Below are 576,716 nucleotides of genomic sequence, written 5' to 3'. Positions count from 1 at the left end.
ATCAATACCATAAATTTATATCTTATTTTATTACTAGTATGCCAAGAGATTGTTAGAGTGGTTTCCAGTCCTTAAATACGATGAAGCACACGTAACAATACATTTTATGCCTTGCAGTATATGATATATCTCATTTAACTAGTGTATAATAAGGTCGAAGTAAAGCTTTTGTTTAAAAGAAACTTATGTTCAACAGTAATTTTTCAATACAATACGTTCAGTGCACGATTTTTTTTGCTAGCTCCGTTGCGAGGGTTACGCCCTCTATCCGGGGCGAATGGTGAAATTATTGGGGTAGTAAGGAGATTGGAGCTGGTTTATGGGATGTAGTTCAGTGCACGAGGAAATCAAGTTTATTGTTAGTCATTTTGGACATATTTCGTATATGAGATATCTACTTGAAGCTCCTTTCAGAGCTTAAAGGAATCTTTTCCAAATGTTATATATAGCTCTAATAATAATAATAATAATAATAATAATAATAATAATAATAATATAAAAATATTGACCTTTTCATGTACTTACATATAGGGCTGTAGGCGGTATACGCTATATACTTTCTGTTTAATCTTAGTCGTTAAAATATACTTTTTGCATCAAGGCGTAGCTTGCTTGCATATAAGCTTGTTTGTGATTGTACAAAATTGAAAAATGTAAACAAATCCTTATCTCTGATTGGTGGAATGTCTATTCACGACATTAAAATGAAACTTGTAGATATATTTGTATTTTTTGTTTTCTTTGATGTAATTTTGTTTTCTTAACAGTTTTCCAATAACTAATGAAGTTAGTCAGAGTTGAAATATAACATTCTTTTTTCTTCGTGTTCGATCCCAGCCCCCGCCAAGTGAACTTTGTGGTGGACAAACACCGTGTGCGTGGGTTTCCTCGGGGTTTTCCCGTTTCCTCTCACTTTCTTCATTCCACCATTTCTTTCATATCTCATCATCACAGTCTCCTTTAGCCTACCCGGCATAATCGTGGGACGTAAAACTCATTTTATTTCATTTTTCTTCGTTAGTAACATATTGGGTCATGTCCCCCTATAGAACAACTTGCTATCTACATCCCTGAATGAATGTGTGTTGGTCTCTGCATACTTCGTGTGTTGCTTTACATTGAATTAGTCCCAGAAGCGACAGTCCTATTAGGGACAGGAACTGTTATCTGTCCTAAGAGCGACCGATTCATTTACATTGATATGATGGAAGATGACATGATTCCATCTCGTAAAACATGTTTGCCTCTGGCGTTATTAGCACCCGAACAACCTTGGTATGAAATATGTACGTGCCAGTGATACTATTCGTCAAATATATAACTAGACGAACTGTAAAATCCTGCGAGAGATTTGTAACTTGTGTAATAATTTCTTTGAATACACCGTGTTTTTAGATTTCTTTGATATTCTCAAATGGTGAACACTTTTTCCATGGGCACCCGATAGGAAGGCAGGGGTCGCCCCCCTGGCTCACAAAAATGTATACGTAATATGGCAAACCACGCATATTAAATACCAGATATACCAGACGTGATACAGCAAACATGGAGATGCCCCTCTCTAGAAAATTTCTTCGGACGCCCATACCTCTTTCTGATTTCCTTCTTATGCCATAAACATATTCAAGCTAAACTTATGCTCCGTATCATTTTAACATGAAAATTTTAATTATATTAGAATCATAAACAAAGACGGAGCTACTCTAAATATTTAGTTAGTTTTCCTTTTGATAGAGTCAATGTATTCATATAAATAAATTCAAAAATATAATATTAGGAAAAACGTATAAAAGATTGTTAATATATTGAGAGCATTCTCACGTATTAAATTCAGGTAGAGCGAAATTTTTCATAGTACATTTTGTTAGGTTTTAATCACACTAGCATAAAACAAGTTAAAGAAGAGAGAACCTTATCTTCTTCCATTATCTTAGTATGAACGAATCGGTGACTCATAGGGCAGTTAATACATCGAATCGGTCGCTCATAGGACAGTTAACAGTTCCTGTCTCTAATAGGAATGTCGCAAGTGGGAAGACACCCTTTACATTAGTAGTCTAGCAATGTATGTTGAATTTCTTTTTTTCTTTTCTTATGCATATTGATTCTATTACAATATACTCCAAATGGAATCTAGAACGTTTTGGTGTGAGATTGTTTGGTTGTAAGGGATGTTTCGTTATAAAAGATATTTGAGAGCATTAATTATATACTCGTAATGAGAAAAAGGGAGAATTAGTTCACATAGTAAATATAAAATAAAAGTTGATTTAAAAAAAAATAGTAGAATTTGAATTTTGTGATTTTATACTTGAACACACCGAAACTTTACACCAAACCAGCTTCACACCAGCTTCACGTCCTTGTATTGAAATGTCTTACCCGAAACGCCCTACACTGAAACAGCCGTGTCTCACTCCAAATTATTGAGTATCATTGACATGATTACGTAATGGATGACATACTTTCTTCAGAGTCTATTCCAGTATTAGAAATATATTCAATGTTTATCTTGATAATCAGCCTTAGTGTACGGTTGAGTGTGATTTGCGCCCATGGAGAGAGAAAAAAAAAAACCCTGTTCAAGGGCTTCAGATGCGGCTATTGATAGTTGTGTCCAAAAGTTCTTTAGATAGACACGTTATTTGCGGCCGTGTGGAACTGTTAGGCTCGATTCGATTCCATTCGATTAATCCTGAATTACACAAGTTGAATGTACTTTGTTGTAATAAGGATGGTATTTTTGTGGAAGGTTATTTTTCAAGGGGTATTAAAATATCGAACTTGAAGAAATGCGTTTGTTTCGAAGAAAACCACTCGCTAAACTATTAGTTGTAACGTTAGATTCCAAGTAAAATCAATCCTAAGGAGTCGTACACTATGATGCAATACCTATAATGGGCTATACATATTTCCCTTACGTTACTAACACCAAGGACAGTAAATTATGTTTGAAATTCAGAGTAAATGGTGTACCTGTCATAGTGGAAAGCCATTAGAGTTCTACGTAATTTATAGATCAGTTCTAATTTAAAATGTGGAGGAATATCTGGCCTGTTGCATGCAAGAAATCGTTGACTTTCAGTTTACTCGCCGAAGTAGCACTAAACAGCAACCTTCTGATTGGCCGAAACTAGATATCAACTAATTCTTGAAAGTAATTGGCCAATCATTTTTCCATATTGTTTATTTCAAATAAGAGGCATTATAGGCCTTAGTTTCAGTTGTACTAGCTGCCAAACGCTACAAAAATTGAATTATTTATATTATATTATTTAATCGGAGCTATTTTATAAATAATAGGCCATTACTTTTTAAATAGCTTTCCATAATAAAGTACATGCAAATTTAGTTGCATATCAAATAGAATTTACCTTTTTGTTGATAGTCTTATATAAGAAAAATCTTTGTTATGCTATAGTTTTCTACTTAATGGTCATAAAATGAATAAAATGAGAGACATAAGCCATGAGAAAAATCTTACTGAATATGAGTTGGTATACGATAATATAGTAGAATTTGAAATAAAGCAAAGTCTAGATTTATTATCTTACACTCATAGCACACTATAGGTACTGCATCATACTATACGACTCATTAAGATTCTTTTTACTCCAATATTTATGTTCAATAAACAGTATTGAGGGTGTTCTTCCACGGGAGGTTTATGTTAAAGATAGAGCTTATGGGAAGTAAAGTTTTTGAACATGACTCCATGACTTGTTTTTTCGTAATGAATTACAGTATGTATATTCCTATTACAGAAAATTTAATTTAAATTGTTCTGGAATGGCATTTGAAACTCCTTTAGATCGAGCTAAATGTTAACTATGTTTACCATAATTACTTAAAATTAGAATGGGTTCTTTCCGATCTTGTTTTCCCTTAAAAAGAAAAGGTATTTGTTAATTATATTTCTCTTGCTACTTCTAAATATTGACATAAAGAAGCAACTTACTTAGTGCAGGCTGAATTTTATATAAATTAGTTTTAAAAAATAAGTAAATTAAAATTTGTAACAATATTATAAAAGACAACTAAGTGACTTCAGATCTATGCACACAGATCCTACAAACCAGAAATACATACCTACAAGAGGGTTATGATGCAGGTGAGTCATAAAAATGAAGTGAAATCTTTCCGTTTAACGTAACACAATTATGTCCTTTAGGCTAAGGGAGGCGACGATTAAGGCAAGTGAAAGACGATGGAAGAACTGGTAGAATGAAACTGTGAAAGGAAACGGGAGTACCTGCAGAAATACTACGGACACGATATTGTCCACAGTGAATCTCGCTCACGAGAGGTAAGCGTTCTACCACTGAGCCACCGTGCCCCTCCCCCCCATGTGGCTCATTGGAATTTTATGCTAGAGGGAGGAGGAGAAAAATCATTGATAAAAGCTTTAAAAAAAATATTAACCAACTTCAACAAAGCGCTAAAAAGAGATAATAATAATAATAATAATAATAATAATAATAATAATAATAATAATAATAATAATAATAATAATAATAATAATAATAATAATAATAATAATAATAATAGAGCACTTAACAGCAGAAAACATTATTTATCTTTATGTATTAAAAAATTAAGTCTGTGCTGTCCCCCCAAAAAATAATACCTAATGAAAAATTTCCTATAATATAAATGCAAGAAAGATTAAAAAGAAAGATAAACGAAGAAAACAAAAAGAAAAGAGAAACTTACGAAAGAAATTTTCAGGGAAAAAAGAAAACTCTCACAGATATTAATTCATTAGATCAGCTACTTCTAAGCTGCTTAGAGCGAAAATACTATATCTAACGAAAAATGCCCCTGCCACATAAATTATTCCATAGTAGCTAGTTTCGGTCCGAAATCGGACTTCGAACTGACACGTTTGAGAAGAGAGATAGTTATCTTGAAGTGCCATCTGAAGTTCGAAAATTCGGTTGGTACATACACTAATTTTCCGAAAGCATAAGTTCGCACCGGGAATCGAAACTGGGTCTCCTATGCCAAACTCGCATACTCAACTCTCAAAAGTAACCTATTGTTGTGGTAGGTATACTTTGGATACAGTATAATAAACTATAGCTTGCTTTGATTTTCTTTACCAGCAGCACAGAGTAGTCATCGTATTAAGGTATAACTATTGGAATTAATATGCATAGGCCTATACTCGTCCCGGTTTCAGATTAAAAAGGCAGAACTAAGATAAAAATAGAAGACTGTCCCGACAAAATCGGGTCATTTGGTAGCCCTGAGGTTGGATTCTAGTTTAAACTGCGTTATGTGAACGTCTTATATGGCTTCAGTAGCGAAAATAGACGTTAGGCCTGAATATCGAAAAGTTCGGCAACTATGAGCAATCTCAAACCAAGAGATGTGACCGTATTATCAACCGGGCAGTCGGATTAACCAAGGATTATATCGCATTACAAGTGCAAAACTTTAACGAAGTAAGCGAAAGATTATCTATTATTATTATTATTATTATTATTATTATTATTATTATTATTATTATTATTATTATTATTATTATTATTATTATTATTCACTTATAATCAGTTTGTGAGCTGACGGAGGGATCTTAGGGACTTCCCCCTTCACAAGAAATTGCATCCCCCTGGAGAACTAAATTTTAATCCTTGACAGGAATAACTTCTCCCCTTTCTAGATTTTTTTTGAAATCAGTTTGTGAAACATCTCATTTTTCAACATTCTTGTAATCATTAGAATCATGCATTTTTGTTTCTTGAAATATTTATCTCCTTATGAAGAAAATGCATTATTTTTACCATGAGCAAGCTAGAAAGCCTCGAAGAAGGTGGAAAGAAAAAAATAAATTGGAATATTTAAGTTTTACGTCCCACGATTATGATGAGTAACGAATGAAATGGTGGAATACCACAAAACTCACTTGACGCTAGCTGGAATCGAACCAAGGACCGCTTGAACCACAGGTGATCGCTCTACCACTGAGCCACCGCATTCGTGGGAGCTTGAAAGGTCACCAACTGTTTTAAATATGCAAAATAATAATAATAATATGTAGACACTATAGCTATTGTTTGTGTGTGTGATGGCTAGGTGTGTATACAGGTTAAATTCATTCTTTCTGGAGAGAATTATTACTTCATAAACTGCTTATAATGGCTGACAACATGAAAATAAATTATCAAAAAAGGAAAAATGTTTAAATTAAGGAATGTGGGAATCATTCTTATAGTCAACTGTAAGAAAAGATTTGTAATTTTTAACCATAATAGACTTACGGATAATTAAAAAGGAATAATAACATTCGCAACGAAGTGGCTCATATAATGCTCTCTAGCCAAGTAGTTAGTGTGCGTGCGCATGGTTCTGGATTCGATTCTTGATTATATCCTCAGGTTTTTCGGTTCAACCCTAGCATCGTGAAACAATTGGATATGTATATACAGGGTGTTTCAAAACAACACCGACAACGTTTGGGAGGTGATTCCTGATCCCAAGATAAGCCAAAAAATATAGACCAACCTGGGTGCACAAATGCTTCCTTTCGGAGTTATAGGCTGTCGAAAAAATGAAAAATTCAACTTTAAAGGTCCATAGTTCCAATACTATGGGACCTACCGTAGTCGACTAAAGACTTCACTTAGGAACTAATATGTATCCTATCCAAATATCCATATTTCAGAATCCTGCGGAAGTTCCCCAACAATTTTTATAGAGGTAGTTGGTGAGTACTTCAACTCATACGCCCGTGAGTACCTAGGATTCTGAAACACATATTTTTGGATAGTGTACATATTAGTTCCTAAGTGAAGTCTGGACCCGACTACGGTAGGTCAAATAGCTTTTGAGCTATGAACCTTTAAAGTTCAATTTTTCATGTTTTCGGCAGCTTATAACTCCGACAGGAAGCATTTGTGCACCCAGTTTTGTCTATACTTTATGTCTTATCTTGGTGTCAGGAATCATCTCCCAAACGTTGTCGGTGTTGTTTTGAAATACCCTGTATATTGCTTCCACACATCTATGCCAATATGGATGTATATTTAATTTTCAACTGTTCATTGCTTTAGTAAATCATACGTCGCGAAATTTCAAGGCATTAATTGCTCCAATATATTCATTCAAAAATACATTATTATTCACATTTCATTTTAGTTCAATTTTTCTTGTTTTACTTATTATTTACAGTCTTTCTTCAGGATCTGTTACGTATACTAAAAATATTAATTGGGTGTATAGCAGAATACCTGCACAACGAAGTCTTAGGTACTGATTAACAGCATACGTGGTATCGCTTATTATAATTCTTAATCTATCCCTTTGGCTCCGTGCTTATTCCCTCTTTGTGATTTTTTTTATTTTTTTAATTTTTTTTAAGAAGATTGTCGTCCTGGCATTCGACCGAAGAGAAAAGGTTTTTCTCATTGATACAAAATCAACTATGAGTGAATGAAAATAGATATACTAGCATGACATATCAGTCATTATTACACTACTGTTCCATATCTAAAGTACTGTAAATACAAGTCCCTACTTAGGCACTCCACAATTGTTTCAATAAAGAAGGATGAACAATAATATACAAAAATATCAATTTTACCTCCTCGCTCGCCTAATGGTTATCGCACTCGACTTTGATGAGCTTGATTGTGGGTTCGATTTCCTGTGCCTGAACGTTGAACGCATTACGGTGATTTGAATTTGACGGTAGAGCCACCTTAAACTTTAGGTTCAAATCATACGGTATCTGCACTGAAGAGGGACGCTTCTTTTTTCAATACTAAACTAAACTTTCTCTTAGTCTTTACTAAGGCTTTAGGCAGTAAAATTGCGCTCTCATTTCGTAACCTGGCAGAAGATAGTTTCATTTCATCCCCTGAACCTGTTTGAACACCTAGAGTATTTCATGCATTATCTTACCACTATCCGTCGCAGGCTATTAAATTCATTTTAACAATGGCCACGCGTCACTGAGCACGTATTTATAATTAAATTGTAAATAGTTTTCTGTAGCTATATTTGATTTACTGTGGGCCTATAAGTCTACATGCATTGTTTTGTGTGCTTATCACGATACGCTTTGATAAGTATTTTTTTTTTTTTTTTTAGAAAAAAGAAAATTGATTTATACTATGTGCATAAATGATTCATATAAATCTACATCTATGAATTACCAGCTAATAGAAAGATGCAATTTACAATTAAATAATATAGCCATAGCTATTGGGACTGAATTCTAGGTTTCTGAATCGATGGTAACTCGTAACTGTGACTACAACAAACTTTTGAACATTGCAACAAACCCAATTATTTAATTAAAACTAGGTTTTATCGTATAAAATAAATAAAAGATAAATAAATACGTATGTACTTCTCCACACTATATGTTATACACTTAATATTAAGCTAAATTAAAATGCAATGTTATTCCATATCCTTTGCTTCTTTTTGTCATTTTTATATAATAATTGACACTTCATCTTTGAAAGAAAGGAAAAACAAACTTTATACTATTTTTATTATGTGAATAAAGATAGAGTTTAGCTCAAAATATTGCTAGAAGCTGGATGAAAGTGCAAAGCTGAGTTAACTAATTCAGGTTTAACATCCCCCTTAATTCTGAAGCTGTATGCAACACGAAGGATGAGAATGTGCTTCGGATGAGAATGGAGTTAAGAAGAATCACTAAGAATCACTTTTTAGTTTAACGTTTCACGTTTTATGCACCGAAGGCAAAGGAGACGGTGATCATAAGATCAATAATGATGATTGAAATGAGGAGGAAACAGGATACCTCGAGAAAACCCACTCGCATGGTATTTGTTCACTACAAGGCCCACTTTGCTGAGTGTGAGCTCGGATCAAACCAGAGATCGCTCTACCAGTGAACCACCAGGGTCCTGAGAACCATTTCTGTTGGGGGTTCTCCTGAGTATAAGAAGAACCATAGTCTGATCTCATTCTCATATATGAACTCCCTCGTGGCTACAGGGTTAACATACGCGTCTTCGGTGCTTGAGACCTGGGTTAGATTCCCAGAGGGAGTTATGTAGTTCGGATCCCACGTTAAGCTGTAGGATAGGGTTGCCATATGTATGTGAAGTTCCCCCCCCCCCACTGTCAAATTTCGATTCGAAACCGAAGCCAATCGTTTGTTTTTTGTTTGTTATTGATTGTTATGAAGAAAAATTCGTTTGTTCCGAAAAACGTACGGACATATTCACTTCATTAGTGTAGGAACTACAAGTAAAAACCCCTTTGGGCCTAGCGTGAATTTGACTCCCCCACTTTGAGCACTAACGAAAAGAGATTAATGCCATTCGTTAGCGCATAGTTAGTCACGAAACTCCCATAACAAAGGCATAGGGGATTTTTCATTGTGTTAAATTACCGCCAAATTCAAAACCACTAATGATCTCTTTCAGTGTAATCGTTAGTGCATCGCTAGTGCTTCTTCGTGCACCAACCCTAACATTAGTGCTTCATTAGTGTAGGAACTACAAGTAAAAAGCCTTTGGACCTAGCGTAAACTTACCCCCCTCCACTTTGAGCACTAACGAAAAGATTAGTGGCATTCGTTAGTGTATCGTTAGTGCTTCTAGAAAATACTAATAGTTTCGTTAGTGCTTCACTATTAGTGTAGATATAGCCAATTGTAAGTCACGAAACTCCCATAAGAAATGCATGAGTATTTTTCATTGCGTTAAATTCCCGTACGTAATAGTAGCCATTACACATATGATTAGCCATATGATTAATAGTAACCATAGTAGCCATATGATTATTAGTGTTTTTAAATTTGGGGGAAGGATTTTACAAAATGGAAAATGCTACGTGTCTAAATTTAGCCCCGCACGCATCTCAAATATTAAAAAAAAAAAAAAAAACATTTCACATGGTTAGTGCTTCGTTAGTGGCCATTAGTGAATATCATTTGCCAGACTAAATTGAATTTTTTTTCTAATTTTACAATTATTGTCCTACAAAGGTGAGATAGACGTCAAAAGTTAGTGCATCGTTATTGCTTCCCGAAGCACGAAGCATTAGCGTTAATTTCTATTATAGTTTAAGAGTTATAAGTGAATAACTCACTCTGTGCTAAATTTAATTTTAGCAAATTTTACAATAATTGTCCCACAAAAGTTGAATAAACGTCAAAAATTAGTGCATCGTTAGTGCTCCGAAAGACACTAAGCATTAACGTTACTGCTATCGTAGGTTAGGAGTTAAAATGAATAACTCGGGGGGGGGGGGAAGCTACTTTAGATCTTTACATTTTATACAATTTTACGCTAATTGTCTGACGGAAATTGGACAAAACCAGCTTTTAGTCGTCCGCTGACTAAGCACTAATGTTAGTGTTTTTTAAATTTAAGTGTTATTAACGAATAACACGCACGAGGCTAAATTTAAATTTATCGACTTTTACAATAATTGTTCATCAAAAGGTAGGATAATCGCTAAAAGTTCGTGGTTTTTTAGTGCTTCGAAAATACTAAGCACTGATGATAGTGCTATCATAGTTTAAGAGTTATCAGTGAATAACTCGGGCGGAACTCAATTAAAATTTATCAAATTTTACACTAATTGTGTAAAAATTGAAAAACCTGAAGTTAGCCCCGCTCGAGTTATTTGTTAAAACTCCTAAACTGTGACGGCACTGAAGTTAAGAGATTAGTGTTTATGGAGCACTAACAGCGAACTAATCTTTGGTGGTTATCTTACCTTTGTGGGACAATTAGTGTGAAGTTCGATAAATTTAAATTCAATCCTATCCGGATTATTCATGAAATCACTAATGACAATGCTTAGTGTTTTATAGAGCTCTAGGAATTCATTAAACACTTGCGTTTGTCCCACTTTTGTTGGACAATTAGTGTAAAATTGTTTAAGTTGAAAAATCTAAAGTTAGACAGGGTTGAGTTATTCATTAATGAGTACTAAAATATGATAGCACTAACGTTAGTACTTATTATTTTTTGAAGATTTAAGGATGCACTAACCGTTAGCGTTTGTCCTACCTTTGTGAGAAAATTAGTGTTAATTCGATAATTTTAAATTCAGTCTCGTCCGAGTTATTCATTAATAATTCCCAAACTACGATTTCACTAACGTTAGAGCTAAGATAACATTAACGTTAGAGCTAAGGTAGTATTAACATTATAGCCTTTTGGAGTATTAACGTTGTACTAACCTTTGACGTTTATTAAGCCTTTGTGAGACAATTATTTTAAACTTCGATAAGTTTAAATTTAGCCCGAGTGTGTTATTCACTTATAACTCCTAAACTATGACAGCACTCAGTGTTTTATAGAGCTCTATTAATGCACTAACCACTGGGGTTAGTCCCACTTTTCTGGCACAATTACTAAAAAATTGTGTAAAAGTAGAAAAATCTAGTTAGCCTCACCCGAGTTATTCATTAATAACTTCTAAAGTATGATAGTACTAACGTTAGAGTTTAGTGTACTAATGTGCAATAACGAAGCACTAAATATGTAAATAGTTTTCATAGCACTTGAGAAGCGTGCGGGGCTAAATTTAGACACACGACATTTTTCATTTTGTAAAATTCCCCCATATTTAAAAACACTAATAACCATATATAGTGTAATAGTTATAGTATAGTGTAGTGTTAGTAGCTCTTATTGCAGAACTTCTAACATTAATGCCTCAACAGTACGGACGGTAGAAAATAAAACTTAGGGGAAGCTAATTATACGCTAGCCCATAAAAGCATTCACGATGGGAAGCATTAATATTCGGTCTTGGTGCACTAGCAAGCAATAACGAAACACTAACGATGCTACTAGAAGAGACCACTACTGCTTTTGAATTTCGTGAGAATTTGACCTAATGAAAAATTCTCCATATTTTTCTTATGGGAGATTCGTGACTTATAATTGGCTATATCAACACTAATAGTGAATCACTAACAGAACTATTAGTATTTTCTAGAAGCACTAACGCTTCAATAACGAATGGCACTAATCATTTCGTTAGTGCTCAAATTCTGGGGGGGGGGGCAAGTTCATGCTAGGCACAAAGTTTTTTTACTTGTAGTTCCTAAACTAATGAAGCACTAACGATAGGGTTAGTGCGCTAAGAGGCACTAACGATACACTAACGATTGCACTAGAAGAAGTCATTAGTGCTTTCGAATTTGGTGGGAATTTAACGCAAAGAAAACTTCCTCATGCGTATCTAATGGGAGTTTCGTGACTTATAATTGGCTATATCTACACTAATAGTGAAACACTAGGGAAACTGTTAGTATTTTCTAGAAGCACTAACGATACACAAAAGAATGACACTAATCACTTTGTTAGTGTTTAAGTGGGGGACCAACTTCATGCTAGGCCCAAAGAGTTTTTACTCGTAGTTCCTATACTAACGAAGCACTAACGTTAGGGTTGGTGCAATAAGAAGAACTAACGATGCACTAACGATTGCACTAAAATATATCGTTAGTGCTTTTGAATTTGGTGGTAAGTTGACGCAATGAAAAATTCCCCATGCATTTCTTATGGGAGTTTCGTGACTTATAAATGGCTATATCTACACTAATAGTGAAACACTAAGGAAACTGTTACTATTTCCTAGAAACAATAACGATACACTAACGAATGGCATTAATCTTTTCGTTAGTACTCAAAGTGGGGGGCCAACTTCACGCTAGGCCCAAACGGTTTCTTACTTGTAGTTCCTACACTAATGAAGCACTAACATCAGGGTTGGTGCTCTAAGAAGCACTAACGATGCACTAACGATTGCATTAAAAGATATCATTAGTATTTTTGAATTTGGCGGTAATTCGACGCAATGAAAAATTCCCTATGCATTTCTTATGGGAGTTTCGTCACATGTAATTAGCCATAACCACACTAATATTAAAGCACTAACGAAACTATAAGTGTTTTCTAGAAGCACTATCAATACACAAACGAATGGTACTAATTTTATCGTTAGTGCTTGAAGTGGGGGGCAGCGTGAACTTGGCCCCCAAATGTTTTTTACTTATAGTACCTACACTAATGAAGCACTTACGTTCGCGGTTGGTGCAATAGGAAGCACTGGCGATGCACTAACGATTGCAGTAGAAGAGGTCATTAGTGCTTTTGAATTTGGCGGTAATTTGACGCAATGAAAAATTCCCCATGCATTTCTTATGGGAGTTTCGTGACTTATAATTGGCTATATCTACACTAATAATGAAGCACTAACGAAACTATTAGTATTTTCTAGAAGCACTAACGATACACTAACGAATGCCACTAATCTTTTCGTTAGTGCTCAAGGTGGGGGGGGGGGCAAGTTCACGCTAGGCCCAAAGGGTTTTTTACTTGAAATCCCTACACTAATGAAGCAGTAATGTTAGTGTTGGTGCACTGAGAAGCACTAGCGATTCAAGAGATCATTAGTGCTTTTGAATTGGGCGGGAATTTAACGCAATGAAAAATTCCCATGCATTTCTTATGGGAGTTTCGTGACTTAAAATTGGCTATATCAACACTAATTGTGAAGCACTAACGGAACTATTAGTATTTTCTAGAGGCACTAACGATACACTAACGCATGGCACTAATCTTTTCGTTAGTGATCAAAGTGTGGGCCAAGTTCACGCTAGGCCCAAAGGGTTTTTTACTTGTAGTTCCTACACTAATGAAGCAGTAATGTTAGTGTTGGTGCATTAAGAAGCACTAGCGATGCACTAACGATTGCACTAATAGAGATCATTAGTGCTTTTGAATTTGGCGGTAATGTGAGGTAGTGAAAAATTTCCCATGCATTTCTTATGGGAGTTTCGTGACTTATAATTGGCTATATTTGCTCTAATAGTGAAGCACTAATGAAACTATTAGTATTTTCTTGAAGCACTAACGAACGGCACTATTTTTTTCCTTATTGCTTGAAGTGGGGGAGACAGCGTGTACCATTGTTTTGGCTGTAGAGTCTAAACTAATGAAACACTAACGTGGTTAGTGTTAGGGGTTAGTGCACTAGGAAGCACTAACGATGCACTAACGAATGGCACTAGGTATTTCGTTAGTGCTTGAAGTGGTGGGGGCATCGTGAACTTGACCCCCAAAAGTTTTTACTTGGAGTTTCTAGACTAATGAAGCACTGACGTTAGGGGTTGGTGCACTAAGAAGCACTAATGATGCACTAACGATTGACAATAATTTTATCGTTAGTGCGTCAAGTGGGGGGGGGGCAAGCTCACGCACCTAAATAACACACTAATTAGAATTTTATTGTGGTTAACTAAGAAGAAATCTTGTCTTCTGTGATAACTCATAAGATTCATATTTCACGTCAATATGTAGAACTCCGTATTATATATTTTCCTACGGGGTGTTAGGCTAGACCAGTGTTGGGCAAATTTCAATTGAATTAACAATTAACAATTAATCTGTAAATTTAATTGTTAATTGCAATTAACAATTGAAATAAGTAATGGTTAATTGTTAATTGCAGTTGGCCATTGAAAAAGGAGAATCAATTGCAATTGATCAATTGATTGAAAGTAATTGCAGTGGAAAGTAATTGCAATTGAATTCTGTAATTCAATTGCAATTGAAATTAATTGGCAATTGATTCAATTGCAATTGATTTCCACAGCAATTACTTTCAATTGATTGATCAATTGCAATTGATTTTCACTGATTAATTTTCAACACAGTAGTTCAGAGAGGGCGTGGGGCAATGAAAACTTTAGCCACGACCAATTGACTCACCACCCGTCGTGACCCACGACCCACCGTGACCCACTCTGATCCACCACCCACCATAAACCACTCTTACCCACTGTGACCCACAGACCCACCAAAACCCATTGTCATCAACTCTGACCCATGATTCACGACCTCTTCTCTACTGACTAAAGAGTTTAAACTTGTAATAAAACAAGCCTATAAAATTATCACTCATCGGAGTTTGAATTTCTACGATCAATCGCTCAAGCACCGCACTAATACAATAACGGCGGATCTGACCTTTCTAATATAAATAAAATAGAGTTTGTTCGTGTGTCTATCTGTGCGGCCTGTGGACGATACGAGTAGACCGAAACTTTTCAAAATTTGGTTACGGGTAGCTTGGTCTAGGCCCCAGACCAAGACGAAGAGTTTTTTTTTTTAATTCCTTACTAGGGGGTCTCCAGGGGACGCTTACCGGGACCGGCCTGGGGACTAGAAAAGTCGACCGAGAGTTACCAAATTTTGGTCAAAGATACCTTGGTCCAGGTCCCACACCAAGGCAAAGCGTTTTCAACAAAATTCGAACCAGGGGGTCTCAGGGGGGCGTTTACCGGGACATGTAAAAGTAGAACGATATCAGTGTCGATTTCATAGTTTTCGCGGTCGCTGAGATCCATGGTGAAACTCCGATCGCATTAACTTCCAAATTCACCGTGTTCGGCTGCGGGCCGTGGGTCAACGGGGGGGATACCGAAACGTAAAAGTAATCCAAAATGACCGATATTAGTGTCAAATCCATAGTTTTCGCGGTTGCTGATATCAATGACGACACTACCATTAGCGATGACTTTCAAATTCATCCACCGTTGTATGCGGGCCTTGGGTCACCAGAGGGGGGATTTCCGAGACATGTAAAAATAATCGAAAATGACCGATATTAATGTCAAATCCATAGTTTTCGGGATAGCTGAGCTCAATGGTGAAACTCAAGACCACGTTTACTTTCATATTTAGCCCCCATCAGCTAAGAAAGGGGGGCATTATAAAGGGGATCACGAGACATGTAAAAATAATCCACAATGATCGATGTCAAATCCGTAGTTTTCGCGGTGGCTGAGATCAATGGTGATACTTTCATTAGCGATGATTTTCAAATTTAGCCACCATTGTATGCGGGCCGGGAGTCACCGGGGGTGGGGAATTGCGAGACATGTAAAAATAATGGAAAGTGACCGATATTAGTGTCAAATCCATAGTTTTCGCTGTCGCTGAGATAAATGGTGATACTTCCACAGGCGTTGACTTCCAAATACAGCCCCCATCGGCTGGGGGCCAGAGGCATTGTTTTTTTTTTTTTTAATTGGAACCAGAGTATTATAGGGACTTTTACCGGCATATGTAGAAAAGTAGTAGAAAATGGCAGATGCTAGTGTCACATTCATAGTTTTCGCGGTATTGTTTGGGGGTTGGTGGGGGCCAGAGGAGATTTTTTCACAATACGAACCAAGGGGGTCTGAGGGGTGGTTCACCGGGACATGTAAAAGTAGTAGAATTTGTGTCGAATCCATATTTATTGGGGTTGCTCAGACGTATAGTGACACCCCCGATAGTGTATACGTTCAAATTCAGTCCCCATCGGCCTTCCCAATGAAAACACATGTACGTTGTTGGATATATATTCACACAAAATATATCCAATTTTAGAAATGTTTCTTAATTGTTCTCCCGTTGTTCAGTTCGTTTACATTGATATTTTATCTGATCCATGCGAAGAACGGGCATAACAGCTAGTACGAAATGGTAAAGTGTTTGTTATGGAACAAATTACAATGAATTCAATTGTATAGATAATAATTATAATTAATAATTATTTCCTTGTTGAATTATAGATACTTTTCAGTGGAAAACTGAATAAAATTTAAAAGTCCCAAATCAACGTAAAGGAAAAATGTATAAAATTTTCCATATAATTAAGCTTACAAACTTAACTGGAAATTTAGCTTAATTACATGGAAATTTTTTGTGTCGTTTTGTGCGCCTATTTTCTCGTTTTGTGCGTCACCGGAAATGGGTCGATGTTACCCTACAAATATGGTGGAACAAGTTAATGCTGTTCCGTCAGGAACGATTTCGAGGTCGTTTCCTTCACATCATCTTGTGCGTGTTTTCTACCGTTTTGTAAACCTATTTCCACGTTTTGCGAATCAATGGTAGTGGGTCAAAATGGGCATTCAATGTGGGAAGAAAACTGATCCACTCTCCCACCAGTATCGAATTTCAAGGTCGCTTTTTCGCATTGTTTAGTGCATGTTTTTACCGTTACTGCGCATATTTTCACGTTTTGTAAGCCAACGAAAGTGGGTCAAAGACGACCTACAAATATGGTAGACAAAGACATATCCATTCCACTTTCAAGGTCCATTTTGACCCTCTCCCACTGATGCACAAAGCGACACAAATCATGCAAAAAAAAAAAAAGTGCAGTAAACGACCTCGACATTCGATGGTGACGGAACAGCATTAAGTTATTCCGCTATACTTGTAGGCCATTTTGACCCATTTTCGTTGTCGCACTAAAGTGGAAATAGAAGCACAAAACAGTACAAAGCAGGCACTATACGATGCGAAAGAAACGACCTCCAAATTCGATAGTGGCGGAACAATGGCTCTATTTCCTCACACATTGATCGACCATTTTGACGCATTTCTGGTGATGCTCAAAACGTGGAAGTAGGCGAACAGAACTGTACAAAATACACACTAAACGATGCGAAAGAACCAACCCCAAAATTCGATAGTGGCGGAACAGTGAGCCATTTAACTCCCACTTTAAAGCCCCGTTTAACTCACCTCGGGTGATGCACAAGACGAGAAATAGGAGCAGAAAACTAAAAAAAAAAAGGCACTAAACGATGCGAAAGTAACGATCTGGAAATTCGATAGTGTCGGAACAGTGGGTCATTTTCGTCACACCTTGGAGGCTCATCTTGACACACTTCTAGTGACGAACAAAACGTGAAAATAGGGGCAAAACGTAACAAAACAGGCACTAGTCAATGTGAAAGGAAGGATCTCGAAATTCGGTAGTGGCGGAGGAGTGAGTCATTTTCGTCACACTTTGGAGGCCCATTTTGACACACTTCTGGTGACGCGCAAAACGTGGAAATAAGGGCACAAAACGGCACGAAACATTCACTAGTCGATGCGAAAAGAAGGACCACGAAATTCGGTAGTGACGGAGAAGTGGGTCATTTTCGTCACACTTTGGAAGCCCATTTTGACACACTTCTGGTGACGCACAAAACGTACAAAACAGGCACTAAACGATGCGAAAGAACCGACCCCGAAATTCGATAGTGGCGGAACAGTGAGCCATTTAACTCCCACTTTAAAGGCCTGTTTAACTCACTTCCGGTGACGCACAAGACGAGGAAGTAGGTACAGAAAACTTTTTTAAAAAATAGGCACTAAACGATGCAAAAGAAACGACATAGAAATTCGATAGTGTCGGAACAATGGGTCATTTTGGTCACACTTCGGAGGCCCATTTTGACCCACTTCTGGTGACGAGCAAAACGTGGAAATGGGGGCACGAAACAGCACGAAAATTCAGTAGTCGATGCAAAAGGAAGGACCTCGAAATTCGGTAGTGGCGGAGAAGTGGGTCATTTTCGTCCCACCTTCGAGGCCCATTTTGACCGTCTTCCAGTGACGCACAAAACGTCGAAATAGGCGCACAAAAGGGTACGCGGTGTGAAATTAACGACCTCGAAATTCGATAGTGGCCGAACAGTGGGTCATTTTCGTCCCATCTTGGAAGCCCATTTTGACCCACTTCTGGTGACACACAAAACGTGGAAATGGGGGCACGAAACAGCACGAAAATTCAGTAGTCGATGCAAAAGGAAGGACCTCGAAATTCGGTAGTGGCGGAGAAGTGGGTCCTTTTCGTCCCACCTTCGAGGCCCATTTTGACTGTCTTCCAGTGACGCACAAAACGTCGAAATAGGCGCACAAAAGGGTACGCGGTGTGAAATTAACGACCTCGAAATTCGATAGTGGCCGAACAGTGGGTCATTTTCGTCCCATCTTGGAAGCCCATTTTGACCCACTTCTGGTTACACACAAAACGTGGAAATGGGGGCACGAAACAGCACGAAAATTCAGTAGTCGATGCAAAAGGAAGGACCTCGAAATTCGGTAGTGGCGGAGAAGTGGGTCCTTTTCGTCCCACCTTCGAGGCCCATTTTGACCGTCTTCCAGTGACGCACAAAACGTCAAAATAGGCGCACAAAAGGGTACGCGGTGTGAAACTAACGACCTTGAAATTCGATAGTAGCGGAACTCTTGGTCATTTTCGTCCCATCTTGGAAGCCCATTTTGACCCACTTCTGGTGACACACAAAACGGAAGTAGACGCACAAAACGGCACAAAACGATGTGAAGGAAACGACCTCGAAATTCATTGGTGGCGGAAGAGCAATAATTTGTTCCGTCATATTTGTAGGCACATTTTGACCCACTTCCGGTGATGCACAAAATGTGGGAATAGGCGCACAAAGCGACACAAAAGATGCAAAACAAAGTATCTCGAAATTCGTTGGTGGTGGAACAAGTTTATGACGCCGTGAGCACCAATATAAGTATATACTGTAGTTCTTACCAGGGGGCGCGGTGGGTCAGTGGTAGAACGTTCACCTCCGGTGCTTGAGGTCCCTGGTTCGATCCCAGCTCGCGCAGTTTGGACTTTGTGGTGGACAAACACCGTGCTCGTGGATTTTCTCGGGGTTCTCCCGTTTCCTCCCACTTTCTTCATTTCATTCATTTCCCATCATCACCGTCTCCTTTAGCCTAACCGGCATAAGCGTAGGACGTAGAACTAAAGATTTCATATAATTTTTTGTAGTTCTTACCATCAAAGCTGAGAACTGCACGGTCCAATTTTTTAGCCAAAGTAGAAGCCTAACCGGAACAGTGATGTCAACCAGCCCGGCTCGGTTCAACTGAGCGTACAGCTTGAGCTGGCTTGGTTGGGATTACCCATCGACTGGGCTCAATTGAGCCAATGGCTTGAACCGGCTCGGTGAAGGCGAGTTATCGACTCGGCTCGATTGGAGCCAATGGCTCGAACCAGCTCCGTTGAAACGAGTCCATAGGCTCCGTTGAAGATAGTAGTACTTGGAACTACACAAAGGATTTAGCTCGAATTGGCTCGACTCGACTGGAAACTCGATCCGAATTCGAGTCGAGTTGGGGGAAATTTTTCGAGCCGAGATGTGGAGTCGAACTCAAAGATGTCTGCTTCGAGTCGAGTAGAGTTTTAAAGAAAACTCGCTCGAACTCGCTCGTGCTCATTCCTATTGTATGCATGACGGGCATATAGAGTTATTTCGAGGGGGATAGAACCATAAACATAATATATTTAAAAAATACTTAGTTTCACGGCTTTCTTCCCAGGGGGGAAAGGGATGGTAGGTATCCAGCATTTCTTATAAGTACCTTATTTGAAATATGTAAAACAGTAACAAGTTGACAATACAATATACACACATCTTCTTATCTTCAGTTTTAATTGCTGATTTCAATTTCAATTAACAATTACAATTAACAATTACAAGTTTCAATTGTCAATTGCAATTAACAATTGAATGTTTCAATTGCACCCTTTGCAATTGACAATTAACAATTAAAAGTTTCAATTGCCTGGTGACCAATTAACAATTAACAATTGACGAAAATTTAATTGCAAATTTTATGATTGAATTCAATTGCAATTGAAATTAATTGTCAATTACAAATTGAAATCAATTGCAATTGAAATCAATTGCAATTGATTTTCAGAGCAATTACTTTCAATTGATTGATCAATTGCAATTGATTTCAATTGATTTTGCCCAACACTGGGCTAGGCCCTGGATACAACTTTCCATTGCATAACGATTGATAGCAAGACGGATACCAAAAGTTTATATTATAGCGCTGTGTTGTGTAAATACTGTTTTAATCTGAATAATTGAATTTGACAATTGTGATTTTACCCAATCTGAAAAATGGAAACTATGAGAAAACCGTTTGTTAGATTTCTCTGATAAATTTAAATCTCTTTCGTACGTTTATTAAGCATAGTATTCAACAGTCTCGCAAATGTGTGCATAATTCTGAAGTTTCGGATGGGGATTAGGATGCACTGGCTCCCGTTTTTAGTGCTCGCCTCTGTTACGGAAGCACAAATATAGTCAGTCTTTCTTCAAAATTTTAAAATATTATTATTTAAAAAAAAAAAAAAAAGTTTCCGAAGGTAAAGTATCAATCGATAAATCTAATGGAACTGGGCAAAATAGTATGCCTGAGGTAAAAAGCTCATATCTATTTTTTTTTTTTTTTTTTTTTGGTAAAAGAAACTTTGTAAACTTAAAAATTGCTATAGGAGAAACATGATACTTATTGAGATGAATGTGATACTGAAATATACATTTATTAAACTCTTCATTACGACCTTAGCAAGATGACAGTACATAGTATGATTAATGAGATTTATATCCCAAAATTATTATTAACATGAACTTTAACATATGTTTCTTTGTAATATTGTGCATTTCATATAAAATATACGAGCCAATAGACTATATCGACCTAAATAAAATCACATGTCAATGGTAAGTTCTCATTTGTAGTTTTCAAGGTAAACGAAAAGAGGATTTACGACTCTAGAAATTGTGTCGTTTATTTCCAATAACAACTGATTTTTATTTTCTGACATAAATTGTTATTGAATTACGTATTACATGCGTAGTAAAATGAACTCTTAACTACGAAATTATAGATCTATTTATTAATGTTTGTCTTTTACAAACAGTGACACAGACACTCCTTTACACATATATTACTTGCAACTCGACCTTACAATTCAACTGTGTTACATGTTCTTATTTTTTATTATAATTGTTCATTCTTAGTATCCAGTTCCTGACAAGAATATTGTCTTTCCATAGTTTCTGATATTCTTCCGCGTTTGTTGATTTAAGCCAATCTGAGCCAATGCCAGCCATTTTTTTTATTTCTGAGAAGGCCAAAGAACTTTCTTCTAATGCCAAGAGATAGCTGAATAACATCCTCAGTCAATAGGCGCGGTTGATCCGAGTTTGATTCCTGATGGTAATTCATGTAGTTCGGATCTCACGTTAAGCGGTAGGTCCACGTCTCATATAGCCTTGCTGCTAAAAGGGTAGCTTAACTCAAATGAAATCAATAATTTACAAGGTTATGTAAATAAGGTTCGAATAATCAGTATATTGAGAAGATTTACTACCCAAATAGGGGCATTCGCAACGAGTGGTTCCTGGAGTTCTGATTCCTCCGAAATCCCCACTTTTCGAAAATTTAGTCTAAATTTAGAAGTGACTTGATAACTTTTAATGTAATTTGTAGTCATATTGAATTTGGACCCTTTCTGAAATAAGTTTATGCGTACATCCCTGTATTCAATGGTTTAAAATAAGTTCCCATTTATTTACTATATATAAAATTATAATATTCAAATATGCACTGTACATTTCGTAACCCTACATGTTATTAGAAACTGTGTATTTATAACTGTGGATTTGGAAACCCTAGAAAGCGTACTGTAAAGATAATTTCGGGATTTAGTAGACCATGACCAAGCGTAACCACTTTACGATGAATCATACAGTAAATATGTTAAACGTAAGGTAGGAGATGCAACGATTAGAAGTCGAAATTTGACGGGAAACGAAATGTAAAGATACATTGTAAATGAGTTTGAAGACGACACTGATAATAAATTCGGTTGGAAATCACACAGCTGATATATAATTCGTTCAAAATGGATGATCGTGCTAAAAATCCAGACGTCTAGCAATCCTATAGAGAAGGGAATACACTTTTGTAAGCTAATTTTCAATTTTCTTCGACGTTAATTCTCTGTCATTATCAACATAAAGTAGAAATTCCTTATACGTAATAAATGAAAGGCTATGTCCACTTGCGCCACACTTTTACGCATTTGTACAATATGTTGGACGTAGAACGTCTCTCTCTCTCTCTCTTGTATCTCTGAATTATCTCGTAAGACAGGTAGCTAAGGAGATATGATGATCATAAGTTTTATTTGGAGATCTATCTCTCATTTAATTTATTTAGAAGACTGTTTACTTTGTAACGATACTACATACAAAGGGAGATTTTTCTTTTAAGAAAGAAAATAGACAACTATAGAAGAGTATTTCTCGAGTTAAATAAAAAGCAATGAATCCAGCATTTCATACATATGAAACTTGAAACAAACTGCATTAGTTCTAACTATTTTCACAGCTACCTACACCAAAATAAAATTTTAAAAAAGAACTTAATTTAGTCTCACGTAATATGTAGTTTTAATTCTCTACTACCTATCAGTCACTGAAAACTGAATATGTAGAACTTGCCTATAACTTCTTGAAAAAGACCTATCAGTCACTGAAAACTGAATATGTAGAACTTGCCTATAACTTCTTTTATAAATAAAGCCATTTACTAATGAAAGCATATTTTGAAGCCACTTTTATAATATGCATGTAATCTATATTGAAGTTTACATTATTAAAACACTTACTTGATCCATAGCAAATAATAATAATGAAAAAAATTTTGCTACTAATAATAGAATTGCGTCTTAAATTTTTTACAATCCGAATCCATGGAAAACTTTTTTATTTAATGTTTAGTGTAAGATATTTTGCAGATTGCATAAGTATTAAAATCAAATTATATTGTATTTTGAAATACTAAGTAAACAGTATTTCGAAAATCCATAATTCTACGAGGTCACTTCAATTATTATTCAAGCTCTTGCTCCTTATTTTATTTATTTATTTATTTATTTATTTATTTATTTATTCGTACGAGGCTCTTGAACCTCTTAACCCATTTTTCTTCGTTTACTCAAAGACAAGTTTACACCAGATTTAATGAAAATCGATAGTACTATTTTCTAGATCAAATTTAAAAGATAACGCCAATCAATAATTGCTTGCTTTAGAGTATACTACTGGGGATCCCAAGCTACGTATGTGTCACATCTTTCTCCGAGTAATCGTGTTTAAAAAAAAGCAAAGAAAAGAACTTCTCATATATGGTAAACCCCATTATGTAAAATTTGAATATTTGTTACATTTTTAGGAATACTTGAAAGGACTCCATGTGAGAATCGAACTACATTTATCACCAATATATCTAACCAATCTTTTTTTAAGTATTATCCAGTTCTGTGTTATTTGTTCCTTTCTTTTAATTTTATATTTATAGAAATCAGGAACCGGTAGTATTTCTTTTTAAAATGAACCATTAAATCAAATACGTCATTTGTTTTACTTTGCATACGACTGCGTCGCATGGAGAAAGTAAGTTGCGAAGGACAACACTGTATTCCGCATATCTGAATTTTCTCACATACAGTTATTAAAAATTGTATTATCTTTCATATTCAATATCTTACCTTACAGGCCTGTGTACAGTACATAAAAACAAGTAGCACTGTCTCGTGTACACCACGTGAAGGAATTTGGATTTTATAGCATGATTTTTTCAATTAATATTGAAACCCGAAGTTTTAGTAGATATGTACCACTTTCGGCTGAAACAGAGAAATTAAGAGTGGAAATGAAATATATTATTAGGACGCTTAATTAAGGAAACTACTGGGAACTTCTTCTCGCTCTCTTTTACGTTTTTACTCCATAGCGATCAGCGTTAAAACCAGACGTGGTTGACTTCTGCCACTTCTTGTTAGAAAAGAGGATTAAGAGAGAAAACAGTACCTATTCTTAGAACACTAAATCTATTTCAGAAACCACTTCTCGCTATATCTTATCCGTTGCTCAATGTTTATCAGTATTGAAACGGACATTGTCATATATGTATTTATATCACTTTTGGTTTTAGTAGAGACTTAAGGAGGGAGATAAAATGAATTCTTGAGACGCTTTATCGGTTGCAGGGAACTGTTTCTAGCCATCTATTCCCCCCCTTTTTTTTAGCCCTATAGTGATCAATGTTAAAATCGAAACTGACTAATCTCTTATTATTTTCGGTTTAAACATCACCTCAACGAACTCGATTGCTAATTTTCGAACCTCTACATCCCGGCCAAAGTTCGTGGTGATTCATCAAGTAGCTAATGAGTTTTTATTTTTTATTCTTATTTTTATTCATTCTTTTCGTCTTCCGTACGGATGAACGCACAAACGAACAGGGTAATATACGTATGAAGGAGTTTTGGAAAACCAAATTTCTTAATAGAACAGTCTGTTCTAATTTTATAGACTCTTTTTATTAGAAAATATTGTGTTCACCAATTGCTCGGTAGTATGTATTCAACTTTGAATAATTCATTTCTGTTTCTTTCCTTGGTTGGTTTTCATTTGAATGAGAATACAGCCTATTAAATATAACATAGACTATCTACGATATTGGAAAGTAAATACTATGAAGAACGTCTTTAATGAAGAGACAGTGTAACCGTCTCCAAAAGTTGAAAGGAAAATAAATGAAGAATCATCCAAAAAGCAGCTTTCATATGACGATTCATCAATTGCGCAGAAGCAACAATGAAAAATAATAAATGTATGCGCATAAATAACATGGTAACTGGCGAGTAGTGCCAGGTCTATAGTACTAATACCTGTATAATTATATCTAGCATTCTCAATCTCAATATTGCAAAAGAAGGCCATAATAGCTATGTACTACCGAAATAAAGGGTTAGTTTGTGGAATCAAATATACTGCTATTTGAGTTGAGTTGAGTTGACTTTGAGTTAAACGTTCCTTTCAGCAGCGAAGCTATATGAGACGGGACCTACTGATTAACTTGGAATCCGAACCACATGGGCTACCGCAGGGAATCGAACCCGGGTCTTCCACACCAAGGGCGCGTACGCTAACCGCTTAACCGCTAACTGCTGTTTGAGTCACTAATAATAATTCATTCTTGTATGTATGTGCACAATGTACATACACGTAATATACATAGTAATTTACATCTGATAATTAGTAAAGATCTCCATAATTATAATACGAGAAAAAAGAAACTGAAATAAGCAATGTTACTTCAACAACCTATTGTATAGATGAAGTTAAGTATAATATCACTCAAACTTATAATATACTGCCTTCAAAGTTGAAGGTCACAAAGTTGATTTTTAGGATATTTCTTGAAAATTGGGAAAAGTTATTTTTGCCTCCTTAGCACTCGAACATCTATCAAAACTGTTCGTTATGTTTTTTTTTTTTTTTTAATTTCCTTTTTGAAATGAAACACAAATTTTATTTCGTTTTCCAGATGTTCGTAGATCCTGTCAATATCAGGACCTACTCAGAAAGATCCAAAGGTCCATGTCCCTTCCTCAAAATATTATATAATTTAAAATTGTTTTATTCAATGTCCAAGAACACTCACTAACATAAATTAAAAACAAGTTTTAATTAACATAAATTAAGAGCAAGAAGTATGCCCTCGGCGTTGATGAGTAAGTGATAATCATTTCAGAGACAAACTCTCAGATGCGAGGGCACCATGATCATTTTTGATGTACATGAAGGTTTGCAGATGTTAGATAGGCTTTACATTTGTCGTATTGCGGCCGCAGTGGCTTATTGGTAGAGCGCTCACCCTTGGTGCTTCTAGTCCGTGGTTTGATCCTAGCTCTTCCAAGTGGACTTTGTGATATACAAACACCTCGTGCGTGGTTCTTTAGGGTTTTCGTGTTTTTATTCACTTTCGTCATTCTATTATTATTTATTTATTTATTCATATTCTCCACATCACTGGTATCTAAAGCCTTAAACCCATCACATGTGAGGATAACGTCCCTCGGCGAGTACATTATCCGATGAAATAAGGAAGATAGGAAGGAAGCGGCCTGGGACTCGTAAGTTAGGTACTATTCCGGTTTGGTGTGAATGAGGAAACACGAGGAAATACTTCACCCAGGACTGGTCTGAAAAAGCTCTTACACGTTTTCGATCGAGTGCACCCGCAAGGCATCGAACTCGGGACCGCTGGCGACAAAGCCGATAGCATTAGCAACTACGCTACGCGGGACAACTCCACCATTATTATCTATGTCATCATCACCGTCTCCCTTAGATTCGGTGCATAAAATTGTGACATTGGAAAAGAAAAGTTGTATCCACATTTGCTCTAAAAACTATATCTTCTAATGAGGAAAATATATTCTAAAATTTGCTAACAACAGTATATTAATACGCTGGAGTAATTTCTATTTTCCATAAAACATTGAAAAGTCAGACACAAAATGTCTATCCCGCTTTTGCTATATTCGCTCCTACTTACATTAGGTAAATAGATTGGAGCCTGCATTTGGGTTTTGGGTAGAACTTTCACGAAATGCGACATGTAGAATCTTAATAACTGTTGATAATCAAGCTCACTGTTAAAAATTTGTACATTAATAGTAATAATATATGATAGAGTCTAATAATAATATCTTATTTGTTATTATTTCGCTATATTTATCGGAATAGTTTATTTCATAAAATAACAATAGTAATAAACTTCAGTTTACATTTCTGCGATCATCTGTAAAAAACTTCGGACGATGATATTAATTATATTGGGATAGATATAAATTGTTTAGGTGAGTTTCGTTTCCCCCTTTCGTGACCTTGTTAGAAAAATATTGTCTACAAATAATAATAATAATAATAATAATAATAATAATAATAATAATAATAATAATAATAATAATAATAATAATAATAATAATAATAATAAAATTAATTGCAAATCATCATTAATGCAAAATATCATTTGACCAATCTTTATCATTTGACAAATTCACAAGTTGAAAAAAAAAGAAAAAAAGAAAACAAGAAAAAATTCCACGAAATGAAGAAAGAATCGAAGTCTTCCTTCCAGATAAAAAAGTAGAGGCACAAAAAGAGGTACCGCTGATGAGTAAAGCTCTGAGAAGTATTAGAATTGGATGCGTGTAAGCGGGTACACGTATTTCATCAGGAGCAACCTATTGGTTATAAGAAAATCGATGGTCTTGTAGGTACCGCCAAAGGTGCATCGAAAGCTCAAACTTAAGGAGGAGGAGGAGAGAACGCGGTAGCTCAGTGGTAAAACGCTCACATCTGGTCCGAGAGGCCCTTCGATCCCAAATCGTATGAATTTCTGGTGGGCAACATCGTTTTCTCATGAGTTTTCTCAGGGCTTTCCCCGTCTCCTTCCAGCTTTCATAAAAATTCACTTTCAAATTATCGAATTTTAAATTGGAAATTTCATTTTATTCTATTTTTAAATATCTGTATTGTATCTATCTGTATAAAATTGATTGTTTTTAAAGTTTTGATTATTTTTATTACTATTGTGTACATAAAAATCTCAAACTATGTAAAGCTAAACAAATTGAATTAGTGTACATACTGTAATTTTTGTAGTTACAGCACACTTATTAAAATTAAGCCCAACTTACTTATTAGTGAGAAGCTAAAATAGGAATAATTATAATTAAACTGTAATATTTTCTTGCCATGTTGAACCTGTATCTGCAAGATCTAGGATTCAAAACGCTTATAGCAGTGGCGCCTGTCTCTGGTAGGCCCATCCTGCTCCTCTGAATTCTCGCGTCATCCTACAAGAAAGAGAAAAATAGCTCTAGCAATGACCTTCAATACCGATAAGATAGGAGGGAAACGAAGAGAATTTAGGGCTGTATCAAGAACCTAAATGGGAGGTGAACGTGTCTACTCCAAATTATATTGAATACTGCAGTAAGTCGCACGAGTACATGTTCTACAAGCAAGAAAATATTACATCTCCTCTTCTTTCTAGGTAAGGCATAGATTGAAACATTTGACTTTTGTTTAATTTATGCATTTTTTAAATGTAAACTTCATCTATTCGTTTGTTTGTTTTTTAATCATCTATGTTTCAGTACTACCTCTTAACCTTTCACTGCGTCTAATCAAATTTCGACTGCTTATCGGCATTCAACCTCCGGGTTCCATAGGCTATAGAGTTAGTTAGTAGTTTTTATTTTTTATTTATTTATTTTTTTTAATCATTGCGTCTCGTACCCTACACACTACATATAGATGATACATTTTAAAGTGGTTAAGCTTGCTCATGCTCCAGTAACTACAGAATTTCTCATCATAGTACCCTTTCTTAGAGTTGCCAATTATTCAAATTAACACAATCATATTTTAAAAAAATACTTCGTAATAACATGTAAGTTTACGAAATGTATAGTGGTGCATATTTGAATATTATAATTTTATACATAGTACATAAAGGGAAATCTAGGTTATTGAGTAATAAATCTTTAAAGATATGTTGATTGTGCTTAACTTATTTACATAGTCGTATAAACTGTTGAAACCAAACTTCCGAAAACAAAGTGCTCCTACATGGTAACGTCTTTTCGGCTTTATTAAGAAAGTCACATAAGGATCCTTTTTCTTCCTGTTACTGCGTTTCTATAAAAATAAGAACCAACCAGGAAATAAGCCCTGGCATAACTTGTCAGATTGCTAGTAATATATGCCATTCTCCAAGAATACGCACACAGCAACGATAATATCGGTTCAAGCGCCGATAATATCGGCGGTGAAATCGACTTCAACGTACTCAAATCGTAGCCTGCACACGCCACCGACATTATCGGCCGATCCTCCGACACCCAGATACTATCGGCTAAGCCACTGATATTGTCGGCGGTATCGCCGATACCGATTTTGTCGGGGGCAATGTTTTTTTATGATTGGATGCACATGCGGCCGATAATGTCGGCCGGCCAGTGGGTTAGATGAAGAGAGTGAGTGACAAGGTGCTGTGTATTTTTGTTTCGTTTCTTATCTTTGGAATTTTGATGTTTCCATTTTTTTTCTATTACAATTGTATAATAATAATAATATTATCTTGTCCTATAAACAACTTCGGAACAGCTTATTATTTTTTACAGTCTCTATTTTGGAGTAGCTAATTCCTTTTATTAAATAAGTATAAAATGTGGGAAGTCTGAAGAGTACTGGTTTCCCTCTAAATAGCTATTACCAAATAGAATATAGGAAATTTAGATAACCAATTTCTTGATTATTTTCCACTCTTTCTCTCTCTCTCTCTCTCTCTCTCTCTGTCTGTCTGTCTGTCTGTCTGTCTGTCTCTCTCTCTCTCTCTCACACACACACACACACACACTTTGATGGTATATTTTTAAATCTATTAATGCATTTAAATTTTAATACATTTTGGAAATTAATTTAAGCGTAATTTTCAAAGTTTGATACACTGTGAACCAGGCACGTAGCCAGGGGAAGCTCCGAGGGGTCCGGACCCCCCCCCCCCCTTCGAGACCAGAAATGAAAAAAAATTAAGGAAGGATGAAACAAAATGAAATGAGAAAAAGAAGGATCAGCGTTAAAAAAAAAAAAAAAAAAACATGCAGGAACCTTTTGGTTACTCTTTCTTATGAGGAGATTTGTATTTCTTGCAATACATGGTGGCGAGGTAAGCGAGGTATTCTGGAAGAGTCAGGGAATTTGAAATTTCTAGAAAAGTTACGGAATTCTCAGATTCTGCTACTAGTCAGGGAGATTTTAAGCTTCCAAAAGCATAGTGCCGTTGTGTGACAGTGTGGCCATTTTTTTTTAAATCATAGTTTTTCGTCATCGCATCCTTGCAGTATCAAACATGTTATTTCAAGAACAATTTTCTACTGCTCCTTTAATAACCTGTCATTTGGAACCGACAGTAGCTGACGGAATAATAAAAACAAAAAAATATGTGGAAAGAAATTTCTGTTAGAATTTAATTCAACAGAGAAAGGAATGCAGATATTGTAAAATAGTTTATAAGACATTGTTGAGTATGTACATTTTATAATAGTTGAGGTCATAATGAAAGGAAAATTGTTATATTTGAATAAACAGAGGAAGGACGTACATATTGTAAAATCTTTTTCAATACTTTTTTTATTATTATTTTACTCGAGATTTCTTCATAGTTTATTAAAATACTTACCAACATATCCTCATTTTATTGTTCTAACAAACCAATACATGTTGATAATAAAGTAGTTTAGATTGATCGATCTCCTGGTCCTGAATTTCATATCCTCCCCTCCCCCCTGTTACGAAATCCTGGCTAAAAGAACCAATATATGTTCCAGAAAATAGTTTAGAATAATCAAGCCCCTGGTGTGATGACCACAGTATTTCATGTCGCGGACCCCCCCTGCCCCCTTCACGAAATCCTAGCTACGTGCCTGTGTGAACATAAGCATATGGAAAAAATCCTGATTATTATTACTTCCTTTTATTTTCATCAGAATTGTGTGCAAGATCACTTTTCCCGGTCCCACTCAATAAGCAATGATTGAATAGAATATTTGTTGACAAGTCAAAGTAGAATTATTATTATTTTGTAACGAAACCAGCACAATCAAACACTCTTAGCAAAGCTTCAAGGACAAGTGACTCATTTGGCATTTTCTTGAGTGCGATCTCAACAATAGGGATGTAACTTCATGCTTCACTTGTTGCAGATTTTTTCCTCACTCCCAAAACTATCCCAAATTCTCCATTTTTTAAAAGAATTTGTAGAATGGCAATTGAAAACAAAAACCAAAACTATGTATCCACTCTCCTTTGCACCGGGATCAACCCCCTCATAGAGTTCTGCAGTTTAGCTACAGTGACTGGATTAAAAGGTTGTGTATTATTGCATTCTTACATTTCTAGATTTCTTAGATTTTTAGAGATGGCAAGAATTTTTCCATTCCATATTTTAACCCACATTAAACTTGTGTAATGTAGACCTTGCATATGGGATAAGATAACATACTCTTTCAAGGACAGAATTGAAAAACAAAAAGCATAGCGAGAAGTTTATGCAAGCCTTGCCCAGGATTTTGAGTTCATGGACAAAAAGAAACGAGAAACGACAGGTATGTATGCAACAGCGCAAATCTGTCTTCAACATTGGGGAGGGGTACGGGTAAGATCAGTCGAGAAACAATGCCGTGGAGGATCAGGGGAGCAGAGTTGTCTTCAACATTGGGAGGCGGGCACTTTTGAGGCTTATTCTGAGTGGACATTAATTTCATTTCACTTTCCTTTCTGGCGACCGGACACAAATAATCAAATTTCTCCCTCAAAAAACACATTTCTAATCGGATTATTGGGGGGGGGGCAATCTCCCCAGTTCCAAGATTGGAGGGGACACGTTTCCTTCATCCCCCCGGGATTTACGCCACTATGTATGGAGCAATGTAAAACAAAATCACTAATTCGAATCTTATAATTTAATCTACTATGACATTAGTGTTAATTGCATGGAAAACAAAATAATATACATACATACAATATGTAACAGTGTTTCAACAAAAATTAAAAACTAATATAGTTTGCAATGTACCGCAGCATCAATTCTCATCGAAACAAAAATAGTATGTTTACGACATATATTTAAAACGGCACTGTTAAATCTAAACATGTTTAGGCATAGGCCTATTTTTTCTGTTTTGTAGCGTTCTCCACACCTCTTCAGAACAGTTTCTGCAATCCTTGTTTTAAAAAATATTTTTCCCGATTATTATTACTTTTATTTGTTTTCATATCTGGACAAGATTTTTAGAAGCAGTGAAGAATATATTGTGTGTGTCGCTTACTTCACTTATCACCGGCAACGATATTGTCGGGGCTTCCACCGATATTGTCGGCGACGTGTGCAAAGTACGCCGACACCGACACCGATATTATCGGGGCTTCCTCCGATTTTGTCGGTATCGTGTGCAAACACGCTAAGTCATACTCTGGCCCAGTAGTTGCAGAACTCAAAATGGTTGATTTACTCATAATACATGTAGAAAGATACTATACTTATATTTGTATAAATAGATAAAACCCGAATTTATCTTTTGGGCATATAAAAGCCTCGATATTTGTATAAATTGATAAAAACCAGAATGCGTCCTTTGGTTACCTAAAAATAGGTTCGATCTTATTTTAGAGGAAACGCGATACTGCTATTATTGATTTGGTTTGTGTTTAGCGTCTCTTTGAGTATTGAGGCTACATAAAACGTGAACTTATTGTGGGATCCAAACCGCATGAACTTCCACCGGGGATCGAAAAAAAATGAAATATTTGAGTTTTACGTCCCACAGTTATGCCGGTTAGGAAAAAAAAGGGGACGGTGACTGTGAGAAATGAATGAAATGGTGGAATAAAGAAAGTAGGAGGAAACGGAAGAACCCCGGGAAAACCCATGCACACGGTGTTTGTCCACCATAAAGTTCACTTAGCGGGAGCAGAATTTGAACCCGTGACCCCATGCACCAGAGGTCAACGCTCTACCACTGAGCCATCGCAGACCCCACCGGAGATCGAACTCGAATCTCCCACGCCTATTGATTGATTGGAGATGCCATTAATTTATTTTCTCTGTTTGGGAGACAACTGTTTCGTCTTGTCTGGAATTTAAAAGATGCACGTCCTTGATTCAGATTGGCTAAAATCAACACATTAGAAAGAATATCAGGAACTAGTATCCCAGTATCGTTTTCGAGAACTGGATTATGACCTAAAGAATGAGCAAGTATAATAGAAAATAAAAGCATATGGCATAGTTGAATTGTAAGGTTAAGTTATAAGTAGTAATCCTATGTGTGTAAAAGAGTGTGTGTGTCACTTCGAAAAATACGAAGATCTACAATTTGCTAGTTAACAGTGCATTAAACTACTCATACATTACGCAAGCCAAGAACTATCTCTTTCAGTAAAATTAAACACTGTCATTTTGGTTAAAGAACCGCATAGTTTTCATCACTACAAAAGCATTTTTCTCGATTTTCTAGATACTACGCATAAGAATTTACCTTCAAACATGTAGTTTTGTTCAGCTCAATGCATTATATTGATGCATACATATAACTAGTTAGGTATATCTCATTTTTGTGCAATGGTACACTAAAACATATTTTTAAACATTAATAATCATTTTAGTATATATTTTGGAGAGAGAGTAGAAGGGGGTAATTGGGCGGAAAACTTTTTAATAATTTATATAAATATTTTGCATTTCAGTATATTTCTATGGAATTTAGTGACACAAATTTTGGGTAGGTAGATGTTGATTAGAAAAAAAAAGCTTAGGTGAATTTTTTTGAGAGGGTGTAATAATGACAAAAAAACAAAAACTGATTTGTTGAGAAATGACATATTTGGAACCGAGTTTCAGGTGTGTATGTGTTTTGGTTTGAGTTACAATAAATCGCTCATCTATTAATGTTTTGAGCCAGAATTTTTCCTGCTGCTTAAAAACTTCCTAAGGATGGTGCCGTGAAGAGCAGCAATCTTGAATTCTCACTGTGAGGCAGTTAAAATTTTGTTAAAATTTGTTCCTTCCAAATACCTCCACGGGGTTAATTGGGCGCATGGTGCGGGGGTAAATGGGAGGAATGCCTTAAGTGAACATTTTTTGCTTAGAATTCATTTAAATGCTGTGTTATCTTTGTATTTTATGGTGTACACTTTTGTTTTATAGTGCATTGTGTTTATTAAGCTATTTTGTTCAACTTAAGTCTCTAGTGGCCGTTGCGTATGCCAATAGTGCTGATGCTGTAAATAGGATCTGTTTATCTATCCAGAGTTCCAACACTTGTTCTATTGCAATAGTTTATAGTTATTTAGTGTTAGTCTTATTACCTTCTCCTATGTTTGTTTGAATATCAGGACCTGATCTCTTGGCTTTTCTATTTATTTTATTTTATTTTATTTTTTTACATTTTCGGCTAAAGTTTTGACCGCTTATAGTTTTTTCGTATGTGATACATTTTGGATTAAATTCACAGGACAATCTGCTATGCTATAAACAATAACGGGAAGGCTTGAAAAGGCATTCAAATATCATTGAGATTTAGAAATAAGTTACTTCTTATTTTGCGTAAACAAAGGTATATTTTTTTCTAAGCCACATAAAACTGTTAGTTTTTAAGTGGAATACAAGTTATTTACACTAAAGGAAAGCTTTAGTTTTCTTTATTTACACCCAATCACCTCCATGGTATATATTTACTGCTTACGGACCACCGCACTGAACTTTTTCGCTCTGATTTCTTAAACAAAAATATGCTACCGGTATTATTGAAACATTTGTGAAATATGAACATTTCTTTCTTTCCTTTTCTTTCTTTGCTTTTTTTATCAAAACTTTGTTCGAAGAAAACAGCCTCAAATCAGACTACCGTATGTAGACTTTGTAATTACAAATGATTAGCAAGTAGTAGGGTTATTTATGGAATTTGTTAATGTAATGTTAGTAAAATCGCATGAGTCATATTTGACGATATAGTAAATATTAACAATAAATAGGAACCCTTTTAAACATTTTCCTAACGAGTGATTAGTACAACATTGTAGAGTTGTAAATGCCATATAAACAAAATCTTAGTTGTTTTACGATCACCATACTTTCTTTTCTCCTATCGACACTTGTAAGTAAAAATGGAGAAAAATCGAAGAAAAGGATAAGATCACTCTCGTATAGTTATGCGATAGTAAACTGTCTGCATCACTTAAAAAGAAGGTGGGTGTTTATTTTTCTTTAAAAATAATATTATTATTTAGATCTAGTTTAACTTCATTGTTAGTGAATTAAGAGGTGGCGAACTGTGATCTAGAAAGCCACAAATAATGGCGCCTGGGAACCGATGCACTGCCACTCCTCACCCAGTTGAATGTGAGCCATGTGGCTAGTCATAGTCTTTCATGGCTGTAGCGTCAGGAAGTTTAATTTATTATTTACCAAAGTTCATCAGTATTTCAACACTGTGTAACTACAGAAAACTGGAAACAATTTAACTTCTTTCTTATCTGTCTCACCTGCAATTCGCCTCACCTCTATATAATAAAATACAATACTAAAATTCGTGTCACAAAAGCCCATGAAGCACTCTGGCTGACCATATGTCCCACATTTCAACCGATAGCGTCACATAATGTTTGCTATATGTGTACGTGTACGTGTGTGTGTGTGTAAACGTTTTTTTTTCGTTATGCAATAATTAGTACTTTCTTTGGTATAGTATATTTATGGCTATGCCCCTGATCAGTATTGTACTAATTATTGAATTTGGGAAATTCATAATTGTTATGAGTTGACGTTGTTTAGATGTTTTTCCTTCAGATCAATATTATTAAATACGATAGTATAAGTAATTCACTCATTAACATAAAGGAATACTTATAGGTAGAAACAAAATTTGGACACGTGACTCCATCACGAAAACAAATCATAAGAAGGCATTTTTAAAAATATGTATATAAGGGGTTCAAATCTTTTTCAAAGAATGAAGAATCTGACATTAGGAAAAACAAAACCTGGCATTTGAGCTCTCCATTAAAATTAACTGAAGTTGAATTTCCGTTCTTTCAGAAAATTCCGCTCTGAAATAGCGAAAGTAGGGTAAATTCAATTTTACGAACTTCGACTCTTTATTGTGAAACTGCTAAATGTGAGATAGAGGAGAGGGATTAGATATTTAAACTTTTAATCAAAAATGGGAGAATACATGTTTCGAGTGTTCAGGTTACATTGGGGAAAGGGAATAATTTCTATAATATTCAAATTTCCAATTTTTTATTAATAAAGCTTTATGTGAGTATTTGTTAAGTTAGAGGTAAGAAGTCTGGTACATAAGCTTTTAATTGAAATTAATCAAAAACGTATTTCAGCCCTTCCAAAACTTCGGCAGTCTCTATAGTGGGGCAGTGTCTATAACATTCAAATTTCCACTTTTATGTTCGTTTAAACCTTATTCTTCCCATGTGAAGAATTGGCACTTCTATTTGTTCTATTATATGCATTATTTTGCTTTAATAAACATGTTGAAGTAAAGATCTAACAGTCGAACTTCATTTGGGAAACAGGAAGTCATGTGGGAGGTCGAGCCCCAATTTGTCCCCGTGGGTGTATCCCTGCCCTCAACTAAAGGTTTATGGGTAACGAAAAATGTCAAATTTTAAGTCTGGTTCGTAAATAGATGTAGATAAATACCCACATGAGGTCTAGACGGGACGTTATAGGCCCGTTTCGACCTCTTTTCCAAGGCATTCAAATACCATGAGGTCTATAGAGAACTGGAGGTATTTTTTAAAAAAGGGACCTGTATGAAGGTAATGGTTTGATGGTGTGGGGTGGGATTATGATTGGTTCACGTACACCCCTGCATGTCTTTGAGAGAGAAACTGTAAGAGGTCAGGTGTATCGGGACGTCATTTTGCATCAGCATGTTCGCCTTTTCAGGAGTGCAGTGGGTCCCACCTTCCCCCTGATGGATGATAACGTACGGCCAGGGTGCGAATTACTGGAGAACGAGAGAGAGATTCCCCCTCAAGCCCATTTGAATGATCTCCAAAGAAACTAACTGAAACATCCCTTGTGGGAATGTTTGCTTTCTTCTCGCCTCAAACCATGTTTAGTGGTTTCAAGTTCGAAAAAATTCCACTGGATTTTTTTTAAATATATAATTTTAATCTGATAGTTGTATTTCAGGACGGAATATGTAAACTTTTGACTTCTAATTTTAACTCAAAACTAACTACAATTTATTATATTTTATTTTCTTTTTTCTTTTTTTTCTTTCTTTTTTTTATCGTTGCCCACTTGAAGTATTGTATAGTCCCTATAGTTGTAACTGTGTTCTTAAATCCTTCAGTTTGTCATCGTAAGTGAATTTGTATGACGATGTTATATTAACTCTTTTAACGAAGTCATTTATGGATTTGAAGATGTCTGACATTGTACATATCTTGTTAGACACATTCAATACTTTACTCAAATGTTCGGAAAGATTACTTGTAGGTATCCCACAAAATACGTCATTAATTTAGTTGTTGTCAAAATTATTAATTTAAAAGTTTTATTTGCACGACTGTTACCAGAGCGGGAGAGGTTAAGAAAACGATGTATCATTTTGAATAATTGCATCTTTAGAAGTCTGTGTCATGTTGAGCGTTATTTTACTTACCCGCAATGTCGATAAACGAATCCAAACATTGTATATAACAACGAACGAGCTCCCTTGTGGTACATAGTTAGCATACGGGTCTTTGGGACGGAAAAGCCCCGGCGAAAGCTCTTGAGGTTCAGAGTCTACGTTAAACGGTAGGTCTCCGTCTCAAACAGGCTCGCTGTTGAATAGGGTGCTCAACTTCAATCGTTGAGCAAAAATAGTGATGTCTCCTAAGTATTATTATGATATATATCTTGAATGCCGCAGCATCTTTGAAGTTCTTTTCCTTCTTTCTGGCTTGAACGTCCCAGACAAGTCTAAAGGAGACAGTAGTGACGAGACCGAACAAACTTGTGAAATGAAGAAATTAGCAGAAAACGGAAGAATTCCGAGAAAACTCATACACAAAACTTTCCCTCCACAATTCCCACTTGTGTAGGAGCTAGGATCGAACTTGGAATCTCATACACCGGAAGTGAGCGCTCTACCACCTACCATTAAGGGCCTCGTTACTAACTTTGGTTGAATAAACAAAATTTTAGGTTTGTGCTGGAACACTCAGTTACGTATGTGTTAACACCTTTTAACTTGTATCTTCATGCAAATAGGGTTTCTCACGAGACGGGACGATACAGAGTATTCGTGACGTGATACGAGACAAGACAGCACTCCTCCAAATGGAAATAGTACATTTTCCGAAACAAGACATCCTTTCCACAACACCTTCTAAAGACGAGACAGCTTTAACTTATCACGCAGTCAACTCTAAAATAAAAACAAGTTACAAGGAAGGGTAAAAGAAAGATACATTAATTTAAAAAAATGCACTACTTTACAAGAATAGATAATATATTCTCCAAGTGTTGATTTCATCTCTCTTTTCCTACATTTCATTTTGTTCTTGAAGCCTATGCTACATGAAAATACAAGAAAGTTTTTGCAGTTTGTATTAAATGTGTTTGTGACTTGTAACTTTTTTTCTAACATCGATGTTTTGGAAGAACTGGATCGAATGCTGGTTTCAACCAATAATTGAAATGTTTATTTTGTTTACGACGTAGAAAATGAAGTTGATGGAAAATTACGAATTGCGGTATCGTTTCATTAATGCGTTAAAACTATTAAATGAAGGGAATTCATGTTCAAAGTACAGTATTGTACAATATTATATCAAACATGTTTTATTTCTTATAGCCGCTTTGGAAAATACTACGTTCAATCATATATTTTTTAAATGGATATAAAGATCATAATGTAGTATAGAGCAATTTGATATCTCAAATTGTTCCGGAGATGTGATAAATAATGGAGATAAGCTTGCAACAATGCTAAGAGTTATGTAATTCCGAAAATTTTCTGTGGTTCCTTTTAACCAATTCGTGTTATAATAATAATAATAATAATAATAATAATAATAATAATAATAATAATAATAATAATAATAATAATAATAGTCGAAGCCTTATAGCCAAGTACACTTTATCACTAAGATTGTTATGATGTAATTGCTTATAATATAAGAGATACAATAGCTACAACATAAACTGTTAACAAAATTGCCTGGACATGAATCCGAATAGCTTGGGCTTAAGTTTAAAATAAGAAATTGTGGTAAATAAACTTTGCCGATGACGCCAGATAAATTGAATTTTTTCTAAATAACATAAAGATCATACCAAAGTAAAAAGAATCTAAAATTGAAATAGTTAGTAGAAACTATAAAAATCTTTAAAAACTATGAGTTTTTTAAGCTCGTGTACTAATCTGGCGACCATAATCTTCTTGCTCAATTTGTTATAAATACAATTTTCAAAAACAGTCGATATAATGTCGTGGAAGCAAAGGAAACCAACAATGTTTTAAAAGGTTCCTACAGATACGCCATTTTATGCAATACAACAATTTTTAACAACGTTCTTTCATATGTAAGTACGGATTGATTTATCAAATTGTTGTAAACGGCATTATAATCTTTGTGTCTATTGAAAACTATTATGCGCTTGGTTGTTATAGTTAGTACCTTTTTCAAAATAAAGAATTTGATGTATCATTGTTTCCATTTCTTCGTATTGTCATCGCAGTATTCGATACTAAGGTACTTCCAATATGCATTTTCCCTTGCAATTCACTTGCAATATTATTGTAGTAGAGACCTTTGAAATTTGAATGTTTTCGATACTGCAACGCCTTCGGTTTGCAGCATTAAACAATAAAGGCAGTAAGTTTTCGTTTAACATGCAAATTTGAAATATAGAAAAACATTGCTTAGTGTTATTTGAAAAATCTTGTTATTGGGATGGCAACACTGTTAATTTTGTTGCACTAAATAATACATCAAACAATATCTTCCTGTTAATATTTCCATGGTACGAAATTTCAGCGATTTTTGTTTGTGTAAAATGGAAAATAATTTAATATGTTGCATTTTACACAATATCTTTATTTTGATTCTTGAAGTTGTTTTAAAGTATGTTGGCAGCCCTGAAGTCATATTTAGACCTCAAAGGACCTACTTAGACCTCGCGAGGACCGCGTTAGACCTCACGAGGACCGAAATAGACCAGTGAAGTTCGGCATAGACCTCATAGGTATTTGAGTGCTTGGAAAAACCGGTCTTAGCAGGACCTTTTTGGCATGAATAAACCTCATGCATCTATCTATCTATCTATCTATCTATCTATCTATCTATCTATATATATATCTATATATATATATCTATATCTATATCTATATCTATCTATCTATCTATCTATCTATCTATCTATCTATCTATCTATATATATATATATATATATATATATATATATATATATATATATATATATATATATATATATATATATATATATATATATATATATATATATATATATCACTATGATAACTTAGCATCTCAGTAACACGTGTACTAATTTATGTTAACAGATCATGCTGAACTGATGTTACAGCCAGAAAACTAGGCGGCAGCAGCATGTTGGATAAAATTACTGTTCTGGTTAGATTCCTCCATCTTCAATGAAAATCGGCTCAAAACGATACATAAGGAGATATCAGCTGTGTGTGGTGTGAAACGCTGGAATAAAGAATTCAAATGTCGTCGCGTAAGGTTACAGGTTGCCTCAAAAGAAAGTTGTTCCTCAACGGCTACAGTCCCAACTTGGGACTGTAGCCGTGTGGCAAAAGTGAAGGACCTCGTGCATGAAAATTATTTCTTTAGCTAGGGAAGCGAACATTAGTAGGTGGCCCGTTCAGACTTATTACATGACATTCTGGATATGGGTAAAGCGGCAGCAAGGTCGATTCCTTGATTGCTCTTTTTTTTTTTTTTTTTCAAAAACAGCACTAGGTGTAATGTGCACAATGCATTTGCTTCTACACCACAAGGACAAAAATGCGTTTGTAAACAGATTAGTGGCAAGACATGAATGCTGAGTGTATCTATTTGACCTTGGATTTAAATAAATGAGTGAAACATGGGAACATATCTCTTCCTCCGCTTTCAAAAACTGAAGTACGGCATTCATCCAATGTCAATTTGTCTTGTGTTTTGGAACCATGAAAATGTGATCACGACTGACTGGTTCTACAAACACACCATCAAAGTAAATAGGCGGACTTTCCCATCCAAAACTGTGCTCTTGCTAGATGACAATGTGTCGGCACATCGATATGCGGAACTTTTGTCAGCCAACGTGGCTACGAAACTTTGCCCTACTCCCCATACTCACCCGATCTGGCTCTGTTCAATTACTTCATCTCCTCAAATATGAAGAAAGTTGATTTCTCGGGTGATAAGAAGGTCATCAATGCGGTGGAAACCTGGTTAGCTTGCAACTCCACAAACTTTCATTTTGATTGATTAATAATTCGAAGAAGTGAGAACCGTAGTTCACTATGAGTTGAACATGTAGAGAATCTGTGGATCAAATTGTATACCCCAAGTTGATTTTTATCAAGGTGGGGGTAAGAACATTCTGGCCTCTCCTCGTAAAATACTACAGTTACATATCATGTAGTATTGATGCTGAAGACAAACGTTGAGTATAAGCCAGTTGTATATTATTATATCCATCAATCTACCATTCATAGAAAAGCTCTTCGATTAATCAATTGTAAGTATATATTTTCCCATCAATTTTTCATTGAATTTCATCGTAATTTGCAAGTGCTAAATAGAGTTGCCACTTATACCAATGTTGTCGGGACATTCCCGGTTTTGGAGAAAATGTACTGTCGGAATTTTAAAATGTCCTGTTTTCCGTATTCATTGATGAAGTTGTTAATTGTTAGACTTTCAAACTATGCTATGCATAAGTGACAGAAGTCTTATACGCCACCCCGAGCGGACTTTGTGGTGGACAAATACCGTGTGCGTGGTTTTCTTGGGAGGGTTCTCTCGTTCCCTCCCACTTTAGTCATTCCGCCTAGAGCATTCATTTCTCATCATAACAGTCTCCTTTGAGGTAGCCGGCATAAACATGAGACGTAAAACTGAAAGATTTCCTTTCATTTTCTTATAAAACAACTGTGTCCGTCCATCTATCGACAGGTATTAGAGCAAACGCGATAAGAGATATCGAGAAGTGGTTTTTCATAATCGATTCATGGTCCGAAGAATATATTTCATCTCCGATAATCCACTATTCTCTAGGAGAACAATAGAAACAAATACAGAGATCTTATTAAACGCTTGCAGGGACATGGGTTTAGAAGTAAATGCAGAGAAAACTAAATACATGGAAGAGAGTCTGGGCCCGTAATATGGCAAATTATGGATGCATTAAAATACTAAATAATACTTTTGATAAAGTGGATACTTTCAAATATTTAGAATCAATATTAACAGACGAAAACCATATTCACGAAGAAATTAAATGTCGACTAGAAACAGGAAATTCGTGTTATTGCTCAGTTCAAAATCTCTTGTTGTCGCGAATTCTGTCCAGGAATTTGAAGCTTAAAATATATAAAACGATAATCATGTCTGTTGTTCTGTATGGTTGCGAAACATGGTTGCTTACTCTGAGGGAAGAACATAGACTGAAAGTATTTGAGAACAAGATCCTGATACAATTATTCTGACCCAAGAGGAACGGGAATGGGGAATGGCGGAAACTTCATAACGAGAAACTACATAATTTATGTGGTTTACCCAACATTGTTAGGGTCGTCAAGTCTAGGAGGCTTAGGTGGGCAGGTCATTGACTGGAAGACCAATCGGAAAATGACCATTAGGAAGACCTAGGCGCAGATGGGGAGGACAATATTAAGATGGATCTCGCAGAGATAGGAATACCAAGTAGAAACTGGATCCAGTTGGCTAAGGACAGTGGAAAACTTTTGTGAACGCTGCATTGAACCTTCGGGTTCCATAGGCCATAGAATTAGTTAGTTAATTGACCCTCTATTCAAGCCACAATTGCTTAGCCATTTCCGGTTTCAATCTTTATCGCCATAGAAAGGAAAAGTAACAGTTAGCGAGAAGTATTTTGTTTTGAAAATGATTCAGCGTCTCAAGTCAACATATAATAACTATCACAACACTCTATCGGAAACGGAGGTTATTCAAATTTAGTATTGATTCCGGTTTAATTACTGATGTCCATACAGCGAAAGCGGTTAGAGATATCAAGAAACTTTTTTCTTTTTTTTTCTTTCTTTTCAATCGGCTCAGAGTCCCAAGAATATGTTTCATCTCATTAGCTAACCCTCTGTTCAAATCGGAAGCGGTATAAATCAACTGTTTTCGGTTTCACCATTGGCCTACATAGAACAAAATTGGGAATGGACAACGAGAAGCAGTTTTCGGTTCAACGTTTCAATAGAATATACCACCACTACACCCGCAATATTGTACCAAAACCATAAGTGATTGACATTTTTCAGTACTTCTAGTTTTAATACTTATTGTCATAGAGCAAAAACGTTTTCTAAGAATAAGATATATCGAAAAACGTTTTCTTTTTTGTACATATCTATATCTATCTACATATCTATCTATACAAATTCAGCGCTTCAACATGAGTTTTCTCTGTAGTTTTATTTATCTGTTGAAACCGAGAGTGCTAAAAATTTACGACTTCTGGTAACAATAGAATACTGAACGCAATAGATAAAATGGAAATACATAGCGACCGCAAGAATCCTTTTCACTTATTGCAACTAAAATCTATAGACATCAATTAGCACTTCCTGTTTCAATATTAACGTCCATAGTACTAAAACAATAAGAGGTAGCAACTAATGGCTTTTTGATATGGATTCAGCGTCCGAGGAACATGGTCTATCTGTGATCTTATTCCTGTATTCACATAGTTATAGATAAACTAATTCAAGTTTAAGCATTGAATTTGCATAGTTTGGAAGCCTACCGAAGTTTCACACTGTGAAACGAAACTCATTTCTTATCCTTATTATTGGAATCTATTTTCTTCATTATTATACAGAACCTTCAAAATAAGAGAACTTCTCACAACACCGACAGGCAGCTAGCAATGTGTCTGGGAACAGAAAGCCTAAGCTCACTTTGTAATTGGTGAAGATAGGTTTTTCAAGGCAGCAATAAGGAATTAGAAATATGCATTTCAATGTAAGCAGCAGGAGCAATGGCAGCAATTGAAGCAATAACAACGATGAACAATACTATTTCTACAACAACAAAAGTATGTTAAAATGTTAGTATAATTAACTAGTTATATATATATCGATTATATTAACAGTATATATATATATATATATATATATATATATATATATATATATATATATATATATATATATATATATATATATATATTACAATATTTATTTATTTCAAAATATACTACATATATCAGTTTTATTGCAATTTTTCTGGGTAAAATTTGTAAAACTGTGAACAAAAGCTATTAATACCGTGTCAAACGTGTGTTGCATATCGAAACAGTATCCGGCAGGACATATTTAAAACACATTATAACATTGACCACAATAAGAACACACAGAAAATGCCGCTACATTGTTTTTTTTTCAGACATTATGAGGACAACAATGATTAATTATTGTTTACGGAGAATATAATATATTAACTATATTATATTAACTATACTAGCATTAACTATACTAATAAATAGTTTGCATGTATTTAGATATGTAACATATAGGCCTTAAACTCGCCGTATTTTTATTATATAATATACTCTATAGGGTGTATGTTATTTAAAATATGTCACTCTCCTTTTATTAGTTTGGCATAATATGATCCTCTTGGTTTGGGTACAAGATACTCGGCGAGATTTTGGGCGGCGAGGTTTTGGCCACGCGAGATTTTGGGCTGCAAGGTTTTGACCACGCGAGGTTTTGGCCGGCGAGATTTTGGGCGGCGATGTTTCGGCCGCGAGATTTTGTCCGTATCCCGATCCTCTTCACTATAGAAAGGCTAATATTGCATTATTATGGAAGAAAGGAAACGCTGATGCATCTCCCCTTTCCAAATAGCTGCATGAAACATCCGTACATTTTGCTTTGGAAAGATGGAGACCCTAGTGTTACATGGTATATGAAAGAAAATACAAAATTATTTAAATATTATATTTAAATATTACTTTCATACTTATTGGTAATTATCGGTAATTATTGGTAATTGGTAATCAAAGACTACGATCGATAATATACCTGTATGTCAATTGAAGCAAGTTTATAAGCTTTCATCCATTGCAGTTCTCTTATCATTTTGACGTAAGGATTTAGCTTTTTTAATATCATGCCAAAGTTTTACTTTTCTTCTAATCCTTTTTCTTACCATCGTTTTATACAATATATTCTAAAGCAATGTCAAAATCGATTTTTGGATCAAAAGATCCAATATATTTCACGCAAAAATTTTCTTGTACGTCTTATATCTCGAGAACTACATATAGTATAGCCAAACCCAAACTATCAGTTAACTCAGTATGATGTGGTTATTCCGTAAAAAAAAAACAAGAAAAAGAAAAAAAAGAAAGAAAGAAAGAAAGAAAGAAAGAAAGAAAACTCGATTTACGGGCTGTTCAAAAATATTGTGGACCCTGATCCAAAAAAAATTCAATACATTTCATTCAATCAAACATTTTCTTGTACGCCCTATATTTTGAGAACTACATATATTGTAGCCAAATCAAAACTATCACTTAACTCAGTATGACGTGCTTATTCCATAAAAAAGTAAAAATGAAAACTTGATTTACGGGCTGTTCAAATATGTTGTGGCCTTTGATCAAAAAATTCAATATATTTCATTCTTTCAAATATTTTCTTGTACGCCCCATATTTTGAGAACTACGTATAGTGTAGCCAAACCAAAACTAACAATTTACTCAGTATGATGTGCTTATTCCGTAAAAGATACAAACACTCGATTTAGGTGCCATTCAAAAATTTTGTGGACCCTGATCCAAAAAAAAAAAAATCAATATATTTCATTCAATCAAACGTTTTCTTGTACGCCCCATATTTTAAGAACTACATATAGTGTAGATAAACCCAAACTTTCATTTAACACAGTGTGATGTGCTTATTCCGTAAAAAAAAGTACGAGAACTCGATTTTGGGGCCGTTCCAAACTTTTGTGGCCCCTAATCCAAAACGTAATTATTGGCAAAGATCGCATACTTTTAATCCATTTTTTGGATCATTCCTAAGATTTTTGTTAAATATTTTTAACTACTTCAGCATTAATTTTCTTTCTCCAACTTTTGCCGGCACTTCCTTGTTAAAGTTTCCTTCCACCCACATAATTTTCTTTATATTTTACCTCACCAACATTTTAAACACTTCAGTTTTTTTTTTTTTTTTTTTTTTTTTTTTGATCTTCTTATATTGTTCACGTATTCGGTCACAATACTCTCAAAAAACATTTCATGGATCTTTTCAGTAACTCTTATTTAACGATCCTGCGGTTTTTGTCTTCCTAAAGTTTTTTTTTCTTTTTTTTTTACATATTTCTGTCCTTGCTTTTATTTTCCCTTTACATTTCAGATCGTCAGTAATAAAACTGTTTAGTCCTAAAGCTAGTAATCTCCATTACCTTTTCCTCTCGATCTTCAATATTGGACAATTCCCAAAACAATTATTTTTTAACTTTTATTTTCATATTACACTCTTCACAGCTTTTTCTGCAAACTGAATGTCATCTGTGATAAGCTCAATCATGAGGAAGTCGAAGTTCTTTATTATATTAAATTGTTGTTCTTTAAATAGATGGCAACACTAGGCAGTTAGATTCCACTAGACACATCTTGCTCTCTATATAGATTACTTTGAATATACTATCACGCATTTACAGTCTGTTTAAAAGCCAATTTAATCAAAATACTAATCTTTTCTATTTCATCGTTGTTAAATTAGAGCAATGCATAACGCGAGAAATATGGTTGATACTGAAATAGTAATGGCCGTTATTAAAGTAAAAATCAATAATAACGATGAAGATTGTTGTTTCTTTAGTATCAAGCGTATAACGCATGCTATTCATTACTGTTATTTAACTGCGATATGTTTGTCAGTCATTCCTTGTAATCTTATTAACAATTTATGCAATGCACTTCTAAGAATCAGTTATTATCCTATGCAATACAACTGAACACATGAATAATTAATATTGTCTGATAAAATTGAAAAACTATATGTTACTAATTATTATCAATACGTTAAAATGTTGTATTTCTCTCAAATGTTAGCAAGATTAACTCTATTACCCAGACGACGTATTGAAGATTATCAGTGTGGATTTAAGCGAAACCGACCAAATATAGACCAGATAGATATTCACCATTTGCCAAATATTCAAAAGGAATTCGGAATATCTGGTACATCAAATATGTACTTGATTTTAGAAAGGCCTAGGAAGGAAACATTATATAACATTCTTGCCGAATTTGGAATACCGACAAAGCTAGTTAGATTAATTAAGATGTGTTTTAATAAATTCCAAAGTAAATGCAGAGTAGGAAAATACTTGCTCATGACCTTTCGAAAATGGCCTAAAAGAATTAGATGCCTTGAGTCCATTATTATTCAAATTTGTTCTAGAATACGCTGTAAGGAAAATGAAAGATGGCAACCAGGGCCTAAAGCTGAATGGCACTCACTAGGTTATGGCTTGTGCTGATGATGTAAAAATTTGATAGGGGATGATATAAGGACAATAGGAAGAAATGGAGAGGTTTTATTAAGCGCCTGAAGGAACATGAGTTTAGGAGTACTCGTAAATACAGAGAATACTAAGTACATGCAAATTCACCGTAGCCGTGAATTATGGATACGTTAAAATAAGTATCAACAGTTTCGACAAAGTGGACACCTTCAACTATCTAGGGACAACATTAACAGACCAAAACATTATTCACGAAGAAATGAAGAGCCGACTGAAACCAAGGAATTATTCTTATTTTGCAGTCCAATTCTTTTGTCTTCGCAAATCTTGTCGAAGAATATTAAGCCTAAAATACGTAAAAGAGAAATTATGTTGTACTGTACGGCTGCGAAACGTAGTCGCTTACTTTAAGGAAAGAACGCAGACTGAAAGTATTTGAGAATATTATCCTGAAGTGAAAATTCGGACTCAAGACAAACGGGAATGGGGATTGGCGGAAACTTCATAACGAGGAAATCCATAACGTATACGATATACCTAGCACGGTTATTGTCATTAAGCGTTGGAGGGTCAGGTGGAGGGGGAGGTTATGTAGCCAGAACGGAAGAAAGTAGAAACGCTTTCAAAATTTTAACTGGAAATCCAATCGGAAAAGCACCATTTGGAAAAGCTAGGTGCCGCAGAAATAGGAATACAAACTAGAAACTGGATTCAGCTGGCTATGGACAAAAGTCAATGGAGACTTTCTGTGAATACGGCATTGGCCATCCAAGCTATTGAGATGATTCCAGTTTCCTGCCAGATTAGTGCATTATTAAAATAGGTATATCAGGTAAAAAAAGAAATACAAAAAAAAAAAAAGATAGAAGAAACAGTAATTTTAGGAAAACCAAAGATGGATCAAAAGATTGCTATCTTCGCCGATAATTAGTTTTTGGGGGATACGGACAAAATCTCGCGGCCGAAACATCGCCGCCCAAAATCTCGCCGGCCAAAACCTCGCGGGACAAAATCTCGCCGGGCCAAAACCTCGCGTGGCCGAAACCTAGCCGCCCAAAACCTCGCGGGACAAAATCTCGCCGGGCCAAAACCTCGCCGCCCAAAATCTCGCCGGGTCAAAACCTCGCCACCCAAAACATCGCGTGGTCAAAACCTCGCCGCGAATGAAACTTTTCTTTAAAATTTACCCAATGAGTTTCTTAATATGCAATTCCACATTACAGATAATAATAATAATAATAATAATAATAATAATATACAAAACATCGTGTGCGTGGGCTTTCTCGGGTTATTCCCGTTTCCTCCCACTTTCTTTATTAGATCATTTTCTTCATCCTGGTCATCTACGTCTCCTTTAACCTACAGGACATAATCAAGGGACGTCGTAAAAACTCATATATTATTTCATACTTTCATAAATATTATTAGATTTATGTTAAAATTTTAAGTTTTTGGATGTTCCAAAGTTCACGAAACTAACCCCGTTAGTTGTCATTACTTTCCTTATGCAGACCTTCTTTCCCTACAACCAGTTTAAAAACATCCTGTCGCCCTACCTTCACATTGAAATCCTCTAGTACAGAAATAGAATTTTCACATGGTATCGCGGGACTTGGTCAAATACCCGTGATACTTTTTCTGTAACAGCGTTTTTTATACCGTCATCCTTATCATCTGTTGGAACATTTACATTTTGGTCAGGCGAGATTTTGGGTATGGTGATATTTTAGGGCGCGAGGTTTTGGCAAGGCGAGATTTTGGCCCGGCGAGATTTTGGCCCGTGAGGTTTTGGCCAGGCGAGGTTTTGGCCAGGCGAGGTTTTGGCCCCGCGAGATTTTGGCCCGCGACGTTTTGGGCCGCGAGGTTTTGGCCAGGCGGGGTTTTGGCCCGGCGAGATTTTGTCCCGCGAGGTTTTGGGTGGCGAGGTTTTGGCCAGGCGAGGTTTCGGCCCGGCGAGGTTTTGGTCCGCGGGGTTGTCGCCGCGAGGTTCTGGCCGCGAGGTTTTGTACCCAAACCAGTTTTTGGATCAGGGTCGACAAAAATTTGAACGACCCCTAAATCAAGTTTTCGTATTTTCTACAGAATATCATATTGAGTTAATTAATAGTTTGGGTTCCGCTACACTATATGTGGTTCTGCAGATATAAGTCATACAAGAAAATTTTTGATTGAAGTATATTGGATATTTTGATCCAAAAAGTAGGCATGCAAAATACATGTCAAACAAATCTTTAAACACTTTATTTTAAGATAAACACAATCTTTATTGGTATCGTAGGTTCAATTGTTACAATATTACTTCAAACAAATCTTTTTATTTTTAATTTTCAGCATAAATATAGTACGGAAAAAGCGCAAAACTTTTTTATTATTGGTATCATCATTATATGAAACTGCTACGATGTACACTACTTGTTCTCCAGCCATTTATGTTCATTCATTTATTACTCCAGAAATGAAGCTTTAAAAAATGAAATAAAAATAAGACGACCTTAGCACAAACTTCGTCTATGTCCGTCAGCGAAGTAACGTAAAAGAACAAAATTGACAACAGATTTCAGCATTCACAATTTTTATTGCTAGATGTCAAACAAGCCGTTTTTTAAAGGTATAAACCGAATAGTTTTTTTTTTTTTTTTTTTTTCACAAGCAGAACCAACCATCAACCCTGAAAGGTATCAGAGACTTATACATAACGTCTGAACTGTATTAGGGCTTCGCTCATTACCAACAAAACGGGACCCTGAATTCTACTCGGTCTTAGGATTTAGTGTTGATATATTTACATTCCCTTTATTTAAGGCATATTATGTTGCTCTCGAAATACAATGTCCTTCAAACTCTGGAAAGTAATTACAATTAAAATATAAAGGTTTAAAAATTTGTGACCTTTCTAAAGCACCGCTGGTATATTTTTCTACACTATTTGGGATCATAGCATTATGAAGGAATTTGGTTGTTTACGATTTTTCCAATGTAAACCTTTGAAAACTATGGGGGTCCTAAATATATTCAACTGTACTACTGCATTATCTAATTCTGAATTTTTTACACAAACACACACACACACACACACATATATATATATATATAAACGTATAATCGTTCCCAATTCCTTAAGGGAGCTCCTCCGTGGCTAAGCGGTTAGCGTACGCGCTTTTGACGTGAGAGACCCGGGTTCGATTCCCGGCGGGAGCTCATGTGGTTCGGATTCCACGTTAATCAGTAGGTCCACGTCTCATATAGCCTCGCTGCTGAAAGGGACGCTAAACTAAAATCAACTCAACTCAACCAATTCCGTAAGGTTAAAGACAGAAGGACGAACACGATGAATATGAAAATAATTCATTCGTAATTTCTTCATGAAGTCTAAAATAAGTCACATGCATACGACGTTTATATTGTACAGCTTACAAGAACAGTTAGGAACGTTTTAAATCAAGAACTTCGATCATTTAATGCAAATTTTCCAATGTTGCATAGTTCAGTGGAGATTGTCAAAGACCTTTCATTGGAAACACTGAAATTGCTGATACTACGATTGACTATAGTAGCAAAGTTTAATTCGACACATGCTGTATTGCATTGCCATGTTGCTGATATAGTAGTTTGTTTTGTTATTTTTAAGTGAAAAATAAATGAGTCGGGAATGGCATTGCCCTTCATTTCCGCTACACTGAAGCTTCATTCAACTGCTGCATCTTTGTGTGTTTACATATCACGCACGCTCTGTATGCATTATTGCCACTGTGCACGTAAGTATAATACCAGTTGAATCGATATTTCTATGACCTCGCCGAAGGTGATTTTTTTTCTGGCAGATCGACTTAATGTCTCTATAGGCGGAGGTTTTGGATACTTTAATGGCATCACTCCGTCAATAAATAAGAATTGCCTTTTCTTTTCACTGCCTTCATATGTGTGTTAATAGTTTTCCGGTAGAACGAATACTCCTCGTTCTGTCCCCTGAAATAAAAACTCTATAGGAGAATAGTGTTAACAGCGCCATTTATTTAGGGTCTATAAATGGTTACTTCATTATGCTTATCAAGCTATCGATTTGGTTTAATTTGAAGATTTATTCATAAATGAATTTTGAATACTGTAAAGTTGACTATGTTGATTGAAGGGCACTTTTCAGCTTTGACATTCTATTGAAGAGCTACTTGAACGAAGTAGTAGCAAACTCCCATCAGATACCCAGACATAATAGCGATTTGAGGCGATGTACTGACCACATGGCATCACCCAACTACAAGCCATCTAGCTGGCCATATCTTTTAACAGTCTGTAAAGTTACAGAGTTTTAAGTATAGTTTATATCCAATGTTTATTCCACATTATTTTAATAAAAATGCTCCCTAAGTAACCAAATAATATTTGCATGAACCTAGATTTAGGCTATAAATAAATGAAAATATTTGAATTTGAAAGAACACGTAAGAATGAGACATAGACCAATGGTTAAAGGTGAAATTTGAACCACCGTAATGCGTTCAATGCTTCTCCATCAGAAATCAAACCCCGGAGCTGAAAGGCACATGCACTAGCTACTAGACCAGCGAGCAGGATATTTACTGATATATATTCAAAAAAGTGTTGTCTATTGTATTCATGCACTACTAAAAATATCATTAAAAATAATCGCAAGTGAGATGTTTACATTTAAAGCTGCTATGAGCATTGGCACCGGTTTCACTAACATTATGCGTATCGTAGAAAGCTCGTATTTCTTAACAAGCGAACCAAATTTATTCTATACCTGCATCTCTTCTATTTTCTCGTATTGTCAACTAGCAGTAGCAGCCATTGATCCACTTCAGCAATTGTTAGTTTGCTTCTGTAGTGCTTCCTTCCTGTTCTGCCAAATTTCCCTCTAGCACTTTGTATCACAATTTTTACCTAATCTTATCTTTAGGCAGAACAGGAACTCCTGTTCTGCCTAATTTTCGTAAAAGGGATATTTAAATTTGAGGGAATGGCATTAGTATTTATTTTCCCTTGATTTTCAAATACCATTCCAGAGTCCCATAATTAAATTCTCTAAAATGGGAGTACATATTCTGTGATTCAAGCCATACAGTCATGTTCAAAAAATTTAGTTCCCATAAGCTCTTTCTTAAGCATAAACCTCCCGTAAAAAATCACCCTTAAAACTGTTGACTGTAACATAAGTTTTGCAGTAAAAACAATCCTATTGAGTTGTACAGTATGGTGCAGTACGTATAGTGTGTTATGAGTTGTAAGATCAAAAATGTAGACTTTGCTTTGTTTCAGATGCTACTATAATGTTGTTTACCAACTCATATTCGGTAAGATTTTTTCTCATGTCTTATTTCTCTCATTTTATTCATTTTATGACCATTAAGTAGAAAACTATAGCATAATAAAGTTTTTTCTTACAAGGTGTCTCAAAAGTCTCCTGACAGGGTAACTCCATTATTATCAGAATTACAATAACATGTAAGAGGGGAAACAGTCTCCAAATATAATGTTTTAAATCTAAAGTGAAGGATTTTTTTTTTTTAAATCGGAGGAGCCGTTTGGGCTGTACACTCTTTATACGCCCAATGTTAAATGAGAATGCAACGTTGCCATTTACCTGGGCTTGGGGGAAGGAAGGAAGTGGACAAATTTTGTAAGAATGTGATGAATGGGGGTATGAACATGATTGTGTAACTTGAAATCAACATGTAGTATATGTTTTTCTTTTTCCGTGGTTGAGTCAGAGTTAATTTGTGTCTTTTGTCTCACACATTCACTGCACACAATCTGTTTTCATGGATCCGAAAAAAGAAAAGATTGAATTTTGACATGAAAATTCTATAGTATGTCCCGTACTATACTTGCACTTATTTTGATCTGTCCCGCACAATAGCTGCCACATTTTTTACAGTCAAATGTTGTGAACGATAACACCGACCAGGACTGTTGTTTTTATCATAGTGTCATTCTTTGCATTGGATTGATTTAATGTGTGATACTATCTCTTGTGATACGATCTCTCTGAAACGCTTTTTACTTCACTGTATCTAGCACCACTTCTTGTCTCTTTGATAGTCTCATCAGGCAGCATTATGTCTCTAGTAGCCTTTGCAGCTTTTGCTCTTCCGACATTGAGGATACTCATGAATGATTCTTTGCATATTTTTACTGTACCATTGCTTGCTGGGATGGTATAGTTTGTAGGCCATTGTCACTTCCCGACAGTGGCATTCACTGATTCAGTTCTGTTTCTTCGAAATACTGATTTCACTACAATGTTCCTTTGCAAAAACATTCTTGCTTTAACTGCACTACCAAGACCCAAACTTTATTATGGAATGTTTGTATATCATTTTCTGATACCATGTCTATCTTACAAAAGCTATTCTTGCTCTTGTGGGTGCATATAATGTGATAACCTTTGTCCTTAGAGTTTCTTACCTTATCCTGATTTATCTTCCAACTCTCTAGACACCGTTTGCGTTTCCTTGGTTTATATTCAACTTCCATAGGTTTCTCAGAAGCTTCAAAATCACTGTTGTCCGACATTCTGGCACCTCACAAGCTTTTTAGAAACCAATTAATTACTTTTTAAAATTGGGTACCTAGCTTGAATACGCTACGCATGTATGACAACACACCAACAAACGAACTGATCTCGACCTTTGGCGGGTGTCACAATGTCAACAAGGGAAACAAATAAACGCATAATAAAAAAATTGTGGGAAAGATGTTAGTCTCAGTGCTATCAGTCTGTAAATAAATATATTTTAAATAGGAAGGAAATTAGTTAAAATTACGGTACTTATTATAAGTAAAACGCTATTCCTATTAAATATGATTTTAGCATGTTTTGGAAGTAGACAATAAAGTTCTCGACAAAAAATATAGCTTTTAGCCTGTTTTGGAAATAAACTGATATTAGAAAGTTTTAAAAATAAACAGTAAATGGAAATAGAGGTTTTTGGAAATAAACACGGATTTTACATGCTACTTTCATCTGTAAGAATATATTTTGGGGGCAAAAATTTGTTGAAAAATAAATCTAGAGCCAATGAAGAACAAAACGGTGTGCTTAACTCATTTTTGAAAAAAAATTCCTTTAGCAGGTTTTGGAAACAAGCTTCTCGTATGTGAAGAAATAATGGAACTTCAACTTTGCGATAGGTGTGATCTGATTTATCAGAAAACACAAGAATTAGGAGGGAAAGCTAACAAATGCATACGTACATTTGGAATCGAAGATCAAAAAAGTCGTGTAGTCATTGACCATCAAAAATTCGTAGAGTTTGGGAGGAATACATAAAAGATCTATATGACCAGAAGAACCACCCCAAAGATATTGGTTTGAGGAAGAGGAAGAGATGGATAATGATGAAAAAGGACCCAGCATATTGAAAAGTGAAGTAGTACAAGCCAACAAGGACATGCGAAGGAGGAAGGCAACTGGAGACGACAACATGCAAGAAGATTTGCTCAAGAGATTAGGAGACAATGCATTGAAAGTGCTAACTTCCCTTATTAAGAAGATCTATGTGAGTGGAAAATGGTCAAAGGAATTTCTTGATGTTACAATGATTGCATTGCCCAAGAAAAAGGAAGCAAAGAAAAGCAGCGTTCATAGAACCATTAGCCTTAGTTCCCTCACTGGGAAGATAATTGCACACATACTGAACAGACGACTCGAAAATAAGATAGAAGAGATGCTGGAGGAAGATCAGTTAGGATTCCGGAAAGGAAAAGGCACCAGAGATGCTATTGGGTTGATGAGAATTGCCTCAGAATGAGTTCTGGACATAAAGAAAGAGTGGTGTTTGTGCTTCATAGATTGTCAATAAGCTTTCGACAAGGTCAATTGGACGAAACGTTTGCAAATACTTAAAAAAATAGGGGTCAACTGGAGAGATCGACGGCTCATTCGCAACCTGTACATGGGACGAGTCAAAATGAGCTTGAATGAAGGAGAAACCAATAGTGTGGAGACTGGAGGAGGAGTCAGACAAGGATGTAGTATGTCTCCCCAATTAGTCAGCATTTGTAGTGAATGGCTAATGAAGGAAGCATTAACGGGAATTGAAGATTTCACGATTAGAGAGCAAATCATTAATAAGATCAGGTGTGCAGATGATACGGTTATTATAGCTAAAACCGAAGAAGGACTACAGGAGATGATTGACAAATTAGTTGACACTGGGAAACTATATGGAATGGAAATCAACATCGAAAAATCGAAAGCTGTGAGAATATCACGTGGAAATTCGCCCTTAGAAGTCAGAGTAAACAAACAATACTTGAAAAGGTCAACCATTTCAAATATCTGAGAAGTATTTTGACGAAAGACATGTATTCCACCAGAGAGATCAGGTCGAGAATTGCCATAGCCAAAGAAGGTCACTCTTAGCTAGGAGCCTTAATATTAGACTAAGGAAGTAATTGGTCAAGTGGAGCATTGGATTTTTTGGTTCAGAGACTTGGACATTACGGAAGTTAGAGAAGAAATATTTAGAGAGCTTCGAAATGTGGTGTTGGAGGAAGATGGAGAACATACAATGAACAGAAATAATAACAAACGAAGACGTTTTAAAGCGAATAGGAGAGAAGATGACTCTTCTAGCCACCATCTTTCGTAGAAAGACCAATTGGATTGGACACATCTTGCGAAGAAATTGTCTTCTTCATACCGCCATAGAGGGAAAGATGGAAGGAGAGCGAGGAGTAGGGAAAAGAAGAACACAACTGATCGATGACTTGAAAATTAGAAGAAAATATTGGGAGTTAAAAGAGGAAGCTGAAAATCGAGAAACGTGGGAGAAACATTGCCATTCCTAAATTGAAAATTAAGAAGAAAAAACTTCATTAGTACCAGGACCTGCCAATAGGCAGAATACTTAATAATAATAATAATAATAATAATAATAATAATAATAATAATAATAATAATAATAATAATAATAATAATAAAATATATGTAGTAATTTTATTTAACTTCCTACATGCATATGAATGTTTTTATTTTTATTTTTACGTAACGCCTTCATTCATGCATTACAGCACGTGCTTCATATTCTATGCATCTTTTCAATTTAATGCCAATTATGCCCTGAGGCTAACGGAGAGTGATCATGAGATGTATAATGGTGACGAAAGTGGGAAGAAACGGGAGAACAGAAGAAAATCGACGCATACAATATTTGTCCATGAGGTAGCCCATTTGGTAGGAGCTGGAACCATGGACCCTACGCCAGAGGGGAGTGCTTTACTACTGAGCAATCGTGGCCCCGATAGTAATTTCTTCTTCAACATCATCAGGATAGAAGTTTTATACATTAATAACGTATAACCGAGTGTTCATTTTGTTTAAAAGAAAAGAATAGCTGTATATTAAATCAATATTAGTGAATGTACTTAATTAAACCAATACATATACAAATAGAGCTTGAAGGGACTTCCCTCTTCATATATCTTAAATGTGGTTTGGATAAAACTCAAGAGCAGTGGGGAGGGAACATTGGCGCTTATGCATATACCTTCGAAATTGCAACCGCGACTTTTACAGATCGTAATCCCCAAATGCTTTACATATAACACCAAACAATGCAACAATGCACCAATTAAGTGGTGTTGACATAGTATATACTTGTCTCGTAATCGGAGTTTCTTCCAGAATTGTTTTTTGGGGGCATTGCCCCCAGAGTGCTCCAAGGACGAGACCAAAATAGTAAGTCTATAATATCATAATAAATAGAATAGTGTCATGTGAAAATAATGCGTGCCCCTCCGAATACTAAGAGTGCCCCCGTAACATTCTTTTTTTTTTCTGAAATAAACACTGCTCGTAATCAAAATGCCTTGAGCTCAGCATACGATGAAAACTGTCGTGATTAATTTTATTCTCCTACGCTTTAATTCCTTATTTGTGTAAGACAGATGCAGACATGAAGACAAATCATTTTCTTTTCCTTATTCCTTAATTCAGAAACGAAACAATAAGGACAATTAAAATGCTGAATGAATGAAGTGATATGCACCATATTATTATTATTATTATTATTATTATTATTATTATTATTATTATTATTATTATTATTATTATTATTATTGCGTTAATGATACTCCTTCTTTGTATTGACTCTGAAGTAATAAAAATTTCAAAGTAATAAAAAAATGGTGGGACATATGCGTGTATATCAACTGGTAAAAATGCTTACTTTTTTAAGTAGCGCATTAGCGTTTCGTGGAGCATGAAGAAAGAGAAAAAGAGCTGTAGTGATTTGCTTTCACGAATGGAATGTTCTTAATATACACTAGAATTCCAAGCAAGAGAAATGTCACGCTTTATGTCAGAGAACCAAAATAAAAACGCGACAGCGTGGAATTCATTACTAGCAAAAGTAACTGATTCTGTTATGTATTTTTCAGTCTTCCATGCATCTTTCACCGTTATAAAACACAATTGAAAAAAAAAACTCAGCTATTTTCCTTTTTGTTCCCTAAAGTAGTCTACTATTTTAGAGTATAGTAGACTACTCTATACTCTATAACATACATTATTACCATATACACTAATCAAGCAGTGTAGTAAAAAGCTTTTTAAATCAGTTTTACTCATTTACATTACTAATGAACTGGTGAATTTACCTTCGCTAAAAAGAAGTATTCCTTATGATAGATGGCAACCAACTGATATTTAAAATACAACAATTATTGTTTGCTGATATTGAGGGTCTTTTTTGAACACCGAGGCTATATGATACATGGACGTACTGTACAGTTTAAAGTGGAATAAAAATGAAATGAAAACTCTCAGTTTAACGTACCACGATAATACACATTAGGATAAGGAGACAGATGATAAGACATGTGAATAATGAAGGAAGAATCGTTGAAATTAGAATGTGGAAGGAAACAAGAGTAAGTTGAGTAAACCTTCGTACATGATGTTGTCCACCACAAACTTACTTTGGCGGAGGTCGAACCAGGGATCTCACACATCAGAGATAAGCTGTCTACCACTGACCCACTGTGACCCTTTTAACGTGGAATCAAAATCACCAAAACGCGTTCAAATGTTTATTGCTCTCCCACCTGCAACCAAACTCGTGTCCACTTGCACCAAAGACCTACGCACTAGCCACTAGACTAACAGGTAAAATGTCCTGTATATGAAGAAGGATAGCCACCAGAGTAAGACATTGCTCTTGTCTAAACGAAGAAATTAAAGACTAAAGTTCTTACTTTTCATACATACAATATGACACTTGGAGTTTAAAACTGTTGGACGGTGCTATGCATCAATTGACCAAGCACAAAAACATGGTTCTGAGATATTAAGATAAATAAAATAAATAAATAAATAAATAAATAAATAAAATAAAAAAGATGTTACCATTACGATCCAGTTCTTGGTGCTTGGTCGAATAGCTTTTCCCGAACGTTAAAGCAAATTGTAGGGTTTCAAACATTTTTTTTTTTTTTTACATTATTTACATTGTCTCCTACTCACTAATGTAAATATCTCGAAAATCGAAAAATGTTGCTTGGTCAATTGATGCATAACTTCGTAATGCAGTAGTTCTCAACCGGTGTAAAGCAGAATCCCATAGGCTGTTTCGTGTAACTTCTTAATTTAAAAATCATGAATCATTTAACAATTTATTAAAATCAATTTCAAATAAAGTGTACAGTCAGAGAGTGACTGCAACAATACTAAGCACTACATATAGTTACTACTTTATAGAAACCTAAAGTTATATTATTAAAATTCATATTATTATTAATAATAAATCAAACAAGTGTGTCATAATGAAGTGTGTCGACAGTCAGGGTTGGAAACGACTGTCTTAATATATCCACAAGTAATGTTCCTGAAAATACAAATTTATTGTGTTAGATAATTCACAAACAAAATAACTAAAATGTATTAATGAAATTTTGATCACTAATGAAGATTGTCTACCATAGCTCATAATCCTTCACATTTATGCTTTTGGGATTTATTTTCTAATGGAATGAAGGGAGACGTACAGAACTTCTTGTATTTGGTTCTCAGTACTGGTCATCCAAATTGTGAGTTAATAGCTGATTATAGCGAGAGATTTTCCTTAACATACAAACTGGAGTTAGAAGAAATTATTTTAGATAGTTAGGGCCAGAATCACATGATTTCGTTCATAAGTGCAATATAGTAATCATCTTTACACATCTTTATAGTTTATTTTATTTCATTTTATTTTATTTATTTTTTTTGGTGATATCTTCTAGGTCATCTCGATGTTTGTCGAATGTCTTTAATATGTGACTCAGCAGTATGCTTTAGGAATTTGATCAATAATGTCACATGAAAAAAAAAGTATTGCGTAGTTCCTCAGAAACGTTTGCGAAATAGGGTAACTTCCAATATCCAAATCAACCATTTTCTTGATATTTCCGGTTTTGTTCAGTTATCAACTGGTCGTCTGTGAGATCCTTTACGACCAGCATGGTGACTTCTAAGTTGTAAAGGTTACTGAAAACATGCAACCTGAACTGTATTTTTTTTTGTTTATTTTTATTTAATTATTTTTTTTTAGAGCAAACGAATGTTGACAAATTTTGTTCTCAGGAAGGATGTCATTCAACTCTAAAGATTGAGATAGCTGACGCAAGATTGCAATTCGCTTTTCAAGAGCACTGCTGAAACCGGTAACTTGATTGCTCAATCCGTATTCAGTCTACAAGAGAAATCTTAAGTATAAAGATGTTTGTGAAATTTAATTTTTATGAATTCTCAGCATAGCATCGAAAAATTTCATCTCAAAGTCTTTTTTTGTCCTAAAATATTTACAGATTAACAAATTCCAAAGAAGAAAAAGGAATACGTTAATTTTACTACAAGAAATTCCTTAATATATATAATAATAAAAAATCTCCGGCTAAACATTTACTAATAGTCCAGTCAAATTAGACCAATTCCACCAAGTGAACATTGTGGTGGACAAACACCGTGTGTGTGTGGTGATGGGTTTTCTCGGGGTTCTCCCGTTTCCTCCCACTTTCTTCATTCCACCATTTCATTCATTACTCATCATCACCGTCTCCTTTAGCCTAACCGGCATAATCGTGGGACGTAAAACTCAAAGATTTCATTTCATTTTTCATTTTCAAATTAGACCCCAAAAAAAAAGAAAAAAAAAAGAGCTAAACCCAGAAAAAAATCATAACAAGCTGAATTTTGCACATACCTTTGGGAAAGTGCATATAACAACATACTGAAAGTCCCAAAATATCCGGTGACGGGTTTGGCTGACATATTGAAAAATGGCCGACAAAATGTGGTTTTTCAAATTAATGATTGATTCTCACTTTAATAGCTATAACTCACGTTGTTTTTGCACTATTGATGTTATTTTTACTTCATTCGAATAGCAAAAGACTACGCTTAAATACAACGTATTACACTTACTAGTTTACTCCACCTGCGGGAACTGACGGAGGGATTTATTTTTAAAAATCAAAGAAATTTCCCTTCTGAACACTTGTTTTCTTATACATTAACCGAAAAAGTTATAACAAGGTGAAATTTTGCACACATCTTTGGGAAGATAACAACATACCAAAAGTCCTGCATTATGTGGTGATGGGTTTGGCCACTATATTTGAAAATGGCCGCCAAATAGTGGCTTTTAAAGGTAATAACAGGTTATCACATTAATAGCTGTAACTCGCATTGTATTTGCACTATTGATGTTACTTTTAGTTCATACGAATAACAGAGGACTGCGCTTTCAGACACTTACCAGTCTACTACACACATGGGGGAAACTACGGAGGTTTTTTTTTTAATCCATAAATTTCCTTCTTCCGATTCTTTTTTTTCTTAATTATTTGACAATCTCGTTCTCTGAGAGTAGCAATTAAATTTACATTAAATACACCATACTACACACCATATAACATTAAAGTTTCATTGAAATCATAGTGATAGAATCGGAATTACAAATAAAACTTCATTAAGTACTACTCCTTGACTACACATAGAGCGCATTAGGCGTTCTGTCAAGCTACATTGCCCAACTCAGAAGCGTACGCAGGAATTTATTTCGGGAGGGGTCCGAACTCAATATGAGGATATTTTATATTAAATTTCTTACAATTGCCCCTAAAATTAGGCTAAATTTACACAAAAGTCGAAATTTCGTGGAGGGGGTCCGGACCCCTAGGACCCACCCCCTGCGTACGTCCCTGGCTCAACTGTTATGTTTACTTTTTCAACGCCAGTTGTCACATCTCAAGAGAAGTTCTTTGCGAATCTGAAGAGCAAATCTATATTTATTGGGGTATTTTCCAAGCACCTCACGGCTGCTGGCACCAGTCTTGCCCAGTGTTATTCATGTCTTAGGAGATGCAGATACCCACATTGTGCGTATAACAATATAACTATCTCCCAAACAGTCACATCCAGTATCAGTTATTGAGGAAGATATTGATCTGCTTGTACTTTTGGCCTCATTAGCAAATGAGGAAATATAAAAGTAACCAAGAAAGTTATGTCGCTTTTGTGAAGGTCTGTATTCAATTCGCCCTCACACCGTGATTTGAATGCGAATGGAGATAAGGAGAAGGCCAGTTGTTAGTTAGATATATCTAACGTACTACCTGGTTGTGGCGGTTCAGTTACACCGTGAACTTTCGAAAGGACATAGTGAACATGGGACCTCCACAGAGTGTCATAAGGGCTGTACGAGTGCCGATGGCTGTAAGGGTGTATGCTGTAAGAGTTCAAACTGAGGCAGCGGGGCAGAAGACAAACCAGGGCTTTAGTGAGGGTGTCGTGACTACGCGAATAGCGCAGCGGTGGTTCAACAAGTTTAAGAACGGTGACGAAACACTCAAAGACGCACTACGTGCCGGAATACAAACACATGTACAAAATATAATTCTTCAGGAAGCAATTGAGACGAAGAGTGAGGAACTGAGTCTGCAATTTAGTGTGAGTGAAGAAACCATTCGGCAACACCGCCACCAACTTGGGATGCACTACAAGTTGATTCGATGGGTCCCACCTGATTTGACTCCTGGCCAGAAGGCAACCCGAGCAGACACGTGTTTCTTTGCTGTCTCGTCTGAGAAAGGAGCCATTTCTGGATAGGGTGTTGATGTGATGAGACGTGAGTCCTTTGGTGCCGTCATCATTGGTTAGCATCCCATGAACCGGTTCCAAAATAGCCGATACCAGCACTGCACTAGAAGAAGTTCCTCATGTATATTTGGTGGACTGCTCGCAGCATCGTGCATCAGGAACTGTTACCAGCTGGTCAGAGGATCAATGCAACTGTGTACTGTCACCAGTTGAGCCGTGTTTAAAGAAACCTCAAAATTCTGGAGCCAGCACATTGAATCGCGAAGGGGTCCTCCTGTTACAGGATAACGCTAAGCTCCACGTGGCTAGGATGATCAGGGACACCATTCTACGCCTTGGATGGGAAACACTATTGCATTCGTCATACTCCATGGACATTGCGCCGCCCAATTAGCACATGTTCCATTCTTTTGACAATCACTTGAGAGGATGCCAGTTGAAATCCCTAGTAGAGATGCAAAATGCACTTAATACTTTATTCACTTCACGGCCCATTAAGTTCTACCGCGATGGAATCCATGGCCTTCCCGAGGGTTGCCAGGAGGTCGTTGATGCTGATGGGGACTATTTTTTATTATTATTATTATTTTCCAGGTACGTCTTTGGCGATATATTGATATTGGAAGGTGGTTTGTGAAAAAGCGAGAGAACTTTCTTGGTTACCTTTATAGATGTTACATTCATTAAACCAGGCCGGGGAAAACTTCCTTCTAAAGTCTTCAGTTTAAGAAAATTACAAGAAAATCTTGGAAATATCAAGACACATTTACCATTTTTATGTACTTTCACAGACGCGATACAACATCAGCTCCTGGTAAATTGTTTCATCTTACTTTGTATAGTGCTAATGGGTCAGTGTTTACCTTAGATCACCTGCGTTATCGAGCGTTCATGAAAGCTGTTGCGAAATATCCCGTCACAAGTGGAATTCAGTTGGAAGCTTGCAACCTACCAGTGCAGCAGCCCATCAGCACTTATTTCGGGTTCACCATTAGGTAGAACTCTGGAAGGGTAAGAAGCTATCCCCTACTTCTTGGGGATCGCAAAGCACTAATACATGTTTGGGACCAATCATGACAGTGAAAGCTCCATGTCCGGACTCTCTATTTTAACTTATATATTGTAACTGCAAGATGGGATGTGAATGCGTATTTAAGTGCAGAAAAATAGGACTGATATGTACCTCGTTGTGTGTACGTTTTAATGGAGGTGGTTGCACCAATTCCTATATTGAGGAAATCAATCCCAATAGGAAAATACGAACGTGGACACTATTGAAACGTAATAATCGTTATTGAAAATCCATACTTCATTTAGAAACACTGTGTATTGTGAAAGGCACTCTGTTCTTAACGAATTCTATATATTATTGCCTTTCATTTCGGATAAATAAAAACATTATAAAAGCCTCTTTAATTGAAACTATTGTAGATTGTGCACATTATAAGTGTTTTATATTTTTTATAAGTGCTACTATTGATAAATTAGAGAGAATTTGGTGACTCGTAGATGATTTGTCGAAGATTAGGGGTAAACTGCCCTCCGATAGATCACTGCTACCCTAGTCGTATAAATATTTGTTATTTTATTTCTACCACTATAACTTCAATGAAATTTGGAAGCTTATATTTTGCTTATTATGTTGTATTTAATGTAAGTTTAATTGCTACTCTCAGAGAACGAGATTGTCTAGTGATTAAGAAAAAGTAATAGAAAGAAGGAAAATGTTGGGTTTTTTTAAAAATCCCTCCTTTACTTCTCCCATGTGTAGTAGACTTGTAAGCGACTACAAGCGTAGTCCTTTGTTATTCGAATGAAGTAAAAATAACATCAATAGTGCAAATGCGAAGTGAGTTATAGTTATTAAAGTGAGAACCAGTTATTACCTTTAAAATAACGGTTTGGCAGCCATTTTCCAATATGGCGGCCAAACCCGTCACCGATATTTCAGAACTTCTAATATGTTGTTATATACACCTTTCCGAAGGTATGTGCAAAATTTTAGCTTGTTATGATTTTATTCTTGGTTAATGCACAAGAAAACTATTCGGAAGAAGGGAAATTTGGGGGATGTTTAAAAAGGTGCAGTGAACTGCTAAGTCTGATGTATGGTCTGTAAGCCTAATCCTTTGTTATCAAATGAAGTAAAAGTAATATCAATAGTGCAGATAAAACGTGAGTTATAGCTATCAAAGTGAAAACCAGTTATTACCTTTAAAAAACACAGTTTGTCGGCCATTTTCCAATATGACGGCCAAACCCACATCGGATTTTTCAGGACTTTTAGTGCGTTATTATATACATATTCCCAGACGTATGTGCAAAATTTCAGCTTGTTATGATTTTTCTTCGGGTTGATGTATATATTGACTAGACTGTAATTAAGACGTGATGAGTACCAGAATGGTGTATTTTTATTTTTATGAAGACAGAAAATAGAGAACAAATACAAAGAATATATATACATAAACTTGGGTAATCTACAAGATAGCTAACAAGAGCTAAATATCTCAGTTCAAAGCAGCAAGAAGATGTTGATGTTTTCATAAGGCCATAAGTGGAGATGGCTCACCTTAAAGATCACGTGTACGATGTAACGAACTGTAAAAGTTGAGAAAATAGGGTAAGTTACCCATTCAGTCAGGAAGCAGTTTGTTGTTGGTCAGGGTTGTGTGAATCATTAATAGCACACAATGGGCATTTCCTTTCTGACCAAAAGTTTTAATTTAGTAATACCATGGTAAAGAACTAGTCTTCAATATAACATACCAAAAATCTCAGAAATATATTTCTTAGTTACGGAGATCAAAGCTTCAATGCAAAGCAAAAGTGTGCTGCCTACGACACGACAACATAAACAAGTACTTTTGGAACGATGTAATTTAACCATTCTCCTCTCGGAGCCGAATTGAAAGCTTCTGGAAATGCTTTCATATTGCAGTTTCTCACTGTAGGGTACAAATAAATTACTGTAAGTGAAATACTAGAAGTAAAATGACAAATTGAGTAAAATCACCGCACCGCAAAAGCGATAAGGTAAACAAGTTTGTCTGATAGGTGCCACAGGAGTTATCAGCGGCCAACAAGCATCACAGTCTACAAGTGTGTTCCCTGAGCATACGAAATAAACCGAGAGTCTTTTGCGCATCGGATTCTCATTTCTGATGAAAAACACATCTACTATGACAATCGTAAACGGTGAGGACAAAACTTGGATCATGACCAACGTCCAGCACAGTATCAAAAGCCCGCCTTTACTTACAGAAGATGGTAGAAACAAGTGACAGAAATTTTTGTGGATCAGAAAATTTTCATTACGATGTAGAAACAAGTGAAAAACTTTTCATAAGGCAGACAATTTTGAATACTATGTATAGTGATGTTAGGTGGAAAAGTTTCCACTATGTTTAGCAGCACATTGAGCTATAAAATTGAATTCCTATAGAGGAAAGTTAGACAGCAACAAATTATAATTTTCCAATTAGCTTTCGGAAACCAGAAAATTTTCTTATATTTCGAGTTGGCAGATAAAAATTTACTTAGTCTCTCTCTCTCTCTCTCTTTCTTTGTCTGTGTGTGTAAAGTGCAGGGAATATACATGGAGTTCGTAGAGCACAAATATCCCATTCCATTATATAAAATGTGGCAAGAAACCTTTGTGAATTTATAAATTATTTCAAAATCAGAAAATTCCACTATTTCTTCACATATAGGCCTGCCTATGTATGAAATAACTACATGAAAGTTCCTTATGAAGATTATTTTTGTAAAAGAAAACAAGAAGGAATGCTTTGATTTTATTGTGTTTAACACTCATAAATTTATTAGTTACATTTTATTTTCTATTCTGAATGAATATATGAATAAATAAATGTTTATTTTCAGAAAATGTTCTGTATTTGTTTTCATGAGTTACTTAAACTGGAATTTTGGGCATTCAAAAATTTACATTAGGCACTTTATATTATCTCTACTTATTTATATACGTTGCAAAAATGTAGATCCAGAAAAGCAGAAAAGCTTTAAGAAAACTTCTTCTAAAGCGTATTAAGCTGGCGAAAGATGATTTTCAAAGGTGAATTCTGAGGAAAGAATACATTGAAGTTTTCGAAACATTTTTGCAGAAACGAAGAATCTTTAGATTTTCACTCCGGAAAATTTTCATCATTGTTCGCAGGCATCCAGCAATGGTCCATAGATATGATGTTATGCTGTACGACAATGTGCGACGCAACTGTATCTCTCAAAGGACGGCGCAGACACCTCGTAAGGTGCAGTGTAAAATCCTCCATCATTCACAGTATTATCCTAGTATCTAGTGTCAGGTATCCTAGCATCTCGATCACTTCTTGACAAAGAAGAACTTACCTGATAACTAGGCGATGCAACTTACGGTTGAAGGCTTCTTCGCATCACTGACTCACTTTCTTCGTCATGGAATCGAATATCTAGCTGCGCGATGCCAAAGTTGAATGTCTCGAGCCGGAGATTATTTTGACTATTCATGTATTGCAGTTTTTGTCTTCTTCAAATTTGAAAGGCATAAACCAGTATTACATTTCAATAGCACCAACCAAATATCTGCCAGTTTTTGTACAGGGATATCTGCCTGCTATAGGTCAATGAAAACTTTAAAAATGGCTATCTAAGAATATAAATGAAAGAAGGTGAAATTATTTGTGGAACAAGAAATATTAGTACCCTAAAAATTATACACCGTATATAGTATTTAAATTTCCACTCTTTAATTAAAGTTAACGAGAATACGTATTAAAGTCATAATTATAACTGTTTTATTCATTGATTCCATTACGCGAGAGAACAGACATTAAAAAGCATAAGTACATATTTTTTTTCACATATTTATTTATTTCACTCATATTATTTTGACAAAGTATAAATAGTAAAAATACGTTTAGTGGTTTACTGTAAGTGTTTCACCGTAAGAAAATGTCATTTTTTTCTTTAATGTAAAGTAGAAAAATAAAACTTAATGACGTATTGAAATATGCATTGCGAGCTACTTAATATGAATAGTTTTCTTTAATCGTTCAAGTATGTTGCTTGAATCACAGTTATTTTCGAACCATCCTGTGAGGAATGTGGACACGTGAGGAATATATAAGACCATATTCGGATATGAGCTGTGTGATTTCGAGGATGCACATTGCATTCTTGAAGAGTAGATCTCATGAATCAGTTACGTCACGGCTTCATGGAATTTAATCAGCCACCCGCTTCCTGTGCTCGTTGAGCTTTCCACGACGTTTGCGGCTTCTATAGGTCGGAAGATGTTTGGAATATCATGTTTTAGTTATTTTTCTTTAATATTTTATGTTCTAAACTAAAGAAAAAATCTCTAATAAACTAAACAAACATTACATTACTGCTAAATCAGAAGTATATTTAAAATACACTTCAACTTACTACCTTTTTAAGGATAAATTCTAGCAAATTTTGTGGCAAAACTTTTCATAGTAAATAAATATTCCAGAAAAAAGATAAAGTAACAATGTAACCTTAAATTCTATTAAGAAACATGATTGACTATAATCTCCTACATTTTAAACCAACATTTTTCGAAAAAAATGTACACAGGAAAAACAAAGGACAGTGTTAAAACAAGTGATTTTTAACACAGATTAGTGTCCCAACATGATTACTATTTTGGCGTGTTATTTCAACTGCAATAGTCTGGTGTTGTGGTTAACACAGACCTGGTGTTACTGCTCCTATTAGAGTACATACTGAGGCAAGGAGAGATTGCATACAGTTTCGATCTCTCGATCTCATCTCAATCGACAAATGAAGCCACAGTCTCACTCTCGTCTTGATCGTCGTCGTCCGAGTCTTGCTCTCACATCGATCAGTATATATGCTTATCTCGATCACGGCTTGTCTCAGTCTCTTCTCGATAGTCTCGAAATAAATTATGTGAAGTTAAAAATGTGTAAGTAGTTTTATCGTACAGTCTCTAATTTCCTACTTCTTTCTTATGTAATTATTGACTGAATCTAGGTAGACTCATTGTAGGCCACGTACTCCTTTGTAGTTTTATGATCATATCTTATGATCGTGTTTGCATGGGTTCAATTCCCATTGGATGTCATTTATCAAGTTTAACCCATTTTATCAAGCCTTTGACAACACTCAAATATTGATTCAAATAAAGACTTTAAATAATACATTTTGTCTTATATAGTGTCGGTAGTGGAAAGGGACATTAAACCGTAATCGATCAACTTCAATATTAAACTTTAACTTTCGACTGTTTAATCAGAGTTATGCAATACCACATGTCAGATAACACAGTGCATAGAACCAACATTATATTTACTCGAGTTGTAATGCAAAATTTTACGAACTTTCATTGATCTGCTATATTATTTGACTGCTCCATTCACTAACATAAAATCTGGCTAATTTTCTTAAATATTACTACGATAATAATATTTTACTACTATAATATACTATACTTCAGAAGGACAAAATGTTTTATTACCGTTTTAATTTTCCAAGCTTAATTGATATTTTGTAACACAGACTTCATGCAATTTTATAGTCAGCTTAACTCGTCATAGTCTTAAAGTACAATCCATTCCACCTAATAACTACATTTCACAAGAAGACCGGAAGTAACACTTGCCATTATGATCGCCCGAGCCGCTCATATATATATATATATATATATATATATATATATATATATATATATATATATATATATATATATATATATATAGGGAGAGAGAGAGAGAAAGAAAAATTTCGTCAACCTGAAAATGAATAAATAAATAAAGCTTAAAATACAAAGTCTACTATGGTTAAGTATGCTATATACAGGTTAATTAAGCTATTTTGTTCTGCATTAATCGATCTGCATTGATATATACATAAGGTTTCATCCCATCTCGCCTAATCCCACCTCGCCTAACGATTTATCAGCCAGTGGTGTCTCCAAGATAAGAATGTCCGCCATTTCAGGCGAGATGGAAATTCATATATTGCCTAATCGCATCTCTCCTAAAATGGCGGTAAGATACAAGGACCGAATTTCTGCACTAAAGAGGGAATTCCTCTACTAGCATTTACCCAGACATTTCAATCAATATTGGCAATCTCTGTCAACTACAACATAAATACATAATAACTGTATAACAAGAAAACATAGACGGAAGGCGATTTAGTGAATTTAGATCATTTTGGGTTTATTTTGAGAATACTGGAAGGTGATTGTCAGACAGGAACCAATCAGAAACAGGATAGAAACATACAGGATTTTTCAAACCAACACCGACAGGTTTTGGAACTGATTCCTGACACTAAGATAAGACAAAAGTATAGACCAACCTGAGTGCACAAATGCTTCTTTTCGGCGCTATGACTGCCGAAAATCTGTTGGAAAAACAAAAAAAAAACGCATAACTCGAGAACAAACTGTCAGATCGAAGTCGGGGGAAACGGAACGTCTAACATTTTTAGCCGTACCTTCCACTAATGCTCAACTCGATGTGGTACAGCGGCTGCACTAGTGTCACCCCAAAGAAACTGAAGAATTCCTGGGATATTTTATCAAATGTCTACTGACACAAATTAACTATAATTAAATACGGTATTTCAACTAACAAAAGTCTTAGAAACAGTCCAAGTTACAAGAAGGCAGAGATTACTCATGGCTATGTGGGTAGCGTACGCGACTTTGGCATAGAAGACCCAGCTGGAGCGCAAGCGATTCGGATCTCGCGTTAATCCGATGTTCCTTGTTTCATATAACTTTGCAACCGAAGGGATGCTAAACTCAAATCCGATCCAATAATAGAGACAGATAATAGATGGAAGCTAATTATTGAGAAAAAATTCGTGAAATGAGAATGTAGGAGAAAACAGGATAATCCCGAGAAAACTCACTGGTAACCACCACGAACTTTTATAGTCTGGGATTGAACGAGATCCATCCCGCACCAGAAGTAAGCGCTTTATCACTAAAGCACCGTGCCCCTACTTTGGGGAAAACACTGTGATTCTCACAGGAGTATCGGTGTAGTAAATATTGTATGTGATAAACCAATATACAAGAAGTCGAAAAAGGAAAGATACCATCAGAATGTGGATTTAACAGAGTTTCCTCCGTTTGGAAACGGTAAATACGTTTTTTTAAGTCAGTTATTCCGCGGGCATTTATATCTTGGAGACATCAGTGACTTATAAATCGTTACGCGAGATGGGAGGACACCTTACATGAAATAGAAAATTATTTTCCCTGAAACTATGGAAAACAAATATTAAAAAAATAAGATACATTTCAATTCATTTTTAAAGGAGTTGGAAGAAATTTAACTCTGAGTTTACGCAATATAGTAAACGAATGATCTCAGCTTTATATTACTTTTTAAAGTTAGGTATAGGTGTTTACTCTAGGTCTAAAATTACCTAAAAAAAAAAAAAAAAAAAAAACTTATCACAATTAAGTAGACGTTCTAATATTTGTATTGGCTGATTTTAAATTTAACTTTCCTTTTGAGCACTCATGAGACATGGACGCATACGATCCATAGGAATCGAGAGACATGGGATCTGAAACGCATGAGCTTCCACCGGAATCAAATCAGTCCCTCGCTCCGAAGACATGTTCATTAATCCGATGCCGAAGGAGAAGGACACCCACAGGATGCTCATACTAATATTTTACTTGAGGTGGAAAGCAGTTTGTCATTTAATTCGAAATGTCAAGATAATAATAATAATAATAATAATAATAATAATAATAATAATAATAATAATAATAATAATAATAATAATAATAATAATAATAATATACAGACTCTACCTGTGCAACTTTGAAAGTGTCATATTTTGTTTCGTTTGAAAATTATACTCTAATAAGAAAATCAGTAGCTATAGGCTAATAATCTTTTAAATATATGAAAAGTAATGGACTCTACAGTGCATCATTTGAGTATTGGTCTGTCTATTCAAAACATCTGCATAAGATTAGATAGTTTCCTTAATTTAAATACAGCATTAAATATGCACTAATATGTAGGTTTAATTGTTCGGTCATAAGAAAAATGTTAATTAAAGTAGATTGATTATAAAACATTAACTAATGTGTACAATCAGCTATTATTATTATTATTATTATTATTATTATTATTATTATTATTATTATTATTATTATTATTATTATTATTATTATTATTATTATTATTATTTTGAGAAACTGTAACAATAAACTTCTTGATAATATTACAGTTGGTTTAATTGGTACTGGTAAGTCGTCTAACTCCCAAGAGAGAGACTGTTTCTGATCCTTGATAGGATGGCTTAAACCAATTTTATCCTTGTTGAAACCTGGCTCTGACAAGTGAATACCTGGTGAAATCTTGGGACGAAGGCAGCCAGAGCGTAATGATGACCAGTGACAAAATAAACTCTTCTCAATACTGATGTTTTGCACTGAGAAAAAAAATGTATGTGGCGTACGTAAAATCTTATGTTACATTTGTAAATCCTGTAGTTTTTGGACTTAACGTAAAGCAAACGTATAACTGAAAACGCATGCTTTATAATGCTTTCTGTATAGGTATTCCATATATACGCACTTACCTATGAAAGAATATAGGGTGTCAAGATCTCATATACAAATGGACGTATATAACATATAACTGACTTAAATAACACACATATATGTATATAATATAAGGAAGACTGTTAGATATAAGACATCCTGCAACTGCATGCTGTAACATCTAAGGGCAGTGCCTATGTAGCATACGGATAACGTATGCTCCGTACTGATTTCTGTAGTAAGCAAGAGGATTCATTTTATTTGTAGCATATACCGCTGTCCGGAAAACGGATTTTTCTCAGTGTGCAAGTATTGTGACTTATAGACCAATAATTCCATCTTCTTCACGTCAAATCTTTTCTCCTAATTTTACAAACACCTCATTGTGATTTGAAGATTGCTAACTTTGCCTGAATTTGAACGTATCTTTCGTGCGAGCGGACCTAGGTTCGATTCCCGGTAGGCAAACTCGGTCGAAAAAGTGTAAAAGCTTTTTGAGACCAGCCATCCTCAGTGACGTTTTCCTAGGATTTCCTCATTCATATCAGGCAAATGCCGGGATGGTACCTAACATACAAGTCCTAGGGCGCTTCCTTCCTTCCCTTTCCTCGGAGACTGTGATCCCCGAGGAACGTGATCTCTCATACATGAGGGACTAACATGGCGATAGATGCCGAAAGCCCAAAAACATGACTCCTAATCCTAATCGAATGACTTTTTCCTCAAAAATTCTAAGGGTGGAACTCTGGCGTACATTATTATAAGAAATTTCACCGTAAATTTTCATACCATAGCCTGTAATCAAAAATTGTATCCTTAATGCACATCAGCATTTCTACGGTGAAATATCTGGCTACTGAGGACACGAGATCTTTATTGTGATTTGTTATAATACCTCAAAGGAAAATGTATTTATATTGTTCAAAACAACATGGACACCTCCCTTTTAAATGTCATATTCTCGGAACTGTTCATAGCAAATTTTAGTACTTTGAATGACAAAACACATCTCAAATTATTCAGAAGATTCACAGTTACTTGATTTAGTTCTATCTATGAATAACATATTAGGCTTTGCAAAGAAAGGTATTTAGTCCAGGATTTAAAAAAAAAAAGACTTAGAAGTTTTTGTTTCTTAGAATTCTTCTAGGGCCTATCCTAAATGTTTAATTATAAATTTCTGTTCACACGTTTAAATCAATATTACGAAGGATTGATCACACTTCTATAAAATTCAGATGTGTTAGTCTATGTGTCATGGGTAACATTACAAAATTTATTTATTTATTTATTTATTTATTTATTTATTGAGTGTAATCATGTTTGCTTATAACACTACAACAAACATGAAGAGGCAGATCGTTGACTACGGAATGTACTTTATCTAATCAAATTAACCTTGCGTTTTCTTTTTTTTTTTTTTATGGTTCTATAGATATGGTTACTCTCTGTAACTGATAGTATCAAAGAAAAACCTAGTCATGATGACTTGAATTTACAATTGATTCAATTCCTCAAATACTTTGTTTCATTTATCTGTTTCATTTATTGTTAGTAGAACTAGTTAAAATTTATTCGTGAAACGTTAGAACTAGACACAGACAAATAAACACACACACAAAAATTTATATATTAACTCTTTGAAAAAAATATAAAAAATTTAGTTGTTATCAAGGATGGCTCTCTATACCGTAGTCACAAAGTCACATGTCTTTCCAATAAATACGAATAAAATAATTAAGAAAAAATATGGACATTTATTCCTGTAGACTAATGAGGAACGACCACAGAAAAAAATATGGAATTTGCAATCCTGATTGATATCTATGAGAAATTTGACAACATAGCATAAGTCACGATGCTTGGTGATACTATATGTTCACGTGTTCTGACTTAACTCTCTCCAGCGAATGCCACTTCACATGCAAGCCTTTTAAACGCCTGACCTTACGCACAACGTAATCACATATTTTTCGTGACTGAAAAAAAAATAATTCGTTTCTGTCAGCAGACAGGACCGTGGGAGAGGAGGAAATAGGACTTAGTCTAAGCTCTATGGTTGTGCTGACTCAATCCGAGAAAAGTGGAATGAATATATTCCGCTTCTCGTACACACACAAAAGAATGACTCATATTGTATCAAAGACGAGAAGAATTCACAGTAGAATTTCGAATTATTGTTTGTTTATAACACTAACATTAAAATTACACAATGGAAGAAAAAATAAGAACACTTTCTTTGTGTACTTTACAATTTAGGACTCTAATGACACCTGATGCAAGCTTTATTTATTTATTTATTTATTTATTTATTTATTTACTTACTTATTTTTGAAGCATTTGGGGAACGAATGAATATTCTTGAGTTATAAATGTTAGACAAGTATATTGAATATATGAATGTCAAATTTTTCCTTTAATATTTGCACCTAATATCCGATTTTACAGAATTCCTTCAACGTAAATCGTCACTTGAGGCCCCAAAGCCAGAGGATGATTTTTCGACGGGGGAAGGGGTGCAAAGCCAGTTTTACCGCCACTGTCAACCTGACTTCCTTGTAGAACTCTAGAGCCGCCACTGGCAGTTATAAAGATATTACGGGCACATACATGCATAAGTGATCTCATAAACCTCTTCTTTTTTTCTTTCAAAATGAGAACGGACATGAAAAAACATCCTTTTTCCCCTTTAACCCTTTATGTTATAGAGAAGTAGTATTGAAATAAACGACCACATTCAAACGAAAGGCTGAAGCCACTTGCTTTGACGTTTAATTCATGTGAAAATGGTTATAAACCTGGAAGAGATGCTTAACGGTGAACTTGTAAAGCATGGTCCAAATATAGTTTATTATAGTTATCTCAGAAGCAAGAAAACGTTAAGACCCATCAATTAGTTGAGTAAGTAAGAACACTTAAGATACCAAATAAAACTTCCAGAGAAATTACTGGATGTAATGACATGTTATTAAAATTGAAACAAAATGCAAGAACCACATGTTATACAAGAACATATATCTATCAATAACAACCGGTGATAGTTATTCCATAGACAAATATAGTCAGGAGTAATAAGTGGAAACGAATGATCATAAAATCACTAAAATGTACGCTAAGGAATGAAATGTTTTAAAAGTTATTAACGGCTTTTATTTTCTATTTAATAAAGGTACCTCAGAGTTTTTAATAAGTTCGCACAGAGTTGACATAATTTTGCTTTGTAAGAACAACAAAACTAAAAAACATCAACTTCTTCTAAGACTATCTATCTTCCTTCGACACAAAACTTGGAACCTCTTTGTTATCAAACAATATATAATCACTTGTTTCATTGTACTCCATAGATCAGAAATTACTTACTAACAAACACCGTTTGTTTAATTTATTATTAAAAGTGCAAAAGCGAATAAAAATGTCCTCGCAATGGCCTACTACAAAAACGATCAAAATTTGTTAAATCTTTTTAGTCTTTATTCCCTTGTTTTGAAGGATAAGAGAGAATTAGTATATTGATCTCTGCTTCTGGGATAGGATAATGCGGAAAATTTATGTGAGCACAATGCCATGCGTGATGTTACTACTTTGGACGGCCTTGGGATATGAATATCTTAGGCTCAAAGATTTCTGTCAGTAACACGGAAAATACGAAGTAATTGCGTCTCTTGCTGCATGAGTTGCAATTGTAGGAGTCTATGACTATCTTATCGTTCTTTCCTCTTTTTCTGACCTCATCTTCCTGGAAAATAAGTTTCACTGATACAAAGGAGTTACGTCATGAAGATATACATGAAGAAGATAAGTTAGGTTCTTACGAGTACTTTCTAAGTAGGCCAAATATTTAAGCGTTATCGAAAGTTGTAAATTTTTATAAATTGGAACATTACGTTTTTGTGTTTATGACACTAAAAGAACTGTTAAAGCACATGCATGATTTCCTATGTATGTTCAGAACATTATCTCTGTTTAGTTGCGATTTCCATTTGAACCATCGTCTCGGTTTCTAGTCCTAGTTTAGGAATCCAAAAGTTGCAAATTAGTTATCATTAACGTGACATCAGCTTGGAACATTGTTCCCTACAAGACAAAGAGAAACAAACCACTATAAATTGATGTCCTACTCAATTCAATCATCCTAAATATTTAGTTTTCCAGAGTTCCGTTTTCTACTCATGAAAGACTATCAAGTTATATAACCACTGTAGAAGTGGAGAACATAGTCAGAAATTCTATGCATAGCTTCATATTCACTGGAAATTCGAGCAATAACTGAGGTACATTAAAAACAATTAAGACGACGAAAACAAATAATTTAGCAATTATTAAATTTCATTAAAAATTACTTTCCAAATGCTCTGTATCCTTACCTGCATGCAAAATGGCAGATTACTTATGATCATAATCTCTCAGAAATACATGTGTTGTGCTCTGACTCCAATCATGGTTTTTTTCTGTACTTATAGCTTCTAGGTGTCATTACAGAGGAAGAAAGCAACTAGCCAAGTCTCAACTTCAGATGTCTTGATTGCTTGATTGACATGTTACTTTCCAGCATCGTGGCTGTATAAAGTTGAAATGGTACTATTTCAAGTGCAATCCAAACCATTACTCTGGTTTGTATCTGAGGCAAGTTTCCTCAATGTGAATCGAACCTAGATCTATCGTACAAGAATCACACAAGTTACGCACAAACAGGTACTCTCAACTTCGGAGGAAACATATTTAGATACATTTTCAGATAAAATATTATGCAGGTCCACAAAATAAGTGTACTAGAACCCAAACGAGCAGAGGGAATTCGTTATTGCTATGTTGGTTACACTGCTGTGTAACGTAGCTCCTACCCTTTCCGGCGAGCGTGGCCACAGTAACGTCTCCCGTGAAAGATATCGATAAAATCTGCCACCAAGTGTGAGATTCACAGCGTTATCCGTTATCTCGCTGTGAAGGGAACATTTTCGTATGAAGTTTTTAACGAGATTAAATCAGTTTATGGCGAAGAAATTATGAATCGTACGAGTGTGTTTAAATGGTATAGTGAATTTAAAAACTTGGACGTGCATGATGAGCAAAGGAGTGGAAGACCGTCAATTTTGACTGATTCTCTCATTGTTCTAAACTGGCACCCTCAGACTATCATCTGTTCACCTTGCTGAGGATGCACATGGATGGGGAAAATATTTCAACTGACGATGAAGCGAAGATGGAGGTGAAGAATTGGGCAAAACAGAGGCGGCAGACTTCTTTGACCAAGGCATAAAAAAATTCTCTCGTCTCACTAAGTGCATCGGCAAGGATAGTGATTACGTGGAAAAATAGTTTACATATGCACTGATGTAACTATGTAAAAGTTTTGTTTTAAATAATTTTTCTAAAACCTAAAAAAAATAGTACACTTATTTTCTAGACGTGCCTCGTATTTAAGGGGAGTTTTGGATGAGGATAGGAATGATATTAAAAGTAACCTTTCACCTAGCCAAATATTTTTCCAATTATTCATTGGAAACGAAAGAGAAGATATTCCACTTTGAAGAAACATATTTGGGGGAAATTTTGGATGGGGAAAGACTTCCTTAATCAAGTCAAAACTTTCAAAACTGAAATACCTTAAAAGACAAATTCTGATCAAAGCATATATTAACTAATAAACAATAGCGTTACAGTTTCGGCAAATTAACTTTGCCTTCATCAGACACATTATCTGATAATGTGTCTGATGAAGGCAAAGTTAATTTGCCGAAACTGTAACGCTATTATTTATTAGTTAATATATGCTTTGGTCAGAATTTGTTTTTTAATTTATACAAGAAGTTCCAAAGCTAGAATGTGTGGTATTGAAATACCTTCTATTGCTGAATTACTTATAGATACTTCTGCTCACCTAAATTTTGTACATGAGCTCTCATTTCTCTGTAATTCAGTTTATCACTACGTGCTACTACCTGCGTGTTTGAGTAAAGTTTTGTACAGTTTTGTACGTTTTCAAATAAAGACAGAAAAGAAAGAAATCCTAGATAGTACGATTTAAAGACACCTTTGTTGAATTAGGCGTTCACTTTTTCAACTTTCAGAAATATATTTTTCATTAGTTATTGAAAAGGTGACGCAACAAACAAAATATGGACTTTTAGTCTCCACCTCAAGTTTTGAGGATTCTTCATTTGAGTATAATTACAACGAAATTCGTTAACCAGCTGTGGTCTATTTCAGTTGTTAATAATATAGATGTATTATACGTCAGTAATTAACTAATATGTTTAATTATATGGGGATATATCTATAGATTAAATGTGTAATGTTAAATGAAAATGAATAAAAAAATAAAATAATATTAAATAGTTGTTGAATTAATCAAGTGAAACGTATTGTAAAATGCAATGCAGTGTTTCTAACTATCAGTTACGGCACACACAATATTGAACTTCACAAGTGTACGTTCTACTAGAAATTTCATTTCATGAAGATATCTTAAAAATAATTTTCTTGTGTGCTAACAGTGCAAAAAAACATTATTATTATTATTATTATTATTATTATTATTATTATTATTATTATTATTATTATTATTATTATTATTATTATTATTATATCAATCTAATTATTGTTTATTTAATTTTATATGTACTTTTTCATAGTTTTAATGGATTTTTAATTTCCTTAAGTTCTAACAAAGATGAAGGCTTTAAGCCATCTTAATTCAATTCCACTTTACGAACTTTGATTTAAATTATATTTCCTTACCGCAGACAATAAAGTATTTATTTCATTTATTTTTACGAAATTTATTTTGACTGAATTTTACTTATGCTGTATGTTAAGAGATAAATACAATTTCTTTTTTGAAGATAAATTAAATTCCTACTAAATAAGATCTGTATATGAGTGACTCGGGCCAACATAATGGTAAGCGCCACTTCGCATACAATGTAGTTATTAGTAGGAGTGAATTGGCATAGTACGTAGATACAGTGAAACCTCTGAATGACGGATACAAATGGGATATGATTTTTTGTCCATTACATAGAGGTTACAGAAATTTAATTTCTCACAACGGTACTTGTATGCAGTAACACAGTAAATACATTACGTATGAGCGTAAATACGTAAAAATCAATATGAAAATACTCTATTTAGGAGAGGATTGAATTACTTGGAGGGATGAAGGAGAACTTCATTCTCTTAGTATTAAAAAACCATCGGCTTAACTAAATGTAACGAACCCACAAATTATACGCACAATACGGCATGGCATTCTCTTTTGCACTGCACCAACTAATAAAGAATAATATGCCAAAGATGTTTGGATATTTTTCTACATGGGAGGGGAAGGCGGGAGGGAAAGCGTTTTTCATTTATTTCAAATTCTCAGAACCTTCTCAAAAGATGCATTAGGAACCAACTAATCGGCTAAACTCTTTTGTAAGTTATTGGGAGTGCATATGTTTAGTGACCCAGTCCCAATCACAAAGAATATCTTCTTAGAGAAAGTGAAAAAGGAAGCCGGGAAAACTCCAACCCAGACTTGTTCCAGTATCATAAATAAAAGAAAAATGTTGTTTTTTCAAAAAAAAAAAAAAAGTAAGATGAAACATTGCTCGTTGAAAATGTTATTGTGAAACACTGTTTGTTTTGTTATCTATGAAATTATCGGGAAAGATGTAAGACCCAGAGGAAAAAGGACTACATTTGTTAAGGAAGAGATCTTTCGCATAGTATTCTTGGCCATACGACCGACCCTGCATGAGTGTTATTGCTTATGAAGGTTTTCTAGGATTTCCACCAGAAAGCAGTTTATTGTGGACAGAAAAAAAATAATAATTTCAAGTACAGTCTGAAGCTGTTCTGTTTGGCGGTTACCAGGTCTAGACTCATGACAGATACACTTGTGGGGATAAGACATTTTTGTCTACTGTAATATATAGCAGAACCTTGAATAATTCATGTCCGTTATGAAGAGATTATTGAAACGTTTGAAAAAAAAAAACTTTCCGCGTCCGTATCTGAGAGTGTCCGTAAAAGGGAGGGTTTTGTTCCGTAATAGAACATATATTTTTGCCGGGACAAAAAAAAATGTCCGTATTACAGAGGTGTCCCTTAAGGGAGGTTTTGCTGTAGTTTAATTTCAGGAATCGAATTTTCCTTTCCAGTTTACTCGAAAGTTAGAAAACGTAGCATACCATTGTTTCCCCGAGCCGCTCATATATACAAAGTGAACCTTAAAGATGTTCACAAACTGTGGGAGGTGATTTGTTACATCAAAAGAAGACAAAAAGTCCTTTTGTATATTGTCGAGTTCCGAGTCGTGTACGAGTGACAGGGGTGCCAACATGAAATCGAAACTCGAAATCTGTCAATTGGAACGGAACAAAAACATGTGCACATACAGATGGTGATCAGAAAAATGGAAACACCTGAACGAAATTGCAACTTACCAGATTAATATGGTGTCGGGCCACCTTTCGCCTTCAGAACAGCCTTGATGCGACGTGGGATGGAGGCATAGAGGTCGTGAATGGTAGCAAGTGGAATTTTACACCATTCCTCGTGCAGGGCATCGGCCAGTCCTGTGAGAGAGGATGGAGGTGGAAATCGTCGCCGGAGTCGTGTTTCCAAGACGGACCACAGATGTTCAATTATGTTGAGATCTGGGGATTGGGCGGGCCAGGGGAGGTGTTGAACTTCATCCCGATGTTCCTCAAACCACGCTGCAACAACGCCTTTTGTGTGAATGGGTGCATTATCATCCTGGAAGATGGCGTCATTGTCCGGGAACAACATCCGGACCATAGGATGCAAGTGGTCTTCTAAAATTGCGACATAATCGTTGGCAGTGATTCGTCCGCTAAGTGTGACCACAGGACCCAATGAAAACTATGATATTGCGGCCCACAGCATCACCGAGCCGCCGCCATGTTTCACAGTTGGGCGGAGACACTGCAAATCCTAAACTTCTTTGGGTGTTCTCCACACATAAACATGGCCCGTGGTTGGGAATAGGGTGCAGGATGACTCATCCGACCATAATACACGTTTCCAGTCCTCAACGGTCCAAGTTGCATGGTCGCGGCACCATTTGCGGCGTGCGAAAGCGTTATGGTCCCTGATGAGCGGTTTGGCCCGTGCAACACGACCCCGTAAGTTCATGTCATGTAATTCGCGGCGGACTGTGATTGTCGAAACAGGGTGGGGGAGGTGCTGGTTGAGTTCCTCAGTCACTTGCTCCGCAGTGACACGACGGCGTGACCTGTCACTCGTGATTTTCTTTCGCCCACTGTTCCGCTTCCTTGATGTGGTTTACCCGTGTGTTGTGTAGGTCGTCATCACCTTCGACACTGTCCCTCGCGACACACCTAACACAGTAGCCACTGCCGTCACACTCACTCCACATAACCGCGCACCAACAATTTGCCCTCTTTGAAAATCTGAAAGGTCTCCCATTTTACACTACCTCCGTCTGCTGCAGCCACTGGACACTGCTGTAACACTGCGCCTGAAGTAGTATAGAGACTAACCTAACACACCACCACCAGCGGTCCGGTGCTGCGGGCGCCACGACACAACTGCCAACCCATACATCTGACGTGTTGCCAACTATAGGTGTTTCCATTTTTCTGATCACCATCTGTACTTCGGGAGGTGATTCGTAACATCAAAAGAATACAAAAGGTCCTCTTGCATATTGTCAAATTCCGCGTCGTGTACGAGTGACAATGTGTACATTGTACATCTTTCTGTTCCGTTTCAAATCTCAGAATTCGAGTTTCAATTCCAAGTTGGCACCCCTGTTGCTTGTATACAACCTGGAATTCGACAACATGCTAGACGACCTTTTGTCTCATTTTGATGTTACGGATCACCTTCCAACGTATGTGCACACATTTCTGTTTTATTGCAATTGTTACGATTCAATTTTCCATTCAGAGCTGACACCCTCTGTCACTGGCACACGAAGCGGAATTCGACAAAATGCAAGAAGACTGTTTATCTTCTTTTGACGTCAGGAATCACCTCCCCGAGTTTGGGCACATTTTTCAGGTTTATCCTGTATATATAATGAGTTGTTTAATTTTGTAAATGATAATTTTGTAGCTGAAGGGTAAGGGGAAAGAAGAAGGAATGCCACAAAACAGTATTTTCGAGAAAACGGCGGTTTAATATTGAAAGCCGCGTAAAAAGGCATAGGATTAGTCAAAACTTTTGCCCCTTTATACATGGATATTTTTACATCTACGGATGCTTACATATACAATCAAATAGTACCAAGAGTCACCAACAGATAGGATAAAGTACCCGATAAAGCACACACATGGACATTCCTTGTTTTTTCCCCTTACCCTTCAGCTGAAACAGTAAATATCTTCAACAAAAATGCGTTTAAAGAAATTTGGAAGATTATCATTAAAATATGATGGAAAACGTTGTCATGTATGATGGGTGTATGATATTGTAGTGGTATGGTATTTACTATTTTTTCCCCTTGGGTAAACCAAGTAGTTAATACCGGTTTAGCACATGTAAAGCTGATGCTTAGGAAAGTGAGTGATAACAATCCTGGCTAGATTAATTTGCACCAAAATAACGCCATGTTTCTGCTACAATGAACTTCTAGATTTTGTAATCCATAGAGTTAGTTGCGAGGATACTTATTCAAAAGTACACTTCATACAATTCACAACGCTTTCAAGAGTAAATATCAATAAATATGGACTTCCGTTCCATTTTCAAGGAACTTAAAGTGTTCTTTACTGATTCTCAATGTCTGTCTGTTTGTCCGTCTATCTGTTATTTGCGATTTTTTTTTCAATTTTGAACCCTGCATTCGATAGAGCATTAAAAACTATCAGAAAAAGTGATTACATTTTTCGCGTCACTCTTACCATTCTCGAGATATTGGCCAAAACAATGGCCGATTTCCCGAGGTTTAAGGAGCCATATCTCAGGAACCGTACGTCATAGAGAGATCATATTGGTGTTTATCAATATCTAAAAGGATGGTAAATATTTTGGTACCAAATAGTAACCGGTGGCTACTGATTAACTGTCTACTGACCAACTGGCCACCGTTCCCCAGATATTGGCCAATAAAGTTCGAATTACAAGATATTTATGTAGCCATATTTCGAGAACTGAAGAGAAATGATAGTCACAGAGAGATGATATTTTGCTAATTTTTGCGAGAAAGAGAAGGTGCGGATAATAAGAATTTCTTTTATATCTAGAAACAATGACAGTTATCCTTCGCGCTCCATTTCTCCATTATTTTCAAGTCCGTTCTGGCAATGCTTTTGAAGCATTCCCAACTGGTTTAATTTCCATTAAGTACTAAAAAAAATATTGTAGAGAACCAAGTGTTGCCAGTAGACTTACAGGGTACTTCTGAAAAATTGTCTTGAATAGGTCTGTGTGGTATCAACGTTTAATTTCATTGTACACAGGTCTCCAGTTATTAAGAGTAACATTACACTGTTTATTTTATTTATTTATTTATTATTATTTTTTTTAGAAAAGAGCACAATGTTGTCTTTAAAGGTAATTTCCATTGGATACAGATTATATTTGTATGTTTTACTGTAGCTTCATAGAGTTTTGAAGAAAGTTGAAAATAGACTGGTGCTTTACCGAGTATTTTTTCTGTTAAAAATATGAATCTTCAATATAGTTTAAATATCATAGTTTTTCTACAGAATATTCTTCTCTGTCTTGCTAAAATGTTAGTTTTTTCATCGATCTAATTTTAAGTTTGTTGACGTATATTTCAAAATTAGTTTGTAGTTCGGATTTTATAATGTTGATGAACTGGTACTGCAGTCTTCATCTTCATGTAGTTCTCCAGTTAGTATATTTTATGAAGGGTTAAAGGAAAACATAGACGGAAAACTCTTTTTGCAGCTCTCTTAGAATCTTCATACTAATATATATGGCTTTCCCTAATACAACTAGCAGCCTATCTAACTTCAATAGTATTTGTGTTATTGTATGTCAAAATTCATTCGCTCACTACTTCATGTGACAACATATCTGAAACCTAACAATTTCTGACCAAGTTTACTAACTTTTCCTTCTTACCTCATGCAGTACCTAATCTTATTACTAATAAGTGACCCAGGAAATTGACCTAGACAACATTTTAAGTTCTCCTTCATGATGAATTCATGCAAGTGAATGACTTATATAATATCATACGTAAATTTTTGTGCCTTTTTGCCAAGTGGTTCAAGGGAAATACATTTTAGTTTTTCATTTTTTTCATCATCTGAAGAGTTCACTTTCAAATATACGCGTAAGTTGTGGACACATTCGCATTCTATACATTAAGGCGGTTGGTACCTCTTCGCTGAGTCGAGTTTTCCCCTATCTAATAACATTGGAAATTTTTTCGTCTTTTTTCTAAGCAAGCAATGAACAAATCCTTACAAAAATTTGCATGGCGCCAGGTCGATAATAAAGGATTCATTATATGAGCTTATAATTTTACTAAAAGCCTCCAATTAAGTTATAGGCCTACATTCCTCTTTTTCTTCATGTGAAGATTTGCAACAACGCATTGACGACACTGCGTTCTCTCTTCCAGCAGGTTGAGGCGAATATCTCAGAGTTGCTATGAAGTTTAAACATTGTCCACAGCTGTGAGGGGACCCCTTTCAACAATGACATATTTATGGCATTTTAGTGAGGAGGCGTTGGAGACCAAACTTAGGTGACATGGCATCTCAGTGGTTGAGCGCTTACCTCTGGTGCGTGGAATTCTAGTTTGACCCCCAGTCAAGTAAGGTTGTGATGGACATCACCATGTTAGAGGGTTTTCTCGGGGGTACTTCCATTTCCGCCCACATTCTCATCCGGGTTGGAAAAAATACAGATTTTTTTTTTAAAGAACAAAACATGTGTTTAAAACATAAAAAAGGTGTTCAAAATATTTTAAACATGTTTTAAAACACACACACATGTTTTAAACATTTTGAACAGTTTAAAACATGATTTTAAACATATTTCAAAATCGTGTACTAACTTATTTATTAAAAATTTTTTGCTCTTACGACCGATCTTTTCATTTATTTTATTTTCGTTAAGGTTACACTGTGTTGGGTACAGAATGTTTCAGTATAGATTAGTAATTCTCAACTTATTTCATATCACGGCCCCCTTTTATTAAATCATCTTGCCAGTGACTCTCGCAAGTACTTTCTTGGTTGTAATAACTAGTGCTGTCGAAATCGGTTTTTGAAAAAAACGAAAACCGTTTTTTTTTTTAAAAAAAGTGAAATTTCATAAAACCGAAACGTCGGTTTTGAAAACCCCTTTTGCGGTTTCGGTTTTGAAAACCGTTTTCGCGGTTTCGGGTTTGAAAACCGCTTTTGCAGTTTCGGTTTTGAAAACCGCTTTTGCGGTTTCGGTTTTGAAAACCGCATTTGCGGTTTCGGTTTTGAAAACCGTTTTTGCGGTTTCAGTTTTGAAAACCGCTTTTGCGATTTCGCTTTTGAAAACCCTCTTGGGGTTTTCGCTTTTCAGAAAACCGGTTTTCTTAAAAACCGAAAACTGCAAAAGTCACAAAAAATTCGACATCACTAATATCAAGTAACGACGAGAAAACAGCAAAGAATCTTTCCCATCTTCGACTCACAGTTGCCAGATGGAGTGAAATTTTCCTCGGGGTAGGGAAAAAATGTTCAAAATTTGCAGAGGGGAAAGGGGATATTTTTTCTTAAAATGTCTTAATGTGTAGGGAAATTCTTGTTTAGTATACTTTTACAATTGGCAGAATAAAAAAAAAGTTGCAGTTTCTCAAAAAGGGGCACGGCTATCGTTATTGAGAAGTAAAAGATATAGAATAAAATATGATCGGTGTTCCCTGTAGGTGTCTGGGACTTGCGATAAGAAACCAGTCAACACATGCAAAACCACAACATTCACATTTATCGGAGTGGCAACAAATCAACAATAAAATTGTGTATTGCGATCTATTTTTTTTTCTTTTCTTTTTTTAAGAAAGGGAGGTGGTGTTTTTTTGTTAACAAAAGAAAGAGTGGCAGTACTATTTAAAAACAAGGTGAAAGAGTAATGATAATATAAAAGATCTCAGTCTAAGTGGATGAGATTTCAAATTGGATTTCATGAGTTGCAGGTGTAGTGATCTTAAATAGGGATATACCTTATTTTCTATTTAGCTTAGTGTTGTCATATTACTCGATTTTTGCGGGTACCACCCGATTTTCGGGTTCTATATTCGCCCCTTGCTTAAACGTATCTTAATCACGAAAAAAACACCCGCTTTTTGGGATTGGAGAAAAATCTAAGACGACTTAGTGGATAAAGTGTTGGTATATTCAACGTAAACCGCTACACCTCTGACAATCTTAATCGCGATTGAGTTAAATTTGGACTCGCGCTCAGGCTCAGGCTGTGAGCTATCTGAGCAGTGCGCGGGTGTAGGGCCATTTGCTAATAAGAGATCTGCTGTAATGCCCAATAGTTTTCTTTGTGTAGTTCATGTGTTTTTAATGTAATGAATTGGAGGTTCTATACGAATGAATATTCGTTTGTAGATGTTGTGACAAACATACTTGAATTATTCATACCTTCATAAGCTACAAGAATGGCGAACGACAATTTCAAGTGTAACTTTAACGACTCTTATAGAAGCGAATTTACGTATGTTAGCCAGGGCAGAACTCAGTTTGAAGCAAAATGTACAGTCTGGAAAACTCAGTTTCGTTTGAAAAGTAGGTTGCAGGGAAGCAACTGGACCCCACCTGAATTTTTATGCATTTTGTAAATTAGACCACGAGAAACACGAATCTGAAGGAATTTTGACATTCCGAATTTCGGAACTCGAGATATTCGATCATAAAGTGACCAAGGAAGCAAACTGGACACCACTTTATTTTTATATATTTTGTAAATTAGACCACGAGGAACACGAATCTGAAGGAATTTTGACATTCCGAATTTCGTAACTAGAGATATTCGAACATAAAGTTACCACGGAAGTAAACCTGATTTTTATATATTTCGTAAACTAGATCACAAGGAAAAGGAACACGAATCTGAAGGATTTTTGACATTCCGACTTCCGGAGCTCGAGATATTAAAACTTTAAGTTTAATATTGATATATTCTCTATACGAAACATATTATGTCCTGTGAGATATATAAAGGTAACCAAGAAAGTTCTGTCACTTTTTGTGGAGGTCTGTGTTCAATTGATCCTCACACCGTGAGTTGAATGCGAATGGAGATAAGGCGAAGGTCAGATGTTGGTATGGGTATATCCAACATTCTACCTGCTTGTGGCAGTTCAGTTACAACGTGAACTTGTGTAAGGACAGAGTGAATATGGAACCTCCACAGAGCGTCATAAGGGCGTGTATGCTGTACGAGTTCAAACTTGGGTCAAACACCACTGCAGTGGGGCGGAAGATATCTCAGGCCTTTCGTGAGGGTGTCGTGATTGCGCAGACAGTGCAAGGGTGGTTTAGAAAGTTTAAGGACGGTGACAAAACACTCACGAAAGACGCACCACGTACCGGAAGACCAACACATGTACAAAATGAAGATCTTCAGGTTGCAATTGAGGCGAACAGTGGAGAGACCTGTGAAGAACTGCATCTAACATTCAATGTGAGTGGAGAAACCATTCGGCAGCACCTCCATCAACTTGGGAAGCACTACAATTTGAGTCTATTGGTCCCACATGAATTAACTCCAAGCCAGAAAGCTACGCGAGGAGACATCTGTGTTTCTTTGCTGTCTCGTCTGAGGAAGGAGCCATTTCAGGACAGGATGTTGACATGTGATGAGAAGCTCCATGGCGTCGTCATCATTGGTTAAAATCCCATGAACTGGTTCCAAAACAGCTGAAACCAGTAATGCAACAGAAAGTCCTGCTGTGTGTTTGGTGGAGTGCTCGTGACATCGTGCATCGGGAACTGCTACCGGCTGGTCAGAGCAGAACATTAATGCAACTGTCTACTGTCAGCAGTTGAGCCGTGTTCGAGAAAAACTCAAAACCCTGGAGGCATCCGCCGTACTCCCTGGACATTGCACCGTCCGATTTTCATCTGTTTCCTTCCTTGGACAATCACCTTAAAAGGATGCCAGCTCAAATCCCAAGTAGAGGTGCAAAATGCAGTTGATACCTTGTTCGCTTCACGGAACACCAACCTCTACCGCGATGGAATTAATGGCCTTCCAGAGCGTTTGCAGAAGGTTGTCGATCTATTCTTGATCTTCCAGATACGTGTAAGGTGGCATATGAATGTTCGGAGGTGGTGGGTGAGAAAGCGATAGAACTTTCTTGTTTACCTTTATAGATCGGTTCTGTGTATTGAAATAGTTATGCACAAAGGTATAATGTTTGGTCGGGGGCAGTAGTTCTTAGTTAAACATAATACAAACTATCTGTAATATAATTTATGAGATTATTATTATTATTATTATTATTATTATTATTATTATTATTATTAATAATAATAATAAGAAGAAGAAGAAGAAGAAGAATAAGAAGAAAAAGCTAAAAATAGTGTTTTTAGTTTTCCGGAAGGAAACCAAAATTTTCCATTTTTTTTTTTTTCAGGCTTCAAAAACACTAGCTGCAACACATTTTTTAAAGATTGTAGCTGCCCCCCCCCTTCAAAAACGACGGGCCCCTCCTACAGAAACCTGCGGGCTACACCCCTGGTCTTAGGTGACATATCGATGCTCTAAGGTGATAGGTCAAAAAGCGACAGAACTTTTTTCGTTAATTTTATACATACTATGTAAAACTAATGTATAAGTTCTAGTATCTCGAGTTCCGACATTCGAAATGTCAAAATTCCTTCAGATTCGTGTTCCTCGTGGTCTAATTTACAAAATATATGAAAATCAGGCGGGGTCCAGTTTGCATCCCTGCAACCGAAAAGTACATTGGAAGTGTCATCAAAGAAGTAACTAAAAAAAAAAAAAGTGCCAAGAATCCCAGGTCAGTATTTGTAACACACAAGTTCACATCAATACTTACGGTTTAGAACTCCCCACTTTTCTGATTTTAAAATATTGCAACCCTTATTTATCTGTGACTTGTACAACCATCGAACTATCCCTTTCGCACAGTGCTGCATATATTACCATAATAGTCTTGGAGCAAATAAAAAAAGTTAAAACACAGACATAAATCAATACAATTGTCTCGATCGATAGATGCTTTCACAATTGTTAAAAGATGTAATTAAAAACATCAAACATTGTTTCTGCTTTGAAAAGGACAAACAGGGTTTCGTTTATAAAACCGCAAACACGGTTTCGAGTGGCTTTCGCTTTCGAAAAGAACTTTTGCGTTTTCGGTTTTGAAAACCGCTATTGCGGTTTCGGTTTTGAAAACCGTTTTTGCGGTTTCGGTTTTGAAAACCGCTTTTGCGGTTTCGGTTTTGAAAACCGAATTTGCGGTTTTCGGTTTTCAGAAAACCGGTTTTCTCAAAAAACCGAAAACCGCAAATGTCACAAAAATTCAACAGCACTAGTAATAACTTTTTTAGGTAGATTTTAAAATCTACCTACTATATAGATTTCACACAATCTATCAATATATATGGCGAAACAAAAGTTCCTCACCATCCTTGTGTCTTGGAAGTGGTCTGACACATCAGATGGTGCTATCAAGCATCATAGCGGACATCTTTGGTATTTGGAATTTCAAATGCAAATGGAGTCATGTTACATTTTTAAGGCTAGAATTTTACCAGAAATACGGCTGTGTTGTTATTTTAGCCCTAAAGCAAGTCATTTCGGAGTTACCGCTTCTGAAAGTTTTCTAGTTATGCCTTTAGGGGCTAAGCTCGCGTTTTGTGGAAGCGGGTAAGAGTTTTGTTGCAAAATCTTATTACTAGTTCAGAACACTGATGCTAATAAAATTATTTTAAAATAATTAATTTTCGAAAAGTAATGTTTGAAGCACACTTCATGTTGTGCTAACTTTAGAATGTTATCTGCAAGCCTAGGTAATTGGTTGCTTTTTGAGTCAATAATTTATTGAAGAAAGGTAATATTTGGGGCGTTCAGAACACAATGGATCCAAATCCATTTTCAATAAAGTTCAGTTTTGCTCAGCAAATGAATTCTATTTCAAAACGTAATATCTTCGCAATCAAGAGTCCTAAACAAATGTAACTAAAACCATGCAAAGGGGCGTGGGACAGTTTCATATGACAGCCGCTAGACAGGGACGTCAGTGGGACAGGAGGGCAACCGCCCCATCCCCACTCTGGATTTCAGATTTTGGGGACGGTAAGACAGTTTTAGAAATCTGTTAATAAGAAAAGTCCAACAGAACAAGCTTGCACCAAATAAATGCGGAGAACATACAGATGATTAAAACTGGAAAGTTCCTTAGACCTAATTTCCAGAATTTTAAGCAGGCTTGGAAGTCGAAAATAGAGCCACCTTTGGAATTCTTGACCCAAAAATATACAAGAGATCAATATAGGCTTATAGCTCCTCATGGTTAATGGAAATGGATTATAACTGATCAAAATCCGTATTTATTCAGTATAAGGACTTATTTTTTTTATGTTGGACTTTGCTCAGCAAAAGGTTTCTAAATCTGCATTATTGCCCCCAAAGTCTGAAATTTAGGATGAGGGGCGGATGACCTTTAAACGAACGCCCCTCTCTAGCGGCGATTATATAAAATTCTAGATAGCATCTTGTCATGTAGTTTTTCTTTCTTTCATCTCGGATTCGTGGTTGTGAAAATATGACGTTTTCCGTCGGTGTATTCTTTTGGACACACCCCTTATTTATTTAACGCAATTATGCATAATTGACCATGGCATTCGGAGCTTGATCTGCTATTCATTTCCACGCCCCAGCGTACACAATTTAATGTTAATTCCTTAAATTTATGAGCAAGGAAAGGAAAATTCGCACTCCTCCATTCCATCAACGCCTTTGTCTAGCAGTTGCCTTATGAAACTCTAGTCCACATCCTTTCACGTGATTTTAGTTTCATTTATTTCGTATCCTTGACTACGAAGATACTACGTTTGCTGAGCAAAAGTGAACCTTTCTGAAAATAGACTTGGATCCCTTGTGCTCTGAACGCCCCATATCTAAAAATATTTTATAAAAATTGAATTGGAGTGAAATTTATTCTGCAACCCAAGTATGTTCAAAAAGCATAAAATTAGTTTGTTTAGTTTGATTGATTAAAGTCTTGCATCTTTAGCAAGGCTATATCAGACAAGGCTTTTTTGTTTAATGGGATCCGAACCACTAATTTTGAAATTTTACGTCGGTTCACAGTCAAAATATATAAAGCAAATTTCGAAGTCTCGTGCCTCTACCCTTAAAATTTAATGTTAAAAAACCGAAAATTACGCCCTGTAGCGTGGTGAAAACATACAGACAGACGAACAAATCGGGATGAAATTGTCCCGAACACTGGCGTTCGGCACTGATGTTACACGCTTTAATGATTAGCTACGTGGGCGACTGCCATACTTTGTGCTTTCTCGCCTGCTTCCTTCATACAAGCTATGCCAGGGTGTAAAGTTTTTAAGAAAATTTAGAACTGAGGTGGGGAAGAGCGACGAAATAAAATTTTCATAATGTAATGAAAAATATATTGTTGATACAAAATTAATTCTTACTTGAAGTTTCCAGTTGCATCACAACCACATCACTGATGTTAGAATCATGAGAATCAATTTTCGGATCAACACTTTTACTATTTGTTTGGGTTTCCAGTTTTTTTCACATCATTGCATTTTTCATAATGATTCTTCATTCTTTGAACTAAACCAATTATTTCTTTCTCAAAAGTTTTGCAACAAGCTCGTATGGTTGTTTTCTTATCTAATGGAGTTTGAGTTACTTTAATAAATTTGTTCCAGATGATGTTTTTTTTTTCTTCCCGTAAAACTCATGTTAAATGATTCCAAGTTGTACGGAGACTGAGAACCAACATGTATTGTATCAACGAATGCCTGTTTTTTATTTATTTATTTATTAATTTCTGAACCGCAATTTAGTATATAACCTTTTGTTTGTTTTCTGAATACAATACAAAAATTTGTTTCCATGATATTATTTTATTTTACAGTTCTACAAGTAGTCCAGCCTTCCATTGTGACACTTTATCGCAAGTTAACTGAGAAGTATTTAAACAATACACTAAATGTTAGAAACAAGTGAACAAAAGGTGCAAAGTAAATTGTAGATCACCATATTGACCTAATGTAGCGACGAGGAATCAAAACATTCAAATGGGAATAAAATAGTCTTCTGAATGGGGAGCACTTTTGACAATTTTCTTTCTCTGACCGATTTTTTTTTACAAAAATAAGATAAAATAAAAGTGAACGTATGTTTGAAACAAGTCTTAAAAAATACGTGTTTGAAACAAAATGTTTGAAACGTATACAAACTTTGTTTTAAACAAAATCAATTTGTTTATAACAAGTTTTAATCATTTGTTTTAAACATTATGTTTTAAAGAAAACAACCCTGATTCTCATTCCACCATTTCTCCTATCATCATTCACTTGACTTAATCGCTCGTCTCCCTTAGCCTAATGGACATAGTCATGAGGCATTAAACTGAAAAGACCGAACTTTATGAATGTATATCAAGCAGTTCAAAAACCATTTCCTCCTACTTCGTCTGCCATACTGAATTCGTACAAATGAATGATATATTCATCTTATGTGGATCAAAAACGGTTATTTACTGGGATTTGAATGCTTAACTAAAGAAAATAAATTGCTTAGTAATCAGTTTTTGCACGTGTTGCTTCATATCCTGCGCTATAGTTAAGCTCTCTTGAATCAAAGTGTGATGATAGGGTAGCTCAGTGGTTCTCAACCGGTGTATCGCGACACACTGGTGTGTCACGCGGTCCCATAGGGTGGTGTCGCTAGATTTTAGAATTTAGAAATCATGAAATGTTTAATAAAATGTCAAACATAGACAATGCCTCCAGAGACAGCAACACATTCTCAGTACTGCATACAGCCACTACTTCATAAAATCTTACAGTCTTATATGATTTATATCATTAGTAGAGAAAAAAATGAAGTAAATGTGTCTCGATGTCGTAGGGATTCAGCAAAGTGTGTCGTCAGTTAAAGAGGTTGAGAACAACTGGAGTAGCCTATAATCATCTAGAGGAAGAGTGCTTCACAGTGATGAAAGGATATTCAAAATCGTTTGAGTAATTTCTGAGAATACCTCAAACAGTCAAATACTTCACAAACTTTCTGTTTTCTTATCTGGGTAGAATAAATGCTTGTAATTGAGATAGCAAAGCCAGTTCAATAAAGAAAATCTCGGTAATTTCCTTTCATTATTATTCATATGGTATGATGTTACTTATCATTGTCTTTATTTAAATCTACGACAAGTTTTGCATTGAATGAATATGGTTTCGGAGGTACATAAATTAACGATACGATTGAAAATCGATTGAAATATCTTGACAATTATACTGGTAACCTCAAATCGAATTTCAAAACAAACAGAGGAGTTGTTAGAGTTTAAGTTTATTTACGTGAAAACTAATCTAAGACACTGGATGAGGACAAACAAAAAATGTCCAAAAAATCATCACAAGAGGTGAGTATCAAAAAATACTCCTTGATTTAGTGTTTCCTGTTGGCAAGTTGTTGAGATCACGGAGTCAGTGTTTTAGAATAGCATTAACGACAACAACAAAAAAACTCATTTCCTGTGCGTTGACTCGTTTGTCAATTACCTAGAACCATAGTCTACAAAAAATACAGCACTCTCAGTAATGAGAATATGCGAATGGGACAATTGGAATTTGCAGGTGCCCACAATGTCCTTCACTGCAATTTATCGTTATTGGTTCTAGGATATCAAAACAAAATATTTCTGCTGTTTTGACGGAATTATTTGAAATAGCCGAGTGCATATGAATTAATGCTTAACGTTTTCACTTGCATCCCTCTTACTGCTTTTTATTTCTTTTTCTTTTAAATCAAAATTAAAACTATTTTCGATATGTGAAAAAATGTGGACCCAGATGAGGGCAAATGTGCTCAAGTAGTGCTATAGGATTATTGTTAAAATATAAGAGCAAAAGTTAGAATCAATCAATACCTTATAACATACATCGTATGCATGGGTCTTAATGCACTGCCATATTTTCACACTTCTTTAATTATTCAGTCAATCTTTTTGCCTCTTCTAGCAGACAGGACAAAACCGCATTTGAAAATGAAGATTAAGAACCAATTACTCAATTCATATATATATATATATATATATATATATATATATATATATATATATATATATATATATATATATATATATATATATATATATATCTTAACTTGACTCGACATGATTTGCTTTCCTTGTATTGTATTAGTTTCTAAGGCATGAACGTCGGCAAGATAATAAATAAAATGAAAGAAAGAAGAAATTGAAATGCACATAAATATTTGGAACACGAAACGTTTTCATTTTTAAGGTAGTGCTTCTCAATCTTCTTTGACTGACAACCGCCTTACAGAACGACCATGAAATAGCAATACACTTAAGTTAGGCTAGGAAAAAATGATCATTATCATTGTTGTTGCAAACCTTTTGACTGATACAGTTGTTCTCAGAATTGATTTTAACTTATTATTCGTTTCGAGCTAGAAATAAAATGTGTAAAATACAGATCTACAGGTCTTTTAAATAGCGTGAAATACGCTTCTAAATTCAGAAGTATCGCGAGTCACCCTAGAGCAGCGTTTCCCAACCGGTGTGCCGCGAATGGACCACTGGTGTGCCGCGAGGAAATCGAAACAAAATTATTAATTCTATAGCAACCAAATTGCAAGACATAGGAAAAATGTATATTTTTGTATTTCACATTACTATGAATTTCTACCATGGAAAAATTACTGTAATTGTAATATATTATTCTACAGCAGACAGTATTTCGGCTCGTACACATGTCCACGGTTAACTGTTATGCTACGCTTCAATTAAGAGTCATACTAACACCGAGAAATGGAAGCACTTGTACGGTACGCGTCAACTGAACATTCGTAGAACACTCATTCGCACGTGAATGACAGGTGTGTTTTGACTTCGACACATCGCAAGCTGTGTGATTGCAATAATATGCACCGGTTTTGGTTAAAACAGCAAGTTAAGACATGTGTTTGTTCGTTCGTTATTTAGTGATGTTTGTTCTTAGAGAAAGGTTGGATACTGTTTTCGAATAAGAAAGCGTATTTTTAAAAATCTGAGTCCTATATTTCATTGCAATTGTTTTCTATTTTAAAATTAGAATAAAAAAATAAGCATAATTAAATAGCATAGAGGAAAACCAGTGATCGAGCTTTCATTTCTGTGAGAAGGAGATCAGTAATCACAGAAAAAAAATACCACGGTATTTTATATTTGCAAATAATAATAATAATAATATCTATGTTTGTGCCGGGAGAATTCAAGTTACACCCGTAGAGAGCCGCAAGTTGAAAAAGGTTGGGATACGCTGCCCTATAGGATGCGCGGCATACCAATTTGGAAAGTCTGCTTCAACGTAAATATAAAGTCTCCCTACCCCAATAGATAGCGTTTATTTTCCATATATATATATATATATATATATATGTATCTTCTTTTATATAATAAAAATGCAACGTGCAGGGAGAACTATCTATAGTGTGTACGTCCTTGGAAGAAAACTCGTTTTGAATTAGATTTATATGACTCCCAAGATAAGATCAATTTTAGAATTAATAAAATCAGTCGACAGAAGATGTTACATTTGTTTTTACAGTTAAGTAAATCCAAAGAGAACACAAGTAGCAATGATAATAGAGAACGCACTGTCTGTTGATCATTGCTAGATGCTTCCGGTGCATTTCATATATTTCAACACTGCAACAATCTTCATCACTGCAACAACACTGTAAACCTCGCCTGCGATAGACATGCTGGATTATCCTCATCATAGATCACCGTACCAGCAATAACATTTCCTGGAGTGAGAGGTGGTTTACGAAACCGTTTTGGACGTTTACCACGATTCAACCATCGTTTTGACCGTTTACGATTGTTATAGCAGCTTCATTTTTCATCGGAAACGACAACACGATACCAGAAACTTTCCCGATTATTACTTATACTCAGACAACTGTGAATGGTGCATTTTTTCGCCACTTCTGTCCCAAATGCACTATTAATTTAATTATTGTGTGAATTGATGTGTATAATATCCCAGTTTGAATTAGTAGAGAGAAATTACTCGCAATTTTGTTCACAATGATGCAACTTAATGCTCTGTTCAACAATGACATGCCTCCTCATTGCCTTGTTACCCCAGCCTGTTTTCTGGACTTGTACTTAGTTTATCACGTTAGATGTGAAACCTTAGTCTATTCTTATGTTGTGTTGCTGAGACTAGTATCCTATCAGACATCAAAGCGAACATTTTATTTTATATATATGGTTATGGTGGTTATGAGAAATGAATGAAATGGTGGAATGAAGAAAGTGGGAGGAAACGGGAGAACCCCAAGAAAACTTACAAGCACGGTGTTTGTCCACCACAAAGTCCACACGGCGCGACCTGGGATCCAGCCAGTGACCCCAAGCACCGGAAGTGAACGCTCTATCACTGAGCCACCGCCCCCCTAACATTTTGGAATTTCAAGCATTTTTTTTTAAATATTATCTTTTGAAGTACTTGTGTAATATGTTATTCGTCTTGGACTTGTCATGATACTGAGATTTCTTACTATTTAGCAGGTTTGAAAGGAAACTGGCTTTTGCATATAGCGCATACATGTTTAAATAGACAACGAAACTATAAATTATCTATCAAAATCGACCAATAAAAGTATAATTAGCTGAAGTTAAAATAAAAGTATTATGTAGATGTTGCAATTGCACGGGTAACTAAAATGTTGCAAGTTTTCAGATGAAACATTCTTCCAATAGCCTAGTACTGACTGGTTTCAGTCTAGAAAGTAGGTCATGTTATGCCAAAACATGATGGAATGTGGTACGCGTTAGTTACCTTTACCGCGTCCTTGCCAGTCGATTGCTTGCAACAAGCAATCGTGATGAGGAATGGAATTTCGGATTGATGAGAAAATGAAAAGCTTATTAAGATGAGGCCTTGTCTGTTGGTGTAAACTAGCATACCAGTTTGCATCGGCGCCAACAGCCTTGCTACACGAGGATTTTTGCTTATATACGATTTAGAGCAAAGATCTTCACCATCTTCCCTTGAACTTACATACTGCAATAAGAAACATCGTTCCAAAAGTAAATCAGTTCCACTTTTTTTCCTCCTTTTTTCGCGTGGGTTTATATACTGGCAATGTTGCAAAGCGGTTTCCTGAACACAAGCGCTGATTCACTCATGCATATGATGGCTTCGATTCAATATTCTAACTTGGAGTGAGTCGTGTTCACTTTCACTCACTTGTGTATATCTTTCTTTCCTTGTACCCTTTCACAACCTACAACACACATTCTCTCAGTTACTTTCTCTGCAATTTCTCTGTATGTCGTAATAGTGAATTTCACAATTTCTAGCTGGCTCGTATAGTCGCAATTTTACGGTTACTGTATCATCTGTATTCATGTTATAATAACAGCATGTTGCGAATAACGATCTAAAACGCAACAAATCTGTTACTACGTTGTTTTAGTATTGCCAAGGATACATTTGAAAGGATGCCATGTTCACAATATAAAGACAATAAATTAACCGTGTTCCATAAACATTCTATTCTAAAATGTTCTTAGGTATTACTGTATGATTTATATTTATTGAATTATCGAAAATTAAACAATTTGAAGTCACCATATGTTTTTATTAATTTATTTATACCGGATTCAGGTCTGCCAGTACCAACACCTAGGAACTAGAAATCAGTACTGATAAAAAGAATGAACTATTAGCCTAGGCATCTCAATTACTGTATTTTTTATAAGTATATTCTTTCAACGAACTTAGTTACTGAATTCTCGATGTCTGTAGGCCGGTCTGTCCGTCTGTATGTTATTTGCGATTGCTTTTCCAATGTTGAACCTTGCATTCGATAGAACATCAAAAACTATGATAAAGTGATTAAATTTTTTGCTTCACTCTTGCCGTTCCCGAGATATTGACCAAAAAATGGCCAATTTCCCGAGATTTAAGGAGCAATATCTCGGAAACCGTAAATCATAGAGAGACCATATTGGTGTTGATCAATATCTAAAAGGATGGTAAATATTTTGGGACCAAATAGTAATCGGTGACCACTGTTTAACTGGCCACTAATTAATATCGGTACCAAATGTTTACCTATTGATTAACACTAATATCATCTCTCTATGACTTACCGTTCCCATGATACTGGCCAAAAGATAGTTCCGATTTCTAGATATTTAAGGAGCCATAAGTTGTAGAGAGAAAATGTTTTGCTAATTTTTTTACGAGAAAGAGAAGAAGGTGCGGATAAAATTATTTACTTTTACATCTAGGAACAATGACAGTTATCCTTCCTGCTCAATCTCTCCATTATTTTTAAGTTCTTTCTGGAAATGCTCTGGGAGCATTCTCAAATGGTTGTTCATGATCCCCTTTTTTAAATTAATTGATTTATATAAAATTTACTACAAATGCTAACTTCTAAACACATGATTCGAATTGAGGTATCTCAGAAATAGATCTGTGTACTGGGATATACGAATGAATAAATCTATTTAAAAGTTGTCACAACATTATATATGTTATTAGTTATTTGGCTCTGAAACATAATATCGGCACTTACTTCTGTATAGTATTGACTAGAAAACGTAGTCACTTGGAACTGAGAATGAAAACCGAGAGAAGAGGCAAAGTATGTTTCATATAGAACACACGACACGGAACGTAGGAAAACAATCAAACAGTAAATACCTTTTGTTGCCAATTAGATAACGCAAGATAAATTGATTGATTGATGAAGTAATTAAAAGTTTAAGGTTCATTTTCAGCGCAAATACTGTATGAGTTGGAACCTACTGTGTCAAGTGGGATCCGAACCATTAGTCGAGTTCGTATGGGAGACAAGCCCCATCGGGAATCGAACCTCGGACCACACACCTTGAAACCACACGTTGTATCTACTTGGCCACAAAGGGACACATCCAAGACAAATGATCACTGTTTGGTTAAGACAGAAAAAAATAAGTTTATTAATTATTTTATTTGTATTTTTAATAACAGAACCCTAAGTATAGTTAATAATGCATTTTACACCGAGACACTAACCCTATGGCCTTTGGAACACGGAGGTTCAATGCAACATTCACAAAAGCTTTCCATTGACTTCTATCCTTACCCAACTGGATCCAGTTTCTACTTTGTATTCCTATTTTTGCGAGATTCATGTTAATATTGTCCTCCCATTTGCCCCTAGATCTTCCTAAGGTCGTTTTCCGATTGGTCTTTTAGTTAAAACTTTGAAAGCGTTCCTACTTTCTTCCATCCTAGCTACATGACATGCCCACCTGAGCCTCCTGGATTTGATAACCCTAACAAATGTTTGGTAAACAGTATAAATTATGCAGTTCCTCGTTATAGAAATTTCCATCATTCCTCATTCCCTTTCCCCTTGAGTCCGAATATTCATCTCAGGATATTGTTCTCAGATACTTTTAGTCCATGTTTTTCCCTCAAAATAAGCGACACTGTATATAGTAAATGTATCAATCCTACATTTACATTTACAGGAATAATCTGCAAAATCCCATTCAGTATGACCAACCAGAAAAATTGTAGTTTTCAAATCCGGGATATCCCAATTAAAGCAATAACATCAACTGTGTAGTCACGTCTAAATATTTATATTAATGAGCTTTACATTTGATTCCAATTACATAATCCTTTTTGCATGATAAAATATCTGGTGAAATGTGTTTGAGTGAAGCTTCCATGAGAAGCTCTGGGCCAAACGGACAAACGAAAGAGGGTTGAACTATGCTGGAAATGTGTAGATACTGATCACGGACACTGGGAGAATATAAGAAAGAACATTGTTAATACTAGGATGGTAAGGTATGTTTTATTATTGATGCATAGAAAAACAGGTAACTGTTGGAAATAAGCCTTTATCCTTAACTACATTAACTTTAACATATAAATTGATCACCTCAATTTGGATGTTTTTTTTTTCTTTTTTGTACGTTATTTTCACCATAATATAGTATTACGACTCATTTTAACTTTACTAATAAGTGAAATTGAAATATAATAAGTATATACAAGCCGCAATATCTCAGTTTTTATCTCTATACGCCTTTTTATGTTAGGTAAAAAACAAATTCACTGTACCGTGTAATAATTTTGAAATCTTTATTTATTTATAATGATGTAGGTTACCCTAGTCGTAAAGGTGTTACCTCTTTTCGCCTACGTACGGCAAATCAAGGCAAGTAACTGAAATAGTAATTTTATATTCTGATAATTCATGATGGATATCAATTCGGTCTAATTAAAACTGACATGCATCTAAAATTACAATCTATCAGAGATTGCCCAGCCCACTTCAGAAAAAGGAAACACGAGTCAAGGTAAACATGGATATTCAGAAATTGATCTTGAGTTAAGTGAAGACAAAATAAATATAGTGAGACTAGATGATGTAACGTTGTTCCAAAGTTATAATAATAATAATAATAATAATAATAATAATAATAATAATAATAATAATAATAATAATAATAATAATAATAATAATAATACAAATTGTCAATTATTTTTTCCCCTCATCATAGTGTTGTTAAAGGAATAATACAATTAAGTAGATTTAGTTTTATTATTTTTTCTTTAACTGAGCGACATAGAACTATGCAAGGATATTTAATTGATAACAAAATGTTTCACATTTGATTCCAGGAGATAATTAGGCTATTTTATTGAATGATAAACGCGAAAATCTTGTTTGAAACATAAGTCAATGAAGAAACGGCAAACATGACTTCTGTACTTTCGTTCTCACGCTTAAGTATTTTCTTTTTTTTTTAAAAAAAAAAAGACAAAATTATATGATTAGTGCTATTGTTAATTTCATTACGACCAATACCACTGGAATCATACTTGATCTTCGGCAAGCAACCTGTCCTATTTCCAACACAAAGCCAGATATAGTTATAACCTCAGCAAACCTTGTATCACATTGCACGCTAGATATTCTTGATCTTCTGGGTAGTGACCATGCTCCAATTAAACTCACCTATCAGCCAAATACCACCACCAGGCATATTTCATCTCCATCACTCCGCTTAAGCGTCCGTTACGATAAGGCTAACTGGGATAAATATCGTACACATATCTCTCAACTCACCGATCATCTTACTGAATCAAATACAGGTGAAGATTTAACTGTTGTCGTTGATAATATTACTTCAGCTATTCAAGAGGACAGTCATTTATATATTCCAACTACCAAATCTCGTCCGTATCAGCCTAAACTTCCGCCGCAATATCTCACTCTGATCCAACGCTCACGCCAATTCTATAGAGATCATCTTCGCACCCGCAACCCTGAAGCACTCCACCATCACCACCAACTACAACGCACAGTTAACAATTACATTAAAGCGTATGAAATTCGTAAATGGGTAAACACATGCAATAATCTATCCGAGACTTCTCATCCAATCAAATTTGGGAACCGTTTCAATGCATTATGTGGCAAATTTACTAGCACACCTTATCCGATTCTGCAAGGCGACACGCCTGTTTCCACCGATAGTGGTAAGACAAATGCTTTTGCAGATCACTTACAAGAGATTTTCACGCCATCATCCGGCAATGCTCCAGTCGCTGCAGATAGGCTTAACACGTCCACACGGCACCTTCAACCAAACACTGCCCATCTCTTACAGCATGACACAGCCATACCTCAACCCATTAGTGTTCACGAGATCTCACATGTTCTCCACAATAAACGCAATACTGCACGTGGTCTAGATTGTATAACATACCGCCACATCAAAGAGTGTCCTGCTTTGTTATTACTCCTTCTCGCTAATATTTATACCTTCATCTTGCGCACAGGTTTCTTTCCTTTAACATGGAAAACCTCTAAGACCCTCATGTTTCTAAAACCAAATAAACCACCTCAGAACGTTTCATCATATTGACCTATTCAGTTAACTTCGACTTTCAGTAAGATCCTGGAGTGCATCCTGGTAAAACGACTTCATATCTACCTAAACGATCGCAGGTTAATACATATATACAAACTTCTTCAGTTTCGACTCCCCATGTGCTGCATCCGCCTAATTTACAATTTTATTACCAACCGTCTCGCTTACATCTCCATTCATGATTTTTTTATCACATCCGATCTTTCTACTTACTGGAGTGCCACAAGGGTCTGCATTATCTCCTCTAATCTATCTCTTATAAGTCGCTGACATGCCAAGATTACCTGATAACGTTCATCTTTTTCAATATGCCGATGACACGGCTTTCCTTGGACTCGGAAACTCTATCCAACAGATCAATATCATTCTCCAGCTTGCTATCGATCGATTCAGTACCTGGTGTAATCACTGGAGACTTACTATTAACGCAACAAAAACACAGGCCATGGTCTTCTTACCTTCACGACGCACTTCCAGAGTTCGCAGAAACCCCCGTCGCTTATTTCTCCCTGTGGATTAAGTGCCCCTTCAGGCCAAAAATACAGTAAAGTATCTGGGAATTACATTTGATCGCCATCTTACTTGGTCGCCACATCTGAAAACAGTCACTACTAAAGCTTATAATCGCATCAATCTTTTGAAATGTCTTACGGGTACTACATGAGGTCTCAAGCAACACACAATCCTCAACACCTACAAAGTTTTCCTCCGACCTGTTCTGACATATGGTTTCACTGCCTGTTTGGCCGCCCGACCTCAGTACTATCATAAACTTTTCATCTTAGAACGTCACGCTTTCCGTACAGCTTATTGCATTAAGCTCCCTAGCCCTACTCAGTAACTTTACCGCCATATTACTTTTCCCCCTCTGAAATTTCACCTTGAAAAACTACGACTAACATATATTTCTAAACGCTTTCAAACTCGTCACCCCTTACTTCAAGATACAATGCATTATTTAGCAGTTCATCCCACACCTTACACCTACTATTATCCACCACTCTCTCTCTACTGTTTGCATTATATCACTACACGCTTCAACCAGCAGACCCAACTTTCTGATTCATATCAGAATATGTAGTACAGGATCATCTTCCTCTCATCCATCCATCATTTCCCGCACAGTGCTAACCTTTGTTTATTAACTTGGGCTCCCTATGTTCTCATCAATGCCTAGAGCAGCCCCTAGGCTGAAGAATAAGCTCATCACCACCTAACATCATCTAAAGTGTTGTATTGTGTATCGCACTTCACCTCATCTTTCATGCTTATTGAAATATTTTGCAATGTTTATATTATTATTTCTATTCTTATATTTCACGCACATTTTTCAATGCACGATTTCATGTATGTGTAATCATTATGGTTTCTTGTATATTTAACTTTGTCTCTTCACCTCACCAAATGTCAAGGATCAAAGTTCCTTAAGTCACCACGTTTCTTTCTTTTGTTTTTGACAATTTGAAGTTAATAAATATTTAATGAAACACTTAGCCCAACAACAGTAACCGGAGCCTATCGTGTCATTGCACTTCATTCCTAATAGAGGGCATAACCCTCTTAAAGGTGGCTAGCCCTTCTGGCTAGCGTATAAAATTAAAAAAAATAGTGCTATGTCATAGTTAAAAACTTAAAATTACCCTACTTTTGGTCAGGGCCAGGAGGAATTCCTGGGGCTGATATCTGCATAACATATACTGTACTTCAGAAAACTTATAATACAAGTTTTACAAAAGGTCGTTACAGATATATCGAACTAATTTGATCTTCATGTAGCAGTACGCGTGAACACCCCCAAGAAGATACTGCGCGCAGTTCGAAAAGTGCTATGTTTTGACTTGCTGGTAGGATGGATGTTTGTACGAGTAGTAGTATTGCTCTCAAAGTTAAATACTTTTCGGTGAGCTAAATGTGTCTTTTCCGGTATTGTTACAGTTATAGCGAAATAAGTTAGTGTATGGCAAGTGACAAGAGACTTACGTGTTTAAAAGGAAGGATCAACCTTGTGTTGAATCACAACAAAACGGACACCTTTAATGTTGCTGGATCCATCCCACATTAAGCTCTAGGTCCAGAAGTCATATAGCCTCACTGCTAAACGGACGTTAAACTAAATAAAATCACCTGACTCTCCCCTAGTTTCTTTAAATTAAACCTTCTCTACATGTCTTTAAATTAATATTTCTTTTCTTCAACGATACTTTCTGTTTTATAATTGTTACTACCAGATGGTGGTCAGTATCACAGTCATCTCCTTTAAACGACCGATTATCAATTTATCAATTATGAGAGACTGTCTTTTTTCTGTCTACTAAAGCGTAATCAGTTGAGCAGTTCGGGGGAAAGAAAATGATAAGCGTTAATACTAACTGATTTTCATTACAGTTTAGAATTGCTTAAAATGAATAATAATAATAATAATAATAATAATAATAATAATAATAATAATAATAATAATAATAATAATAATAATAATAATGATAATAATAATAATAAACTTGCTTTTTGGACATCTGTCAAGAAGAATGGAATAGACTTGTTCAAACTGTTGCTCGACACAGCATCTTTCAATCTTTCAGTAGCAACTGAGATCCAGAGCAATAGCTAACAGGCAAGACTTGCACGTCGTTCACCGTAGGCTCCAACCAATGCAACTTTTAAATTCACCAACTAATTAATTGGATACTCTTCGATCCAACTTCTGAATATATGCTAATGCACACATACACTGTTGGAGATTCAGTGCTTTTTAAAAGAAGACTTATCTTATTGTCAAAATAAACAGAAGACAGATCCTTTTCTAGTGGGCTTCCTAATGCAATCTTCTTTAATAGCAAAGTTGTTATTTGTAGCCTCACTAGCTGAAATATTCGTCCTTCGAACTAGAAAAAAAAGTAGGTTATGGAAACTCTTTGAACCCTTTAGAATGCTTCTCAGTGAAAGTGTAATGATAGAAGTCCATGACGTACCCTATTTTTAGCAAAAATGTTGAACCCCTACCCCTTAAAATGCGCCTCTTAATTAAAGTAACATGAGGAAATATAGCTCAAGGTAGGTGTTATTGATGTTCCAAAATTCATTTCAAACTGTTCAGCCGTTTTCCTGTGACGCGATCACAAACAATATACAAGGTCGCTTTCAATTTGGAGAAAAAATATACAGGGTTTTCATAAAGTCTGGGCGGATTTAATTTGCTTATAATTTGCATAAAAATGCTCATAATGAAATCAAATAAAGTGCAAACGGTAGCGGAAGGATTAAATTTTTAGTTGGCAACACTGTTAGATAAACGGCAACTCTGAACACGCTGAGAGAGGGAGGGAGAGGGCAAGGGTCAGTTTCTTACCAAATTCCATCCATTGTTGTTTTCATTGTTGTTTCAGTGTTGACTGTTAAAAGTAAGTTGTAAGCTGTATTGGTGTGTGTGTCTTTTAAAGAAATAAATAAATGAAAAACTCCTCTGCGAAGACTATTTTTTTTACCGTATCAAAGATGGCGTCGGTGAAAGAGAAAGCGCAATGTGTTCTGTGGTACGCAGAGCTAAAATCACCAATTCTGGTGTGTCGAAAGTTCACCAAAGAGTTCAAAAAGCCGGCACCGACTGAGAGTGCAATCCGAAAGTGGCATGCTAAGTTCTTGGAGACAGGAAGCGTCCTGGACCGTCCTCGAAGTGCGAGGCCGCCAACATCGCCTGCAACAGTGAGCAGGGTAAGGGAAAGCATCATCAACAGCCCACAGAAGTCCATTCCTAGACGGTCCATGGAACTCGGAATTCCACAGACAACCGTATTTATGCAAATAAGCCAAGTGGTTTGGAGAACTTAAAAGACAAAATCAGGGCAGGGCGTCTGTGGCTGGCATTTCGGATCAAACACGGCGGAACGCTGTGAGTGGATTCCAGCGCCGCCTACGCGAATGTGTGGACGTAAATGGCGCCCAGTTGGAGGTGTGGCGGTGAATGAACTGAGCTGGTGCAGATTACAGGTAAAAATTTAATCCTTCCGCTACCGTTTGCACTTTATTTGATTTCAATATGAGCATTTTTATGTAAATTATAAGCGAATTAAATCCGTCCATACTTTATGAAAACCCTGTAGATAACTTTTCTAAAGATTTTTTTTTTTATTTCTAGTGCGTTTTTAAAGTTAGGTATTTTTCTATTGTCTTCATTCTTTCGTTAATCCAGTAGTCTAGTTAGATACCTAACATAAAGAACTAATCGAACTAATCTAACTCCCTATAAAAAGGGTCTTCCTATAAAACATGCATGATAATAATTAATTATCAAAATTATTGATTTTATGATGTTATAGGTAAGAACTTTCTTCAAGAACAGGTCATTACATTAGTGAAAACCGTCTCAAAATATTACGTAGCCTAAAAAGTAGTCAGTATTTTGCACACGAGGTAGCATTAGCGTTCCAGATCGCAGGATGTATCAGTCGCAGCAGGTCCAGCCTAACGTTATTTGACAGCTGACAGTTGAGGTTAGATGATGAGGTTGATACGTAAAGAATTTTGTAATTCTTAAAATTAGATGTAAGGTATTACACCATGAAAATAGATTAAGTTTCTGCAGAACAATTTTATTTCTGTAAAGGCTCTAATGCTGCACAGGCTCGTGAGGAAACGTTTAATGTTTATGGGTAAGATACGTTATTAAAAGCAAGGGTCAAAATATAGTTCATTCGATTTCGTTCCGAAACGTTGGTGTCCAAGATGCTCCTCGCAGTGGGCGACCACTCACAGAAAAAGTGGATGATGATATTCTGGCAAAAGTTGAGTAAGACCAGCATATAAACAGCGCACATATTAGTTCTTAAGTGAAGTCCTGACCCGAGGTCCTAGGTCCCGTAGTTTTGTAGCTATAGGCCTTCAAAGTTATGGTCGTTCGTGCATTTGGGAGATTTGTCCATTTGTGTGGGAGTTATGACCGATTGTGTGGGCGTTTTGACATTTCTTGATTGTGGCAGCTTTTGCTGTGGGAGTTTTGACCTAGACCCAACGATTACCCAAATGTGAAAAGTAGGCCTAAAGAATCAAAACTTCCAATTTTTAGTTTTTGAAAATTCTTGATAGATGACTACTTTTCCTTAAAAATGTAGCGTTTCAATTAAGGAGTTGCAAGTTAGGTAGACTGTTTAAAAATCTTTATTTTATTACGGAGTTATCGTTCATTGTTTTCTTTTCTTTCTTGAAACTAGGCCGGATACTTCGGAGGACGGATAGTCGACAGTCTACTGTATATGGGTAGTAACACGGCAAAGTAGACCAAGTACTTCTTTCTTTTAAAAATGAAAAAGAAAAGGAAACCGATTTACGTATGGAGTTACTGGTAATGACGAATATTCGTCTGGCAAATTGGACCTGTTATCTTGTTAGTTAAATAGGTATCATTAGATGTAATTTATTGTCACATCCACTTTTGTAGTTTTTTTCTTCTTTTTCTGAAAGACCACCGTAGACCAAAACAAAAATAGTATATATTTTTTCTATCTTCATACTTACGAAATGTTTAATTGGTTGAAGTAGATAGCAATAATCTATTGAATATTAGGTAGGTAGCCCTGATGAAACGTTATGGTATGGACATCTACTCCAAGGGATAATAATTACTTTTCAAAAAATACAGTGTATGCGAAGATAACGACAGTGAAAAATATGTGTTCGTAATGTTCTTATTACAATACGTAATCGTAATATTATATCACTGCAAGGAAATAAAGGAAGGGAGAAACAAATTGCCGTATCATTCTTTGTGTCCTGCTTATGCCAAGATATCTCTAATATTTCAGTTTAACGTCCCACGTTATAACCTTAGGCTAAGGGATACGATAATTAAGGGAAATGAATGAAGATAGAGGAATTGGTGGAATGAGAGAGTGGGAGGAAATGGGAGTATCCCGAGAAAACCCGTTGCTATGTGTGGGTGTTTAGTCCATTTGTATGGGTGTTATGACAGATTCTGTGGGCGTTTTGACATTTCTTGTGTGTGGGGGTTTTGGCAGTGGGAGTTATGGCCACAAATTTACTTGGTCCGGGGATCGAGCCAGCACCCACGCACCAGAGGCAAGCGCTTTACCACTAACCCACTTTGCCCTCTAGTACAAAGATTTGTGGTATTTTTTGTCGTTAACATTTTCAGCTTACCCCATTGCACATGAATCCCTTCACAAGAACGTAGACGCAGACAGTGGCTCTGATGCCTAAAAACTGACAGCGACTGCTTGCATAATGTTGGTAGTCAGGAGTCTGTCTCTATGCATAAGGAAACAATACACCCACTTTTGATGTTTCGTAATTTCAGATTCTTGCACACTTGATTTGTTTGTGCAACCGTACGTGCAAGTTTGAGCAGTTACAGATAATGAACATAAATACGACAGTTCAATAAAGAAACACAGTTTTCTCATATAACTGTTTATTAAGATTATCCTCATTATACATGTATGTCTAACTCCGTAGTAGTATTTGCCATAGTAGAACAGCAGTAGAGTAGCTAGATTTTTTTTTCAGGGAGGCCAATGAAGGGCCCAAGAAAATTTTGAGGAGGCCATCTCCAATGAATGAAAAAATTTATTCACATGAATATATATATATATATATATATATATATATATATATATATATATATATATATATATATATATATATATATATATAGTGGCGGATCCAGAATATGATCAATGGAGGGGTTAGACCATAGTTTGCCGTTTTATCCAGTGTAAAGCAGAATTGGAGCTAATTTTATCTAGTATATACCTGAGCGTCAAGGTGGGGGGGGGGAGCTATATATAATATGTGTGTGTTCAAGGCGAATATTTTCATCTTTGTTGTCCTTGATGTTACTCTTTTACAGTGAAAATGTAAGAATTTACTATCTCAAACAGCTAGGATATATTAATACAATCGATCTCTAATAGACCCCTATAAGTAAGTAGTTATTTAATCACGGTGTTTAAAATATGTATGGTTGGTTGATTTAACTGAAAGCAGAGAAATACACTTTTACAGGTAAAGAAAATAACTTATAGGTTCATGCCTCTACTTAGAAGAGGATCAACTTCAAGATCTAACGATTTAACAATTTTCTTCAATATAAAGTAATACTAAGGTTTCAACCTATCGTCAGTCATTGAATTATCTATATGTCTTTAATCTTTTCAAACATGAGAATGACCTTTCACATGTAGCATTAGAAAGTCGTATAGACATAGAATTGATATATAGCTTGTAGGTTTCTAGGAATGCGTTTTTGTAGACGTAAAGATCAACGAAATTCGTCAAGGAATCACCTTTGGTTTTATCTCGTCTTTATAGAACTTGTGTTTGGGAGAATTTTTAGTTCACATTTGAACACTTCTAAATCACTTCCGTAATACTGAGTCATAGGCTCCAGAATGTTGTAATTTAGAAAATTTTCACTTTTTTAATGTAGAGTGGTGATTGATCTGATGATCTTGCTACATGATCCAAAACGGTTTTCCTTATCAATAGTAGGCAGAAAAATTTCTCTTAGTATATTATCTTTAGAAAATTCGTTTTCTGTCTCTCATGAAGGAAGAGATTCATCCAAAATGAATTTGTGATATTTTGATGGCGAGTGTCTAGTTGGTTTCCACGAAGAACTCCTGTATTCCATCTGTTTCCATCTCTGAATTTCAAGACAATTTTATTTGTATACCTACAAACTTTCTTGGTAAATTTGTTCTAATGTTGTTAGTTGAGAGTCATACTCTCCAGAACTCATCTTCGACAGCGTTTGAACTGAATATACAAGAATCAAACCCTCTGACAAGTCTGCACCTACTAGAGATAAGGAGAAGCTCAAAGTTACAGCATGGTGGCAGTCATCTCAAATTTTACTAGCCCGAAAACATTCCATCTCGTAGAAATTACACTAATTTGCTGGATGAAATGATGGAAGTAAATAAATATAACAAGTTCCAGATTTGGTTTAGTACCGCATAATAATATAAATAGTTGTTTGGTAGATAAACTGTGTAATAGTACGGTAATAATAATAATAATAATAATAATAATAATAATAATAATAATAATAATAATAATAATAATAATAATAATAATAAAGTAGAAAGTGATAGACTAGGACAAATGTTCTTAAGAGACAAACGTTGCACAGAAACAAGAACTGAACTCTAAAAGACACTGATTTACCATCCCAGCCCACTTTAAATTTTAAGCCTTGCTCTTGAAGCTTAAGTTTCACTTTAAAGTAAACTGCCAATAACTATCATGTATTCTTAATATTTCAGAAAAATGTCCCGATTTCACTCTCTAAAAAATATGGTAGCCTAATCAGTGACGAAAGTAGATATTTGGTGCCCAGGGTAAATTTTACGATTAGCATCCTCTTCATCTACATCTACACCAATAAACACATAGATTAATTTGCTGGCGCCTGGAGCAACTGCCCCGGTTGCAGCATCTTGTTTCGATCTGGCCGTAATTAAATTATTTTTAGTTACTTTTGCCATTGAGCTCTAAACTGAGTAATGAATGTACCTTTACTTTATTAAAATGATGAACACTCTTTGAAGCAAAAAGAGGAAATTTGTTTTTGCTTTCCTAATATCAAACAGTGTTAGAGCAGACATATCAATCGGGACTCCTTACAGCAAAAGAAGCACACGAGGCCTCTTTCTTTCCTTTGTTTGTTTACCTTCACCAGTTTTTTTTTTTTAATTTGACGTGAATTCAAATACACAAACACTTCACGCCCACATCGAATGGCCAAAGCTCAGCGGCAGAATATCAGCTTAAGATTCGGAAGATGGTGTGTCGATCCCTCGTGGATAAATGTTTCGACTAAGGAGATTACCAAGATTCTTCCTCGGTGTGACTAGGGAATTTTTTTATGGCCCTATTGACTCATTTCCCTTATTTCTATCCTCTGGGATATTTCAAAGCCTTACAATAAATTCAAATGTAGTTGAAATATCTTAACGCTACTATCCTGTAGTCGATGCTAAATTAATATTGTTAGATTTGAGATTAGATTTGAAGGAGGGGCATTAATTAGTATATCCTGTTGAAAATTCATGTCACAGCTGATTTATTGTTCTGCATAATTCCTACGATGCAATCTTCTCATAAATGCTTAATGTTTAACTTTCTCAGAAATGCATTGACGGAGAATAGATATAAATCTGTATAAAAATGGGTATTCACTGACTGATACTGAAAGAAATTTCTGTGAATCAGTCCCACAAAATATGATGTATCTCTGATTACTAAACATCAGATAATGGAATGACACAACCTGGTCACGGTAGAAACTACCACTTTTACACAAGATAGCATTTCTGCCGCGACCAAGTTGTATCTGTATCATCTCGGCATCTTACCTGATGGTTAATAATCAGTAGATTCTACCACTGTCTCTGTGATAAATTTCAGAACTTCTTCAGTAGTAGCAGTTTTGGGATTAAGCTACAATTAAAATATTTTAAAAGAAAATACTTCTGAACTATTTGTTTATAAATAATCACTGATTTTTGTTAGCCTTATTTCTCCAGGCTTTAGTTAGTAGTATAGGTCCACCAAACGCTGACTCTGTTTTCTTTGGAGATCGCTACTATCGCTTGTTAACATCGCAGCAGAAGGTTTCTACTGAGTTGCCACGGCCAAGAGGCGTACTAGAGAAAAGACCAGAAAAAAGTCGAGAAGGAGCAGCAAATCAGCAGCAGCGGCACCAATATCAGTAGCAAATAGTAGGTGCTGGTAGTATTCAGTATCTTAATTTTCTCGAACGATTCAGATACGAACAACATAGACAGAAATAATAATAATAATAATAAATCTGCTCTCTTCTTTTACTGTGTATTAAACAAGGCGGCTCGATATTATTTGATAATAATAATAATAGTAATAATAATAATAATAATTATAATAATAATAATAATAATAATAATAATACAAATTTCTTTAATGGATACTATGCATTTGTTCTATGTCGCCATAATCGATGGAAATTAATTAATTAGTGTACGTAGACTTGTTTCGTTCAACACAAGTGTAATTTTTTACTGCAGTGTATAGTATTTGTAAGTAAGTATCTTTTATTTTAGTATGACTTTCAACATAGAAGTGAATGAGAATGCCAACTGATTTTGCTTTTTTTCTGGTTCTTTGTCGAAAATAAAGAAGATAACAAAATAAGGGACAGAGGTTAAAAGGAACGTTCAGATGGTAAGGTCAATGCATGCACCTTAAAGATTTCGATGAATTAGATCTTGTTATGCTACAAACAAAACGAGCCAGGAGCTTTTTACTCGGAACGCAAACTATTGCAACGTATGGTACTCTGCAGTTGGTAAGTCTGTTGTCGAGAGATGTTTCGGTAGTAGTTTCACTTTTGGCCACTATCAACTCACTGTTTGTCGACCTATAGCAGTATCCCTTTGTATGGGGAGCCACTAGGTGGAACAAGAATTTGAGCAAGGGGGTCTGGCCCCCCAGGCCCTCCCTTGGCTCCGCCACTTTGGAACAGGTATCCAAACGAGCTCCTTACTCACTAAATTTTAGTTTAATTGAATTTTAGTACAAATTGTAGTTGTTATTCAAACTTTCTTTTGCGTTTTTTTTTTTTTTTTTAGTATCTTTAAAAATGCTACTTGGTCTAGTCTGTCTTGCTTCCCTCCGTCCACATATATACAGTATTCCTAAGATGATAAACCGTAATAGAAACATATTGACTAACCTAAGGACTATCAGATAAGTTATTTTTGATTTTATCCTGTTTTGAGTGGTCACGTTGTCCATAAAACATTCTGAAGTTCCAATGGCATATGTTCATTTTCACTGCGGGGCCGCGGTGGCTCAGTGATAGAGCGTTCACCTCTGGTGCTTGGGGTCCCGGGTTCGATCCCGGCCCCTGCCAAGTGAACTTTGTGGTGGACAAACACCGTGTGCGTGGGTATTCTCGGGGCTCTCCCACTTTCTTCATTCCACCATTTCATTCATTACTCATCATCACAGTCTCCTTTAGCCTCACTGGCATAACCGTGGGACGTAAAACTCAAAGATTTCATTTCATTTCATTTTTCATTTTCACTGCATACCACAGCAGTAGATTCCGACATAGCATCCGAATCACACTGTTTTCCCCCCGTGGCACAAAATGTATGTGACTTTTCCAAAACAACTTCGATACGAGAGTAGCAGGTGAGGGCGTCCAAACTAACGTATTTGACATGGTAGAATTTAAAATAGTTTATATGTAAACCTAGAATTGAAAGGCATTGTAAAAACGTACATACATACATGTTCGCCATATATACGTATTGCAAACCTGTTTACATGAATAAAAAACAAATTAAGATGGAAGCTAAAACCAGAGGAATTATATCTACGGAGACTATGCGGGAACCATTCGAGTATTTTGAAAGCCAATGGAAATAAATATGTGTTACGCATATGCAATGTGCTAATTAGGTAATTTATATTGGGGGGAGGGGGATAAAATTAAGCCAACTAGAAAATGAAATATAACACAAATTAAAACAAGATGATAATCGAGATAAATGTAAAGGTTGAATATGACATGCCCGATCTTCGCCAAGTTGTTCTTGGCCAAACGCTAAAAATATTTATAAATCCTTATGTGACTGTAATGCGCAATTAATACATTCAAAATTCATGAACAACGACGAGCTGAAGGGTACGAGGATACGGTTGCAAGTAACAACTGTAGTCATGATAACCCCATGCTGTAAACGTCGCCAACACCTAGTGGCCCACTTGCCGGCAAATGTTGATCGTCGATATAGCGACGCGTCGAAGGATTGGCGCTAGTGTGCCGCTAGTGGTGGCAGGGTTTCGTCGAGTAGAAACAGATATCTAGAGTCGGGGTATTGAAGTTACCACCGCGTGGCAGCGAGGCAGCGAGGCTTCATTTTGGTCCGCGCTTTTCCGATTCGCCGCAGAGAATCGTGAAGGGATCAACACGAACTATCGCCAGTCATGTGCATGCGGCCATTATTATCCAGTATATTATGTTTTCCTGATGAATTGTTCCTAAAGTGAGTTCTGGGGATCAAGTGTAGCCTCTGCCTCTACATCATGAAGTGAAAAATCTTGAGATGAGTGCGTATAATTGTATGAATTTAGATGGCAACTGTCGCCGATCATTAGAAAGTGAATATGGGAGAACTATGAAATAAAGTAAAGAGACGCGTGTCATTTTGTTTTAAATTTACATGGCGAACGCATTTTTATTTGATCCCAAACTGTTATCGTCCAATATACACGGTTAAAGAAGCACTCTGATTGACCAAATTGAAAAGACCTCAACGATTTACCCCTCTACAGGCCAGGTTTTCTTCATCATCTCCGTGGCAAAGTCCGAAGAATACTTACCTAGTAATCGTAAGTTTGGTAGTTAGCGCCCACTTCGGGGTCCTTTTTTTTTTAGTAATTTTTTGATTGCTTTTTAGACTCACCTTAATGTAAACAAATCACACATATAGGCAATTTAACATATTTTGAGGGAGTAATTTTGTGGTTCATTGGCATTTCGTCGATCTCTGCCACGGGTGGGCCGCTGGTGGATAATTTTCAACACGGAAGTGTTGCCAACGCGGATCGTCGCCGCGGGGCCACCAATTTTGGCGAGAGGTAGCTAGTTGCCCATCGGTGGTCCACCGACGCTTATAGCATGGGGAATATAGTTCAACTGAACAACAATGAAAATAGTGGGGAAATTAGAAATGACCAAAACTGAATAGTTTATATCGCTCATTTCGAAATACAGCTAGCAGATTAAACTTACAAGGAATGACAAAAGTTAGTGAAATTTCGCACTATACTAAGCATAGTTTGCGGGGGAAATCAAACAACCCCGGTAGGGATACTTTACTTGGTTTCTTTTGGGGGGAACAAAATGTGAGTGAAGGGGGAGATCTCCCTCATCCCCCCGGTAATTCGCACTCTGCGCATATGTGTGTGTGTGTGTGTGAGTGTGGGTGTGTGGGTGTGTGTAAACGATATTTTCATGGAAACTTTTCAACGTGCTGAGTTAAGAGCATATTTTACATTAAAATACTTCAAGTAATATTGAGTCGTTGCTGACGTAATAAGAACGGTTATGACAGAGGCTAAGATTTGATTCTAAAACATACAACAATAAATAATGCTGATAGTCCTGTAAAGTGGAGCCAAAGTTTGAAGTAATCATGTAATTTCGTCATTCATAACATAAACACAGAGACCTGAGAAAGAGATACAAAATAGATGTGGTAATTTAATACAGAAGAACATATACGTACCCACATCGTAGAAAGGAAAGGTCAGAGGTTAAGGCTTCGGGTGTCGATTATCCTAACTAAAGTCTTCTTTGGACTTTTCTTGTCGTTAAGCAAATGAAGCCAATCTCTTCCTACTATTTTTAATATTTAATAACCAGTAAGCACATCTATTTTTATAGCCCGTAATATTGTTTATTTATTATGGGAAAGGATACAACTCAAATACAAAAGCAAATTTAGAAATATAAACAAATGACTCATATAGTAGCTCACGTTAGTTTTGACAGCCCTCATCACTTTCGAATTTCAGGGCCGCGGTGGCTCAGTGGTAGAACGTTCACCTTCGGTGTGTGGGGCCCCTGGTTGGATCCCAGTTCGCACCAACTGGACTTTGTGATGGACAAAATACCATGTGTTTCGATTTTCTCGGGGTTCTTCCACTTTATTTTTCCACCATTGCATTTTTTCTTTAGCCTAGCCGTCATATGCGTGGGACGTGAAGCTGAAAGATTTCATTCCGTATTTTTTTCTTCTAAATCTCACCAAAGTAATATCAAACGTTTGTGTATATAAAACTGATGTTGTGCACAACGCTATTTTAAGACATTCAAAAATTAATTTGGTGGCTATCTAAAGGAAACACCCTCACTCCCGCCGATTAGATCCAAAATGGCCTCAGTCGTTAGAGCATCGTCTGTGTACACAAAATTCCCATATATACACAAAAGGAAGTGTGAGATATTTCCGTATCGTTTATCCGCCAGACTCCCCATCACCGCCGATTGACGCAAAAAATGTTCGAATCATCTGTGCACGTTGGTGTACTCAAAATTATCGTTTGTGTACAAAAGAGAGTGTGACATTTTGACGTATCTTTTTTGGGCGCCAAGCTCCCAGCTCTACCGATGGGCGCCAAAATTGTTTCGGTTAGGTATGGCCTGGGGTCTAGCCTAGAAGAACTGAGACGATTAGAATCGAATATGCAGAGCTCTTGGATCTATGATTTTTTTTTAAAAGTGAATTTATATATTTGTACATATCAAGGGGGACAGGGAGCATATTTTTAAAAGTAGAAATGGAACAGAATTCCCAGAATTTACTCTCCATAACGCTGTGGAAAGATTTTTTTTTTAAAAAATGTATTCTTCTGTATTTGGAGGAAACAGAGGGGGCATATTCCCCCACACAAAAGAGTTTGGTTTATATTGTGTGATCTTTTCTCAAGTATTTTTTGAACCGGAAGTATTTGTTCATTTATACCACTTCCGGTTTCAATAGAGAGATTAGAGGAGTGATGGAGTATATTCTTGGGATGCTTAATTAATTACAGAAAATCGCTTCTCGTTATTTGTTAGTGTTTTAGATCTATAATAGGGCCGCGGTAGCTCAGTGATAGAGCGTTCACCTCTGGTCCTTGGTTCGATCACAGCTCACGCCAAGTGAGATTTGTGAGGGACAAACAGCGTGTGCATGGGTTTTCTTGGATTCACCCGTTTCCTCCAACTTTCTTCATTCCACCATTGCATTAATTTATCATCATTATCGTCTTCTTTAGCCTAGCCGGCATAATAGTGGGCCATAAAACTTACATAAAGATTTCATTTCATTTAATTTTCGATCTAAAACAATCAACCTTAAAACCTGAAGTGGTTGATTTCTACCATTTTCGGTTTGATTAGAAGTTAAAAGAGAAGATGGTACCTACTCTTTGAACACTAAATGGATTCCGTGAAACTGCTTCTCACTACCTAATAGCTTACTAACTTTACTCTACGTAGATCGATATTAATTCGGAAGTCATAGTTGATTTCTACCATTTCTGGTTTTAGTAGAGACTTAAGTAGAGTAGAGTAGAATTGAGAATGAACACGAAACTTAGACCTATTGCTGAGACGCTTTACCAATTGTAGGACGCCACTTCTCTCTATATGTTACTGTTCTACAACTCCACAACAATCAACTTGAATCTGGAAGTATTTGATTTTACTACTTCCTTTTTTAATGAGACTAGAGTGGAGATGGAATATATTATTGGGATACTTAATCGATTGTAGATAATAATTGCTTCTTGCTATCTGTTACTGTTGCACTCTATAACGGTCAATGTTAAAACCAAAAGTGCCTCATTTACTCTACACCCAGCTTCAGTAGTGATATTAGAGCAGAAACGGAATATATTTTTTGGGACGCTTAATTGATTACAGAAGCTTCTTCTTGCTATCTATAACGTTTCTCGTACTAAGGGGATCAATGTTAAAATTGGAAGTGGTGGATTTCTGCCACTTCCAGTTTGTTTAGCGATTAAGAGTGAAGATGATACATATTAGAGCGTTAAATTGATTTTTTTTTTTTTTTTAAATCTCGTTATCTGTTAACGCTTTTACTTTATGTAGATCGATATTTAAGTGAAAGTCGTAGTTGATTTCTACCATTTCTGGTTTCAGTGGAGGCTTAAGGATGGAAATGAAACGTATTACTGAGACGCTTTATCTATTCCAGGAAGACACTTCTCTCATTTATTACCGTTTCTATTCCATAACGATCAACACCACTTCCGGTTTGAATAGAAGGTTAAGAGAGAAAACACTATCCATTCTTGAAACGCCAACTCGATTCTAAAAATCTATTTCTCGCTATCTGCTCTATGTAAATGAATACTGGAATAGGAAGTTGTAGTAGATTTATACAACTTCTGATTATAGTAGAGAGTTCAGAATGGAGACGCAATGTACTATTGGGACGCATAACCAATTGCAGGGAACTGCATCGGTCTATTTCTTACCGTTTTTGCTTTCTAATGATCAACGTTAAAGCTAGAAGTTGTTAATTTCTCCCAGATCTAATTTGAGTATCGGCTTCAAAATATAACTCGTTTCCTAACATTTGACACTTGACATTTTCACTGAATTCGGTGATGATTGTTCAGCTAGTTCTTGAATTTTTTTTGTCGAAATAATTCTAGAGAGCCTAAAACCTAACCAACACCATTTTTACGCCAATCGGTGTGTTTGGTGAAGCTGGCGCCCAAAAGAGTTTCGCTAAAAAGTCATACTTACTTTTGTATACAATATTGAATATTGCGTGCACAAACGTGAGCAAATGATGCAATAAGTTTAATATATTTTAACGCTAATCACAGGTGGTGGAGCGCTGTTGCCTAAACTAAATACGCCAATATATCGCACATGCTTTTGTGCGCACGTGGAGAAACGATGTACTAATAATTGATGTTATTTTGGCGCCAAACGTCGGGGTGGGGAGCTGCCGTTTAGACAGTCTTTAATTGAATTCTTGAGCATCTTAAAATTGCTTTATGCTTAAACGCTAGTTTTGCGTGAGCAAATGTGCAGAAACGATGCACCAACATTTGAGCCTATTTTGATGAAATTCGGGTGAGGTGAAGGGGAAGAGGCGACCTAAACGGACGTCAGTAGCTTCGCAATTCCAAACAAGAACAGAAATGAACACTATGAACGTCCTATAATACTTATCGTAGCTATTGGACTTCATAAGATTATCTTAACGACCTTTCTATACCCAGAAGTGTTTTGAGTATTGTTTGTTTACTAGAAGTTTCCCATCCTCTCTAAAACTTTTTCCTGTATTGACGTAATCATTTCAACATTTCTTCTCGTTGCTTCACAGTGTTGAAACGAATGTAGTTGTCTTAAGGACGGACAAAGACCTTCAAACATGTAATATTGCGATCATGTCTGACCTTGGCAACTCGCACTGAATGCTACGACCTTACTCACGACAAGGTTTCAAAGTCATTGAGCACGTTCGAAACAATACGCGCTCGCAATCCGCATTCCAACAAGTACTCTATTATATTGCAGAATTTATCTTCTCTACTAGATTTAATACAAACAGATAGCATTGGTATATATAAATAGGGAAGCTTTATTGATTACCTGTGTAAGGACGGATATCTATGCGATTGGTTTTTAGCAAGAACTTTGGTTCATATTTAAACTTATTAGTTGGGTTATATCTCTGATGTAAACTTACGTTGACTTTGATTGCGTTTATTTATTTATGTTTTTTTTTTTCGTTCAAGTTTTAAACAAGTGAGTTTGTTTAGAACTTAAACCTCGAAGGTAACTGAACTTCGACAGAGATTACTGGATAGATAAATGCGATTAGTCTCTGAGAAAATGGAATCATATCCTTCTGGAAAATATTTGAGTTTTACGTCCCATGGTTATGCCGGTTAGGCTAAAGGAGACGGTGATGATGAGTAATGAGTGAAATGAAGAAAGTGGGAGGAAACGGGAGAACTCCGAGAAAACCCACGCACACGGTGTTTGTCCACCACAAAGTTCACTTGGCGGGGGCTGGGATCGAACCCGGGACCCCAAGCACCAGAGGTGAACGCTCTACCACTGAGCCACCGCGGCCCCTGCAAATATTAAATATTTGAATGTGTGTAGTACCTTCTGGATAAAATCTGCAAATAAATAGCTCGATCAGTAACCAAGTACTGTATTTGTTAACATATTTTGGTGGTTATGACCTTAAGTTCATTCAACATCAAGACATTTCCTTGAATTGTGATAGCAATATAAAGTAATTGTGTGGGCTCAATTGTTACAGAAGAGGTCAAACATACTTAAGGTTTTAGACAGCTTTCTTCAGTTTTATCATGTACTGTATCAGAAATTGTACATTCACTAATACGAATTATGTTTTTAGTACTTTATCCTAAATGAATTGACTAATAAGAATACAGAATAAAGATACCTCTGTATTAAAGAACTAATATACTTTCTTTTAATTCATGGAAAATATACTCATATTTGTATTTTTTTAATTAAGTTTCCCTATTCTGAAAGTATCAATTTACTTCTCCATCAAAATAGGCAGATAATACCAGCAGATAATTGCTAAATTCAAGAAAACCCATACCATAGAGTGAGTTTTCCTGAACTTCATCGTATTAAACAAGAAGTTTATTATTGTAATAGAAGTGAAAAATAAATACATATATCAACCTTAACAATATAAGTAATATTTTGGTCAAAATTGTGGTAAACTAATAAATAGCGACTACACGCAAAAGAGCCCATGTTGGAAATATACTTAATCAGAATAATGTTTTCTTCCCCAGAGATATAGTTACTTATAATCGAACATGTCTTACGAAACTTATGGAATCCTCTAACTTAAAATTCCTTTCTCTCGGATATATATATATCTAGCCATGGATCTAAGATATGTCCAAGGGAGGAGCTAAACTATAGAGTGCCCTGTTATAGATCTAAAACACTAACAAATAACGAGAAGCGATTTTCTGTAATTAATTAAGCATCCCAAGAATATACTCCATCACTCCTCTAATCTCTCTATTAAAACCGGAAGTGGTATAAATGAACAAATACTTCTGGTTTAAACAACACTTGAGAAAATATCACACAATATAAACCAAACTCTTTCACGCGGGAAAATATGCCCCCTCTGTTTCCTCCAAATAGAGAAGAATAAATTTTTAAAAAATCTTTCCACAGCGTTATGGAGAGTAAATTCTGGAAAGTTTGGTCCATTTCTACTTTTAAAAATATGCTCCCTGTCCCCCCTTGATATGTACAAATATATAAATTCACTTTTTAAAAAAAATCATAGATCCAAGAGCTCTGCAAATTCGATTCCAATCGTCTCAGTTCTTCTAGGCTAGACCCCAGGCCATACCTAATCGAAACAATTTTGGCGCCCATCGGTAGAGTTGGGAGCTTGGCGCCCAAAAAAAGGTACGTCAAAATGTCACACTCTCTTTTGTACACAAACGATAATTTTGAGTACACCAACGTGCACAGATGATTCGAACAATTTTTGCGTCAATCGGCGGTGATGGGGAGCCTGGCGGATAAACGATACGGAAATATCTCACACTTCCTTTTGTGTATATATGGGAATTTTGTGTACACAGACGATGCTCTAACGACTGAGGCCATTTTGGATCTAATCGGCGGGAGTGAGGGTGTTTCCTTTAGATAGCCACCAAATTAATTTTTGAATGTCTTAAAATAGCGTTGTGCACAACATCAGTTTTATATACACAAACGTTTGATATTACTTTGGTGAGATTTAGAAGAAAAAATACGGAATGAAATCTTTCAGCTTCACGTCCCACGCATATGACGGCTAGGCTAAAGAAAAAATGCAATGGTGGAAAAATAAAGTGGAAGAACCCCGAGAAAATCGGAACACATGGTATTTTGTCCATCACAAAGTCCAGTTGGTGCGAGCTGGGATCCAACCAGGGGCCCCACACACCGAAGGTGAACGTTCTGCCACTGAGCCACCGCGGCCCTGAAATTCGAAAGTGATGAGGGCTGTCTAAACTAACGTGAGCTACTATATGAGTCATTTGTTTATATTTCTAAATTTGCTTTTGTATTTGAGTTGTATCCTTTCCCATAATAAATAAACAATATTACGGGCTATAAAAATAGATGTGCTTATTGGTTATTAAATATTTAAAATAGTAGGAAGAGATTGGCTTCATTTGCTTAACGACGACGACACTCTCTACGATAAGCCTGTGCAAAATAGCGGTGGGTAATGTATCAACGCAGTCTTCATTGGAAAGTCTTTGGCCACTCGTATGAATCTGAAACGTTGGGATAGGTGTAAAACTAAAAGCACGAATATATCATTATTTTAAAAGTTTAATGATTGAAAGTAAAAAAAAAAAAAAAAAAAAAAACTCTTTCCTGGTCCCTCGCAGGGTCCCAGACGGATTTCAACTTAAAATGTTGGAATGGGACAGTTGTTCAAGTTGAGCTTTCACATGATGTGCTTATTTGCCCCCCTTGACATTTGAAACTTTTGAGTTTGACCCCGTCTGGGATCCTGCGAGTGACCCTGGGACAATTCTTTTTTACTTTGATATATTCTAGGATTTTTTTGTTTGTTTTTACATCTGTCTTACCATTTCAGTTTAATAGGAGTGGCCACTTTTCAATGACGTTTGTGTTGATATTTTGACCCACAGCTATTTTGCACAGGCTTATCGTAGAAAATCGATACTTGTTTCATCTTCTTTCGTTTAACACCAACTTTCATATGATATGTAAGTTTAGCCCCCTTTCCATTTAAAAGTTTTAAGTTGGACCCCGTCTGGGACCTTACGGGTGAAACTGGGATCATTTATTTTACTTTGATACCTTGTACTTTTGAAGTGATGAAAGACATGTTTTTCTGTTCTCATATCTGTCTCACCCATTTAGATTTTACGGAGTTGCAACGTACTTTATGGACATGTTTAAAGATTTTAATAACAATGAGTAAAGTGTTGCATCCAAGCGGAATGCATTAGACCTCCCCAATTGTGGTAACCGGTTTTGATCTTATCTTGACCAAAGCTTTCAGGAAATATACACATCACCCCCACTTTGTGAGTTCAGGTTCAAGTACATCCTTAGTAAGAGAAAGAGTACAGATGAAGTGTAAGATCAAATTTTCATGCTTCATCAATCATTTCCCTGTTAAACAAGTATAGTTTTATTAAGAAAGTGTACAAATGCATGTTAAATAATTAATTTCTTTTTGGGGGGGAGGGATGTGAATCCGGTGGACCCCCGTAAGTGTGCCCCTATCTTGACGCCATACTTCATTTCCGTTATATGGCCTCTAATTGACGCCGTTTCTAGATGGAGACCAGAAAATAAGTTAACATTTCCATATTCCTTTAGTACTAGTTTGTTAAAGTAACATTTCTCTAAATTAATGAACAATAGAATGACAACTAACGAATCTGTAATTTCCGCATAACAGATTGAAGGCAGTTGGTAACTGTGAGACGGAAGAATTAAAGGAATTATGACTGGTTAGATTATTCGCAACGTCCTTGTCAAGAACGTTGAAAGGAGTGTCCAGGAACTCGATGACCGTGGCACCGATATCATTGCCTATAGTATGTGATCACGGCATTGAAGTATGACCGAAAGTACTTCTGACTATTAAAAAGCCAAGCTATGTAACTAACCACTCTTTCCAAATTTGTAATAGCTCTGCAGATTGCCAGTTGTCAGTAGTCTTTAATAACAAGTTTGCTGCTGTTTTGAAATGTTTTTTTTTTCTCTGCCTATACATTGATGAGCTCTCAAATAACAGGTTTCAGGTTTGGGAGTATCCAAGGTTAGTAATTATGCTTACTGCCTGGCAACTGCATTACAATCTTCTCGGATTTCCAGACGACTTGTGTAATGCAAACTGGAGACAATACATATACTTACTTCTCAGCATCTTCAAGAATTGTTGCTTGCAACGCACACATATAATGTTTGGCGTGAAACAATGGGCAAGGAAGTCTATATTGTTATGCTCAGAACTATTACAACCCTCATTTAACTTTTGAGAGTTTTGAGTGAAAAATTACGTATTAAAGGGGATTTTTTCTTTGCCTTTCTCAAATTATACACACTTTTAAATCATCACTATACTCTTTTAAACCATTCTTTTATACGTGCATGATGTAGGAGTTTAAGAGAAAGTTAAAGCTTAGAAATATATTTCAAGCATAATTCTAGGATGAAACAAGGTATGAATACTTGCTAGAATACGGAAGCTTTGATTATATTCATGACCTAAAGAAAAAGTTATAAAATAGATTAATCTTTGTCATTCTCATGCCATGCTTGAGGTCAAATACAGCAACACTACATAAGGCCAATGGCGTAGCCAGGAGGCTGACCAGACTCAAACCCCCCTTGCATAGTGATATTGAAAATTGTTTCTGCTTGTATGATGCAATGCGTCCATTTGTGGCATAAACAAATAATGTACAGTCATGTTAATATATATATATATATATATATATATATATATATATATATATATATATATATATATATATGTGTGTGTGTGTGTGTGTGTGTGTGAGTGTGTGTGTGTTTAACCAAATATAAGATTTCAACAAATTAATTATCTGTTGTGTTCATCTTTTTGAGTTCTTTCTCTGTAGCATTGCATCAAAATTTAACATCTGCGTCAGGGAATAGAAATTATTAGAAAAGAAAATAGATATTTAAGTTGTCTTTTTTAAAAAAATATTAATATTGCTGAGTTCTGCTTAGCCGAATTGTTAACGCATTCGACTAAGTATGCGCGTCTCTTATTCCCAATAGGAGCACTTTCATTTTTAGCTGTTGATTCTGCATCATGAGACGATTGCGGAACAGCCTGAATTAAGAGTTATCGAACTCCGGTCCAGAAAGCCAGAAATAAGGTGACGATGCTCTGATCGCACGACACCTAATTGAATGAGTACCATGTGGCCTGCAACAGTTCCTTAAGGGCTGTAGCGATACAGGGTAAAGTTTACCCGTAATACTTCCAATACCATATTCCGGACCTTCTCAGTTGAGTACATGCAATGAAAGTTACATATACAATGCCAAATAATGCTTGATATATATATATCGGCAAATCGATTTCACTGTTTTATATTTTCAGCATAGAATGAATTTTCAACATAGAAAAGAAAAAAAAACCGCTGACAGCTTTATATATCATAATTTCGAAATGCATCTTATGGTGCATTCTACTTTGAATCATTTCTGAACTGCAATAATGTTCTATAAATACTCCTTTTCTAGAACTTAAGATTGATTATTTGGTTAACAATCACATATTATACTTACTGCGATAAGATGTCAGATCGATTCGTATCTTTATAAAGGAGTATTACGTTTTTCACGAAGTAAAACGTTCATATTAACAAATTAAATGCCATATATTACTGTAAGTTTTGATTATAAATTTATTTCGACGTGTTATACTTCTTATCACGGTGTCTGTAATGCCCCTGAGTCTCAAAACTAAGAAGAGCTATTTGCAAATGGACTTCAGATTCGACGTTAGTGCCCTTAGTTTACGAAGTTGTTTTGAAGGTCAGTTACATCAAGGTATATATGTTATGGGAAAAGTTTTGAATATGTCTTCTGTACAAACGGACTTCACATTCGGAACCATCTGCGTAAATTTAGTCAGTCATGTACAATCTTGTGTTGTGTTTTCTAGTGGCATCACAGAAATACTAATAATGGTATACTGGGGTCATTTCTTGACTGAATAATAATAATAATAATAATAATATAATAATAATAATAATAATAATAATAATAATAATAATAATAATAATAATAATAATAATAATAATAATAATAATAATAAATTTGTAGTAGTTGTTCAGCACTCTAACCGATTATTGTCGAAAAAGCCCTCTGCTGTCAAACGCGAAGACAGCCTATCAAATTTACCTAAAAATCTATATTTTCATTTGTTGAAAAATCCGAGAATAATTTCTAGCGTTAAATTTGTTTTCTTGCGCATTTTATTCAAGCAACAATTAAATAATTTACTGGAGGAAGAAATACAAAATAAATAAATAATAAAAATAATTAAAAAAAACATTAGCATGAAACTCTGAATGCCTTAAGTTTCAATGATTTTAAGACAGAAATGTCAATAAAAACAACACCTCGAATATAGTACCCATTTTGTGATATAATACTTTGTAAATACTCGGCACTGTAAAAGAAACCTACCATATTCTTTTCTCTTGTCAATTAGAAAAAAGAAGTAAAAAAGAAACTGAAAAACGTTGGGATCACAACTGATTACTATGTATTTCATCATATTTATTTCAGTTAGCATTGTTAGTCAGAATTTGTTTTATAGGCTAACGAATATTAACATGAATGAAAATCTAACACCTCACCCTATGCTCACTTAACGCCTTTAGTTTTTCGATTTGCATTGTTTTTAATATAGGCTTTGCGTAACTACACCGCTCGCCATTAAAAAGGCAATACCAAGGAGGAGACAAAGAGAAAGTCTATTTGCACTCATGTGCCTCCTTCATTAGAGGGGTGGCGTACTTACAAGACCGGCCTTATCAATATAACCAGTCCGTGAATATCCGTCCGCTGAGTATGACACATAGTGACAGCAAGCAGAGACCTGCCAGAGACCCACACTTTAGTGATAGACGAAAGTCGACGTGGCGTGAGTGTGTGCGTCCGGTCAAAAGATGCCTCGTTGTCAAATGTGGTAGTTTTTTCAACAATTTCAGCCCTGTGATCGCGAACAAATAGTGGCATATCACGATTGTGGTTTATCCTTTCTCGATATTGATGTCCGTATTGCGCGAAATGCGGCCAGAGTGCAGTGCATATGGGCTCAATGGATTCACGAGGTCATTACACAGCGACACACCAGATGTCAACGACCGCGCCATACAACGGGTCAACAGGACATACGGCTTGTGAATATGGCTCTGGTGGATCGGGCAGTCGCATTGGCATGTCGGCATATTGCCGCATTGGATCCTGCACAGTGGTACAAGCACTTGAGGCTGTTTCATAGTGCACAACGTCCTCACGAGCACAACGTCCTCAACCTTTTTGAACTGACAGCACACTTTATTGAACATCCACGACATCGTAGCGATTCCTTCCTGTTCTGCCTAATTCATGTTCTGCCTAATGACCCTCTAGCAATTTGTAAAACAATTTTTATCTAATCTTATCTTTAGGCAGAACAGGAATTCTTGCTCTGTCTAGTTCTCGCAAAAGGGATATTTAAATTTGAGGGAAATTTACTAGTACATATTTTCTCTTGAGTTTCAAATGCCATTCCGGAACCCTTTAAATTAAATTTTCTGAAATGGGAATATACATACTGTAATTCATTACGAAATAACAAGTCATTCAGTCATATTCAAAAACTTTACTTCCCACAAGCTCTATCTTTAACATAAACCTCCCGTGGAAGAACATCCTCAAAACTGTTCATTGTAACATAATTTTGCAGTCAAAACAATCTTAATTAGTCGTGTAGTATGGTGCAGTACCTATAGTGTGCTATGAGCGTAAGATCAAAAACTAGACTTTGCTTTATTTTAAATGCTAATATATTATCGTATACGAACTCATATTCAGTAAGATTTTTCTCATGGCTTATGTCTCTCAGTTTATTCATTTTATGACCATAAGTAGGAAACTATAGCATAACGACGGTTTTTCTTATATATGTCTATCAACAAAAAGGTTGGAAAGCCACTTAAAAAGTAATGGGCCTACTATTTATAAAACAGTTCCGATTAAATAATACAATATAAATAATTCAAGTTTCGTAGCTTTTGGCAGCTAGTACAACTGAAACTAAGGCCTATAATGCCTCCTTATTTGAAATAACAAACTTAGGTTTCAATATGGGAAAATGATTAGCCAATTACGATCAAGAATTAGTTCATACCTAGTTTCGGCCAATCAGAAGCAAATATTTGTTGCTTTTTAGAACTACTTCGGCAAGTAAACTAAATGTCAACGAATTCTTGCATGTAATAGGCCAGACATTCCTCCACATTTTAAATTAGAACTGTTCTATAAATTACGTAGAATTCTCCAATGGTTTTCCACTATAACATGTACACCATATTTGCTCTGAATTTCAAACAAAATTTACTGTCTTTGGTGTTAGTAACGTAAGGAAAATATTTATAGCCCATTATAGATACTGCATCATAGTGTACGACTCCTTAGAATTGCTTTTACCTGGAAACTGACGTTACAACTAATAGATTAGCGAGTGGTTTTCCTCGAGACAAACGCATTTCTTCAAGTTCGATATTTTAATACTCCTTGAAATATAACCTTCCACAAAAATTTAATCCTTATTACAAGAAAGTACATTCAACTTGTGTAATTCAGGATTAATCGAATGGAATCAAATCGAACATTACAGTTCCACACGGCGGCAAATAACGTGTCTATCTAAAGAACTTTTGGACACAGTTATCAATAGCCGCATCTGAAGCCCTTGAAGAGTGCTTTCTTTACCATGGGCGCAAATCACGCACGACCGTACACTAAGAAAGGCGAATCAACAGTAATTAAAAAATGGCAAACAGAAAAAAAATAGCAAAAGAAAAAAGTTGCTGATTATCAAAACAGACATTGAATAGATTTCTAATACTGGAACAGACCCTGAAGAAAGTATGTCCATCACGTAATCACGTCAACCATATTCAATAATTTGGAGTGGGATACGGCTGTTCCAGTGTAGGGCGTTTCGATGTAAGACATTTCGACATAAGGACCTTTAGGTGTGAAGCTGGTTTGGTGTAAAGTTTCGGTGTATTCGAGTATAAAATCACTAAATTCATTTTTTTTTAAAATCAAGTTTTATTTTATATTTTCTATGTGAACTAATTCTCCCTTTTTCTCATTACCAGTATAGCCTATAATTAATGCTCTCAGATATTTTTTTTACCGAAACATCCCTTACAACCAAACGTTCTCACACCAAAACGTTCTAGATTCCACTTGGAGTATATTGTAATAGAATAGATAAGCATAAGAAAAGAAAAAAAAGAAGAAATTCAACATACATTGCTAGACTACTAATGTAATAAACAACACATGACGTATGCAGAGACCAACACATATTCATTCAGGGATGTAGTCAGCAAGTTGTTCTATAGGGGGACATGACTCAATATGTTACTTACGAAGAAAGAAGGAAAATGAAATGAAATTTTTGAATTTTACGTCCAACGATTATGCCGGCTAGGCTAAAGGAGACGGTGATGATGAGATATGAAAGACATGGTGGAATGAAGAAAGTGGGAGGAAACGGGAGAACCCCGAGGAAACCCACGCACACAGTGTTTGTCCACCACAAAGTTCACTTGGCGGGGGCTGGGATCGAGCACAAAGAAAGAAGAATGTCATATTTTAACTCTGAGTAACTTAATTAGTTATTGGAAAACTGTTAAGGAAACAAACTTGCATCAAAGGAAACAAAACATACAAATCTGTCTACAAGTTTCATTTCAATATTGTGAACAGACATTCCACCAATCAGAAATAAGGATTTGTTTACATTTTCCAATTTTGTACAATTACAAACAAGCTTATGTTTACATCTTTCAAATGGAGATTCTTTTACTGTTGTGAAGTGTGTTTTTTCTCGATGGTAAAATATTACATATTATAACACTTAAAATTCCACACAACTGAAGAGTTTTTGTATACAGCACCCTACTGTGTTTATAGTAATAATTGTTATTTAGACTACGGACAGAGATCCGTAAATTAACCATACAATAAAAGAATGGTTGTCCATAATTGCTTATATAATATGCAACCTAATCTGTTAGATTCAATTGTTCCAATATATTTATGTTACTATTATTCTCAATATTTCAAATTCTGTACGAGGAAATGTTGATTGAATTACTTTAATGTCAAAAGTCATTTTTTTTAAATATACATTTTTTTATTATTTTTAAGAATTTTCCTTTATGAGAAAGTATCAATCCACGTTTTCGTAAGGGTAGGGCGGATAAGTTATAACAGAACCTTTAACTATGTTACTGTTCAGTTAGTTGCAATTTGGTTACGCGATATCCTCGCAACCAGAAGGATAAGATCTCCTCGCTGAAGTTGTAGACGGCCAACAGATATCGCGTAGATATACTCGTAGTAAAATAATGGTGGCCTATGATTGGTAATTGAATTTCAGAGAAGCTGAAACGATATAAGAAAATCAAGAGGTCCTGAAAACAACTGGAACTGTAGGGAAAATAATTAGTATTAAATTTCCCGTAAATCTGAATATCTCTTTTTGCGTTAATTAGGCAGAACATGGATTCCTGTTATGCCTAAAGATAAGATTAGATAAAAAAATGTGTTACAAAGTGCTGGAGGGTTATTACGCAGAACAGGAATTAGGCATAACAGGAAGACACATTTGAAACAATTTCAAGATAAACAAGTATTGTTTATATCCTAGCAGTTTTTTATACGATTCTGCTTCACTTATACTTTTGTCGTCCCAATATATTACAATTTTAATTTTCTCGAAGCACTTAATCAACTAGTTTATATTTTCATTGGTGAAATAATACTTTTGAATTTAATTTCACTCGCTTCACACCATTGGAACGTCCATCACATAAGCAGGAGCGTCATTTCAGACTTGGCTTCTGGGTGGAAGGAGACACCTTGACATAAATAAAATTTCGCAAACTCAGGGGACAATTGCCCCTCCCTGGCCCCTAAATGATGCCCCTGCGCATAAGTCCCTGATTAAGATTGCTACGTCTCTGAGATTGTGTAAAAATTGTACAAATTCTAATAATAGTAGTTAAGGATAATCTTATGCTACCAATTGTTGAAAACATGAGTGATACAATCAAATTTAACTCGTGTACATAATAGTGAATCTAACGTGCATATTGTATAGTAGTGATCTTTTTGTCTCCCGGACACACACACACACACACACACACACATATATATATATATATATATATATATATATATATATATATATATATATATATATATACAAGGGCGGATCCAAGGGAGGTTATAGCCCCCCCCCCCTTGACAATCAAGTATACACTGGATAAAATTAGCTTCACAATCCTGCATTAAACTGGATAAAGCTGCAAACTATGGTTTAGCCCCTCCCTTGATCACATCCTAGATCCGCCACTGCTATATATATATATATATATATATATATATATATATGGACATGATAAGTGCATAAAGGAGTTTTTGTATTCCTAACTGCTTGAAAATATTGACCTCGGGTTAGTATAATATCAATACTAATAATATATTTTGCATTTCTTTCTAGGGAATTTTCTCTTGTAATTTTCCCTCTAGTTGAATTTACGCGATTTTTTATTATCCGCCATTTGAGGCCAAACGAGTATCCTTTTCCGCCTAAAATGGCGAACACAAATCTTATCATTTATCTGTCATAAAAGTGTCAGATAATTGGTTAGGCGAAACGAGGATTAGGCAAAACATGGCGATACATCCCAGGGCTGTATTTAACATTTTTCTGTTTCAGATCATAAGAATATTGTTGACTCTTATAATCAGCACATTGATTTGAGACAGTGAAACGAATAATTAATATTTAGATGAGAGTGGAAAAAATATACCTTCACTGTAAACAATATTTGGTTGGAAGAAAAATATTGCCGCCACCAGCAGTTGCCGCACCCGGTCATGAGCACGTTGACCTATGAGGATATATGGCCCAGCATACCCCAGGAAGATATACATGGAGTTATCCTATCGATGTCTTGCCATATTGTAGCCGTTCTGATCGCCCATGATGGGGTCCACGACTACTGATCGTCGACACGCTTCGTACAGATCGGTAAGTTTAATAGTATGCGACTTGTTTGTAATATAAGGTCTCTGGCTGGCAACTTTGGAGCTGCTATCTTGTACCTTTGTGAGTATTGCATTTCTGATGACATGCAGCGTGTGAGTAAACTGTCATAATATTCGAAATCATTCATGTCATTTACTAGCGCAAATATACCAAAAATACTTCGTTTTGGTCTCACTTCCGTGTTACGACAATTACGAAATTAGGGACAGGTCCGTATCCATGGGAGGCAGGGGAGCTCGGGCACCCCTACATTTTTATTAGCCTCTTAAAATTTTCACAGTAGACTTACAAATGCACTATAAGATAGTGATGAATTACAATGTGATTTGGTCGACCACCTTGAAATCTACATTTTTGGACTGGCTACGTACCTGCTTAGGGATATAACTTTTAAGTGAAGCATATTACTTCAACATTAGTGATGGTAGTTACATTTTTGTTAGAAGCAAATGAGTTCCTAAATTTTCAAGTATATATTTGTTTGCAAATGATTATTTTCAAAAGAAATAGAAAAAAAATCGTTAAATTTTGCTCATTAGATAGTTAATAAATATACATTATTATTATGTATTATTCCGGATGTATTATTCCGTTAGATTTGCATTTTTGCACGATTACCCTTTAAAAGTATTTTAATTTTCTACTGTATATAATATTTTCAATATATATTTTAAAAAGTACTGTTATTTAAGACTGAGAATAATGTGTTCTAACCGTCAACATAACCAGAAAGTATCTACAAATAGGCCTAATATTGCACTAAAATTGATGTACTATTTACATGTAATTTCTGTACTGTGCCAATCCCAGTACTAATGTGATTTAGTTTACTCCGTTTAAGAGCAACAAATAGGGGTATCAGCCACTAGAGCGCATTGGATATGTAAATGAACTTCTTTTATCTCGCTGTTTCTAGTGCTCCTTATGATTGCATTTAGTTTATGTGTTATATAACAGTAGATGTTGTAACACATGAAATCACTTTGGACGTGTGATAAACATCAGAGTTGTAGGTAGTCAGAATTCTCCTAACATGCTGTTAAACATGTGTCACTTTCCATGGAGGATGTGACAGTGAATAAACTAACGTTCAACGTAGAGCACAATGTATGAAGTCGATGCCTCGAAAACTGGGTTAGGGAAGCCTGTTGCTATTCATTTATCATTTGTTAGCTTATCTCTACACCATTTAGTCTTGTAATGCAACAACGTCAAGTGACAAGGAACTGACGGATTAAAAATCAGCGTTACAAAATGTTAACCAGATATTAAATCTTTGCACAGTAAAGTACCAGAAAATCTAGTTCGACTTAGCGCATACATTTTACATTAGAAATTTTAACTTAAACTCCCTTACGAGGACTTCATGAGATCTGCTTTTCAACGTAACTTGAGAGCTAAACATTTTCTGTAAATAAATATTTTTTTAAAAAAGTTTTTTTTTTTTCATTTGATAATCTTGTAATATCATTCTCTTGTTAAATATACAATGTAGTTCGACTCATACATTAAAATAAAATTACTTTTAGTGGACAATGTTCCCTTGCATAAATTTCGATCTCTTTTCTAATCCACTCACTTTAGAACATATACGAGTATTAATTTTATGAAACATTTTTCTTCGTTCTTTCAGTAACATTCTTCGAAGTTCAGAAGCTCTATTGGGAGTTACGTGTACAAAGTGATTCCTCTGGAGAACTATCTTTTCCACAAAGAAAACATCAAAAACTTCCAGAACTTGAGAAGAACTTGCAATCTTTGTTAGGTAAGGGACAACGCATTGTTAACCAAATTGCGTGTGAAGTCAGTTGCCTCCCAAAGAAAACAAATATGAGGGCTTCAGAAAATGAATAAGCTTATTTGATTCACGTGTTTCCTTCGGGAAGTCCAGATTTTCTTCTAATTCTTCTTGAGTAAATTTCAACATTGATTGACTTTTATGATACCCATTTGTCTTATTATCCTCATATCATATGATGGTAAAAAATAAATATATTAAACTAAACATTCCAGTTTTCAGATATCGAGCTACGAAGAACTTTGTAATTAATATGTTTGTAGTAATGTTCTATATTAGTACAACCGTAATTATCTCTGTGTGACTACACTAGGAATTAAAGTTATTAGCCTAGTCGCAATGTGAATGGTGCTTTTGTATAATAACATCGTTGACATTCCAAACCATGAACGAAAGCCTTAGATGAACAAAACCCTTAATCTTCTCAATTTTCTCCGTTACAAAAAGTGCGAATTAAAATCGCATTTTGTTAAAACTTCCCTTTTTGTTTTTAAATCGCAAAGAGTCTTTCCTTCTTATTTTCCCTAAAGTTAAATTATTATTATTTTATTGTTATTGTTTGAGTTCCACAGTTTATGCCCTTTGGGTTAAAGGGAACGGAAAGTGAATGATTATTAAATTATTTTTTATGCTTTCCCACCGGAAATCGAACTAGGGACCACATGCACGAAATACACACACTCTAACCACTTAACCAGCGGGAAGGGGTCTAAAATCAAATATAAATATTATAATAATGACAATAATGAAGAGACTGATTTTGGTAAAGATAACTTAAAGACGAAAATAAACTTTTACCGAATATATATGCAGGTTGTCCATAAAATTCGTTGCCACCCAGTGTACCTCCGAAACCACTGCGGATATGAGAAAAAAAACAACCGCAAAACACGCCATTATTTTAAGTGGCTTGAATCTTGAAATATATAAGATCTACCTGAGATACCCCCATATAAGGATACGTGGGGTCAACTTGAAAATTTTAAATGGCAAAAGGGTCACACAATATGTCGTTTGAAAAGCCTCGACAAGACAAACATTTTCCCGAAAGTTTCAAGTCCCTATGTTGACTCCATCCAAGATGTCGTTGGTCCACATTTCGTGTCCATAAAGTTCGTTGCCATCCGGTGTATCTGCGGAATTACTGCGGATATGAGAAAACGATAAAACACATCCGTCACTGTTTTAAGGAATTGGAATTGTATACTATAAGAGTTCCACCCCAGACTTCCCAAATAGGGGTACGGGGGTAAACTTAAACATTTCAAATCGCCAAAGGGATCGAGTAGTTTGAATGGGGTCAACAAAATATCTTTTGCTCTAAGTTCTGAATTTGCTAGTTTGCCTAAATCTAAAATGGCAGTGAAATCAAATTTCGGATTGAAGGAATTAGCTTGTGAATACGGTCCTCCTACGTTTTTCAAAATTTATCTTTAGACAGGGTGCAGGTATCGTAAATACTTTTTGTAAAACTAGAAAATTACTAGTATTTACTATTATTTTGTACTAGTATTTGGTATCGTAAATACTTTTTGTGATTTTTTGGGTTGAGACTTTATTTCTGTGCATTTTCTCCCTAGTTTTGTAAACGGAGACTCATTTTTATCTTATACTGTACTGCCATGAGAGTAAAGTTTTAAGAAATTGTTATTTCAAAATTTGGAATAAAGGATTGCAAAAATATGGACATAAGAAAGACGCATCTGTACTTCTAGAGCTTAGAGAAGTGGCAATCACTACTGGTTTTAGACATGTAGGATGCGTAGTTTCGCTAATTGAAAATTAAACAACCCGCATACACGTTCCCAAATTACCTTAAAATTAGTTACATTGGAGTTAATCAACTTTTGCATAAACATCTTAATGCGTCACTTGTTCGTTCTGAGATTTGCCTCTAGTCGCACCAGTCGAGGCAGAGTTGATTGCAACCTCTTCCTCCGATTGAGTGATCGGTCAGGAAAGTTATCTATTGGACAGAGACAAGCTTAAGACCAAGAGAAATTAGGTTAACGCAAGCATTTAAAAGTACAATTGAAGGGTTTGGTGCAAGGAGGAGGCAGCTCCACTTTTTCCAGTATGTAGCAAATTAAGAAAAACGTTTTAAAAATTCAGTTTTCACGCAAACTTGGAGTACAGGCAGCTCCATCTGCCGCATTTCTTTGGAACTAGCGGATGGAGCTGCCTCATTCTTGAACCAAACGAAGCGCCTTTATCTTTTGTATGTGATAGTGTGTGCAACTCAATAGCGGCACAAAGTGGAGCTACCTCCTTCTTGCACCAAACCCTTCAATTGTCTATCATATTTGGACATTTGGATGTTATTTTGCTTAGCAACTTCTACGCTTCTTACAGACAATGGTGAGTCATGCGTTTCAGTGGTCATAAATTTTAATATTGTTCTAGTTCTGCTTGTCTTCACGTCAAATTCAATCTTCATGCAAACGAATGTAATTGAGTGCAGTCTTCCAATCAGTACTGAAATTAAGTATAGTGAACGCTGCGTGTTTCTAAGACGTTTTATCGAGGATAGATTGATTGAGTTTGTGTGTAAGCGTTAGAGTTTTGCTGAAGATTTTCTTTCGACTTTCATAATGAATCGTATCAAAATAGCACGTTCTGCTGAAGATATTGTTGAACTTATTTTTCTTTTCCGAGAATGTGATCGAAATTATCGTGTATGAAATTATCGTGATTTAATGAATTGTATCCTGAACATACTAGTATAAATCATCAGTATGTGCTCCAACTTGCGAACAAGTTTCGTGAAACACAAAGCATTAAGGACCGACCTCGTCAAATTGGCTTTCAATCCGAAACTTGATTTCACTGCCATTTCAGATTTCTGCATTCTAACAAATTCAGAACTTAGAGCTAAATTTCTTTTGTCGACCCAGTTGAAACTACTCGACCTCCTTTGCCATTTGAAATGTTCATGTTTACCGACGTACCACTTTCGGGGGAGTCTAGGGGGAAACTTCCATAGTACACAGTTCCACCTCCTTAAAATAATGACGGAAGTATTTTAGCGTTTTCTCATATCCTCAGTCGTTTCGAAGGTTCACCGGGTGGCAACGGACTTTATGGACATCCCATATATATATATACTTATACTACAAACTTGGTGATTAGTAGCTGGTGTATTCCGTACATTCATTGGTTTTGCAGTAGTGTCAAACAGGTTCAGTAATCCACCTTCATAAACTGTCACGTCCCTCTCATAATCACACCTTAATATATTCTCGATCTTTTTTTTTAGCTAAGGATTCCACTGACACATGTCATATTTTGCCAGCTCTATATAGACTTAATTCTTGTTCTCGTTATAATTGCTGCTTATTCGTGAATTTCAATGAACCAGCAACTGAGTTGTCTGTTTCTTCAGAGAATGTCCTATAGCCTCAATGTGCCAAATAGAAATTTCTTCTTTTGTTGCAAAGTTGTTCCACAGTGGTTTGGGCACAAAACGAGTTCGGAACTCAAGCTCACTCGACCGCAACCTCACGAAGTGAGCGTGAGGTCAGGCTGGTTATGTGAGTGTCAGGTTGAGTGAGCGTGAGAACTGGCTTGTGATGTGAGCGTGAGTCAGACTGGTGGTGTGAACGTGAGGTAGAATGAGCGTGAGGTCAGACTGGTGCTGTGAGCGTGAGGTCGAGTGAGTGTGAGGCCGAATTTCGTTTGTGAGCGTGAGGTTGAGTAAGGTTGGATCAAAGTAGACATCTGGTTCTTCCAATATCAGGGAGAAGTATATTGTAATTCGAAAAGACTGTAGATTTTTTGTTCTCTACACAAAAGCTTTTTTTCTCTATCTGAAGATAACACTTGCTGTGAAACGACCACAGGTAAGCAGGGAGTGTCTTTGGTCCGCTACCTTTTGTTTCATTGGCCAGCTTGGGATAGAAGTTTTAGTTTCTTTGTCATCAGGTATTTCTTAAGCCACATTGCCACGTGAAATGAATCTTGTAGCTGTCATAAGGAAAACCTTGCAACCCGATCTTTCTATTTACTATGTACATATTACAACTTCTTGAAAGCAAGAGAGGTATTTCCACCTATGCAGCACTGCACTCTAGTGGACAAACAGTGAACCTCCTCATTAAAAATTGTGTATTTTGGCGCACTCCCCCTCCTTGTCCAAAAGAATCCGTTGCTTCGGAAGCGGAGAAACTGGCTTTTCATTTATGTCAGCGGGAGGGCGTTAGCAGGTAGCAAGCAAGACGCCACAGAAAGTTGCACACTGTTCGACTCCTTGCAAGATGGAAAAAAATGTTTTATGACCCATTCAAGACTATGTGCACATGGTGAAATATGGTAGGGTTTCAAGAGTTTTTTTTTTATGACAGCTACAAGTTCTTCTAACGTGGCAACCCCCCTTTAGAAGCAAGTACCTGGTAGAAACTAATCATGGAATGTCTTAATGTTTTGTCAGGCACACTGGAGTATTTGACCTCGAATATTCAAGAATATTCATCATTTAGTATCATAAAATAACCGATTCAATTAAATTGTTTTGTATTTACCTACATTTTTAAAGATACATTACCGCCAAAACTGGTTTGAATATTTTCCTTTGTCCCTTTAACTATAGTTTTCTCTTGTGATTTCGCTTGCCATTGTTTAATAGGAATTTTGTAGGCTAAGTCAGTGTTTTATTTACGAGTTTTCTACAGGGGAGGAGAATCTTGGATCTTGAGCTAGCAGTTAACCGCAAAGGAATTGCTCCCCTCCCCCTCCCTCGGCCGAGGGGAGCCTATTTCTCCAACTACTTGGGCGCAATTTCCTCCCGAATATACTATTCGCCCCCCAAAACAGAGTGCTTAGCGAGATTCCCCCTGCCCAATGAGTTTCCACATTGGTTTGCATGTCGAATACATTGCAGGCTACATTACTTAGTAGCCATTGTCCATTCTTTCTAAAGAGGATCAGTCTATACAGTATTTTCTTCCACCTTCCCTCATAATTTTATCCTTTCAAGCCACAGAGGATACATTCATTCGCTTTCACAGTTGCCGTTCTTAAAAGAAAAAATATGGTATAATTAAAAATGCAATTCTGTCATTTTGAAAGAAAATATGCCCTTCCCCGAAAATAAGTCTAACGGGTGTAAGCAACGTCCTAAAACTAGCCTGTGGCACTCCTGCCTGCTCCAAATAGAAAAAAAAAAAAAAGAATTTAATATTTTCTGGGCGAGTGTTTGAGAGACATTATTACATCTTGATAAGTATATAGAATTCCATATACACCGACTATTTACTTGGAAATAAAATTCATATAGTTAGCAAGTAATTGTTTTTGTATAAATATAACTATGCAGAACAGCCATCAATAAATGTTTTGTATTCCTAGGGTAAATGTGCCAGTCCTCGACCGCTTAACTCATTTTCGTATAATCCGTAATCGTTGTTCAGAGACCGGAACAACATAGGAGGATGCAAGTAGCTCACATGTGTTCCTAAAGCTATATTTCATCAATATTTTATCCAAAATGGAGATAACTTATACCGCTTATGTAATATTAGTCAGACAAACACGTTTGATGCCCCCCCTGTTGATGTACTAAATTTTAACAATACAAAATAATCATATAGAAAAAAAAACTTATTTTATAAATATTCTCGTTTTTGTACAAATTTTAATGCATTTTCACTTTGTATGCTGTAAAGAAGGATTTGAATTATTACAAATTCATTTTTAAGTAAATATACAGAGAATGATTAATTTCGGTTTTGCAATACGAGCTAGTTCAATGATACAAGAAATTCGTTTTGAATTTTCGACTGTACGTAATAGTTTTAATATTGAAACTACCAACAGTGTCTCTAAACTGACCAGAATAACTGTTAGGACTGTTGAAATTTATCTAGATAGTGGTAAGGTGGCAGATGTCAAGGGTCAAATGCGAAAGATAACTTAGGGAAGAGGGCGAAGCGCATCATACGGACCGGCCTCTATGCAAATGTCTACTGCAAGTATAAAGTTAAAATTTCACTTAACTTCGACCAATGATTCAAGCCATAAATTTGCAAAATCAATTATTTCTTGGAGAGCTTCATTTCCACTTTTATTATTATTATTATTATTATTATTATTATTATTATTATTATTATTATTATTATTATTATTATTATTATTATTATTATTATTATTGAACTTTGACTTTTGTGGGGGCCGAGGTGGTTCAGTGGTTGAGCGTTCACCTCTGGTGCGTAGGGTCCCGATCGCGTAGGGTTCGATCCCAGCCTCCGCCAAGTGGACTTTGTGGTGGACAAATATCGTGTGCGTGGGTTTCCTCGGGGTTCTCCCGCTATTTCATCCATTATTTCATCATCACCGTCTCCTTTGGCCTAACCGGCGTAACCGTGGGACCTCAAACTCAAAGGTTTTCATTTAGAATGAGGGTTACGAGAGATGACAACTATTCTTAGATGCCTAACCAGATTCCAAATAGGGATGCGCACGAGTCGAGACACACTTTGTAAAATTCGAGACGAGTCGAGACAAACGTGTTTCTCGACTCGAATTTTCGAGTCGAGACACGAGTCGAGTCGAGACAGCTCATAAAAATCTCGACTCGACTCGAATGTCTCGAAAATTTTTCTAAAACTTTTAATATTATTATGAAGAAATTATTCACTCAGGAACAGCCTGAAACCAATTCCAGCATTTATTACTTTAGAAAGGTACAGAACGTATAAATTTAATAGTTAATCTTCCGAGATCAAGATCTAATTTTCAGCTCAATTCAGTTAATTAAAACTAGTAATTAATGTCATGATATTTGATTGTACTTCAAATATAATAATAATAATAATAATAATAATAATAATAATAATAATAATAATAATAATAATAATAATAATAATAATAATAATAATAATAATAATTGATTATCTAGTTTGTATAAAACTATTATCCGTAGCCTATATCTAGTCTGTATAAGAACATTGCAATAAAGTGAACATCATAAATTCTCTGAATGAGCAATTGGCAGTCTATAGTAATTTAGCATAGTTATAACTATTGTGTTTTTATTTCCATGAACGACATAGGGCTACATAACATCTGGACAGGGCCAGATTTAAGGGGGTGCAAAGGTGCACGCTACCCCCCTTTGTTGTAAATATACCTGTCTAAAATGAGAAGCTAGCAGTGAAAATACCGCGACATTTGTGTGTCGTGAATGGGCCACTGATGTACCGCGAGGATATCAAAACAAAATTATTAATTCTATAGCAATCAAATTGCAAAACGTAGGGGAAAATGTATATTTGTATTGCACATTACTATGAACCTCTACTATGAATCTACAATTTTAAGTTTCATGCCGTGTTACTTTTCTGTACATTTCTAATGTTGAAAAAAGTATTTGTTTTTGTTATGACCATTATTGCTTCTTTATCGTTACAGACTATTTCGTAACTTGAAAATTTAAAATATCATTCAATCCTTTCGATAAATTATTTACATTTGTGTTTTAAAAGCAAAATAGATTTATTTGTTCGTTCGTTATTTAATGATCTTCATTCTTAGTAAAAGGTTGGATACAGTTTTCGAAAGAGTAAGCGTATTTTTAATAACCTGAGTCCAACATTTCATTGCAGTTGTTTTCTCCTTTTAAATTAGAATGAAAAATAAGCATAGTGATTTACCACGAGGAAAACCCAGTGATCGAGCTTTCTTTTCTGTGCGAAGGAGATCAGTAATCAAAGAAAAAAAAAATACCAGTGTGTTTTATATTTACAAATAATAATATCTATAATGTGCCGCGAGAATCCATGTTACACCCATAGTGTGCTGCAAGTTGAAAAAGGTTGGGAAACGCTGGTTTAGAGGAAAGAATAATTGGTACACTCCCTCCTCCCTGCTCTCTCTCTGCCTAGTATATTTTCTTTATTTTATTGTCTCCGAAACACCATTCCAGACAAATGCTTTTCGGTAGAAAAGTTAGAAACAAACCATCCCGCTCTTGGACAAAGTGGGCAACATGCGGTAGTCAGGTCAATGAACCTGCTTTGGAAATTTTCGTGCAATTTAGGTTACTGAGAGGGTGTAGTTTCTTCAACTAAGCCGCCTTCTACTATGGCTCGTGCCATAAATAAGTCATCGTCTGATCATATGGGAAACACCGCTAGTTGTCCTTGCCTGACATCTGTTTCATATTCATATAGCAAATGTTTTTTTTTTTTTTTTTATAGACGGTGTTGTATCTATCCAAAGAAATATCATCCGCCCCCTGTTCCCATTTGAAATGTTGCGGTTGACCCCCTTGAGCCTTATGATGGGGGCCCTGGGGGACTTGCTTCTTACAAAGTTCTCTTGGCCCTCGACATGAGTACATTCCTGTGCAATTCGATTTGCAACATCTCTTTTCGCTTCGCAGCAATTTGAGATCACATTGTTCGATGCCATGTTAAGACAGCACATATTTGTGGCGGCCATTTTGAAAAACATGCTTCATATAGCAAATGTTTCCTATATATGTTGTTGCACATTCCATGATCAATCGAGAGAGGTAACACTCGGTCCCTGTTTCCATTTGAAAATTTGAAGTTGGCTCCTGGGGTCCTATGTTGGGGATCCTGGGGGCACTTGCTTCTCACAGACTTTTATCACCCCCTGACATTGGTACATTCCTGGACAACTGGATCCGTCACATTTTTGTTCGTTTCGCAAATCTTTCAGGTCACAAAGTTTGATGGGACACCCTGCATATTCCCACATACGACCCAACCATGACATAATGTTCACTACTTCTATTATCGGTTATTGGCTCAACCCAACCATTTCATGTTCCCCGACTTGACATTGCCTCAATCACTCTAACATTGATGCATTCCGAGTGATGCCTGTTGCCGGAATTTTCTTTTTCTGAAGCGAGTGGCCTAACTATATTAGACTTGTCTGGATGTCCATGGCCAGTCTTGCCAACTTTGGAACTCGTTTTTCTTTTCGACTCTAGGTACGTCGGTTTCCTGCATATTCGGTGCTTCTTGTTTTGTTCATTCTAATATGTACAGCCCCTGATCAAATGTGGCGCATTATGGCCAACTCCGTTTTTTCCGTATTTTTCGTACTTCTGTTTTTTCTATTTTCTTTTGTTAGATTGTACCACTGATTAGACACGCCATATCTTATGTTCTACATGACAGGTTGACACTGAATATTGCACTCACTTCATATAGTGCTCTTTGCAAAACATGTACTTTTCATTGCAGTTGGCAACACTGTTAACCCCACTGGTGGCCTTCATTTGTTCCCTATTGTGGCAAGTCTCTTTCTATACATCACTTGTCAGCATTGTATTTTACCGTGCCCCCCTCCTTTTTTTTTTTTTTTGTGGAATTTGCACTTTTCCCCCTTGTCCAGCCTTGCTGTTTCCTGAACTTCCACCCCTTATATTTCCTGAGCCTATTGCTATGGGCAGCTAATTTTTTGGGAATGCTCATCACTGTTACAGCTCTTTCAATTGGCATAGGCCACTTCGGAAGGTTCCCTTGTGAGATCCGAACGAGACAATTGTGTTCGCATTGGATATGTTATAACTAGACGAATCCCGAAGTTATACGTGTCACCGGGCGGGATATCGTGAGTTACAACATATTCAACGAACTTAAAAAAGTTCGTTACTGAATTCTCTATTCTGTGTGTCTATCTGTCCGTCTGTCTGTTATTTGCAATTTTTTCAATTTTGTACACTGCATTAGATAGAGCATCAAAAACTATTAGACAAAATGATTAAATTTTTCGCGTCAATCTAACCGTTCGCAAGATAGTGGCCAAAAAATGACCGATTTACAGAAATTTAAGCAGCCATATCTCGGGAACCGTAAGTCATAGAGAGATCATATTGGTGTTGATCAATATCTAAAAGGATGGTAAACATTTTGGTACCAAATAGTAACCGGTAGTCACTGTCCAACTGGCCAGTGGTTTGGCCAATGGCCAGTTGGCCAGTGGCCACCAATTAATATTAGGACAAAAATGTTTAGCATTCTATTAGGGATTGATTACTACCAATATCATATCTCTATGGCTTACCGTTCCCGTGATATTGGCCAAAAACATGGCCAATTTCTAGATATTTAAAAAAGCCATAGCTAGGAAATTACCTGCTAGAATAGTTTGAACCGAGTCATTTGTTCGGAAACGATTGGGTAAATGGAAAACTCGGTGAACATGTATCCCATCATTTTCAAGGCCACACTTTTTGGGGGTAAAAAGTTTGCCTCAGGGTTCCCCGCAGGGCCCCAGACGGGATCCAACTAAAAAGTTTCAAATGGCAAGGGGGGTTAAGTAGCACATCGTTTGAAATCTGTTGTAAAATGAAGGAAAATGGAGCAAGTCTCGACTCTCTACGACAACCCTGTGCAAAATGGCAGCGGGTCAAAATGAAAACAAAAACTTAATTGAAAAGTCCACGGCCACCCGTATAAATCGAAAATGGTGAGACAAATGTAAAAACAAGAAAGGACGTGTGGCATTACGCGATCGAGCTGAAGAGAATTTCACAGTAAATATCAAGCTCAAGCTCGGATTAGTGAGAAACTTGACTAGTGTGATCCTCATTGAGATTAGCGAACGCGAGCTCCATTGAGGATAGAGAGCATGAGCCCGAGTGAGTCACGGTTGCAAAATTACCAATTTTTCTTCTTTCTTTCTTTCTTTCTTTCTTTTCTTTTCTTTTTTTTCCTACTCCAATGCGTAAGGTTTATGAACAGCAGAAGTGCTTGCTAGAAACATCTTAATTAGCATTGCTTGAATTATCCATAGACTAGGAACTGCTTAGATATCTAATGCAACTTACGTTCGCATTTTAACAATTCAGGTTGTAATGCAAACCTTGAATACTGAGCAGATGAGCACGCAGAATGTTTTGTTGGGGTGTATTTCTAATACGCAATTAATTCTTCGTAAACAAATACAACTCTATAGTATCTGAAGCGGCTTGAGTTGGATTGAATGAAAACGTGAACATGTATTCGAACTGCGCAATGTATTGTTAATTATCATGAACTGGAACAATTAGAAAAAAAAATGGAAGCGCGACTGATGAGCACCAAACATCAAAATTTCACAAGGCATGGTCAAAGCTCACACCTCAAAGACCAGAAAAAAAGATTGCCCCATCAACTAACCGTTGTCTTGTCCAAGTCAGTTGCTTCTTTTCATTGTGAAATTTCCTGCAAGTTAATCAGAATGTTGAAAATTTCCTACAATTTAAATTTATTTAGTATGTACTGATCAGTCAGAACATTATGACTACCAACCTACTATCGATATAATTTCCCTCCAGGCGATATCTGTGTCACCTGCCGACGAATGCCTGCTAGTCAGTCACGCGTACGGTGCATGTAGTATCAGTGAGAGTGCTGGTCGTGTGTAGAATGGGGAAGGCCCGCGATCTGAGTTTGACCGAGGGCAGGTTGTAATGACCCGCATACTCGGCAGGAGAATTTCGGAAACTGCAGGACTTGTCGGATGTTCGAGGAGTGCTGTGGTGAGTGTCTTCAACAAGTCGCGAAACCAAGGGAAAACGACGTCCAAACGTCGAGGGGTTGGGCGCCCCCACCTCATTACAGATGTCGGACGTCATAGGCTGGGCAGACTGGTAAAACAAGACAGGCAGCGAACTGTGGCAGAACTAACATCATACTTTATTACTGGGCAAAGTACAAGTGCGTTTGAACACACAGTGCACCGAACACCCCTAACGATGGGCCTCCGAAGCCCATGTCCCATCTATGTGCAAATGTTAACACCACGACATCGGCAACTACGACTGAAATGAACACATGACAATCGTCATTAAACCTTGGCAGAGTGGCAGAGCGTTGCATTGTCTGATGAATCCCGATACCTTCTTCATCATGACGATGGGAGGGTGCGAATTCGTCGTGTTTCAAGAGAACAGTTCTTTGACACCTGTATTGCGGGACGGAGACAAGCTGGCGGTGGCTTAATTATGCTCCGGAAAACATTCACGTGAGCATCTATGTGTCTAGTGAAGCTCGAGCAAGGCACCATGACGGCCAAGGCGTATCACACACTGCTTGCAGACGACGACCATGTTTCCCAACGGTAGTGGCATTTTTCGAAAAGATAATGCACCATATCACAAGGCCAGGATTGTGATGGAGTGGTTCGAGGAACACAGGGACAAGTTCCAAGTGATGTGCTGGCCGCCCAACTCGCCTGATCTGAACCTAATCGAACACAAATGGGATGTGATTGAACATGACTTCAGAGCGCATCGCCCCTCTTCCCGGAATTTACGGGAATTAGATGACCTGTGTGCAAGGGCGCCGAGGGGGCCCGGGCACCCCCAAAGCTCATGTGAGCCCCCGCATTCTATTTATGAATATACAATATTTGGCATAATTTGAATACAATTTGTCTTAAAATCCTCATATGCCTTCTGCATCTGAATGCCCTCCCACATTTACAGAAAAATCGGCGCCCTTGCCTATGTGTACCAATCAACTCTCTCCAGTGACCTTTCAAGGATCATTGCGTCCATGCCAAGACGCGTCGCCATTGTTATCCGTGCCAAAGTTGGACACACTGACAATAAGGTAGGTAGTCATAATATTCTGGCTGATGTGTGCGTATATTTTAACTCGTATATTTTGTCTCGACTCGAATTTCGAGACGTCTCGACTCGAATTCGAGTCGAGTCGAGACAGAGACTGTCGAGTCGAGACACGAGTCGAGACAGAAACATATTTTCGAGTCGAGACACGAGTCGAGTCAACATTTTCTCGAGACGAGTCGAGACAGGCTTAAATCTCGACTCGACTCGACTCGAATGCATCCCTAATTCCAAAACCTACAATTCGCTAGTTCTTACGTTTTTTGCAATATGTATTGAATCCGCAAGTTGTAATGTACTTCTATCATTTCCGATTTCGGTGAAAAGATAAGGATTGTAACTAAAAGTGTCCTTGGGATGTTTTATTAATTGCAATATATATATATATATATATATATATATATATATATATATATATATATATATATATGACAGTTTTTACTTTATAGTGATCAACGTTAGAACCGGACGTCTTTGATTTCTGCCATTTTCAGTTTGAATAGAAGGTTAAGAGTGAATGTGAGAACTTCTCTTAGAAAACTAAATCGATTAAAAAAACTCACTATCTCTTTTTATAGTTTTTGATCTATGTAGATCAATACTGAGACTGGAAGTTGTAGTGAATTTATGTCACTTCCGATTTTAGTACATTGTTAAAAATGGAGATGAAAGATCTTCTTGGAACGCTGGATCCATTGCAAGAAACCATGTCTTGCTATATGTTACTGTCTTTGCTCTATAGTAATCAATGTTAAACCGAAAATGGCTTGTTTCTACCCCTACACATGGGTCAATCATCTTCATTATCGAGCTTTTCGAAATAATTACTTTAGCTATCGATCCCAGGAGACGGAATTCAATAATTCACTTGCATTTAGTAGTTCGCGTGTGAAGCAAAAGTCGTATGGGCGTACGAATTAATATTACAATACTGTAAATCCTACGTGGGTGATCATGATAAATCGACGTTTGTTTGTCATATTTGGTTGTATTAAGTAGTAATCCTGTGGAACAGAGAACGTTGAAGCATTGAAAGTCTAGGTCGTATTATATGAATAGTTTTCGTTATGTTGAGAAAGTGGAATCGGTATACCTTGATATTGAAAACAAGAAAACATCGAAAACTGTCCAAATACTGAAAACTATCGAAAAATCGACATCGAAAAATCCCGACATTTCAAACTATCGATCGATACATCGAAATATAGCAAGTCCTACCCACGTCCCTATGCACCAAAGGTGCGCGTGCTTACCAATAGGCTAGCGGGAAGAGCTGTGCCCAAACTTACAAAATCGACGCTCACGAATTCGGAACTCACGCTCACTCGAGCTCAACCTCACGAAGTGAGCGTGAGGTTGAGTGAGTCAGAGGTCAGAGTAGTGAGGTGAGTGTGAGGTTAGAATGATGTTGTGAGCGTGATGTTGAGTGAGCGTGAGGTCAGACTGGTTATGTGATCGTGTGGTCGAGTGAGCGTGAGGTCAGACTGGTGGTGTGAGCGTGAGGTCGAGTGAGCGTGAAGTCAGACTGGTGGTGTTAGCGTGAGGTCGATTCAGCGTTAGGTCGAAATGAGTTTGTGAGCGTGAGGTTGAGTGAGGTTAATTCAAAGTGGTCACCTCTGCTTGCCACTCTAGTACACGAGTGTTTTATATCAAATATCCCGTTGTGATATTTTATTTATTAAATATGAAACTACTGAACACAACACACATTTGAAGTGTATTCTACACCATATTGTCATCTATGAAACTATAAATGAATGAAGTTTCAAAATTTGTAGAGACTAGAGTAGTATATGTTCAAGTGCATCTGAGAAGCAAAGGATTCAAATGAAGTAATCGAGTAGCAAAATCAGACATAGTGTATTCGATAGAACATTTGAGGAAATCAACATTAGCAAAGATGTAGTGGTTGAGCACCATATAGAGTAGGGACGGACTGGTAAACTTTGGCCCTTCCGGCTTAGCTACAGTATTGGTCTAACATCATTTTTTATGTTCAGATTAAGCAACGAATTGTTTCTCGAAAGTCAGTTAAGTCTTTCTGTCTCTGAAGATTTCCAGATTCTGTAGTAGCTTAAGTCGCGCCCTATTAAATGTAGAACTAAAACTGTCGATAGCTTTCTAACTTTAATTAGCACATTGCCTATTCTGAATATTCTCTCATATTTTTCGTTTTTTGAGCAAAACTAAAACTTTACTCTCAATGGAACCCGAAGGCTATTTTTACTCTTTCTGCGAAATTCTTATATTTGCTGCATTTTCTTCATATCTAAGACAAGATTAGTATTCGAAGGATACTTTAACAAACATTCCGATCAAAATTCTACTGGTATATTTTCAAGTTGAGTGCATCAACATTCACACCTTATCAGCATTGCTGTACACTTGTGCTTTTACACATTTCTATAATAGTGGACACTACAATCCCATGGTAAAACATCATTCCCCCTAAAACTTATTTGCGATATACCTGGTAATGATAACACTTCTTGTTAACATTCATTAAAAAGTGTTAAGATCTCTAAGTTTGAAACAAACTTGTAATTGATTGCAAAATGATAGTATTTAGTATGTATTACAGAATCATATTTTTCAATAGTACATTCTTTCAGAAAAATAGTCCCGAAATTACTCAGTAATACATATCAGTAATCTAATTTTATCTTGTTGCCTTGCCCCATTTCAAACAATACGCGTATGCCAACGATTAACCCAATCACTAAAACACACTGCAGACATTTTCCAGAATTGTATTTTAGCTCCTTCAGCGAATTTCATTTGATGGAGTCAATTGACACAAAATGCCTTTTGATTTGAGTTTTGGAAATAAGAAAGGATCAGTTGTGCCCATATCAGGTGATTACACAGCTTGGTCAAGAACATTCGTTGCATATTTTTCACAATTTGGTCACAATAATCGCCTTGTGTGATATCGCGTTAAGGTGATTCCATAGTACGGGATTTTGTGGTGGATATTTTGACGTAAATGCCTCGTGATGCTCAAGTAATACTCTTTGTTGACTGTCCTTTTGAAAAGAATTCTGAATGTACAACACTATGATAATCGAAAGAACGCAGCCAGCATTACCTTGATTTTGGAGAGAATTTGATGTATTTTGTATGTTTGTTTTGGCTCATTTTCCCTCTCTACTCAGTAGCCTATTGACTTGCTTGCTTATCAAACACGTAAACCTACGTCTCGTCAACTGTAATACTGCGTTTCATAAAGGCAGGATCGGATCTGGACCGTTTGAACATGTCTTTAGTAACTTGTTTCCGATGTTCTGTTAGGAGAAATTTCAGCTCTTTAAAACAAATCGAGCGGCTACGTGTATCGTGCACAAATTATAATTACGAATTTTAGGAATGGTTTCCAATGAAACTTTGAAGTCTCGGACCATTTTTCACAAGCTCGCATGAGGATTTTGTCTTACGATTTCTATCATATTGTTGATGTTTTCATTGGTCGAAGACGTTGAAGGACGACAAGAAAGAGGCAAACTTTCACACACTTTCCAAGCTTTCTTGAATATTTTCTACCATTCGTCTATTTGAATTTTAGATAAAAGTAATTCTCTATAGCTATTTTCATCAATTCTGCAAACGAAATTCCATTGGCCACACAAAATTCCAGGCAAGCTCTGTGCTCAATGTTTTTATTCATTGTAAAATTGAAGTTGTAAAGTTTTATTCGTTGAAGTGACAATTATACAGTGAAGATGAGCATTTGGTATTATTATTATTATTATTATTATTATTATTATTATTATTATTATTATTATTATTATTATTATTATTATTATTATTATTATTATTATTATTATTTACTGCTTACTGTGCTATTATTTTTGTTAGTTTATTAGTGGGCACTGAATTGTTTCCAGGTCATCAAATAAATGACGATCGGTGTGCACTTTTGTCTAAACAGCCGTACAGAAGCAAACCAGTTCGTACGCAAGATCAAGGCTGAACAAGTAATATTTCGGTAATAGTTTTACTTAGCAAGGTAATGTAGGAGCAACGTGCTGGACTTATGATTAGTACGAGGAAGGAGGATTACCAGAAGAGTTCGAAACAATTCATTAATCGGAAGTATCCACTTTTCATGTTATTGGTCGTAGACAGAAACACTATACCATTTGTTAAACAAATTTTGAGTAGAGTATTCTGTGGAGTATCGGTATCGTGGTGGACTTGCAAATGGAACTTGTGGGTTTTGATTCCCCCAGTATCTTTTTCGCATAAAATAATGCCTACAAACCGAGATTCATCTGCGGTTGGAGAACTTACAAGCCATCACTGGCGAGAATCCGAGTTAATCAATGTCTGCGTTTTTTATTATACAGTGTTATAACAAATAGCTTTCATATTATTCGTCTTTGTCTCTGTGTGTATCTCTTTTGACGTTTCCTTATCCTGTCTTTGCATCTTTCTCTTGTATCTCTGAATGAGCTTATCACCAAACAATGGTTTGTCATTTTAAAGCTTTAATTTTAAATAGAAGAAAAAATGCAATTGAAGACAATTCCAAGAAAATTCTAACAATCCCCAAGGAGGGGATCAGGTGAGCAATAGGTATAGGCCATCTGTTGCAAAAATAGTAAGCTTTTTCACTCACCTAAAAATAAAAAAATGAATAGGTTGCGTATGCAAGGGCTCGAACACATACACACGCACTCAGGCTATTCATTTCTATCTTCGAATCTTATTTATTGCTTTCGTTCTCTCACTCATACACAAATCTTTCTATCTATCTCTCATTGTGCGTATACGTGTTTCAGAGTTAAAATCAAATTAGTTTTGATGGCCTAGTGACTAGCCCTAATCCAAACACAAGCGTCCAGGGTACAAAACTTGACTCGAATGATACGATCGATCCGGTGTGGAAAATTTAATTAACTGGGAATTTCGGGTTCAAATTTTTCGTCCTATGGCGAAAACATCTTCAGTCCTGGTCACTTCTATAAAAATACTGTGTAAAAGCAAGGAACTAAGTAAAATATCATTTTTGTTCTCCGGGTTACCGACTCTCAATCGAATTACGGGGTCAGTACGGGTTCAAATCTTCGCCCCAGTGGCGGTTCATAACCCGACATACAAGATGACTTGTTTCAGCTCTGACGTGTTCATTGCATCTGTTTAAATTAGAACATCATATTCGCAATAGATGAAATCGTGACTTGATGTTCACAACAGACACATCTTCAATGCTTATTCGATAATAGCCCTTTTTCGGTTATTTAAAGAAAATATTTTTATTTATATTAGTTTGACACAAAATTCGTGTCCATCCTATAATTCATTTTATGTTATTTACGTTCGAAGTGTGAAACATGCAAAGTATGTTTCGTCTATAAAGAACGTTTCGTTTTAAATATTCGTAGATTTTCATTATGATACACGGACTTGTATTATTGACTCTTTCTGATATAAATTTAGCGAAAAAATGACACTCATTTTTCCTTCGCAAATGAAATTTGCTCTTAGGAGTTTACGTACGAATTATTTAACAAGGGACTTCCATAGGAAGCGATCCCTCAAATAATTAGTATTTTCGAAACATTTTCAACAAGGAGTGTTATTAGAAATAACACGAAAGAATAAATAAGCGGATTTTGTGTAACAAACGATACGTAAAAGATAGGAAAGGATATGATAAACAATTAACAGTAGTAATATTTTTAAAATACTATGAAATAATAAAATAATATAAGAAAGGAACATTTAAAGACAAAGTAGAAATAGTCAAACATCTAAGAAAGGAACATCTAAAGACAAAATAGAAATAGTCAAACATATAAGAAAGGAACAATTAAAGACAAAGTGGAAATAAAAAGAAAGGTTAGCTTGAGTTAGATTGATTAAAATATATGTAGAATTGCAGCAATTTGTTTTCGCACTTGTTTTTTTTTTCTTACACACAACTTTTCTTTTGAATTTATTTTTTGATTACAATATACATGTAAGTTTTTTCAGCATGCAGTTTTGTTAACGTAACTTAATTTTTTGTTCAGATTTGAAGCTTTTTCATGTTTAAACAATTTTTCACGTGCAGTTTTCTTAACACCACTTAAAAATTTTGTTCTGATTTCTAATTTTGCCATATTTAAATAACTTTCAGCATGCAGTTGTGTTATCCCGCTTAAATTTTTTGTTCTGATTTCAAGTTTTGTCACGTTTAACTAATTTTCAGCATGAAGTTTAACACCACTTAAAAGTTTTTGTAGCATCCAACATAGTTAAACGGTTGCATCATATACTCTCATTACATGCAATTTAATTTCTAACACACTTTAGTAATACACATTTTTTTCAAAATTGTTTATACTGAAATATAATTTTTCATGTAAAGTAATATTGCATTTCTTTATTATTACAGCATTCCAGTGTTTCATCCTCAACTGAAAAAGCAACAAGTGTCTACCAAACGGCGGTAAGTGTTCATACATTTTTTTAGTTTAAAAACTTGTTAGTAAAGAGAAATAAAATATTTTGTCACTTACATAGATGAATTAAAATAGAAACCACAAGATTTTAATCTAATGATAAAACAAATATAAAGAAAAACTAAGAAGTTTAATTACACAAAAAATGGCATAAGTACGAAGAATTGAATTTTACAATTAACATAGCTACATGAACGTGTGCCGAAATACATTGAACGATTTTCATTCAGTAAATTATTTACAAGTTCGCAAATGTTATTCCTTTGAGGAGTTTCCGTAGTGAAAGGAACCCACAAAGAACTACAATGATAAAAGTTTTCAAGTAATGAAATATTGATACGAAGAATTGCAAGTTAGATTTCCATTTTCAAACATACTTTTAATTTGAAGTTATATTTTTTTGTTTTAAAACCTGCCTTTTTAATTTTGAAAATTACATTTTCACTTTGCTTCTTACATTTTTAGTTTTGTTTTCTGCATCTTGTTTTTGAAAATTGCATTTTCGTATTTTAAACTTGTACTTTTAATTTTGTATAATGTAAATACATTATATTTACGTGTAACAATTTCAAAGTATTGCCACAAATAAATTAAAGATATGAAAAGTGTTACTGATACAAGACAATCTTAATTATATCAGTTAGAATATAAATGACTATCAAAGTAGAAAATGAAAATATCATTAACAGTTACTTAATGAAAAACTAGCATTACAAATGAACAACATTTTACTAATAAATAAATCATGCATTACAAAAGTACACCTACAATAATTCAAAATTTAAAAATTGTATCATAAATCTTACATTATACCAAAAATACCTAACGTGTATGTTACTTTGATTGATTATGTATTTGTTCATTACAATTTTACAATATACTATGATTAATTGTTTTCTTTTAATTCTTTCGTTTGCTACGGAAGTTCTGGTTATTTGTTCTTTCGTGTTATTTATTTAATATTGAATCATTTGCTTCTGCAAATTCAGAACATTATGTGTAAATGTAATAAAAATTAATTGTTAAAATATTTGTGAACTGATAAATAATTTGTTTTGAAGTAACTATGCTTTTTCTTAACCTTTCTTTTTTTCTTATTTGGTATTGAGTTCATTTAATCTTTGCTATTTTTCTATACTATTGGTATTTAATAAATTTCTTAGTTGTTTTATACTTTTGTTGGTTGGAATTTTCCTTTAACTATGATTTGTAACAATTAACTATCCAGATGTTACCTTTTGCTATTCTTTTGTTGAATAAAATTGCATTAACTAACTATCTTTGAAAATATACTTTTCTATAATATCTGGCTTAATTAAATGTGCTTTTTTCCTAACCAAACTTTACAACATTCCTGTTTGGATTAATTATCTATATTCTTTTAATCTCTGTTATTTATCTATATTGTTTGTTTAATAAATTCTTGATGCTGTGGCTCACGAGCTGTTCTAAATCTCTTTTCTCTAACCTTTTATTTTTCTCATTTGTTTGTTGCTAAATTATTTCGTCTTTGTTATTTTTTGTTTACTATGTTTTCTTATTAAATTGTATTTCTGTTTACTAGTACTTTGTTATTTCAATTGCTAAGGTTATTTTGAAATGATTGTATTTTTTCTTTTGGAATGTTCACATCATAGATGTTCTACGGTGTATGCTTTAGCATACGAAAAATTAAAATAATACTGTCAGTGAAAATTAAATTTTGTGTCATCTTCGGAAACATTCGGCTAAGTTCGGAAACTTCGAGAATGTAGCATGAAATATTCAGGATGAGTTTTGCATCATATTAATTTATAATCCATTTTCATTATAAAGATTTTCGTTATTAGATATTTATAATACAATTGAGTACGAGATTACTGATTACGAGATTATTGGGTACGAGATTACATTTTCCGAAAGTATAAATAGCGCGCAGCAAGCCGCGGCGTTTCACTATAGAGGAAGGACTGCTGCTGTGAAGACGTTCCTGTTTGTACGTTGGATGTTGCGGTTGTAAAACGTACATCAGGTAGATAAAAAATACGGGACTTTGTCATTTAGTGCTATCGGAAAGTGTGAGTGGATTTACCGGAACTTCGTTTCTGTAAACCGAAAAAAAAGTTATTAGGAAATATTGTAGGATTTGTCGATAAACATTTAATAATATTTGCGATAAATAGTGTTAGTACAGGGTTGCTATTTTAGAAAGTATCGGGAATCTTCGGCAATCTTCGGGAAACTTCGTGTGGAATTCTTTGAATTTGATAGAATTATCGGAATTTATAATATCTGCGTCTATATCGGAGAGTGAAAATTGCGCGGTGGTCAGTATAGCAGAATAATTTGTACGGTGAAGACTTTCTTGATTGTACTTTTCGTCTTGTGATCAATAGTTTATTACTGGACATTATGAATTGTTGTTGGCGGAAAGTACTAAAGGATTTCCCGATAAACTTGATAAAACATCTTTGGTAAACACATAGCAGATCATATCATAAAATTCTTGTTACGGGAATTCAAGAAGAACTATCAGTAAACTTATCTTTAGAAAACCTTGACAATCTTGACAAGTGCTGACGCAATGCCATGCTACGGGTGTGAGGGTAAACGCTGTATTATATGCAAAGTTACTGCAGGCGGTATTCTTGCGTTTTGGCTGTGTACCGGCTATTGTGTTGAAGAGTTGCAAGTCCGCACAAGATATTGTTAATTTGTATCATGTGGCCTTGACTCGTCGAGACAATATGCTGGAAACAGTGCATGACAAATTTAGGGAATTTGTGTCTGCAGGGAAGACTATGGTCTTAACTGCTGATGATTCGGACGGGTTATTGGGTGTTCTTCCGGGGGCTAGTACGAGTTCTGCACCAGGACATAGTACATGTTCTACATTGGAACTTACATTGTATGGTGCAGGCAAATTGGACTACTTTCGCATTGTCAGTAGTAGAAGTAAGCACTATCCTTATTTTGGTCTGCGTGGAAAGGAAGTTACCATTGAGGGTATGCGCACTACTGGAATCGAAGACCCATGTAACCTCCCTCCCCCAATCTAATCCAAGTGGTACTCCCATTCCTGAGAATGGTTGATCCAAACCCGAACCTCAGAAGTAGGAATACAACAAGGAATCAGAAATGGGGAAAGGAGACTAAAGGCCCGGAACTAGTGTATATCATTAATAGTTATTATGAGAGTATTGAATTTTATTTTTACAAAAATAAAAACTTGTACTTCCTTTAAATAAAATCTAACAATACATTTATTATTTTCCTTCTCTTTACACAAACTTGATTTAAACAAATAAGTGTTGATACTTCTTTGAGTAATGAAATTTCATATATATAACGAAGAAATGGGGAGAAAGAATGACTGGGCCTCAAACAGCTTCGACACAAATCTAATAGTAGAAAGATTATTACTCGTAACACGGCCTTGAGGGAGCCGCGAACAAATTAGAAAGTTCTTCAATAGTCACAGTGCAAAAAAGCAAATATATTCTCTATCGCGAGTGGCACACACACACGCACACACTCTTCCATTCAAACCAGTCACAAAAACAACACAACATTAAACAAACGTAACAAATAAAAAAAGAAAAAAATAAACTTAAGCAAATATTAATACAAAATAAAAATTAACACTTACCAAGTCTCAAAGACTCAAGGCATTCACTCTGCTCGAAAAATCCCTAGTATTCTCCCTTGGAATGAACTCGAAAAATATACAACTCGTAAATTAACTTCTCGCGAAATAACTTTACTGTTACTACATTTAAAGGAATTAAATAAACTAAACCATTCAGACGAAATATTCTTATATTACTCGTAACTAATATACATTCGAAACTCATGTGGACCATTCATCTTCCTTTCCCTTCTGTGATATTCACTGCTCCCGCGATTTAACCAGAATGGCGGAAGCAGTCTTCTCCCTTAGTCACCAGTGCACTGTCAGGGTTGGAAACTCTTCTGTGGAAAAATATTATAAAAGAATTATTATCAAATTACCTAAATTTTATAAATTATCTTCAAATATTTCTCTTTCTGTAACCCTACGTTACACCCACAAGTATATATTAGCTCACTATTTGAATTTGTACATGAGGATACGCAATATGACGTCAATTATGAAATGTGTATCGGTATTACTATTGAAAGTTCTGCGTGTAAATTAAATAAACCGATTTACATGAAATGACGTTCTAAAAAGGAATTGAACCTCGATTTATTGTTCCATACGGTCGAAAATGTCTTAAATAGTAATGAAAATTTCCTTTTGGGAAGGAGCTGGATTTTAAGATCCACATTGCTAATTCACGTAAGGGAAGGGGTCGAACCCGTGGATCGGCCAAGTATGAAGATCATGTTTCTTGTTTGGGAAATTGTACCATCCCGATGGAAAAAAAAATATGTATTGTCTTCCCAAGGCTATCATCCTCGGGAAGGCTAGGGCTAATCAAAAATATGAATAACTGTACAAACTAAAAAAAACATCCTGAGCAACTATTGAAGCAGGCCAAGGTTTTGTGTGATGATGACGATTTTACCATTGAACATCAAAATGGTTGTATTATTGCTGATGCAAAAAAATTCCAATTCAAACTAATCCCCGAATATAAAATTGTCATCTATGAGAAGGACAAAGTGACTTGGGAGTATAATATAATATTTCCGGGAATTCATGCAAACACACAAATTATAATATTGGACAGAGAAGGACATTATGAACTGATCACCAATATTAATACCCTTCTGGACAAAAAAAGATATTGTCGGTACTTTCTTCAAGGGTATAGTGAAGCACAGTATAACAGGTGTGTATATAAGTGCAATGTTTGTGAGAAGTATCATGAGATTTGTGACGACAGTATTAATCGAGAGCGTAATGATTATTTACGATTGTTTCCTTCCATGCGTGTTTTGCCAATCATAAAAACGTAACTGCACGCGGCAAGACAATGTGTGAACTAAAGAAAGGAAAGTTTGTCCCGATTGTGGTGATATGTTCGATATGCGGAACGGGAAGTCTGAACACAAATGTGGTGAACATTTCTGCAAATCATGTTACATGCATGTGGATGGTGACCATATTTTTGTTCAGGCTGCCAAAGTTGTGCATGTCGTAACCTTTTTATACATCGTCTTTGACGTTGAGACGATGTTATTACCCAAGAATGAATGGGAAGAACGAGAACATTGCGTCAATTTCGTGAGCTGTATTAATATTTCCATAAATGCAAAGAGACGAAGTTGGATGATCCATGCTTTGTGTGTGGAAATAAAAATGGATCCCGTAAGTTTGAATTCCTGGATATTGACGGATTTATTAGTCACGTGCTAATAAGTCGGCCAATGTTCAAAAAGATCATAGTAATTTATCATAATGGAAGTAACTATGATATGGAGTTCTGTGCAACAACATTAATAGAAAAAACATGATCTTGTACCAGATGTAATAATGACGGGCCAAATATTGTAAAATTGAGACTTGGAAATTAATTCTATTTTCGTGATCATATTTGTATATGGGAGTTAAACTTTCCAGGCTCCCGGAAACGTTATGTTTGTCTGGCAACTTGCGGAAAGGGTATTTCTTATATTTTTCAATACATCGGCAAATAAAAATTATGTAGGCAAAATTCCGTCTTTAGACTATTTTGACGCAGACAGTCTCAGCCCGCAAGAACGTGGACAGTTAATTACCTGGCTCCAAGAACGTGCTTTAAGCGCCGAAGTGTATGATCTCCAGTACGAGATGATGGAATATTGTAGGAACGATGTTAAGATTCTTGCAGAGGCTGTGATGAAGTTTTCGAGCTTAATCGAGGGAAAAGAGAATGGTATCCAGTGTTTTATCTCCTCCCCTACGATTGCAAGCTTGGAAATACTAACTTATCGGTCCTTATATTTGCCAAAAATGGTCATTCATATTATTCCTGCTTATGGGTTCGATCACCGTGACCAGCAAAGTCTTAAAGCTTTGTATTGGTTACGGTGTTTGGAATGTACCAAAGGTAATATAATTGAACATTCAGGGAATGGATTAGAAAGGCGTATTGGTAAATATAAAGTCAATGGTCATGATAATAATACAAATAAAGTTTATAAATTTTATGGATGTTTTTCCACGGATTTAAGTGTTGTTTTACAGCGTTGCGCCACGTCAATCTGGATTCTACCTCTAAGGATAGTACATCCCTACAAGACCGCTACGAAAAGACCATCATAAAAGCTAATTACCTCAATAAACAAGGTGTTAATCTCTTTGAAATGAGGAATGCGATTGGGATCACATGGTGAAGAATAACAAGAGTTTATTAAGGCTCAATGTACCGACCTTGTTGATCACCTTGTACCCAAAGACGGTTTTCATGGTGGTTGGACCGAGTGTTTTAATGCTTTCTACGAATCTACTTCCGATGAATTCATTGCGTATTATGATGTTACATCATTGTATCCTTGGGTAAATCAATGTAAATAGGTAAACCAAAATCTATAAGGGACCGGACTTCCCAGATATGGGAAGTATCCATGGGCTAGTAAAATCTACCATCTTTCCCCAAAGGATCTATATTTTCCGGTGCTCCTATATACGTGTAACGGTCGATTTTGGCTTATGTCGCACGTGTATGAAGGAGGGTATCAATGATTGCATGCATTGCGACGCCGGGCGTGTCTTAAGAGACACGTATTTTACCCTAGAACTACATAAAGCGTTAAAGGCCGGATATAAAATTATGCAAATTATTGAAGTATGGGAATTCGAATTGTTCGGTTCGGAGGATCGTAATTCGCGTAGTTGGTTCCGCGACTACGTGAATTCTTTCCTCCAAATGAAGCAGGGATCTTCAGGATTTTCTGCTTGGTGCAAAACGGAAGGAGACAAACAGAAGTACATAGCAGATTATTATGCCCATGAAGGCATAGAGTTAATGAAGGATAACAGTGGATTGAACCCTTGTCTGAGGTATATTGTTAAAATATTCCTCAACTCGTTATATGGGAAATCCGAACAAAGAAAGGACTTGTCGCAATCTGTAATTGTTGACACGCCGGGAATTCTTTTGCGTTATCTATGGGCACTGCAATACGAGGTACAAAACGTATTACCCGTCGAAGATAAACATTTTATTCTTACGTATCATAATACGGAGAATAAGAATAAGCCTTGGAAATTCTCGAACGTTGTTCTTGCGGCTTTCATTGCGTCATGGGCGCTGTTAAAACTGTATGACTTGATGACAAGTGTAGGGCATGATAAGGTGTTTTATTGTGATACTGATTGTATCATGTTCTTACAACGCCGTGATGAGAAATCTCCACTTACATTAGGGCCCTACTTGGGTGAACCAACCGACGAAGTAAAAGATGAGTGGGAAATAGACAAATTTATAGGTGTGGGGCCAAAACAATTATGCGTATAGGTTGAAAGAAACTGGGACGGTAAAACTTGATTATGTATATAAGATTCAGGGTATGACTTTGGATTATAGAACACGCGAAGAAATTAATTTTGAGCATTTCTATAACCTGCATCGCCGAAAAATTGAAAGATAAACTATATATATGCCAGGTAGGGTTACCCGTAAGCGAAAATTTGTCATCGTTCCGCGTCCTGAAACAAAGACTCATCAAAAGTTAGACAACAAAAGACATCGATTAAATCCTGACAACACGACCGACTACAGGACATTACCCTTTGGGTACCGCACCTAATGGTTGCCAAATGCGTAAATGTGTGAGTGCATGAATGTGATGTAAATATTTGTATATATCTTGTTCCTATGTAATAAAATAAACAGAGAAACTGTAAATAAAATGAATGAATGAATGAGGAAAACGTAAATAATGGTATGAATGAAAAGTAAACACGTAACAATTATACACTCTATCATGTTATTCCCGGGTATGTTATGTTATCAAATTCTTTAAATTTTTCACGACCCCTCACACCCTAAGATCTACGCCTTCGGATGTAAATAATATTTTTTTTCAAATAATGTATATTGTAAATAGTATTTTCATATTATGTATATTGTATTTTAAATCATATTGTATATTTGTATATTATTGTAAATAGATTTAATATGTTATATTGAAAAATAGTTTTTCATAATATGTATATTGTATATAAAATAATTCGAATCTTAAATTATTTTGTTAATTCACAATCAAGTACAAACTTATGTATATAATCAAGTATAGATCCATATATATAATCAATAAATATTTTATATATACCCTTTTCCTATATACAAATACTTTTTATTTTTTATTTTTATATTTATATTTTTTATTTTTTTATTATATATACATTTTTTATTCCAATATTTGTTTTTAAATTAACATTCCTGTATTTTATTTCTACATCCTGTACAATTACAAACAAATAAGGTACTTAATATAAAGTATGTGTATTTTATATAAGATAAAGGAAGAATACATATGCTTCATATACCATTATATAAGTTTATTTACATACACTAATAACATAAGTATGTGTATTCTGTATAAGATAAAGGAAAAATGCATATACTTCTTGTCCGTAAAATAGAGTATCAGTTATCGCATTAAAGGCACGATATTTTGCTTATTTTTAATTATATCAAATTCATTAAATTATTATTTTATTAAAAGTAACTGCTATTCTATTAGATCATAGTTTATAGTCAATCATGAAGATTCGGAAACTCCGAAAATTTTCAATATCATATATGAAGTATCTCCGCTGAAGAAATGAAAGTGACCAATCAGGAAAACGAACTTTTGGCGCGAAGAATATATGTGAGTAAGGTAAATAATGAAACACTAATATAAGGTAATGACGTCAAGCGTATGATCATATGCGATTAAATTAGTTCTAGGAAATCCTCTTTGATTGAATAAATTAATAGGTGTTTGATTAAAGAGGTAATCAAATTTGATAGGAGTTTGATATCAAATTAATTAGAGTTGATATCAAAATTTAATTAAGTTATATCTTACAATGTAGCCTGATTTACACTATAAATAAGCAGAATATAGGGAATTCCAACCCTTTTAAGGCCTAATTTGGCAGCACCGCCTATTAAAACCCCGTAATACAGCGTGATTACAGTTTAATTAAACGTCTGCCATCTTGAAAATGTCAGATTCTGTCCAATCTATTACTAATTACAATGTCTTTCTAGTGTATTTTCCATTGTTTGAGATTTTGTACTGTAGTAGATTACACTAAGCATTCTAGTTAATTAGAAGAGTAATAACTTCAATGTTTCATACCACAATGGTTAGGGTCGAATTCATATACATATCTTAATGGATTTTTTCTCAAGATCTGTCTTTAGAAGTAAATGCTGTTTCATAGTCCCACTCAGGCAAGATTTTGAGACAAAGGGTTTCAGTAAGAAGTCTTGATGAAAATTACATTTTGATCTTATTCACAAACCTTTCTCAAGACAAGCTTTCGATCTCGCTAATTGATAGTCACACAAAGCTAACAGCAGGAATAGTACTGTATTTTTTACAGAACAGGGACAGCAGTCTTGACCAAAATACGTTTTCGCTAAGAAATTCTCAAGATATATTTATGAATAAGAGTTGTTTCAAAACGGAAATGTTTATTGAAGATTAAATTTTATATAAAACATCAGATGTTCGTAGACGAAACAATTCGATCATCAGAAATTGCTATGATAGTAAGTATCCCACCTTGAACGGTGATGCATATTGATTTACACAAAATTCAGTGGGCATTACATGCAATTCGTATGATGTGTTCATTTATCTACATGGGTGAAATTCTCAATTCTCAACTGAGAATATTTTTGTGTCCTACATTTTCATTTCATGTATTTTAAAGTGCATGCTCCGTACTAATTGTATATATTGTAGTTCGCAATGCTGCATCTTATTATAATAGCAATACTTCACCTACGGGTAATGCTAATTCCTAATAATTAACAATCACCTCTCCGCTACGTTCACTATTACAGTGCAATATTTAACAAACTTTACCGCAAACTCACATAAAGTAAACAATTAGAACTCACTATTAAATGGAAATAAGGTTGCAATTACATACATAAAATCCACAAATGTTTATTCTATGTTGAGCAGAATATAATTTAATAAATTAGCAACATGAACACAGCATATGAACTACAGACATTTCTTTATTCAAGACAGCCCGTTCTTAAGCTATTAATTAACTATATTCTAGAATCAAAAGTGATTATTTCAATTCATGGTACGTTATACATTTGTCTAAACTTGATACTACTACAATGCAGGTTAAGAATAGGTGTACGAATATAAAATATCTGCGCCTTTTGGACGAGATAGATTCCTAATATCTTCCAGAATGATATTTCATGAGATACATTACATTTCTGGGTGCAGGTTTACTTTATCAGAGTATCAATCATTATGACTATAAATACACCCTTTTTTGGGCTGGCAATGTTTCCCTAAACCACTTGAAAATCATTTTTAATATTAATTTTCCTCAGATAATGGTAGAATAATATGTATACTTCCTGTAACAGCTAATTTCAAGTTTAGTCAACGGGGTAAGACATTCCTAGCACCCGTAGGGGTATTGATGCGAAAGTGGGTGGCATGTTAATACACGGTAATCGAAAGCGTCCGATATTAGTGTAGAGCCCGTAGCTTTCGAGGTTGCTGAGATGAATAATGACATTCCAAACGTCGTTTAAGGCCAAGTTCAGCTCCATCAGCAGGGGTGAGAAGGACATGAAATAAAACGTCAAAAATGATCAAACTAAATGTCGAATCCAGAGTTTTCGGTGTAAGGAAATCCGCTGGTCTGTTTGAAATTTTTTTTGAGCATAGTTTGCTACTTACTTCAAACTGGGGGTTGTATCATGCCACTTTGATTAAAGGACATAAGGGGATAGGGTTTTTCGAAATTTATGGCAAAAGTTGAATATGCCCTTTAGCATTCTTGTGAATATTTAGCATTCACTTTTATTGAAATACGTATTCTAAGGAGGAAAAGAACTTAAATATTTTTCATAAACTTATTATTCCCGTAAAAATAACGGATATTTCGGCTTGTGTTTATAAAATAGAGTGATCCAGGTTGAAGTCGCAATAAATGCAGTTTATATTCATTGCAATAACAAAATTCCAAGATTTCGTCACACTAGTCCCTGTTCCCATTATACCTTATGTTGATAAATTTTCTTCACGTAGCCGAACTGGTGCAGTATTTATTTCTAATTAACCGTAACAGTGCAGTACTGAACAAAATCATAGTTATGACTGATGCAGGTCGTTTTGAAATTTAAGTCGAAAAATATTAAATGTATATGTTTCCCGTAATCTTTATATAACAATGGTCGGTGTATCGCTTTGCGCAGTTGATTTAGATGTATACGCTTCAACCGAAAATTGATGACGGTACTGTTCCAGTCGTGTGAGAGGCAGGGAAGAGAAATATTAGTCAGTTCATATTTATACATGTATTTTGTTATGAACTATTGTAATATATCAATAAATAAGCAAAACGTTATGAAAATTAATCCGTACTAGCAGATGTTCCTGCGATGTATTATAAGGCTTTAAATGTAGTCCTAGCGTAGATTATCTGGGTAAAACAGGTGTTGGATTCCTTTAAAAAATGAAAATAAGAAAAAGAATAGAAAATAAACAAATATGTTTTCGATTGTTGCTGATTTATTAAACAAAATCACGCAGGTCCCCGTCACCGCGTCCAGCGCAACCGTTTATTGAAGAAAGAACGAGCAGGATCAGAAAGATACCAAAAGTATGACTAGATTGAAGGAAAAATATTTTACCTTGTGTTTCCAAATTTGTCTAGAGTTCACTGGAAATATTAGACACTTACACCTTGAAAAACAGGAGGTTCTCCAGTTTCCTACCACTTTCTTCATTCCACCATTTCATTCATTTCTCATCATCACCGTCACGTTTAGCCTAGTCGGCATAACCCTGTGACGTAAAACTCAGATTTCATTTAATTAATATTAGAAGGAAAAGTCGTTGAACACCGAACCTACGATGTACGAGGTGTGTTCAGAAAATATCACAACATTTTTTCCTCGTAAACCAATGAAGCGCTGGAGATGTTTTTCAGTGTAGATGTAGAGGGAACAGTCATGCACAGTTATAATGAAGACGTGTAGTGAGCGGTCGTCGAATTTCGTTTATTATTATTATTATTATTATTATTATTATTATTATTATTATTATTATTATTATTATTATTATTATTATTATTATTATTATTATTATTACTTTTCTTGTAAAATGACAGAAAAACTTGAGCAGCGATACTGCATCAAACTTTGCCGAAACCTTGGCGATGCCGAAGCGGAAGCCATTCAATCCATTGAGATTATATAAAGACCTAGAGGTGCCCTTCCCTATGTCGTAGTATTGATGTGAGCGTGGTCTCGATTGTAGCGTTCGATTCGAGATATTCCCTCCCAAAATGGCGTATTCCGCAAATTTCAGTCAAACTGATATATGTAAACAAACAAAACTCACGTATTAGAACTCCATTTGTATACAATGTATAAGGATCAGATAACGTTTAATAAAGATTGGTTAACCAAAATTATGTTTGTGTATCCAATTCGATTATCACAGGTAGCTGAATTATGCGTGAGAGAATAGATACAAAAGTGAATGGAATTAAACTATGCTTGTTATAAAATATGTAAATTTATTTAGCAGACGGCTTTACCAAATTAAAATTTATATTGTTATTACTCGAGCAGACGGTTCTACAGAATTTTGACATTTCTTACATTTTCAGGTCAGGTTAGAGCTTTGCATTTCTTTTAGTAGGGTATGCACTAAATGAGGAGCTCCATTACTACCTGGAGATTCACTTCAGGGGGTCTCTGCATAAATACAGTGTGGACATATGGCATAAAAACTACAGTGCTTAAAACACGAACCAACTTGCCTTAGGTGGCCACAAAAAGGATGAATCCTATGCAACCGAGTCAGGGCAGGAGCGTAGCAGGGGTCCCAAGCGATAGTGATGGGGGTGCGTCCGCAGGGAGCAGGAGCGTAGGGGTATATGTATAACCAGAATAGTGGAAGGGCCCACTTACACATACAATACTTTCACTATAACTCAAAATTCAATTCAATATGTTGTGCACTGACAGCAATCTATATTATAAACTAAAAGTGACTATGTTTATAACTCTTAATCTCTTGAACCGCCAGACAGATCTCGATCAAATTTTTAACGTAGATGGGGTTCTGGCCTGGGAGTGTTTTTATCTATTCACTTTGATGATAGAACTTAAGGGTGGAGGAGGAAGGGTAATTAAATAATGAATAAAACTTAAGGGGCCTTATGCAGAGTCATTTTGACGCGTTATTAGTACCATACTAAAGAGTTCGACTAACATAAATTTCCTGCAGTGGTGAGGCCTTTAGTATGATGCTAATCATCCGTCGAAAGGACTCTGCATAAGGCGGAATAACTCTTGAACCAAACGACCAGTCTCGATCAAATTCTTAACATAAATGAGGCCAGTACCTGAGATGTTTTTTTTTTTAATCGTCTCACTTTGACGGAGCAACGTAGGGAAGGAGGGGGCGATATACAAAAGTGAATGTATATATAAAAAAATAGAAGTGACAATGTTCATGAGTTAATAACTCATGAACCACCCGTCCGATCTCGAAGAAATTTTCAACATAGGTGTGATTTCGGCCCTGGATAATATTTATCTATTCATTTTGACGATAGAACTTAGGGGAAAGGAAGGGAGGAGTTGCAAGTAAATAAAACTTAATAACTCTTGAACCAAACGATCAATCTCGATCAAATTTTTAACATAGATGAGATTCGGTTCTGAAATGTTTTATTATTATTATTATTATTATTATTATTATTATTATTATTATTATTATTATTATTATTATTATTATTATTATTATTATTATTATTTCACTTTGACTGTAGAACTTAGGGGAGGGTATATATATACAAATAAATAAAACTTAATAACTCTTGAACCACCGGGCCAATCTCGATCAAATGTTCAACCTAGATGAAGTTGGAACCTGAGATGGTTTGTGTCGTATCACTTTCACGGTGTACCTTAAGGGAGGCGGAATGAAATAGGCATTTAAAAATGATCGAAAATGATCGATATTAGTGTCGAATCTATAGTTTTCGGAATCGCTGAGATAAACATTGACACTTTTGATGCCGTTTAAATCCAAATTCAGCCCGCAACTTGGGAGAAGGGAGGGGGATACACACACACACACACACACACACACACATATATATATATATATATATATATATATATATATATATATATATATATATATATATATATATATATATATATATATATATATATATATATATATATATGCCGATAATAATGTGCGACATGTATGAGAGATAGGTCTATTGTTCCTTTTAACAGTGAGAGAGGATTATTTTATGCAGTAATTGCCATCATTATCAATTTTTAACAGGCGTACTCCCTTCACAACCAAACAGTTGTCTTGTCAAAGTGTCACAGAACACTTGTACGTTACATATTTTTGGCAAAATTTATAACAACTCGAATATATAGATCAGTAAATAAGCAAACTTAATAATAGTTTGACAATTCTCTACGTAGTAGTCCTTACGAGCTTTCTGACAGTGTAAATGCAATGCATAAGCCTATTCAACGTTATTACAAGTACACAACCACTTTATATTATTGACTTTACAGGGTAAAAGAAGAAAGAAAATGACTTACTTTTGACACATTATAAAATTCCAAACAACGTTGATTTTTTGCGTCGCATATTTTTTCCTAGGAATACGGACAATCAACAACAAAACAGACATAAATTTCAGTGGAGCATTACTTGAAAATACCTCTTTTTCCACTTCCAATATGGTGGATCGATTCGATGTATGCTAGTTCGATACCATCAAAGATCTCGCATCAGGGCACCTCTAGGTCTTTACATTAGACCTAGATTCAATTGGATCCGTACATTCAATTTTGAACGATAATTTGGGCATGAGGAGAATGTCCGCGAAATTTGATTCAGGCTTTCATCACCAAAAACAACATTCCTGTTTGCTGTCAGGCTCCCTACTCACCCCACATGGTTCTGTGTGATTTTTGGTTATTTTTCAAGCTAAAAATGCCACTAAAAAGACCCTATTTGAGTCAAGAGAAAACATTACGCGGAATGCGACGGCACAGTTGCATGCCATTCCAAAAACTACGTTCCAGAAGTGTTTCCAACAACGTCCAGAGCCATTGAGAAGTGTATGCATTATCAAGGAGACTACTTTGGAGGGGGTAAGCGTTTTGGACTTCTAAATCAGTAAAAGTATTTTTGCCAACCAAACGTTTAATACTTTCTGAGCACACCTCATATTGGTTGATTCAAAGCAATGCACACCTAAAATGAATGTCTGATTCAAATGAAGACTCTTGTAAAAGCTGCTTACCGAAGCGTGATTACCAACAAAATAAAAATATAATTATAGGAGATAAATAAGTGAGGAAACGAAGAAAAGTATTAATTGGGTTTCTGGATAAGAACGTTAATCCGATACTGTACTTAGAAAAAAAATAAACAAAGAGGACATAAAGTAAAGTTTTAAAATAGTTTTTCTTCAATGATGCTATGTAAACCCTGTGTTCACTGTTGCATTTTATATTTGTAGTCTACATTCAGTATTACAATACAGTATTTGTTTATTTCAATGTTCAGTATTTTTATCAATGTTCCGTATTTTGTTGTACTTCCTTATTTGTTGTACTTCCGTATATTCAAAAGCGAAATATGCATTTTAAAAACATTTTGTAATTACTTTTCATCAAATTTTCAAACAAGTTTCTTGAGAATCTTAACGCAAATTACGTATGAGAATCTTAACGCTTCGTCCTAACGAGGTCCTTTTAGGCAACGCGTGCCTTTTTAAATAATAATATTGTTCATTATTCTATTTTATCGGTTTTCTGGAAATCACTCTTTCCCTATTATTATTTTGGTATTTCTACAAAATTGCACAGCAAATACTGCAAAAACAAGGAAATAAGAGCTTGCCGAAAAGTGTATAGAAAAAAAAATATGTAGAAAGTTTGATTTTGTAATTCATGATATTTTTTTCCATGAATAATTTGTAATTCAGTTCATTCCATTTCATTTCTAAAAGAGGATGTACCCAAATATTTGTTTTTTGAATGTAACCACTGTCAATGAATGTGATGTATAAATAATGGTATTTCGAACGAAAAAAAAAAAAAGTTCTTTGTCTATACTACATTAATATGTTAGAAGAGAGTTTAACGTAAAAGTCTTCAATGGGCAATACTAAATATCGATACTAGAGATACGTTAAATCTCTTACTGTCATTTTCAATTTTTGCCAGTAAGTGCTTGCAAATTGCCCCCAATTCACATTTTCACTCATATATTTTCTCAATGCATTTTGCGTTTCTTTTCCACGAAATTTCCATCTCATTTCTCCAATGAATAAAAAAATCTCAATGTAGTGGAAAACTTCCAGCATCCACCTATGCACTGGCCACCTTGGAAGCCGTGAAGCTCCACGTGGGGAAGATTCAAGTGGCCATCCGAAAGCTCCGCCGCGCAAGGCACATCGATACAATCTAAAGGGTAGAGAGGGAGAGCATTGCTTCACGTTTTGTTGCTCCGTCTCGCAACAGACAGAGCAAGGCCATTCTCGTACACACAGTGTGAAACGTTACGGTGTTACTCTAACTGTTCCGTGAAACTGCCACCAGATGACAGCACAAGCAATAACAACTTTACGGTGGTTGATCCCGCCAAGCAACAACTCCACTTCACTTGCGCGCACAAAATCGATGTTTGTTTTTTAATGCTTCCACATACGAAAGATCAGATGGGAAAGGGGAAGGGTCGATCAATATGACGTAATTGCTTTTGCGTATATTGTTACAGAGTAAAGGTACAAGGGCTACACTATATGTTTGATGCTTGCCGTTGATCTCAAACAAAAATTAAATAAATAAAATGCCATTAAAATGATATTGCATAAGAGTAATACAGATAAATGAAGTGATGTGTAATTTTATCTTCTGAAACTACTTGCTATTTATTTATTTATTTATTAGAAAGAAACGTGTTTCCACTTTCTTCATGCTGAATTCGTTACTTCTATTTTACATATTTAAAACAAGTGTTATACAACGGAATATTTTCAATAAATTAAATGCAAATACATTGGCAGTTAGCTTCATATTTCATTTTTTTCCTCCATATTTTTTTTTTTTATTTTGCGTTATTATTTGGAGCGCTGATGAGCTCAATTAAATTCTACGGTTTTTGCTAGCAAACATACAAAACCCAAACTGAAGCTATGAAGGGGAGGAGGGGTGAGATGATTGAGTCTATTTTTATTTTTCTTTCAATAAGTCTCATACCTTTATGAGTAGTCTCGTTGTTCGTTTTTCTACACTCGATAAATAGTGAGTGGGAGTCATCGTGGGTGTGAGAATTTACCGAGATTTCCTCTGGCGGCGATAAGAGGTTTGCAGACTCTGCAATGAGAGGGCCGGCCAAAATAAGGTGGGCACCAGAGAGAGGAATTTATTTAGTACATAAATGAGAAAACAAGCTATTAGAAGCTCTATATCCATTGTGCACGGAGAAGAGAGGAACAAAAGTTCTATTACTGGTAAAACATTATACGCCGTAGAATTTTTATATGACTAATTCAACTTTTTTTTTCATTTGGGTCAAATTTTGAAATCAATTATTAGCTTACTTCTACCGAACCATTTTTTTTTTATTTCGCAAGCATGCCTATCTTTGATGACAGTACTAGAATATTTCGTTCATTCTCACTGAGTGCCTATGGGTTAATTACGCCACAAATTAAGCAACTGAAAACAATACAGTGGGACAATTACTTGCACGCACATGATTAACTAGTCATGTATTTAGATTAAAATAAATATTTAAATTCAGTTAATTTAATAACTCAAGAAACATATTGTATTTGTTTCATTTCATCTGCAAAGCGAATCGTTTATTTTTCGCAGGTAGAGAATTTTCTTTGTAGTTCAAAAAAAAAAAAAAAAAAAATTAAGAAGGCACTCTTCAGCTTTTACCTGTACGAGCTCAAAGACAACCCACAATAGCACCTTCCGACTCATTGCTAATGCACTACTATTGTTAGTAGAGCCAGAATTTCTCAGGACATAAGTATACAAATATTGTGAATCGTACACAGCAGACAGTCAGGAACCAAAATTTTATCTTGCATCTTCGCAAGTGCATATGAAGTTCAGCAAAATCACGTACTAGCAAGAAAACGACACTAGAAATCCAAGCCACGCCACTAACCGATTTTTTTTTTTTTTTTTTGTTTGGAAAATGGTTTCACAGAATCAAGACAGCGAATCAGAACCAAAGATTCAAATTTGACAAAGATAAGCAAGAAGCGTCTTTATTATTATTATTATTTTTAGAAAACTTCGATAAACGCCTCAGCGGAAGAGGAACTTACTCCAAGATCGTCTTTCGTACCGAAAATATATATAGTACCTCAAATCGTACTCCGGAACGAACTTTTTTTTTTTTTTTAAGTATTTTATACTATAAACATGGCAGGCTAAAACCGGATTAGCTGCCGGCTCAGTGCCCATACTTCGTCCATAACTACGGTCGTTATCATTTTTTCTTGTAAATATTTAATACGTTATTATGGTTATCGCATTATTATCAGGATTTAATTGTGACGCTTCATTTTATTCGGTGAACTAAGTGATTCTGGTGACTGTGAGCTACTTGCATCGGAAAAGTTTAGCACTATACTATAAGTGAAAGAGGAATAGGCAAAAGTTTGTGGTGCTGTCGTGCTTAATAAAAACTGTACTATTTTGAATGGAGATGTACGTGCCAATGGATAAACACTAGCAAGTACACGTATCGCTGCATCCCAACACCATGAAAATAGAGAGGGATATAGACACGAGTTCGAGGCCCGTCAACCCAGACAGATGCCCTACCAAAAGGAGAAATAGACGCTCCAGGGAGACGAGGACTTCCTTTCCGGGATTTGAACCCAGAAAACTGAGCGGGAGACGCTACCGCAAGACTTGGAAATGGACACTAGGAACCACTGTGGTACTCCGGAAAGTAAAGTGCAATTTTCATATAAAGTGGAGGAGGAAAGTCTTCATAAGGAAGGATAAACAGTTTTGGTATTTTCTTTATTGAGGAAAAGCAGAGGCCAATTTCCGGGATTCCTGATCTTCTCCACCCCTACAGTTTTTTCTAAGAACTTCGGAACATTGTTTATCTATATGGAACTATCCGTAAATTTTAAGAACATTATTAAAAAAAAAGACATAGAGAAATAATCTCACTTTGATTGCATCTATAAAATTAATTTATTTGCTTTAGAAATTATGGATTCAATTCTTGAATTACTACAATGAATTTTTGATTATTTTACTGGTGAAATCCTCATACCTGAGTTAAATATCTAATTGTGCATTTATTTAAATTTGTCATTTGTAAATATTAAGATTCTGGAAGGTGTCGTTGCCATCATTAATATGTAACTGAATATTTATCAATATCAAGTGTGAGTAATTTTATTTATTTTTTTTAAATATAAATAGCGTGTAAGATGTCTGCATATCGTATAACTTCAATCTTGATAAAATCTTAATCTAACGTAAAAATATAGTTCTTCAGATTCTATTTTTTTTTATTTTTATTTTTTTATTTTTATTTTTATTTTATTTTATTTTTATTTATTTATTTATTTTTGTATAGGTTGTGCTAAGGAAATTGGTGCTAAAGCATCAAGCAAGCTCGATATGATTTTATTGTAAATCGTGTATTATTATTCTTATTATTACTAAAAGCAACCATTGCTAAGGAATTTCCAAAGTCGTCCTTTTTCAAGCAAGTTGTAGACAAATAAGTGTATATCTTCTTATCACGAAATATATTAATAATTCCGTAAATAATGTAAACAAGTGAAGACACTCAAGTAAAAATTGTTTTCGAAGGTACCTATCTGAGCAACGAGCGCAGATGGGGTCCATAGCTACGGAGAAACATTTTTTTTTTAAAAAAAAAGAAGGAATCATTGAGATATTAAAAGTGTCGACAGTATTTTTTTTTAATCAATTGGCCAATAATAGACTAGTATTTTATTGTTTGTACTTTATATTTGAGTATAATATCTGTGTGTAGTTAGTTTTTGTCTGATAATTTTTATTTCATTGCATTTTTTTATTTATATAGTATGTGTAATAAACCTGTGTATTAATTGGGTAAAGGAAATCATAAATCTTTTAATATTAAGGATAGATACACTCACAAGAGTTAATTAGAGAAAAGTGCACTAATTTTTGGCAAAACATTCTATCACTTCTTACTTAATATATCTTCTCATAAGTCTTGCAAGCAAACAAATTTATTATTTCTTTCATTCATCAGTCCGATTATTGAATTTATTTCCTTTTCTTTTCTTCTTCAAAAAGGTGTTACGTAATAACTGTTCATGTTTAGGGGGAAAACAAACAATCATATCACAAAATAGGTTGCTAATTAATATTCAGTATAATAGAAATTTTCTTCTGTAAAACTAGGTTAACAGTAATTACAAACTTTAAAATATTGTCAATTCAATGAGTAGTATTAAATTGTTGCTATGTTTTTTTTTTAATTGAATAACTTAAACATTGCGTTCTTCAGCTAAAGATGTGTTTAGAGTAATTAGAACACCTTGTAACAACAGCGGAAAGTATGATTCATTCTCAGCAAATTATATTTACTAATTTCTTTGCTTTCACATGCCATTTGCATTAGCTTTCTTGTATATTTTTTGTAAAAGATGATCTTATTTCTCGTTAAATTTATTAAAAGTATATTTAATGTTAGCACAAAAGCATTTCTGTGATTATCATTTTTAAAATATTCCTGTTTCGTTAACCTGTACTGACATATGTAAAATAAGTTAAGTCAGATTGCTCTATATTTGGAAGTCAAAGACGGTTACATTGACTATCATATTTTTTTTTAATTAACTCATTTGTTTGTTTTTAACTTTCAATTTTATTTTCCTTTTTTGTTGCTTTTAAACGATTTCTGCTTTATCTAAACATTTTGGTGTTAAGAGTGATACTGTAGCCAACTTGAGGAAAAACTCCAATAGCGAAAAATCTTTCTTTCAGCATTGCAGCTTGTGAGATTCAACCTTATATTATTTGGATACGCTTGACAATTTAACTACGCACCTGTTTTCCTAGCGCTTTGGAGACACTGTTATGGGGAAAACAGGATCGATTAAATTTAAGTCATCATTCTTTTTAGATAGGAGTACTATTTAAAAAAAACTAAGAATTATTCAAAAATCCGTACTTTGAATTTGGAGAACTAAAGTTTGAGCCCCGTGGGGTCAACTTCACTTCTCCAAAACCGTCATTCATTTTCTTTCGGTTATTTTTGGGATAGGCAGATGACTCAGCACTCGTTGACACCATTCCCCTTTAAGTGGAATGTCAGGAATTCATTTTTTTAAAAATGCAGAATTAGAGTAAACCGTGATTGCATTAGTTATTATATCTATTTAATATTAAATACGCAAATCAAAGTTAAGGAATCGAGTTCCAAGATCAGTACGTTTTAAAATTCCTCTCTTTGGAAATTTGACGCCCGAACACGTAACATTTGTTTATTCGTAATCTCACGTTGTAATACTATTTGGCGATCCGAACCCAAAACTTTTCTAAGTTCTATTTACATTTACAAAACTTGGCGCAACCGGACTCGAACCCAAGCACCCCCTGCGTCTCACAAAAAATTGGCGGCCCAAACAGGGATCTCTATCTTTTTAAATTTTTAATTTTTACAACAGTCTATAGAACGTGTTTTACGAATAATTGTCATACATATAATCTAAATCATCTACCAGCTTTCATCTCAAGATGTCATTTGTATTAAATAGTTCTAATTGCTCTCGTGCAGTTGACAATCAGAACTATCTTTTGCCTCTAACTAGGGATGTACTTGAACTTGAACCCACAAATTATGATGTGTATGTTTCCTTATAGCTTAGGCCAAAGCAAGATCAAAACCGGTTACCAAAATTGGGGAGGTCTAATGCATTCCGCTTGGAGGCAGCACTTTACTCATTTTAATTAAGAGTCCTTATCATTGCGAAATTAAAATACCGCTAATTTTACAATAATTATGTGATATCTTCAAATAGATAAAAGATAATCGAAAAGTGGATCAAGACCTCCCTAGACGATGTTATTATGCATGAGGCACCATTATCACGAGTTCCCTAGTTGCTTTCCGTATGCAGTTATTTAGAAACGCGAAAATAAATGCCGATTTTCTAAGTGGCTGGAAATTGAAAGCAGATAAATGAGTCTTGATAACGGTATCTCACGCAAAATAATATTGTCTAGGGAGGTCTTGTTCCACTTTTCGATTATATTTTATCTATTTGAAGATATGACATAATTACTGTAAAATTAGCGGTATTTTAATTTCGCAGTGATGAGGCCTCTTAAGATCTTTAAGCGTGTCTATAAAGTCCGTTGCAACCCCGAAAATTCTGAAACGGTGAGACATTTATGAAAACAGATAAACACGTCTTTCATCATCTCAAAAGTACAACGTATCAAAGTAAAATAAATTGCCCCAGGGTCCCAGGCGGGGTCCAACTCAAAATTTTTAAATGGAAAGGGGGGTCAACTTGCATATCGTATGAAAGTTGTTGTTAAATGAAAGGAGATAAATCAAATCTCGACTCTCTACGATAAGACAGTGCAAAATAGTGGTTTGTCAAAATGTCAACGCAATCTTCATTGAAAAGTCTATGGCCACTCCTATTAATCTGTAACGGTGAGATAGGTGAAAAAAAAAACTAGAATGTTAACACGCTTATGTTGATATTTTAATCCACCGCCATTTTGCACAGGCTTATCATCAAGAGTCGAGACTTGTTTCATCTTTCACTTAACATCAGCTTTCATACGATACTCAGCTTGAACCCCTTTCCCCTTGCAACATTTTGAGTTGGACCCCGTCTGGGATCATGCGAGGGAGGCTAGATTTTTTTTTTTTAACTTTGAATGTTATACTTTTGAAATAATAACACATCCGCATTTTTGTTTTTACACTTATCCCGCTGTTTCAGATTCATACGAGTGGCCATAGACTTTGCAATTAAGATTGTGTTGATATTTTGACCCAGCGCTGTTTTGCACAGGCCTATCGTAGAGAGTCGAGACTTGATTTTTCTTCTTTCATTTAACAACAACTTTCATACGATATGGAAGTTGACCCCCTTTATATTTAACAATTTTGAGTTGGAGTCCGTATGGGACCCTGAAGGTGACCCTGGGGCAATTTATTTTACTTTGATACGTTGTACTCTTGAAATGATGAAAGACGTGTTTTTCTGTTTTCACATCTGTCTCGCCATTTCAGATTTTTCGGGGTTGCAACGGACTTTATAGACACACTTAAAGATCTTAATAAGAATGAGTAAAGTGCTGCCCTCAAGCGGACTCCCCAATTTTGGTAACCGATGTTGATCTTACCTTGACCTAAGCTTTCAGAAAATATATATATCACCCCCACTTTGTGGTTTCAAGTTCAAGTACATCCCAGGTAAGTTCCCAATTAACTAAAATGAAAATGAGTTTTCTGACGGGAAGCTCCAAAAGGTCTAAGCTATTCTCCCGGCAGATAACTTTGAAATGAAATGAAAAGAAACTCAGGGCTTAAATTTTCTACATAGATTTACAAAATGAGATGAGACAAGACATCTTCGAAATTCTAGACAAAACCAGAAAGCGTTTTTCTTATCTCGTCTCGTCTCCTGATAAACACTTTCAGCATTCTCAGCAAACAATTTCACTTCTCGTTTTAAAGCTACCCATTGATTCAATCACGTTACTACGTTATATATATATGATATGTTCCTCCTGCTGATCTAGTAACTAACATGCGCTCCTTTGATGTACGTGGTTCACGTTCGATTTCGGTAGAAGAGCATTAAATGCATTACGCTGGTTCTGATTCCATCTTAAACCGTAGGTCCACATTTCATATAACGTCAGTGCTAAAAAGGGATGTTAAACTTGAACAAATAATAACAACTAATGGAGCAGAAAAGGAACAGTATTATATATATATATATACCCAATACAAAGAACATATATGTTTTAACATTTTTTCTTCATGTTAATACATTCATTTTGAGATGAGTCATTTTCTTCGTACGTACGAACTGGTAAAGATGCGTCTATGATCCATGTTCTGGAGGTACAGGAAACAAATTCTGTAAAAAAGAAAGAACACATGGTAATTGTTATTTAATTTTCCTGAAAAGAAAAAAAATGTTACGTTTGTTTTCTGAAAAAAAAAAAAAAAAACTTTGCAATTATTTTGAATCGTAGGTGACTGCTTTACCATGTGAAATATTGCCATGTGAAATATACTCATCACATACAGTCAACATATTTTTACGTATACCCATAATCTCCATCACGTAAAATTGAGTAATGGAAATGGAAAAGGCTGAAAGTGCCACAAAGTAAAATTTCCAGTATTCAATAAAAACTTCCTAAAACTGTACTTTATCCTTTAAGGTGCTGCTCCTTGCGAGTGCTCTAGAAACTTGTAGGATTTTTTCTGGCAGTTTGGACCTTCTCTAGGTTATTGGCGATATCGTTTACAACACATTCCATGCAAAAAATCGATTTTTTATTTTTTGGCACTTTCAGCCTTTTCCATTTCCACTACACAATTGTAAAGAAAATGAAGCAAAATAAATTAAAGGATATATCTAGATAGATAATTTAGGTGGTAAAGCTCATTGTTTGCAATATTTAAATCTGCATTGAATAACTCACTCTCATTCCTGGAATTCATAAATAGCGTAAAAGATTGAGTTGAGTTGATTTTGAGTTTAGTATTCATTTAAGCAGCGAGGATATATGAGACATGGGCCTAAAGTTTAACGTGGAATGCGAACCACATGAGCTCCCTCCAGGAATCAAATTCGGGTCTCCCACGCTAAAGGCGTCTATGCTAACCGCTTAGCCACGACGGAGCTCAATAATGCATTAGGGATGCAATTGGTTGGTGAGAGTAAGAAAACAGACTAGTTCATCTTGAAAACTGATTCGAAATTGATATTTTAAGATTCACACTTTGAGCGTACGAAGATGGCTTTCGGTGTGATGATCCATCTATAACGTTTGAGTAGCTGTTTCTCTTCGACTTCTGGTTCTTGGTTCGATCCCAGCTCGCGCCATGTGGACTTTGTGGTGGACAAACACTGTGCTCGTGGGTTTTCTTGGGGTTCTCCCGTTTCCTCCCACTTTCCTCATTCCACCATTTTACTCATCTCTTTCCTTTAGCCTAACCGGCATAACGTGGGACGTAAAACATAAATATTTCATTTCATTTTTCTCTTCGACTTCTGTTGTTTCTCGATTCTGTGTGTCCAGTTTGATCTGTTTCACCTTTTTGATCTCCAACGACTAGCGCGAGTGAAGTAGCCAAGAGAGATCACCTGGTTGAATTCCCTTCTCTCTAATACAGTGATACTGAAAATAGGTTCTGCTTACAAGTAGTATTTTCCTTGTGCTAGACGATGGTACGGCGTCTTTTTTTTATAATATATCAGAAAAAAAAACATCGTACAGTTAGGAAAACTAAACATACTCCCAACAAGTTATATACTTAAACCTTCGTAAGATTTCAACAAACTAGTTATACACTGTATTCTTAATCCTTTCCAACTCTTTCTCTGTAATATATGCGCTAAAATTTAGCATCTGTAGGTGTGAATGTAAAGCATTTAATAAGCGCAACACAATAGGTGCACCAAGTTCAGAAACTTGCAGCGTGCAAAGCTGTCGAAACACACAGACTTTGTTTCCGAGCCAAGACAACCCTGTCCCTCCCCGAGCATGGTCACCAAATATAGTGATTTTTATTCCTTAGACCAGTAGTTTCCAACTGTTGTGTCGCGACAGACAAGCGTGTTGCACAATCTTATATAGTGTATCACGAAATTTTAGAATTTAAAAATCAAGAAGCCCTTACTAATTAGTTGTAATCATTTTTTGACAGATTGTACCAGCCAGCGCCTCCAGTAGCAGCAACGTTATTCAGTACTACATAAAGCCAGTACTTTATATAAAACCTTATTGGAATGATTGTTTATTAATATTTAAAAATTGCCTAATTGAGTCTGACCAAATCAGTATATAAATATATTCAAAATCAAGCTTTTTACGCCTTAATTGCTCAATCTGAAGTGTTGAAAATTTTATTAGATACGCGTATCAGCCTGTTTTGAACCATTACGCACATCAAATGCACATGATTCACATAAGCAAATGCGAAAAATTAGTGAAATATCCCGCGATTGAAACTGACTTACGGACAACCAAAACTAAATAGTCCGTTCATTCTCATCTTCCTTGTAAATGCTGAATATCATGAATTTCAATGTCTTTTTCTTTTCCGAAGTGACAGCCAAAGATTGACGTAAGAGTATGTCATGTCCAAAATTGCCAATTTGACTTTGAAAACTTATATATTACACTCCATAGGAATATTTCTATCAAAAGCTTATTGCCATTATGTTTGTCACACATGATTACTAACGTTGTTGTTAAAAAAATCTACCTACTGTTCAAATTAGGACTTGAAAAAGAAGACGAATAGTTCGATTTGTTAAACACAACCGGCAACAAAATATTTTTACAAATAACTCCACATTTTTTGTCTCTTTAATGTAGCCGTAACTCGAACTCCTCATATGTTGCAGATTCACAACTCCTATAATAAGCACAAGTATATACCAAAAAAAAAAAAAAAAAAAAAAAGTAGAAGTTCAGAGCACTCTCTTGGGAAGTTGTGTGTGAAATGGACAGAGTCGTGCGGGAATATACAACAAGTGAGAAAGCAAACAGTAAATAATAATCACTACATTCTATGGTGAACTTGATGATGGAATAAGAGGCTGGAGTTAGATTAAGATTGGGTAACTTATATCTCAAAACCGCTGTATATTATTTTAAATTTTATCTGCTTGATCAATGTATTTAGAGTATGGAGAAATCTGGCACTGCCCAGTGCCCGAGGTTCCAGATGCTTAGCCTCCGTCCTGAATGAGTATTGAATTGAAACACTTCCAACAAGTTCAAGGTGGATCCGTGCTCACTAGACAAGTACTATTTGTAAATCGTAGCGAAAACAATAACATTTTGAACTTTTCACTCCAACTAATTGTGTGCAGATCAAAAGCAGTGAGCAGCAAAGCAGCCAAAGACAATAAAATGTAACCAACAAAAGAAGATCAGAAGCTTGAAATAAGTAGAAAGAAACGAGAGTTAAACGAAGTGAAAGTAACAATGGAAAGTGGAAAAGAAGAAAACAAAAGGACAGACAGAATAGAGTGATGAAAAGACAAATAATTGAAAAAGAATATAAGTTTAACTTGAAGAAAAAGTACCTTCCTTTTATTGAATTCCTTGCGTTTCATTTCATCACTGATATATAGGCTTATATTAGGGATTCAAATCACAAAACGTTAAAGGGAAATGTGCATTTTATTTTGTAAAAAGAAATGAATTAAAATTAAGAATAATAGGGCTTCTTCCCTTCTTCAAGAAATAAAAATAAAAGCAATTGACCTTAATCTCTTCAATAATTACTATATTATCAATCATATATCTTCCGAGAAAGCAAGATATTGGTTCCATAAGCGACCGAGGTAGATTTGTTACTGTGATGTAACTGGTACAAGTTTCCGGAAATAACTGTAACTGCATAAACAATGGTGTAAAGAATAATTTAATGTCATGCATCATCTATATAATGTAAAATGTAAAATAAATGAATAAACAGGGCAAATAACTTAAAAAAAAAAGAGTCTTGCAGAAATATTCTAGATTTATGAAAAACATTCAGTTGCTTGATTTTTTTTTACCTAGATCAAACATATTCAAGTCTGAACTCTGAGAACAAACAGGTAGTGGGCAACGAATCTTAAAAAAAATAAAAATAAAAATAAAAAACCTCAGGTACTCCAAGTTAATCAGTTTGGTACCGACATCATTCGAACTTCTTCACTGGCCATTCAATTGATGCAATAAGTATTCGCAAAGCAGTGTGTGCTTTCATTACTCACAAGTTTCAGACTTGTTCTCATACTACTGGAGAGCATTAGTGTCTTCTACAACAGGGTAACGTATAGTCGGCAATGCTTTGTCAAAATCAACATACCGATGCATATGGAAGCAAAACTTAAATGCAGCTTAACATGAGATTAATCTTTTTATTTTTTAATTTATTTTAAGAAATTGTAAATTTTCACTTAGGAAGCCGCCTCCCACATTCTAGTTACATTAGGTTCATGTTTAACTCATAATTGAATTTAGAATAAATACAGTTTTTGAATGGCATTGTACACATTTATCACGGTTATAAAATTAAGTTCGGAAGATATTTACGATTTTTTTTCTAAAAATTTCGCGGTAAGTCCTTTCTTAAATTTGAGACTCTCTATCGGACCCCGAAGATCAGTTGGCTGTACTAAAAGTACTTAAAATACTACATTTTCTAGGCAATACACTGCAAAGTTATACTAATAGGGTTAGTAGATCTGGATATGGTAAAAGGAATTTCCTTGATCCAACTACAGCAAATTTTGCAACTGAAACTTTCAGAGAGAGTGAAAGTTTTCCATTTGGAAACGGTCACAGGTAATATTTGGAGTAGAAAGGTGGGTGGAAGAACACTTACAATTTAACTCAGTACGTTAAAGTGGCTATTAAATGGTGACATGTGGTCATGTATCTCTCACGGATACAATCTATCTATTACAATGCTACAAAAGCCATAAAAACTGTTTTTTTTACATTGCTAGCTGAAGCTAGCTACCTTTGAGAGGGTTACACCCTATTTTACGGAAGTGATGTGAAGGGTTTAGGGTTGTGAGATCTCTGGTTGGTCTAAGTGCTTTATTGAATTTCGTTCATAGCAGGAATGGACTTAAGGAACTTTGAGTTCCTTAACATTAGGTGGAGAAAATAGACAAACACATATAAACAACATAAACATACATTCATAGCTGTTATGAAAGTAGAATATGAACAAAGATCTACAAAACAATAAATGGATAACACTATTTAGGCAACATATACAATAAACATTCTCAGGGGAATAGAAACTAGGTGATAATAACGTAGTAGTATAGTATTATAATTGATGAGGATGAAGTATGGGATGAGGTGCAAGCACAGGACAACACATAGGAACATATTAGTGGACGAATGCAGTTATCTTCTTGCCTAGGGGGACTCTAGGCTATGATGAGAGACATGATGAACCCAAGTTAGTATGAGAAAATTACTGTGCATGAAATGATGGAAAAATGAGAGGTAAATAAACATGAGTGACGTAATCGTTCAGAAGCAAGAGTGAGGGATTATCAGGAGGAAGAGTGTATTGGTATAATGTGAATAGTAAAGATAATGACATGTGAAGGTACCGTGTGGGTGTGGGATGTAGAGCTATGCAATGCATTGCGTCGAAAAGTAGTGGACGTTGGGTTTTAAATCAGCGCCGTATGTAGAAGAGTCGAAGGGAATCAAGATGGTATTGCAAGGTAGGAAAAGTAATGTGTTGATACAATTCTTGTGTGGGGCTAGGTAATTTCATGCGAAATGCAATGTGGAGGGCATGACGTTCGAGTATAAGAAGTTTGTTGTAGAATTTGTCTGATGCTGCAATCCAAGCTGTGGAACCATAGCTGAGACTAGGACGGAGAAAGACTTTATAGGTGTTTAAGACTGTGTGTGATTTGAGACCCCATGTCGTTCCTGCGAGACGTTTAAGTAAGCTGAGACGATTATACGCTTTAGTACAACTGTTTTAAGATGGTGTGTCCAGGTAAGGTGTGTGTCGAATGTGATGCCTTGGTAGGTGACTGCCTTAGTAGCCCGTAGTGGAGCCTGGTCCACGTGAAGAGATACGTAACGGCGATTGCGGCGAACCTTAGTTGTTTTCTTTGGCGGAATAAAGAGGATAGCCTCTGTTTTCGTAGCGTTGATGGTGAGTTTCCAGTTCCGACACCAAAAGCAGAAATCAGTGATGGCTCTTTGTAGGATATTATTTAACTGCTGGATGAATGTTCGTAGAGCAGGAAAAATATTATCGTCTGCATACTGGGAAGACTTGTTCTGGGATACGTGGCATGTCAGCAACAAACAGAATGTATTACAGAGGTGAAAGGGCAGCACTCTGTGGAACTACGGATAGTAGGAATCCGGAAGTACGGATAAGATAGATGTTCGTTGATGGCAACATAAATAAGATAACCTGAGAGAAAGTTAAAGATAAGCCGGATGTATGTTGTAGGAAGCTGGAGCCTAATCAGTTTATGAATAAGTAAGATATGCCACACTTTATCGAACGCTTTCTCGAGATCGAATAAGACGAGACATAATGGTTTCACTCTATTATAGTGTGTGGTGATAAGGCTTGTGATTCGTAGGAGTAGATCGTTTATAGTGAAAGAAGGACGGAAACCTGCTTGAGTGAGAGGAATGATATTTCTTGAGTTGAGGTAGGCGTTAAGGCGTTTGACGAGAATGCGTTCCAGGATTTTATTGAATGTGCTTGAGTTGGATCGGCCTATAAGAAGAGATCTCATGAGGAGGCTTATGTGGTTTTGGAAACATAAGTGTTTTAGATGTTTTCCAAGACATGGGAAAGTAACCTGTACGGAGTATAAAGGTAAAAAGATTGGCGATAAGGATGAGTAATGTAGGTGGACACTCCTTGATCTGGCGATAAATGATATTATCGAAGCCTGGCGCTGTATATCGTTTACGTTTGACGGTATCTGTGACCTCTTGAACAGCGATGGGTGCAGTAACATGTTGATCGACACTGAGTTTATGCATGCTATTGGATTGCAAGAATGGGGAAGTGTTGGTTTTGTCTTCAACATGGGGTGTAATTCCAGGTAGTGGCAGCGTGAAAATGTTCTGCAGATGATCTGCAAAGGCATTTGATTTCTCCGTATCTGTGTGAGCAGCGAAGTTTCCATTCAGAATGGGATAGGAATTTTTTGTGTACTTGCCTTTGTACTTGGTAGGATGACTGGTGGTAGACAGATTATTACAGGTTTTTACCCAACACCGAAGTTTGTAGGCCCGGATGTAGTTGTGCACAGTTCTCTGCAATTGAGGCCTATTCCGGAAGAAGGGCACATAGACCGTTTCCGTGAATGGAGAAAATGAGCCTTAAAGATTTTATCAGAGCATATGTTATTGTTATGTGCTCTGATAAAATCTTTAAGGCTCATTTTCTCCATTCACGGAAACGATCTATGTGCCCTTCTACCGGAATATGCCTCAATTGTTGATGATGATGTAAGGCTTCAGGATTTCTGGTGCGAATGTAATATCGATAAAGTTGGCGAGAACATGTAATCATAGTAAGGTAATGTGGTGGCAATCGTGGTTGATATGGAATATTTTTGCTGGTAGGAATGTAAAGAGTGGTAGCTTTCTGTATAGTAGAAACTTGTATATCGACAGTGCTGTACAGGTCGTCTTCTGAAGTGGACGATGAAAGGTGTTGAGTGCGTTTGGTGAGATAAGAGCGACAGCAGGTCGTCTTCTGAAGTGGGCGATGAAAGGTGTTGAGTGCGTTTAGTGAGATAAGAGCGATAGCAAGTCGTCTTCTGAAGTGGGCGATGAAAGGTGTTGAGTGCGTTTAGTGAGATAAGAGCAATAGCAGGTCTAGTTCGCTTTATCAAACCGAAAACAGATGAGCGAAGGTAATTGAGGACGAGGGGATGCAGAGGAGTGAAGATTTATTGTGAGTTTAACAGGAGCATGGTCACTTCCCTGGGTATCAAGTACTGAAAAAGTGCTATGAGTTATTATATTGCTAGACGTAATAACGATGTCCGATGTTGTGTCAGAGATTGGCCGGGTGGGTTTAGGTAACTGATGAATGATTCCAGTGCTGTGTGTGGTGATGGAAGCTGTGAAATTGTTACGATCGTGATCTGAACGACTGTGCATATTAAAATCTGTCATGATTATATAGTGGCGATAGGTGTTTGAAATGTGTTGTACAAATTGTATTGGGAGAGGATGGGCAGGCCGGATGTAGATTGTTGCTATGGTAATGATAATAGATTTGAAATATATAATGGTAATGATATTTCGGGCAATGGTATATTAGCACAATAGTACTGACGATAAGGCTTGTAAGGTGAGAAACCAACCGTTAGGCCCCCATTAGCTCGCTGTGCGGGTTGTAGATTGTCTGCACGTAAAATGGTATTTCCCGGTAGGCGACATGGAATTGCTTTGGTTAAGAATGTTTGGTTTAAGAGAAAATCTGCTATATGTCCCTCGAGTAGCAACGTTTGAAACAAAAGTTTGTGTTTAGTAAAAGATCGGATGTTCAAATAAAGGAAGTGTAGAGCCATAATGAAATTAAATTTAACCGGTTTGAGTTGTTGGAGATGCATGAAAATACACTGAATTTCCAGAATATGTTGCTGTGAAGTGAATGTGAAATGTTGCTTGGCTGCAAAGGTGATTTGCTGCAAGATGTGTGGCCGGATGAAAGGATGGATATTTTGCAGTGCAAGAGTAAGAAAGGTAAACAGTTGATTTACTGTAACCGGAGAATCTACTGTAGGTGGAAGGGTGGTAACAAGAGATGTAGTATGCAAGGGTACAACCAGTTCTAGATGTTGCAGCGTTGGGTCCGGTTTTGCTTTACATTTGTAGCTATCAGTAGGGTGATAATCCGGACATGTAGAGCATTTCTCTGGTTGGTGCCAATTAATGCATAAATGAGTTGAGTGTGGTACTGCACAGTAATCGCATTTGAAGTCATTCTTACAATCAGCTGTATTATGCGTATTATATTCTTGGCAGCGTTCGCATCGAACTGGTAATGGTGATATTGAACGCGATGGTTCGACTCGATGCTTGCGATTGTATATGAAAGCTCCATAAGCAAGCAAATCGTCGATTGTCTCTTGATGGGGTGTGAGGATGAGAACCGTGAAGGTGGGCCCACGGTCGTTGCGAATTCTAAGTACCTTAGAATCCTAAGTACCTTAGTTTTAGTTCATCATGAACTTCCTCGTCTGTGTAATACGGGTCGACACTGCGGATGACAACAGAAAGAAGCGAGGGTCTCAGTGTTGGAGGGGGTTGCTTGCTTGTCGAATTAGTGAGATTGGTGATCTCTGCTTGTGCTCCGAAAGTATCGAGAGGCACTTCGTTTCGAATCGTCGTGTATAGATCAGGGTCAGACGTGTTAACCCTTTCCAGATTCCGGCTTTTTGGGCTATTTTTAGACTTTCAGTCAAGCAGCTACTGCATCGTCACTATTCATCCTAGGATCATGGTTCATACCCCATTCTCTTCAAAATAGAGCTGGCTTTCAAATGGTACCATTTACATGCTCATACCATATACCAGTAGCGGGAAAATGATGTCAAAGGGAAAATTTCGGAGGGATTTTTTCTCGCACTTTGCCTCCCCTGGAGCGGCCCTGTGTGAACATAGCCATCTAAAAAAATCTGATAAATAGTACTTGGTATACTGAATGTGTATGCCAAATTTCAAGTTTCTATCTTGAATAGTAAGGGCGGGAGAAATTTTATCAAAAATTCCCACAATGCCCCAAATTACCACAAAACACTATGATCTCAGGGGGAAAAAATCCTGAGACATCCCGAATTACCCTAGGGTCATGTTTTGCCCGTCATTCTCTTCAGAATAGAACTGCCTTTCAGGCGGTACCATTCACATGTCTCCATCATGTATCTAAGGCGGGAAATTCCCGAAAAAGGGATTTTTTGGGTCTAAATATCCCTTTTTTCAACTTTTAGCCCCTCTGGACCCCCCTGTTTTAACGCATAAATCTGAAAAAGATATGTTAAATACTACTCGGTGGACTGAATGTTTGTGCACAATTTCTATCTTCTAGGTGCAAAAATAAGCCCGCCATAAAATATATATACCGACATTGCCCCATATTCCCCTATACAGAAGTACATTTTGATAAAAAATCCCTGACACATCCCTAATTACCCTAGGGTCATGTTTCGCATATCATTCTCTTCAGAATAAAACTGGCTTTCAGACGGCATGACTCACGTGTCTCCATCATGTATATAAGGCGGGAAAATCCTGAAGAAAGGGATTTTTTTGGTCTAAATATGCCGTTTTTCAACTTTTAGCTCCTCTGGAATCCCCCTGTTTTAACGCAGAGATCTGAAAAAATCTGATAAATACTACTAGGTAGGCTGAATGTTTGTGCACAATTTCAATCTTCTAGGTACAGAAGTAAGCCCGCCAAAAAAAATATATATAGCGACAATGTACCATATTCTCGTATACAGAGGGATTTTTTTTTTAAATTCCCTGAGACATCCCTAATTACCCTAGTGTCATGCATGAGAATCCTATGAGAGTCCCCGCGGAAATCCTATCTTCCCGCGGTATTCCAGGGCTTTAGGAACATAAGATTCTCCTAAACTGAGAGCAAGCGAAACTTTATTTGTTTTACTCTTGTAGCGTATTCATATTATCACATTCTGCAATACGCTATTATCACATCCGGCGATAGGATTCTCATCTTCACCGTCTCCTTTAGCCTAACGGCGGCATGCAAATCTCAAAAAATTTATTGTTTTCATTTTCCAATTGGAAATGGCTTAATCTTGCAAATGGTGCAAGATATTGAAAAAAATAATCGAGAAAATCTCCCCTTTATCGTACCCCTTGCCGATTTTTTTTTATCAAGACGTCCTTCACTTATGTCTGTAAAGGGACATGTACAGACGTTGTGAGGAATGATAAGGAGATTCATGCTCATACGTGAATGATGCTCTGTGTAGAGAGCTGAGGTTCAGCTAGTCTATATATTAAAATGCTAGGTTTATATGTTTGTCCGCAATCCTCGATCTCGAATCGATCATGAGATCTCGAAAACCACAAATGATAGAAATTTGTCGTTTCCACTCGTCGAATCCAAATTTTGTGTAGATTGTCCAGTTCTCATTCAAATTTTCAAAAACAGTGTCGTTGTTGTTCTATTCAACATTTTTAGGATCCGTTTTGAGCTCATAAGATTAACCACTGTGGCAGGCCGAAACCAAGGTGTTAGGCAATCAGTAGAGAAGTTACGTATGGCGAATTGACGGACATTGCAGGCGGTTTGCTTAAATCTGAATGGTAAAACCTGTTGCATGCTGGCAACTTCAAAGGCCTCAAGAGACGCAGTGAGGCGTACTCGGACGGCTATAGATTTATTTAAAAAAAAAAAATGTTTCCACGTGATATTGTGTTACTGCTACAAATTTGCTACAAACTTACGCCAACATCTATACATAGCAATTCACTTCCTTTGTGAGTCTATTATATTTTATTTGTGTGAGTAAGGAGATATGTACAGTGGGAGGGAGATTCATGGTCATAACAGAAAGATGGGCTGAGTAGGCAGCGCAGATAAGCTAGTTACTATAAAAGAGTTAATTAATACCAATCTTCCATATGATATCTAATCCGAAAGCACGCACTCAAAAGTGAAGCTTTTCAGTTAAAATCATTCGTTACATCAAAATCAATGATAACATATAATAGTAAGATCAGAAAACATGGTAAATACGACGAATTGTCAACTGCAACTTCAAGAAAATCTGTAGAAATAGTTTAATACTGTTTAATAGCAGTAATAGTTTAAAAGTTTATAATAATAAATATAGAAGTAGAACGTGATTCAGTTAATAACAAAGTGATTTTTTTTTTCATTCCTAAAAGCAAAACGTTTTATTAAATTCTTCCGTAGTTCAACCTTAAAAGATATTTACGTTTGTAGTTTAATCTGATTAAGCAACTATTTACCATGTCTTTTTCAGATGAAGGGTAGTATGAATTCGGATACTTACTAAGCCAGAACTGCAAGAAATTAAAATTTAATCTATTGTCCATGGTTGTAGACTGAAGGTGACGGAGGTTAAGAAACACTGAATAATTATAAAACACTATGTGGAATGAAGGTAGGAGGCAAGAGAATCCAGACCAGATCCAGGGATATGATATTGTCTACCACGGCAAACATGTTCTGAAATCGAACCAGGGAACTTTCTCACCAAGAATGGAATCAAGGATGGCTGTTGTCCAAATTTCAAGAAATGAACTAAATGTTACGGAAATAGTCAGTATTAACTAGCATACATGGCAGTGGTGTAGCCAGCGGGGGCTGACCCGCCTCAAGTTCTTACTTCCTCTTAGTGTAGTGATATTGAAAGTAGATTCTGTTATTCTGTTAACATGTAGTATTTCTCATTTGTGATCCAGATGTTACGGGTTAAGCATACGTGTGCTCATAGTTTTACTCCAGGTGTATGTGCATATGTGTTACTTTAATTCTCCGTAACTACTGACCAGATCGGAAACAAATTTGGTGGGCAAAGACAGGCTTGGTCAGAGACAGAATTGGCTCGGCTAGCTCATATTGGTAGGCCTACCTTGTTTCTCAATAACTACTGGCCAGAGATATAGGAAATTTGGCGGGAAGGCAGTCAATTATCTAATAAAATAAAGGAACACAAGTTTATGCGAAACAACTTAATTTCTGAAGGTAATCTCAACAAAATGTGTTGAAGCAAGATTTCCAAAAACTCAGTGTGAGATATTTTGTCAATCTTGTGAAACAGTTGTTAATGATTCAGTACACAACGCCCGTACCACTAATGTAATTAATTCAAGTAGTATCCATCCAAGGCCAACGTTAACACAACAAAAAGTTATGTAGTAAACAATAGAGTGTAGGCTACTCATTGTATGCAATGAGACCTATTTGATTGGTTTCTGTGAATTTGTTGTAAAATGTGTAATCAACGTTACTAAAAACCACGCTTCAACCGGCAATACATTCAATAGAAATATCTGTTTTCTCCATGCTTCATCTCATTATTATAAATGCATTTACCACCTAGACATATCTTTTTTTTTCTTTCGTTGCCATCCCTTTTGATTTTAATTATTTTCTTTAAATAGATTTATCATAAGATTGAGTCTAGGAGGCAATTTCTTTATTATCATTCTTTAATCTCAACACATTACTACCATTATTATTATTTTAACGAGTGTTGTATTTCGATAAATTTTAACCCTGAAAAAATTGTCGTACTTTATCTCATATCACATACTCAACATTTATATATTGAGAAAAAATAGGAATTTCCCCCTTCCTCCGTTAAAAGTGGAACTTTCGAAAACATTGTGGCACATACCCACTTGTATTGAATGAGTATAAATAAGAAATCTCATCTTCCTACCATGTCTCTAACCACAAAGGATTTTGAGATATGACCATCCTATTAAAACATTTGGAATCCCACCCTTCTTCCTTTCAGCCTTTATTTTTCCCTTCTATGGAAATATTTGAGTTTTACTTCCCGCAGATATGCCGACTAGGCTAAAGGACACGGTGATGATGAGAAGTGAATGAAATGGTGGAATGAAGGAAGTGGGAGGAAACGGGAAAACCCAGAGGAAACCCACGCACATGGTGTTTGTCCACCACAAAGTTCTCATGGTTGGATCAAACCAAGGACCTAATGCACCAGAGGTGAACGCTCTACCACTGAGCCACCGTGGCCCATTTATAATGAAAGTGAGATGGACAGGTCAATGCACATCTTAAGTACTTTGGCGTCTAATCCTTTGCTCATGATACGATGTATTTCGAACGTATAAGAACAAAGATACGATGTATTTCGAACGTATAAGAACAAAGATACGATGTATTTCGAACGTATAAGAACAAAGTTATAAGGGACTGAAAATTTGATTTTTTAAAAAAATCCTTTATTTCGAAAAGCTGCTCAAAGAAGTTCCTTGTCCAATGACAGTGGGGGTTTGCAATGGAAATAAAGATCTTCCAGTTTAACTCCCCAAGGAGTGAAGATCATAATACCCTGTTTACAGGAATTTGATATCTTAACCATTCTGAATATATAGTAAACATTTGAAAAGTTTGCAACACTGGCCAAAGTTATGTAATTCTGCGAACTTATAATTATGCCTTCCAAAAACATTGTTGAGGTGTTATAGAACATAACAAAAGCAACAACCATTTTAAAAGTTCCCGTTTAAGGAATGTGGCATTTTTTTACATTTTTTATCATATCTCTGAACACTGAACAGTGGCAGCCGGTGGATTGTGGTTTTGGGTGTTGCAGTACGAACGATAAGAGACAGAAGATACAAAGTTGGCTCATTGACTAATCAGCATAACTTTAGATGCAAATGCTATGTGACATGTTAAATTAATAAAATTCTGTTTTTAAAAAATAAAAAGGCAGAACATTTTATCCGATTAATCACCTTAATTAATTAGTAAGTTCATTCTACTCTCTTTGATTGGAACAAATCTGTCTAATACATGCTGGTTGAACTCTGGTATTCTTATGTCAAGTCTTTTTCGATGGAAAGCATAACCAATTGTGATAACCTTTCTTGGGACATTTAATTCCGTGAAAGTGTCAATTATTTCTCATGTGGAAAAAAAAAAAAAAAAAAAAAACTTTTCGTCCTTTGCTGACGCCATAGGTACAGTTAATATTAATTTCAGAAGCTTTGTAGATTCACTAAATATTTTTTTCTAGATTATTACTAACGATTCATTCTAGCAAACTCAGCGTTGACTGAAGAGAGTTCGTAGCAGAGATTAGTGTTATAAAAAAATGTACATTGAACACACTTGATTTACAGTTTGTCCAGGAAAATTTAAAATAAATTGAGGAAACGTATCTGGTGCAAACAACATTACTGTCATAAGATATCCTGTGAATTTTAAATTGTTTTTTTTTTTTCGAACACTCTTCTGAATTGCACTTATGAATTGTTTTGTCTAAGCCTTAATTACAAATTTTTCCTCAGTTGAAAGCTGGTCAATGTTTTTTGTAAGTTATTTACAGAAGTCATGGTATACAATTCATTCAGAATTTGTAGGTTATTTACAGAATTAAAGCACACTCAATAAAATTAAACCTAATAATTAAAAACCAAAACAGCTGATACAAAATAGGTACTGGTATATGAATTCCGAATGTCACATATTCATACATCCACACACACATGTGCGTAAAAGAAAAAAAAATTACATTCCAAATCATCCGTCTTGGTTGTTGCACAATGCACGATGAACACAATATACTTCCACATGAGGCGAAACAATGCTTACAATGCGATATGTTCTGGAAAGGAAACCTCGAAACCCTCCAGATGAAGGATCAGCTTGTAACAGAAGCCAAAAATCAAAGAACATCAAAACAAAAAGCACTGCCAGTTCTACACCCAGAAATGTTAACTGGGAGGGGTCCAAAGCATTTGATTGAGGTCCAATACGTTTACATAATATGGAACCTGTCTTATACTGCACCCGAAAAGGCAATAAGTAATTCTTACTTACTGTCATCTATATTTTTAGAAAAAATGATAGAATGATTATTTTTATAAGAAAAGAAGAGTACATGATGAGGCGTAAAATCAAATATTTAGCCTACATCAATCGTTTCTCTGTTAAACAAGTATAGTTCGTTAAGAAATTCTACAAATGTTAGTCAAGTTTCGAAATTTTTGGAGGTCCGGACCCGGTGGACCCCCCTCGTGGCTACGCCCCTGAGCACTGCTAACTAGTCCCAAATTCAATGTAGCGTTCCCAATCATACAGTTTTATGTGGAAATTATCAAGAGTATAAAATATACTTATTTTATAAAAGAAATATGTTTATACTAAAATACTATCCACAGAGTGGGAGGGGAGCGATTCTACATATTGACTTATTAATATTTGATTTAGGAGAAGCCTTCGTTATCAATATAAGCTAAGAATTAACTTGTAAATGTGGGTCTACTTTCATTTGTTTTCTCCTCTACTAGATATCTTCTTTCTTATTTTGTAATTCTGCAATCACTTTTTTTTTTTGTCATGCTATTGATTTGCTTCAGTATGGTCCCGTAATTTAAAAATATGAATGCATAAAAACAAATTCCATTTGTTAATTGCTAGTGAAAGAAAATTCAGAAATCTTATTTAGCGTGAAAAACCTTCTCGTTCACTGGAAACCGTGCTGTGTTGCAGAAGCACTGCAACGACCAGTCCCTTTAACTTCTGAGATAGGGGAAAAGAGACTTAACATTTGCTCCAATTGCCGCGCTGAAGGAATCTGGTCGTTGTATGCTCGCTGCAACAGAATATAAATTGGAGGCTCTGTGACGGATTATTTTTCGCTTTTTAAAACGGATTAACGGAACGGACAGTTACAGAAGTAAAAACTATGTTATTTAAAGTGTATATATGCAAGTATTAAAAAGTATTTTTTCTATTCTTTACTACTATTGATAATAATATTTTTTTCTTGAAATACTTTGGGCGTTGCGCAACGCTGCAACACTAACATTAGCCGCCACTGTCTCTGAAGCGGTTTGAGATATCAAATTGCTGTAAATTGCATTATGATCATTATTACTTTTTTCAAAACCATGATTTGACTCCGGGCCAGAAGGCAACGCGAGCAGACACCTGTGTTTCTTTGCTGCCTCGTCTGAGGATAAAGCCATTTCTGGACTGAGTGTTGACATATGATGAGAAGTAGGTTCTGTACGAAGCTGCACAGCACCGTCATCATTGGAAAACCTCCCACGAACATGTTCCAAATCAGCCGAAACCAGCACTGCCGCAGAATAAGGTCCTCCTGTGTTAGGTGGACTGATCGTGGCATCGTGCATCGGGAACTGCTATTAGCTTGTCAAAGCATCAATGCAACTGTGCACTGCCTTCAGTTGAACCGTGTTCAAGAAAAACTCAAGACCCTGTAGCCAGCACTTCTGAGTCGCAAAGGGGTCCTCATGTTACAGCACTACGCTAAGACCCACGTGGCTAGGATGACCCAGGACACCATTCTGCGCCTTGGGTGGGAAACACTATTGCATCCGCTATACTTCCCGGACATTGCACCGTCTGATTAGCACTTGTTCCATTCCCCGGACAATCACCTTAGAGGACGCCAGTTCAAATCCCTAGTAGAGATGCAAAATGCAATTGATACCTTCTCTTTACAGCCCACCAAGTTCTACCGCGATGGAATCCTTGGCCTTCCAGAACGTTGGTAGAAGGTTGTCAATGCTGATACGGACTATATATGATCTTCCAAGTACGTCTTAGGTGACATATCGATGTTCGAAGGTTGTGGGTGGAAAAGAGATAGAACTTTCTTGGTTACCTTTATACATATATCAAGCTGTGAGTGCGTGAGGCTGTGCTGATATACCCCAGAGACGACAGAAATAGGCAGAAAAATGAAAAATATATACAGGTATCCTAATACCTACGGGAGGGAATTCATGAAGAAGAACACGGCAGTAGTGTCACACAAGCAGTGTTGCCAGCGCAACACAAACTTATAGTTTTTAACAGTACAACGTATGCCATTTTGTTGCATTAAAAGAATTGACATAAAACTTGAAAGAACATAAGCAAAAGGTGAGTTATCAGTGTTGCCAAATAAGGGAGATATGATGTTGTAAAATAGAAAAATTATGGGCTCCGTACAGAGAAACTGTCAAATATACAACAACAACAAGACTGTACAAGGAACAAATTTATAGGAGGGAGTACACTACAACATGCACAGCATCCAGCGATTAACGTGCTTGATACAGCATTCACCCGAAAAGGGCACATGTTACAGTAGCCGTGAAACGTTAGCATGAGACAACGATGAAGATGAAACAGGGGGTTACCAGTAATATACATTCGCAAAATATTTTAATATAATACACCAATACATACAACAGAAAAGCCATAAATGGTATTACAAAATACGTACATTTCTCGCCGTAGCCTCACACTTGACGACGTATTAAGCCCATTAGTCACTGGATGCTGTGCATGCTGTGGTTTACTGCTACTGCACATTTCTTCCTTCTTCAGTCAGCCCAGCCTCAACCGGTCAATGCTTTGCATATGTATTATACATAGTTGATAAACAAGGCATTTCCGCACCGAGTGACTATCACCACGATGACTAACGATCCACAATTATTCGGGATACCAATTTTCATAAATATATAGCTGTCACGGTTCGCATAAGTTCCTTGTAAGATACACTGGATGTGTGTTGTGTCCCGTTCGTCTCTCCTTGTTAATACTGTTGAAGCAATCAAAATATTTTGTTTTTGCTTTTCCATGCTTGCGATATTATAGGGTGGTTAGTTTGCAACACTGCATAAAAGTTTGATATTGTAAGTTTTAATTTAACATACAAATTTGAAATATGTAATAATTTGACGTAATGTTATTTGAAATAAATACAATTTTATGTTGGGGTTGGCCAATGCTTAATCTGATTGTCTTGGAATTTACGTCAAAAAATGTTCCCCTGTCGATACTTTGTACCATTTTAGCGTTTTGTTTCTATGATTTTAAAAGGTATAAGGGTATATATATATATATATATATATATATATATATATATATATATATATATATATATATATATATATATATATATATATATATATATTGTCAGCAAAAGAGCAAGAGGGAGATCTCAAGAATATGGTGTGGCCCCCACAATCACCGGATTGTAATCCAATTGAGTTTCTGTGAGCTATGGGACCCTCTAGCGAGAAACACTTATTTGGGTGTCTTCGCTAAGCCTGGATAGCAATCAAGCCCGAAACTCTACAGAAACTAATACGGCGAATATCCCAAAGGCTGCAAACTTGTTACCACAGCACGTGGAGGCTATTTTGATGAATCAAGGATGTATTTTTTGACAAAAGAATGGTCCATTCCTGTTAAATTTCTGTATTTTCCTCTCAAATGCATATTGTAGGTTCCAGATAAAAATAAATTCCATTGATAGGTCTTTGGTTTTTCTGGAATACACGTAAAGTATACATAAACCTACTTTGTACGGAAACTTTTCGGGGGTAGTATATATATATATATATATATATATATATATATATATATATATATATATATATATATGTGTGTGTGTGTGTGTGTGTGTTCCAGTGAAATTGAGTTATTAGGTGGAATAGATTTGGATTAAACCATAGAACAGTGTGTAGGTAGTTAAATTTGGTTTGGTCTCAAAGTATAATGCGGGGGTAGAAAGCTATACATCTCATAAGGCATAAAGGTGGTTTCCAAACTTTTGGATTGATGACAAACTTTATTGTACGTTCACACCACCGCGACGTACATTATATATATATAAATTATGATAGTGTAAGATAACACATTTATGAAGTAGTGACTCTATAAAATATTGAACGGTCTTGCTGTCACTGGGTCACTGAAAACCGGCACAGTCTCATGAGTCTGTCTCAAAATCGAGTTTAATTTATTAAGAGCTTTATGATTTTTTATTCTAAAATTTCGCTTCATCGGGGTTGCCCATGAGACGAGGTGGGACGAGAAATAACATTTTATTGTCTCGTTTCCTATTTATCTTTCTTTTCTTTTTTATTTGTTAAAACTCTCTCCTTGTCTTGGCTCTGGGAAGTTTCCTCGTATCGCTTTGATTTTTCTCTTCTCCTTTTGTAAAGACATCTTGTCTCTAATTTGAAAATGCAATTTTGGTCTCGATTTCGTTTAATTTCCGAGACAACAATCGAGACACGACGAGAAATTCGTGTATGACACTACATGAGACGTCCTATGGGTCTGTGCGATACATCGAATAGAACCACTGCATTAAGAATGGAAGTTAGGAGAGTGACATAAAAATAGCAAAAAAAAAAAAAAAAAAAAAAAAAAACGATATTAGTATCAAATTCATAATATTCGTAGTCGCTGAAGTGATAGTGACACTCTAGATGCCGTTTAAGTCCAAGTTCAGCCACAAGTGGCGTAAAACGCTCACATTTCCCGAACACACAAACATTCCCCTAGAAAGAAGTACAAAAGCTGATAACATTAAATATTACAGAATAGCTATCAAACATACTTTCTTTAAATATATATATATATATATATATATATATATATATATATATATATATATATATATATATATATATATATATATATATATTTTACTTGTAACATGGAAACTAAAGTCTGCACATCATGAAGCTTCATAAGCTTGTATAGTGAGTCAAGATCTACCACCATGCAAAGTTTGATCCAGATTCGATGAGTTCGTTTTAACTCGTACCATATATAATGCCCTTGTCTTTGATTTTTTTTTTTTTTTTTGTTTACGGAAGATCAAATGAAGAACGAAAAAGAGACCATTATTAATTTGCTGTACATTTCACAACAAATTCTGAGAAGATACCCTTCATACTTCTGGAGAAGGTACAATAGTCATATTAATAAGAATGGCTCTAATTAATATTTAACTGGGTCAACAGTAATTCCTGAAAAAGGCGCCCCTAAATTAGTCCGCACGTGCATAAGAAATCTTTCAGAAACAACACAGGTATGTTATACAGGGTGTCCGAGAAGTCCTTCCCTGATTACAGAAATTGATAACTCAGGTTAGAAATAAGATAGAAATATGAAACTGGTGTTGAATTGTTTACGAACTATAAAAGTTTTTGTCTGTGTTAGGTTTGTTCTGTTTTACCAAGTCTCAATTTTGTTTGTTTTAGGTTTGTAGTACGTAAGTAAGAAGCCCAAGAAGCCATGCCAACCAACCAGGAGAAGGCACAGTGTGTCCTGTGGTACCATGAGACACGATCACCAACCACGGTGCAGAGACAGTTCCAGACAACATTTGGGAGGACTCCACCTGATGTCAAAAGCCTGGTATGAGAAGTTCAAGAACACAGGGTCGGTTGCTGACCTTCCGAGGTCTGGTCGACCAAGAACCTCAGCAGACACGGTGGAGGCTAATGTGTGGATGGAAATTGAATATCGCCTAGATGTGCTACGTGCTACCAAGGGTGCTCATGAGGAAGTGTACTGATGTGACCAAAACTTTTATAGTTTGTAAACAATTCAACACCAGTTTCATATTTCTATCTTATTTCTAGCCTGAGTTATCAATTTCTGTAATCAGGGAAGGACTTCTCGGACACCCTGTATGTTAGCGAAACTTGAATAACGGTTGTTGAAAATATCTATTCTTATTTGTCTGTTGGACGTTCATACACCATTAAAACATAAAAGGATGACTAATTAATTTGCAGTATGTTCCCAATAAATCCTCAGAAAGAAAGAAAAAAAATAGTATTCATTCTCCTGCTTGATGTTCAACAACCATTCTTATAAATGCTGCTCTAACTTGCCTGCTAGACATTAAAAATAATTCCATAAATCCAATATTCACCTGTTTGGCGTTTCACAACAAATTCTAAAAAGACACTCTTGTTTCAGAAGCAAGAAATTCAAAGAACATTTTCCGGAAATGTGTATTTGGCTAAGCAGAGATCCGCGACCTCATATTTCCTGAATATTAGCTACTGTTTTGATGTATCCGTTTAACAGAGCAGAAAATAGACTAATTTATTTCAGTTTTTTTTTTCTCTCATACGCATTCTATATTTCAGTAAACGACACTATACACTTTATGTATTTATTTATTTCTAATTTTCAGAAGCAAAAATGACTGTTCGTTCTCCTAGGATACACTTACAAAGTAGATCGATATTTTAAAATGTAATGCATGCACTATCTTTATTTTCTTTCTTTTTTTCTTTTCTTTTTTTAAGAAAATTGAGAAGCATCCAGTATCGTTATAATCCTGAAACACTTGCTCCTTTACGTATAATATTAATGCTAAAACAACTTCTACATTCAGTTAATTAATGATGGTTCCTTTTTTTTTCATAAGGATTAACGGTATAATTATTGTATTCTACCGATAAACTTGTAATATGATAGATCATTTCTATTGTGTAACACTGCGTATTACAACGGAAAATAACTTCTACAATAGTGCAAAGTATATTGAACAAAACTAATCTTACTCAACTTACAAATTATTAATATTGTTGTTATTTGTTCCAACTAAGTTGGTGCCTAATACACGATAAAATTACCAAATGGAAAGATCGCTTTGAGATTTAACTCCTCAAATTTCGGCTCACACAAATTAGCAATTAGACGTTTTGCCCTTAGAACGTTTGACAACGACCCAAAAATGTGCGTATTGCACTGCATAGTTTCACATTTTACTTTGTGGTACACATTGTGAACAAAGAGTTCCTTTTAAAATTTAAATGCAAAAGGAAAGATCTAGTTACAACTGATCTGAAGTACTAATTCAGGTAAGTAAATAAATGAAGAAAATGGATCATCACTTGTTAAGTCATGAATGATTGACCTTAATACTGTCTCTAATTGTTGTTTACAAATACAATTTCTTCTGTCTTTTGATGAGATATTCTCTCCCGCAACATGTCGCACAGTTTTGTTCCTCGAAGACTGCAATATGTCTACTCCAAGAAGAAGAATCATCCAAGCGCAAGTGGGTCATTATTCTTTCTATACGAGAGACTCATTTTGGTAAATAAACACTTGATTTCCCTGAAAAAAGAAGCAAGAGAACTAAACTTTATGTATGGTGTCTGCACAAGTTGGCAACAAGTTAGGGGACTCTGCAGTTCAATAAAAGCATAAAATTTGACTAGACGGAGCACCCAGACGGCGGTCTACTTCCGTTTCCATGGTAACAACCAATGTCGACCGTTTTTGATTGCCTGGTGCGTACAAAAGGCACCTGAGCGGGAACGTGCTAACCTCAGTCTTGGTGTTTTGTTTGCCTGACACACGAGGCTTTCCAGAACTCATCAAAGCTTACCAATACCAGCGAAGAGATGGAAAGAATTTCTAACTAGGAGATGACATGAGCATCCGACGGTTGTTTTCTGTTATGCACTGGCCTTGTTTCAACCTTCAAATCCCTGTTGTACAGGATACCTATATGGTATCTGAAGCCTTATCATTAAGATAGTTAAAGAGTTAGGCACATGTAATCGTATTATGTCCCACATTGCTTAAAAATAATAAAGAGGAGAAACAAATTGTTGTATGTGGTTGGTTTATGAAATACACAAACATTTGGATGTTGTAGATTTTCGTCATGCAATAATTAAATAAATCAGTGGGGTGGTAACACAGAAAAAGTTGGAAGTAACTGTGCTTATGGAATCCGAACCACCATGTAAAAGTTAAAAATAGAGGTTTCTGTTCGGGCCGCCAAATTTTCTATAAAGGTTATGAATTAGTGGGGTGTTGGGTTCGTGTTCCGGCTGCCACAATTTACCTTATGTGTACCACCGTTGAAGTCACCGTTCCCGAAACTGAGATAGTTTATGACTTGATACGGCACTGTATCCGATCTGGGCATTTCGCCACACATGTAGATTAAATGAAAGAACAGAAATGAGGATGCATTCCTCAATGCTAATTAACCAAACAAAAGAGTGAGCTACATGAATCATCGGGTGTCTAAAAAAATAGTTTTTACACGAAAGAATATCTTGAAGCGGAAAGTGGCCTATTTGGTTTTCGAACCCACGACCCTGTTAATTACATGTTTAATGATAAAGAAAATGAAGACTGATTTCACGGTCATGAAATCCTATCTTCCCGCGGTATTCCAGGGCTTTAGGAAAATAAGATCCCCCTAAACCGTGAGAGCAAGCGAAACTTTATTTGTTTTACTCTTGTAGCGTATTTATATCATCACATGCTGCAATGCTGAAAAATATTTAGGCTCTAATGTTTGATGTATAGAGACGAATTAGACTGACTTTCACTTTCCCTGAAAATTGGAATAAACGGATTTTGAAATAAGTAGACAAATATCTTGGACTCAAATATCCTGAAAATCAGTTTAATTTTGTCCGTGATAGGTTGCACTAGAAATTTCCTGCATTTCCTAGCATTTTGACCTATCAAACCCTCATAGAAACGGTATTATTATTATTATTATTATTATTATTATTATTATTATTATTATTATTATTATTATTATTATTATTATTATTATTATTGAGGTGAGGGATACAATAAGTGGCTTGCAAAAGAAAAGTTTGCAAATTTGGCGCAACCGAACAAGGACTCGAAAACTGTTCAAGGACTCAAAAACCGTTCAAGGGCTCGACAAATGCTCATAGACCCTATTACCATTTAGGAACTGGAAGACTGTTAGAAATTACTACCATAAACTAGAACCATTAAATTCTGTACGAAAAGATTCCTCATATAGGAACAGATCATGTTCATATAACAGGTGGCTCTATAACATGCGCTGGAATCGAACAGTACTCAAGTGAGCTGGAACATTATTTGTAGGGACGATAAACGTTCTTTTTCCCTCCATTTTGTTTATTTTTCAGCGAGAAGAAGGTGATATATTATTTTTGCGTTACCCCGTCTGTGCGAATTTACTAAAAAAAAGTTTTGAAACCGACATTGTACGATTGGCTGGAAATTGCAAAGATGATTCATTTTCACGATTTGTTTGCCACTGATGGTGGGTGATCGTGCTGAAGAACAGAAGGAAGAGAAGACGAAAAGAGGTAAACAGGTGAGGTCTATGACTCAAATTTATTGGACTGTTTGCACCTCCTCTGTTAACCTAAAAAAAAAAAAAAAAAATCGAACCCTCTACCATTCATTCATAGTTATTTACATATCTATTCATATATTTGTATAGAAATTACTTCTCTTTGTTAATTGATATTTAATGTATACATATTTTTAATTTTTAAGATATTAGGCTAAGAAGGAAACTTGTTGGCATAAGTATAGGTTAAGAATAGTAATATATAAAATAGTAATAGTAGTAGATAAGAATAGTAATTAATTTTATAAAAAGAAAATTTGAAGTAAGAGTGGCTATACATCAGGAAATGTTGTTGGAAAAAGGACACTGAGGCTTAATATATGAAGATAGAAATAAATAACGTAAAGTGTTGTGTGTGTGTGTGTAATTATAAACGACGGAATTCAAAATTTCATTATTATATTGCAACGATACTATTTTCGAAAGTAGACTAACAACTACTAGATACTTTTTATTCTTTAGTGTCCGTACAGAATTAATTCGGCGCAAAAGCCTTTTTTTTTTTTTTTTTTTTTTTTTTTTTTTTTTTTTAGTTTCAGATGCAAAGGCTGCGGGCACAGACAGAAGAAATGTGGACCAGGATGCTGAGAGGAGAACAACAGACTTGCCCTGATTGTGGCAGAGATGTGTGGGAACAGGATTTTATCCCATCCTCTTCCAACCTGGAATGTGTTACTTGCGGCGTCCTAAGCGCACCAGTGGCGTCTATCGAGGAAAGGCGATCTCAGACATCAGAAGAAACGCCAAGGACAGAGCAGACAGACGATTCTAACAGAAATCCTGCAAATAATGATATGTTCGCCATGCTGGAGACAATAATGGAACGCATGGGAAAGAAGTTGGGAGAACAAAACAAGAAGTTGGAGGAACGCTTAAACAAGAAGTTAGACGAAGAAAAAGAAGAAAGAAGAAAAGACTCAAGAAAACTGCGAGAAGAACTAAAAGAACAAATAAAAGAAGGACAAAAAGAAGAACGAAGAGAAGCAAGAAGGCTGTTAGAGGAACAGGAAAAGCGGCAATAAGAACTTCGCAAGAAGATCGACGCAGACATACAAGAAATGAGAAGAGAATGAGAAGAGCGAGAAAAGCTCAGAGAGAAGCAGAGAGAGACCGACGATGCCCGAGAAGCACCACGTCAGGAGGACGAACTGCAAGATGCTGAGGTTATTCCGGGACGAGAGCAGCACAACCAAATAGTAGAAAGGAGCGCACCGAAGTTACCCTGGAGAAAACTTCATCAGAAGAAATAATGCAGGATGCACGTCAGAAGACCAAGCCGACACACTCACCTGTGGATATCCATATAAACGCTCCGAAATTCAAGATTAAACCTAAACTTAGTGGAAAAACGGTCCCTGGAAATGCAAGAATACAGTCAATATGGAACAAGAATACACGATTGAAGGATTTCCACCACAAACGTCCAGGATGGCAGCGCAGCTATAACTATTTCAGGAGAAATAATTACCCGAAGCCATGGAGAAAACGGGCATACGACTCGAGAAATGAAGAGGCAAAAGGAATGCCTGAGTTCGAAGACCGAGGGTAATGGATAAATTATAATGGCCAGAGAAAAAAAATGAAATGAAATCTTTGAGTTTTACGTCCCACGTTTATGCCGGTTAGGGTAAAGGAGACTGTGATGAGGAGAGATGAGTGAAATGGTAGAATGAAGAAAGTGGGAAGAAACGGGAGAACCCCGAGAAAACCCACGAGCACGGTGTTTGTTTACCACAAAGTTCACTTGGCGGGGGCTGGGATCGAACCCGGGACCCCAAACACCAGAGGTGAACGCTCTACCACTGAGCCACCGCGCCCCCAAATGGCCAGAGAAGTCAAGGTGACCGGCACGCTGTGCATATGCAGGCCAAAACAGTTACGACGCAAGAAATGAGTGACGATAGTTGGCAGAAAGGAACCAATTCGCCAGATATTAGTTTTCATGATGTAGGAGACAACAAGTCAAACGCAGAATGTAGAAGTGGCCAAGATGATACATTGATTGCCCAGACCAAAGTGGTGAAAACCCAGGAAATGTCGAATGACAATTGGAGGTACTCAGATGGTACCGAGGAAAGACACGAAAATGACAATAATGGTATTTGCATTGTTACCATTCACCCGGCTATGATACTTGAATACTAAAAATTGACTTCTAATGGTCCAGGTTCGAGTCAAGAGTCACGTGACAGTTTGCTAGAAGGCAACCTCAGATACACAATGGCATGAAAAGAATTGGAAGCACAGCAATACAATGATTGCGTGCAAAAATAAAGAAAACTTGCAAGAAAATAATGCAAGAAAATAATAATTGAAGAATAAAGCATTAGCGCGGAAGAGGAAATCTTAGCAGGAAAATGGTGAAAGAAACACAAGAAAAATTTGTTTATGGCACAACTCATTTAAATGTACCTGCATTTTTGATCGAAGTGGCTACGTAGAAGATAAAGATAAAAGCAAGGAATTAGAAGATGAATTGCATAGATGCATATTGCCCAGAAATGAAAATTTTAACCAGCGTATTTGTTTATACTTCATTTCAGATACCGGATGTGAGGAAATCATAATTACAGAGGAAGATTGGAAAAAGTTATTCACCAATGTGCGCAACCCAGCATTGAAACCGGCAAAGGAGATATGATTTTTGTTATGCACGAAGAAGTGCCTCTATATATAGAGCAATCGGTAGAGATGGATTCCCGATTTGAACTCTCTGAAGTGAAATTTTGCGTTTGGAGCAAGAGACTCAACGCACTCCTTTCCCTTGGTGATGATAGCTGCAAAAACGCGCCGAGCTAAAGATTAGTGAGCTTCGAGCTGCGAGCAGACAAGAAATCCACCAAGATGTTTGCAAGTTCCCACAATTGAATGGTCGCGACATGAAACTTTGCCTTAATCATTTCACTCTCCTTGTATTTTTAAAGTCATGTTAGTGAAGAAGAATCACGACCGAAGAATAAAAACAAACTTGTGAGCAGTGGCTTTGCTCTCGCACATGGAGGAATTCAAGCTCCATGCCACCCTCTGTAATCACAACTCTCTTTTTCCCGATGGTCCAAGACGCTGAAGATTGCATCGAAAATGTATATTGTTTTGTTACCTAGGGCAGCCAATCCTTTTGAAGAAGATGAAGTTGTATTAACGCGCAGATAAAATAAAAATAAAAGAAGAACTTCTAAAGATAATTAATAATATCATACTATTTAAAGCATGCCTCATAAGCTTGTGTCCAGCAGCTTGAACTGACCACAAACTCGATACCTGAGACCTCTCATCCAAATTAAAGATAAAAAAAGTCTTCATTAAAAGCAATTAGGGCTTGGATTTTTATGTACTTCGACTTTTCAGGGAATTTCAAAATTAGGGCTTGGATTTTTAGTGCATCAATAAGAAGATTGAATATTTAGACTCCGTTAGGATGAAGCAGAGCTCCAGAGATCCTACATCTCATGCTTCATCTTAGGAGGGGAATAATTGTAACGATTGATATCTATGTCCATATATATATATAAGACTCAAAGCAAACAGGATCACAATTTTATTTAGTTTCCTCATAGTTCAAGCACAAGGTGCCATTATCTTCTTTTCTTTTCTTTTTTTTACCTGAGCAACAGTTTCAACAGAAAGGATTAACAATACTGTTCATCGTGTTTCTCATCCGACCACACACACGCACACAGAGAACCGTTGACCCAGTGAAGAAAGGGACAAGGAACTCGAGAAAGTTTTAGCATCATCTTGTGAGAGAGCAAGGAAACGGCAAACCTACCCAAATTGAATGGAATCGGAATGGAAGATAATTCCTGAAAATTTGCGAAGAGCACATTTCAGACCGTTCGTCTCCAAACCAAGATGAGATAATCTTTTTACACATCTCTGAGACTTTAACAAAGTTAAAAAATCACTTTTTTCGGAAAACAGACTCTCCAGCACCATTAATGGGCGTATACCTTAATTAAAATCCAAAACACAAGCACAACCCACTGGACGAATCAGAAAGAAGAAAAATTCAGAAAATAGGTTATAGGCGGATTCAAATTGCCAGAAAAATTGGTTACTAAAAACCTCAAGACAGTCTAAACTCATCAATGGTGTAGAACACAACATTTCGATTTACACTTAACACGACACCACATAGAATTATACGCATACTTAAGTTGATCGTAACAATGATGGCAGGCTAAGTTAACACGTAGCCGCAGTGTCCAAATTCCACAACACGGACTGACTTAAACGCTACTTACTCATCACTTTCCTTAGTGAGCCACAAACTTGTATCAAGAATCAAGTAATTTACATATTTTTGTACATTACACATTACAATTTGGAGTTAAGAAAAAACTAAACTTATTTGACTCTCTCGTTATATCCTATCGAGACTAAGTGATCACAATAGTGAAACAGTAACAACATCATGGCTCAAACACGAAACTGAGATTCATATACATTTTGAGAAACTTTCTCTGAAACACTCACACACACCCGATAACAAAAATGGTGTTAGTGAAGTGTAGTGACAAGGAGTGCTATAGTTCGCACACCCATAGCGAGGAAAGAAAGTGCCAAGTGGATCCCGACAGTGAGGAAGGAAGATCTAGGGTTCGTCACCTCATGCAGATAGAGATGAAGGCCCAGCAATTCTCCTTAGCGGCAATCCAGCATCCGGAAGTGTCGTGAAAGGGTGATCAACCCACGAAGTAAGTGTGGTGAGAAAAGCACTGGCAGCGAAAGGACCAACCTATTTTACTTACTGGTGTTGAAAGACAAATTTTCATTCTTAAATAAAAATGCAGGACGTTGCTACGTAAACACTATTGCCAAAATAACTGATATTTGGAAAAACGTTAACTTTGCTTTCATCACTTCGAAATTAGTACTCTATTTCGGACATTGGACTAAATAAGCAATATCTTCTGTTTTAAAAGTATTTTCGTTTAGCTCTCGAGAAACTGTAGCGTTTCTGAATAATCTTGAAAACTTCTACAATTGTTTGTTGACTTAAAGAAATCTTTTAGTAAATTACTTCTACAAGATGTAACTTAAAATTTATTTGTGGAAAGAAACTAACCAGATGTAACTGCTAAAAAAAAAGTACCTCCAGATACTCTTTATAATATTAAGCATATAATGTTAGTTAAGAAAGTATCGCCAGCGTTCAAGCTATGATTCTATTTTTTTATGTAGAATTATTTGAAAATGATCAAAGCACACTATGATCAAAGCATACTATGATGATACTAGCATTACTTGTATGTATAATACGTAAAGTCATGCAGTGAATATTTTTGTTAGTATGAAATAATAATGTGTTAACATCTTCCAGTAGCTATTTGTGAAGTGAAAACTAACTTCAATCAGTATTCTTATGAGAGTTGGAAGAATGTAGAATTGAGAAATCAAGTAGAGAAGCATTGGTTAGAAAAATGAAATACACAAATCTTGTAGTTGTCATGTTAAGGATATGGTACTCGTTTGCTAGACCTGGTATTCTAGAAAATGAATAATTATTTACACATCATGAAAACGTTAGGCTAACCAAAGCCGCAATCAACTAATTATCTTGATCCTCCTAAGCAATAGGGAGATCAAGATCTATGCGCATAGACAACGATCAACGACCAGGTCAAAAGAGAATTTTGCAACATAATAATAATTTTGCAGAAAACAACTAAATTTACCCAGTCTTTTGAACAGACGTCTTGTGTATATATATATATATATATATATATATATATATATATATATATATATATATATATATATATATATATATATATATATATATATATATATATATATATATATATATATATTCATGTATTGATTGTGTTATGTGTATGCATTTCAATATCCCATCTATATACATGTATATTAGTATATTTCTGTGTGCTAAAATGAAAATGCAATTCGTATTGATATATATAATGTATATTTATTGCTAATACCGAAATATGCAAATATGCATCAGATAGGCCCCAAGGTTTAGTTGTAGTTGTGGAAAAAATCAAAACTCAGCTATCACTGAATTATTCTTATTAAGCAGTTCCAGTTCTCTTTCAAAATTTCTTATCAATTTTCTTTAAAAGTCATGACTTCTTTATTTCCTTATGTCACTCTTTTCACTAATTTACTTGATTTACTTAGTCTAAAGTTTGGTATTCAAAAGCAGATTCCAGACAAGCTATGCACATTCGTTTTAATTTTATAAATTTTGAGACGATGTATCAATTGATCAATAGCAATTATCTGTTAATCCGTATAATTATGTCAATCGATATTGGTCAATGTAAGGTTAATAAGTTAATTATATTGTAGACCAAATAATAAATCAAAATTAATGTACGATAGTTCAAACTTGTTACGAAGAACTATGTCATTGCCTGGTTCAAGTATGTCAAATCATTCAGAAAATAATTCAAGTCAAGGTTCAAGAAGGATAACAATTGCAACACGTTTGACTAGATTACATTTTGGTGCTAAGGCCTCACGTTTTACCCTCTTTTTTTGTTTTGTTTGTTATTATACTTTCAAAATTCATTGTTATTTTTTAGTATTTACTTGATTTTTTTAACATTTATTTTTAATCATTAAAGCTTTTAATTCACTGTTAACCTAAATTTGTAAACTTTTCTTTTCGCAAGCGACTTATTGCATCACTCACCTCAATAATAATAATAATAATAATAATAATAATAATAATAATAATAATAATAATAATAATAATAATAATAATAATAATAATAATAATAATACCGTTTCTATGAGGGTTTGATAGGTCAAAATGCTAGGAAATGCAGGAAATTTCTAGTGCAACCTATCACGGACAAAATTAAACTGATTTTCAGGATATTTGAGTCCAAGATATTTGTCTACTTATTTCAAAATCCGTTTATTCCAATTTTCAGGGAAAGTGAAAGTCAGTCTAATTCGTCTCTATACATCAAACATTAGAGCCTAATTCTTTTTCAACATTGCAGCATGTGATAATATAAATACGCTACAAGGGTAAAACAAATAAATTTTCGCTTGCTCTCACGGTTTAGGGGGATCTTATTTTCCTAAAACCCTGGAATACCGCGGGAAGATAGGATTTCATGACCGTGAAATCAGTCTTCATTTTCTTTATCATTAAACATGCAATTAACAGGGTCGTGGGTTCGAAACCCAAATAGGTCACTTTCCCTTTCAAGATCTCATTCTTCCGTGTAAAAACTATTTTTTTTAACACACGGTGATTCATGTAGCTCACTCTTTTGTTTGTTTAATTAGCATAGAGGAGTGAGTCCTCATTTCTTGTCTTTCATTTAATTTACATGTGTGACGTCATGCCCAGATCGAATACAGTGGCGTATCAAGTCATAAACTATCTTAGTTTCGGGAACGGTGAATTCAACGGTGGTGCACATAAGGTAAATTGTGGCAGCCGGAAACGAACTCAACACCCCGCTAATTTTTGAACCTTTATAGAAAATTTGGCGGCCAGAGCAGAAAGCTCTATTTTTTAACTTGTACAAACCAATCTAAAAATCAAGCACTGTGTACTATATTTTCCAGAATCATCCCATGGTATACAATAAACGCAAACATTCTACTGTCTAAATTTTAATATAAAACTGTATACATATACAAGAGTTAGAATATGACAAAAGAATAAGATATAAAACACATTTTTATGCATAATTCGTACTCATGGTTGCTAACTACAGATCCACAATGCAAGAGATCCCAAATTGAAGAACAAACACACCAAAGAAATCAAATTACTACAAATTTCTCACAGATTGCTTAAATAATGGTAGTCAGTTTCCGGTTTGGAGACTTTTTGCACTTTGATAGTATTATTTTCTTACCGTGACAGATTTTTTTTCTGTTCCAGACCTGATTTTGTGTCAAGATAGAGATAAAAGACCACCTACCCTAGAAACTTCATATATTATATTATCTAAATGTCTATAGAGCACTAATTATAATCATAGAGAATAGGAAATTAACAGCTTCAGGTTAGTTGAGTTGGAGTTTTGCATCTCTTTCAGGAGTACAATGTGAAATGTGAATCTACGGTTTAGCGTGGGATCCAAACTACATGAGTTTTCGCCAGAAATCGAACCCGGATCTTCTGCTCTGAAGGTGTGAACGCTAACTATGTAGCCATGAGGGAGTTTTAACAGCTTCAGACATATAAGAGGTATATAAAATATTTTTCTTGCAAAGAAAGTGTCTGCTGTCTTAAAATCCTGATCATAGACATTCTATTATTAATAAGTGCTCACTTGTATACACTTTTATCTCTCCCTTTCTAACTTTGGAAGGAGCTGTCTATTTAGGATTAGCTCAAGTACCCGGGAACATGAAATTAATGAAAAATAATTGAAACATGATTAAAAATATTCATTGCTTTATCACTTTTTAATTGTATCTGCTACTGGTTTTGTTTCCCTACTTTTCTCTAACACAATCTTATTGTTTTATTGCTCTATTCACCTTTTCTCATTCTTTTCCATGCTCACATTTCAAACACAATCTACGTACGTAAAACTCCTAGTCGACTTGGTTCTTTTCGCTCTAATTACCATTGACTTTGTTATTTTTAGTGTTATGTTTTATAGTTTTTTTTTTTTAAATTGAATAATATTTTGCAAATTTTTGTTTTACCCACTTTAATACCCATACGAACCACAAAGCAAATAATATTTTACCTTCTTTCGAGATGGTATATTTCAGTTTGAAATCATCCTAGGAGGCAACTAGGTCAAATATAGTTCGTTTAGCGATCAACTCAGATAAACAGATATGTCATCTATGATAAAATATTAAAGACTAATGACTCTTTGCACGAAATTTTGGCAAGTATAAGTCACTGAAAGTTATATTATTGTTGCTATTATTATTATTTTACATGTAAATAAAAACAAACTAGTCACGTACGAAACATAGGTAAACAGATAACTTTGCATTGCAATTTGAAGAAAATGGTTAACAATGTTTAAGGGATAATAAAACAACAATCCGAATTAAAAAGTAAAAGTTCATGCACAAAAAGAAAAAAAAAAGTGGAATTATTTTAAAATACTTCAATAACCCTTAACTATTTGATAATTCATCAATCTTTGGTAATTCAAGCCTTTCTTCATTGTTTTATATAAACTCAATTAAAAGTAAAAAAAAAAAAAAAAAAAAACTTTCTTTAAATGCTGATACATTTTGCTATATTTGCAAATTGTGGTTGGGTTACAAATAAAATGCGTGACAAGAGGTCTTAAAATATACATAAAAATCAGTAAAGTAGTCTTATTCGTATTTAGATTGGTTTTCTGCTAATTTCAAAGTAGTATATCCAAATTAACACCAACGTTTATTACAAAATTATATTCTTTTCCATAAACTATCACAATGTATTCATAAAACATAGGTCTGTATGTACTGGATCTGAGATAAAATCTTAAACATTATTGGCCCTTTAGGCCATTTTTTTAAATAAAAGAAAACAAGGAAAATGTACAGACCACCTCACTAAACTTTCTGTCTCTGATTTCTTGCATTGAAACGTTATGCTGCAGTTATAATGGAAACAGTCACTTACAAAATATAAATTAAAGTAATTGGCATTTTCGGAAAACTTCGACAGAAGAAAACTCAGTCAAGAGTAAACTACACCCTATAGATATTTTCGTGAGAAATTACGCCACATTATGTGGTTTTTAGTGAAATATTCATTTATGAAATATGTACAAAATCAATCAAATAGTTTTCCAGAAAATTGTCGAAAGAAAGAAACGAATTAGAAAGGAAAATATCCCATGTGGATCTTTTTCATGAGAAATGATTTACACTACATTAGAGGATTGTTAATGAAATATGCATTTATGGAATACGAACAAAATTGAATATATATATATATATATATATATATATATATATATATATATATATATATATATATATATATATATATTAGTGTGTGTGTGTGTGTGTGTGCGTGTGCGTGTGTATCATCATAGGTATTCTGAACCTACTGGCAGGTCACTTGCAGCAGCTGAGAAGCTTACATGCTCCACTGTCTTCCGCTAACCTCTTCGTCTTCACGTATGATTTTTCTGTTTTAAATCATCCATTATCCATAATGACTTTCTTAGGAGTCTGTTATACAATTATTAATTCAAAAGGAAGGGAAATTGAAATCCATGAGCATGTCACACTTGGTCCGATAGTAGGCCGAAAAAGTCCTATGCATTAGACTATCCTACGTATATATTTCCGCTCAAAATTTTTCGAACACCCAGGACTTTTGTAAGAATTTACTGTGATCCTATTATTTTGGCACGATAACTTTACCGCCTTGCATTAGATGTATTCCTCCCTAAAGCATAGAATTTGACAACAACTGGATTGAGGTCTGACAAGTATTGCAGATGATATGTCAAATTATAATTCTTACGGGGAAGATGTCCGTGTTTGGGGTCAAAATTTTCGATTTTTGAAAACTGAAATCTATGGTCTTTGAAGTTTCATTGCGGAAAGTGTCATGTTCGTACGACATCAGCTTTCCTTTGAGAAATGATAGTTATTATGTGTTTCCGTTGATTTTCAGGCTTATATGTATCTGTTTTCAGTTTTGATGTTATTCCACATTGTTGATCATCGCACTCTTCTCTAATGATGTAGTAAATGTATATTTGCTTTGTCTTTCCGAAAAGAATACACAGATCATTTTGCTTACCGTTGTTTACAGTTCTGTGTTCACAGTTCTCTATTTTCCTTAATACTCTGTGTTAGTAAACTTAATGGCAAAACATTTGATAGCTTACAGGTATATTATGGGAAAGCAATCATGGAAAACGTTGGTAATCTTCTGGAGATGAAGAAAGCAGTGTGGGCAACTTACATTCATAAATAATTTAGAAACGAGACACCAACTCATCCTTGTCCCAAAGGAGAAAATCTTGGTGTTGGTATAACAGATCTCAAGCAACTTGAGAACATTATGAACATAAGCGTTCATTGCCTGCTGCAGTGATGAATGCTACCAAACCTATCTACAGAGCTCTTATGATGCCGCCCTCTTGGGAAAATGTTTGCAAAAGGGAAAACACAGAACCCCAATGAAATTTTCAGTGCACTGACATGGCCATGATGCCCAAAAACAACATTTGCGAGTTCTAAAATCGTACAAATTGCAGTGTATAATGCTATTCTGGGTTTTAATAGTGGCTGTGAAGCAAGAACTGGTGTTCTGGAAAAATGAGAATTTCAGGCGGTGAATATACCTCCTAACTATTGCTAGACATGGACATAAAGCGTAGAATAAAATCTGAGTGGACAATCCTGAAGCTTACTAAGGAATCAAGAATGAAGAAAAAAAGGTGTAGGAAGGATGAAGAAGACACAGCCAAAAGCGAAGAATATGGTTATGGTGCTTTCTGAATGGTGTGACCCGCCTTATTGATGAAAAACAATTATAAATTTTAAAGTTTTAATTTCTCAAAATTGCATTTTTGGACATTCACGTACCATTTTCTGACAAACTATTAGTGCTAAAGTAGCCAAATTTTGCACAAATCTTACTTATATGTATCTCAATTTACTGAACTAGAATTATAGCATAGTTTCTTTATTTCTATCAATTACTCTTTGGTGAATATAAAACAATCATGTTAATAACATTTTTGACTATTTAAAAATAATTAGCTTTGTATGTAACCTAGAAAAATAATCCTAGTTCGGTAGCATTACCAGATAGTATAGGGTGCGTGGTATAAAAATTAAATTAATCCCTTTAGCAGTTTCCAAGAAAAAGGTACAAACATTTTTAGAGCTGTACTAAAAATTTGAAAACGAAAAATGAAATGAAAGCTTTGAGTTTTACGTCCCACGCTTATGCCGGTTCGGCTAAAGGAGACGGTGATGATGAGTAATGAATAGTGATGAGCGCAAGAGTCTTGGTCTTGCAGTTTTTGCAAGAGTCTTGCATGCAAGACCAAGACCAAGACCAAGACCAAGACCAGGAATCCCGATGCAAGACCAAGACCAAGACCATACCTGCAAGACCAAGACCAAGACCAAGACTCTTGCGCAAGAGTCTTGCACAAGTAAGGTACTACTTGATTTTTTATAGAATGTAAAAAGGAAGGGGAAAAATCATTACATCTTTCACGTGAACTTCTTGGCTCCAGTAAAAATACCGCCGGAGTGAATTTGTTCCCAGTAGTTTATGCAATCCATGTGAGTCAATTTGCTCCTGTAACATATAGCTACAGTATGTCGTTTTTTGAATCGGTTGTTCACGAGACGACCGACAGCATAATTCTATGAATTGTTACAAGCTATAATAACTTCAGTGTCTGATTTACTTTGGTCATCATTTGATCATTCACGACGGCCCATGATTGGATTTTATGAAATCATACGAAGAATGGTTGTATCCTTAAGAAGTGGATAAGCAAAAATAAACTAGAGCATGTTATGGACACGGTAACTCAGTGGCAGAGCGTGCACCTCTGGTACATGGGGCCCTGGTTCGATCGCAGCTTGCGCTATGTGAGCTTCTTTGGTGAACAAACACCCTGTGCGTGGGTTTTCCCGTTTCCTCGTACTTTCTTCATTCCACCATTTCTCATCATCACTGTTTCCTTTAGCCTCAGTGTAATAATCGTGGGACGTTAAAGTAGATATTTCATTTTATTTCAAAACATATTAATGGTGTTCTTCTTCCAAAACTAAAGAAATGTAATATTGAACATCGGCAATTCCGTACACCATAGGTGCCGACTACATGGGTATGACCTTGGCTCTGAGGTTCAAGCATCCGTTGGAAATTTTTAATGTGTACTTATAAAATTAATATTGAAATAACATTTTCATGACATTGACAAAAACTTAGCGCATGTGATCGCAAGTTTGATTTCATAGATGGATGCTTATACGTTGAATAATTGTTTATCAATATAACTTATAGCCTCCTTAGGTATACGGCATATCTAGGATTCAACGATATAACATTATACAACAATAAATAATCTATATTCACAACTGAGAGTAATTTCGTACTTATTTCAAATAACTTGAAGTTTGATGCCGTTATTATGTATTTCTAATGTAGGTCAAAAGTATTTATATAAATTGAGTTTACACAAAAGACATAGACAGTTGAGTCGTTTTCAGTTTTCACTCAAATTATTCTAAAATATTGTGGCCGCGGTGGCTCAGTGGTAGAGCGTTCAGGTGTTTGGGGTCCCGCGTTCGATCCCAGCCCCCGCCAAGTGAACTTTGTGGTGGGCAAACACCGTGTGCGTGGGTTTCCTCGGGGTTCTCCCGTTTCCTCCCACTTTCTTCTTTCCACCATTTTCATTCATTTTTCATTATCACCGTCTCCTTTAGCCTAGCCGGCATAATCGTAGGACGTAAAACTCACAAATTTAATTTCATTTCATATTCTAAAATATTGAGGTTTAATTATTATTATTTTAATTTTTTCTCTCTATTTTGGTCAATATTGCAAAACATATCATCATCGTCATAATAATAGCTATTCTGCCATTATTGGCAGGTCACTTGCTGCAGCTGAGAAGCTTCGATGACTGTGGTCCTCAGCTAGTCTCTTCGTCTTAACGTAGCAATATTCTGTCTTAATATATTTCTTCAACTACAATCTCCTTCGTCCCCTCCCTCTAGCACGTCCCTCATAATACAGTTCCTCCTCAGCCAATGTCGTCCTCTTCATTACATCTAAAATTATTCTTTTCTCCCCTACTGCTACTATTTCTAAAACCTTCGCATTCGTTTTCCGTTCAACCCAGCTGATTCTCTCCTTTTTTCTCCATGCCCACATTTCGAAAGTCTAACTGTTTCATCGTTTTTGCGTAATGTCCTTGTTTCTGCCCCATACAGTACATATTAGAATCAGTAAAACAAAATCTCTATATTTAATTGGAAGTTTGTTTAATACAAGGATTAGCTAATCGTGGTTGAAAAGAAAGATCTGACGCCTTTAGAGTGTAAAAATAATTTTGGAATTTATGGTATTTCAGTGATCTGTGCCGTCTTGGTTTTCTTTCATGCGTCTCAATGTCAGGGGTAGCCTCCCCAGTTTGGAAACCAGTGGAGTATTGGATCTGTTAAAACATAAAAATATTACGAAATGTTGTGATTTGTCTTATAAGTAGTGAAGCGTGATCACCCATTGAAAAAAAAAAAAAAGTAAAGGTCATCGCCTATGTTGTACAGTATCATCACACTTACACGAAGGTAAAATATATTACATTTAGAAACATACATTGTATTTCCCTCACTATTGGCGCAATGTAGGATTTATTATCCCTTATATCCAGAGTAAAATTTACTTATGAAAATCATAGATTTCTTAAAAGCAAAACTTGCAAGACTCTTGCAAGCAAGACCAAGACTGGGTGTGCAAGACCAAGACCAAGACCAAGACTAGGTGTGCAAGACCAAGACCAAGACCAAGACCGAGGGTTCCAGTGCAAGACCAAGACCAAGACCGCATGTGCAAGACCAAGACCAAGACCAAGACCACCCGGGTCTTGGTCTTGGTCTTGCATTTGCTCATCACTAGTAATGAATGAAATGGTGGAATGAAGAAAGTGGGAGGAAACGGGAGAGCACCGAGAAAGCCCACGCACACGGTGTTCGTCCACCACAAAGTTATCGAACCCGGAACCCCAAGTACCAGAGGTAAACGCTCTACCATTGAGCCACCGCGGCCCCCACTAAAAATTGGAGCCTATGCCATAAGCCTAAAAGGCAAGATAGAGAGGAACAAATTAACACAGATGTGCTGAACTTCTATGCACATCTACCGACCAAATATGAAAGTTTTGTAAGCAATAAGAAAGCCTAAGTTGGCAAATTTCTTGTAAGGGGCCAAAATACGGACATCTTCCCTTAAAATTGTAACTGAAAAAGACAATTTATATATATCGGGTGTTGCAAAATAAGTGTTACAACTCTTGGGAGGTGACTCCTGCCACTGAGATAAGAAAAAAAGTTCTCTTCAACTTTCTGCTATCGGACATAGTTTCAGATCTACAAGGTGCCGAAAGCGTGGGAAAATGACTTTCGGACGCCAATAGTTCGGAAACTATGCAACATAAAGAGGGCGGGTAAAAAATTCACTGAAGAAGTCATACCTGCTCTATTGAATTTTGCATGTCTCACAATCCTACCATGCAGGCGCAAGGGATTCCCCAAAGGAACGTAGGGAGTCCCGGATAATTTGCCAAATTAAACTTGGTCTAAATGGATATGAATTGATAGGCTTTCTACCAAGTAACAATAATTCGTTTGTCTTAAGTCGACATCTGGAACAAATACAAAATGGCGGACACCTCCATGCCCGTTGTGTGTGGTTGCATAATTGCCAGGTACGGATGCTGGTCAACAGTGACGTTCTGAGTATTAATTGTAGCGAATTTGTACTCAAATGCTCTAGAAAGAGATCTGGAGCGTCGTTAGAGCATAACAGATGAAGCAGGGTGATTCACATGTGTAGAAACACTTAACGAAAGATGCCCAGAAATGCACTCATACTCAGTAAACGTGAGTTCAAAGCGTCCGAAATGTAAAGATTATCGTCAAGAACATGAAAGTCATTGCTAATTCACCAATAATATTCCCTCAAACCGATGCAATATGATGTACACGGTTGCATACCAATAAGGATGCAACAACTGAGGCCAAGTTGAAATTGTGCAGTTGGACTCACTAAGAAACTGGGTAAACTAAATGAATGTCGCTAGTGGGATCTCATGATCGATATTGAAATGTGGCCAATGTGTGTGTTGATATCAACTTGCAGCTAATGGACAAATGTCAACATGTCGCACTATTGCTGGCACGTGCGAAAACTAGGAAAATAATGTTGTACATTTTGCTATTACATCTGGTGCACCTTTTGGTAGAACGTAACTAGAACACAATTGTATCAATGTCCCTCTTTGTTTGGGACATTGTCCCACAGTCGACACATATGAAAAGAAATCTCTTAATGCATGGTTCAAATTCTGATAGAGCGTGAAAATAACAAACTTGTATCATGTCCCACTTGTTCTGAGACATATGACGTACTAGAAATATAGGAAAATATCTCCAGAAATTCGTATCTTACACACAGTGCACATGCCAAGGTAAAGACGAAAATGAACCGATTTGGCACATTTAACACTACAGTATACATGTGGAAATAAAACGACATGAGAAATAGGAAGAAACGTCTTAAAGCTCTGATTGTTGACAACTGTGCAGTAGGAGTAACAAAATGAAACACACAAGTATGTCGGGAGGCTGTACAAGAGGGCTTGCCAAACAAAGAAATGAATACAGAGAAAGTGAGGCTCCTTCGAACCTCAGGGCTAGAGCGCTCGCTTTTGCTCGCGTGGTTGCAGTTTCCAATCCTTCTGGGAGCCCATGGCCTCATATTCAGGAACCGATTAGTTATTTTCCTATTTTTCGCACGTGGGACGATGTCCCAGCAGTAGTGGGACATGTTGACATCTGTTCATTAGCTACATGTTGATATCAACACACACATTGGCCACATTTTAATATCGATCATGCGATCCCACTAGTGACATTCATTTAGTTTACCAAGTTTCTTAGTGAGTCCAATTGCACAATTTTAACTTGGCCTCAGTTGTTGCATCCTTATTGGTGTGCAACCGTGCACATCATATTGCATAGGTTTGAAGGAATATTATTGGTGAATTGGCAATGGCTTTTATGTTCTTGACGCTAATCCTTACATTTCGGACGCTTTGAACTCACGTTTACTGAGTATGAGTGCATTTCTGGGCATCTTTCGTTAAGTGTTTTCACACATGTGAATCACCCTGCTTCATCTGTTATGCTCTAACGACACTCCAGATCTCTTTCTAGAGCATTTGAGTACAAATTCGCTACAATTAATACTCAGAACGTCACTGTTGGCCAGCATCCGTACCTGGCAATTATGCAACCACACACAACGGGCATGGAGGTGTCCGCCATTTTGTATTTGTTCCAGATGTCGACTTGTGACAAACGAATTATTGTTACTTGGTAGAAAGCCTATCAATTCATATCAATTTAGACCAAGTTTAATTTGGCAGATTATCCGGGATTCCCTACGTTCCTTTGGGGAATCCCTTGAGCCTGCATGGTAGGATTGTGAGACATGCAAAATTCAATAGAGCAGGTATGACTTCTTCAGTGAATTTTTTACCCGCCCTCTTTATGTTGCATAGTTTCCGAACTATTGGCGTCCGAAAGTCATTTTCCCACGCTTTCGGCACCTTGTAGATCTGAAACTATGTCCGATAGCAGAAAGTTGAAGAGAACTTTTTTCTTATCTCAGTGGCAGGAGTCACCTCCCAAGAGTTGTAACACTTATTTTGCAACACCCGATATATATATATATATATATATATATATATATATATATATATATATATATATATATATATATATATATATATATAAAAGTTGAGACAGGTGTCCCGACAAAACGTACCAGCGACAAAACGTACCACTTGAATTTTCGCGACAAAACGTACCACTTTTGACGACCTGTCATAAATTACAACCTGTCATGGATTAATTAAAACATTTCGGATATTTATTCCACGACAAAACGTACCACTTATATAAATTACAACCTGTCTTGGACTAATTAAAACATTTCGGATATTTAATCCGCGACAAAACGTACCACTTCAAGCATTTTTTTTTTCAGCGTGTTCACAGATTATTCTCCAGATCGAACAAACTTCTCTTAAAGGTTCTGTACGTGACAAACGTAACATTAAACACGTTTATCAGCGAGTAAGAGAACACGAGTCTTCCAAAATACATTAGACCAATGTGGGTGCTTACATATCTAACAAAAGAGAACAATGTTAAGAAACTACTTCTTCATGAACAGGTAAAACAACGGCAGTATAAGTTTGAGAAGAACAGACAGGTAATGTATCGAGTTGTCAAAGTGCAGAAACTCATTGGTAAAAGAGGGCTTATTTACAGAGGAAATGTAGTAGCCTATAAACTGAAAGACACAGCTATAGATCATGGAAACTTTTTAGATATTATTCCTTTCTTAAGCAAATTTGATATTACGCTTAAAAGTAATTTAGATAAGGTCACCGAAACAGTCATATACGAGGAAGTAAGCAGGATAGTGGTCGCATAACTTTTACTAAACACGGTGAATTATGTTTTGAATTCTATCAACACACTTATCAGAGAAGATATTTCGAAAGAAGTCTCTCAAGCTTCAATATTTTCTGTTCTATTAGACACTACTCAAGATATAGTAGTTTCAGACCAGTGCTCTGTTGTTTTACGGTATGTTGTTAAAATGGTTGTTAAATAAAGTATTGTTGTCACCACAGGCCAATATCCTTGCGGTTTACTGCTGGAAATTCTGCAGAAGTTGAACCTTGATATTAAGACGTGTATTGGAAATTCAACCGATGGCTCAAGTAACATGCAAGGACAATATTCGGATTTTTTCAATTCACCTATGATCAGTTACACGTGTGATTCAGTTGATTTTGAGTTTAACGGCCCTTTTAGCAGCGAGGCTATATGAGACGGGACATACTGATTTACGGGAAATCCGAAGCACATGAGCTCCCGCCACGAATCGAACTCAGGTCTCCCACGAAAAGGCGCATACGCTAACCGCTTAACCACTAAGAAACTCAGTTGCACGTGTGGTGTTACGCTCATATATTCAATCATGTCATATGTGAACTGACAAAAAATTGCATTGATTCTGTGTCATTGTTCTGCTGAATGACTGTGCGATATTTATGCGTGAGTCTTATCAGCGAATGGACATTTGGAAGATCAAATGTTAACAAAGGTGTCTTACAATTATTGCGGAAACAAGATGATAGAAAACACACTGTTTTTTTAGAAAAAGCTTGGTCATTTTTCGAACCCAGAAAATGCTTTGTATATAGAGTTGACCATAATAATTAAGAAAATTGCTTCTACAGAAAATATCAAACCAAAAGCTAGGTGTAAAGCGAAAGGATATGTAAAAGATTTTTTCAAGTTCAAAACAACTCGGACAGCACAAATGTTCCTTAAGATATTTCAAGTGACGACATCTCTGTCAAACTATCTCCAAATAGAGGGTGCTGCTAGTGTAGTCGTATCGGATGGTGCAGACTACTCTGTTCCAAGTGAAAGAGTAGAGAGATTATTTTGAATCCGTTAAGAATGTAGCATTAAGCTTTGCAGAATGGGCCAATAACAAATTTGAAGACGTAGAACGTGATTTCTTTTCTTTTCTTTTTTTTATATATTGACCTGTCGACAATTCGCCTTCAGAGATGGACAAAGATATTTCTGTGAGTATGAAGATGAAGCTGCTTCTATCCAATGACCAGGTACTGCATCAAAGCATTCAACACAATATTGGACATGATAGTTTCGAGTATTTCTTCAAGATTCAAGAAGCAATGTACTTTATGGATTATTTGGACCCTAGACACTTCAACCAAGTAACAGAACTTCCAGACGTGCCTTTCGATAAACTTACATATTTTCTGGAAAACTTCAGTAAAGAAGTTTCCAAGGATACTATAAATGTATTCTCTTGGACTTTTGAAGGACGTGGATATCCTTGAAAGTCAGTCTTGATGACGAGCACAACCGAGAAAAATGACTATGCTGATGGTGCAAGTGATTCAGAATTAGGAGAAAATACATTTGTTTACAAGGAAAGCGAATGCAAAACGTGTTGCAAAATTGTCCAATGTGCTGCTTTTTAATTTTGCAGAATTGTAAATTTTGCAGTAATACTTATCCAGGTTTCCAGCTTACAAATTTTTATTGACTTTGCCCGTAACTCAGGTAACATGTGAAAGAAATTTTTCAAAACTGAAATACATTTAAAATAGGCTAACGAGTACCATGTCTCAGGAACATTTGAAAACATTTAAGTTGATGTCTATTGAAAAAGATTTATTAAAAAATATTTCGAATGCAAAAGTGATAGATACAGTAGCATCAAAAATTAGTACACTAAAATATCTGCTAATTTTGTAATATAGTATACGTTTTCCTTGAACTTCATATAATATTTTGAACAATTCAGAATAATATACTTATGAAAGAATATCAGGTTTTAATTGTCAATTGTTAATACTATTTATTGACTTTCTGTAGAAAGAAAACTGTGCAACTTGATTTGTGACATTGAGATGCTGGTGGCCCTTGTGGGAGAAAGCGCCCGCGCCTCTCTAATATTGCCTAGGCCTATCCGTCCCTGGTCCAAAGCCTGGATAAAGTGTGATGGAAATCAGCAAATATTCAAATATTGCATATGCATAATTCTTGCTGGTCTTGGTCTGGCGAGAATCTTGCATGTATGGTCTTGGTGTTGCGAGAATCTTGCATGCACGGTCTTAGTCTTAGCCTTAGTCTTAGTCTTGTTCTTGCATCGGTATTTTTCTCACCACAAATCTGTTCAACTTTTAACCTTATTTTGGCCGATATATATATACTTATATGCTGTCCTATCAAGTGGTACGTTTTGTCGCCTGTCATTATTTGATAGCTGATTGGAAGACTCTTCGCAACTAGCCCTCCAGTCAAGTGGTACGTTTTGTCGCTTGTCATTATTTAAAGTGTTTTTAGAAAACCATTCACAGGCATCCCTCAGGGTAAGTGGTACGTTTTGTCGGTGGTACGTTTTGTCGCTAGTACGTTTTGTCGCGTATTCGTTGAGACAAGATATTAGTTTTGTTTGGAAAGTGTAGACATAGAAGGTCAGTACAGTGACAAAAATTTGAAAGGGAAACTGGTTTTCCAAATTGAGCAGAAATATATACCTTAAAGATATGCTGCATTTAAAAGAGCTAAAAATGCTAGTTTTTGAAAACTGTTTACGACCGTCCTTCTGTGTTCAATTGTTTCTCAGTGGAAGCGTATATGTAATGCTAGTCGTTACTATTTCAACGAGCAACAATGGAACACACGAAACCAATGTAAGCATTTTGCAATATCTGGTATTTTTGGTGTTTTAAATTTTAGCATATAAACAAGTTATAAAGAACTGCAATATTTCGGAAACTACCTTCTCTTTCAGTTATTATTATTATTATTATTATTATTATTATTATTATTATTATTATTATTATTATTATTATTATTATTATTATTATTATTATTATTATTTGTCACTACATTGACCCTCTATGTCTACACTTTCCAAACAAGACTAATATTTTGGCTCACCTTACACACTTTTGTTTATATTTTGCAATATCAACATCAAGTTGTCCTTGTTGGTTTCAATTTTAATAATTATGATTTGACATATCATCTGCAGTGCCTCTCAGACCTCGATTCAATTGTCGTCAATGTTGATGCTTTAAGGAGGAATACTTCTCATACAGGGCGGTAAAGTTCTCGTGGCAAAATAATAGGATCACAGTAGATGCTTACAAATTCCGGTATGTTCAAAAAAGTTTTAGCGGTACTGTATATATATATATATATATATATATATATATATATATATATATATATATATATAGTGGCAGATCCAGGATATGATCAAGAGAGGAGCTAAACCATAGTTTGCCGTTTTATCCAGTGTAAAACAGGATTGAAACCCATTTTATCGAGTGTATACCTGAGCGTCAAGTGGGAGGCTATAGCCCCTATAGCCCTCCTTGGATCCGCCCCTGCATATATATATATATATTAGAAAACTGTCACTTCTAGAGTAATTTATCTCTTCTACTTTTTCTTTCTTCAGAAAAGCAATACTTATACCATAGTATAAGTTGCTGTATTTTTTTAAAATAAAAATTACAGATGTTTTTGAAAAAAAAAAAATCCACTTGTTTTGTATTTTTACCTTCCAGTAAGCTATGCTTAATTGTAAAATTAGAAGAAAATTCAACCTTTACCCTCTAGGTAATCTTACACACAACAGTTCAAAAACACAAGAGTTCACAAATTGTTTCAGATATGTTGAACAGTATTGAACAACATATATATCGAGACGGACGGAAGCATATATATCGAGACGGACAAACAGATGGACGGACGTGAACAAGTAACTTTATCTGTAGTTAAGAGCCATGAGGCATGTAAATACGTTGATATTCGGAATTCGGAGGTTTTTCACGATCACCACATTTTCCTCTCTACTATCATTGTTCGAAAGTACAACAAAAAAGTTCACATTGGAAATGTTAGTAGAGTTACCACTGAACCTTAAGATTGTTTGAAAACAAACGTCGACACTCCAGTTTAATGGGTTAAAATAAAACTACCTTTTCATATTGGGTATCTTGTTCTTTAGGATTGCTTTGTTAGTTCGAGTATTCATAGGAGCATTTGTATCTATAAACTCATTAAATACACTCTTACGTGTAGATCAAATCGTCATTACGACTTCATGTCAGCAATTGCATCTTCCATTAGGTAGTTGTAGCTTACCAAATGTCCGCCAGTGGAACCTAATGCTTTAGTGCTCTGAATAATCAGTAGCAGAAATATGAGCGTTTTATGACTGCTGGTCTCATTAACGACCTGTAATTAAAATAACAATGTGATAGATAACGCAATGTACTGATAACCATGCTCTCATCTAAGGTGTTATGGCCTTGTTTTCCATTTTGTAGGTTTCTGAAGGATCCTTCATTAGTTGTAGCTTTGTTAGGTGCTCGACGGTTTTGTAATGTTTCATTTAATTTCGAAAAGAAAAAGTTTTAAGAGGCATTTCACTTCACTAACAGCAATAACATTTTTCTATTGGTATGTCATTATTGAAGATAAATGGTCTTTGCTATAGATCAAACACCAGGAAGTTCTCATGCTGTAAGACGATTTTTAAAACAATCCTAACCTAACTATTATATTTTGACAAAACATGAAAGTAGAATTTTATTATCGAAAATTTGTCAAGTGATAAATTATAATCATACATATTACCTAATAACTGACAGATTACTTGCTAGAAATTTAGGAGTTTTCGTAAACTACAACCCTTAGCTAATCTTTGTTGATTATACCATTTAACATCGTTCATCAATTGTAATCTTCTCTTTCCTCCCCTTCTTTAACCTTCTATCATATTCATAATGAGAAGGTTTCCCCTAAAAACGTCATGACGAATTTATTTTCATCATTTTATGCAACCCCTTTGAATGACCATCTCTTTAAGTCGACCATCTCATCACAACCGATGTAACTAAAACGGAATTTTATTTCCGCAAGAACGGACCGCTACTTTTCCCGACCCGTGAAAATCCTATTTTTGTCAGAAAATAATGTCACTCTCTTTGCAAGATAAATCTGTTTCGTCAGGTGACGTATTTAAAATGTTATCTAAGAATAGGAAAATAATGTTTATTACCCGAACTGATGGCGTTGGTGAATAAATTAGGTGCATCAGCGAACAAAAAGCATACAACTCGAGGGATTTTCTAAATTGATTGTTACAGTCATGTAGTGAGTACAGTCATGTGTACTCACTAGGATGGCCATCTTCTCAAGCAGTGATTTTTTCGTTTCTTTATTTTGCATATTACTTTGTGTAGTACACTGACTACGTGGGTTTGTCGAAAGCTTAATTGTCCATGTGTCAAAGGCATTCCCTACGACCAATAATACGTCTAATGTATAGGATATTTTCGGCCCATTATCGGGCCAAATGTGCCATGCTCATGGATTTAAAATTTCCTTCATTTTGAGTCAATAATTGTATAGGGCTATGACCAATATTAGGTAGAAAAAATTTAGATTCAATGGACGTAATTTCATCGCAAACTGCTAATTCAAGTTTTTCAGCTTGAAGTTCCTTCTAAGTAATTACAGTCTCTTTAAGAAAATCATCCATCCATATGGCCGATATTAATTGAAAACTTTCAGTGGTCATCGCACAGTACTTCACTTTATTTCCAGTGTCATTTTTTCTGCTCAAAGTTTGCTAATATTCCACATTAGGTTTTCGTTTTAGCCAGTACTTTTTGTAGATTATTTCCATAGTCACAGTTGGTGTGATATAAGTTCTTTCTAATTACTTTCTCGAGCCATCCACGTTTCTACTCCGTACAGCAATAACACTCCAGACGAAATATTTGATCAACAGAGTATTTTTTTTAACTGTTTAACAGTCCATAAAACATATGTTGTATATTTTATTATTTCTGTCTTTGCTTTTATTTTCTGTTTATAGTTTTCAACAATTTTACTATAAGGAGGATCCTAACACTTTTCCTGCCTGTTCCAACATTTTCCATCTAACTTCGACAATAGATACAGTTCTTCAAAATGTATTAAAATGTAGTCTAAAATGTAATTGTTTCAAACTTTGTTCCATTGTGACTGTCAAAGATACAAGTGAAAGGAAAAAAGAAAAAAATAAAACAATTTTTGTGACTGTACTGTATCGGTGCGAAAGTTGGTTGCTGAACTTGAAACAGGAATTACAATTTGATGGTTTGCCGATACAAATTGATGAGAAAAATGTTTGGTCCAGAACAAGCAAACAGAGGCATATACTACAAAAATAATACCGAGCATCTAAGTCCCACTGGTTACGTTGTCCGTACTGTGGGTGTCTGACTGAATTTATAGCTGCTTTTGTTATAAAAAAAAAAAAAAAAAAAACGTGCACATTAAAGCGTAAAACGTTGTTAAGGTGGCGTCGTAGTTAATTACCAGTCATTATTTGAGGTTTTTAATTACAATTTCTATTCAATGATGACATCTTATATAAGGAATAGACATTTTTTTCGTAACTAAACACGTAGAAGATTAGGATGAATTTATTTTATACAGCTTTTAATATTATGTTTCTATGAATGCTACTGATTAAGGTATTTTTAAATTTTAAATTTCTACGCAACTTCTAATCGCCTTAGATAACATTATTTTCCTTATTTACACAAAAAAAGCTAAGAGAAAGGCTTTTCACTAAACTCACTCCTACTTTGAATTTTAGTGAATTTAAAGGCAATGAAGAATATAAAAAAATGTAGAAAATAAGGCATGAATTACGACATACTATACTGACAATACATATGTATGTCGTATGTACCGACATACATATATATACATAATACAGTATTTTGACAATACAGTAGTTAGACAAATTAAAATTTAAAAGTTAGTGAAAATTTTAAGCCATCTATCATTAATCATACTACGAATTGTTCTCTTGTTAGTGCCATAGTAAAGAATTTAGTGAGGGTGTGTGTCAGTATCACTTTCATCTCAATATGTGGCATGATTCTTATCAATATATATTTTTCTAGGTTCACATTAAAAAATATTTTTCCTCCATTTCTTTGATAACTACGCGTTAGCTTCAACATTCATGCAGATAATTTTCTTCAGAACAATAAGATGTCGATTGGTGTATGTCTCACTCTTTTTTCTGTGTTAAACACTAATAATATTGCATAATTCTACGATTTATGTTACCTTTTCTATGAGTTCTGTAACCTTCTTCATAACTTTGTTTTACCATGGTGTTAGACGCACCTATTCATATGATTATGCTTACACTGTTTTGATAAGCATAGCATTCTTACTTTAATAAGTTCAATGTTTCGTGTCTCTCCTTCTGAGTGCTACCAACATAATTTAGCATTAGCTAATCTTGAATGGTGAATGTTGAATTCAAGATTCGGCTACATTTTCTCTTGATCTTCCACATGTAAATTCCATTGTCAGAGGTTGTTAGTCGAATCTTAAAAAGGCGAAACTTATCACACTCAGTAAACTCTCTACTGAGACCATAAGTTATAAAACAACATTTTTCAGTGTCAACACTCGTCGCCATAGTGAAGAATAGGAAAAAATATAGTGATAAGTAGTTTTTATATGGATTCAATACCAAAGATTATGTTTCCACTCTCACTTTATTCCTCTGCAGCAGCCAGAAATGGCACATAATTTACTACTGGTTTTATATTAATATCTTCAGAGTAAAGACAGTATGTTGTGATAGCGAGAAATGACTTTCTTGATATGGATTCAGCATCTCTGGAATAGGTTCCATGTTTGATCTTATTCCTCCATTGCAACCAGTAGTTATAGATGTACTACCTCCTGCCTCAGCATTGAATTCTCACAGTTTGGAAGGTTACAGTAGTTTCAAATTCCGAAACGAAACTCACTTGTTTAGACTTCCAAACAATGCTATGTATAAGTATCGGAAATCTTTTATAAAACGGCTATGTCCGTCCGTCAGTAGAAAGGTATCAGAGCAAAAGCGGTAAGATATCAAGATTTATATATATATATATATCGGGTATTGTGGAATACTGTTTTTATTTTCAATGATACAAAAGACATGAATTAAGTCACAATAACGAGTTTTATGCTAAAATACGCTGTGATGTATGTTCTTTAAGAAAACGATACTGTAGAATCTACACACGTTATATTCTCTGTGTTTGACAAGCATTTTCAAAAAATGACAGAATTTGAGGTCATGCAAAATGGAGGGTAATGTGGAATATTATTCCACATTATCCTCCACCTGTTCCAAATAACTGTTGACATTACATTCTATATATTCATGACTACTGAAATAGATAATCGACAAAGGAAGAATGAGATGTCAACTGGTACGTTTGTTCAATTTAAGGAATACATATGAGTATACAATGTAAAAACAAAGCTTGAAAAAGGCAAACAATACCCAAAATAATAAACAAATTGTGAAGAACACGTACTGTATGGTGTGTGAAATTTACGAGCCGTCATCAGTCATCACAAATGAAGTCCATCCTGTATCCTCCAGCGCACTCAGTATGGCACCATTGATTACACGAGAGACACCGATTCCATTATTCACGTGAACTGTCTTCGGAATTTTTCCTATAGCAGTGGAGGCACTGAGCATTTGCCCTTTCGGTAGCATCAATGTCATAACAGTCATTGGGTTCTTCATTCTGAGTTGCAAATGAGACTTCTCGCTGTTCGGATGTAGATAAAAGTTTGCCCCTCAACGGACGCTTTGTATGCTTAAGACTCGTCTGCAGTTTCTTTCTGAAAGGTGATGATATTATCACAGCTGCTGCTGACTTTGGTCTGCCTCGAATTGAGCTGCGTCTTGTTAATGAGGGTACCGGTGAAATAGCTTGAGGCGAAACTGAGAGAACTCGCTTGGATGTGTCTGTGTGTGTGTGCTGACGCAGAAGAACTGTATGAAATGGCAGGAAGATTTGTTAGTGACAGAGCTGAAATGGCAGGGGAAACTGTTCCTAAGGTAGATGGAATGGCCCCAGAAACTATTGTCGGAAGCAGACGGGGATCTTCGACGGCTGTTTTGCCACACTTTCAACGGTCATCTGAGTTATTTGTGAGTGTGCCACCGTTGATAAACTATCATTAGAGAAAGCTTCCGTTTATTTACTTAAAGAACAATGAAACAAATCATGTAGACAATGAAAATGTCGAACATTCGCTCCCGGTGATAAAAGGAATTACTGACGGGTAATGTGGAATACTATGCCACATTATCCTCCCTACAAGTATTCGACTATATCCGCCATCCGCCACATTGGTATTTTAATCCCTCACTTTCAACTAGAGATGCAAAAAGCCGGCTTTTTTGAATCGATGTTTTTTTTTCACATAAAAAGCCGGCTTTTTGGGGAAAAAAACGAGAATTTTGGAAATTTTGGCTTTTTTCATTTTCATGATTTTTCTATCTAAATAGCTTTCTTATAGTATATTATATGCTTAGATAAGAATTCCATGACCTAAATACCATATTTCGCTCTAAAATTCACCATCAAGATGGATGGAGCACATGTTTTACGAATTAAAGCTAACATGAAGAATGTAGTATTTGAGGGCAATTTTAGAGGCTATTTAACTTTATTTTAACTTTTGAGTTATCGATATTTTTTCTTCTCGATATCATTTCAGTTTGTCGTCTGTTTCATTTCTAAGAGCTTAGTACTCTAGCTTCTAACGCAGAAGTTAAACTTACGTTTTTCTATATATCCGTCAAAGCGTACGTTTTTCAATATATCCGTCTAACCGTACTTCCACATTTCTGTTATACTGTAGCTGTGCAACGATTTAGGAATAATTTTCCGGATACAACCTTGAATACTAATTTATACAAATAATCAGTAGCTGATTTAGAAACGTACTTTGGGACGGGTTTCTCTGATTGTTTCATTTTCTAAAATCTCATAATTTTATTTGGGAGGAGCTTGAAGTTTATGAGTACAGGCATAACTAATACTGTATTTTGTTTCGTTTATATATTTAGCGATAATCTTCCGGATACAACCTTGAAGATCATTTTATACTGAGAATCAGTGGCGGATTTAGAAAAGTATTTTGGGAGGGTTTTTTTCTTACTAATGTTTAGTTTTTCTAAACATTCGTAATTTTTATTTGACGGGAGCTTAAAGTTTATGAGTAAAGGCGTAACTAATAGATATTTCGTTTGTTTTAGACATTCCGTAATTTTGGGGAACAGGCTTCAGTCCGAAAGACCGCCCCCCTAACCCTCGCAAAACCGTCACTGCTGGTAATTAGTAATAATAACGATATAAAAACAATAAGAAATGAAGTCAGCCAACTCACAGTACACGCACTATTTCTACTTCATAGATGGAATGAAGAAAAGTTTTGTCAGAATGGTCGAATGCTGAGTTGAATCCCGGACTTCTCGATAGAAGCGCAAAAGCTCCAGTCAATCATGTTTGTTGTGCAGTTGTATTTATCTTAACTTAAATATATTCCGTAGTACTTTTTGTGTGTGTGTGTGTTGGTGGGGTGGGGAGAGTTCCATAATGATATGAAGGGTGTGAGCCAAGAACATGGTAACTAACAAATTATCAATTGCTGAGTTACGCAGCATCAGATAGGCAGCAACGCATACCGCTTCGTTTAATCCCTCATGTATAGACTTATGTGAAAAATCAGCTTTCCGACTTTCAAAATGGATTGTGCAACAGAAAATTTCTAATTTCTTAAAATAGTAAAATTATGGGTTACCATGTTCTTATCTCACACCCTTCATGTTCAATCCCTCTTGTTAAAAATACAGAAAACTTGAGGACTGAATAAACCGTGATGGTGCTTATATAAAACTGTAGAATTTCAAGAATATACAAAACCAAAAGCTCTAGGTGTGCAGCCTTTAAGTGTATCATATAAATCTAAGTATTTTTCTTATGTTTTATTTTAATTTTATTTTGTTCCAAAAAGAGGGTATGGAATATTTTGAAGTAAAAATACTACATAGAATTTTGCTACTTATTTGAGTATTTTTTTTAAAAGAAGTATTTACTTTTAGGGTTGGCTGGTTTACACCAGCTGTTTTTCTTCTTTTTTTTTAAAATAAACAACTGGTTTAAACCGAAAAATAATAAAAGGTACGAAAAATGCGAATCGTGTGAACTTCATGGTGACGTTTCCATACATCAAACCATCTGCATTAGTTTTATTTCCTTTTCACCTTTTAATCAAGGTGTCCCATGTTCAATTCTCGGTCGAACCACAACCCTTCTTTCATGCGTAAACAAAGTAGCGGTTCGGATGTAACTTTAAGCGAAAGTCTTCTCCTTGATAACCTCGGTATTACGTAAGGATGTTAAGCCTGAACATACGAAACGAAACTAAATTGTATATTTCTGCATGCCTGAATGCCTGTTGTTTTATAAAGAAGCCAAGGTTGCTTAAATATACTGATATAAATTGACAAAATTTATCGATTGCCTACGTAGCTTCCAACATTAGCTTGGATTGTATTTTCAATGATATGTACGCACTAAATTTGTAATTAATTACCTCAGTTTTAGCGTACTGATTATGATACATTGACCTTTAAATTTTACATGCAAAGCAATAACAGGATTTTTCCGTTATTGTTTTACATTTAGAGTAATGACGGGATTTTCCCAATGGCTAGCGCGGGAGTTTCTCAATTTAAGAAATTTACTGACCGGACTTCTTTAAGCTTATGTGACCTCTTCCAGCATAACCCCGTTGTTGCATAATAACACCAAGGCGAAACAAACTTATTTCTGTCAATATGTAATATAAATACATAAAGCAAAATATATAAACCCCAAAAAAACCTGGTTTAAACCAAAAATGCCTAGTTTAAACTCCCCCCAAAAAACGGGTTTTTGGCATTTTCAAAAACAACCATGGCTCTTGCAAACCCTGCTTACTTTTGTATGTAGGAGGTTAAAAAAAATCTTATTATATACATTGGTTAATCCTTTGGAATTCATAATGTAAATATGTTGAGAAGTAAACCTGTTTGAAATATCTTTTCGAAATTCATGGTTTATTTTCGAGGTTTTATATTATTATTGGCATCAACCACTAATTAAATGACTTTTTGTGTTGTAGAGAAGCGAAACAAAATCTGGTTTATCCATTTAAAGCAGAATTTTCAAAAAAGCCCAAAATTTCCCAAGCAAAAAAGCGAAGCAGAAAAAACCGAGTTTTTTTTTCCAAAAAAGCCGCTTTTTTTTCCGAGCCCTTGCATCTCTACTTTCAACTGATTGACAGAATCCACATCAAACATTGTTCATTTCCTATGTCACACTTTTGTTACTTACCGCCATAATTATAACGTTCACTCATGCACAAGAAGTTACATTACGTAAGTAAAATATACATGCCTTCAAAAGCTTAGCATTTCTCACAAATTAGTTTTTCTTCTCGCACTGCGACGCTTGCAACAACAGCAAGCTCATATTTTCATGGAAGCCTATATTGCTCTTGGCAGGGCAGCACAGGACACTTGGCATCATCCACTGCCACCGCTGAAACACTGGCATTCCACATTACCCGAGGTATTCCACAATACCCGACTTTCCTCTCTCTATATATAGGGTGGGCCATTTTAATCAATCCACGGAAATATCTGAAAAATCATAAAACATAGAAGAAATGTTTGAAGTACACGTTATATATTGCTAAGGAGGAAAACCAATTCAGCCAAAAGTACCCCTCTCCGCCCCCCTAAATAAGGGTAACGGAAGGTAACTTTGCAATGTCAAATGGGAACATGGGTCGAGTAATACCTCGTTCGAAACGTCTTGGAAAACTAAGTAACGCTGTACCAAAAGATGTTCCATATGAAGCACCAGTTTCAAAATGGCCGCCATGATATGGTTCGGAAACTCCAGTACCCGTAGTATGAAAACCATGGAAGGTAAATGAATGGAACAAAATTGAAATACGTAAATATCACAGGGCATATCGAATGGTGTGGTCTCTGTGATCCCAGTGGACTCCCTGAAGGGGTCTTGGGGGCTAACTTCAAAATTTCAAATAGTAACATGAGTCGAGTGGTACCTCGTTCGATAAATGTTGCAAAATCAAACATCTTGCAGGAGAAAACGATTGAGGTGAAATGGCAGTATTCTCAAAAGGCCACCGAAACATCGTATCCGTGTCAGGGAAAAGGTTTAGTACCCGTAGTATGAAAGCGATTGGAGATAAATCAACAGAAGAAAACCTGGAGTAGGTAACTGACGTAAAGCACATCGAGAGGCGTTGTCGGGGTGACTCCAAGGGCACAGTGAAGAGTATCCGGGGCCAACTTGCTAATTTCAAATGGCAACTTGAAGCGAGTAACATCACGTTAGATAGACAAAGGAATATTAATCAGCTTCTGTAAGAATATTTTCGACATGAGACACCGTTCTCAAAATGATCGCCAGGACATGGTGACTGTGTCTAAGAAAACGTCTGGTGCCCATAGTATGAATACGGTTGGAGATAAATGAAAATAACCAAAACTAAATAAGAAAACCACGGAGGGTATTCCATTGCTCCAGAATGATAGAACACAGGTAAAAATGTTAGAGTAAAATTGCCATAATGTATAGAGAGAAATCCAGGTCCTGCAAAATATATCTCCCTGCGCTCTGTATGTGAGTGGGGTGGAAAGTAACTGTGAAAGTTCAAATGAGAACTCTACTTTTATTCTCAAATTAAGACTACGCTACAAATAGATATGGTGTGGTTGTAACATTTGTTTGTAAGGATGACGCTGTAGGGACTAAAAAAAAGGTGAAATTATATTTGAATGGTAACGCATATCTGTACGGCTGAGTATGATTTGATGCGAAAACAGAAGGAACGTTATACGAAAGAAGTTGTCTAATAATGCAGTTGCTGGAACTTACAAACGTGTGAATTCGCCAATGTCTTTCGCCACAGAAACTTTAATGCAATGAGTGCTGGTTATTCGGAAAGCATTTCGGGGATATACGTACGCACCGTTTCATACCTGAAGATCACAATATGACATGAGCGCTAATAGTACTGGTCGGCAAAATGAAACATTTTTTCGCTCCCAGGAACGAACATATTTGATTCCTATAGGTTTCGAGCTCCTGAGTTCAAATCCGTAACCCGTTTTTCTCCAGGACGTACCAGTTTTCAGGGAGGAGGGGGAATGTTTCGTTATCCGCCCAAAGACGCTATCCTTCACCCATAATAATTAGGACGTTATAATTTAAATATCAACATAAATTATGCAGATAAAATTGCATAAAAAGTTAAAGTTTAACACTTACGTGTCACATGGTTTACCTACTCCTTTTGTAATTACTACAGGGTGTCTCGCGTGTCACATTACAACAGAAGTCTGCCAACATATTCACAGTCCATTTACCACTGTAGCGCCTCTCCATGGTAGCTATTTGCTGGTGAAACCTTTCCCCGTGTTCGTCAGAGACCTCCCCCAAGCTGTACATTTCAGGGAAGAAGTCCAGGTGGCAATGCAGGAAGTGTAACTTTAGGGACATATTACATCCCATGTTACGAAATGAAGTAATTAACCTGCCCACAATGTCTTTGTAATCAGGTGACTATGGTTCCCTAGAAAGCTACTGCACACTTCTCGAAAGGCCTCACAACCCTCACTTTCCTCTTAATTAATCTCAGAACAAAATGTAGTATCCTTAAAAACGTCTCTGATTTGAGGTCCCGTAAAAACACCTTCTTTCACCTTGGCCTCGCTGGGTCTTGGGAATGGTTTTCTGAGATGATTAAATGCTTCACCATCCCAGTTCAGGGGCTTTACGAAGACCTTCATGAGTCCTAATTTGATATGAAGGGGGTGGTAAGAATATTTTCTCCGGATTCACAAGACGTTCATTAGCCACGTTCATCTCCCCTGGGACCAGTTGCTTCCTTGGCGGCCATTTTGTGATGGTGTACTGATCTTTGGCTCGACTATCCCAATGACACAAGAAGCAGCGATGCTTTGTGTAACCCCCTTGTAAAGCGGTGATGATGGCAATAACCTTAAGCTCAGCGCATACAGACCACTGGAACTGTTCGTACTTTATTTTCTGCAATAGGTTTCGCATGTTCTCGTATGTTCATTTTATATGTACAGCATGAGCAATAGGAATGGCTGGCTTTTCATTGCCATTGTGTAGTAACACTGCCTTGAGACATATCCTAGAGGAATCTACGAATAGCCTCCAATCTTCAGTGTTGTAGTTCAACTTCAGTTGTCCCATAAGCTATGGAATGTCACTGCAATACACCAAATCGCCATCCTTTGTAAAATTAGGAACTAGGCTCACCTCTCTTTTCCTATACATTAATATATTCACATCTTGGATTAGTAGATTCCATTGTTGAAGTCGTGATGCAAGGAACAGGGCCTTAGACTTGGGAAGGTTTAAGTCTCTGATCATATCATTTAGCTCTTCCTTACTTATCACATGTGGTTAGTTTCAGGCACTGGAGCGTAATTGGGATCTGACTGTGTACTCGAAGATTGTGCAACATCCTCACAAACAGCAGGTTCTTCATCTTATGAAACACTGCACAGGCTGTATGAGTCTGGTGGAAAGGGTACAGGCAGACAAACATCATGTTTCACAGGTCTCCTCGCGGAATCCAAGTTAGGATACTGTACTTTATGCTTCATGTTTTTTGAGAAACCTTTTATATTAGTCAGGCAGAAGTAACAGTCTGAAACATGATCACGGGGCTCGCGCCAAAAAATAGGTATGGTGAACGACATCGATTTATGTGTACCTTTCAAGCATCCTGTGGGAGTTCGCGCACACGAGTTACAACTTTGTTTCGGAGCCCAAACGCGATCCTGGTCGCCGATTTTACACCCGAAGGACAGATGGTAGGCTGTCTTCAGGAACGGTGACAATGGCCTACTTTGTCACTTGAAAATCACTTCCCCACATATGTAGCAGAATGAATCTGTCGAATTGTTGCAAGTTCTCGGCATGATCGTTTAGCACAAACGTCAATATTTCACGCAGAAATATTTTTCACCTACGGTATACACAGACACAGCGTAACACCACCTTCTAACACGAAGATCAACTCGAAACTAAAATATTTGTTTCACGCGACAACGTGGTGTATGTCTTGGCGCCTTTTTTTAACAATCTGTCTGTCGTCTAGACAAAAGGGAGCCGACGAATGATCGCAAGTTGATTACGAAACCTTTCTCCGTCAATAACACCTAGGTTTTAGTGTTTGCAGTGTGGAACGACAATAAATCTTTGCAACCCAAGGGGAGAGAGCACGTTTCCGGGGAGTCGTGAGCTAGAGAAAAGAATGTTCCTGGGATAATGCCTAGTAACAGTTCTTGGATTAAGATACAAAAATCAGAATTATGCACTTCAAACACGAAAAAAAAAAACATATTAAATACGAAAACTACAATTTCTCTGTCAATTATGGAAACAGCACCCCGCCTTCCCCCCAAAAAAAGTTACGTGCTGGAACTTTCTCGATGAGATATTCGTAATCAGCGTCTCGAAATCTATCCGGTACACCCTTTCACCCTCGTGGGAGGATTTTCATGCGGACCAGTGTAGTTAATCAAAATGTAACTGTGGCCATCCACATTAACTCAGTGCACAACTTTCTATCCCTGAAGTCTGCCTTCCAAACAGCATTTGGTAGATGAAGCGTACGCCCGAACCGTTGTCCAGTCGAACATTCTGAGTGCGAGTACCTGTTTTTTTTCAGTTCCATTAGACGAATGTCACGATGGAACCGTCTGTAAAAGGCCAAGGGCGCTGACTTTCCTCATCCGTGCTTCCCTAATCCGGCCTGGGTTTTAGATGACTAAACGTGATAAACTAAATTCAAGTATCTTGCTACAGCACATTGCGCATGAGCTCTAAAGCTCCAAGCAAAACACTCAAACCCATCTGAAAAATATAGTTTTCAGAAATCAAAATAAATAAAACAATGTTGTTTGACTTATGAAATAACGAAGTACCAGTACTTTGTACACAAAAACGTTCGTAGTAATTGCAGTTATTAGCGTTGTTCCTCAATCCTCGTGTGGAACGTCGTCATAGGGCAGACGCGCCCCCGTTACCTCATTCGCATTGGTTCAACAGACACTTGTGCTCAATACACACACACCGGTACAGTACATGCTGCCTCCAAGCTCCGAACCAAGATTCTACAGACGAAGCCTGTTAAATGAGTTAAATGGGAGAGTGTTAGTAGCAGATCTGCCAAAAGCAAAGGTTTAGAGTGACTACTTATGTAACTGCGGGACAAACACTTTTTTGTACGTATTCTTATTATCTTTACGAATTAGTATTAGTAGTAGTTGTTGTACTTCTTACTTTCTTTTTATTGACTGAAATATTGTCGTTCATAAGAATATGACTGATTATACTCCAAACGAAATTGTTGACATGCTACTTATTTTGGGTGAGTGTAGCAAAAATTATCGTCAGGCTGCTGCCTTATATCAAACCCGTTATCCAGATCGACTGCCACCAAAGCACACAGTGATCCGATATATTGAAGTAAGAGCACGTGAGGGTCGCCTGATGAGTGTAAGGCCAGCTCGCAACTAGGACGATGATGTAGGAATGATAACTATTTTAGCAGGAATTCACATCAAACCCCATATTAGTAGTATTCAGATGGAGAGGGAAATAGGGATACCTAGAAGAACTGCCCTTAGGCTCTTGAAAAAGGTAAAATATCATGCCTATCACATAACTCTAACTCAAGCCCTTACTTCAAAGGGTAAGTTACACCGCATGTAGTTTTGTCAGTGGACACGGGAAACGTGTAGAACTGTCACTACTGGTCAGATGTCAATCCTCGTTGGCAAAGGGCAGTAGATGCTCAACACCGTTGGACTATTAATGTCTGGTGTAGCATTGTCAATGGATATCTAATTGGTTCACACTTCTTCGATCGAAACGTAACTGGTGACATTTTTCTGGACTTCCGTAGACACGATTTGCCATTTTTGCTTGAGGATGTGGACTTAGAGACACGACAAAGAATGTGGCTGCAGTTAGATGGAGCGCCACCCCATTATGCGCGGAGAGTGGTGCAGTATTTGAACACGAGTTTGAATGGGAAAAGGATTGGGAGGAACGGACCGGTACTATGGCCTGCACGATCCTCAGATTTAACCTCACCATACTTATCTGTGGGGATATTTGAAGAACGTTGTGTATAAACGCCAACCAATAACCGGAGAAGATATGAAAGAGCGAATTCGATTAGTTTGTGCACAAATCCCACGGAACGTTTTATTGAATGCTGTAACACATTTTCGAAGAAGGATTACTTTATTCAAGCACATGGAGATGTCATTGAACAAATTTAGTTCGTGCGTGAATGGTGTGTGGACTGGCGAAGAAAACTACGCTGGACGTGAGAGGCGAGGGGACTCGCGAAGAACAAGCACTCCGGACCTGAGAGGCGTGGGAACTCACAAGGCGGGTCTCGAACTGATCATCCTTGCTACGTGACTCAAGCGCGAAGTTGAGCAATCGGCGGGTAGTGGTGCTCCTGGCATTGGCGAACAGAGCTATATCCAACCACATACCGGTGAATATCTGCTACGCCGTTAGGGTTCTCCGCTACAGGTGTAACCAAGAATAACCAAGAGTTGCTCCCAGCTTGGACCCAAAGTTAGTGTGTCATGACTTGGGAACTCTTGATGAAATCAGGGGCGGATGATCCCCTCAGAGGGCTTGAGAGTCCAAATTAGATTTTCCGACTTTTCTGTCAGGGTGGTCAGTGCTCTTACTTCCTCGTGGTCGGGACTGCTCACCATCCAAGACAATAATTCCTTCTGGATCCCAGTGACCACCGTGTGATCAGTTAGGCTGATCCCACTGTGGTCTCGGGTGACGCTAAAATATAAGCACCTTGGATGACTAAAAGAGCAATACATACCCCATATGCCTTGTCCTTATATTCTATCCCTTGTTCAAACTTGTACCTTCCTGTAACCCTTTAACATCATATTCTCTCCATAATGAAATTGCCGAAGAACAGCAAAGTAGAGTGCGTGACCAGACTTCCCGTGTTTTGTGCTGGTTAAAATGTAGAATGCACAGTTGGTGATTCACACATACTTTGGTTTTAAGTTCGTTAGCGGGATCGATGATTACTTACCGGACTCATGAGGTTGTTGGCCCCTCTAACCGTATTCATACTACGAACATTAGGCTCTTTCTTAGACACAGTCCCCATCTTGGCGGTGATTTTGAAAACCGTAATCCATGGCAAAAACATTCCTACGAAACCTGTTTAATATTCAGTTATTAACGAACGTAAAATTACTCGCCCAAATTTGCTAATTAAAATTTTCATTTTCGCTCCGGATACCCTTCAGGCGGCTCCGGGAGTCACCCCGACAACACCTCTTGATGTGTCTGACGTCAGTTACCTACTCCATGTTTTCTTCTGTTGATTTATCTCTAATCGCTTTCATACTACGGGTACTAAACCTTTTCTCTGACACGGATACTATGTTTCGGTAGCCTTTTGAGAACACTGTCATTTCACCTCAATCGTTTTCTCCTGCAAGATATTTGATTTTGAAAGGTTTATCGAACGAGTTACCACTCGACTCATGTTACTATTTGAAATTTTGAAGTTAGCCCCCAAGACCCCTTCAGGGAGGCCACTGGGATCACTGGGACCCACCATTCGATATGCCCTATGATATTTACGTATTTCAATTTTGTTCCATTCATTTACCTTCCACACTACGGGTTTTCATACTACGGGTACTGGAGTTTCCGAACCATATCATGGCGGCCATTTTGATACTGATGCTTCATATGGGACATCTTTTGGTACAGCGTTACTTAGTTTTCCAAAACCTTTCGAACGAGGTATTACTCGACCCATGTTCCCATTTGACATTGCAAAGTTACCCCCCGTTAAATTTTTACGGGGGCGGGGATGGGTACTTTTGGCTGAATTGGTTTTCCCCTTAGCAATATATAACGTGTACTTCAAACATTTCTTCTACGTTTTATCATTTTTCAGATATTTCCGTGGATTGATTAAAATGGCCCACCATATATATATATATATATATATATATATATATATATATATATATATATATATATATATCCCTACTCTACCTCCCCTACATTGCTGCGTCAAAGTGAACTGACAGATAATATTCCAGGCTTGAACCTCAACTATGTTAACAATTTGATCGAGAATGGTCGCTTGGTTCAAGAGTTATTAAGTTTTATTTATTATTTTATAACTCCCCCTTTCCCCTCCCCTAAGTTTTACCTTCAAAGTGAAACGATGGAGACACTCCCAGGTCCAAACCTCATACATGTTGAAAATTTGATCGATATCGGTCGGCTGGTTCAAGAGATTAAGAGTCACAAAAATAGCCACTTTCAATTTTATAATTGTTTTGTTGTAGTATAATGTTATAGTAAGACTACCCATGGCTTTGGATTGATTATTTTAACAAAAGAAACACTGACCAAAGCTTAAAACATACTTTATTTTAAATTGTAATAATGGTTTCGGATATGAAGAAAGTAGAAGGAAACGAAAAAATACCGAGTAAACCCACGCACACGGTGTTTGTCCACCAAAAAAGCTCACATGGTGCAAGATGACACCTGTGTGGCTTGAAAATGAGTAATATCTACAGGAAAGGCGAACAACTAATTCAGAAAACAACATACTGTTGCTATAAGCTACAGGGGCAGATCGACTCACACGGATTGCATAAACTACTGGGAACACATTCATTCCAGTAGCATTTTTACTCAAGCCAACAAATCCATCTTCTTCTCTTTTACATTATATAAAATAATTAAAGTAGTTTCGGTACTTGTGCAAGACTCTTGTGCAAGAGTCTTGGTCTTGGTCTTGCTCTTGCATCGGGATTCCTGGTCTTGGTCTTGGTCCTGCATGCAAGACTCTTGCAAAAACTGCAAGACGAAGACTCTTGCGCTCATCACTAAAAGATAGTGACAAGATTTTTTCATTTTTTTTAAAAATCATTTCATTGTCTGGAGGAAATATATCATTTCCACCCTACAACTCTACTAAAACCGGAAGCAGAACATATTTACTACTAATTCCGGTTTCAATATTGACATCAACAGAGCAAAAACAGTAAGAGAGAGATAAAACAGTAAGGGATATATAATTATTAAAATCGATTCAGTGTTCAAATAATTAGTTTCATCTGCTTCGCTAACTCGTATTCAAACTGGAACTGGTGGAAATCACATGCACTCACCCAGTTTTAATGTTGATTGGCATGTACGCGGCCAAGTAAATTTGGGATCGACAACATCTTGTTCGTGGGTTTTCTCGGAATACTTCCAGTTCCTCCCACTTTCTTACTCCACCAATTTTTCCCTCATCATTCACTTGCTTTAAACATCCGTCTTTATTAGCTTATCAGGCATAGATAGCACAATGGATTGAATAGCAAAGTACTTCTTTGGCGGAAAACTACATAAACATAATTTGTTTGTTCGAGGAGTTTGTTACTTATTGTTTAAATTATGATCAAACATTGTCTAAAGTAATTCAATGCCATCTATTATTGCTATAAAACAGCGAATAAGGTCTGGTTGAAAGTGCTTGCTTTTGCATTTGCATATAATTTGAATAATTGAAGGGGAACAGAAGACCAAGTTTCTTAGGTTGTCGTAGCCAGATGACTACGAAATTTCAAGGAAATCGATTTCTTTTCATCTTTCCCATTCTTCAACTCTTCATTTTTATCTTCCTTTTTTAACCTACAACTAAGAACAAAACAAGTTTGCAGTAATTAACCTGATCTATTATATGTAAATGTTCATTATATATATATATATATATATATATATATATATATATATATATATATATATATATATATATATATATGCAAAATTCTATCCATAAGGTTATTCCTATTGTCCACTTACATTTCCAAAATACTGTGAAAATCAATTAAAATTTACAATTTAGGTTTGCAGTAAATTATTTACCTACACTGAGAAAAAAAATGTAGGTGGCATACTTAAAAACGTAGGTTACATTCGTAATTCCTGTAGTTTCTGGACTTAACGTACAACCGTATATAAAATCCTGCAGCAAACGTATAGCTGAAAAAGTATGTATTATACGTACTGTCTGCACAAGTGCAATGACGTCATTCGTGTGACGTTATCTGCAGTAACAAGTATATACGGAGGTAATATCTAGCTTTGTGACGTCAGGGTCGTATGTAGCATGTGGGTTAATAATGACGACATACACTGACTATCAGGACGGAGCATGATTTCAAGAAGTATGCAATATACGTTCTGTACGTATGTTTCTTGCGTTCAACCCCGAGACAGCATCTATATTGTACTTGTGCCCCATACGTACGACTAGATACAGTATACGTATTGTACGTATGTATTATACAGATTTTCCTTATGTCGCACACAGCTTGTCCAGATACAGCATACAGAATATCCGTATGCACCATACAGAGTGCATATATGTAGCTTACAGACTGTCTGCATGCAGCATATAGATTATACGTATGTCGCGTACAGGTTGGCCATATGTAATGTATAGACTGGATGTATATATCTAATAGGTTGTCCATATGAAATATACAGATTTTATCTGTATCGAATACGTATTGCCTTCTTGTAATGTATGGATCGGACATATGCAGGATCTAGAGTGTACGTATAGTGCACCATTATTAAAGTGCTGCAACATACTGCAAAGTGCATGATACATTCTTACTGTAATGTTGTCAAATATTGTTTTACTCTGTATGAAAACAAAAATAGCTTAAAATATGGTTGATCTCCTTTGTGCCAATAATAATAAAATTAACAATACTACACTTTTCAAATCTTAGTTTGGAGCAGTGAAACTGTCCAAAGAAATGTATTTACCTGCAGGGTGTCCTATAAGTTTGGGCTTCCTGCTAATTCGTTGGAAAACTACTGCAAAGTCAAGTGTTGAAAAGTGACACAAGCGTTAATTTTAAAATTATGGGCACAAAGCAGGGGCGGATCCAGGACGGACTTCTGGGGGGGGGGGCGGTCGGCGGTAATACTGCTACTTTTAAGAGCTCCAAACTTGTTATGGATGGGTTTATTTATATATAAAATAAGAAAGTTTCCTCTTGTGGGGGGGGGGCGATCGCCCCGATCGCCCCCCTCTGGATCCGCCCCTGGCACAAAGGAGGTTAACCATATATTAAACTATTTTCGTTTCCATACAGAGTAAATCAATATGTGATATATTACTGTAAGAATTTATCATATAGTTTGCAGTTAGTTAGTTGCAGCACCTCAATAATAATGCAAAATGCACAGCCTTATACAATCCTATATTCAAACTCAAACAAGATTTACGTACAATCATTTATTAAGCTGTTATCATCCATTGCTTGTACGATATAAAGATTATTTTACCTCATTCTTTTCCTTAATAGTATCTTCTACTAAAGTGCAGTTGTTACCACAAGAGGCCTGAATAGAATTTTCCAGAAATAACTTCTCTGTACATTTTAATTAACAGGTATTTTTTTTTTTAAATGTCGCAATAATTAAAAGTGTGGTGTCAGCCGGAAACGCATTCGCTTACAATATTATTCCTACTCAGTACTCGCCATTAAAAATGAAACACCAAGAAGGAGACTGGGCAGATGCGCCAAAGTTCCCAGGCCGATACCTAATAGTAAGTGCAGAATACTCTTAAACGTTCGCTGTATTCGCTGTGTGACAACGTGGTGACAGCGGAGGCGTTGTGCAGCCATCGACTAAACATATTTATTCTTCCCTGCTATAGACATTCTGCAAATTTGGACTTTCCTGGATGCATCCTTCTTAGTGCAACATTTTAAGGAAAGAGCAATTTAACAGTCTCATACATTGCTTAAAGAAAGAGCAATGATTCTCAGAATTACTCGGAAGATATATATACACAATAATTTAAAACGGTTATTTCAAACTTTGCAATTCTAAGCACGAAAAGAACTATAGATAAAGGAACACTGATTTTAGCCAAATAGTAATTAGTAAACTCAATCACACTCAGTACCATTAGTTGCTTGGTGTTATCCGTAAGTCAGAGATCACGGTATCTCATTTCGTGTAGATTTTTGCATTTGTTTAACGCTAAAAATGTATTTTATCGCTAATTGAACCCAGTACCATATATATACCGGCAGGACGTACCTTAGTCACAAGGTGACATGAGTGAAACACTAAACTATTCGATTGACACCTGCGGCCTTGTCAACACTAGAGAAAGTTACAAAGTGATTAAGTAAATACGGAACATAGTTCATACAAAGTATAGCGATGTATGAAGTCTCCGTTTCATACGACTTGGATAAAGGATACATCTGAAATAGCAACAAAGAAATATATAATGATTTCTCTGGATAATTTGGATTAGTCCAGAATTCGAACACACACACGCTGGTAAGTCCAACATTTTTTTTTAACTTCTTTCTTCGGATTCCCAATAAAGTTGACTACTGAAAAGCTGAGTTATAGATTCTGTATTAAAACAACACCTTCGCTAGACATGCTCAGTATACACATTGTCTTACATACAGAACAATACATTAGTTATTAATGCATGTCTGAAATAATAGTGCTTCGTATAGAATTTTACTTCATCCAATCGCAATAGCACAAAGATAAAAAATATTGCTAGGGATAATGTTCTTATTACAGAGAAAAAGAATTAAAATGACTTAACATTAACAATCATTTTCTTTAAACAGAGATAATATTTTATTATAATTTATGGAAGAAAGAAATAATTTGTAGTACAGTATCTTTATTAGGGTTATATATTCGTACAAAATAATGTAAGTACAACTGAGTCTGTCTTCAGAAAGGGCGTACTTTTAGCCACAACCTACACTGCTTCTTTTGACTGTCTTTCAAGCAGAATCCTGGTTTGATGCACGAAATACCTGCAACAAAAATCAGAAAATATTTAAAATGTTATATTCAGTGTGCTTAATTTGGTTGTACTTAACAATACAAAGTATCTTAACATTTTTGAGATTAAATGGACAAAATCTGTTCGGTCAGGTATGGACTTTTGGGTTGCACGTAGAAAAACTATGAAGTGTTTATTGATGCTGAACAACAACTCAAAATGTATTACCATTCAAAAGTAAGTGGGTACCTCAATGGTGTTCGGGCTACCATGGGGTACCTAATGTCTGTATTTTTTAGACATATGAAAATATATGTCTCTAAAATGTAAGGAACTGACATCTGTTTACCGAAAACCTCAACTCGGTAAGCCTTATGGATATCGAGATATGGGAAAATAAAGAGCGACACTACAGAACTGTGGAGTTTGCGTACTAGATGGTGCAGTTTCGGAAACGTAATTACGAGGGCTTACAACAACCTCAAAAGTAGTTTCAATTAAATACACTACACACACGCCCTGATGGGGGTTTTCGGGTACCATGATATTCCCAGAACTCTCATTTCTAAATATTCTAAAATATGTCTTAATAACGTTTTAAAGAACGTTAGAGGTGTGTGTTTACCGAAACCGCAAGTCGGTACGCCTAACAGTTACCGAAATATGGTGAAATAAAAAGCGACACCATAGGTACGTGGAGCTTGCATATTAGACAGTACAATTTAGAAAATTAATTAAAATATGACTATCAAGATATTGTCAAATAAAGGGAGGATCCATATAGTTATGGGGTTTTCGTGTTAGGTGGTAAAATTTCCGAAACCGGTCATGTAAAATTAATAAGCATCAGTAGCAATTTCATCTTAAAATAATTAGGTATTTCCATGGAGTTTAAGAACATCATGGGGTCTACCAAGATTAAATTTTAAAAGTTTTGTAAAATATATTTTGACATTTGTAACGAGTATTAGAAATATGTATTTACCTAAAAGTTCCAGCTAGTACATCTAGCAGCTAGAGAGACACCATACAATAAAAGCGTATTAGATCTTGAAATTTCAGAAAACAATTATTGATCCTAACAAAAGTTAAATAAGATGATACTTATATGGGTTAAGTGAGAACCTCAGACTCGTCAGTACAATTTCGATCGAAAGATTAATTCAGCTCTAAATTTTCTTTGGACAATTCCAAGCGTTCATCGGGCTCTGAAATAAAGTGAACATTTTTTGTCAATATCTAATATAGCAAGCGAGATATAAGGAATTATGTATTTTATGACGTCGTAAAAATAGAGACCCACATGGATTTGTACTTTTGAGTATTTGCTGTAAGAAGAAGAAATTTCAGAAAACAACCGTATATACCTTAATAGACAATTAAATGGGCGGGGGCACAGTGGCTTAGTGGTAGAGTGCTTACCTCTGGTGTATTGGGTTCTTGGTTCGATCCACGGCCAAGTCAGTTTGTAGTGGACATCGTATTCGTGGGTTTTCTCGGGGTACTCTCCTCCCACCTTTGCATTCCATCAATTCTGTCAACAACATTCACTTGCTTTAATCATAATCTCCCTGAGACTAAAATGCATAATCGTGGGTCGCTACACTGAAATATTTCCTTTTATTTAATTTTAAAATTAAATAGGGAGTTAAGTATGATCGTATTTCTATGGGTTAAGTGAATACTCCAATAGTTTCTGCAAAAAAAAAAAAGATTAGTTAAATACCCTACCACTAAGCTACTGTGTCCCCGCCCACTGAATTGTCTATTAAGGTATATACAGTAGTTTTCTGAATTTTTTTCTTATAGGAAAGACCCAAAAGTACAAATCCATAAAGATCTCTATTTTCACGTCATAAAATATATAATTCCTTATATCTTATTTACTATCTTAGATATTGACAGCGAATTTTCATTCTTTTGCACAGCTCGATGAACCCTTGGAATTGCCTGAAGAAAACCTAGGACTGAACTAATCTTTCGATCGAAATTGTACTGAGGTACTGATTTAACCCATAGAAGTACCATATTATTTAATTTTGTTGCGACCAATAATTGTTTCCGAAATTTCAAGCTTTTATTTCACAGTGTTTCTCCAGATGTTAGATGTACTAGCTGGAAGTTTTGGGTAAATACATATTTCAAATACTGTTTACAAATGTCAGATTATATTTTCAAAAGCTTTTAAAATTTAATTTTGGTAGACTCCATGATGTTCTAACACCCCATGAAGATATCTAATTACTTTAAGATGACATTGCTACTGGTGTTTATTAACTTTCCATGACCGATTTCGGAAATTTTAGCATCTAACACGAAAACCCCTTAACTGTGTTGGTCCTCCCTTTATTTGACAACATCTTGATAGCCGTTAGTCATATTTTAATTCAATTTCCGAATTGTAGCGTCAAGTATGCAAGCCCCACATACCTATAGTTTATTCCCCCCCCTAAAATATCAGTTCTTTACATTTTAGAGACATGTATTTCCATATATCTAAAATGCAGAAATTAGGTACCGCATTGGAACCCCATTGGAGTACTCACTTACTTTTGCATAGCAAGGTAAAAACGCCAGTGGTTCTCACTTTAAGTTTGAAAACATACTATTTTGTATCTTCTCTGAGCATCGTGAATCTGTCGGAGCTGTACCATAGTTGGAAAGACTCACTGATCCTTCCTATAGTGACCATGTAGTCAGAATTCAAAAAGGAGTAGCCCTTGAAGGAAAAACAATATTTTAAAATCCTTGCACCAGTAGTCGTCACCTTAAAATCGAAATGTTCCAGTAGTAGTCAGGATTTTCTACCAGTGTTCATCACTCAAATAACTTGACAATTTATTCAAAAACGCACTGTGTATCAGTTTAGGGTTGAGAATACAATATAAAGTAGTAAGCTTAATAACTTTGCATCACTTTTAGCACTCAAGAAAGAAAATAAAAACGTTTTTACATACTTTTTAAAGCAATTTCAGAAAGAAAAATGTTAACTGAATTCAAAAGTTAACTGTATATCACTTCCACGTTAAGAGTACAATATTAAATACTATGTTTAATAACTATACGTCACTTTAAACTCTCGAGAATGAACATAAACAATTGTACATACATTTTAAAAACAATCTGAGAAACAAAATAAGTTAACTGAATTCAAAATTTAATTATACATCACCTTAAGCTTAAGAATACACTATAAAATGCTGAGATTAATAAAAAATGAAATCTTTAAGTTTAACGTCCCACGGTTATGCCGGTTAGGATAAGGAGACGGTGATAATGAGAAATGAGTGAAATGGTGGAATGAGCAAAGTGGGAGGAAACGGGAGAACCCCGAGAAAACCCACGAGCAAGGTGTTTGTCCACCACAAAGTCCACACGGCGCGAGTTGGGATCGAACCAGGGACCCCAAGCACCGGAGGTGAACGCTCTACCACTGAGCCACCGCCCCCCCTGAGATTAATAACAATGCATTACTGAAGAATGAAAACAAAAATGTTTTAGCTACCTATATTGTATTTACATGTTATTTCTCATTAACATTTTTTTTTTTTTTGATAACTCATGATCAAGTCTAGGGATGCGCAAGAGAAAAGATTTGAGGTTGTCTCCTCTCGAAAAGGTGCCGCGAAAGTTGTCTCGTCTCGAAAACTGGATCCGTTTCTATTGGAAAAGCTCTATCTTGTCTCGAATTTCGTAACAAAAATTGTCTCGTCTTGTCTCGTGCGCATCCCTAATCAGGTCCATAGCCAAAAACTTCATTTCGGAGGGTGCTCGATAGGGCTTTGGGATATCCGAATTTAGATATAAATAATCGATGTCGACAAACTATCGAAACTTGTTCGAAATATCGAAAAATACAGCAATATCGAAATATAAACAATATCAAAAATCGAAAATATAGAAATATGAAAGAGATCAAAAATATGGATATATCGAACAAAAACGGATATATGATCTTGGAATACGATTTGGTGGAATAATGAGGGAGAAAAATAATCATTGATTAAATATTAAATTGAAAAGAAATAAGAGCCTGACGCTCAAATACTTATCTATCCGGCACCCATCTTGATCCCCATAAAATATCATGAAGTGCTTCATTGATTCTAAACCCAATAATAGTAATTTAACAATAAACACAATATATAATTTACTACGCACCTTGAAATGTAGAAATTAATGATTGTAATCCCCAGCTTTCCAATAGACCTTTGATTTCTCCAAATGAAGATTCGGATATCTTGTTTCTTCTCAAGCAATAATGGGTTACAATAATCAGTTGCAGTCCAAAGCCAAGTCACTAAGTTAAGCATAAAAATAAAAGAATTCATTAGTTAGATGCATACAAAATCCTACGCATGTAAATCCGAATCTACTTGTATTAAATTGTAAATTTAAACAAACTAAATTATACTACAGTTATAGTGACATCAAACATACATTAAATAAGGTATACAGGGTGTCTCAAAAGTCCCCTGACATAGGGTAACTCTGTTATTATCAGAGTTACAACAGAATGTAGGAGGGAAAAGCATATCCAATTATGATGTTTTCAATCTAAAGTGAAGGAATTTTTAAAATCGGATGACCCGTTTGCGCTGTACACTCTCTATGCGCCCAATGTGAAATGAAAATGCAACGTTGCCATTTACCTGGACCCACAACAGAAGTGAGTGAAGTTACTGTCTTTTACGCTAACATGTCGATGGCCAGCCCCCGTTTCAAACAGTAACTTCATTCACTTATGTCGTGGGTCCAGGTAAATGACAACGTTGCATTTTCATTTAAAATTGGGTGCATAAAGAGTATACAGCACATTCATCTTGTCCGATTTTTTAAAAAAGTGTTCACTTTAGATTGAAAACGTCATATTTCGAGATGTTTTTCCTCTTACATTTTGTCGTAACTCTGATAATAACAGAGTTACCCTATGTCAGGGAACGTTTGAGACATCCTGTATACATCATAAGAGGTTCCTTTCTTAATTCTACACGGATGTGGTTTCATTGAATGTGAGGTGGGTGATACACATTAGGCCTTTTGGGAGTACGTCACACGGACGACCGTAATTTTGTGTTCAAAATTTTTATGAACTGGTGGGATATGTGATACATATGGCCACGGGCTAGAATTTTCTCAGTATGTCAAATATGCAATCAGATTTCATGCAGCTTAATTTGGTGAAAAGCTATTGCCAATTGAACGTTACATTTACCTCTTTCTTGCAGATGTTGAACCATGCCGTTAGCACGTGAGGAATGGATCGAAATAATCAAACTGTGGGGCGGGAGGAGTATATGTGCAGTGGTTGCCGATTGCAGAGTCATCCACAATGTGACTCTGTGTCACATGTTTCAGTGTCACAGTAATTAACTAAATTTGAGAAGACGGGCACATTCGTGAACATACATCGTAGCGGTTCAAACTCACGGGACCTTGTTCCTTCCCCATTTTGAACCGGTACATGAAAATGCCATTTACTCCATGTTTGCCTGCGCCGATTTTGAAAATTCCTTCACTAATCGATTTCTCCCGTTGAGTACTACAAGAACCAGTTAAAATCTCGCGGGCCCTTTATTCTTCCCCATTTTGAACCGGTACATGAAAGTGCGATTTTTTTTCATGCTTGCCTGCGCCGATTTTGAAAATTCCTTCACTAGTCGATTTCTCTCGACGAGTACTACAAGAATCAGTTAAAATCTCGCGGTCCTTTTTTCTTCCCATTTTGAACCGGTACCTGAAAATGCGATTTTCTTCATGTTTGCCTGTGCCGATTTTGAAAATTCTTTCAGTAATCTATTTCTGTCTTCGAGTACTACAAGAATCAGTTAAAATCTCGCGGGCCCTTTTTTCTTCCCCATTTTGAACCGGTACATGAAAATGTGATTTTCTTCATGCTTGCCTGCGCCGATTTTGAACATTCCTTCACTAATCGATTTCTCTCGTCGAGTACTACAAGAATCAGTTAAAATCTCGCGGGCCCTTTTTTCTTCCCATTTTGAACCGGTACATGAAAATGCAATTTTCTTCATGCTTGCCTGCGCCGATTTTGAAAATTCCTTCACTAGTCGATTTCTCTCGACGAGTACTACAAGAATCAGTTAAAATCTCGCGGGCCCTTTTTTCTTCCCATTTTGAACCGGTACATGAAAATGCGATTTTCTTCATGTTTGCCTGTGCCGATTTTGAAAATTCTTTCAGTAATCTATTTCTGTCGTCGAGTACTACAAGAATCAGTTAAAATCTCGCGGGCCCTTTTTTCTTCCCCATTTTGAACCGGTACATGAAAGTGGGATTTTTTTTTTCATGCTTGCCTGCGCCGATTTTGAACATTCCTTCACTAATCGATTTCTCTCGTCGAGTACTACAAGAATCAGTTAAAATCTCGCGGTCCTTTTTTCTTCTCATTTTGAACCGGTACCTGAAAATGCGATTTTCTTCATGTTTGCCTGTGCCGATTTTGAAAATTCTTTCAGTAATCTATTTCTGTCGTCGAGTACTACAAGAATCAGTTAAAATCTCGCGGGCCCTTTTTTCTTCCCCATTTTGAACCGGTACATGAAAGTGGGATTTTTTTTTCATGCTTGCCTGCGCCGATTTTGAACATTCCTTCACTAATCGATTTCTCTCGTCGAGTACTACAAGAATCAGTTAAAATCTCGCGGTCCTTTTTTCTTCTCATTTTGAACCGGTACCTGAAAATGCGATTTTCTTCATGTTTGCCTGTGCCGATTTTGAAAATTCTTTCAGTAATCTATTTCTGTCGTCGAGTACTACAAGAATCAGTTAAAATCTCGCGGGCCCTTTTTTCTTCCCCAAGCCAATATTTTTTTGTATATTTTGAATGTATTCAAGTATGGAACAAAAGTATTATATAATTCCCTTAGTAGGCTTCTCAACTTAATATTTTTCAACTTAAATTTTATTTATTTTAATTATTTATTTTCTTGTGACTCAATATTTAATTGCAATCGTTCATTGGGGAGAAGGGTGGCCATTCTCAAATATATAAATATAGTATTCTTAAAATTTATGTGTTCTCGTACTATTAGTTTCTTCCACTAGACCTGGAAATTGCAAAATTAATACCTGGAAAACCTGCAAAATTCAGGGAAATTGAGTTCCATATTTATGTATGAACACTGCTATTTACAATTTTTTTTTTTTTTTTCGTATAGGGAGAACTGTACGAAAGGGTGGTTTGAGAATAGTATAACAGTAGGTTTCTGGGAGTGTTGTTCGAAATGAAATCTTTAAGTTTTACGTCCCACTATTATGCTGGCTAGGCTCAAGATGACGGGGTGTTGTTCGGTGGGGGTCAATGTTGCCAATTTTGGGTAAAGTCGCTAAATAAGGGGAATTCGACCTCAACGATAGCGCAGGGTGACCATAAAATTTTCAGTTAAAAACGGGACAGGTTCTTGCAACACTAGACTTTTAGATCTACCTTTGTTCTTATCAGTGCCTTGATATCAGAGTTCCCCCTCTCTCTCTTCGTTACAGAGCGGGTACTTATGAAAAAGGAAAGACACGTTGAAGTTTGTTTAACACACAACCAACTGCTAAAACCTCTGCTGCCTTTCGAGCAGTACTGCGAACTATAGAGTATGTTTAATATAGGGATTTTCAGTTCAATTTTTGCCGCTTTGTTATTATTAATACTTTTAAAAGGAGTAAAGGTACTGGGTTTGTTATTTACTTCTTTCATTTACATAAAACGGGACGAATACTACTTTTTTCCATCTACTGACGGGACGGCCGCGACACGCCCCTAAAACGGGACTGTCCCAGTCAAAACGGGACGTATGGTCGCCCTACGATAACGACAAAAAAAAAATTCCGATTGGAGACTTTTTTGGGTGATTTTTAAATAACGATTTACCTACTTGCACATTTAGCGACTTTTTGCTGCAAACAAAATGTTCATCTGTAGAGAAGCATTATTAGTTCAAAACAGTTTTTACGTTCTTTTTTTCTGTTTGTTTGTTTTAATCAGCGCAAGTGATGAAGAGTTTGGAAATACAGCGTACTCACTACTCCACAATCCTGCATTGTTATGTTACCCTTGCCCTCTAACGAAGAATAACTACAAACTTGATGTCCTTTAGTTCGCAGAGTTTCCGTTGAGAGACACACGTAATACATCATTACCGATAGCAACAAGATTAGCTATAGATGCGTGAAAAAAGGCGAAGAAGGTGTTTGTTATATTTGTCCTCTGGGGTCTTTTAATTATTCTGCACTTTTTCTTTTACAAAAAATTGCTTAACGTAAGTACTGTAGTGTTAATTATTTCGGAACTATTTTGACCACAACATGAACAAAAGTACCCGAAACAACCTGAAATGATCCCTGAATTAAAGGATTGGTTGCGCCCTGTTTACAAAGATGTGAATAGAACCAGCGGCGCAAATCTGTCTTCAACATTGGGGGGGAGGGGGGGGGTAAGACCGTTACCATACTTTTTTTGGCGATGTCCAAAATACTTATGAAGTTGAAAAACAATGTTGTGGAGGATCAGAGTTGTCTTTAGCGTTAGGAGGCTGCAGATTTGAGGCTTATTCTGGGGGACATCTCACGTTCCTTTGTAGCAATCGGACAAAAATCATCAAATTTCTCCCAAAAAACACATTTCAAATCGGATTATTTGGGAGAAGTCCCCCTCAGTTCCAAGATTGGAGGGGACATGTATCCGTCATCCCCCCCGGGATTTGCGCCAGTGAGTAGAACATATTGTTTAGTTTACATCTACAACTTTTACAATGCTTATAGACAATGAATTTCTCGATTATTTCTTATAGCGACTTTTCACCCAAAATTGGAGTCGTCACCTCTCGTTTCGCAAACTTATTGCCAACATTTTAGAAACTGGTTGCGGGGAGAGCTACAATGGATGATTCAAGTTATTTAGTCGCTTCCGCTGTGAACCTAAGTACAAGATTCCAAAAGTCACATTTTTTTGGTTCCAAACAATATGTCTGCTGGGTGAAAGCATAGACTGGAATGTGTTACCTTTCCTACCTTATCTTTAATCCCATAGTAGCTCCTTTCCCAAAGTTAAAAAAATGCAATTCTTCCTTTCTTAATAGTACTTATGACCCAAAGTATTACGTAAGCATTGTATGTTACTTATGTAGCTCACAGAGCCGCAGCTATGGGCGAGCAAGCAAAGCACGTGTCCCGGGCGCGTGGTTGGAGGGGCGCCTAAAAGAGAGGTTATATATTAGTACTTTTCCTGGCGGTATTTAATACTTTTCATCAGAGTGCGAAATCATGAAATCAAAGTGAGAGGAAAAAATGAAATGAAATCTTTGAGTTTTACGTCCCACGGTTATGCCGGTTAGGCTAAAGGAGACGGTGATTATGAGAAATGAATGAAATGGTGGAATGAAGTAAGTGGGAGGAAATGGGAGAACCCCGAGAAAACCCACGCACACGGTGTTTGTCCACCACAAGGTTCACTTGGCGGGGCTAGGATCGAATCCGTGACCCCAAGCACCAGAGGTGAACGCTCTACCACTGAGCCACCGCGGCCCTAAAAGTGAGAGGAGACTGGAGGAGTGAAGAGAGAGAGAGAGAGACAGAGAGAGAGAGAGAGAGAGAGAGAGAGAGAGAGAAGAAAACGCTCGCACTTTTACACTTCAAAGTAAATTAAGTCATTTATTTTTTCTGTCCCCCTCCTCCCCCTCCCCTAAGTTCTGTCAAAGTAAATAGCTAAAAACACTCCCAGGCCAGAACCGTATCTACGTTGGAAATTTGATCGAGATCGGTCGGTCGGTGCAAGAGATTAAGAAAAAATGAAATGAAACCTTTGAGTTTTACGTCCTACAGTTATGCCGGTTAGGCTAAGGGAGACGCTGATGATGAGCAATGAATTAAATGGTGGAATGAAGTAAGTGGGAGGAAATGGGAGAACCCCGAGAAAACCCACGCACACGGTGTTTGTCCACCACAAGGTTCACTTGGCGGGGCTAGGATCGAATCCGGGACCCCAAGCACCAGAGGTGAACGCTCTACCACTGAGCCACCGCGGCCCCCGGCCGGGAATCGAACCCGGGTGTCCCACGCCAAAGGCGTGTTCATTAACCACTTAGCCACGAGGGAGCTCATCTGTGAGGCAGTGTAAACCCCCCAAAAAAGAAAGAAAATAAACGCACACTGGATGTTTGCGCAACTGAGGATCAAAACATTCTCAATGGAGTATGAGAAATAGTAAACGTCAATCAATGTGTGCTTTTGCTTATTCATTACTTCGTTAATACTTAATTCCTTCTAGAAATAGTGAAACAATACTATGAAGAAACACTAATTAAACTAATAACAATTACGTTGTATTTCTTACCATACCGTTTTTACCACCCATAGAATTTCAATCTAGCACTATACTGCATTAGTCACGCCGTAACGAAAGCTGAAATTCAAAGACCTGGCACTCGTTAACTGTTGAAGCTGTGTTGTAGCTACCTGTATATCACGCGGCCTGCGTTGGTACTCCTCAACATAAATACGTCACAGCCCAAAGCCAGGAAACATCACAAACAGAAGACAGGGGCACAAGCAGTGCCTGACACTTCACGAACTCAAACCCACCAAGACTCAACTCAACATGACCTTCAATTACGTTCTAGAAACCAAACCAGTGCTAAGGCACAAACTCACTAACTTCCTATATGAAAACACAAGAAAAAAATCTAACGTTTTGGTTCCAAAGTGATGACATAACAATAATACTAAAAAGGTTTTAATTTTCAGTAACCCAAACATTAATTAACTAGGGAACATAACAAAGCAAAAATAAATAAATAAAAATAAATTAAATTAAAAAATAAAAACCTGACAAGTAAGCTCTCCCTGACTACTTTTTTTTTTTTTAAATTTCAGTGAGGCTGTAAAATATGTCAATATCTTCGTTATATATATATATATATATTTCATTGTAAACAAGTTCTTTAAACAAAAGAAAGCTCTGAGAGCGCTTACCTCTGACGCGGTAGGTCCCTGGTTCGATTCCTGCTCCCGACAAATAGGCTTTTGGTGAACACTGTAGTTGTGGTTATTCTTAAGACTTTCCAGTTTCCTTACATTTTCTTGATTCCACCATTATCATGTATCTCATCGTCACCTTCTCTCTTACATTGATGTACAATCATGGGGCGTTAAACTAAAAGAAAAAAAAATCTTGCAAATATCCTAGTAAAAATGAGTTTTCTAAACTACACTAGTGGCCCCGCGTAGCGTATTCGCTAACGCTCTCGCCTTCGGTGCGAACGGTCCCGGGTTCGATCCCGGTGGGGGAACTCGGTCGAAAAAGTATCAAAAGATTTTAAGTCCAGCCATCCTGAATGAGGTTTCCTTGGCTTTTCCTCATTCACAGCAGGCAAATGCCGGAGTGGTACCTAACATATAGGTCCCAGGCCGTTTTCTTCCTTCCCAAATCCAAAAATGAAAATGAAATCTTTGAGTTTTACGTCCCACGGTTATGCCGGTTAGGCTAAAGGAGCCGGTGATGATGAGTAATGTATGAAATGGTGGAATGAAGAAAGTGGGAGGAAACGGGAGAACACCGAGAAAACCCACGCACACGGTGTTTGTCCACCACAAAGTTCACTTGGCGGGAGCTGGGATCGAACCCGGGACCCCAAGCACCAGAGGTGAACGCTCTACCACTGAGCCACCGCGGCCCCATTTTTCCCCAATCCATTCTTCCCTTCCTTTCCCCGGATAGTGTGATCACCGAGGGAAGTCATCCCTCATATGCGACGGGCTAACAAGGCCATTGATGCCGAAAGCCCAGAAATCTAAATCTTCACTACACAAGGGAATTTTCGCGCTGAAAACGGTTTATTAGCAATTATGTTAAGCAGCCCTGTAGTAAAACTGCTCCAAGTAATAAATCGTCACATATAAAACGGAATGAATAAACACATAACATTCATTTTGCTACCTTGAAATGTAAAATGTTTCAAAACATTAATATTTAAAGATTTCTCAAAATTCAGATTCACCCATTCCATTGTCCTCAATCATTAACGAGTTTTACAATAGTAAGAATTGTATTCATAAACTACATTACTTACTTAGTACTATATTAAAGCAAGTTACACTAAAAGAGTATATAATTAATGGAATATTTAACTAAAGTAATAGTTAACTAGTGTACTTACCCAAGCATCTGTTTCCTTCCTCTCTTCTTTTCCGTTTGTAAACAACCTCGTTTCGCAAGCAAAAGACGGTAGTTCAATGACGTCAGCCATGGCGAAAGAAAGAGGTGTCTATAGGCGGCCTGGATCTCACACACAGATGGACGTATTTAACATATAGCTGAAGTATTTAACATACGTATACGTATGTAAAATACGGAAGATTGTTAGATGTCAGACATCCTGCAGCGACATGATGTAATATCTAAGCGGGTAAAAGGCAGTACCTATGTAGTATATGGATAAAGTACGCTCCGTACAGATTTCCTTAGTAAACATAACGAATCCTTGTATTTGTACAATATACCGCTGTCCGGATAATGGATTTTTCTCAGTGTACGAACAGGTTAACGCATACGAAAATTGAGTTTATGCTAATATGTATATAGGAATTATCATCGGAATTTTAAATTATATTTTGATGAAAAGTAGAGAAAATTGGCAATTTTAAGTAACTAACTAGCCACCTAAATAGAACGCATTAAGTTATATTCCACTTACAAGGTAAACACACAATAGGTGGTCTATACTGCGTTATTGATTTTCTAGGTGGCCGTTAAGATTCGAAGAGGGAAAAGTTTGAAACCCAATTCGCAAGTTTCTTATTTCAAACATTTTGAAATAACAATAAAGACAAAATAAATTGTGTAAACAATGAAGTTTTACCACTTTGTCAAACCAACATCATTCATAAAATAGCCGTTAGTGACTATAATTCTGTGAATTGAACTCATATTAAGTTCTAGTAGAATGAAGCTCTGGATAAAATGTTTCCTGAACGGAGAACGATATGTAATTAAAATTTTATACGAACTTTTTGGTCTATGATACTTTTTCCTTGCTTGCGAGTACGGATTTAAGCAAACAGTAATACACATATATTAATATGTATAACTTTCTGTCACTTGGTACGATAGGTTAGACAACCAAAATGACACCTATGTGTTACATAATGTACACTTATTCGCAATGAATTCAATGTCAGTTAGAAAATTGAGCTCCTTCATGGCTAAGTGGTTAGCGTACGGCGGGAAACCCGGGTTTGATTCCCGGCGAGAGCTCATGTGATACGGACTTCACGTTAATCAGTAGGTCCACGTCTCATATAGCCTCGCTGCTGAACGGGACGTTCAACTCAAAATCAACTCAGGCCACTTAGAAAACCCAAGACAGCCAGCCCTGAAATGCGAATTTAACTTACAAATGTTGAATGTTTTAACGCATTTTCTTAGTTGTAAAACCCACTATAGGAAAATAAGAGTGGATGAAATCTCCATCCCCAAAAAGCTTCTTATTTTTCATATCTATGTACTAATAAGACTAGTTGTTCTGTCCAAGCTTTCAGCCTGCTGTACAATAGAGGTTAAAATTTTGCCTAATACAAAACACATTTTTTATTATCAATAAGTCAATAGGATTGCACTGTCAACAGTTCGAACCAGAATTGCCAACTGTCCAGATTCTGTCTTCACTGTACCGGTTTCTGCATTACTGTCCCGATTTATCGATTTTCAAAGTTAATTAATATTTTACGAGGCCATTTTTACAAAGGAATAACTTATTCTTTCACACGCACAGTTTTATGTATACAATCAATTTAACAAATTTGTGTTTTTATTTGACTCATGAAAAAATAACAACTCGTCTTTAATTTATAGTTATTCCCTAATTGATTTGAGTCGATAATCCAGCCGATTATGGTGATAGTATATTCCATGCAGCGCTAAAATATTGTTTTGCAACCTCTACATAAAAGTGGCTGCTACCGCAGTGGTACCAATACTAGCGCTCACTTCAGTGGTTCGCCGGCACTCTAAATAAAGCGGGTACAGGCCGTCTGCCAGATCTATCACCAGTGTTGGCGTCTCCTGTTTCACTTTTGGTTTATGCGTAATCACATTGTTTACATTAACCTGTGCTGTGCAGTATTATTCTGTTCTTCGAAGTTAAGTTATAAAGTTTTTTTTCTTTTCTTGTTTTTCTTTTTTTTACATACAATGATGGATGATAATGAAGACAACATCAATAATGAACCATCCACATCGAAATCCCCGAGGAGGGAAAGGGGCTCCAATACCGATTGGCCCGTTCCAATTTTTTTTTTCAGAAAAAGTTGGAAACCCTGGTTCGAACGTATTATAGATTAAGAGTTGAGAGAGACATCATGAGTGTATCATGTATTAAATTTCGGATAACTACTTGATGGATTCATATTCTTGCTTATTCGGATTCTTCATTGGGGGTACGGTGGCTCAATAGCAGAGCCTTTACTTCTTTTACGTGAGGTCTCTGGTTCGATTTCCGGACGAGTAAGTGTGTGGTGGACAACATCGTGTCAGTGAGTTTCTCGAAGTACTCCTGTTTCTCGCCACTTTCTCATTCCAACAATTCTCATTCACTTGTTTTAATCGTCTCCCTTAGCCTAAAGGGCATAATCATGGTTCATTTTGAACTCTTCATTATGTACTTCAGATGCTTATTATTTCATTTGTAGACTAGAAGAGTAGTATTTTGAAAAAGAAAATTAGCTTTGCAACTGTTTGAGAACATCCATACAATAAATTACAAACGTTCTGTATCGTTTCTAAACATTTTTGATAATATTTTTAGAAAATCTTGACACGATTGTATATACAAAAGAGAAAGCTGTATAATATTACTGAAAATGACAGTCTATGAAGATTAACACACACGATTTTTGTAGAAAATACTAAAGTTTTGTTACTCATTATGCCTCATGCCGGGCAGCTATTTCATCATACTAAGTTGGAAATGACAGTTTTGTTTGTTTGTTTGTTTCTTCTCTCCTTTGTGTATCAAGAACAAGGATAGACAGCATTTTTTTTTTCCTTTTTACCTGAAATAAGTTAGAAAGTTAACTTTATTCCCTAACTTTTGTCTCTACATGTTCAGTTTCAATGTTTGAATAGAAGTCTCATATGAACATCAAATATAATTTAACTTGTCTTGTTGGTCGTCCTTCATGTGAGTTGTCCTTGGAAAATCAAGGACACTCTATACCCTGTGAGTTCAATCCAACTCATCTGGTCGGTATCAAACTGTTCATGCAGGTAAACCTTGACTCGCTATAAAATAATACATATTATGTTGTTCAAGATTGCGAATTCTGCGTTATGAGCAGTCAAATATTCAAATTTTCCAAACAAAAAGTCATGCACCGAATTCATTCAATCAAGATCAAACTTAGCAAGGTGGTAGATCTTGAATTGTCACATAAAACCAAAACAAACCAAATCACTTGGTTTAACGGGCCATTTGTGACCCTAAGCATGCTCCAGCGCCATCCGCTAGAGACCGGCGGAACTAGCGACGAGCACTTGCAAGCGCGCTGCAACATCCTGTTCCTAACATACGTATCACGAGTTATGGGTGGTCATATTTTTGAAAACTAAAAGTCCCACACCGAACCCATCGGATCGGGATCAAACTTGATATACGATGAAAGACCTTAATCTGTTAAACTAGCGTGATCAGTGGCGTATTTAGGGGGGGGGGCTTCCGGGCTTAAGCCCCCCCGAAATCTTACTTACTATAGTAAAGTATATAAAATATTTTGCATAATTTTCACATTTTCAGGCGAAGCCCCCCCCCCGAAACAAAATCGTAAATACGCCACTGAGCGTGATGTATATGATTTTGGTTCCTAAGTTATGCACAATGCTCTAAATCAATGCATTAAACATAATGGAAACATAGCAAATACTGTTTAAAAAGCAATTAAAGTTAATTTTTGAACAAAAAGAAAAAAATCAAATAAAAGACGACTTTTTAACGACTTGCGTATTTCACTTGTTTTAGACAAAATATATGGCATCTTTGGTTTCTAAAAGAACAACATAAATTATAGTGACCACGACAACCCGTGCAGCCAAGGCTCTACACCAATCATAGAACTGTTTTGCCTCACGTGGGATGCATCGGAAGAATTCTGTACGATTCGTGGAGCTGTCTTTCGAGTGAACACTTGAGAAAATGCCGAACAGCAGAAGTGCATCAATAATGTTGCCGAACTTAGAAAACATGGGGAACGAGCGACACGAAAACAACAATTAAAATGTATAACACGAACAATTCGACTTGAAAAATAACAACAATAATAGCATAAATATAAAACAATGGCAACAAAAATAAACAAAACAAAACTTAGCGGCAAACCGACAACCCTGTATCCTGAGGAGACGTTCTAAGTATTGTACGAGAGACGACACTGGCAACATTCCATGGATGGTAGTTGACGAGTGGGACACATATCTACGTTCTATTGCGTGCTGAACTTGGTGGATTTAGGTCAAGCTTCACGACTCATTGTGATCATTGTAGTTTTCGAGTCAAGTTTAACTACCTCAAAGTAGTGACGACAGCTTTAGAATGTTGAGGGAAGGGCAGACACATTTTCTGGGGGACAGCTATCTTTTGCATATCGAAAATAGTGGTTTTGAAATTCTTAACCTACATTGCAATACAACGTGTCTGGGAGGCAGTTAGGGAAGAGGGAAGACTATGTCACAAGGGTCCCTTACCCTCTTCTAGCGTCGTCGCTACCTCAAAAACAAATGGCAAGTTTCATTTAAAATTTATGAAATGAAATGAAATAGTGCAGTTTAACTTGAAATAATGCGGTTTAGACTAAGGGGGACGGGAAAATTAAGATAAGTAAATGGTAATGAGAGAATTGATAGAATAAGTATGTGAGATGAAACGGGAATGCGAAGAGAAAAGGCATGGACACGATATCGTCCACCACAAACTTACTTGGCTGGGGATCAGACCACGCACCAGAGGTGAATTACCACTGAACTACTGTGTCCCTTCATTTAAAATTTAGATGTTTTTCTTATATACACAGAGATAAAATCCGTTCTCCGGACAGCGGTATATATTACAAATATACGGTATCCTCTTGGTTACTATAGAAATCAGTACGGAGCATATCCGTATGCTGCATAGGAACTGGCCTTAGATGTTACATCATGTCGTTGCAGGATGTATAACATCTAACAGTTTTCCGTATATCACATGCATATACTTATGCTACTTTCGTCAGCTGTATGTTGTATACGTCCATTTGTGTGTGAGATCCTGACCGCCTAGATTGTTTCATACGGAAAGTACGTATGGATGGAACACTTATACGGAAAGTATTGTAAAACATGCGTTTTCAGTTATAAGTCTGCTGTACGTTAAGTCCAAAAACTACAGGAATTAAGCATGTAACCTACCTTTTTAAGTACACCACATACATTTTTTTCTCAGTGTACTTTATCATATTCAGATTACATGTACATTTATTGGCTAAGGTGCTTCTAACTGTTGGGATTTAAAATTCTGGAGGATCCAGAGTATTTATTTACAGAAGTACAAGAATAGAAGACCAATTTGCACTGGAATTATAAATAATCAGCAATAACAACATCAATGATAAATGAAACGAAAGAAGTTGAAAGCGGCGTTCGCTTGATGGAACTGAGGAAAGAATCTCAATCAGAATACCCAGCCTCTGGATTCAAACCACAAACTTTCCGATTACGAAGTAACAAAGGTAACCACTATCCTACGTTGTCTCAGGCTTTCCTGGTGGTTCAGAAAGTAACGTTTTATTGTGGATCAATATGTAAAAGCTAAGAGAATGGTGTAATGACGGGCTAATTGAGGAAAGCGTTATTTTGCAACCTAAGATGACTGTGATTGATTATAGTCCGCCCTGTTGATCTAGTGGCTAGCGCATGTGTCTTTGTTGCACGTGATTCCAGTTTTGATTCTCGGTGGGATAACAAAAATAATTTCATTAATCATATGTTTATTTTAGCCTAAGTGTGGAACATTAAACTAGAACAATTAATTTTATTTTTATGATTGATCATATATTGTTGGCGGTCAAAATTAGGAACAAATTAGCTATCTGCAGAAGTATCAACAATAGCAGATTAGTAGCCTATTTGGAAATATGAAAGAAATTAATAATAAAGTGGTGGGATACTTTATAATTAGTTACATCATTCTAGTGTGGATATATAGATGATTTGGATATGTTAAATACCTGCAAACGGCGATATTGTCCTTATGTCTATTAAAAACTAACTATATGATTGAATGTAGCATTTACTTAAGTACACTGAGAAAAATTCGTTATCCGGACAGCGGTATATTGTACAAATATACAGAATTATCTTGCTTACTTTAGAAATCAGTACGGAGCATACGTTATCTGTATGCTACATAGGCACTGCACTTAGATGTTACATCATGCCTTTGCAGGATGTCTGACATCTAACAGTTTTCCGTATACCACATACATATACTTATGTTACCTTCGTCAGCTATGTGTTATATACGTCCATTTGTATGTGAGATCCTGACCACTTATATTCTTTCATAGGGAAAGTACGTATGGATGGAACACTTATACGGGAAGTATTATAAAACATGCGTTTTCAGTTATACGTATGTGTTACGTTAAGTCCAAAAACTACAGGGATTACGCATGTAACCTACATTTTTTTCAGTACGCCACCTACAATTATTTTTCTCAGTGTACTTTCTGGATATAAAGACTTTTGAAAAAAAAAGTAGTCAAATTTTAAATATCTTGTAAGTTTTTTTTACTATTTATTCGAAATATGTCATGATCATAACATTCGACACTAAGTAACTGTGGGCGTACATTGCCTTGTCCCTCTCACGTTCTTTGTTGCTGTAGTAGATGCCTCCAAAATTTGTTGTTTGTAATTCTGTAATGTCATTACTTTACAACGTTGAGAAATAAATCTAGTGTTGTAACTTTTTTTTTTAACATGCAAATTTAAAATATGTAATACCCTGAAGTAGTGCTATTTCAAACAAGCAAAAAAGTGGTGAATCGGCAGCACTGTTAATCTAATGGTATTGCATGCATACCGAATATTTTATCCCTGTTGATGTTTGCTTCGTTCAAAATTTCAGCGTTTCTTGTCGATTATTTTGAAACTTATAACAGAGTTTCAAAACAAATGGTGCATCACATTTATGACATATATAGAATGTAAATTATGAACTAATTTTGTCATGGTTATTACTATTATGATAAACTTACTCTAAGATTTCGCTAGAAAGGCACTGATAAGAGATTATCGTGATATTTACTATATTCTATTATGTACTAAACTTCTTTAATCTACAACTAACGATTGAAATGAAATTTTTGAGCTTTACGTCCCACGAAAATGCCGGCTAAACTAAAGGAGACAGTGTTGATGAGGAATGAATGAAATGGTGGAATAAAGAAAGTTGGAGGAAACGGGAGAACCCCGAGGAAACCCACGCACACGGTGTTTGCCCACCACAAAGTTTACTTGGCGGGAGCAAGGTTTGAACCCGGGGCCCCATGCACCAGAGGTGAACGCTCTACCACTGAGCCACCTCGGCCCCACTAATGATTTAAATGAAATGAAATGAAAACTTTGAGTTTTACGTCCCACGGTTATGCCGGTTAGGCTAAAGGAGACGGTAATGATGAGTAATGAATGAAATGGTGGAATGAAGAAAGTGGGAGAAAACGGGAGAACCCCAAGAAAACCCACGTACACGGTGTTTGTCCACCACAAAATTCACTTGGCGGGGGCCACTAATGATTCAGTTCATATCGCTACGAAAAATAGAAAACGAAGTCATACAGCGAATAGCAATAACGATGTATCCTCGTCGCCATAAGTGCCTTTACATCGCAGTGACGGGTATGTGACCGCGCAGTACTCCAAGGAAGGGATGGTTGTATAAGAATTTGTGATTAATTTTGAAGAGTTTTTATTTTGACTAGGGAATTAACATAGGTGAAGGGAGTAAAGACACAGATTTGAAGCATCAGTTCACTGTTATTGAAGCATTAGTGCACGAAAAGATTCGTATTCTCAGTTTTTCTATTTATTTTTTTATATGTTAAGTTAAACACCACAATATGTATAACTGATATCGCAGATCGTATTATTTTTTAAAATCGTGTTTGTAACCTATTGTCAAAACATTCATCTCCAGACATGATGTAGAGAGAAGAGAAAGAGATCGACATCTGTAATATATGTATATGTGATTCACTAAGTAACTGTAGAAATTAATTAAAGGACACATAAGAGAGCGAAAAGGAGCTCTAGAAGTCTGAACTTTTTAGAAACGTCCTAGATAGGTGAAAATATAGTTAAAAATTGCAAAGGGTATCATGTAATTTACCTCTCTTTTCTTATATTCTAGTATACTTTTTCTTTCACATCCAAACATCTCTATTCAGATTTACGAGATAAAGGTGAAGAGAGAAACATTCCCATTTCAAGAATTATATAAGGAAAAAAATCTTTTGACTTAGACTAGATTCGAACTCGTAACCCTTGAATCCATGGCTCAGCTCTCTACCGATTGAGCTAACAACTTCTGTTGGAAAAGCCTGATTTCTACAACTACTTGTTGCTGAATGATGTGTATTAACCAAGTTTGCCGAGATAATTGCTTCATATAGCCACTGCAATAATAATAATAATAATAATAATAATAATAATAATAATAATAATAATAATAATAATAATAATAATAATAATAATAATAATAATAATAATAAAGCAGAAGAAGAAGATCAGAATTTAAAAAGTCGCATATGTTAAAAGTTTGACGTGCAGAGTAAGTCCTAATATGAGATTTTATTAATTATACATAATAAATGTAAGCGTGGTTTATTCGTGCGTGCTACTCAAACTGCGAAACTCACCACCTAGTCCCATAAGGGTTGTACAGTATGGTACAGTAGCCTTGCGTCCTCCAACCGTGAAGAATGTTTCGGTTTGAACCTATGCGTGTCCTAAGAGGAAGGAGGAGATTGAAAGAAAGAAAAGTGGTTTAGAAATTATGCAAACGTAGAATATCTCACGAGGTGAGGTGATATAGAGTTCAGCGTGTCTTTCAGCTACTACTCTATACAAGACATGCATCTACGACTTAACGTCGAACCCGAACCACACGACTCCTGACGGGAATCGAAACCCGTATCACCTCTAGTTCTATTATGGGAGACACAGGAACATGTAAAAATAATTGAAAATGAACGATATTAATGTTAAATCCATAGCTTTTGAGTACATGAATTATGTATGATACCCTCTATATCGTTCACATCAAAGTTTAGCATTATCGGCATGGAGGTTTAATGGGAGGGGTGAAAATTAAAAATTCCTAATTGAAAGATATGATTGTCTATTCAAGAGCTTTCGGGGTCGCTGAAATGAATAATTACACTCCCGATAATATTAAAGCCCAAAACTTTACTCTTTCGTTAGCAGGAAGTTTATTCATTTACTTAACTCAGGACACCTTAAAGTTAAGGATATGAAACTCGATGCATATATTTCTAATTCAAAATTATTAGATACGTATTGTAGCTTAGACTTCTAAGGAGGGGAAGGGACAATTTACGCAATGATTTCCCTCACATTCGAATAAAATACTGCCCCATTATATTGCGAAAACTCATTTCGAGTGGTGTCATTGCTAACAGTTTTCCGTATTTGTTTATATCCCTACTCATTTATAACAGTATCTCACTTTTCCTGTGACGGGAGCAACACCTAAGCGAGCATTCAGTAAAGTAAATGCCATTAAAATTTATATTCATAGCACAGTGGTGCAAATAAAGTTGAGCTCTTTGGCAATCTTTAGCATGGAAAGCGAATAAAGCCACCACATTGGAAAAGTAGCTAATGAATTCCTCTCCGAAAAAGATCACCCGCACATTTATTTGACAGGTGGTGGTTTATAGCTATACTTAAGTTTGTTGAAATTGCTCCAGTGGGGCGAGACACTGAAGTCATTCGTAATAAGGGGGGAAGGGACATGTAAAAGTAGTCAAATATGAACAATATTAGTATCGAAATCATAGTTTTCGTGGTCGCAGAGGAATAGTGACGCTGTCGATGTTGCTTAGGAAGAAGTTAAGCCTTGGTTGGCATGGAGGTCAGAGTGGGAGGGTGACAGGCAAAAAATAAATAAATAAATAAATAAATAAATAAAATAAAATCGAAAATATCCTATATTTGTGTCGAATATATATTTTTCGGTATCTCTGACATAAATAGTAATATTCCAGATGTGGTATATGACCAAGGTCGGCCCATTTGCATGCGGTTTCAGAGGAGAGAACCGGTGAAGATTTCAGAACAGTTCCTTTGACTTAAGTTTCAGTACACTGAGAGTGAAGAGTGGTAACACACAAATACTGGTGTCACATCCGGACCTATCAGAGGTATGATTTCTGGGGAACTGTCGTTGCTCCAGGGAGGCATTACCCCCTGATCAGTCCCTAAAATTCTTACTGCTTTACAGGGACATAGGCAGGAATTTATTTCAGTGATCGAAAGCATTTTTAGGGGTAAATTGTCCAGATGGTAATGTATACGTATACTAAATTCATTTGAAATCCCTCCAGGAGCTCATGTAGCATCGTACGTTCAACTGTACTTTTTTTGAGTTAAAACTTTGTCTCTCTCTCTGTCTCTCTCTCTCTCTCTCTCTCTCTCTCTATATATATATATATATATATATATATATATATATATATATATATATATATATAACAGTAACAGGGTCGGTTGTAGACATTTCGTAACTGTAAGCAAACAATATTTAGGCGCCCCGCCTATATGATAATAAAATAATAGAATGCTGTAATGGACAAAAATTCTTCAGATAATTGTTACAATTACAAATTTCTTCAATATATAATAATTCAGTCTTCCTGTGAGTATTAAAGGAAAATGGCGAAATTAAACCTAATTAACTGTGGATGAATCATGACCAAAGTTCCAGTTTTAATAATTTTTATCTTTTTTATTAAATAAGCACAGGAAACAACTGAAATGTATAGCTAAGATGTATTTTGACAAATACAGTTGAAACAAAAGTCGAAATAGAATAAAACTAATGAGCTTCAAATCTAACATTATCACAGGTTTGATTTTGACAAAGAGATATGCTCTTACACTTCATTAAAGTATATTTAAATAGTGTTTTCTAGTGATACAAATATGGTAATTACTTTAATTTCTCGTTTTCTTTGTTACTTTAAAGTTCATGTTATAAAGACACTTTTCTGGCTTTCAATTTGGCACAATCTCTTATTATTGCATCCATATCAATTTCATTCAGAATGTCATTTTCAATGGCCATCAAAGCTAGTCCATTTAATCGTTCTTGAGATATACTTGATTTCAAATAATTCTCTATTAATTTTAGTTAAACTAGTTCAATACACAACAAATGACAAAAGTGTGTGTCTTAATTTATATGTAATTTGTCCCCGATCAGTGGCAGAACTTTAAAATCAGGTTTCTCCGCAAAAAATTCTTTTTAGGGCCCTTTATGCCTATAGAACAATTCAATTTTTTCATGTTTCTTTCCAACATAGACGTTCGAAATCAGGCAGTAACACAATGTAAACACAAGCAATGATGCACCCAAGATTTTTCTTTGGGGTCCGAAGAGTTTTTCGGAATAGCCTACAAAATGCAAATAATTTTGTGTATTTGCCCCCTGAAATTGTGCTAATTGGGAGATCCAGAGACTCAGACTACCTGTTCAGTGTTTCGTCCACACATATTTTAGGGGACCACTCTTCCCGGGAGGAGATCAAAATAATACGTCTATAATATAATAATAAATAAAAGAGTACCAGCAGTGGCCCTCTGAATACTAAGTGTGCCCCCCGGAAGATTTTTTTCTGAATGGAAAACTGCACCTATTAGGGATGCGCACGATACAAGATTTGTGGCTGTCTCGTCTCGAAAATGTGCTGTAAAAGTGATGGCTCGACTCGAAAAATGTATATTTCTCTATTGGAAGAGCCGTGTCTCGACTCGAATTTAGTCTGGAAAATCCTGTCTCGACTCGTCTCGTGCACATCCGTAGCACCTATGTCGGTACATCCCTGAACACAAGTAACTAATAATCAAAACTCTACTTTGCATTAGAATTATTACTAATTTAAAATATAGCTCCATCTAAATTTATTAGCAGAAAATGGATTAATAATTATTGTGGAGTGGAGTGGATTTTAGTTTAGCGTCCCGTTCAGCAGCGAGGCTATATGAGACGTGGACCTCCTGATTAACGTGGAATCCGAACCACATGAGCTCCCGCCGGGAATCGAACCCAGGTCTCCCACGCCAAAGGCGCGTACGCTAATAATTATTGTTATCTGTCATAATAAAACGAGCATCTGTATACGCTGCTGTGATTGAAAGTGAGAGTACTGAAAATAATACTTGTCATCCAATTGACCTTTCGTCGCTTTCGATTTTATCCTTTCAAGTTATATACTTATATGCCACGGGAAAACTAATTGTATTCAAACAAATTTTGAAATACATGAAATTTAATTCAGACCCGTAACCGAAATGACCGTATCATTCCATTTTAATTCAACAATTAAATTACTGTAATCAGGTAAAATAAATTTACAGAGTCAAAAGAATGTCGACCTGCAAATTCTTTCGTTAACAGTGACTGATATTGACAAATCCCCACCTCAATATTTGTATGATTTTGTCCAGCACTCGAAAGAAACTTTTTCGATTCCCGGCGGGAGCTCATGTGGTTCGGATTCCACGTTAATCAGTAGGTCCACGTCTCATATAGCCTCGCTGCTGAAAGGGACGCTAAACTAAAATCAACTCAACTCGAAAGAAACTTTTTAGAGCCTTCGGTTGCCTCTTATCTTCTTTCACGTTTCGTAGCTTTCTTTTACTATAAAATGCTCACTTGGTTTTATATCGTTGGTCGAGTAATGAATGAAATGGTGGAATGAAGAAAGTGGGAGGAAACGGGAGAACCCCGAGAAAACCCACGCATACGGTGTTTGTCCACCACAAATTTCACTTGGCGGGGGCTGGGATCGAACCCGTGACCCCAAGCACCAGAGGTGAACGCTCTACCACTGATTCGTTAACTTGGTAGACGTATATGAAGAAATCACTAACAGAAAATAGCTGATAGGTTTACGCCTAACCATCTCAGCGACCTCGAAACTATGAACTCTACATGAACATCGGTTGTCGTTTTCGATCATTTTATATGTTACTACCTTCCAAGGTCGCAAGGTGTCTTGCCCCTTATCCCAATGCATGAAAAGCAAATGATATTTTCGCAAACAGCCAGGGGCAGGGAAGGAGTAACAGAACGCACACAACTCGCTGTATAGCTTTAGGGCAAATACCTAAAGGCACAAGCAATAGGCCACTTGACCAAGAGCAATGTTGCGAAACATAAGACAAGATAAGCCCACGCTCAGCCTGTTCGACAAAAAATCACTGACCCTTCGAACAAGATAATATTGTCGCGCTCTCAGAGTCAGGTTTTAATTGCATTTGTGTTGAAGTACGTTTTCTTTGGTTTTTAAACATTTGATGAATTTCTTACACACTGTTGTGTATGATATTTTCTATGTGGAATATTATTGTATATTTTGTACTGTACACGTTGTGTAAATAGAACTCATCTGTATTTCTTACATTGACTTTGAAAACTTTAGCAATGCCCTCATGCGCTGTGTACGGCTTTAAAATGAACACACGAAGTAGAAAAGTTGGTGAAGAGAATGTTAAGTTCCGTTCATTTCCAAAACAGGGAGATATACAGCAATTGTAAAGCAATAGGGGTGTAATTTTGTCATCTGTGGTTGGACCCAAAAAGCCGTAGATCCACGCTGCTTATGCCCTTAGCAGAGCTGAGCTGATTTTGAGTTTAACGTCCCGTTCAGCACCGAGGCTATATGAGACGTAGATCTACTGATTAACGTGGAATCCGAATCACATGAGCTCCCACCGGGAATCAAACCTGGGTCTCCCACGCCAAACGCGCGTACGCTAATCTTGTGCCCTTAGTTTTATGAATTTTACCAAATTAATGAATATCTACATATTTTAACACAGTATATGAGTTCTTTGCTATACTGCTTCTGTAATAATATTTTTGTCATTAATTTGCTTATTATGTATCTTTCTATATAAAATAACAAGTTCTGGCTGGCTGATTGATCAACGCTAGACCAAACCGCTTAAGCTAGAAACTTGAAGTTTAGAAAGGGCATATGATTTGTAATGTAAGGTCCCACTAAAAGAAGAATATTTGGAAATTTGAAGGGAAAAGGGAGAAAGAGGAGTGGCAATTATCTTAAAATGCCCATACCTTGGAATCTTTGAGTGTTAACGACATGAAATTTGGTATATGGACTTCTCATTTAAAATAATTAGATATGTATGTAAGCGCTTTTATGATATTTGCCCTAGAAAGGAAGAAAATAGGGTAAAGTTACAATTGTTATAATTGGATGGTCATAACTCGAAAATTGTTAAGGTTATTGACATGAAAATTGGTTGAGTTGATTTTGAGTTTAACGTCCCATTCAGCAGCGAAGCTATATGAAACGTGAACCTACTGATTAACGCGGAATTCGAAATACATGAGCTCCCACCGGGAATGAAAATTGGTGTTTAGGTTTTGCAAGTAAAACAATTAAAGACATGTTTCTGCGTTTTTTCATTTTTCCTTAAAAAAAAAAGGTTTAAATTGTAATTGGTAAAATAGAATGGCCATATTCCAAAATCCCTTAAGAGTATAAACATCTTGATTAAAGATGTATTTCAGTTTTTTGATATTACGGTTAGAAGAAAAACAGCAGGAAGACAAAGTTGGGGGTTGAAATTGTTAGAATAAGATATGCCATATCTCGAAACCACTTAAGATCAGAGATCTTAGGGATATGAGAAGTGAGAGGCCGGAGAAAGAGCAAATGCAAGCGTCTGGGGGCGGACTCCCCGCCTAGCCGAAAGCAAGTTATGCAATTAAAAATTTGCATCAGTTAAACTTTACACGGTGGTTTCTGGGTGTTGGTTTTTGAAGCTCGAAGTTAATCACATAACTTCAATTTACATGTGTTTATTTTCTAAAATCCAGCAGTTGTTTATAAGTGGGTATTTTGGACTCAAATTTTACATTTAAATTCATATGTTTTTTCGTTATTTATATCTGTTATCAACTTTATTTTCTTTATCAGAAAGATAGAAGATAATTTATTAGAATATTTTCATAGTTGAGGCTTTTGTTATACAGTAATGTCAATCTTAAGCACTCTCCTTTAATATGTCACATTAGGGTGGGCCAAAATATAAAACGAACAGTAGGCGATTGTCCACAAGGTTTATTTTATTCCTTGTGATGTATACAAATAACCAACGAAATTTCAGTACAATTAAGTCATATTTAAAGGTCGCTTCATTTTTGCCTTGTTTTAGTTATTGTAGGATTAAAAGTGGATCTGAAAAGGCATGGGGACGCATTCGGTCACGCTGTCCCGCTGTCCCGCGTGCCTATTTTTGCCATTTGTAATATTTTAGGAAGTAGGAGATACCATGTATATTTTTTGAAGTGAGGCTAACGGCGTCCCCCCATTCCCCCTCAGTTTTACCCCTGATTTGTTGCCAAAACTTTTAGAAAAATGTCACTATTTGTATCCTCAATTTAAAAAACGCTTTCTTCAGTGGAGTGGAAACATTTTTAAGATGGTTTTCGACCAATCGAAGAATAAACTGTTTCTGTTCCTAGTCTTTTGTCAAGGCTTCATTATACTTTTGGATGAGACTGATACCTCTTTCAGCTACATTATTCACCACAGCCATTTATTTTGATAATTCACAAAATTCTTGAAGAAAGAAAAAAAAGCATTATCTCGCCAGCGTTGTAGTGTTTGTTTGAGGAAAGATTGAGACTTCTCTTTGCCTTTTTTCATTAGGACAACAAATATTGAGTGTTCTTGCTGTTACTAGATCCTCCAAATTAAGTTCTTCGGGTTTCTTTGTCAACTTAAGTCGTAGTGGAATGTTTGGTTATGCTGGCCGCTGCAGGCTTTGGACCATCTTTTCCTTTGTTTCTTCTGATACTCTCTCATCAAAAAAAAAAAAAAAAAGCCAATTCTGATAAAAGTGCAGACAAAAACTAGAGATATCTTGAAAATGCTGCACATGCACTACTAGAAATGCAGTCCTCTGAGTAAGTTTTCAAAACTGACATAAAGTTAGTCATTGAGAGGGATTTGGTTGACAAGGGGAGCTTCATTCCACTTTTTCACATAAACAAGGCTGACAAACAGCGCTAAACATGTGATAATTTTACTTTCGCGCAGTCATCCTAAATTGAGACTTAAAAACAAATTCAATGCTTAAATGCCTTTCCCCATCCATCTAGCGTGATGTTTTGGGTCTCGAGCTCGAAATGACTGATTGTCGTTGCATCCACCAAGAAATATGAGAAATAAACGCAAAAGTTCCTTATAATCATCTCTAGGCTTCTTGGCTTAAGGAGCACTTGGTAAATATTTTAACATCTGATATGTTTGTGCTTCAATGGATTTCGTGCATAGCATCTGTGCATCACTGGACTCTCAAATAGGTCGTCAGTTGTCTTTGTAAATCATCCTGATTTACTGATGACCACTGTTTATGAAATTGTTTGAACGATGAAGTTGATAGACCTTCTGCCGGACTAAACAAACATTTGAAGATACTAGAGAGGCGCCGTGGTGTGTCAGTAGTAGAGCGTTCACCTCTGGTGCATGGGGTCCCGGGTTCAAATTCTGCTCCCGCCAAGTGAACTTTGTGGTGGACAAACGCCGTGTGCGTTGATTTCCTCGGGGTTCTCCCGTTTCCTCCTACTTTCTTCATTCCACCATTTCATTCATTTCTCAACATCACCATCTCCTTTAGCCTAGCCGGCATAACCGTGGGACGTAAAACTCAAAACTTTCATTTTATTTTTTAAGACACTAGAGAGGACTACCTCCATTACATGATGACACCATCTAATGATCACAATGAAAGCTACGAACTTATCCGGCTATCCGGCTATTAGCACAGCAACTGTGTTAAATTACATTGTAGCCTTGACGCCTATAATATAGTATACATGAATATAATACCCATTAGGAACCTAATATTTTTCTAGTGCAGCATATATTTACCTTAAATTTACGAATGAACGAGTATATACGGAGAAGGATATACGCTATATTTTTGAGAACGGTCCAGCGTATACCTCAGAAAACTTCTAGCGTTAGTTCATTGGTAATACTACATAAACAAAAAGATTTAAAATGGAGCGACCTGTAAATATTAAGCAACAGAGCTGAAATTAAGCAAGTAAATAGGTTATGGCTAGAGGAAAAAATAAGCCTTGTGGACTATTATTTTGAACAAGTTGAATTTTTGCATTTGATTTTGGACCACCCTAATGTTACATGTATCGTTAAAAAAAATCCTATTCTTTCTAAAATTATTTATGTAGATCAAACAAGGAACAGAAAGAAGTAAAATTCGTCCTTATCCGTTTGTATTTCAGCTGCTATTTGTTCCTTTCGTTTTGTAGAAAAATCAAAGTACAGAATTGTGCAGGAAAATTGCTTTTGAGAAAGGAATTAAATGAAGATTGTTTAGAAAATTGAAAGTGAATCACTTGCGGTATCGGCATTTGTGATACTGCAACAATTGCGGTACTTCGAGTATTGACTTTTGTGGTATTGGGACATTTGCGGTACTATTTGAAATAACTTCTTATTCTCTTTGCTAAGAGAAAATATTTTCGAGTGTTCAGTTACAGGATAAGCACGCAGTATCAACTGCTACACAACGACCAAATTTTATAACATTGGTGTAGCTAGCACTTTGTTTTAGGGGAAAATAACATGACTGTTTTAGGGGACTCGGGTTTTTGCATACTAAAAGCAGACTAAAAATCTTCTTTCAGAATATGAAACCATTATTAACTCACATACATACATACAAACTTTTCTCAGAACACTAAGAACATGTAAACTCAAATATAAGGATCAATTATACAGAAAAGTGAAAAGAAAAACATTTACTAGGATACATGGTAGACACATCCGAAAGATGTAAACAAATGCTTGTTTGGGATTGACCAAAACTGGAAAATGTAAACAAATTCTTATCTCTCATTGGTCAAATGCCTCTCCATAATATTTAAAGGAAACTTCTAGAAATGTTTATATTTTTGTTTTCTTTCATAGCTTTCATTAACACTTTTCCAAGAACTACAGATAATTATGATGGATAGATTGAGACAACTTACAATCACAATAATAAAAACAATAAACAACGTAGCCTCTATTCTGGAAGAAACAATAATTACTCCAACTTTTGAATGTGTACCATTTTCCTCAAGAATTTCTTGACATCTTTTGAGGATACATAATCAGTTAATGCTTTTTCTATTCTTCCGTCCAATTCTATGTACGCTTGTTGTCTACGTTTCCCTTCAATGTTTAAAGGTCTTCTTTCATACAGCTAGCTGCTGTACACAGCCTCATTTTTTAGATACTTCTAAACAACACACTTAGGAGTTGATTTACTTATTAATGATTTGATTCTGTAATTCCACCTTCAACAGCATTATTCGTTCTGTGCTCTTGATTCGAGTAGTTTCACATGAATATGTCAATACCAGTATTATTTAACCGGCATTATTTCTTAATCACTGTTCTGCAAGATAATCTAAAAACCTAAAGTCTTTCGTGATGTGATGCATCTTCGATAATGGAAAGCCACCCAATAGCAATATCATCTACAGGGAGAAATGGTAGGGCAAAAGAAATTCTGAGGCGGAGCCTCACCTCTGGAACTGATTTATAGGTGAGTCCTAATTCCTGAACCTTCCTCCACAAGCACTGATTAAAATGGAACTTACACCAAGTAATGTGCGTTTCCTGGAACAGTGTTCTTCGAGATGTTATTGCTTTTTGCTCGAAACGTAATTTGCTTAATTTCGGATTCCAATCATAATATTAACCTTCACCAAACTGAAAAACTCTGATATCTCTTACTATCTCTTGCTGGTAAAAGGACGAAGATCCAAGGGACAATATTTGTTTCCTTCAAGATATGTTCCCGTTCTTGAAATTTCAATATTGTCTGTACTGAAAACCCTGATGAGAAACGCATGGTTTCTTAGATGTTTCGATTATTGTGATAGTTTCCATTAAGCAGCCCGCGTGATCTCCTCTTATATATTCATGACCTACTAAAATCAGCCAAACAGAATGAATCACATATATTAGGCTGTTGCATCTGCATACCCAACCTCTTTATTAATGTATTCATTCTAATTAAGATTAACGGGGCTGAAACGGATGATTTCGGCGCACGTTCCACGGTGTGTATCGCAAATGTCCTACTGTTTAAGGGAAAGTTTTGAACAGTACCGCAAATATCCCAGAAAAACTGGTGTTCTGGTTTTACCGCAAATGTCCTGATACCTAGAAAACTAATGAGTTCAAGCAATGACCATCCGGATTCTCTAAGATTTAAGTGCAGATAAGAGGGTATATAATGGAAAAGCATTCTACGTAAAAATATTGAAGTCATTGAAGAACCTTATACACAGCAGGGAACAGTAACATCTGCATTAATTGAAGATATATATACTTGAGAAACTCGGCACTACATGATGAATTATTTACAACAGTGCCAGTGTTGTCAACGGCTTGAGCGGATCGGATCACGGCTCAGTAACCACCGAGCCGAGCCGAAAAGTGAGCCAAGGAAAGAACATCATTAGAAAATTAACAGGCATCATAAAAAATGAATTTGTTAGCAAGTGTGAACCGGAGGTTTTAATATTTTATCCCATTTAGAACATACATAAGTATAAATTAACTGAACAAGCAACTGAAAAGTTCTTCCTCCGAAAGAACATTTTACAAGCAAATGAAGAAAGTGATGAAGTGAGAAAATTAAAAGTTCTGGAAAGAAATTCTGATTGACAAACGCAACTGGATTAGGCCAACTGGGGATACAACTTAAGGAAAAAAAAGAAAAATGAAATCTTTGAGTTTTACGTCCGACGGTTATTTTCGATTATTTTTATATGTTCCTGTGTCTCCCATAATAGAACTAGAGGTGATACGGGTTTCGATTCCCGTCAGGAGTCGTGTGGTTCGGGTTCGACGTTAAGTCGTAGATGCACGTCTTGTATAGAGTAGTAGCTGAAAGACACGCTGAACTCTATATCACCTCACCTCGTGAGATATTCTACGTTTGCACAATTTCTAAACCACTTTTCTTTCTTTCAATCTCCTCCTTCCTCTTAGGACACGCATAGGTTCAAACCGAAACATTCTTCACGGTTGGAGGACGCAAGGCTACTGTACCATACTGTACAACCCTTATGGGACTAGGTAGTGAATTACGCAGTTTGAATAGCACGCACGAATAAACCACGCTTACATTTATTATATATAATTAATAAAATCTCATATTAGGACTTACTCTGCACGTCAAACTTTTAACATATGCGACTTTTTAAATTCTGATCTTCTTCTTCTGCTTTATTATTATTATTATTATTATTATTATTATTATTATTATTATTATTATTATTATTATTATTATTATTATTATTATTATTATTATTGCAGTGGCTATATGAAGCAATTATCTCGGCAAACTTGGTTAATACACATCATTCAGCAACCAGTAGTTGTAGAAATCAGGCTTTTCCAACAGAAGTTGTTAGCTCAATCGGTAGAGCGCTGAGCCATGGGTTCAAGGGTTACGAGTTCGAATCTAGTCTAAGTCAAAAGATTTTTTTCCTTATATAATTCTTGAAATGGAAATGTTTCTCTCTTCACCTTTATCTCGTAAATCTGAATAGGGATGTTTGGATGTGAAAGAAAAAGTATACTAGAATATAAGAAAAGAGAGGTAAATTACATGATACCCTTTGCAATTTTTAACTATATTTTCACCTATCTAGGATGTTTCTAAAAAGTTCAGACTTCTAGACCTCCTTTTCGCTCTCTTATGTAACCTTTAACTAATTTCTACAGTTACTTAGTGAATCACATATACATATATTACAGATGTCGTATCTCTTTCTCTTCTCTCTACATCATGTCTGGAGATGAATGTTTTGACAATAGGTTACAAACACGATTTTAAAAAATGATACGATCTGCGATATCAGTGATACATATTGTGGTGTTTAACTTAACATATAAAACAATAAATAGAAAAACTGAGAATACGAATCTTTTCGTGTACTGATGCTTCAATAACAGTGAACTGATGCTTCAAATCTGTGTCTTTACTCCCTTCACCTATGTTAATTCTCTAGTCAAAATAAAAACTCTTGAAAATTAATCACAAATTCTTATACAACCATCCCTTCCTTGGAGTACTGCGCGGTCACATACCCGTCACTGTGATGTAAAGGCACTTATGGCGACGAGGATACAAACGACAAATCGGTGTCAATATACTATAACAAAATGCTTACAAAACTATATTATTGCATGTAATAAGAATGATAAGGATACCTGCAGATACTCAATTAATCAAACAAAACTTATTAAAGCATCAAATATATATTAATAATAATAGTGTAACAATTTCGGCTACGTAACATCGTCTTCATCAGACACGTTTTCTCTGATGAAGATGATGGTACATAGCCGAAACTGTTACACAAGTATTATTGACATATATTTGGCATTTTTTTAAGTTTTATTTTATTTTTTTAATTTTGTGAGTATTTCCAACGCTATAATGAACAAGATAATGCAGAAGCTTTTGCTTTGACTGGCTCCCAAACAGCGTACCCAATACGGACACTTACTGAACGCATGTTCCCGAGTTTAATTATTCTTGAGGTTAATATGATATGAATGCAACGTTATATTTATTATAGATTCACAAGCCTAAGCTGAAAACATACGTCCAATTGAATTGGCCTTATTTGGTTGACAGGAGTAGAAAACAGAGGAACGTTGGAAGTTTACTAGCATCCTGTTACGGTACTTTATTTGAAATTGAAAATGAATAGATCAACCTACAACAAGGAGAAGAAACACCAGTTCGAGTTGATTGACTTGAATCTGCATGTATGAAAACTTGACTTCTGCAAAACAAAAGCCTTTGAAAGTAGTGTGAGCAATGCTCCTTGCTCTTGGGGTGGGCGAGCATGCCTCCGCCTTCATTTTCCTCGTCATTCTTGGGCAAAGCAGATGCACGTAGGCAACAAAGGCCAACGAATTGAGACTTTTGTTTTTCTTTTAGTTGCATCCTTCAACGTTTCTGGTGACGTATTAATTGCGTGTGAGGAATTCTTGCATTGCCTTTGTCTTCACTGGTTTAATTTGCTTCACCTGCAGTTCCCATGCAATAGAAGAGATAAAAAGGTAGTCAACAAGTACTAATGAAGATGATGCATAACCTCCATACAAGACAGTGATGCAGTTTTCACAGCATTTCCAACAAGGATTCCTTATTTGGCGAATGCTACCAAAGGCCGCAAGAGGATGACAAAAACTAAATGTAGGAGCTTTGAACCTCGGGGGCTTTTACCTCTATCTGGACATACCAAGCGTACCTCAGTGTGCTGAATAGCAAGTAACGTGGTCGGTATTTCAGGTGAACGTCCGGGATCTCTCAATAACACTTTAGCAGTGGTATGGCATGTTCGTTCAGCAACTTACGACATTGCTTTCTTTCTTTTCAACGAAATGTTGCGTGTTATTTGTTTGGAAAACAAAGGACAAGGACGTTCAAGTTTGTTTTGTTTACAATGTACATTATGTGCTCAAACACTTCAGGAACGGAGACTAACATTGTCTGCAAAAGCACAAAGAAACTAAGAGGCTAGTGCATACAAAACAAAAGACTTGGGATGTGATTGAAGAGCTTAGTTCATTAAGGTGAACTAATAACTAGCTACGTCCCTTTCATTCCTGAGACTTGCATAGAGGAGATAATCCTGAAGAAAAATAAAAGCGCTAAAATATGTTAATAATAATAATAAAAAGAACAACAAAAATCGGTGCACCTATGTCCAACTTACGCGTAAACATAGAGACAATATAAACGTCTGTCTGTATGTGTGTGTGTAAGGGTCGAATTGAGATTTTTTTTTCACCTCTGGTGCTTGGGGACCCGGGTTCGATCCCAGCCCCCGCTAAGTGAACTTTGTGGTGGACAAACACCGTGTGCGTGGGTTTTCTCGGGGTTCTCCCGTTTCCTCCCACTTTCTTCATTCCACCATTTCATTCATTTCTCATAATCACCGTCTCCTTTAGCCTAACCGGCATAACCGTGGGACGTAAAACTCAAAGATTTCATTTCATTTTCATTTTCCGTTGTAATGGCTTCTTACAAGGAGTTCAAGTTTCAACTGCTATTCTTCAATATAACTTTCTGATTGGAGATTGCAAACACCTTCCTCCACTATGGACAACTTGCTGATTGGGGGCTCCAAAAAGACCCTTCTGAACCGGGTACCCAAGGAGATTTGTTATGGAGCAGAGTATTATTAGTATGTTACGTACATTCAATGCTCGAAATGGATCGTGTACTCCGGTATGATATATTTCGACTTTCTTCCTTCCATTAATTTCTATGCCGGTATCTTTGGTATTGAAATTGTATATGAAAAGTACTTAATTGGACGGTACACTTGAAATTCCATATGCAAAATATATAGGCTATTGGCCTGGCGTTTGTCTATTCTCGTTTCTAGCATTCACTATATATAGGGAATGACTCCAGAACTGGGAAAATGAAAGAAATAAAAAGAAAGACAATGCCGTTTCTCCTAATACAAGCACCCTTACTTACGTGAGAGTACCTTTGTAATAAAAAGACGACCAAAGTTGTCAATGGTTGTTGGGTTTTTAAACCATTTTATTATTTCAAAACTAAAATTCATTTTTTTTAAATAATAGATATTTGATTTCAAAAACCGCAAATCGGTTTTGGTTTTTAAAATTGATTTTCAGATATTCGATTTTAAAAAAAGTGAAAGAAAAGAAAAGAAAGAAAGAAAAAAAGAAGGCCAAAAATGTCATGAAGTGAACAGCATCAGTAAGTAGTAACCAAAAAGGAAAATAAGAAAGTAAAAAAAAAAGGTTAAAAAGAAGGAAAACAGAGCAGTTATTTATTGTACAGTACTTTTGTTGAAGTAAATTAAAGAAAGCTTACGCCGTGCCGATCAAATACTTCTAGGTCTCGAATGTTGGTAAGTATATCTTCATCTCTTACAGTGTTAGTACGAAGTATCTGTAGCCGAATGTTAGCGTTCCCACTTTTTGAGAGAGGCACTGGTGATGGGGATTACACATTATAATGTAGGAAAGGATATTCACAATAGAGGATGTTATAATGTAAATTAGATTATCTATTTTTTCTAGATGAGGGGATAAGGAGAAAACATAGCTGAAACATTTAAAATAGTAACTAAACTTTGATTAAAAATATATAATATATAACACCTGTCAATCAACTGGAATTATTGGAAATCAGAAACATTTAGTCAGAGATTTAAAAACTGATATTACATCTTTTGGAGGGAAAGACAGAGGAAAATTATTATTGTCGAGTATGGAGCATGACACGAGCCATAGTAATCCTTGCCCTAGATCAATGTTTTATACCAGCAGAATCCTTCAGGTTTTACTTGTTGAACAACACGCTCCTATATAAGTATATTTTTACGTTTTAAATTAATATATTATTACAATATTGATTAAAATGTGGACATACTTCAAAAGCGATGGGGGTAACTTCCCCTTCAAGCCACAAATAGAACACCTGCTTCATATACTCTTGGAACTTAAATTGAAAGTTCACCTCTAAGTGCAGATACCTTTATGAGATACATTTAGCATTTGTCACAAAATTATATAAGCTAAGGATAGAAATCAGTGGAGAGCTTTTGTGAACGCGGCACTGAACCTCCGGGTTCCATAGGCCATAGAGTTATATATATATATATATATATATATATATATATATATATATACAGTGGCGGATCCAGGATATGATCAAGGGAGGGGCTAAACCATAGTTTGTCGTTTTATCCAGTGTAAACCAAGATTGAAGCCCATTTTATCCAGTGTAAACCTGAGCGTCAAGGGGGGGGGGTATAGCCCCTATAGCCCTCCCCTTGGATCCGCCACTGTATATATATATATATATATATATATATATATATATATATAGTATTGTACATTTTCCGTTCTCATTGAGCCACGAGGATGAATTCTTGGGAAAAACATGTGAAAATACTCTGAAAATTTTGGAAAGTTTCCTGTCAGATGCTTACATAAATTTTAAAATATGTGTAGCTTTCTATACCTCTCTTTGTAGACTTTCTTCTTTCAAGATTATGGCAGAAATCTTAGATTTTATCAAGAAGATATACAGACATTAAGAGAATTGCAAAGTCGTTGACAGCAATAGGGGAGTTATCTCTGTAAAGCGAAATATTTTATAAATATTTATTTTGCAACAAAAAGATATAAATACTAAAATGAAATCGTACATTCGCAAGCAACTCATACAAAATTATCTGGAATAATGATTTACTTTTGGGCAGAAAACTGCGACGCAATTCCAAACAAATGGTGTCAATGGCCGGTACAAGGATGGAAACGACTGGGTGAAAATCCGTATAAAAAACACTCGTTTATAAATACTCCGTTGTCCGTGGTGTGAGCAGAACCAGAACGACCTTGACTACTGCTGTATTGCCAGCGTCTTTAGGAGGGAGGAGGAAAATAACCTGAAACATTACAAGTTCAGAAAGTAGTTCTTTCGCTGGTCCACGTGATACTTGACGTCATTATCATAATTGTCACATCTTGAAGTCTATTGTGAAATGGACAAAAGAAGCGAAAATTCTTTTCATCTTCTGACAACCCTCTCGTTCTCTTCTGCGCACATACAGTTACGACTTCAGGACAACGAAACCCAATGGACTTCTCAGGTCGATAGCCTTCTTTTTCCTTTTGAATGCCGATAGCAACGCCCAGTAACAGAAGCCAAATCAAATAACAAATTCTTCTGTTTTGCATCATCCAGCATAACTGCGTATCAAACATTTCTTTTTAACAAAATGTTTCTTTTTCCAAAGGGGTTTGCAAACTGGTGGATGAGTAATAGCTTGTGTGCGAAGATGACACAAAAGGACAAATCGATTATATTGTTGAAATAGCAAAATATTGACTTATTTTGTCAGATATGTCAAATAAACATTGCTGACCAGAGTACAGTTCTTTTGCGTCGGAGTTACATATCCCACGTGCTTTCCAATACTATGTCTCTCTCTTTATCTATATATATATCTTTTTGTTTTTTCAAGTCAACTGCTGCGTATTACAAGAAAAAATTCTTCTTCCGATTTTCTGTAGAATAGTGACAGTGCGCTCGTGCTCACAACGCTAGATTGTGAGTTTAATCCGAGATCGCGCTATTTAGTGAATCAACATTTCATGAATGAGCACTGTTTTCTTTCTCTCTCTCTCTCTCTCTTCAGTAGTGATTTCAGATGATTTTTCTCAGGGTAATAGGACTTTCAATATATACAGGGAATGAAAAGTAGTATTGCAAAAATGCTGGTAGCACACATTGAGCAAAATTGGACTCTTGCATTCGAGGGACTTTCATTTTTCTAGTTGTATTTTTCCCCGAATTACCTCCAATAATCACTTTCCTACTCTGCTTGCGTACAGTAAAGTAATGCATCCCTGTAGGCTATTTTGAGCTTGTTCCAGAGCAGAAGCATAATTCTGTGGTTCGGATCCCTTAGCTATAGCCTCTGTGTCGGACAAACCTCGATCAACAAATATGTTTGTCTAGCACTTTACATACTATATACGGGGATTATAAATTATTAGTAAGTTAGAACAGGCTGTATTAAAAATATACAACACATGTAGTAATAAATAGTACAAGGAAAAAGTACAGACACTGTCCAAGTTTCAGACATACTGCTAAATGTTTAAAGGGGCTTCCTATCGCCACACGACTCACTTTTATGCAATAATCTAATTCGCACAACACATGCTGAAGAATATCGCTACTAATGGTCTTAAATCCAGCTGTAATGCAAACCTGGAGCTCACCCACAGTTGTTGGTAGTGCAGGCATATACATTGTGCCTTTCACATGCCCCCTAAGATAATCAGTTTAGAATGTTCCAAGAGCATTGCCAGAACGAACTAAAAAGAATGGAAAGATGGAGAGGGAAGGATAACTGTCATTGTTCCTAGATTTAAAAGCAAATCTTTTTATCCGCACCTTCTTCTGTTTTTCGCAAAATATCATGCCTCTATGGCTTACGGTTCCCGAGATATTTATCATTAAATCTCCCGAAATTCGAACTTTTTCGGCCAATATCTCGGGAACGGTGGCCAGTTGTCCAGTAGCCACCGGTTACTATTTGGTACCAAAGTGTTTACCATTCTCTTAGTTATTGATCAACACCAATATTATCTTTCTATGACTTACGGTTCCCGAGATATCGTTCCTTAAAACTTCCGAAATCGGAACTTTTTTGGGGGGCTAATATCTCGTGAACGGTAAGTCATAGAGAGATGATATTGGTATCAATGAATAGCTAAGAGGATGGTAAACATTTTGGTACCGATACTAACTGGTGGCCATTTAGAGGAGTGGTCACCGGTTACTATTTTATACCATAATATTCACCATCCTCTGAAGTATTGATCAACACCAATATCATATTTCTATAACTTATGGTTCCCGATATATAGCTCCTTAAATCTCCGAAAATAGGTAATTTTTGGCCAATATCTTGGGACCGGCAAGAGTGACGCAAAAAATGCCATCACTTTCTCAGATAGTTTTTGATGCTCTATCGAATGGAGGGCTCAAAATTGAAAAAAAATCGCAAATAACAGGCAGACACACAAACATAGAGAATTCAATAACGAACTTTTTAAGTTAGTTGGAAAAGCACAAACATCAGATCAGATCTAAGAGGCCATGGGAAAGCACTAAGAGTCATCTTCAGCACATCACTCATTACAATTGCACGGGAATTTTTCGTCCATATAGCGACAAACTTCAATGTGCCAATCGGTTTTCTTATGAAAACTTGTGAAAACAACCACAACTGTAGCATTCGAGAAATGACATACCACTTACAACGTTGTCTGAGAAGAGAAAATTGAACATACACCTTTGCTTTAGACACTGCAGGAAACCTTTACACAGCTAACCAGTGTCCTAAAACTGTTGATACCATCTGAGAATGCTTTGGTGACCTGGTGATGTAGTTGCAAATTGTCTACGGAATGTACGCTGTACAGGAACAAGGAAAAAAATTCTCATATTCTAAAACACAGAATGCTTTCTGTTGCATGGCTGTTGTTTTGGAAAATAAGTTTGTGCTTTAATCTGTACCCAACAGCCAAGGTTACGAATATGGGAAATTGAACTATCGAATGTGTTATTTCGTTTCATGGTTAGCACAGACGTTTTGTGTTGATAGTTTCCGACGAATTTCACTTTAAATCACAATGAATCATTTATAATCAACCTGCATAATCATAACCAGAGTTTGACTCAGCACCAGTTATCGCCATTCTCCGTATATTGACATCACATTAAATGTTGAATCCTGAATACTGCTACAGGTACAGAACACCCAAGACTAATAGTAATTGTAGAGTGTTTTGCGTGAGTCCAGAAAAGCCATACAAAGCATGAACTATAGTTTAAAGTGGATCCGAAATAATGTAATCCAATTTGAAAATTTGAGAAGATAACAATATATTTGAAAATTGTCAATATATATATATATATTAATGATCAATGCTTCCGAGACTAGTGTAAATTTGGAAAGTTCAATTTGCGAACAAAGCGTTGATACGTTTTTGGAATCTCAGTAATTTGTTTTGACTTAATATCGCATGTTTGTCTTCAAAGTAAACCTTATTAATTTTAGGACTTGAAACGTGATAGGTAGTTAATAAAACAAATACAATAACAACAGTCTTACTAGAATTTATAGACGTAGATCATTTCTGAAAAGATATAATTAGGGACATCTGATTGATTGATTTCTATTTACACCTTGAACCTTAAGATTTGTAGTCATGACTAATAGTCGAATAGTTGAAAACTGTTTATTTGTTTATTGGACAGTTCAAAACAGGATAATATTTGACGGATAACTGTGAAACGTTTTTCTTATAACAATATTTCTGCTTGTCGATGTTTGTCAGTGTTCAAAGTGGAAAAAAAGCATAGGACGTATGTTTCATTACGATTTTTACTCGACAGCCTATCTAAATGTTCAAACACAGTAAGAGTATGTTGCCTAAAAGATTGCATTTCTATTTAAATAATGACTCATAATCATGGTTGGAAAATCTCTGTATTTACGGGAAAGGGGGTATGAGAGGCTTTGCCTTCCGCCCCAAATTTTCTGAGAAACGTAAAAAAAAAATCCCTTATGCTGTATATACACGAAAAAACTCTAAAACCGAGTTTTTATATTAAAAATTTTAAAACAATTTCCCGTGGAAAACTCGCAGATTCTCTACTCGAACGAGGGGTATTCCAGGCCCCCGGAAGTTTTGCCCCTTACAGTAGACAACCCTAAATCCACCCGTGATCAAAACACGGCATTTCATATAAAATAAGGCAAAATATGCATTAAGGCAGGGATGCAAATAGCCACTCACCCGGGGCGAGTGAGTACAATAGAGGGGATTCATAAGCGTGGGAAAAGTTTTGGCCGTGGGAATGTTCCCACGGGGCTTAAACCGGTGTAAACCAGTATGTTGCTATGCTAGAATAAGGAAGTATACTCTTGGACGCCTACCAGATGTAAAAAACAAGATAAAACATGCCTTTTCGTGTTCTTGTCGTTTATTGGCTAATAATTTGAATCCCCAAACCCCCCACCCCTCCTGCGAAGAGCGTAAGCGGAACGTATGTGCTTGTGTAGATCATTCTGTTAGCAGCTGTTGCAAAGGAAGAAACGTCAAAATTTAAAGATGTCATCGTCAATGAGTTTATTAGATAAAGCTTAATAAGCCATCAATGTTACCCTTTACAAAAATGCGAGATTTGGAGATTGGAGTACCATTTCGCATTGTAAACTGTGAGATAATTACAACGGTATATGGTAGGAAGGCATGTGTGACATTTGAAGGAGGCGAAAAAGTGATTTTACCAGGACGTTGTACTGAAAAATTGGAAGCAGATAATGGTGCATTATTAACGTATTGACAAAGTGGGAATGTCTGTTTAATATATAAAGGAATGAAGATTAATGTGTCTGGACGTAACATGCACGATCTTGAATTTACTGAACTGGTTTACTCATCGTAAGTGTATGGTAGCATGTACAAACAAGATGAAACATGAATTTTCCTCTTCGCCCCCCTTCCTCTTCATGCATGCGCAGTCATCTGTATGCATAGTGTTGTTATTCTGTGCTGGCCAGCGACTGGAGTAACATGTCTTTGAGTGCTTGTGCATCAACTATGGATACCAAAAAAGAGTACTTGTTAAATGTTGAATATGGACTTAATTCAATGAAAACGAAATTAATTTGTATTGGACTGGATAGTGATACATTTGAACCAGTGATTCGTGTTGGCAAAAGACTTGTGTTTGGAGTGGAGTTAAATTTGGCAGAGTGGAAGAAACTTGTACATTTGACCCCATTTGTTACGGACTATTTAAATTCTCAAGTGGAAATTACATTTATAAAATCTCTTGGTCGAAAAAACGAACTGGTGGTGCGAAAACTAATGGGTGAAAAATTAGTGATGTTAGAGAAGAAAGGAACACTTCATGCTCCTCGAAACACTGTGTACTTAACTTCAAGTGATTGGCTTTATTTCTTGGAAATATTACCGTGTGTTGAACATGCTGTGAAAAACAGTAAAGTTTGTAGTGTTGTGCTACGTGAATATTTTGACTTTTGTACAGATACTATTCGTAATCATGTACAATTGCAGTGTCTTACATGCAGAGGACTTGCCGGAATCCATACCTGTGTAGACGAACAGAGTATTATTAATGGTATGAACATCAGTTTTCCAAGTGTCTCTCTTGATAAGAACAGTGATGTGAACATTGATGGTGAACGAATAAAATTGGAAATGAAAGTATTTTGCAAACAAAAACTCATAGATTCAATTATGGCTGATTTATTTGATAGTGTATCGACACAGTCATGGTGGGGGGAAACCGATACTTAACCTTCGGAGGGTATCAATGAAGTGAACGTCTCTTCATAAAGAAGAAGAAAATTGATTTGTTTTTTTTATGTATACTAATCAACGTAATATCAAATGTAATAAAAATATGTATAGTGAAAGTGAAATGTTTTATTTGTGGGTTTTGTGTTCGTTTCATACACCTCAATATGATAGGATTTTTATTTTTTTTACAAGAAAAAAATCCTAACATATATTTTACCTCGTATATTATAAGTGATACTGTACGTATAATAATAATAATAATAATCATAATGAATTCAAATTCTTGAAATGAATGTTAAAATAAAAATTAGTATTTGAAATTATTATTATTATTATTATTATTATACAACTTTGTCTTAAGTACGATAGGACTTTTTATTTTTTTTAAAAAAAGGAACTAAAATTTTAAAAACAAAAGTCCTATCATCATAATATTGAATTCACATACTTGATTTAATTTACGAAAGAATAACTGATTAAGTATTTGAATTCATTATTATTATGTAGTTATGTGATTACATCTTTGAATTAAAAATCAGTTTTAGAATCCTTTTTAAAAAAAAACACTATGAAATTCTTTAATTCAATGACTTAAAAATATGTTTTATGATATGTGTATTTAATTACATAATTGATCATAAAACATACTTATTTATAAGAAACGGAGAAAATAAGAAATAAAACATTTGTTTTCGAAGAGACAAAATAATACAAAGTGTTTATTGCTGATGAAACTATTTACACAATTAAAACGACGGTAAGTATAGTACATTTTGAAAAGAACGTTAGATTTTTTTCATTGTTCAGGTGATGATAACTTCACAACTGCCATATAGTGTTCACTGATGCTGTCTATACACAGTTAAATTAATGATACTACTGCTGTTGATGATGGTGATGAAACGTAGATAGAAGTCGTAGTGTACAATGATGATGATGTCCATACACACGATGACGATCTTTCACTCTCTGCAATGAAAAAAATTGAAAAACAAACTTAAAATTTATTTTATCTATAATCATGAACAAATAAAACAACAAATGATAATACATACAAACACATTATAATAAAGAAGAAGAAGAAGAAGAATTGGCTACCTGCAATAATATGAAAAGAAAGTAATCAAAACAAACGAAGAAGAAGAATGAAGACATGATTACCTGTAAAAGTAAATACAGCAAGCGGCGATCATTTTTTTCTGGAGTTGATGAGAAAGTGTAATGAAATTCATTTAAGGACTTTCCTTTAGCTTTGAAGCATAGGAAAAGATATGAATAATGCCCACATAGGGACGATTTCACACTTTGAATTTGTTTATTATTAAATGTATAAGAAGTGGAATTTCTACGTAGAAATTGAATATGTTGCATTACATATGGAGGAAATCCAAATGTATCGATGTAGTGGGCACGTCCATCAGTATGAATATATACGGAAACCCAGTGTGTGCCAAGTTTGTTCGAGGGATCTGTATTTATGATGATAGCTGCAGGTAGTGGAACATGTGTTGGTAATTCATTGGCTGCATATACGCCAACGAAATGATTGTGAAATAAAAAAAATATTTGCAAAGCATTCAATAAATCTAGTGTAGAGGACATCACGTATAAAAATGCAGACATGTACATATATGATATGATATTTAAATAACGTACCTTTAAAAATCCATGATGATGTTCCTCTGATGATCCACTTCTAAGAGAGATTGGAATTCTCCATACGTTATGCAGGAGATAGGTGCTGGTAGAGGCTTCGTAAAGTGAACTTCCAGACGAACACAGCCGTGACGTATAAGGTTCCAATGCTGCACAGCGCTGGCTTTTCCATCTTGAGTAATGTCGAAAACAAAGATAGTGTATCCTTGAGGAAAGGCAAGGCGAGGAATATTGTTGCCATGATTGGAAAAGTGAATACCTGATCCACAGAATAAGGTATGATATGAGGAAACATAGAGGTTGTTTTCGAAATTTGGTTGTAATGGTTTTGAAGGTACAGGTTTTCCATCAATGTATAGAGAGAAGAAATTGATGTCAAAATGTTTGAAATGAAATGGATTTGAAGTTATTGTTCCTGTATAGGCATCATTTTGTGTAAACGCCACAATCACTCGAGTTGGTAATACTCCCATAAATAAATTATCAATTGTTTTAGATTGAAGATCCTTTGGAATGACGAATGACTTCATTTGCACTCTTGTGAGAGGATATTTGGCTGTTGTTGATTGTAGAAGCTTGTTATGTGCTAGTTTTATTGTAGGACTAACATTAATCTTTTTAATATGTAAAGCAGCGTCTAAAATATTCACTTTAGCCTCAACAGACGAATCACTAGCGATGAGACAAAAGTTTGGCTTTGCAGGAATTAACTTGAGACGTAATTCTACTCCTTGGATTAAAAATTTATCTTGATTAAAAACATCACAATGAAGATGTCCAAGCATGTCGAATTTTGCACTTTGTTTTGTTAATTCATAACGTTGTTTAAATAATCTATTATCACTAGATGTTGCATCCATATGTCCAGCAGTATCTTGAAACCAGAATGCACATTGAAGATGAGTATTTTTTTAAGCAGAATCATCATAATTTAACAGTTTTTCAATGTATGATCGATATGGATGATTATGAGATGGAAATGAAATCAGTTTGTTATTTAAATACACTTCCACTTCATTGAACATAGAATTTAAAAAGGCATTAATATGAGCCACAGCTTTATCATTTTCAACAAATGCTTATCCATCAGGCTTAACGATTTGAGCTTCGATGTAAAGAAGAGTATGTGGTAGATCTATGTATTCATCACTTGTTCCAGGGATGACAAATTCTATAGGAGCATTATCAGCTAGTGAACTGATTGGTTTGTATGTAACAACATGATTATCCAATATACTGGTTTGCGTTGGTTTTGTAGAGAAAAATATCTAGTTCACTTTTTACGCACTCGCAGGATTGATGATGAAAGAAAGCCATGATGGTGATGATTTAATCAAAGATATCGTGTGATAACTTCCTCTTCTTATAAGACTGATTTTTCTTTATTTTCTGTGTACGTTTCCTCTTGTCATTCTTCTTGCGCTTGATGATGTGTAATGATGAAGGGTTAAAGATGGAATGATGTGTAATTCTTCTTTTCCTTCGTTGATATCCAGATCCTAGCATAGATTTCAGTTTATTTTTTGCTTTGTCTTGCAAGACGGATCTCGCTTCACCCATTCGTTGATGAAAGGATTCGTTAATAGGTTGATTATCGATGATGACATCAGTAATAACGTTTGCTCCAGATTTTAACAATTCCTTTCCTACTGTTTTAGCTCCCTGTTTTACTAGTGGCATGACAGAACGAAATAATCCTCCAAGGAAACTTCCAATACCATGTCCAACTTGATAAGGGGAACCAACAAACGTTTCCAGTTCCAGAAAGAGCTTGTTTTTGATAATGTTGTAAATATGGATTATTCATATTTGTCGATGTTGACGCACTGGTCAAAAATGTAGTTTAACGCATACAGTTCCGAAAGTGAATGCCACTGGAGAGCCTGTACTATCTCTTATATCTATTTTGATGAGTTCAAAATGCATCTTCTCTATAGGCACATAATGTGGAGTATTAAAAATTTCTATAACACTACTTCCAAATGTATGATTCACAGGATTCATATTTATGATACGTAATAATGGTGCTACTGTATCTCCAACAAATACAGATTGAATTATATCACAATACACATACATTGTAGATGGAAGTCCTAAACGTAAATTTGGAATGCTTTGGCCTTGTTGCATATCCTTTAAATCAACGCTTGGATTAAACCCCAACATCGCACTAACACTTGGCGATAATGCAACGTCTACATCTATCTCTTTATAAAGACGTCGTATAAAACAGGTATTACTCTCACGAGTATAAGAAATATGTAAATTTGTGAATCTGTTGTACGTATTTATTATCTTTATCAATTCTGATATGTCAGTGTAATAACGTACAGGAATAGTTATAAATTTCCATTCATCACTTTTTGCAGGTTTGTAAAAAAATTATTATTTTCTTCATTAGTATTTAATATTGAATGAGGATAATGAATTTCAACAATAGCCATTTCCCACTTTTCATGGAATTCCATTCTTTGATGAAGTTTCGTAGTGTATGATGTTAAGGTGTTGTCAGGAAAATATTCCATAGAACTATTACTGGGAAGCGTAACGTAAAAATCTCCATCAGGTTCCATTGTACTTCTCGATCTTCTTTACGGATGAAACAGGTATCCAGGAATCGAAAGAAGAAGGATATCCTTTCCAATGAACAAGATATTTTTTTCTGCTGCCTTTTCTTCTTGTACGTATGATTTTATCTTTGTAAAATGTCTTTGATAACGTCACAGGTTGTAATTCCTCTCTGTAAAATAATCCATCCTGTGGTTCCTTGTTTAAATCTTGAATTTCATAAACAGGTGGATCTCTTGGTATTATCTTCTTCACTTTAAATATTTCCCAAGTCCAATTTTGCATATATCCTTTATCAAATTTACGTTTAGTTTTACTTATTCGTACTGTATCACCAATCTTAAGATGTTTTGAGAAATTTGGATTCTTCTTCTTCTTCTTCTTTATTTTATTATCATATTGATTATGCCATACTTGTAATAGGTTATTTTGAGAAACATTTGCAGGTGGCATCTTTATGCTTGAATGATAGCCTTCATTGTATGATTTCACAAGAAGAGGTAATACATTTAAATAATTGTACGTTTGATATTTTGTAAAATACTTCCACATTTTTTTTTCTTTTAGAGTTCTGTTAAAACGTTCTACAATACTAGCTTTTATATCAGGATTTTTAGTTGTAATATGCTTTATTTTGTTGTCCTCTAAGTACTTCTGTATTGTTTTATTAGTAAACTCACTTCTTTTATCTGTTCGGAATGTAATTGGTTTTCTGTCTTTGAACACAATTTGCAATGCTTTTAAGACATCATTTGTACTTTTAGATTTTAATGGCACAGCCCATGCAAATCGACTGAACACATCTATCACTGCAAGAATATAACGATATCCATCATTAAATTTATGAAGAGATTGAAGATCATTAATATCACTTTCCCGCTCATCATCAATGTTATTCACTACATAGAAATCTCTTTTAAAACGACGACGTACAGGTTTGTGTAACGTATATGTTGTTTGTTGCAGTAACCATCTTCTTATACAATGTATAGGAATTTTCTTCTTTGTAGCTATCCACAATTTTTTAACAGCTGAAAACTAGGCAGGATGTGAAGGGTTGTAGTAAATCTTGCTTAACTGTTTGTTTACGGTTTCCACCTTGACCATACTGGACGTTCACAGGCACGTTTCCTTTTCCTTATAAGAGATACTACTTTTTCCTTTTCTTCTTCTTCTTCTGCTTCTTCTTCGTCGTCTTCTGGAAACGATTTTAGAGGTATTTTTTCCCTTGACGATGATGCTGTTGGTGATGCTTTAGTTCGTCGTAAAATATATGACAAACGTTTTGGATTTCCAATAAGTTCTTGAGGTGTGTTATTAGAAGATAAATAATTACAAAATTTCTCCCATCCCGGTGGATTTGTGTGTTTCCGGGGTCGCGACACATCAGAAATTAAATCTACAATGTGAGATCCTTCTAGTTTATCACCTCTGATGTAAACAGTTCCTTTATTATCCCACGTGATATTATCATCATGTTTCATTTTATGTAGTAGTAATTCAGCTCTTTTACGAAACATTTTGGGTATAGATAATAATATTTCTTCTTCTACTTCAGGCTTCTCTGATTTAGTTGACGTAATTAAAAGTGTCACAGGTTCTTCTTGTTTTCGTATTAAATGTAAATATTTTTGAAGAATATTATTATTTTGATTCCACTTTTCTTCATCACTAAACGATGATAACTGTAAAATCTCTTGCATTTCTTGATCCAAATTAGATTCACGTTTCTCCAGGGCTGATGATGATGATGATGATGATGGTGTTTGTATATGATTAAGAACTTCAGGTGGAACTAAAATCATCTTCTTTGCGTGTTCCATTGCACTAACGGAATAGTAAACTTGATAATGCACCAGTTAAAATAGGAGCTAATAATGCCGGTAGGAATCCACCCTGCTGTTGCACTAATAAATGCTTCTTCTTCTTTTGGATGGAATTTCCTTTCTTCACAAGATATCGAAGCGTCCTCTTGTATCGCTTTAATCTTGCTTTCTGTGTCTTTGTAAGAGGTACATTCCCTTTTAATACATTATAACAACATTCGCAAATACTTCGAATCACTGAAGAGTCTGCATTGGCCAGTATAGCTTTACGTAATTTAGGATTTGCTTTGCTCAGCGTACGAAGTAGATCTCCGTGTTTTACTCTTGGAGACATATTGTCAGAATGAAGAAACACAGTTTAAAACAAACATTATAAACACATCTTCTTCTATTTCGATGGAACATAAACGTAATGATAAATATCATCAGGAAAGATATTTGTTTGAAAACGAAGGTTATCTGGCGTATCCTGTTTTAAATCAATAAACAAATATCCATATGGTAACTTTGTTGCGTCGTTGAAACTTTCTTGAAGAAATTTTGGATTCTCAGGAGTTAGTTGATAACTCAAATGTTTAATTTGTGATTTGTCTCTTGGATTTTTAAATAATACGAGATAAGAACAATTCAAGCTCATATCTCTGCTTCCTTTTCCCTGATGAAATATGTTTTGTGTAATAAATAGTACACTAAGATTTCTATGATGAGAACCCTTTGTAAAGAAATCAACTATATTGCGGTTCACTTCACACATTTGATCATCAATAATAATAAGATGTGGTCCAGTTTCAGGTAAAAAGTCTTTTGTTCGAGGTAATCCTTCAATAAATTGTACTTTTGTCGAAATTTCTCTGTATGCATTTTGCCATTCTGCATAGTACCAATAAATATGACGAAACGATGTATTAACCATACGTGATAAATTGGACAGGAATCGTATTACAAAGGAAGTTTTTCCACATCCACTTGGTCCGGCAACAATACATGAAAAGGGATGTTTCCACGTCGTGTCCATGTTAAAGAGTATGATCTCTCTTAGAAGAACTTGCGTCTCTAAATTTACTTCGATCACCTCTTCTTCTTCTTCTTCTATGTCATTAATAAATGCGGTAATCTCTTTTAATAACTCTTGCGTACACTTGTTTTCCATTTTTACTCCCCGGATGTATATACGTAATGCAAAATAAAAATTTTCCAATATGTATATGTAAATAGTGGATACATAAGTATTATTTCAAATAGAATATAAATAAAAGCGCTTTAAAAGAATATATGAATAAATAAAAAGGGCTATATATAAGTTATTAACAATGGAATAATAATATCGGTAAGGATAAGGAAAGTCTGATACAGTTATCTTTATTTGTATTCAACCTAAAATAAAGAAAGAAATGAACTGGTTACTTATAACCATATTCCAAATAAATATAAACAGTATATATACACAAAAATTTCAATTTATTATACGGAAAAAGCAGAAATTTCAAGGGAAAAAATAGCATACCTTTTAAGTAGTTAAAATGAATTGTAACTTTTTTTTCGTATTCCATGGGGAGTGAAACAAATGTATGTTCACAGTTTGCTTCAAGTGTATTATCTAATGTATAAACAGTCTGTACGTGAATTTTATACTTATTTCCCTGGAGACCCCCCAACTTTAACCCCCTTAGGTGATGTGTTATTGAGTTCAGAGTATCATCATTCAACACAGCGAACCCGAAAACTATGTATTTGACACTAATATTGTTCATTTTAAATTATTTTTACGTGTCTCGATATCAACCCTGGAGACTCCCCCAACTACATAACTGTGGGACGTAAAACTTAAAGATTTCCCATTAGCTTAATCGTCATAAGAGTGGGACGTAAAACTCAGATTTCATTTCATTGTTTCTCTCGTTAGATCTTAGCTTGGGGGGTTTGGGGTTGACGGTGGTTCACTGGTAGAGCGTTCATCTCTGGTGTATGGGGTCACAGGTTCAATATCCTGTTCCCATCAAGTGAACTTTGTGGCGGACAAACACCGTGTACATGAAAGGTCGTAGGTTCAAAATCATGTTCCAATCAGAATGAACTTTGTGGTGGACAAACACCGTGTACGTGAATTTAATCCAACTATCTCCTTTCCAACATTTCATTCATTTCTCATCACCCCCGTCCCGGCGGGAGCTCATGTGGTTCGGATTCCACGTTAATCAGTAGGTCCACGTCTCATATAGCCTCGCTGCTGAAAGGGAAGCTAAACTAAAATCAACTCAACTCAACAACTCATCACCACCGTCTCCATTAGCATAGCCGACATAACTGTGGGACGTAAAACTTAAAGATTTCCCATTAGCATTAGTGAATCCAAGAAACCACTGGCAACATTGCTCAACAGCCATGAACAGAAATGCATCCTCTTCTGCAGGTCAGGCTCCTTCAGTTCTTGCACAACACTTATCCGGTACTGTTTTAACTTCAGTCCCCTTAAAACACGTCTGCAACTTCTCTCACTCGCATGAATGTGTTGACTCAATCTCCTGGTTGACTTTCGAGGACTTCTAGTCATTACTCCTCCACCTGCATCTTTAATTCAGGTGTGCAGACAGATGGTCGCCTGTTCCTGGGAGCATTTTGAACCGATCCTGTACGCCGCCATTTTTCAATCAATTCCTGAATGGTGCTTTTTGCCGGCACATAACGTCCTGGAAAGGAGGTGGGCTGATAAGGGCCATTTTTCGCCCATCAGGCCCGAGATGTGAAATGCATGGTTTCCAATAGTATACCTCATAAAAATAAGAAATCAAATATATTTTGACGGAAAGCGCTGTAAGTGAGAGGTAAAAAAAATAAATAAATAAATAAACAAAGACGTAAGCCGTGTGTTAATGAAGGAACGTAAACACTAATGTCATGAGTTGGAATCCGAGAAAGCAATAGTAAATAGAACACTAACGGCAAGAATAAGAAGAATGAAGTCTACTACGACTATGAGATCAATATATTACATCGGAAATAATCAGGCATAGATAATAATCAGATAGCTAGAGACACTTGTAGCTAGTTTGCAGATTAGGCATCGTCCTTGCTGTCGTCATCCGAATCGCCACTGGACCATCGTGCAGCTGCGGCATCTTGTAGTGTATTGCTATATTCTAGACTTGGTTTCTTAACTGCGGTGGAATTGTGGCGCCAGTAAGCCAGAAACCATAGTACGGAAGCAACATGCCCACAACATCCGACGACCCGTGCGCCTACTTTACATTGACAGTACCACTGAACTCGGAGAACAGAAGCATCGTCATGATGTATGTACAGAGAGTACATACCTTTGTCACTTAAGTGCTCGTGAGTGTAAGGATCGGATACATCAGGATAAGGATCGGAGGATCGGCTATTGTTGGTCGTTGTTTTTAATCTTTCCCTCAGTATTGCAATATAACGTATCAATGACTTCCCATCGGTACTTCATTGACGCGTGGTATGTATGATTCTTCGATATGTATATCTATTACAGAATGTTATGCCATTCTGCGACTGGTTTTCCTACTCGCACTTTTACTCATATCATACTTTCAGAAATGAAACGCCTTCTCAATACTCCATAACGTGCTGTCTCTATTTTTGCTGCCCTACACACATATCCGCGCAAACAATACATTTTTTATATATTTTATTGACATGCTGAGCATGCATTTTCAGTCACAATCGGTAACTAACATCAGAGCTGGAGTCTCCAGTTGAACTCGTACATTACAGCGTATAAACGGTATTCATCGCTCTATACTCTCGCGCAATACATTTTGATCTCTAATAGGTAGAAGGACACACTGAACCAAAATCAGTTAGTACTCATATCAAAGGTTACACAGCGTTATATTATGACGAGTCAGATTTATTTTGGTTCATCGACTCCTTCTTCCTATAAGCCTCCATCAAAGACAGCAAACATTACCAAAATGTCGCAAAACGCTGAAACGAACTCTTTTTGGGCTCTCATTTCTATGACTTACTATTTTCTTTATCACGTATCTATTATTTTTACATATGCAACAGATCTTCTAGTATACAAATACATTGCAAACTTGTCGGAATCGGACACTTCATTTTTCCGTTGTCTGATGGGCGAAAAATGGCCCTTATCCGCCCACCTCCTTTCTCCCGAAACAAATTCTTTGTTTTCACAAAAGATCCAGTGAGAATGAACCCTTCAACAATGGCTACACGCTCGGGTATCGAATACTGCATTATCATACATTGACACTCACCCGGCTTAACACAACGAGGCCTTTTTCTCAACTGGTTTCGACCAGTTTCACTGGCTGCGGCTGCACGTGACTGCTGCAGGTCACGTAAGTCGACCCGACCTCGACACGCCATCTCTTGGTAGGAAGGTAGATTATTTAAGTGTTGCCAAAAACACAATATACCAGAATATTACGACGGGCCGGTTTTACGTGCCGCACCCTGTAGTACACGTAGCTTAGTATTTTAATCTAATCGATACGTAGATGTTAAAACTATGTACTTGTTTTTACGTTTTTTTAAACCCTGACGAGTCTTATTAATACGCACGAATTCGTGCAATATGTATGATTATAAAGACGAAATAAAATGAATGAATACTTTTCGTTTTAAGTTTAAATAAGTCGGTGTTGCTAACTTAGAAATTATTTCAACATAAAGAAATAAAATCTTTGACATGTAAAGCTATTCTTCAATTATTGTGTATAAAACGGATTTATTAAAGGTATATTATCATCCTCTTTCCAGTGACGGTATGTCTTGATCATTGAAGAACCAGAGGTGTATGTCTTCATCACTGAAAAACCAGATATGGTATGGCATACAACCGCATACCGTCTCACTTCGACCATTGATGTTTGTTTTACTAAATACTGAAGTTGAGCTTTTGAACTGAAAGTGTTCTGCAGTGCCTGATAGTTAATGACTAAAACTGATTAATATCCTATAACAGCAAATTCACACTTTGAAATTTGCATAGAATTCATAATCTAATGTCGTTGGTGACAAACTATTCTTGGTGAAGTGTGATTGGCTGTTCACTTTTAAATTTCTATTTAATTTTATTTTGTCAAAATTTGTTGAAAAATTTTGTTTAAATTTATTTTGACCATGATTTGAACAAGGGATAGATACGGATCGAGCTAAAACTCCACTCCACTCGAAACTCGAATCGAATTCTAGTCGAGTTTCGAGTCGAATAAAAAGTAAATTTGTTGATTCGAGTTTAAAACCGAGTCACTATATTTAAGGTCGAGTTTCAAGTCGAGTCGAATTTGATAAATGGCTCGCTCGTTCAGCTCGTTTTAACTTGTTATGAAATCATGGCTTGGTTAGATTGGAAAGTGAAAGCCATGAAAAAATGTAAGCAGTAATGTGGATACTTTTAGTTTTGCTCGCGAGAGGGGAAATTACTAGCATTTTTATAACGAGACAATAGATTTTTTATAAAGAGACAGCTTCAAATGTCGTGAGCAACAATATAAGGCTGAGACCATCAAGGTTAAGACCTGCACAGTCGAATGTTTGAGCCCAAGGAGAAGCTCAACCCGGGTATTGACGTCAACCTGCTTTGCTCGATTGAACTGAGGCGACAGCTCGAGTCGGCTCGGTTGGGATAAGGCACTGACTCAGTTCGACTCGGCTCAACTGAGCCGATGGCTCTTGCCTGCTCGGTTGGGTGAGTTGTTTTCACTTCTCATCGTCTCGATAGTGTGAATGAGCTTGTGCTGAGCCACTCGAATCGTTGACAACCCTAAACCCGGGCGGAGCAGTTTTGAACATGTTTGGCCAGCACCCTACAACTTTTAACATTTTTAGGCTCGAGCTAAAATACTTGCTCCTCTGGAACTCAAAATTCGAACCTCGTAACGATGTCCTTGCCTCCTAGACTTCATGACTACTGAGGTCGACAGTAAACTAGTTTTTAGTATCCAGAAAGGAACCGCCTATCTCTCATGTTTATACATCGTGTTTTTATAATAATATTAATATTAATATTATTATTATTATTATTATTATTATTATTATTATTATTATTATTATTATTATTAATAATAATAATAATAATAATAATAATAAAGTTGTTTTAACAGAAGTATCATTGATAAAAATTATATTGTCAATGTAAGATAGTTGAAAGGAGTACTTGAAACTACACACAGGATTTTTCTCGTTTTGGGAGCTCGAATTCGAGTCGAGTTTCGAGTCAAATTGGAGGAAATTTTACGAGCTGAGTTCTCGAGTTGAGCTCAAAGATATTTTTTTTCGAGTCGAGGCGAGTTTCAAAGAAAACTCGCCAGAACTCGCTCGTGTCCATTCCTCATTTGAACATAGTTTGAACAATTTTGAACAAGTTTGAATTGAATGCGTTTACAATACATAGTGTATGGGGAAAAGCTGGAAAAAACTCTCGTAATTTAGAAACGTCTCAAGGGAATGAGAAGATATCTTGGATAATGGAACTAGAGGAAGAGACGAACCTAATCTTGTATACGTTATCATGGCGGCCGTCTCGAAGTCCGCCATTTTGAATTCAGATCAAAATTTCTAAAAAGGAAGAGGATCATGTGACATATCTTTTTGAGGTAGCATTTTACCAGATGCACAAATCTGGTATTATTTTCAAGTTACCTATATTCATGTAAGAGTTATTACGTGTGAAAAACAAAATGCTTCATGTAATGTTATTTTATTGAAGTTATGGAACACAGATATGTAAGAATTTTGGAAGTCTTTTACATAAACTGAAACAAACTGCTTCTTTCGCTTTGAACTACAAATACGTTTTTTTATCAAGATGATTCATAGACCATTATGAGGAAAAAGAAAAATTATAACTCGGAAGAAACTGAAATATCCCTTATTTATGTAGTATCTTTTTGGTAAGTTATGAATCTTATTTGCTACATAGTTCATTTTGTCGCATATAGGAAAAGATTGTCTGTGGGTCTTTATCATCTGCAAAAGAAACTGTTTGTGCTTCTCATTTTTCGTAAGAACGTTGTTGTAATATTCTATTAGTTACACTCCCCTTTCTGCACACCGTTTGTTACGTGGATGAATTAAACTAGTGTCTTTCCTTGAAGATAGTCATTGTTATTTGGCAATGAAGTCGGATCACACTCAACAAACCCTGTGGGTATTTTAAATCTCTCGAGGAAAATTTGTTTGTTGTAACAAAATCACTGATTTCTCTTTTCACAAGAATTTTTATGGTATCATCTCTTGCGTCAAGCCTCTTTGCTGCTTCACGGTTTCCCCTTATAGTTTTAATTCTTTCAACCATTTTGTGCTTTTCCATTATGGTAACTCCTTCATCAAAGAAACCCAATGCTACATGTTCCTCCGTCAAGTACCAGAGTCGGCGTGAAAATTTAGAAAGATCCACTTCAGATAATTAAGCATCTATTTGTCTTTAACTGTACAAATCTTTCAAAAAATGTAGATCTTGTAATGGTGAATGGGATGTTTGATCACATTTAAGTCAACTGTGAACATATAGTCGGACCAGAAAGTGCATACTCTCCGAAGACCCGTTTCTATTTACTTCGTTAAACGAAATTGTTGGCGAAAGAGAAATATTTTAAATAGTAGCTTGCTTTTCCCATCCACCTTACATGGTGAATTGCTCCAGGCAAACGAAAAACTTCTCAAGGAGGTATGCCACACAAGAATATGAAGGTCAGTTCTAAAAAAATCCTTGTAATCTTCTCTGCAGTGTCTTGCTTCTACAAGTTTGATAGCAAAATTCAACACTTCATTTCTTACATCGAAAATATTGTTTGTTACATCATCATCAATTCCTGGAATAAAGTTAGTGCAATCTATTCTAGACCACTCGTTCTGAAAACGCTTCAATAGGAGAACGTCCGGGCCAGATGCAATCGAAACACAACAGTTATCAAATACACATTTTAAAACTAATTCATAAATGTGGTGTCTACAAGGAAGGTATAGAAGGTTATTTTGGAGCTACTGCTCTAGCAGAATGCAAGCACCGTTGACAAGATCTATATTGCAAGGATTAGTGTCACAATAAACTGCCTGCACGAACTTTACCAAGTTTCATTCTTCAAGCGAATGTACTATAGTAGAATCAATATGTTCTTCTCTTGATGACGACAAAATGGAAACACCAATTAGTCTCTCATGACCATCTCCTGTAATAATTATTGATAACCTGCCGGCAGTCTCTCTGCCAGTCAAATTCAGCAGTAGTTTTCCGTTCCAATGCACAACTAACACACTTGATGCATTATGAAATTGTTTCTTGTAGTTCTGTGCAACTTCACTACAGGTTTTCTCTCAGCATCGGTGAATAGGAAACCCATTTATTGCTAGTTCCTCTACATTATGGCCTAATGCCTCTGCCGTCGCTGTCAGAATATGTATTGCTGCTCTATGAGTGATCTTTTATCGCTTAAGAGCAACACCAGTCTTTGAGTAATAAAATTAGTTTTTTCCCGTTTTACTTCACTTGGACGGTCCGGGCACACACGCATTCGTATTTACATTTTCTCTAAAATTCTCAACTGGGTTTTCCTCTTCATTACTTGAACTGCTCCATGTCTTTTGGCGTATAAACTTTAAAGAAATTATTTTCAGAAGTGCATTTTCTTTCGCGTTCCTCTTTCGTTTGAAGCCGTGCATATCCCTTTCGTTCTTTTCACGCCAAACTCATGTCTTTACTTTTAGTCGTGTAAGAATTATTAATCTGAAAAGGAAAAATCTTTTCACAGGTAATAATTCTTACACGACCAAAGATATCTTTAAAATAGTGCTAGATTTGTGCTTCTGGTAAAACGGTACCTCAAAGCGGTATGTCACATGACCCTCTTTCTATTTACAAATTTTGACCTGAATCCAAGATGGCGGATTTCAAGATGCGCACAATGGCAGTACTATACAAAATTAGATATGTTTCTTCCTCTATTTCTATTATCCAGGGTATCTTTGCATTACCTTCAGCCGTTTCTAAATTACATGAGTTTATTCCAGATTTTTCCCATATACTATGCACTGTAATCGGATTCAAAATTGATATTTATGGATCACCCCAATATATATATATAATTAACATCAATTGATATTAGTGTCGAATCCATAGTTTTCGGGGCCTTTAATTTAGTTGGAACAGTTCCGATGCCCTTTAAGTGGAAGTTCAGCCCTCAATGGAAGTAAGACACTCGAAGGGGTTGGAGTTGAAAGGAGTGATATGTAAAAAGCAACCGATTTCGATGTGCAATCCATAGTTTTGGGGCAGGTGAAATGAGTAGTGACGCTCCCAAAGCCATCCAAGTTCAACTCCATCGGAAGACTGGGAAGAAGTGAAAAATAAAGTGTCAAAATGCATGAGAACAGTATCGAATTCATAGTTTTCGGGGTATGGAATGAGGGACTCGTTTAAAATGACTTTTGAAAGATGGTTACTATGCTCCTGAAGCTGGGATATTTCGTCACATCAATTTGGTTAAAGGCGTAGTCTGTGGTGGTAGTAAGCGTATCTTCTGTACTTTTATAATTACACTTTCATTGAAATAAGTATCCTAAAGGAGAAGGGGATTAAAATATTTCCCATAAAGTAACTCTCCCCGTGCAAAGAACAAGCATTCAGCTAGTTAGCTAAGGTATATTTGATGTGAGACTAGGAATCCATGTTCAATGTAATTTTAATAGTATGCAATGTTATCATTACTAATCTATTCTGTTACTGTTACTAATGATGTCGAGTTCTAGCTACAGTATACCGTACCTAACTGCCACGAATATCATCATTGTATAGTCTTTCCTACACTTCATATAACAAGAAACTTTACTACATTCAACATAGTAGAGCTAATCTTTGTTGCTCAGGTTCGCAGGTTCAATGTCAGAACATGTGATCTTGTGAGGAACAAACCGTGTTTGGAGTTTCTTGAGTGCGTCTCGTTTCATCTCTCTTGATTAGCATTCCACCAATTATCAAATTATTTAATGATCACTTATATGCACTCATAGACGACTATATAAGGAAGGATGAGTTCAAGACCTTTTTACAACTCTTTCATATTGCAATAAATTTTCGGTTCATAATATTATTTAGTTTCATCACTGCTGATTGTGTAACATCTTTTAACCTCTGATCCATTCCTAAGTCTTGATAGATAAGTATTATTGCTGCTTCATTGAGCTCCTCACATGCAGGGCGTAGAGCAAAGTTGAAGACAAACTTACGATTTTATTTTTATTTCCACATTTATATTTGGTGGTTTAAGAATGTTATCAAGAAAGTGAATAATTCCTGGTTGGCAGTTTTTAAACGTTAATAATGTAAGCACGGGATACTACAACAACTTTACAATAATTGGACGATAATAACTTATGAGATTTACTTTCACATTTCACTGATCGTAAAAGTCAATCATCATCATTCCTGTTTATTTATTTATGTATTTATTTATTTATTTATGTTGTTTTTTATTCAAGTTAGCAACTAAAGATGATAAACAAAAGTTATCTTTTTTCACTTTAAAATACGTAACTGTAATTTCTGGTGAAAATCTATGTTGTTAATAAATAGGAAAAAAAAACTACTCTAATATAAAATGGAAATTGCTATAATGTGAGTGATAAGTTATGGGGTAAGGAAGGTTTATACGATATGCACAACAATGAAACTAAATAGAGAAACCGTCGTTTCAAAAGAGTTGTTCCCAAAACTTGGAAGACAAACCATATGAGTTATGTTATCTCAAAGCATTCTTATTCCGACCCAAACAAAACAATAATTTTCCAGACTAGTATCTTCCTGGCTCCAAGTAGAAGACAATTGAGCGTAAACAGCTGCATGTGTTTCGTGTTTCGATCTTTCCTTTTATGCCTCTATCTAAAACTTTCTTCCTCGATTTCCTGCACATAATAAAGCAATAGCACACATTAACACTTTGAGTTCTGTCCTTATTTATGTGAAATGCTTCCTGGTACTGGCCATATTTATAACAGTGCAAAAAATGCTGATTTTTTTTTAACGTTTCATAATAGAATTGCTTACAGTTCTTTATTCTCCTAGACCTAGACTACACATTTTTTGTTGAGTAAGTTTAAAATATATAATGCCAAAATATTAAAATAAAATTAAAACTTTTCATTTTTTGTCCTTATGTTTCGTTACTTATTCCAAACTAAATATATGATAGATAGAGTGCTTAAATATATGTGTATACTGTTATAAAACATATGAAACAAAAAAATATCTTATATTCCAATTATTTTCAGTTTATTTAAAATGCTAATTGAACAGAAAGGGAAAATTCTATAAAGAAAAAAATACGAAACCAGACGCGATATAAAAGCATTTATGCATAAGCATTTGAAAAAAGAACAAAAATAAAACTAAGTATTTTCAGTGTTTTTTAATGCTGAAAAAGGCTGAAAATAAACGGCTAAGATCAAAAGGCAATGATAATGGAAACACGAAACTTAATTCAAATTCTTAAAGTTAGCGATGTAAATATACTTCCCTAGTCATTTCAGCTTCTTGGACTTACATCGACAGGAGTCAAGTGTTTCAAAACAACACCGATAACGTTCGAGAGATGATTCCTAACACCAAGATAAGACAAAAAGTGTAGACCAACTTGGGTGCACAAATGCTTCCTTTCGGAGTTATAGGCTTTCCGAAAATATAAAAACAAATGAACTTTAAAAGTCCATAGCTCCAAAACTATGGGACCTACAGTAGTCGGGTCAAGGCTTCACTTAGAAACTAGTATGTGCCCTATTCAAAAATCCGTCTTTCAGGATCCTGCGGTAATTCCACAACAATTTTTATAGAGGTAGTTGGTGAGTACTTCAAATGATATGCCCTTAGCCAAACTCCCTCCATAAAAATTGCTTCGTGAGTATCTTAGAATTCTGAAACATGGATATTTGGATAGGGCACATGATAGTTCCTAACTGAAGTCTTGATCCGACTACGGTGCGTCCCATAGCTTTGGAGCTATGGACCTTTAAAATTCATCTTTTCATGTTTTCGAAAGCCTGTAACTCCGAAATGACGGGTTTCTGCACCCAGTTTGGCCTATACTTTTTTGTCTTATCTTGGTGTCAAGAATCACCTCCCAAACGTTGTCGGTGTTGTTTTGAAACACACTGTATATAAGCAGGGTTTGGATTGGAACAAGGAAAATATCTGTTATTCTACAAAATGATAAAACTGAACAAAAATAAATTCTGAGTGAAGCAAACACATGTTATTACTAATTTGTGTTATAGTTTCGGCAATATAGCATTACCTTTATCATACACATTATCACGTGGAATATCTGGTTAAGGTAATGATACGTTCTGGAAAGTTTAACACAAATCAGTAATAGCACGTGCTTACTTAAGTCATATTTTATTTTACTTTCAGTTATATGTAGTAACAAAGCTAAAATAATCAGGATTCAGATATAAAACTATGCTGACAGTTATACAGCGTGGTCCAAAAGTTTGGAAACTACCAAATAAAATCCAAACTGTTCAGAATTAGGAAAAAGGGAAAAGTTATGATAACAGACGAGGGGGGAAATCTTGTGAGACATATGACACCATCGACCACCATCTTAAAATGGCGGGAACTTATTTCAGTGGGAACCCTATCGTGTGATACATCAAACAGGACTGATTTTTTTTTCTTTAGGAATCAAATGGTGAAATGTTTCTAGCTCTATGACCAACCTTTACAATGTATTTTTTTTTTTGTTTCTTTTGTTTCAGATGGCGTAATACGAAATGGCACTAACAAAGGATGAACGGATCGAGATCATGTTGATCTCAGGAGAGCGTAGCAGTAGACAGATCGCAGACGATTTCATCACACGTCAACCAGGAATTTAACGAAATTTAAGGAAACCTGGCCGGTGGAAAACAAACTAAAATCAGACAGGCTTCGCACAGCGACTGGCGAAGCTACATCCACTGCTGTGTTGGCATCACTTGCGCAAAGTCCCAGCCGCAGTATCCGTCTCCTAGCCCAAGAATTCGGTGTATCCTGTACGTCCATCCTGCGAATCGTATCTTTGCATTAAGTGGAACCCATACAAGATATATATATATATATATATATATATATATATATATATATATATATATATATATATATATATATAGATAGATAGATAGATAGATAGATAGATAGATAGATAGATAGATATAGATATAGATATAGATATATATATATACAGTGGCGGATCCAAGCGGGTGGCTATAGGGGCTATAGCCCCCCCTTGACGCTCAGATATACACTGGATAAAATGCGCTTTAATCCTGCTTTACACTGGATAAAACGGCAAAATATGGTTTAGCCCCTCCCTTGATCGTATCCTGGATCCGCCCCTGTATATATATATATATATATATATATATATATATATATATTGTATGTGTGTGTGTGTAAGCAAAATCACCGATATTTGTGTGAAACAATCCACACTGATACGACGATTCTCGGGTCGTTGTCTCTGACAAAATGATAGTGTGGTACGGTGTGTGGAGTGCCCGTGTGATGGGCCCATTCTTCATCGAGGGCAATTTAAATACGATTACCTTCCGTAACGTACTTAAGAAGAAGACCCTGCCTTCCGTCGCATTAGAGGATGGCTCTTTCCCTTTGTTCTATCAATATGAACAAGTGAACCACCTTAGTGCCTCTATGAGCAATTCCCACAGAGATGGATAGGCCGGCGAGGACCTGTGGAATGACCACCACGTTCCCCAGAACTTATTCCATTGGATTCCTTTTCTGTGGGGCTTCGTGAAATCCGTTGTGTATGCTACCACGATCAGAAACATTAACCACTTTCAATGCAGAATTATTGATTCGTGTGCCAGCACTCCTGAGGACATGCTGGGCAGGGAAATGGGTGACTGGCACCAGCATATACATTTAACGATTGCTCAGGAGGGACGGCACATTGAACAATTGCTGTTACATTGGTCAGTGGGCCACACTTGCCCTCAGTGTTATCTCCAGGTAAGTACAGAAAGTCGGTTAAAACTTTGCAACGGTTGGCGGTAGAGCCAATAACATTTCACCGCTTGATTCCTGGCAAAATTTTAACCCAATTAGATGTTAATACGATAGGGATCCCATTTAAATAGTTCCCGCAATTTCAAGATAGCGGCCGATGGTGCCATACGTCTTAAAATATTTTCCCTTTTGTCTGATATCACTTTTTCTTCTTTTTTCCCAATTCTGAACGGTTTGAATTGTATTTGCGTGTTTCCATTCTTTTGGACCATCCTTTAGAATTAGTATCTCTTATCACGTTAAAATGTAAGTTTTACATTCAACTCTTACGTAGCAACTAAAAAATCGGATAGCCAGCAACAAATGAATATACACACACAAACCTCACATATTCTGTAGCCAATAGCTTTGGAACGAACCAACCAATTTTAATTCCGATTTCTTTTGTAAAGGGAAAACGTAATTCTATGTATGGTTTTGGAAACGGTATTCCAATTAATAAATTTGTTCGAAAGTTATTGACAAAAATGTATTACTTTTGTTGGGCATGTCATATGCATATCAGGCGACAGATCTCATTGAACTCTGAACAAAGTGTAAAATCTCATGCGTTGTTCACAAGGAAAACGAATTTTTGCTTGTAAACCTAGAAATTGATGCTATACGAGAACCACACTACTTATTAAAGAGAAACTAATACTGACGCCTACTCTCATCAAGCCCTTCATTATGACGCTAGCAAGATGACACCACATAGGATGGTTAATGATACTTAGCCCAAAATTTTAATTAATTCTTGAACTTTTTTCTGTTTAGTTCATTATTTAACTAATACAAAGCTGATACTTAGACCTATAGATAATGTTTAGCTGAACAAATATAAATTGCCGTATGTAGTTTTCGAGAAAATCGGGGAAAACTAATTTTTAAGACTCTAAAGAGATACACTGAGTGCTCACTAAATTATAATCATCCTTCCACACAAGAAAGTGTAGCCGGCAGCCAAGCTGATTACATGACTTCTCCGACTGATAGTATTGCACAGAAAGAACACACTCGAGGTTACATGTTGGTAAATAGTACACTGTTATAATCAGAGGTGGGCAGAATTTATCCGTATTCCATGATTGTGGGTACCCGAGCAATAGGCGTCAATAACTTGTTGGATGCTTCTCCTCCTGTGTAGTGAAGGTATACAATGTATGGGAAGAAAATGGGATAACGGTCAGCAAGAGATGGAATTGTTGTACGGTACGGAAATTCAAAACGTGGGGCGAGCGTTGCGTCAAACAACCCGTGAAAGCCAAACGAACCATTCAGTATCCACGAATTGCGTGACCACTACAATGCTGGATGCACAACACCCATATTCCATGCAACTATACGGCGTACACTGACATACAAAAAGTTCCACAGCAAACGACCTACTGCTTACGATTCATCACTGCCTATTTCGTCGCGCTTGGGCATATGAACACGATAATTGGACTATGGAAGATTGGAAAAGGATGTGTTGGTCCGATAAGTCACGGATTGTGCTATTACTTTCGGATGGGCGTGTGCAAGTGTGGCGTCAACAGCATGAAGGTAGATCCCTCGAGCATTTTGTGTACTATACAGGCAGGTGAGGGCGGCTGTATGGTTTGGCGATGCTTCTGTTGGCATGGATTGGGATCGTTGGTGTGTATGGACCACAGCAAGACATCCGTTGTTTATCTGCAGGTGTTAGGGGATGTCACGCACACCCTACAATGCAAATCTTCCATCCAAAGTAAGATGGAATTTTCCAGAGCGGCAGTGCATGGTGCCGCCAAGCAAGAACTGTACTTGCTTAGCTTCAGGAACATTCCACGGAGCTGCAGCATGTGAATTGGCTTCCTAACTCACCTAATCTTAATCCTATATAAAATTTATGAGATATTCTGGTACGAGATCTTCGTACCGTAACTTCTGCACCGACATCTGTGTGCTCATTGTGGGGTGCCATTCGGATTATATGGTGTCAATTCCCGTGGAAATATATTAGCAAGTATGAGAATACATGTCGCGCCCTGTCCAGGCCGTCATTTGAGCAAAAAATGGACCAACAAAATATTAGGTACGTGGTCACAACTCAGTGGGCACTCAGTGTGTATCATTAGTTTCGAATAATAATTGACCGTTCTTATTGTGTTGGAAAAAATGTTCATTTATTTAGGCACTGTATACGTAAATACGCAGTTAAATAGCAGATTGTATCTATTGCTGTTTGCATTTCCCTAATGGTGACACAAATACTCCTATTGATTACACAGATACTCATAGTAGTAACGCTTATATTATTCGAATATAAATAAAGTATAATAAATTTGAAATATTCCAGGTGTATTCATTGTTTTTTTTTTCTTACATGACAGTTTGTTTTGATTCGGGAATTATTATTAAAGTAGTTTTGCTTATATCAGTATAAGTGCAACATTATTTTAATGTAGTCTGAGAATAAGCCCTGCACCATAGCATGAAGAAAGAAGAAACAAAAGAGTATTTAACTAGCGAAAAGTAACAAATCGAATGAAAATGTCAAGTTAATAGTTCAATTTCAATACCTTACACTAAAATACAAATGCTGAGCAAAGCAACGTTTTATTATAAAATAATAAATGTGACAGTTTTGGATATCTAACATATTCTTCTTCAGAAACAGACAAAAAGAATTTCGAGGTGTCTAAAGAAGGATGTGTTAGATCCGAAACTGTCACATTTATTATTTTATTATTTTATTTATATTTGTATTTGTATTTATTTGTATATCAGCATTTGTATTTTAGTGTAAGTTATTGAATATAGCAAAGATAATATGAATCAGATAGTTATTTAATTTCAAATTCAAAAGAGTGGGAATACTTTCAATTTCAATTCAAGAAGTGTATGTGAAGATAAATTTTGAAGCATTTGGCCGATTTGACTAATTCAAACAAATTCTTTCATCCATCATACACGAAACAATTAAAACATAATAATAATAACAATTGATTTGTCGTTGGAAAGGCAAAATGCTTATGGTTTTGTGGTTGGCTGTACCTCGTGATGAATATTGAAAATCAACGTTCTGTTTCACATAGAAGATAGAATCACCTATCATGAACAGGAGGGAGAAGTAATAGAAACGTGCTTAAGGAAACAAACTAATAGTTATGCAGATAAGAAAAAAAAATAATATGTTTGGTCAATGATTGGTAACTCAGAATAAGCTAACATAATACTTGAACGAAAGATTGAGGAATCGGACTGGAAGACCAAGAACGGGGCATACTCCTCTGTAGGCGATATGAAGAAACGACGATCTGATGAACATGTTGGACGAGAGCATATCGATAACCTCACTAAAATGATATAATCTCTTTTGATTCTTAAATTCTAAGGGTAATTGATCTTTGTTTATTCCATTTAAATTCTGTTAGTGATATTTAATTTACCTCTCAGTGATAGTTAATATAATCGTTCTCGATAATGGAAATTTAGAACAAAGAAATTCTAGTTTTGCAACATGTGAGACAATATGCGAGTCGTAGGACTGCAGAGTGTAATTTGTGTTCTATTCTTTATTTTCCTAAAGTCCTGAAACACCGTGAAGAAATAAAACTCTAAGGACCAAAGTTTGACTTTATTATTTCTTTTTAATTATAGTATTAATTATTTATTTAAATTATTTGCAGTTCAGAGTTATTCGAACCTCGTAGATTCGATTTAACATTTCGAAGTCTAAATCGGCGGTTTCGTATCAACGTTTTAAAAATGTTTATGGCGTATATGAACATAGAATCGAATGAAGATTAAAAAAAAAACTTCGACATTTCCAGGATTTAGATGGATAGAATTACAACGTCAATGCGTAAAATATATTATTTTGAACTCATCATCTGTTAAAATATTTGATACCCAAACACAGAGATTAAAAATCAAAATTTATAATTTTAATTCATACACTATTATAAATATTTGACTTGACCAAACAGAAATCCCGAGCGAATTTAATTTAAATCTGTCGATCAATTGAGTTAGATTAACAGTTTTACAAAATTATTATATAGTTGTTCCGTTAAAAAAAAAAAAACGCTATGATTTGGAGATTGACTCTTCTCTACGTAATGGTAAATTAAATGCACACTAATAAACCTATCTTTTATCAAATTCATAATTTCTTGAACGAATGTTCATGCTATTGAAAGTTGAAGTTGATCCTGTGTTTATTTAAACGGCACGTCAGTCGGTTGCCCTTGTAAACATATTGCAGAAACATGGAATTGAATATGTTAGCATAAAGATGAGATGTTTTAGGTGGTGTCTTTTGTCACTAACAGAAAATAAACTTGTTCAAATAATTTCCTGCTGAGTTATGAAATATGAAGTGTCTTATAAGCCGTTTGTGTGCAACCTTTCGTACAGCTATAGCGTTCGAGATTTTTGGTTCACTTTGCACACTGTCTAAATTGATACAAGACACTAAAAATGCGGTTCTATAACACCATCAGACAAAATATTGAAGCGTTTAATGTAAACAACTATGGTCGTAGATCTCTTTCATGTTTAGCTCTTGAAAGTGATCTCTTCAGCAAACAGAAGTCCTGTATGCAAATGTTAACAAATGCGCATGAATAAACGATTGAACCTTGTTTCACTAGCATTTCAAATTAAGCTCCACACTAGCCTTTCAGTCCGTATTTCCGTTTTTGTTTTCTAATTTCCACAACTGTCAAATGTGAATGGACGGCAACAAACAGGATGGCTTAAACATACATCTTGTTGATATCTTGAGGAGAAATATAAAGCATAGATATTTTATATGAGGTTGAGTGAAGGTTATACGAAACTGATCTATGAGGTAATATAAAATCATATGTCACATGAATGACTAGGGCTAATAAGAATAAACGCAGATACTGCAGATAGGAGTATACTACCAGCGCCACTGTGACTCAGTGGTAAAAAGATCACCTTTGACGCATGCGGTTGGTGGTTCGATCTCAGCTCGCGCCAATATAATAGGCTTCATGGTGAATGAACACAGTGTGGAGTTTTTATCGGAGTTCTCCAGTTTTTTCTTGCTTTGTTCATTCTCTATTCTCTCATTATCACGAGGGCACGGCGGCTCAGTGGCAGAGAGCTTATCTCTGGTGCATCAGGTCCCTGGCCAAGTAAGTTCGTAATGGACAGCATCGTGTCCGTGTTTTTCTCGATTACTTTCGTTTTCTCCCGTATTCTCATTCCACCAATTCTTTCATCATTATTCACTTGCCTTAATCATCCTTCTTCACTACCCTAAAGGGCATAATTGTGGAACGTTAAACTGAAAGATTTCATTTCATTTACAAGATTAAGTAATTTTGTGTTTTTATGTGCATAATTCTTTGCTTTTCTTAAATTATATATATATATATATATATATATATATATATATATATATATATATATATAATACCATAAGGGATATTTATATTTTCTAAGTTCTGACACTGGAATACAATTAATTCTTCATAGTTGATATTAAAACTTCATCTCCTTAAGAGGAACTGCATTAATATGATTAGATAATTAAATATTTCACTAATTGGTTTTAAGAAGCTGAGAACATAGAAAATGATAATCCTATTTTGCAAATTTAAAATGTTCAGGAACTTTATACAATATATAGCCTTCACAAAAATAAAAGAAAAGAAAAGAAAATACAAAACATGAAAAGAAATGGAAAAAGTCAGTTCCAATAGAATGGTGATACATATCGGGAAATATCATATACACCACAATTTTCGTTGAAAAAATAGCTTTTGTTATTACCAAATCCATATTAGAAATTGATAAATCCACACTTAAATTTATATTGTTCAAAAATATTTTAAAAAAACTAAAATTTAATCTTGGAATAATATTATATATTCCAGGAAGTGGCTCATTGCTGCTGCATTCAATTTCAGAGATGTTAAAGTATTAAATTATGAATATATCATATTTCAGAAAATTTAACTTTCGGGCGACATAATTAGGATAAATCTCAAAATCTTGAGAAGAAAGAAAACGAGCAAAAATAAACATGATATTAACAAATTCTTAGTTGATTTTCGATCTTAACTCAAATGCACTCATTATCTTTTTCTAAATCATATTTTCGGTAAACAAGAAAATCAGTTTTAACAGGCAGAAGAGAGCATGCTACATGTTTCTTTACAATATTGTCCATCTGCCCTGAAGCATACATAAGTATCAGGAAAATAGTATCAATAATTGTGGACATCTTACACCCGAGTTTTAGTAACTGCTATTACATCATAATTTCATAATAATAATAATAATAATAATAATAATAATAATAATAATAATAATAATAATAATAATAATAATAATAATAATAATAATAATAATAATAATAATACAGTAAACGAATCTATTTTAGACAAATTAATAACAAAAGTAAACCAGAAAAGTTAATATTGAAAAGTAAGTTATTCCGAGACAGTGTTCTTACATTTTAAATAACAAACTATTTCAAAGCTTGTAAAACATTTTTTTGAATTAAGAGGACAATTTCATTTTTCAATTGTTTCAGTGAAGCCAAAATGATTTTTAACTACTCCATTTGTCGCTTCTTTTCTTTATTCAAATTCGTTAAATACTCGGGAGATTTTAAAGCCATCAGTTTTCTTCTTCATTTCGTCATTACATGTTCACAAGAGTAATAGCATTGTTTTCACACAAATACCTGTAACTGCTATCAAAACACGTCAGAAGAAGATCAGTTTCTTCCTGCAGGGATTGCAATATACACAAATGAAATCAATTCCAGGCAAAAGGGAAAATTGGCTTTATAATTATGAGGGGCTACTAGTACTTCTAAACGGAGACAAACTTTCGATTTAACGATAAATTATAAAGGAAACAGAAAAGAAGAGCAGTCAGATGTGTTTAACGTTTTACAATGCGACTTTTCTCTCAATATAATAATAATAATAATAATAGTAATAATAATAATAATAATAATAATAATAATAATAATAATAATAATAATAATAATAATAATAAGAAGAAGAAGAAGAAGAAGAAGAAGAAGAAGAAGAAGAAGAAGAAGAGAAGAAGAAACAAAAGGCTTGGCCTGAAAAATAAAGTTGTATGTAATGCAGCTCTTGTTGCTTCATCAATTCGCTAAGCATGTAACTGTTAAGTTGCCACTAATTAACACTAATTACGAATATTACATAAGCACATATTTAACAGTTAAAAGCAGAAAACACCTGACGCAGAGAAATAAAATATATGTGTCTGAAATCATTTCAGTGCAGTTTTACAAAACAAAGAATGATAAATACGTATGTTTGGTATAACACATATTGAATAACTTATCCATTTATATTTATTATATATGGAATTAATTATTATATTTAGTGAGTAGCATTTTATTCATACTAACAGAAAATGCACAAACAAAAGGTGATATTTATATTAGATATTTCCTGGAATACAAACTATAAGTTGTAATTTCAACATTTTTTTTTAAATGACGCTAAACATTTATGGAATGGTTTATTGTGCTTGTGTATAATAAATTGAACATTGTGGAATGACATATGTGATATTGGGTATTTTTATTCCATTTACGTTCCAGATATATGTTGTATCACTAAAGGATTCCAGTTGAGACAGAATTGTCGGTGTTGACCCAGAATTGTAAATCAATTAGAAAGACCCTGGAAATAAATTATGTTCTAGTATGAAAAAACAACTAGTATGAATAATGGCGATGTCAGCCGAAATATTGAAGCCACCTAATAATATGGCGTATGACCGGCTATAGCTTATTGTGAGTGTGAAACCAGAGAGTTATTTTACAGCCTATGGCCACCGTCTGTTTATCTGAGTGATGGCATTTAAAAATACCACGCACTGAAATTTGTAAACGTAAACTCAAATATGCAAGAACGTAATATAATAATTAGGCATTCACATACATTAATAGTTTATTTAGTTTTCTAATTATTTTGGTCACACTTTACATTAAATCTACGAAAGTGTAATTTCTTTGTAAAGCGTAGTACTTATACCTAGGTAGCACTGTAGCAAAGACCTATGCTCATTTATAACCTCTTCATCCTTTGAAAGCAAAATCAACTTAGAGGATACCAATAACAATCAACTTCCATGGCAGCCATAGTTTCACAAAGCAGGATTTTACACATACTTGGAACAATAAAGTATCGTTTTGTATCATGAATCTTGAATTGTTTTTAAAAGAAGAAAAGAAAAAAGAAAAAGAAAAAAGAACAGTACAATTGTTGATATTAATTGATAGAAGTCAAAGGAAAAGTTACTGGAAAATACGGAATCTATTCTTTGAACATTGAATCTGTTTCAAGAAACGGCAACTCGATATCTCTTACCATTTTCACTCCAAACAAATCACTATTGAAACCGAAAGTAACAGTAAATTTTAAACTCTTCCTAGTTTGGTAAAATGTTGTCGATAGTCATGTTATGTTTCCTTGAGACACTGAATCGTTTGAAAAAAAAAAACTGATCTTTATCCTTTTCGTTCTATAACGATAAACATTGAAACCGGAAGTTGCTAATTTTAACCACTTCCTGTTATAGAAGGTTAACGGAGAAGATGGAACCTATTCTTTGAATGCTGAATCGATTGAAAAACGTACTTTCCGATATTTCTTACCGTTTTAGGTCTGATACCTGTCGACAGACGGAAGAAGCCGTTCTATAAAACTTCCGACACTTGTGTATAGCATAGTTTGGAAGTCTAAAATAATTGAAGGTGAGAACACTCAAAAACAAAATGAAATGATAAATATTTGTTTCAAAGATAGATGGCAACGAGTGAATCGCCAAACGTACAGAATATCTAAATTCTCAATAGATTCAGATTGTATACTTCTTCTATACATATCACTAGTAAGTGATACTTAAGCTGAACGGCACCTCATCTAATTCAAAAGAAATGAGTGCGTTGTGTGTAGAGTACTAGTTGGGACAGAGATTCGAGTAGATGAGAACGTGAGAGTGTAATGCATAGAAGAATAGGTAACAATAATTCGAACTAGACTGACTTGGCACAGCATACTTGTAGATTCAGATACTGAATAATGATTTCGCGGCGTTGAAATTTCAGGTCTCCTATATCGGTTCGGTTGTGCATTAATTTCCTCCATATTTCCTTGCTGACACATTTAAATTGCATTCTATGAATTCGTTATTCATTATTATTATTATTATTATTATTATTATTATTATTATTATTATTATTATTATTATTATTATTATTATTATTATTATTATTAAATGTACATCGATATTATTTATTATTTTGTCATTCTGGTTGTCTTCCTCTCTCTTAAAAGATATGCACCATATTATAGTAGAACACTTTCCTTTGTTATTCAGAAAACACACCAAAGACAGGAAGAGTTTGGTCCGTCTATCATCATTGTAGGTAACCGTGCGTTCAGGAATCGGAACTGAATTGAGACAACTGTTAAAGAGAGCATTCTCTCTGAAGAACAGAATTGCTAACTGGTTCTGTTTCACCATTTTTTCCATCGCCCGTTGTTCAGATTTTTTTCGAGGTTGAAGAGCCATGAATAATGTATGCACATCTTTTCCTTCGACAGGAATAGGGACTAAGGAGTATTTTCGTCAAGACAAAAAGGAGGAGCTCTACCACTTTTAACGTATCTCGATTTGAAATGAAAGGATTTCTTTTTCTTTTTCCTTTTTTACTTATGCAAATCATGTCTCCTGAAAACATAACACTATGAATGCAGGAATGGAAATGAAGAACACGCATTTTTGAGGGAAAGGGAAAAGAGGTGTAGAAATGTATATTTAAAAGGCAGAAATCTGATGGAATACTGTAGATGAAATACAGATAAATGCATAATTCTTGTGAGTAAATCAGTAGAGAAAATGCTAATGACGATGCTACGAGTGTAGTCATAAAGCACAAGACGTTGTGTGTGGTCTGTAATCGCTTCCTTGTAAGTTTCTTCAGCTGCATTTTCTTTTTCTAACGAAGCAACCAACGACTTCTTTAGGAGAAAGTTCTACACCAGGAAACTACCTGTGTTTACTGTAAAGAGTTAATGAAAATATCTATCTACAACAAAATTAAAATGCATTTTATGGATAGTTTCCGAGTTATTAATTTAAAAGTATACCTTCTTCACCTTTTCTGAATATAATGAAAAAGTGCAGTAGTTATATTTAACAATTAATATATAATATTTATTTATTGTTAGAATTCGAAATTCAACTGTGGAGGAAACAAAACATAAGAAAGAACTTTGTAACAAATTTTGACTTATGAGAATGACCCTTGCGGACAGATACTTAACGCGGACAGAGATATTTTTCGTTTATATGGTCCGATATTCTATTCCTGGTGATATTTCTTGACATGGATATAAACCCGTGGGGTGGAATTATTCCACTTTAAGCAGTGAGTACGTGTCATACAACCTCAGTGATGAAAACTACTATCCCATCAACCATCCAATCGTTCAGTGTGAGTGAGGTAAACACCTTGCCTAACTCAATGGAATTATGCATATCTTGAAAAGCATTGTTTTAGATGGTCGGTCACAACAATTGAACCTGAGACCTCTCAAATGCAAACCAAAAATGTGATATTCCATTTGCACGTTTTTGGGATTTATTAGTATTATTTCAAGTACGTAAAGATACGCTCTCATTCAAGACAGGTCAGTATGTACACTGGATGGTGATGTAAAGTTAAGAACCATGATCGACAGATGAAAGAGGTGATGTCATTAGAATCATGTTCTGGCCACCTTAACTCCCAAATTCACCCGGGAATCCATTTTAATAAATTTGTTGAACTGCTGAGGTACATTTCAAAGAGGTTTGAACTGAAGAATGACTCCCTCTCCGACCGAGATCTATCCCAGGTCCATGCTGAGCATTATCGTAGTTCTATTATTATTATTATTATTATTATTATTATTATTATTATTATTATTATTATTATTATTATTATTACAGATCCTTACGCTCCACAATTTTGCTCGGAATATATTGGAAAATTATTATAATCACAAAATTTAAAGAGACATTCAGCAAAACCAATCAGTGAACCTCTTTGATGACATCTAATCTGTAATGAGCTGTAGTGCTGAGGAAAGCTGTAAAGCAGTAACGAAGTTTTAAGCTTCGCCGTATAAGTTTACTTGGTAGCACAGTAGACCTAGGTTGAACTAGGCAACAGTTGATTAACTTGTATCTGGTTGCTTTACTATACGGTTCATTAAATTTTGTGATTCCTTTAATAGTAAGCAATGATGGTGAAAGTAAGTGTGCAAATGGAATACAGGTCTATTTCAACATCCATGTTAGTGCACCACGGCACTTGATCTTGTTAAACCAGAGACAGTTCTACTGCTGAACTAATACATCCTTAGTAATATATAATCGATGCATTTATGGGTTAGTAATACTCTATTAGAGACACAAAAACTTCAACAGTAAGACTAATGTTTCAATAATATCATGTAGTCTAAAATCAATCGAGCCTATTGCGCATGAAGTTGCGTTAGTGTCCCAAATTTCAGAGAATATACTGTAAATCGCAGCAGGTCAGGCCTAATGTCGTTCCATACCTGACAGTTGAAGCTATTAGATGTAAAAAGTGTGATGGAATTCGTATGCTCAAATGTAAGTAAGGTATTGTGCCATGAAGGTGAATGGAAATCGAACCTTATTCCGGAAACTTGCGTTACATTTTACAATTTTATTTCGTTAAAAGCACAAACGATGCGCAGGTTCGTGAAGAAATAAGTACTGTTTATAGCCAAGATACGTTGTCAGGAGCAATAATCAAAAGATGATTCAGTCGGTTCTGTTCTGGAAATTTCAATGTCCAATATACTACTCGCAGTGAGCGACTAGTCACAAGCAAAATCAGAGCGGCATGTAAGCAATCACATCACCAATATCTTTAAACAACTATCACCAAACAGTGTTAAACTGTTTGGAGAAAGCTGTCAAAAAAAAAAAAAGCTCGAAGTTTGGATGTCACCTGATCTGAATCAAAATCATTTACTTTGCCAAACTTCTATCTGCGAATCTTTAATGAAACGTAATGAACTCGAGCCGTTTCTGAAAGGATTGAGGAAAAGTGAATAGCCCACGACAACAACGTCAGCACTTCTGGTGTTAAAATTGAGGAGGACAATACAAGAACATAGAATGCTACTAACTCTAAACTAAATGTACATCAACATTATGAGGTAATTGGAGAGGAAATGAGAGAAGAAAGTATAGTAATCGTGAAGAAAGAAAAAATAAACGTATAGCAGTCGAATTTCAACGGATTTACATTTGTCATGACTCATACATATCGATAAAGTAATTTTTCGACACCTGCCCGTCTATTCATTCGTTAGTACTGATGTACATTTTAAATATCTGCTAATTTATCTTATTCGATTAATGTTCTGTCAACGAGATTTCATTCACAATTGAGTGACAGTTATTATACAGGTATGTAAATAGATAGACCTACCTTTTTATTTTATTTTTAATTGTAGGTCAAAGAGCCATGGATACTGCAAGTTCGGCTCCAACCGTTCCAGCTATTTTAAGCTAGACTCAAGAGCATTAAACCTAACCGAAACCATTGGCGGATCCACGTGGGGGGCGGAGGGGGCGACCGCCCCCCCAAAGGTCTTCTACTTCCAGCATGTATCGTTCGGAAATACAAATATTGTCTTTTCCCGGCTGATCCAATCTGTGTAACAAGCCTAGTAGAATCTAGTCAAAATGTGTGGTACTTAATGGTACTTCTGTCCCTAGTTCCTTGGGACGGTTACCATAAGCCGCAAACGAGAGAGAATGATTCATACGTTGAACGAACAGCTGTAGGAAGAAGGAAAGACGGCTCATTCTGTGAACTAAAAATATATATTTTAAAATTGTGTCCTAGAAAAAAAAGATGTGGGGATGGAATTCAAATCCTGAAACTTCAATTACCTTTACCTTGAATAAAGAGAAATATAGAATATTCTGCACTCCTTACTGTAAAGCTTTCTGAATCTGAGATGAGACTTTTTGGTTGGTTGATTGATTGATATGTATTTACGTCGTTCGTCAAAAGTGATGCTTTACAGAACGAGAACTAGAGTTTAAAGTTGGATCTGAACCACTGTAGTGCGTTCGATGTTCACTCACCGGGTATCAAACCACAGAACGTCGTGTATCAAAGATCAAAGGTACTCTCGCTAGATGCTACATCAACAAAGAACTATGACTTTTGAGGTTCAACACGGAAACATTAATTGTGACTTTTAACGGCATTTCATCTTTTCTTGGGAAATAATACAAGCTACAAGCTGGTATTGTAATCATATATAACAGAAGTCGTCCTGATCTTCGCACAGGCCAAACCGCTTAAACTAGAAACTTGAAATTGAAATTTGGATTTGGATTTGTCATTTAAAGTAATTTGACACGCGTTTCAGCAGTTTTACAAATAGGAAATGATTTTATATGAGTGTGTGGAGTCCTCTCACCCACATGGCTGAATAACTTCCCCTCTTGTTATGGCTGCCTCCGTTCCCTTAGCCAGCCTGGATCCTCCTTATATTCCCAACTTTATTACGCTTTAAACAATTAAGAGGTCTTGTTTATTTGTTAATTTTGTCCCTTAGGCCAAGTTATTTTAACAAAACATTTTAATAGTTCGTTTTCTTAAAATTCACTTAAGTGCAGATTATCTTATCCATTTTTTTTCAAAAAATATGTTTCCCAACACATTCCCCCACTGAAATAGTATATGATTCGAATAACACCGTTTAGTGTATGTATGTTTTATTCATTTTTTTTCAAAAAATCTGTGTATTATGTTTAATAAAAATATGAACTTGTAAAAGCATAATTCACACTCACAGCATTTTATTGAAGCACAACATCAGCCGTAACCAAGAAATAGAGAAAAAATTAAAAAAAATAGAATCTGGTATAAAACGATGTAAACTCTAGCCGAAAAGGAATCTGAGCATTAGCATGTCGCCAGGGGAGCCATGATTAATAAAAATGTTAATACAAAATTTTTGAGTATTGGTAGACAGTATTTTACGCTGTCATATAATTATTGGGGATTTGTTCTAATTTTTTATGGAAGTTAGTAAAAGAACTTAATTTAGCAAAAATAATATTTAGTCTCTAAATTTTATTTACACAGAATGAATGATTAAAATAAACAAAAAATAGAAAAAACATTCATAAAAATATAAATTTTGGTCACAAAACTAATTTTGCAAGGAGACCTACTTTTTTTTTTTGCTCAGAGTCTTTTTTAGCTAAGTTTTACAAATAGGAAATGATTTTATATGAGTGTGTGGAGTCCTCTCACCCACATCGCTGAATAACTTCCCCTCTTGTTATGGCTGCCTCCGTTTCCCTTAGCCAGACTGGATCCTCCTTATATTCCCAACTTTATTACGCTTTAAACAATTAAGAGGTCTTGTTTATTTGTTAATTTTGTCCCTTAGGCCAAGTTATTTTAACAAAACATTTTAATAGTTCGTTTTCTTAAAATTCACTTAAGTACAGATTATCTTATCCATTTTTTTTTCAAAAAATCTGTTTCCCAACACATTCTCCCACTGAAATAGTATATGATTCGAATAACACCGTTTAGTGTATGTCTGTTTTATTCATTTTTTTTCAGAAAATCTGTTTCCCAACACACTAATCTGGTCTAATGTGTTTTTTTTCTTTACGTACCCAATTATATCACTGCAAAAGAGGGGTATTTGGACAAAATACCCTTTACGGTGCTCATGGTCCCGGGTTCGATTCCCGGTGAGAGAACATTTTAACGAAAAAGGTGGTTCGAATTCCACTATAATCAGTAAGTGCACGTCTTCTTCAGCCGTCATGTCATTACCGTGGAACGTTAAACTCAACCAACAAATCAAAATACCCTATGTACACAGGTTTATACTTTTGTAATAATGTCGTATATTTGTCTTCTTGCTCTCTCCTGTTTAAGTGAAAAATTCCTGGATGTACCAGAAATTGAATTCCTTACACATTCTTCTTTAAATACATCAATTGAGTACAGTTGGGAGCTTTTCTTGAGAAATGAACAATTCCATTTGTGTCAGAGTTTATTAGTCAGTGACTCCCCGACTTCTCGTGAATCCTGGGTTCTATACCAATCCTAGAAATGTTTTCTTCACCTTTGATACATCAGAAGATTTTGGTACGATTTATGTAGCCGCAATCTTAACGCGCACTTAAGAAAATGTCAACAATGTTGACAAACTGAAATCATGGTGAAAAACGAAACGTAACGGAAATTCAACATCTTGCCCTCAGGAGATGTTCTTCGCATAGCGCCAGAGATCAAAGATAATGTTTCTCTCAGAGAGGCACTGGAAAAAAATGTCATGGATACGGATCGACGATCGGAACATACCCTCGCATTCTATTGGATAATGAAATTGATAGATTTATGTCAAGCTTCATGTTTTCTTGCGATCACTTTAGTGAAACAAAGGGAAGCTATATTTATATACATAGAGGAGAAATGGGACAGGCTTCGTGGCAGATAACAGATGACAGGATAAATACCATCGTCAATATAACACTTTCTTTTGTGTAAGTACTGTTCAATACAGCGCATCTGATAAATCGCGGTGACTAAATGTGAAGTGAATCATGATACCGCCACGCCTCCGAAACGGAAGTGAGTATTTAATTTAAATCTAGAGAAAGAATATAATTTCATTTAAAAAAAAAAACTTACAAATTCGGGTCATAAAATATAATCTGGGAATCAAGTTTACATCCCCCCTCCAGTCCCGGATTCATATGTGTCCCCTTTTTCCAAATTGAAATTCTGGTCACTTTGAGAGTACGTTCATCTTATAGGAAGCAAACCGCCCCCTCCAAATGATTCTTCTGGATCCGCTAGTGACCGAAACCCATCGTCGTCAACCTCAAGGTGATGTCCAAAGGGGATACACCAAAATTTCCCACTCCGTTTTCTACACAAACGATATTTTTTTATTGCACAAACGATGCACTAAAGATTGAGACCATTTTTTGTGGTAATCGGCTAGCGCCTAAATTAGATACGTCAATATCTCTCACTTTCTATTGTGCGCAACCAAAAACTTTGCGTGCAAAATCGTTCACAAATGATACATCGATTGATACCATTTTGGCTCCAATCGGCGGAAGTGGAGGGTTATCGTTTAGATAGACCCCAAAATTAGTTTTTGAATATTTTAAAATAGCTTTGTGCACAAAGGATGCACAAACTTTTGAGAGTATTTTGGTGAAATGGCAAAGAGGTGGAGACTATCTCTAAATAGCTTTTATACTCCTGCGTGAACGGATTTGTAAGGTAATTCTGAGAAGGCAGCGCTTTTATTCAATAGTGTTCCTGTTATGTTAAAATAATATTTAAAAAAAACATACAACTCCCCCTCCCCATATGACAACCAAAATAAAGTTGGAAATTTTAGAAACAATAAAATTAACGAAATTATTTGAATAAGTTTTGATAAACGATTCTAAATAGGTATAATACCTTATAAGACTAATGCAAAAATTGAATATCTACTGGAATAATCGTTCCCCAGCTTCACAAACTCTGTTGACACCCGTGTCTACCTGTTGACCAAAATTTATCGCTAATTGTCTTGATCGTAATTCACTTTTTCACCTTCTACAACAAATAAATGTTGATTAAGGGCGAGGGACATGCTATACTTGGCTGTGGAAATGTAATATGATAGAAAAAAAATATGGATATTTTGTTATGTTCTGTAGATAGGTCTAAATTAACATTACAATACGTCACTTCTTCCAAAACTTTGCAATGTCTATAAATATAACAATCACTTTGAGTATTAAAAATAGGAACGTAAAGATTATTATCTTATATTTGAACATCCAATTAGATATTAGTAACAGAACTTTATCCTACAGGGATTCAGATCAGTTAATGCTCTTATTTCATTTGAAATGATATACAGTAGGCTACTTTCAAAAAATGTTGGTCTGATCAACCAAATAAACAGTATAATTACTTCTTGTTATGGTTAAATGAGGAATATAATGAGAATTTTCCAAATATCGGCAATTACTTTATTGTAAAAAGAGAAAAGAAGAAAGAAAAAATAAAAATAATAAACAGGTACTGGCAACTTATATTGTAATTATCAGTAGGGAGGATAATAAATTTAGTTGGCACAACTATATTTCATACTCTGGTATCAACTATAAACTCCATATTTGCAAACTTGTTACCACATGACGTGACATGCAAATAACCCACGTTGTTATTGTGAAACAACTGTTACTTTTTTTTTGCTGTTTCCTCCACATGCAGTGGCATAGTGAGCGAGGGGCACTCACCCTATCTCGTGCACTAGCAGACGCTACTGGTTGCGATCTCTCCCTCTCCCTTCGACCCTGATTCTTTGTATTCTTTTCAGAGACAGGTGAGTCGGAGCGCTCTATACCAATTGGATAAAGGACACCTGGCGCTTTCACTTATTTAAAGTTTGGTTTCTGCATTTGGCTCTGACCATATAGTTCCTGTCGAAATGACTGTTGATAATGCCTTCAGGCTTTCAGGTGGATGAGTTTTGCACCACCATTATATATATATATATATATATATATATATATATATATATATATATATATATATGTGTGTGTGTGTGTGTGTGTGTGTGTGTGTGTGTGTGTGAACTACGTGTTTAAAAATTAAAATCCACGATGGAGAAGCAAAATATTTCATAAAGAATATATACATATATATATTATATTGACAAACGTAAAGGGGTGACTTCTCACATCAAAAGAATAATAATAATAACAGACGTGCTCATATAGAACTGTGGGGGGAAGTGCATAGTTTCAGATCTAAGATAGTCCAAAAATATGGGGGGGAAATTGCAACACGCACTGTTTCGAATACCAGGATTTGTGAAGTGGCTGTCCTATCAGCATAAGTCATCCAAAAATGCTTGTTTTAAGCAATATCAAACGTTATGAAAGGCATTTTTTTTCCACAAGGCATAATGCCTAGACATGTTCCAACAGAACACCCTGATACCCACAGATTTAAAAGCGGGTGCAAAGTAGGCAGAAAAGAAAAAAGCATTGACAGCAGTGAACACGGAATTCGTCGGTAGAAATCATAAGTGTTAGGAACGAGTGTAGTACAAAATCCAAGCGGACAAAATCGAAGAGGACAAAATCCAGGAGGATAAAATCCAAGCTAAATTCTGGTAAGGCGGACAAAATCCAAGCGGATAAAATCCAAGGAGCAGTATCATGTGCGTAGCTGTGGTATGTGCCTGTGAACACCCTAATTAAATTGCATGTTTGTTTCTTTCTTCAATTGACATGCATTCTAGAGCTTTATCTGTAATTCTTCAATTTATTGAAATAATATTTCGTTTACATTTAAAGGAATGAAAATCCAATAAAATATGTAAGATTGCCACAGTAAGAGTGCAGATGAGCTTTAATTACTCATAAAATAGTCTGGTCACTGCTAGGACATGCCCAGGTGTATCCAATTTAGGGTGATAAGCAATATTTTGACTAAAAAGAGTATACTCACATAAATTAACCAGAAAATGAAAGCACTGGCTTGCTATATCAGAGATAAAAAATAACAGCAAAGCAGCCCAGCCTTAAAAAGAGTAAATTACTTACTTAATTCTATTACATTTATTGAGAATTAAAGTAAAAATAAAATTAAAAAGATATAATTTAGATAAAAAAATACTTCTCTACCCTAACTAACTAACTAACTCTATGGCCTATGGAACCCGGAGGTTCAGTGCCGCGTTCACAAAAGCTCTCCACTGACTTCTATCCTTAGCTAATTGCATCCAGTTTCTACTTTGTATTCCTATCTCTGCGAGATCCATCTTAATATTGTCCTCCCATCTGCGCCTAGGTCTTCCTAATGGTCGTTTTCCTATGGGTCTACCAGTCAAGACTTTGAAAGCGTTTCTACTTTCTTCCATTCTAGCTACATGACCTGCCCACCTAAGCCACCTAAGACCCTAACAATGTTGGGTAAACCGTATAAACTATGTAGTTCATCGTTACGAAGCTTCCGCCATTCCCCATTCTCGTTCCTCTTGGGTCCGAATATTCTTCTCAGGATCCTGTTCTCAAATACTTTCAGTCTATGTTCCTCCCTCAGAGTAAGCGACCATGTTTCACAACCATACAGAACAACAGGCATGATTATCGTTTTATATATTTTAAGCTTCAAATTCCTCGACAGAATTCGCGACGGCAAGAGATTTTGAACCGAATAGTAACACGAATTCCCTGCTTTTAGTCGACATTTAATTTCTTCGTGAATATGATTTTCGTCTGTTAATATTGATCCTAAATATTTGAAAGTATCCACTTTATCAAAAGCATTATTTAATATTTTAACGCCTCCACAATTTGCCGTATTACATGTATTTAGTTTTCTCTGCATTTACTTCTAAACCCATGTCCCTACAAGCGTTTAATAAGATCTCTGCATTTATTTCTGCTGTTTTCCTATCATCCCCTATTAAATTTACATCATCAGCATATGCCATAACCTGGTGAATGCCGTTCAACTCTAGGCCCTGGTTGCTATCTTTGATTTTCCTTATGGCGTATTCCAGCACAAAGTTAAATAATAATGGCGACAACGCATCTCCTTGTTTCAGGCCATTTTCGACGTGGAAGCTCGTGGACAAAAAATTTTCCTGCCCGGACTTTACTTTGGGATTCACTTAAACACATCTTAATTAATCTAATTAGCTTTCTCGGTATTCCAAGTTCTGTAAGAACGTTGTATAATGTTTCTCTCCTAACCGAGTCGTAAGTCTTTCTAAAATCAATAAATAGTTGATGTACCGGGGTATTGTATTCCCACTTCTTTTCGAGTATTTGGCGAATGGTAAATATTTGGTCGATAGTTGATCGATTTCGTCTAAATCCGCACTGATAATCTCCAATAATTTCATCTGCGTATGGGGTCAATCTTGCTAACAGAATATTTGAAAGGATTTTATAGGATGTTGACAGAAGAGAAATGCCCCCTCGATAATTATTACATTCAGTTCTGTCGCCTTTCTTGTGAATTGGAACAGTGATTGATTCTTTCCACTCTTGTGGCAATTCTTCCTTGTTCCAGATAAGGAGACTGAGTTTGTGTATCTTGTTCCACAATTTTTCGCCTCCAGCTAAAATTAACTCAGCCGGAATTTCATCTGCACCCGGAGATTTGTGTTTCTTCAATTTCTTTATAGCGGCTTCCGCTTCTATTCGATTTGGTTCTGGAATATACGGTTCTGCGGTGTGTATCCCCTTTTCTCCACGCACATTAGTTTTTGGCTGCGTGTTCAGCAAATCGTCAAAGAAATCTTTCCATCTATTTAAGAGGCTATCCGTATCGGTGAGAACTGTTCCGTCAGATTTCTTTGATATATAAGCACGAGGTTGATAGCCTTTCTTAAATTCGCTGATTCCCTTATACATGTCCCGAATATTTTTATTTTTACTATTATCTTCAAGTTCCTTAATTTTAGCTTTCAAAAAATCCCGTTTCTTTGTTCTAAAAGTTTTGGAAGTTTCCCGCCTGATATCTGCGAAATTTTGTGTAGTTGTTTCATTGGGATTTTGTAGCCACCGTAATTTTGCCTGTTTTCTCTTCTCTGCACCCTCAAAGTATTTACTTCAGTTGCACTTGTCAAAGTAACGAATAATATATACATTTTCATTTAATTTGTCTAGACACATTTTCACTTTTCGATTTTCTAGATAACACTTTTACATTATTTAATTCACACACATTATTACATTATTAAAAATACACATTACATATTTCACATTTTGATCGATTCTGACGAAAATTTGATTAGTATATCATAATTATTTGTTTCAAAACATACATAAAACACTACCAACAAACAAATCAAGACTTCTGTGTGCCACCTCATAAGAAAGGAATTAAAATACTCCAATGATTGGTCTCACAATAATATGCTGAGTGTCTTAAATATATTATACTGTATATAATAAAATTGAGAAGAAAATACATACTTTTACAATGTATTTGTACACACATAATATTTTTACAAACTTTCATATGGATGTGTAAGTAATTAAAGCTTATCTGCACTCTTCCTGTGACAATGTTACATGTTTTATTGGATTTTCAGTTCTTTAAAAGTAAATCAAATGTTATTTCAATAAATTGAAGAATTACAGATAAAACTTTAGAATGCATGACAATTGAAGAAAGAAACAAACATACAATTTAATTAGGGTGTTCACAGGCACATATCACAGCTGTGAACATGATACTGTTACTTGGATTTTATCCGCTTGGATTTTGTCCGCCTTGTCAGAATTTTGCTTGGATTTTGTTCTCTTGGATTTTGTCCGCTTGGATTTTGTCCTCTTGGATTTTATCCGCTGGGATTTTGTCCGCGCACAGTTAGGAACTGCCACTTCGTGGTTTTTGATGTACGGAATAAAACGTGCTGCGATGAATTTTTATTTTCACGCTTTGGACGGCCGCAGCTCAGAAACTATGCACATTTTCCAAACATGCCCATATGAACTCTTTCTTTCTTATTTTAATGTAAGGAATCACCCCTTTAAGTTTGTAGGTAGAGTTAGTTCATCATACAGCAGTCTGTACATTAATAAATATTTTTACCAACATAGTACACTATCACTGGTAAAATTTCCTGATGCGATTTTGTCTTTAATAACTGTATTAAAGTCATTAGTCGACATAATATTTTTTTTTTGTAATTTTATATATAAGATCATTACGAAATATATACATATATATTTAATAAATAGTTTAAACGAATATATGGCAATTGCGATTATGTTGAAGAGAGAGACAATAGTGATCATTTTCTTTCGAAGTTTTTTTTTTTTTTTTTTTAATATGAGTGGCGACAATTTCGACCAAGTTGTAAATCATCTTATTAGTTTCTATCAAATTAAGGATTAATATTTTATATCGAGGCTAGAAACAAACCGAACACTGTTGAGTGAGAAAATTATTCAGATAAAGGTATAGGGTGTGTGAGCTAATATATGTGTAAAGTTGCTTTTTTGCTCCACACTCACATTTATTTAGTTTGATACGACCAGCACGTAGCTTAGATTTTTTTTCTGGAAGGCAAGCATTAATAAATTTATTTGGAACCCCTAGAAAAAGTTGTTTTGAGCCCTCCAGCAAAATTCGAAAATAGACCACTCCCATCTTTCTATTTCTTTTTGTGGGCTTCGAGGAGCCTATGGGCCCTAACGTACGCCCCTGGTCCCGTTCTATACATAAAAAATTAATTAAGGAGTAATATTGACAAATCTTCAAGCCATGAGAATAAATATTATTTCTAGGGCCCTTAATAGTAGACATTTTTTAAAAACTGAAATTGGTCCATGACTTATTCTTGTTTTATTTACTTTTTGTGTGCTGTTTTGTTTATGTAATGTAGTGAGCTTGTGTGATGCTTCATTTATAATTTCATTTTCGTATCGTATATGGAGTAAGAAGATTTTGTCTTAAAGTGGCCCCCCTCGAATAACAGGGAACTTCCCTGGGGGGAAGTTGCTCCCCTGTCTCCCACAAGTTACAGCCCTGGATACAACTATGAGTTTGCGGTGAATATTTGGAAGTTACAGCTCTTAAAATGTATAAAAGTATTTTTTTTAAATAATTCGATTTTACGTTCTAATAACTTATATAAAACAGGTTGAATCTGTGAAATGATTAGTGTTGGAGTGATCGTGTATCCTTTATAGTTAAGAGTCTGGACTCGCAAATACACTTAACATGGGAATTTACTTTCTTGAAATGTGGCGCATTCAGTAAACTTTCTTTAAAATCATTATTTCTTTCACTTTAGTAACAATTACACTGTTCAACAAATTTTAATCGAAAGTATGTAAATTCTTTGAAATTGCGATTTTTACATTCATTTAAGCATAATATGAAAGGAAATGATAATAGAATTTCTTAGCTCAGGTTGTGAAAAAAAATGCCCTTGTACAACAGTAGCTGTATATATAGAAATGTATTAATATTTATAGAACATTTAAGCAAAATCCTTGTAAATACCTACATTTCACTTTTTGTTATCTATTTCACTGTGATGTGATAAGCTGGGGAGTTAAGAAGTACCCTAACCTATAGCCTTCTATACCCTTGTACTTCCTTTTTCAAAATTGCGCAAATACCAGTTTCACAGCGATACAGAAAATAAAGTAACCGTGGTCAAGATAAACATTAACAATTCCGTAATAAAAATCAGTATTAACATCAAAACATGAAAAATATGTACAAATACCTTTTTGTGCAAGAACTACACTGCAATGGAGACAAAAGTTTCAAGTGATCCCTTGTACAGGATTATGTTTATTTTATTTTGAGCGTCTTCGCTTGGCTTGCCTTTTGTAGGTTACATCTGGAGCATCCCTTGCAATAGCCCAACAGTAGTCTGCCAATATGTTAGAACTCCATTTTCCCTCATATCTCTTCTCCATGGCTGCAATATCTTGATGGAAACGCTCACCATGTTCGTCACTTACTGCTCCACAATCTTCGGGAAAGAAGTCTAGATGTGAATGAAGAAAGTGCAGTTTCAGAGACATATTGCAACCAAGATTTTCGTAGCACAATAACAACTTTGCTACCAGTTGTTTGTAATTTGTTGCTCGGTGTCTTCCCAAGAACTGTGAACAAACACTCTTCAAGCTTTCCCACGCAGCTTTCTCCTCACCTTGGAGAATTTCGTCGAACTTGTGATCTTTGAATAGTTGCCTAATCTGTGGCCCTATGAAAACACCCTCTTTAACTTTGGCATCACTTAATCGAGGGAATTGTCCTCTTAGGTATTTATAGGCCTCATCCTCTTGGTTCACGCTCTTAACAAAACTTTTCATAAGACCTAATTTAATATGTAGAGGGGGAAGCAAAATTCGGTTACGATCTACCAGTGGTTCATGCTGCACATTTATCACTCCCGGCTGAAGAGTTTCTCTGGTACTCCAATCACTTTTGCGGTAATGAGACCCACGATCTCTACTGTCCCATTCACATATAAAGCAACAATACTTTGTATACCCTAACTGCATACCTAGCAACAGTGCTATTACTTTAAGGTCACCACAAATGAGCCACTGAAAATCGTAATATTTAATGGCTTGAAGTAAACGTTTCAAGTTTTCATAAGATTCCTTCATATGAACTGCGTAACCTACAGGAATTGAAGGAAGTTCATTTCCATTATGTAAAAGCACTGCCTTTAAACTCACCTTGGACGAATCTATAAAGAGCCTCCACTCCGTAGGTTCGTAATTAATTTTAAGTGCCCTCATGAGACCATTTACATCTGTACATGCCACAAGTGTGTCTTCCATAGTAAAAAATGAAGTGAACATCTTCTCCCTATTCCGATACACTGAAATATTTACTTTTTCCTGCAATAAATTCCATTGCTTTAAGCGTGACGCTAAAATTTCGACTTTGCTTTTCGAGAGGTCCAAGTCTCTGATTAGATCATTTACTTCCTCTTGAGTAAGTCTATGTGGTTCACATGGAGGTTCTTCTACAACAAACGTAGGGTCCTTCGAAGTACTTGATTCAGGAGCTTCAACTTCTTGATCATCATCAGAAAAAAGATCGTATTCTTTAGGTGGGTCAGGAACAGGTAGTCCTTCTTCATGTGGAACAGGGCGCATTGCAGAAGGAATGTTAGGATAGATCAAGGCCCGCTTCTTCTTCGTGGAAATACCCTTCTTGACGGAAGGAACCATACAAAAATAACAGTCTCTGATGTGGTCGCTTGGCTCCCTCCAAATCATGGGCACTGCCAAAGGCATTGAGTGCCCCTTCCCATTAATCCAATTTCTTAGCTTGCTGGCACAAGTGTTACACACAATGTGGGGTGCCCAAGATTTGTCTTGGTCTCCAATTTTACAACCAAAGTAATATTGATAGGCTTTTCTTATTAGTGGGGTTATAGTCTGCTTTTGTGACGAAAATGTCACTTCCCCACACACGTAGCAGAAGCTATCCGCACTGTTTACACAATTTCGCGGCATTTTTGTTTATTGAAATCCTCAAAATGTCACTTGAAATAGTTCCGACAACTATTTAAAAATATACATTCGAAATACCAGTATTTTTGCGTACTTGTAGTTGTACTTTTATGTCCTGCACTACACAAACGTCACACTCAAAACGCTGATAACTCCACTAAACCTGTCTTTTCTAACAATAGCAGAACACTACTGAGATAAGGAACACAATGAAACCAAGCGTTCATATAGTTTCTCCAGTGTTGCCGGATCAGTGTAACATTTTACCCCAAACGAAGCGAATATATTTATTTTTAAAGCGTTATTATTAGACAGGGGTGCCCACAAGGAGGGGGGGGCTATGACCCAAACTGCGTCATTGAAATATTTGGGGGGGTTAAAATCTATATAAATATGTTTGAAGGGGTGTAAAAATTAATCGAAAAGAAGATGTTTTCATGGAAGAACACCTACGGATAGACAATTTGGGGGGGGGTGCGTCATGGACATAAGGGGGGGTGGGCACCACTGTATTAGACATGCCTGTAAAACGAAAAGTAGAGCTAATATTCGAAAATAGCTTTCAAATTCGTGATCAGCACCACAAAATCAATAAGAATTAGCTGATTTTGTTCAATTTACATTTTGGTTGTTGAACAGTGTTATTTCTGAATTTTGTTTCTTTAGGTAAAGTGCGGTACATTCTGCAAACAATGTTTCCTAATTTAATACAAGTTTTTTTTCTGTTTTGTAGTTCTATGTTGAGGAAATAAAGCTAACTGCCGGTTAATTCTACTTTCCGCTCCTTTCCCTCCAGAAGTATGGAATGAACACTCCACCACACTAAATAATGAGCACTCCACAACACACTCCATCACAACAACAGATAAACAACATATGCGAGTCCTGGAGTAAAATGTTCAAACATCTGGTTGGATTGTCTCATCCGTCAACTTGGATAATAATCCAATGTATCCAGCAAGATTAAGCCATGGCCTCGACAGTGCTTTTGCAGGTTGCTGTAGGGGAACAGCCAACTAACAGGCAAGGTTTACCAAGTGTCACACTCCGATTTTCTTCAAACTCTTGCAGTGAATAAAGGAATCAAAAGTAGGACATACGTGTGCTTTTATATCGGCCAACGTGGGAATGAAGGGGTAAACACCTCCCTAAATGCGAACATAGGACAATATGACACCTTTTAGGAAGGCCATAACTAGCAATGCACAAAGCGGATTTGCATGAAACTCCTGGAGTGAATAAAAAAACTCAAAAGTAGGATATATGCATTTTTTATATCGGCCAACGTGGGGGATGAAGGGGATAAACACCCGCCAAAACTGCGAACATTGGACAATATCACACCTTGTACAAAGGCCATAACGAGCAACACACTCTGTCTATTCGCTCTACGTTTTTAAAATTCGTAGAAGAAGAAACAATAAAGGGAAAACATTGTAATAGTAGTAGATACGTCTGGTAAATGACGAATCAATTACGAATATTGTATCATCATCTGCATGCAATGTGAGAAGTGTTATGATTTCCTGAACGACAAATACACACATCTGATTGCCATGAAACTGTTGCTATGGAGAGATTTAAGAAAAACACAATAGATGGATCTCTTGTAAATATTGGCCAAGGTGAGAGGTAAGACTGGAATTCATTACTACAGTTTGAATTGTCGTTTGTTCCTGTTTTAAAAAGCAATATGTTTAGTGTTTAAAGCATGATTACATCACAGGATACTAGAAATTAAATTATAACTACGAACAATTCATAACACAATTGGACAATGACTTTAATTTGTTTATCCTTGATAAGCATGTTACAAATGGAATGTTATCTCGTACTTTAAAAAAAAACTGACGCCAGAGTAGTGTCTATCAAAGTAATATGTTCAAGTGCAAGTGTGCCAAGAAGTTATCAGTGAACAGTGGTTAATGTGTTAATCGCATGCCTTGTGTCCTATATATCATTGATGGTGTGCATTAAACGGTATATGCCTAGGTATACAAGCACAAAAAGAATGCTTATCATTATGTTTATTGAGCCCTAATAAGTCAAAGCTATAGGACCATATCCAAAATGGATGTAAACCCATTGTCATTCGTCTACTTACAGCCTATTTTGCTATTGTAGACATTCCAGAACCACCTCCAAACAGGGCAGAGATACACCTTGCAACTACCTCCGGGAATTGGTCAATGACGCTGGAGATAGAGCCACGCCCAGATACAAGAAATACATTACTGTACACTTTGATTTGGATGAGAATGTCATGGAACCAAATGCCAAATATAACTCTGGAGCAGTGGATGAAACTACGAGGAATATGTTCGAAGGAGAGCATCGGGGATCTGTGGTAATATGAGTGGTGAGTCTCTGGACTTGGAATACAAAAGGAAAGCAGTTGAATTACGGAAGAATGGAAAACGAAAAAAAAATGTCGTTACAGTCCGTAATGCGACACTACAAGAGAGTAACGTCCCGAAAACAGTAAATCATTGGTAAAAGCAGGTCTCTTCAGGTGGAACACGCGAAGACAAACTGCGTGAAGTGTCACTCGCCGTGCTTCAGATCTTTCAAACATCAGTAAGTGCACATTTTCCGCTGCATGATGTAGATCTGCAGCGGTAGGCTCTCCAGGCAAGTCAGGAGCATAACCTCGCTTCATTTAGACCTCAGAAACTGATTGTGGGCATTTAAACGGGCCCACAATATTGTTTCACGTAAAGTGATCAAACTTACATCTGTTTTACATTAGCCAATGTGCATTTCTAACGGCATAACTAGTTATGGTCTTCTTAATAGGTGTAGTATTGCGCATGTTCGCAGATTAGGTGGATGCTAACCATCTTTATCCCCCACGTTGGCCAATATAGAAAAACACGTTTGTCGTACTTTTGACTCCTGTATTCACTCCAGAAGTTTCAAGCAAATTATCGTTGTGGGTTGCTACTTAAGGTCTCGCTAAAAGGTGTCATATTGACCAATGTTCACATATTAGGGGGTGTTTACCACCTTCATCCCCCACGTTGACCGATATAAAAATATATATGTCCTACTTTTGATTCCGTTATTTAAAGCAGGAGTTTGAAGCAAATCGGAGTATGACACTTGGAAAACCTTGCTTGTAAGAAGACGAAGCGAATCTATGAGCGTTTGCAAAAAAAGTCTTCGTAATTCATGCTTGGCAAACAATGTCTGAAAGAAAAGTGTATGGAAGAATTTGTGCATGCTGTTTGAATTAACGTTGCTCGCAATAAAAGTTAAAAGCCTGAAAATAAAGAGCAATGTGTTAAAATTGGTATTATGGATCATATATTATTATAAAATATGCATAATATATTATTGTAAATCATATGTTGTAATGTTATTTATTAATTTGTTATTTTTTCTTGTTAATTAGAAAGTAAAAAGTAAAATACTGACTGCTTTATTAGGGGATAATTTTGACTTGCTTTAAATATCTAACGAAGCTGCCAATATTATCTTTTACTGGTGTTTGTACATTCGTTGCTGGTTAGATTCATTAGTATATTATTTTTTCTGTACTTCCGTTTGCTTCGGTTCTTGGCTCCAAAATTATCGGTGACAAAATTTCCGCCTTATGACAACCTTGCTTCTCCCACCCTGTCAAAATCTGAAATGACGTTACTGGGTATATTATTAGATAGTTACATATCGCTATTGTACTACACCCTACTATGTTTATTGATTGATTTCATACAACTAAGAGAAATACAATTCTCATTCTCAATTTTATTTCCATTGCATATATGAAAAAAAAACAATCGTAACTGTACAATAGGCCTATAAAAATGGCTGCATTTAAAAATGAAGAGTAGGCCGAAAGAACTTAGAAAGCCTATTTTTAACAATTTTTATTTTATGGCATTAATCGGTAAAGCACAGCATGAGATTTTTGGACGCATATTCATTTGTCACAGAAATATTTGGAGCCCCATGTAAAACGTCTTTCTAGAAAAGCACGGAAGATGGAAGAACAATGAATGCTCTAGCATTTGCTGAATAAACGACAAAAGTCCAATTTCTTGCTTAATAAAGAGAGTAGCAATTAGAATTTAGTGGTTGTATTTCGATTCCAGTGATACGATCCTGATGTCTTACCAATATCTGCTTCGAAGTGGAAAAATCGGCAGGAAATTTCTACAGTTTTAACCCTACAGAACTTCGTGGTACAAACATGACGCATCGAGAATGAACTAGGGATGACAGGACCGGATTCTGAAATACCTGAGTTCCGAATCCGGACTGAGGATAATAATGGATCTCGACAGCCGATTCCCAGTTCTGGAACAGGGTTCCCAATTGTCGCTTCTGGAACTGGGTACGCGAGTCTCAGTTCCGGATCCGAGTACTCGGAACTCACTGAGTCCTTAATCAGGTAACCCGCAAATGAAATTTTCTGGCCATCCCTAGAATGAGCATAGACAAGATGGAGACATAACGCTTCGAACTTTAAAAACCTGAAATCTCAGAAGGATGAAAACGTGACTGACTTTCGTCGTTATTCCCCCGCACTTTTCAAGTGTAGTTTTCATAATGACATAGTACTATCAAGCAGATATTTTGCTCCTTTCTTGTCTGTGTCAAATTTCGTGACAAAGTTTGATGTTAAATCACGGCAACCTTTCTGTTGCTGTCACCAGTGTGCCAGGGTACGTCGAAAAAATTGTTTTGTCTCCGTGAAGTTGCAGACTGCAGGAGACAGAGACAAAATAGTTACTCAACTGTTTTATCCCGAGTATGTGGAGGGCGTTTGAGTTGGAGTAGTTTGCTTGCAAATATGAGATATTCTTGGCCAATTTCTTACCCTGTCTCATGGCCAAAGTTTATTTTTTTTATTTTTGGGGAGGGGGATCGAAGGTAGGGAACGCGCATGTCACTAGCCGCATTTTATTCTGGAAACAAATTCATTTCAAGATTTAAAAAAAATGTTCCTTATAATATATCTTAAGTAAAAGGCGCGCCTTTTGAAAACATTATTGTTTTTAATGAGTAAATATGCACGAATAAGCAAGAAACATCTTATGTTTATCGAACTTTCTAAAATTCATGTGTTTGGCGCCTCTTTGTTGATTTTCATTGAGTTTGAAAATTTCCGAAATTACGAAACAAGGAGCGAAAGTAACACAACATGTAATAGACCTAACATTGCTAACCACACGGTTGAGGTGAGCCAAAACAAAACGAATCAAGCAGGGCTACTGGATCCGACTTATAGAAATAGCAAGAACCATTTGAAAAGAATAACAAACTATCAGGACATACTTTTATATATATATATAAAAAACATTTATACGGGATAGTAATAGTAACCATTGCTACTATCAAACCATAAAACATATTGTTTGTATGCTACTGTGTTCCATACCGTTTGAAGGTTTATGTTCTGCACTTCCTGAATATATATATATATATATATATATATATATATATATATATACAGTGGCGGATCCAGGATATAATCAAGGGAGGGGCTAAACCATAGTTTCCCGTTTTATCCAGTGTAAACCAAGATTGAAGCCCATTTTATCCAGTGTAAAACTGAGCGTCAAGGGGGGGGACTATAGCCCCTATAGCCCTCCCCTTAAATCCGCCACTGTATATATATATATATATATATATATATATATATATATATATATATATATATATATATATATATATATATATATATATATATATATATATATATATATATATATATATAGACCATAGAAAATATCTATCTCTGTATTTCCGTCTATTCTCTGGTTGAAGAAGTAGGATACTAAAACATAATTTTCGCAATAGAAGCGCCTAAACAGCTCGAAATATTAATGAACCGTAAACAATGTGAGCGAATATGCAATCAAACTTAGCTTCGAAAATTTTATTGTGGTGATGCATGTTTGGAAGATCAGAAGGTGATGAATGACATTCTACTGTTGATAATGACGAATTGAAGGAAGCTGGTTAAATAAACAAATCCACGGAAACGACATGAAAGGTTTCAGAGGAGCAAAGTGTTTTTAGACCGTAATATTGTGTTTGGTGAAACTATGGATAAATGGAGAATGATGGATAAATATATGGCATACGAATTGACAGAGAATTTAAAAAATATATTTGTGTTTTTAATTCTACTTTAGGCTGCTACTGCCTTTACGCTACGAAAACGTTTCATTTTTTTCTCAATCACATTCACACAGTTGTATTACGATCGTTCTCTATCCACCATGTCCATCCACTGACTTCCACATTTCTTCCAGTATCTGGATATGTTGTTGAAAGACACGTCCACAACAACCGAGTGAGTGCACAGAATGCATTCGAAAAACGAATTCACTCCTAAATCGCAAATTGTTACATGTCTGTAATTCTCGTAGACTGAAATACAGTGGTCGAAGTGAGGGGGTATGCGGTGGTATGCCATACCTCCTCTGGTTTTTCAGTAATGAAGACATAACACCTCTGGATTTTCGGTGATCAAAACATACCGTCGCTGGAAGTGGATGCTAATATACCTTTAATAAATCCATTTTTATACACAGTAATTGACGGATAGCTTTGCATATGAAAGATTTTAAGTTGGCAAAACCGACATTTTTGCTATATTTTTTATCTCTTGTTTTTAAAATAAGGTGTCTACAAAAAAGTTCGCTCCTTGCTCCTATGAAGCATCATGTTGGTTGTGTTGGTTGCAGATAAGGGTCACCCAACAGAAAGGAACGAGTCGTGGGCCCAATCCAAACAAAAGACAGTGTATTGAAGGTGCTACTCGTTTAGCCTGAAATTGTAAAATATTGTTATGAATTCGCTGGGATTCCTTTTGTGTCTACAATGATAAAGAAATACATAACTGAGATTACAAGAAGAAATATAGATTATGCAATGAAAAGAGTATTTTGTTTTGCTTAAATGTTTTATGTTAAATTTGTTGTTTTGCATATAGCATTTTATATTTTATAGTGCCATATTTAATTGTTTATTTCTTATGTATGTGTATCTTCTTGTATTAATGCATGCAATTGCCGTATTTGGAACAGAGGTGGATTTAGAGTTTTCTGCTGTGAAGGCGGACCTTCCGAGAGTTTGAAATACCCCTCAGTCGTGTGGGGGTCTCGCGGGAAATAGTTTAAAAATTATGAATATAAAAACTCGGTTTTTTATCATTTTCATGTATAATTTTCTATAATTCAATATAAGGAGAATTTTTATTATTTTTTATTATTTTTCTCTGAAAGTTGGGGACAAGGTGCAAAACCTTTGCATGCCCCCGTAGCCACGGATAAACCCTTTCATGGTTTTGAGTCATTGTGTAAATAAAAATGCAATCTTTTGGGTAGCTCACTCTCATTGTCTTTCAACATTTAGATAAACGGTATGTAGAGTCAAAATGATAATAAATTATACCACTTTTGCTTTTTTTTTTCACTTCGAACTTCTGAAATGTATTGGTAATGAATGCTTTATTTCGATTAATTCCGTTCAGCTTTAACCAAGTTGTTGCAGATTGAGCTTGTGATTGAATAAAAATTCTGCATTAATTTCACATCGACCCAATATCTATCACGATTTTCCAACTTTCTCCAGTTTCTGCCCACTTCAAGCTTCACGAAACCCAGAAGTATAAGGAAAATACTCTTTAGAATATAGACGCAAAATAATCAAACATTTTTATCATCAGAAAATAAAGCATAAAAATTTCCTCTTGTAGCACCAAGTCGTATAGTGAAAAGTGACATGACATATTCAAAGTTTCATCCGAATTTCAGAAAATCTATTCTTTACATAGCACAAATTGTTAACCTTAATTTAGTAGTTTAGTCTAATACAAATATTTTGTGATAAACCAAATGTTCCTACAGGACTGAACAATAGGTCGCAACCTATAGATTGAGATTCGCAGCAATATTATATATATATATATATATATATATATATATATATATATATATATATATATATATATATATATGTGTGTGTGTGTGTGTGTGTGTGTGTTTAAAAGATAGTATTACAAGCCTACTCCCAACGCGATGTAATATATGTCTGTGAAGGAACATAAAAATCAACTTTAAGGTCACACACACTTGGCTTCCACGCATATAACTTAATTTCACTGATGATACGCACTTAATTAATTTAACTCGTTTTTGAACATTCTGTCAGGAGTGTTGACCGATATATGTGTGCGAATAGTACTAAATTCAACGCGATCTATATTTAAGGAAACCCTATGTATACTTGTATTCATTCACAAAATAAAAATAAGCTAAAATTGCTAAATTTATGGTTAATCACTTAATGACAATTTCACTAGTGATTGCCTTCTGGTAATATCTAGAATCAAACTAGCAACACTGTTTCAAAGTAACATGTAGGTGCTTTTGCGACGCTATCCGAACTGCACAATCGCGAAAGCTATACACTTGAGCAGCGCTTCAACATGTCATCGTAACCATGGTAACAGCGTTCGCACTTTTTACTCCCAAACTCCTCGCAACGTCTGAAAGGAAGTGGTGTACTAGGGAGTAAGACATACGAATCATACATTGGAGATCACAGTGAGGATAATCAGTGGCACCAGTAGTTAAGATTTCAACATAGGAATAGTTGATTTTATGTAACAAGTATATGACAAGAAAACAATAGCTAAATATAAAACTACTACTACTACTACTACTTTTTTTTCTAAATTGACTGAGTTGCCGAATCTATCGCGTCAAGGTAAGACTGCGACTCCAAAACTATATGATTGATTGCTTAGGTATATTGGTCTATCCAAAAGTTTTATTATTATCTGGATTCACGATCGTTTACTGCATGATAACTTCATTATGTACGACCATTAGCGTGTACCACTTTGAAGAAAGTCACATCTTCAAGGGGTCTACTAAATCTACTTTTCGCATTTTCCAAATCAATTTTGCAATTGGGAAGCATTCCTTGTAAGATTACTTTAAAAGTATGTTGCTGCTTTTCCAAGCGGTAACCCATCTATGTAGAGAATATATTCATAGATGAATGCAAGATTTGCTGATTTTAAATAGTGGATAAATTAGATGTTGATTTACGCATCATTGGTGTCATGTCATGATATTATTATTATTATTATTATTATTATTATTATTTGTTTTGAAATTTTCTGAACGATGCCTAAAGTAGTAAAGAATTTCTAACTTCAGTTTCAAGAAACAAAAGCAGAAATAAATAGTCCTTGTTCAAATGTAGTCGATGAATGGTTACTTGTTCCCAACAAACAACAATATAGCGTATCCAAAAGTTAAGAGTAAGTAACAGTCGAGAAAAGTTGCTTAAACAAAGGTTACTGTATTATTCATTCCTAACTGTTTAAGGGAAAGTTGCAAAAAAAACTTAAATTTAAGGATTTATAAATGTCCTTGCAAGTGCAGGAGTACTTGTTCTTAGCACGATAATGAACTACGTTCATGAATATATATATATATATATATATATATATATATATATATATATATATATATATATATATATATGAAATACAAATTTCTAGCTTGTGGCTCAGGAATTTCGCTGATATAAGTTCGAAATAAGTAAACATGTTAAACTCCTAAATTTCACCCTTGAATCATATTCCAAATGTGTCAACTTTTCTTCTAAGTCGATTTCTCCAATCCTGAAGCAGTAGTGAACCACCTTTAATGGAAACTATTAACTGCTTTGATTTTTTTTCTTTTTGTTTAATTTTGGATAAATCAAATTTACCCTTAAGTGATTTTTTTTTTGTTTTTAACTCATAAGTTAAGACCTAATTCAATTGTTTTCACGTATCTGAAAATTGTACATCGAATATTTTGAAATAGTTTTACAAGGGCCCTCCAAATTAAAAATTTCTGTTGACAGCGTTAAATGATATTTCCAAAGACCGTGCATATTTAGATTACTTTTTTTTTTTCGAGAACGATATATTTATAGTGTTTTAACGTATTAGATAAACTAGCTAATCCTTCCCTCTGAGTCAACCACATTGAATTTGCGCTGGTGATAGATATATTCTAATTCTCTGAAAGTTAAAAAAAAAAAACTGATTTAATTTCTTGCATTTATTTCCAACCATTCAAAACATTGATAGCTGTAAATTTTACTCCTATCCATGTTCAGGGTAAACTTGTGCAAGTGAATGCGGTATTCGTACTGTTGTAGTAAATTTCGTGCGTCTTACAGTTGAAAGGAAAAAAAATAATAACACATTTCTCTCAACTTTGCTCCGTTCCTCTGCTCCTTCACATTGAATTGAGATAAGTTGGAATAATTCATGTTATATTTCCTGAATCAGAAGAAGGAAGAGTAAAATGTAATAAGAAAGTAAGCCATACTCCAAGTTTTTGTCAACTGTTTAAATGAAGCACATAATGATACTAAAATATCTTGTGCTTCCGCCTTCTGCTTCTTGGGTTACGCTTTCAGAATAGTTGCAGCTGAATGAAATATTCATATTTGATTAGCAAAAATGATTTAATATAATTATATTTCATCACTGTATTTCTAGCAGCTCAAAAGAAATTTAGAAATAGTAATTTCATTCATTTTCTCTTCAGATGGAATAAAAAAAAAAACAACGAAATAATCTGTACCAAAAGACTACTTACTATTTTATAAAAATGATTGTGATTCAGAAAATAGTTTTTTTTTCTTTTTTTATGAAAAAGTTCACAAAATTATATTTTTTTCCAATTTCACTTCTGAGTGACGATAGAAAAAATGAAATGAAATTTTTGAGTTTTACGTCCCACGGTTATGCCGGTTAGGTTAAAGGAGACGGTGATGGTGAGTAATGAATGAAATGGTGGAATGAAGAAAGTGGGAGGAAACGGGAGAACCCCGAGAAAACCCACGCACACGGTGTTTGTCCACCACAAAGTTCACTTGGCGGGAGCCGGGTTTGAACCCGAGACCCCTAGCACCAGAGGTGAACGCTCTACCACTGAGCCACCGCGGCCCTGAGTGACGATAGAATGGAAGCAAGCATGAGGATCGTGGGAAAAAGTAGAATTCGTGATCTCAATGGATTTATACGTTTCATGTCCCCTACAAACCGAAAAAGGTATTTTTTTTATATCTGTGATCTTGTTAGTTCGTCGGTCCGGATACAAATGTGTTCACTCCCCTACAGGCTGTACCGTACAACTTATCAGCACCAACTTTGCACTTAATAGCCTGATTTACTAAAAACAATACAAAATTAGTGATGTGCACAAAAATCGGTTTTCCGTTACCTGTTTTTAGGAAAATCAAAACCGTTTTTTTTTTTTTGAAATTTTTTAAAAAAACAGGCTTTTCACCGAATCTGGTTTCGGTTTTCTTCAAACAACAGTTCTTTTTGTCTTTTTACCGAAACCGGTTTCGGTTTTCTCCAAACCTGGTTCAGTTTTTCATCTAAACCGGTTTCAGTTTTTCTAAACCTGGTTCTATTTCTGATCAGAATAGTTTTTCGTTGTTCTCCGGAAACTCATTCCGTTTCCACAGATAGTTTTATGTGTTTTCCATAACAGTTTTGGGTTTTCAGTTTTTATTAAAACCAGTGCGATTTTTGCCGAAGCCAGTACTGGTTCCTTCCTATGAGAACTTACATATGTTTTAGATCTTCAAACCGGCTTATTTTTGAATCAAAATTGGCTTCACTTTCCATCAAGAACTACCTTTGAGCTTCTACTTAAATCCAGTTTGAACTTTTATCAAAACCCAATTGGGATTTTTGTTAAAACATTATTATTATTATTATTATTATTATTATTATTATTATTATTATTATTATTATTATTATTATTATTATTATTATTATTATTATTATTATTATTATTATTATTAAAGTTTAAAACAAGTTTTCCCTTCGATTCAATATCCGATCTTCTGTAAATCTCTGATTTTACGGCATTGTAACATGCATCGAGAACACATATGAAAGAAGCTCAAAAACGTGTGTAAATTCTCATAAAAAAGTAAATGCAAACCGATACCGATATGTTTAAAAACCAATATGTTTAAAAACAAAACTGCTTTTGTTATAAACGGATCTGGTTTTCGGAGAACAAAGAAACTCTGCTTTTGTGAGAAACCGAACCGGGTTTTGGAGAAAACAAGAAAACGTTTCGGTTAAAGCCGATCGGGTTTTTGAGAAAACCGAAAAGTGTTCCGGTGAAAAACCAAACCGGTTTTGGAGAGAGCCAAAATGTCTGTTTTACGGATTTCGGTTTTTATAAAAGAACTGGTTTTGTCCATCCCTATTCAAAATTTGCAATTTTTCTTTTGCTTGTTTTTCATAAGTGGAATAAGATAACGAAATGCAACTTACCACAGTCATAGATAATGTTATTCTACAACAGCAAATATTAACGTGAAGAATTTTCAATGTTGTCTTCCATATAAATTCCAGTGTTTCCAGAATATCAACTCCCCCAAAATCTAAGTTAAGGTAGTGACTAGTGAAAAAAAAAATCAACGGCAATTCATTACGTATTATGTTGTCTTGGTATCCTGTGAAATAGTTATTTTAAAATAATAATTGTACTTATTTTATAATTAAAATGGTTTTAACATACAGTTATTAAAATTAAATAAGAATGCTATTTAATTATTGTTTGTATTATTTTGTATTATTTTTAGTAAGTCAGGCTCTTAAGGTTTTCATAAGATTTTCCAAAGGCGTTTTTTGAATTTTCTTCCTACCTCCAAAATTAAGGGTAGTTTATTGGACGGTGAAAATTGAAAATTGCGAACATATCAAAAACGGCTATAGCGATTTTATTTAAATTTTATATACCAATATTTCAATAACAACCTTATATTGTGGTATCAGTCGTTTCTCTGAGAAAAACCCGAAAGATGCAATTCACACTTAGAGACGAGTTCTTTTGTAACTATTTTTTTCAAAAATTATTCAAGTTGTTTTGTTCATATTTCATAAATATATATTTCATTACTGACCTAATAGTAAGACATATATCATTTGTCGTGAAAGATACACAAGGTGTAGTTCACTCTTACGAGTGACTTTTTCCTGGGCTATTTCCTCAAAAGCGACTCAGGTGATTTTGTTCATATTTTTTAAATAAATATCTTATCAATAACATCATAATGTGGCATACTTCTCTTATTCTGAAGAACTCCACAACGGATATTTTACACTTGAGAGCGTGTTTCTTTGGAATATATTCTCAAAAGCGACTCATGCAATTTTATTCATATTTCATAAAAAAAAAATCTCATTAGTAACCTGATAATATAACATAACTCATTTTTCCTGAAAAGAAGCCACGAGGGATGATTTACTAATGCCAGAGAGTTTTATTCGGGCGATTTTTTTGAAAAAAAAAAACGAATCAAGCTATTCCTTTCCATACGTTATAAATAAATGTTTTGTTAATAACCTGTCAATACAGTGTAACTCATTGGTCATAGAAACTGACAAGGTGCAGTTTAATCTTGGAGTTTTTTTTCGGCAGATTTTCTCAGAAAGTTCTCAGTAAACTTTGTTCACATTTCTTGAATAGATGTTTCATTAATAACTTCGCAATACACTATAGGACATTTATCATGAAACAATCAATAACGGCCAGTTTACTCGTGCGGAACGACTTTCTTCCTATATCATAAATAAACATTTAATTAAAACCTGTAATGTCGCATGAATTATTTCTTACGAAAATATCCACAAGGGGAAGTTAACTTTTGGGGATAAAAATTCTTCAGTCGAAGTTTCCTTCGAAATTGTCTTGTAATATTTTTAGTGTTCACTAGTAAATGTTTTAGTTATAACTGCAGCATAACGTGATTTAGTTTAAGAAACTGCAGCAAGCGAGTTTAGTGTGATGGCTAGTACTTCTTATTGCGTACATTATTCTGCACATTGATACATATAAAGTTTAATATATTCTCACTTCTCTTTAGTGTCTCTTTTGTCTGCTTTTCTTTTAGCACATGTTTCAGTTGGGTAAAAATTTCGGTTAGCACAATATCGTGGTAGTAGTAGTGGTCCGCGTATGGCGAACTGAGTCAGCAAAAATTCCTCGATTCTGATTGGCTGAGAGAGGTCACGTGACGTTAGGCCCCGCCCACGCGGGAAATTCAAATTTTCCAGGTCACGTGGTATGACGTCATGAGTCACCCTGCGGGGAAATCCCTCATTCTCTTTTATGACCGGGATTTTTGAAATTTGTTCCCTTTTACGGGTAAGATGTGTGATTCTGATTGGTTGACAGCTGTCACGTGATCTTAGACCCTGCGATATTTGAAATTCGTTCCCTTTTACGGGTAAGATGAGTGTTTATGATTGGCTGATAGAGGTCACGTGATCTTAGGCTCAGGGATTTTTTAAAATTCGTTCCCTTTTATGGGTAAGATGAGTGGTTTGGTACCTTGAATTTGATTGGTTGATAGCGGTCACATGATCTTAGACCCTGGGTTTTGAAATTTGGGTATCCTCTTTGATGAGTACTTTGGTACTACGATACTGATTGGCTGATAGAGGTTACATGATCTTAGACCCGCTACACGCTGAACAGGTCACATGGTATGACGTCATGTTTTACCCTTGCGGGGAAATCCATTACTAATTCGTTTCCTTTTACGGGTAAGATGAGTGCTTTGGTACCTTGATTCTGATTGGATGATAGAGATCACGTGATTTTAGGTCCTAGGATTTCTGAAATTAGGGTGTCCTTTCTGATGTATACTTTGGTATCTCGATTCTGATTGGTTGATAGAGGTCACATGATTTTAGACCCATCACACGGTGAACAGATTACATGGGAAAACCCCTCACTCATTTGTTTCATTTTATGGATAAGATGAATGTTTTGGTACCTCAATTTTGATTGGAGGATAGAAGTCACATAATCTTACCCTCACCCCAATGCTAGACATTCAGAGTGGTATGACAGTGATCACCCTCGACCTGGATTTTTTTTAATGGTTATCCTTTTTGGTACCTTAAAGTTCCCGTGGAGGGTTCAACCCATCCTTAAATAACCCTTTTATGGTATGATATTGTACTGAAGTTTACATTAAATATTATCGTTCTCTCTTTGACAGATAAGATGATTCTTACCTTGATGGAGATCCTGTCCTTGAATTAGTAGCCTATGTCTCTGGAAGTAACAATGGTGAAAGAGGGGTGTTGCTTGTAGATTTCTTATAACACATTGTTGTGAGTTTAAGCGATTTATTGCTCAGTAAGCGCTTCATTAATGGAAACAGTGTTGCCAGATTTTTTTTTACCTAAACTGCTCCGATTCTTTTCGAAACGGTTCCGCAGAGTGCAAGAAATTTTAAACTAAAAATTTTTCGAACTAAAAAAAATTTGTAACTAAAAATTTTAAACAAAAATTTTCAAACAAAAAATTTTCGAACTAAAAATTTTGAAACAAAAATTTCAAAAAAATTCGAACTAAAAAATTTAAACTAAAAACTTTCGAACTAAATTTTCAAATCAAAAAATTTTCGAACTAAAAGGAATTTAAAAAATTTTCGAACCCAAAAAAAATTCGAACTAAAAAAATTAAAAATTTTTCGAAAAAATATTTTAAACTAAAAACTTTCGAACTAAATTTTCAAATCAAAATTTTTCGAACTAAAAATTTTAAAAAAATTTCGAACCAATTTTTAAAAATAAGTTTCGTACTAAAGATGTAAACCACATTTGAAAATTTTCAAATCCAAATTTTTCGAACTAAATTAAAAATCAAATTTTGGACACTAAAAAAATTCTTTAATTATTTTTTCGAACAAAATCATGTAAACCAAATCTTGAATATATTTTCCACCTTAAATTTTCAAGATTACCATGATTTGAAAACAAGTGTTCAGGGTTTCAAGAAATAATAAAACATATTTTTTTTTCAACTTGTTGTATTTAACGAAAAGTATGTGCTCTTCCTATACATGTTTATTAACATAATAAATACAGGATCTAGTTTAATGAATATATTGGACGTATCATCATCTTCGAATGTTGTAGACGTATCCTGTAAAGAAAAAGAAGAAACGACGGATTACTTTAAGAATTTCTTTTTTCTGAAACAATAAAAATGTGTCAATATTGATAAGAGAGAAATAAAACTTACTCGTAAATGATGGATGTGCTTAGGCTCATCTTCCCCCTCGTCGGGTACATTTCATCCACTGATGGTGGTTTACGAACTTTTTCTGGGTACTGCATTTTTCTAGGTGTTGCTCCTTTATGGTCAAGGTTCCCCCTTGGGTACGAGATGACTGCATTTTCTTCCACTGATGGTGTTGTTGATGGTTTATGAACTCTTGTGGGTACTTCATTTTCTTCTTGGTGTTGCTGCTTTGTGGTTAAGGAGTGGAAAAAGGAAAAGGAAAAAAAGAAATGTCGGCCTTATTGGGTATTTACAGTTTTTTCTTCTTCATCTTCTTTTTCCAGTTCCATCTTCTGTTTTTTAACGTACCCGTACGGAACCGTATCATAAGAATTGAATTCTTTAAATCGACGTTTTGTGTACTGGATACTGTACATTTTTTCTTCTTTGCGTGTGACGATGGTATGGTCTTTGGTCCTGCATATTTTATGTGGGATAGTGATGGTGACTTGTCCACGGCATTGATTTGTAATCATTTCTTTTAGCGTATTGAAATTTAATTGTTGTCCTGCATTGTAATTTAATGTAAATCCTCTAATTTTGCATATGTAACTGGTGACGTTGGTATCCGGATTGTATATTTCTAGGCTGTAATTTTTTGGTCCTCCACTGACAAATGTCTTGATGTATGCTCGTGGTCCGTAAGATTCCATCTCATTCGATAAGCATCCCAAGTACGTTGAAGGTTCAATGGTTGGCTCTCCAGGCTTCTCCGTAAATATCACAGAATCCGTGTCGAAATATAAAACACGTTCCTGCAACATTTCCAGGTACTTGTACAGTTCCAGGCGTGCCTGACATGTTGTAAATGCACCTAACACGACATTGGTGTTTCGGTTTTGAACAGGCACATGTTCATTGTACTCCCAGAACGCATACAACATCGTATCATTGATGGGTACAATTTGATGGAGTTTAATGTCGGGGGAAGTGAGTTTTTCATAAAATTCTTCCGGCCGGTCAATAATTGTGGTCTGGCTAAAGTTTGTACGCTGGCAAAGCTTTCCCCATAGAGAGTTCCCACAAAGCTTAGATAAACTTCTTCGTGCAGGATTATTTTCAATTTTGGACGGATCCAATGCAATACCTTCACGCTCCAGGACGGTTTGTATGAATTTTGATTTGTCTTCTTCGGTCACACAGGAACTGGGCCAGCCAGACGCTTCCATTTTTGATTTTAAAAATGTATTGATATATTCCGTGAACAAGCCACCTGTTTTCGTGATGGGATCATATTGTTCAATGTCATAATCCCAAATTTCAAAAATTTCCACTGGTTGATATCCTAATTCTACTGCTTTCTGGATTTCATATGATACCCATGTTCCAGTGAGGCATCGCTCCTGGTCGTTGTGTGTACACGTTGCTGTAGGGTCTGGGTTCATTTCTTCGGCACACGCAGCACACAGTGGAAAGAGTAGTTTCTTGTTACATCGGTAAGGCAGGAGACCATGATAAAGATGGCGACTTGGTAATATCGACATTTTGATTAGACCATTGACTTTATTTATTGGTGGTATATTTTCATCACCCTGTAGATAAATTCGTGAATGGCCTACAGGGTATTTAGCACACTTATTGATGTAAGGATAAAGCGAGACAATATCGAAATATTTTATTACTTCTCCTGCTTTTTCGTCGACTTGGTGGTACAATTTCACGCAATTGGTCCTTCCTCCAAAAAAGCTATCTCTTGGATTTAATGGTTTGCGGTTCATGTACGGGTGATTCTTCAGATACGTCGCCATTGCAGGATTTTGTTTTAAGAATTGATTAAATTCGCACTCCCACATTTCATGTACAATGTACCCAAATTCACGCAGTCTTGCATTTTTGCGTTGCGTTCGTTCATAACGGAATTCCATGGTGTCTTCTGGATTGCTGTAGATGGGCTGATTACGGCCTGTAGTAAAACATACTTTACACCCGTGATAAAAGCAGCCGGCATGCTCGTAGACGTGCTCCTCTAACGTCTCAGGATCTTGGTAGTAACCATCAACATGGAATCCCGCAATAAACACTTCTTTTTGTCGGGCCGCATGTAAGATTTGTTTTTCTTCGGTTTTTTCAATGTAGGCCAGCCATTGCATTGCAGCGATCGATTGGGTACTTCTCCATCGATAGCCATGTGCCGGTAGAATTCCAATGGTATTGGGTTTAAGGAAATTCCGGCGAAATACTAGATTGGAAGCACTGGCAATCGTGATCGTCTCCAAGAAGGGATTCACTTTGGTTTCTGTTTCAAATGACGTCATAAACGAAACGCATGCTTGTCGCAGTACATTGACATCTTGAATACAATATTTGATAATTTCTTTCTGGAAATCAAACGTGTCATTACGATGATCGTTGTACCACTGCATGAACTTGTTTCTGTCTTCGACGGCCATTTCATCTGCACCATAATACTTTGTTTCTGGAAGTGGTCCAATATACGATTGATTCTCCTTGGTGTTGAATAAATGCGGGAAGTAGCCTTTGGTTGCGGGTAAATTGAACGCTTTTGACAATTTACTTAATGCCATAGGTAGGAAGTTCAACGAGTCAATGAACGTCAGATTATTCAACGTTAAACTCAGTATCTTGGTCCCATTTAATATGACGTCAGGTCTCCATTGGCATTGTTCTACCATGGTCTTTAGGATAAAATGTCCATCGTATCCCTTAGCGTTGTGCGCGACACAGAAAATCCTATTTATATTGGGACGACGTTCCCGCAAGTACTGGAGAAAATCATAAACTGGATCCGCTCCTTGGAAAATATGCTGGCGCTGACCACACGTACTGCAAGACTGCTGGATATTATCGTTTTCAACACATGCATAACATACTTGTTGTGCAACCAATAAATTTGGAATGTGTACATACGTATTATCGCCAATATTTGTGTCCTGCATAGATTCTATATCATAGAATATCAACAAGGCTTTCTTTGCGTGCATGAGTGAAGGAACACCTGGTTTCAAGCATTGTCGATCAGGAAGCATAAAACATTGATGTGATCCCGGAACAATCTTCTTACAAACATTGCAAAAGATCTCATTGCAATCATGAAGTCGTTGTCCTGTATGCACAAAAGAATAAACTCTGTAGCATTTAGTACATTGCTTCACCATTCTGCATACAGGTTCCCCACGATGATATACAATATTACGATGATTGTTAAAACATTCTTCGCCGTAAAATTGACGATTGCAGTCGTTGCACTGCACTAGCGTTTGGTTCTTGTCGCATAGAGGTCTCTGTAAACATTTGGAGCATGTTACAGGACAATTTTTCACATGTCTGTTACGTTCACTGTATTTTTTATGGCACGCTTCACAGTAGAACTTGGTTGCAAAACAAGCAGTTAAAGATTGGATGATGTCAAAGTGACCAGCCAAACAAATCAAATTTATGGGAGTGCGATTTTCATCGTTCGGTCCCTCGTACATGATATCATGGCCTGTGAAACTGGTGTACACTGTAATTTTATATTCTTTGAGGTATGCCTGGAATTGTCGAATTTCATTTACACTGGCACCATGATCCAAATTGACTCCTGCATTTGCACATAGCTCATCGACTTCTTGGTCCACAACACATTTTGATTGATCTTTATATTGCTTATGTCGTTTTACATCTACATTCTTGTATTTTTTCAGGCCAATAGCAATAACAAGGGCGTACGCCAGGCACCTTGAATCTTGATTTTTTACACGTACAATCCCACGCTTGCAACGTAATAATTCTTCATTTTGAAGTACTCCTTGCCGCAAACCACCGCCGTAGCCACGTGGAATATCCACACGATGAAAATGCACGGTGAATGGTTCGTGCAGGAGAAATGCATTGTTACTTTGTAACACTCTTTCGAACGAGGCCCACATCGTTTCCAGTGTCAAGTTTCGTGCTTGGCGAAAACTCACCCAAAATGGTTTATTCGTGTTACGTGGCGATATTACCGATAAACCAACCATCGCCTCATCGTCGACATTGGCTAACAAATGGTCTAGCATTGCTTGGAAACTATTATGTACATACTGTATGATATCGGTTCCTACGGGCGGTGCGTTGAATTGAACTTCGAGCATTCTGCCTTCAATGTTAAATCGTCTATAATGACGAGTGATTTCATTGCGAACAGTAAAACCCGATTCGACCATGGTTAATAAAAGGAGAAAACAAACAAACAGGTACAATTACGGTAAAACAAATATGTAATGGGAAAAAAGGAATTGAGCAGCGTGAATTTACTACAAAAGAAAAGAAGAAAGAAAAATCTTAATCACCTGATAAACAGGAAATCATAACATTCATGATAAATTCTTAACTAAGCAATTCATGTAAAGGTCCTGAGTTTGATTCCTGGCGGTGACGTTCAGAATCTCATTATGAAAGCATATGTACTAGAAATCAAAGTTTTTTAAAAAATAATTATGTTTCTGAAATGAGTGTTTTATTGCTGTCAAACTCGAGAGCATTACATCAGCATGTAACTGACCTACCATTCTATAGTGATAAAAAGAATGCATGAAATGAATGAATGTTTCATCAGTGCTGAGATGTGACAAAGTACGCGTAAGCATTTTTTCTACTCACAACGACCTTTAAATGATGCGTTTGCAAGTTGAAGAGACTCATCGAACATTAACGATACACATACGTAATTGTCGAAACAAAATCTGTATAGCGTATTTTTTTATTATTATTGTGACTAAGCGGTTAGCGTACATGGTTCGGACGTGGAAGGTCCTGGTTCAAGCCTCGGTGGGTTTGCTTTCCACGTCGGGGCATGTCAAGCCTTTTCTGTAATTTAATATTCTCACACGTTATCATACATTCTTTTCAAAACTAAGCTAAATGGTTGACGTGCACACCTCATAATACATAAACGTACATAAATCGTCTATAATGACGAGTGATTTCATTGCGAACAGTAAAACAAGATTGGACCATGATTAAAAATGAAAACAAACAAACAGGTACGGTAAAACAAATATGTAATGGGAAAAAAGGAATTGAGCAGCGTGAATTTGAGTTGATTTTTTGATTTTTTAGTTTAGCGTCCCTTTCAGCAGCGAGGCTATATGAGACGTGGACCTACTGATTAACGTGGAATCCGAACCACATGAGCTCCCCGCCGGGAATCGAACCCTGGTCTCCCACGCCAAAGGTACGTATGCTAACCGCTTAGTTCGGGAAATCATAACATTCATGATAAATAATTAACTAAGCAATTCATGTAAAGGTCCTGAGTTTGATTCCTGGCGGTGACGTTCAGAATCTCATTATGAAAGCACATGTACTAGAAATCAAAGTTTTTTAAAAATAATTATGTTACTGAAATGTGTGTTTTATTGCTGTCAAACTTGAGACCATTACATCAGCATGTAACTGACCTACCATTCTATAGTGATAAAAAAAAGAATGCATGAATGAATGTTTCAACAGTACTGAGATGTAATAAAGTACGCGTAAGCATTTTTTCTACTCACAACGACCTTTAAATGATGCGTTTGCAAGTTGAAGAGATTCACCAACCATTAACGTTATACATACGTAATTGTCAAAACAAAATCTGTATAGCGTAAATCTTTTAACCAAATATTCATGCACTCTTTTTTATTTAAGCGGTTAGCGTACATGCTTCTAACGTGGAAGGTCCTGGTTCAATCCTCGGTGGGGGTTTGCTTTCCCACATCGGAGCGTTGTCAAGCCTTTTCTGAAATTTAATATTCTCATGCGTTATCATACATTCTTTTCAAAACTAAGCTAAATGATTGACGTACACACCTCTGGCCCAGGTTCAATCTCGGGCGGTTGCTCGAATATCACGTTAAGCTGAAGGGACGCTAATGGTTTCAAAGGGTATCGAACCATATTATTCTCAGGCATAGTTTCTGAAATTTTGTAATGCATTCTTTTCAAAACTAAGCGCACACATTTTCTGGCCATGGCTCAATTCCCGACGGGAGTTCACATTCAACATTAAGCTGAAGGGACGCTAAACCATATCATTTTCTCGTGCTTACTTTTAATGTGTGGGGGTTCCTGATTCGTACTCCCACTTTCCCATTCCACTAATTTCTTCATAGTCTAAATATTTCGTACTAAAAGTAAAACAGTGTATGAGTGATCCGCCCCCCCCCCACAAATATAAAATAAAAATGATTTTTCGAATCTTGTGTGAAAAATAAAATCTCACTGAACTTACCTCAAATTCAATGAACAAAAAGTCGGTGCAGTAAAGCTTCTTAAATAAAGACACTTTTCAAGAACAGACCTTCTCACACGATAGTTGAGAGCGGTGTAGGATTTGAAAAATGAAATTTAGATTTTTATTTAGGTCGCTGCGAAAACGACGTCACCGTCAGCCAATCAGAAACGAGGAAATTTATAAAATGATGTCATAACGAACCAATCAAAACGCTCGCTGCTTTTGTCATGAATCACGAACCAAAACGATGTGTAACAATCGATCGTGACGTCATTCAAGTTTCTCAATAGTTACAACATCTAGTATCACAGTTCTGATCCCAAATGCTTTCTGTCAGGATCATGTCACTACTTGTCGTAACTGTGACGACATTTCATTTTCCTCATATTCCATACGAGAATGTCAATGTTTGCTTTTTTCATGAATCATGCTGACACGTTCGTAGTAAAACAAAAGTAATGCGATCCGCTGACGTTTGCATTTTCAATCATATGTGCTTCTATGTCTACACACAAAGAAGTCTATCAGCATTTTATTTTAATCCACGTTACACTGTCAGATTTATTTTCTTAAAGTATATGTGTATCCTTTTCAAGAACCATGGTTCGAAACCCACCAAGATCGATTAAAACCGAATTCATTTAAGCGGTTAGCATACACATCTTTGGTTTGAAAGACCTGAGTTCGATTCCTGGAGAAACATTTCTTAGGATTTTTCTTAAACTTGGTTTCAATTTCTAGTTCGAAAATTTTAAAAGTTTAGTTCGATAAAAAGTTTGATTTGAGAAGCGTTACACTGTCAGATTTATTTTCTTAAAGTATATGTGTATCCTTTTCAAGGACCATGGTTCGAAACCCACCAAGATCGATTAAAACCGAATTCATTTAAGCGGTTAGCATACACATCTTTGGTTTGAAAGACCTGAGTTCGATTCCTGAAAAAAACATTTCTTAGGATTTTTTCTTAAACTTGGTTTAAATTTCTAGTTCGAAAATTTTAAAAGTTTAGTTCGATAAAAAGTTTGATTTGAAAATTTTTAGATGTGATTTACATCTTTAGTTCGAAACTTTTGTTTTTAAAAAATGTTTTAGTTCGACAAAATTTTGTTTCAATTTTTTTTTAGTTCGAATTTTTTTTTTGGGTTCGAAAATTTTTTGTTTGAAACTTTTTTGTTTCAAAATTTTTTAGTTCGAAAATTTTCTGTTTGAAAATTTTTGTTTAAAATTTTTAGTTACAAATTTTTTTTAGTTCGAAAAATTTTTAGTTTAAAATTTCTTGCACTCTGCGGAACCGTTTCGAAAAGAATCGGAGCAGTTTAGGTAAAAAAAAATCTGGCAACACTGTTTCCATTAATGAAGCGCTTACTGAGCAATAAATCGCTTAAACTCACAACAATGTGTTATAAGAAATCTACAAGCAACACCCCTCTTTCACCATTGTTACTTCCAGAGACATAGGCTACTAATTCAAGGACAGGATCTCCATCAAGGTAAGAATCATCTTATCTGTCAAAGAGAGAACGATAATATTTAATGTAAACTTCAGTACAATATCATACCATAAAAGGGTTATTTAAGGATGGGTTGAACCCTCCACGGGAACTTTAAGGTACCAAAAAGGATAACCATTAAAAAAAAATCCAGGTCGAGGGTGATCACTGTCATACCACTCTGAATGTCTAGCATTGGGGTGAGGGTAAGATTATGTGACTTCTATCCTCCAATCAAAATTGAGGTACCAAAACATTCATCTTATCCATAAAATGAAACAAATGAGTGAGGGGTTTTCCCATGTAATCTGTTCACCGTGTGATGGGTCTAAAATCATGTGACCTCTATCAACCAATCAGAATCGAGATACCAAAGTATACATCAGAAAGGACACCCTAATTTCAAAAATCCTAGGACCTAAAATCACGTGATCTCTATCATCCAATCAGAATCAAGGTACCAAAGCACTCATCTTACCCGTAAAAGGAAACGAATTAGTAATGGATTTCCCCGCAAGGGTAAAACATGACGTCATACCATGTGACCTGTTCAGCGTGTAGCGGGTCTAAGATCATGTAACCTCTATCAGCCAATCAGTATCGTAGTACCAAAGTACTCATCAAAGAGGATACCCAAATTTCAAAACCCAGGGTCTAAGATCATGTGACCGCTATCAACCAATCAAATTCAAGGTACCAAACCACTCATCTTACCCATAAAAGGGAACGAATTTTAAAAAAATCCCTGAGCCTAAGATCACGTGACCTCTATCAGCCAATCATAAACACTCATCTTACCCGTAAAAGGGAACGAATTTCAAATATCGCAGGGTCTAAGATCACGTGACAGCTGTCAACCAATCAGAATCACACATCTTACCCGTAAAAGGGAACAAATTTCAAAAATCCCGGTCATAAAAGAGAATGAGGGATTTCCCCGCAGGGTGACTCATGACGTCATACCACGTGACCTGGAAAATTTGAATTTCCCGCGTGGGCGGGGCCTAACGTCACGTGACCTCTCTCAGCCAATCAGAATCGAGGAATTTTTGCTGACTCAGTTCGCCATACGCGGACCACTACTACTGTGGTCAGATAAATTTTCAATCCCAAGAGAGTCTTCCATATTTTTTTCCGAATCGTACGATTATCTATTTTATATCTCCGGCCAGTTTTTGAGTATTCCATATATATACCTTGTATCGGTTAAACGAAGTTTTTTCAGTTACTATTGTGTTCTGTCTATGAGTCAAGAGTGTTAAAAATGTTTTGACTTCCATTCATTACTTATATATATATATATATATATATATATATATATATATATATATATATATATATATATATATATATATATATATATATATATGCACATTATTAAACTCATGGTAAAGCTACGATGCTTCAGAGAAACATATTTCAACATATTTACTAAGCCTTTATTTATGTGTGTTTAGCATTCCTGATATTGATACACTCGATTTACGGTGGTATATTCAAATTGCAAGATAAGCTGTAGAAGTCAAAACTCTCATAGTCTTCCAGGTGAAGTGGGGCCATGGGCCAAAGAAAGAAGAAAAAATTGCAACATAGAGTTAGTATATTAACCGTTTCTGTTTGTACATTTTTACACTTGAATTGTATTCTTGAATTTGAATTTCCGTTTAAAGGTCTCTAAGTCGGCCGAATTTTTGTATACTTACTATTTCACACATATAATGAAAAAGCGTATAGTCCATAAGAGTCCTATTGTATTTAAACCCTTAATCGGTCTTCGCAATACGAACGTTTAAAAGAATTAATCCCTGTCCAAAATAGGGGATTTAGCTATGGTTTGGAATAAGGAAGATTGTTATAAATGCACATAATACCACTGCAAATTATTATGGAACCATTGTTGAAATGTACACAAAGATAAATCTTTAGTTGTAGACAAATCAATACTCAAAGTATTTATTTATCACGAACTCAACATACCACTTAGCACACTCAACGATAGAGACCACCAGAACTGAAGGCTTTACAACTTAACATGAGCTCATATGTCCATACATACAACATGAACTCAAAACATATATGTTTCGTTAAAAATTATTTTCAGATTTTTTTATTATGTGTAAGTAGATGTTACACATGCACAACTAAACGAAATAAAACCCCTAAAGTTGCTTGATACATTTGGAGAACTAGAAAGAAGAATAATTTCAATCATTAGCTAGGTTACAGCGGAGATGGATGAATAGGTCAAGGATCAAATGCACGTCAGCGAAATAAAGTTTATGGGGGAAGCTCTACTTTTCGTAACCAAAATTTTAAGACTGCTGTTTTAGCACTTTCCTGGAAGTAATGAACGCCTTGATGCTCGCATGCAACAGGTTGAAAATGCCAACATTACGTACTTTTGAGCTCTGTGTTGTGCTTATAAAACGGCAAAAAGAGTTTGTAAGTGGAAGACAACTGGGCAATGTGAGAATTCCATGAAATCAGACCCCATAAAAGTTAAGTTTAGAAGTCAATATTAGCGTGTTATATATATATATATATATATATATATATATATATATATATATATATATATATATATATATATATTCTAACTGAGGAAGGCTAAGAAACCCTAAAATAGTATGCATGTAAAGGATATATCTCTCGTATTTAAGAAAAATTGAAAATCTCCCGGGATTAAAGCGTAATAACTCACTTCTGAAGACGATGAACAACTTTAAAGCTGCATTGGCCCTCAACCAACGTACAGTTGGAAAGGAATATTGTTTTGGTTGATTTTTTTCTTTTTCTCTTTTGTCACTCTTCTGAATATTTGGAAACACTAAGTATCGAAACATCAGACTGTCATAACTAGATGATTTTATAACTCAAAAAGTAGACTCTTTCTGTAAAATTTCCTTCTGTAGTATTTGATCCAAAGTTGACATTTGAAAATGAAAATAGCATCATTTAGTTGTGTACAAACTACTTCACTTGTTGAGTTCAGGATTTAATTGATTTTTATTGCTAGTTGAATGAAAGCAAGGCACTAAAAAAAAAAAAAAAATAGTGTCGAGCTTGTGGTTTCCAGATGTATGATATGAATAATGCTAATATTTTTCAGAAGATCGGTAGTGTCTAAAGTAAAAGTATTTAAGTACATTATTTACGTATGAAACGTATCAGCACAATACCTTTGATTGTATTTACATGTTTTTCTTCTTTGTGCGTGTATGTTGATTAGAGTGGTGTTCTGGTTTGCGAACGCTCATGGTTATAGGCATTTTGTAACAATTGCAAGAAAAAAAGCCACATTTTGGTACCGTATGTGTTGTGACTGGGAACTCTTGTCATTATATCTCGAACAAAAGACGACTAAAGAAAGTCATTTCCTGGGCTTGTGGTGTGCTGAACAATATTGATTGCAGTTTTTGTTTTAGTTATCACATTCCCACCAATTCTCTTGGTTCCACCAATTATCCAATTATTTTCATTGCAACACACTTGCACTTACAAGAATTAAATGCATCACTGTTAGGATTGTGTGTTACTGTCTGGTGTATGTGTATCATTATTGTGTCATTGTTAAGTGTATATTTTTCATATACGTTAGATTAAGTGGCCTACTTCCACATTTCGCACGCTCGCAACGCGTGCTGCGGCCATTTGGTCTATGTTTTGGACCGGCACCGCTAGATACATCCGGCTTGTAGTTCCTCAGGATTGGACGTTTTGTCATTGTGCACGATGTCCAACATCAAGGTGTGTCCCTTTACCTTGATTCGCAAGTTGCGATGTAATCTCTATCTTCTAAGGGAGTGGGATCGCGGCTAACTCGAAATCCCGAGTGCCTACTAGTTTATCTACAGGTCGAGGCGGTCCTGCTAGCGAGTCAGGTCCTTTCATGTTCTGCAGACATAGTGGTCGAGCGCTATAGGGTAAGCTCACCTCTCGCCCATGTTCGCCATTACCCAGATTTCTGGGATAAGCTCATATAAGCTACCGAATCCAACGGTATGACTACCTCCCGGCAGAGTACAATCCAGTCCGAGAGCCTTAGGCATGCACGAGGGGGCGTGTTCAATTCGGGCCCTGCCTATCTCTATACGTTCAGTGGCTACAACCTTCTGCGTAAAGGTATCGATTTTTCGTATACAGTACATAAATGTATATGCAATCTATTCTAATAGAATAAACACTATCCACTGCATCAGATTGACAACGAACGATATATTTTTAGTCATAAAAATAGCTTTAGTTTATTTCCTAGAAAACTATGCATCAGAATTGACAATAAAGTAGTGTTTTTCTTCAGATATATGTGATCTTTCTATTGATGTCTTACCGCCACTATGAAGTTATCGTCAGGCCCGTATTTAGGTAAGTGCTATTCTGTGCTCGAGCACAGGGCGGCAAAATGTTGGAATTTTTTAAAGATTCAGAATGAAGTAATATTTGAAACCAGCAACCCACAGAGTCCCGCACAAGTGTGAGAAATGTTTTAATGTGTTTAATTCGCTCTAATTACAGTATTTTCTGATTAGCTAACTTCTCTGATTATTTTTAAAAAGTCGTCCTCTCCCAACCCCATCTCAAGGGTTTAGGATGAACTTGAGCATCACGAAAACAATACTATTAAACTCAGCGACCTCGAAAACTATGAATTCAACACTAATATATGTCGTTTACGATTATTTTAAAATCTCGCCTCTCTCCTTGGGGAGTGGAATGTGACCTAGAAGTTGAATTTGATTAAAACTGTCACTATTCATCTCAGCGACCCTAAAAATTATGAATTCAACTCTAATGTTAGTCGTTTTCGACTATTTTAAAATGCCCCCATGTTATTCTTATAGGAACTTTTCACCCCCATATCTTAGCTCAGATGTGATCTAGGGACCTGGAAGATGTCATTTGGATCATTTCTCTGAGAGTTTTAAAACATTTAAAATTTCATGTTTCTGTCTATTACATTGGTCAACAGAAAAATTAAAAATGTCTGCGGCCGGTAATATTCTAAGTATATTGTGCACGCTGAATCCAAAAATAACGTTAGTTTTGCCAAATTGGCTCTAGGTGTTGAGATAATGGGTATCAATATAAATGTATCGTAAATGAAATATGACATGTATGTCGCTACTATGTGGTAAAAATTGTGAAATTGTAGACATAATTTTGTGCTTAATTTGATTTAGCCATTAATATTATTTGCCTTAGATTTTAAATGCTTCCATTTCTCTTACTAAAATGATGTTTATATCTTCATTCCTTTCAGTGAAAGATGAGTTCTTCACGAGTGTTCTGTAGAAACAACCTAGATGTTCTTTTTTCTTTTTTGCTACATCTGTGGCGAATATTATCAACCGAAACAGAGGACGAACGTCACTAATTTCGTTAAACAAGCATATTGTGCATATTTCGGTATAATGGTTGGGCACCAAGGCAAAAGTTGGGCGACTCATAAGGTTGGCAAAACTTCTGTTTAGTGCTTACGGTATTGGACAAAATATGGAAGAACAGGGTTAAATTTGGCGTGCCTATGGTATGGAGAGAGCAGAAGAATCACGATTATGCTTGTTACTTTTGTGTCATAAACGTGAAAGCCCTCAATCGTTTAAAAAACACAAATGGGAATATCCTGACTTAGAATCAGCAAGAAGACCAGTGTCTCACAGGGAGGATATTCCAGTGCCGATGTTTACCTCCCTAAGTCCACTTGCATTGTCCGATGTTAAAGAAAGCCAGTCAGTAAGTGACACCAGTGAAAGAAAATTTGACGACAGAAAGGTGTTAAATGTACAGTTCTCGCAAAATGAACTGAACGATCTTATATGAGAACTTGGTTTATCAAAACAGCAATCAGAACTTATTGCATCTAGGCTGAAGGAAAAGAACTGTCTGAGCCCAGAAACCAAAATAACAATTTACCGAACAAGAGAGGCACACTTTCTCCCATATTTCATGAACGATGAAGACCTAGCGTACTGTACCAATATTCCGCAGATTCTTCTTCAATTAGGATTACCAGAAGATTAGCGGCTCTTCATAGACAGTTCCTCAAGAAGCTTCAAATGTGTTGTTGCACAATGGCAAACGCTATGCATCTCTTGCTGTTGGGTACTCGACAAAACTTAAAGTAGAGTATGCAAACATAAAGCAGAACTTACAGATGCTGCGTTATCATGAACACCAGTGGTATATCTGTGTAGACCTTAAAATGGTAAATTTACTGTTAGGGCAGCAAAGTGGGTGCACCAAATACCTTTGTTTTGTGCAATTGTCGACCAAAATATCTGTATTGGGAGCATGAGACATGACCATTAAGAGAAAATATGTTAGTAGCTGCAGGAAACACCATTAGCGAGCCGTTAGTTGCCAGGGACAGAATCATTCTTCCACCTTAGAATATCAAGTTGGGAGTTATGAAACAATGTGTTTGGGCTTTGGACAAGGATGGGAAATGTTTCAGATACATTTGTAGATCCTTCCCATGTAAAATATGGAAAAACTAAAGGCAGGAAAATTTGATGGCTCTGACATCCGTAAGCTTATGAATGATGCGAAATTTATGGCTGTCATGAACGATACGGAAGCTGCTGCATGCTGCAGTTTCGTTTCTGTAGTGAAGAATTTCGGAAACCACAAATCAAACAACTATGAAGAACTAGTTCGAAATATGCTCACAGCGTTATTTTTTAAACATAGGTGCTAATATGATTATCAAGTTATATTACCTCAATAGACACTTGGAAGATTTCCCGACAACCTCAGCGATTGCAGTGAGGAACACGGTGAGCAGTTCCACCAAGACCTAAAAGTGGAGGAAGAAACACATCAAAGTCGGTGGAACATTCACATGATGGCTGATTACTGCTGTACTCTACAGCATGATTGTCCTAGTGATAAACACAAACGAAAATCCAGCAAAATGTGCTTTTGTATGTGCTAAATTTATTATTGTGTTACGCGTAATCAGGTGCTTATTCTTTTTTGTCTCACTCTTCATAATCTAGGCATAGTTCCATGTGGTTAAATGTACTTTGACACAAATTAAATGTTATTTGACACACTGTAAGGGTTCACATCACATGTCTCTATATCTAGTGTTTGAATTCCTGTAGTGACTGTTCATGCAGATAAACTAGAGCCAATCTATGACAGCGGCTGTCATATTCGTAATTAGAATGACCAATCTAACCTAATTTCGCTGAAATTACCGCGCCCGCAAAAGTTGTTTACCAGTGATGGCCCTCCCTCAATATCTCCACATTGCAGCGGTGGGGGGCTTGCGTACTCTAATGATGGCAAGAGCTTCGCTATCAGAGGCCTTCAACTGCCGGACAGATCTTTAGGAGTAGAAGACAGACGAAAGAAGATATAATGGTAGTGGGCGGCAGCTCTACCATTACCATACTGAGGCTAAAGATGACTGACATCGGCAAGGCTCAGATGTGGACAAAAATAGGCAGGGACAGTATGTCCTCTATGGCTGTTTTACTGCGAGGTGGAAGGACCTGGGGCACCACCACTTTACTCAGTCCCTAGAAAACAACACGGAAATAGAAATCAGAGAGTGTAATATTAGGGAATACGACACTACTGTTTCACAGAGGGTCGTCCCTGACAGTGGAGGGAAACACAGCAGGGCCTCCTCGGTCGTCATCAAACGAAACCCCTGCAGGATAGAAACCTGGAATGTGCGATCGCTGTTACAGTGCGAAAACTGGAAAACCTGGAAAAAAAAAGAAACGGAACGCATGAAGATAGATATCTTGGGAATCAGCGAGGTTAGATGTCCTGATGGAGGAGACATGTGAAGCGGAGACTTCAGAATGACTTACTCAGGAGCTCTAAACGGTACAGCAGGAGTCGGTTTTATCTTGAATAAGAAGATAGGACATAAAATTATAGGCAGTTGGAAATACAATGAAAGGATAATAATGTTGAAGATAGCAACCGAACCGAGAAATATGAAGATAATCCAAGTATATAAGCATACATCAAGCTACGCAAATGAGGAAGTAGAAGAAATCTATGAGCAAATAGAAGAAGTGTTGATGAAAGTTGAAGACCAGGACAATTTAATCGTCATGGGTGACTGGAACGCAGTAATCGGCTCAGGCAAATAAGATAATGTAACTGGGAATTTCGGCCTAGGAGAAAGGAATGCGAGAGGTACACAATTAATTGAGTTCTGCAAAAGCCATAATCTGACTGTAACAAACACTCTGTTCGAATAAGCACTAAGAAGAAGATACACATGGACAAGACCAGTAGACATAAAAGATATCAAATAGACTATATGCTGGTCCGACAAGCATTTAGAAATGAAGTGAAGAACAGTAAGAGTTACTCAGAAGCAGATGTTGACTCAGACCATAATTTAGTTTTGATAAAGAGCGAGCTCCGACTAAAGAGGAAACGAGTGGTAGCACTAAACGAAAGATGAAACACAATCAAGCTAAGAAAATATGAAAACATGAAAAGGGAATTTGCAAATGCGACAAAGAGACGTCTACGGTAGCTTTAGCAGGTGATGACATCGACTCGAAATAGGAAGCCATGAAAGCAGGAATTACAAAAGCTGCCGACGAGCACATAGGAAGAGAAACAAGAACTCAATATAAACTCTGGATAACGGCAGAAATATTGGAAATGATGGTGCAAAGAAGACAGTTCAAGGTAACAAACAAAGAAGAGGAATACAGAAGGTACAGAAATCACATCAACAGAGAAGTAAAGAAGGTCCGAGAAAACTGAATAAACAATTTATGCAGAGAAATTGAGGAAAATGTTGTCAAAGGCAATACAGAAACGGCATATAGAAATGTTAAAAACAGTTCAATGAGAAAAAGAAACGCACAGACATTATCATAGACATGGACGGAGCAACGCAAATAGAAGAGGAGCAGATAACAAGAAGATGGAAGGAATACATTGAAGTACTCTATAAAGGAGACAGAGTGAACGAAGAAGAGATAGAGAAGGAAGAAGACGTCGATGAAAATTAATTAGGACCATCGATTTTACAGTGCGAATTTAGCAATGCTTTGGAGAAAGTGCAACATGGTAAAGACCCAGGAATAGATCAAATACCAACGAAAGTGATTAAGAATCTCGGAATAGCAACAAAGAATAAACTATTTAATCTTATTAATGAAATGTATATCTCTGGCAAAATACCAACAGACTTCGAGAAAAGCATATTGGTACCTATCCCGAAGAGGAAAGGCGTATGGAAATGCTAAGAACACATAACATTAAGTTTGCTTTCCCATGCATCAAAAATACTGTGCAAAATTATCGCACAACGAATAGAGGGGAAGATCGAAGAACGATTATCGGAGGACCAGTTTGGATTCAGGAGGAAAAGAGAACAGGGGAAGCAATACTGAGTCTACGGTTGATAATGGAACAGCACATCAGAATAAACAAACCAATTGTGATAGCATTTGTAAATATAGAGAAAGCTTTTGACAACGTAGATTGGAATATCATGCTGAGAGCGTTGAAGAAGCTGAAAGTAGATTACAGAGACAGAAGAATAATATACCAACTTTATAGGAAGAGATCAGAAGGAAGCCAGAATAAGTAAAGGAGTGAGACAAGGATGTGGACTTTCACCTCTCCTGTTCAACGTCTATATAGAAGAGGCTATGAAAGAATTCTTGGATGAAAACGAGAAAGGCCAGGTTTTCAGCACAATAAGGTTTGATGATGACATAGCATTGATAGCGTAGAACGATGAGGTCATGCAGGAAGCACTTTCAAACTTGAACGACCAATTGGAAAAAACATGCAAAATGAAGATAAATAAGAATAAAATGAAAGCGATAAAGTGCACAAGAGCAGGACAGGAAGGGGCAAACGTATGGCTAGAGGGAGAGAAAATCGAAGACGTTAAGACGTTCTCTTATTTAAGAAATCTAATATCCTCGGACGGAAGAAGTGAAAAAGACCTAAGTTCCAGAATAGCACAGGCTAAACAAGCACTTAATAGGAAAAGAGGACTACTAACATTAAAAAAAAAAGGGTCGCTGGACGTTCGTAAACGATGTATTAAGACACTGGTAGGGAACATGGCGCTGTACGGATCAGGGATGTGGACATTGAGAAAAGCTAAAATATCCAAGCTGAAAGCATTTAAAATATGGTGCTGGTGCAGAATGCTGCGCAAATCATGGACCGAAAGGAAAAGGAATGAAGACGTACTAAAGGAATCTAATAAAAACGACAGATCATGAAAATAATAGGAAAAAGAAGAAACAGCGTGCTTGTCCATCTTATTCGACACTCCGATTGGATCACTGTGCTGATAGAGGGAAAAGCAGAAGGAAAACCAGGAAGACGAATACCAATGAGAGAATATCTAGATGCAGTTACGAAGAAGAGACCTTATCAAAGTATAAAATAGCTCTCCCAAGCAAGAAAAAAGTTTTAAAATTTCCATGTTGGCCACCAACCTATGGTTGAGGTGAACAAGAACTACAGTAAAACCTGTCAACTTGACCACCTCTCTAAGTTGGCCACCTGTTTATCTTGGCCTGGTTCGTCTTGAACCTGCATTTTCCCATAAGACATTCGTTACATATTACTCTGTAAGTTGACCACCTGTCTATCTTGGAAGTTGGCCGCATTGAAGCAATGTTTACCCTATGATGATAATGATAAATTTACCTTCGTGTATTGGCCACACGAATACGTTTTGTCATTTTTCTTAACTCTTTCAAATTCGCATATGAGAGGCAGATGTTCTGTATTTGTGACTTTAGACAAAGAAGCATGGATTCCCTTGATTTGTTCTTGGAGGTCAATGGCCAGAACACTACCCTGATACAGGAGTGGTGAAGGAAGATGTGAATAAGAAAAAGCACTTATAGGTATTCAGAAAATGGTTGTACACCCTCTGTTTTGGTAAAACCATTAGCTATATCAGCTCCTTTCAACAGTGGGGACCTTTAGTAATTCCGGAAAATTCTCAGGGTTAAAGTTAACCATCTCAATTGTCAACTATTGGCACCTGACGGCTTGTCGAAATGCAGCGGAGGCTTTGAAACATGAATTCCCTTAAGATTTTCTGAAAACATCTTTTGCTCCGAGGGAAACACTTGTAGCTCATTAACAAGAGGTAGTTAACTACAAAATTAGAATGTGCATATGTGCCAAAAAGAATAAAAGAAACACCTCTAGAATGAACCATTGTAAGTAAATTTGTTTTATTAATAACTGATTTCCTATTTTTCGAAAGATATCTACAGAAAAAAAAATATTTGTCACTGTTTAATCAGTTCAGATGAAAATTTCTACTCTACAGACAGCAAAAGAGCGAATTCGGTGTGTGTGTGTGTGTTCAGTGATATATGTGTTCAGTGGAAGAGGACATATTGAATTCATGAGTTCATAATGGATTCAAAACGTAGAAAGTTAAATGAATTGTGTGTATTAAACATACTGTAGTATTTTTTCTAGTAATGCATATTGTTATGATTACTCTATACACATTATTTAAAAGTAGCTGACGTATCATTACTTATTAAAATTTTACAATCAAGTAATACTAGAAATCCTATTCTAAAAATACATCAATCACACTTATTTTCTGTAAGTTGGCCACCTGTGTAAGTTGGTCACTTTTCAATGGAACCGGTGGTGGCCAACATAGACAGGTTTCACTGTATTATGGTTCTCGAGTTGAAAAACGCTACAGACAGACAGACAGCTTATTGTATTATTAATATAAATGCTATTAAACCATTACTGAGGGTGAATAACGTAAACTTTTTCCCCCTCAATGGATGAGTGATTAAGTTCGTTGCCTTGTAATCAAGGTTTTCTCTGGTTCGATTCCCGGTGAGGACACAAGTGATTCGGACCCTAAGTTCAGCTGTAGGTCCCGTCCTTAGTACGTCATCATATCCCATGGAAGACAATGGCAAACTACCATGGGTACACCTTGGCCAGGGACCTTCAGTTTAGACACTTACCTTCGGGCAGAACACCACAACATAATCATGATTGATAGAATTAGACCATTTAAAATTACCTTATAACTTTTAATACGTAAACTGCTACTCAACAAATGCTGGTATGTTTGCAAAATTACAGCTTGCTTCCTTGTTTGAGACATAAGTTTGTGCGGAAGGGGGCGTCAAATTATTTAGAGCACAATGGATCACAACACGGGCCTGGTTTTCGTACACAGCGTTATAGTTATAAACAGAAGTACAAAAGTTAATTATAATTTTGTCTCATTATCCATACGGTATCCTATGGTCTTGCTAATATCTAAAGAGAAACTTGATTAGCGTATAGCGTATTTCAGTATCACCTTTATCTCAATTGGTGGCATGGTAATCATTCAGCATTATTTTATAGGTTTACGAAAGATTTGTTTTCCTCGAAAACAACAAGTGATTTACCCATTTTGTTCACATCAATGAAATCTATTAATTGGTATATATATATATATATATATATATATATATATATATATATATATATATATATATATATATATATATATATATATATATAATCTTTAGATCCCTCCTCCCAAAGCCAATATTGTAGAATTTATATTAGGAAGAAGAAAAGTTGAAAAGCTACAGAGCAAAAACAATAACACAATAAACTCAATGACTGTTCAGAATTACTCTTTTTTGACAGGTAGTAATTTCTTCCTTCTAAGATGTTTATAATGGCTTCGAAAGCACTCTTTTTTAACCCGGGAGAACTCACACTATTTTTTTATAACATTAGAACTCTAATACACACATATATACTGGTCTGTAATTCGAAATGGACCTCAATATGTATTAGAGTGGTCCCTATTTATCGACTTCCGAGATTTTTTTAGTGTCACCCGCTAAAATATTTCCATATAAGACGACAGTAACCCATGAGGAAAATTAGCTCAATTGAACAATATTAAATGGTGCTCCAAGCGACCTTAAGTTTTCAATACATTACAGTATACAATATCAGTCAAAGGTACTATCACTATTAACAAAATGAACTTCACAAATCTTGAATGTTGTGAAGCCCTTCATACTCTTATTGTAGACTTACTTCTCTAAACTACTTCAGTCTTAAATAATATGATGAGATCTATTTAACGTTTAACTTTATATTAATTACAAAATGTTTGAATTGATAGAAGTGTCTATTCATTGTAATGGTGAAATTGTGCTGCGTGCAGTGTTCTTTACTCTAGAGGTGCTCATAATAATTTACTTGTATTTTTAAACAGAGCCAGATTTGACTTCACCTTACTGGTCATGGAATTTGCCACACCATGCCAGTTAAGTATTAAACAAAAGCGACTTGTTGATTGACCTCCGTTAGAGCATTAGACCAACAAAATGTTTACACAATGCGCTGTCGTTCTGATTATATTAGCTACCTGTTTTAGACTTATGGGAAGCCAAGGTTATTGCACTATGTCATGTTTAGAAATTCGTAAACTTTGTGTTGTTTTGGCAGTGTGTTACATAGCAATCACATGTATATTGTTTATTCGGTTTTCATATGTATTTTAACTCCAAAAACCTCGACGTGTAAAACTATCTTACGTACTGTATTATTTGTCACAAAGGAAAACGTATGTTTTTCGAGGGGTGCTGTCTTTTAAAGCAATGGAGGATATGAGAAAATCAGTTAGCTTAATAATGTAGTTAATCTTCTTAAAACTTTTAAATCATCCTGGTAACATAACAAAATATATTACGTTTGCAAATGCAGTTTACACAATGTATGAAACAAATAGTGAAAACAGACAAACTGCTGTATGGTAAGTTCCACGAACAGAAACATAAAAGTCACTTGCATGTTAAAGTTTAAAGCAATAATGCAACACTTGATTATACGGCGTCGTGGGTAACGGGCGGCAGTGATTTTGTCACCGGAAACGACCACAAATGAATGAACTCGAAAAAGTTTTTTTGAAAATTGTTTCTTTAATCTTCAGCTAAAGCAAAACGATACAGCATAATCGAAATATATACAGGCGCGGATCCAAGGGGGGTTAAAGGGGCTATAGCCTTTCCCTTGACGCTCAGGTATACACTGGATAAAATGGGCTTCAATCCTGCTTTACACTGGATAAAGCTGCAAACTATGGTTAAGCACCTCCCTTGATTATATCCTGGATCCGCCGCTGTATATATATTATTATTATTATTATTATTATTAAATAAAGAGTTACATATTTTATATATTGCAATTGAGATAAGGGAAAAAGTTCCCGGTAATTCTTCAACAGAAATATTAGCATATAGGACATTTTGATACGTTTTTTTTTTTTTTTCATCTTTGTTGAGCTAAGCATAGATGAATTAACGACTAATACAGCTTATCTTACCTTCATCAAACTTTGAAAACAATTTAGTTAGTATTGGATTCTGCAAAATGAAAGTTTCGGATACTTTACGCAAGAACAAACAACATAATGCCAGCTTTAGCAAATGTTAAAAGCGCAGACAAAATGGGACCCTAATGGCTTTGTTTATCACTATTTACAAATATTAGGTTTCACCAATATCAAAATTTCAGAACAGAAAATAGCAAATAACATATAACTTGTTATAGTACAATAAGTGTTTTACATGTTCATTCTCTACTATGCATAACATTATAGGAAACACCAAGCAAAACATCTTTTAAACTTTTAGTTCCAGTGTTACACGCTAAACTCAAATACTGGAGCCGTTTCTGCAAAATCTAAAACACTCTTTTAGTACTCCTTTATGGCAGTTGGCCCATATAAAATTGATGAAGCAAAGTTGAAGCTGTTGCTCCATATCTCATATAGCCTCAGTTCTGAAAGAAATGTCAAACTCCCAATCAAGCAACCCATCAGTCTTAGAATTCGTATGTTTCAGGCAAGGTGATTCCTTTATGATCTGTGAAATGTCACAAATAATCTAAAAACATGAATACAAAAGCAAATAGATCAAAGTCAGAAATCTGGTTATAAAAATTGATCTCTCGCTGAACCATTGAGACCCATAATTACATTTCGGATTTTTACCTTCCAAAAATTGTGCTTCTAGGTTCCTAATATGGGCTCAAAATACCCTGACATATGTTCTAAAAATCATAAAAGAAGTATAAAATTCCATCAAAAATATAAGCTAGGAAAATGTGTAAAAGGCAGAGATGAACTAGTGGAAATTCCTGTTCCTCGAACGAGAATAATAATAATAATAAAAAAAAACTCGTGCCCACTTCCACCTAAATTTTTATATTTAGGGATCCTCCTCTAAATTTGTCCATATTTTGTCAAATTCCCAACGAGCACCAGCAAACCATTTTCTTGTAAGTGATAATGTGTTCAAAAATTCATTTGTAAGGGTTCATTCGTTTTCCCGTGATGATGAAACACACAACCACGATGTCACTTTTACATGTTAACCAAGTTTGAGAACTTGCTCTCTTTTCCTCTCAAATGCGATTTTTTTGGAGGCGATGGAGGATATGTTCACGTATTTTAAAATAAGATGTTTATACCTATTTTCACCTCTCTAAGATAAGGGGCTCAAAAGATATTATTTTTTCGGCATAACGATTCTTAGAGATTTCACTCTATAGTATATTTACTTCAGTCTATTTGTTTTTTTTTTAAATGAGTGTGTAGAATTCATACTGTTGCATACACATATATAATTCTGAATCTGTATTATACTGTATTTTGATGATACGTTTGTTTTTCAGTACTTAATTCAACTAAAACAATTACAATTTTCTCGACAAATGTGACTTTTCTACACACACACACACACACACACACACACATATATATATATATATATATATATATATATATATATATATATATATATATATAGTGGAAAGCTCTTACAGTTTTTCTAATGGCTCTGCACATTGATGTATGCAAAGCTGTAAATAACACACTTAATTTCCATCCTTCATCAGATCATAGACCCTATCAATCCTGTGAACCTAAAACGCGACACATGTTTATATCACCTTTCTTGCATGTTTACATTCTATGTGCGCTCTCCACGGGATACTATTCAATATTTGTAAACAAAAAACTGTAGCACTGCACCATATGTCAGAACAGTACATTATTGACGTTTGGGAAAACAGTATCTCTTTCACACTGTCCTTTATTGGAAATTTTAGAGCGATTGTTTCAAACTATTGTATTGTTTAAGATCTCTTAGTAAATGTATTCTGTACGGTGATTGAATATCTAAAACAAAGTAAGTTGTTGACTTTCCCCAGCTTTTATATTATTTTCAGTTCATGAGAGAAACTACAAAATATTCGTTCTCATAAATGACTCTGTTATTGTGAATAGAGCTTTCTGAATGTCCTATGGGGGCCACGAGGGTGAAGAGGCAATCTTTAGGGCGTTGAAATGTCTACTGCGCAGCTGTTAGGACTCAAGTTCTACGTTCAATCGCAGTTCGTCTGGCTTCCAACGGAGTTTGCCTACATTTCAGGATACATCAAATCGATTTGCGTGTATGGCTTCGAGTGACGTCAGACTTTGCGTAAATATGCATCGAGTTAACTGCATGTGCGTATCTGCTGCGTCTCAAACAAGAGGATAACAGTATTGCGCAAAAGGAAAAATCCGCAAACTGATACTTAGAATTATATGAACAGGCGAATAAACAAGAAAAATTAAAATAGTATGAATTCAACAGAACATTAGTGTAAAACAAAGTTGGAGAATAACAATCTAAGCAAGTCAACAACAGTAGTTGGTCTACATTACTTTGCATTTGATTGCAAAGAAGCTTACGTATAACAAAATGCATAAAAGAGATACTTTGTACAATGGACATGAACGAATGAATGGTTTTCGGAGTCTGGAGCAAGTTAAACTTTGGCTTCAGTAACACAGTTAATCAGGATAAAACCAATAAATAACATACAAAAATATGTACACGAAATAGATAGAAAAAAATCAATCAATAGAAAGAATTATTTTTAATGCGTCAACAGTACGGACACAGTAAAATGTATATTTAGCTCAAGTGATTACATTAATGTATTTGCAACTACCACTATTATTTAAGAGCATTGTATGTGTCATATATTTCTTTTTCATTAAAAATTCTTGACCCTAAGCAGCCTAATGTATCGATAACTCAAGCTACTTAGAGCGGAAATACTACTAGTAATAATATTAATAATTGTAATTTTCTAAGAAACTGAAAACAAATAAATAACGCAGTCATTCATCCTAAAAAGAATCATTTGATTCCATCTTGCGTCAAGACGAGATATCCAAGATCATTGCTATCAATCCCCTAAAGTTCCGGATAAACGTCTCTTTCACAGGGACTCATTAGTAAAGTCCTATACATCTTCCCAAGTTATATATCTTGATATAACTGTTGGAAATAGATTCACTGGCACTGTTACATTGGTAAATTGTGCATTATGTAACATTCACCAATATAATTATCCGTTTCTGCACATAATATTTTCCTCAAAACTTAATTTTCGAAAAACATTAGGTTGTTGTTATGTATAAGCTAGAGCCTAATTTTCATATCCAGACACTGTAAAGGTAAATGTCATCATCGTCGTCAACAACTGTCTTAATTCCATACTTTCAAGGTGTACATAGCTATATCCAACTCCTCACACATACACCTATATTGGACAATTATTCCTTACGTAACTTCATTGCACTTTCTTATTTTATTACACTACCTTGTATGAGGACTTTTCCTAGATTCTCTTTGAGTTTTGTTACCAAGGAAAGGAGTGCTTCTGTCATCAAACATACTTTTTCGGAACATGTCCTGCCCAGTGCCTCTATTCTTATATTTATCACACTTTTCATCTTCCAGATCTATGTAATTATTTTCCTGTCCTTGTAATTATTATCATACATCTCTTTAAGCTCAATCGTGTGGTACGCATACGGTGAATGTTTAATTTTATTATTGTCCACATCTTCAATCTCTATCCTCAAATAGACAGAATGCATCCCTTAAAAACTTTCCTATTTAGAAACAACAAAATCTTAGCTTTTAGTGTAAAGTTATCCGTCCCGAATGCAGTCCAGACTAACTTTATACGTCTGTCGTATCTTATTGTTTTGTCTCACCCATACATTCTCTAATTCTGTATTGTCAACTTTTATCCTTGAATCATGGGCGCCCGAAGGTGGGGGCAAGGTGGGGCTCGGGTCTCCTCTGGCTCACGAAAATGTATACTAATATAACAAACCACGTATATTAAACACCAGAAATGCCAGACGTAGTATAGCAACCATGAAGATGGGACCCCGTCTAGAAAATTTTCTTCGGGCACCTCTGCCTTGAATTCTTTGCAAAGTTGTTTTGAACATTATATCTGAAACACAGATCTATAGTCTCATGTTGATATTTATTAAAAAAAATAAGGATGACATCAGTGGAGCGATGATGGGTTAGATGTTCCTAATTTATATTCATTTCTTTGTTCTCTCTGCTGACAGAATAGTGTGCAGTCAAGTACGTTTGTAAAAATGCTTAAGTGTGATAGTGTCATCTTGTCCCACTCTCTTCTCTATGCTCACTGTCTTTGTGTTGTTACATTCTTACATTTGCTAGTTTATACTCTCACTGGTTTTGGCTTTCTTACAAAGGTTTATATAAATTTGATGTAGTTTTATTTGATACGGCTAGATTTAACAGCATTGATAACCTTGGAATTATCCATCGTATGAAATGTTTGCTTTGTAAGCAATAAACGCAACATGCTTTATACTTGATTGATATTTCTATCAGCTATCTTACAAGTTTAATGTGAGTATTTGCCCTATATTCTTTCCCAATTCAGTATTTTTATTGGAGAGGACTACAAGATCTTGTCTAACCCTTTTAGGATCTTGGGTTTTTGAGGTATTTTTTAGACTTTCAGTCAAGCAGCTACTGCATCGTCACTATTTACTCTAGGATCATGGTTTATACCTCATTCCCTTCAGAATAGAGTAGGCTTTCAAATGGTAACACTTACTTGCCCATACCATATAACAGGAGAGGGAAAAAGTGAGGTCAAAGGGAAATTTTCGGGGATTTTTTCATATTTTGGGCCCCTTTGGAACGGCCCTGTATGAACGTAGAGATCTAAAAAAAATTCTGAAAGTACTACTTGGTAGATTGAATGTGTGTGCCAAATTTCAAGTTTCTATCTTGAATAGTAAGGGCGGGAGAAATTTTATCAATAATCCCCACAATGCCCCAGATTACCGCCAAAGACCCTGATCTCAGGTAAAAAATTTCCTGAGACATCCCTATATACCCTAGGATTATAATCCGCCAATCATTCTCTTTAGAATAGAACTGCCTTTCAGACGGTACCATTCACATGTCTCCAGCATGTATCTAAGGCGGAAAATCCTGAAGAAAGGGACTTTTTGGTTAAAATATCCCATTTATCAACTTTTTGCTCCTCTAGACCCCCCTGTTTTAAGGCAGAGATCTGAAAAACTGTTAAATACTACTCGGTGGACTGAATGTTTGTGCACAATTGCAATCTTCGAGGTGCAAAACTAAGCCCACAAGAAATAAAGAAAAAAAAAAAAAAACGACAATACCACATATTCCCCTATACAGAAGGATATTTTGATAAAAATTCCTGAGACATCCCTAATTACCCTAGGATTATGGTTCGCCCATCATTCTCTTCAGAATAGACCTGCCTTTCAGACGGCAGGACTTACGTGCTTCCATCGTGTATCTGAGGCGTAAAAATAGTGGAAAGGTAGTTTTCTTGGTTAAAAAAATCCCTTTTTTTTACTTTTTGCCCCTCTGGATCACCCTTCTGCTAACGCAGAAATCTGAAAAAAAATGTGGTAAATACTACTTGGTAGACTGAATGTTTGTGCAAAATTTCAATCTTCTAGGTGCAAAAATACGCCCGCTAAAAATAATGGACATAGGCTTAATAAAAGAAAATATATATTTTAAAATTATGACGTCATCACCTCCTATGTCTCGACACAGGAAGGTGTGAAACCATACTAACGTCTTCTACAATGTCTTTGGACTTGAAAAACAAATTAAAAAAAAAACGGACGAAAAAGCTCAAATAGGAGAGTTTATAACGCAATGTACCATGAAACATCCGTATGGTACAAATTGTACCATAAGATCCTAAAAAGGCTAAGTGTTGCATCAATAATATTATAAATATATTTGATGCTTCAGATAGAAAGCTTGTAGCTCAGCAATTGTGAAAAGCTTATGCAGCATTGCTATCACCATATTTTTCCATTTCTCGGGAACTAACTCCTCGTAGACATTCAAATTAATATAATTCTGCAATAAAATCTTTCCCACCTTTCCACAGCTTCGTTAGCAGGGTGCTTTTTTCTCATTCCATGTTTCTAATAGCACGTGCAGCCTCTGATTTCAATTTCTCTCACTTTGCTTCATTGCCTCAAGATAACTTACTATATGACTGCTGAATCAGTTGTAAATGTAACAACACTTCGCGGTTTAGTGGTTAGATCATTCTCATTTTTCTGTGCTACGATCTGCTTCCATTCAGTATTTAGACTCCACTTCATTTTCTTTTTGTCCGTGTTATCTTTAATTGTTCTTCTTACAAGGTCGCTATTGAATTTCCTTGTATCCTCTGTTATATGTTGCTTTGCTAACTTCCACATATTATATTTGTATTTTGGACATCAGATTGTAATTCTTTATATTATTTATTTATTATTTTGCAACTCATGATATATTTAATAATATATTGTGCAACCGCCCCTTGTCAGTTCGAAAGCTCAGGTAACGCGTTAACAAATCGTACATTTGGGGATGTCAGAACTGACAAGTTGCGATCAGGATTTTGTAAATACTGAATTCGGTAGAGCATAAAGTACGGAATCTGACCTGTGTTGCATATAAATAAAATCGAACAAATACAAAAGAGACAGATTGTGACGTCAAAAGGGGTTGGAGTGGGTGAGAAGGGAATAGCGATCGGGATCGGTTAATCTACTAGTACTTACTTGTAGACATCGGTGTTTCTTCCTCGGTGAATACTTTCAATGGGTCTATGTTCGTTCATTAATCTCTTTAGTCTGCTCAGCGTCCAAGTAGCCGGGAGTTAAGGGGCAGCAAAGTCCAAACAGGAAAACCAACATTACGACGACCATTAATCAAATTAAAACCGAAATTGCTTCGTAGTAAGTAACTCATCGTAGTCAACAGCTATGCAACGTTAACTGAGACAAATGCTCTCTAAGCTAGAGCAAGATATGACTCTTTGGTAAGTTCGAAGTTATAGTTCACGTTCATACATCTTCCCTCGTTTGAAATCCAATGCCAACTACCTCTTCCAAACCTCTCCCATCGGTTTTGTTTAACGCTTCCTCCGGGTTAATATCCTAGATCATTGACTGTTTCTTTTGTCTCGATTAAAAGTGCATACTACATAGATTAAGTAAAGATGAGGCGATGATAGGAATGCGGACGAGGAAAAAAACTGTTGTTTTTATTAATTAAGAAATTACATGTGTAAGAAAGAAATGACAGATAGCAAGAAGACTTCCTTGTAGGAAAAGTAAATGAACTTTAAAAAAATGAAATGTGACTCAACATTAAACAGACGATTATGCTTTCAATGAGTTGAATTTAAAATGATATGTTCCAAAGTTCAAAATAAAATATCTAATAATGTATCCAAATACATATATCTTCACAATATTATCTGTTCATTCTTTTTCTAGTGTGGAACTTCTTGTTTTCGTTGCTATGTCCATCAGATATACACTTTTACATAGTGTTAAGTTTTAATTTACTTCCTAGTTCAACAAATTAATTCGGTACAGACAGCTACATGACATGAATTTGCTTTGATGGCAAAGAAGAGATGTAGTCATTTAAGAAGTCAATAGTTTAAGAGAATAGTAAAAAATGAAATGAAATCTTTGAGTTTTACGTCTCATGGTTATGCCGGTTAGGCTAAAGGAGACGGTGATGATGAGTAATGAAGGAAATGGTGGAATGAAGAAAGTGGGAGGAAACGGGAGATCCCCGAGAAAACCCACGCACACGGTGTTTGTCCACCACAAAGTTCACTTGGCGCGGGAAGGGATCGAACCCGGGACCCCTACCACCAGAGGTGAACGCTCTACTACTGAGCCACCGCGCCATTTTAGAACACAATATATATATATATATATATATATATATATATATATATATATATATATATATATATATATATATATATATATATATATATATATATACTCTGTAAAGAAAAAGTAGCGACACTTGCTCGGATATGGTTTTCGCAACATACTTTAATCAATATGATTTTTTAAATGAATTCCTGATAATATTACAATGCATATTCCTAACGAGCAGTTCATTCTTAATACTCGAGGCAGAGTTTAGGCCTTTGACGTGAATTTAATGAATTTATATGCATATATAAGTAGCTATGTGTGTTTTGAGCAAAATCGTTTATAGGAAGAGTTATACGTAAAATTGAGAAAGATCAAAAACAATAGCAGAAAACAAAAAATCGAATTTCTTAAGGGTAAGACATATTGTGTGTAAACATCGGGAAGTAACATACACCATACTAGTATTTTGTATGTGCACCATGGCTTTCTGCAGTGCAGCGAATCATCGGATCCCTTTGGTAACAAGGCTATTGCAAAATGGAACTTCGATTTCACGGAATAACCCCCGGATTATCTGTTCGTTGAATTCCATTCTATTTGAGATAGTTGTCTATTGAATCTTCTGCTCATATTGATCCACAAATTTTCAACCAGGTTCATGCCAGGTAAGTTTGTAGGCCACATGCGTCTCTAAATAGTCATATTCTTGAACCATGTATTAACGATTTTCGCTCGGTGACATGAAGCATTATCATCCTGGAAAAGAAAGTAGTCCAAATTTTCTTCAGAAAAGTCATCTTTAGCTGTTGTAAGAACTTTACGTACCAGCATTTGAAGATATTTTTGTGCATCAAACGATCCTTCATATATACCCGTAGTTCTGACGTCTTTAATGGTGAACCAAGCCCATACCATCACTCAGTAACTGAATATTTGCATCTCTTAAATAAAATCCTTGTCAAGTTCCTTGCTCGTTCGTATCCACAACATCACACCACCATCGTTATTCACTATTCCAAACTTCTTTTCAACATAGAAAACGACGTGCTTGTAGTTGTCATAAGTCCAAGTTGCATATCGACTCACAAAACTACATGTTGAAGTCTTCTGTGTTTGATAGTTTCGACTTTCTACGCGGTTTCTTCTTTGTAATATCATTTTCATGCAGTCAAGACAATACAGTTATACGAGTAACTGCAGTTCCAAGATCATGTCAGACTACAGAAGTGATTTTTGGGGAAATCACTTCTTAAATCTGCAATGCTATGGATTTCATTTAGCAATCTACTCTGGGTGTTGCTTTCTTTTTTCTTTCACACTATTAATGATGGGACGATTTGTTATGCTGTTTCCACTTGTGAATTACTCTTCCTGCCGTAGAATGATGGATTTTCAGTATTCCATCTATTCCCTTAGAGATTTGCCTTAGTTGCGCAAAGCAAGAATTATATCCTGTTCACATGGAAACAAGTCACATTTCTTACTCATCTTATTTGTTTACAGTCCATATGTAGAACAATATCACACACAAACAACGCTGCACAACAACAATTTTGCCACTTGGCACTGTCCAAGCAATGAGAAAGCAAAGAACAATCATAAAATGATATTTACCTCAGCCTACACATCACTAATGCAATGCAGAATTCTCCCTACAATAATTTACGAGACGCTCTCAGTGCAATCTAGCGAAAATATTACTGATACACAATCAATTGGCAAGCGATATCGTACACCACAGGTGTCACAGATAACGCAAATGAACTATCCCACTCTTCGTTTCCATCTATTCCTCTTCTATCGGGCTACAACTATGGCTTTCTGTGTAAGTTTGCTTGAGAATTGAGGTGTCGCTATTTTTTTTCTTTACAGAGTACATACATACATACATACATATATATATATATATATATATATATATATATATATATATATATATATATATATATATATATATATATATATATGTCCATTACCATAAATGGAGATTGATTTCATATTTCCATTACAACGTTTGATTTCTAAATCCTTTAACGAACGCAGAAACTTGCTTTCTGTGCGTTACGAGCACTAAGCCATGCAAAACTAGATGTTGAAGTTCTAAAACAAAATATAATATAGTTAAATATTATGTTACGCATTATGTTTCGGAGAGGCAAGTGATTTATTTTCATTAATTTGATGTGTTTGCTTTTAATATTTGATATACTCGTATTTTTTTTTCCGAATGTGAAAAAACAAAAAGGAATTTTAATGTTTAAAAATCCCTACTTTTAAAACAAAATAATTTTATTTACTCAGGTTGGAATTCCAATTCTTCTCCCCTTTCCCTCAGTTCAATTCTTAGCGTTCTTGTATGCATCTGAATTTTCCTTTGTATACCTAGGTAACTGGAGACATATATCGTAATCCAATTTTATTTAACTTAAAATGTTTGATTATAATTTGCTATAGAGTATTCCTTACGTTTACATGGTATAACGAAACCAACTGAATTGCTCCACATTTCTCTAGCTTTTTTATTATGTATATATTTAGATGTTAGAAGCTTTTTCTTTAATATCATAATTTTTAATAACTTTGGATTATGATATTATTTAGAAATGTTTTTGGAAACAGGCGACTAATAATAAAAATGTCTGTATAGCTATTGTTACTATTAGTGGAAATAATGGTAATGGTTTAACCCTTTCTTTGGTCCTGTTGCTTACAATCAACATTATTTTCTATTGCGTTATAAGCACGATTGATAACTTCATTGATATTTTAATTGACATTATTGCTTTTACGCAATATTCATATACATGAATTCCGGATCATTTATGCAAATATTCAACAGGGAATATACAAATTGAGTGCTGCAGAAGGTTTATTTCCTGAGTTTCGTGAAAATTTGCTTTATTTGTGGTGACTTCGTCTGTAGGACTATATTTCAACGAAACTGTTGTTAGTTTCTTCTAAGAAATATTTCTAATTAAAATTGATCATGTTACGGGCAATGTTGCTCACTATTAACACATGTTTTGCTATTTTAGGGCAAAATTACTTGGAAATAAACCTCATGTATTGTGTACTGAATATGCAAAACCATTTTGAAAATTACTAAAATATCACCAAGACGACGTTTGAACCAAATATATATATATATATATATATATATATATATATATATATATATATATATATATATATATATATATATATATATATATATATATATTTGCTGGAATTTCTCAATGCTTGCCAATTAAAAGATTAGAACTCTGAAATTTTAGCTGAGAAATCTTCGAGGAAAATATCTTGGGCTTACCAGGAAATGGACAGACAGTATCGTAAATATAGATATCGTGTGGAAAATATATTATAATCATTATAAATAGATTGACTTTACGTAGAGATAAAATTCACAAAATAACTTTGGTTTCTGAGGTTATGAAACTTTCAGATCCGTAAGTCATAGATTAATTCCAAATAATATCATAGTTGAAAAAAAACTTTACATAATCTACACCGATATGTTATTTGCTAGTTTAAAACTGTGCTGGTTTTATGTGCAAACATTTTACCTTTCACTAGACGTTTTTGTTTTCTTCTCAGAATGATTGCAAAGCTGAAAATTCAAGAAGTGTTTTTTAAACATGGAAAACGTTTCAGTGTTTGTGTTTGTTTACATAGAAACGTCCAAATTTCAAATGGTTATACAGGTTAATTGGTCCTGTCGAACTGGTGTGATGTCGCATGTAACATCTGGTTTTGAGAAGGTATGTTAAACTGCAAACCAACCAACCGAAATAGATCATATGAAAGCATTTTGTTATCTGTATAGCATTTTGTTACTATATGCTTACTTGCAAGAAAAGATAAAGATTCATGAACTAGAACAGTATATTTAGAGCAGGAGATCTACAAAAGAAAGAATGACTGCTGACATCAAACAATATACGATTGAGCAGTAATTAAAGATCCATTTTGGGATTTGTGTAAAGTGTATTGTTCTATATGGAAGAGAAATATGAATATTTCGAAAATCAGAAATAAGGAAATTACTTAGAAGCATTTGAGATATTGTGCTGGAGAAAATGCTGACCGTAGCATAAAGAAGAGAATCGCATAAATGCGTTGCAATAAGTGAACGGAAACTGATGCAATCGGACACGGTAGAGAAATCATATAGCAGGAACGGTCATTTAATTCATCTTACTAAATGTAGTAATATACTGTTGGAAGAAGAAATGAATGGAGAACCAACGTGAAGAATCAACAATGAAATGTCTGGATGATATCAACAAAGAATGACTATATATTAGCAAGCAGGGTGGACCGTTTATATTGAAACGCTCTTATGAGTTTTAAATTAACAAAAAAAGTTGAAATTTTACAATCTGCAAATAGTATCAGAGGAACATTATTTGACACACTCTGGAATACTACCAAATTAAGGATGTTGCCAATCCAATATAAAATTAAATCTTTTCAACTGGCACTACACTAGGCTTTTATGAATTTCAAACCAATATATTAAACGAAAACATATGGCATCACATTTATTGTTCATTATTGCAAACTTAGGACTTACAGTATTTTAAAAATCCAAATTCTGGAGTCTTCTACAACAGTCGTATACTATAACCATGGTATAATGTATATTTAACAAATATGAAGGAATTGAAAACTTGATTTTTTAAAGAAGAGTTTCCTTCGAAGAGATACATAAATAAGTACCAAACCTAATCATGAGGATGGTCTTCTTTAGACGTAAAGATCATAATACCATTTAGAGGAATTTGAGATTACAAAATCTTTCAGAGTTATGATGACATCGTGAAAGTTTAGAACACTGCTATCAGAAACCGTCTACGTGATTAGATGTAACACTTATTATTAGTAATTTGTATTTTATTTTAAGAACTTTTCGAAATAAAGCCTTTCCAAAACAAATCACATTTTCAATCTCTTATTTTTTTCATATATATGACTTCGTGGTTTTTGCCGGACATGCTGATTCCCCGTTATTTTTTTTTAGCCCGAAAGAAAAAATGTTGTCATAGTTTTAACCCGAAAAGAATTGGTCTTGGCCAAGTTCAGTCACAGGAACTGAATCGCTTTTAAAAATCAGTCATAGGAGAATAAGAATAGTTACATTTTCTGATACATAACATTAATTTTAATTAGTACATTTAGGTATTTCGCAATTAATACGGACCCATAGTTATGGTGTGAAGTACTGCAGTAACATATGCAAAATATAAATTCTGAATATAAGCTAGTATTTAGCACTAGTATACTGTAAATCACTACTGAGATACTGTACGATGTATTCAATTCATGACGTTCATAAGGAACGTAAATAATGTAATATGAAAATCTCAATACTAGATTATACTTCCCTTCCAGGCTTGGAACTGACTATGTTTGTTTAGAGCCGAGGATGCAGCTCGTTGTCATGAGTTACCTCATATTTAGTTACATTCCGTTTCCACGCGAAGGATTAATAAACTTTTTCGTCCACTGATTGTTTCGGAAAATAATGTAGTTAAATGTTTATTGAAAGAATGCATTTGCTCAACTCTTCGGTATGTTCATATCTTTGCAGAATCTTCTTTATGTTGCTATTCCCTTACTTTGGGGTAGCCATCCACACACTGCGACATTTTCTTCCTTTTCTTCTCAGACAAACCTGTTTCGCCTGACTAAATTGCAAAATTGCTTCTTACTGCTTCCGTTTTGAGGGATGAACTGCAAGAAAGAGTTTGCAAGTCTTACATCCAATCAGAGATTTCTATTTGCGATTCCAACCCTTCACGGGGGGCGCGATGGCTCAGTGGTAGAGCGTTCACCTCTGGTGCTTGGGGTCCTGGGTTCGATCCCAGCCCCCGCCAAGTGAACTTTGTGGTGGACAAACACCGTGCTCGTGGGTTTTCTCGGGGTACTCCCGTTTCCTCCCACTTTCTTCATTCCACCATTTCACTCGTCTCTCATTCTCACCGTCTCCTTTAGCCTAACCGGCATAACCGTGGGACGTAAAACTCAAAGATTTCATTTCATTTTTCCAACCCTTCACAGCATAATAACATATGCCATGAGCATTCAATGATTCGACTGGTATAAAAAAAAATCAGTTAATTTGTCAGACGCAAGAAATATAGACACAAGTTTCAACCAATGATCCGAAACCTTTTCTAGCGTAAGAAGGATAAGCTTGAAGACATCCTGCATAAGAGCAAAATAATTGCAGATCCTTAACTTTTACTATCAAAACAATTAAAAGCGTTGGTAGAACCGAAAATAGAATTAAGTGGAAGAGAAGGGCTCACCACTGCACCAGATTCAAACAATAATAATAAATATTAAAAATATATATATTTAAAGTTTGAAGATAACAAAATTACCCAGTACAATTTCTCCAATATTTCTCACAGTACTAATAGCAATAACGATGGTGGACACGAAAATAGCGGAATAACTTATAGAAAAAAAACTGAAAACACAATAGGATACTTGGTAGAGGATACACCTGTAAGCTGTAAACAAATGTTTAGTAGTGATTACCCAAAAGTGGAAAATGTAGACAAACCCTGGCCTCTGATAGGTCAAACACCTGCCCACTGTATTTAAAGGAACTTCTATAAACTCATTTTTTGGGGGAGGGACCTTTGAATTTTGAAAATGCAAGATTCGCCTAATACCCCGTAGCTATGGAAACATCAATAAAAATGCTAACAGAAATTCACTGCTCTTATTAGGCGAAAGTTGATATTTAAAACTTATTTAAGTAGCACCGTTGGTAGCTCTGGATCTCATTAAAGCGATTTTAATGTATGGGACTTTCGAAACTGTCCCATCAATTTTTGTAGTTGTATAAATGAATGTTTATGGAAAAGTTTTATACTTTTTTACTATGCACTGTCTGTCAGGAAAGTACATCTCCTTTTTGAGTCTGGTACTCCTGCGCTATAATCGTGGAGAATGTGGAAATTAAGTCAAACAAAATGTAGTGAAAGGTAAGGAGAAAAGCCTTATGAATAAGCCATTGAATAAGAGCACAAACTGTGAATACGAATAGCGAATGGTGTAAATAAAGGACGACACTGAAAGAGAAATCCAGAAATAGCTGGTAAACGGAGAAAAAAGAGTTTTAAAATGTCGAAGTGGAGACATAGAATACAAATGCGAACAAATATGTCAACAACTGAACGCTTACCGAGTAGAGATCTTGGTGTAGTAGTTAAGATGCTAGAATATAAATTCAAAGGTCATCAGTTTGAATCCACTCGAAGCAGTATTTTTAAAAATTTTTGTTAATAACGAATACAGTGCATGAGAGGTGGTAAAAGAAAGTGTATTACCCGTTTAATATGTTAGGTGAAAACGAGGTAAAAATTCCAGTGACAGTTATTGGAGAAGTGAAACAATGAAAACGAGGAAGCAGGTACATCTAATCATGAGTATGTATCAAATGTAGTGATCGGTAAAAAGAAAATTTCGCGAATTACGCACATATGACTCTTCACAATAGGCAAATTTCTTGAGAAATGTGCCTTTTGCAGAGACCAACATGTCAGAAATACCGCAACATTTCTATGCACTCTTGCCGATCATCACCCCCTGAGATGAAAACCATCCTCAGTTCGAAAGTTTCTCTCAGAGAGAAAGCGAGAGAGAGAGAAAGATGATTCCGGAACTGAGAGTCGGATGTGTCCCTTCAAATCGACGAAATGACAAATAGACGCTTACACAATTAGAATGCCTAACACAAACCGCCGTAAAACATCAAACTGATTATTACCGAACTAACTTTCTTTCGATTTATGATCTAGCGTCTTAACTACTACACCAAGATCTCTGCTCGGTAAGCGTTCAATTGTTAGCATATTTGTTCGCATTTGTATTTTATGTTCCCATTTCAACATTTTTTACTCTTTTTTCTCCGTTTACCAGCTTTTTCTGATTTGTCATTCGGGGTCGTCCTTTATTTACACCATTCACTATTTGTATTCACAGTTTGTGTTCCTCTTCAATGTCTTATTCATATTAATTTTTCTCCTTACCCTTCACTACACATTTGATTGATTTAATTCACATATTCTCCATGGATGGAGCGCAAGAGTACCAGTCTGAAAAAAAGAGACGTACATTTACTTTCCTGACAGAGAGTACTTCCTTCAAAGAGAGATACATCGTATCAACGTACAGATCCTCCGCAATTTTAGAAGCCATTAGTAAAAGGAATTGCGATGAAACCAGCAAAAGTGACAATCGATTTTGAAAAAGTCAGCTGTCAATTCCGTTTTTTTTTTCAATTATAAAAATTCAAAGATGTTACTTTCTCTATTCTCAAAGCATTTGCAGAACGGTCCAGGGAATGGGATTAGTTCAGCTACTTTGAGTATCGAGAAAATGAGAATGTTAGAAAGAGGATGAAATGAGTTGCTACACTATATCTTTTTTCTCAGAAGATAGAGTATTCGATATTTTGATTTATACTATGGAAAACACGCTAGACGTACCACATACATGAGACTTATATGACTTCATGGTTGCAGTATGGCTGGACGAGAATAAGGTGCATTATTTTACCTAAGTAATATATCATCTCTTTTATTCTATATTAGCTGTAGCCAGTAGCGTATGCAGAAGTTCGTCGAGGATCATATTTTTTTTTCGGGACAGGAGTGATCCTAATATAGTAAATCTTTGCTTTCTCATAACATCTTACTCAAGGAGTTAGACCCAGAAACGCCCCTTTTGTGGCATACGCCAGTGATTGTAACTATTATTTCTCAGATACAAAACACACCAACCTGCCTCTGGGACTATTGCACATAGGATAATACGTGCAGACCCATGTTTACAAATCAATCTGAACGAATCTTCGTTACATATTTCTTTATTTGTTCGTTTTAAATGACACATGCATTCACCTCATTTAATGGTTTTCGAGATCAGTTCCTCTGTACGGGCAGAAGTTAGACAAACACTGTACAATTCATTAACTGAGGGAATTTTTGTTTATGTTCATCATTGCAAACTATCTTGTTAATGTTATTGCCTTTCTTTCTTGCAGTAGACTGTGGTATCAGCACGATAATGCACAAGATGGCAAACCGAACTGATGTGTTGTATTACAAAATCAACAAGAAAGCAGAAAACCTGAACACGTTCATATTTATATAGAAGGTATGTTTTAAAACAAATAAGCAGAGGACGAAATTATTCTGAAACAACTTCTGATGAGGCACGTCGCTAAACCAAAGAATCGGTGGTTTCTGTGAAAAGACACGACGGTAAAAATTAACGTTTTCTTGCCCCAAGTTAAAGGAGAAAACTTATTTAACAATCAAGACCAGTTTCTGAAAGAAAGCAAGGTGGTGTCCTTTGATATATTATGGAACTGAAAAGAAGGTTAAAATCAGAAGAAATGGGCATATTACAGCCGTTGATGCAATGTATCACTGCATTTCATTTATTGATTGGTGATTCTTGATGATTTGTACAAAAAAAAAGAAAAGAAAAGAAAAGAAAGAAAAAATGAAATTAAATCTGTAGTTTTGTGTCCCACGTTTCTCACCTTTAGGATAAAAGAGACGGATGATTAATGTGAAAGTGAATAATTATGAAGGAACCGGGGAAACGAGAATAAGGAGGAAAAAAAAGGGTCAACTTCGAGAAAACAAATGGGACGATATGTCCTCGCAAGCTCACATAGTCTCACAAGTCAAATAGGATAAGTGACCTCTCGCACCAGAGCTGAGCACTCTACCACTGAGCCGTCGTACTCCCTTGATGATTTGAGTATTATATAACTTTAAGGTTATGACACCTGTCATTTTATATTTTTTTCAACTTCTTGTAACTTTATTACATCCCTATGTAAGGCTTGCCTAGTCACATAATCGTCCATTAGCAATTTTGATATGCACTTTAAGATATATTCATTCTGTAGTATACAGATTTTTTGTGTCACTCCTTGCCAGTACTAGAGCCTTTCTATTCCAACGGTGCTCTTGATGGCGTTGCTATCGATGTCTGTTTTCCCCAAGACTAAACGACTGAATGACAAATTGACACATCTAGTTCTTTCCCCAAAGCAAAAGGTGGGTTTCCTCCGTGAGAGGGTAGTGGAAGTTGGGTCGAAGAATGTTTCACATATTTTCCGAAGGCACACTTGAAATACAAATGTTCTACCAACATAAATTTACATTAAGCGATCTTCAATTCAAGATTCGCCTACATTTGTTTTGAGATTATACATGGAAATTCCATTGTCAGAGGTTATTAGACGAATCTTGAATAGGCAAAACATGATATTGTCCTTTCTTAAACAGTTTTCCGATAACAAATTGCCAATAGTTATTCAAAAGCAAGTATTCTTCCTTCTTTTCTAGCGACAGATTGAGATAATAGTAATCAAATATTATGGAAATAACCATCGACCAACTTGCCAGTGCCAGAAATTGACACAAGATCGCTTATTTTGACCACAGTTGTTATCTTTGTTATGAGTAATTTTAGAGAAAGTTTTGTTAGATCTGGTTCGAAATATGAACAAACTTCACATAAATTAAAATTATATAGAATAGTAATAGAAACACTTATCATGCATAAGCATTATAACAAAAGTATTGAAACTGGAACGAAACTCTGAAAGGTTAGAACAAATCAAGTAAAAGAACTTCTGCATCCATGGAAGAACCTAACACGAAAAGAAAGGTAAAAATGAAATATGTCTGTTTGTTCCTTATACAAACTGTAGTCTATTTCATTTAATGTACTAACATTTTCTTTAATATAAGATCTTTGGAAACCCATTGCAAATTAAAATTTACTTTTGAAAAATACTAGCCTTTCATGGAAATGAACAGAAAAGGTACTTTAAAGATGTCATACAACCCAACCAACAGGAAGTGAACTATAGTAACTATTAAACTTGTTTTCTATTATATATATATATATATGTACCGTGTTATGCAAAAGTGAACTAAGCGCCAAATTTTGAAAATCCACGTAAATGCGACGATTGGTTCCTGATAAGCATTAAAACGTTTTGCACAATCGAAAAGAGAGGAAAACCAACACCTTTCCAAAAAAAGAAACATAATTTCACTTTAGATTACGGCTACCTTAATGCTGGACATCAACCTTTAAACGTAATTTTCTTAAAAGTATGAAAGTGGCGCTTAGTTCGTTTTCGCATGACACGGTATATATATATATATATATATATATATATATATATATATATATATATATATATATATATATATATATATATATATATATACTATTTTTGAATTATGGTGTGTCACTTTTTCTCAATTGAAGTCGAAAGTAATTGCTTAAAATTTGTCGAGTTTGTTAATTTATTTTGATTGGTTTTGTTGCTTTTATTCGCGATTCAGGATTCAGTTACCAAGGATTTTTTTTTTTTTTTTTTAACATTGGGCTCCGAATCAACTCCGGAGCAAAAGCCACGCAACACTTTTACATATTGTAGTAATTTGTTTATTACTTGACCTCATTCGACATCTGTGGAACTTGTGAATTTATTAAAGTTTATTTCTGTAGAAGTAGTGCAAGCAGTAGATCTGCTCTGAGTACAGAGAAAGACAAATGTGAATAGTGATAGGTCTGCAAGAAACAAGGAATAAAAGGGAAACACAAAATTTAAATGTGAGAGTGAGGTGAAATAAAGCGCTTATGAACTTTCGAAGACGAGAATCTCCTCGCACTTGAATTGTTTACTAGCTCATGAACGTGCGAAATTTACGAAGGTTACAGGAGCTGTTCATAAAAGGAACAAAATACCGGAAGAATTTACCCGACGCTGCTCACATAATCAATCGTAGGAACAACTGATGTGGAAATCAAGATGCGTAACTCTTCTGCTTGTATAGATCGAATGCTTTGGCACGTCATGCGCTAGGCAACAAACCACTGCCTCTATTACGTAACATTTCTCTCGTAGATGGTTATCAAAAGGTAACAAGTAAATCAGGCATTCGTATTTAATCATTCCGACTGACATTTTGTGTGCACAAATTGAATAGAATGAAGAGAAGAAATGGATTTTCGCAACAAAAATGTGCTAATCTTGTCACGTAGTATTGACTGTTTCTATATTGTAATGGAACATCAGTGATTACGTTCACTCTTATGCGATATTGTCTTGATTTCGTACATTTTTTCAAGCTGGAATAATTATACCCTAGCGAAAAAATCCATCAGAACAATGTTAATGATTACTAAACATGCAATATTGCATAAAATACTCAATATTGAAGTAATATTGCTAAGATGACGCAGTGCGCAGTTAGGTATCTTGTGCACAATACCAGACCCGTAATCATTGTTGAAATTGATAGATAGTGCTCTTAGTGGCGACCATTTTTTAAAACTCCTATTTTGCAAGATCTCACCCACAGGGATAGGGGAGATCGCGCACAATACAACTGAAACAACCTGATATTATGAAGAAAACATAACATATGTTTTAGGAATATAACACAACTGACAGCAGACATTTGCATGCTACTGTATGATACATTACTTAACATCGTTACTATGAAAATATATGTTACCAAACTAACGTCTTTAAATAGATAATTTCTAAATGGATAAAATCACATTGAAACAAACATTTACCTTAGGCTAGTAGCCAAAGCACTAAAGACAGACAAAACCGAGATCATTTTGGGGAGATGACTTGAGTTCAAACCTCAAGCATAAGGCTAGTATATTCCAACAAACAACTTAAAGTTTCAGGGTAACTGAAAGTGGTCGCAGGGGAAGATCAGTCCCCTGGTCATCCCCTAGCTACGGGTCTGAGAAACTTATAGCAAACAACTGCAATTTTTGCATATTTTCTTATTACTCTCTATAGGATAACATTCACGAACAATATGTTAGTTGTTCCGCATGCGCGAACTATCCTACTATTGTGTTCAATGAATGTCTGCGTGATCCAACTGTCCTATTTGGATAAGGGATAACGAGCCCCCGTTGCTTCGGTTTAATTTTTAAGGCTAATGGTATACTACGTTCAACGCTATTCTCGACGATGAACTGACTCAAATGAACATTACTTTTGATCATTAGACACCACAACCCTTCTATGAATTTATACCTAATGTTTGAGGAAACTACACATTTACTTTGAAATCTTAAAGAGGAAATGAAACAAAATAATCTAGATTTAATAGAAGTTTGTGAAGTTAGATGGGAAGGTAATGGAGTGTTGAACAGCAAAGGATATAAAATGTTTTACTCAGGTAATGAAAAGGGCAGGGTTTAAAGGAGAAGGTCGTGAAAGTAGAAATTGCTGAAAATAGAGTTATGATGTTAAAACTTAAAGGACAAAAAAGATCTAGTACTGATGCAGACATACGCATCGACTCCTTCGCATACAACCGAAGAAGTAGAGGAATTGTGAGAAAAGAGAAATTATAGCAAGGTAGTATTTGCAGTCATCGTATTTCGTGATAAATCATCAAATATCTTAACATCGGAAATCTCAATTGCAACTTATTGCATGCAAGCCGAGTCAATTTTAAATATCACTGTAATGATGAAAGTCTTGATACGTGTAAGCCCTTTTGCCAACACCACTATGAGAAAGAATGTTTCAAGGTCCATAGCTTTTTATTTTTTATTTTATATAGCTTATTAAGTGTACATCTAGTTCCACGTGAATCAGACAGTAACACAATTAAGCGTATATAAAGAGGAAACTGTTGATCATGACCTTTGCAAGTGTGTTCGTTTCCATAAATCGACTATGAAGAACTGAGCGTCGCCACGTTTGGCCTAATCCACGTTTCGCCTAACCAATTATCTAACACAGGTCATTCTATGTCAAATCTCCTAATTTTAAAACATGATCGTGCTTCAATGTCTCAGATCCTCTTCAAAAAATTTTCATACATTAATACCAATGAAATTATGCTAAATTATCTTTTTCCGATTTTTTGGATGAGAAATGGGCCGGGAAGAAATTTTAGAAAAATGTGAATTTTGCTTCAATTTCGCTTTCCGGCACTCAGCATCATGGAACTAAAATTACTATAACTTCCTTATTGTTGAAGTTATTGGGCTCACCTAGGTGTCAAATGAAAGCCTAATTTTTGCTCTTTCAGTAGATCTTAAGTAACCTTGCAAAACGTTACACTGTCAAACATTAAGGGGCATACAAATATTATATATATATATATATATATATATATATATATATATATATATATATATATATATATATATATATATATATTTACAAATTGTGCCGTTGCTCAAAAGTTACAATTATGAAACCTTTGAAACCTTTTTTGTACATTCACCTTAAAACGTACATAGTATGATTAAAAATAAAGTGGGTGTTTTATGTAGTTCTGTATTTATTATTTTTTATGTACGGAAATATACAGTTTTCAGTGTTGTTACAAATTGTGTCATTGCTCGTAAGTTACAACTATGAAACTTTTGAAACTTTTTAAATAGAATCAGCTGAGCACATACATGATATGTTTAAAAAATAAAAAGGGTACTGTTGGTATTTTTGTAATTATTACTTTTTTGGTATTTTACATGTATGAAAATATAAAGTATTAAGTGTTGTTACAAATTGTATCATTGCTCGTAAGTTACAACTATGAAACTTTTGAAACTTTTTAAATAGAATTAACCTAGTACATAAATGATATAGATAAAAAGTAAAAAAGAAATGTGCTTTTGGTCATGGTAGAAATAAGACACCATAGAAGAATATCTTATTTCTACCATGCTTTTGTATTTTTGTATTTTTTTTTTATTTATTTTACGTGTACGGTAATATACAGTTTTAAGTTTTGTTACAAATTGTATCATTGCTCATAAGTTACAACTGTGGCACTCTTGAAGCTTCTTTTTATAGAATCATCTTATCACATAGATGGTAGGGTTAAAAAGTAAAAAGGGTGCTTTTGGTATTTTTGCAATTATTATTATTATTATTATTATTATTATTATTATTATTTGTGTTTTAAATGTACAGAAATATACAGATTTACTGTTGTTGACAGATTATGCTTTTTGTCTGAAGTAGTGATGGTCAATTCAAGAACTTTTACTTTCCGGGTTCCGGAAAGAAAAATCGGAAAATTTTGGAATTCGGAATAATTCCGATTTCGGAAAAATCTGGAATTCGGGAAAATTCCGGAAAGTGAAATTTCCGATTTTGGAAAATTTTGGCCATCCCTACTCTGAAGTGACAACTGTTACTCTTTAAAACTTTTTGAAATAATCATCTTAGTAAATATTAGGTATACTTAATAATAGAACTGTTGTAATGTGTAGCTTTGGCATTATCATAATATTATATTTTTGTACTTTAACTTCTTTCCCAATTTAAGACTTTAGGGCAAAAACAGGTTAAGTCCAAAAAAATAAAAATGTAAAGGAGGTTGCTTCACAACGTTTCCACTCATCCGATTTCTCTTCAAACTTGGCACATATATAATAAACCGAAAATAAATCGACACGTATTTTTTTGTTTCTTTCGGAAAAGAGGTTAAGGGTCCAAAGGCCCCCTTTTCAAAAATGGGCCCTCTTGAATAAAAGGGTCGCATTAAAGAAACGAAACGCTGCCGATGCAAAGATGACTTCAAAGTAGGAAATATGGGTTTTGTGATTTTTGCGAGAAAAATGTTGCAGGAACTATGGCCCTTTTCGAAATGACAAAGGACCCCGCACAATCTTTATGGAAACTGGATTTCGGTGGAATTGCTTAAAACCATGTTATGTTGTAGATATGGTGTTCTTGAGAAAAGTCTCAACGAACACAACCACCAACCACTGATCGTTTGGCCACTACAGGGCGAATGTTTTTAAAACAGCCGAAGAAAACGACATTCTGGATTTCGGTAAAAATGACTAAAACCCTTATATGTTGTAGATATTGTGATCCTGAGAATAAGTCTTAATGGAAATAACCACCTATCACGGACCGTTTGGCCACTAGGAGGCAACTTTTATGGAAGTAACTGAAAGTAGTGATGGTCTGGATTCCGGTGAAAATGACTGAAACCGTGATATATTGTATATATTGTCATCTTGCGAAGAAGACTCAATGGACAACCACAAATCACTAATCCTTTGGTCACTACAGGGCCACTTTCTTGATAACAGCCGAGTGTAAGGATGTTCTGGATTTCGGTAAGATTAAGTAAAACTAAGATATGTTGCATATCTTCTTATCATGAGAAAACGTCTTAATAGGCACAACCATCGAATTATGATTGCTTGGTCACTAGAGGTCCAGTTTTTTTTTTTTTTTTTTTTTTTTTTTTTTTTTTTTTTTTTTTTTTTACAGCCGGGTATAACGATATTTTTGATTTTGGTGTAAATTAATGAAACTGTGATATGTTGTAGATGTCGTGACCCTGAGAAAAATTGTCTAGGTTTCCAAGGTTTTCCTTTGTCCTGCAAGATGAACATCTGAATGTTGTCTGTGCTTAAATGATGTTGGCCGCTACTCTTCCCATCCATTTTTCCGGTTGTGGGATCGGACTTTTCAGGGTTTCATACAATTTTACCACAATTCCGGAGTATCCTTACCTTCTGCTGTTTTAAAAAATGTGGCCCCGTAGTTGCCAAATGGCCACTGATTGGTGGTTGTGTCCATTGAGAATTTTTTCTCAGGATCAGAACATCTATAACATATCACAGTCTCAGTCATTTTCATCGAACTCCAGAATATCACTATCTTCGGCTGCTTTCAAAGAAGTGGCCCTGTAGTGGTCACACGATCAGTGATTGGTGGTTATCCCCATTAAGACTTTTTCTCATCATGACAATATCTACAACATATCACGGGTTTAGTCATTTTTACCGAAATCCAGAATATCGTTATCTTCACCTGTATTCAAAAAAGTGGCCCTGTTGTGGCCAAACGGTCAGTGATTTGTGGTTGTGTTCGTTGAAACTTTTCTCAAGAACACCATATCTACAACATAACATGGTTTTAAGCAATTCCACCAAAATCCAATTTCCATAAGGATTGTGCGGGATCCTTTGTCATTTCGAAGAGGGCCATAGCCTCTGCAACCCTTTTCTCGCAAAAAACACAAAACCCATATTTCCTACTTTGAAGTCATCTTTGCATCGGCAGAGTTTCGTTTCGTTAAATTGGCTCTTTTAATCAAGGGGGCCCTTTTTTTGAAAATGGGGCATTTGCCCCCTTTAACCTATTTTGCGAAAGAAACAAAACTACCTGTCCATTTATTTTTGGTCTTGTATGTATGTGCTAAGTTTGGAGAAAATCGGACGACGAGATACCCTTGTGAAGCTACCTCCTTTACATTTTCATTTTTTTTGGATTTATCCTGTTTTTGCCCCAAAGTCTTCAATTGTACCATCGCTTGCAACTATCAAACTTTTATAACTTTTTATTTGATTAGTTTGCATTTACTAGATATGATTAAATGACAAAAACGGATACATTTTTTGTAATGATCTTGCGGTTTTGTGAATGGAAAATATAAACCTAGCAATGTAAAGGGTTGAGCGATATTACAAACCCTATCAACAGAAATAAGAAACAATAGACTAATGTACATAGATGAAAGCAATAAATATACATACCAGTAATACTTCTTAGAATTACCGCCTTTGGCGTGGGAGACCCGGGTACGATTCCCGGTGGGAGCTCATGTGGTTCGGATTCCACGTTAATCAGTAGGTCCACGTCTCATATAGCCTCGCTGCTGAAAGGGACGCTAAACTAAAATCAACTCAACTCAATTCTTAGAATTACATGGACTTACATACAAAATATTGTGTGCTATATTTCACAGCTCATTCTTTTCATTGATGATATGATGTCTCCTTTTAACTTTGCTTTCACTTGCGTAACTCCGGGCTTGTAAGAGATGTAACAGGAACTTCCCAGATGATGTTTTCAAAAGGTATCCAACGAAAGTCATTTTCTGGCCAGTAGAGTATAGAAAGCCCAGAGCGATTCATGAATTGCACCCTGACGTAAAATAATAATAATAATAATAATAATAATAATAATAATAATAATAATAATAATAATAATAATAATAATAATAATATAATAACAAAAATACCAAAAGCACCCTTTCAATATTTTAACCATCATGTATGGGCTAAGATGATTCTATTTAAAAAGTTTCACAAGTTTCATAGTTGTAACTTTTGAGCAACGGCACAATTTGTAATAATAATAATAATAATAATAATAATAATAATAATAATAATAATAATAATAATAATAATAATAATAATAATAATAATAATAATAATAAAAATTGCTTTGCATGTCATTTAATATTTTGTAAGGTTATTCAAAATCGACTAAAAGGGCAAGAATTAAACTTTCATTTGGCACCTGGATGAGCCCAATAACTTCAAAAATAAGGAAGTTATGGTAATTTAGTTCTATGATCCTGTGCCGGAAAGTGAAATTGAAGCAAAATTCACATTTTTTTAAAAAATTCTCCTCGGTCCATTTCTCATCCAAAAAAATAAAAAAAAACAATTTAGCATAATTTCATTGATATTTATGTACGAAAAAAAATTGAAGAGAATCTGAGACATTGAAGCACAGTGCTCTAGGTGATTTGATATGGAATGACCCACACTTTATGGCGGACTTTAAGATTTGTATCCTCCATTTTAGGCGAGAAAAGGATCCTACTTTGGCCCAATGCTCATTACGTCTAAAATGTGGACACTGAGAAAAATCGTGGAGATTCAACTAGAGGGAAATTATAAGAGAAAATTATCTAGTACATGAAGAATTAAGAAATGCAAAATATATAGATTTATATTAACTATTCTCGAGGAGTTAGGATTACCAAAACTCCTTTATGTATTTACTATGACCAAGTATTTATACGAATATATATATAAGATATATATATATATATATATTGACACGTTTTCTATAGATCCAAACGATTTATGGTGTGGATTCCAAATCTTAGGAATAGACTTCATTCAGCTTCATTCTTCTATTGAAGCCAGAAGTAGTAAGAACTAGTAAAACTTCCGCTTTCCATATTGATTCCTAAATATTAAAAATTGTAAGAGATGTAAGAGATAAATCGTTTTTGATGAGAATTCAGCTTCCGGTAAACAGGTTGCATGTCTCACATTATCACTCTATTGCTGCCGGAAGTTATAGATATGTATTTCCGTTTTCAATATTGAATCTGCATAATTTGGAAATCTTCTGTAATATAACAATTTAAAAATAAACCCACATGTAAGAAAATAAGGTATAAATGTTTTCATAAATTTGTTTACTGCACCGAAAACCAGTAAACCTTAGCCCAGACGGCCACCCAACTGAATAAGGGGTTCAGCTGAATAGTTAGTAGACAACGTTTGTTTCGTTGTATGGACTTCAGAAGCCAATAACCCACGAGGTTACCATTTGTCATTATACGTCACTGCGGTTAATGTCTTACACTGGCATCAGAATGCAGTGACTGGACCATGAAAAACGAGTAGCATGGTGCGATGAGTCTCGATTTCAATCTCATCACGCCGATAGTGATCTATAATTTGGTGCCAGCCCAACGAAATCATGTCAGGTTGGAACTATACAAGATAATGGAGACTACATGTTGATTTAGATTGTTTTTCTGTAAGCAATGGTTTGGACCTTTCATACCTATTATTCACCCGTATTGTATCGAAGTACGATGATCTCCAGAGTCAACTATATCTTTATTTATTTCTGTCATACGAGTGGAAATGTAGAGTGCCAGCAGGACAACCACTCTCGTAACAGATCCCGGTTGGCCAAAATCTGTTTGGAGAAGCATTCCACTTCTTCCTGCTGAAACAACCACCGAGAAGCCCGGATTTCAATCTCATTATACATCTCAGAGACTTATGCTATGGACAGTACCTAGTATGTGAAACGAGTGGAAATTCAACTCAAAAGTTGCAATTTCAAAAGTAATAATAAGAATTGATATATATTTTTTCTTCTTTTTTTCATTAGTTACACATTGAGATGTTTGAATTGTGGAATTATCCAAAGAGCAATTTGTCAGCGGAGTGATTTGTCACAAATCACTCATTCGATCACAGTTGTCTATTGTTAAGTTATGAATAAATTTAGGGATCTTTTGTCAGATCTAGCTCAAAATATTTACAAATTTCATACGAATTATAATTACAATAGAATCACAATAGGATCCCTTATAATGCATTAACAGTTTCAAAAAAGCATTGGAACTGGAATGAAATCCTCTGAAAGATCAGCAAAACCTACAATAAAAGAACTTTTGCATCCACATAAGAAGAAACCCACAAACTATATTTCCTTTAACATACTGATTAGCAGTACCATTTGGCAATATCAGATATTTGGAAACAAACTTCAAACTAGAAGTTACTTTTGAACTGCACTCACCTTTAAACAAAATTAATAACAGGTGTAAGTTGTTTTTTCTGTCATCTCAAATATAGCCACTATTCACTCTGTGAGGACGACATTAATATTCTCAAAATGGAACGGAAAAGTAACTGTACAATTGTCGAAACATTCTTCAGAAAGCAAATAGTCCTATTACAAATTAGTTATGTGAAAACTAATTTGTATTTAGCAGTTCTTCACATAGTAGGGAATATTTTTTTTCGAAAAAAATTCCCTCCAATTTTATCTCTACGATTTTTACAGCCCGCCATTTTAGGCAAAACGAGGATTAGGCCAAACGATTATCCTTATTACTCCTAAAATAGTGGACATAAATCTTATCTTCTATCTGTCATAAAAGTGTGAGATAATCGTTTAGGTGAAACGATGATTAGGCCAAACGATGCAACATCGAAGAACTGTAGTTTCATTGTAGCATCATTACTTGATCCTAGTTACAAATTGTGCCATTTGTAACCAGTGTTACCAGCTCTTTTCTTTCTCTTCAACCGGATACATGCAACAATATAAGATCTGACCCAACAGATCTCAAAGCACAAGAAAGGATATTGTAATCAGCAATAATTTCTGCTAATGTATTTGGGATTTTGTTTTCCATTTCTACACGGTGATAGTAAAATAGGTTATAGCACAACTTACATTATCATACTGTACAATTTCATTAACAACAAAAATATATTTTCTTTGAATTGGTACATCCCTTTTTCAGTTCTGAGTAGTTTGTATGTCAATTAAATAAGGTTAGGAGGATAAGTAAATCTATGTTATTCCAAACAATTCTTAAATAAACAAATGCCAATTGACAATGGACATTATAGTTTAACTGCTCAAAAGTGCAAAACAACAGTTAGTTTTGTATACTACCTGACATACTACTAAATAAATACGTTTTTTCTTGTAGTTCTACAACATAACATAAAACTTTAAAGTGTTATCAATGGTACAATAAATTAAAATAAATAAACCTAAGTTTATTGCTTAAGTTTTATATTTCAATTTTGCTTAACTAAAAAGGGGGGAATTCTACTCAGCTTGTAACATTTTGTGACAAACTTTATAACTATGTTCAATGTTGCCCACGAAGCAAGGCGAGGTTAGAAAAAACATTTTCTCGTCTCGTTTTGTAAATTTCGTACAACTCTCGTCTCGTCTCGATTCTTAAAGAATTCTTTCCCGTTCCATCTATTCTCGGAAAGCTTTTCTAGTCTTATCTTGCTTTGGAAATGTATGTACAAAATTTATACTCATATATATATATGGTTCGGCACTAAAAGGTGATAATCCACATAGGGTACTGAAAACACAATGAAAATGTTACACACAAGTACAAAGTTATTAATTGTTGGTATATCCTTTTCTGAATCGACAATGCTACCGACATAATTCAGAGCACATTATTGTTGAAAAACACAGTTCCTTTTAGAAGTATCAGCGTTCAAAGGGTTGGTTATCATGTTTTCCATGAAGGGAACTACACTGCACAACAATACCTGAAATGAATATTTAAACAAAATCATCGAGAGAGGAGTCATGTTCATTGCTCTTGTCAGCTACAAATTGTTTGTAGAATTGAACATAGAATGGAAGCACCTATTGCAGACAGTCTTGCACGTCCTGAAATTTCCTTGCGTGGATGGTGTGTGTTTCATTGTACTTTGGTTCCAGGGACATCCTTTGACAACAACCCGAAAACTTTCCTCTTCTTCGCAGGTTTACTTGAGTCCGGGCTATGGTATCGCTTGTAGTGGCTTTGGTACTTCGATAAAGACTCAATATGTTCACGTACGTGGCTGATGTCACTACTAGTGTATTTCGATGGATTGATGTTGTTTTACATAGCCATCAGCAGGCGCAGTAGTTAGTTCATTTCTTGTCACACTCTTCAGGAAGTGATCAATACGGTTTCGCGAATTTTGCAGACCATGCATGGCCAAGAAGGCCTTTTTACAAACTCGAACCTCCGTCCCTCCAGTACGCAACGAGATGTGATATGTTGTACATTGTCTCTTGACAGCGCACTACTTAATTTGCCGAAACAGATAATCATTCTGTTTGTTATGATCAACCACCTGCCAAAACGTTTGAAATATTGTAAAACATTTCTTTTGTTCTATTTTTTTCATAACATTTCAAAGGACAGCCACAGTCTACTCTTATTTTCCTTGCACTCTTTGTGTTTCCTTTTTCTCTATACTGAACATATTCCACTCCACTGCATCTCTTCTCTTTTCTGCCTCCAGCTTAGATCCTCTCTGTTTTCTTTTAATTGATTTTTTTCTTTGGGAATCCTGTAATGAACAAACAATAGCATTAGCTACTGCACACTCATTGCACATGGGGATAGAAATTCCACAGCACGTAAAACAAGACAACCCACAAATTCGTTTCTGGAGAAATACCATGTTTCTCACAAATATAATCGGTACATAGTCGTGTATATTAGCTTTTTCTTTGTTCATAACATTCGTTTTATCAACACCATTCCTCTCCCAATGACCCAATACAACTTTTAGTTCATGCTCATATAGTGTGCACCCACATAGGGTACTGAAAACACAATGAAAATGTTACACAGAAATACAAAGTTATTAATTGTTGGTATATCTTTTCTGAATCACAGACACAAGTATTCAGCTCCGATTTATTGTTTACAATATTCATAGTCATTTAACTGGCCCTCAGCATTCTCCTCGGGTGAGCTACTTTCATCGGGTATATAATTGGGATTAACGTCACTGTCGTCACTGAAGTCCATAACTGAATAATGTGCTTCCGCGTCTTCTAAAACATCACTGGATGCAGCATGCGACGCAACACTTCCCGCCATCTAGATGTGGCTTCTCAAGTTTTACTTGCAGGGAGATGTGGATTCCATGGATTAGCCCATGAATTTCTGCCATCTTCGGTCAACTGAATCAATTTCTTGTACCATTCGCCAGCACCAGAAGGTCATGCAGAGCAAGGATCTTCTGATTACCCAATTTTGACGGGAAGGTGGGTTATCGCGTTTTACTCCCGAGCCACTCATATATACTGCATATATATATATATATATATATATATATAGTGGCGGATTCAGGATATGATCAAGGGAGGGTCTAAACTATATTTTGCCATTTTGTCCAGTGTAAAACAGGATTGAAGTTCATTTCATTAAGTGTACACCTGAGTGTCAAGGGGGGCTATACCCCCCTTGGATCCGCCACTATGTATATGTATATATGTATGCCACTATATATATGTATAAATTCTTCCATGTCACGAGAAGTCCGTGACGGGTGTGATACGAAACAACATATTTATTATTGCTCTATATTGTGTAATGACTTGCATATCCTTAAACGTTGATATCTCGATTTTCTACAATCATTGTGTCAGTTTATAGTTTTTTTAATAATATGAATCTAGTTGTATTAAACAGTGTTTGAGCTCTACGACTTGGGTGAACTAGTGTTGCCTACAAGACTCGAGGAAGATTTCGTCTCGCCTCGAATTTGAATATACACTTATCATCTCATGGGCAATACTGACTATTTACGAAAAATCAAACTCTTCATATGAGGGGTGTCAAAATCTACCATATCCATTTCTTCACTTTTTGAGAAAATGAGAAAAACGTATAGGTCTGTTATGACAAGCTACTTTATTTTTGTTTTCTTTCAACAATAACGCTTTGTAGTCAATATACGCAAAGTATGGTAGTATTTCCCAAAATATGGGAGTTTGATAGTATCTCCCGTTACTTATATGACAAAAGTAAACATTTTTCGCTAAACTTACTTATTGTATTATTTGACTTGAACTTAAAAAAAAAACGTACATAATGGTTTGCACAAATTGTTCATCATCAGAGATTATTGCTTGTTTCAAATCACAGTGTTCGTTCTCTATATTATTCTCAGTTGCTCAGTCAGTACTTAAAAGTAATAGCATATTAAAAAAAAATCATGACTCATTTAAGAAAATTCGCAAAACTCACTCACTTACACAGGTTGAACAGGAATCAGTACTTGACTTTCCAAATCCAATATCAAAACAAAGTATTGAAAATTTCTCGAAAGAATGACTCTGTCACAGCGACGTCAGGACTTACTTTATTACACTACGTCCGCCACATTTTTTTTATGTTCCAGAGTACCGGAAGGTACTCTCTTCTCGATTATTCACGACAATATTGCATGTCCATAGATTGAAAAAACTGAAGGAATATTTTCACTGCTGCTACTTAACCAGAAAATGCTTCCTGGTTCCGATTGCCTCTACGTCTTTCACGGCGAACCTCTCCTGTACGATGAAAATATTTCAATATTGTTTCTATGCAAGCTCTGCCGATACTCAGAGCTGCCTAAAATTTGTCACGACACACAAGAACACATACTTTGCCCTTTTTGATGAAATAATGTAAAGATATCTGCTTCTTTTCACTCTTTGTCTTGCGTCTAATGCAGTCATTCACAGAGACGTGTTTCAATATAAACGCATCTTGATTTTTTTTGTCCTTGCTTGAATAAAATAAAGAACTCAACTCTCGCATATCGTCTTCCAACACTTCATAGCATTGCAATGCTTAACCTTCGATGTGTTGTTGCACTTATGAAATGTTGGAGGTTTCCATGCATACCTCCGCTCTTTCATCTTTGCAGACTTCCATTCTGAACGCTGGACAGCTTTCTTTCAAGCAGATACCGGTGAACAAAGCACAATACTAGACCCCTCATATAGTAGATTTTGTACATTCAAGAACGTCCTTGGCTCTTATCTTTCTTAAAAGTTCAATACGTGACATAGATATATGACACTAAACGTTCAGCGGTCTAATATTACCGGTACTCCATACACGTTCTATCCTACTGTTATCTTTTCTATATAGGCATTGTTTGAGGGATTGTTAAATATGATGATGCACAATGTTCATTAAATTTTTGGATTCCGAACACTGCAAAATATGTCTATAAAATCCCGACTTAGTTACACAATTAATTCCCTAATCAACATAACTTTAGCTGAAAATATGCGCGTAATTCCTACAAATAGAGGGACCAAACGAAAGGTGCCCGGACACTGGATAACAAATAGTAAAACCAATCTGTCTGATTGGAAACCTGACTCTTGGTAACACAGGAAAAGAGCCATGAAGACAGAGTGTGGTCAAGAACTTGTTGCAGCAGACAGAAATATAGAAGAGTGTACAGTGCAGAAAATTTGTGTGTATTTCTTATTGATGTCTGCATATGAAAGAAAATCCGCAACAGTTAACAAGTGACATGTATTTGGCTGAGCCTCCAATAAGAAATTTAGAAAATGCCCTGAAATTGTGTACAGTAAACTATAACATCTTCCACGTCTTGAAATTAGATTTTAAATGGAATGACCCATATAGGATCAGACAATAAGAATCTTTGATATATCTTCACAATAAACAATTCCTCCGTTCTCAACAAAGTAGTTTTTAAAATGACTGTCGTGTTATAAACAAACCGATTTTAATATATTGAGCTAAGAAATTCCAACCTTGAAGCCTGGAGCCCAACCCTTCCGCTTTTCTTTTAGGAAGATTTAAGTCTCGTATAAGATGGTTAATCTCTTCTTGTGTGATCAAGTAAGGTGACGTTGACTGGGATGCAGATGGATGAAAGTCTACACTTTCTCCGTTGCTTGGAACGTCTGAATTATCATTTTCTGAATCAATAGTGTAATGCTCTGGAGCTTTAGGTACTGGAAGATTTTCACTGCGGGGAACTGATTCTATAGCTCACTTTAAATTAGGGTACTGTATTTGATGTTCAGAGGAAAAGTCCTTTACATCTGTCATGCAAAAGTAAGAATCAGTACACGATCTATTTGTTCGCGCCAAATCATACGAACAGCAAATTTCATAAAACTATGTTTTCTTTGTAGCCAGTTTCTCAAATTCCTGGAACACGTAGTGCAACATATGTGCGGGACCCAAAACTTCCCTAGTATCAACCCTACAGCTAAACTACAGTTCATAAGCCCTTTTCATTAAAGGTGTACATTTAATCAACATTTTCTTGAAACCCAGATGCACAGCATACAGTACAAAAAAAAAAATACACAACGCGGCAAATCCGACCACTCCTAACGAAATACCACTCAGGAAATAACAATACAATCGAACTAAATGTTACTTAAATGCTAGGACATACGGTACTACATTTCGGCAACACAAATCTGAACTCGTTTATATCTAGATATTAATGGGATACTACCTGAAAGGAAGATACAGAGTGAGGAGAAATATGAGAAACCAGTGCTTCCTATTATAACACAGAAAAAGACTCGTATGCAGAAGGAGAAAGTTGGAGGTTGAGGAGAACTTTTCTTTAAACAGCGTAATTATTCCTTCTGTAAAGAAGAGAAATTGTCGCTTGGATGATTTTCAAATGAGAGCTTATTTTAAGATATACAACTTGGGCTCCTGTCACCACGGCATGGCGCGTTCTGAGGTTGCGGATCGAGAAGGCCTCTAGATATAGAGGTTTACTGCGAATATACTGAATAAACACTCGCGGACAGACGACTAGGAGTGGCCCTGCAGCTTGGGGGTTTGGGTAAGGCTAACAACCTCATCTTGTAAAAAAGGCACTTGTTCATAAACTTTCACAAAAGCCTCCGACAAGGACTGATAACTTGCCCACGACCTCAGCAAAAGAAAATGGACATGGGATTTGGAACCTGGAATATTAGTAGTCTTTATAGGGCAGGCGCGTTAAAATCCGTAACGAATGAGTTAGAGAAATACAGGACGGAACTAGTAAGAGTTCACCTTTTTTAGGTGGGAAGGAAATGGATCTGTTAATTCCGGAAATTTTACGTTCTTTTACGGGGAAGGAAATAAAAATCACCAATTAGGAACAGGGTTTTTCGTTCACAAACGAATATTACCAGCAATTAAACGGGTTGAATTTGTTACTCACAGACTTTCTTTTATTACTCTTAAGGGTCGGTGATGTAATATTATTGTTTTAAATGTACATGCCCCAACAGAAAATAAGGATGACGATATAAAAGACAGTTTTTACGAAGAAGTGGAGCGGATATTTGACCAACTCTCGAGATACCATATGAAAATTCTATTAGGGGATTTCAATGCGAAGGTAGGACGAGAGGATATTTTCAAACGAAAGTCTGCATAAGGAAAGGATAGGGAACGAAAGTCTGCATAAGGAAAGTAATGACAACGGTGTTAGACTCATGAACTTTGCAACATCCAAAAACCTAATCGTGAAGAGTACAAAATTCCCAAATTGTGACGTTCATAAATACACATGGACCTCAAAAGACGCAAAAACACATAATCAAACTGATCACGTTTTAGTATATAGAACAAGACAATCTAGCATAATTGATGTCTGGTCGTTTAGAGGGGTTGATTGTGACACTGATCATTACCTGGTAGCAGCGATAATACGAGACAGATTATCGTTGAATAAAGGTAATATTCAATGTCCGAAAACGGAGAGATTTAAGTTAAAGAAATTAGAAGAGAGCCAGGTAAGAAAGGAATACCAGATTGAAGTTTCGAATAGATTCTCGGCTTTAGAAGATTCGGAGTGCACTAGTGTTGAGGACACTTGGATTAAAATTAGAGATAGATTTAAAATTTCAGCAAAAGAAAAATCGGGACACGCGGAAATACATAGGAACAAACCATGGTTCGACCAGGAATGCATTAAATTAGCAGAGAAGAGAAAACAGGCAAAATTACTTTGGCTACAAAATCCGAATGAAATAACTACACTAAATTTCGCAGATATCAGGTGGGAAACTTCAAAAATTTTTAGAAGAAAGAAACGCGATTTTTTGAAAGATGAATTAAGGAACTTGAAGATAACAGTAAAAATAAAAACATTAGGGACATGTATAAGGGAATCAACGAATTTAAGAAAGGCTATCAACCTCGTGCTTATATATTAAAGAAATCTGACGGAACAGTTCGCACTGATGCGGATAGCATCTTAAATAGATGGAAAGATTTCTTTGACGATTTGTTTAACACCCAGCCAAAAACTAATGTGCCTGGAGAAAATGAGATGCACACACGCAGAACCGTATATTCCAGAACCTAACCGAATAGCAATAGAAACCGCTAAAAAGAAATTAAAAAACACAAATCTCCGGGCGTAGACGAAATTCCGTCTGAGTTAATTCTAGCTTGAGGCGAAATATTTTGAAACAAGATACACAAACTCATTCTCCTTATCTGGAACAAGAAAGAATTTCACAAGAGTGGAAAGAATCAATCATTGTTCCAATTCACAAGAAAGGCGACAAAAATGACCGTAATAATTATCGAGGCATTTCTCTTCTGTCAACATCCTATAAAATCCTTTCAAATCTTATACTAGCAAGATTGACCCTATACGCAGATGAAATTATTGGAGATTATCAGTGCGGATTTAGACGAAATCGATCAACTATCGACCAAATATTTACCATTTGCCAAATACTCGAAAAGAAGTGGGAATATAATACCTCGTACATCAATTATTATTTTTTTTTTATTTTAGAAAGGCTTACGAACCGATTAGGAGAGAAACATTATACAACGTTCTTACAGAACTTGGAGTACCGAAAAAGCTAATTAGATTAATTAAGATATGTTTGAAACCCAAAGTAAAGTCCGGGTGGGAAAATTTTTGTCCACAAGCTTTCACGTTGAAAATGGCCTGAAACAAGGAGATGCGTTGTCACCATTATTATTCAACTTTGTCCTGGAATACGCTGTAAGGAAAATCAAAGATACCAATTAGGGCCTAGAGTTGAACGGTATTCACCAGGTTATGGCATATGCTGATGATGTAAATTTAATAGGGGATGATAGGAGAACAATAGAAAGAAATGCAGAGATCTTAATAAACGCTTGCAGGAACTTGGGTTTACAAGTAAATGCAGAAAAAACTAAATACATGGAATTGTGTCGGAACCGTAGAACAGCAAATTATAGATGCTTTAAAATAATAAATAATTCTTTTGATAAATTGGATACTTTGAAAAATATCTAGGATAAATATTAAGAGAGCAAAATCATACTTACGAAGAAATTAAATATCGACTAAACGCAGGAATTCATGTTATTATTCAGTTCAAAATCTCTTTTCGTCGCGAATTCTGTCGAAGAATTTGAAGCTTAAAATATATAAAACGATAGTCATGCCTTTTGCTCTGTATGGTTGAGAAACATAGTCGCTTACTCTGAAGGAAGAACATAGACTGAAAGTATTTGAGAACAAGATACTGAGACGAATATTCGGACCCAAGAGGAACGGGAATAGGGAATGGGGGGAAACTTCATAACGAGGAACTACATAATTTATACGGTTTACCCAACATTGTTAGGGTCGTCAGGTCTAAAAGGCTTAGGTAGGCAGGTCATGTAGCTAGAATGAAAGAAAGTAGAAACGCTTTCAAAGTCTTGACTGGAAGACCAATCGGAAAACGACCATATTTTTAATAGATATCGGGATGCAGTCTTTCGCAGTTGATTGAATGTTCCAAGAATAGGTACCATCTCTTCTGTTATCCTTCTATTCGAACTGGAAGAGGTGGAAATTAAGCATTTCCGCTTGCATAATTTATGTACACTCATGTCTTATATAGAAAAGATAACAGTAGGATGGAACGTGTATGGAGTACCGGTAATATTAGACTGCTGAAATTTTAGTGTATTTTCAGATATCTATGTCGCGTATTGAATTTTTAAGAAATATAAGAGCCAAGGACGTTCTTGAATGTACAAAATCTACTATATGAGGGGTCTAGTATTGTGCTTTGTTCACCGGTATCTGCTTGAAAGAAAGCCGTTCAGCGTTCAGAATGGAAGTCTGCAAAAATAAAGAACGGAGGTATGCATGAAAACCTCCAACATTTCATAAGTGCAACAACACAACGAAGGTTAAGCATTGCAATGCCATGATGTGTTGGAAGACGATATGCGAGAGTTGAGTTCTTTATTTTATTCAAACAAGAACAAAAAAATCAAGATGCGTTTATATTAAAACACGTCTCTGTGAATGACTGCATTAGACGCAAGACAAAGAGTGAAAAGAAGCAGATATCTTTACATTATTTCATCAGAAAGGGCAAAGTATGTGTTCTTGTATGTCGTGACAAATTTTAGGCAGCTTTGAGTATCGGCAGAGCTTGTATAGAAACAATATTGAAATATTTTCATCGTACAGGAGAGGTTCGCCGTGAAAGACGTAGAGGCAATCGGAACCAGGAAGCATTGTCTGGTGAAGTAGCAGCAGTGAAAAGTGGTTGTTGCACATCTATAACTCTCTTCTTGTAAGAATATAATTCGATAATGATTTTGCAGGGTACTTTTAATACTGATACTATGTGTGTAATCGGGAAATGTATATTTGTGGTGAATAGCACAGGAAAAGAATTATAAATACGAAAATTAGAATGATTAAAACAAAATATTGTTAAATGGATAAGAAAGGTTTATTTTCGTTTTATTGTTCTTATTTACTGCTCTTTCGATATGAAATTTTCCACATACATATATTTGCCAATTGTACACATACTAACATTATAAGAAATACCGGGCGAATTCGTTATCAAATTATGTCCCTACAACATATTTATAGACATGTGACAATAATTTTGGACATGAGTGTACATAAAACAAAATTGTATTAGATAGCGACAATTGGACTTCTGCTATCGATTCAAGGTTTTAAGAGAACATACCATTACATGTCACAACACTCTACCGAAACCGGAAGTGATTGAAATTTATCACTACTTCCAGTTTCAATAATGAATTTTGTAGAGCAAGAAACTGTAGGAGATGCATCTTTTCGAATTCGTTTCAGATTCTCAAAAGTAGGTTCTATCTTCTCTTGAATCATCTATTCAATCAGGAATTACTTCAAATTAACGATTTCCGGTTTAAACCTTTATCGTCGTAGAACAGAACAGTACGGGGTAGCGAGTAATGGCCTTTTGATATGGATTCAGCGTCCGAGGAACAGGTTCAGTCTTTGATCTTATTAATTTATTGTAAGCAGTAGTTATAGATGTACTATTTCAAGTTCGAGTATTGAATTTCCAGAGTTTGGAAGTCTACATTAGTTTCACACTCTGAAACGAAACTGAGTTATTATAATGCATAACGCTAAGAATGCAGCTCCAAATCGTTGTGCCAGAGTCTTTGTGTGTGTAAACAGTTTGGTTAGAATTACATTGTAGGTTCTCAAATTGTGTTTATTTAAGAGCTGTAATATAGTTTATATTTAGCTTTGTTTTTTACTTTGTCCACCAACTAACTTGTGGTTACGCAAATGTGGTATTCAGAACGCAAGGAAATCAAGTCCAATTACCAAACTTGAGATAAAAAGAGACAAAGATTGTACGGTACGTTTAAGTATACGGAAAAAATACTGTTATTTAGATTACAAGAGTTATTTACAATATCTAGACATTAATATTTTTAAGCTCTGAAAAGAGCTTCAAATAGAGTGTGGCCTGTAATTATGTTTATGATGTTTCAAAGACTGGGATAAAGAAACTAGCAATACAAGTGGAACATAAAATTGAACATAAGCACAATAATATTCTCATATTTTTCCTTACAATAATTTTAATCTTTCTTCTTGGGGCATGGTCCACCAATGCACCATCCAAACTGATATGTGCTTGGAGACGAAGAGCAACGTTGTCACAAGCAGCTTGACAGACCCATACTGGTATCCTGTGGAATTCTTCTGTCATCTTCCAGTAGTTCAATCAAATTGCGCATTTGGCATTGATACACATTGTCCTTTTAAACACCCCATAAGAAAAAGTGAGGTGCTTTGAAATCTGGAGATCGAGCTGGCCACTCCGCAGAATACAAATGCACACGCTGTTCCAGAGGCAATCGTTACGTCATTCTGTCTGGCATACACTAACGGTTCTAAGTCCAATAGCCGTTATCCCTACTTTCAGACTATACAGTGTTGCCATATTGAAACATTTTATTCAGAATTACAAATGCTAGTCAGTCAAGCATGATATGCATAATTAGAGATACCTTGCGTTTACAAAGAGATCGAAAGTGAAGTTGATTCCCTTGCATTAGTAATAAAATGCAAGGCATGTTCATGTTCAGTATCGTCACTATACATTTTGAAATAACTAACTTCAAACAAAGCAATTTGGGTTGCAAAATTAAATCGTGTCACTATATTACGGTAGATACACACAAATATGAATGCTGAAGTCTAAACATGGTTACGCCGGAAAATATCTTGTCCTATTTTCAAATAATTATACTGAAGCAATTCAGTTTTTAACTTGCAATTAAACGCTCACAATAGTTTAAATTTACAGTATGCACGTTAGCTACCTCTATTGCCGTGAGTGCTTACTATTAAGAATTAGTGTGACGCACTGCCATGCTTAATAGACTTCCCGCATGAGATATTCATATAATGCGTGTCAAAATATGTCGTATCCTATATATATATATATATATATATATATATATATATAGGATAGAAGGCTACGCTGAAGTAGACGGTGATGATGAGAAATGAATGAAATGGTGAAATGAAGAAAATGGGAGGAAACTTGAGAACTCCTAAAAATAACCCACGCAGGGATTGAACCAAAGACACCATGCACCGGAGGTGAACTCTCTATCAGTAAGCCACCGCAGTCTGTATAATTTTGATTATCAGCTATCATAAAACAGGTTGAATCTTTCATTTTTACCTGCAAGAAAGCGATGTAACTTCGTCTCAACTTTAATAAAACGTATTTATGGTGATTAGGAACAACTCCAGATATATATATATATATATATATATATATATATATATATATATATATATATATCCATATAAAAGGGATATATGTATATATATATAAAAGGGAGGAAATTCTCGTGAAAACTCACGGACACAAACTCACACGGCCAGGATGGAACTAATATGCCTTCGCACCAGAGGTGAGCTCTCTACCATCGACCCTCCGTACCCTCCAATGGAAAACGACTTGATTTTATCTCGGCGTTTGTGAGAAGTTTCTTAGAGCAATTGTTGGAAGGTTTGTGTTACTCTAGTGAAATCAAATATTTACCAACGAGTGTGTATATTTGAGACGTTCTGGGTATACAGTAAGGATTATCTCCCAAAACAACGAGTTTATTTTGGGGAAACGGCATTTTACATTTTATTCGTACTTGCAAACTCAACAAAGTGATCTTCTATTATTATAATTATTACTATTATAATTATTATAATTATTATTACTTAAAATTCTGGTAATAATACTTTAGATAAATAATAAAAACTTTCGGTGTTCAATTCGTTCTTACTATCCGGAATGCCTCATATTTTTCAAATGTTTTCTACAATCTATTTTCTTCCCGTTCGAAGAGGGAATACTATTCCCAGCACATGTTGTATATATTGTATATGTAATCAACTGCAACAATAGAAAATAGATGATATATGTATATGCTGGTCTTTTGGTCTTTTCAGAAACATTTTTGAGAAAATGAGAACTATTCTTCGACGAGCTCTGGGGATTATACATAAAATCCTATATATGAACTTCAAGATATATTTACAACAATTGAATCCCTAGCAACGTTTGTGTCTGAGAACTCATGGTCCGAAGTGAACACTCTATTTATCAGATAGCATTATTTATGTTCTAGATATACAGCTACTGAAAACAATATTTCAGCAGAGAATTGAACTAGGGATAATGGGCGAGAAACGAACATTTAACCATTTGTCCGTACCTTTTTGTAAAATGGACTATCTCATCTCCTCTGTTTCATCTCATACTGAATGAGAAGCCAAGCAATCTGGGAATGGTAATATCTCATTTGCAACATCTTTATTATGCATATGTTTGTGTCAATTATTACATAATCTATTATAGTTTATGTAAAGGTTTGGACTCATAAATGCTTTTTAGAGTGGTACATAACAACAAAAAATTACAAAATGACAAATTACAAAATCCATTACCTAACTGCAGTTACATAACTTATCTGCGCATATCACTCGGTAATTACACATAGCAGAATTGGTAGTTTGATTTCATAATATAAAGGAAGTCAATATACGTAGTTGGTTCCTCGTTTCCATGGTAACCTTGCTCTGACGAGTGCCATTGACACAATTGGCGTACATTACTTCTTCAGCTTTCTTCTGTCATTGCCAAGGGCTTTTCTTTTCTTTTTTTTTAAATTTTAAATGTCTGTATTAACTGCGCGGTAGCCTGACCTCTCCAAGTTTACGCATCAATTACGTATTGCAGCTGCTACTGAAGTTCACTGAATCTCAAGAATATTGACTTGTGACTTTGACTGATGTACAGATAGTTATAAAAATAATGGAAATACTTGTTGCTCACACACTGAGAAAAAAATGTAGGTGGCGTACTTAAAAAAGTGGGTTGCATGCGTAATTACTGTAGTTTTTGGACTTAACGTACAGCAGACGTATAACTGAAAAAAAAACAGGTTTTATAATACTTTCCGTATGACTGTTCCATCTATATGTACTTTCCGTATGAAACAATATAGGCGGTCAGGATCTCACACACAAGTGGACGTATATAACACATATCCTGACGAAGGTAACATAAGTAGTGATGAGCAAATGCAAGACCAAGACCAAGACCGGGGTGGTCTTGGTCTTGGTCTTGGTCTTGCACTGGAACCCTTGGTCTTTGTCTTGGTCTTGGTCTTGGTCTTGGTCTTGTACACCCAGTCTTCGTCTTGGTATTGGTCTTGCATGCAAGAGTCTTGCAAGTCTTGCATTTAAGAAATCTCAAGCTTTTCATAGGTAAATTTTACTATGGATACAAGGGATAATAAACTCTACAATGCGCCAATAGCAACGGAAGTATAATGCATGTTTCTAAATGTAATATAGTTTAACTTTGTGTAAGTATCATGAGAGTGTACAACATAGGTGATGACCTTTTCTTTTTTTACTCGGTGCCCACGCTTCACTACTTGTAAGATATGCCTAAATCACAACGTTTCGTAATCTGTTTATATTTTTTTTTAAACAGAGCCAACACTCCACTGGTTTCCAAACTGGGGAGGCTACCCCTGATACTCATGAAAGAAAATCAAAACGGTACAAATTATTGAAATACCATGAATTGCAAAATTATTTTTACACTTTAAAGGCGTGAGATTTTTCTTTTCAACCACGATTAGCTAATCCTTGTATTAATCAAACTTCCAACTGAATATTGAGATTTTGTTTTACTGATTCCAATATGTACTCTGTGGGGCAGAAACATTGGCATTACGCAAAAGTGATGAAAAATTGCAGGCTTTCGATACATGGAGAATTAGCTGTGTCGAACGGACAACGAATGAGGTGTTAAAAAATTTAGCAGTAGGAAAAAAAAAAGAATTTTAAATACTGTTAAGAGGAGGAAGAGGAACTGGTTAGTACATTGGCTGAGAAGGAACTGTATTTGAGGGACGTGCTGGAGGGTATTGTGGAAGGAAAGAGAGGGAGGGAGCGAAGGAGACTAGTTGAAGGAAGATATTAAAACAGAAAATTGCTTGTCAAGAGGAAGAGACTAGCTAAGGACCACCGAACGTCGAAGCTTTGCAGTTGCAGCAAGTAACCTGCAAATAATGGCAGAATAGCTATTATGAAGATGATGATATATTTAGCAATAATGACTAAAAAAGGGAGAGAGAAAATTAAAATAATAATTATTATAATCAAACTTCTTAATATTTTAGAATAATTTTAGTGAAAACTGAAAACGATTCAACCATCTATGTCTTTTGTGTAAATTCAATCTATATAAATAGTTTTGACCTGTTTTGGAAATACAAAAGAACGACATCCAAGTTATTTGAAGTCTCACTTGTGAATATGGATGACTAGCATCAATTGCCCACTTCGTTGGGTTAAACTTAATAATAATAATAATAATAATAATAATAATAATAATAATAATAATAATAATAATAATAATAATAATAATAATAATAATAATAATAATAATAATATATTTCGTTAGTCACATTTTACTATTAGTTAAGCGCTCTCTGATATTGGTCATTTTCGATTATTTTTATATTTCTCCCTCTTCCTCCTTCCCAAGTTGCGGGGCTGAATTTGAATCTAAATGGCATCAGAAGTGTCATTGTTCGTCTCGCAGACCCCAAAAACTAAGGATTCGGCACTAATATCGGTCATTTTCAATAAACTTATATATCTCCTTCACCCCATGTTGCAAGGTACGGCATCGGAAGAGTCATTGTTCATCTCAATGACCCCGAAAACCATGAGTTCGACATTGATAATGGTATTTTTTGATAATTTTATATATCTTGTTCCTCCCCCAAGTTGCTGTGCTGAATTTGCATTTAAACGGGATCGGAAGTATCACTGTTCACCTTAGCGACGCCGAAAACTATGGATTCGACACTAATATTTGGTCATTTTTGATCACTATTATGTATCTCCCTCTCTTTAAGTTACGAGGCTGAATTTGGTCGTAAACGGTATCGGAAGTTTCAGGATTCAACTCAGCGAACTGGAAAACTATGGATTAGACAATAATATTTGTATTTTTCTATCGTTTGTATATATCTTCTCTTCTCTCCTCCAAGCTAGGGGCTGAACTTGGATCTAAATGGCGTCGGAAATGTCACTGTTTATCTCAGCGACCCCTAAAACTATAGACTCTATTTTGATATCGGTCATTTTCGATCATTTTTAAATATCTTTCATTCCCCCTCCCCTAAATTGCACCGTCAAAATGATGTGACAGAAACCACCTCAGGTCCGATCCTCATCTATCTTGAAAATGAGATCCAGTTCGGTCGGGTGGTTCAAGAGTTATTAAATTTTATTTATTTTTGTACATTTTCCATCCCCACTTCCTACGATCAAAGTGATTTGATAAAAAACACCCCAAGACAAAATCTCATCTATGTTGAAAATTTGATTGAGATCGATTGGCTGGTTCAAGAGTGATGAAGTCACAAAGACAGCACTTATATTTTAATTATATATATATATATATATATATATATATATATATATATATATATATATATATATATATATATATATATATATCCCTCCTCCTCCTCCCCTATATTGCTCCGTCAAATTGAACTGGCAGATAATATTCCAGGCTTAATCCTCATCTATTTAATATGTTGAAAATTTGATCGAGATCGGTCGGATGGTTCAAGGAGTCACAAAAATAGCCACTTTCAATTTTAGAATATAAATTTATTGTTGTAGTATAATGTTATATCGTTCAACCCTCGATGTGCCGTATACCTAAGGAGGCTAAAAGTTATATTAATAAACAATTATTTAATGTATAAGCATCCGCCCATGAAATCAAACTTGCGGTCACATGCACTAAGTTTTTGTCAATCTCATGAAAATGTTATTTCGATATTAGCTTTAAGAGCACACATTGAAAATTTCCAACGGATGCTTGAGTCTCAGAGCCAAGGCCATACGCATGTAGTCAAAACCTATGGTGTATGGTATTACCGATGTTCAATACTACATTTCTCTTTTCTTTTCGAAGAAGAACACCACTAATATGCTTTGATATGAAATGAAGTAGGCTATATAGTTTAACGTCCCACGGTTGTGCACCAAGGCTAAGAGAGACAGGGATGATGAGAAATGACTGAAATGGTGGAATGAAGAAAGTAGGAGGAAACGAAAAAATACCGAGAAAACCCACGCACACGGTGTTTGTCCACCAAAAAAGTTCACATGGTGCGAGATGATACCTGTGTGGCTTGAAAACGAGTAATATCTACAAAAAACGCGAACAACCAATTCAGAAAACGACATACTGTTGCTGTAAGCTACAGGGGCAATCGACTCGCATAGATTGCATAAACTACTGGGAACACATTCACTCCAGCAGCATTTTTACTGAAGCCAACTAATCCATCTCCTTCTTTTTTTACATTATATAAAAAAAATTCAAGTAGTGCCGGTACTTGTGCAAGACTCTTTCGCAAAAATTTTGGTCTTGGTCTTGGTCTTGCATCGGGATTCCTGGTCTTGATCTTGCACGCAAGACTCTTGCAAAAACTGCAAGACCAAGACTCTTGCGGTGATCACTAAACATAAGTTTGTGCATGTGAGATACGGAAAACTGTTAGATGTCAGACATCCTGCAACGGCATGATTTAACATCTAATGGCAGTGGGTATGTAGCATATGGATTACGCACGCTCCATACTAATTTCTGTAGTAAGCAAGAGGATTCCGTATATTTGTACAATATACCGCTGTCCGGAGAACGGATTTTTCTCAGTGCAACAAGTAAAATATATCAACTGTTAACATTGGGGTGTATATGCAACGTCTGACTGTTGTTAGTGGTTTATTAACTGATCGTCTATAGCCTGTCTGGTGGGGTAAACAGGGGAGTGTGCTGAAACTTGCATACAACTGAGATACAAAATAGGAGCTTGAAAGATGCCAAACCATGGATGAGCGGCTAGCTGGCGCAAATGTGCCTAAAGTGGTCAACATGTCGTTAAAACCAATGTCCAATATGATGATGGCATACACAACTAATGTCAAAGCAACATGGATGGATAGAAATCCTGTTGCAAGAGATCAACCAGCATTGAAGACAATTCTTACCAAGAACTGTAGAGTGAATGCGGCAAAAGTGACTGCGAAACTCAATCAGCACCTGGAACAAAGAATTGCAACAGTTACAATCCGTCCGATACGTTACGTTTGCATAATTTGAATATTTGTTGTTAGGTTGCAATTTCTAAGGCGCTAAGCACCAGCAACAAGGTATTAGCTCCAAGAAAACGATGCTAAGAACAAACAATGACTAGACTACCGATGACTGGAAAAGCGTAATATGTTCCGATGAGGTACTCTTTCCACTTATATCCAATAAAAGACCAATGATGCATTTTGCAAAATGACTTTATTGCCAATTTCCACTACTGGAGTTTTAAGGTGTGATTTGATAAACATCGATATGAACTACAAATCACCACCTGGACCGTCTAATCGCCAGATCTGAATATTATTGAACAGCAGAGCAGGAGTAAAAGTGAATCTCAAAATCTAGGGGGACGCATGACATCACGGCGTCTCCCGTGCCTATCTTTGCCCATTGTGATATTTTATGAAGAAATGGGCATCATATATTTTTTTTTTTTTTTTGGAAGTGGAGGTATGACGTCCCAGCGCATTCCCCCTCACTTTTACCTCTGCAGCAGAGGGAATTCTTGGAGCTCAAACTCCGGACCAGATATATTTCGTCCTTGCTGACGGAACTAAGTGCTTGAGAAATGGCAAAATATTCGTCTCAAAATTACCAATGATTTATATTCCTCCATTACACGATGAAACAGGGCTGTTCTGCAAGCTAATGTTAGTCCTGTACCGTATGAAGCTGATGAATTATATTTCCTTCAAATCATTCAATTATCTTAATAAGCACATGCATTTGCAGTAGCCTTCGAAAGATCGTACGGAGAACACTGCACATTGTCTCAGTGCTAACGTACTCATTATATGATAACGAATTATACTAATTTCTATTGAAATGTGACAGACTATTTAGAAAATTCCAGTTTTCAAAATGCTTTATTTATATGGAGGTTAAGAGACTCCTAGAGGACTAAAGTGCTTGGGAGATTATCAGTTCAGCTACAAATGAAGATACAGTACTTAGGATTTCGAGATTTATATCGTGTTTTTCCACGTAATGCTTAGGATCTAAACACATTGATCAGAACTATCCAACTAATAAAAAGACTATGACGTGTAGAGTCACACCTTCACAAACGGTTCCTCCCACACAAACAATTGCTGAAGAACAAACAATAACGAGAATATAGACTATTGCGCTGCAAATGCAACATGTTTGCAGGAATTAAGTGACTCTGACTCATGCAGATGAATAGCAGTAATCAAAAACATCCCATCTTCTTTTGTCTCTCTTGATTCATATTTGAGAAGAAAACTGTGTTAATGTAGTTTATTAATGAAACTACAATACTGTTTTGTGTATTTAGTATTATTGGCTGAATGAGGGAGGATAATGGGTGCTTCATCATCGTGACTATTTGTTCTTCGAGTTCCACTCAATTTGATCAAATTTTGTAGAATGCCTAAGTGGGCCATTAACGACCATAAATCTAATTTTGTTCCAAATAGTAGTGATGCAACTAATTAAATTAATAGATACAATAGTTTGCGTTGGTTTCAAACTGGTCGACACCAAATCTGGCTCTTCACTTTAGTCTATATCAACTAAATGTGGCAGGTCATCTACGTTTACCATCAAGTAGTTTGTGTCAAATTCGTGTCAAATTAGTCGATTTTGGTGAAAATAAATATATAACCGATAAAGTTTGAGCCAATTTTGATTCGAGTCAGTTATGTTTACAAATAAAAGTTCTTAGGCAGGAAGTTTAAACATTGATGAAAGACTATAATTGGTTCCAATCGGAGTCACTAAAAATCGAGTGTTATGTGCGACAATATTTAAAGTATATTTTAAATTTATGAATATGACTGTGATTTAAAAAAAATCATGATTTGTAAAAACTTTAACATAATACTTAGATCATTCATTTACAAATAAAAGACAAAGTTAAATTGGCTGGATAATACACAATACAGAACAAAGACGTAACGTACAGATAAATGTTCAATTGTTTATTTTACTGTGTAAAACTTTTTTTTTTTTTTTTTTTTTTTTGAGGCAGTAACATGGTTGATATGAATAAATCCAAGAAACGACGCACAAATATAACACACAAATGAATTAGTTGATCAAGTAAATCACTCCTACTGTATAAAGTAAAATGCGCTAACATATTGATACTAAAGCGTAGGAAAGACAGATTTATTTACGCATTCTGAGTTATCACTGGAATTTGAATGCGTTTACATGTGTTCCAGATGTGGTTGGTGAGGGAAGTCACACTCGTAAAAATTAAAGTTTTATCGCCTATAAGAACTTTTTTTCCCCATTTCTTGTATTATTTGTTCCGCATTTTTCAATCGTGGAATATGTGTCTCAAATATTTACATTCATTTAATGCTGCTAATTATTAACTTTCAGTTTCGGCTACAGTATCTAATTTCAAAGTTTCACTCCAGTCTCACCACGGTCAAATTCTGAATCTCATTCTTTAAATAGGCCTATTTCCTGTTCCCAAATCAATCATGGTGACGCGGAACTCGGGTTCAATTTCCACTGGAAGCTCGTGTAGTGGTCTCATATATTTTCGATGCCGAAAAGAAATGTCAGGCTCCAGTTGAAACGAATAAACCTATATTCTGAGATCGTCAATGCGTGGGATCCAAAGATCTAAAATCTCTATCACCATACATTAATATGAAGCAAACGAAAGGCATAATAAACACAATTTATAATAAAAATTTGATTTGGTTTGAGTAGAACTTAGCGACTCTTTCAGCAGCGAGGCTATACAGCTTAACGTGGGATCAAAATCACATGAACTCCTGCCGGGAATCAAATCCGAGTCTCCCGCATTAAAGATGCGAACGCTATACACATAACCACGAGGGAGCTCTAGAAGAAGTAAACGACTTCCTATCTGTGAGTAAGAAAACGATGTCAGAAACGCCCATTCCTATTTTGACTACATCAATTTGCGAAGCGTTTTTCAGTTCCTACGTACAAGTGAACTATAGGTTCAGAGTTTGCTCTTCCTTTAATGATAATATCTCTCTGCGGGTTTTCTGACCTTCGTAGTAATCAGACCATTTGATCTGCTTGCATGTGCACTACACCACAAGACCAGCTGTACTGACCGGAAGCAACAAATATTTTTTAATGCAACATACACAATGAGAACTACTCAAAGACATAGAAAATTCCATAGTGATAATCAACTTTGCTTAAAAATTTACATTTTGTTCATTCAATAACATTAAGAAAAGTGGCTTGATATGCAATAAAGCGTAGCACAGTGGAGTATTTCGGTTCAAAAACTGGCCAAAAATTCTAATTGACAATTAGTTATACCTTGTCACATTTTTGGTTAATAATCCTGCTATCATTTGACAGTCATCCTTTTTAATTTATGCCAGCAGGGAAGCTACTATAATAATGGTTATTCAATCATTATGTACATTGAACGATTTTCTCCTCGGTGCTTGCTAAACAACGAGAATTTGTTACTCTATTTAAGTGCTTTATGGGTCCTCAAGTGGTGTGATTTGGAGTGGAGTCAGTAGATCAAATTAGTACTACATTTTAAAATTAGAAAAATTTATTTGAAGTAAATAATTTTATATTTTTTCTGTTAAATATAATATAAATTTAAATAAAATTTTTACAATCAAAAATGTTTTAGTCACAGTGACAGTATGTGTCAAAAAGAAATTACTGTCCAAAATTATATAGCATAGACGTTTAGCAAAGTAAGAGGGAAGAAATGTTTTCCACATTCAATAGCTCTATTAAAAAAAATACTCTCTTACTTTGAGCATACCGTTATTTGCTAAATTTAGAAATTAATACTCGTTTTATTTTCTTTACAGAAACCGAAATTAGCAGAAGGAAATTCTGTGGCCATATTAAAATGTGTCTTAGACATTCTCTTGACAGTAAGAAAAATGAAATGGAAAATTGTTGTTTTGAAAATCATCCATTGTTCAGTAGGGAAACTAAATTAGCTGAGCAGTGAATTGAAACATTTCAAATCGGACTTCAAAGAACTATGTGTCATTAAATTGTATATATAAAAAAGAATGATTTCTCTAAAACAATGATAATTGACTAGTTTCGTATGCGAGTTTGACGATTTGGCTGAAACGTAAAGTGGGTTGCCCACCTAAGAAATTCAAATAACGCGGTGATCACAGTAAAAGTTAAATATGAGTATCCGCAATAATAATCATCGTAATTATCCTGCAATAACTGACGCGCTGCTTATGTATGTACAGTAAAACCTGTCTTCAACGGACCCTTTATTAAACGGAAAACTGTCTTAAACGGAAATATTTCACGGTCCCATGAATTTTGGAGAACAAAACGTATAAAACTCCCTTCATTAAGCGGAAACTGTGTTACGCGGACAACGGAAAGAAAAATAAACATTTAACGGAAAATTCTAAGTTCCGGACTACAGCGTTTAGAAGATGTTTAGACATTCTGTGAGACATAAACATTACACTGTCTGCGATAAAATGTTCGTTCTTTTGTTAAATATTTCTGGAAAGTGTTGACCTTCCCCAACCACTACTCATATTCACTCCCACAAATTGTCCCTAATCCCCGCAACTTGGTCAAGAATCATACGGAATGTCGGAGAGAAGAAAACGAGATAGAGGAAGAAGAAGAATACGATACCGAGTTCCAAGAAGAGTGTAGAATAAATACATATCAAGATTCTCTCAGAAGTTTAAAGGAACTGCAAAAATTTGCCTTACGAAAAAATGATTCTGATTCACTTTGTATAATTTCTCAGGCTACAGTATATGCGGAAAGTCAAGCAGCCAAGCAGCAATGTACACAGAAAACCCTGCTTGGCTATTAGAAAAATAAAGAAAACTTCTGCATAGCATATTTTGTATTTATTTTAACTTTTTGTGTACTTATTCGTAGAAGTAAGAAGTACTGTAATCGAACAATGTACGTACAGCAATATATTTTCTCAGTATGCCCCTTTATAAGCATGTATTTAAAAAAAGAAAGGAAAGATCTACCTCCACTAAACGGAAACCTGACTTTAACGGAAATTTTTGCAAGTCCCGCTCGATTCCGCTAAAGACAGGTTTCACTGTACTACTATTCACTAATCTTTCCGTTTTGACTTAAGATTTGCCTTTTTCAAAATAGTCTATTAATTGCAGTCACTTTTCCCCCTCCTTTTCTACTTTTTATCATACTTTCTATCACATCCATAAAAGGATAATTTCTTCTCTAATCATACTTCTTCTGGATTGAAATATTTCTCTTCAAACTTCCAACGAAACCAATTCTCGTTCCTTTATCTTTCAACTTTACAATATCTAATATTTTCTATCCTACTTCCCTCCTATCTGCTTTTGTTTTTAAAAATAAATATCAACTTGGGTCAGCAATGAATTGTAATCTAAGCTGTATGTCTTAAGAAGAACTTTCGCTTTCTTTGAATTAATTGGTAAACTTTCTTGAATCATGACGTAATTTATCTGATACTTCTGTCCATCTATTTGGGATTTTCAGACATGTTTTTCTTTTTTAGTATTGTGATGTTTGCACAAATGAGATTTCCATTCCCAGTGGATTGTATTAACAAAACTTATCAATTCTTCTTCTCTATCATTCTCTTCTTCGAAAACGTATTTATTCCTATACTATATCCTCTTGTCCTCCAACTGCAACTTTAAAATACTCCATTGCAATTACGTATGCAATCATTTTTTTCTGTCTATGATTTCTTGCAATCTTTCATAATTTTCATTTTCTTTTCTCGTGTGCGATGATCATATGTAGTATGCTTGTATTGCTACGGAATATATCTCTCTCTCTTTCTTTTTTCTAAGTTCTGATCATCATAACTATCAAGCTCAATTCTTATTACGTTGATTTTCAATCCATTTTCAGAGTCACTTACATATAAATATATATACGAGGATGGCAAAACGTGATATAAACATTTGTGCAGTCAAGCAAATTACATAATATGGTTTGGATCTCATGTTAAGCTGTAGGTTTACGTCTCATATAGTCTCGACATTGGAAGAGACGCTAAACTCAAAGCAAACTACAACCTTATGAATTGGTAAAACGTACTTATATGAGAATGATAAAACGTAATATTTTGATATGTTGTGTTTGATGCTTTGACTCAATGTAATTATGAGAAATCATGGTATTTATCACTGAACATTGAAAGGGTACAAATATAACTGGCGATCGGGGACAATTCTAACACGTTACAATCGTCCCAGACAAAGCTGTACTGAACCAGTATGAAAATAAACTAGATATGATCGAAGATAATACAATTCATGTAGTTAATAAAACAATGTACGTATTAAATGTGATTTTCTGGGGTCAAAAGTAGCGATGCAAGGGCTCGAAAAAAAACGGCTTTTTTGGGAAAAAATCCTTTTTTTCCGCTTCGCTTTTTTGCTTGGGAAATTTTTGGCTTTTTTGAAAATTTTGCTTTAAACTGATAAAGCAGACTTTGTTTCGTTTCTCTAAAAAAAAAAAAAAAAAAAAAAAAAAAAAAAAAAAATTTGTTAGTGGTTGATGCAAATAATAATATGAGACCTCGAAAATAAACCACGAATTCGAAAAAGATTTTTTAAATTCTTAACATATTTACATTATGAATTCCAAAGATATAACCAATATATGTAATAATATTTTAACCTCTTATATACAATAAGTACTTTAAAAGAAATGATACACAAATAACTAGCAAAATTGTATGTAGTATTTTTACTTCAAAATATCATACACCCTCTTTTTGAAGCAAAATAAAGAAAAAAAAACATAGAGAAATCTGCACATCAAGAGCTTCGTTTCGGGTAGTTCTGTACATTCTTGAAATTTTTCAGTTAGGTTTTAACTTTCATATACATTGCATGAATATTTCGAACAAATTTTTCACTGATCACATACGTAATAATCTGTTACCACCTATCAGGTGCTTCGGATCTGCAAAATCGGTAAAACTCCAAATCCTGTAATGCACTGACTGTTCCGTAAGCTTGTTCAGAATCGGGAGGGTATCAATTTTTCAGTTCATGTATCATATACGTAATAGACATACGTTCATCTGAGCGTATGGTTTCCTAGCCTGTAGAATATATAACCACCATTAACCACCATCACGGTTTACCCAGTCCTGAAGGTTTCTGAATTTTTAACAAGAAAATTCAACATATTGTTACGAAACTTTTTTTTTTTTTTTACAAAAAAGAAAAACTATGGAATACATTTAAAAAGAGTAGAAGAACCAATCACTGTTCCAATTCGCAAGAAATACAACAAAATTGATTGTAATAATTATCGAGGCATTTCTCTTAGCATTCTATTAATAAGATTGATCCATACGCATATGAAATTATTGGAGATTATCAGTGTGGATTTAGTCGAAATCGACCAGATATTTACCATTCGACAAATACTCGAAAAGAAATGGGAATATATTACCTAGTACCTCAACTGTTTATTGATTTTAGAAAGGTGTACAACTCGGTTAGGAGGGAAACATTGTACAACATTCTTACAGAATTTGGAATTCCGAAATAGCTAGATTTATTAAGTCTTTAAATGAATCCCAGAGTAAATTCCGAGTAGAAAAATACAAGCTTCCACGTCGGGATTGGCCTGAAACAAGGATATGCGTTATCGCCGTTATTATTCAGCTTTGTTCCGAAGTACGCTATAAGAAAAATCAAAGATAGGAACCAGGGCCTAGAGTTGAATGGTATTCACCAGGTTATGGTGTGTGTTGATGATGTAAATCTGATAGAACAATCGAAGGAAATGCAGAGACCTTATTAAACGCTTGCAGGGACATGAGTAAATGCAGATAAATCTAAATACAAGGAAGTTCACAAGAATCGTAATACGGCAGATTATGAATGCGTTAAAATATCAATTAATACTTTCGACGCAGTGAATACTTTCAAATATCTTGGAGCAGTATTACCAGACAAAAATCATACCCACAAATAAATTAAATGTCGACTGAAATCAGGAAATTCTTGTTAGTATTCAGTTCAAAACAATTTGTCGCCGCGAATTCTGTCAAGGAATTTAAAACTTAAAATATATAAAATGATAATCATTTTTGGTATGCTTTATGATTGTGAAACATGGTCACTTACGCTAAGGGAAGAACGCAGACTGAAATTATTTGAGAATAAAATTCTGAGACTAATATTTGGTCCCAAGAGGAACAGGAATGAGGGATGGCGGAAACTTCATAAGGAGGAACTACATAATTTATACGGTTTACCAAACATCGTTAGAGTCATCAAGTCTAGGAGGCTCAAGTGGGCAGGTCATGTAGTCAGAATGGAAGAAAGTAGGAACACTTTCAAAGTTTTAACTGGAAATCCAATCGGGAAACGTTCATTAGGAAATCCTAGGCTCAGATGGGAGGGCAATATTAAGATGGATCTAGCAGAAATAGAAATACAGAGCAGAAACTGGATTGAATTGGATAAGGACAAAAGTCAATGGAGATCTTTTGTGGCCATAGAGAAAGAGAGAGAGATAATACATTTAAGTTAAGCACAACTGCACAACAAACATGAGTGGGTGGTTAGATTTCGCGCTTCTATCGTGAAGTCCGGGATTCAACCCCGCATTCGACCATTTTGACAAAAGTTTTTTTTTTTTTTTTAATTCCATCTGTGAGTCCTGGCCGACTTCCCTTCTAATCGTTTTTAAATCGTTGCTATTACTAATTACCAGCAGTAATGGATTTTCGAAGAGGGTTGGGGTGAGGATGTCTTTCGGATTGAAGCCTCTACCCCGAAATTACGGAATTTCTGAAACAAACTAAATATTAGTTTTGCCTTTACTCATAAATTTCAAGCTGTCCTCAAATAAAACATTAGGAATTTTTAGAAAAACTAAGCATTAATAAGAAAAGACCCTCCTAAAATACTTTTCTAAATTCGCCACTGATTATCAGTATAAAATGGTCTTCAAGATTGTATCTGGAAGATTATAGCTGAATATACAGGCATGAAATATTTGTTACGCCTGTACTCATAAACTTAAGCTCCTCTTAAATAAAAGTTAGGAATTTTTAGAAAAAAATAAACATTATTCAGAAAACCCCTCCCAAATATTTTTCTAAGTCCGTTACTGATTATTTCTATAAAATGGTATTCAAGGTTGTGTCCGGAAGATTATTGTTAAATCATTGCACAGCTACAGTATAACGGAAATGTGGAAGTACGCTCTGACAGATATATTGAAAAACACATGCTCTGATAGATATATTGGAAAAAGGAAGTTTAATTATGTGCTAGAAGCTAGAGTACTAAGCTCTAAGAAGTGAAACACGGATGACTAAAAAGAAATGATTTAGAGAAGAAGAAAAAAATGTCGATAATTCAAAAGTTAAAATAAACTTAAATAGCTTCTAAAATTATCCTCAAATACTACGTAATTTATGTTTACTTTAATTCATAAACCATGAGTTACATCCATTATGATGATGAATTCCAGAGCGAAATATGGCGTTTATGTCATGGAATCTTATTTAACTTTAGAGTATACTACTGTATAAGAAAGCTATTTGAACACAAAAATCATGAAAATGAAAAAAGCCCAAATTTCCAAAATTCTCGTTTTTTTCTTCAAAAAAAGCCGGCTTTTTATGTGCAAAAAACCATCGATTCAAAAAAGTCGTTTTTTTTTTGCATCTCTAGTCACAAGTACGTAGAAGGGGACCCGACCTCCCCCCCAAAAAATCCTTGGCGGCCTTAGTGAATAATATATCATTATGGTTATTATAGGGAAAGAAAACACTTTCACCTCATATTTCATTATGAGTTCTCCTCTAACTTCTTTGTACACCCTCACAAACGTTTGTGGCTGACTGTGGATCACTGTTTTTCGATGTATCAGAACAGGCTAATGTCTCAATATGCCCCTTGGTTGTGATGTCTTCAAATAGTCTATAAGTTTTTAAAGACTCATTTCTCAAATAAGTCCCCTTTCTGATTCATCAGAAATAATCAACAATGTAACTTTTCACTTGTTTTACTTAATCTCTCTCGCATAGTAGCGCATTCTCTATTCGCGTCGTTATGTGAGGGATGTGTATAGGGGTTACATATGCAGTGTGGGTGTCTATGTGATATCATTAGGACTTGAAACTATGACATAACAATAGGGTAGGAATTGCCTAGGGGCATTGCCAGTGCACTTGTGTTTATTAGGGGGGGTATGGGTGTGCCACTACGAATTTTGTCTAGGGACGCCAAACGCCATTGTTACGTTACTGACTTATTTTTTTGATGTTACGTCATGTTTTATTCTTGGCTTGCTTGTCCATGTTTAAGCTAAGCCGAAGAAACGTTATTTCGAGCTAATGTGGCACGGTACCACTAACAAGTAACTCTCATTCATGCATATTTTGACTCGTAGAAATTGTATATTTTTAAACAGATATACTTTTAAATTTGAGGATGTAGTCTATACTCTTAGTTTGTTGTCCCCATCCGTTGTTAAACCTATCAGTATTAATATTATTTGTATCAGCATTATTTAACCATATATATAGTTTTGCCATGTCATATATATTGTACTTTTCATTAAAAACATCATGTTACATTTGTCCCAAAGATCTGTTACAATTGTCCCGGGCACGGAGACGTTTGTAACAAGACAGATGCTGTCATGAAGTGCTTCGTAACTTTCTATATTAGAAATTGTCATGTATGAAAAAAAAATGAAGGGAACAACAAAGCTTCACTTAAGATAGTGTATAATTTTCAGACTTATTGGAGCCTTAACATGGGAAAGAAAAAATAAAATGTAAAATTGTTTACAATTGCCTCCGGTCTCCTCTAAGTCATACTGAGAGTTACATGCCAATTTCTTGCCAAGCACGGGGAACAAAGTGATAAGGACCAAAAACGAAAGACACAGAGAGGCCGATAAAATTCTGCGAAAAGGAAGTGCTCCCAGGACCCCATCATAGTGCACCTGTGACCTAATTAAGATTTTCAAATGACAACACAGTTCGAGTGATACTCCGTTGTATACATCTTGGAAAACAAGGTAACTTTCGTAAGAAAGAAGTTTCGATATGGGAAAGTGTTTTCAAAACGGCTGTCAAAATAACATCACAAGTGTGGTATTATATGTTTCATTTTCATACCTGGATTTGAAGCATATAATAGCATGACGTACTATCATTTAAAAAAAATGTTTGGTTGGCAATACTGCTAATGTGGTTTTCTAATGTGATGTCAAACAATTTCACCTGCTGATATTTCATTCTTTCAAAATTGCAGCTCTTCCCTTCAATTAGTTAATAAGTTACAAAGAATAGTCACTATAAGCGGTTCATCCTCAATTGTAGGTATATTACCAATAGAATGTCCATTAACTTCAACGTATTCGCTTGACCCGTGTTCTCCACGATCCAAAAATTTTCGAAATCAATTTTTGGAAATGATTTCTAATTCGATCAATCGGATTTGCGTAATTTTCACTTCTTGATAAACATTGTTTTATTTTTCAATAAAATATTAAAAAAAAGAAGCTGACAATGCAAGGTCTGGTGATCTGACAGACCACTTTACTGGACTACCTCTACCTATCCAGCAACCATTGTAATTGGTATCTAATACAGCCCATGTTAATAGTGAGTAGGCGTAGAGAGCACGGTCGCTCAGTGATAGTATGCTTACTTCTGGTTTATGGGGTCCGTGTTTCGATTCCCAGCCAAAGAAGCTTGTAGTGGACAACAACATGTCTCTGGGTTTCTCGGGGTACTCCCTTTTCCTCTCACATTCTCATTCCACTAATTCTATTATAGTCATTCATTTGCCTTTGCCATCCGTCTCTTTTAGCTTAAAGGGTATAACGTGGGACGTTAAACTGAAAGATTTAGTGAGTAACCGTCCTTGCGAAATCATATGCAACATCTACGATGAGTCGAGAATAATGTTGTGATGTTTCGCTAATTTCTTCAACTTGACGTAAGAATTTCCGTCCTTAATATCATCAATTAAGCCTCTTTCCTTTCTCTATTTTACCTTCTACGAAACCCAATATCACAGTATATTTCTTTTCAATGCCTTAACCAGTTTCTTTTCCCATTTTTTCACTATTTGCACTATTGCTCTTCTCTCTCCAACTCTTTCTAGAACTTCCTCATGATTATGCGTTTAGTATACGCACGTTCAGCGCAGGAGCTTCGAGTTCGTTTACCAGTAGAAGTTCATGTGGCTTGGAATTGTATTCTTTGTTAAGCTGTAGGTTCGTGACTAATATAGCATCATACAGCTTCAAATCAACAATCAGGCAATCTAACTTGTTATAAGACAACTTCATTGGTTTCTAGTTTCATCTAGCTGATTATTTACATTCTTCACCACTGCCATATTGTGCACGCTTTCAGCTTACATGATCTTTTTCCAGAGTACAAGACTCGAAACGAAACAACGCACGACTGTTTGTGTAACTCTTTACTTTAATTTACCACAAGCCATACATTTTATTGACGCGGCTATTCAAAATAGTGTTCTCTTAAAAGACCTATTTTTCACTGTTTTCAACGCCACCTACAATAATTCGAGAAAAGATATTAGCAAGATTAAAAAAAAAAATCAAGCCAACAGTCGTCATTCAATAGATCATGAGGTTTCGCTTGAAGAAAGCGAAATTTACTTACTTTTCATCCTCTACAGTGCCATTACAAAAATTTGATAAAGATCGTTCCAGATAAAGAAAAAAAATAACTGTATGCATTTCTTAGAGCTAGAATTTGCAGTTAAAAACGGGAGCTATCACTTGAAATTTCAAAGTTACAGGAGAAAAATTAAATTAAATCTTTAAGTTTAACGTCCCACGATTATGCCGGTTAGGCTAAAAGAGACGGTGATAATGAGAAATGAGTGAAATGGTGGAATGAAGAAAGTGGGAGGAAACGGGAGAACCCTGAGAAAAACCACGAGCACGGTTTTTGTCCACCATAAAGTCCACACGGCGCGAGCTGGGATCGAACCAGGGATCCCAAGCACCGGAGGTGAACGCTCTACCACTTTTTTTTAAACTTCTTGGCTTATTTTTTTCTACTACAACCACTTTTCAGGACTACTAGACACGACAAGGACGAACACAGAAACATCGAGGACAGTTAAAATTCCACCCTTGCTACTACAGAGGGACTCGAACCCCCAATGGGCTTCACCTAACGATCATCAGCCTAACGCCTCAGACCGCTCGGCTACACCCACCGGCTACCACTGAGCCACCGCGTCCCCAAAAAATTAAAGGAGAGGTGGTTTAAATTATTACTTGGAACATTTTTTTGATACGACATATATTTCTCTGGAAATATCGATGCCTCAAGCTAAATCACATATCGTATATAGAAGCTGCATATTTAACGTTTATGTTTCTCTGTATATACAAAAGTATAGAAGAAAGGCGAACAATCAAATGTGAAATTTATTTTTATTTACCTCCTTCAAGGAACTGAAACTTTTATGAAAATCAGTACTTTAAAGGCGATGGGACATCAAACATACAGAATTAAGAAATAAAGATAAAATTCACACTTAGCCTGTATACATAATTTGCCTTTTAATATTTTACTCTTTATCTGAAGGTATAGATAAATAATAATTTATTATTAGAGACCGGATGTTTAGGCACTAAAAACCTAGAAAATAGGCAGGCAAATAGGCACTAAAAATTTAAGAAATAGGCAGTAAAATAGGCACTAAAATGTATATCCAAATAATGAAGATAAATACTCAGTACAATTAAAAAATAGATTCAAGTCATAGATAACGTTCAAAGAATATAGAAACATACATATTTGTTAATATCTTCTCTTCTTTTACTGTATATATATAAGCTTGTTATGCATTCCATATATACTGGATGAACCTGAAAGATTAGCACATACTTCGGGAAGTGATTCGTGACATCAAAAGAAGACAAAAAGTCCTTTTGCATGTTGTCGAATTCCACGTCGTGTACGAGTGATAGAGGGGCCAACTTGGAATCGAAAACCAAATCCTGACAATTGGAACGAGACATAAAGGCGTACACATACTTCGGGAGGTGATTCCTGACATTCAAGAGGACTTTTTGTCTTCTTTTCATGTCACGAATCACCTCTCGAAGTATGCGCACATCTTTCGGTTTCGTTCCAATTGTCAGTATTCGATTTTCGATTCCAAGTTGGCACTCTGTCACTCGTACACGATACGGAATTAGACAAAATACACGAGGACTTTTTGTGTTCTTTTGATATCACTAATCACTTCCCGAAGTATGAGCATATCTTTGAAGTTCATTATGTATATATATTGCAACGTACCACGTGCTTGTATTTACAAACACCTAATATACACACATATATGTGTGTATTATTGATGTTATATAAATTACATTTTTCCCAATGAAGGCTTAATTTCAAGAAAATGCATAGAATAGGCAACATTAGGCACTAAAGCAATTATTTAGGCAGTAAAGGTCGAAATAGGCAAAATAGGCAAAATAAAATTGGCTTAAATCGAAACTATAACCCCCCATATAAACTTTAAAACGTTATTTTTGATCATATCTTTAATATTAAAGAATAGGCATTTTGCCTAACATCCGGTCTCTATTTATTATGAAGGATTTTTAGCAAAAAAGAATAAATGAAACAGTATTAACTTTTTTCATCCGTTTCTCATCGCTGATTTTTAATTGATATAATTTAAGATAAACATGGTAATCTATTTATCTAAGGAAAATGTGGAAATGGAACAACAGTATGTAAGATAAAGAGATACTTCTTGTGTATTTTAGTTAATACTTATAGGAAAGAGGAGAAACCCCAACAACGTTCAATCATAGTTAATACAGATTTCAATATTATTTTATCTTCATTGTGTGTGCGTGTAAGTTTGAGACATTGTTATAAGAGGTAGATAAGCTAAAAAGATGCGGGTTGAATCAGAATAGAAATCCTTAATTTTAATTGCTGAAAGCAAATCACAAGTTTCGTTCCCTTTCAGAAGTATTATACATTGACGGAATAAAAAATGGAGTCCGTTATTATTATTAATAATATTTTTTGTATGATTCCTCCGGTTATTCCAGTTTCCCTAGTCAAGTAGTGTGCCCTTTTTATATAACAATGACAGCTATAAACTGCAACAAAAGAGCTGACACTATGATACAATGAAAGTGGCAGACTTGCTAGAGTTTGCAGGTCCCTTGAGAGTCAAAGGAACAACAAGGGGAATGATTTTGATTCCGCGTCATCTGTCCCTCAAACCCTCGTGCTATATTCATCTATTGAGAATGACATTCATAAACCCCTAGAGCGTTGCCAAAGAACAACACAATAAGTATAAAATTTACTAAGTTAATATAATCTACAGACAATATAAAATCAAGGATTACAAAAGAATCCCCGACTAAGAAGGGTGATAATTTCGTTCATTGTTTTCCTGTTTCTCATCTTTTTAAAAACTTCTCTACAGTATACGGAACATCACAGAACATTTTTATCTGAAACGAAAATGGAATAATGTATTATATGAACGCCAGTTATATAGTTGTATGAAAGAATATAGAATATGAGCTTACTCATGACTTCATGGTGCGGGAAATCCATTTTCTAGTCCTGGTAGTATTACGTAAGCTTTGGATCCCCATTATCCACTAGGTGCATGTATCATTTACCGTTAGTGCTTGGAAAGAGATCGCAGTCTAAATAAGCAAGCAAACTGGACGTGGAGTAACATCACCTTATTCTCATTTGAACTTAAGTTATTTGCTATTATTGCTTTAGTTAATTACTAAAGGGAATATTACCTTTCTTTCAATCTATCACCGTATGTATCATAATATACATAGGGTGGGTCATACATATTGATATCCTCAACAGCTTTCATAGTAGTCTCTCACGCCTATCATCAACATATTTACCAGTTATTATATTTTTATAATACTTGTATATCTCTTCCTTAACATACTATTCATTAATATTTAGTACTCTCTCTCTCTCTCTCTCTCTCTCTCTTTATATATATATATATATATATATATATATATATATATATATATATATATATATATATATATATATATATATATATATTATTGGTTTTTGCAAGGTAAATGGACAACCAAAATCATCTCATTCGTGAATTGATGCTCTGTGAATTTCATTTGAAGGATAATGTAGCGGAGGCTACTCGCAATATATGTCGTGCAAAAGAACAGATTGCTGTGAGTCCTGTTGCCATAGAAAGATTGTTCTCAAAATTCAAAGCTAGATATATGGATTTGGAAGATAAGGTTCACCTTGACAGACCTTAGATTCGGACTCTCTTCGCGAAGCAATTGAGGAAAATCTGTCTACCAGCTCTTGGCAATTGGAGGAAGAACTCGGCACTTTAGAGTTAAGCAGTGTACGTCACCTTCACTAATCAGGGAAGACAAACAAAAGTTGCAGAGTTGTACAGTATGATTTTACTCCAGCGCCCAGTGACTTGTGGATGTGTGACATCAGCTGCTATAAAACCCTCACATAATTGTTTTTACCGCCGAATTGTGACCTCAGATGAAAATTATATTTTCATCCGTAATCTAAACAAGAAAGAAACAGTGGTTATGTTCTAGTCAGCTACCAGAACCAGTAGCCAAACGTAGTAGTTTTGAGCACGAAGTACTATGCGTAGTGGGACTATGAAGGACTGATTTATTATGAATTTGTTCCAAATAGCCGTGGAGTCACATCCGAGTTTCCACCTGAATAACTCCAGCAAATGTACGCTGCTTTGTCATGGAATCATCCAACTTTGATCAACCTTAGATGAGTTCTTCTTTACAACAATAAATGCTCCATCCCGAGTAATACCATCGACTATTTCAAAAACACAGGAAGTTGGTGGAGTGGAACTGTACTTCACATAGCTTATAGCCCCGATCTTCTTTGTAATGTCTATAATCTTTTCAGATCCATGGATTACTTTCTTGTGGCAGGATTTTCAGAAATCAAGGGTATTGGGAAACTGAGGTCCAGAAGTTATTTTCTCCAACCAAAATGGTAACATTGTGCCGGAATTCAAAGTTTGGCTCAAAGCTGGTTAAATGCAATTGGACATGATGCATTTTATTTTAAAGATTGAAGAGCTTGGTCTTTGAAGATATTTTTTCAATAAAGTATGTACCACCACAATGTAGAAAAAACGAACTGTATCAATAGCAGTTTGATACTCGGTACTCAAGTATTTCCTATGAGAGTCACTTCATGACAGATCTCACACCGATAAATTATTAATAATCAGTAATTTAGTAACTTCTTAATGAAATTTAGAATAGGAAATTATTGTAATGATGTATACAATTTGGTTAAATGTACAGGGAAGACGTCCTTCGGCGATCCGAGGAAAGAGAAGGAAGATGGACTGCGGAAGGAAGGAAGTGACCTGAGACCTATATGTTAGGTACCATTCTGGCATTTGTCTGGTGTGAATGAGGAAAACCCAGGAAAACCTCACTCAGATGTCTGATCTGAGAAAGCTTATACACTGTTTCGACCCAGTGTCCCCACTGGGAATCGAATCCAGGACCACTCGCACCAAAGATGACAGCATTAGCGACTAGGCTACGCGGGGTCATTACTGAAAAACATAAGGGCACTATATATATTGTGTGAGTTCAACCGATCGGGATCAAAGTTGACACAGTGGTAGACCTTGAGCTTCCACATCAGCGTGTGGAATATAACACTGTCATTTTTTTTTTTTTTGAAATTTGGGCGGATAGTTTTTGCGTAATATTTTCGAAAATAACAACACGTGCACCAAATTTATCTCATCAAGGTCAAAATGCTGATATAACTGACCTAATAGATATAAATGTAAACTTGTGAAATATTACGTTGTGCAGGCTTACGGTTTCTGACTTATCAGCAGTCAAATTTTCGAAAAGAAAAACCCATGCATATGTAAATTATCCAGTCGGAATCAAATTTGATATGGTAATAGTCCTTGACCTATGTAAGTGCGTGAAATATTATACTTTGCAGAGATACGGTTTTTGAGTTGTGGACGTTCAAATATTGCATCATATTTTCCAAAGAAAAATCCCATACATCAAATCTATTAAATCAGGAACAAAATTAGCATGGTGATAAAACTTTACCTACTATATATTAAATATATAAAAGTGTAAAACAAGATGTGCAGATCTATAGTTACAGGTAGACAAATTTTGCGTTATATTTTGAAAAACAAAATATCACATAGGCATATATGTAATTCATCCGATATGAATAAAATTTGACATGTTGATATAACTTGACCTTTCGTCATGAATAAGATAGAAAGGGAAGTCCTACGAAGACACAACAGAAGAGTAATACGCAAAGTATACAGTTCAATGAAAGAAGACGATATATGAATAATAAGAAGCAACGAAGAAGTAAGCAATATATTATAAAACGGAGATATCGCAGAATTTACTAAATTTCAAAGAGTAAGATAGCTATGCCACGTACAGGGAATGCCAGAAACGAGAATACAAAGAAAAATAATGGAGGAGCAAATATATTCCGTAAGAAGTAAAGGAAGACCAACAACAAGGTTGATAGACGACGTAAAGGAAGACTTAGAACGATTAAAAGTGAAGAGCTGGTGGGAGATACAATACATGTTATACAGAAGCAATGTGTGGTTGCCCGTTGCCGAGCCACAATTGAAATGAACAATGAAGAAGTGTCGGAATTCCCAAACTCTATGGAGAAGACCGACAGGTTGTTGTGGTAATACCGACATCAACATTAAAACCTTACGTACTATGATAATGTCACGAATAATTCCGCAACGCACATTATTGTTCGTAAAGCACTTCATGTGCTTCGAACAAACACGGGAATCTTTAAGTTTAGGAATGTAGAATGTCTTTATTTACAGCTACAGAAAATATTTTTAAAATGTCACTGAGTTACAAATGAGGGAAAGAATAATAGCAAAAATTGTTCAGTTGCAAGAAATATATGAAACAAGAATTTCTTTTTTTAAAAAAATAATATGCTGAATGTGAGCTAGTGCAGACAGCACAAAAAATCTGTACTTCATGAAAAAACATTTGTTAATTTATGTTCATCATATGTTATTAAAAGTATGGTTATATATTAAAATATTAGTGTTAGCTTCATATACAGGAAAGAGCAAAAATTATACTCTTATATGTCTGAGATTTCACATTGTTGACACACAAAGAAGGAATCGTCTGGATGAAGAACACAGTCCTCTTTAAACCGCTGAAAATATTTTGTACACTCCGCATAAAAAAATCGACAGCTAACGCCATGCAGCTAGGCCACCAAATATACACCTTCTTATCCCATAATTGTGTCTGGTAAAGAGACCCCTCTCTCTCCTCCTTTCTTCTCTCCCATATTAAAATTAGCTAACAACATGAACGCAATTCTAATTTCAAACTACACATGTATTAGTATCGATAAAATGAAACAAAAAAAAAAAAAAAAACCAAGACAAAACAAGATTCATAAGTTGATTTAGGGAGAAACTGAAATACACACAATGGAAAATTGAAACCAATGGATGTCTATTACACAGAGGTTCAGAAATGAGGCAGAGAGAGAGAGGGAGAAGGCGAGAGAAGAAGGAAAAGAAAAGAGAGAACAGTTAAAATGTGGAATTTTAAACTTAGTAAGAAAAGAACCTAACATTATAAATTTCCGTTACCAGAAATCCAACGCTAATATAGAAATAACGTTTGTTTTTATATATATTTTTTAAGACTTTTCGGATATATAGAGGATGCTTGAAACATTCATTAGGTCACTTTCATTAAGGTTAGCATACTCAATTTCCAGTAGAACTGTAGATCCCACAGACACATCTAAGATAATGTCAAAATTTTAACATACATGCTTTGTTTCCGCTTGGTTTGATTGTAAATTCGGTAGTGTTCATTGGACGTACTGATGCAAGCTACATTCTAATAAAACTACTAATGCAAAGTGAACAAAAAAGAAGAAAGAAACGAAAAGAAAAAGAAAGAAAGAAAGAAAGAAAGAAAGAAAGATAAAGTTGAATAAGTGCTATTTTACTGGTAAATTTTTATCAGAAATATCCTATATTAAAATTCCAAACCGTATCATAATGAAAAGTTACAAATGTTCAAATGGAAAATTGGATGTTCCTTATAGATGTAGCAGACCTTGCATGTTTCAAATTTCAACGTGAATAAATCACATTGAATTATAAGATGGAAACAAATTTGTGTCGAACTAGTAAAATTAAAATTTTGTTTCTAAATAACCAAAGAGGTTGCCATTTTCTAGTCTTTTTCCGAAGATTTATCTGTTCCGAACATCCAGCATCACTTTCGTCTTTTGCGAATATAACGTTGTAATTTGCACAGATAGAATGAACACGCTAGAGCTCAAACGGATCATAGTGTCAGTCGGATGATGTTGGTTAGCTTATGGACCATCACTTGGTAGAGGATACAAACCCGCAGTTACCCAGTAATTCGATTGAGACTCGGTAACCCAGATTATAAAAAAATATATATTTTGCTTATTCCTTTGCGTTTATACAGTATTTCTTTCAGAGATGACCAGGACTGGAGATGTTATCCCCAGAGCACGAAAAACTCGACGCTGAAGTTGCCTGTAAATTACATTTTCCAGACCAGGTCTATCGTTCTCTTTCTCCGTTTTAACTTTGGAACACGCACACGCACATGAAGTGCGTGTGTACGTGTGAGAGAAGGCGAATAAGTGAAAGATGCAACGACAGGATAGGAAAACTACAAGAAAGATAGAAATAAAGAGAAAGAGAGAGAGAGGGAGAGAGAGACGAATATAGATATGAAACATACTTATCATTACAGTGTATGATGAAGAACGCACACACTGTTTATTCGAATTCTCGCCAGTGATGCTTTGTAAGTTCTCCAACAGAAGATAAATCTGTTTGCAGCCATTATTTTATGCTAATAAGTTATACTATCTTACGGGGAATCGAACCCAGATTTTTTGCTTGGAAGTCTGGTACTTTACCACTACACCACCGATTGCTTTACCCAACATTGTCCAACGAATGCTGTAATATTTATTTCTGAGAACGATAACAAGAAAAGTGTTTACTTCAGACCAACGAAGTGTTCCAAATAGTCTGGTAAATCCCTTGCACTTTCCCAACCAACATCCGTAAATCGTCTCTATCATGATAAAGGTGTTCGCGTCCGCATTCTTAAGCATTCCATGTCGAATATGAGAAATCGATTCTTCACTATCACTTTGTAAAAAATGCAACTTTGGCGGGAACAGGACTTGAACCCATGTGAGACAGCTTTATTAATCGTAACTCAATTACATTAACGCTACACTATAAGTTTTATTATTTCCTTACAGAAACTATAAACTGGAAACACAACCACGTAAGTCAAACATAAACAACTGATGATTAAGTACAAAAGGTGGCTGAAACCTGCTTACTATATTACATAATAACGCATATACTATGTATCACATAATAATATTATATGACATTAAAAAAAAGAAAGGTTGTCAGTTTCTAGTCTTAAATGGGAGAGAGAAGAATGTGCGTTATTGCAAAACCACTTCTAAAAACCGGCTAAAAAAGTGCCGGTCCCTGTCCGGGGTGTATAACTTTCGACGTGAGAGTTTTAAAAATTCAAAATACGTGCGTGCATCTAACAAGGTTGTGTAGCATCGAAAATATACGAGAGTGCTGCCAACAAGAAACAGCACCGCTCGATGTTTAGTGGGGGGATAAAAATGAAAATCAGGGAATAAGATATATTGCACCGTGAAGTGTGAAGGTGGGCGACGGGTGATGCATCTCAACACCTCCTGCATGGTGTGCCAGATTGATTGCGAGCCGACACAGTGTGTATAACGATGAGCTAATGCGTTCTCTTGCTGGCAGTGCTCGCACAAGGCATCTGGGGCTCTTTGAATATCACAGAGACGCGGCCGTGTCGGGAGAAGTTGGTGTACTACCTGAAACCACAGCACCTGCATGTACTCAGGTATAACAGGGTTCGATATATTAGACCACACTTGCGTCCAATCTACGTGTGGATACAGCTGAGGTACTCGTAAAATAGTGGTAGAGGAAGAGTGTTCGGTGAGTGTCCTATATAACGAGCGCGCATTATATTGTTGAGGGTGGAGGAACATCCCTGAATAATTCCAATATCGGATAAACGTCTTGATATATGGCGGACACTGATCAATGAATTGAATAAAAAGAGGGTTTTGCGGTTGACCATAATCCTTCCAAAAACAACTGACCCAATGGTTAGTGATAGAGCTGGGAGATGAGAGCGCCGCATAAGTGTCAGCCATAATCAACGTTTGGCATTTGATACGAATATTGACTAAGCCCAACCCGCCAGCGGAACGAGGCAAATAAAGGCCTGTACGGGAAATGCGAAAAAAAACTCGCCAAATATGCCAAAGGAATAAGGATTCAAATCGTTTGGCATAAATTTCTGGGAAAGGAAAAACACGCACTCTGTACCACAACTTAGACACAACAAAAATATTGATAAAATAAATACGGTGAAGTAAATGGAGCCTACGGAAACGCTGTGAGTAGAACAACTTACGAATTTGCGTTAAAAGGGGAGCCCATACTTCATCATAGTGGGGAGTTGGGTTAGACGTAAAGGGGATGCCTAAAATAGTTAGTGAAGTGACATGCGGTAAGGCCGAAGAAACCAAAGGGTCCTCTGGTAGCTGGAAAGCATTAAAAGACAACACCTGTGTTTTCCTGTCGTTATACTGCAAACCCGAGCATCGGGAAAAACGGATCAGTACAGGAAACACACCCTGTAGTGAGAAGGGATCAACTCCGGTTATGGTCAAATCGTCGGCATACCCAAAAATGTTTTGACTGCGGAACAGGAGGGTCCATTCGAAGACAACATGACCAAACGATGAAGAAGCGGGTCTAAAACCAAAGCAAAAAGAACGGTGCTAAGGCAGCACCCCTGGCGCAGTCTGCGTCGTAAAGAAATGTTTGGGGATAGATGTCCATTTATTTGCAAGCGGAACTGAGCCTGATCATATAGATTATGACTTACCTGTCGAAATGCAGGGAGAAAACCCCAAGAGTCAAGTGTCAGATGGAGAAACAGATGGTCTACAGAATCATAAGCTTTGGCTAAATTCACGGCGAGTGCGCCAGCGGGAACATTGAGAAGATGATAATACGCAAATAGATCTCGCAGGGAGCGAAGCTTGTGTTGGATGTATGCGAGTCATGTAGGCAGCTTGATACGGGCTAATGCATTTCTGAATACTAGGACGGAGTCTGGCAGCAAGAACTTTCGTAAATAATTTAAGGTCCACTGCAAATAAGGACAGCGGCCTATAATCGGTCACGACTCGCGCAGTGGAGGACTTTGGAAGGAGTACCACAATAGCTGTGTTTTGAAAAAAGGGGACCCCAGATAACCATGCGTTAAACAGGGAAACTAGTGTACGTCTAAGAAAAGACCAATAACGTTTATAAAAAGCAAAGCTCAGACCGTCAATCTCAGGGGAGCTACGACCTTTAGTTCCTCGAAAAACAGAAACAAATTCATCCGCAGTGATAGGACGTATTAAGGCTTGAGACTCATTCTCTGTCAACTTGTGAGGCAGAGCAGACAAAAATTTCGGGGCGATAGAGAGATCCTGTGCCTGCACACTCGTAAAAGCTGTATAATGCCTTGTGAATTCTTGGAGTATTCGTAACGAGTCAGAAACGACCATTTCGCCCGCTGTTAGTAGGGAGTCAATGTACGTAGCTTTCCGCTTCCGAAGCAGAAGATCAACTTGGTATATGGAGGCAATTTCCTCCGGGAAACAATGATAAAAATCCTCCTAAAAATATGCTTGTATTGATGCATGTGAATCTAGTTGACGCAACCGACTCTTAAGTTCCTGAATTCGGATCCTGCTAGCCAAGGTCGGAGGGGCAGCCCATAACTCGCTGAGAGCTCGATAGAAAAATTCTGGATTCTATTCTGGATTTCTGAAAAAAAATCTGGATATAAAAATTCTAGAAAAAATTTTCTCAGCTCACTCCTAACTGTCAAAGTACTTGGAGTGGATCCTGATGCAATTTGGAATTCCTGTGTGATGGTCTGGATAGATGTCTGCCTATTACACTTTACGACCCTCTTCAACGGTCTCTGTCAGCCAACAGACGAGAACGCCCTGTACGCTTTTGTGCTGTACGTGTCCCTTCACGTTTTCACTTTACTATCACATCAGACACAGTGGACCTAGGAATGTGTAGGAGTGTGGAAATCTCGCGTCAGACACGGAGACTTCTGACACAAGTGACACCCAATCACCTGATCACGTTCGAAGTCCGTGAGTTCCGCGGCGCGCCGCATTCTGCTTTCTCACGATGTCTAATGACTACTGATGTCGCTGATAATGAGTACCTGGCAGTAGGTGGCAGCACAATGCACCTAATATGAAAAACGTATGCTTTTGGGGGTGTCCGGATACTTTTGATCGCATAGTGTGTATATATATAGCGTATTTAAGCATCACAATATTAAACTTCGTTTCATCTAAAATATAAACAAGAAATTGTTGAACCACAACCTTGCCAACACTTACAACGTCGATGGTTAAAAGAAAAAAAAACTAATAACAGTCCAGAAATAGGTTGTTACCTAATCGGTTCATGGTTTACTCTCAAAATAGACTTTAGAAATTTAATACTACTTCTTACTCTAGATACTGTTCTTAAATTTTATTTATATCGGATATATTTATGTAACTCGAGGACTGTCTATATGTACAAGAATACCTTAAAATTAGCAAAAAAACAGTTGGTTATATTTAGAAATAATTATTTACCATACTGAATCTGGTTCCGTTTGTTGTAGCCATTATTAATACAAATATCAATTTTCATTCAAATAAACTGAGAAAGATTTTGTTTTCTTTATTACCTTCTAAAATCACATGTTCATCCCTTATATTAATTTTGCCAATTTGAAGAATGATATTTATTTACTATATCTGTTCGTAATGCAACTAGTTTTTTTTTTATTTTTTTATTTTTATTTTTTTGATCCTGTAAATAGGCGATAGTTGATGGGTGTGCTGAAATAGGCTCGACGAACCATAAGTAGAAACAGAAGTTTTAGGTGCTGTATCTTTCCGTTCATTAAGTTTTAGGTGCTGTATTGGCTCTTTTCAGTTCATTAAGCCATGAATACCGAGCCTGTACGACATCACTTTACTTCTGTTTCACTGTACTTCCGTTAGGCAAAAGCTATTGAAGAGAAAGTAAAGGGAAGTGACAACATTCAACTGATCAATCACCAATAGGTAATGTTGATTGCTTTTGTATATAAACATTAACCAATAGATAAAAATTCAAACAACTTCACAAATATTATTATTTATTTATTTATTTTGTAAACTATTCAGTTTTCGGTGATTAAATAAAGAAAGGGAAAATTCTTAGGCAAAACTTCATTATTTTTTTTTACCTTTCCACTTGGTATTTACCCGACCTACACCACTAACAGTGACGCGACCGATAAGCACCGGCACAGGATCTATTGAAAATCAGGATATTGCAGCTCATAGCATCATAGAGCCGCCACCATGTTCCAGTGTTGGGTGAAGACACTGTGGATCATACACATCTTTGGGCGTCCGCCATACATACACACAATCTCGGTTTGAAATAAAGTGAACGATAACTCATACAACCATATCGCACATTTTCAGTCATCAGCGGTCTATATCGCATGTTCGCAGTACCATTATACTGGTACTAAAGCGTTATAGTACCTCATTGGCAGTTTCGCCAGTCCAACTCGGCCCCGTATGTCCATGTTATATAACTCGTAGCGCGCTGTGATTATCGACACAGGGTGTGGAAAGCACTGCTTGAGTTTCTTTGTCACTTGCACCGTAATGTCGTGACATTTCTGAGCGATAGTCCGCTTTAGTGCTTGGTGAGACTCGTCCCTAAGGGTTTTCTTCCGGCTTCCGTTTCTCTTCGCCGATGTGGTTTTGCTGTAAGTTTTGTAGGCCTTCATCACTTTCGACACTGTTCCTTACGATACACCCCATACGCTTTCCATTTCCGTTACCACATAACCGAAAACCAAAATTTGGCCTCTTTGGAACTCAGAGATATTGTTCATTTACACTATCACTATCTGCTCGGTTCACGGCCTGACATTTTATTGATCTTCATAGAGTTCAGAGCTTACCCTTACACACCACCAGAAACAGCCCGGCTCTACGGTTGCTGCATGACCGTTGCCAACCCTATCATCTTACGTGTTTTCAGGTCCAGGTGTTTCCACTAAAATGAAAAGGATCTATACAGTGTATATATATATACACGGACATAATCTTTTAACTAATACAGTTTTCTCCTTGTTCTTCCGCCCTGTAGTCTTTGTGGCATCGATATTGACACCCATGCTCTCGAAAGTCCATTAGCAGCGACAGCCAACGGTGGCAGAAACTTTGTGTAGGTGGGGAGTGCAGAAACTCTCCAAATCCCACGCCGTCACATTTCCATAAATCCCACACAATGACGAAAGGAAGCGACGCTTTCCCGCCCACGACACACTCTACATAGGGTAAGTAAATTTTTGCATCACATTTCCATTTTGTCCTTTTAGACAATAATTTGACATTGACTTTATATCTAGACGCAGTGAACTACGTAGATCAAAATTTATTTCTTTTGAGGGAATTGACGACAATAATTAAGTTTCGGATAACAATATGGTCCAATGTTAAGGTAAAAGGAGTAAAAAATATTGAGACAAAAGATACATAACTAATTAAAAAATATTCGCTAAAGTAGAATTTATCCGACAGAAATAACGCATTACATTAAATACCATACTGCATTTTTAAATCATTGTTTTTTTTTTCCAGTCGGAAGTCGCAGAAACATTGCACTTCTCTCTATATTGCTCTGCATTTTTAGATTTTCAAACTATTGTATGCATATGTGTCCGCTATGTCTGTCCATTCGTCCGTCCATCTGTCTGTCTATCGGCAGGTACCCGAGCAAGAACAGTAAGGTATATCAAGAAAGGTTGTCTGTAATCGATTCAGTCCCAAGAATAGGTTCCATCTCCTCCGTTAAGTTGTTATTCAAACCGAAAGGGGTTGAAATTAACCATTTCCTTTTTCAACGTGTTTCACCGTGAACAAAAATGGTAATAGACAGCGACAAGTGGTTTCTTGCAATCGATTCAATGTCTCAAAGAAACATACCGTCGCTATCTCCAACATTCTTTCAAGACCGGAATTGGTTGGAATTTTTTAGTACTTCCGGTTTCAAGCAGTACTAAGTATGGGTACAGGTATCCCATAGAGCAAGAACGTTTAGTTGACACATTTAAACCCTAAGAATGGCAATTGGCTCAACCTTTATCTATCTGTTAAAATCAAAAGTGCTGAAATTTTATGTTTATTCGATTAGAACACTGATCGCATAATTTATAAATTGGAAATAGTTAATGATAACCTGATTTTTTTTATATGGATTGAGTACCAAGAATATCTTTCATCTCTGGTTTTATTATTGTTATTGCAACCGTAATGATAGAAATTAATTATCACTTCCAGTTTTAATTTTAACCCTCATAAAGCAGACAGAATAAGATATAGCGAATAATGATTCTTTGATTTGGATCCACTGTCCGAGTAACAGAATCTGTCTTTGATCTTTGCTCCACTGCACCAGTAGTTATAGATGTACTACCTCTAGTTTGAGTATTGAATTAATCATAGTTTCACAGTGTGAAACGAAACTCAACTGTTTAAATTATTATTATTTCCCGAATCAAAAATAACTATTTTAACACTATTAGTCCTGTTGAGGCATGTTTGCTTATATATATATATATATATATATATATATATATATATATATATATATATATATTAAAAGTTAACACATGCACTGTTTTTAAGCATTAATTTTCATTAGTTTACTAAGTTTCTTATGTTACGATAAACGTCAAACAAATGGAAATTTTAAATTATTTTCCTAAAATAGCACTGGTAAAGATATATGAGATAAAACAAAAGGTTTTAAAAGGAAGGAACATACACCAAGATGAAATGAGGAAACACTCGAAACAGTGAGGACAAAGAATGATGCTTTGACGGAATGGTGGAAAATGAAGTGAGAAGGAGATATAAAAATATATGGAAAACCTGAAAGAGAGAACTATAAACCACGAAAATGAAAATGAGAGAAGCAAACAAAGAAATTGGAGAAAAATTTCAAGGAAAAAAAAAAGGCGGAATAAGAAGCGCTGAGGACGATGACAGAAGATAAAATAAGGACAGCACAGCAAATGAGAGAAGTGTGGATGGAACACTTCATGGAACTATTGAACAGGGTTGAAATTGGAAAGAATAAAGAGGAAAAAAGGAGAAAATAGGAGATGCAGCAAAAACCACAAAAAGCTGCTGATGATAGAAGTAGAGGAAACCCTGAAACAAATGAGGGTGGGAAAAAATGTAGGACCAGATAAAAACTATGATAGAAATGGTAAAGCAGAAGATCCGCCAGGGCTACATTTGTTATTGGTTATTGAAATGCATCTTGAAAGAAGAAAAAAATTTAAAAGATTGGGGAGGAGGAGGCATAATATCAAATTTTGAGAAGGGAAATAGAAATACTTAACGACTATAGAGGAGTAACGTTGATCGATCATGTAAGGAAGGTCTTTGGGAGAATCATCCCGAACAAGAGTTAAAGAAAAAAATATGACACGGTAGATGAAGAGCAACATGTGTTCAGAAAATGGAAATGAATTGTAGGCTCATTTTTTTCCTCACGAAAATTAATAGAGAAACATTGGGAACACGGAGAGAATATGCATATAGTGTTTATGGACATCAAATTAGCGTACGATACAATACTAAGGGAAAAATTTAGTCTGGAATTAGAACAAATAATATTTGGAAATAGAATTAGAATTATAACGAATCAATAATATAAACACATTGAGTGGATAAAAGAGCTCTAAAGAAGACATGAATGCACAGTGAGAATAATAGCAGGAATGACAGAATTGTTTAATATACAGAAAGATTTCAAGCAAAATGGCACACTGTCATCAGTATTGTCTAGTATAGTACCGAAAGGCATAAAACGAAGAGTCGAAGAAAATGTAACAGACGCCTTAATGCTGATCCATGCCGATGAAGTGATGTTATGAGGGGAGTAAGAAAGAAATACAAGACGAATTAGAAGCATGGAAGGAAAGCACACAGAAATATAGGCTGAATATAAGTAAGTCTAAAAGCAAAATAATAAAGGAAGAAGTGGAAATATTAAACTAGGAACAGGAAAAATAAAGAAGGAAGTGGATAGTTTTGTGTATTTGGGGACAAAAATAAACAACAAATGAAGGTAGCAGGAGGAAATTACAAACAAATTGAGGAAAGGGGAAAGATTTTATCAACATGTGAAAGTACGATCATGGGATAGGAAGGTACCAAGAAAGTTACATTTACTGTTTGTCGAGACATATTTTCTACCTATTACAGTAGCATGTGCAGCGGAGACGTGGGTAATGAGCGAGAAAGACTGGAGCAGGCTTCAGGCGTCGGAGACGAAATTCCTAAGAACAATTTTGGGAAAGACAAGAAAGGATAGGATAGGAAATTATGTAATACATCAAAAACTTGGTAGGAAAAGCTTAAGAGAAAGAGTAGAGAAATCCGCACTATGATGGTTTCGCTACAAGATTTCTAGATTTCTGCTCACATACCAGCATGTTTAAATATTCTCCTATCATTTCATTGTGGACGTAAAAGATGCCTCCGGCAACCTGCAAATGGAATTTATTGAATTGCAGTGTGATATTGAACTCAAAGGAAATTTAACGGTATGAGCCTGATAGGATTAGTCTATACTCTAAATATGTGGGAATAAACAGAACTCGCTGTTTTATACCATCATACTTTGTTTATTACATCACTATTCAATACACTTACAATTATGCATGTGAGAAACTCTTATCTAAAATGAAGAACGCGAAATAAAATTAAGGAATTGACTCACCGACACACGTTTTGAAAACTACCTGCAAATAGTATCATCCGATTTGAAAGAAAATATTGACATGTTAGCGAAGAAAATACAGTTACAGTGTTCACACTGACACCGGAAATGGTAATGTTTCCGTATATGGAAAGTTAATATTCAATTTTAACAAAGTTGTAACATGAAAAAAAAAAAAAAGCTTTTTGCTTACATTATACATCTTGCGTAAATGTTACAACAAAATTAACATTAACTCAGAATTTGAAATTGTTCTTCTCAACACTGTTCTCAGAAAATCGTCCGAAAATATCTCATCCCACAAAGAAACTACCCCTCGCACATGTTTGCAGGGCAAATAAGTTATGTTATATTGTCCTGTAATTAATGAAATATTTATTTATAAAATACGAACCAAATCAGCTGAGTCTTATTTGTGAAAATCGTCCAAGAAAACTCATACCCAAGAAGAAACTACCCCTAGTACATCTTTGCATCACAAGTGAGTTACACTACATTGCTATGTTCTTAATGAAATACTTATTTATAAAATATGTAGAAAATTTTCTGCGTCGTTTTTCAAGAAATCGTCCGAAAAAATCTCAGCTCCTAAAATAAACTTCCCTTTCTCGATTTTTCCCATACAAATGACATACCACACGGAGGGTTGTTTTTTGGAAAAATCATTTTTGAAATATAAACAAAATCGTTTGAACAGTGTTTGAGAAAATTGCATTAAGAAAAAAAAAAAGATAGTCTTAAGTAAACTACCCTTATTTTTAGAGCAGGAAGAAAATTCGGTAAACCCACCTGGAGAAACCCTTGACAGAAAAGCATTCAGTTTAAAATTTAAGTGAGGTACGTTGAACGGTATGGCCTCTAGGTGACTCTCTCGGAATGTCTGTTGTGGTATTAGGCCTACCTTACCCCTCCGACAATCTGTTCTTATTTTTGCCACCACTGCTTTTCTTTTGAATTCGGATGTATGTAAATAAAATTGTAACATACTGTAAAAAAAAAAAAAAAAAAAGTCGTTATTTAGAAAATTTTAAAACGAAGAAGAACCCACAGACTTCCCCTTCTAAACATAGCGTTATTAACCACATGTATTTTGTAAAGGAAATCCTAATGTGTCTGACAGGAAAGTCAAACATTTGTAATCAATTCAAAATTTCCTAATATTTTGTATGTGCGTAAAGTAGATGTCGATACTTAAAAAAAAAAAAAAAACTGTGGGAGGCTTGTTGGTGACCAAACATTATCAAAACTAGTAGACCATTAACATATAAATTAATTTAAGCACTCTTTCGTTTATTTACTTTCTTCTAACAGTACAATATGTCCATCTATAATAGAGTGCGTATTCGACGTCACGGATGCACCCTAATGGGAGGAAATTGCGAACAAATCCCTTGACGTCATCTCTCCTCTTTTGATCTCCACGCGTAACAACGGAGGGTCTATTGATTTTTCGCCAAAAATCCAGCTGACTTCTCCATTACATGACGTCATCAGTACACGAGGCTTCGACGTCATAGTTGCTCTAATGCGAAGATCTTTTCTAACCACAAGACTGCGTGACAGCGCGTGCAAAAGTCTCAGACAGTCACCGTGAACAATAAAAGAGCCAGTCAAGTAGTGAACATTTAGGAAATAAAAGTAGCTACTTGCATGTTACATTTGCAAGTACAGAAAACCCTAAAATGAAATGTAATGAAATCTTTCAGTTTTACGTCCCACAGTTACGCCCGTCAGGCCAAAAGAGACGGTGATGATGAGAAATGAATGAAATGGTGGAGTGAAGAAAGTGGGAGGAAACGGGAGAACACCGACAAAACCCACGAGCACGGTGTTTGTTCACCACAAAGTCCACACGACGCGAGCTGGAATCGAACTAGGGACCGAAAGCACCGGAGGTGAACGCTCTACCACTGAGCCACCGCGCCCCCTAAACCCTAAAATGGCTTAGCATTCAGCATTCATTAAATTATAGAATTGTTGCAACTAAAAACGCTGAAGTATGAGAATCAAAAAAGTTGTTTAACTAGATTATTCAAGGAAATGTTATTTCTCGTCTATGTGCCTTTGCACACTTTTTTTGTCATTTGAAGTTTTGGAAGTATACAATATAGATTTATTCCATTGTGTTACAAAAATAAAGTCTCACTGAACGATATGCACGGGATTTGTATAGAATTTTATGTTTATCTTCACTTTATCATTCCATCAAGTGCTTTTTTTTCATTATTAATTAATTTTCATCTATCATAATTTCTCTATTCACTTGAGATACCAAAGTACGAAACATGAAGCTAAAATTTTGATATCGCTCTCATTTCTAATTAACTAAGTAGTCCCCGTAAGTTTTCTTTTCTTCGTTTTTTACAAAATAATAATAATAAATTTAAGTGTTAATTACAATCTCGGTAACACAACTTTTGAATTTCGCATACGGTAATTGGAAAACATTTTGTTTGGGTTTATTGAGATGAAGTTGAATAATTTTCACAGAGTTGCATTATTAGGGTGAAATTACAGGAAAAATTAATGTACTCTGAGTCATACTTCAGTGACTGAAAACGATATAGGGTCTCTCCATACAGTGCACACTTTATTCCAGGAAACCAATACATGACTCACGAAAAAAATGCCTGCACCATTCATTAAATCTCTTAAAATTCGTTAGTTCTTAACCTCATAAATCTGTATTCAAATATCAACAGTACACCATGAATATTCCCAGAAATATCACATGTTTTAATCTATCTCAACATTAAACTATAAACTAAATTGAAATAAAATACTATCATACACACTTTCAAGATAAGAACATTCTACACGGTTAAATCACCCATTTATACATGAAAAAACAATAAATAAATAAATAAATAAATAAATAAATAAATAAATAAGAAACAACCATGAATGAGAATGTTTGGGAGCACGGAGGCTCAGTGATAAAGGGCTTACCTCTGGTGCGCGGGGTGCATGGTTCGGTCTGTTATCTGGTGTGTGTAGCCGAGCGGTCTGAGGCGTTAGGCTGACGCTTATAAGGTGAAATCCATTGAGGATTCGAATCTCTCCAAAGGGCATGGTCGGAATTTTAACACTCTTCGATATTTCTGTGTTCGTGTCCCTGTCGTGTTTGGATTACATAGAAAATACGTAAGGAACCCATGGCGAACAGTAGTTAGTTGGGGCGATTCTTTTTTATTAACGGCCAAATTAGTTTGTGGTGGACAACATCGTGCTCATGGATTTTCTCTATGTACTTCCATTTTCTCCCACTTTCTCATTAAACCAATTATGCCATCAATATTAACTTTTTTAAATCATCGTCTCCCTTGGCCTGGGCTTAATCGTGGGACGCTAAAATCAAAGATTTCATTTTCAATGGAAAATATGTATACAGAAAAAAAAAACATACTAAGCAGGCGAAAAGTCCCTTTACACAGTAAAGTATGACGAGTTACTGTTCTCGTTAATATCTTTATTAGTAGACCCTATTATTATTGATATTGTTATGTTATTTTCATGGTTTAGTTTAATTTTCATTAATGTATTATTACATTATTATTATTCACACAGATCTTGTTTATTCATAGAAATTTATTAAAATATTGTAAAAATTAAAAATTAAAAGAGAGAGAGAGAGAGAGAGAGAGAGAGAGAGAGAGAGATGCAAAAGGGGTGGTTCTTCGAAGCGCCAAATGTTAAAATCATTAGAGTGGGGTTTTGGGATCGTGTTCCGGGTACTACAATTGCTATCAAGTACACCACCTTTTTAGTCTCCGTTCTTGGAACTAAAATGGTTTATGACTCGATGAAGATTGATTTCGCGATTTGGAAATCCTATCTCCCCGTGGTATTCCAGGGCTTTAGGGAAATATGATCCCCTAAACCGAGAGCAAACGGAAATTTATTTTATTTGCATCTGTATCCGTGTATTCACATGCTGCAATGCTGAAAAGGAATTTTGCTCTAATTTCTGGTTTGTAGGGGTGAACTAGACTGATTTTCACTTTCGGTGAAAATTGGATAATAATAATAATAATAATAATAATAATAATAATAATAATAATAATAATAATAATAATAATAATAATAATAATAATAATAATAATAATGTAAAAATAAACAGGTATCTTGAATTTAAAATTTTGATTGAAAATCATGAAAGTCAGTTCAATTCAGTCCATGGTAGATAGAATTAGAAAATTGCCTACATTGCCTTATTAGTTTATCTAACAGACTCAAAAAATGTTATTCTTGAGGTTGTTTGTTAATGAAAGAAAAAGTTCATTAATTTAGATTAACAAAACAATAAAAGCTTTAATGAGTAAAAAAAATGTTTAGATAAAAAAATATTTAAAAAAAAATCGAGTATAACGAAAATTAACACTGCATTTGGAATTTTGTGATAACAAATATGAAGAATAAGGTAGAAGGCCTTAGCAACAAAATTAATTTAAGTGAATTGCATCTCTGTTTTCTTTCTTGACCTACAGCTTGAATGAATTATTATAAGTAACTTGACATATATAAACAAACTAGTGAAATCGATATCCGTAACCAGTCCTACCTGAAATTTACGATTGATTATCCTTACATAGTGAGCTCTTATAATTATGCACAATACAAGCTGGATAATTTACAACCTAACATTTGAAAATACTTATTTACGTAACATTGGATGATAAACATATGATTAGCGTTGATCAGCTGATACTTTATGACTAATGATATTTCTAAAATTATGAATGTAAGATTGGTGTAGTCTGATGGAACCTAAATTTAATTATTTACGATTTAATTTAAGCAAAATAAAAAAATATATAGTGGAATAATCCAGAATAAGTTGGAATACGTTGAAATAAATCGAAATAAGCTGAAATAAGTCATGACCTTGATTTAGGATTTAGTGAGAAATTTGAAAGAAAAATAGAATGACCTAAAGAAACTAAGTAAGCCTATGCCTGACTTCTAATCGTTTCTAATCATAACTGAGAATTGGAGATAATTACACCTGATATTATATCTGATATTAACATAAACAACAAGAATACATCATACATAATATCAATGCGAGTAATATTGTGATTTAACCATGCATAACATATATACACACATATTGGCGAATATTGAAAATATTAAGACACAAGTATACATAGATAAATCATAAATATAGGCATGCATACATACACAGAATACAATTAATACTCAAATATTCATAATAAATTCAAAGATGTCTTTTAAAAGAATTTTAGACAAATGTGTCTATTTTCCATAGTTTTCCTTATGTTGCAACAGTAACATACGCATATAGCCGTAGGTTGTCGTCATTAGTGTGATCTATGCGCATAGACTTCTGATCGCTCTATTGGTTGGAGGATCAGAATAATTTATTAAATACGGCTTTGCTTAGCCTACTTCATGGTTATTGCCAATATATACTTTTTATGACAAAATGAAATGTCTTTTCCGTTTTATTGGCGGATTCCGTACCTCTAACACAAAAATGTCTGATCGTGAGACTATTCGCGTTTTTCTAATTACTAATTAACCTTTAAGGTTTTTACGTCGAATACTTTCATTGAGACATGACTGCAGATTTTTTACTAAGCTCCTATTACCATATTGATTGAAATAAATTCAACCACTTACCAATTCCTATGTAAATGACTTTACAAACAGTGATTTCATACAATTTAAACAATACACTGATTACACTTCAAAAAATATCAATCTGTTTTTAATTCTCTTACATCAAAAGAATGCCTGTCAATAGCTTAGATGACGCACTTTCACTTCATACAAATTTAAATATTCTAATTTGAATACTTAGATTATCATCTTTTATCAAAAATTGCACAATTCCAGCCACTAAAATCTACATGTTATTTTGTTTACATTTAGTTTATCTCTCTTTATCCGCAATTATACTTCTTAAATGACACTCACACACACGCACACACACACACACACACACACACATACATATATATATATATATATATATATATATATATATATATATATATATATATATATATATATATATATATATATGAATTAATATCTATTTAATGAGAATGATGCGGTCACTAATACCACATGCTATATAAATAAAATTGCCAAAGTGTCTCTATAGTTCAATGTGGACTGACTTTAAGGTAAAAATTCTAATCTTTGATAGCTAAAGTTCGAATCATAGTATCTATTCTCAATGACATGAAATTATGCTTGGAAATCTCAATTATTTCCGGTTTTAATTGTTGTACAGCGTTTTGCATTTTTATTTACTGCTGAGAATTTCCCTTTTCATGCCAATAAATAATTTAGATGGGTCCTACCTTTCGTTGTCACTACTGCCTTGACCACACACGTTGTTGCCAAGGCGCTGACCACTTTCGTTGTTACTACTGCACTGATCACACATACACAGAAGTCCCTACGTTTCCTCACTTCATGCCTACACAACGAATGTCTTGGGTTCTGAGTTCTCTCCTCGGACTTCTCCTGGGCCTTCCTCCTAAACTGCCAGGGGCGGCGCTCCTTGGTCTGTCCATGTCCATCGAAGCAAGCTCTGTTCCGTCGATCCATCTCTTCAACAACTCACTTTTCTGCATTAACAACTTCAATTATTACACTGCACCATCACTCTTTGTGTCGTGAGTGTAGTGTCTCACGGACTAATTATATTAAGTGTTCTTAGGAAATGTTCATGGCAATTTAAACTAATTGCGTATTGTTAGGGCTAGTCTAAGTGCTGTCTGAAAGTGTGTAAGCAACGTTCAAGTTTGTTTTTACGAGTCGTTAGTAACCTTAGCGAAATCAGTTCGTTAATGCTCGCTGTGCGGATTTTTTCGTAAATATATGTAAGCGCGTGAAAATGTATCACTCATAGAAAATGTCTGTAAACGTTTTGCGGGATTTTGGAATTTCGAAGTTTTTCTTAGTTGAAGAAAATCTACGTATACTGTAAATGCCTGTACTTTAGTTCCGCCGATTTATCGTTCACTGGGCTACTCTTTAACCTAGCCTCGCATACTGTTTCTTAATTAACGTGTGAAACTTAATGTAGTGTGTGTGTTTGTGTTTTCCGAGTATGAATGTTTTAGACGCACTGGTTCCCGGTTTTTTGACTTGACTAAGACTGACTTGAAATTTTGAAATCTCAACTCGCCGATATTTTAAGACACGCTTCCATCTGCGTTTCTGGTCTCCCTAATTCTGTTCTCAAATTATTCATCAAATTATTTTGGGGTCCTCAATTCTATTTTATTCGTATCCGCCCATTTACGGTGCTTAAATTTCACAAGTATATCGAAAATTTTTATGGGAGTTTATTTGGCGACTTTCTGTCTCGTTCGTGCTCTTGGACCAACTTACAGACCTGTGTCAACATTTTATCTAGATTCTACGTGGAGACATGCTGACGAGGCTGTGAGTTTAACAAATTCATAGGGATTATTTTCCACTTCGATTCTATTCAGTTTGTGCAAACTTTACTATTTTTCTCCTTTTTCACAAAAAAAGCTAAAAGCTCTTCTGTTTCTTTCCTTGGGCTCATTAAGGGTCCTCTGTATGTGTGGTCTTTGTGTGGCTTCAAACGTTCATCGGAGTATTAAGAGACAAAAGAAGGGTGGTTTAAATGTCCTTGCCGCAACGACAGGTATACAGAATAAAAAGAAAGCATCTTACATTTAGATAATGAAAGAAAATAAAGAATGCTATTTCAGTTAACTTTACTTTTTAAACACACAAAATTTAAAATGATATTCATTAACGATGTTTTAATTATATGGATAATTGAATTAAAATAATTTATTTAAAATTAAATAAAAATGAATATGAGGCAACTGTCACAATATACTAATAACAATACTAAAATTTTACTAATACTAATGTACAAGGACTATAGTCTGGAGGAAATCCATCGAAACTAAAAATTTCAGTATGTCTAAAGTTTCTCGGTGGCTTTTAGCTAATTTGAGGGTGCTGAATCTGAATCTGCTGGGTGTACAAATGTACACCTTGAGGGTTTCGAGTAATTCAAGATGGCGGCCAAGATGGCGCCTGTAAAATTGATAGGAATATTTTTGTATATTTTATCAAGATGGGTATCAAATTATATGTTTTGTGGGTTCCAGATTCCAATAATAATGTGAAAAATGTTATGAAATTGATACAAATCGAGATATTCAATATGGCACCCAATATGGCGCCGTAAAATTGACAAGAATATTTTTGGAGTATTGTATCGACATGGGTATCGAATTATGTTTTTTGGGCTGTAGATTTCAATAGTTACTTCAAAAACCTTATGAAATTGATAGAAATCAATATATTCAATATGGAATATTCAGATTCGCGACCCTCGAGCTAGGTACATACTTAGAACAATATCTGATACACTGAAATTTTGGATTCGGTGTTGATGCTTCTCACCTTGTTTGCGCTCCGGAACATTTTTTCCCCACATTTCGGGCTTCTCTATATTTATTTACAAAACCATTTCTTTCTGTGTGCAAAAGAAAACAAACAACACAAGCTTAGGTTTGAAGATTTTCTTATATTTTTTTCCTGGACGTTTTCTTAATCAAGAATTATCTTGTTGGCCACATTAATGCGAAATATGTACATTTACAATACAAAATGCCGATGTTTCTATGTTACTCCACAAGAAAATAACAAATATAACAGATCAGTCACTTGTCAGTCTTCGTCAGAAGAAATATCCATGTTTTTGTCTTCTAGATTCCTAGTATTTTGACGTGTGAAAATATTCTGGCATCGTTTAGAGGCTTCACAATTGCAGAAGTTAGTGCAGCTATTATGATTTGCCACACAGCCACAACGTCCTTTACACATGTTTTCAGAAGAACAGCCGCAACTCACCATCTTTAATATGTCTTTCGGTGCCATCACAGTTCCCGGTGGTACACAACTGGTTCCAATGTTTTGTTCAACTCATCACGATACCACCCAAAATATGTCGGATCCATGTCTGGTGTGTCTGGTTTATCTGTTTCCAAACACAAGCCTGGAAATGAGGTCTTTTTTTACATTTTCAGAGAATGCCTCCATAGTTGGTGGCAAGCTCTTCAATTTCGGGATTCGGCAGTCTTCTTTGACAATTTCTTCAGCCAGACATCTCTTCTGACATCAGACATTGTATGGCCAGTTATCCTACTACCATAGCAAGAAGCTATAAAGTCAGTTGCCTCCTGAATCACATATTCAAGTAGTGATGTCTTATTTCCAAGCTTTTGAAGCTCCTTCCCACTTTGTAGTACTTTCATTGCCTTCTGCTTTCCAATGCCATAAAGAGTAGGAACTGTATCGCAGCCAGAAAGAGAATGAAGTGCTAGTAAGTTTGAAACAATATCACGGTGTTTAGACACAGACAATCCAATGTCAATAACTTCTCTATGACTTTGAGTTGCCTCCATAAAAATGTTACAAGTAAGTTTTTGTCTGTGGTAGTGGTGCATCAGAAGAAGAAGAATATCCGTGTCATCACTAATTACATTTATTGTACAATTTCTGTCCAGCTGATTGGCTACCATCACTACTTGTGTGATAATTATGATATCAGCCTCTTCTTTTTCATATCTGGACGTTCCTTGATACAATCAGCAGTTATTTCTGTTGTAACATCTTCTGGTCCAATGATAAATAGATTTTTGTTGGAATCTGATGGCAACCCTTCTGTCATTAGATACTCGCAGATCAGCTGTACTAGTTGTACCTTATTCGTCGTAACATTCAGCACAACTTCTTGGGAGGGCAAGGACGTGTTGAAATACAATTTATGATACCTGCTACATGTTGATCTTGTTCTGACGCTTCTTATTCCTCCTTTGGTGCTGTACCCCTTGTATTTGTCAAATGTCAGGTACACGTTGCATTTGTTCAATTTTTCAAGCACATATGACCGATACAATTTTATGAAGTCGAGAACAGTTCCGTTAGATGGCCAGTTGATCACCCACAAAACAGCACAACCATCAAGTATGATAGCATCTTCGTGCTTGTACGATCTCATAGACTTCTCTACCTGTAATATTTGCTTCAGTTTGACTTACTTTTGCAGAACCTGGGAGTCCCATATTCATCAAACAAAGATGTGAGGACAGTGGCAAGCTCATATGAAATCACTTTTTTAGCATCAATGTATCTTGTAGATGTGAGACACATTGCACGCGTTTACAGGAGTTCTGTGTCAATGACACCAATACTAGCTGTTCTTTTGACGTCATCGCAGGAAACATTACGAACCGTTGTTTAGATTGGATCGTGAAAACCAGTTGGTAGTTTTTCTTCGTAAGAACACAATGCCTTCTCACCTATCTCAACAGCATTATCAACATTCACTTTCTGGGAACAAATTTTCCCTGTCACAATATTCACAATAGTTTTTGGGTGAGCATCGGTCTTCAGAGGATCTATACAATGAGACAGCTATTCCTTTAACATAATTCAGTCTGCAGCATATCCTCTTACTCGAGATGGCATTCCTTCCTTATGCTTAGTTATTTCCATATCTCGTCCAGCATCTCTCATGACATAAATGTCATTTACTAAACGACTGCAGGTGTGAAGGCTGAAAGCCCATTGCTTCACTGCTGATGGATTTAGTGTAAGTCCGATTATTCCTCCTGGTTCATGGCCATAACGCTCCAGATACCTCGTTTGTGACGCAGAACATGTTCGTCTTTCATAAATCGTTCTAGTATTTCACTTGGAAGTATCTCTTATTTTGTTTCTGAGATATTTTTCCTAAATTCTATGAAACTGTTGCCATCTGAGAGCACAAAATTAAGATTTTACGATTTATTATTACTCATGTCAGTAATTTTTTTTTTAAATTTCAGAAATGACAACATAAACTTCTTTTGCAGCCGCCATATTGGGCGCCATATTGAACATCTTGATTTTTATCAAATTCATAAGCTTTTGACTTTATTATTGGAATCTACAACCCAAGAAACATATAATTTGATATCCATCTTGATAAAATATACAAAAATATTCCTGTCACTTTTACAGCCGCCATATTGGCCGCCATCTTGAATTACTCAAAATGCTCAAGGTGTACATGTGTACACCCGACAGATTCAGATTCAGCACCCTCAAATGAGGTAAAAACCGCTGAAAACATTAGACATACTGAAATTTTTGGTTTGGTCCAAAAGTAGGGTTTTTCCTCCAGACTACTATTCTCGAAGGTTACACAAGAATCAGAACAATAACTCAATAGCAACAATAATAGTACTAATTAAGATTAAACAAGAACAGTAACTCCTACTTTGTAAATTGAATTTTCCCCAACAAGGTAGGTTGCTCCTGACAAGACTATATCCATTCTAAGAATAAGAAAGCAATCTACATTTAAGAAACTATAATTAATTTCACACACCACTCAAATCTACAAAGTTTCTAAACGCCGTTAAAATGCTCGGCAGGTGAATTTACTCATAGAGACAAGGAAAAAATCACAGTAAACATTTTCTTAAAATATATTTATTTTGCAGGTACATGCTGCCGAAAGCTTGGGAAAATGAACTTTGGAAGTTAATATATCCAAACTACTAGCTAAGTTGATGTGATACATAATCGTCTTAGACTTGCAATTTGCTTCGTCCAAAAATGCATGATGCAGAATCTCTCTTTGTGGCGGCGTAAAAGATTTCCAGACATTCCACTCTGAAAGGTGGATACAACTCATGATGTACACAAAGACATCCAAGCCAGTAATAAAAATAGGCTGACAGAGCATCGATATTTCGAATAGAATCAACATGATGAAGGATTTTTGGGAAGCGAAACGTGGTTGTATAACAAGAGCAAAGGATGAGTATAATTAACATATATATATATATATATATATATATATATATATATATATATATATATATATATATATATATATTAATGTCATATGATCATGGCAGGTTGCATCTGCAAATTTGGTGTTGCATGTTGCGGTTAAATATGCCTGGAATTTGTGAGATCAATATATAGCAATAACCTATTTTCTACTATCGACTCAGGGTCTCAAGATAACACTGCTTCATAGCCTGCAACACTCTACTAAAACCGGAACTGTTTGAAATTTACTACGCAGTTTCAAAGCTGATTTCTATAGAGTAAAACTATCAGAGATATCGAAAAAACGCTTTTTTGCAATCGATTTAGCATTCCAAGAATGGGTTCCTCCCCTTTATTCAAAGCGAAAGTTATTCAAGTTAACTATTTTAGATTTCAACCTTTATCGCCATAGAACAGAAACAATGAGTGATGGTGACTAATGACTTTTTGGTAAGGATTCAGTATCCCGGGAACAGGTTCTATCTTTTATCTTATTACTGAATTACAACCTATAAGAGTTACAGATGTACTATAGAAGTACACTTCAACTTTGAGAATCGAATTCGTATAATTTGAAAGTCTACACTATAATTTGGAAATTCACACTGTGAAACAAAACTCACTTGTTTGTTTCGATGATCACATGACCATTTTCCAAGTAGGCCGTATATGATATTTTTGAATAGATCTAATTTTTATAGTTATTTTACAGTTTTTAAGTATGTAGTTATCTTAATAACTTACAAGGCCCGGGTTCGATTCCCGGCGGGAGCTCATGTAGTTCGGATTCCACGTTAATCAGTAGGTCCACGTCTCATATAGCCTCGCTGCTAAAAGGGACGCTAAAATAAAATCAACTCAACTCAACTCAACTTAATAACTTACATAAAAATCTGACTTATATTAAAAAACTAAAGTCAGAAGTCATCATCCATTTACTTTTTACTCACCTTGTATGCTTATTTCGTGTATATTTCACTCTCTCTATATAGGATGGGCGGGAATTAACTCCCTATTGAAAACTATTTATAACATTTTGAATACTTAATGAATTTTCATGAAACAAAAAGTAGTAAAATTTATTACATGATATTTTATATATGCCATTGCAGGTGTCAGTAGCAAACCATGGCGCAACGTCTAACCTTCCGTGAGCGGGTCTTTCTGTTGTCCGGGACGAAGTATGAGAGTCCGTGGTACAAGCATAGAGTGGCAAAGTGTGAAAGGACCTCGTGCCTCCGTTGATGCAAACATCACGACGAATTGGCATTCGGATTTAATGGACACAGTTATTAGACTTGGTCGCTCCTCAACGTCCAGAACGGAGAAAGTGCGCAAGTGTTTCAGGAAATGTTTACTCGAAGTCTTCAGAAATCACAAAAGAGGGATATCTTGCAAGTGATTTTACCCGACACACAATTCGAATTGTTCTGAAGGAAGAGTTGAATTTTTGCTCAGGGAAATTACATTACTACCAAGTTCCTGCAAAACATATACCTGCAGTATCTACATAAGTCAATCGCAAACATTCCCAAACGTTACAAAAACTGATAGAAAGTAATGGTACTTGTGTGAATTCTCCACTATAGCAAAGTAAATGCTTTCTGTTTCATGAAAATTGCTTAAGTATTAAAACAATTATAAACAATTTTCAACAAGTTGTTATTCCTTCCTACCAAGAGACCTGAAGGTCACATAGTATATGGTCTTAAAGTCGTTTCTACCTACCCATGATCTAGGCAATTTCTGCTTGTAAGGGGATCATTTCTGACCCACTTTTAACATTAGCATATATATATATATATATATATATATATATATATATATATATATATATATATATATGTATACAAAGTGTAAAGAAAGATTGTTTACAACGGTTGGGAGGTGATTTTACAGATGAAAACAAGTAAAAATGTCTATCTCTCCCTCCTAACCGAGTTACGGACGTCCAAAAGGGTGGGAAAATGAACTTTGAAGGCTAATTCTGTCAAAACGACAAGATATCGAAGGGCGGTGTTAGACGGCCCACACAGACTCTCAACATGGACTATCCAAAGATACTAAGATTAGATATGTATTATCTGTCAGGAAAGTAAATGTACACCTATTTTTCGAGTCTGGCATTCCTGCGCTCCATCCGTGGAGAGTATGAGAATTAAATCAATCAAGTGTTTACTGAGGGGCAAAAAGAAAAGTTTAATCTGAATAAGACATTGCAGAGGAACACAAGCTGTGAATACGAATAGTGCTTAGTGTAAATAAAGGATGACACCGAAAGAGAAAGCCAGAAACAGCTGTTAAACTTAGAAAAAAGAGTAAAAATTGTCGAAGTGGGAACATAAAACTCAAATACAACAAATACGGCGACAACTAAAAGCTCACTACGCCATGATCTTGGTGTAGTGGCTAAGGTGCTGGCTTACAAATGAAAAGAACGCGAGTTCGAATCCCCGTCAAGGACGTTTTTAAAAAAATTTGTTAATATACATACAGTTCATGAGAGATGGTAAAAGAGGTCGTATTTAGTCTTTCGTAGCAATTATTATTGGTAATGTTTAGTACTGATAATACTTTTTGTCTTTGCGTATTGCTTTTATTCTCTTCTTAATTTTGAAAGAGAAGAATATCCGACAAATGCCACAAAAAATTCCTCATATTTTGAATGTAAACGCCATTTGCAATTAGTAAAGAATAAAAATTGAACATTGCGAAGTAGCTGCAAAAAGTAAAAAGAAAAACATTGAAGTGGGGTGTTCGAATCCATACTCATAGTTATTAAAAATACAATTTCTACATGCTTTACACCTCCCGACCACGTTTCTACGTTAGCAATTAAGAGGTTTGTGTTTACGTTAGGCTGGTCAATACGTTTTTCAAAGGGGCCCGGTTTAACTCTGACGCACCACAGGTGCGAGCAGGGAGCAAAACACCTCTTCTCTCTCCCTCTGTGTGTCTATTCATCTAACTATCTGTATATATATATAACGCTATTTATGAATGCCATAACCACCCTAATTTTCAGCGGATTGAGACGAAACTTGGCACAAACATTAATTGTTGAAATATCTTGATGAGTTCGTTAACCAGAATAATCAGATGAAAATGTTCAAAATGGCGGCCCTTTAAACTCTTAAAAACTTCCAAGGGAACCAAATTTCGCCCATAAATAGGTATTCAGAAAGTTTGAATAACTTTTCCTCTTTTACTGAGATATTTGTGTGCAGGGACTTATTGAAATATTGGACCCAATTAATCGCATAAAGAAGAGGTTCACGCTCTTTCGCTACGGTCAGGCTTTTTTTTTTTTTTTTGCAGGGAGTTATTTTCGTATCGGAAGAAGATGATTGTTAGTGATGATATGAAATTACACATTGAAAGTGAAGTAATAATAATAATAATAATAATAATAATAATAATAATAATAATAATAATAATAATAATAATAATAATAATAATAATAATAATAATAATAGGTGTTGTTTGTGGCAAGGCAATATCTTCCTCAATTCTTCTTCAAACGTAATAATTGTAACGCCATATCTCCCCTACAAACAAAGTATTAGCAATTTATATCGAGAGAACGGGAAATTATAGAGTGATGGGAGCAACGTTGGACAGTATGCACTCATAGTAATCAGAAAAATAAGCAATTTCAATTGAAAATGAACGAAGAGTCATTGTCATGGTTAGTCATGGAGCCACGGCAGAGCCCTCTTTAGGCAAAATGTCGATAACTTATATCGAGAGAACAGGAGGTGATAGTGAGATGGGACCAACGTTCTGCCGTGTCATGACAAAACGCTGTAACTTTGGCGGAGCAGTTTTGCGAAAATGAGCCGTAAAGTTTTCATCCGAAAATGTGATCTGTATCGTGTAGAACAAGTGTAACTGGGCAATAATGGTCAACCAATCAATTTTCACCAAATGTAATCACACAACATGCATTTACGTAACCTTACATGTAACCACGTGTTTTTAAAGTCAAGATACACTGGTTCTACACGATACAGATCACATTTTCAGATGAAAACATTACAGCTCTTTTTCGCAAAACTGCTCCGCCAAAGTTACAGCATTTTGTCACGACACGACAGCGTTGGACACTGTGGACCCATAAGGCGCATCGAAAAAAAATAGTGGGGGGGAACCAGCCAGCCTTACTTATTTCCACATAATAATATAAAATCTTGTAGAACAAGTGTAACTTGGCAATACTGGTCAACCAATCAATTTTCACCAAATTTAATCACACAACATGCATTTACGTAACCTTACATGTAACCACGTGTTTTTAAAGTCAAGATACACTGGTTCTGCACGATACAGATCACATTTTCAGATGAAAACATTACGGCTCTTTTTCGCAAAACTGCTCCGCCAAAGTTACAGCATTTTGTCACGACACGGCAGCGTTGGACACTGTGGACCCATAAGGCGCATCGAAAAAAATTAGTGGGGGGGGGAGCCAGCCAGCCTTACTTATTTCCACATAATAATATAAAATTATATTGTCGAAATACACACACGAGTTAGCTAGTAATATTTGACATTATTATTATTATTATTATTATTATTATTATTATTATTATTATTATTATTATTATTATTATCGACAGAGTCTTTTCATTACGTGTGCATGTTTGACATGAAGCCAAAGAGAAGATCCATCATTCGTAGAAAGAATAAGAATAGTCAATTACTTTAACTGTGAACGACAGCGAAAAATACGAAAAGAGTGATTAGCTGTAGCGAAAAGAAACAATACTTTCTCTCAAATGGATTAAAAACCAAGCCGAGATAGATTCGAACTCGCATGGACGGCGTGAAAAGTCAGTGCTTTGTCCACTTTTTTTTAAATGACTCACCGAACGTGTTTCAGTAACTTACTTATTGCTAATTTTACTTGCTTCACTCGTTTAACTTGCTTTTTCTAATAACTTATAACGACAGAGACACGGACACAGAAACATAAGGAACAGTTAAAAATCATAGATGCTCTCCCGCCGGGAATCGAACCCGGACACCAGACACTATACTCGCACGTGCTAGCCACTAGACCAGAGGGGAGGGCACTGATCACTCTCTGTGTCTTTAGTGATTAGGACCACTGTATTGCCAGCTATCACTTCTGTGGGTTGTATACTATGATCACATGTTTCTTCTTTGCTGGAAGAGTTAAACCTACATTCTATGTAATGCATGAGGTATTTAGACCTACATGCTCTTCATATAATGTAATAAAAGCGTCATGCTGGGAATAAGAAAAAGAACATTCCTTGGACAAAACGGAAACTATTGGCATCAAAAATATTTATCTACGAGGCATGCGCAGTAGTATATTTCAGAATAGTTACTGTTTAGTTCAGTAAACGAAGAAAGGGGTATAAAAAAGCAAATATGTCGCGTCAACGAGATCGACCAGAATTGACAGAGGCGGAAGTAGATATGTAGTAATACAACAACTTGGTTAAATTGATAATTAGTTCTTTATTCTGTAGTAGATCGTATCACAACTTTACGGGAGAGCAGAGAAAGACTTACAAACGCTGTCATATAATAAGCTTTAGTAACACGATCATATAGACACAAATGGATGTAACTGTGAGTACTACAACTTGGATTTAACGAAAGCCGTTTAGATATTCAGTGGTTTGCAGGGTTGTATAAGACACGAAAAGGTAAGACACAATACAATTCTTCATACCTCAGCTTCCAGTAACTAGATACATGCAATTTCTGGTTAGATACTGAAACTGCTGATTTCGTTAACATTCCTGAATTCGGAACAATCCGGATTTTTTTGAAATCCGGAGTTATTCTCAATTCCGGAATTTTCTAAATTCCGGATTCTTCCCGAGTTCCGGAATTTTTCTGAATTAGGGAGTTTAACTGAATTTCATAATTTTCCGAAATCCAGAAAGTGAAAGTTCCGCTTCCAAAAAATGAATTTATTTTGGTTAATATGAATCATGGCGGAAATAGGTCTTTGAGCAGGTAATGGTGACTGCTTTGAAAGAAATGGGGTGTATGAGAATTCAACCTGTCATATTTGTAGTTTCGTGTGGAGAAAAAACAAACTTGTGAACCAATGGTTTAAGAAAAACTGAAGTTATTAATTTAAACTTTGCCGACATCATAAAAAATGCATAAGACATTTTGAATCGAAGAAATATAACATACAAGTTTGCAAGCGGAGACAAAGAAATCTAACGTAACAAGACTAAAGTCGAATCGTTTACCGCGTAGCGATCAAGGTCAAGCTGTTTTCAAGGGCAAATTTCGAGTTGAGTCGAGTTTGATAATGGCTCGCTCGCGCGTTCAGTTCGTTTTAACTCGTTTTGAAATAATGGCCTGATTAGACTGGAATTGCGAAAGCCATGAGAAATGTAAGCAGTAACGTGGAGTACTTTTAGTGTTGCTCACGACAGGGGTGCGTCTCGTCTCGTAATTTTAGTGCATCTCGTGGGGCAATTTTAGTGTATCTCGTCTCGTCTAGATAAAGAGAAGACAAGAGTTTTTTTTACGAGACTGCCTCAAATGTCGTAATCACCAATATAAGTATATACTGTAGTTCTTAAAATCAAGGCTGAGACCTGCACTGTGGAATTCTTGAGCCCAAGCAGAAGACCAACCCCGGTAGTGATATCAACCGGCTCGGCTCGTATCAACTGAGCGAACAGCTCGAGTCGGCTCGGTTGGGATGAGCCGATGACCCGAGCCGGCTCAGTTAGAACGACATTTGAGCTGAGTCGATGGCTCGAGCTTTCGTGGTTGGGATGGGTCCCCTACTTGGCTCATGTGAACCGGTTGAAGCCAGCTAAGTTGAAACTAGTCCATCGGCACGTTTCGATTCAGCTGAACTAAGCCGATGGCTCAAATCGGCTTGGTTGGGTGAGCTGTTGGCTCGGCTCACTTCTCGGTTCGGTTCGATAGTGAATGAGCTGTAAGCTGAGCCGCTCGAGCCGTTGAGAAGCCTAAACCCGGTCCCAGCTGTTTGTTTGGCTGAAGCCTATAACTTTTAGTGTTGCCACGAGACGAGACAGAACCCTTTTACACGAGACACGAGACGAGACAGACTACTTGTCCCGTCTCGAAAACGAGACGAGACACGAGATGAGACGAGACGTGTCGTGAAATGTCTCGTCTCGTCTCGTGTCTCGAAAATGAAAACGTTGGCTGGAATGGCCAAGATTGAAATTGCCAGTGGTCATATAGATTGCAAAAGGAAAATCCCCTTTGTGAGAAAACATGTTGAAAAGCCTTCATAGAAAAGTGTCCTCTGTCTATTAAATGAAACAATCGTGATACATGACCCTCCAAGAATATCATCCTTAATGTCTTGTCCCCAATTCCTCTTGCTGTAAACTGAGGAATTCTCATTTTTTTTCATTTCTGGCTGGAATGATGCCAAACGAAATCAAAGACAGGGAAGATTTTTTACAAGGTCAAGAAACCGAACTACCACCACCATCTATTCAATTTGAAAACTGGGTAAGGTCTACATTCATTACAGGCTGTAGTTGAAAGTTCTGGCTGAGATGGCGGAAGAGAACAGAACAGACTACACTTGTCTTTATTCTCTGGTGGCGGTATTCTTTTTGCTATATGAACCGAAAACGGCAATTGAAGTATGTCAACTTGCAACTAAAATTTTGTCTTTTCTCTCTCTCTCTCCCTCTCTCTCTCTCTCTCTCTCTCTCTCTCTCTCTCTCTCTCTCTCTCTCTCTCTCTCTCTCTCACATACACATAAAAACACACTTTTACCATTTTACCAATCGTTCGCTTATTATACAGCAGTCATGTTGTAAAATTCACCTCTTCGTTTGGAAGCCGGGCGAAGGACAAAGATAGCAAAAATATTGTCGACGAACCCTTCAAATTGTTTGCTTTTAGCAAATTTATGGTACTAACAATACCACTGGAGTTGAAGAGGTTTTACAAGGGGCCTTCTTTTGTTACGCGGAAATGTTTGATCTGACCAGAGTGCGAAATTGCCCTCTGCTTTCATGTTGAGAGGAGGGGAATACTTCCCTTTCCTTGTGAATAATATTCATTAGAACCTGAATTGTCTTCAAAAATGGTTTCTTTCAGGCGCATAAAATCTTTCGAACTTGATAAATGTAATTAACATTTAGTATAATGTTCATGGAACTCCATTGAAAGCAGAAAATATCATGAGAATGATCAGAAAATATCATGAGAATGAGAATTCGAACATTGAAGAACATAATTAACAGAAAAGAAATAGGATACCCAAACCATATTTTTAAACCTACTATGAAATGTATATCCCATATTTTTACTAATTCCTTACTCCCATGAAAGTATCCTGGGGAGGATATTCTCTCCAATTTTCTCAGACTGAAATCCTTTTATTCCGTACGACTTTCCCCCCTGACACAATACGAAAAAACAAATGCTGTTAAAATCCATACAGGTGACCCTTCCGGGACTAACTCGGGGCCTTCAAGCCTATGGTCTATCGCCGCAGACCGCTCGGCTTGGTATGAAGATGTGCGTTGTATGATTACGAATAGATCACGACAATATAAGAAACTTTAATCAAAAATGGCCACCCAAAAATCAACTTTTTTTTAGACCACTAGCTAATCTGGGTGTACTGTCATGAGTTCGTTACACAAACGGGGCAACCACCACATAGTATCACACACCCCGCGGTTATGGGAACAGATTTGAACCATGGAGGTGAAGACTGGCCGCAAGCATTCTTTCGTCCGATGTGTCGTTCAGCTCCCATTACTATGACACTTTAAGTAGAGCTTACTGTGCAGTAACATAAAATTTCAATCAAATACTTTCCATTACTCAATAAAATTATTTGGTTCCGAGCTTTTTTTGTATAATAATAATAATAATAATAATAATAATAATAATAATAATAATAATAATAATAATAATAATAATAATAATAATAATAATTGCAACAAATCTAAACATGCTAAAATGGAAAGTAATTTTTGATTGGTATGGGCTAACACTGTGAAACCTAAAGGCTGGAATATATGAAATCAAAGTGTACACACATATCTATCTCTCTATTTATCTATATATCTTTCCATCTCTCTCTCTCTCTCTCTCTCTCTCTCATATATACAGACACTATAAAGCAAGTGGGTTGATAGTATACGGTAGTGTCGGGGATGGTGACACCTTTACATCGAACTTTGCTTGTCGTGTAAACATTATTTGACATTAGTGGCTTCATCTTCGACGTACCTATGAACAATTTACTGTATATTCGTGTATTAAAACTCGTGAAACAAATTTCAATGTTTCAGAATGTAAAAAAAAAAAAAGCCAGGGTCTAGAAGCATCAGACAACTAACAGCAGAGATATATTATCTTGTAAACTATTTGTCCTTGCCTTGTGAGCTTATTTGAATTTATTTTTAAGACGTTAGGCAATTGTGGCCGAATGGATGATGATGGGGAAATTAGTGGAATGAAGAAAGTAGTAGGATACTAGACAACTTCGAGAAAACACACACATTCGAAAAATGAAATGAAATTAAATGAAATCTTTGAGTTTTCCGTCCCACGGTTAGGCTAAAGGAGACAGTGATGATGAGTAATGAATGAAATGGTGGAATGAAGGAAGTGGGAGGAAACGGGAAAACCCCGAGAAAACCCACGCACTCGTTGTTTATCTACCACAAAGTTCACTTCGCGGGGCTGGGATCGAACCCGGGACCCCAAGCACCAGAGGTGAACGCTCTACCACTGAGCCACCGCGGTCCCCACACACATTCAATGTTTGTCCACCACAAAGCTCACATAGCACTAACCGAGATCGAACCGACTACCACATACACCAGAGGTGAAGGCTTCAGAGTGTAGGTACCGTGACATTTCTTGTCTTGTGTGCTCTGGGTAATACTTGTAACTTCGTTGTATCTTGATTAGCATGGTGCAAGCTGCTACATTTTACTTTCGTTCCCATGGTATGCTGCTATATTTTTTACGAGACAAGACGAGACAAAACGAGACAAACGAGAGGAGACGAGACGGGACAGAAACTCTCGAGACGAGACACGAGACGGGACGAGCTCATTTTTGAGACGAGACACGAAACGGGACGAGCTCATTTTTTAGACGAGACACGAGACGAGATATGCTTTGCACAAGACGAGACGAGACAGCCTGAAGTCTCGTCTCGTGGCAACGCTAAAAACTTTTAACAATTTTTGGCTCGAGCCCGAATACTTGCCCCTTCGGAACTCATACCCAGAACGTGACCGATGTCCTTCCCTCCTGAAGACTTCTCGACGACCGAGATCGACAGTCAATTGGCTTTTACTATTCAGATACAAACCGTATATCTTTTAAAGATTATACACGGTGTTGATATAATAATAATAATAATAATAATAATAATAATAATAATAATAATAATAATAATAATAATAATATAATAATAATAATAATAATAAAAGTTTTAAACTTGCCATTGAAATTTGGCAAAACTTACTTAAATTAGAGATTTCGGGGAAAGGGTTCCGTACCTTCAAGACACCTCTGCGACTACCAACATTTTAAACTACAACGTTCCGTTGAAGTTTCATGTAGAAAGTATTCTACTGTATGTTTTAAGGAAAATAACTGTAATAAATATAACTGAATATCACGCAACAGTAAGGCATATAATAAACTAATTTTTAGGATATGCAGAGGTAAATATAAAAGCTTTGCTACAAAATACCTACACAGAGCATAATTCAATGAGCTCTGAAATATAATGTAACGAAATAGCCTATGAGATTCAGTCTACAGAGCAATTGTTACTTAAAGAATGGATATACACTATTTCGAAAATCGAGACAAGACGGGAAATGTTTACCATACTTTTCGTCTCGTCTCGATTCTCATCTCCAAAAAGAGACGAAAATTTTGAGTTAGACTTGACCCGTCTCGAATGTAAAATGTTAATTCTCATGTTATTTTATTTGTTTTAGAAACGAGATGAGAAACTCTTCTTCTCGTGAGCAACATTAAACCAAACCTAAATATTCTTTCCAAATGTCACGTTTCTGCTTGTAATGGTATGACCTGAGCGGTAATTAGCTTCTAGCTTTTAATTTTGTATGAGATAATAATAATTATTATTAGTTTATTATTATTACTATTATTATTCCTGAAGATTTGATAGTTCAAGTATTGAAACATACGAGTATTCAAATATCTGAATATAATAAAACGTATGTTATCGCCGATCAATCGCCATCAAAAATCCTAAAGTAAAGTAAAAAAAAATTGCATTCGCACAAGCACCTTGACCACTGAACCGCCATCGCTACGCGGTAAAAGATTCGTTTTTAGTCTGGTTACGTTAGGTTTCTTTGTCTCCGCTTGCAAACTTGTATGTTATATTTCTTCGATTCATAATGTCTTTCGTATTTCTTTTATGAAGTCGGAAAAGTTTACATTAATACCTTGAGTTGTTCTTAAACCGCTGGTTCACAAGTTTGTTTTTTCTCCACACGAAACTACAAATATGACAGATTGAATTCTCATACACCCCATTTGTTTCAAAGCAGTCGCCATTACCTGCTCAAAGACTTATTTCCGCCACGATTCATATTAACCAAAATAAATTCATTTTTTGGAAGCGGAACTTTCACTTTCCGGATTTCGGAAAATTATGAAATTCAGTTAAACTCCCTAATTCAGAAAAATTCCGGAACTCGGGAAGAATCCGGAATTTAGAAAATTCCGGAATTGAGAAAAACTCGGGATTTCGAAGAAATCCGGATTGTTCCGAATTCCGGAATGTTAACGAAATCAGAAATTTCTAAATTCCGAATTTTTCCGAATTCCGGAATTATTCCAAAATGGGAATTTTCCGAATTCCGGAATTTGTCCGGTTTTACCTTCGGGAGTCCGGAAAGTAATAATCCCGGAATTGGCTATCCGTAGTTTATACACAACCTTTCAGAACATTAAGCTAGTATCTGTCTACAAACAAACAAGTAATGCAAAGCATTTTGTATCCTGCAATACGTCAGGTATTAAAATCCGACAGCAGTTTCAGTATCTAACCAGAAACTGCATGTATCTAGTTACTGGAAGCTGAGGTATGAAGAATTGTATTGTGTCTTATCTTTCTATGTCTTATACAACCCTGCAAACCACTGAATATCTAAACGGCTTTCGATAAATCCAAGTTGTAGTACTCACAGTTACATCCATTTGTGTCTATATGATCGTGTTACTAAAGCTTACTATATGACAGCTTTAGTAAGTCTTTCTCTGCTCTCCCGTAAAGTTGTGATACGATCTACTACAGAATAAAGAACTAATTATCAATTTAACCAAGTTGTTGTATTACTACACATCTGCTTCCGCCTCTGTCAATTCTGGTCGATCTCGTTGACGCGACATATTTGCTTTTTTATACCCCTTTCTTCGTTTACTAAACTAAACAGTAACTATTCTGAAATATACTACTGCGCATGCCTCGTAGATAAATATTTCTGATGCCAGTAGTTTCCGTTTTGTCCAAGGAATGTTCTTTTTCTTATTCCCAGCATGACGTTTTATTACATTATATGAAGAGCATGTAGGTCTAAATACCTCATGTATTACATAGAATGTAGGTTTAACTCTTCCAGCGAAGAAGAAACATGTGATCATAGTATATAACCCACAGAAGTGATAGCTGGCAATACAGTGGTCCTAATCACTAACGACACAGAGAGTGAGCAGTGTCCTCCCCTCTGGTCTAGTGGCTAGCACGTGCGAGTATAGTGTCTGGTGTCCTGGGTTCGATTCTCGGCAGGAGAGCATCTATGATTTTTAACTGTTCCTTATGTTTCTGTGTCCGTGTCTCTGTCGTTATAAGATACTAGAAAAAGCAAGTTAAACGAGTGAAGCAAGTAAAATTAGCAATAAGTAAGTTACTGAAACACGTTCGGTGAGCCAGTTAAAAAAAGTGGACAAAGCACTGACTTTTCACGCCGTCCATGCGAGTTCGAATCTATCTCGGCTTGTTTTTTTATCCATTTGATTGAAAGTATTGTTTCTTTTCGCTACAGCTAATCACTCTTTTCGTATTTTTCGCTGTCGTTCACAGTTAAAGTAACTGACTATTCTTATTCTTTCTACGAATGATGGATCTTCTCTTTGGCTTCATGTCAATCATGCACACGTAATGAAAAGACTCTGTCGATAATAATAATAATAATAATAATAATAATAATAATAATAATAATAATAATAATAATAATAATGTCAAATATTACTAGCTAACTCGTGTGTGCATTTCGACAATATAATTTTATATTATTATGTGGAAATAAGTAAGGCTGGCTGGCTCCCCCCCCCCACTATTTTTTTTCGATGCGCCTTATGGGTCCACAGTGTCCAACGCTGCCGTGTCGTGACAAAATGCTGTAACTTTGGCGGAGCAGTTTTGCGAAAAAGAGCTGTAATGTTTTCATCTGAAAATGTGATCTGTATCATGTAGAACCAGTGTATCTTGACTTTAAAATCACGTGGTTACATGTAATGTTACGTAAATGCATGTTGTGTGATTACATTTGGTGAAAATTGATTGGTTGACCATTATTGCCCAGTTACACTTGTTCTACACGATACATATCACATTTTCGGATGAAAACTTTACGGCTCATTTTCGCAAAACTGCTCCGCCAAAGTTACAGCGTTCTGTCATGACACGGCAGAACGTTGGTCCCATCTCACTATCACCTCCTGTTCTCTCGATATAAGTTATCGACATTTTGCCTAAAGAGGGCTCTGCCGTGGCTCCATGACTAACCATGACAATGACTCTTCGTTCATTTTCAATTGAAATTGCTTATTTTTCTGATTACTATGAGTGCATACTGTCCAACGTTGCTCCCATCACTCTATAATTTCCCGTTCTCTCGATATAAATTGCTAATACTTTGTTTGTAAGGGAGATATGGCGTTACAATTATTACGTTTGAAGAAGAATTGAGGAAGATATTGCCTTGCCACAAACAACACCTATTATTATTATTATTATTATTATTATTATTATTATTATTATTATTATTACTTCACTTTCAATGTGTAATTTCATATCATCACTAACAATCATCTTCTTCCGATACGAAAATAACTCCCTGCAAAAAAAAAAAAAAAAAAAGCCTGACCGTAGCGAAAGAGCGTGAACCTCTTCTTTATGCGATTAATTGGGTCCAATATTTCAATAAGTCCCTGCACACAAATATCTCAGTAAAAGAGGAAAAGTTATTCAAACTTTCTGAATACCTATTTATGGGCGAAATTTGGTTCCCTTGGAAGTTTTTAAGAGTTTGAAGGGCCGCCATTTTGAACATTTTCATCTGATTATTCTGGTTAACGAACTCATCAAGATATTTCAACAATTAATGTTTGTGCCAAGTTTCGTCTCAATCCGCTGAAAATTAGGGTGGTTATGGCATTCACAAATAGCGTTATATATATATATATATATATATATATAGATAAATAGACACACAGAGGGAGAGAGAAAAGGTGTTTTGCTCCCTGCTCGCACCTGTGGTGCGTCAGAGCTAAACCGGGCCCCTTTGCAAAACGTATTGACCAGCCTAACGTAAACACAACCCTCTTAATTGCTAACGTAAAAACGTGGTCGGGAGGTGTAAAGCATGTAGAAATTGTATTTTTAATAACTATGAGTATGGATTCGAACACCCCACTTCCATGTTTTTCTTTTTACTTTTTTGCAGCTACATCGGAACATTCAATTTTTATTCTTTACTAATTGCAAATGGCGTTTACATTCAAAATATGAGGAATTTTGGTGGCATTTGTTCGGATATTCTTCTCTTTCAAAATTAAGAAAAGAATAATAGCAATATAAAAAGACAAAAAGTATTATCAGTAGTAAGCATTACCAATAATAATTGCTACGAAAGACTAAATACGACCTCTTTTACCATCTCTCATGAGCTGTATGTATATTAACAATTTTTTTAAAAACGTCCTGGACGGGGATTCGAACTCGCGTTCTTTTCATTTGTAAGCCAGCACCTTAGCCATTACACCAAGATCATGGCGTGGTGAACGTTTAGTTGTCGGTGTGTTTGTTGTATTTGAGTTTTATGTTCCCACTTCGACAATTTTTACTCTTTTTTTTCTAAGTTTAACAGCTGTTTCTGGCTTTCTCTTTCGGTGTCATCCTTTATTTACACTAAGCACTATTCGTATTCACAGCTTGTGCTCCTCTGCAATGTCTTATTCAGATTAAACTTTTCTTTTTGCCCCTCAGTAAACATTCGATTGATTTAATTCTCATACTCTCCACGGATGGAGCGCAGGAATGCCAGACTCGAAAAATAGGTGTACATTTACTTTCCTGACAGATAATACAAGGCAAGCTCAATGGATTCCCCAAAGGATACGAAGCATGCCGCGGACGTTATGACGGCAAAGTGAGGTGAGAGGGTGTGTGTGAAGTGTTCTTGCATACAGAAACGAATAGCTGAGGTGTGTATGCGTATTCAAGATGGCGGTAAAAGTGCGTGGTTGCATAGCCGTACAGGGAAAAAAGCGCTATGTCGACAGGTTTATTCAAAGTATGTTTTCGAGAAAGCAGAAGGGGCAGTCCGGCAGTGGGATAGGGACATAGAGCGCTCTACATAGGATCGACAGTTGTGTAATAAGAAAGCGTTAATGGGGAGGTGATGCAACGTTCACGATAAAGGAACCGAAACCTGTTCCGGTGATAGTACTCGTAGAACATAAGCTTCAGCTGATTACTACAATTGCAATACGAACAGCAAGAATGAAAAACTGAGTAGTTAAGGCTGAATTCGACCACTGCGTTAGAATGTAAAAAACGTTTGAGGATATTTCTGACGAAACTATGGATCACACAAAGTTGTGAATTCGGATAATTGTAGATTACCTATGCATTGAAAAAGGTAAAATATACCTAATCATTGCCATTGTTGTATAAACAGAGCATTTGTATGAGAAGTTACGGTTTTCGATAATGAACTGAGCTTGAACAGAGGTTCTATTTGTCTCTTACTATTAAAGCAAGTTTTATTTAGTGACTAAGCTTTTCAAACTGTAGTTAAAAGTATAAAAGATATTGCGAGACTGCACAATTTTAAACTACTTGTTGTTTCGACAAAAATATCCATACAAATGGAGTGTTATTCAGATGTAATTCACCCGCAAAGAGATTCACACAGTAACATGTGGGTGAAAGGGCAATTCGATGAGCATTTAAGTAATAATAATAATAATAATAATAATAATAATAATAATAATAATAATAATAATAATAATAATAATAATAATAATAATAATAATAAAACTTGACCAACCAACAGCGTCCACTGTTTTATGAAGCAGTAAAACATCTCTAAAGCGAAAAGTTACCAGGTGATTTAGTAATAGCTTTCCGAAAAGTGTTGGAAATCTGGCAGCCTTGCCTGTCATTACGAAAGGAAGAAGCAGAGTTCTTTACAACCGACAGATTATGGCTTAAGGCCTCGCCTCCATTGCTTCCGAATGCGATGGCGAACGCGAATGCGAATTTTCCAGCACGTGTAAATAAATTGGAGTGGCTCGACTAGTTCCGACCTGCGAATTGCGAAAACCGACGAAAAGATGCAAATGAGAACGATCCCAACCATGGTAGAAATAAGATAAGGTAAACCAACGCGTAGCCTGCCCGTTCGCGTGACGTCACCTTCGACACCATATCACTGACCCTGGGAACAAGATGATACTATTTTCGCGCCCTCTCAGTTGACAGGTTGCTAGCTGTATTTCTATTGAAGATTTTCTACGTTTTCTTTGATTTTAACATTTGCTTAATTTGTTATATGGTGTTGTGTATGACATTTTGTATGTGTAAATATTGTATTTTGTACTGTACAACTCATCTGTATTTCTTACATTGACACTAAAAGCTTTAACAATACCCTCATGCGCTGTGTATGTCTGTAAAATGAACACAATAGAAAAGTTGATGAAGATAATGCCAAGTTCCATTCATTTCCAAAGCAGAAGGATTTAAGCAATTTTAAGAATTTTACCAAATGAATGAATATACCGTATGTAACACAACATATGTGTTTTTTTGCTACTACCACTTTAAATACTGTTTTTGGCATTAATTTGCTTATTATGTATCTCTCTATATAAAAGAACAAGTCCTGACTGACTGATTGATCAACGCCTAACAGGGCATAGATTTTTTTTTTAATCCAAAAGGTATTGGAGAGAAAGAGGAGTGGAAATTATTATCTTAAAATCTCTGTACCTTGGAATCTTTGAATGTTAAAGACACGAAGTGTGGCATATGAACTTCTCATTTAAAACAATTATACACATCTTTTAGCGTCTTGTGATATTTTGCCTAGACGAGAAGGAAAAGAAAAAATGAAATGAAATCTTTGAGTTTTACGTCCCACGGTTATGCCGGTTAGGCTAAAGGAGACGGTGATGATGAGTAATGAATGAAATGGTGGAATGAAGAAAGTGGGATGAAACGGGAGAACCGCGAGAAAACCTACGCACACGGTGTTTGTCCACCACAAAGTTCACTTGGCGTGGGCTGGGATCGAACCCGGGATTCCAAGCACCAGAGGTGAACGCTCTACCACTGAGCCACCGCGGCCCGAGAAGGAAAAGAAGTGAGGATGAGAAAGGGGTGAGAATTACAATTAATATAAAATGATACTATATCTCAAAATCCCTTAAGATTAGAGTTCTTAGGGATATGAGAAGTGAGAGACCGTGGGAAAAGCAAATGCAGGGGTCTGGGGGCGAAGTCCCCGTCTAACCGAAGGCAGTTATTGAATAAAAAATCTGCATGAGCTAGACTTTACATGCCGGTTTCTGGGTATTTGTTTCTGAAGCTCCAAGTTAGTCACGTAACTTTAATCTATATGTGCTTATTTTCTAATATTCAGCAGTGGTTTATAGGAGAGTATTTTGGAGTGAAAATTTATATTTAAATTCACATGTTTTGTTTTTTTCATCATTTACAGTATGTCAACTTTATTTTCTTTATCAGGATAAAGGAAGATTTTCATAGCTGTGGCTTTTGTTATGCAATAATTTCAATCTTAAACAACTCCCTTTAATATGTTACATGTTTCATCTTTTCTAATAACCCTATTATTTCTAAAATTATTTGTTTAGATCAAGCAGGGAAAAACAAAGAAATATTGTTCCTTTCATTTTGATGAATAATCAAAATACAACAATATGCAGGAAAAATCGCTCTTGACAAGGCAATTAAATAAAGATAGTTTAGAAAACTTTTTTTTTTATATCCGAGGCATGGGTTCAAGCAAACACCATCCACATTCTCTAGGATTTAGTACAGACTAAAAGAATATATATAATGGGAAAGCATTCTGCTGCTTTATTTACTCATGGTAAAAATGTCAAAGCTATCGAAGAATCTACGCAGCAGGAAACAGTAAGATCTACATTAATTGAAAATATATATTTGAAAAACTCCATACTGTATGATGAATTATGTACAACAGTGCAACTGTTGATGTATATTTTACAAGAAAATGAAAATTAAAATGAAGATCAAATATGTTCATTAAATATGCATGACCTTGAAGAACAGTCTTGAATTTATAGCTGGGCGGGTAGGTTTCAAATTTAAACTCAAATATTCACAGCTCTCTGTCGAAGAACCTGCTGCAATACAATTGAACAAAATTAATCTTAAAAGGAGGACTGACATTTCTATCAAAGGAACGTCTGATCACAATCAAAGTAGCTAACAAATATTTTCTTGCATATCTCAAAAAAGAACGAGAATTTATCTGGAAAGAAATGGGGCATCATTAGAAAATTAACAAGTATAATGAAAAATGAATTTAATAATAAGTGTGAACTGAAAGTTTTAACACATTTTATCCGACTTAAAACATGCATAAGAATAAATGAAGTAAACAAGCAACTGAAAAACTCTTTCCACAAAATAATATTTTACAAGAAAAAGAAGAAAGTGATGAAGTGAGAGAACTGAGTTCTGTTAAAAAAATAAAATAAAAACAATGTGATTAGTAAATGCCATGGATTAGGCCTACTCGGGAGGTGGTGGGGTGCTGATTGCCACGGGTGCTGACTGCCACAACCAATTATTGGTGCTGATTGCTACGACTGGCGCTGATTGCCAATATCAAGGTGCTGATTGCCACGATGGCGTGCTGACTGGCACGAGCTTGAGAGAAAGTTGCTAGACGTAACATTACCGGACGCCAAGAAGCATGAAAGAAACGTGATGAACCTTAGGATCGTGTTGTTCAGACCAACTACTAACAAAGATAAACAGGTCTCTGTATGTCCGTACTTTCAGTTTTGTCAGGGAGCAGTGCGTACAAAATTGGTTCGATTTATGTGTTTTCACTTGAAATCCCTTGCAGTATGAACTGTGTACAGCTGCGCAAATTGTTTCGAGCAGCTCTTGAAAGTTCCATCAAAAAAGCACTGTTCGCTGTCCCTCACAAGGGAAGTTCAGGAGAAAGCACTCGCCTGCAAAGAAACTAAGCATGCCATTTGAAGCCACAATTCATGCTGATTAAAACAAGCTAATAAAATTCCTGTACGGTTGAGAACGGTTCGAGATATTCAACTTGGAAGTTTATATGAGAAAATGAGGATATGCGCATTTATACGCGTTACGTACAACATAATTAGTAACAAATATTGAAAATATTAACTTACGGATTAAAAGCTATCGGAAGTAACCGAAAAAAAGTGTTTCGCAATAACTAACGGGTTTGTTAGATACAATTAGTCATTCCATTGTTCACAATAATCATAGGTTAGATATGAAAATTGATCGCTGATGTTCTGTTTTATGAAGAAATGACGCAGGCAAAAGACTCCCTTGCACCATGAACATTTTATATGTGCAATTGCGTTGAATCCGTCAAGGGAACAGTTCGCAGAACCAAAGCAAAAGGCAAATTCGACAAGTGATTCAAAAGTTATAGGCCTATAATTTGTTCGTAACCTGCCTTGTAGAACGCAAACTGAAACAATCCAATGTATCGCGGTGATCGGAAGTGATTCGTATGGACACGAACTTTATTTGATTGTTTCGTTGGTACATTACAACGTCCGGATGAAGAAGTTTCATACTATGTACAAATCTCCTGCCATAATCTTTGATTGATCGGAATCAAAACACATCAAATGGATGCACAAATCGTGTGCAATTCTTTGGTATCTTCTCAACCATTACGTCTTTGCCATCCGTCATACAAGTTGTAATGGACAGTTTGTCTGTGAATGGACCCCAGTGATTAAGCAATAGCAAGTTCAAACCATCAGCCTTCGCCATGGGAGAGAATACTTAACGCATTGAAACGTGCATCCACTCATTTTCTCATATAAACTTCTAAGCTGAATATCTCGAACAGTTCTCAACGTACAGGAGTTTTATTAATGTTGTAATCAGCATGAATTGGTCCTTCAAATGACATGCTTATTTTTCTGCAGGTGAGTGCTCCTCCCAAACTCCCCTTGTCAGCTGGATTCAGACCATCATATCCATTAAATAATACAATAAAACAATCAATATAAATAATGAAATGTGCAAATTGCACATATAACAGAAAAGACAACCCCTTTAGAAACATCCAAGTTTATGTCGTTCCACTTAGTGAGTAACTTCGTAACTTATAGGATGCCACATAGATTTGCTGTGATGATTACTAAATTAATCCCTAATTAATCCCTACTATATTAATTAATTATCATAAATTTAGTATGATAGATTAATTTCTCTCTTTCCAAATACAGTTTCTCCCAGGCTCGTGGCAGTCAGCCCCTTCATATTTGCAATCAGCGACAGTGTGGCAGTCAGCACCAATAATTGGCTGTGGCAGTCAGCATCCGTGGCAATCAGCGCCTATCCACTCGGGATACCATTTAAGAAAAAAAATAAAATAAAAAAACGACGGACAATACTTCTAAGGTTGTGGGGAAACTTGTCTATACCGTATATATTAGATGAAAGTTGGACGTAATAAGAGTATATTGAAATACTTGATTTACCCTACTTTTCTTTTTATATGCATTAAAAATATATATATATATATATATATATATATATATATATATATATATATATATATATATATATATATTCCGTGTTATCGTTCTCAGAAAGAAACATTACACCATTTGTTAAACAAAATTTGGGTAAAGCAATCGGTAGTGTAGTGGTAACATGCTTCACTTCCAACTGGAAAATCTTGGTTAGATTCCGCATTAGGTAGTATGATTTTTTTTTCGCATAAAATAATGTCTGCAAACATATTCATTTTCTGATAGAGAACTTACAAGGCATCACTGGCAATATTTCGAGTAAGCAGTGTATGTTCTACATCATACACTATAATCATAAGTATGTTTCATATTTATATTGGTACACCTCTCTCTCTTTCTTGTCATTTCCCTATCCTGTCTTTGCATCTTTCACTTTTCCCCCTCTCTCTCACACACACGTAATTCATATTCCAAAGTTAAAACGGAGCAAGAGCCCGATATACCTGGTCTGGAGAATCGAATTCACTGGGAACTTCGGCGCCGTGTTTTTCGTGCTCTGGGGATAACATCTCCAGTCCTGGTCATCTATGACAAAAATACTGTTTAAACATAAGTGTAGCCTCTTTGGTTATTTGAAAATAAAATTTGATTTATACTAGTTCGACACAAAATTTGTTTCCATCCTATAATTTAATGTGTTTTATTTACGCTGAAATTTGAAACATGCTACATCTATGAGGAACATAAACTTTTCCTTTCTAACAATTGTAACTTTTCATTATGATATAGTTTAGACTTTTAATATAGGGTATTTCTGATAGAAATTTAACAGTAAAATAACACTCATTCAATTTTCTCATTTTTTTTCTTGTTTGTTCAATTTGCATTAGTAGTTTGAAATGGAGGGTATGACCAACGCTATCTATTGAGTTTATTAGAATGTATTTTGGATCAGTACGTCCAATGAACACTACCGAATTTGCAATCGAACCACGTGGAAACAAACCATTTGTGTTAAACTTTTGACATTATCCTATATGTGTCTTGGAGATCTACAGTTATACTGGAAATTGAAAAAATGAAATTTTGAGTTTTACGTCCCACGATTATGCCGGTTAGGCTAAAGGAGACGGTGATAATGAGTAATGAATGAAATGGTGGAATGAAGAAAGTGGGAGGAAACGGGACAACCCCGAGAAAACCCACGCACACGGTGTTTGTCCACCACAAAGTTCACTTAGCGGAGCAGGGTTTGAACCCGAGACCGCTAGCACCAGAGGTGAACGCTCTACCACTGAGCCACCGCGGCCCCAATACTGGAAATTGAGTATGATATTGATTATGAAAGTGGCATAATGAATATTTAAAGTATCCTCTATATATTCGAATAGTTCTGAAAAAAAATATGTAAAAACAGACATTATTTCTATATTAGTGTTGGATTTCTGGAAACGGAACTTTACAATGTTAGGGTCTTTTCTTACTATGCTTAAATTCCGCATTTTATCTGTTCTCCTTTTTCTTTTTCTTCTTATCTCCTCTTCTCTCTCTCTATGCCTCATTTCTGAATCTCTGTGTAATAGACACCCATTAATTTCAATTTTTCATAGTGGGTGTTTAAGTTTCTCCCTACATAAACTTATGAATCTTGTTTCGTCTCTGTTTTGTTATTTCATTTTATCGAACTAATACATGTGTAGTTTGAAATTAGAATTGTGCTCGTGTTGTTAGCTAATTTTAGTATGGGAAAGAAGAAAGGAGGAAAGAGAGGGGTCTCTTTACCTGGCACGATATGGGATAAGAATGTGTATATTAGGAGGCCTAACTGCAAGGCGTTAGCTGTCGAAATTTTTTGATGCGGACTGTGCCAAATTGAGATAATATTTTATTTTCTATAAAATGTTGTATTACTTGTTATATTACTTCTATAAAATGTCATTTGTATAGCTTGATATTTGTATTTGCATACGCATCTGTTCATTCCTCCTCTAAGACTTCAGAAGCACAACAATACGGAGAATTTTTCGTTTGCAAACCTCTCTTGATCAATTTCTTTCCTCTTAAACTATCTTTGATTTTAAATTTCCTTTAGGTCGCTTCGTTAATTTTTGAACTATACTGAAGACTTGACAATTACTTTTATTTTCTCGTAACTTTTCTTAAATCATATCAAAGGTTTAATTGTACAAATTACAGACTAAAACAAATATGCGTCTTATTTTGTGTGAACACAACAGCGCATAGTGAAATACAGTAATCCAACACAATATCGAAACTAGCTCAAAAAATTGACTAACATCAGCACGAAATTGACTGCATGGGCAGTCACCTTGTTGCTTGTTCCTGTGTCACGAAATCAAGAATGACATGCACTTGCCTGGAAGAGTTCAAAATCCTTGCTTCTGATATCTATGGACGGTGAAAAGTTTATTTAAAAATATATATTTTCCAATACAATGCTGCGCAATTGGATTTAAGTTGGTGCGAATTGCCAGATTTTGCTTTACAATAACTAGTTTTAGAGCACAAGTCTTTAACATGCTTCACTTTACGGCTTAACATTTTGCTTAGATAAAGTTATAATGATATTTTTATTTAATAATTTATTATTATTATTATTATTATTATTATTATTATTATTATTATTATTATTATTATTATTATTATTATTATTATTATTAATAATAATAATAATAATAATACTAATAATAATAACTTATTTTTTAGTTTGTCCACCAACCAACATGTAGTTGCACAAATATTAATGTTCAAATCTAAATATGGTTACGGCTCTTCTCCTGTCTTGATATTATTAGGGATAAATTGAAACAATCCAGTGTTTCAGTTGCAATTAAATCGTCATAATAATTTTAAATTTACAAATTGCCTGTACACTAGCAATACGTATTAGTGTTAGGCAGGCAAGCGGTAGAGCAAATAGCGACATCTACTAACGTCATTATTTATTATTTAGAATTATCATGAAGTAGAGAGACGTTTCCCTTTCGTAAATAGGATTTAAGTAATCATTATGGATGGAAGTTTCGTAAGTCGTGCTCTGATTTCTTCGCACGTTTTTCGCACTCTTCCAGTAGGATCATTTCCACCAGTTGTAGAGTTGCAGATGGTGCTGTCCTAGCAGCAATCTATTTTCTGAGTGTGGCATACAAGTGTTCAATGGAATTTATATCTGAGGGAGACGCTGGGCATATAATCCGTTCAATGCCCTCTCCCTCCAGCATCACATCTCCGTGCGAGTGGTCCCGGGTTCTTCTCCCGGTGGAAACACTCAGATTCCCCAGGAAGTGTGAGCGCCAAGTTACGTCATCAATAACATGTGACGGGCTAATATGGCCATAGATGCTCAAAGCCTAGAAATCTAATTCATACTTCTAACTCTAAGCATCACATTTAACCCGTATTCGTGAGGTCTGGCATTATCGTCCATAAAAATAAAGCGATTGTCAAGTCTTAACCCGAGAACTACCAAGCGGGTCCATTGGACCCGTGATTATACTTTTCAATATTTTTATTCTCTTCATGAAAGTTACTTTGTTGCGCTGTATTTGTTTTTTTCATACAATAAAGCAATGTGAAAATCTCTTAAAATTACTCCATATCCTCGATTCTTAATTAGGGTCCATTGGACCCGAATGGTAGAACATGTGTGTAAAAATGTATGGTAGTTGCAGGGTTAAGAACGACACAAGGCTTGAAAATCTTATCTTCGTACAGCTGAGCTGTTAGACTAACGTTCCGGATGATCTACAGTATTTTGCGTCGTTTAGCACTGTTTCCTACTCACACCATGACTCCACAACTCCTGTAGATGGATGTTTAATTTGGAGATTCATATTCCCCCCCAGATGTGAATGCGTCGATTGTCTCATTTAAATTGAAACGTTACTCGTCCGAGAACATAACAGTGCTCCACTCAACATGTTGCCACTCGCGATGTTCACCAGCCGAGTTTCTGCGTATCCTACACTGGTGGACGGTCGAAACGACACACATCAAGGCCTTTGTGAATTAGGGACTCTTTCTTGCAGCCGATTGAGTAGATTCAGGTTGACATCCTACGTCCTGTTGCCAGCACAAACCATCGTTGCAAGTCAGTTACACTTTGGAGCCTGCTTCTCCAAGCTGATAACACTAAATAATGGTATTCCCTTACTGACGTTGTGGGTGGACGACCTTGTCCTGGCTTTCGATATACTGTTTCTGTATACTGAAAGTGCATCCAAGCTCTGGAGATGTCACTGCGAGATACGATGAGAGCCACCACTAACATGCATTGTTTCTGCTTGGCTTCCAATGTGCCTATGACTCTCCATCCCACAGATTTTGTTAATCGTGTTGTAACCTGCTGTGGATTCAAATGAGACATTATTTTGAACAGGTAATATTCATGACACTCACATCCGAGCAGACTGCTGTTTGCACTGTTTCATACACTATACCCTCTGATGCAGCCATCGAAAGCGGAAGTCAATCGGACTCAGTTCGAGATCACGTGCTGAGGAATGCGGGACTCTATGACGCTTAAGTTGTGAAGCACTTTGAACAGGAAGAATTGAGTCGGGCAACTGTGTACGGAATATTAAAAAAAGGATCAAAGATTGGATTTCAATGAAAGAAGGGAGGAGGACGAAAGAAAAAAAAAATATTATGATGAAAACAAAGAGAACATTGAGCCACTGATGGACGCTACTGACGAATGTACCATTTCAAGTGCTGCACGTGCATTAAAAGTGGGTCGTGATGTTGTGAGGAAGTGACTACTGGAACTGGGGATCAAAAGGAAGACAAAAAGGGATGCTTCACATGCAGGTGTGAAACAAAGGAAAAAATAAAGAAACAAAAAGTCATTCTGAACAAAATTGCCAGGGATGAGTTTCGTGCCTCTAACGATGAAAGGGACGTAATGAAACATGTATTGATATGAATGGATATGATTTCAGTGGAGACAAATCGTACTTTGAATCTGGTCACAATCCTGTTCCTGAATCCGTAAAATTTGAATTCAATACTAAATTTCCAAAGAAACCACTCATCTCGATGGCAATAATTAGAAAAGGTCATTCTCGGCCATATTTTCATAAGCAATCAATGGGTGCTATTAATGAAAATATATATCAAAATGAATGTATTCAAAAGAGATTTATCCCATTTACCAAAGAAAGCTATTCGAATGGTGATTACATCTCTTGGCCTAATTTAGTTTCGTCTCACTATGCAATAGGGACGCAGCAGCTGCTGTTCCTGGAGAAAGTGCAGTTTTTGCGCAAAGAGCGCAACCCATTAAACGTGGCACAAATCCGTCCCATTGAGAAATTCTGGGCTCATTTAAAAGCAAAAATACTCCAGCTACCATATAAACAAAAATATATCGTTTGGAAAAAAACGAGCCCGAAAAATAATACGTCAATTCATTGCAAACTACTTCGAACAGCTGATGGAGAATGTTTGTCCAAAACTCAGAGCGTTTGCTAATCAGGGTGTTCTTTCTGTCATTAACGGATTTCATATGATTGTAGAGTGTCTATTATGTCATCAGTATAACAACTGTGGTTTTTCATGAGCAAGTAAACAAAATACGGTTATTCAAAAATGTGTCTCATTTGAATCCACAGCAGGTTACTGTCCTTATTTTTATTCAACACTACACCACAACAGCCTTTCTTCACACACTTCCCGTCAAACTGGTACCACTAGCGTTCCCAAGTGGCCAAGGGACTGTTTCTCAAAACTGTTAGTTTTCTAAAACTTTTCGAAGCAAATATTTTACGTTTGAATATATAAAAATCATGGAAAATTAATTACATCTATACTAGTGCTTAGAAATAACTTCTACCATTATTGTAGCATTTCTACATCATAAAATTTTACGACGTATTACAAAACTAGTAGTTTGAGAAATAGGACCCAGATAATGTCACATGTTTTCACAAGTTGTTCCTCGTATCGTGTGACGTCACATTTGCGTTCGTTCGTACGAATTTCCAAGCACAGCTGTACTCCAGTGATCAAGGCAGTTTTGACCAGTGTATATTTACACAGTATACAATTTTTCAATTCTTCCAGTATTGATTAATTTTTACTGCCATGATGTCTCAGAAGTTCGTGATTATTACTTCGATAATCAATTATAAGCTTGAGTATTATCGAAATAATAACTTGTGAAATCAACTTTACTAGTGACAGAAGGTAAACACTATTTCTAAACTAGAAAGAAGCTGTGATTTTTGTTATGAAAATGAATGATCAACATAAGAGGAAATTTCAAATAATCCAAAGGATATATACAGTGACATTTCACTTGCTTAGTCTGACTTACCCTGGTGTACGAATCCTGTCACTTTGGACACAATGTCGTCATTTTTTTAAGTGTTGCAAGTTATGTAAACAGCAGTGTATGTATATTATCATATAGGATGATGCAATATATAATTAGTTGGATGTAGTGAGAAAAGTAGTGATAAAATTTAATTGACAGTTTTCCACACGTTATTATTTTTATCTTATTTTATTGGTCTATTCTCGCGGCCAAAACCTCGCCGCTCAAAATCTTTCGGGCCATGGGGACAAAAGACTTCCCAGCCCAGAGCTTCGCGGGGCAAAATCTCGCCTGGACAAAACCTCACACTCAAAAACCTTGCGGACCAAAGTCTCGACGGATCAGTATATAGTTTGACTAAAACATCGGGCGCTCGAAACCTCCCGTGCCCAAAATCCCGAGGGTCAAAATCTCGCCTAGTCAGAATCTGGCATGGCCAAAACTTCGCTGCCCAAAACCTCGTAGGTCAAACTCTCTCTTGGCGAAAGTCTTGCGGGATGGAACATCTCCATAAGATTTACTGAATAAGTTTCTTAATATGCAGTTCCATATTACAAATAATAATAATAATAATAATAATAATAATAATAATAATAATAATAATAATAATAATAATAACAATAACATACAAGGAGAAGAGATTTAAGTGACATGGTTACTTTAGTTGAAAAGTTTTTAATGCATGGACATATACATGTAAAATAAACCCACAATCTGCAATTATTGGATTTGAGATATTGGGTGAATACACTGGAAAGCATTTATATCAAATTTTAAAGTTTTGCACTTAACATTTTCGGAGAAAGGGCGAGCGAAAAACATTCATTCAAGTTCCCTCTGTCAACCCCCATTAAAACACATTTGTAAAACATCGTCGTATCGTACGATGTAAGGAAAACAGTTACACAACATTTTCAAGGTTCTAAAATATCTGGGGAATGACTAAAAAAAAGTATTCAAACATCAAAAAATGCCCACATTATAACCACTATTTCGTAAAACACAGTCGTATTTGGAACTTATGGTGCAAGAAAAAAATATACAAAGTTTCAAGGTTTCACTCATATCATTCTCGGAGATATGGCAAATTAAAGAAATCAAGCCTACTGCAATCCCTTCTTAGGACACACATTTTGCCAAAAAGTAGCATTGACTCTTTTAAACCCAAGCCACGTACACACACACACACACACACACACACACACACATATATATATATATATATATATATATATATATATATATATATATATATATATATATATATATATAAAATGAAATATCTGTATATTTCAATTTTTGTGCTCTGATACGGGAGGCTATCTTGGCGAAAAGATAGCCCCCCAAATGTCATCCCCTCTTTCTCGAAAACTATCAGGGTACAAACAAAACTTTTTTCTGTGCAAACGGTACAAACGATTTGGTTTCGAATGGTGTATTTCAATTTTTTGTGTTGTGATACTGGTGGAACTATCTTGGCGCCAAGATAGCCGCCCCAAATGTCATCCCCTCTTTTTCGAAAAGTATCAGAGTACAAGCAAAATTTTTTTCGGTACAAACGGTACAAACGATTTGGTTTCGAATGGTGTATTTCAATTTTTTACGCTGTGATACGGGGGGGACTATCTTGGCGACAAGGCAACTCCCCCAGTTGACCCCTCAAGTAACTCTATAAAGGAAAAAGGTACAAACGAAAATATTTTCGGTACAAACGGTACAAACGTAGTACAGACGAATGGTCTAGTCATTGTTTCAATTTTCTAAAGTCGTGGGGCTATCTTCCTACACGTCTAATGATGCACCTCTTTCCTGATGAAGACGAGAACATTTCTACTTACCATATATACTCAAATCTAAGATGCTCTCGAATCTAAGACGCATCCCTATTTCTAATCTTCAAAATTTATGCCAATTTCTAGTATTTTCAATTTTAGGACGCATCCTAGATATTCAACGTAGAAAGTAGAAATTTGACAGTAGAAATTAAATCATATGGGTTAATTTGTTCAAACTGAATATTTAAATGCCAAGATCACTTACTTACAGTGTGAACAGAGGACATCCTGCTTGAGCACTTTCCGAGAAATTAGCGGCGGCACACATTTTAGTCAACACCATTGGCTGAGCGGCTTTGTATGCGATTCATTTTATACCTTAGATTTTAACAGAAAAAGTGCGTCTTAGATTTGAGTATATACGGTATTCAAAAGGTATTAAAAATAGAGGTGTTGGTGAACAAATTGGTGTCCTTTACTGTTCGTCAGAAAGTGTAGTACTGTTTCTAGTTAGCAGAATTCAAATCCCCAGTAACCGTACAGAGAAGATTTAGACAACAATGCGGATAGGAACCACTAAACCGTTATCACATTGTTATATGGCACGAACAATTGCTGGAAACTGACTCTGTATTGAGGAAGAAAGGTAAAGGAAAACTGCTTGAATGACGAAGAATTGAAGACGACTCGGGAAGCCTTTCAGAGAAGCCCATGCAAATCAACAAGGCTTGTGAATACACAATTGTGAATCTCACATTCAACTGTGCATGATATCGTCCATAAAACGTTACATCTTAGAGCCTACAAGCTACAATTTGTTCAAAAATTTCAGCTTAATGACAATTCTTGCAGATCTGAATTCACTTTTGAAGTGCCGTCGCATATTGATGAGGACAATGATTTCCTTAAAAGGATCACTTTTCCTGACAAAACCACTTTCCATACGTCAGGTAATGTGCATAAGCATAAGTGTACAATATTGGGTGAGGAAAATCTATTTCAATTTTGGGAACATGAACGCAACAGACCAAAATTATACGTTGACTGAAAATTCTCTCATAGGCCCATTTTTCTTTGAAGTGGCTGCAATTACAGGAAGAAAGTACCTGGCAATTTTGGAAAGTTATGGTGTACCTTGCATGCCACATGAACACATGTTTCAACAAGACAGGCCTCTCCCCATTATGTATTTTGCACAAGAGAATCTTTGGATAACCTTTTCCAAAACAGTTGGATTGGAAGGGAAGGTCCAATTCAATGACCACTGAGACAACCCCACTTGATCCCTTGGATCATTTACTTTAGGGGTACGCAAAGACTTTTGTGTGCCAGACCCGAGTTCAAGATCTGGATTATCTAAGACAAGGACTTATCAATCCTTGTGGATCCGTGACACGCCAAATGCTACACAACATGTGGAGGGAGGTAGAATACCGCCTTAATGTTTGCCAAGCAACAAAAGGAGCACACTTGGAGGTGTATTGAGGTGGAATAAGTATTATTTTTAGGTGGGGGTTGGATATAAAATTGTGTTCTTTTCTTTTCCCGAAGAACGAAATTGGATGATTCTATCACTATTAGTTCACAAGTTATTCAAATTTCTTATCGCTATATTTTCAACCGGACACTATACTTTGTTTCAAGATGACTATCGTTAGAACAATCATGGAAATATGGAAACGCAAAGAACTTCTATTATCTTCTAAACCATCTACTTGTTCTTCAGAAGATGCGAGCGGTCCCGGGTTCGATTCCCAGTGAGAGCACTCGGTCGAAAAAGTGTAAAAAGAAGCTTTTTCAGGCCAGTCATCCTGAATGAGGTTTTCTTGGGTTTTCCTCATTCACACCAAGCAAATGCCGTGGTGGTACCTAACTTATAGGTCTCAGGCCGCTTCCTTCCTTCCCTTTCCCCGGATAGTTTGCTCGCAGAGGGACGTCATCCTTCAAAACGTGACGGGCTAAATGACCTTGCATGGCGAGAGCCCAGAAATCTAAATCCTTAATGTCTTGTTCTTTATAAACAAATATTAAAAGCAAATTTGAATGAACATTTGGTGGAAGTTAATATTCCTCTGTGACACACGGTACAATAAGGTTTAAAGATCAAGAAAGGTGAATTGTTTACTGAAGTATCACTAAGTTCCAAGGTTTCCTCATTATTGAAAGATGTGATAAGATACAACTTGTTCTTGTGTGACATTAAACTCACTGCAGTGTGCAGCCAGATAGTATATTATTCATATGTTAGACCATTATAACTCCTTTATAATATTTCTTCAAAGTGAGAGAGGTTCGAGAACGCTAGTTTTAGACGCTGTGCATACGTGTCGGAAGTCTTGCAGAACAGTTTTGTCCGTTCGTTTGTTAATAGGTATTAGAGCAAAAATGGTAAAATATATCCAGATGCAGTTTCTTACAATCGATTCAGCGTTGCAAGGACAGGCTTGATCTCCTTTAGTGAATCTCTATTCAAACCGGAATTGATTAAAATTAGTCCTTTTCAGTTATAACGTTTATCACCGTGAAACAAAAACGGTAACAGATAGACAGAAGAGATTCTTTTTCAAACCATTCAGCGTCTCAAGGTAACGTACCATGACAATCCACAACACACTAATACATAGAAAGTTGTTCAAATTTAATATTACTTCTGATTCCAATACCAGTTTAAACGTTTATCGCCATAGAACGAAAGCGGTAACAGATAGCAAGAAGCTTTTTTTTTTTTTTTTTTTTTTTGTAATCTTTAGTGTCTCAAGACGACGTATTATGACTATGAACAACACCCTACCGAAATCATTTTTTTAATGGATTCACCGTCCCAAGAATTGGTTTCATCTACTCCCATAGCCCTCTGTTCAAACCAGAAGTGGTTGAAATAGAAGGAACAGGTTCTATCGTTGATCTTATTACTCTAAAGTAACCAGTTCTTATAGATGCATTACTTCAAGGTTTAGTAGTGCATTCGCATAGTTTGGAAGTGTTAGTTACACACTGTGAACCTTGTTTAATTATGACATGATATCTGATAACTGAGAACAATTAAGAAGCAAATTACAAAAGGAAAAGTATAACAATAAAACAAGCCATTGCGATATTGTTGTTTTGTGTTCAATTCGCGATGGAAGACCACAAAAGTAAATTCATAATCACTCACTTTCATTAATCATCCATCTTCTTTAGCCTAAAGGGCGTGATTGTGAGACGCTAGACTAAAATAATAATTTCATTTTTCTTGAGGATATGACTTGCTATAACTTAGACTTATAGAAATCAAAATCTAAAGGAATGTTTAGAAATGAATAACCATGCAAACACTCTACATGAACCTTAATTTGTTTTGAGAGATACAATTGAAAGAAAGTCTCAGAGATGACGAATACCCATATTTGTTTACTACGAGCATCCCATATGTATAAATAAGTATATGGAATATTTAAAAGAGAAAGGTATATTTATTACTTCTTTAAGATGACTGTAAATCAAGACTCTTATTTATGTGCAAATACATTCCTAAGTATGAGCACATTTAAAATCAAATTATCACTGCGGGAATTTTAAGTGTTATGGTAAGTAGAAGTAGAAGGTACAAAATTATTTGGATAGTTGGACATACTGAAATTGCAGGACACATTACACAAGGAATTAACGCGATAAAAACAAAAGCTTTCAGAATCAATCGCAAAAAGAAGAAACACGATATTTTCCCTCTAATTTGTTTCACTCTGGTATACGGTGCCACATTAATTCAGAGAACACGAAACATGTTGCTTTACAGGAAGCAATTTATCCCATCGCTTATTCTAATGGAGATGGACTGCTATAAAACGTTACCAACTGCAATGGCACAGTCACGAAATTCACATCTCGGACGCTGCTTCTCGCTGCATATTCTTTGTTTCAGTTCCTTCTTGTTTTTCAAACGCAAAGTAGTGAATGAGAAGACTTCATTACATCAAAGGAGGTTAAGCTACTACGTATTCGAATGCATTTCAAATAACCTACCTCAATATAGTCTTTTTACATGTGCTACTTAAATGTTTGCTTATTCAATCGGGGAAACAAAGTTCAAGTACATATTCGGTGTGTTTCTTTTTTTTATTTTGACGTTGCTAATTGTACCTCAAGTTGAACCTATTTGTGCAATATTTCAATAACTGTTGTTGTTCTCCGGTACATGTATTTAGTAATGTCTTACGAAATACAAGAAAAGATGTCTACACAAGAAAGAATTGAGGTAGGTTCACGCTCAAATACAATGACTAGCTATTATTCATGCAAACGCCTGTCTAATTGTTCTTTCTCTCTAGAAACGTACTGAATAAAAATAACACGATACTTACTAAAGAAGAAAGAGCGCTAGATATAAATATATTTGTTAAAATTTTAGGTAACTTTCTGACGTTTATATGAACACGTTAGAAAGGCTCCACTCATAAATTCTAAAGTGCAGAATTTATATATTTATGAGCACAAATCCTGACGCGGACTCGAAGACGCACCACGTGCAGGAAGACCAACACATGTATAAAATAAAGATCTTCAGGTAGCAACTGAGGCGAACAGTGGCCGGACATGTGAGGAACTTGGACTACAATTCAGTGTGAATGGAAAAACCATTCGGCAGCAACTCCGTCTACTTGAAAAGCATTAAAATTGGATTGATGGGTCCCACATAACCTAACTCCGGGCCAGAAGGCAATGCGAGCAGGCACCTGTGTTTCTTTGCTGCCTCGTCTGAGGAAGGAGCCATTTCTGGACAGAGTGTTGGCATGTAATGAGAAGTCGGTCTTGTACGAAGCTCCACGGGGCCGCCATCATTTGTTAGGAGTTCATGAACATGTTACAAAACAACCAAAACCAGCTCTGCACCAGAAGAAGGTCCTCTTCTGTGTTTGGTGGACTGCTCGTGGCATCATGCGTGGGTAAAAAAGCGACAGAACTTTCTTGGTTACCTTTATACAATGCGAAAGCTCTATTATGGTCACGTATGCTTGGAATATAAGAAGGTTGTAATTGACTCGTCTGGTCTCCATTCCGGTATAAGATTTTTTTCCTTTGTATGCGCCCTTATTGTTTACCTTTACCATTTGCAAGGGCATATTAGTTATTGTTAATATTACATTCATGCCATTACTTCTGTCATTTCGTTATATAAGTTAATGTTGGGTTATATTTAATCTGCGCCATCGGTGTATTGGCGTTAATGTCCGAGAAATTATAGCCAGTTATCTTCTTTTTCCTCTGTTAAATTGAGACATCGTGCTGTTTTTGCAGTTAGTGATTGTAATATAAATAACTTTACAAATATTAGTGTTGATCAAGAGAAGAAAACATGAATTTATCGTTGTGGTTTCAATAGTCTGGAATCGGTGAGAATTCCGTAACTGGAGTGTCTTCTCTCCTGTTTATATATATATATATATATATATATATATATATATATATATATATATATATATATATATATGACATATTTCACATCAGGAAGAATAAGATATATTACTAAATTCATCACAAAAAAGCCAACAAATGCCTGTACATATTCAAGAACATATCTAATTTTTAATAGTTTATTACATATGCATATATTTCATACCAAATGATTTACTTGCCTTCTCTAACTAAATGATCATCCTTTTTTGTTATACAACGAAGCTAATGCAATGTATTAATGACGATATGACGATTTTAATTGAATTAAATGATTACGTATGTAATGGATACGATGAAGTATATTAAATAAATGTTAATTATGTACAATGATGGATGATTCATATCTGAAAGAGGAGTGCTAATTACATAACTTGGATGTTGATATGGATAAGTAATGATATGCATGTGGATATTGTACCTTATTGCAATTATACTGGCTTAAGTGTATAGAAGTCATGTGGTGAACCGACAACTGTTTGTGCGCTATATGCAGCAAGAATAATAAAATTCACCAACACTTAAAAGCTGCATTTGATTTCATTGTCATTTTACTTATCATGTTGCGTACCCATTCCTGATGTATTTTACTCAATTCCTATGTCCTGTTTGCTTCCTTGTTTGCCTATCTTAAGTTCGCAACATACCAGAACTCGAAAGTCCGATGCTTTAATGTTAATCAAGCAGATATCAACATATTTCTAGTTGATCTTATAAATTATTTCTTTATTTACCTTCAACAGAGAAAACATTCTCCATTTACTGAAGGCTCTTACAATCTGTTATATACATTAAAGGAACAATTACTAGATTAGTTAGTGATAAAAATTGAAAAAAAGAAAAATTATAGGATTAAAAAGAAAAAGAATGAAAATAAAAATACAAAAAAATCGCAAGAAAGATTCTTCTCAGATACACAAAGTTAGATAGTAAATATCGCTATAAACAACAGTTATGGTTTATGTTTCTGAATATTTCCAGATACACATATTGAAGCACATACTCTACAGGTATATAGGTTTTATATGAATACATACATATATAAGCACACGCACATATACTTGCAAGCAAGAAGACATCATTACATAGGTAAAGTCTATAATTACGCCTACATATTTATTTTATTCTGTACCATTATTCAGTAAAAATTTATTTTTGATTAATTTTATAAACGCTTGCTGGTTAAGATTAAGGTCAAATCCTTCTACACTTTGTGCTATATTATTATAGAGCTTCTGGCCAACTGAGAATTATTGTATGTATTTGTTTTGGGTGTTTTATACAACAGATTTCTTGTTCTTAACGTTCTGCCACTGATGTTAAATTTAATGTATTGTAAAAATTCACTATTATCAAATATGCCATTTACTATTTTGTGTAGACATATTTCTTGTGTAATTATATATCTAGCAGAAAGTTTAATATAATTAAATTAACTTAATAAGTTACAGTAAGATATTCTATTTACAAGAGCAGACTGTCATGTTTTCTTATAATATAAGTACCTTACGAATCTTTTTTGTATTGATTCTATCTGGTTTTCTTGAGTTTTACATTTAGCTGCCCAGATCACTGACGCATATTCCAATTTCGGCAGTACTAGAGTTTTAAAAAGAGTTCCAATGACATTTACGTTCGTAAACATTTTAATGCTTCTGATTACAAACCCCAATTGCTTGAAGGCATCTTGTGTGATCAATAAAATGTGTTTATTAAATGGCATTTCGCTGCTAAACGTAACTCCCAAGTCCCTATACAAATATACGCTCCAAATATTGATTTCCTATTGAATATGGCAGAGTTTCAGTTACAGTTCTTTGTTTTGTAAGCATCATAAACTTACATTTTTTAATGTTAAAATTTAATTTATTTGTTTTTCTCCATGTATATATGTTATTTAAATCATCTTGCAGTCTTAATATATCAGAAGTCGTTTGTGTTTCTTTATACAACTTAACATCATCTGCATACAATATACATTTTGAGTTCTTAACATACCTTTGGCAAATCATTTATAAAGAGTAGGAATAATAAGGGCCCCAAGTTTGAGCCTTGTGGTACTCCGGAATTCATATTATAGCAAAATGATTTTGATTGTTGAAAACTTACATATTGCTTTCTTTGACTCAAGTATGATATAAACAGTTTGAGTAACTCTGATGAAAATTATAAGATCGAAAGTTTTGTAAGGAATATATCATGATTAATCATGTCAAAGGCCTTTGAAAATCAATATATATTACATCTATACGATTACGTTTATAAATAACTTCGTAAACAAATTGGGTAAAATTAAGTAAATTTGTTACTGTTGAGCTACCAGAATAAAATCCATGTTGATTTTCACAAATGTGGCTTTTTATGTGATTGAAAATGCGATCATATAATATTTGTTCAAGAAGTTTCACCGGTGCACAAACTATGGTTATTGGTCGATAATTTTCTACTTTACTATTATCCCCACTTTTGAAATTTGGTGATACCCTAGTTGTTTTCCAAATATTGGGAAATGTTTGTGTTTTAAGTACTAAGTTAAATAATGCAATCAATGGCTCATGTAAATTTTCGGAACATGTTTGTTGGGAGTGAAAAGTGCTAAAGGTTAGTATCTAGATAGCGTAAACCAAAGAAGAACGTAATTAGGTTTAGAAAATAAAAAGGGTAACTAGGTGATTGTTTATAGGTCTATGTGTATTTAGTTGATGACTGAAATGAGACAGATGTGGCTGAAGTTGTTTGTATGTTCAGGAGGTATTATAGCCTAGTGTGGCTATTGATATATTTCAAGTGTATTGTATAGCCAGGTGTGGCTTACATTACTGGAATGGTTTTCAGAATACAGGAAGGTTCCTGTTTAGTGGATGTAGTGGTATAACTGAAGTAAAGATAGACCGCAAGAGAATCTGATATAGTCATTCATTTGTAAAGCTTATTAGTTTAAGAAGTTAATATTATATTAACTATTTTATATGTCGATACGTTCTCTATCGATCCACACGATTTATGGATCGCTTCATTCTTCTATTGAAGCCAGAAGTAGGCCTAGTACAACTTCCGCTTTCAATATTGATTCCTAAATATTAAAAACCGTAAGAGATAGCGAAAAATAGTTTTTGATGAGAATTCAGCTCTCATATTAAACAAATTATTCAATTACAGTCAGAAATTAAGGAGTTGAAAGCTAATCAAAATCAACTTAGCTACACATTGAGGGTCCTAGGTAAGCCAAGAGGGTTGAATCAACGAACTAAAAATTCGTCGTCATTTCGCTCTCCGAGTCAGACAAACGAGGGTCCAATTAGGTGCAAAAGATGTAGGAAATCGCATATAACAGGACAGTGTCCAGCTTATGGAAAGCGTTGTTTCAGCTGCACTGGGATACACCATTTTGCAAGAGCTTGCATATTAAGATCTGGACGGACAGAAAAGAAATATTTGAAAGTGGAAGACTTCCTAGAAAGTAACAGCAAGTCAAGAAGTGAAAATACTAAAACAACTGATGTTAGAACAGAAGGTTTAGAATTAAAAAGAGTGGATGACGCTAATCAGGTTTTAAATATAGGGACAATGTTTCTACAATCGGCTGAAGACAGTCAAGAATGTAGTCAAAGAAGAGAAAATGGTTCACCAAATTCAAACATAGCAGCAGACCATGCCGTAGGAAGGTTTATTAGGGCAGAAAATGGAGGAGTCAGTAGCAGAAACTTAAATAAGGCTGACAGATCTAGAATATATAGACAAAGGGAAGGAGGACAAAAAGCTCAAAATACCAGACAGTGCAGACCAAACGAGAAGAAAGAGGTGGAAAGCTTGAACCCAAAGCAGGAAGTGTTACAGTGTATGTTTATGGAGTTCATGTCTAGGGATCAGGAAATACAGGCGATGAGTAACAAGATTTTGGAAATGGAACAACGGTTGAGAAAATTGGAGAGAAAAAGAAGAAGAAAGAAATCTAATGAGGGATAGTAACACAAAATCTTGTTTGTGATCCTGGTTATCATCTTTAGTTATGATTAAATAAGACTTTATTTTTTTCGGTAATGCACGGAAGGATGTTAGGTTAGGCTTTTTCAGTCAGCGCAATTCATTTTTATGTGTACCCGGGAGGATGTTGGGAGTCTGGTGGTGCAGTTCGTTTTTAGGTGATACCAAGGAAGATGTTGGGAGTGAAAAGTGCTAAACGTTAGTATATAGATAGCGTAAACCAAAGAAGAACGTAATTAGGTTTAGAAAATAAAAAGGGTAACTAGGTGATTGTTTATAGGTCTATGTGTATTTAGTTGATGACTGAAATGAGACAGATGTGGCTGAAGTTGTTTGTATGTTCAGGAGGTATTATAGCCTAGTGTGGCTATTGATATATTTCAAGTGTATTGTATAGCCAGGTGTGGCTTACATTACTGGAATGGTTTTCAGAATACAGGAAGGTTCCTGTTTAGTGGATGTAGTGGTATAACTGAAGTAAAGATAGACCGCAAGAGAATCTGATATAGTCATTCATTTGTAAAGCTTATTAGTTTAAGAAGTTAATTAATGTAAATACCTTTGCACTAACTAATATTTTAACAACCTAACAATGTTTTTATCAAATATGGAGGAATTCCGTCCGGTCCACATGCTCTCTTGGGTTTTAATTTTTTTAGTGGCTCTTTTGTATTCCTCATCTGAGATTTTATCCATTATCAAAGTATTACTTACTTCAATTTGTATTGAGACAGAACAGTTATATGATGCTACATTTTCATCATATACCGAACGGAAATAATTTGCGAAACCATCAGCTACTTGCTTGTTTGTATCCAGTACAGCACCATTCAACGTCCTAACATTATTACTAGAAATACTGTTATTTCTTTTACCTTTTATAAAAGACCAAAATGACCTTATATTTTCTTTAATTCCTTTCTCGCTTTCTTTAACATAGTATTCGTACGCTTTAAGTATCATTTTCTTTTAAACCCTTCTCATTATTTTATACATATCATCATTATATGCAGAGCCTTTCATATGTTTTCTATAACACTTCTTTAATTTTAACATACCGACTATCTCTTTAGTAAACCAACATGGAAACTTTTTTACACTACATTCTCGTTTCTATAGCACAGTATCAGTAATTATTTCACGCATTATCGTATAAAAAGTTTCTGTTGCATCTTCGATGTTGTCAAATTGTCTTAAGATAGTCCAATCTTTATCTCGAATTAATTGATACATTCTTTAAAAAATCAGCTTTATGAAAACTGAAAATAAAGTTTACTTCATTTTTCAGCATACGGTCATGATCCCTGAATGGAATAATTATTTCTAGTGCAGGATGAGGCAAATCTTCTTTTATAAGTGGTAATTCGCATCTTTGTACCACAATACCATTTCCAATATTACTAACGACTAAATCTAATGTTCTAGAATTAGTTTATCATATTATTTAAAGAGAACATATTATGTAAATTTACAAAATTAGCAAAAGATCTACAGTACATATCCCTATTCAAAAGATCATAATTCGTATCATTAATTAATATCGTTAATTAGTGGTACGATTAATATCGTCCAATTTCAGGCAAACTAGGTCAGTTTGAGCTTGCGATATATATAGCCAAGGGTGGTCCTTAATTTTCGATTTCCGAATTTCTTTGCTCCCAACCCCTAAATTGGTTCCATGTCGGACCAAATTAACCTGTGAAAAAAGTCGGCTCAATCGAAGAATATTTAACCAACCCAAAGTGACCTAAACATCTGAATGCATTTACAATGTATAGTATATGGCAAAAGTTTGTAATAAACTTTTGTAACTTAAAAACGGCTGAGGGAAAGGAATCATATGTTGGATAGAGGTTGTAGAAGTAGATCCATACCTGATACTGAGTAGTGGCCGAGATGAGGCATATCTTTACGTCCACCATCTTGGATTCGGGCACAACATTTTAAATAGAAATGACCTCGTATGATATATCATTTTGAGGTAGCTTTTGACGACAAACAGACGTCTGCCTTTATTTTCCACTTATCTCTGAACATGTAATAATTATCAACTAAGGAAAATAAAAGCTCCGAAGTAATAAAACTTAATATTCTAAGAGTTTATATCTCTGTACGGACTGCAGATTTATAAGATTGTTGAATAGTTTCCCTTATTTGGATTAAACCATAAAGTAAAGAAAGAAATGCACATTCGTTTCTCTGCAGTGCAAGGAAAAGTAAATATGATTCTTTCCTAATCAACAATTTAAACAATATGTTCCAATTTATCACTGAAAAAAATATTCAGAATGGTTATTTATCTCTTAGAAAGGGGACTAGTAAAATGCATATCTGGCAACACTGAAACGATAACAGCAATGCTCAGCGGAGTCAGTTTATTTGAAGGCTTCGAGAAAGTACGATTATTTTCCTATGCGATTGTTTGTTTTAGTTTCTTCGCACACAGTGCTGTTGAATTTGTAGTTTTTTACGAAGTGTAAACAATTTATGTAATGCAATAGCATTATCCCCGAAGTCAGCTTCGCGCTGTTTACGCAAAGACTACGAATGCGCCCTCATTGGACCTATTAGGAGACAAATTGTAGGAACAAAACTGCCTTCAAAACGAGAAGTACTTAGTTTTCTACTTCTCGTTTCAATGTACTTTCAATGTTTCAATGTACTTTCAACGTTTCAATGTTTCAAGTACTTTTTCAATGTGCGTGTAGTTAAGTTGACCATAAAAGAAAGTGAGACTTTAATTGTGAAGGAAGTTCTTGTGTTTTGGGAAAAGGCACGAATTCTTACAAAACGAAGTGATCACTGTATTGAGAAAGTTCAAATACTATACAAAGAATGGTAAGATTTACAGAAAAGGTTACACAGAAAAACTGATGTGGAAGAAACTAAAAGAGCGACATTTATTTCTCAACTAGATGACTTGTTTGATATTGCCCATGAGAATGCTCAAGATATGGTCAAGAAGGAAGAAGATAAGCAATTTTTAGTAATGCAACGCATGAAAGGACGACAAGGTTATGTGGGTGGCATTGACCGCAAACTTAAAGAAACTGAAGAAAGAATAAAGGAACGTAGGAAAAAGGAAGAAGAAAGAAGAAAACGAACTTACGATGAAATGGAAGGAAAAGCCACACTTTCGTCAGCAACATTGTCTGGCAGTGATAATGAAGATACAGATTCCAATTCCTATGATTCCGATTCCACTCCACCTACCCAATCATGTTTAGGAGATCCAATGTTGGTGAGTGAACCAAGTACCTCGGGTACAAGAGGTACTCAGGATATTTTAACTCCACGTCTGCACAAAGTACTGTACAGATGCAAAATCAGCGACCGCAATGCAGTTCATCTTTTAGTGGCAGCAGCAGAAGCTTTGCACTGTAATATTGAAAGCTTAATTATTAATTTCTCTTCCATTCGACTTCGCAGGAAAGAAATGCGGGAGAAAGGCAAGCAGAAATTAAAGGGAGATTTGATGTCGCCGATTCTGATGCGTTGGTGCTTCACTGGGATGGCAAGCTAGTTCCAGCTACAAGTAATATAGGGAAAGTTGACAGACTTGCGATATTTGTAACTTTTAACGGCAAAGAACAGTTATTATTCATCCCAGAAATACCGTCATCTACAGGAGAAGCACAAGCCACAGCTGTTTACGAAGCGGTGGAAAAATGGGACATAGAGCACAAAATACAGGCGTTGGCTTCGATACAACTGCAAGCAACACCGGCAGAATAAAAGGCGCGTGTGCAAACCTTGAGAAGAAATTTGATCGTGATTTGCTCTACCTACCGTGTCGACATCACATATTTGAATTAGTTCTCCAAAGTAGCTTTCACGCAGTAATGGATGGTGCTACAGCTGCCAGTACAAGTTCCGGGCCTGATGTGTTTTTTTTAAAGATTTGGGCAATCCTGGTCGTCAATAGATAAAAGCAATTACCAAACTGGGGTAGATGGTGTCCCGGGAGATGTCCGTGTTAATATGTTGGAAATCATACAACAATAGATACATCAGAAACATCATAGAGATGATTATCGTGAAATATTGGAATTGGCCATGATCTTCCTAGGCGGCACCCCTCCACAAGGAGTTTCATCTCGCATTCCTGGAGGTGAGCCATGCTCGCTGGATAGCAAAGGCTATATATGCGTTGAAGATATATTTATTCCAAGACCAATTTGAACTGACGAGAAAAGAAAAGAATTCAATCAAGAGACTATGCATTTTTCTCGTCCGAATCTATTTACAAGTTTGGTTCCTTGCACCATTGGCTGTGAAGGCTCCGTATCACGATTACAAGTTTTTACAGAAATTAATTCGAATACAGGGAAGTAGATCCAGAAATTAGCAATTGTACTGTGAAAAAATTCGCTTACCACTTACGGTATCTGTCACCAGAAACTGCGGCATTTGCATTCTTTGATGATGAAGTGCCACGACATGTGAAAGAAAAAGAATGGTAGTGGTATAAATAGTGCAGAACTCAACAGCTTCAGAGAAAAAGAATTCTCAGACTTCGATTCCGCAGATTCGAAGACATGTTTCTCAAGATTTTCAATAAATACACATTTTCTGAAAACATGCCCATCTACTTGGAAAGAAGATGTGAACTTTCAACGTGGGTTGAATATATTGAAAAACATTGTGGTGGTGAATGATGGTGCAAAGAGAGGTGTGAAACTAATACAAGAATACGGGAACATTTTAACAAAGGACGAAAAAGACAAACAATACATATTGTAGATAGTCAGTGAACACAGAAAAATGTATCCAGATGCTTCAAAAATTGGCTTAATGATGCAGTAGAATTTGGCTAGTTACTCACAGCCTTCATCTTTCTTTTATTATCATTTTTAACATTCATTATATTATTTATGTAATTTCATTTCATATAAATAATTTCAATATAGGCTGGTATGTATTTCGACGGGATGTAATTATATAACAACATATACAATTATTTCCTTGTTACATGTATGTAATAGTTTATTAATATTTCAGTAACCTATAAAGAAAAAAAAAACAATATTGAAAGATAATAAACTATTATTTCAAAGCTAAAAAGAATTAAATGACCAGAGATAAGTCGAAAATATAGGAAGATATGTTTTTATAATGAAAGGTTACCCAAAACCGATGTCACAAAACATCATTTCCATTTAAAATTTTGGGTCCGAATACAAAATTGCGGACTTCATAATGGCCGCCATCATGCTATTTCTCAGGGTCAGATGTGGATTACTTCCAATCTCTGTATCCAAGATTTGGTCCCTTTCCCTTCAGCTGCTTTAAAGTAAGAAGGGTTTATTCCAGACTTTTCCTATATATTAACATATTGGATATGCATTCAAATTTTAGGTCGCTTGGGGGTCGGTTAAATATTCTTCGATTGAGCCCATTTTTTAAATTAATAATTGGGTCAGACATGAAACCAATTTAGGGGTTGGGAGCAAAGAAATTCGGAAATCGAAAATTAAGGACCACCCTAATATAGCCTACTGATATATATATATATATATATATATATATATATATATATATATAATAAATTACTCATGGGCTTTATATATAGTCATGATGCTAGAAATTAATCAAATTTCACTTTCAATTAGATCTAAAAACTACTTCTTGTGTCACCCAGTGCTATAGTGAAGAGTGACATGAGTTAAAGTTTCACAAAAAAAAAAAAAAAAAAGAAAGAAAGAAAGAAAATTCAATCACAGAAATTGTTAATCATAATTTGATAGTTTGGTCTGATACAAATATTTCCTTGAGTCAATAAAAATTCTCTCAGGACAATTACGAAAAAATCTAGGCTGTATTTCCCATGAATTGCCATAAAAGTCTAGGCCATAAATTGCTATATTTAATGCTAATGACCTAATGTCAATCTTACCAGAGATTGTCTTCTGGTGATGGCTAGATTTCCCTGGAAGCATTGTTTCAATTCACGTCCAGAAGCTTTTGTGCAGCGGTGGTAAGCTGAATCTATAAAATCCTGTCTCGCCAAACAGAAATTCCCATTTTGCTCTTGAATTTCCCACGCTCTACAAAATGTCAACATTTATACAATATGAAAAGTAAAGCTTCTGCATATCACTTACTTTTCTCAATATATGAGTGAATTTAGACTTATGTTAGTCAAACAATTTACGAATAAGTATTTAAGAGAGAGAGAGAGAATTGGAAATATTGATGCAAACAATTACACTTTGTTATTAGGAATTGGTATTTTCATCACTCATTTGTGTGGTTATCTTTGATGGAACGTAACGAAAGTAAATAAGACAAGTTTCATTCTCCAGTAATTTCATGTGGAGCGTTTCGAAAGATAGACATTTCTTGTTTTGTATTTTAAAAAAAAAATACCAGATTTGTTAATAAGTTCAATGGTGCTTATTTGTGAGATTATTAGGTCATTGCATAAATCACTTCCATACTACTATGCATTTTACAGTAACAAAATTCGACAATTGCCATTGATTTGAGACTTATTGAAGACTCATTAGTTTACTTGCCGCCTACAGAGAAGTTTATTGACGTCGAGGAAGCAAATACATGAAAAGTCCCATTTTTGCTGCTTATTTCTACGAAAATTCCCTTTGTCCCTGTTGGGGAAATTAATATAACATCCCACAAAATGGAATTTTTCCCACGGGTTGGCATCACTGCTTTTGTGATGCTATCCGACCAAACTGCAGAATTGCAAAACCTACACGCTCGAGCAACGCTTCAATGTGGCATTGTAACCATAGTAACGGAGCTCGCACTTTCCACTCCGCAACTCTGTGCAAGATCTGAAATAAGCGATGTGCTAAGAAGTAAGACATACGAGTCAGCATTAGTAATTGCATTGGTGCCAGTGGGTAAGATTTTAACATGGTAGTGATTGATTTTATGTAACGAGTATTGATAACAAAAGCATAACTAAATAGAAAACTATTTCACTTAAAAAAAAAAAAAAATTGTAGTGATTTACCGAGTCAATCGCGTCAACATAAGACCACCACTGTAATTTTCTATTCTGCAATTATAAAATAACTAAACTACTTGTTAAGGAGTGAATTAAGAAGAAATATTTTTTCTATATTCAGATTATTTCTAAACATAAATTATGTCAGTTTCTTTACTAATTTCGTAAAGAGATGTCCAAACCTTTATCAAGAGAGTTTGGGTTAATTAAAAAAACAGTTTTGCTTGTCAGAATTAGCGGAAATATTGCCAGTTTATATATATATATATATATATATATATATATATATATATGGGAATTTGTGGGAAGTCGGTATTTTCAGAGTTTGAAGTTATTAAAAAAAATAGAAAGAATTCACGAATCTATTATTTTTAGCGTTGTAACTCTTTTAAATAGCAGAGGTTGATTTTGTGAATGTTAATACTAGTATTTGTTGTTACGCAGAAAACCGCTTCTCGCTATCTAGTACTGCTCTATAGTGATCAGCGTTAAAACCGAAAATGATTGATTTCTACCATTTTCGCTTTGAATATTCCCTCCATCAACAACAAACCCGATTTCAAACTTCTGACCCCTACATTCTGATCAAATTTAGCATCGATTCATCAAATATTTCTTGAGATTGTTTGTATCCTGGAAGGAAAACACACGGACACACAGTGGAATCGAATCAGGCAATTCTTGGCAAAAACTCGAGAAATGAAGCAAAAGATTGACACGGTATTATTTGTTATAATGAAACATTAATAACATACACATAAGACGGTGTGCAGGAAAGGAAGTGATAGCAGCTTACAATGAGCTCATGGCACATGTAAACTTATCCGCCGAAGCCGTAGAGGCGCTGCTTAGTGACAGATATTGCATATAGATATTCCGCTGCTGTTAAACACGTATGTATCGTTTTGTATATTTAGAATGTTGATGTGATGTGTAGTAGTACTACTTAACATCATATTTGGAAAATGCTGTGGTACTGAAAACATGTAAACTATGGTCAAACGATATAATATGATTTTAGTAGAAAATATGGCATAATATATCTGTGATTTTTTTAATATTTCGTAACGTAAACATTGTTCTTACAGTATGCAAAGAGGAAACCTGCACATACATGCACTTTTGGGAAATATAGCGCATGAAAATGTTTTAGGAAAAACGCATTCTGCATACTGTGCTACTTTTGAATTGAGCTGGGATGAATGTGAGAGTAAGTGTTAGATCATTAGACGTGTGATACCCATGCACGCACTGTAAAAGTTGAATATAAGTCGATTCTAGGAATTTTGCCCCTAGATCTCGTTGGGGGCTTCGCCCCTAGGCCCCATCTTGTTCTCAACATCAAGTCTTACTTCTCTGGCATTCACCAACAGAATTAAACTCGAGTCCAGTGGCATAGGGAAGGGGGCCCAGACCGGCCGCCCCCCAAAGAGGTCCGACAATGTACTTTGGTACTTTGATGTTTGTAATTTTTTTTATATAATTTTATGTTTATATATTTTTTGTTTGTAACTTTTTATATATACCTATAACAGCACTTGCCCCCCCAAACACACATTCTGGCTACGCTACTGCTCTAGTAAATCATGTGTGATTAATGGTGGTGACATTTTGAAACGCCAATGTTTGCTAAGCAATCTACAGACACATATTAAAAATTGTGTTGATCAATTCAGTTTTTTTTTTTTTTTTTTTTTTTTTTTTTTTGATGCGTGCACAGAAGTAACATTCAAATTCAACTATAATGAGCCTCCGCTAGCTCCAGCTCAGAGTCCTGAAATGAATCCAAGTATTGCACGATGCAGTATATGAAACAACCTGAACAGATTACTGATGAGTGTAAATCATAATCCGCCTTATGCAGAGTCGTTTTGACGTATTATTAGCGCCATACTAAATGTGTGACTACTGCAGGAAACATATGTTAGTTGAACTCTAGCATGAAACTAATCACGCGTCAGAACGACTCTGCATAAGGCACAATGTGTTTAATATATCTAATAATATATTCATATCGAGAAATTGTGATGCGATAATTGTTATGTATTGAAGTGTCCTTGCATCATCATTCTCATAACGAATCCTCCAAATTGTGAAATAGGAAAAATTGATAATTATTCTTTAGGAATAAGCTATATATATATCACTATAAGTTTGAGTGGTCCATCCTAATCCTTTCAAGAGCAAAGAAGTTGCCAATAACATACGTTAGGAATACGATCTATCACATGGCCGTCACGTGGTCGGATTTTTATCATAATTTGTCGTTTAAGATGTTGCTTTATTCTAACATATGGTTATATTTCAAGTTGTATAAAAAGTATTGAGCCTTTGAAGGGCAAAATTAGAAATACATTTATTACGTTTTGAAAATGATATTTTGAAAACACACGTGCACCATTTTGTTTGACGACCTTCTTTCATTTTCCTGCCTACACCATAATTCTGTCGCTGTAAAAGTGTTGTGGTTGTTGGTCTAAAACTTGTGACACATAGTTTTCTCAGACATCTTTTGAAACTAACTTTAAACCATTCAGAGAGTTCTGCAGAGATCGAAGCAAATTATAATTTGACAGGAAGGTCGCCCATTAGGGGGGCAAGGTGGGCGCCCCCCTTGGTAATTACTTATTGGTAATTGTTCTCTAGGAATCAAGTATATACCTTTGTACATTTGGATGATTCGTGTTGTCCCCTTCTAAAAGTAAATATATATATATAATATAAAAACTGAAGTAATATGTTTTACTACGTAATCGGCTCTTGACGTATTTTGTCCATTTAGATCAGGCTTTATTGCATCAGACGATCATACGGACGGATAGAAGGATTCATTTCCTTTCACAGGATGTGGGTAAATTGACTGCCCTTCCTTAGATTTAGCATAGATACTTTGAACCCTCCGTTTAATTTTGGAATTGTCAGAAAGTAAGTATTAGTAAATACTTTCTAGGACTCGAATATGTATTTCTGTACATTTGGTTGGTACTGTTTGTTCTCTTCCATGGGTAAAAAAAAAGCCAACCTTGTCAACTAAAGTTAATAGAAAAGGAAATAATAAATATGGAAAATTAAATATTCAGGAAAGAAAGTGAGGAATGTACGACAGTTCATCAGGTAACGAAACAAATATTAACCTACAATAGCCTTACTTCACTATAGTAAAACAGTTAGTGAAAGATCACGATTTTCACTAATTTAGAACTGCACTATGTTCAAACGATACCCTGCGTTTTATTGCGATGAAATGTATCCTGCATTAGAATATGATGAATCTTTTAAGGCATGCATCATCGCATATTTAAAATTTGTTGTGACCTACTGCCATTCTTCATATTTTTCTCTGTTAATTTTCCATCAAGCCAAGAACGTTGCATGAAATTCTACCTCTGGAGTAAGTTGGTGTATTTTATGTTATGTAACTGAAATCCATGATCATCATCTTGATGTAATTTCTTTTTATATATATATTATACCTTAAAATTTCGAGATTTTACTATGTGTCAGCATCATATTCATGGAATATGAAACGCATACCATGTAAATCTCTCCGAGTTTCCATTGCAGTTCCATGGTAATTAAGTGAAATTTGTGGTGTAGGAGGAAGTGCTTGTGTTTACGATATCCTTTAAGAAAACCTTCTCACGCTCAATTAACATCTTTCAGTTACTGTCTTACAACAAAGAGAGTTCCGCCTTCACAAAGGTGTAAAAGAAATGACGAAGTAACTGCTCTTTTATCTCTCTACGCAGAATATAGTGTATTTGTATCCTCTGATATACGGTGTAATTCTCTCATTTTTATAACACATAGGCCTTACAAATGACATAAAGAACTTATATTTTGGAGCTGAGACTCCAGTTAGGGAAGTAAAGTACAGGCAAAAGCGAAGTTCTTTTTTTTCCAACCCTACATCTCCTTTCACTTGCATCAGTAATTCTGGGACTAATAGATCAGCTCGTGTTTCAGTACCATAAAAAATAGAAAGGAAAGAAGAAAAAACTAGTCAAAATTGATAGAAAAAGTTTAGAATGCGTATTTTTTAAAGCCAGGGAAAGGTAGACACTTATGTTAATAACTCAACAAACCTGTTAATAATCCTAACAAAATTCTGACTAGATCATTATTTATGTAAAATTAGTAATATATTTCATATTTTTTGCCTACATATTGTATATTTTGAATGAAACTTAACCAATATTTCATTAGTTTTTCGGCATTTATCACAAACATTTTTTTTTTATTTTAGGTTATGAAGATGTAAAGTTAACAATCTTAAAATTTTGGGGCAACTAATAACTTGTAAGAGTTTGGAATTAATTTCTGGCTTTAGAATTGAAAAACTGATTTATGGCTAAGGCGCTGTAAGCAACTTGTACTATAACAAAATTCCTGAAAACATTTAACTGTTTGTTCTTGATGTAAATGAAGGAGAAGTTAACTATTACCCTTTACTACTTATATAAAAAATACTTATAAAATTTGAATTGAGTTGATTTTAGTTTAGCGTCCCTTTTAGAAGCGAGGCTATATAAGACGTGGACCTACTGATTAACGTGGAATCCGAACCACATGAGCTCCCGCCGGGAATCGAACCCGGGTCTCCCACGCCTTATAATATTTGAACTGATTGAGCTAAAATAGTATATGTTCATTTATACATTGTCTGAAACCATTTTCCTCAGAGATGGTTTAAGGTATATTAACCAAGTTTTTGTACTCTGATTGTAGCCTTAACGTGGATCAATTTGTAGGAAGGTGGTTATAATCAGAAGTGCCTTTGAGGAATAGTGGTCGGAAATCTGACCTGCGGATTACCATTGAAATATGAAGGACTCATCATCACCATAGATATTCAGCCATTATTGGCATGCCACTTGCTGCAACTGAGAAGCTTCCTTGCTCCACGGTTCTAAGCTAACCTCTTCATCTTCATGTATTATTTTTTTCTGTTTTGATATCATCCTTTAATTGTAGTCTCATTTGCCCTTTCGCTCTCTTTCCTGACAGCGTACCCTCTAGCACGTCCCTCATAATACAGTTCCTGCTTAAACAATGCCTCAATCAATTTCTCTTCCTCTTCTTAATAATATCTAAACTTGTTCTTTTCTCTCCAACCACTTCTAAGACTCTCTTATTGGTTTTTCCCTTGACTCAGCCAATCCTCACCATTTTCTCCTCACAAATATTTCGAACGCTCCCATTAAAATTTTCATCATTTTTTGCATAATATCCATGTTTCTGACCCATACAGTACAATACTGGCTAAGTAAGCAAATATAGTGATCAAAGTGTACTTTTACTGTGATTTGTGTAATTCATGAAGAATGACGATAAAATAACTGTCTCATATGTTAGCTATTCCTTCGTGATCGAAATAGTCTGAAACGGTTTGAATTAAACTGATTAAACTTAGCATATAGATGATGGTCATTTTGCAAGTGGTTTTAAGGCAGGATGGCTATAAGTGATTATGAGACTATTATTGAGAAATAGTGGCCGAAAATCTGTCTAACCATTACCTTTAGCTTCTCTAAGAGTGTTTATGGTTGAATGACCAAACTATGCATGTTGATATTGCTTATAGTGTAGATAGTTATGATCAGCCTACAAGGTATGTTCTTTAATGCCAGAATTAATCCAATGTTGTTTAAGCTACGCTAATGAAATCTTGCACAATGATAGTGGAAAACAGGTATCACTAACTCAGTTTAATTTTCATTCCGAATGCATTTATATCTTGCTTCTAAATAGATCGTTACTGCGTTCTTAGCTTATTAAAAAGCAGAAACGATTGATCATATTCGTAATCGTTACCAATTTCGAAAGTAAATGATATTTTAGATCCCGTAACTGTACTCTTCACTAATTCAAAATGATAGAATCACTTTCAAAGATTACTGATAATGGCAGTGCTGTTATATTTTGATTTAATGTCAGCCGAGTTTATAGATACTCAACTATATGAAATGGTTAACACATGATCTCTTAAGGACACGATTCCAGATTTAGGCTCATTCTGCTAGGATGTCAGTCTTCATTTTGCATGTAATTTTTCATTAGAAGTAAAGCCAATCACTGTCAAATATGGTGCCACTTTTTTTTTTTTAAAAAAAAAAAAATACAGTTCAGTATAATACAATAAATATGATTGACATTAAAAGTAACAAAGCATATTAATAAAGATTAGACACTGTTTATTTTAATAGTACCCATGTTAATCGTATTACGTTTCATTAGAATGTAACTAAGATATAATAGAAGCTCATTTTTCGTTAGTGTAACATTATTAGAATTTATTTCTTGTAATTTTATTTTAAAAAGAAGCTTATAATTGCAACTGATTTATTTACTTCTTTGGCTGTCAATCTCTGTTGGATTGTTACTGTGGTAGGGATTCCAAAATTTGAATATTTCCGATACTGTAGCGTCCTTAGTTTGCAATACTAAATAATAGATATATATATTCTAAGTTTTCTATTTTAACATGCAGATTTGAAATAGGCCTGTGCAATAATGTGACGTTGTGCCATTGGATTGGCAGCACTATTCATCTGTTGGCACTGCGAGTATGTCAAACGACATTTTTTTTATTGATATTTACTCCATGTAATATCTCAGCTCTTTTATCTATTAGTTTAAAAGTTGCATATTTGTGTCAAGTGAAAATAGGCTCAGCATATAGGATACACCCCCTTTGACACTCAGGTACACACTGGATAAAATGGGCTTCAATCCTGCTTACACTGGATAAAGCGGCAAACTATGGTTTAGCCCCTCCCTTGATCATATCCTAGATCCCCCACCGCATATATATATATATATATATATATATATATATATATATATATATATATATATATATATATATATATATATATATATATATATATATATACTGTATATATACTGTATATATACACAGAGTGTTAATGAACTATACCTACAAACTTTAAGAGAACTTTAAGAGGTGATTCCTCACATCAAAATAAGAGAAAAAGTCCATATGGACCTGTGGGCAAAAGTGCATAGTTTCAGAGCTAGGGCTGTCCAAATTCCCGAAAAAGCCAAAGTTCAATAGGCCTTATTTCGAATTCGAGAGACTGTGGATGGTGGTCCTTATCGACATAAAAAAGCCATGCATACTCAATCCAAAAGTGCATATTTCATTAATATTCAATGGGTGTATAGATTATTCTCTGCAGGGTGAAATTCCCAGACATGCCATCAACCGAATTTTCAGATACGCTATGACTTTATGATTGTTCCAAAGTAGGCAAACGATATGCCTTGATAGCAGTGAACACGGAATTCTTCGGCGCGATGTCGGAAGTGTTAAGGATCGTCAGCAGAATGGTCTCTAGTACTCGGGAAAACGCATGGTGCAATGTTTTCTTTTACGCTTATAAGTGAAGAAATCGTGAAATATAACGTGACGAAATACATATCATCACACGTTATTCCGAACACAAAGAAACATAGAGCTGCCTGTTGCTAACACTTCCGATTTTCCTCCGAAGCATTGCATGTCCATTGTTGTCAACGTTTACCTCTTACCTCCTTTGAACCCTTCTTGAAATCAGGGTATATCTGAAAACTCTATTGAAAGCATATCTGAGAATTACACCCTGTAAGGAATACCCTCTACACCTCTTGACAAGTGACGAAATATGCACTTTTGGATTATGCATGCGTGGCTTCCTTTATGGTGATAAGAACCACCATCCACAGTCTCCCGAATTCGAAATAGGGCCTCTTGAATTTTGGCTTTTTCTCGACTTTGGACAGCCCTAGCTCTGAAACTATGCACTTTCCGCCATAGGTCTATATGAACTTTTTTCTCTTATTTTGATGTGAGAAATCACCTCTTACAGTTTGTCGATATATATATAATTCTCCAATATAATTCTTAAATGTATCTATTAAATAAAGTTGTTTATACGAAAACAAAATAATTTTGTAAGCATACTACCCCGTGAATGCAGGCAACCCTGTTTACTTCACTGTAAGGTTGGTTGTCCAACTTCACTAATTGTAAGGCGCAAATATATATATATATATATATATATATTTGCGTCGTACAATTAGTGAAGTTGGACAGGGTTGCCTGCATTCACGGATAGTATGCTTACAAAATCACTTTGTTTTCGTATAAACAACTTTAATACATTTAAGAATTACATTGGAGGTATCATGAGAATTACTTTAACCGATACTAAAATAAGTATGTTATATTCGTATAGCATAAGAGACATGGAAGTTATCTAAAAAAATCAACTACTCCTTCAAGAAAGTATACATGTAACAACAATCTACATTTACGGTAGATGACGTAAAAATAAAAGAAAAATATACTCAAAAATTCTAATGAAGACAATAGCTAAGGCAGGTTACATATTTCAGCAATTACTTTATTATGGAATCTATCTCTGTGACAAAACATCTGTTTAGCATCAATTGTGAATGAGTGTAATCTAATGTAGTCTAGCCAAAATTCGTGAATAATATATTAGCAATTAGTAATCAAATGTTCAAATTTGATCAGCAATTAAGGAAAAGAAACCAATGTATTCTAGATAATCTAAGCTACACTTGTAGTTCCTAATTAACATAAATCAATAGGTTCCAAAATCATCACTAAATAAGGCATCTTCCATCTAAAATAAATAACATATTGTTACACATCTACATCTTCGATGCCAACTAATTCCCTAAATCATCTTTTTCATTTAGCTGACTTAATCCAGATATCCCAGAAAATAACTCCAAATACATCAATACGAATGTTAGGAATTCAGCTATGGCATATAGAAATAATCTCTCTTCTTTCTTTAAAAAAAAAAAAAAAAGTTTACACGATATTCATTTCCCAAACGTCCCTAACGAAATATGCACACCGAAGCGAACGAAAGAGAATTCTAGGAAACGAGAACATTCATACATGTTCATTACCATTCCTTACTGCGAATTCCGTACGTCGTTTACAACAACGACAACAACTTAATCCGAATCAGAGTTGTCATAGGGAGATGTCGAATATCATACACAAGTGTCTTTCAAACTGTGCGTAGTTCCACACATTTTACTTTACACACAGGTTGAATTTAAAGTAATGTATACTACAATATGCTAAACGTTTATGTTCATTCCGTTTGCGAATAGTAATTGTACTAGTATGTGCACAAGATATAGGAACTTTGACGACTTGTATTAATACAATGCAGAAAAACAATAAGTTCGGAATATGCTAAATATGCTCGGAATAACCCGGAAAGATAGGAAAAGAAATGCATGGATCAGGAAGACAGGAGTGATGGACATAATCGATAAAATAAAGGTATTTCAAAAGGCAGTAATCTTGTAAGAAGAACTGATGGCAGATAGACAGAAGCAATCTTTGACTAGATACAAATAGTCAAAAATATACCTAAGACTCGTCCTAGTACGAGATGGTGTAAAGAAATTAAGAAGCACTGTGTGTTAACTTGAAAGCGGGCTGCAAAAGATAGAGGCGCAGGAGAAATATTGGAGATACCTTCATTAGCAATGGATAAATAACGGTTCGTAATGATTACTATGGTGAATAACCATAGTAATAATTAGGTCGTTAGATACGGGCCGCAAAAATAACTAATAGGCCTACTAGAAATTTATTAAATTACTGGTAATTATAAAGATAATTCATTGTCGGTAAAATTATTTCCAAAAAATGCAGGGAAACACTAAACACTGAACTGACGGTAACCGAAGCACAGTCTCCTGCATATTAGTTGGTTTACCACTAAGCAAGGTTCTCTTATCACTTCTAGCTTTTCATGCATGTGTTATTCGTTTTCCATACCATGCCAAAGTTCGGCAAAGCTGTAGTCTCCAACAACACTACATGATTTTCTTTTCGTGTTTCTCCCAGTAGGAGATGACCAAATGTTTGTAAGAAACACAAAAGACACCAGGTAGACAAGTTTTCATACATTTGGTCAGTTTTTGGTGTTCCAAGTGCATACGCATTTTTCTATCTTTCCAGTTGCAAACTTCACGGCAGGGAATTTGTGAACTTGTGAATCCAACATTTCATTTGGAATAAGTTTACTAATATTGTTTTCCGCGTTAATCGGCATCTCCAATCTCGAAGCCCCCTTTTTTTTTTTTTAATAACATCCCACGGGGTTATGGTTTAAGATAGGGATCCAGTTGTGCTGGGTAACACCTTCAGAAAAATACATACGCAATTTACTTTAATAGCCTTTCGATACAAAGAATACTTTCTCGAAGACACTTGTAAGATTGAATGCTTTTTGCTTTACAATAGACACACACACACACACACACACACATATATATATATATATATATATATATATATATATATATATATATATATACAGAGAGAGAGAGAGAGAGAGAGAGAGAGAATGAGAACTAACATCTCAAACGATAAAAATTTTTCTGATTGTGTTTGTGTTAACCCGTCAGGGCCGTTCTCTGACTGCTAACACAAAGAAATGAATGCTATTCGTGAAAGGTAGGTTAATTGTGCCACAAAGATGTTGTTTAATGTAATGTAATATGGTATTTTAAATGAAATTTGACAAATCACTACGATGCCCGATGCACAATTTGACATTCATGGATTATTTAAGCAAAACTATCAACACGCAGTAGTTCATTATAGTTCAAGTGTGAAGTCTTAAATACCAAGAAATGTAACAAACATGACGAAATAAATGCAATTACATAGTTACTATGCGTCGATATTTTCTTGAAAATAACCAATGACTCCTTGTACATTATTATCATTGTAACGTACTTGTTTGTGTCTTCTTGCTTGCACCTTGTATGATTCCTGTGTTCTAACTTTTATTTCAGTGCGTCTAAATACAGCACATATATTGACTGTAATTGGAACTCGTTCCTGGTATAATATCTGAGCTTCGGACGCATTTCACCGCGTTTCACTATAGATGAGATTCATGTTTTCTACTCATCACGTAAAACCACTTCCAACACCAGCCATTTCGTCACAAATGAAGTCACTTACTACTGATTACCACTACTAGTGCAGTCTGTGACCATTAAACAAAAATAAAGACTCAAAAGAATAAATACGTTCCATAAAGCGATCATACATAGTTTTAATTACTTTTGTTGTTATTCGCAACCTGTGTACGCCGTAGAGTTAGGCAACTGCTTCCTCAAAAAAGTATGGTTGGTCATCTACTTACGTATTGCATGGCGCAAGTGGACCACCTGGAATAGATATATAATAAAAAGCCCTGAGTGAGGGAATGAGTGACTGATCAACGCCCAGGCCAAACCGCTTAAGCTAGTAACTCCAAATTTTGACAGTACATACGATTTGTGACATAGGATGCCAATAAAGAAGGATTTTTGGAAATTCAATTACTAAGGGGTTGTGGAAATAGGGGAGGCAATTATTATAGTAAAATGTCCATATTTCCTAATTTCTGGAGTGCAGAAATATGAAATTTGGAGTATGGACTTTCCATTTAAAATAATTAGATGCATATGTTAACGGTTTTTGATATTTCCCTACAAAGAAAAAAAAGGAAGAAGATAAAAACGTGGGGTTACAATTCTTATAAAAAGATGGACAAACTGTAAATCTTTTAAGGTTACATTCATAACATTTGGTATTTAGATTTTTCGTTTAAAATAACTGAAGACCTGTTTCAGCGATCTTTCTAATACTTCCCCTACAAGGGAAGGAAAAGGCGGGAAAATGAAAAGTACAGTTTGCAATTGTTGTGATGAGATGACCATACCTCGAAATCTCTTACAGTCAGAGATATGATATGAAATTCGTTTGGAATTTTCATTTAGAATCAATGATATATTATTATTATTATTATTATTATTATTATTATTATTATTATTATTATTATTATTATTATTATTATTATTATTATTATAATTATTATTATTATTATTTTCCCTACAAGGGAAGGAAAGGGACGGGAAAATGGTTAGATTGCAATTATTCTAATGAGACGACCATATCTCATTAAGTTTAGAGACACGAACTTTAGTATTTAGGGTTTTAATTTTGAATAATTGAATATATGTTTCAGCGTTTATTGGTGTTTACCATAAAATGGAAGAAAAAGTGGGAAGAAGAATCAGTGAGGTGTGACATTGTTATAATAAGATGGTCATATTTTGAAATCTCTTGAGATTTGGGACATGTTAAGGATGCGAAACTTGATACATTCATTCCTTATTCAAAACAAGTGGGCATATGCAACAGCATCTCACAGCGTTTGTTGAAACCCCGCGTTTAACGAGAGAAGGGGCAAACAATTTCAATTTTTTTCTCAATATATAAAAGTGACTTCGAGGTTGTCGGTCTTGTCATCGCGGGAAACGATGAACCATTTGAAATGAATTTTTAAATGTAGTTAGCACCTGAGTTGACATGGATTTTTATCATTGCACCTTGACTGAAATACGTGTTCTAAGGGGGAAAGGGATTATATATATATATATATATATATATATATATATATATATATATATATACAGGGTGTTAATGAACTATACCGACAAACTGTAAGAGGTCATTCCTTACATCAAAATAAGAGAAAAATTCATATGGACCTGTGGGGAAAAGTGCAGTCCAAAATCCCGAAAAAGCCAAATTTCAAGATGCCATATTTCGAATTGCTGAAACTGTGGATGGCGGTCCTTATCAACGTAAAGGAAGTCATGCATACGCATTCCAAAAATGCATATTTCATCAATGTTCAATGAGGATACAGAGTATTCCATGCAGAGTGAAATTTCCAGACATGCCATCAACCGAATTTTGAGATATGCTCTGATTTTATGATTGGTCCAAAGCAGGGTTCAAAATCATTTGAAAATGGTGGGGGGAAGAAGTTCAGCGGTCCATACTAATGCCTCACTGTGCTTCACACATGAAGTGTGGGCTCCAAAAAGTTGAAATATTCATGTATTATTATTATTATTATTATTATTATTATTATTATTATTATTATTATTATTATTATTATTAATAATAATAATAATAATAATAATAATAATAATAATAATAACAATAAATGTTCAATCTAGTCGTTGTTGTTATTTAAAATACTTTAATAATGGTATTTATTCATTTAACCTAAATTAGTACACTTATCCACTGCATTTAATATACAATTCGGTGTGTACGGTCCAGGGTTAGACTCCCGTGGGAACACAGTCCCCTTGTGTTTACCATAATAAGAAGGACAACATTCACGAAAATAGTGTTGTGAGATCTAGAAGTCAGAAATAATAGCGCGTGAGAACCGATGTGCTAACCAAGCATTAGACATACGAAGTTGAAGCGCTCCACCTGACCAGGCATAGAGTCCCATGAACTGTAGAGTCAGAGTATAGTTTTTATTATTATTTGTGAAATTCACGTTTCTTCACTGTATTTAGTGTTTTAGTTTGGTCGCCCAGATATCCGGCCACCTATATAAGCTTATAATACTATGTATCTATATCGTATTATTAGGAAGGATGTATTGTTATAAATAACATATATAATTTCAACACAAATACTTGAAGGCATAACGAAAAACCGCGTTATCTCAGTCGTAGAGCGTTCACCTCAGGTGCATGGGATCCTAACTCGAGGAAATTTATGCTTGTGGTATATAAACACTGTGTATGGGGGTTTTCTCGGAGTTCTACCGTTTCGTTTCACTTTCTTAATCCACCATTATCATCTATCTCATCATGGCCGCCTTCCTTAGCCTTGGTGGATATTCGTAGGACGCTAAACTTTAAAAATTGAAAGCACAAGCAGAATAATACGATTGATTTGGTGATTTAAGTTTAGCATTCCTTTTCAGCAGCGAGACTATGAAATGTGGACTTACAGTTTAAGGTAGAATCCAAACCACCGTAATCGTTCAAAGTTTTGTGAGACGCTCCCACCATGAATCGAACCCGGGACCACGTACACCAAAGATGGTACGCGCGTGCTAGACACTAGACCAGTGGGGAGAGCCACAATAATACGAGTATTGAATGATTTATAGACCTAATATATAGTTTGCAATAACGTATCACCTTAGAGAAAAAAATTTAAGATTAGACTTCTCCTCTTCACTTTCTTTCTGTGTGTAACGAGAGTTGGACATGTGATGGTCAGACAAAACCCACGTATCAGCAGCAGTAACAGCATCCCATAATTTTAAAAGAGATCCATTCAGGGGCGGATCCAGGGGGCGATCGCTCCCCCAGAAGAGAAAACTTTCTTATTTTATATCTAAATAAAACCCATCCCAGAATTTGGTGCTCTTAAAAGTAGCTCTAAGTAGCAGTATTACAACCCACTCCTAGAAGTCCGTACTGGATCCGCCCCTGGGTCCATTGAATTGAATTGTCAATAAAGTTTGCAAGGTACTCATCAACATACGATTTCTTTCGGAACTTTTAATATTATGAGCAACACTGAATCCACGTTCATACGAGCAGTTGTTAATGGCACAGAGTTAACTTTTCTCGTTAAGGCTTTAAGACCGGGAAAATCATTTACCGATTTAGAACTTGACTTGTACTCTCTCCATTTTGACACTGCAGTATCAGGAACTGCATTATATAGACCCTACGTCTATGTTACCGTATAAACCGCTCATGCTATTATGATCTTTATTTTCAAACACTGAAAAGCATTTTAGAACATCATTTGAATGAAACCTTCTTTCCCCTTCGTCTACTAAATCCTGGATTACCTGCCCCTTTATTTGATCAAGCTCCCTATTATTACTCCCTGTATCAGACGCTTGTCTGCAGTGCACTAAATATTTTTCCCTTATAGAAACCCCTTATAGCCTATAAGGAAGTTATAGGTATGCTACTGATTTATTTTAGCACTATTTAGAAGGTGTGATTATGAAGTTTTTTTCTTTCATTTTTATTAATTTATGACACTTGCTTTCCATCTGTCCTTCCCCACCTATAGATTTTGGTGGGGGGAAATGCAAGCATCAAATTGTTGGTGGGGGAAATTCCCCTCGTCACCCCGCGATTTCCCACACTGGTCCAAAGTAAGCAAATAATAAGCCTTGATAACAGTGAACACGGAATCCTTTGGCGCGATGCCAGAAGTGTTAAGGATCGTCAGCAGCACGGTCTCTCGTACTCGGGAAAACGTATGCTGGAATGTTTTTTTCACGCTTATAAATGAAGAAAACGTGAAAAATACCTTGACGAAATACATGGCATTACACGTTATTTCGAACAAAAAAAAAAATATATATGGAGCTGCCGGTTCCTAGCACTTCCGACTTCCTGCCAAAGCATTGGATTTCCATTGTTATCAAGGCTTACCTCCTGCCTATTTGGACCCTTCTTGAGATCAGTGTATATCTGGAAACTCTATTGAAAACATATCTGAGAATTACACCCTGTAGGGAATACCCTTTACACGTAGTCTTTGTGTTTTCAAAGTTAATATACCGTATCAGAATTTCCCTTATGACCTAGGGTGAAGGAAGTAACGTTTCATACGGGAACCCCTTCGTCCATAGCAACCACCGGGGGTGCCTCGTAGCGACTCCAGGTTATCCACCTAGGAAACATTCTCGGCTCATGGCAGCCTCGTGAGGTATGGTTTCTGTTGAGGAATCCCCTTTGTTTCAAAGCAGCCTCCAGGGATGCTAAGATAGAGTCCTTTAGTCCAGTGCGACCTCCAGAGCTGTTGGCGATCAGTGGTCAACTGATTCCTCCTTCATGTGTGGTTCCTCTTTTATATTCCCTCTTCAGGTGGCTCGTCCTCTTTCGATTCCAATCGTATTTATCTTCGTGTCTTCCCGTTCAGTGTATCGTCTGCTTGTTTATAAACGTTAGCACGTGTCGTCTATAAACATGTGTTCATGTTGTGATGTGATGTGGATCCTTACAATATATATATATATATATATATATATATATATATATATATATACAGAGAGAGAGAGAGAGAGAGAGAGAGAGAGAGAGAGAGAAAAGACCGGGCTATTCACAAACACTTAAGCTTTGATTATAAATAACTCTTGTTTTTAGAGGTAAAATTAAGATTTGTTGTGCATAGAAAGCTAGGAGTTGTTCCAGCTTACTGAAGTGCAGAGGAAAGTCAAAAGTAACATTTTTCAACATATCAGGGAGATGTTTTGGTCCTTGTAATCCCGAACATATTGTTTTCTTTAACCTTTCCCTTACAAAAGAAGCGAAATGCATTAAAATATATGTAAAAATATATCGTAATTTACTATTTTAATCTTTAATAAGGATTATAATTACAAACATAAGTTAATGAGAAACATGACCAGACCCCATCATCTTTGAAACTATTACAAATTAAAGGTAATAGGAAATAGACTAAACAAAATGTACTGTTATGAAACAAATTCAGAAATGACGGTGCATTAAGTAAAATATTCATTAAAATGAAAACATTATTTGGAATTGTAGAAATCACACATATACGTATTAGTGTTTTCCTTCCTAGGACAGTATTCTTTATTAGTCCAGTGTAAAAATGGAGTTAATAGGACGAACAAAATTGGCTGACAGCTAATAGATGCTACTAGGCTAAATAAATTCGTAAAACATACTGTGAATCACATACAGAAAAAAATTGCAGCCTATGATGATAGATCAGGTAACTAAAATAGGGCTACTGACTCGCAGAATAATGAAGTAGACTAGTAATAACCTAAAATAAGAAACATAGCAAACTATTCTGATTAATATTGTTAATATCGCATATTACCAAGACATGATCTATTTCCCAAACCAATTTCGTTAACCCCTTACTTACTTTTCAATAAAAAAAAAAACTATTTAAAATTTTTTGATAATTTATTTCACACCAGGGAGCAATCAGGAACACTCCGGGGTAATGGCAAACATTCTCTCTGGCATTTCTCCCTGAGATGCAATTTTATGTTAAACTTGAAACCAATTGTTGACTGCATACAAGCTAGTAAGATTACAAAGAACTAACTAACTCTATGGCCCATGGAACCCGGAGATTCAATGCCGCGTTCACAAAAACACTCCACTGACTTCTATCCTTAGCTAACTGCATACACTTTCTACTTTGTACTCCAATCTCTGCGAGATCCATCTTAATATTGTCCTCCCATCTGTGCCTAGGTCTTCCTAATGGTCGTTTCCGATTGGTCTTCCAGTCAAGACTTTGAAAGCGTTTCTACTTTCTTCCATTCTAGCTACATGACCTGCCCACCTAGCCTCTTAGACTTGACGACCCTAACAATGTTGGGTAAACCATATAAATTATGTAGTTCCTCGTTATAAATTTTCCGCCATTCCCCATTCCTGTTCCTCTTGGGTCCGAATATTCTTCTCAAGATCTTGTTCTCAAATACTTCCAGTCTATGTTCTTCCCTCAGAGTAAGTGACCATGTTTCACAGCCATACAGAACAACAGGCATGGTTATCGTTTTGTATATTTTAAGCTTCAAATTCCTCGACAGAATTCGCGACGACAGGAGATTTTGAACCGAATAGTATCACGAATTCCCTGCTTTTAGTCGACATTTAATTTCTCCGTGAATATGATTTTCGTCTGTTAATATTGATCCTAGATATTTGAAACTATCCACTTTATCAAAAGCATTATTTAATATTTTAACGCATCCATGATTTGCTGTATTCCGGCCCCGACGCACTTCCATGTATTTAGTTTTATCTGCATTTACTTCGAAACCCATGTCCCTGCAAGCGTTTAATAAGATCTCTGCATTTCTTTCTATTGTTCTCCTATCATCCCCTATTAAATTTACATTATCAGCATATGCCATAACCTGGTGAATACCGTTCAGCTCTAGGCCCTGGTTGCTTCTTTGATGTTTCTTATAGCGTATTCCAGAACGAAGTTAAATAATAATGGCGACAACGCATCTCCTTGTTTCAGGCCATTTTCGACGTAAAAGCTCGTGGAGAAAAATTTTCCTAACCGGACTTTACTTTGGGATTCATTTAAACATATCTTAATTAATCTAATTAGCTTTCTCGGTATTTCAAGTTCTGTAAGAACGTTATATAATGTTTCTCTCCTAATCGAGTTGTACGCCTTTCTAAAATCAATAAATAGTTGATGTACAGGAGTATTGTATTACCACTTTTTTTTCGAGTATTTGGCGAATGGTAAATATTTGGTCGATAGTTGATCGATTTCGTCTAAATCCGCACTGATAATCCCCAATAATTTCATCTGCGTATGGGGTCAGTCTTGCTAATAGAATATTTGAAAGGATTTTGTAGGATGTTGACAGAAGAGAAATGCCTCGATAATTATTACAGTCAGTTTTGTCACTTTTCTTGTGAATTGGAACAATGATTGATTCTTTCCACTCTTGTGGTAATTCTTCCTTGTTCCAGATAAGGAGAATGAGTTTGTGTATCTTGTTCCACAATTTTTCGCCTCCAGCTAAAATTAACTCAGCCGGAATTTCATCTACACCCAGAGATTTGTGTTTCTTTAATTTCTTTATAGCGGTTTCTACTTCTATTCGGTTAGGTTCTGGAATATACGGTTCTGCGGTGTGTATCTCCTTTTCTCCACGCACACTAGTTTTTGGTTGCGTCTTAAGCAAATTGTCAAAGAAATCTTTCCATCTATTTAAGATACTATCCGTGTCCGTGAGAACTGTACCGTCAGATTTCGTTAATATATAAGCACGAGGTTGATAGCCTTTCTTAAATTCGTTGATTTCCTTATACATGTCCCGGATGTTTTTATTTTTACTATCATCTTCAAGTTCCTTAATTTTAGCTTTCAGAAAATCGCGTTTCTTTGTTCTAAAAGTTTTGGAAGTCTCCCGCCTGATATCTGCGAAATCTTGTGAAGTCATTTCATTCGCATTTTGTAGCCAACGTAATTTTTCCTGTTTTCTCTTCTCTGCTAGTTTTATGCATTCCTGGTCGTACCATGGTTTGTTCCTACGTATTTCCGCTGGTCCCAATTTTTCTTTTGCTGAACTTTTAATGCTATCTCTAATTTCAATCCAGGTATCCTCAACACTAGTGCACTCCGAATCTTCTAAAGCCGAGAATCTATTCGAAACTTCAATATGGTATTTCTCTCTTACCTGGCTCTCTTCTAATTTCGGGGGCGCGGTGGCTCAGTGGTAGAGCGTTCACCTCTGGTGCTTGGGGTCCCGGGTTCGATCCCAGCTCCCGCCAAGTGAACTTTGTGGTGGACAAACACCGTGCTCGTGGGTTTTCTCGGGGTTCTCCCGTTTCCTCCCACTTTCTTCATTCCACCAATTCACTCATCTCTCATCATCACCGTCTCCTTTAGCCTAACCGGCATAACCGTGGGACGTAAAACTCAAAAATTTCATTTCATTTTTTCTCTTCTAATTTCTTTAAAAAGAACTACAAAGATTACAAAGAACTAATTCTCAAATATTGCGGAATGCGTAGAATTATCTGTAACAATATAGATAAGATAAGAGCCAAGTTACCTTGCCCAGATTGTTAAACAAGCGTTATAAGTGAATCGAAAAAAAACAACAAAACTCCTTCTTTCTTGCATCCATTCAACAGACTGTCACCAAACTTATGCTACACTCTCCAGGTTTCTCCGTCAGCGTACAACAAAATGGTTTGTTTTCTAACAAGCTTCCTTGGGCGCAAACTTGGGTGTTCGACATTACCCAGTGTTCGGGAATACCCCGGTTTCCCATATATAATGTAACAAAAATGGTACGGCAAAATATCAGGGGTGGATTCCTTACGGGTATACAAGCAAAAAAAATATATATGACCACATATCAGGAAATGCATCGTTACAGAGTTACGGTCATTGAGCCTCTGATGCTGTGAAAAAGTCGCATTCTGGTCGCCCCTTAATGTGACTCTATTTAAGCCTCAATAGATCAGCCCTTAACTAAGCTAGGAAGGTAATTTTGGTATCAATGTGATTCCAAAGGATGAAGCTTTCGACTGATACGTATTTAATGTATGAGGAGGGTATCAGGGTGTAAGGGGAGTAACTACGTGATTCAAAAAAAAAATATGTCCGTTCCCCATCCGCCGTGGTACTTCCACATACATGAAATGCATTTCGGCGGAAAGCTTCATCCTTCAAAAATACATTGATACCAAAATTATATCTCTACCTTAATTAGGGGGTGAGTTATTGAGGTTTAAATTGAGTCACATCAAGGGGCGACCAGAATGTGACTATTTCACAGCATCAGACAGCTTAATAGCCGTAACCCTGTAACCATGCATTTCTTGACATATGGTGATATAAACTTGTTTTACTTGTCTACCCATAAGGAATCCACCGTGAAACGGAACATTTTTGTAAGTTTGCTTTCTGGCCTAAGAAAGAAAAAATAAAAAAAAACCTTTTCCTTCTCTGAGCAAATGAATTCTAGCAAATTTGACAGTGGTAGTGGTTGATATATCGTGTCGCTAATATTATACATTTGCTTCGTTTCTTCAACACACTCACACACAGACACACACACACACACACACACACACACATATATATAAGTACTTCTAAGTACTTCAAAGTTGAAGTAATAAATGTTCCAAAATTTATCTAATTGAAGTATAAAAGCCCATTCGTAATTGAATTGTTTCTATCACACAATATTACGTATTTTACTGGTACTTTAGGAATAATTACCTAATTATACATGCTTATTATGGCGTTGTGCCGACATTAAAAGTACGTACGGTCTGATTGCTCCTGTGTCGCCTTTTTGGGTATGTAAAATTGAAAGTACTTAGCTTTTGTACTTATACTCATCACCCGTACTTAGTCACTATTCATACTTACTATATTGCACGTTGGGTATATGTAACCTCGAGAGCATTTACACTCTCATTATTCGTTTCTAACTTAGCATTCCACGTATTTAATTTCATTTTTGAACTGAAATTGAAGGTGATGAGTATCCATGATGTACGTTTAATTGTACCCTTTATTTGAAATAAAGTTGCGTATTATTCTAATTACTGACCTATTGCCTAAAATATTACAACATCCACTTCCAACTTATAGTCTTCCCATCTCGATTGCTGCAATACATTTTTTTTTCTGTCACATGCTAAACATTCTTGCATGCCATGCTTTTTCTTGGGCTTATAGGTCAAGCTTCCCAGTCCAACACAAGAGCTATATGACTGGATCTCTTCCCTATCATTCTCTGTCATTTTGAACAATAACGAGTAAAGTTCATTCAACACTGTTTCAAAAACGTCATCCATTACTTTTGGATGCTATAGACGACAACCGCCACTACGATCTAGTCAATACATTTCCTACTTGCCTTCTGTCTCTACTATTTTCCTTATATCTCAAAACCATTTCACCAGACCATCCGGATTATTTTGTTGCTTCTTCAGCTTATTCTTCTGACTACCTTCCCCCTCAAATCTGACATACATACGTTGTACTGTAATCTACTGTGCTAACAGAGCTCTACTTGTCCACACTCTGTCCAGAGCAGCCGTCGAACAAGAAGATAACTGGCATTTGTTTATCTAAAGCTTCCATGGTGTTTTCCTGTAGTATGTATGCACTTCACCGCCATTTAATACTCCCCTGTTATCATGTTTATGAACAGAGTTAATAATGCCAATTTAATATGCTCTAATAAAATGTCATAAAATCAATGAAATGTAACTGTGATCTTAAGATAAATTATCTTCAAACGGACAATTGCATCTCGATCTACAAACTCCACTTAACATCGGCCCACATCGTTGCCAGAAAACTCAGCCCTGGGTTGTTACTGGAACACAACGGTTAGGACTCAACACTAGTGTTTATCATAGTTATGCCCACTGCATCACTAAAAGGCATCGCATTCACTCTAGAACTCTCTCAGATAGCGAACAAACATTGGATTCCAAGAAACAACCTATTGCACATCCCGTTGATCAGACCAGTGATCAACTAACAGCTATACCATGGATTGGCCATCAATTTCTACTGCTATTCAACACCAACGATAATCTGTGTATAACTTTTTGTTAGGCGAACATGATCAGAAATATGATACAGTTCGCACTGCTTTCCAGCAATTAGTCAAATATGTTCCTCTTTCCGAAATAAGGGAAATTGATAGGACATGACGTTTCATTATCTTGAAATCCACCAATCTCAATTTTGCCACACGTGTTTCCAACAAAGCAACGTTTGAAATATTTGCTACAAACGCAAAATCACTTCTTTAAGCCTGAGCTCACCAAAAATTTCATCTTCCTCACAACGCCATCGAATGACTTCAGTTGTTATTCGTGGAGTAGAACTTGATGTAAGGAATGACAAAATGCATGAAAAATTACATCATGAAGGGTTCCCTATCAAATACGCGGTATTGTATTCGCGTCAAGAACAAATAGAGGCCAACCTACCTAGTCAAAAGTTCTTATTTATCAGCAACAACTGATTGACCAACTTTTGTGTCAAGGAGCATATATGAATCGACGCCACTATATATCCAACACTAGCACGTCTACTTGCCCGGTGTGAGAAATGCAAACAATACAGTTTGCACCCAAGATTTGAATGTACGAACAACATCATATGTAGTTGTTGCTCCCTTGAGCGTCCTGCCCGAAATCTTAAGGAATCACCGCATTGTTACCAATGTTCCGAAAATCATTAAACATACAATCATAAATACAAGGGGAAGCCTCTGCCTAATTCAGCTAAGCCTGAACATGTTGTTTCTACACGTTCCATAAACGCACTAACTCTACCAACCAACTCGCTACGTCATCCGGTTACTGTGGAGAACTCACTGCCTTTTCTTACTATTCCTTTACGAAACATTCATCCATTCCTTCGCAATCACATACTCACTCGTATCATGCACGCGGACAAACTGCTTTTCGATTTATAATTTTATGCTACTTACTCTGGGCCTACAGTCCATTTTCAAATCCTACTACTTACAGTTCATTATAATAATATGGAACCCTATCTACCTACTTATACTGTCATCATGACTTACAACTTACTTTTCATTAACACAAGGTACCTGTTAACACGCCAAATACTCTTCACGTAACTACTACACAAAGAACAAATAGCAGCTTTTGCCATCAGTGAAACATATCTTGCACATATCCTGCTATATACAAAATATCAACTACTTCGACACGACGGTCCGTGTGGTCCATATCTCTTGGATATACAGATATTGGTATTCAAGAGCAAAAGCGTATAGTACTATTACCGCATGGCTAACACTTCAGCTTCCCAAATATAGTGTCATCATTGTCTATTTCTGAAACCGTACTGTTACTCTCATAGCAATTTACTTTCGTCCAGGAAAAACATTTCGTTATGATTTCCTTAATTTCATTGATGAAAACTTCAGAAATTACATTCTCATAGAGGATATCAACATCCACAGTCGACCTCAGAGGGATAAATATATTTGTCTAAACTTTCTTCGGTACGACACTACTGATAAGTTTTATGATGAACCGAAGCACGTACATCCTGTGAGTAATATAAACACAACATAAACGAAGTTTATAACACAACCAAAGTTGTCATAGTATCACCATCCCTATCGTAGTACATTCAAGTCGTAATGCTCGGTGCTATAGAGAGCGATCATGTCCCGTTCAAACTCAAAATTCTCTGGCATTCCGCCTCTCCGCTTAGGCCACCTTCTTAGACTTTGTTTTGCTAACAACGAGAAAACTGAAAAAAAAACTAAAAAATCTCCATTAGATTTCTCAAATTATCATTAAATCAATCTCACACACAGTCTTTACAAAATATTAGAACGAATTCTAATACGCCGCCTACATGATCACCTCCAATCTGATAAACTTCTTACCGTTCACCAAACTGTATTTCGATCACACTTTAGTACGCTGGATGAATTATTCCGCGTAACCACAGCCATTTACAATCAGTATAATACAGGCCTCCCTTTTTGCCTGGTGAGCTGCCTCGTGGTTATGTGGATAGCGTACTTACCTTTGGCGTGGGATACCTGGGTTCGATTTCAGGTGGGAATCATGTGAATTGGATCTCACATTAAGCTGTAACTCCACGTCTCGTACAGCATAGCTAAAATTAATTCAATTCAGTTCTTATTGCCTGGTAAGCTTCGATCTGGAGAAAAGCTTTAAACAAGGTTTAACGCCCTGGTTTGCTTCACAAACTACATAACTTCCTCTTACCACATTCATGCATCCGCTTCATGCATTATTTCTTGATAAGTTAACTGGCTTATGTTCTGATTAATGGTACACTCTCTCATCCGATATTTTTACATACTGGAGTCCCTCAAGGCTCATCGTTGTCTCCTTTGTTATACTATTATATATCGCCGATCTAATTGTTTCCAATAACACATAATTATATCAATTTGTTGGTGACTCTGCCTTATTCACAACGGTGCGCATTATTAAAAAATTAGAAATATACAAGCAGATATTAAAGCCTTCGACCGTTTGTGTTGTGTATGAGGGCTGAGTATTAACTCTAGCAAAACCCAATCAACGGTTTTCTTACCACCAAGACGCGGTTCTCGAGTAAGTCAAAATCTGAATCCACTTACTCTTCAAGTCCAACATACTCCTGTTCCTGTTACTATTGCAGTTAGTTATATCGGTGTTATTTTGACTTGAAAATCACCTGGAGCCCACATCTCACAAAGACCACGAACCAAGCACAATAGAGCCTTAATCTCCTGAAACGTTTATTTCCCTCAATTTGAGGGTTGAGGTCTAATACAGTACCCAATACTCATAAAACCTTAGCATACGGCATACCCTTACCTCACCCAAGACAGCTTCTCTACTATCTCTTTTACTTACCGTCTACCTTAAGGCATCTTGAACAGCTTTGAACCCATAATATCTGGTTTAACAACTTCCCATGCTACTGAATATATAAAGGTAACCAAGAAAGTTTTGTCACTTTTTGTGAAGATTTGTGTTCTATTGGCCCTCACCCCGTGAGTTGAATGCGAATGGAGATAAGGCGAAGGTCAGCTGAAGCGGGGCGGAAGATATACCAGGCCTTTGGTAAGGATGTCGTGACTAGGCGGACAATGCAGCGGTGGTTTAGCAAGTTTAAGGACAGTGACGAAACATTCGAAGACGCACCGCGTGACGGAGGACCAACACATGTACAAAATTAAGGTCTTCGGACAGTAATTGAGGCGAACAGGGGCCAGACATGTGAGGAAATGGGACTACAATTCAATGTTAGTGGAAAAACCATTCGGCAGCAACTCCATTAACTTGGTAAGCACTACAAGTTGGGTCGATGGGTCCCACATGATTTAACTCCGGGCCAGAAGACAATACCAGCAGACACCTGTATTTCTTTGCTGTCTCGTCTGAGGAAGGAGCCATTTCTTGACAGGGTGTTGACATATGATGAGAAGTGGTTCCAGTACGAAGCTCCAAGACACCGTCATCATTGGTTAGCATCTCATGAACCGGTTCCGAAACAGCCGAAACCATCACTGCACCAGAAGAAAATCCTCCTATGTGTTTTGTGGACTGCTCGCGGCATCGTGCATCAATGTAACTGTACAGTGTCAGCAGTTGAGATACCAAAATATCGACCTCTTCAAGTTTTCTTTGTTCTACTCTGACATGTGAGGACGCGTTTCCACGATATATTCTCATGACTTTCATTTTTCTGATGTTGATTTCCATTGCATACAGTTTTCCAGTGTCAACTTTATTGTTAATTATCTCCTGTAGTCTTTCTTCGGTTCTAGCTATAATATCCGTATCATCTCCATACCTGATAGCGTTAATGATCTACAATCCAATATTGAAATATCCAAAACCCATCAATATTTCCTTCATTAACCATTCACTAGAAATGTTGAATTGGGGTGGCATACTACATCCTTGTCTGACTTCTCTTCCAGTCTCCATACCGTTAGTTTCTCTTTCATTCAAGCACAACTTTACTCGTTGTCGTATGTACAGGTTACGAATGAGTCGTCGATCTGTTCAGAAGATCCGAATTTCATCCAATTGACACAGTCGAAAGCTTTTCGCCAGCGGATAAAGCACAAACACAACTCTTCCTTTGCATCTGATATAATTCTCATCTAGCTAATAGCATATCTGGTGTCTTTTCCTTTCCGGAATCCAAATTGATCTTCCTCTAACATTTTTTCTATTTTACATTCTAGCCGCCTGTTCAGTATGAACGTAATTGGAAATAACGTCTTTCCATTGTGGGAAATAAGGCTAATGGTTCTTTGATCTCTGTACTTCTTTGCTTGCTTTTTATTGGATAATGCAATTATCATAACTTCAAGATTATCCTTTGGCCATTCTCCACACAGGTAGATCTTGTTAATGAGTAAAGTCAGTACTTTCATTGCAGTGTGTGTTAGTCCCTTGAGCAAATCTGCTGTATGTTGTCGTCTGCTGTGACCTTCCTCCTTCGCATATTTTTTATGGCTTGTACTACTTTACTTTCAATATACTGGGTCCCTTTTCTTCATAATCCACCTCTTCCTCTGCTTAATCGCAATATCTTTGGGGTGATTCTTCTTATTACACAGATCTTTTATGTATTCTTCCCAAATTCTAAGAATTATTTGATAGTCTGTGACTACATAATCTTGTTGATCTTTAATTCCAAACGTGCAGTTACTTTTGTTAACTTACCCTCCATATATTGTGTTTTCTGATACATCAGATCATATCTGCCGCGCCGTTGAAGTTCCATTTTTTCTTCACATAAACGTTCCATATACATTTCTTCGGTTTTGTCCTTCTCCTTTTCATCACCCTTCTGTATTATTTGACCCTTCTCTATTCCGTGGTTTTCGCCCTTCTTAGTTCCTCCGTCTTCTTAAGCATTCCGCCAGTTATCCATTGTCTCTTAGGTGCTCTTTCCATCCTGTCAATGTTATTGTGAACTGTGTCAAGTGGAATCTGTTTATTTTTCCCCAAATATTTTCTACATTGCCTACCATATCGTCCATTGCACGGAATTTTTCTTCAATCTTTTCCTTCTCACTACTGTCCACACTTCTTACAAGGAACTATGCGAATATTGACAGCTAGATATTTATGAAAATTGGTAACCTGACTAATTGTGGGTCGCTAATCATCGTGGTGATAGTCACTCGGTGCGAAAATACCCTATTTACCCGCTACGTATAATAAATACAGCACGCAGTGATTGGGTGAGGGTGTGTCCAGCTATACTCAAAAAACGCCCAGAAAAAAGGCAGAAAATGAAAAATGTGTGCAGGTAAGGGGAGGGGGACACGTGACCAAGAACATGACAGTAGTATCACACAAGCATTGTTGCCACACCAACAAAAACTTATAGCATTTCAAATAGAACATATACCATTTTATAGCATTAAAACAATTACCTTAAAACGTGAAAGAAAATATACAAAAGGTCCATTATAAGTGTTTTCAAATAAGGAAGATACAAGACTCTAAGTTTGAGATATTATGAGGTCCTTATAAAGAAACGAACAAATGTACAACAACAACAAGAGTGCAGAAAGAACAAATGCACAGTAGGGAGTAAACCACAGCATGCACAGCATCCAGTGAATAACATGCTTGATACAGGATTCACCCAAAAAAGGGCGCATGTTAGAGTAGTCGTAGAAAGAAGAAGTCTCATGTGACATAATGCGGAAATGTGAACAGGAAGTCTTCCTGTAACGTAGCAATTCCAATGGCGTTTGTGAGGAATCGATATCTCCAGCCGCTCACGAGAGCTATAAAACGAACTGTTTTGGGGTTGCAACACTGCATAAAATCTTTTATGCCTTCTAAACCACAGAAACGACGGTGTAGATCCTGGAAAGATTACAGATAAGCTGTGGCACGAAAGGTAACAAACCCGGGACAAGAAAGTATGTCAGAATAGATTAGCAAAGTTTAATGACCTTGATACATATCAGTCAAGAGTATAGAAAACGTTAACATGTGAGACAAGATGAAGACAAAACACACTGTATTCATGTTAACAGTAATGTAGAGGCACAAAATAATTTAACGTTATACACCAATTCACACAATAGAGAAAAACATATGTACTATGGCAAAATATGTACATTCCTCGCCCTACCTGCACACTCGATGTAAAGCATCAAGCCCATTAGTCACTGAATGCTGTGCAAGATGCGGTTTACTTCCTACTGTATACTTCTTTCCTTCTGCACTCTTTTTTTTTTTTGTTGTTGCACATTTGTTCGTTTCTCTGTACGGACCCTATAATTTCGAAATTTTAGAGTCTCGTATCTCCCTTATTTGATAACACTGATAACCCACCGTTTGCTTAATTTCTTTCACGTTTTATACCAATTGTTTTACTGTCATAAAACGGCATACGTTCTATTTGAAAAACTATAAGTTTGTGTTTGGGTGGTAACACTTCTTGTGTGGCACTATTGTAGTGTTCTTAGTCACATGTCCCGCTCTCGTAGGTATCAGGTTACCTGCATACATTTTTCATTTTCTGTTTGTTTGTTTGTTTGTTTGTTTTTTTTTTGCGTTTTTAGGATATAACTCGGCACCGCCTCACCCAGTCACTGCGTGGTATATGTATTATACGTAGTTGTTAAACAATATATGTCCGCACCAAGTAACTATCACCACGATTATTAGCGATATACAATTAGTCAGGTTACCAATTTTCATAAATATTTGTCTGTCACGGTTCGCATAGTCCCTTGTTAGTCGCTCTAAGTTCCATCTTCAATTTAGCCTCCATTTTTCGTGATCCACTTTTACCAGGTTTGTACTTCCGCCACTAGTAAATTGTGGTCCAAATCGATGTCCGCTTCTGGTAGTGTCTTCTCATCTCGTACACTATTCCTGAAACGTTGTTCGAAACAAATGTAATCGATTTGGTAGCGTTTCTTATCTACTGGACTTTTCCATGTGTGCAGCTTTTTTTTATTTCTTAAACCACGTGTTCGTCACTTCCATATCATGTTGCGTACAGAAGTCGATAAGCATTTGTCACCATTCGTCATGGTTTTATCAGTTCCTTCTACTACGCCGTTGAAGTCTCCTATTACTATGGTATTGACCTTACCACTTCCCTCCTGATGCAATATGTCACTAGTCTCATCATATATTACTTCATCTTCATTGTCATCATGGTTGGTTGTTGGCATATACACTTGTATTGTCACAATATCCACTGGCTTTGCACGTAGTTTTACAAATATCAAACGGTCACTGCAGCACTCCACTTTGGTTACACTTCTTGGTACTTCTTTCTTCATTGTTATCGTGACACTTTTCTCGACCTTAACACCACTCGAATAGAATATTGTGTAATTTTCCGGTACTGTTTCACCTTTTTCCTGGCCATCTCACTTCGCTCAAGCCCGCTTTGCTTACTTGGCATTTTCCCATTTCTACTTTCAAATTTTCGAGTTTTTCCTCATGTAGTAAAGTTCGTACGTTTCAGGTTTCTATGCTGAACTGAAAGTTATTATTATTATTTTGTGCTCTGACGAATCTTTCCGGAGGAGTCTTCACCCGGAAATCCGAACGGGGGACTATTTTACCTCCGGAATGTTTTTCCTCAGGAAGAATCATCATTATATTTTTTCTCCTCCTTCGTCACACCTGGGCAAAAGATAACGTGATACTATTTTCATTTCCTTTCCATATCTCCATGCCGTTGACCACCTGGTGATTCATCCACCTTTTAAGACAGTTTTCCCTTCTAAGGGCAAGAAGGTGTCCTGACCTCAACCCGCTAATCCGCCCTCCGAAAAGGCTGTTGGCACTTGATAGATACTGACTCCTTATCCTGGGAGCCAGTCGGTCCCCACCAACCTTAGCCGCCTACGACGTTGCCAGCTTTCTCCCGCGAGGAGGTGTAGGTTGGGATTTTCCCTTCGGTTAGGATGAGACAAGAAGGATTTTCTCAAACCTCTCCAATACTTTTAGAAAGCACCGTAAATATAAAGAATGACAATTAAAAACGTAGGAGAATCTGTTGTTAAATAGCTGACGGTAAGCAGAAAACATGACGACGAAATGGGTTAATTTGAATACTTAATTAAGTGTGCACATAAAATGGGCATATGGGAACCTTAAACCCTAAAAAAATGAACACATTATTTGAAGGATCAACATATAACTACAGAGTGGCCCATAATTATGTATATGATGTTTGACTTACTGTAGTAGTTACAATTCTGGACAAAAAGGTTCGATGTGTCAACACAGTGTAGCCTGAGAGTGGAGATAACTGTCGCTGGACTTAGGAGATGGAGTACCGCTCCGCCACACTATGTCATATCAGTGCGAGAGTGGCTGAACGAAACCTTACCAAACCGCTAGATCGGTCGACGTGGGTCTGTGGAGTGGCCAGCTCAATATCCCGATTTTTACCACCTGACTTTTTCTTATGGGGTGTTTCTAACGAGAAAGTGTACCAACATCACATACATAATTTGACCAAACTATCATAGAGGAGTTCTATAGAATATTAGTAGGGGTCTGTCATGCTGCTTGTGACAACGCTGCTCTTCATCTGCAAGCATGTATCGATTTGGATGTTGCATTGGTGGACCATGCCATGGAGAACAGATATTAAAGTTATTGAAGGAAAGGCCTGAGAATGATGTGTTTATGTTCAATTTTATGTTCAAGTTATGTTGCTAGTTTCATTACCCCAGCCTTTGAAACATCATATACATAATTATGGGCCTTGTACTTAACCTTACGGTAATATCATATGTTTAACGGAAATTCGATGATATCATTGGCACATATCCGAAATGAGAAAACTGAAAAATAATTATGCCCCGCCTTCTATGGTACGCTTTACAAGCTATAAGAGAATGATGTGTACGTTTGTTTGCTGAAGTTTAGCGTCCCTTTTCAGAACTGAGGCTATATGAGAAACGAACCTACAGTTTAAGGTGGAATCCAAACAATCATAATGTGTTCAAAGTGTTCTCCCATCCGCAAATATGAGCCTGGAATTAGGTAATTTTTGTTAGCGTATGCTTAGTTGCTCCAGTACAATTATTTTAAAATTAAGTTTGCTTCAAATGCTATTTTTTTTTTATCCAACAGCCTATTTTGTATTTCACGGAGCTTAATTAATATTCAAAATATATTGTCCCTAGGTAGTAACATAAAACTTACAAGTAGACCTCACCACTTCGCCGTTGCGTTAGCAAAAGAAAACATCTACTGTCCTAATGTAGGGTTGAATATAAGACACTGACAAAAATTTTAGCTGCTAATGAGCACTAAAAATATGGGAAAAACGAAGAACTTGCATTTCTTGCATTGCCATAATTTTGACCAGTAAGAATGCTATCTCTGGAGCTATGTTCATTGTCACTATAGTTATCTGTTATCTGCTACAAACAACGATTTTTCAACATTCAAAGAAATGTAAGTTGTAAACCGTTCTAGATATGGACAAACTAATTAGTGTATGAGATTGGATGGAAAACATTGGTGTGGTTTGATACCTCACATGGCCCTCTTCCCATTTGAAAAGGTTGACGTCGATCCAATATGGCTGATTTCAAGATGGCGGCCATTATCTGGAATTCCATAAAAACATCCCTCCTAACTCGATTTACATATTTATAGTTCAAGTCCTAACTACTGTTCGTCCATCTATTTTGAAAAAAAATATCGGTCTTGCAACTATCAAATTATATTGTGCTTGGCTTTCCCAAATTCATGTTTCTATTTCGTTTTCCCACATTTCTACTGCTCGTTAGCAGCTAAAATTTTTGTCAATATCTTATATTCAACCCTACTCTAGGACAGTAGTTGTTTCCTTTTGCTAACGCAACGGCGAAGTGGTGAGGTCTACTTGTTAGTGACCAGCAGGTGATGTTACCAAGCATTGCAAACAAAACGGTTTCTTCATGTCTAATTTAAGACTAAAAAAATAATGACAGCATTAAGTATAATTGCCCTTATCCATGAATGAATTAATTTATTCATCTTGCTATACAATAGAAAAACACATTTTGCACGACCTGTAGAGCTAACGGTAGAGAACGTTTAATGGAAACGTAGTTTGTTTGTGCTTGTCCAGCTTATACTTCTGTACGTGTAAATAATTGCACCTTTCATTAAAAGAACCACTTAACCGAAGACCCTCAGACATGCTTTGAAGTTTCAGTAAATATATATTTTATATTCTTTTCTCAGTGTTCACAAAGACGGCTGCATATTTCCTTAACATGTTTTCAAGGCTCTCCAAATTCAATTCAATAAAATTTGCATCACTTGTATCTCTTAGGATTTTTTCTTACCTTTTATCTCTCTTTTCCGTTTTCTAACTTCGAATAAGATGAAAAATAGAAGTTGAAGAACGGAGAGCGATGAAAGTAAAATTGGATATGTTAAGTAAAGCTGAGAAACATTCCATGATCATCTGAAAATATTGTCTAAGAACGTTCTGTACCTGTATTCATACTGTTTTTAAGTTACAGAACGCTACTTCCAAATATACGTTTGTTTTCCTTTTTTAGATTAAAAAAAACTAAAATAGTGTAGATTTTATTGGGATGGCTGTTCTATTATTACTAAGTAAAATCATTGAACTGAAAAATTTAGCTTTGTATCATGTGAGTCTTTATTCTGCATTTATTCTCATTATATTCGCAGTCTTTGTTGTTTGCAACATTAAGGTAATCTCATACTCTTTAACAATGAAGGGGAAGAGAAGTCATTGACTTGACCTTGAACACTGCCGTGGAAAAGAAGAGCTAAATAAATGAATACTAGAGTGAAGACACCGACGCTTATCATACACAGACACAAAAAGGAAGAAAAATATTATACGCAAGCTGTTACGTGCTCGTAAAGTGCAAAGTATATCCAAAGGTAATGACGTAATAAAAGCTTCCTTTGGTATGACTCCTCGAGTTCCAGTTCCACGGTTCTTTTGAATCTTTGTGGTGCTTTCATGAACAAGTTAACTTTCCCGCCTTTTCCGTCTTCCTCAGTAGACAAACACTAATAACGCAAGTAAAAAAGAAACCAAATCAGATAAAGCGGAACATTCAGCTTAAGAAGATTGATAGTGTGCAAAAGAATGATTATGAAAGAACTGATAGTGCGAAAATATTCGTAGAAGTCTATACGTTTAGCGGAAGCCCCAGGAAGCGCGGGAGAACCAGGTTCGATTCCTGGTGGGAGATTATGTGTTCGGACCCCATGTTAAGCCATATTAGGTCCACCTCTCATATAGTTTCGGTACTGAGAGGGAGCTAAGTCCTAAGTCAACCAATAAATAAATAAATAAATAAATAAAAATACACAACATTTCCGTAAAGTAATAGAGAACAAGTGAGCTTCGTATCACAATGTGAAACTACGGAATATTTCCGAACTACGTGAACTCAATATTAAACTGGTTGTAGTAGAATTTATAACTTCCAGTTGTAAATCAGAAATAAGGTAAGAAACTGAACTTATACTTGGAACGTTGGAACCACATCGAGAAGTCATTTATTGTTGTATCTTACCGTTTTTGCTATAGAGGGAAGCAAAGTCAGGAGTAGGAAAGAGAAGAACACAGCTTTTCAATGATTTGAAAACTAGAGGAAACGAAGATAAATATTCGAAAAGGGAGCGGTAGTAGATTTTTACAATTTCCGATTACACTACACGAATTAAGTCGGAGATATAACATATCCCTTGAAAGCTTAATCGATCTCTGAGAATTGCTTCTCGCTCTCTCTTAATGTTTCTGCTCTATGGAAATCTATTTTGAAACCGGAAGTAGTAAATTCCCACTAATTCCGGTTTCGGGAGAAAAGAAAATGGGCAATGAAGATTCCATATTATCTCGAGACTCTGAGTCAATTCAAGAGAGAAATGTTCGTACCTATTGCCATTTTTGTTCAATGGCCATTGAAACCGGAAATGGTTAATTTCCATCAACTACTGGTTAAACAGAAAGTTATGGATGAGACAGAACCTATTCCGGGATGGTGAATCGATTGCTAGAAAACATTTTTCGGTATTCGTACCATTGTTGCTCTGTAGAGACCAATATTGAAACCTGAAGTAGTATTAAATTTCTACTATTTTCCGTTTCAGCAGAAAGATGCTGACTTGACTTTTCTTCATACGTTGAATTATTTACAAGTATTTTTTTTCTCGCTATATATCAGGTCTCGAGCCTTATGCGCAAGAGGTGGCGGTAGTTTGCCAAATCTCAACGAGTATATAAGTGGCAATGGATCGGGTCAAACAACGTTTGATAGCTGACAGCTAAAGTTTGTAGATATTCAAAAAATGTTGCAATTCCTAGAATCAGAAGCTAGGTATGGCGTCTAAACGTGATTAAACTTTACACAAAACTGTGCTACATTTTACGATTCTAACGAAATTGTGCAAATTCTGCGTAGACCTGCAAAGAAACTTGATATTTATGGGAAAGATGCGTTGTCAAAAGCCATAAGTAAAGGATGGATTAGTCGCTTTCGTTCTGTAAATTTCGATGTCCAAAATGTTTCTGGCAGTAGGCTACCAATCACAGCAAAATTCGATGATATTCTGGCAAAAGTTGCGCATGACCATCATGTAAGCAATCATGACAATACCAATTACCTAACCATCCATCGCCATTGTTAAACATTTGAAGAGAGCTGGCAGATCGATGTTTGAGTACCACGTCATATGACTAAAAGAAACCTTTACTCCATCGAATTTCCATCTGCGAATCTCTACTGAAACGTAATGAATTCGAGCTATTTCCAAATTGTTGCTCAGGAATGAAAAATGGATAAACTACGACCAGGTTGTGCAAAAAATAAATAAATAAATAAATAAAATAAAGTAAATAAATAAATAAAAATAATAATAATAATAAAACGCTTTCTCTCACTAAGGGAAATGTCGGATATATCACGTTTGATAAAATATCTGAGCAGAATCTTTAGTTCCGAAAACGAATTTTCGCAAAGTCGCTCCTAAACCAATTTTTCTCTAAGTTGAAATCTACGGAACGGAATCTATGGTCTTCATTTAAAATATTGTATATATTATCACCCTTGTCTTAGTATTTCGTTTCTTTTTTTATTTTTGTTTTAAAAAATGAAAGTTTTAAGTTTTACGTCCAACGGTTATGCCGGTTAGGTTAAAGGAGATGGTGAAGATGAGAGATGAGTGAAATGGTTGAATGAAGAAAGTGGGAGGAAACGGGAGAACCCCGAGAAAACCCAGGAGCACGGTGTTTCTCCACCACAAAGTACACACGGCGCGAGCTGGGATCGAACCAGGGACCCCAAGCACCGAAGGTGAACGCTCTACCACTGAGCCACCGCGCCCACTTTTGTTTTAAGGGTTGGCAAGGGAGACATCTATGTACGTATATAAAATTAACCCTTTCACAGAGGAAGTCGACTTTTGTCGACAGAAAGAAAATTTCCTTAACATGCGAATGTCGACTATAGTCGACAGGTTAAAATTTGTTTGTCCTTATCTTGGCTTTGTCGAGAATAGTCGCCGAAGTTGTACCGTTCAATTTTTTGTGTTCTATTGTTTTCGATAAACAATAGAAATCGCACAGAAAAACTTTGGCGACTATAGTTACCTAAAACAAAACCAAGATACAGACAAATTTTAACACGTCGACTATAATCGACATTCGCAGGTTAGGGAAATTTCTTTCCGTCGCCTTCTACAGTGAAAGGGTTAAGGTAACAATATTTGTCCGTGATCTCCTAGCTGCACTAATTTTAATTACTTTTAGTACATGGGAGCAGTGACGGATCCAGGATATGATCAAGGGAGTGGCTAAAACCATAGTTTGCTGCTTTATCCAGTGTAAAGCGAGATTGAAGCCAATTTTATACAGTGTATACCTAGCGTCAAGGGGAGCTATATACCCTATAGCCTCCCCTTCGATCCGCGCCTGCATGGGAGTACCTTATGCTTTTACCACATTTTCGGAAAGTGGTAAAGGGTGAGGCAGTGACTCGTAAAAATATGTTTGACGGCTAACTCTTCCTTGACCACTGGACCGATTTGGATTATTTCCGTGGACCCAGTACTCGGCAAGGTGAATAGTAGGCGTGAGAGCGCAATAGGTAAACCGACCCAATATTAGGGATCAATTCAAGTTTTTTGGGTTGTTGAGATTATTAGTAGCGCTCTCGACGTGGTCCAAATTAGCCTCATCAATATGGGCTTTAGTAGTAAGAGAGGTGACATGTAATAATAGAAAGTGCTCATTCCATTAGATAAATAGTGATTTCCGATTATGTTTAAATGAATATCCTAAGGGTGGATGGGGTTCAAACACTTTATAAGTATATTCTCCCCGTGCACAGAACGGACATTTCAACTAGGATATACACATATTACTATAGCTCCGCCCCAGCTCAAGAAATATCTTCCCCTGACTTAAATTGTAATTTTGATGTGATTCTTAAATCGTTTACGTGACGTTGCTTATTTCTATGCATGGAACCAATGTTTAAAGATCGGTTTCTGTTGAAAATGACAAGTGCTTCCAATGTTAATTAGAAGAAACGAAATCCTAGCTAATCGTTCTAGTTTTATGCTCTTTAGATTAAATGGGGCCGAGACGAGTGCAATTGGATGAATAAAAAAGAAATTTTGAAGTAAAGAAAGCATAAGTCAATAGGAAAAATCTCACGAAGCCTAAGAATGTTTATTGTGTTCAACCAAGCTTTGCATATCCCAATATCAAACCACGGATCTTCGCAGCACAGACGAAATTTGGACAAAAGAGCCATTTAATATGTTCCTAAGGGTAGTCAGTCAGTTTCACTTTAAAAACAATTTCCTGGGAATTGAATGGAGGCGTAACATCTAAATTGATTGAATACATCAAGAATAATTAAGCACTGGCACGAACATACGAAGGGAGGTAACGTCTGGAGAATATCGATCCCCACCAGTATTGTTACTGCCTTTCTATAGTTCTATAGCTCTTAATCGAGTGGCCTTTAAATTGATTCACGATGTTGGATCAACGCCGAAACTTTTGTATCTTTTCTGGGAAATGATTCTGGAATTACGCACACCAATGCACGCTTGCAATTTAGAAACGTGGAAATTTTCTAAAATAGTTTCCCTAAAACAAACACTAGTGTTTTGTTTCAAATAAACTGCTTTACTAATCCCTCAGCTAAAGGAACCTGAATATTACTGCCTCAGAAATAGGAGTCTGTCATTATATATATTTTGTGTTAAGGCAATCAAATCATAATTGCCGTAATAATGAAATGTGTCTGTGCACGTTATGGTAAAGTTTGCGCTTTTAAAGTCCAAAAATATGCATAGATATAAAAATTTTCTTACTTCATTTAACCCAATTTTCAACAGAATTTTTCTTTAATTTTGTTTAATTCAATTGATCAAATTTAAGAAAATGACTCAAAAATTGTTTTCTTGTATCATTGTATGTAAATGGGTAAGTTGTGAATTGGGGGAGAGGTACAGAACACAACGCCTTTCCCGTTTTTCGCTGGAAGTAGTAGAAGGGCAGAGATGGATCTATTATAGGGAGCTGAACCAATATTAAGGGGAGAACTCCGTATCTCTTTCATTTTTACTCTGATACTCATCGATGGAGGACGTTCTGTAAGTCTACTCATTCTTGTGCATAGAATTGTTCGAGAGTTGCAATACGTTTCCGTTAACCTACACCTTTCCTCAACGAAGGCTAATAAATGGTGCACGGAGGAGGGAATGAGGATTTAAAAAATCGCCCACTATTGAAACTACTAAATAATAGTAACAAATATGTGTTCGGAATAGTTCAATTTCAAAGAAAGAAGATACAGCTATTACAAGATTATAAGGCTTAACACACAATTACATTGATCTTTTTCGAGAAATATTTCAAACGAAATTTGAGAATTTAATATTAAATATGGATTCAAAATGTATTATCTGCAACTATATACACTGTGCAATCGAGAAAAGGAACTAACTCATAATTAATGATTACTAGAATTCATTTAGAAATTGCAATGTCGAAAGATAAATAAAATTATTGTCAACAAAATTAATATATTCAAGTCCAAATGATTGGATTATAGATTTTATATTTATAGTAAGCAATCTATGTATCTGCAGATGGCAAGGGAAGATTGTTTGGTATGTCATTGCATTGAATTGCATCGGAATGTTCAATCTTCTGTTGAAGTTTATTCGATAGTTAAAATATATACCTAGGTATACGAGCTGTGATCAAAAATACGGTGAACAATTTTACAAGAATCAAGGTAATAAGCTTAGAGGAATTTGATTCCCTTCAAAGTACTGCACTAATGTAATTTCCTTGACTAGTAGTACAGTAAAGGACACTTCTGGATGATACAGACGTATGGAGATTTACGGCAAAACTGCTCCACCAGTTGACTCCGAAGCATTTGCCATTAAGTATTGCAACCGAATTAGCTTTAAAGGAAGGCGGGTGGCATAATTGCCAGGCACTGAACATTCCCGTACACTTGGGCGAAATTTCCACTACCGTCTACAGCATCATTTCTCCAAAATGAGATGAATCTCAGACGTGTAGTTCTTATTTTTTATTTAGGTCTAATTTTAGGGGAAATTTTAGTAATTTTAATATAAAATACCCCCATATTGAGTTTGGACCATCCGAAATGAATTCCTGCGTACGCTACTGCCCATGTTAATTCATTATGCTTTTTTTACTATTCTGATTCTAAAATAGGAAACATTACAATGAAATATAGGACTCCGATTTTTAAAAATACGCTTTCTTTTTCGAAAACTATTCAACCTTTCACTAAGAATGAAGATCACTAAATAACGAACGAACAAACAAATGTCTTGTACTTTCAACTTTGCTGTTTTAACCAAAACCGGTGCATATTATTGCAATCACACAACTTGCGATGCGTCGAAGTCAAAACACAGCTGTTGTTCTGTCATTCACGTGCGAATGAGTGTTCTACGAACGTTCACTTGACGCGTACCGCACAAATGCTTCCATTTCTCGGTGTTAGTATGACTCTCAATTGAAGCGTAACGTAGCAGCTAACCGTGGAAATGTGTACGAGCCGAAATACTGCCTGCTACACAGTAATAGATGTAGAATAATATATTAGAATTACAGTAATTTTTTTCATGGTAGAAATTGATAGTAATGTGAAATACAAAAATATACATTCTTTTTCCTACGTCTTGAAATTTGGTTGCTATAGAATTAATAATTTTGTTTCGATTTCCTCGCGGCACACCGGTTGGGAAACGCTATTCTACTGGAAGACATGATTTTCATTATTATAGTGTTCCAAAACCTCCCTTTTGATAGATAATTTCCATTGTTTGCTTTATTTATATGGAGTCTGAATATATAGGAAATGTTAGAAATATTTGATTAACACTACAGTACTCGCATGAAATTGTTATAACATGAGTGCTCGCGTGGATTACGATTGTAGTCCATTTGATATATATATATATATATATATATATATATATATATATATATATATATATATATATATATATATATATATATATCTTTGTGGTTATTCAATTGGTAATTTTTACATTACTTTTATGGGTTTTCACAAGCAATAAAAACACATCTCAGTGCAAACATTTTGTTTTTTAATGCACAAAAAGATTAGAAGCCAAAGCTTTAAAATACATATACAATTTACTATATTTTTGTAAAGGTTCGTTTATTTTCTTGCTATTTGATTAAAAATTGAAATAAAAGAGGAAATTTGCATTTAAAGTGTTAAAAACTAATTAAAAATAAAACGTTGTTAAATTGTTAGCAAGTTTAACTTTTACACTTGAAAGCAAAGTCAAAAGTAGGCAAAATTTTGGGTGTTTCAGTCATAAGAGTCAGTGCAAAGAGTGTGCTTGTAATCAGAGGAGATCCACTTACTGCACCTGAAACATCTTTTTCGGGTACTCTTGTTTCTTCATCTTCCACAGAGGTTCGATAAGTTCCATAAGCACAGATTGCAGGAAGTCTCTACGGTTGATCATAACAACATTGTTATTTGCTTTGAAAACAATGAGAGCGTTTACTTCAGCAACGTTTAACACGTGGAAGAAGAGAGTGAGTGGCCATCTTTGCGAATTCCTGGCTGTATCACACTGGCGACACAATTTGTCCAATATGTCAACTCCAAATTTAGTGTTGTTCTATGGAGTAATAACTATGCAGTGTAGGTATGATGTCATGACGCTGTGTTCGCGTATTTCTTGGATGCAGTGGATCAATATACCATCTGGTAATTCTGCTCTTTCCAATGTAAAGTTCTCCGTGAAACCTGTCTTCCTGGATGTCACCGTTCCTTTCTTCAACTTCTATTTCTTCCAAATCGTCACTACCACTTTCTTCAGAGTCACTACTCGACAACATCGTCCTCTATTTCATCTTAGTGCTCTATACTCAAAACACTTTCGTCGTCACTTTCAGTTTCTGTTAGCCACTGTCGTAAATGTCCTTGCTCTGACATTTTAAACTAACATATATATATCACATATATTTGAGCTTATAATGCGAAATAATACATTCAAAACGAGAACAGTTAAAACGTTAGCCAGAAAACAAACTATCACGTCAGTACTCGCACGGACTACAATAGTAGTCCATACGAAAATTACAATCCGTATAACATCAGTGCGTTGATTTTGGGTGCTATCACTCGAATAATGGTGTTCTAGAAATGGGGGAGGAAGGTAGACAACCACTCAAGGTCACAAGTGTTGGCAACCCTCAGATACCAGAAAACTGAAACCCACTGGACTACAATAGTAATCCGCGCGACAAGTGTAGTGTTAAATGTTTTATTTGTGGACATGGATACACATTGTTCGCACAGTCAGTGACGTAGGGTTATCCGTCTTACGTTGAATAACAGAATTCTTCCTCAGCGCAGAAATACTCTTTTCAATAAAGTTGATAATTTTCGTAATGACCAAATTAAAGTTTTTTGCTTACAATTTCTTTATTTTAAAATAATATTAAATTTAAACATTACAAATGTGTTTGTCATTAACCTTCCCTGCTGTGAAAACCTTCCAAACTTTCGAACATATAAAGGAAATGTAGATATTTTTAAACATTAGCTTGAAGAGACGCTTCAATAATTTTGCTCATACTTGTATATTTTAGCACTCTTCCTACCCTTAGGATAGGTTTATAAATAAAAGTTAAATGAGAAAAACCAAAGCTGGCTTAAGCCACAAATTAATTTTAAACGGTTTAACTATTTTGTGAATTTGGCTATTTTATGAATAGATAATGAGAATTTAAAATATTGTAGAATTTGATCTTTTTCTTCTCAAAATCAAAATATTCGAAGGTGATGGAGCTAGTATCAACTTGCTTATATGCAGAATTTGATCTGTCTTTCTTAAATGGGTTTTAAGATATATTTTGAAATTGTGATCAGTGTTGTGAGGTAGATATCCGGAACTTCCGGTTGGCATATAGCTATAAAAGTTGAAATAAAAATTTTTGTTTCGTTGGGACGTTTCGTTGATTCCGAAAGGCTAATTCTCGTTGTCTCTTAGCATTTCTGCTCTATGGTTGGCAATATCTAAACCGGAAGTACTAGTAAATCTTTACCACTTTTGGTTTGAGTACAGTAATAATGATGAAATTACACTTTCACTTGGGATGTTAAATCAAAAACCCGCTTGTCTCTTCTATTGCCGCTTTTGTTCTATGACGATCAATAATGTAACTAAAAATTCTTTATTTCTAGCAGTTTTGGTTTGAACCGATGTTGACGGAATAGGTGGAACCTCTCCTTAAAACTCTGAATGAGTTATAAAAATATTCTTGTTCTAACATTTGTCGAGAGAGGGACGCAGACTTTCGATATTTAAGCATCTCATAGTTTGCAAGTCTAATATCCCTGCAGGAGCCAAGTCATAAGTTGTCATAAAGTAGACAACTTTAGAGTTCATGTTCATATAATGAGAAAAATATTACAGTTATCTAATTATATATTTTATGTTTTCTTTAGGTTTAATGCCCCAACATTATACTCTGAGGCTAAGGGAGAGGGCGATAATGAGATGCATGATAATGATGGAGTGCAAAAATGGAGAAAACTTATGAACCCTAGAAGACAAACGCTTTTTATAAAATTCTTGATCATTGTAACATTCTTTAAAGACATAATTTTGAATTGTGTGGAAATATTTTAAAAACTTGAATGAAGAGAATAATACTCAGAAACATTATTAGAACAAAATATTATTGTTTAATGAATTGACAGAATCTAGCTTTTCTTTAAAAAAAAGAAAACGTTACAGTAGGGTATGGGATTTGAACTGACGATAGTGGAAAAAGTTCAACGCCCAACGAAAACGCCCTAACCAACTAATCTACGAGAGGAACTTAATATACACTCACTTGGTACTTGGTAGTAACACTCACTCAATTATAAGGAAACCACTGAGACAAAATACCTTATCGCTTCGCTTATTTTCTGTCTTATTTCTATTTAATAATTTGTTTACGAGTAAAATCTTTAATACCTATGATTGTTAGATTTTTTTGTCGTCTATCCGGTTAAAGGGTTGCGCCCTATCTTCGGGGACGTGTTGTATTAGGAATGTTGAGGCTACAGAAATTGTGGTTGGTCTAAGGGGTTTTCCTTTATTCATTCATTATTTTAAGTAATTAACATATATACAATAGAGATTAGTTGAAACAGGTGACACAAAAACCTAATAATAATAACAAAGGTAATATGTGCATGGAGGCTATTAGAAATATGAAACAAGAAAATAACAAATTGTCAGTGCATGCAGGCTAAGTGCGTGAATATAATAACAAGAAAAACAGTAACAGAAATTACAACTCAACGAAATAATATTTAGAAATGATGATGAAAATGAGGACGAATTGTACTGGACGCCACAACACTAGGTTCTGTTAGTGAACGGATGCTGTTATCTTCTGTTCCTGGGGCTATTCAGGAACTGATGGAGACAGAGGAGGCCCATGTTAGTTGGTTATTACTGTGCATATGATGGATAGATGGAAGATGACAAATGGCGTGGATGATATATAGCAAAGACTTCTGGGTCTCGATTGACAGGATCCATTTGCAAGTGATACAGTGTAAGATAGTGTTGTAGCGGAGTGTCGACGTATCGTGGCAGTGCATCATTGTCTCGGTCATATCGTAGTATATCCTGAAGCATGGGGTGTCGTAAATCAAAGCGTTTCGTGATGTAACGAATGCGAAGCTGTTCTAGATGGGTGAGCAGTGGTGGATAGTCTATGAGATCGTAGAGAAGTCTGGTTGGGTTTGGTAAGTGAATTCGATAGGCCAATCTAAAAGCATGCCGTTCCATTATAGACAATTGTTTATAAAATTTGTCGGGAGCTGCGGCCCAAGCTGTATGGCCATAGGTTAAAGTAGTCCTCATAAAAGCTTTGTAAGTGTGGAGGACAGTAGGTGGTCGTAAACCCCAGCTGGTGCCAACTAAACGTTTAAGTAGATTTAGTCTGTTCTTAGCTTGAGTAACAATTTTCTTAAGATGCGGAGTCCACGTAAGCTTTGAGTCAAATATCACCCCAAGGTAAGTAAGAGATGATGTGAAAGGAACTGGCGTGTCGTCCACGTGAATATTTAATAAATTCGGATTGCGAAACACTCTGGATCGTCTACGTGGTGGTAGAAAGACTACAGATTGTGTTTTCGCTGAGTTAATACTCAGTCTCCAGACCTGACACCAACGGACAAATGTGTCGATAGCTGGTTCCATGAGTCTATTAATACGCTGGATAGTGCGAGCTGTTGTGAGAAATGCTGTGTCATCGGGGAATTGGTAGACTTGGACCTGAGGAGTCAGTCTGAGATCAGCAACGTACAGTAGATATAACAAAGGAGACAGAGAAGAACCTTGAGGTACGCCAGAATGTAAGAATATGGGGTGTGATAAAGCGTTGTTAATAGAAATATATGCAAGACGTCCTGTTAAGAAAGTATTGATTAATCGTATGTAAGATATGGGCAGCATATAATTGTGTAATTTGTATATCAAGCCAGGATGCCAGACCTTATCAAATGCCTTTTCCAAATTAAACGTAACTAAACAAGAAGGAAATCTTTTGTTGCATTGGTTATAAATAGCAGTGGCGAGTCTTAAGAGCTGATCGAGTGTATTGAAGTGCGGTCGGAACCCGGCTTGATGGATCGGCAGAAGATTGTGCATGAGGAGGTGGTCGTGGAGCCGACGAACAAGTATACGTTCTAATAATTTGCAAAGACAACTTGTTAAATGGATCGGGCGATACGACTGTACGTCGGATGGTGGTTTCTTAGGCTTAGGAAATAAAAGAACTTTAGAATACTTCCAGTGGAGCGGAAAGAAGCCAGTGCGCAGAATAAAAGTATAAATATGGCTTAGAATCAGAATGAAAGAAGGAGGTGCTTGTTTGATGAGAGCATATGTGATGGAGTCGAATCCAGGTGCCGTACTGCGTTTGGTTGCTAAAATAACCCTGATGTCATCTGGGTCTATAGCCTGAGTAAGTGGATTATTAGGTTCCAGAGTATGGTGGTCAGAAGGCTGTAGATGAGGAGCGGCCGGATCGGCGTGACGATTGATCGAAGTATGAAGGCGGTGCGGTGTGTGCCCTCCAGAAAGAGGAGTGAAGACTTCTTGAAAAAATGTAGCAAAAATATTAGCCTTGTTGATGTCATTATTAAGAGTTTATTGGTTGTGAATAAGAGGATAGGGTGTACGAGACGTTTTGCCAGTAAGTTGGTTGAATTTACGCCAATATTTGCCGGGATGAGTTTCTGCAGTAAGAGTATTACACGTTAAAATCCACTGTCTTTTCTTGTATGCTACAATGTAGTTGTGTGTTATTCGGAGATATTGGCGGTGTAAGCGCAGTGCCTCCAAGTTGCCACTGGTTCTATATTCACGATAAGCTCGACGTGAAGCAGAAATTAGTGCAAGATACCTTGGTGGCAAAATAGGTTTATATGGTTGTACATGAGTAGACGGAATAGAATGTTCCGCTGCTCCTTGAATTGCTGCAGTAAGGTCAGTGATAACATGATCAAGACTATTCTGCGAGGTAGGTATAGTGAGTCTGCTAATGGCGTCGTCTATTCTGGATCGGTATTGATCCCAATTAGCCTTATGATATAGATATTTTTTTCTAGCTGGTAAGTGATTTGACGACTTCACTGTACATTGCAGTTCTAGTTTAACAGGAATATGATCGCTGCCGATAGAAATGGAATGAAATGAAATCTTTGAGTTTTACGTCCCACCGTTATGCCGGTTAGGCTAAAGGAGACGGTGATAATGAGTAATGAATGAAATGGTGGAATGAAGAAAGTGGGAGGAAACGGGAGAACCCCGAGAAAACCCACTGATACTCATCGATGGAGGACGTTCTGTAAGTCTACTCATTCTTGTGCATAGAATTGTTCGAGAGTTGCAATACGTTTCCGTTAACCTACACCTTTCCTCAACGAAGGCTAATAAATGGTGCACGGAGGAGGGAAGGAGGATTTAAAAAATCGACCACTATTGAAACTACTAAATAATAGTAACAAATATGTGTTCGGAATAGTTCAATTTCAAAGAAAGAAGATACAGCTATTACAAGATTATAAGGCTTAACACACAATTACATTGATCTTTTTCGAGAAATATTTCAAACGAAATTTGAGAATTTAATATTAAATATGGATTCAAAATGTATTATCTGCAACTATATACACTGTGCAATCGAGAAAAGGAACTAACTCATAATTAATGATTACTAGAATTCATTTAGAAATTGCAATGTCGAAAGATAAATAAAATTATTGTCAACAAAATTAATATATTCAAGTCCAAATGATTGGATTATAGATTTTATATTTATAGTAAGCAATCTATGTATCTGCAGATGGCAAGGGAAGATTGTTTGGTATGTCATTGCATTGAATTGCATCGGAATGTTCAATCTTTTGTTGAAGTTTATTCGATAGTTAAAATATATACCTAGGTATACGAGCTGTGATCAAAAATACGGTGAACAATTTTACAAGAATCAAGGTAATAAGCTTAGAGGAATTTGATTCCCTTCAAAGTACTGCACTAATGTAATTTCCTTGACTAGTAGTACAGTAAAGGACACTTCTGGATGATACAGACGTATGGAGATTTACGGCAAAACTGCTCCACCAGTTGACTCCGAAGCATTTGCCATTAAGTATTGCAACCGAATTAGCTTTAAAGGAAGGCGGGTGGCATAATTGCCAGGCACTGAACATTCCCGTACACTTGGGCGAAATTTCCACTACCGTCTACAGCATCATTTCTCCAAAATGAGATGAATCTCAGACGTGTAGTTCTTATTTTTTATTTAGGTCTAATTTTAGGGGAAATTTTAGTAATTTTAATATAAAATACCCCCATATTGAGTTTGGACCATCCAAAATGAATTCCTGCGTACGCTACTGCCCATGTTAATTCATTATGCTTTTTTTACTATTCTGATTCTAAAATAGGAAACATTACAATGAAATATAGGACTCCGATTTTTAAAAATACGCTTTCTTTTTCGAAAACTATTCAACCTTTCACTAAGAATGAAGATCACTAAATAACGAACGAACAAACAAATGTCTTGTACTTTTAACTTTGCTGTTTTAACCAAAACCGGTGCATATTATTGCAATCACACAACTTGCGATGCGTCGAAGTCAAAACACAGCTGTTGTTCTGTCATTCACGTGCGAATGAGTGTTCTACGAACGTTCACTTGACGCGTACCGCACAAATGCTTCCATTTCTCGGTGTTAGTATGACTCTCAATTGAAGCGTAACGTAGCAGCTAACCGTGGAAATGTGTACGAGCCGAAATACTGCCTGCTACACAGTAATAGATGTAGAATAATATATTAGAATTACAGTAATTTTTTTCATGGTAGAAATTGATAGTAATCTATATATATAAAAGAGAACGCACAAATCCTTTGTGAACTCATCACGCTAATACGGCTGAACCAATTTCTTTCATTTTTGGGGGGTTGTTAGGATTTGGACCCTAGATGGTTTTTATCATATCACTTTAATTTTTAATTACCAGTGTCTTGAGATAATTGACCATTCAAGTGTCCATACGTACAAATCCTTTGTTATTAGTTCATCATAGGTAAAAATAAACGTATTTATATGCAACCCGCATGACCATGTGACTCGGCGGGTTAACATAAATGACAGGCGCTATAATTTTAACATTTACTGCAATTTGAAAGCGAAAAAGTAAAAATTATCTAAGTAACAAAGTTTATTGCGTTCCGGGGTGACCGCAGCGAAGCGGGGTGAACGCTGCTAGTGTGAAATACAAAAATATACATTCTTTTTCCTACGTCTTGAAATTTGGTTGCTATAGAATTAATAATTTTGTTTCGATTTCCTCGCGGCACACCGGTTGGGAAACGCTATTCTACTGGAAGACATGATTTTCATTATTATAGTGTTCCAAAACGTCCCTTTTGATAGATAATTTCCATTGTTTGCTTTATTTATATGGAGTCTGAATATATAGGAAATGTTAGAAATATTTGATTAACACTACAGTACTCGCATGAAATTGTTATAACATGAGTGCTCGCGTGGATTACGATTGTAGTCCATTTGATATATATATATATATATATATATATATATATATATATATATATATATATATATCTTTGTGGTTATTCAATTGGTAATTTTTACATTACTTTTATGGGTTTTCACAAGCAATAAAAACACATCTCAGTGCAAACATTTTGTTTTTTAATGCACAAAAAGATTAGAAGCCAAAGCTTTAAAATACATATACAATTTACTATATTTTTGTAAAGGTTCGTTTATTTTCTTGCTATTTGATTAAAAATTGAAATAAAAGAGGAAATTTGCATTTAAAGTGTTAAAAACTAATTAAAAATAAAACGTTGTTAAATTGTTAGCAAGTTTAACTTTTACACTTGAAAGCAAAGTCAAAAGTAGGCAAAATTTTGGGTGTTTCAGTCATAAGAGTCAGTGCAAAGAGTGTGCTTGTAATCAGAGGAGATCCACTTACTGCACCTGAAACATCTTTTTCGGGTACTCTTGTTTCTTCATCTTCCACAGAGGTTCGATAAGTTCCATAAGCACAGATTGCAGGAAGTCTCTACGGTTGATCATAACAACATTGTTATTTGCTTTGAAAACAATGAGAGCGTTTACTTCAGCAACGTTTAACACGTGGAAGAAGAGAGTGAGTGGCCATCTTTGCGAATTCCTGGCTGTATCACACTGGCGACACAATTTGTCCAATATGTCAACTCCAAATTTAGTGTTGTTCTATGGAGTAATAACTATGCAGTGTAGGTATGATGTCATGACGCTGTGTTCGCGTATTTCTTGGATGCAGTGGATCAATATACCATCTGGTAATTCTGCTCTTTCCAATGTAAAGTTCTCCGTGAAACCTGTCTTCCTGGATGTCACCGTTCCTTTCTTCATCTTCTATTTCTTCCAAATCGTCACTACCACTTTCTTCAGAGTCACTACTCGACAACATCGTCCTCTATTTCATCTTAGTGCTCTATACTCAAAACACTTTCGTCGTCACTTTCAGTTTCTGTTAGCCACTGTCGTAAATGTCCTTGCTCTGACATTTTAAACTAACATATATATATCACATATATTTGAGCTTATAATGCGAAATAATACATTCAAAACGAGAACAGTTAAAACGTTAGCCAGAAAACAAACTATCACGTCAGTACTCGCACGGACTACAATAGTAGTCCATACGAAAATTACAATCCGTATAACATCAGTGCGTTGATTTTGGGTGCTATCACTCGAATAATGGTGTTCTAGAAATGGGGGAGGAAGGTAGACAACCACTCAAGGTCACAAGTGTTGGCAACCCTCAGATACCAGAAAACTGAAACCCACTGGACTACAATAGTAATCCGCGCGACAAGTGTAGTGTTAAATGTTTTATTTGTGGACATGGATACACATTGTTCGCACAGTCAGTGACGTAGGGTTATCCGTCTTACGTTGAATAACAGAATTCTTCCTCAGCGCAGAAATACTCTTTTCAATAAAGTTGATAATTTTCGTAATGACCAAATTAAAGTTTTTTGCTTACAATTTCTTTATTTTAAAATAATATTAAATTTAAACATTACAAATGTGTTTGTCATTAACCTTCCCTGCTGTGAAAACCTTCCAAACTTTCGAACATATAAAGGAAATGTAGATATTTTTAAACATTAGCTTGAAGAGACGCTTCAATAATTTTGCTCATACTTGTATATTTTAGCACTCTTCCTACCCTTAGGATAGGTTTATAAATAAAAGTTAAATGAGAAAAACCAAAGCTGGCTTAAGCCACAAATTAATTTTAAACGGTTTAACTATTTTGTGAATTTGGCTATTTTATGAATAGATAATGGGAATTTAAAATATTGTAGAATTTGATCTTTTTCTTCTCAAAATCAAAATATTCGAAGGTGATGGAGCTAGTATCAACTTGCTTATATGCAGAATTTGATCTGTCTTTCTTAAATGGGTTTTAAGATATATTTTGAAATTGTGATCAGTGTTGTGAGGTAGATATCCGGAACTTCCGGTTGGCATATAGCTATAAAAGTTGAAATAAAAATTTTTGTTTCGTTGGGACGTTTCGTTGATTCCGAAAGGCTAATTCTCGTTGTCTCTTAGCATTTCTGCTCTATGGTTGGCAATATCTAAACCGGAAGTACTAGTAAATCTTTACCACTTTTGGTTTGAGTACAGTAATAATGATGAAATTACACTTTCACTTGGGATGTTAAATCAAAAACCCGCTTGTCTCTTCTATTGCCGCTTTTGTTCTATGACGATCAATAATGTAACTAAAAATTCTTTATTTCTAGCAGTTTTGGTTTGAACCGATGTTGACGGAATAGGTGGAACCTCTCCTTAAAACTCTGAATGAGTTATAAAAATATTCTTGTTCTAACATTTGTCGAGAGAGGGACGCAGACTTTCGATATTTAAGCATCTCATAGTTTGCAAGTCTAATATCCCTGCAGGAGCCAAGTCATAAGTTGTCATAAAGTAGACAACTTTAGAGTTCATGTTCATATAATGAGAAAAATATTACAGTTATCTAATTATATATTTTATGTTTTCTTTAGGTTTAATGCCCCAACATTATACTCTGAGGCTAAGGGAGAGGGCGATAATGAGATGCATGATAATGATGGAGTGCAAAAATGGAGAAAACTTATGAACCCTAGAAGACAAACGCTTTTTATAAAATTCTTGATCATTGTAACATTCTTTAAAGACATAATTTTGAATTGTGTGGAAATATTTTAAAAACTTGAATGAAGAGAATAATACTCAGAAACATTATTAGAACAAAATATTATTGTTTAATGAATTGACAGAATCTAGCTTTTCTTTAAAAAAAAAGAAAACGTTACAGTAGGGTATGGGATTTGAACTGACGATAGTGGAAAAAGTTCAACGCCCAACGAAAACGCCCTAACCAACTAATCTACGAGAGGAACTTAATATACACTCACTTGGTACTTGGTAGTAACACTCACTCAATTATAAGGAAACCACTGAGACAAAATACCTTATCGCTTCGCTTATTTTCTGTCTTATTTCTATTTAATAATTTGTTTACGAGTAAAATCTTTAATACCTATGATTGTTAGATTTTTTTGTCGTCTATCCGGTTAAAGGGTTGCGCCCTATCTTCGGGGACGTGTTGTATTAGGAATGTTGAGGCTACAGAAATTGTGGTTGGTCTAAGGGGTTTTCCTTTATTCATTCATTATTTTAAGTAATTAACATATATACAATAGAGATTAGTTGAAACAGGTGACACAAAAACCTAATAATAATAACAAAGGTAATATGTGCATGGAGGCTATTAGAAATATGAAACAAGAAAATAACAAATTGTCAGTGCATGCAGGCTAAGTGCGTGAATATAATAACAAGAAAAACAGTAACAGAAATTACAACTCAACGAAATAATATTTAGAAATGATGATGAAAATGAGGACGAATTGTACTGGACGCCACAACACTAGGTTCTGTTAGTGAACGGATGCTGTTATCTTCTGTTCCTGGGGCTATTCAGGAACTGATGGAGACAGAGGAGGCCCATGTTAGTTGGTTATTACTGTGCATATGATGGATAGATGGAAGATGACAAATGGCGTGGATGATATATAGCAAAGACTTCTGGGTCTCGATTGACAGGATCCATTTGCAAGTGATACAGTGTAAGATAGTGTTGTAGCGGAGTGTCGACGTATCGTGGCAGTGCATCATTGTCTCGGTCATATCGTAGTATATCCTGAAGCATGGGGTGTCGTAAATCAAAGCGTTTCGTGATGTAACGAATGCGAAGCTGTTCTAGATGGGTGAGCAGTGGTGGAAAGTCTATGAGATCGTAGAGAAGTCTGGTTGGGTTTGGTAAGTGAATTCGATAGGCCAATCTAAAAGCATGCCGTTCCATTATAGACAATTGTTTATAAAATTTGTCGGGAGCTGCGGCCCAAGCTGTATGGCCATAGGTTAAAGTAGTCCTCATAAAAGCTTTGTAAGTGTGGAGGACAGTAGGTGGTCGTAAACCCCAGCTGGTGCCAACTAAACGTTTAAGTAGATTTAGTCTGTTCTTAGCTTGAGTAACAATTTTCTTAAGATGCGGAGTCCACGTAAGCTTTGAGTCAAATATCACCCCAAGGTAAGTAAGAGATGATGTGAAAGGAACTGGCGTGTCGTCCACGTGAATATTTAATAAATTCGGATTGCGAAACACTCTGGATCGTCTACGTGGTGGTAGAAAGACTACAGATTGTGTTTTCGCTGAGTTAATACTCAGTCTCCAGACCTGACACCAACGGACAAATGTGTCGATAGCTGGTTCCATGAGTCTATTAATACGCTGGATAGTGCGAGCTGTTGTGAGAAATGCTGTGTCATCGGGGAATTGGTAGACTTGGACCTGAGGAGTCAGTCTGAGATCAGCAACGTACAGTAGATATAACAAAGGAGACAGAGAAGAACCTTGAGGTACGCCAGAATGTAAGAATATGGGGTGTGATAAAGCGTTGTTAATAGAAATATATGCAAGACGTCCTGTTAAGAAAGTATTGATTAATCGTATGTAAGATATGGGCAGCATATAATTGTGTAATTTGTATATCAAGCCAGGATGCCAGACCTTATCAAATGCCTTTTCCAAATTAAACGTAACTAAACAAGAAGAAAATCTTTTGTTGTATTGGTTATAAATAGCAGTGGCGAGTCTTAAGAGCTGATCGAGTGTATTGAAGTGCGGTCGGAACCCGGCTTGATGGATCGGCAGAAGATTGTGCATGAGGAGGTGGTCGTGGAGCCGACGAACAAGTATACGTTCTAATAATTTGCAAAGACAACTTGTTAAATGGATCGGGCGATACGACTGTACGTCGGATGGTGGTTTCTTAGGCTTAGGAAATAAAAGAACTTTAGAATACTTCCAGTGGAGCGGAAAGAAGCCAGTGCGCAGAATAAAAGTATAAATATGGCTTAGAATCAGAATGAAAGAAGGAGGTGCTTGTTTGATGAGAGCATATGTGATGGAGTCGAATCCAGGTGCCGTACTGCGTTTGGTTGCTAAAATAACCCTGATGTCATCTGGGTCTATAGCCTGAGTAAGTGGATTATTAGGTTCCAGAGTATGGTGGTCAGAAGGCTGTAGATGAGGAGCGGCCGGATCGGCGTGACGATTGATCGAAGTATGAAGGCGGTGCGGTGTGTGCCCTCCAGAAAGAGGAGTGAAGACTTCTTGAAAAAATGTAGCAAAAATATTAGCCTTGTTGATGTCATTATTAAGAGTTTATTGGTTGTGAATAAGAGGATAGGGTGTACGAGACGTTTTGCCAGTAAGTTGGTTGAATTTACGCCAATATTTGCTGGGATGAGTTTCTGCAGTAAGAGTATTACACGTTAAAATCCACTGTCTTTTCTTGTATGCTACAATGTAGTTGTGTGTTATTCGGAGATATTGGCGGTGTAAGCGCAGTGCCTCCAAGTTGCCACTGGTTCTATATTCACGATAAGCTCGACGTGAAGCAGAAATTAGTGCAAGATACCTTGGTGGCAAAATAGGTTTATATGGTTGTACATGAGTAGACGGAATAGAATGTTCCGCTGCTCCTTGAATTGCTGCAGTAAGGTCAGTGATAACATGATCAAGACTATTCTGCGAGGTAGGTATAGTGAGTCTGCTAATGGCGTCGTCTATTCTGGATCGGTATTGATCCCAATTAGCCTTATGATATAGATATTTTTTTCTAGCTGGTAAGTGATTTGACGACTTCACTGTACATTGCAGTTCTAGTTTAACAGGAATATGATCGCTGCCGATAGAAATGGAATGAAATGAAATCTTTGAGTTTTACGTCCCACGGTTATGCCGGTTAGGCTAAAGGAGACGGTGATAATGAGTAATGAATGAAATGGTGGAATGAAGAAAGTGGGAGGAAACGGGAGAACCCCGAGAAAACCCACGCACACGGTGTTTGTCCACCACAAAGTTCACTTGGCGAGGGCTGGGTTCGAACCCGGGACCCCAAGCGCCAGAGGTGAACGCTCTACCACTGAGCCACCGCGGCCCCTCGCTGCCGATAGTCTAGTACAGTAATGTTAATAAGATTAGAAAGAGAAGACGAGGTTATTACTACGTCAGGCGTTGTGTTACTAGCTGGCCTCGTAGGTTGTGGCAAGATGTGAAATTCTCCTGTAGTGGAAGTTTGTATAAGATCAAGAAATTGCTCTTTGTCGCGCTCTGTTCTACTATGGAAATTCAAGTCTGCCATGATAATATAATGCCGGGATTGCATATCAATGAAACGAAAGAAATCATAGTTGAGAATCTTTCCTGGCCGAACATAGATTGTGGCAAATGTGACTGTGCGACCCCGAAGGTAGAGAGTAGTTACATTGTATTCAGGCAGATTGAAAGTTTGAGGCATGGTAACAGTGCGGTATGGTAGACGAGTGCTAATGCCGATAGCTGTACCGCCGTATAGACGGGGTCCGGACGGAGCATCATGACATAGTAAGTTATATTTTGGTATGTAACACTGTAGATAAGGAGCCAGATAAGTTTCGTTGAGTGCGAAGGCTGAGATGTGTTCTTCCTGTAATAACTGTGTGAATAGTACTTGATGTGTCAATAGTGAGCTTATGTTCATAAATAAGAAGCTATACGCCATTATGAAAATACAAAAAATATTGCAAATGGAACCTGCCATATTAAACGTAAACTTCGATAGGTTGGATTTGAAAATTAACTGTTGGTCCAGAATAGGTTGCATGGAGCTGAAGGTTAAACAGAAGTTTAGCAGCATGGATGATTTGGTTGAGAATGTGAGTGCGTAGAAACGGATGAATGTTCTGTAGACTAATCGTGAGGAATCGGAGCAGATCTTCAACAGTAACAGGATGAAGTAAAGAGTTTGCAGGTGGAGTGGGACGGTCAGCAGACCTTATGGGTGCAACAAGTTCTGGTTTAGAAGGTTCCGGTTGTGGCTTAGCTTTACATCTGTAACTATATGTTGGATGCTTTTCAGGACACGCACTACACTGTGGTGGCGCCTTTTGATTGGGGCAATCCTTCGTAGCATTTTGTAATGAACAATAGCAACACTTATTATCATTAGTACACTCGGATGTGGGATGTGCATTATACAGTTGACATCTCTCGCATCTTAACGGAAGAGGAGTAGGTGTGCGAGAAGGTTCTACTTTGTAACGTCTTCGATAAATGTAAGCTCCAGTGGACAAAAGCTGGTCTATCAACTGTGGCTGATCGGTGAGAACCCGTACAAGATATGTTGCACCGTTAGCGTTCTTTATCCGGATACACCGCTTTACAGGAAATCCTTCCTGATGTAATTCCTCATAGATTTCCTCATCGGTGAGATCTGGTTCAACTCCTCGTATAACAACGGATAGCATTGGCAATCGCCTAGGAGGAGGAGGAGTTTTACGTGCACTTGGAGTTAGTGCGGAGATTTTAGCCTTTGCTCCAAAGATCTCAAATGTGGCTTTGTTTCGCACATGCGATACAAAATTTGAGTTGGTAGATTTTAGTATAATGCCTCTGCGAGTTTTAACGATTTCGCGTATCTCAGGACGAGGCACATATTTAATCAACTGCTGAAAAACTGCTCTAACGGTGTTATACTTTTGGTCATAATCTGTCAGCAGGAAGTTATATATTGGTTCTGGTTGGTGATGTGAGTTTGAGTTATCGACGGAATTAGATGATGCCCAATCCATGTTATTGCTCATACTTGGATCAATAATAGATGTAACTCGCTGTTTCTTCGGATCTATGGATTGCTCACCATCCGAGAGAGATCAAGAGTGAATGCGCTGTCCTTTAGTAATGCAGTCAGCGTAAGTAGCAGAAACAGTGGTAGTAAGTCCTGACCGTACCGTTCCGGTAACAATCCGGGGTTGAGTTTTCTGTCGACCGTTTGGCCCTATATTAGCTGGAGTTTGTTGACCGAGATACGATGAGCCGGAAGCATTGCTAAGATCCGTCATGATACGTAGGGAACCTGGGGCCGAAGCCCAAATGAAGATGCAAACGAAAAGAAGGATGATAGATGAGATTCAAAAAACAAGCGCCCTCCGAAAGTGAAAACTTTCGTCAATCCTCTAAGTGCTCAAATTGTGTTATGCTCGCAAGTACGTGTTGCAATACTTAGTCCTCGCTGACACCGTAAGAAACACAAGAGAGGCTAGGCTTCTTGGTTTAGTATGTTGGATTGTTAGAGCTGTTCTATATGCATAGCAACTAACATTATGAAAGATTTACGTTACTTTTCTAATAGATCATAAGATTCCCTCTCTTTGCAAATTTCGCTGCGCGTTTACCACGTTTACGAATATGGAACTTAGAATTTAGTGACGAAAGTTTCGGGGATTTCTTTTTTAACTATAACTTGCTTATTTCTTAATTTTTTATTGAAATATTTTTTGTAGATATGTGTTTCCATCTTCTGCAGATTTTCATGAAAACATGTGACAATTTTGATCATAACAAAGAGAGTTATTATCATTTATGTAATTTCTAAAGACATGCGACAGAAAGTCTGGACAGATTTGTACCTACAGGACATGAGAAATTACAACAAGACTATGTGAACGGACAATACGCAAAAACTAAACGAAGATGATTTTTATATTCTGCGGGGAAACTGTTTTAAGGGGCAAGTAACCGCACCCGAAAGTCTTAAATTTGACGTCCGCAAGGCAAGAAGTGAACCGAAGTGAATAAAATTGTGCATAGACATTGCAAATGTAAAATGAAGGAATATCTGTTTCGTTTTTCTGGAAAAACGGTTGGGTGCGGCACAGACCTCTCCAAATAGTTGAGCACGGAATATCGACTGTAGTAATACGTGCACGTCAAAAGAGAACTGCAACGAAAATGTTTAAGGAAAATACGCAACAAATAAAAGAAACTCTTTTTTTTCTTAGATTGTGCTGAAAAACTGTGTAGGGCCCAAGCCCTCTCCGAAAGAAAGATATTACTGAAGAAGCACGTTAATTCCAATTGATGTAAAAATCAAAAAAGAAAGAAAATAATGTACTTTCCGCGGACTCGAACCCGTGACCCTGTACGCAGAAATCCAGTAGGCTAACCACTCTTCTAAGAAAACCTGACGGAATGCATTTCTTTGTTTAAATTTATAACCGAGGGACACTGTTACGTGCAGATCTAATACTCTCTCTCTCTCTCTCTCTCTCTCTCTCTCTCTCTCTCTATATATATATATATATATATATATATCTTTTATGTTTCACAAATATATGTTTCGGATATTTTTGGATATTAGCTATGTTTATTTCTTACTTTTCGGCAGTAGTTTTTAGCCGACGGTTCTTCAAATTAAAACTTAAATGATACAGTAGTAACCAATGTTTTTTTTTACTAATTTTCTAGAGTGGGAAGAACTTAGACTCTTGGCAACTTAAGAATTGCACCCCCCTCCTAGGCGAAGGGCAATTAACCCTCCAAGTACTTGGGCGGAATTTCTCCAACATTTATCATTCTCTTCCTCCCCACCAAACAAGAGTAAATAAATTGTTAGCGAGATTTATCCCCCCCTTTAATGAATTCCACATTGATTTGCATGTCACACACAGAGGACAGTGCATCACTTTTGGCAGGGGCGTAACCAGGATTTGATTTCGGGGGATCGTTGACTAAACGTGCATTTGGGGGGAATCCGGGGTCCACCCGGAAATATTTTTAATAAAACCGCAATCTTAGGTCTTATTTTAACAACTTTTACAAATGTCGGAGGGTCAAGACCTCCTGGCTACGCAATTGCTTGGTAGCATCCATTGTTCCTAAGCATCTTCAGCCTCTGTCCGCTTCCACCTTCAGCCATGTTTTTTTTTTTTTTTTATTTCAAACCAAAGAGAATACATTCGTTCTCCTTCGTATTTGGCATTCTTAAAAGTAAAAATATGGTATAATTAAACTTGAGATTTTGCCATTTTGAATGTAAATTTATGTCCCTTCCTCCCCAAAACAAATTTCATGGCCGCAACCTGCTCCCTAAACCACGCGAGCGTGCTCCCCCCTGTTCCAACCAGAAAAAATGAATTTGGATATTTTCTGCAAGACTATTCGCGTTATATAAAATTCCATATCCCTTATTTCTGTTTACTTGGCACTGGAATTAACAGAATTGGAAGTAATTGTTTTGTGTAAGTATAATTATGCAGAACAGTCATGGATAAATGTTTTGTGTCGCTCTAAATGTATGAAAAATGTTAGGAATGTTTCTAGACTGATGGAAAGTATTCTTCCCAGGCTGGGACAACAGTAATTAAGTTAGTGCCAAGGAAAGAAAAACTAGAGACTTGGAATTTTCCTCGCTTTCTCCCTTACAAATATACGTTTTGTAAGTAACGAACGTTTTGTATCTAACGTATGATTCAGTGTATCTCTCGTTCTGTGTGGCCTCGAGGTTGAGTGAGTAAAGTCGTTGCTTGGTAATCTTGAGGTTCTTTGATCAAATCTTATCCAGGACAGTTGAAAGTTTTTTTCATTCTTTGTTTCCCATATCTTAAGATGTTTCTCCCCTTCCGTAATCATCTGATGCTCTCAACTGAGTTCTCAACTTGAATTCAACAATAAATTGATAGTGAGATGCTCTCAGGTTCGGGTGAGCTGTTACATGTCTACTTACAAAATCAAAATTTTCAACAAAATATGGATGCTATCCAATCATTTTGTATCAAATTCTAAATTTGCAGATGTGACTGTATCTCTCTTTCAACATATTTGCATCTCTTGTTCTCCATTGCCATCAACTATGACATAAGATGGCTTGGGAGCAAAACTTCAAATCGTAAAAGCGCTATACCAATGGGCTCACTCTCACTAAGCATTTAATTAAATGTATGTGTTTTCACACTGAAGGACAGGGGTTCTCTATTCGTACCCTCCTGAAGTGACAGAATATTTGTTCATGCTCTGCAAAGTCATCTCAGATCAAACGACTGAAAGAGTGTTCATTCCAACAGAACATGATTGAGTTTTCATTTTTTTTTGTTGTACTTTATCTTTACCAATAGGACAAATATCAAGTAATATGTTTGTCAAAAGAACTGCACATCTGTGATTCATCTTATTTTGGAGAAATGATGCTGTAGACGGTAGTGGGAATTTCGCCCAAGTGTACGGGAATTTTCAGTGCCTGGTGATAATGCCACCCGCCTTCCTTTAAAGCCAATTCGATTGCAATACAAAACGGTTTTTCCTTTAAGCACGTTTCAATTTTTTGGAAGAACCAGGAGTCGCATGGTGTGTCGTGGCTAAAATTTCGACCAAACTTTTTGCAGTGTTTTTGCAAGCACCCTGTACATCCATGACAAGTTCTCCCTTACATACATTACGCGAATTTGTTTAAATCAATTGTTATGTGAGTATCGCCCAGACTTATTCTCAAACTTCTTCATTTACTAATCCAGTGGAATAACTTTATTTCTTAAACATCTTTAAAGACGATAGATAATCAGATATGTCTGACTGACTTTCGTTACAGATACCCTCCTTAAGTCTTACGACCAACTACGAGACGATAAGATTTTTTTTCTATTTCTCTTCTCACCTTTTGAAATAACTTCTCTGTTTTACGGCGAGTCGCCTGTCTGACATTAATGTTACCAAACCCTCTTAGAATCTTACTCCTGATATTAATCCAGATTTTGTATTTAGCGCTGACTTCATACTTTTTCATCTGCTAGATTGACCTTTGAACCGAGCACTTGTATAGACTTGTGTCACCCCTTTTCTTGTATAATGCTGTGTAATCTTAATTGGTTTTAGTTGGAACCCATGTCTGTATTTTTTTTTTCTTTTTTATTGAAATGTTACCCTTGTGAAGGTGTGTGCATTTTGGAAACTTATAGTCATTAGAATCGTCGCCTATCATAAGTAGTATGAGATCACTTTAAGCCGATCAGAGTTCACCAAGTGGTTCAAACCCTTACATGATCCACATCCAATCAGCTTCTAAAGAATTTTTTTCTAATTATTGCACAATCTTGTGTAAGATTGACACACCCAAGCTCGAGACATAAAACCTCGGGAATGAGCTCTCTAGAGGTTCATTACCTCCGAACGACGCGATGAGCACGTAGTCTGTGCTCTAGCTCCCCTCGTGGGGAGGCAGTCCTCTGCACTTCTTGCAGAGTGACCTTAAGATACTTTAGCTATACTTTAAACTTTCCTGGACTTAGTGTAGTGTATAGTGAAGAACTAACGACTCAAAAGTGCTGTGTCAATCAGGTGTGATGACCGTTACCACGCCCCCGTCATACATCGAATTCTAATTGTGGTTGGACTAAAGTAAGTACTTTTTAATAGCTCGCCCAGAGGGCTGATATACACTTACTCATTATCTGAATTCTTCTATAGATTAAAACATTCGTTCGCACCTACTTTCATGGAACTATTGTTTGATGTCGACTATATTTCGGAAATGCACACCTTCCGAACAATCATTGATCTGTCGAAACCTGTCATCCTTTATACTTTAATCTTAATTAGTGATTTAATAGTGATCCTTCTAATGTTTTATATTATGGTCTGTAAAGAAACTGAACTTTCTGATAATAAATCAACCGCAACACAATCGTAATACTTTCATATCATTATTACTATAACAGACCGATAGAAAACCCCAACCTCTCCTTAAATCTAGAGAGACGCCACTCGGACCACACACTGCGAATTAAGTGGTAAGTCACCTTATGGTGGATCCAGTGGCGTAGCACACTTTTGCGGGCCCTCCCCGCAAAGTATAGAGAAGGGGCCCTAGTTGTAAAGCCGATAGAAGTAAGGCTAAAGTTCTACTTCTTTAAATCTTTATTCATCGCAAGATTACGGGGCCCCCTATACCTTGGGGCCCCCGCACTGCGGGGGTTGCGGGGGCAGCTGCTACGCCACTGGGTGGATCGTCGCGAGAGTGAATCTTCAAGTAGTCTAGATCATAGTCATGCTGGCTCCTGGGGACTCTCGTCCCCCTTCGAGGGACTGCCATTGGGCCAGGTTCGTAAATATCCTGTCTCGACTGAGACGCCTGTTGCTGACCTCTCCTCTGCATCAACCTACAGGTAAGAACTAACGTCTTTCAGCCAATCCGCTCGGGCTATCAACTATCGCTCCTAGTTTTCCAACTTCAAGAGATTACTGTAGTGAGTGAGCTAATTACATCACCTGTGACTAACTTGTGTAATTCGATTTGCAGTAGTGTTGTGTGTCGCCAGTGAATAGTGTAAGAGGGCTTTGGTAGGAAAGTGCCTCTTAGTGTAAATCATGTGTTTGTTATTCTATTGTTTAGCTCGATGTACCGTCTTCCTATCCTTGCGATTCCTCAATATGGTATTTGTAATGTAATAATCCATTTGACCAAGGGGAGTCGCTTCCTCAATTGCCTTAATACTTAATACGTAAATGAATATTCTTTAAGTCCTAGTAAATTAATTAATTGAGTTAAAATGATCATTGGTTCTAATAGTTTGGTCGTTCAACTATTCTGTAGCTGTAATTGTCCATTTGCTTGAACCCTCTCAATGTTAACGAGGCGCACTCTTACTTTATTATTTCGTCCGCCCCTCTTGATGAAATCATTGATATCAGGATGTGTTTGAACTCCCCTCTTTTGATGTACAAAACCTGGATGTGTTTTCTTATCGCCACTAGTGTGGCCCCACCTTAATTATATATGCTATTAGGTATTTAACTAACTATACATGTGTATAATTTGACACACGGCGGACAATTAAATGCTAAGTATCCCTTGTAATATTGTGATATAATCTCTGTCGGATTAATGATTCATTGTGCCACTCTTAGATTGAACGACCGGTCTCTCGCTGAGACCGTAGCCTCAGACCTTAGTATCATAAATCACACCGCTCCACGTTCAGACCACTGCTATCGGTGTGATCCAGAGAACAATTATTTATTCGTATTGATGGTGTTTATCGCTTTAGCACTGTCTCAGGAACCTCGTAATATTTTGTGAGATTGAGGAAGCGACTATTTGACGAGCTTTTGCCTTTTACGCAAGGATAGGGGTAGCCTTATTAAAGATCAGAATGTTATCCGAAAAGTCCTACCGTGGTTTCGCCTGAACTCGACCCCTTACGGGTTCTCGACGCTACAGGTGCTATATCTGGAGAACGTAGCAAATCTAGTCAGACAGGAATTTTCCGGTCAGAAACTCTTGGATCGAATGCATGATGTGACACGGCGCGTTTTCGTGTTGAAGAAGGAAGCTTTTTGCCCATTTAATCGACTGTTACAATGCTTTTCACGGACCCATGCGAGATGTTTAGTTTTCAGTGTGCCACTTTTTGCACGTTTTCATCTGTTGTCACGTAGAAGTACGCTTCGATCTTTGCTCGTTTTCAACCAATCCCTTGCCACTTTTGAATTGCTCCTACCACTTGTAAAATTCTTCAATGCAACCGCTTCATCGACATACACTGATTTTGCTATTTCGTGAGTTTCTTTGGCACTTTTTTTCACCTTAGAACAAAACTTCATGTCGGTGCGAGACACTCCCAACACGTCACTCTTCTGCCTCTGGTAGCCAACTAACATGTCACAACTTGTGCAAACTAGAAACTGACTGTACTAATGGTTTAGGCTACAGGCTTACTAGTTGAAATGGATACATCGATAGATAGCACTGTGCAACTACATTAACTGTTCTTTTTGATTATACCTTATATCTATATCTATATCTATCCATCTATCTATCTGTATATATATAGTGGCGGATCCAGGATTTGATCAAGGAAGGGACTATAGCGCCTTGGATCCACGCCTGTATATATATATAGAGAGGAGAGGGGGGACATTGGTACACGGGGAACATAGGTACGAGGTAGATACTTTTCCACTGTGAAGAGGTAAATGGACTACGGTTTAGTTTTGGGAACATTGGTGACAAGCGAACATCGTGAGACACAGTTGATGGATGGACGCAGCGTTCTTTTCTCTGTGCAGAAAAAAACTTGATTTCTTAGTGCAAGAGTAAGTTTTCACTTATGTCTTTGTAAGCTTATATTTGTAATAAGCACTGGATTTTTGAAAACGTATGTATGTTACATGAAAGTGTAATTCTTTACAAATAATTTCATTTATGTTCAATTGCCCTGCGTGGAGTAATTTTTTAGTCATATGAATTAATGATCCTGAAGTTCGGTTGGGGCACATTAGTACACATGCATGTGGCGTGGATTGGTACGGACCAATGTGCCCCACTGCTCTGTACCAATCTTCCCCTTCCATTTGTAATTATAAGGGTATACTACTCTTTATGCATTTTTCATGTATCACAGTTTTCGTTGTGATTAACATCAAGTAGAAAAAGTTACTAATAATATAGGCTATTTTATGTCTGATCACTTGATTTCCGTAATGAAAGCATAAATATAAATTAACCAAAATAATATCGAAATCTTTCCTATTATTATATTCACGACTTTCCGGAACTATAGGTATAACCTATAGGTACACAAACTTTCGAATGGAAAATTGTTTAACCATTTAGGAGTCTTGATAGCAAAAATGTGAAGAGTCTTTCCTCAGGTCATAACATAAGTGATTTTAATAGGCACATGTCTAACAAAATCAACCTCAAAACAGCCAAAACCAGCACTGCACCACAAGAAGGTCCTCCTGTGTGTTTGATGGAATGCTCGTGGTATCGTGCATCGGGAACTGCTAGCAGTTTGTCAGAGCATCAATTCAACTGTCTACTGTGAACAGTTGGTTTGTATTCAAGAACTTCTCAAAACTCTAGAACTAGCACATCTGAATCGCAAAGGGGTCCTCCTGTTACAGGACAACGCTAAGCCTCCGTGGCTGGGATGACCCGGAACACCATTCTGTGCCTTTTATGGGAAACAGTACTGCATCCGCCATACTCCCCGGACATTGCACCATCTGATTAGCACCTGTTCTACCGCGATGAGATCCATGGCTCTCCAGAGCGTTGGCAGAAGGTCGTCGATGCTGATGAGATTATTTTTGATCTTGCAGGAACGTCTTAGATGACATATCGATGTTCGAAGGTTGCGGGGGGAAAAGCGACATAACTTTCTTGGGGGCGAAAGAGACTACAATTAATGGATGATATTAAAACAATAAGATCATACGCGAAGACGAAAAGGTTAGCGGAGGACCGTGGAGCATGGAAGCTTCTCAGCTGCGGCAAGTGACCTGCCAATAAAGGCAGAATACCTATGATGATGATGATGAGTACCAATCTGCCCCAAGCCAGTACCAATCTGCATCCACATGGGGAAGATTAGTACAGGTTGCAGACCTTACGTAAAATGTAATTTATTCCAGGTAAGACATTAGTAGAAACAGTATTGTATATACATTGTAAATGTAGCTAAAGAATCACTGTTTAAGTAGGAAAAAATCATGTTTCTCAAGCTAACAATATGTTCTAAAATCTCAGGTAAGTAAAAATCGTACCAATGTACCCCCTCTCCCCTATATATAACCCTAGGAACACAAAGGTATTTTTGGGTTAAATGGAACCCTCTGAGGCTCACAGCATAAAGGTCATTATTTCTCACGGAAAATAGTTTATCTTGTCTGATATGAACTTGGGGTGTATAAGACATCACATATTTTTATTCTCTATTATTAATTGGGTTCTAAGTACAGTATTGCCAATTATATGTGTGTAATTGTTTACGTTACCATCTTTATTTATGTCAATAACTATGACCTATTTATTTTATTTGTTTGTGTAGAAAAACTGTCAAACAGATCAATAGCGACTTAGTACAGTGTAGTATTTGTACAAAGGCGGCTTCTAGAATCATTTTGGTAGTGGGGCAGTCAATTGGGGTAAAATTGAGTAGAGTGAGGTATACTTCAGTATTCCAATGAATTCAGCATTAATCTTTTATAATTCCATCCCGGTTATCCTTGAAGTGGAGAAATTCTTTCAAATTTTGTTTCCGCGAAAAGGTAGACAGTGTGAGGGATAATCATTAGAAATTATAGGGAATATCACCAGAGAAGGAGTGTTGCCAACTCAAGTTACATTTTTTCTGGTAGCACAACGTCAGGTTTTGCACCTATGGAATGAACATGTAAAACGTAAGCAAACAAGCTTCAACTTGTCTGTCAGTTTTTGTGAACTAACACCACTACAACATCATGAATATTACAAGGGATTCATTGAAAAAAAAAACGTACCACTGCTTCCATTTGTTCCATTGCTTTATGAAATAAAATGTTCAAATCACTGTCTTTTGCATCCAAATCTGACATGGTTATTTCCACCTTGCTGTATTCGAGCTCACTACCTTCTGTGTCAGATTCATTTAAAAGTTCTTTTTCAATTGAACTTTGGCGAAGAGAACGATTTGCCATTGTTCCAATCCTGCTGCAGATTTCCACATGCAGTCACAGTCACAGAATAACGAACTGACAATTTCCTATGAAATATGCGTCTTCAGTCAGTGTTGCAGGCTGCTGCTTGTAGATTCTATGATTAGGAATACTTGATAACACCAGAGGTGCAGCAGCATAGTTATTTCCAATCACTATTGAAACTTGATGCTCTCTTTTAATATATATATATATATATATATATATATATATATATATATATATATATATATATATATATATATATATGTGTGTGTGTGTGTGTGTGTGTGTGTGTGTGTGTATGTGTGATTATAATATAAAATGTTAGCAGGTTTCAAGGAATAAACTAATAGAAAATAAAATATTTAGGTGCCAAAAATAACCAGAAAAAATGTATATGTATAATAATTTTTTATAATGTGCAATTGGCAACACTGCACCAAAATAATAGCTCACGGTGTCCCTGCATGATGTAATACCAAAATTGTTTCAAAGGAAAATAAATAGCCGAAACACTGGAATATAGCAGTTAGCGTATACGGTGAATAGCCCCTTTCCAGACAACACGTACGTGTACGACACATGTGCACTATCCATGCATAAGCCGTACATTTGCACATGTGCATTTGTGCGGATGATGAACACATACATAACCCGTGCATAAGCCGTACACGTGAATTTGCGTGGATGAAGCACACATACATAACCCGTGTATGTGCACATGTGCATTTACGTGGGTTATGCACACGTACATAACCAGTGACTAAGTCGTGCATGTGCACAGGTGCATTTGCATGGATAAAGTACACATTTACATAACCCGTGCCTAAGCCGTTACATACACATGTGCATTTGCGTGGATGAATCACAAGTAAAGAACCCGTACTTAAGCCGTTATGTGCACATGTGCATTTGCATGGATGAAGTACACATTTATATAACACGTGCTGTAGCCATTATGTACACATGTGCATTTGTGTGGATGCAGCGCACGCACGTAACCCGTGCTTAAGCCATTATGTACACATGTGCATTTACATGGATGAAACACACGTTTATATAACCCGTGCTGTAGCCGTTATGTACACATGTGCTTTTGCGTGGAAGCAGCGCATGTACATAACCCATTCTTGAGCCGTGCATGTGCACATGTGCATTTGCGTGGATGAAGCACAATTAAATTACCGATGCTTAAGCCGTTGTGTGCACATGGGTATTTGCACGTCTACTGCACGTGTGTATGAGACGTCCATAATACCGTGCAAGTGTATACATTTACTTTCGTTCTTTTACTCTCATTCTCATCAACAGAAAGTAACCTCAATTTTTGGTAGATGTCGTTTTTCCTTCAGCGTTGTTATAGAGACTTTTCGACGAATAACAGCTGAATGATTGTTAAAAACTCCATAACGTCCACTGAGCTAGGATATAAGATCAACAGGTGGCAGCATTGCACTGATGTAACTACAGTCAGACAATTCATAAGTTTACAAAATTATTTTCGTGACCTATTACAGCAGAATATGTTGCGCTATTTGTTACTTGGCAAACATGTCAAAGATACGCTAAAGCTTTGCTCGTTGCAAATAATAAACTCCAAAACTAAAATTCTCACTGACAATTAGTAGTTACTCGTTATATACTTTGAAGGTGATGTGTTTGCAGTTGATACCTTAGCAAGAAACCTAGCCTCTCTTGTGTCTGTTATTGTGTCAGCGAGGACCAGGTATTGTAATACGTACCTGTGAGCATAACACAAATACTACACTTAGGGGATTGACGAAAGTTCTCGCTTTCGAAGGGTTCCTTGATTTTTGAACTTCATCTAATTATCTTTTCATCTTCTTTCATCTCTGTTTGGGCTTCGGCCCTAGTACTCTTCATCTTTATGGCGGACTCAGGCAATGCTCCCGGACAGTCGAATCTGGTTCAGACATCTCCATTAAATATCGGGCCAAATGGTCGGCAAAAAACGCAACCGCGTATTGTTACTGGCACTACGCGTGTAGTACAAGCTACCACCAGTGTTCCAACATCTTATGCAACCTGTGTAGCTAACGGACAAAGAATTCGTTCGAGATCTCTTTCTGATGGCGAGCAAACATTAGATCCAAAGAAACAACGTCTCACACCCATCGCAGATCCTACTGCTGCTAATAATCCTAGCACTAATATGGATTGGACATCACATTCCGCTGAAAATCAAATCATGTTTAATCAAGAAACCATTTATAACTTCTTGTTAACTGATTATGATCCGAAATACGACACAGTGCGCGCTGTCTTTCAGCAACTTGTAAAATACGTTCCTCGTCCAGAAATAAGAGAAATCATCAAGACTCGTCGGGGTATAATCCTGGAATCGACCAATCCAAACTTCGCCACTCACGTCCGCAACAAAGTGACTTTCGAAATTTTTGGGTTGAAAGCAAAACTATCTACTTTAAGCTCGAGCGGACGAAAGACACCACCACCACCACGACGTCCTCCAATGTTATCCGTGGTCATTCGTGGCGTAGAACCCGACTTCACCGATGAGGAAATCTACTCTGAATTACACCAAGAAGGACTACCTGTCAAGCGGTGTATACGTATCAAGAACAACCAGGGTCCAACATACTTAGTTCGCATTTTTACTGATCAACAACAGTTGATCGACCAACTTCTTCTTCACGGTGCATATATATACCGGCGTCGTTACAAAGTGGAACCATCTCGCACACCAGCACCTCTGCCGGTTAGATGCGAGAAATGCCAACAATACAATTCCCATCCGACATCTGAGTGTCCGAATACCATCAAATGTGGCTATTGTTCACTGGAACATCCGACAAAAAGCTGCCCTAATCTTAAGGAACCACCACATTGTGACCGATGTTCTGAAAGACACCCTACTTATAGCTACAAGTGCAAAGCTAAACCTAAACCCGATCCAGCTAAGCCAGAACTTGTTGTACCGATACGTTCTGTTGACACTCCAACACCACCAGCAAATTCGCTACGCCACCCAATAACTGTTGAAGATCTATTACGCTTTCTTACAATTTCTTTACAAAATATTCATCCTTTTGATCGCAACCACATCCTGAATCAGATCATGTATGCAGCCAAATTACTGTTTAACTTACAACTTCATGCTACTTATTCCGGACCTACAGTTCACTTTCAAATTCAACCAATCGAAGTCTATGTTTAATATGGGTGCTTCTACATACACTTGTATACTACGTATCATTATGGCTTATAATTTACTTTTTCTCAACATTCGATCAGTCTTAACCCATCACGTGCTCTTCACACAACTTCTCCAAGAAGAAAACATAACAGCCTTTGCACTTAACGAAACTTATCTCGCACCACATCTTTCCTGTTATTTTCCGAAATATCATCTTCTCCGACATGATGCTCCATCTGGTCCAAGAGTCTACGGAGGTACAGCTATAGGTATTAGCCAACGCCTTCCTTATCGAGCAGTTACTGTTCCACTCCAGCTCACATACCATCTTCCTGAGCATAATGTCAAGACTATTTATTTTCGAGGCCGTACTGTCACCTTCGCCACCATATATTTTCGTCCAGGCAAAGCAATCAACTATGACTTCTTTCGATATATCGATTCTACCTTTAGGCATTACATTATCATGGCGGATCTAAACATTCATAGCCGGTCACAGCGAGATAAAACTAATTTTCTTGAGTTTCTTCACACTGAAACAGTTGCCGAGTTCCATGTTTTACCGAAGCCTACACGTCCCGTCAGCAATACTACTCCTGATGTTGTCATCACATCAACATCTCTCTCGCAGAGTATACATATCGATTAGGGATGGTACCGAGACCGAGAATAGTCTCGGTCTCGTCTCGGTCTCGTCTCGATAATTCGAGACGAGACCGAGACCGAGACGGACTTTTATATACCGAGACGAGACCGAGACCGAGACGGACTTTTAAATACCGAGACGAGACCGAGACCGAGACAGACCTCTATAAATCGAGACGAGAGCGAGACGAGACTTAGGTCAGTCTCGAAAGTCTCGGTCTCGTCTCGAATATTGATATTGATATATACTAAAATTGCCTTCACTCAAAATTTGTTTCGTTGCTGTATTAGGTAATATGCGAACGGTTGACTGATGTACAGTGGCGTATTTAGGGGGTGGTTATCAGGCTTAAACCCCTCCCGAAATAAATTTGTGATCTTTTTTACATTGCACGTAGAACGCAAATGTTTCTTACTTATTCCTCAAGCCTTTCCCGAAACAAAATCCACTGCTGATGCAAATAGAATTCTCTCTCTCTCTCTCCCTATATATATATATATATATATATATATATATATATATATATATATATATATATATATGGTCTCGGTGCCACCCAGGGCCGCCCTGCATGGGTTCCCGGGGCCCAACTTTAATTTAAATGGAAGCAAGGGTGAGTGGTACCTCGTTCGATATATCTTTAAAAACTAAAAAGCGTTCTGGCAAAAGATTTCTCATATCGGGCATTGTATTCAAAATGGTAGCCAAGACATGTTGCCTCTACCAGATACAGTAAAACGTGCAGTACCACTAATATGAAAACGGTTGAACATAAATGAACCGAACAACAACTCAAGCAGAAAATGTTATGTGGCACATCGATTGATATTGTCGCGGAGGCTCCCAGGACCACCCTTCATGGGGGCCCAGACCGCAACTTGAAAATTGTAAATGGAAACATGGGGTGAGTGATACCTCGTCCGATATATCTTTAAAAACTAAAGAGTGCTGTTGCAAAAGATTATTCATATGGGTCACCGTTTTCAAAATGACCACCAAGACATGGTACCTGCATCAGATAAAACGCAAAGTATCACTAATATGAAAACACCAGAACAAATATTCGAATAGGAAATCACAGAGGGTATTTATCATTCTATATCTCGGGAATGTTGCAACAGTGAAAGGATGATTAGAGTGAAAGTACCATAATGGAAAGGAAGAAATCTAACTCCTAGAAAATTATTGTTCCAACCTCACTCTGTGAGTGAAGCGGAAAGGATCGGTGGAATTGCAGATGAGAGCCTTAGTTTTTGCAAATTGTATCTACGAAACAAAGTTATTTGAAATATGTTTTTATAAGATAAATGTGTCTGTAATGGAATAAAGTATGTAAAATTCTTGTTAAATGATACCTTCCATTTTGATTGCAGGTAATGGTTTGATGCGAAAATGAATCAACTGAAATGCAAAACAAATTTGTAGGACAATGCAATTTTAAAACAATATTTACAAACGTTGGTTTTGTTCAACAGTCGTCTGCATGATATTGGTTCGCTTCTTTTCCTTCTGTCTTTTTGCATGTGATAGAATATAAGTTTCACTTAGATGTTGTCCACAGTTACATTCCGAATAACTTGGTAATTTCAGTTGTGATCCTTAGTAACGAAACGGTACATACTGATGCAGATATGTCCCAAAAATCTTGCACGCATTGCGTTAAATTATCAGGGGCGGGCAAAATGTTGTTAAACTTGAATTTCATCTTATTTTTATTCACCTTATTTCACTTTATTTTTATTCATTATAGTACCAGTCATTTGTACACACAAGTGTTTCAGACAAACCATATCTATTGCAAATAAAAGTGAGGTTCTCATTTGAGATTTTACCATTCATTCCCGCTTCACCTACTTACGGACAGAGATCGGAAAGATAATTTTCTATCATTTCATCTTTTGCATCATGTCAATTATACTTTAATAATCTTTTTTCTCCGTTGCATTTAACTTGAATGATAAATACCCTTTGTGCTTTCCGATACGGTTTCAAATTTCTAAGTTTGAAAGGCAGCCCTGGGAGCACTGCGAGAACATTAGTAGACGCGCCCCATGCCTTTCTGTTTCAGTTTTTGACTG

The 576,716-nt window shown here is 35.8% G+C and overlaps 1 protein-coding gene across 1 annotated transcript; it reads left to right on the top strand.

The window, feature by feature from the left end:
- Window positions 1-159,666: 159,666 nt before the first annotated feature.
- LOC145687477 (uncharacterized) lies at window positions 159,667-160,353 on the top strand. Its single transcript, XM_081760934.1, has one exon. It carries the CDS (start codon window positions 159,667-159,669, stop codon window positions 160,351-160,353), a length of 687 nt encoding a protein of 228 aa, XP_081617060.1.
- Window positions 160,354-576,716: the final 416,363 nt, after the last annotated feature.

Source organism: Thermobia domestica, chromosome 6 (genome assembly GCF_964235325.1).
Source record: "Thermobia domestica chromosome 6, izTheDome1.hap1.1, whole genome shotgun sequence".
Classification (NCBI taxonomy): Eukaryota; Metazoa; Arthropoda; class Insecta; order Zygentoma; family Lepismatidae; genus Thermobia; species Thermobia domestica.
The sequence above is the reverse complement of the archived record's forward strand: the minus strand, read 5'-3'. Positions and strand labels throughout refer to the sequence as shown.

Coding starts and splice junctions, on each gene's coding strand:
- LOC145687477 (XM_081760934.1), top strand. CDS start 159,667: ATGCAAATTATTGAAGTATGGGAATTCGAATTGTTCGGTTCGGAGGAT.